This window comes from Columba livia, chromosome 8, assembly GCF_036013475.1.
Source record: "Columba livia isolate bColLiv1 breed racing homer chromosome 8, bColLiv1.pat.W.v2, whole genome shotgun sequence".
Lineage (NCBI taxonomy): Eukaryota > Metazoa > Chordata > Aves > Columbiformes > Columbidae > Columba > Columba livia.
The window spans coordinates 16,353,231-16,781,388 of record NC_088609.1 but is presented as its reverse complement, the minus strand read 5'-3'; the positions used below and the strand labels follow the sequence as shown (position 1 = coordinate 16,781,388).

The following is a 428,158-nucleotide window of genomic DNA, read 5'->3' as shown; positions in this document are numbered from 1 at the left end:
CACCAGACCCTCCAGGCCTGCCCCAAGCTGAGACTGCTTGGAGAAGGGTCTCTAGGGCACAGCTTGCATGGTTGAGTTCAACCAGCTCTGTCAGGCCATTTGCATGGGAGCTTATTGGGGTTGGGACCAGGAGAGTGCCAAGTGCTGACATGCAGCTTTATGGTGTGATTGATCCAGTGAGGGGGGGAGTTTGGAGTTAATGAAGCCAGCCAGGGAGTGAGACAGGTGAGGATTGCTTGTGATCCCTTAATGGGGATGAATCACCAGCGATGCTTTCGCATTCTGTGCTGTCAGGGTGAGATGGATGGGCTCCTCTGCAGCCCCCAGCCCTGTGCAGGCAGTATCGTAGGGGCATGATGCAGTGGGGTACCTTGCCCAGAAGGTGAAAGAAGGAGAACCACGTCTCCTGGGGAGACGGGACACTGCACATGGAACAGCAGCCATACCATCATTTTGGGTGATTGGGAAAAAGAGTGAAAATCCCCTGAGCCACCGAAGCAATTTTATGAGTCACCAAGTCCTGAATTTCACTCCAACCCACCCATCTGTCATGACTTGGCTGCAAGACAGAGCCATGAATGAGTGATCTTCCCACACAAAGCAGAGCAGAAACAGACGGGAATACGCCCTGTATTTTCAAAGTGGAGGTTTTGATTACCATGGAGCACAATAACTGACAAGTGCCTTGTGGAGTAATTATTGTTGTGAAAGTAAAACCACCACTGCTTGCCATTGAATGTGCTGCAAAGCACTGCTTTGGCAGCACAAGATGCAGCACCAAAAAGGGATGTCTGCTTGTAGTGTGGCAATGAATGCATCTTGAGAGGAGGAATATGGGGTCTAATGGGGAGAGGGAAACATGGCCACAGAGTGGTGAAGCCTTTGCCTCTGCAGGGTGTGCAAGCTCCTCTGGGATCCCCGCCAGGAGGTGGCAAGGCTCCAGAGGAAGATCCTGTGGATCATTGTAATGTGATTATGTCTTAAAACAGCACAGTGTGTGCAAGAAAGAGAGGCTGAGATCAACTGAGCTTTGTCTTTTTAGAAATTGTGAACTGATCTATTTCCCTGTCTGAAGACCTCTGACAGCTTGGTGTTGCTCACCAACCCCTGTGCCGTCAGCAATGGAGGAGGAGGCTGGAGGAGATGGGTGTGTGGTCTGCTTCCCATGCTGAGCCCTCTCCCTTCCTTCAGTTGCACAAATTTGAGTTATTGCCACAGCATTTCTCAGTCTTCTTGGATCCAAAAGCACATCAGTACTTATTTTGTTTAATTTATGCTCTGTCTCCTGCGAGGACCTTCTTACAGTTCTATCCCCAAAAATATGTGCAGAGGAAAAGGTCAGCTCTTCAGGGCCCAGCACTTTATAAAGCCCATAGCGAGGGGATATAATATTGCAGCTAGAGTAGAATTGGTTTCTCTGTTACTGAAACTCCCTTGGGTCGCTGACTTGTTTGCCAGGCTGAGTAATTCATTTCTCTCCATCTCAGCCATTTCCCAGGGCACTTCCTGGGGGATGCTCGGCACCCCCACTGCCCCGAGCTGTGGGCTGCAGAAAGCCTTGTTTTGGGAGTGCTCCTGAGCCTGATGGTAGGATATAACTGGGTTTGGAAATCACATCTGACCCTTCTTGCTCACAAAGTTTTTGCTAGTGGCAAAGTGGTATTTCTGTGCAGGGAAAAAATCCTCTTCATTGCTCAGTGAATAGCTCACTCGTTCAGCTTTTACTGCTTGGGTAGTACCAGGCAATTTTGGAACCTGTCCCTATCTAAAGTCCATTTCATTTCAGAGCAAATAAAACTCTGGTTGTTTTCTTCCAATTGTGTTTCTGGCTTGTGAGGAGCTGAGGCAGTTCCAAACAATGCTCTTTCTCTTGAATGCTAATGAATACTGGGTTTTACAGAGCTATTGGAGATCTTCTGAGCAGACCTGGTGTGCTGGCATTTATTAATTTTTTTTTTTTATTTCCCGTCCTAGCTTTGACATCCTTTCCAAACCAGCAGTGGTTATGATGGCTTCCAGCTCCTTTTATGCTTCTGCATGCAGTTTTGAGTCCCCCAAGGACATTTTTCTGTTCCCAGGGGAAAGAAGCTGGTCCATCCTCTGGTGGGCCGTGTGACTTACAAACTGGGGAGGGATGCACCAGGATGCTGACATGAACCTGTGTGGTTGAAGTTACTTGCACAGCTGGGGGAAACCTGGATGTCAGACTGGGTAAAGTCTTGAACCTGTATTCAGGGAAGCAGCCAAACATGCATGGGTGCTTGTTTTCAGTGAAGTTACCTCCCTGAATTCATTTGCTGAAAAGCATTTCAAGCAGCAATCTGGAAAAAAAAAAATCTTACTGGTTCAGTAACTAAAGTGTTTTCAAAAAAATCCTTATTTCACATTGACTGAAGCACTCAATTCAAGTCTAAAGAATACACTTAGGTTTTGTTCTGTGGTAGCTACTGTTCTCATTTAAATTTAGCTTGATTTCTAAATGAAACATTTCTAATGGATCACTGGAACCTTTCAGGATTGTTTCTATTTAACATTATGACTTGGAAACCATGATATTTTGGGGAAGGGAAAACACTTTGACAAATGGAGGAGTCATTTAGGTGAGTCTGAAATGACCAACAGCCTCTAAACAGATGACTGTTTCCTGAGCCTTGTTTGGGGTCAGGCTGAGCTGATGTCTCTGGTGTTCTTTCCAGGCACAGATAAGCCCCAGGTCTTTCCCTCCATCCATCCAGGGCTGGGTGCTGTTTTGGCATGCCATGCAGGCAGGGGACAATGGGTTTCCTGCTGGGAAGGGCTGGCCATTTTTTGTTGGAGGGTCATGGACTGGGTGGGGAACTTTAAAGCCTCTTCCCTGCTTTTCCCCCTGCCTCCCACACCCCTAAATCATTCACTTCATCACAGAGATCTCATGAATGATTGATCCCAAGTTTGGTGTCTCCTAGCAACCTGATCACTAATTCCATTACCATACCTGTCTGGTCTCTGGGGTGTGTGCATTGTTTCTGACCCCTCTCCTGCCACGTCCTCGCTGGGTGTTGCAGCTCAGACTGTACTTCAAGCTGAGCTTGCAGCTGGCTTTGAGGCTGACATCAGAGGGTGTACCTGCACCAAACCTTTCCTTCCAGCTCCTGCTGAAGTTGTCCTGGGCTTGCTGCAGGTGCCTGATTGATTTCCCAGTGCCCATGTTAAGTAGGGGCTGATGCATCCCCATGCTACCATTACCTATAAAATGCCACCTTATTTCCCTATGTTTCATGCATAATTCAGAGGATCCTCTAAAAATAAAGTTCCCCAGGCAGCCTCTGAAGCCCAAGTAATTTGCCTGCAGGATCAGGGGAGAGCTGCAGAGCTCCATTCTCCCTTGGGGCTACTCCTGAGCAGAGGTTCTGGGGTCTGGCCGGGGTCCCAGCAGGGCATTTGCTGCTGGTGCAGCTCAGGGACCAGAAATGGTGCAAGACAAGGGTCTCTGCCATACATGGGAGCCTGACCTGAGCTCTGCCTTTTTCTTACTGCAGCATCAGCTTGTCAAAAACCTCCACTAGTGTGTTGGTTTCTTTTGGTGCTTTCTTTGTTGTATTGTCTTACCAGTGACCTGCAGAAGACAGCATAAACTCCAGGGGGGTTTTAGAGAACAATGTAACATGGAGCAAGAATAGCACAGGTTGTTTGTTAACAAGATAATAGCAATGAGATTACTTTATTTAGCTGTTACATGTTGACTTCCATGAGTATGCACAAATGTTTGTTACCAAACTGAGAGCTGCACAAGGTAAAACACAGTACAGCTGCCCATGGGAATGTGTTTTGAGTGTACTGCATCACCACCAACCCAAAGTTTAATGCCCCTAGGTAGGATTAAAAAAATTTAAAAAAGCAAAATCTCACTCTTCCCTCCAATCCTTTCTGAGATGCCTTGATGTTCTTCTGCTTTACTGAATCCAGGTTTTATGCACCCCACTCCTACTGTACAACTAGTGCTGATCTTTATTCATATTTAGTGACTCAGTATAATATTTGAAAGGCTAGAAAGGGCAAAGCAGGAAAATTCTGTTCACTTCTGTTTATAGCATGCTGGCAACCCACAGATTATCTGCTACAAGTTCTTTTCTGATCAATGGACTGATATGGCATGAGGGGGGTGTTTGGTTTTAATCGTGCCAATTAATTATGTCTCACTGCCTCGAGAAAGATCCCTGCTGATTTCCCTGCAAATGTGCCACAACAGCAGGCATTTCAATGGGGTGGGAGTGACAGGCAGGCAGCAGAGTCAATCCCAGTTTTTCCCCTTGGTTAATGCCTTGGTTGCAAATCCCAGGATGACCAAAGCAGCCCAGCTGCTCCATTTGCTCTTCAGTGTTGGGTGTTTCTAGGGTTTGCTAACAGACCCACTTGTGTCCAAAGGAACCTTGAGCAGCCAGGAGTGGATGGTTTGGTTGGGAATAAGAATATGATGGCTAGCAGACAGAGTCCCTTTGCATTTCCAGCTGGTCCATTAGTCCTCTCCTGATTTCCCAAAATACCAACCAAAATAAATAGTTCTTTTGTACTGGTATGACAATAATAAATGGTTTGGGAGCAGCTCTGTGCCCTGCTTGGGCAGGGATGCAGTCCTGAGCTCCTCTGAATAAAACATCCCACTGCATGTTCCAGCATGACTTTAAGTGCTGGCCCAGGAGTCTCTGCTGGTGAGGTCTGGAAGACAAGGACAATTCCTGCACATTGTACCTCCTTATTCATTTCCATGTGGTGGGTACTTAAATGGCGGACCTCAGCATCACAGGGTACAGTGGCTAACAAGCATCTGCATGGCTTTGAAAAGTTTCTAGACAATTCATTGAAAATAAACCTGTCATGGACAATTATAAATAGCAGCAGGGCTGGTTTTGATCTTGGATGGCTGTGCTCTGTCAGGCCCTGTGTGTTGCACTGCTGTGCAGCCAGTGATGTTCACTGGCTGCACAAGCATCTCTGCACAAGTTCAGCTACTACCCTGCTGCAAGATGCCTGCCTTGGGTTTGCATGGGTATGTGCAAAGGAGGTTTGCCCAAAGTAAATATATCTGCAGCATTTCCAGTGCTGTGACAGGCAGGTGTGTGGCGATGCTCCTGTGACAGGCTGAGAGATGAGGGGACTGTAGATGAGAAAGCAGCTGGGGACTGTGCTAGACAATGGGCTCTTAATTTAAAATAATGTCTCCAGGCTGTTGCTGTTGGTATGGGACTTCTGCCTCTGCTTTTGAAACAGGCTTGATATCCTTTTTCCTGTTTTACTCTGACCTGAGCTTTCTGGAAGACGATGGGTGACTCTGGGTCCTGCTGATGGTCAGGGCTCTCCTTGCCCATGCCAGCCTGAGCATGGGGCTCCAGCCCCATGGCTGTGACTTTGGCAAGGCTGGGAAACAGCTGAGATATATCTTATTGGACAGGAAATCAATATCTAGTTTTAAGATAGTTTTCTATTGCTGTTGATTGCTTTATATGATATTAAGAAGCCATATATTTACTTGGCTCACTTCTGCATTATTTTAGAGCTTAGGAGTTCATGTCAATGTTGATTTTTTTTTTTTGCACTTCCATTAAAGATGCAAATTCTTCTCCATACCCTGACCTTCTCTGTTAGCAAAAAATAATGCTTCTTGCTTTGCAGCTAATGGCTTCAGAATGGAAAATGTGTGTCATTGAGTTGGAGACAGCTGCTAGGATTTGCAAAGAGCCTGAAATAGTTACTGCAAGATACAAACTGCTGTGTGCATTTCACTGTGCTCCTACTCATAGCACAGGAGGGCTTTTCATTATGTGAAAAGATCACATAGAGCTCTAATGCAGGAAAATGAAGGGGGGAAGAAGATGGAAATGTGCAAATTCAGCTGTGCCATCTGGTAGCAGCTTGTGAAGGCTGCAGGGAATGTCCCTAGGTCCCTTGATGTTGCAGGGGCATTCAGGGCTCAAAGCTTCTCCTTCCCCCAAGTCAGAAAGCACAAACCTTGCTGGAGTCTAGGGAGTGAAGAGGCGGCAAATTGGGGAATCTGAGTGATCCCTGGGGCAGGCAGTTTGGCAAACCCCTTGGCTGCAGAGGAGGACAAAAGTGTAATTTCCCATGAAAGTGGCCAGCTGCAAATAATGCTGTGGAATAGATGAGGGAGAAAAGGAAGTTTTGGGAACTTGGAAAGCCCCTTCCTACCTCTGTATTTGAAAACAAGGTCATTTCTGCAAGTCTGGTTCCCTGCAAAATATTTTGAGTGGAGTTGATAAGAAGCTCTCCCTTTTGCTAGCAGACTCCTTTGGGCCTTTTTCAAGATGCAGACAAAGACATCCTCTGTCTCTCAGAGCATCTCTCAGCTACAGTGGGAACGTGCAGTGCATCAAAACAACTCATCCCCTGCCACCACAAACCTCCGCTGTGGTGTCCTTGCAATATGAGCACCAAACCCACAATGTCCTTGCTTCCCTGGTCCCCTGGCTGTGCTTAGCAGCCCAGTGTTGGGCAGGTGGCACCTGCATTCCTGGATCTGCCATGTCAGAGCCCAACTGACTGGCAACTAAATGGACTGGTTTGGCCACCACTGAGCACCTCTGGGACACCACCTTCCCATGCTAGGTAGTGATACCCTGCTTAGGGCAGATCTGAGGATAGGCTGTTGCTGTTGCTCTGCTCTTTCAGCTGCCTTCCCTGGCAGGGGGGCTCACAGCCCTGCTGAGCCTCCACTCTGGTGTCACTGTGGTGCATCCTCTGCAGCTGGCTTAGCCCTGAAGCACAGCAATGGGAACAGATTCCCACCACAAGGGTCACAGATTAAGTGTCTGGGAACAAAGCTAAGGGCAGATGATGGTGCATCAGCAGTAAATGTGCTCTGCAGCTGAGTTGTTCTCTGGTCAGCAGTGGGCAGCTGCCTGCAACCTGTGTGAGCCTGAGAAAATCAGATGCTTGCTCCTCTGCATGTACCAGGGTAAAGTACACTCTGAGGGCGAAGCACAGCTTTCTGCTCCCTAATCCTAAAGCACTGAGGGCAGGCACTTTGTGTATGTTATAATCAAGAATATCCAGCCCTGGGGGAAGGCTCTGCAGGCTCTCCATCCTGCCCACAGGCAGTTCAGCCCCTGCCCTCCTGCTTGCCTTCACCTACCCTGGCCAAGCACAGCCCTGAAAAAGCACATTCCTGTTTCTGATGTCCCTTGCCAGTGCACTTGTCTTGCATGGGAATTTCTAAGTTTGCACAAAAGAAGCCTCAGCCACACACCAGTACCTGAGTGATGCTGCATCTGCTGACTAGACAGAGGCTCTGGATGCTGCAGCATTCAGGTATCTGTCTCTTTACAGTACTTTATAAATTTAGGTTGGGAATATTTGTTTAAATGGTGTGACCCATTTAGCACATTTGAATGTCTCCTGCTGAAGTGACAATTTTAATATTTCCTTTTAACTAGTACAGATTGTGCCACCCCTGGGTAATGTGTTAGCAAATCACATTGTCAGTGCTGTGCAATAAACCACTTTTATCTCACGCTGGGAGAAGCCATAGAGGCCTCACTGAGATACCACTTGCAGGGTGAGCTGGGGCCAGGTTTGGAGCCAGCTGATGCTGGCTGGCATCATGCATGAAGGCTGAGCCTCCAGGAAGGAGGTGATGGTCTGATTGAAGTGGGGGGGTCCCAACTCTTGGGTGCTGTGCCCCATTACAGAAATTATCTCAGTGTCACCTGGGAGTGGAACAAGCAGAAGCCAAACTCTCCTCTTACCTGACATTGCTCACTCTGAAGGAGTGCCCTGGGGCAAAGGGAAGGCAGCAAAGGTGAACGCTGAATCCTTTGGCGGTGGCAGCCCTGCCAGCCCTGCAATGCATCCCTGTGTGCTGAAGGCATCCGAATTTGCAACTCTCAAGTGGAATAGAAGTTGTCATTTGATGTTCCTTTCAAATCCTGGAGATGAGAAAATAGGATGAGATGCCTCAATATCTCAGCATCTCACCAGTGAGCCTGTCACAGCTCCCTGGGACAGAGGACACCAAAGGAAGCTTAGCATGATATTATTTCCATTAAAGTGAATTCTTCAATTGTTTTGTCAGATGACTCCCTTGATACAGACCTGTTTATTTTACTGAGGTGGCAAGATCTGTGTATCTTCAAACACTGGGGAAAAAGCATAAGTGTTGGAGAATGCTGAGTTATTTAGAACCTCAAAGTTCAGACATAAAAACCTGCTGCCTCCTCCTTCTGTGTTCTCTCACCCTGTGCTACACCAAGAGTAAAGCTGCAGGATGTGGCTGGATTTTCTTGGCTGACAGAGGTGGGGTTTTGCTCACTTGAGCAGTAATTCAAAAGCCAGAGGTAGTCCTTCAAGTTCCTAACAGCTGGCAATCTGCTTTCTCCAGAAAAGCTCGCAGACTCAGTGGTAAATGTCACCTCAAGCCCAGTGAAACAGCAGTGATGTCTCAGGAAAAGACGAATATGTTTTTTCCAGGAGAAACATCACCAAATATGAATGGAGAGACGTGCAGCCCATGCCCTACCCACAAACAGTAGCTCTCTGGAAAACTTTTCTACTTGCTGGGCTCCAGCTGGATCTGTGCTGCAGGTGATGCTGCTCACATTGCTGTGCCCTGGCACTGTAAATAGCATCTAACTGCTGTCACCTGGAGAAAGGGAGAAATTAATCTCTAGGCCAGGTGGGGAGAGATTGGTGTGGAAGTTCAGAGCAATTTTGGCAGCTTTGGAGGTTGAAGGTTGGTGTGTCTTGCTATGGGGAGGAGAGGGCACCGCTGGCCAGCACTGTGCAAGAGCTCTTTGATCCTGCAGCAGCACAAATGCCATGCATATCAGTTTTAACTGACCCTAAAAGCCATGGGATTAATTTGCTGCCTAATAAGAGGTTTTTAATGGACTTTACATGCTTTTGCATCACTAATGGCTTAATGAATTAGACTAATGATGACTTTTGAGCTGCATATAGCCTATATACAAATGCTTATCCTGCTCCATGAAAATATAATTTCCCTTTCCTTTCTGGCCATTAGGCAGGCTGGGAAGGGGAGGAGATGTGCAGATGCTGAAAGGAGTTGAAGATGAGAGCAGCTGGTGTCCCAGTACTGCCACCTTGTCCCTACCACAGTCCTACTGTGGGGACTCTGCAAATGCTGGCCATGCAGAGCCTGGAGGTCCTGGGTTTGGACCTCTGTCCTGGGGTGCTCATGGCTGTTATTACTGTGAGAAGGACTTGCCTGACATCTCTGCCTAAAGGTACATGATATGCTACTTCCAGATCTGCTGCCAGCATGATTTTTTTTTCCTTTGCTAAGTAAAAGAGGAACTGGTGTGCTGTAGTGATTTTTTTTCCTTTCCTTAGTCTTGGCTGAATATTGATATTGGCTCAAACACAAGGAGACACAGCAATATCTGAGGAGCAGAAGTCACAGGCAGGCTCTCAGAAAAGCCTTTCATCTCTAAACCAGGCCTGGCCTCATGGCTGCAAGACTCAGAGAGAAGCAAAACACTGATTTCTTCCCTGGGTTCACAAGAAGAATGAGCAGCACAAGAAGGATGTGGATATACTGACATATATTGATATACTGGAGTGAGTTCAGTGAAAGCCACCAGGATGTTGAACTGGAGAAGAGCATCAGGTCTGCTGAGAAAAGAATGCCTGGGAGGTGACACTGCTGTCTGCAACTACCAGACAGGGGAATTATTGAGAGGACAGATGAATGTAACACAGAATTAATTTTGGAGTAAAGCTTCTCAAGAAAGAGACCTGAAGGAAATGTAAAGCTTCCCACCATCCCCAAATTTCCATGACCACTTCTTCCTGCCCTTCCTGAACTGGCAGAGTGCCTCACATGGGTTTTTGCTTGTCCACCTCAATTTTTTCTTCCTGGTGCAGTCCTTTCCTCTTTAAATAGTGCTACCAGCAGCCACAAGGTGGAAGGATGAATTTGCCCGCTGGCATTACAGTGAACTGTACTTCTATCATAAACTGTGTGCCTGACCCTTCTTCCAACTGTGGCTCAACTACAACTTCTTATAATGCAAAAAACACTCAGTGTGGAAGCAGGACTTTGTCCTGGTCAGGAATAAGCAGCTTACAGCTGGTACTTGGGTAAGTGTAGGTTAGATCCAAAAACCTCTCTTAGAGGATCATCTCTCTAAAAATATCAGAGTCATGATTCAATGGGGCATTGATCATGCAGGCTTTTATTAATGATCGAGGACTGTGATGATCAGCCAGATAGCAAATACAGTGTAATTTTTCCAAAGTGCTGTGCAGTTGTGGATGAAGACACTGTCAGAACACAGAGGAATTATGAGTGCTTGTGAGGAGTTTAATGCTGTGCACAAATGGACTGATGAAATCCTTGGACAAATAAAAAGGAAAAAACTAAGCAGAGATATGGGATGGTATTGGCACTTACTGACTTGCCTACACATCTAAAAGCACATGTAGGAAAACTGGAAGAGCTCAGAAAAGGGTCATTTCTAAAAGCCACTTTACAGGGAGAAAGCTAATGGTCTCAATCAATTTAGTTTGTCTGAAGATTGAGATGGTTTGAACGCAATTTTGTAAGAACCTATGTGAGGAGATTATACTTTCAGGTCTATTTATTTAAGGGCTTGTTTATATACATGGCTCTTAAATCTAGCAGGCAAAGCCATAAAAAAGATTAAGGACTGAATGGCTTATTGTTTTTACGTAGGGAGCATAAGTGACCCTCAGATGCTCCACCACAACTCCAGGCAAGCTGTTCCATCGTGCAGCATTTCAAAGCCAGATTTTGGTGACACTTTTAAGAGCTGGGGTGTAGCTAGAGGTAAAACTTTTTGCTAAGCTGGTTGAAACAAGTAAATGGTGCTCAGGATGTGGGGTCTGAGCAATACCCAGCACTGGCTCTCTCAGAGCAGGTGCCCTCCCATGGAGCAATGTGCATCTGGGGGCTGTCCCCAAGCCTTGCCAAGGAGTGGGCTCATTGCACACCAGCTTCTAGGTATTGGTGTGCAGGGACTGATGGCCCAGGAGATGCAGCAGTTCAGCCCACCCACCCTTGTGTCTGCAGGCAGAGCCTGCCACAGACATCAAGAAGAAAACAGGCTCTCCCCCATCTCTTGTTCCCTGCATTTTTCCTTGCCTTGTTGCTGGGTAACTCTGTTTGCCCAGCATAGGATGACTCTGTTTTCAGGAGAACGCAAAACCAAAGCACTTCTTCTTCAAACATAAGAAATTATAATCAGAAACTTTGCTTGCTTTCTCTTGTTTAGCTTTTCTATACAGCTACAGCTGGTAGGAGAAAAGGAAAAAAAATAGGATAGGTTTAAACACTTTTGATGACAAACATAAACAGATCACTTTGCTGCTCTTGGCTAATATTGCCTTAAAATTAAATCTGACTTTGAGGCCTCAAGGCTGTCATAAGTATGTTAGTGCTTAAGGCAAGCAGAGAGTGAGCTGTTGGTGGGGTGTGTGGGGAGAATCTTTTCCCCCAGCCAAGCAGTGGCCTTGCCCTGGTTCAATGCATGGTCTTCCAGACCTTGGGCTGCTTTTCCTCTCAACAACCCACTTGTCTGCTCCTCCTGCACCATTTGCAAATGCCTGGAGGTTTCTCTGTGTTAAGCAGCAGGCCCTCGGCAAAGCCAGGGAAAGCTTCGATTTCTCTTCTTTCACATCACAGAGCCTGTTCATGGGGCTTATCACAGGCTTAAAGATACTTCATGGCCATTTTTTAAGCTAAGGCAGTCCAAATACCTCCCAGTGCTTTCTTTTGAGAATGGGTTACCCCTCTGCAGGGATGTGTATGGGACCCAGCAGCACCTCTGCCTTGTACGCTGCCTTTGGGGATGTGGATTTTCCCTGGAAGACTTCTCTTTCCCATGTGTAGATCAGGTTAAACTGTTATCTCAATTTAAAATGCAATGGATTTCTCTTCTGGCTGCTGCAGCCCATGTCAGAAGCAGATATTATAGCACAACACAGCCTGTGAAACACTAATCAGACACCTAAGGGGTAATGCTTAGAATAATGAGCTGAAAAAAAGCTCTGAAATTCATTCCCCGTGGCAAAGGGGAAGCTGGAGGGAAGACAATTTGCTGTGGTCCAGGGAAGTGCTGTATTTCTCAAAAAGAGATATGTGAAACAGTCCTAAGCCTATCTTCTAAAAATTGCTTAGCATGCACTAAATCAGCTAAAATGGGCATGATGGGATTTTTCTTAAAGCAGGGGGTCACTGCCTAGCTTTTATTTGTGTGTGTAAATAAGAGCATGTAAGGTAGAGTGTATAAATAAGAGTGAGAAATTCAGAAGTCACAGGGAAGCAGTTCTGTGTCTTAATGTGGTGGAGAGATGTCATGTCCAGGCTGTGATGAATTCACAGTGGTGACTGCCTGGAGCTTTGGGGTAGATCCTTCTCCTCTCCCTCTGCTCCTTCTGCCTTTGAGCTGTGTCCTGCCCTGACCTGCAGTGCCAGCTATTGCCATTGAACACAGGCTTCACGGCAGCATCCATCAAAGTGCAGGCTGTTGAAGGATGCAGTCTCATTGATCTCATGCAAACTCTGGTGAGAAATACATAATACATGATGCTGTATTTAGACATAGCAAGCTGAAACACTGCTTCCTCCCCAGGACATTTTAAAGCTTCTTTTTGGCTGTACAGGACCTTGGGTTGGATCAGGCATGGCTGAATTTGCTGGCTTACACCAGCTGTGTTGTGGATAAGCATTTTCCTTGATGTTTGTAGGGGTACATACATTTTCCCCACCATGTGATGCTTGTGCTTCATCTTCTGCCTCCAAGGCCAGGCAGCAAGGGATTGTACTTGGAAAAATGTGATTTATTGCATTTCCCTGCAGGGAGAGAAGCACCAAAGGGAAACATGATTGACATCAATGTACATAACTCACCAAATCACTTTATCTTGGTGGTGATAGCAGCTCCCTGCTCAACAACTTTGCTCAGAGTCTCTCTGTGGGTTGACTTCTATGTATGCCAAGCCTGGACTGCAACCAGCTCTAGCAAATAAAGGCTAAAAACTGGGCAAAATGAGATTAAGCCTTTTTCTCAATAATTAAATGTTTAAAAGTGCTGGGTTTAGTCCCTGCTGGTGGGGGAAGGACAGAGACCAGGGGATCTGGTGTTCCCCCTCCACCAGGCAGCTCTGGGCAGTGCAGCTCACTCCTTATGCAGGATTTATTCCTCTGAGCAGCTGCCCTGGCTTTTTGCTGCCAAACAATCCCCCTTGATTAGTTCCTGGAAATACAGAGCAATATTTCCATTGCAATTTATTATCAGTCACTGAGATGTAAATTCAGGAGGAAGGGAACAACAGGATGCTGCAGGAAAAGGCTTTCAGAAGGAGGGCGGGGAACAAAAAAAGAAAAAAAAAATCCACTTCATTTATTAGCTTAAAAAAGAGCTTGTTGTAACTTAGCACTGAGGAGCCACACCTGTGTGGAGAGTAGTCAGCAAAGACACTGCTGGGGGCTAACACTGAAGAAAATAAATTGGATGGCAGAGCAGAAAGTAGGGGAGCAGGACAGGCAGGGCACAGCAGGGAGTGTGAGAAAGGGCTAACGGGAGGAGGAGAGCTAATTGCACTTGGAGTGGATTTAGCCACTGCCTTTGCTCTTGCAGGATGCATTGCCCTTTGCGCTCCCTTGGAGAGAGATGGAGAGGAGAAGTAGGTCTGAATATTGAAAATCAATGCTTCTGCTGGTACTTAGAGAATGACTCCCAGGTACTGCATGCCAGTATTTCATCAGATAATGGAGAAAAATATGGCAAGAGTTGAGGTTTGCTCACCTGGGACTGTGTGCCTCACCCAGAGCAGCATCCCACCTGGCAGCAGGGTGCTTGTCATTGCACGGATGCCTGCTAGAGCAGCAAGAGCAGTTCTTCAGGAGGAGGAGGAGGCGCTTCAAGGGGAATTGGTTAAATTCAAACTGAAGCCAGATTGTGGGTGGCTGCTTGAATCCTTGCCAGTGGGAAAGGAGGGAAAAAAAATAACATTATTTCTTTATAAATGACCTTTTTCTCTTGGGTTTATCTTGATTCTCAGTGTTGTTCTTGATCAGCCAAAGACAACAAAATTAAAGGAAAATTCATTTAATTAAAATGTCTGAGAAAGAAAATATATTGGTCAGAAATGATAGTGGAAGTGTCCAACATATCTCACTTTGCAAGGCCTTGAGGTGACTGGTCCCCTTGTAATCCCTGTAAAAGCCCTGGAAGTGGAGAGATGCCTGACCAAGGGAACCCTGAGAACAGATTGAGCTGATTTTTGTGTGCTTTGTTGGTGACTTACGTCTGTGTGAGGCACAAAAGCTGTTTGGGACATGGTAGCTGTGCTTTTCCAGCACAGAGGCTGTGCTGTCTGTCCCATTGGGGGACAGATGAGCATCTCCATGCTCTAAATGCAGCTTTTAAATGGGGTCCAGGCAGGGCAAGGGCTCAAGTATGTTGATTGTTTTGTGTCTACAGACTTGTGCAGTGAAAAACCATGGGGGTTTTGCTCAATAGCATGCATGCAGGGGGGCGCTATGAATTTAAAGTTATTTGTAACTAAAGCCTTGGCAACCAAGAAGCTTAAGGCACGGGCAAGTGGCATGCAGTCCTGGCATGTTGTCCTTCTCTCCCCATGGAGACCAGTGGGGAGAAATGACTGTGGAGGCAGGGCTAGGGAGGAGGGAGAGGGAAGAAGCCAGGAAGCATTTTAAATATCCTCCAAAAGCTCAGCAGGAAGGTGTGACTCTCCAACTAGATGAGCAGTGGTCAGAAGCAAAGCAGGAATTGTGATGAGGATAGTGATGCTGATGGAGTAAAACCCATGCTTGGGCACCTGTTGATATGTGTTACTGACTTACCTTCAATGTGTCAGTGGCTCAAACCATGCCAAGGTGCCAGGAGCCTGAATTTGAGGTTCAACCTGCATGAAAAAACTGCATACACGCTGATAATGCAGGACACCTGCCTGAGCTGCCCCACACAGTGGCCTCTGGCAAGGGATGCTGGAGCTGGGTGTGCAAAGCAGTAATTGCCTGTGGTACTGTGGGGCTTGGGGTTTCTGATGGAGGCAAAATCTTTTGAACAGACTATCTAATTGGTGTGGTGAGCCCAACTCTGCCACAGAAACAGGTCTGGTGTTGCTGAGTTGGTAACTGGTGATGATTTTAACAGTGTGCTCGAGCCCTGCAAGAGCAGCTGCTCTGCCTCAGAGATGATGAGCCTCGACACAGGTTTCTAACCAGGCCAGGCAAAAAATGCAATCAGAGATGGTCCTGCATTTCTGCATCAGCATCTCACTGGGAAGCTGATGTCAAAAGGAGCAGGGTTGAGAGGCTTAGAAAGCCCAGGTGATTCTGGTGCACAGCAGAGCCTGCGGCACAGGGCAGGGCAGACAGGCGGGGCTGTGGCTGGCACCAGCAGTCAGTGCCCATGGGGCTCTAGGACCAGGGGCCTGGCAGGACAGATGGCTCTGTGGCTACAACCAGAACTTCATTCTGGTTATTTAATAAATTGATTTATTGATTTATTCTGAGTGCTGAGTGAGGACAACCCAGCCTGTGGATAGCATTTTGTGCAGCTGTGAAGGGCCAACGCTGATTTACCAGTTTACTTGTAAATTTAGTAACTTAGAGTTAACAAGAGCAAATGGGAGCTCAAACCACAAACATGGGTGTGCAGATGACAGGTCTCTCCTCCCTCTGCAGAAGCAAAAGTCTCTTGTGTCTGCAATGTTGTCTGAAACAAGATTTTCTGTGCCTTAAAGGATTTGCATTTGGGGATGCACTTGGGGAACCCTCAAGCAAGATCAGAGCTCCCCAGTGCTGCCCCTCTGGCCCTCAGGGAGCCCACAGGGAGCCCACAGGGAGCAGGGTTCAGCTCAAGCAGCACCTAAAGAACACCCCAAGAGGGCTCCAGGGGTGTTATCTGCTAAATAACACATCAGCCCCGAAGTTAAGCACATACTGAATAATTCATAAGAAGAAATGAATTATTAAATAACTTCTCATTACTGCCATCCTAATTACACACTGTTAATTTCATACCTAAAAGGTGCTGCAATACTCTTGTTGAATTGTGTCTTGCTGGTCTCAGATTTGAGGGTTTCAACATGCCTGTGCACTTGGAAGATAAAAGCAGAGGTGGGGGGAGGCAGGGCAAGCACTTCAGGTGTGATTTCACCATTTGCTTTGCAGCAAAATAAATAATTTTGAAAATCCTCTTTCCCTAAACTCTGAGCAATTTCCAGCCACCCAAATCTCTGTGCTTCTCTCCTCGTATTGTATGAAATGTATTTTAACAGGAGGGGCAGTCTGGAAGCCTGGGGGTCAGTCTACAGGACAAGGATCTGTTTGTAGCAAACCAAACCTTGTCCAAAGGGTCTTGCCAGTGCTTGTGATGCTTCATGAGGCTCCTGGAGCTGCGTTTCCTGGGACAGTAGCTGTGCTGGGACCTCTCCAGGCAGCTCCCATGGTGGGCTGTGTGCTTTGGCAGCCTTCTCAGCATCACCGGAGTCTCCAAGGAGAGTCGCTAATGGGCTCTGCGTGGGTCTCTGTGCTGAGAGAATAAAGGATCATTGCGGGGAAACGGTAGTTTTACCTGATTTGTGTGAGTTTCCTTGTGCTTTTATGGCAGCCCGTAAAACAGATCATCTGTCTTAAAAGACGTGAGCAGGTAATCGCTGGCTCGGCTGAGGTCTGCCTTGCATACCGGTGTCTGCTGGGGAGCATGGGAAGACCTGGGGGAGGCTGCAAGCCATCAGCACCATCCAGAGCATATTCACCAGCAGAATGAGCTATCTGGGGACTTTTTGGAAAAAGTGCCTGTCGGGAGCGATGCTCCATTCTCCTTAGGAGAGCAGGAGACAGCCACAACTCTATTTTCAGCTGAGGTTTCCAAGGCATTTGTTTACCAGCACTGCCAACGAAATCTGTTATCGCATCGGCACTGCTGACAGCTCTGTCTGGAGCTGACTTTTCAGGGAAAACACCTCAAAAGCACTGGAGGCAGTGCCAGGGTGATGTGTCTGGGGGTGCCTGGTGCCACAATGATGCTAGTGTCCCACTCAGCATCACCCTCTGAGCTTGTCCCATCAGCCAAGTCCAAACCTACCACAGGGCTGCAAGGTCCCATCCAGTCCCTTTTCAACAGCCCTTGGAGCAGGGTGAGAAAGGCGATTTGGGGAGCCTCCTGTGAAGTTTACAGCCTCACATCAGTTTCCCATCAATTTCCTGGAGTAATGAAGATGTAATTAAATTTTGTGGGGAAAAGGAAGCTTCACGGATGGCAAGTGCATATTGAAGCACTCAATTTCATCAGGAGAAATGCTAGACTCCAAATTAATTGCATTTACCATTTCATGTACCCTCACTTACAATCGTTGTAATGAATCTAGGAATTAATTGTTTGTCCATTTAAAACAAGTCCCCTCTTACACTATGTCATGCTCTCCTCCTCCCAGCCCCTCTGTAATTTGATATTCCAGTTAGAAAACAAATTGACATTCATTGGAAAATCAATTTTTTCATTGTTTAACTCTCATTTCTCTGGGGAAAGTGTGGGAATGGAATTACACCCTCTGATATGAACCCCCTCTGAGTGCTTAATTGTGGCTGGGGAGCGGAGAGGCTCCTGCATCCCACCAGCTGCTGGGACCCTGTGCTGGCAGCATCCCTGGTGATAGTGTGGTGATAGTCCATGCCGGAGAATATCAGCCAGTCACCTCGGTAATGAGCCCAGTAATAGAGTCTGTCATTTATTAGCTGGGAATAAAATGCAAAGCACTTTTTACAGTGGGGAGATGACAACAAACAGTGTGAAGAAAAGCCTGAAGACACACTGTATTGTGTTTATTCAGGCTGAGAGGAATAACAAACAAAATATGTTCTTTTGTGATGGTTTGAGGAGAGCTTGGCTCCTGTGCATCTGCATCTTGACGTGCTGCTGCTTCTGCAGTGCTTGGCCTTGGGCTGCCAGGGTCCCCAGGGACTGGGCTGGTGGGTCCCCTTATAAGAAAGCACTTTCTAACCACACCAGGCAGCTGGCCTGGCAATGGTGCTTTTCCTTCCTATGGAGACGCTTGCTACTGAAATTAACTGCTATTTTTATGGGTAACATTGGTTGTCTTTTACACTTACTACAGGAAAATGAATAGCCACTTTTATGCAAAAAAAAAGGTTTTACTGTGATATCAGAAAGTGCTAATGAATATATAGAACCAAATTATATGGTATCCCATGAGTCAAAACTCCTGGACGGAGATTTACAGCAAAATTAATAGCAGGCAAAGATAAAAGCCTGCAACAAAAGGGGGTCATATAATTAATTGGCGACAATAAATTCCTGAAAAATTGAGCTGTCAGTCCCATCCAGATGCCCGGCTCTATTTCAAAACTTAATTACTTGTAGTCACAAAGAGTTAATACAGTAGATAAAACACCCTCACAAAAGTAGCATGTGCATTTGCAGGGGATGAGTTTCCCCCGCCCTGTGCCTGCCAGGGTACGCTGGGCAGGCACCTGGGGGTAGAGGAGCCTCTGGAGCATCACCCCTCCTTCCCCACAGGGCATGGGCAGAAAGGGGTCCCCTGCCCACCCACCAGAGGTGCAAACCTCTGCCCACAGTTTTCCCCCACCAAAATGAAAGGTCCCATCACTTGGCCTCATGCAACAACATTGTGTTTGTCCCTACACCCAGGGTATGTGTTTGTGTCCCACCCCCGCCAGGCTGTCACTTGCTCAATTTTTTTCTCCCCCTCCATCTCTCTGTTCACAAATTGGCAACAAATGCATTCCAGGTTGTAGTAATTAGCTGTTTGGAAGATTTCAAGGGACCATTTGGGCAAGCATATGTCACTGCAGGGTGCCAGCTTCGGCAGGCTGACTCTCCACTGCCCCCTGACAGCCCCTCCACAGACCCACAGGGCACCCACTGGTGTCCCTGGTGGCACCTGCCCAAGGCAGCGGGTCCCGCCCCCTCCTTACAGCCCCAGGAGGGCAGATTTGGGATCCCCGAAGTTGGGTGTATGTGTTGCGGTGATGCTGCCAGCATCCTTTTGCATGGGAGCAGGGGTCCCATTTCAGCCACCGTGTGTGTTTGGTACAGGGGGGCACCAGTGCCGGTGCCGTGAAAGATGGTATGTCACTCACTGCAGCACCGTAATCACATTCCCTCCTTTTTCTCACATTCTCACTTAGCAACACTATGTGAGCATCTTTGTCAGGCAAATATTAGGAACCATTTTTCATAAAAAAATTAAGGGCTATGGAACTAAAGTGACCTCTCTGAGGGCTTCAATTACCCTGTAAGGTAATTGTGTCTTCCCCAGGCCTCCATCACTGTGTTTGGGAGTCTTCAGCTGCAATTTATGTATTTATTACAGTTTAAGTATCCTTAGCTCTCAGCTCTTTCTGGTAATGAAAATATATAGCACAAAACCCGGCAAATACAGACAGAGCCATGTGTAAAATATTACAGCAACGCTCCCGGCCGTCACAGCGCGGAGGGAAGCAGCAGTAACCCCACACGCACCATTGCGGGGCTGCAAAGCCTGTCCCATGTGCCGAGATCTGTGACAGCCCCGTAGGGCATGTATGGGCTGCAGGACAAGGGCAACTACACTAAAGAGTTGGGGCTAAAACCATCCAGTGGGGAACTGCCTTTCCTTGGTAAGAAAAATACAGATTTATTATTGTATTTTGCACTAAAGGTTGCAAAGTCGTCTTTTTTTTTTTCCTGTCCCAGGGAAGAGCTGTGGAGGCTGGAGCAGGTTTAGCTTGTTACTCATCAGGGAAGCATCCCTCGGACAGCTGAGGCCTCTCCAGCTATAAAAGGAGCAGGGCTGGGGCTGGGGCTCCCTCTGCCTGGGGGTTTGCCCAAAGTAGAGCTGGGACAGCCAGGCTTTGCTTCACCTCTTGTGGTACCATGGATGGGATGCAGGTGAACCCCAGCAGCCCTGCCCCGACACCGCCGTGAGCTTCCACTAGAGCTGGTGGATCCAACCAGCCCAGTCACAGTGAAAGGAAAAGAAATGCTTCGAAAAAAACAAGGTAATTCGTGTCCTTCTTCTCCATCCCCAGCCTTGAAGGGGGCTGAGCATGTTGGCAGGGAAAAGTAGCCTGCAGGGACCAGAAGTTCTTTCCCCCTCAGCTCTGAGGAGCAGGTCCTCCTGGGCTGCTCAGCACAGCAGAAGTTCTGTGCTGAAAATGCAACAGAAAAAAAAGCAATTCGTACAATGCTATAGAAAAAAAGAAAGATAAAAAGCAATATTTTTTTTTCTTGTCAGAAAGACTCCAAGTCCTCCACCTTGGGTGAGAAAGAAACGATTTAACAAGAAAAAGATGTCACTAAATCCCTTAGCTATAAATCACTCTTCTTGCAATCTTGCAACAAAAATACTTAACAGCCAATCTGTGCAACATCAATGCAGGAGCCTGTGTCAGGGATTGCAGCTGATCTAGGGTAAATGAGAAAATGGGGCCTGGCCACTTGTTTTATAGTTGTAAGAGAATTATACAGCAGCTGGGAAATATTTCCTGCCCTGCTGTGTTAGTGGCTTATGCCACAAGGATGGTGCAATTTGTGTTAGATGTACCTGAAAGCCTCAAGGTCTGTCTGCTGGGGTTACACTGGGAGAAGGATGTTGTAATTAAAAACCTTTTGACCTTTCATTCACGTGGCATCATTGGGCAATTTAGTTTGTTGAGGTTTCTTTTTTGTCGGTTGGGGTTTTTTTTGTTTGGTTGGGTTTTTGTTGTTGTTTTGTGGTTTGTTTTTTTTGGTGGTGTGGTTTTGTTTTTTGGGGGGTTTGGGTTTTTTTGTTGTTAGTTGGTTGTTGGGGGGGTGATATTAAAAAAAATGCCTGCTGAGTTAAAGCAGAGATCAGCACCTGCTCCCAGCAACCTCTGTCCTGTGTGGTCTGGATGGTGATGCTGCGGCAAAACCTCCGCCGGGGATATGGGTGACCAGGGCGAGCGTCAGGAGAGTTTCCCAAGGGTTCAGACAGACTTTTCCTGATATAGGAACCATTAAGCTGGATGCAAGAGGATGCTGCATTGCTGCAATGATTTAATTGCTGAAGAAGTGGTAATAGCTCAAGGAGTAGTGACCATGACCTGATTATATTCTGTGTGAGCCACAGTTGGTAACAGCTACTGGGTGTTGTAAAGGGCCAGCATCAATCAGGGGAAATTACCAGCAAAACTGACTGGATGGAAAAAACAATAATTACACAATTGTGAACGGAAAGTTAAAGAGCTTTTTAAGAAGTGTTTAAGAAACAATGAAGGAAACAATTTTGCCAGAAGTTTAGCAACAGCTGTTAAAAATAAGAAAACAATAGTTTGGGAAAGGCGTCTGTGAAGAAAATGCTATGAGGAGCACAGGAAATTGGGGTGAGAAGCAAAATAATAATGTCACTGTTCCAAGGAGGAGAATTTAAACAGAGTGAGAAAAGAGAAAGCAGATCCTCCTGTGGGCAGGAAAGGCTCACAATTTGGAAGGGTCAGGCAGGTGTGATTGAAAGAAAGAGGGCATGTTTTTGTACCAGCTGAAGATGATGGATGCTTGCTTCTATTTGCAATAAAGAGGCATATTTTAAAATTGGCTGAGCTGCCTCACTGCCCCTCCAGAGCCTGCAGCATCGTTGGGCCAATCCACCCTCCTCCGGGCAGCTCTGCACACCCAAGGGAAGCCACTGTTCTGGTAAGTGACTGCTCAGTGTTTCACTGCCTTTCCTCTTATAGAAACTTTCTAAAAGCAGACACCACAGAAACCCTCTGCCCTCATTTTCAGATTCAGCTGAGCATCAAAAAGCAGATCTGCTGCCCAGCTAGAGCGTAGATTTTAGAGCTGAGGATATCACCTCCTAATTGAAACAGGGTCACTTCTTTGGTTGTCTGTTCTGCCGTCGGACCAAAATGACTCAATCACATTTTACTTTTGATTTAAATATTTCCATTGTGACCCCAAGGAGAGCAGCTGGGAGTTGGAGTGGTGTTTCTTTTCCTGAACCCTGCTGGTGCCACAGTGATGAAGGTGTAATTATCTCGAGCTGGACACCAATCTAAATATGAGCCCAGTCTCACTGCTTTTCACTTCCTTGTTTTTATTGACCTCCCCCATGCCCCCCTTTTTTTTTTGGCTTCTAAATTTATGGGCAGCTCAAAGGGAGCACTTTTGGTGTAATGAAAAAGTATAGCAGTTCAAGCTGTAACTTTCTGGCTGTTTTCTTGAGCCCTCATTACGTTTGTTTTCATCTGAGCACAATTTCTCTACGACAGTTGCAAACAATACTGTATTAGCCTTAATTTTGACCTTGCTGCAATTTCTACCAGACAATTGTTTCGGCTTGGAAATAGCCAGATTTACTCTTCAGGCCAATGAAAATAAGTCTGCAAGGCTGAAAAGAGGATGTCAAAAGTAGGCACTAATGATCACTTTAAATGATAACAGTTGTACTTGAAGCAAAAATAACACACAATGCTTTCATCTAGCAATTTCATCCTTGGACAGCAAACTGCTTTACAGCAGAGTTCACTGGCAGCAGCCCTGTTTTCAAAGGTGAGCAGAAATACGGCTTTTGCTTTCTTTGCTGTGTTCCTCTACCTTAAACCAGTTTGTTAATCTGAGACTCGCTGGCTCTCCTGTTCCCCCAGGATATGTCTGAACCCGCCTGGCTGAGCAAAGATATCCGCAACAACTGCCCCATGGGACCCACAGAGCCCAGCGACGAGGCCAAGAAGAGGTCTGCTCTTGCCTGATTAGCTGAATCCAATCCTCTTTTTTTTTGTCTTCCCATTGAATATAGAGAGTTGGCTTTAATCTGGAGGAGTATAGTGTGATTGCTTGGCTTCTGTGCCATGTTGTCTTGCCCTCATGCTGTGGAGATGGCTGGAACTGAGATCTCACTACAAAAGCATGTCCTGTATCCCTTGGTCCCATGTTGTGTGCCCAAATCTGGTGGGCCTGGGCTGAGCCAAAATTTAGCCTGGGACCCGGCAAAGCACAAATGCGTCCTGAATGTCCTCAGTTTCATCAGACCTGCTCTATACACATGAAGATCCTGCAAGAGCAAGTACCAGGACTGGCACAGACACCTGAGACTGGTTTAACCCCTAGGCTGGGCATCCCTCAGCTGCCGTCATGTCTGAAAGCAAAACACCCTGAAATAAGGGGTGAAATGGCAAGCTCCTCACTAGGACTTGGCATTGCAGGGGCATGGAGTGCTGTGGGGCCTTGCTACAGTCCTCTGTGCAACACCACAGGGTGTTTTGTCTCTGTAGGTGACTGTGATTTATTAAATAAACATTGGTGTTTCACATTAGTAGTTCTGGAGAGATAATTTCTTGCCTTTGTGTCCCTGATGATGAGGACTAATTGGGATAAAGTACTTGCTGTGCAAGCTGAGTTCAAGGAGCCACTGCTTGGTGTTCTCTATTGCCCAAGGAGTGGCTGTTTTTCACCCCAAAACTGCAGCCTGCAAAATGCACCTGCATTTTGCAGGCTGCAGTTTTGGGGTGAAAAACAGCCTTTGGAGGTCCAATGTCTGAGGGAACACAGGCAGGGCACAGCCCTGTGATGCTGCCCACCAGCTCTTACCCCTGCCCATAGGTGCAGGGTCCCATGGAGGACAGCGAGAACCCTCCTCATCCCATACCTTTGCTTGGCAGCTGCATACGGTCTGTGGTGCCTATAAAGCACTGACAGCAAGTGTCTGGCTGGCTGCTGCCTGCCCCGTGCCCATTGTGCACTTTCTCCCCATTTCTGAGCTGAACCGTATGCTCATTTTAATCCAGTTGTTTACCTGCCTTACGCCCATTCTGAAAAGGAAAAAAAAAAAAAATAATAGAATCCGGGCAAGCCCTGAGATGCACCAGAAATGCTTGATAAATAGCTGCAAAGGGTCTTTGTTTAGTTCTGTCAGCTGGGCAAGAGGTTGCACCTCTGGCTGGGTTCACGCTGGGCTTTGCCTTTGCACCTCCTTACTGCCGTGTAAATGCTGGCACCGCAGAGTTTTGCTGCCAAGTAAAGCTCAGCAAAGAAATCTTTCCTGCAGGAAGTTTAATTGCACCCATTAAGCCTTTAATCAAACCATGGTTTGTGTTTCCAAATGGTGATGCCGTCCCTGAAATACAGGCATGCATCCACGTACCTGCTCACTACTTGTTTAGCATTGTGTTTACAGCTATTTTTTAGTGAAGCACATGCAGGTAGTTAAACAGTTCTTTGGCTTTTTTTTTTTTTTTTTTTTTTTTAATAAATAAATAAATTTAAAAAAATTACGATACAAAAGCAAGCCTATCAATCCTTGAAAAATAACCCTCCAGCTCACAGTTCCTGTGACCGTGAGAGCTGTTTGCAGCCGGCTGCCTCTGCCTGGGCTTCTGTTGTCACGGTCCCACATCATGCCGAGAACTAGTGCTGCTCACCTGGTGAGGCTGGGGAAGAGATGATGGTGACCCTCATGGGCTCATTTACCAACAGAGGCTGCTGGTACAACTGAGCTGCAAGTCCCTTCCTCCAGCTCTTCATCAACAAGAAAAAGCCTGGGAGATCCCAGCAGAGGCCTCTGGAGCTGTGTGACAAGCACAAAGCCTCCCCATAGGGATGGATAGATGGATGGACAGACGGATTGCCACCAGCTTCCCAGCTCACCTAATGTCTGGGGTTCAGGACTCACCTGTAAAGCAGAAAGAGCTTTTCTTTTTTTTTTTTTTTTTTTTTTTTGTCCAGCCAAGTTTAAATGAGCTGTCTGGTGAGAAAAACAGATCCTTAAAAGTTATAAACAAACATGAACAAAGTGGGATACCCCCCAAAAGGCTGCTTTAAATAGACACTTCATTTCATCTGGATGTCTTATTCCAGTAAAGTCTTATCTGCAAGTTTCAAGTCTGCCTGGGAAATCTTGCTGCCTCACCAGGGAAAAGGGTATTTAAAAAGGATTAAATCTGACAGTCTTATACCAAAAGTGGATTTTTAAGACATAAGCAAAGATTCAAGAGGAAAAGGTTAGTGGGCTGTTGAAAATGCAACTGCATTTAGGCTAATAAAGCTTAATTTCTAGTTAGATATTAACAGATTGAATGTGAAGAGCCACACTGACTGCTGGGCTCAGGTATTGATGAGCGCAGGAAGATGCTGCAGCAGTGATGGGGAGGGAAGGGAGCAAGGACTCTCCTTTTCAGCACAACCATGTGTCCCCACTAGGCCACTCACACCCAAACATTGCTGAGGTCCTGAGTGAGCAGAAGGGACAAGGGTGAACAACAACAAGTTCATAAAAGCCAGTGTTAAGAAAGGGCTGGCTGGTGTGCTTACACCCCAGAGTCGAGAAATGTTTTGACCTGAATTTAAAGTATATTAGAAACCAAAGAACCCACTTTTCCTTCTAGGTGGGAGGTCTCACTCTTTCTCCAATCCCACAGGAATATTCTTGCATCAATTAAGGCTCAGATCACCCTGCAGCCATAGAATAACAAGCCAATGAAACACATCGGCTCCTTGGCCATTAAGGCTTGCTCCAATTAGTTTCAGCTTTGAAACAGAGCAAGCAAGATATAAATTCTCTTTCACAAAGCTCCCACCTATATTTCTCCCCAAATGCTGAAATGACATTTCCACCCGCTGAAAATAGGACCTTGGAAAAGACTCTCTGGATAGTTCATTTGCCTTGAAAAAGAATTGACAGCCCAATTAATCTTGCAGCCTGTGACTTTTAAACCAGGGCTGTCAGTTTAGGCTCTCTGGGATGCAAGCAAGGGAGACTGGGTAGAAACCACAAGCTGCTGCTGTCCCGGAGCAGACTCTGTCCCAGAGCCCCTTCAGGGTGCCTTGCACTCCCTGCTGCCCACCAGCCCTGGGGCTGCCCCAAGCTCAGCCCTGGCTCCGTGTCCCTTTGTGCAGCTGCCATGGACACACCTGATGGGATGGGGACAAGTGTCCCCGACCCAAACCAGCTCTGAATGTGCCTGACACAGTGCGGGCACCCAGCTGGGTGCGAGCTGAGCCCAGCTGTGCCCTGCTCTGCAAAGTCACCAGTGCTGTTGGTCAAAGCTGCTGTCCCACACAGAGTGCCCACAGCCCACATTTGGCACAGAAAAGGCCCCCCCAAAAAAGCACTTTTCTTCCCATTTTCTTTTCTAGCTAACGATCTCGTTGTGTAATCGTCTCCCTCCTTTGCTACTGATGATATCCAGAAATTCACCTCTTGCTTTCACCGTGGAGAAGCCTGTGGCCAGGCCATTAGTGCACAGCCAGCTCCTCACCCAGCCCTCCGTCGGCTGCAAACACCAACAGCCCTTGCAAAATAACTCTGTGTGTGCTTGTGAAAGAGCAGCCACCACTGTGCAGCTCAGCCCCACCGAACAAGCTCACTAAGCTCTCCAAGGCAGGTCTCTATCACATATCTGCCTCCCAGCATGGATTTAGGGGTGCAGCTCGCACAGCTGTGCCTGGCACCACACCAGCCGTGCTTTAGGGAGCTTTGGGCAGGGGGAAGCGGCGATGGCTTTGCAGGCAGCTGGACCTGTCTGTGACCTTACCACATACAAACCACTCCTGCACATCCCACACAAGTGATCAGATCAGCCTTTCAGGCCATTTTAGAGCATTAATTACCTTGTTCATTATTATCATTATGGTTATTATTATAATCTTTTCTCGGGGTACAGAAACACCTCGGACTATCAGGTGCTGCTGTGGCCACAGCTTAAATCCTCTCTGACTCCTGCACTTAATCTTTGCCATGCAAGAGGCCCCGGTTGGCTATCAGTTTCCTTGGCCCCCACCTCTGAAGCGCCAGAAGAAACAGCAGCGTTCTCACGCTGTTTTGTTCTTGCTGCTATCTCCTCATCCGCAGACTGAATACATCACACTATCTTTTCCTAGCCTTGATCCCGAGGCCGGATTAATGGGATTAACTTCCAGCTCTCTTTACAACCTTTCTCCCAAGAGCTGACTTAAATAACACACCGTGACATCCCTGAGCATCCCGTGCTGCACCCCAGTGGGTACCAGTGACCTCTGTATCCTTTCCTGGAAGCGTTTCCAGCCCAGAGGATGCCCCAGGAGGACAGGATGGTCCAAAGCTCAAATATCGCCCTCTCAATGCTGCAAATGCTGCCAAGGCAGAATTGCTGTGACCCGAGCCATGTGAAGTGCCATCAAGAGCCTGGCAATGACTGGGAGCTGCCTGCTGCTCCCCCTCCACACCCACAGCCTGTTTCTAAATTCACCGGGAAATGGAGCAGCTCATTCCAACGCAGACCAAAAATTCCCACGCCGCAAACGAGTTAGACCTCAGTGCTGCCCCTAATGCACAGGAAAATTGCTTTTCAACTCTGCGCTAACAAAAAGCAGCCGTGCATCACCTACCGATATCGAGTCCGTTTATAAAAACATGTTTTTGCTCCGCTCTAATTGCTTCAAATGAAGCAATTGCATTACGTTCCCTCCCTTCATTGTACCTCACCGACAGATGCTTTCCACCAGCTCACTAAGTTTGCCCTCAACATGAATCACATCTCGGTGCTCAGGTGGTGGAAAAGTGGCTGCCCTGCCCATCTTACCTTGCTGGGATGCAAGCAGGGTCAAACAGGTTTCCCAAACCCCTAATGCAGGCTGGCACCAGGGGAGCAGGAACTGACCAGTCTGGGCAGAGGGTCTCTTCCAGCTTCACCAAGGGTGTTGATTGAGGAAAGGGGGAGACCAGGCAGACCACCTCTGTGAAGCAGGGATGCAGCCATGCTCCTTCGCTTGCTCTTGGCTCCTAACCAGGGCTTTTGGTGCTGTTCCTGCAGCCTGAGGCTCAGCCTGGCTCTGCTCCTGGGGCACCCGGGGGTTACCTGGAGTCTTGTGAGCTCTGGACAGCAGGTGTCACTTCTGTGCTAACCTAGCACTTAGGGAGAAAAGCAGAATAAATAGTCTTATACAGCTGGCACACTTAAATATGATACAAGCTAGGCCATAACTTGCCTGACCTTGTATTGCACATCATTTCTAATGGCATTTGTCATTAATAAGCAGCTTGTCACTTCCCTCTGCTCTCAGGCTGCCACTGCAGAGCATGGGCAGTCCCTCCTGCAGACATGAACCCCTGGGAGAGGCTCCCCTTCCGTGGGCAATGTCACGGCTCTGGGTTTATTCCCTCTCCTGCCATAATTTCCCCGTGTAACGTTTAGCAGCCAGCAAGGGACACGGGTCGGCACTGCTGGTGCGATGGCTCAGAAACCAGCAGGCTCTGGCCTGGGGCTGGTGGCTCCTGTGCTCTCCATGTGCACACACACACTCACACGTGCACGCACACACACACGTGTGCATAGACCCACACACGTGTGCACAGACACACGCCTCCTGCCTGCCTCGGGAATCTGCCCATTGCCATGGAAACAGCAGTGACATCAGGCGCTGCTACCGTTACTCCAATGACTAAATTGTGTTGTGAAGGGTGAGCCAAATGACTGAAACAATGGCCAGGCCCCAGTGGTGTGCAGCTAACACCCCAGGGAGATGCCAAACGTCCTTCACCTGTAGGAATGCTGGCAGGGCTGGAGGACAGCTGTGGACCCTTGCCTGGGCTCAAGATGTGGGGCACAGAGGGGCTGTTTGGGCTCCAACCCATTTTTACTCTGAATCCTAATTTTCTGAGGCTCCTTGAGAGCTGTTTTGTACCTGTTTAAACTGCCTGCTCTTGCTGGCACCCAGCTGGAGCAAGGCTGGCGGCACCACTGCCACATGTTGTGCAGGAGATGCTGCACAGCCAGGACGGGAGCCCAGACACCCAGAGAGGGTGACCATGGAGCAGTGGCATATGCCTCTGCAAAAACAGAGCCAGGCTTCTTTATTTCCCCCCAACTTCGTTAAATTTAGCAATTTCCCCAAAAACTTTAAGGGCAGCCCAGGCACCTTTCATCCTGCTGGTGCAGCAGGGAGGAGCATCGTAACCAGAGCCATGCTACTGCATGGTGAGTGTCCCATGCCGGTTATCCCCTCCGTACATTATTTTGGAGATTTCATCAGGCCTTAGAGCAAGGAAAAACTCGGGAAAGAAGGCACTTTGCTACAACAGCTGATGTAAAAGGCAGCCAGGGGGTTAGCTATTAATCTATATTCCTTTCAAATGATAAATACCATATAAAGGGCCCCAATCAGAGGCAACTCACAGGACGGGATGATGAAACCCTTGCTCTCAGCAGACAGCAGCCATGTGCAGGACTGACCACTTGCAGACTCCTTTTCTCAGTAATCTCCTGGATCCTGTAGCCACCTGAAAAAAACCAGGACAGCTCTGTTTGTTTATTCATTTATATATTTTAAATCCCTTCCTTAAGATAACATGATAGCGTATTGCATCAGTAATTTATAACTCCTGGCTCCCTACAGCATCCTAGCTGTTTACAGCCCTGTATTATTTGCTGCCTGACACTGAAATAAGAAACATTATTAAAATATTGTTAAAGAATTATTTGGGCGCCCTGGATGCAGCCTGCAACGCTCTGGTGTTCACATCCCTGTAATGTATTTAAACCTTCATTGCCAAACCTGCAGGTAGGGCAGAAGCAGCCCCTTCTCCCCCATCCTGTCCTGTCCCATCCCAACCCATCCTATCTCATCCCATCCCATCCCATCCCATCCCATCCCATCCCATCCCATCCCATCCCATCCCATCCCATCCCATCCCATCCCATCCCATCCTCCTCCAGGCCCTCAAGGATGGCAGGAACAGGCACTGACTGTGCCTAATCATGTTAATTATTGAAAGACACTAATTTGACCCTTGTGCCGCTCCAGGAAGTATTAATTACAGCAGAAGGCAGCACTAATGCAGAGGCATTTCTGTCTGTGCCCGAGACACTGGTGACATCCAGCCACTGGGGAGGACAGGAGATGCTCCAGCATTTAGAAATTATCGTGGTACATTCTCACAGGGTTCCATAAATACCTTTAGCACAACAGCTCTACTCATAAATCACCAAGCAACACAGAATGTTAGTCGCTCTCAGAATAAAGTCCTTTAAGTAAAGGACAGACAGGTCATTTTTTTTAACTAACAAATAAAAAAACCCAATTATTTCTCCTTTTTTTTTCTTTTTTGGTTTTCTTTTCTACACAAAAGTCCACCTTCCCTTGCTGGACTGGTTTCTCCATAGGCTGCAGCCCGGCTGAACTGCTCGCCTTGGTGGAGAGTGTCAGGAGCCTGAATCAGCTCCTCCCCGTTAACAGGCTCATTTCAGCAGCCATCACCCACAGCGTCCACTAACGCACACGAGAGAGTGCCCGGAGGTGAGAGCTTCACTCATCAAATGTGCTATTAAAATCTTAATCCATTCCATTAACCCGTTTCATTTGACACTTAGTGAGGCTCAGAGATGCTCTGTGTATACGGGAATGGCCGCATGCGGCCTGTCCTGTGGGAAAATAATCCTTTTCATTAGACTCGTAATTTCCTTTTACTCCTTTATTAGTTTATTTCTAAAGCCAAAGGGCGCTGAGGACACGCAGCTCTGGCAGAGATGCTGTGGATTTTCCCTTCATGCGTCTGTCACCATGCAGGGTAAGACCAGGAGGGATGCACAGACAGCAGCAACAGCAAAATACAAAACAAAAAAACAAGCCCTGGAAAATTAGCCCAAACCATTATTTGATTACGTATTACTGGACCATATATTGGAGACATGAACTAGAAGACCCTCCAGTGAATATTTTTGAGACTGATATGATTAAGTATCTCAGCCGCATCTGAAATAATTTCTAATTTATTTCTTCCTTTGGTAGCCATGTGAGATGATCTCAGAGGTCAGCAGAGAGGTGCGATGCGGAATAAAACACAGATCCTTCAGGAGGATGATAAACCAGCGAACTAAACTTGCACCAATGCGCTAGGCAGACAGGCTGACACCACTTCATTTTCAGCACAGATTCTATATCACCTGTTCACAACAAATGAACATGACGATGTGTGCCTCCACCTGGGAACAATACATGACCGTGGGGACTTTGTGCATGACAAAATGTCTTAAGTTATCACATAAGCATTCCTGAATACGTGGACTTCCTGCACAGAAACATGCTTGAAACTGCATTAAACCTTCAGAGTATTAAAGAAATACTTCATGAAATAACACTTTTTGTGAATATAATATTCATCTCAAGGACTAGGTCACAGCAGTTCTTCAGGAATATCAAGGGAAAATACCTACATGTCACTGAAATGCTCCCACTGAGCAAAGCCGAAATGTTTCAAATACAGGTTGAGGAAGCTCCTACCCGCAAGCAAACTTCTCCCTGGGTGTCTGAGGGTTATTTGGGAGCAGCCCCATGTGCCACCAAGCCTTCCAGGTCCTGTGCTGGCACTGAAACCTCCCTGAGCTCACCCAGAGGGTCATGACGGCTGCTCCCTGGCAGCAGAGGGGCTGCAGCCGGGCTGGGAACAGCTCGGTCCTTGCTGGGTCAGGCTGGTAGGACATGAAGCAGGTGGCTGCAGCCCCAAAGCACCCTGTGCCATCTTACCCTGGACATGCGGCCCCACCGGCAGAGCCACAAGGCCTGCCCAGCTTCACCTTGCTCAAGAACATATCGTAGCCCTCAGTCCAGGACAGCACACACACCTTGGTTTCCATCCCCAGGCAACATGTGAAAGGAGAGGAGATGCAGCCTGGTGACACCTTCCCTCTCTTTTCTCACTGGGGTTAGCTGTGAGACAGGGAGGCGAGAAGAGACCCTGTCCCCACAGCCAGACGTGGCAACAGAGGGGAAGAGCGGCAGACTGAGCATCTCTTACACCAGGCCTCTTTGGGGGACTTGGGCCCTTTTGATAATTATTAGCATACAGAGTCCCTGCAGCCAAAACAGCAAAATCCCTCTTTCTTCCTCTGTTCTAACCCATTTCTTTTGAGACAAACAATTCCTGAGCAATGGATGCAAGAAAATATTTTAAAATGCATCTTTGCCCTTAGAAATTCAATCCCATCTGCTCCCTCAGTATCACCCAGGGCATTCGCCTCCCCCTGAGCAGCCAGCAGAGGAAAGAGGCTCCAGCCTGCACCTGCCAGGGAGGGAACAGCCACACCAGCTCCTCGGCACAGACTCATTGCACCCCACATGAACTACTCACTGCATGGCTGGCTGAGCATCGCCAGGGCAGCACCCGGAAACTTCAGCCCCGGGTTTCTCTTCAAGTGTATGAGAGATTTTTTATTTTTTTAAAATGCACCGTCATCTCCAAACAAAATTAAACACAGGCAAGCTAAAAACCCCCACTGAGCCGTGAGACCACAAATCATTCCCTTTCCTGCCCCTGCAGAGGCTGGAGTGTGGCTGTGGGCAGAGATGCACTCTTGCAGCAAGCACGCTCTCCAGCCCCTGAGCTCTGCCATGTTCTCCCTGGGCTGTTTCAGAGCCCTGTGAGCCCACCCCATCCCCATCGCAGCTCCCAGGGGGGCAGCAGAGCTGTGAACCCACGGCTGGGCTGGCCGCAGCGGCACGTCCCCGTGGGACATTCATAGGGACGGCAGCTCAGGGTGACGCCATCCCTCCCCCATGCAGTCCTGCCCACCCCATCTTGCAGCGCCCTCCTTCCCCAAAACACTTACAAACCAAATCACATCTGTCTGACCTTCTGCGGTCAAGCTGGTCAGTGCCTGTCCCATGTCGTGAGCCACTGTCCCCTGACCTGCTCACAGCCACACAGACCCCAAGCACATCAATTAAAAGCTCTTCTTGCCTTAGTTATATGAATTACAGCATGATCTAAAGGCCCATTAAAGGCTGCTTTCTAGAACAAATGCTGTTCCCACAGCTAATCAGCAGAATATTCCCTTCATTGAGAAACAGAATTAATAACGTTGTTTGGCAGATGCAACGATGCCAAGTAAATAACTTGCAATTGAGCTTTATTGTTATGATGCCTTTTGTTGCTGGTCTTGGCCTCGAGAGGGTGGCAATGAAAAAGGGAGAATACAAATGGAAACCTGTTAGAGCCTAAAATAAATGCGTGCCCTGAAACTGCAGGGAGCTGAGGATTAATAGGGGATGTCACCAGGCAGAGCACAGCCTGGTCACACTGCCCTGTCCCCTGTGGTGGCACAGGGAGGGGAACACAGCCTTGGTCAGGACATCACCCCACATCCTGGGTAGCAAGCAGCCCTGCAGGCAGCCTGGACCCTCAGCTGTGGGCTTTACAGTGTACTTTCATTTTTAAAGGGGATTTATAAAAAGAAGACGCTACATCAGTGCCATGAATGCTGGCATTAATCAAGGGTGATAGCATGGTCTCCTTGCGGGTGGTTAGCGTTATAAAATACATATTAGCATTTTTAATATTAGTCAGTATAACCAAGAAAAATCCCTTTAAAAAAAGCTAATTAGAAAGCTCATTTACTTAAAAGATCAGAATGAATTAATACTACACCTCAGGGCTGTGAAGCATTCACACAAAGTGAATTTCCCCAGGCTTGCAGCTCGTCCACACCTCATGTGTCCCCACCCAGGACCTTCTCCCTCCAGCTTGGACCAGGGGCTAATCATGTTCCAGGAGTCACAGACACAGGATGAACTGCACTTCAGAGCTCACCGTCAGCCTCCTCTGCTACAGTCCATGGCCAGCCAGGAGCCTTCATGTAAAAACATCCCTTGAAAAACTCTGCCTGTCCCCTTTCCACAGCCTGACCCCTCATGCCCTGCATGCTGCTGCCAAGCTGGGACCTGGTTGTTGGCACAGCCCTGCACCCATCAGCAGACAGCCCAGGGAAGCTGCAAACCCCTCGTGAAAAACCAAAAGCAAGCGTGATTAAGCAAATCAATTCCCTTGCCCTCCAAATGCTGGGGAAGATTTTGCCAGCTGAGCAGTTGGAATAGCAGCAAATACCAGTTTTTAACCTTGGATCTGCATTTGTAACATAAAGGGCATTTGGTGGCTCCTGCAAGACAAGCCCAAGGGCAGGCAGGGTCCTGCTGCACCAGCTCACCCCCTGCATCTCGCTGCCTCCCAGGGCTCCGGTCGTGCTTCACTGAGCCCTTCCATCCTTCCAGAGGTTTCACAGCTCTGCTCCCTCCGGAGCGGCCGTGGGCTGCTGCGAGGCAAAGGAGGCGTCTTGCAAAACAACCAGGCTGCGTTAATAAGGTCAGATGGGAGGAGAGCGTTAGTGGGGGCTGAGAGCCTGCTTTGACAGCTACCCGAGTGAATTCCTCGTTTGCTTGTCTTTGAGGCAGTCAGCCAGGCTGGAAAGCTAACACTCAAACATTTCTCAGCTGTACTTAGTGTTAAATCAAAGCATGAGCCTCCAAGAGAGCCCGGCTCCCTCCCAGCCCGGCTGTCCCCCCTGGACCAGTCTGGCTGCTGGGGCCATGCATCTCCCCCATCCCTGCTGCCCCTTCCAGCCCCGGGAGCCGCGTGGACTGAGGAGAGGTCAACCCTCTGCCTCCCGCTTTAATAGGGTGAAACAAACGGGAGCCAAGAGGCAAGGAAAGGTCAGACTCGGGGTAACCTGCCTTACAGGCTTGCAAAGGGCTTGTACTCCCTTTATTCATGTCCAGTGTCTAGATGGACCTGCGCGGAGAGTATTTCCTAGTGAGCAAAGGGCTTTCCAGCCCTGCAGAAGAAAGCAAACCAGAAGGACAGGATGCAGTCCCTAAGATGCATGCTCGGAAATAAGGGGGCAAAGGGTGAGGGTGAACAACGCGAGGATCTCACTGCAAGTGGCTGAGGAGCAGAGGAGAAGGAGCTGATCATGGGGGACGAGCTAACCCAGCGAGCGAGCACAATGCTGCCCATGCTGACACCAGCAGCTGCCAGCTCACCTCCCGCAGGAGCTGCTGGGGGAATCCCGCAGGGAACCCACAACCCTCTGCGCTGGAAATCACTACTCCCAGCAGCTCTTATTTTTAAACAGAGGTTGCAGCCCGTATTTACCAGCAGGCGTGATGTTGTCGGGAGTGGTGGCTGCAGATGCCTCGTTTGCCTTTTGCAAAGTAAACCTCCTGTTTTGACTGCAAGCTATTTGATTCTCAGTTATTTGGGGAGGCAGATTTTTAGCTACACAGTGTGAGCTAGTGTTATCAGCCAAGTAAGTATTTATGGCCAATTCCATTTTCTTAGCAAGATATTTGGAATACAAGCACTGGTTACATCAGAGAAATGAGTTAAACTGTGCTTTTCTATGAACACATCCATGCTGGCCTACCAGAAACCACACACACGGAACTCCTATGAAAGCTTCTCTTAAGGCTGCACTTGGAATCAATCCATTGCCAGAGAATGTGTTTTAAATGCCGCAGCAGTAACTCAGCCTGTCTTCAGTGGAGTGCCACCAAAGTATGAAGCAAAGGCCATGGGGATTCCTACAGGCAAGCTTTGCTGTCAGACACCACCAGGTGGACATCTGGGACAGATCTTGCCTGCCTGACCCTTGTCAGGTGTACCCCACCACCATGTACAGCATCTCTGGAGGGTGCTGAGTACCCCCATTTTTCAGCATGGGCCACCAGCTCTAATATGCTCCTGTGTTCCTGAGATCACCTGGAAATGCTGGATCCAAACCCAAACAAAACTAACTCCCTTCAGGATGCACCAACAGGGAGAACTTCTGGTGTAGTTTCTTAAAAAAACCAAACAAAACAAACAGATGTTCGGGCAGCATCACCGCCAGCCTTCCCCCACCACTTGAGTTAAACAACCAGTTGCACACAACTCCCTCCCTCTCTCCCAGCTTCTCTGGCCCATACCCACCCTTCTCTGTTCAACTCCACCAACACTTTTAGAGCAGATTCCTGCTTTCACAAGAAAGTGTACAACCATCATGGTGATATGGCAAAGGACAAACTGTTTAACAGCCTGTATCTTTGCTTCGCAGCCTGGAGTGGGTTGTTTACAACACTCTGCAATTTCTGTGAAGTAATACTTAACATTTACCAAGCGTGCTTGAGCCCATGGATGTAATGTGCCGCCTGAGTCATCTCCTGACTGTCGCAGCAGCTGCCAGACACCAACCATTCATTTGGTTGCTGGTTGCCACACGTCTCCCAGCGCAGCCATTCCCCTCCTGTGGCACCTCCAACTGCTGACGTGCAGCCAAGCCTGGGTGACCGAGGTCATTGCAGCCTTTAAAACCAGTGGGCTGTGAGGGTGGGTGAGAGAAATTGACCTGAACAAGGAACGGAAAACACTTCAAATGCCATGGTAATGGTATGAGGTGACAGACACCGATTTGTTCCCAGGTTATATCCTATTAAGTGTGACCGTGGTCACCCCCAGTTCACTTTCCAGCCCTCATTGCAGCTGGTGTTAATCCAGGGCTGATTTCCTTAAGCTTTTCAATGGTGTTTATCACACAGCATCTCCCAGCAGTACTGGAGAGACAGATTATGCCTCGCCAAGCTCATGAGGACCAGAAAGCAGCTGTATTTCAGATGCATCGCTGTGCCTCAAAAGCAATCAAAGGCTGTGACCGGTCACCAAGGCATGACCACAGCTTTGTGCCCTTTGTGCCCAGCTCCCAAGGAGATGCTGTGCTATTTTAAAAGCTTTCTTCACAGGAAAACCACCCTTCAAAACCTGGTGTATGAGAGCACCAAGCCCTCCAAGTACCTCCTGCTTTGTGCTCTCCATGCTGGTGCTGATGGGCAAAGGAAAGAGGAGGCTGCAGGTATCGGTTTTAGAACCAGTGCCAGCTCAAAACACCCTGCTGACCTTCAACAGGGACTGCAGAATACCTGCTCCAGTATAAACTGCTAATTGGTACCTGAAACAAAAGGTAGTAGGGAATTGGTGCCACACAATTAAAGCCGTACTTGCCTGTGCTCCTTGCACGAGAGGTCTGAAGCGCAGAAGGCCAGTGCGGCACCACAGGGAACGGTGATCTGCTTGGGGGCCGCTTTCGGCTGCAGCCCCTTTCCAGGGACACACCGCGACAAGCAGCTCCAGCTCCAGCCCACTGGCTCTCCCAACAGCTTCCCGTACGGCCACCTCGGCACCACGGTTTGTGCAGCGAACACAGCTGCCTGCCATTCACTGACAGCACTTTTATACATCACACACACACGTATATACAGAAATACTGAGCACCGTCATTTTTACATTCTACCAGAGAGAAAAATAATCCTTCAGGGCCAAGCAGGGGAAAGGTGCTGCCAGTTTGGTCTCTGCTGGAACGGGATCCTTGGATGAACACTGAAGCATGTGGTACTACATACTGCACAGTGACAAATATTTGATTCCAGGAATTAAGTCACCCCATGAATGACTGCTGTCAGTTTAAGTGGTCAGCAGCATAATACATCATGGTATACAGCATTAAGCCAGCCCTTATAATCCACAGCAAGGCATGAGCTAGACCCACACTTGAATCTAAGTGCTCTTGCCATGCTCAAGAACATTTGTCCACCCTCCTGAAAATCCCAGGAGAACAAAGGATCTTTTGAGGGCAATGTTTTAAACCTAAATGCAACGCAGTATGAAAACTGCCTTGTATAAAAGCTGAAGGAGGATATAAAATGCTCAGACAGACAGGCTGGTGCTGCCACTCTTGTTAGCTCTAGGATATACTGTTTCTTTCCCATTCATGATTAATTTTCTGTGATACTTGTGTCTGAATAAATCCTCTTGGGTGCTGAATTTCAGCAACAGAGCCAACACCCTCCCCAAGTTGTACCAGCTTGAAGCAGCACAGTGCTTGGCACCCTACACCTACCTTGGACAAGCCACCAGGTCCACGCAGAGGAAAGGCTGCCTGAAACTTGGTCCACGTTAAACTGAGTTTCTATACTTCTGGCCTATGAGCAACATTGCGTTCAACTGGGTGAAACCAGGGCAATCAGCCCTCTCCGTGGGGCTCTGCACCGATGTCTGCATTGCCATTCTCTTCCGCAAAAACTGCAGGAGAACCAACATGAGTGGTGCAGATGAGCAGGGGATGGAAGCATCTGAAGTTTTCTTGGTGCAGCAGAAACCAGGAGACCTGAGCCTCATCCACCCACTGCCATCTGCACAGGGTGTCCCTGCAGAGCAGCGATGGCACCGATGCCTGGACAGAGGTCCCGAAATGTTCCCCGCATTTGGTGCACAGTGAGCCAAGAGCAGCTGGTAACCGGCAACACCACCGAGCTGGGGTAGCAGGCAGAAATCCAGACAGAGGAAAACCCATTGCTCATTGCAATTCACAAACGAAAAGCAAACTGTTTTTTTCCAATTTATTTATTCCTGAAAGTGTACAACTAGAATATAAAAATATTTCTTGGTGAAAGTAAAACAGAAAAGGGTAGGAAATGAATGCCAAGTAAAAAATATTTGCATGTTCCAGGGGAAGAAGTCTCCAGAGACAGAGCTTGGAGACTCCTCAAGATTGGAAGTAAAGGTCATATTTCTATTTTACAGAAATGTCCTATAGCAGATCCATAAGTTATCTCATTGTGACTCATAACTCGGTAGAATGGGTTTCTAGTTTGTTCTCTTTGAGAACCCAATTACTTCAAGTGCATCACACCAGTAAATGAAATCAGCGTGCTGCTTTATTTATTATTAGGCATTTCTTTTTCCTTATAGTGACTGCATTATAGCTGCCACAAATATGCAAACCAGCTGAATTAAAACAGCACACATTCTTGAACATTTCCAGTCTCTATAAGCCTCGGTACTTTGCATGTTCTCCAATACCTGGATTTTTCTGACTAATGAACTCTTCCATTTTCTGGCGAATATTGAATGCAATTAGTACTTCAACGTGTGGCCTCAATGTATGCCATGCCTAGCAGCTGAGCACTGTAAAAGAGCCCAGTGCTTGGCAGAACAACTAGAAATCCAGAAGATAAAAGGGAGATGCATGAGCACTGCCACGAAGGCCTGCTGCGGAATTTAATTGGCAGGGTTAGCAGTAAAGGGGCTGCAGAGAGAACCGCTAAGGTTACGGCCCCAGTGCAAGTTGAGAAGCAGTAAGAAGTTATGATTCCCAGGCTTAAAAATTAGACGTTACATTTGGTTCCTCACCTTGCAGTCCCCCACACTGAGCTGCACAGTGTATTCCGATCAAGTCAGTCTACCCTTTTGCTCTTCTCAGTCCAGCTTTATCCCTTCAAGGGCTGACGCAAATCACTCCATCCAGCCCTTCTGCAATTTGATCCAGCCTCTGCCTGCACTCCTCCCGCAGCTGCTTCAGCTCTCTCCCCAGGCTGGCCTCTCTCATCTGCAGCTCTCTGATCACCTCGGCAGCGCTGGCAGCAGGAACAGGCTCCTGGGACACAGACCTACCCCAGCCACTTTTGCTGACGGGATGTTCACTTCTCAACACCAGCCTGCACGAACCGTGCGCTCTATTTTTTCTTGGAGCACAAAGGCATGTAAGATCTTGCAGTTTGAGTTCAACACTTTCCTGTATCTTTCTAGCAGTGGCAGGGAATCCCTCCTTCTGTAGTTCTTCCTTTCTTGTTTTCACCTATAGAGAGAACACAATAGGGGAAAAAAAATGTCATGTTTGGACTAGGGTGTACCAAACAAGAGAGCCGACTGTGAGCGACGGCTAAGTGTGCGGCAGTGAAAACTGAATTAAGCTAACACGTGCTTTCTCTCAGGTAGCAGCCTCAGTGACCACAAAGCTGCCCGTAGTGGTTGGTTCACAGGTTCAGGGTGTGCCAGCCCCTCCCCTGCTGACAGAGACGCGGGCTCTGCGCGCTCCCCTTTCATAAGGAGCGGCTACCTTGACTTCAGAGCAAAACAAAGTCTGTGTCACTCAGCAGAGTGACCTTCATCACCATTGTGCTTTAAGCCACCACGTTGTCATAACAGATTAATTGTCTCATGACTAACGGGATTATTTCAGTTTGAAAATGCTTTCTGTGCTTGGCAATGCTAAAAAGTAGAGATGCCAACTGTAAGCTAGAAATTCCTTAATTCTCAGTTCTCATTATGGGGTAACAAATAGAAAAAGGAAAATACTGGAGCAAAGATGAAGAAGTAGAGGCTAAGACCACTTCCACTGAAGTCAGGCCCAATAAAAAAAAAGCTTTTCTTGTGACAGAACCACCGACTGGATGATAAAAGCAATTGTATATACTGGGATTTCTCCAAAGCATTTGATTTAATGTTCTCTAACCATTTAATCTGAAGAACTTGCAAGATGGTAATTGCCATGGCAATTTTACTAGTGGATTAAACATGAATTCAGTGACTCATCTCAAAATGTGGCTGCCAGTGGGGACACTTCCATAGGAAAAGGTGCCCTGCTAAGGCCTTCGGGGAAATGGTTTTTGGTCCAATGGCATCTTCTGTTTCTGCTACGGCAACAAGCTGCCAAATCAGCTCAGCCAAAAAGCAGCAAAGCTTCAGAAAAGCGATGCTGCCTCTGCAACCTGCACAAACCCCAGAGCTCTGCTCGAACTTGTGCACAGTTCTGGAGTTCACACTCCAAAAAAACACAGCAAACAGAGAATGGGATTCAAAGACAGGTCACCCAAGGACTCACAGCCCAGAAAACAAACCTGATAGTATGAAACTTCGAGAGCTCAAACTATTTCATTCATGGAGACAGATATGTAATTCATTTTAGATCCTAAAAGAACGTGGAAAAGGAAGTGGTGAGAGACCAGACTTTGCTGACAAAGCCATAAGAAGACCAAATGGATGAAAATTTGAGTTAGATATTCAGCTTCAGAGTAAGACATCGTTTCCTACTATGAGGATAATGAACCATGAAATGCTTCATTGCAGCTCCAGGGATGAATCCTTTGGCCAAAGCTCAGCTCAGGTCAAGCTCAGTGCTAATGATACCCCCTTCCAGCCTTGAAACCGCTCAGCAGCCCCTCCCTTCCCTGGCCACGGGTGAAGCTGAACAACTCCTTGGGGCTTTAAATCTGCAGATCTACATTAAGATACTGGTATCTCACACATTAGGGCTTTGACAAGCTCCCTGTAAAGTCAGGGATATTTCAGCACCTCTGAAGCACCAGAGATCAGTCAGAGCTCAAAGCAGCACCAGCTGCGAGGACAAGAGTCCTACCGTAGCAAAGCTCCCCCCGCCTTTGCCACTGTCGAGCTACAAATGCTCAGGGTCAAACCAGCTGCCAGATCTGCAGGGAAATGATTTTTTCCACAGATCCGTAGGGAGGTTTCCCTACTGAAACAAATTTGGATGCTTATGACATACAGGGGATCAGACTTCGTTACCTTACAGCGCCAAACACTGCAGGCACGGGGGCTGTGGCCGCAGTTACGCTTCCCCACTGACACCAACTTCACCAGGGCTTCACTCACTCATCCCAAGGCTTTCATCAGAATATCTTCATGAGTTGTCAGCCAAGTAATTAATCCTCTCCATAGTCTTCTGATGTGTCACTCTCCCACTCCCCTACTCAAAAGTTTCTAAAAAAAAATCAAATCAGAAAAGAAGTAAATTTCTCCGAATTCTTCCTAACATCTTAAAGGCTTTATCGATGCAGAAGCCTCTGTTAAAGGTGACCTGTGTTGATTAAGGCATTTGAATAGAGAGTTGAAGCCAAGAATTCTATCATTGCCCTTGTGCAAGAATCAAGGGTTCATTTTTTACCATAATCCCCAAGGACACCTCTTGCTGTTGGCTAAAATAATATCGAAGGTCTAACTCTCTAACACCACTTTAGAAGAAACAAAACTGAAAAAATAAATTCAATGTTATCTAGTCTCCCCCCTGCCAATGAATAAATGGAAAATGATGTTTGTGTAAAGTGGATTTAACACTGGAATCCAGGATGGGAAAAATTTCCTGTTACTTACAAAGAAAAAATCACTCAGCAAACAGAGCCCACAAAATGCTATTTATTTTTTGCATTAAACTCAGGCAGAATACTAGAAATGCTATATAAAAGGGCTCCTAATGAAACACAGGTTTTTGTACATCCACCGGCCAAAACTGGAGAATTTTATTATCCAGTGTGCGAGGCACATGGTGGATGAGCACATTACCCTCAGTACTAAGTGCACCAAGTTCTAACTCACAGCAGCAGCAGGAACAGGAATTACTGTACAGGAGCAGGTGTAAGGACAAGGACAACAGCCTTACAGTGAGGCAGTCAGGGGAGCAAAAGTATAACAAATGCTGACATCCCAGTATCAGAAGGGCATTGCACACATTACACTCTGTAAAGAGGACCAATATTTCCTGGGACAGCATTAGATAAATTTACCAGGGGAAATTTTCAAAATAACGAACATGAAATAAGAGAACAAGCTTAGGAAAGCACTATTTATTTTGTATCAGCTCAATCTGGAGTTGGAAAGCTACTTCCAGTTCTTTTTTGCACTGTTCTTCCTTGTAATGTATATGTTTATGTCCACAAATACTCTCGTTGCGGTTTGTAGGTTTCAATAGCTAAAAATCTCTGAGGGTTCCCTTCAAGTAATATTATTTACTCTTCACATCCAGAACGCTTGTGAAAATACTCAATATCTCCTCCTGTATGGTTAATTGATGCTCTTTAACAGCTTGCTGTCTCCCGTTAGTCAGCACACAATGATTATTCTATACTGCAAAACAATCTCAGCAGACCACTTTGTATTAAACAAACATATTGTAAAAGATTAGGAGCCTCAGCATTTTGTGCCTGCCTGTCTCTTGCCCACAGCTCTGCCTTTCAGTCTCAATCTACCAGCTGGAATTTGAATTCCCAGTTAGGTACGCGGTGCTGGCTGACAACTGCTGCACACCCGCTCCAAATAAATACAACATGATAATAATTGTTTCCATTTCTGCAGAACCAACCTCATCCCAAGGGGACCTGGTGCATTTTGAGGAAAGCATCTTCAAACCAACACAGATCCCGCTCTGAGGTGAGCATGGGCCCTGTAGCTGTTCACAACAGCACAGTCACTCACAGCCACCGCTCTTCCAAAAGGTATTAAAAAATAAAAGCTAAAGGGACAACTACAATAATTGTCATGTTCTAATGAGAAGCCAAGGAGCTAGTGTAGTTGCAGACAGCAGTATTGAATCTTAGGTCACAGACTGAAAAGGGACTGAAGTGACAGACATTAAGTCAGCACAGGAATTAAGTCAGGCAGGACATCCATCAAGCATAAAAAGGAATTCCCATCTCCCCAGAGACAGTGCCATGAGTGATGCTGCATTTCCAAAACCCTTCAGGCTGAGGCCCGATTGAGAATGGCCAAGCTAAAACAGAGAAGTGTGTGCCCAGTGCAGAGCTGGGCACGTCCCAAAACCAGGCTGAGCAGGTATCTAGGCTCCGTCCCCACCACGGGGGATTAACTTGTGCACTGGAGAGACCTCAAGCCTGCAAACACACGTGATTAATTCCGTGGCGCTTCCTCACCCCTGCCTTCTCTGAAATTTCTTCTGCCCTAATGTGCCACTGGCTGTCCTTTTCATCCAGACAGTTATCTCAGCTGCTTTCAGTCCCAGGAATTTTCTGGCTTTGAATAAATTTTATAGCAATGAGTTCAGCGGGCAAATCATGGAAGAGGTAATGTGCCGCACAGTTTACATAAGCTGCCTTCCAGTTTCTCTGCATGTTCCACTGTTCTGAGGCCAGAACAGTAATACCCAGATTCACCTCCTCTGGACCTGTGCTAATTTGCCATGTGGACAGTCCCAGTCTTTCAGCCGCCCACCCTGTGGAGATCTGCTTCTACCAGCTGCTTAGATGACCTACACATGTAGCTTGTTTGATGTCTCCTCAAACAGGAGAGCTTCCAGCCCTTCACAATTACCACTGTGGGTTGCTCAGCATCCTTTCATTTGCCTGCACCTTGCTGGTAATGAGCTTCCCAGAGCTTTGTGTCTCAGAAACATCCCCAAGAAGCTGATCTGTCTCCTATTTTTAACAGCTCGCTAATGAGAAGTGCAGTAAAAATGATGTACAAAATGGTTCTTTTTCTGCTAGGCAGCAAGCTGGATGCGAACTTATTTGGAGATAATTTTACCAACATGCAAGACATCCCAAAGAGATGCTAAGGGATCTAGATAACCACGTCCCATTATTTAAATAACTTCCAGTAACGACCTAATGAAAGTGACAATCTTCCAAATGCTGGAAGTCAGCACTTCAGCTTGTTAAAACTTCACGTGGCAACCCGAGAGCCTCGGAAAGCAAAGGAACACTCTGCCTCTGAGTTACACACTTGAAGGAAGACACTAACTGGATAGAGATGAGCTTTAAAATGCAGCAGCAATTAAAGCTCCAAACACCTGTTTTGAGGACAGGAGTGGGGAGAGGCACAGGAACATTTGCATTTTGTGATCATGTTGTTGCCAGCTCTGAGGAGGGAGCAGCAAAGCAAATTGTTGGTGCTCCTTTTGAAGTGGATGATAAAGACCAGAATCGTGTCATTATTTTTAAATCGCAATCTCTTCAAATTATTCAAGGAGCTTTGCCGAAATGGCCATAATAACAGTGTTGTTCAGAAAAACAAACTGCACAAGCCTAGAAATTGTACATTTTCTGCCTCTAGTCCTACCTGTCCACTCATTCTCTCTTGTATTTCTCTTATGAATAGGGAGAAGGTCCCATATGCATACGGCATGAAATATTAATTATTCTTGCCATTCTGTTCAGGTACTACAAACCGCAATGGAAAACACAGTGCAGGCTGCTCCTTTGTGCTGCGAGTCAAAAGGAGCAAACAGAAAAATCTCAGATCTTGTCTTTTTGCATTGAGGAGTGAAAGGAAATGAGGAAATATGAATGGATGCAATATCCAAGCCACCAAGTCATACTGCCTTTGCTATCGGGGCATAATCACCAAACACTTTTCATAAACTCATCTAGTTTCTCTGAAAACACCAAACACCATTTGACTTGCAGAATTTTTTATTCCTAAAGGAAGCTCATTTCCAAGCTTTGTTTTGAAGCTATCACGTCTAAGATGGTCCCCTGTACCTGGGGAGTTGAAAAGTGAAATATTACATGCTTGGAAATACATGAATAATGATGGGTCAGACTACAGAAACAGAAAAGACGTGCCATGCCAGCTGATGCACAGCCCTGCCCGGTCCCGGCACGTCACAATATCCCAAACACGGGCACCGAGAGGCTTCCTCAGGTTGAGGAGCTGCCCAGAGCCCTCAGTTTCCCATCTACACTGAGCAGACCCTCATTCAACAGACAAGCACCAATTACAAAGATCTATAAGTAAAATATGAAAGTGGGATAAGCACAGAGGCACTGGCATTGCTCCAAGACTGCCGGCAAGGATGCCGCACAGAAATCCTGACAGCTGAGCGCTGGAAACCAGGCATTGCAAATGAAGGCTAGTTTAGGAGATTTCAGTTTCCAGACTGGACTCCAGATCAGTCCAAGGACCGAACCTTGCCAACACCTGCCTTTAATTAGCACAAGCCTGAATAACACTTTACAAATTATCAGTATTTATACTTTTTGCTGTCTTACAGCTTATATTTAGTGTTTCTTCTACCACCATCCCCTTCCGCCCCCTGAGAAAAACCTTGCAGAACTGCAATTCCAGCTGACAGTCTATCTGGGATACAGAAAACAGGATAGAGAAGGATTTTCAGACTTCTTTTCAGAAAGCCCTCCTTGTCAGCACTGAAAAAAACCAGCACCCAGTACAAAAGGAAAGAGAGCAAAAGGAAATAATAAGCAAAAGTGTTGATAACAAAGAAGAGGGAAGAGCAGAGTCCACTATAAGCATAGTAGAAAGATCTGTAAGTATTAAATAGAAGTGGAATGCAATAAAAATAGTCACAGGGATCCAACAATTCCCACCCAAAACCTCTTTGTGTTTCTATACAAGAATCCCCTGGCTGTACAGTCCGCTTTCTGCACCTTGCTGCACACAGAGTTGCGCTGAAAAACATGCACCAAGGTCTGTCTGTGAAAGAAGATGCCCAAGCAGTTTGCCTCGAGCATCATTAGAGACAGCAAGAACTGTCCAAAGGCATAAAAATAAAGCCATTTTCATGCATAAGCAGGGTAGGGGCTTTACCCTGCTTTAACAATAAACAAACAGTAATTTGGCTAGGGGGTCAGTTTCCTTTAACAAAAATGTTTGTCCCTTTTTTTTTGAACAATCACTGTTAAGTGTACAACAAATGCTTTCCTTCCCCCAGCTATTAACAATGACCCATTCAGCCTCAGAGAAGCAGAGAAAGGCACCATTTCAAGGGATGCCAAGAATGCGTAAGTGATGGAAAATCAAATCCTGCAGCTCCTGCTTCAGTGAAAAGATCCAGAGCAGGGGGGACAGGACCATGCAAGGCCTATGAAGTTCAAACATTTGCTGAACATTGACTTCCAAGAAAATCAGACCCCCCCAACCTTCAGAGAAACATCTAAAGACATTTTCTGCTTACACAAAAAAAAAAACAAGTTAAAGCAAAAGCAATATCTGCAATCACCTGTTCTGGAAACACTGTAACACTGAGTAAGCAGGTGTTTTACTATAAAAAAAAAATCTTACTCTAATTTCAAATTCATGTCTTACAGTATCTTGCCCAAATATAATTTCAAACCTCTAAGAAACTTACAGAGTTAGTACTGAAGCTCTATAACACTTGTCTCATTGAATCAAGCTTCTTTGCTGTAAGCTTTCAAGGTTTTTAATTTTCTGTAGCAATTTCTACACACTGAAGAGTAACCAGTTAAAAACGCTGGAAACCATCATTTTCTATTTTAATAGCTGAACATTTCCCACACTGTCCTTTGTAAATGAGGTTTCTTCTCGTGAGATCCTTGACTGTACACAAAGAGACTTGATGTTCTTCTGAAATAGCCCATTTAATACCAATGCTTGTGCACTTACAGATTTAAAGTCATAATAAACTGTTTGATTAGTCTAACCTACTGCAAAGCACAGGGTACAGTACCTCATCTAGTAATTTCTGCAATGTTCGACTACATTTCGGTAAGCTACAGGGTCTCTTTTAGAAACATATATTTTTAGTTTTTGAAACACAGTCTTCAGCATGTCAAGAAACTCCCCTATCACTGTGTTATCTCAGCAGCGAAATACATTTATGGTTAAATATCTGCCCCTTTTTCAGTGAGTTCCACCTCAGCTACCAGGTTGTCTTATACCATATTTCATCTGAAGTCTTATACCCTCAAAACTCCACTTCTGTCTAAGGAATGGCAAAACATGATCTAGCTATAACTTTGCCTTGGTTACATTACACTTTTCTCACCTCTTAAAAAGACAGACCAAATAATTTCTTTATTACTCCTCCTGTAATGTTTTCCAGCCTTTCAACCATTTCACAATTGTGATGGTGGTTACAGGTGGGGCCAACACATTTCATTAAGCTCTGAATTGTGATCTGTATCTTACTCTTATCTGTCATTTAATGACCAGTAGCAGATAGCAAAACTTAGTTGCCAATAACCAAACAACTTTTCCATAACCTAATATCTTGTATTTCATAAGGACATGAAAGGGAAAGGCTTGCACATATCCAAAACCTGATGCTGTAGGCAGATCAAACTCATTTGAGGTCCATGCACGGCTATTTCTTACTAAAAAAATAATTTCTTTGGGCTTAATAAGAATTTTAACTGATAAAGCAAAATTTCACCTTAATTACTAACTTCTAACACTCATCTTTGGTTCAGCACAAGATAAAAATCTTAGACCTTTGGAATTGGTGGCAAATAAATGAAAGGGGTGATCCCAAAGTAATATTAATGGGGGCATTATGTGTGCCATAAACTATGAATACATTTTAGAAGGGTGGTAAAGCTGAGCTAGAGCAACTGACAGAAGATGTAATTATACAAGCAGCTGCATTCCAAATTTTGCCCAAATTTGCAATTTCCTGCAATTAGAGAGGAATGTATGCATCTCCATCTTATGCATTTTAAGCAAGACATTCGCTATTCAAATGCTAGCTACCAGGCCCACCTATTGTCAGTCCAAAATCAGTTCACAGGGAAGCCACACAGAGGACACGTACCTATTTTATCCAGGAATAGAAGGCCATCTTTTAACTGGGGGAGGAGTCCTCTGAGGAGAAACTAAAAATACAGTTATTAATATCAGGAACGCATGCAGCTGCATCCACCCAGAACAACTACCAGGGTCTGGCAGGGCACTGCTGCTTTGTGCTTCCTTTTATTATACATTGAATACTGCAGAGCACTTCATCAGCCTTGAGAAGGGCATCCACATTGCTCTTCAATGGAAAGCTTTAAGATGGTGAGGGAGCACAGTAACAGGAGGTTAAAAGTTAATTAAAGCATTTGAATGAGAGAACTTCACACACAGGAGTGATCTGATCTTGCCTGAATGGGTACCATATTTTTGTTGGTTTGGTTTGCTTTGTTTGAGGGTTTTCTGCTTTTTTTTTTTAAGGTAATCAAATGGATCTGTATTTAGACTCATGTATCTAAGTACCACATTGATAGGAGTCTGAAAAGTCAGTTTAGCTTAAGATAAAGAATACAGGATTAAGGAAACAGGAAAAGAACAACATTAAGATTTTTCAGGGTCTTTACCAGAAAAATGCAAAATATACCTCCAAAAACCAATACGAAACACAAAAACAACTGATAAGAGCACTGCCTCTTTGCTGAGCCTACAAATACCCATCACACAGGCAAAGCAAAAGAGAAATTAATCCTCTTAGGCCCAAAAGCAACTGAACCCTGCGAGTGCCGCACAGTGAGCCCGAGGACGGGCGGGCAGAGCTGCCACAAGCAGGGGCTTCAGCTGGGTCCCCTCCTGCCACCCGCTGCGCTGGACCCTGCCCGGCCAGAGATGCACAGGGAGGCAGCTGCTCCAAGGGCAGCCTCGGGTTGGATCGCCAAAGGAGATCTTGCAGCAACTCAGAACCAGCCAGGGAGAAATCTTAGAATAATAAATGGTCTTCAAACAAATCAACAATTTCTGCATCACCTCTGTTCAGGTCAAGAGGATGCCAGCACAAGAAAAGCAGAGGTGAAGCATCAGCAGAGACACACAACAAGACAGCCAGAATCACTGTGCTCTGGAGGCAGGAGCTCATCTAAACCTCCTCAGCTACTTCCCAAGAAGATTCGCAAGCCCACCACCTGCTACAGTCCTGCTGCTCTCAGGAAGGTGGGACAGGTCCAGGCAGGAGCACAAAACTGGCAGATTCTTTACAATCCACCACAGGTTCAACATGTGGAAGTCCCATACGCCACACAATTCTGAATGCACACCATGGGGAATAAGAGATAAACACCTATTTCTTTCTCCAAATTATAAATCTTCATCATTTTACAGTAAGAACAAAAACTCAATTCTAACAGCCTGGCCTTTTATAACGCACTTCTTTTTAACTACAGTTTTATCTCTAGACTTACACAGAAACTAATGTAGTAATAGGCAAATATATGAAATGAAAACTAAAGTATGTCGCTGTAAGTAATTTAGACACTTGCAAAAAGGCTGCAGCGCTGCTTTGAAAAAGACCCTGACAACTACAAATTACAAAAGAAGGTAACAGACAAGAATTGCTTCGTATAATAAATCGCTCAGTTATTTTTCAATTTGTTCTTCTAAACTTTTATCTTGGGCAGCAGAGACAAACACTGATGACAGAAGATATCATCTCAGATCTAAGTGACTTGGAGAGGCTTGGAGGGACCCACTTTGTTTTAAGTAGAGCTTTGTCACTGCACAACATGAAAGTAGCCACTTCAGAAACAGAGTGCTGCTTATGACTTGTACCTCTCTATGTTATCCTGCTTTGGGAGAAGAGGATGTGAAACAAAATACAGCAATGTAGTCCCAGTATATGCAGCCAAAGAAAGGAATGTTTATATAAACTACATTCAGGAGTTTCTCACGTTAGCTCACAGTTTGGGTGGTGGTATCAGCTGCAGGTGGACACGAAGCTGCATGAACGGCCACCCTGACTTGCGCAGCAAAGGCTGGATCCTACAGCTAACCTGCAAAGGGAAAAACCAAACAGCTCTCTTACGGTTCTGAGAGAGCTGGTAAGATGAAGAGTTAAACATTCTGAGCTCAGAAGTGTACCAAAGCTTTATTTAGATGCATTTCTGGCTGGGAAGAAGACATGTGACAGTATTAAATGACAGATTCACTTTTATGACAGCTCTTCTACAAGCACAAGGGACAAAGACAAAGAAACGAGTTAGATACTTTTTTCTCTTGTGATCAAGTACCCTTGATTTCAGGATAGACAGGTGAGAGAACAAGGCCAAGGGTTTAAGAAAAAAAAGGAAACTTAAACTTAAGCTCTGAATGCTGGAATGCAACAGGTTTCTTCCCCAAAGCACCTCTGTAAACTCACCTAAAAACCAAGCAGCGCAGCAAAACACACAACATTGTAACTCCTGCTGACAGAGGAGGAAGGATTCTGACATCTGCCTGGAGCTAAAACGCAAGCCAGATAACCTCCTGGAAGTTATTGTCCCCAAAACCCGCTCTGAAAGGTTCAGTAAAACACACTAATAGTGTTTCGGGTAGAGCTGCTCTAATATACAGCCACTGGCTGTGGTGTTTAATACAGCCCCTGTCAGCCAGAATTCACAATGTCCCCAGGACACTACCCTTGTGGAGGATGACGTTTGGTGCAGCGGCTCAGCCTCGACTCCAGAAATGCAGCAACCTGGTGGTCGGTCACAGGTACCTCAAATCCCCGTCAGCCCCAAGCTTTTCACATTCAAAAGACAAAGGCAGTGCTGGGACCTGCGATCTGATACACCTTGCGCATCTGAGCCCTGCAGGCATCCCCAGTCTTCATCCATGTTTTATGGCGTGTTTCGACTCTGAGAACGTAAAGTACTACACTTATTTCTTAAAAATGCACTAAAACATTTACAGTGGCTACAAAACACGTTCATTGGAATGAGTTTTTTTACAGTTTATTGTTAAATAAAGCTCATCTAAAATTTATTGGAATATAATTCTTGAGCTGCATTTACTACATGTTTCATTGCCTTGGTCGGTATCCAACATCTTGGCAAATAATGCAAGTAAAATATTAACAGTGGTTATTGATTATACTTTAACTGATCCTGTCACCTGAGCAAACATTCTGCATTTTGTCAAGGATGGGAAAACAGCATCTTTCGGGAAGCAAGAAGAACTTTCACCCATGCTTACTTCAAACCCCAGAGTTCTGCATAAAAAACAGGAGACAGCACTTAAGTTTTTAATGTTTCCCTCTTCCCTAAGGAGCTGGAGTCTTTTGGAATATATAAGCTCCATGAAAAATGTCAGGCTGGGTAATTTATTTTCAGTTACAGTTTTTGTGTGTGTCTGAAATCGGTTTGCTGATTTAGCAACTGGTACATGCAGTCTCTCTGTCTCTCTCACAGTTCAGCACCCATTCAGCAATCTGCACAGCAAGTTACATCTGCAAACCAAGAATAAATACTTATCTTTTTCATCTCTTTGTATGCTGCAAGCTTAACATTGACTATTCAAGTCTGACCAACTTGCCTGAGTTCTCAGAAGCCAGCAAGATTCTTTCAAAAATCTCCCAGCCCTGCTTATCCGCAGTAACTTTCCACGTGCGTGCCAGCCTTAAACCAGGCTACCGAGGGGCTTCAGGTCTAATGCAAATGTTAGATCGTGCTGTTAAGAGGAGAAACCATGCACGTGGAGACGGCTTCTCTCCTCCTCCAAGAACAGAGAAGACACACTGTGCCGCAGGAATAGTCACCTGGATCTCCACTGCAGCCTGCACAGGCACATACAGGGAGCAGGCAGCCTCAGATCTCCTGCGAGGAGTATTGATAAATGAGTGACAAATAAACAAGTACAGTAAAACACATGAGCAAAAGGAGAATACAAACATTAGGATGTTACTTCCTATTGTTTACAGCAGATCCCTGCTTTCTAATAACCTAAAACTACCTGCTAATACCACAGCAATTCCATCAGCAGCAAATTTAATACAAAATTTAACCAAATAAGAAATACACATAAAAGCCATTAGCCTTGTCCCTCCTTGCCATCCTCCCGTCCATGTCCTCCTTTGCTCCCTTTGATGCATGTTCCTGCTGATCTCCCAGGGTTTCCTCCTCCTACCCAGGCATCTGGGCCCAGCCAACCATGCGCTACCAAAAGCTGCTCTTGTGGCCTTGCTAGTTCTTCAATTTCTTTTTGCATGAAAAGCTCCACTGACAGCTGCTTGGTACTCCAGATGGAGATTTGCAAATACTAAGTGGAACACAGAAACGCTCTGGGACTGAGGAAGGGAATGTGCTGACTGAGGAAATCCATCGGCACTGAACCATTCCCTACCGCTCCTCCCCTTCCTGCACCCCAGACAGCCCGGATAATTAACTGCTCGCTATGCTAACATCTTCATATTAGCAGAAAGCCCAGAGAAATAGAATAAACAGCAGAAATAGCAAAGATGAAAAAAAAAAAAAAAAGAGCTTTAGACAAGCCTTCGGAGAGCTCTCCAGCCAGAGCCCAGCTGTCCCTTTGCCCCAAGTCCCGGGTTTACGGTAGCAGAAACACAAGCTGGTCCTGCTCTGGTGGAGGAATGTGGCACACCGGGAGCCAGCCCAATCCCCTGTGTTGCCCCTCGCATTCCCAAAGTGGAGGAAATAATGAGACTTTGTTTTCCCTCACTCACATACATACACTGCCTTTATTTTCACATGGGTTCGTCACATACACACCACAGCCACCCAGCACTGGTGGGGGCTACCAGAGTACCCGCAGCTCCTCATCCCCTCCTCCACTGCATTACAAGGCTTACAGAAAAGCTTTGGAAGTGCTCTTGTTTGAGTAGATAAAATGCAACTCAATCTCAGTAAGAAAAAACAAAAAAAACCCCACGCAAAACTAGAAGGATGTAGGGCTATGTTTCAGCATCAGTCTCTGGAGTTGCTTCCCTACTTCAAATGGCAAAGTCTTAAATTCAAGTGCGTCAAAAACTGTTCAGTCTTCTATAGATGTAAGATCCTTGAGAAAAAAAACCAACTCCTTTTATTAGACCCTACAAGGTCTCCCCCGGTGTACTGTGATGAGCTGGCAGTGGCAAAAAGTTTGAGTAAATCACAGGACTCTTGGGACGGAGTGAAAGCCTCTCTGCATTTCAAACCATGCCACCCCCACTTGATGGAGTGTCCCAAGGTCACTGCTGCCACCGCCACTGACCAGCCCCACACCTCTCCCCAGCGAGAGAAAACAAAACATCCCTCTCCCACACAGCCCCTCCCCAATGCACTATGAATCCAAATCCAGCTCTTCCAAAAAGGACCCTAATGTGGAGGGAGCATGTTCGAACTCGGATCAATGGCTCAAAGTCTTTCCAGTTTGCTTTTAAATGCTAGTGAACACACGGATCCCAAGAGACAATATCCCAAATTTCAACAAAAGCTCAGTATGGTCTCAGCATTTATGTGGTTAAAACTGAAATGATCGTTTGGAGTCAAAATGCTCTGCATTCCAGCCAAATGTTTAAAACAGGCTGAAATAAAATCCCCCCACAAACAGAGGAGTAGGTAACATGAAATATTCAGAAATGAAAAAGCAGGCAAACAAACAAGTTCTCTTCTGGAATTAGCAGTTTTCATGTTTTACAGTTAAGTTTATTTCCAAGAGGAGAAACATTTTTAAAGCTTAACCATTTCACTCAACTTTTTCATCTTTTACAAATCCTCAAAATGTCACCAAAAGTGACTATTATTTGCCCAGCACTGCATGGAAAAGAACAAAGCTAACAGTAAGAAAGCCCCGTATTCAGGTCACACCTCTGCCATATGCATCTTCTCCTCCAAGATACTGAATGCGGTGCTGCCTAGAGATGGATATCAGTTAAAATGTCATATTAATCAGGGTTTCACAAATCACCCAAATCCCATAGCGACATTCAGATGCCTTCTAGTGAATGTCCCTGAAAGGGAAAATGGTTTCAGGGTCATTCCAAGCACATAACCAAAGAAAAAGCTGGGGGCAGGCAGAAACAAACAAAAGAAAAGAAGGAAAATAAGTGATTTAATTTTGAAAGATTTAAGATTGATAAATTTTAACTACCAGGATCACAGTGCACAAATGATCAAACTTGCAACAACTGAGATCACATCCTGAATAATAAGCAGTTGTGTTTAGTGGTACAAACCAGACATCGTGACATGCAATGACTTTAACACACCAGAAATACCTTAACATCATTTTAGATAAATAAACAATCACAGATTTTCACATATAAGTGAAACAGACTTGAACAGGTTTTCAAGCCCAATCCACAACCTTAGAGCAGGTCCAGCTCCTCTGCAGCCATCTCTGGCTGACATTGGTGTTACCTGGCTTGTGCGGGGTCCAAGGATGGAGACTTCACACCTCACCAGGAAACCTGCTCCACTGTTTCTCTGCCCTGGGCATTAGGAATTTTTTTTCCTTGGTATCTAATTAGAAACTCTGTGTTAATGACTTACACCCATTCTTGTCCCATCCACTGCATACACAGGGAAAAAAATAAAAATCTTTCCTCCACAGAAAACTTCTTCATGTTCAAAGACTCATGTACCCCACCTTAGTCTTCCCGTTTTTAACATAAAGACCTTGCATTCCAAACTTAGGATGATTTTACTTTTCCTCTTCTGGCTCTCCCCAGTTTCCCTCCTGAAATGTGATGCTTTAAACTGGATGTAAAGAAAGAGCAACTGTACCTTATATCAAAGCTCCGTCTAACCCAGCACTGTTTCCAATAGTTGTCAACAGCAAATAGATACAAGTTCCTAAACTCCAGCAGTTTGCAGCTGAAGGACTTTCCTGACCAGAGCATATTTTTTGTATTTCTTGCTTCACAATTTTTTTCCTTCATTAATTTGTCCAGTAATTCCCTCTAGGTTTACCCACTGTGAGAATGAAGGAGCATCAGAAGAACAGTAAAAAAATGTTTCCTCCTGCTCCAGTGCAACACCCATCTTCATTCTCCGCTCTCCTAGTGCAAGGAGCCCTAACCTAGACAAATTTCCCTTGCAGTGAAACATTTTCACAACTTAAGTCATCATCGCTTCTCCCCCCTATGCTTCCCAGCTCAATCAACTTTTTTTTTTTTTAATTAGGAGTGAGACCAGAACTGCACACAGCATTCCAGCAATATTTTAACTTTTGCTTTCTTCTGCTTTCCTAACAATTCTGAAGACTCAGTTTGCTATTTTTGACCACTGACACAGAACTATTGTCATAACCCTAAGAGCTCATTCACGTGATGGAAAAAAACACACATAAAATTATGATCCTCCCCTTCAGATGCATTTTGTTAGATCTATCTCCATCCAGTTTTAGCTGATGTTTTACCACTTCCCGTGATGTTGCCTCAGCTTGACCTGGGCTATCCCCGTCCCTTCCCAGAGCGGTCCACGCTGGCAGAGCAGCACGGGCCCCGCGGCTCCGTGGGTGATCTCCTCTGCAAATTCATCCCAGCCGCCTCTGCTCCATGTCCTGCTCCGCTGTACGCTCAACAGGGAAAGGCAGCCAGGTGGGCAAGTTACTTGTGCTGAGAATCTTCCCAGGGACTGTATCAAATGCCACTTCTAAATGCAATTAAGAGACGCCAATCCAACCTCCCCTGCCCACATGCTCGCTGGTCCCCTTCAAAGAGCTCCCACAGATTTTACATTCACGATTCCTCTCTGCAAAATCTCAGCTGTCTCTTCCCCAGTGTATCATGTTTAACCATGTGCCCTCGATTCTGTTCTTCAGAACAGTTTCTGCTCAGTTGCCTGGCACAGACATCAGGCCTACTGCTAACAACAGACATAATTACTCTGTGGATTACCATGTTTTTCGTGAAGTACAAGGTAGAGGGCACAAGAGCTACAATAAACCGTACTGTCCCTCAGCTGGGCACGCTTGTGAGAGCCAAGATAATTTCCAGATGTCTCAGTATTGCAAGATACAAAGTTAGAGATAATGACCACTTTAGCTACCACTATATCTTCTTCTTTGTTAGACTAAAAAAATAACATAGAAGGGAAGATTTGATAAGCTTATTTCTCCAGGGAAAAAACTGAAGGGGGCAGAACCAAGCAACTGATAGCGCAGTCTGAATTCAGCAAGCAGCCCGGCGGGGCCGGAGAGAGACAGGCTACAGGCAGAAAGCATCACATAAGCAGAGAACAAAGGAAGGGTTGATATAAAGAGGATTGATGGAGAGTCCCCTGACCCCCAGCATTCAAAAAAATGCTGTTGCATAGCATTACAAAACAATTCTGTTCCAGGGCATGTAGAAGATAAACCATCTTGCGATAAACCATCCTTTTAACAACGCTCTTAAGATGCACTCTGTTTGTTACCCACAGTCATAAACTCATACAGCATTCACCGTATCACAGAAACACTGGAACTTGACCGGCCATCATTCAAATCCAATTAGTGCATCTATTTCAAAGTACAATGAAGAACTCATCATTCAATCTTTTTGGACTTCATTTCCAAATTCAAGCATAAAAAAATTCAGTGTGATTATTATATAATATTTATAGAGCATATATATTGTTATAGATGAATCAAAGCATATCTTGCTTTGGAAAGCATGTGTTGGAAATTTTATTTTTAGAATTCAAGGTCAGAGTTGTTCTGCAAGAGTCATGTCCGTTTTGCCATAAAAGCAATGAAATCTGATGACAGTACAGACCTGCCTAGTCTAGTACCCCATCACTGGCAGTGATCGACAGCAAGTGCCTAGAGAAGACTATAAGAAAAAGACAAATACATGGAGACACTTCCTCAGAATATTCCTCCAGCCTGCAATGATATGTACTCCTGCAACTTCCTAAGTGTGTAATTCATGTCTGTATATTTGATAGTCTTTGATGGATTACATCTTCCAAGAATGTGTCCAACAGATTTCGAATCCATATACACTGCTTATATCCACAGTGCCCTGTGGGAAGAAGTTCTGCTCTCCGTGGGAAGCAGCAGCTCCTGGTGCTTGTCCCTAACCAACCGATCCTAATTAGTTCCTTATCCTTATAGTAGCGGAGAGCGATTAGCCCTCCACAAACTTCTTCCATGCCAGACCCTTTTGAACTCTTGGGCAAATACCTCTTGATCCGACAACCTGACATTTTTCATTTTGTCAGCTGATCTATAATCCTGTCTACCAACATTTCTATCAAAAAAAAAAAAAGAAAAAAGGCAGAAAAACCCTTCTCCTGTATTAACAGACACAAAATAGTGACATAGCATTTTTGTTACTGCTCTATCTGCCCCAACTATTTCTTTCACATTTTTTCTATCCACAGGTTCCACAGATTCTCTGTATCCTTCTTTCCTCTTGATGCCTGAACAAAATTACTAGTTTTTACACCTGCATCCTCATCATATCTTCTCCTTGTGCCAGCATGTTAATATTCAGATTCACCTTCTACACCTACATTAACAGCTCGTTTATTTAGGTCGCACCACCCCCTCTGGGTGCTTCCTAGTGTCTCCCCATCCTTATGTCAGGAATACCATGTACGTTTCCCTTCATTCCACCTGCTTTTCTCCGCACCCAGCCTCCCACAGCCAGTCTGTTCTTCCACCCAGTCTTGTGCTTAGTCCCTTCTCTCACTTCACAGGTTTCAAACCTTCCATATTCCTTCCCCCATCAGACATTTCAAAGACTACTAACTCAGTGAAAGATGACAAGCTCTAGTCTCTCCCACCCTCCTTTCCCTGCAAATACCCATCTTTATTTTTCTTACTAAAACCAGAACAAACCATTACTGATGCTTTCAACCTGCTGCCTCTGTCCCCTCCAGGGGCTGCCATGATTTTCTCCTCTTCTCTTCTGTCCTCTGCAACCCCTATCCTTTGATGCCTTCCCTTCCAAAACAACGCTTATTTTGTTTCAGCATGCTGCCTCTCTGGGACAGATGCCTTCTTTGTGTTTGAAAGAGCACCTGGCATGCTGTGGGCATAAACAGACAAGTAACTGTAGATCTGACATCAAGATTGCAGCAAGGGTGACACAGAGCAGCAACAGGGAAGCCGCCCTAGGATGGAAGGTAGCAAGACAGCTAAAAACATAGGATCTTAAAAGTCGCTAATGATCAAGAATGCCACCCAAAGCCTTACCTTCTCACACCACGCAGCCTTTCGGTGCATCACAAGCTTCTGCAGTTGGTCACGGAGAGTCATGAGATCTCTGGATAACCTGCCAATGTGTTCAGTCAAACTGTCGGCCCAGGGGCAGCACGAGGTCACCTCTGGCAGCCCACTTCTCTCCACGTGAGCATCCTGGGACTCGCATGGATTTCCCTCTTCAGCCATATTATCTAACACAGTTTCCTAAAGGAAAACAATAAAAATTACTTTTCAGCAGTACCTAAGTGGTTTTTCACATACACATCTATCTGGTAATTTGTAACTAGGAATTCACTGCTGCCACCTCAGTACACAGTTGCTCCACAATTTCAGAGTTATTTTAAGAGATAACCTCCTCAGTTCACAATAACATATTTCTAGGTTAACAGAAAACTTACATTGCTAACCTAGCTTATTTTAGAAAGCATTATATACTGTGAACTACTCTCAACCGCTCTAAAGCATAAAGTAACACTCATGGGACAGCGATCACCAGTACTGCAGAAGCTCTAGATATGCCCCTTCCCCTCAAACTCTGAGGCTGGATGCACTTCTATAGCTTTTTGTAACCAAGTGATGACCAGGATGGAGAACATGCTTACATGGTTCAGGAGAGCCCCATCCACTATGTGGCACAGTAAGTTGTAACACCCAAGGGATCACTTGTGCCCAGGTAAAACTCCCAGGAACCCCAAGAGATCCCTGCTCCAGACTGGTCAGAAGCTCTGTCAGCTCTGTTTGACCGCAATCACCTCGCTGGTTTTACAACTAAGTCTGCAACTGCCTTCTGAGATAGTAACCATTATTTGAAATACTCAAAAAAATACCAAACAATTTCAGAACCCTTGAAATGCATGTACCTATGCACTGGGGTGCATAGATTGTGTAAAAACACACAGTTTTCAAGCCAAGGCATCAGAGCGTAACTAAAGGACCTAGGCCTCCTCACTCAGAGCATTAAGTATTTATTGCCATATTGTTATGAAGAAGACAACAGTTAATAATAGGATTAATTACAGGCAAGGTCATAATCTCTCATAAGGACACAACTTGCATTTTAAATTATCTTTAGAAATTGGAGAAGTGACAGCAGTTGAACAGCACAGCCTACACACAGGCAAGGAAAAACCAAATGCATAATTGCTGGCGCAGCAGCAACACTGTGGGAAGAGATGTCAGAAAACCAGAAGTCACCAATGTCATACTATTAAAGTCAACTACCATTTCAGAAAGTACAAACACAAGTCTCTGTGATAGTGTAACACTGATATATGGGTGAGGCACCTGAAGTTAAACAAAGATAAATGAGAAGGAAAACCCCATATGAGAGCATCAACAACCATTAGAAGTTTGAAGGAATGGCCTACAAGGAGACATTAAGAGAAACAATTTTGTTTAGCCTAGAAACAAGGACTGGGAATGCAGTGACATGCTGGCCACCTTTGCTTGTATGAAACATTGCTATAAAGAGGATGAGAATATTCTCTCCCCCCGCCTTCTCTGCAGGCAGGTTAAAACTCTGCCTTTATTCACATCAAGAGGTTTTTAGGCTCATACAAGAAAAAACTTTGTAAGATAGCTAAGAATGGCACAAGCACCCTACAAAACCTCCTTTCCCATCAAGCATCAGCATTGCTCACTGGGACAAAGCAGCGCTGGGACCAGCAACTCATGCCGACCAAAGGCCCAGCTCATGACACCTCAGACATCATCTGGGCACCAACAGCCTAACTAAGTGCATGGAAACGAGACAAAGCTGGTTTGGGTTTGTTTTGGTGGGGTTTTTTGTTTGCTTATTTCTGGGGGGTTTTTGGTTTGACTTGGGATTTTTGGTTTTAGGTTTTTGTTTGTTTTGGTTTGGGGGTTTATTTGTTTTGGGTTTTGTTTGTTTTGGTTTGCACTTCTGGTTTGGGCTTTTGGTTTTGTTTCAGTTTTGTTTGTTTCAGTTTGGGGGTTTTGTCTGTTTTGGTTTGGGTTCTTTGGTTTGGGTGTTTTGCTTGAAATTCACTAAATGACAGAATTTTAAAGTAACACGACTGCAGTCACTCCAGATGCTGTAGTTTTGCCACGGTCTGTCATGAAGACCTGGCACTAGCTATGCAAGAATCACCCCATGCATCAGATCAATACAAAACACAGGTTAAGGGAAAGAGAAAACTTCTGTATCCCCCGAACATATCTCATTCCCAAACATCCTACAGATCTAGGAACAACAAAACAAAAGAAAATGGTAAAATTGACATCCAACCTGTTGAACAATTTAAAAAGATGTGCTGGTCAGGGTTTTTTGCAAGTATTTATTTAGAACTTCAGGAAACACACACACAAACACTCACAATGTTCCCCACATTGTTGAACATGTCAGAGACATATGTCTGGGTGGATATAACTGGAAGCATTACAGCATTTCAGTGTATTTTGCCCGTTTGAAGCCAGACTTTTGCTAGTGTTGATACTTTTTAAATAACCAGAAGGTAGGCATGCAAAGCAAACCCCATTATATAGTAATGGCAATGGGAATGGCTCTGCATTGGAAGTACTCTTCAAGACGGGTGAGGTAATTCTACACTCGTGTGCCTTGCTTTTAGTGTAGAACAAGGTATATGGGCAATTAACAGTCAGCTCACCGATTCTCAAAATTTTGTAAACTCATACAGCTGATGTGGTGCTCTAAAGAATTATTTTCAGCAACTGTGAGTGGGCAAAAGTTGTAGAGAGAAGTGAGATGGATGGCACCATTTATGCTCACTTGAGAAGTCGTAAGATGCATAGAGAAAGGCTTATTGATTTTCTCATGATCATTCAACACAGTTCAAGGGGAAATCGGCAGTTTCAACATATTATTTGGCTGAGAAAAATGAAGTTGTTTTCAATATTGGCTCCTTGCAAGTGTAGTTGTTCTCAAGTCTGTAATAAAGCTTAGAGGCCCTCTTCTGAAAAACCATTTAATTTTAACAAAATGTATGATTGCTATGCTTAAAAAACATCAAAGAAGTTAAGATCAGACATTTTAATTTGTGTTAACTGTATGAAATTCTGCCACTCTGCCCTGCAATTCCTCAGCTTAGCTAGGCCAGTCTTACTCAAGAAAACAGAGGGATGAAGGAGAACTAAGGAAACAGCCCCTATTTTACCAAAGGCGTTTTCCCTTCTTCTCAAGTGCTGTTGAACAGTTGGTTTGCAGCATTTATTTCTGTGGGAAGGGACCTTTGGAAGTGGTCAGCTATTTGTTAGAGTCAAGAACACTGCACACTTTGAAATTAGCTTGATTTGTTACCATCCACTGCCAATAAACTGGTTCCCGTTGCTTCCACTCCAAAAAGGCTTCTAGTTGCATGGTCTCAGACTCCAGAAGCTGTAACAGCTAGAATGAAGGAGACAAAAGAAAATCAGGTAACATTGGTCACTTGTGCACTAAATGAGATGTGTGTTTGTTCTCAATTACAAAGAGAGTGGTGGTGGTACATGGGACAGCACTGAGAAAATTGTAACATCAGCTGCAGAAACATGATGTGATTTATTCCTCACCCCAAATGTACAAATACTCCCACCTTTTACATAAATAAATGTGAGTTTTCATTATGTTTTGAGGGATCAAAGACCAACTATCCTGATATATTGAGGTCTAGATGCATGTCCATCTTCAAATCTGCTACGCTTCTTGACTACCAAAATAAGCCATGTTTCTCCAAGAGTTTGTTGTTTTTTGGTTTTTTGTTTTTGGTTTGTTTTTGTTTTTGTTTTTTTTTTTTAATCTATCCATCCACTCACATTTATCAAGGCTGTAAGGTCTAAACACCTTCTCCTCCAAGCCATGTACAGTCTTCTCTTAGCTAAAACTTACAGGGCTATCTTTGACCGGGTTTCCTCATATTCAATAGCAGTGATCCCAACTGTGATATACAGGTACCTCCACTAATCCAATGCATCTCCTTCCCGTGCTGCTCCCACACCTGGAAAACACTCAGAACTCCAGTATCTCTATTCCTCTCTGCTTCCTCCCTCCAAACCTTTCATTACTTATTCAGATCACTCACACTGAGATGATCTCTGATGCTCTGAAATAGCATGGAAGAAATCCCTTCAAAAATGTTATGTATTTTATAAATTGTCTGATCTGCTGCATGAGGAATCCTCCCTTTACCTGAGCACACTTGACGGAGAGAGGTTATGTTCTATCTATATGAATTATAAATTTTTCATAAATATATGTGAAACACACATTTGTGCACACACATATATGGAGAGACGGTAAAACAAAAGTTCTTGGAAAGAACTATAGATTAACAAATTAGGTATAAATCAGGGCTTACCAGCTTTAACCATTTCAGTACTGGCCATATATTTGAAATGAACGATTTTAACACAAATCTGACACCAAAGGCAACTTTTTAAGACGACACAGAAGCAGTATATGGTCTCAAGGAGAAGGATAAGGACCAGATCAGTACCAGTTAAGCACACCCAATACAGACAACCATCTTCTGCTAGCTTTATTTGATTTAGTTAGTTACTACATAACATATAATTTAAGTAACTGCAAAGCATGAGTTGACTTTGCAATTTTATTCTACGGATATAACTTGAAGATAAAGAAATCAAAGAAAGGAAGGCATTTTGCAAGAGTAACTGCTGGTAATTATAAGCAGTTTGCTCTAAACCACTGCCAGATCCAAAATACAATTATTACACATTTATTCGCACTACTGACACTTGGCATTATGCTCAATGACTCCGCTAGTTCCAAGCTCAGCTGGCATATGAAAGGTGGAAGAATGAGTTTGTCTCCTTTATTCTTTTCTCCTTTTTTTATAGGTATATCTACAGCACAAATGGGCTACATTATGGGATCTGAGGCTGACAACAAAGCCCAGGCAAAAAGTTGATTAAATATTCAGGCAAGAGCTAAGTTACTGTATTTTAAAGTAGCTTTATAATGTGGTCATGAGCTGCATGTGATTGCAGTATGAATATGCCTTGTGACAGCTAAAGAGGGCTGAAGGTTGGAATGCAGAGCTTTTCATTTTAGGCCTTCAAAAAGAATCCTAGTAAAAACACAGTCGTAATTTTTACTTTTAGTCTTACTAGAAAAGCTCCAGAATGTCAAAAAAAGCCACGTGTCACTTAATTTCACACCACAACTGAAAGGAAATGGTTCTGAAACATCACCAAACCTGTAAATGATCTATTGGAGTTAACCGACCATAACATCAAAACTTTCTGAGCAGTCTCTTAAGCTCAAGCCTTGGATTTTGGGGTTCTTGTGTTGCCTTTTTTTTTTTTTTTTTTAAACTGCTCCATTAGTGATGCAAAACTTGAACAGCTCATTTGAAAGCGTTCATCTGATTCGCCTACTTAGGGCATCCTCACCTTTCATTAAGGTATTATCACCCTTGGAAATATCAGGCCAGCAACCGCACGCACGATCATTTCAGCCATAAGTCAGTAATGGGATGATGACACCACTCATCCTAGGAGGACAGTTTTCAGCCTGACTGGAACGCACCGTGACAGCACTGGGCAGCCTGTAATACCCAACATTACAGCTTCTGCCCTGGGGGAGTGCTGGTGCTGTTTGCTCCTGGATGGCCATATCCTCTGCCATCCTTTGTATGGGCCTTGCAAGACTCTGATGGTATTGCAGCACAGAGAATAAAGCAGAACACAATAAAAACTAATGTACTACAAACATCCTTGAGATACCTTAGCAAAAACCATAAAAACAAATAAATGTTCAAGGCAGGGATGAGGACAACAGATTTTATGTCTGCATGCCATGAATTTGGTGACAAGGACAGTATCTACATGACCCAGGGCAGACAGGCTTTCAAACATACCTGCACTTGGCAAATGAACAGCTATCTACACCAGTCAGCTTCTTTCACCCAACCTCATCCTTTACTCCAGCTTTCCAGAGAGGTGGTGGATGTCCCATCCCTGGAGACATCCCAGGCCAGGCTGGACGGGGCTCTGAGCAACCTGAGCTGGGTGAAGATGTCCCTGCTCATGGCAGGGGGTTGGAACAGATGACCTTTGATGGTCCCTTCCAACCTAAGCTATTCTGTGATTCTCTGATTTAACTAACAACACATTCTGTGACTTTGAGGTCAACGGCATATTTTTTCTTAGGTCACTCACTGCAGTCACACACAGCTGCTATTTCAGCTCTATTTGCAATTGAGGAAACCAAACCCCAAATTGTACCTCTGCATTCTCCCCAAATACACTACTTTTTCATTTAGTACCACCAACAAAGAGATGTTTTTACATGTGATGAGCAGCTCCACTTCTGCTGCTACATAAACCTCTCAAAACGTAAGACAAATTCACAAGCTACAACTAAGGCCGCCTGCTCATTTTCATTGACCCAGGGACCCAGATGTTGTCATGCCTCCTAATGAAATTTTAAGTCTAGTATCTGCAGAATAGCATTAATCTTGTCCCATGAACAAAGCAAAGCAGCAAGTAAAAAATGTGCCTCACATGGACATGTAAGGGATGCTTAGGGATAATGTATGACAACTGGTTTTGCCTCGACACAAAATTAAGACTATGAAATCCATTTCTTTCATTCTTCTGGAGGAAGTTATTGCTCTAAAATACTTACACTGAGAGAAAAAGTAATGACAAATTCAAATTGCTAATCTCTGTGGAGAAGTAATTCCATAATGAATGCTGAGAGCAAACACTTTGCAATAACAGCTTCTCTAAACCATTGCACCAATGACGGTTTCTTTACAAACGACTCGCAAGCAACAGCTTTGCTATAGATGCTAAACTGTGCTTAACAGAGCTGCCTTGGAGCAGGCTGCCAGGAAACCTCGGAACGATGCACAAGAATGCAAACCCCATAAAGAACAAGCCTCGTGCCCTCTGATGTGCGGCTGTGATCTCCGAAGCCAAACATCCAGCATCCAGCACAGCTCACAGACCTCAGGAAACTTTGGGAACATCAGCTACAGAAGTCCTAAGTGACCGCATCTTCTAGGTGGTTTTGGATACACAACAAGAGGCCAAAGTCGAGTCCTCTCTGGTATACACAAATCTAACTTGCACCAAAATAATTATTTAGACATATTTGCAATTACCTTTTCTGTTGAGATATTAATCTTTTTCATGTTATTTACCAGCATATTGCTAAAATCATTGATGCCTGTAGACTTACAGAAATCAATATTTAATAATTTGCAGCATAATGCACCCTTCTCATAGGCTCAGTTCCAGAGGGCTCCCTGCAACAAGTATTTAATCTCTGATGTCCACAGATCATAATTCAACTACCATATCACTGGCACAAGTATTTTTCATCAAAAATTGGTCTATCTAAATATTCAGAAAATCATCCTATTGTTAGACAGACCAAAAAAATTCAGTCTTTCAGCAACAAATTATGTTTCTTGGCTCAGAGTCAAAATGCTGCTGATTTATCACCTATTCACGTATGGCTGTAGACAGAAAAATGCACTGAACTCCAGATCACTACAAACCTCACTTCAAGCACCAACATCTCTGAAGTACAACTCAAGGCTTGAGACAGGGTTGGCTTAGCATGAAGGCTTATATGGAGAAAGTATCAAGAAACTATTTAGTACTTTTATTTGTTTAATAGGAAATGGCTTTATTCAACTTGAATTTTGGTCCTCTGAATATCTAACAACTGCAGGAGAAATGGGTAAGTGGAGAAGTTCCTTCCAAAAAATGCAAAGAAAGGGGTAAACACTCATGAAAAAGACACACAATTTACATTACCAGAAGTAAACAATAACTAGGATTAAACCTTTACAGATCTAAAGAAGCATCAGCCAAAATAAACAAATGACAATACAGTTTCAGCTCTGCTACCAATACAAAACTCTCTTAGCAAAAAAAACCAAGCAAGCCTAGACAAAGGAGAGCCTCTCAGCAGGCAGGCTGTTAGGTGGATGAAATATGGTTTAAAATGGCACATACTGCCCAGATTGCACTTTAGCAGGGCTAAGTTTTGAGACTCCTTCACAAAAACAAACTGGCCACAGAGCAAATCTTGATTTCATAAACATCTCAGGCTGAAACAAACAAAAAAAAAAATCAACGCTGTAGGTGGACACACTCAGTGCTCCAAGATTCAGTTCCACACTGTGATTCCTTCAGAAGCAAAGCTGGTTTAAGCCATTCCCATATACCCCTTGAAGGCTAAAGCAAAAATAAATAGGCCCGAAAACTAGACAGTCATGCTGGAGTAGTGTGAAGTACAAGCAGCTGAAGAGCAAAAACCAACAGAGCCACAAGGCAAATAAAGATCTACTCAAGCCACTTCTCTGCCTGTGAAATACCGCTGAGGGTTGCGAAAGAGCAGCAGAAACACCACAGCTCAACTGTCACAGGGTGGAGAAGCCTTGGGTGGACGACTGCAACTCCAGATGCTTGGAAACATGCGTTAACTCCTACACCTAGAACAAGAAATACGATTTTTCCACTCGCCGACACCAGTTCTATACCACTGCAACTGGAACTTCAGTTGAGCTGTCTCAGCTTCACATTGCTGAGAGCAGGGAATCAAACCACTAGTTAAAAACTTAAGTGACAAAGATCATAATTATAAAACATAATTGCTATTTGTGGAGGGATTTAGAAAACAGCTGTTTAAAATGAAACTGAAAGAAAATGGAATCTAAAGCAAACAAAATGAGGCATTTGGCACATAAAAACTGTACTACGGCTTTCACATTGATGAGCAATGAACTGGGATGTAATAGCGATGACATTCACTTGCAGAGGAACAGGTCAACGAATGGACCACTTGGCATTCTTCTCTGTGGAAATGGCACATATTAAAACAGGAAAAAGAGATCAGGAAAAAGAAGACTGAAGTGCAAATTTTATACTTGAAGAGCCAAGATGAAGATGAATGAGAATAGAAAAGGTACATTTTCTTGCCCAAGGGTACCACTAATTTAGGGTGCCTAACTTGACACACCTCAAGAGCCAAATTTTCAGGCAGCACTAAGTACCTTCACCTGAATATATGCTCAGCTAAAGCACATCCAGTAGGTACCAAAAAATCACAGTTTACTTTAGTGAAATATCATCCAAATTATTTCAAAGGAAAGCACTAAATTGTACACAGTACTGCCTGACAGCTGTTCATACTGTACTGCCAACCAGAACCCCCATGTAGCTGATGTCAAAAAAAGACCATTATTCATCTGTTTTATTCAGAATGTTTCTGTACACAGAACAAAGCACTATCCATAGTCAGTTTTTTTTTCTTACTCCCTACATACTCACTTATTTTTGTATATTTTCAGCAGACTACAAAAATGCATATATAAATCAACAGGAACAAGCAATTTCTAATTTGCTTTTTAAACTCATCTGAATTCAGAGCTGATACCACACTTCTGAACAGTTCCAACATCCTGGTTTCTGTGTTTCCACACTGGACATTACTACACCATGAAAAAGTGTTAGTCATAGAAGGAGCATTTCCTGTGTGTGTGTGTGTGTGTGTGTGTGTGTGTGTGTGTGTGTGTGTGTGTGTGTGTGTGCGTGTGTGTGTGTGTGTGTGTGTGATGAGTGCTAACTTCAGCAGGGGAACTAACTCTTCAGGCTTTACCCTCCCTCTTTGATTATCACATCCATTCTTGCCACCAGCTTATTATATCCACCTACTGTGTCCTTCCCTGACATCCTTATCCTGCATTTGGCAGTGAACAGACAAAACCTGTATCCTTGTACAAAGCCAAATAAATGCTTTTTTTAAAAAAAGAAAAAAACAGCCTGTATTGCAAACACCTACGAAGTCAAGAGGTTGGCTTTTTTCCTTCCTTTGAGCTTTAATATTTTCTCTTCAAAATACAGGGCTATGTAGCACAGCTGTGCACAAGCGATGTCTTGCCCTCCTGTGGGGCTTTTCTGTACAGGTTCATCTCTTCTCAGCCGAGCACACCATGGGCTGCCAGCCCCAGAGGCCACAAAAGGCTCCCACGCCTCCTATTCCCTCCCCATCTGCTCTGTGAGAGAAGAGGGGCTGGGAGGTTCAAGTTCACGATGTTTCTTGTGCAGACCATCCCACAGGTGCCAGACACCTCCCTGTCACCTGCTTCACCTACTGGCCTGCAAGGACCAGGCTGGATGAGCAGTGACATCCAGTTCTGCTTCAAGGGACAGCTCGTCAGGGACAGAGCTGCGGAGCTTCACCTGCACCCCCAGGGCGCCATCAGATGTTCACCATTACTAAGGCTGGCTTGTACAGCATCCACCGCAACAGAAACACAGCCTCTAAGCACTAAAAAAAATGTTAAGTGTTAAACAAAATCTAGCTCTCACCCAAAGACATAAAAAGAAACACAAAGAACAGCTTCCACCATTGGAGTTCCAGCAGCACACAGAATTATCACAGATGTTAACGTTAAACAATGAATTTAAGAAGTTATTCAATATGCAGATTAGTCAAAGAGTGCCAACTTGATATGAATACAGTTTCTCCCAGCCTAGCTCTTCTTTGACAAGCCATCATAGCCTATCACTGCACACAGGTATTTTCACACATTTAAAAACACACATTATTGACTAGAGAAACTACTAATTTAAAGGCTGCTACAGTCTCTCTTACGTGAATTAATTTCCCCTGCTAGTCTCTTAACACACTCCTTTAAATTAAGCGACAAACATATTTAAAAACAACCACAAATCTGAGACCACTTGCAAAGCATGAGTAACAGCTGATTTTATACATCTATTTTCTTCACTATTGAAACAAAGCAAAACAAAAATACCTGCCAGTGGAGCTGAGTTAACATTATGGGCCAATTGCACACAGAGTTTAATTTTACAAGGCTATTAAAAAAAAACCTTTACCAGTCTCCTCCCAATCTGAGCTGCATTCTCACCTTTAAAAGCAGATTTCAGTTCAGCTTTCCAGAAACAGTTCAGTTGTGACCAAAGCCATTACAACATATGAATTTAACCGGGGTTTGTTTCCTTAACTAGCATGAGGCTGGAGAATGCAGTGATCCTGTTCTGCTTGACTTTCTGGATGGCTTAAGTGTCTTTTTGATGCAGCAGTAAATGCGGGACTAAAGAGGTCCCAGTGAGGGATCACAAGAACATCACAGCTCTGGGGCACTTCAGGATCAGCCTTCATCAACAGCCAGATTTTGGCACGAGCTTCAAGCCCCTTTTCTGTTAGAATCTGATCACTGGTTTCTCTTTTGGATGAAAACAAACAGTAATGACTCCACAAGCAAAGATGCTGTGCACTCTCTAGTGGCTACTGTTAGCTTCAAGCCACAATTCCAAAGACAGGTTATGAGTTTTAAAGCTCCGCACCTTCAGATTGTTTTGGGAGATACAATTTGTTCCTTCAGGGCCCAACATGCCAATTAAGATCCACTAGGCTGGACCAGTGAGACCCTTTCAGACTCCATCACCAAAGAACGGCAGCAAGTAACAACTCTCACTCTGAGGGTGAAGAGGCAGCACGACCAGAGTATTTTGATATGAACACGGAGACAAGACACATCTCGCACCACACATGGCGCTGCATATCAGCCTCAGCTGACCCAGCTGATAAATGAAAATGTCATCATTCAGCTTACAGACAACAGATATGATGCTGGTACAAAGTTTTCTGTAGCAAGAGACAGCCTGCCTGGCCTCTCTGCACCAGCCCAAAGCACCACCCGAGCTGGGGCCGCCTGCTCCCATCACTGGGTTTGTTACAGCACTTCCACTAAAAAAAATGATCCAGTGCCAACTGATGACAAAGCACCTCAGCCTTCTCTCTCTGGCTTATTAATTCCAGCTGCATCATCTCAGGTGGAATTATATTATAGTATGTCACTGTCATTGTCACTGTCACAGCATTCAAATTATGTTGAGCGCGGCATAAAACAAGCAAAAGCAGCAGTGAAACTCAGTATCATCCTAGCAGTTTTTCTGTCACTGGCAATCACAACTAAGTGTTCGAATCAGTCAAGCCACATAGCGCAGTTCCTACTTCAGTGCAGTACCTATCTACTGTGTTTCAGAGATACCTTCCTTGCTTGTGGTGGGGGAGATGAAGATATTGCCAGTACACAGTCCAACAATTTATGGAGTCTGTGATGAACCACTGCATCGTTTTTCAAGGACCAAGAACTCCACGTGCTTGGTCAATAAAATGTACTAAGTAATAACTCATCCCCAAAAAATGGTGATGGCAACTCCAGAACTGCAGCTCTATTAACTCCTTTTTTTTTGTATGGATAAGTTTAGCTGAAAGCAATATTAGTGACAAATTGCAGCCTGGGGAAATTTTCAGATCAAGGTAATAATGCCATGAGGTAGAATGATTTGCTTTAGTGTTGCTATATAATGCTGCCAGTTCTTCCAATGGGACACTAATTGCAGCCAGAGGCCACCTTGCTTAAAAAATATCTAAAGAAATATTTTAGCACTAAAACTGTCTGGAGTAATAAAAAAATAAAGCATCCTTCCCAAGAAGGGGCACTGGTAAAGTGAAATCAGGTACAGTACAGGGTTCAACAACTAAATGATTCACGACGAGCTAGTGCTTGTCAGCTGAAGAAGCTGGTCTCATGCCAACACCATGAGCCACCCAGCAGAACCACGTTAGCGGGAAGGGGCCTCCGGAGGTCTCTAGTCCAATCTCCTGTTGAAAGAAAGGTGCTCAGGGCTCTGTCCAGCAAGTCCTGAACATCAACAACTGAGATATCACTCCTCCAGGATCTGGTTCCAGAGTTTGACCACCCTCATGGCAATTTTTTCCCCTTATATCTGGCTAGAATTTCTCATGCTCCATCTCGCATCTGTTGTCTGTTGTCCCAGTGTACCTCTAAGAAGAGCCTGGCCCACGCTCTAGCCCCAGCCACCTCAGTGGCCTTACTGGACGTGCTCCTGTGTGCCACTGTCCTTGTGCTGGGGACCCCAAACCAGACACCTACCACTCAGCCTCACAAGCGTGGGGCAGAAGGACAGGATCCCCCTTCGCCCCGCCAGCTGCATTCCTGCTAACACAGCCCAGGATGCAGTCAGCTTTGTTGCCTGGGTGCACAGCTGGCTCCACCTGGATCCCCAGGCATTGGGTTTGGTTTGTGGGGTTTTTTTGCAAAGCTCCTTCTTAAGCAGTCAGCTCCCAGCCTGTTCCATTGCAAGGGGTTACTCCATCCCAGACACAAGTCTTTGCACCAGCCCTCACTGAGCTTCCAGAGGCTCCTCTCAGCTCATTTCTCCAGCCTGGCTCGGTCCCCCTGCATGGCAGCACTGCCCTCCAGCACCTTCGCTGCAATGCCCAGGTTGGTACTGCCTACACGCTGGCTGGTGCTGTGCGCCATCCCAGCATTCACGTCAGGGATAAGACATTAAACAGTACTGGCCAAAAAGCTGAGCCCAGAGGGATGCCACTAACAATCAGACACCAACTTGAGTTCAGTGTCCCAAACCATTATTCACTCACATTATCACTCACCCACTCTATCTCTAACCAACTCAGCTACAAGGATGTAGGGATTTTCCTTGAGTGATACACAAGCACCGGCACATGCTCTGTCCCTCTGCCTTTCTCAAAGCTCTTTCAGTCCTTGTCCCTGTCTCTTTCTGGGAAGGGATATTCCACACTGCTTTGAATAGGAACTACCAGCAGGATCTGAGGGGGCTGTGGGGTGGAAAGTGCCTGTCCCAGAGCAGACAGAACCGAATCAGCTGGTAACAGCAGGCAGCAGACGAGCAGAAAACCATCTGATACCACCAACAGTTGCAGGGAAGGAGAAACAAGAGAAGATTGTTTTGATCATATTCATTCTTTGAGATTTAAAGCAGGTTAGCTCCCGCAGAGGCTTGCTTCTTTCTTCCTACAGCATGAGGAACAGTCACTCCATACATTTCTAGCCTCTCCGACCTCCCTAAATTAACTCTCCCATGTGTACCCATTGATCCCTTCTCCTGTCACCAACCCCAAACTTCCACCCTGACCTCCAGCTGCTTCCTGGCTCTGGATAATCCTTGCCCATCTTCCAGACAGGATCTGGAATCAAGCCCCACTGCTTCTGGAGCGGGGTAAAACCTCCAGAAGCAGCACAACAGGGACAACCAGGGAAGTCAGGAGAGGAATTCCTCACCCAAGGTAACTGGTCTGCTGTCTGCCACGACAGGAGACCATACAAAGCATCCAGAGGCAAGTTGTTTATATTTAACTTTTTTTTTCCAGAGTCATCCCTTCTAAAATTGACTTGAATCTGCCTTAGAAATATCAATGTACATTATCTTGAACAAATTGATTGCTCTTGCCTCTACCATGCCCAGCTGGCCAGAGCCTTTCACTTTCTTAAGAAGGATCAGGAACCCAGCTACAAGTAGACACTGTCTAAAAGCAGCTTTGAAGTCATTCGACCTCTTTAACTCTTTCTGATTTTACACGGCTGGCAAGAGTTGCAGCTGCTCTGTCTCATTTTTGCAAATGAGTACCTGACCCACTGTTGTCAACAGGTTTTAATAACTACTACAGCAAACCAAGTTTTATGTGATAAATGTCATCAAATGAACTGAAAACCAATTGCCTACAGTATTTTGGAAGGAAAATGACATGCCAGCTACCCACTCCCTCTGTAGAGTGAATCATTAAAAAAGAGGCAGAAATAAAATTCTTTGTTTCTGCCACGCAGCACAGGGTGGGCAGCACATGCTGTCGCTGACAGTTCCTTTGCTTTCTTAGTGCTTATTCTTTCCTTGCGATGAAACATGAGAAGGAAAAAAGATATCTGAACCACTGTGAGGTTTTTTGATTTCATTTTTAAGTTGTTTTCACAGTAGCCACTCTCCTACTCTACACAGAACACATAACAACCAAATCACCCCATTTGTAAGAGAGTATTCACTGCTGCTGCAGTAATTTTAAGGAGGGGTTCCCATGTAACACAGACAGAGGAAACAAAATACAACAGCTTTTTCAAATTTCAGTAACCTTCAACGTACCCAGCTTCAAACCAACCGAGCCTTCTCCCAGAAAAACAACAATAAGTAGTAAGTATTCAGGATTTTAAAGGTGATCTAGGCAGTCCTACTAAAAGGACCAAAATGCTTTAATGTATTATGCGAACACCCTCACCCACAAGGAAAATGCGGCTTTCCTGGTACAGCTCATCCTCCCTGCAGGCTCAAACTCTGGCCATCACAGGGTAGCAGATTTCACTGTGCACGGCCCCGCAGAACACACTCTACTCCTGACACTGCACCACCAAAACACCAAACTAGAGATACCTAGAGAGAAAAAAAATAAAGCTTTCAACCAACAAATCCCATGAGTGTTTAACGCCAGCTCTTGCTCCATCGGTTCAGCTTACATATATCAGGGGAAAGGTGCGGTCTAGGGCAGGGCTCTCGGCCAGGGTCCCAAACCCAGCTCAGAGCAGGCGCTGCTGTGCTCCTGACCTTGCTCATCACACATCTGTACAGCACAGAGGCTGCATTTCCTTTGAGCCCACAGGTGACCTTCAGACCAAATCCATCTGTACAGCTTCCACTCTTTCTTATTTGAACAAACACCATAAAAAAAAAAAAATCAAGTGCTCTGGATCATTCAGCTCCCTCGAGCTTTCTTGCGTGAGCCTCCAGGCCTCCTGCATTTAGGTGCTGGAGGTCCATATATAATTCAGTATGTTATCAGATCTGCTCTCCTTTGCAATATTAATATGTCAGCTCCCATGTTAGTTCTCACCAATCTGACTACCATGCATGTAAAATGTCTAAAGTAACTGTGGCTGAAACAAAAACACGAAACATTAAGTAATTTAACAGGGGAAAAAAAGCACTGGCTTTGACTGGCAGTGTTGTTCAGAGCACATGGCAGTAAGTATGTTTTACACTTTTAGTGCACAGTCCAGCAAGATAACTACTAAGGTTGGAAACTGAAGCATTCCAAGTTTTAAAGGGCCAGAATTCGAGCTGCCTAAACAACACCAGATTTGACCATCCCATATGCATAAGGTCTAGAATTATGTGACAAAAATATTTCTCTTCATAATCTGTCTCACCAAGGGCCCAGAATGGCTGATGCTCACTCCACAAGCTATTCCTTTTATTTTTAAATTGCATATTATTCTGCCTGTTCTTCAGAGGGAAGCCATGGACTTATTTGCCATACGTCATTCAAATCCCATTCCGAAGACAGAATTTTTATCTTCCACATAAACAAGTTATCTTTCCTAATGACCCATGTGAGAAGAGATGATAGTATTATTGTCATTTTACAAATGGGAAATTAAAGCAAAGAGATGAAAGTAAAACACTTCCATTTTTCATTTTTGATGCCTTAACTGAGACTTCTGAGATGCGATTTTCAGAAAATTTAAAAATTACTTCATGGATCTATCTACTCAGCACAACTCAACAACTTGTAGAGATGCTTTAGGTCAGCTCCAGTGGAAGAAACCAGGTAGGTGATGCAGGTTGCATTAACACACACCATTCTAGCAGCTCTGGGACCCAGGCTAACCCTTCAGCAGAGCAGCATGCTGCAGGGACCTGCTGCACCATCGGGGTTACGTCTGACATTCCCAGATGATGCTGCCTGCACCACTGAAACCCTTGAGGGGCTCCAAGCAAACGTCCCGCCAAGTGCAGTAGCAGCCAGGAACACTCAGCAGTTCCACAGATCAGAATCCTGAGCATCAAATTGGATGCAGAACTCAGCAGCAGCCCAGCATGGCAAGTCTAGTTTAAGTAATTTGCCGCAGGGGACTTAAGAACGCAAAGGCGGAGGAACATTGCAGCTCTCCAGGATAAAACTCCAGCTCCTGACTTCACTGAAGAAGAGCCAGAGCACAGAGGCTCCTCGCTGTCCATTCTGCCCCTCTGCTCTGCTCCTGGCCTGCAGCTCCATTCCCTGTGCTCTTCAACCTTGGAATGGTTCAGTAAAAGCATGTTAAAGACAGGAAGAGAGAAAAATCTGAATACTCTAAAAGGGCAAAGCTTTTGGTATTTTTATTCAAAGTGCTGTTGCGAGCATAATTATGCAAATTCAAAAAACTTGTCATAATTGACCTTTTCAAAACATGTGTCCATGAGTATAACATACAATTAATTCATTGGCAAACTGAAATTTATTAAAGGTCAGCAGTTCTAGAACTTCTGACGTCATCATTAAAAAAACTTTCTTAAGATGCACTTAGCAGCAATCATCAATGAAAGACAAACTTGCTTCAAAACAGGTGAAATTTTTGATGCATTGACTTAGAAAAACTTGTACCTTTACAGAAGTTCTGTAAAGGGAAAATAAAACAATTGTTCTTGCCACAGAATCTATCAGCTTACTTGCTGTTCTGAAAATTCAACAATGCCAGAATCTAAAGATTCTGGTCACCTGAAGCCCTGTAACTACATTTAGAAAACCATCAGGAGTCACTACTGATTCAAACCTAAGTTTACTCTGGCACTATGTAGAGTAAGTCTAAAGTCTCATTGAGTTTAGATCTTTTGGAGCTTGGACTGTCTCTTCTGTCCTATTGCTCCAAGATCTGTGTGACAGACCTTCATATTCCTTTGGGGAAGATTGATCTCCACCTTTCCAATCTCATTGACAGCAACACAGTCCCTCCCCACCTGGAAAACTGGTCCACACTACAATCTTCCTACAATAAGTTCACACAAACCTGGTGTAACGCCTAGTAAAGTTAATCTCCATGAAGAGTTCTGTGGCGTCTAGGCTGGCCAAGGAGGGATTTCAGAGAAAACATGCACAGGAAAACCAAAAAACACCACCAAAACAAAAAATCCCATGTTTTCACAATACTCACAAGCCCCGCTGCAATTAGTCTTTAACTTTATGTTGTATTGGCTTTCATGCAGGGTCCACTTGAGAAATGTGAAGCATTTTTTCCTTTAAATAAACTGAATCATTATGACAAATAGGCAAAGCAGTCCTTAATTAGAATGGTAGTTACCACATGAAATAATGATCCTGTTCCATGATAGAAATGACAGCACCATGGCTTTTACCAAGGGAATGAAGCAACGAGCATAAAAAAAGCTGAGGGCCAGATCAAACAGAATTATTTGCCAGAGCATCACAGAAAATAATGAATCTACGACAATTTATACCAACGAAGGCAGCTTGCCCTTGAAGCTCAAGGTTTTTTTTTTTCAGAAAAGAACGAACCTTTTTTTGTGGAATTTGCATGAAGTACAAGCCTTTGCTTCCTGAATTAATCTTCTCCACAGCAGCATCATGGACTATAGCAGGAATGTGATTTCTTTTTCCATTGGTACCTACACTCTGAGGAATGTGCTGGTTCAACTGCTTCTTGTACAACAGATGGAAGGGCATCATAAAATATCAGATGGTCCTCTAGCAGACTCTTTGAAATTCAAATAAGGCTACATACCCTTCACCCTGCCATACAAGACCATAACAGGGTTGATTACAGAAATACTACATACTGACACAGGTCTGCATCAAATCAGTAAGGTGATAGTGTCAAGCATAGCAGCAGAGTTTTAACTGTTTATTTTCATTTAGCACCTGCCTGCAGTGTCTGTCACCACCCAGAGCATTACATGAAGTCCCAAACAACCAGCACAAGGACACCAAATACAGCCCGGCACACAGCAGCTGGAACTATCCTGCCATAGTTATTTCATTTTTATCCAAGATGGTCAGCAACTTCAGATCCATTTCTGGAGAGAATGCAATACCATGGCAATTATTCAGTAACCAGCTGAGTAACATGTTAGATAACAGACTTCGGTTTTGCTGCTCTGCCTCCACGTATGTTCCAAGAGGTGGTATGGACCAAAACAGACCAAAAACTCTCCCATGGTCTTTGTGCACTGGATACACGGGTCAATCTTACCATTTAACATGCCTGTGCAGGTAAAATACTTCAGCAGATCAGGACTTTATGCAAGAAGTGCATAAGCCCACATGTGCATGCACATGATACAAACTGAAGACTCAAATTTCATGCTAGGTAACTAGTAAATGCATGTTTAACGTTTTTAAAATTCAAAGCCTATCAGTTCCAAAAGCTCCCAGTCTGAGTGTACTTGGTCTGAAAAGAACACGAGCTCTCTAGCGCTTTGCATTAATTCAAACCTTGGGCTATTACTCACAGAGAATAAACCTGTTGTGTCACCCATCTGTAAGAGCCATCTGGGACAGATGTTTTAAATGGAAAGTGCCACAAGATTTAGGGTCCAAAAATCAACTTATCTTACAACTTGATAATTTCCCCTTTAAATGTCCCAATAACAAATTATGAAGTCCCATCTGACTGAAGGAAGCAATACACACACTATACATTGGCTTCTTTCCCCAAGACATGAACAGTCCAGAGAGCAGATCTATGCTATGCCCATACCATCCCACCCAGTCCCTGCTGCTCAGAGAGCTAAACCTCCCCTAAATTTTTATGGGCATGGAACTGCCCATACATTTTTTATGTAAGGTCAGACCATTTGCTTGCTCCTGTTTACTTGCTACCAAGGACCTTAGTTCCTTAAACCAAATAAATATTTTTCACAAAATTCTGAAATAAAATTATTAGCTATTCACACCAAAGTTTTATGAATTTCTCTGCATGTCCATCTGGCAGACAGCTGCATTATTTATTTGCTGTCACAGTCAGGAAATCGATCTACTAGCATTTAGAGGTGTCATCTTCACTCATCACAATTACAATGATCACTCCAGCACTGCCAGAATTGTACCAATGACCTGAGTTCCAACTACAACTTTTAATCTCTGCTAATCACAAAAGCAGCAAGATTAAATTCCATATATAAAGCAGTATATGAAGACACACAAGAAGCTAAAGGATTAGACTGCTTTGCTTCAAAGTTCATTGATCTCTATATGGTAACAATTTGATGAGAAAGTTAATTTAATGACTCTGAAGTGCAACATAGATTTTTTCAGGCTCAAGGTAAAACATCAGAACTGTTGACACTGCAACATAGAATTAAGGCAAATGGGCTTCACAGACAAGAATAGCATTATATTATGCTCACAACGATGAAAAGCTACCCAATTGCCACAACCACCGTCCTCACAGTTGCAAAAGGAATGTGACTGCATCCTCAGAGATAGACCGTAGTGCCCTGGAAAGTTTGGGGCAGGTGTTGCTTACCCTCAGCCACATCTTTGCGCGCTTTTGCAACACTCTGCAAGCCAGAGAGTGCTCAAAAAGACATGAGACAACCTTGGGAAAGGAAGGACATACATGTAGAGGTCAAGAGCTGCTATCGGCGCATGTACTTCAGCTGGAAGTGGAACACCAGCTGAATAACATCCCCTCCCATCACTGACACCCCTGGGCAGCACAGGACCAAACACAGCCGTGACTGCATCTCACAGCCACACACACATAACCACAGCCAAGCCAAACTGCAGGAAAAGCTGGAATTTAAATCATGGCTCACCAGAGAAAAACATAATTAAAACTATTACACTTGGAAAACTTCCAACGCTATGAATCTGACAAAGATATTTATGATGATAAAAAAATAATAATGTCCAGTAAAATCCCTGTACATAAAAGCAGTAAAAGAGTTTTATAGTCAGAAATCCAAGATAAGAACATTTTAAACAAATTAACGTGCAACTTTTCCATTTCATAAACTGAAGTTAGACTTCACAGCTCTCTGTATCCTATCACACTCTTCCTGTCAGACTGAACATCTCTTACTTTATTAGAGGTCAGAGCAACTTATCTCATGGGATATTTTTGATGAAAATGAACTCTCAGCTTCAATAAAACCAGCCCCATGTAATTTCTGTGATAGCTAATTTTTTGACACTTCGATCCACCTTGCATTTCCATCCTTTGAAGGGTGCCTAACACGAGGAGAAATTCATAGCAGCATTCACCAACAGGGGTGCATTACAGTAAGACATAATATTGACATGCTTGCTCTTTTTATTGATCCATGCAGCAGGTTGTTATTTGAGGTAATGTTAACAGAAATGTCACATTACTTAAAGAGAAAAAATTATTTCACAGTTTTTGGAAAAAACATTTGGCAGAGTGCTGCCATCTGCACCAATATTTGAAAACCAAGCTATTCAAATATGCACAATTTACTTAAATTTTATCAAGATATTTGAAAATTAGAGGCTTTTTATTGTATTTTGCAAAGAAGCCTCACTTTGCATATTGAATATTATATCCATCTGGAAAACTGACACTGAAACAGGCTTGCCTTTTCAAGCCCATACCACCTTGTTACATTGGGCTCTTCATACATACTGAGCATATGACTTCTTGAAGCTGCTTTTGGAAATAAGGGTAAGGGGAGACAAAAGCTATGAAGATTGCTCAAATTATGGCAATCAGAATTTTAAGTTTCTCAAAAATACATATACTGAAGTGTTGTGATGATTTCCTGCATTCTTCCCGGTTTATTTTAGGCATAAGAGAGCAGCTCAGAGGAACGCCTTTTCTTGAATAGGTTTGAGAGCTTCCAGAGGTTAAGAATTTCACAGCTGATTAGGCTGACAAACAATTCCAATTTTGGACCAGTCCAAGCAGCAAGTGACAAAAGAATGTCCAACACACATGCACTGGAGCTTATTTGTGATTGCACCTGTTAAAGCCCAGAAACTGGAGATGGAACCTCTGGCCACCCACAGTTTATTTGAAGAAAAGATCTGCCCCCTGCCTCTGTCCCTCCCAGTGATCACCCTTGTTTTGAAGGGGTGTCCCTTGCTATTTGTATTTGCTGTTTAAGCTGGGGAAAGGTGCAACGAAGACCGCACAGATTTTAAGTAAGGAACACAGCTGCCCACTAAGCTTCCTTAACTACAGCACTTGACCTGACCACAGTGTTTAAAACAAAAAACTCCTTCCATTTTATCCTGAGCCTCCACTGAACAGCACACCTGAAGCAGACATCCAGAAAGAAAGAAGCAGACATCCATGCAAGAAAGAAAGCTCCTGGAATGATTCATTAACAGCACAATCAAAGCCAAATAGGCTTTACTAGAGTATCGTTATGCTTTACTGTAACAGATCAGTGACCTATCCAGGGTAAGGCTTTAGAAAAAGGTAGTTGTAAAGTCCTTCTACACAGCTTGGAAGTTTCTAGTACCAGCCCACCAGACCTTTCTGGACATTTGCTAAGCTCTGGAAGACTACAAAGCGCAGGCTTCAGAGGACTGTGCTGCTGTGTGCTCTGAGCTGCTAAGCAAACCATAGGAGGGGGACTGTGAAGCCAAAATGAAAAAGAAATCTCAAGCTGACTCAGCCCTTTGCTCTAGAAAAACAGTAATTTTCTAGGAAAATGTTCAAAACAGCTGAACCTTATCAAGAGGCTGGATGCGAACCTTTCATCCAAGGAATGCTCGCTAACAAAAGACTAACTAACATGGACTTTACTTTAGGGTCTTTGAACATAAGACTATCTCTAATCCTCAAATCTACTTATCTGAATTTCTTTGTGCGCGGTATTTACAATGCCCACTTCTGTTTTTAAGGCAGCAGCAGAAAGAATATTTTGAGTAAACAGACATGGACAGTCTGCAGAAATTTGCCAAATATTGATTTTGTTAGGGCTGAGCTTAAAGTTTCAATCGTGTTTCAGTTTCACACAGAATGAACTTTTACAAACTGATTTGTAAAACAAATGTATTATATTATATTAAAACAAGTGAATTGTACTACTTCAAATAATAAACTGAAACATCTATGATAACTGAGTATTTGAGAGCAACAGAAATACACACTTAAGTGTAAAACAGCACCCTAGGAAAAATGATGCTGTCCTAGGAGGTTCTGGCTGAACACTTCTTCCAAGTAGCAAGTGATAGGACAAGAGGAAATGGCCTCAAGTTGCACCAGGGCAGCTTCAGATTGGATATTGGAAAAAATTTCTTCACAGAAAAGGTTGTCAAGCATTGGAATGGGCTGCCTAGGGAAGTGGAAGTCACCATCCTTGGAGGTGTTTAAAAGACGTGTTGATGAGGTTCTTAGGGACAAGGTTTAGTGCCAGAGTTAGGTTATGGTTGGACTCAATCTTGAGGGTCTCTTCCGACCAAAATGATTCTATGATTTCATGATGACACATAAGGAAACACTGCTTTACTGTGACGACGACTGAGCATGGAGCAGGTGACCCGGAGAAGCTGTGGAGTCTTGGAGCACGGGAGTGGACTAGGTGACCTCCAGAGGTCCCTTCCAACCTCAATCACTCTGCGCTTCTAAAAATATTTCTCAAAATAAAGCCTCTTACTACCATCCAAAAAGGGAACCAACTTGTATCATCTCTGGAACTAACGAATGCTAGCATCAGGTTTGCTTTGGCTTTCCTGGAGAGATAAATCGTGTCTCTCCATGTTCTCACTGACAAGCTGCTCAGGCAAGGCCAGAGACGGAAGCTCTGCCTGCCTGCCCCAGGTGTGGTTACTGGTAGCATACAACAACAGTCGGTCAACTGATCAAGCATATTTTATTCTACAAGCCCTTTCTTCAGTGGCACTTTCATTCAAGTTTCTCTCCACTCCCTGTCTACCAGTTTGTACAAAACTTAGCCTAACACCTTTATGTCTATGTTCTATCAAACTGGAAGAAACCATTTGGTGAATACAAGTGAAGAAACTGACAATTCGATATATAAGCCCTTATTTCTGGTGGAAACAAAATTTTAAAAAATGTTAGGAGTATAGTCTTCTGCTGAACAATGTGTGTGTAAAGCCTACTAAGCATTCAAGAATTACAGGAGAAGTATTACCTGTTTGTAGTTCCCCGGTTGTCTAATGAGATCTGTTTCTGTGACAGAAAAATGTCCAAGAGTCTTGTCCATATGAGAGCCACTAGTGAATAAATGGATCTGAAATAGATTAAATTAAAAGGTATTAGTCAGTACAAGGACAAGATCATTAACAACATCATTAGCTACCATCTAATTGCTGCATGGATTAGAATGGTGATGAGAACCAGCGGTTACAAGTGGTTTTTAGTTTCTTCTTTAGTTTCAGGAAAACACTACGTAGTTACAGTAAGTTTCTTTTTTACTGCTATATATTGTTGGCTTTCACTTACTGGGACCTTGTCCCAGCTGCACTGGTGATGGTATCATCAATTACTTAATGAAGAAGCCTCCCAAGTTAGTCAAGGGAACTATAAAGAGCAATTCCTCCTATTCAGAGCTGATCCCTTTGTTACTGTAATAACCGCAGCTGCCAAACAAGATAGCAGTGCACATTTGTCAGACAATCGCTCATATTTCATTAATATTTCTGCCAGAAGACAGAGAATGTTTCCTGCGTTTCTTCCTTTATTCTAATATGAACTTTATCATACACTTGGGTATTGACAGCTATTTTAAAGTTGACAGGCACTAGGTAATTATCAACCCTTCCGTGAAACTTCAGAATATTTTAGCGTTCTTTTCCCAAAACTCACTTCTGGTGACAACCATCTGTCACATGTACAGAGCTATGAGGGTTTAAAAATAAAAGAGCACCTCCCCGCACAATGTTCTTCCTTTCTACTTGCCACTCCTCTCCCTGCTGCATTCTTGCATAACTCTGGCTGCCAAACCTTTGGGCCTCCAGCATCAGGGATGGATTTCAGCCTCTCTTCTGAAGAGTGTTGCTGCAGCAGCATCACTGGCTAAAGCCCAAGATAAGTACTCTAAAGTTGTTCACAACAGAGGAATAAGGTGTCCCTCTGAAACCAGACAACATTGGAATAATTCAGTATTTGTAACTGAAACGGAGAATATGAGAAGGAGGCTTATTCATAGCTCACACACACTCACACAACAGGAAGAACTTCTGCTGCATTAAAGAATGAGCTGTTGAGATCTAATGGCAAATTAGCTTTAGGAAAAAATAAAGGTTTTCAAACCAAATCTCTCAAGACAAAGATATAATTAACCAATGTAGTAATTTACAGAGTAACGTGGTAGATTCTTCATGCCGAGAAGCAGATGTATCCAACAATTGCAGTTTAACTCACTTACAAATTACTGAAAATGAGGTAATCACCAAGCACCGGTCTCTGCCCTCTGTTATTCAGCGATCAAGACTTCTTTTCCTTGTCCTTTTCTTTTTTACTACAACAGATATATAGATATGACCAATCCACTGTAATACATATTATTTTCTACTGTTTATCTTAGAGGAGGCGTAAGAAACCACTCCATTCATAGGAGATTTCGCAGTGCAGCTTCGCATTCTTACTGACAGAATATAACTCTTGCTCTTACAGATTCCAAGCATATTACAACCATTATAGTAATTTTACCATGATCTGATAATGCCAATTATGTTGCGCTCTTCTTCTGTCATCAAGAATACCTGTTAATGTAATTTTATTCCTACTAACCTATACACATAGACCACAATCAGATGTTCACCTTCTTAACTAAATTCACTTCTGAATCCAATCTAACTCTACTCTATTTCAGGTGTAATTTCTGCCCCAGCCTTTTAGTGGATGGAGGGCAGCTGAAAACACCCACATGAAATCCATCAGCTTTGCAGAAACTCCCTTGTCTTTTCTTGTCCCTATTTCTTTTCACATGCTGATTGTGGCAAAGTGCACATAACATACCCAAAAAGCAATGCCAGTTTCAAAATATACAGGTTCCTAACTTCTTTTTCTGAAACTATGCAAGGCTTCTCATTCACATTTTTTCAGGCAAAATGGTAATTCAAAGCCTAACTAAAAACAGCTGCTCTCCCCTATGAATTCAAGAGAGATCAAAACCCAGACAGACAGATATTCCTCTGGCACTTGACAGAAAGAGGAAGAAACAGAACAGAAGAAACCAAGAGGCGTGCCTTAAAATAGTAATTCATCCTTCACACTTCCATACATTTGAAGGTATATCAGGTAAATATGTACCACCAGGAATTCCAAGGGAATTATAACGGTATTACTGTATCACACTTCCAAAGCAGGCCAACCTGTCTATGTTGAGAAGCCATTATGATGTTATTCAACAGCTCGTAGCCTTAGGCTGCAAAATTCCTCTGCAACAGAGAGGTTAAGATTTCCCCCAGGAAGCTTTCCTCCTCCAGCAGGACACGCGTGTGACTGTAAGCTTCAACATGCCTTCTGGGAGCTGGAGGCACTGCAAAGCAGCTCTTCAGAAGAACCAGCAAAGAGGAGCGAGCAGCCACTCAGACCACCTAACAAGCAATTCCCAACACACAAACAGCTCCAGGGAGGTTTCGCTCTCCAGTAACCTGCACTGGTTACTGCAGAACTTCACACCATTGACCTGAAGTGGCTGTGGGCAAGACAGAGTAGATAGGAGCCCCAGCAATCAGTTTCCTTTATAATTTGTGTACTTTAGAGAAAGAACAGCCATTTACTTTTGCGTGTTGCTCCCTCATATTTCCTTCCCACTGCTCCCTTACCCTTTCTTCAGGCAATACAGGAGTATTTTATTAAGACAGGAGTCATTAGTTCTAACCTGAAAGTACATGGCCCTGATCACTCAAGCAATTCAGAATTTGTTCACAAAAATCGTAGAAACAGAAAAGAGCTTTGGAGGTCTTTATTCCTACCTCCTGCTCTAACAAGGACTATCGCCAGCGTCAGTTTGTGGTTTTGTCTATGTGAGCCTTGGAAACCTCCAAGGACGGAGACCATTCAGCATCTCTGGTGACCTGCTCCAACGCTGCCCATCATCCCAGAGACACCTCTACTAATACACCTGAACCTGCCAAGCTATAATCGGTGGCCCCTTTCCCTTTGTCTTCTGGAACTGTGGAGAAGACCATGGATACATCTTTGTAACTACCATCCTTGTAACTACCCATTAAATAGCTGAAGGCAGCCACCAGGTGACCTCTCCTTCAGCCTCCTCTCCAGCAGAGCAAACAAGCCCAACTCCCTCAACCTCTTACTGGAGGTCATGCCCACCTTAACTAGTCCTTGACTATCTTGGGAGCCTCTCACTGGATCCCCTGTGTACAATTCTTACTTCCAGTAGCAATAACCATGCTAAAAAAAATACAGAGTAGAAAAGCAGTCATCTCCTGAATAAGAACATATTTTCCAAGTGTGATGTGTTTTTCTCAGAAAGGCCCAAATAGACAATAGGGTATTTTAGAGCCTGTGTGAGTCACAGAATGAAATCTCTGGAAGTGCCGCCACTACTCGGCAAAAATTATAGCTCATGATCAGCAGTAAATAAGACTGTTCCACGGTTGAGATACATAACCTGTTAAGTTATTAAACAGAGCAAGTAAAAGCCATAATTATCATTTTGTAGAGAAAGTCCTCTGTAAATCTGTCAGCATAATTAAAAAACATAACACTCATTAGCCTTTTGCATACTGTGTTTGTGGTTTATATGAGAAAAGGAGCAGCTCATATAGAGGTCATATTGGATCAGCTCAGTTTTCTAACACAGACTAGTTTAAGAGTCTTAAAAGTAATGCAGTAGCACAGACAATTTCTCTATGAAGAGTCAGGAAATATCAATTATTGTTTATGTAGCTCTTATATTGTTTAAGTATGTTATATTTTGTGTTACTGTAAGTGTTAACATTAATGTGGCACTGTAATGAAGTCCCTTCCAAAGTCAATTTTACCTTTCAATTTTCCTGCTTTTAATTTGGACTAAAATATAAATCAGAGCACTGCACTTTATTACAGCTTTGAACAGAACTCCCACAGTTGCATGTATGTATTTGAGTATGCGTAATATCAGTGTGTGATCACACACAGAGGAGCTGGGCTCCATTCTATCCTCCTATGTATACATCCGTGATGGCAGCCCACTACATATGCTGCAGAACATAGTCTGATTGCAAGAATCATCACCAGCACTGCTTATTGCTGGTAATTTAGTCCAGTGATGACTGCTGGAGAAGGCAGTAATGGCAGCTTTGGGAAACTGGAGCAGAGAAACATTCTCCCTTCTGATTATTCTTCCAGACTCTGGAAATCATGGTCCAGGGAACTGCAACATAACTAACTTTCCTCTTATAATTGTCTGACTGTAACAGCCCTAACTTTAGCAAACATTTTTCCTCAGAGAGCCACAGAGGAAAAGAAGTCCAAGTTTATTTCGAGGTACAATCCCCACAGGAGGTCATCATCTCTCTGTCAACAAGTTTAGCACGTTGTCCAAGCAGCACATCTCTTCATCATTTCAGTGCCTGATCTGGGCCACTGAGAGTATCTGTTCATACTCAGGGCTCCAGGTTCAACCTGCTCTTAATTCTTCCTTGGTCTCATTAACTGCACATTGAGGTATTGAAGCTGCCTAATGATTTGTTACTGCCAAGTACTACATAAATCAGAGCACTGACGATGAGTTACGGAGGTATTTGCCGCACCTACTATAAAAATCAGCATATCTTAAATAGAGGTAGCTTATCAAGGTGGAGAAGATGCCAATCATTTCATTTGAGTTTTACATCACTAAGCCACCTCTCCCAATAGCATCCCTGTCTGTAATTTCGGTGCAAAAGCCAATGACCGCACCTGCACTTAAGGTGAATTGCTATGTTCATTTCCAGATCAGTGGGCAACAAGAAGCAAAAGGTTATTTTGGATGCTGCACACACAGCACCTGATCTTTCCCTAGGGCTGTCAATCAGACATCTTTCCTAGCAATCAATTCACGTAAAGAACGAAATGTAACCTCATTATAGCTTTCAGCATTGCTCTGTCAGTCACAGGATTAAAACCAAGAAGGCATCTTCATTCAAAACCCCCTTGTTCTGATTCTGACAATTTTCTGACAAATGTTGTTGTTTGAGAAGAAACGTCTCAAAACTGTTCTTAGTCTCAAAAAGGTTTTCTGTGAAAGTTCTAGGTACAATACCAACTGGCTCCGTATAAGTTACCTGAAGAGATATGAATAGAGAAAGGGGGCCTAAGGAAAACATTACTGAATAACTTTTAGGACTATCTTTAGAACCATTCTTTTTAAATTTGTCTCTGCAGTCACCACCACTGTCACCTTCAGGACTGCAGGCTGTTTCCATCCTAAACAGACATAAAGCTTCCAGATGTCTGTTATTTTCAGACAGTCATATAAATATCATTCATAAATGGGAACAGAACTGGAATCTCAGCAATGTAGAGACCACCATTGATTCCCAATTTAAAAGCAGGTAGATTTTGTGTTCTGCTAAGATGTTCCCTGGTTCTTCAGAAAGGGAAACTGCATTTTATTTTGCTGCTATTGCTTTCAACATCCATGCTCAATATTTTGAATCCACATTTCTGAAGAACTTACAGTTCTGAATCACTACTTCCTGTCTGTGAGACCAGAATGCTCTATCTTGCCCTTAACAGGCATTTTCTGAGAAAAATTGAGCCAGCCTATGTTTGCAGAAGTGACTAATGTGCCAGCCTGCAAGAGAGACTTTTATACAACAATTAAAACCTTACAAACACTCACGGTTCTGCCCCACTGGGGAAAGGTGGGGACATTTATATTTAAAGTAACCCAATCTAATCCACAGAAAACGCAGAAGCAGCAAACAAGAATAATTTGTACATTTAGCACTGGCTGACAAGGCTTTTAAATAATAAACAATGCCATAGTGAGTCAGAAGAATCATTTACCTTGTACAAAAGTTTGCATTGCTCTTGGTGCTGAGCATGCAAACTCCGCCACTGGAACCTCAGCCTGCCATTTAACCACTGAAGGTAGCGAACATCTACTCTGTCTTCTGGCCCGTACTCAGGTGCTATTTCAGTCGGACCTTTCTGGCTGTTAGGCAGATCATCTTCACACTAAAAGCAGAAGAGAAGACCAAAATGTTTAATGTTAGCTTCAACCCCTCCAAATCATTCAGTAGTGAAGAAGACACAAGACAAATAAACCAAAGATGCAAAAAATCCCCAAAAAAAGGAAGCGAGTTCCAGCTGTAGAGAGAAATTGTAATCTTTTAGGATACAGAACTGGGAACAGCCTAAACAAGTACCAAAGTCTAGAATAAATATCCACTTCTCAGCTATGACGTGGTGAGCTGTCTCCTCTCCCATATTTCATTTTCTGTACCCAGGAAGACACAGTGTTCCCGAGACAGCACGCATGTTACCCAGATGGGAAAAATCACATTTTTACTATATTCTAATAAGTCAAAGAACATAAAAAACAGATTTAGCGCCTCCAGTGTCATCCCCAAAGCACTGCAGGCTCTATGTGGTGACTCTATTTTGTAAATTAATACCTTATATAGGGACAAAGCTGTGGGCCTCTGCTTATCCAGCTATTTTCTTTTCTCCATCCAGCATCTCCCTTCTTGTAGGACAGAGGAAAAGAAAGAGTCATCCAGCTGACACTGGCCAGGAGTCCACAGAGGCACTCCCAGCTAAAGTTGCACCTCCTGTCTTGCCTTGTTTTGTCTTTCTCAGGGTTAATTTGGAAGGAAGAAGGGAAAAGCAAAGAGTTGCCTTTTGTTCATCTTGTCCCACTTCCCTTCTGCTGCAGGAAAAAAAACCACCACAAACACACAAAAAAAAAACAAAACAAACAAACAAAAACAAAACAAACAAAAAAAACCACAACCAAACAAACAAAAAAAAAAACACCTCACACTCGCCAAAAAACACACAACAATGACCTTCATCTTCTGGATGAAATTTCTGCTTGGCCAGTGGCAAAAAGCAAGCACAACATTTCTGTCCTATTTCTGCCCCAAGGAACACGAAGGGAATTCTGCTTCCCCCAGCCTCTTGCACAAAGAGATCATTCACATTTACAACCAGATTTCTCTCTCTGTTTTCAGCTAAGACTCCTGCAGATTGCAAATTAAAAGGGGAGGAAGACATGGGTTGTTTTACTTCTGATGCCAGTAACACCACTTAACTTAACCACTTAATGCTGAGCTGCTGACTTCATCCAGTCTATAGAAAGTACATAAAATAAACACAATCCATAGTTCCAAATTTTTTACTACAGCATATCATAAGAAGTAGAAATAACACAGAACTGTGAAGGCCTGGTTATTTAAAATGGGGGTTCACCAGCTAATAAAGTATCTTCCAGTTGTTGGACTCTCAAGACATATCTTTCAAGTAGGCTTTTTAAATTTCCACTTTAAACATGACTGTTTTCAAGAAAACACTTAAGCAGATATTTGGACCCATAGCCCATGACGGTATTTAAACATATGTGCATCCCTGCTTCACAGACTTCCATGTCCAATAAAACCTTATAAAGATTCAGTTGGCAGGCAAAGCTTGAATGTAATTTCAATTTGGATCCTGAACTAAAAATGCAGACTGTAAAACAAAGAAAGATTAGTCTTCCCTTAAGCTCAGATTTCAGCAGAAGTATATCTATAACCGTGACCAAACAACCCCCTAATGCTTGTTTTAACCTAAGTATCACCTCAGTTGACAGGGCCTCTAATACAATGAGTGCTCATATTACTTATAAGCACAAAAATGCTGTTCTGGTCACATAACAAAAAGTATCAAGATTACAGGTTTTCTCCCTTTGCTCTGTAGTTCAGATAAATGCATGCTATAAATCACAGGGGCACAGGGTTGGTAAAGGGCTTTTCCTTTTAAAGGCACAAATTCATCTTAAAAAAAAAAAAAAAAAAGTCTCTCCTTTGTGCCAATTTCACTGTCGCTCTTTTCTCTTTTTCCTCAGATGCCTTCAGCTCCTTGACCCCAAATCAAAAGGCACTGCATCCCAGGGCACTGCAGTCCTAACCTGCATGGTTCAGATGGTCTTGCCCCTACCAGGAGAGGTTTCTGGACTATGAAACCATACAGATATGATTACCAAGTCGTCCCTAAACATGATGAGCCAAGCAATTGGATATTAGCGACTACAGCAGAAAAAACACATGTATAAACAACATTAAAACACTTCAAATAAGCAGCCAGAGAGTCACAAGGCCAAAGACAGATTTGGGATTCCCAGACTGAAATCTGCATTTTCTATCATTTACAGTGCAACCTCCCTGGTTAGAGGTTTCAGAACGGCACAAATACTGCTCTCCTGGGGATTCATTTCAGGAAGGAATGGCATTAGACTCGGCTGCTTTAGCAGTACAGTGACAAACACCACGCAGAGTTAATCTTATTGTAGCAACCTGTCTTATTAATATTAAAATAAGGAAGCCAGCCAGTGCATTTTTAACAGGATCTCTCCATTATTTATTTCACAGACTGCACAAAAAATTTACTTTTGCTATGAAATACTTAGCCTGGCATAAAGTAAACAAGGTAAAAAAAAGAGGTCTTGCATGTTATACCATGACCTCAATTTCTAGTCCCATCTTTACAATCTAAGACTATTTACTGCTCTCCCAGTGGGAGAAAAAAAAAAATCACTAAAATATCAGCCCAAGTGAGAGCCTTTGCTTCAAATACCACCGTGAATTTATCTAATCCATGGAGCAATACAGCTACACACCTACATTCACTTCTGAGATACACAAGTGCATATTATTTAGTGAAAGTCATAAAGAGAGCAGCCAAAGCAACTACTTGGTGCTCCCAATGTCCTCCCCGCACTTGGAATGCTCCCACCAGCTCTGGAAGAGAACATTTCAGAGCCACTTACCAGAAAAGCTTTTTGCTTGTAAACTGTTTGTTGAAATTAATGTTTCTCTTTGATTTCATTTCAGAGAAGGACTCCAGCCATAGGATGGTGGCACAGGCTTGCAGATCAAAAGCCACATCAACACGTACCAATACCCTCACTGCAGTGACAGATCCTTTTCCCATTACACAGGCGATACCAGAGCTGGTCTTGTCAAACTGGACTATGTGGACTCGCCAGAGCACCTGTTCTTAGCGTACCTCAGGCGGAAGCTATAACAGAATGAAGCCCCTCTATTCCACTTCCACTGTCACTCACTACAAACAAGCTCTTTTGTCCTAAAAGCTCGAGGGACTGCTGTTGGGACATCTCGATATCCATTAATTGGCAAGACTCAGAAAAGCAAGCACAAGCCTGATGAAGGTGACATCTGTATATTTACATAACCTCTCTTCAAGTTAATTCCTGAACTATCACCCTTTCCACTCTTAAAACTTAAACCCAGCTCTCCTGTGGTAAATAACCAGTGAAGCCCTATAATAAATACACAACACTATGCATCACCATCCCAACTAAGGTAGCTCAAGCTACAAAACCTACCCCAAGCTCATAAATACATCTCTGCTCAGTCAGAGCTAAACACCATTTATGTCCTAAGAGCATATTATTTAAAATTTTTGCAAGGCTGCCTAGAATTCAGTCTCTAACAAACACCACAGAGTTTTGCCCTAAACATTCAACACCAGGCTATTTCAAGTCCAATTGTTTTGAAAAAAAATGTTAGACTACTCTCAAAATGTGTGAATGGACTTGCAGTTAGACAGTGCAGCAAGTGCAAAAAAGCCAACACAGTGCTCTGAACAAACAACTCAGATTCACGAAACAATGAATTCAAGAAAGCCATCAACTATAAAACTACTCAGAGGAAAAGAATAAGGGGTGGGAGAAACAGAGGGTGTGAAAAAAAGATATGGTGATGTATTGATTTTCATTCCCATTCCATACATCTGAGCAAACAACTTGCATGCAATGTGCTTAGAGAGAAATTAAAGATTAATACGTTTCAACTTTTATAGCAGAAATAAAGCCTTTATTTTTATTTTAAATACAAAGCAATCCCATGTTATTGGAAATTGGAGAGCAGTTCTGCCAACAGTGGATGGAGATAAATTAAACAAGAACTTCATTATATAAATAGTTTGTCAAAGAACAACACAAGCATCAATGTGTTTGTAGACATGTGAGAAGGGAGTGTTTTTCCACTACTTGCTCCATTTGAGGATTTCAGTGACCTAGTATGGGGTCGATTTGCTCTGTTCATATACTTTCAACTAAACAAACTCCAAAAACTGTTTTAAAACCAAACTCCTTGCAGTTTCAGTGGAGATCTTACAATATACCAGAAGCAGTACTGCAAAGAAAACCCTTTGCTGGGCAACTTCACCACACTTGTACACTTTCTGTACTTTCCCAATTCATATAGCTATCTTAACGCTTATAAATCCGCTGTGCCCTGTACACACAGTGGAAATGAAGAAGAGACCCTTGCTGCCCGCACTGCTGTAAAAGAAAGGCAATGGCAGGGCTAGTTCCCTGAGACATGCTCTTTTGTGACTACGAGCTGCCACCTTTTGGTAAAGGACAGGCCCCGGCCACCACTGGCTCATCCCCAGCAAACTGAGGCTTTTCCTGGACACCTACCAGACCTCTGCAAGGATCAGCTCTCTGCTTCTGTATCTGGACAGGCAGCAAACAGCCTGTGGATCTGCCCATGAGAAGCAGTCTCATGGGGACATAGATAACACATTTAACCCATGGATATATGCATTAAGTCAACTCCGTGACATCAATCCTTCAGCAGAGCAAAATAAAGCCACTGCCGATTGAAACCTCCAGTGCACCCTCCCAGACCACTCCTCACTTTCACCTGAGTTAATCTAGGTCCAGATAAACGATTTTCTCTCAGATACTTCTCAAATCTTAAAAACGCTAAGCATGCAGCCTGTTTTTACAAAGGCGGGAAGAAGCATCCCTAGATCGCTCACTGCAGGACTTGGGAAAGGTAAAAGCAATCACATGAATCAAGCCAATAAAGTGCTTCTGCAGCTTTTGCTGAGCACCCGTTCTGAACTGCTCATAATTCAGACAACAGTTTTGATGTGACATAACATATGTTAACCTGTGTAATTACAGCTCTTTAAATGGAGCATCATTTTTTTAAAAATTAAACGCCATAGCCAGAAATAATAGTACCAGACATGCTTTCCTAATTAATACAGCCATGCAGGAGGGGAAAATGTGAAAAGGAACACTTCAAACAGATGAATGCAAAAGGGACAGCACTATTTTCATTAACAACACGATCAACAACACTAATTGGATTTCCTCCTAGATGAGGTACGATCCAGATTAGACATCTGCATGGAAAGATAGATGGTGCAAGACCCCACTCCCACACAATGCACACACCCATTAAATGTCCAGATATTTGCAGAGAATGTGCTTTCCACAAATGTAAGTGCTCACAATATAGAAGTTATGCTCATAGCATATTCAGCAATCAAAAAAAAAGTAAAATCCTATGTTTCTGCAAGGCCTTTTAGCTTTTCAATTTGAATGCCTTTTGTAAAAATTACTACTCACAACAGCACTCCCCAGAGCTCTGCTAGTATCTGATTGGCAAAGAGTAAAAAAGAGAAGGTGCTGAGGGAAGACAGAAAATGCAAACATAGCTCCTACCCATTCCTGTCTTCTTCAAACAAGCCTGTCTGGCAACAGCTAGAGGCCTGAGGCACTAGAGCAAGTCAGTCCCTCATTCCATCCCTCCTCACTCCTGCAGGAGGTTACTTAAGAGCTCTGCAACAGAGCAAAAGCACTCTGCCTGGAACAGAGCGCAGCAGCAGCATTGCCTGCTCTTTGGAGCTGCAAGGCTGAGGATACCACTTTTAAAATAACATTCAAATCCCAAAGCTCACTGTATCATGTATTCAGACAAAACACGGAAACCAAATATACTACAACAAATGTATAGCAGAGTAGATCTTAACTCCCAGGGCACTGCATTTTTCAGAGCTCAAGAAATGCAATATAAATAATGCCTTGATGGCATTTGCTCTGCCTGCAGCCGCCAGCCCTGCTTGCCCACGTTTCTTTTGCTCCACTGTGGCAAGCTGCTGGATGCGGGGAACCACTGAAGAGAGAACAATGCAGCATGCCACATCAGCAGCACATCTGGAGCAAGAGGCCACAAGAGAAGAAACAATAACTGCCTTCCTTTCAGGAGAGGAGAGGCAGAACCCTGCCACATAGAATCACAGAATTGTTTTGGTTGGAAAAGACCTTTAAGATCATCGAATCCAACCATGCCCTCCTTTGCAGGCTCCTTTTATCCTTCTGAGGAAAAAGGGCTTTATTTCAAGAGACCCTCCAATGAGAGTTAAACCCTGATCACTTTAATGGGGACACCAAAAGCAGAGGACGTGCTTATTTAAATCAAAAAGCCACAGAGCAAAGACAACCAGAAGGTACCAAAGGTAGTGGCTGGTCCCTGCCACTGGAGGGCAGGAGAGGCACTAAAACATCTTAAATCAGCTGGTTTCCCCAACAGACAAGGAATGAGCTCCCCACATATTTCAGCAAAGCACAAAATAACAGCATGGCCATGCTAAGCCTTACTATGAGCATGACCGTCCTTATCTTCCTCTCCTCACATGAATGCTCAGGTGACTCCAGTGCCTGTTGGCAACACCCCACCCCTAACACATCAGCTGCAACCTCAGGTTCAATAAATTTTGTGTTTGCTTGAAATCCAGACATTACCCAGAGAAAGAGCAGATTAAATAAATTATAAGCCTTTCTGATCATTTCAGACACCTCTTTCAGAGCATTTTACCTTGATATGCTGTCTAAAAAAACCCACCACCTTCTTAAAACTGTGTCAGACAATAAAAAACGTTTAATACAAAAGAAAAAAGTGCATTTCAAGAGTCCAAACTGAAATGTGCTCCAGTTCTTGTATGGCAAAAACATATTCCTAATTTAATCACCTCTGACCACAAAACATGTTTCAGCCTCCAAGCAATATCAGTAATTTAGGAGATAAAAATGAACACTTCGGGTTCAATACTTATCTGTTCAGAAAATGGCTTTAAAAAGTACAAAAGGCAGAAAACCAACACGCAAGCATTTTTCTCCCTTAGTTTCTGGTACAAGCCTTTACAGGGTGGGTAGCAGTGCAACCAGAGGGCTGCAATAGACTTGTGAGCCATGCTGGGGCCCAGCGAGCCGCCAGGGTCCAGCCCTGTAGCTGCCCTAGCAGAGGCGGCGTGGAGGGGGGTGCAGGACACCCCAAACCCAGCAGGCTGCCCCAGCAAAAATGGGGTGAGGCACATTCTGCAGGAGAAACTTTAGGCATCCTGTGCCCTACGTTTCAGGGACAGCTCTTTTAAAAAATGTTCCTTAGCAGCTACTGGATACAGCAACAACAGCAGCCAAAAAAGGGCAAAAAGATAAATGGTGGGAGTTACTAGGAAGACAGGAGGACAAAGAGAACAGGAGTGTAAGCAGGAGTGTAAGGGAATAAAGGAGGGAAATCAAAAAATGAAAGCTGACAGATTAATACAGCCCATAAAGATCTGGAAAGTAATTATGCTTCTGAGTCAGTATCGATAGGTTAATAAAATTCCCTTCTGTGGCCCCACTGGAATTGGTAAAGAAGGGAGGAAAAAAAACTATATTTACTGACAGTAGTGCCAAAGGTTTCCTGGTTTTCTGCTGAGGGGAACATTAAGCTTTGCTGCTACGTTAACACTTTCCTCTAATAACATGGTTTATGGAACAGCAGTGGTGGTCAAGATTTCTATAAGAGAAAGGCATTTCAACAACAAGATTAGACCAAGCATAAGCCTTACACTATAATGGAAATAGCCAGTGAGCCAAACTAGACTGTGACAAACAAAAGATAATCAAATTGCAAACCTAAGAGTCAGAAGGCATGTTTAATTCCATTTTTCCCCACCAGAAGTAACTGGTTCTGAGTTCACTTTGGCATGCTAGAGAGACATGCACGAATTCCAACTGTAATAGCCATAATAGCTCTATTTGTTGATTACTATAAATTCACAAAAGGGGAAGGGAATCCAATTTCCCTCGGAGGGTGAGAAGCAGTCAAGGGAACTAGTGGAACCAAGAACTAGTGTTTGCATAACACATCCTGCTGATAATGAAGGATATCACATCACTGCCCCCACCTAAAAAACTTAACAGCCTCCACACATAATTAAATTATGGGGAACACATAGATTAATTTCAGCTGTAGAAATAATACCAGTATGGGCAGTATTCCTCCCTGGAAACAGAAGGAATACGTGCTCACAGAGTACTTCTATTATCTGCACAAACCATCGTACATTTGGAGAAAGCTGTGATGATATCACTAAAATTTAAAAAGCAAGACAAAAAGAAAAAAAATTTATCAAATACTGAATGTGCTAAAAAGGTGGGTTTATATCAAACAATTATTTGCTTCTCAGAGGGAGAGAAGATGAGAACTCCCCAGGTCTGCCTTACAGGTTCAGTGAAAGACAGTGTTTCACCTGCCGGTGCTCAGATGTGTTTTGTACTCCAGAATTTTCATGTGTAAATAGGAATCAATGAACAGCACTTGAGAATAATCTGCCTGTACATGATCACCAAAGCAACAATTCACAGCAGTGCATATTTGAGATAGATATCCACAAGGGATGTAAAAAGCCTTTGAAGACAATGTCCATCAATTAATCAGCCAGTGCTTTAAGGCAATAACAACAGGCAAGAATTCCCAAGTAGACACTTCCATAAATCGATGTGAACCTTCAACTCAGACTGTACTTCAGTGTTTATAGATCTAATAGAATTAGTGCTTACTTTTTTTAAAGAGTTGACCAGTACAAGGTTTGAACTTTCATTTACTGCCTCTGGAGTCACCAACCTGCTGACAGATGAGCACAGTAAATTCAGAGTAGGGACTTACACTACAGCAGCCGGGTACTGAAGTTTGTCATGCACCATCGATCCCCTCGTGCCTCTCCGGTTTCTCCTGCACCACAACACACGTTCCAGTCTCTTCTTTTAACCACCTGCCCCCTCAGTTTATAAACTTCACACACTAGAAGAGAGCCATGGGTGGAAGGCTGGAGAAGGCAGCGGCTCCTGCAGTCCTGCTCGCTGGGATACCCTGCAGCAGACACGCAGCAGCCTGGCTCAGGAGACACACTGCAGCACTGCCCTTCCCCAAAAAACAAAAAATGAGCTGGAGTCCACACAAGCCAAAGTGCCTTGAAGGATTTTCTTACCTAACACACAAAAGCAGACAACCCATATAATCATCCTAGGCTACTATAGGCCATATGTGTCCTTACAAACAACTACCTCAAGATTATTTTTTTTTAATTACATGAGCCACATTAGACACTACTGCCTACCACCTTAACTTGTTCATCATGCTTCCACCACTCTTCAGTTTATAATTTTAGGAACCGCTTAACTTTTGACTCTGAAGGTGTAGGTGCATGTAAAACTAAGCTTGCAGAAGCCTTCCCTGGCTCAGGATTGTCCGATTATGAATTCCCTGCAGCAGCTCAGCTCCATGTCCATCATGTGTCATGAATACCCTTGTCCCTCTATAAATAACCAGCCTGAAATCCTTTACAGCTGATGGAAGTGTTCAATTTGCAGGGGAAGAAAACTGCGTTGCTAAGGAACTGCAAAGAAACAAAGGCCAGAGAGTGGTAATCTGAAATGAAATGAAAGGAATTAATTTAATTGGCCCTTGATATGTTTGGTATTTGGCATATTATCAGCAATGTAGAAGGCTGTAGGCTTTGTTTCAAACTTAGGCTGAAAGAATAATCAGAACATGATTGCACCCTTAATTTAGGGATTAGATGCATTCTCTCTTCTTCATTCAAACCCTGTCCACTTTTGTGAATTTCAGATAAAATTTTAAAAGCAAACCACGCACATATCAGTCTGAACTACAGCTATGCCTACAGTTCTTGAGAGTCCGCTTTTTTTAGATGAAGACAAAGGGCAAGAATTTTCTTCACATTTATTCTCAGTAGTAGACCAACAGATGTGCTTTGCCAGAAAGCGCTGGCTTTCATGCTTTGCTGATTTTGGCAACGCCCAGAACCAAATACTGTTTCACAGATTTTTGTTTTGCAACATTTTCATTTCAGGAAAATATTTTCAATTGTTTCTATAATTTTTTTTAAAGACTCCATGTGATGGAAGACCTTTCAAGCTCTTTCTCAGCTGAGAATTTCAGTTGTTTTAAAGAGTATTTCCTTTTCTTCTTTTTTTTGCATAGACCTTTTTCTAGTGAAGCTTTTTTCTTCTTCCTTTTTCTTTCAGTTTTCTTAAATAGAAGACAGTTACAACTGCAGAGACTAGATATCTCTCATGTTTAGCAAAGACTTTACAATTTGTTACACATCTTCCAACACTCAGCTTAAGTATCACAAATACCTGGTATTTAATATTCCTGGAGTCAAAATTCTAGTACTTCAATTCTTCAAGCTGTATCTTAACTCAAAAGATGTCAGGTATCAAACTGACAACCTCACCTTCTTGCTTGCTTGCTTGCTTTGATTTTAGGGGCTGTATTGTTGAACGCTGTCTGACTCATGAGTAGACGTTGCCACATGAAAGTATCCCATAAAATAACTATCAAATAACAATAACAAAACTATCACGCTTTCATGCAACAAACAACAGGCTTTCATGAGCGGTTTACAAGGAACTGACTTACTAACTAAAATGAGCTGTGTGTCCCACCTATCTTCTCCTTCTCACCCACCACTACCTCCTTATGCCCTTAACTGCACATTTCTGGATCTTAACTTGGTTAGGTCTTACTAGTTGAAGTAATTTATTTTGTAATGCCTAGTTGATAAAGATAAGACCTCTCTCTCAAAACTTTGTTTGTTTTAACTTTCTTGTGATGCAGAATCACAAACTACACTAGTTATGCTGTAATTACATTTTTCCCACGCATGAACATCTATTTTTATTATCATAGAATCATAAAGTAGTTTGGGTTGCAAGAGACCTTCAAAGCTCATCTATAGTCCAACCCCCCTGCAATAAGCAGGGACATCTTCTCCTAGATCGCATTGATGAACAGCATACAAGAAATGCTGCCATTAATACAATGAGCTTTCCCTACACATGCTAACTTCCACTCCCAGTTTATAAAATTTTTGTCTAGCCAATTGAAAAAAAATTTCCAGACTTGTAAACCTTTCCAAACATTGTTTCAGACAGTTATTGGATAAAAACATTAAATATGTATTCCACACTTTTTGAGAAACACAGGTAGAGCAGGTTAGAATTGCAGTGAAAGGCACAGCAACAAATTTCTCAGTGTGCCTCTGTGTGGACATCGGAGATAACATTGTATTACCATAGTTCTTTAATGTCTTTTTGGAAAATGCAAAACTTAAGACTTTCATAGAAAATAGCATAGGTGCTGCCCTGTTTCCTGAATTCATGTAACTGCTACAATTCACTCATCACTCTTTTGTAATAGGAATTAAGGGGATACACAAAAAAAAAATCTGCTGCCACACAAGAAAAGCAACAAAAAGGTAGGAGAAGTTTAAAGTACAAAGTTGTCCGGAAGTGTGTTTTTCCTGAAGTCTCCAGGCACCCTTCACATCACAGGAGGGCACCACCACTCACACCCAGAGTGCCACGCACAGCCTCTTGTGCTCCCTCTCCTGTGCAGCAAACAACTATAATGTAGCATGAGTGGTCTGTTTCCTTAAAATACTGTTAATAATGTTACAAAGGTGACTCTTCTCTGTGAACTGTTTTCCATTTGTACAAGTGTTTTCCTTTCAAAGGCACTATCATAGCTTTCCAGACTCTCGCTTTCCTGCTCTGCTGTCCCCTGGATTCTAGAGTCTACAGTCTAGAGGAGCACATATGCATGGCCGTAAAGACCACATGGTCCTAGACATCACGAGATATCAGCAGGCATGTTTCTGACCTAGAATGTCCTCTGCCAAAACATGAGACAATTCTGTGAGCCTGTCACTTTGAACCAAACTGACCAGTAATTAACGTCTGACCAGATGAATCTCACTTGGAACAAACTTAGAACCATCTAGAGAGGCGTTGGCCACACTAACCCATTGCACTAATCAGTTTAAATTCAGCCTATGTTATCTGATGGTTTATTTGCAACAGACAGGATACAAACACAGAAAACACATCATCCTCTCTCCTGAGATTGTCACTCCACACTCCAGAGCAATTGTCTATACAGTAACATGTGCATGTGATCTTAAATGCAAGGAATTGATTTGAAAAGCAGTATAACCAATCATGACTAGATTGGAGGGGCTGGGGGGTTTGCTCACCGTGCACACAGAGGCTTCATCCCCAGTCTTTACTCTGTTCCGAGCCAAAAGCTGCTCCAAGAGGCTGAGTCTGTGTAGCAGCCAGGAAAACGCCAACAGCAGCTCCCGACTACCTGCTGAGCCATCGGAGGGGAGCCGATAGAGTTCTGGCCTACCATAGCCATGGTACCACAGCGTTGACTTCACAAACCTAATCTGGTTATCTGAAAAGAAGAAAATAATTAGGAATAACGCACTGCACTACTCAATACATTTACCCATGCAGTTCCAGAAACTCCTGCCTCCTCTGAGAGCAAGATTTTTCATCAAGCCTAAGATTAGTGAAAGACAGTGAAGACTAGAGTCTTCATCAATAACTGACAAAAGACAGGAGGAAGGGGTAAAAGCCTTCCTTATGCTGCCCCATTCTGATCTACAGGAACTATTGCCAAGGGAAATTAAGAAATTCAAAATTGAGAGGCCAGTAATGGCCTCTTGGAGATTAACAAAGGCCAAAAAGGTAAACAGACATCCCCACTATAACAGGACTCCAACTCACCAATTCATTTTTTACGAGCCACCAAGCATGCTATGAATTAGTAAACACTCAGAGTCACTTTACTCCTGAATGAAAGTGGAATGTAGAGACAGGGGTTTCACAGCCTGCTGCAAATCTCTGGGTGCCAGTGAGCAGGCAGAGAGAATTCAGCCCACACTGCACACAGACTGCATGGACTATTTAACTCTCAGGAACGCTCTGATCCTTATTGCTTCACCCCAGCAAACGTTACCTAACAGCTACAAGACAGATACTACAGAACTGTAAAATACTGAGGAAAAGAGTTCTGACCAGTAATCCTCAGCTCTGTGCTAAGTCAAAACTGGCCTATGCTACCAACCCCATAGGAGCAGCGCATTGCTACAGCTCTGCTGAGGCTGGAAGGAGCTGGCAGGCATAAAGAGCCATCAAACCCTTTACACCTTGACAAACCAGGGGATGGTTTATTGTTTGCACTGTTCAACCAGCTTTAGGATTTCAGGAAACATGAGTGCAGATCCTGAGGGACACACCTACTTTCAGAGTGCTTCTCAGTCCAAATACATGTATAACAAACTGTTATACACATGACTACACATCCTCAGCAGTAGGGAATACATGATTTGCCACGTGAAAGCTACAAATGGATTCCTGACAAAGACATTAACCACGAGTGTAGAGCAAAAAACAATATAAAGAGTGTGATTAAGCTGATGACACAATGATGCAGAGCTACTAATTTTTTGCAGGACTAGTGTTTTGTGTAGCAGCACTTCTGCAGAAACATATGACAGTTGGACAATGGGTTTTAAGTGTAGCTTGTTTCTGCATTATAGACACAAAAAGGAAACACAAACACCTAAATCACCTTGGGCCTTTTGCAGAACCTGTGAACGTAAAAACAAGCAGGTTCCCTTCACGATGCTAGGGTGGCAGAAATGCCCATGGTTTGCTGAAAATCTTGCTGCAGAGATGCACTCCAATCACTCATGCACAGAGGGAACACTCAGATATTAGAGATTTTATTTTAATCACTCTTGAACATTCTCACACGAGCTAGGTTTCCATGTTGCCCTTTCATTTTCTTTGTGCGTTTGTCAAGAGAGGAACTGCCCTAGCAGGTAAAGGTAGAAACACTCCAAAAGGAACGAAAATCCTTTTTCAAAGCAAACAAGCATCACATGCTGCCATCTGCAGTTCAGCAAGCTCCCCCAAAAAAATCACATATCAAAGAGAAGGAACAGAGAGCAAGCCAGTGGTTTTCTCCTTTATCATCAGTTCCCTGTTCTGTTCTGTCACTGGGGACCAGATCCACCAAGGCAATTCACCACCTGAGTTTCTGTGTTGCTCTGGTCCTTTATCTTATTTCCTCTCTCCCTCTACATCACATTGCCCTCACATGAGAGGGTATGACTGGTTTATCAGGTAGGAATTGTGGGTGAACAGTCAAAATACAGATCTTGAACTGGGCCTCAAAGAGCCTTTCCATGACCTTAGAGACGTCACTTAGTTTTCCTTATCTCTCTATAGAGATGCTAACAAGGAAATAGTGCTCAGACAAATGGCAGTGGAGGTTATATGAGTCCCCAAAACCAAGATGGATTCCTCCAAAATGTGCAGCCAAGACAGAGAAAAACCATCACTCCGATAGCAGGTAACACCAGTCACTCAAACACCTTGTCTTTTGACAGCATCTTCTTATGGCATTTCATTAGGATTAGGCAATTTATAGAGAAAGACCCACACAGTCCTTCCAACTAATCCCCTTTTCTGCATGCACATTATTTTTGAAAGTACATTCAGGAGGCTAGATCAAGCATCGGGTGAACCTCGGGGTTCAGCTCTCTTAAAACTATACTCAAGCTGTGCTCTTCTGCTTTATGAAACCTGCAGAATATTTTCAGTGAATTACAGCATGATGTTCAAATAAGGGTTATGCATTAGCCTGGCAGGCTAGGATGGAAAGGAACTAAATCTAATACAAGAACAGACACAGATACATTTTCATGCACTCAGGCAAGAAACACCTGCATAGGTAGTGGTATTATGGGAAACTACTGCTGCAGAAGAACATTTTCTGCTTCATTTGTCAAACAAACAAAAATATATTGCAGCTCCAGCCCTCTTTCCCATGCAATAAAAAATGAAATGAGGCTCCAGAAAAGAAACATTTCCCCCAGCTCTCTAAATACATATTGCACTGCTATATGGTGGGGCTGTTAGGGTGTTGAATCACTGATCATGACTTCATCAGCAAGGTTATGCCCGAAGTACCATTGCACAGCTTGCTTTGCCTCGTACTCCACTGATGAGAGACACGTTGTTCTGACACATCTAAAGGGCTGGAGTGTATTAACAGCTTTGCACCAAAGTTTACAGTAAGTGGTTTTTACTGTGTGAAGAAAAAATTCTTCTGAAATGAGAAACCAAAAGAGCCATTTGCAGAATTTTATAACCACTGACCAGTAGGCTTCAGTGAGGTTTCTGGTTTCTTTTTGCAATAATGCAATAGTTCCTACATTTTCAAACTTCAAACTCTGGGGATTTTTTTTTATATGTGATTTTTCAAATATTTTGTTTTCTGCTAGCTAGGCAATAACAGATATCAACCATTTAAAAACATGATGCATAAAGTTTTTCTAAACAAAATCACATCACAGCCATAACAAGGGAATGACTAGTAGCTGTTCTAGTCAAATTAAAGTTTAATCTCCTCAAAAATTCAATTTTATAACAAAAGCAGATAAAAAATTGACTAAACTTGAAACAGAAATACACGCTGAGGTGAAACTTTGAAAGTCACTTGACAAAAGGATTTCCCAGATTAAGGAAAAGTTTTCTGGAAAAATCTGTCCTTTTCCATGGGCAAAATCTGTAAAAGTATTCTGTCCTTGTAACACACTGGTTTCTCCTAAGCACCTCACAACTGCAAATGGTCCGACATCTGGCAGGTCTCACTCTACAGAGTAGTGAGAAGAATCACTGCGACCCCAACAACACAGGCAGACCACAGGCCAAAGCCCAGCATTTCCTTTGGAAAAGCCTATAAAAAAAGAAAGGTTGCATGGCCATTCGAGTATGACATCTCTTTTCCAGAAAGCTGTTCTTGTACCCTCAGGAGTCTTCACAGCCTTCCTCTGGGATCTGGCAACTGCTGCTCTCCTTGTTTTAGCTACAATAATTAAGAGGCTGTACAAAAACAGCAAAGAAAGGAAAGCCTGGTCCATGGACTAAAGCACTAGACATGGATTGAAGGAATCCATTTCAATTCCTTGTGGTGCTACAGGATCCTGTACAAACCTGAGAAAGTTATTTAGCCCCTATGCCCAAGGTTTCCACTTAATTTCCATGAAGTAAATAACTGAAAGACCATAAGTGCTCCAGAGCAGGAACACAGAAGAGAGGCAGTAAAATATTGATTGTGCTCACAGCAGACAACTCATTGACTTGGCCAAGCAAAGGTAATTAGTGTGATTTGAAAAACTGTACAGCTATCTGACCAGAGTTTCAGCTTTAATCACTGAGGACAAACAAGCTTCTTGAAAATCAGCTCAGCAGTTCTGGGCAGAACCACACATTCCTACCTCACAATCTACCAGCAGGGGCTGAGCGTGCTCTCTAGAGCCACCAACCTGCCACATGCACAGGGAAACCTCCAAACGCTACAAGTAATTAATAAGGGAGCAGCCAGGATTCAATGAGGCTGCACTCGTGCAGGACCACCTCCACAAAGCTGTAGGAGACAGCCAATAAATCAAATTACCATATACAGCAGATTGTGGATAAGCAAAAACAGCCAAATGAAAAACAGTCCTGTGAGTAACACAGCCCCATGCTGATTTCCTGCTGAGCTCCCAGCAAAACTATGCTAGTTATGTTCCATGTTCCTGAGAGATACTGTCCACAATGCTTAGCCTTTTTTAACTCCATTTACAGAGCCATTAGATTTCCAGCCCTTCAGAGGATAGAAGTGTTTAGGTTTTTTTGCCTTCAATGGCAAAAGTGGATTTTAAGTGGTTTTGGTCTGAGGAGACCTCTATCCACTTCCTCTGACACTGAACGGGCTCTAGACAGACATCTTTTAAGAGAAAAGTCTGGGGGGTACTACTGTTCTTGAAATAACATATATTTCAGAAGTGACTAGTGCTCTGCCACTGTGAGAAGTCAACACAAATCCAGCTTCTCCCTGTAACAGTGGCTCTGTCCATAGAGATATTCATCGTCCCTCTAAAATATTCACACACATTTTACTTTTTATTTTGTCTAGAACTTCAATCCAAAACAACGCCTTTATGGTTCATATGTTATAATTCACAGCCCTGACACAGGACTTGATAGAAAATTAACCACAGAATCATACATCATAAGTGGAATGGAGAAAGAATCAAGGGAAAAACAAATCTATTTCTGTAACTATCTTTGCAGATGCTGACAATGCACAAGATCATTGTAGAGATTTACCTGCAGTAAAATGTCAAAGGGAAGCAAAAGCCCCTAGCAGACAAAAACATCTCAGTTTCCTGGACAAACCAAGACTAAGAGGAGTAAACCTGCCTGCGCATCTGTGATGTAACAGTAAGTCAGTGGCACAGGTACTCAAAATGGAGCATTCCTGAGAGGGAGCAAGAAGCCAAATAAAAAGTGCTACAAAACCAGTCCCAGTACTTCCCTGGGACAGACAGAACTTGCGCAGTCAGACAGACTGACTAGGTTACCTATGGCATCAGACTCCGCCCACTTGCCTCCATGGATTTGCTTCAGAAGAGCATAAAGCAACCTCCAGAAATCCAGGCTCTGCAAAAGAAAGAAAGGGATAGCGGGAGCTCAGCAAGAAAAATATCTGCCATGTAATAAGTGCTAATTAGCCAATTAGACCCATACCTGAGCATCAGCTGTTACATGCAAGAGCAAACCTGCATCCTGCCAACACCATCAAATCAGGTAGGTTCACATATCAGCTGCCATATGAATGCAAGGTGCACTTAGAGAGGGCTAATAATGCTGGCTGTACAGCAAAATCCACCATTTCTTCTTTGGGGAACACACACAGAGAAGCGTGGCTTCCAAAATACCTGCTCTGATACAACCACATATGGCACAACTTGCCCATAGTCCAACAAGCACCTGAAGTATCAGAAACTCAATAAACAAGAAGAGGCAGCACACAGTGGGTTGGGCCACACTGACAAACTGAAACACTAATTCTTACAGTTGGAATTTTAGTCAGCATTCATACCATGCTTAAAATAAGTGAGCAAGTGGAGCACCCTGTGCGTGAGCTGGAAGCCTCACAAGCACCACCCTGTAAAGCCCCAGGCTGGTGTACAGGGCGGCAAACCTCAGGTGACACTACAAAGGTGTTCAATGACTTACGGAGCTTTCAGTTAAAACCACGATAAGACAAATCCCTTCCAAGAGCATCGAGTGTGCTGAGTCCAGAGCGCGGGGCCCACGCAGAAGCCCCACCCGGCCCAACGCCGCTGTCCCTGTCACAGTGTCCCCCCACGGAGATCCCTGCCGCCCACAGAGACATCCCCCGACCGGCTGTCCCGTCCCTGTGCTCCCGGGGGTGCGGAGGAACAGCGGGGGCCGCGCTCACCGCCTGCGGCCGGTCGAACCTGGCGCGGCGGAGAGTGTCTGGGGCGGGCCGGGCACGGGACGGCAAAGCCCGACACAGCGCTCCGACGGCGCCCGGCAACACCCGGCCCGACTGCTGCTGCTCCCGGGGCTGCCTCCTCATCGCGCTCCGCCGCTTCCCGCCTCTGCAGGCGCGCACCGGGCGCATGCGCAGAGCGGCCCCGCGCTTCCGCTGAGCTCGGCCGCTGCCGCGCCCCCTGGCCACTGGGAGGAAGCACTGCAGCGTCGGCTCCTGCGCCGCGTGGGGGCGACACGCGTGTGACACCACCCGGAGCTGTGACCACTTCTCGGAGCTGTGACACCGCCCCGACCCGTGACACCGCCCGGGGGGGTGTCCCCGGGGCTTCCTCTCTGGCTTCTCACAGCAAACTGATCTTCCCGTGATTTATCCTGCCTGCGCTCATGCCTTAAGGCAGAGAACCCACTGCTTGCCTGCCCTGGGCAGGGACCCACAGCCCAGGGGACAACAAGCGTGCAGGTTACCTCTTGCTGCCCACGTGAGGCAAGGCAGGCTCACCCTGAGCCACGGCCACATCTCCCACCCAGCCAAAAACCCTCAGCAAGCCCTACAAGCTTCCCCCACCCTCCCTGCCTGAAAGAGTCATCATAAAACCCATTTTGGCCTTTCTACAAATACAGCTCTGATGCTGTCAGGACAAGAAATCATTTCTCTGGCAATGGGAGAGCACAGGGTTTTGGCAGCAGGGGATCAGCTCCAATCGTGCTTCCTGCCTTCCTCTCTGTTCAGCAGTGTGTGATGGAGGCAGCTCAGGTCTCCAGGCATATAAGCTCTTAATTGAAGCAATCCCAGGGATTAATCCTTGGGGAGGCAAGAGGGAAGAAACAGTTCTGCCATTTGGGAGACAGCTTGAGTCACTGAGAGAAAAAGTCCACCTCTTGGCTGGGGTTTGCATGGCTGAAACCTGGCCTTGAGACACCTTCCCACGGCGGGCAGCACAGGGGATCACAACCAGTAGATACCAAGGAGACTGGGCCCTTCTATCATCACAGCAGCGACCCTGCTGAACCAGGGATGCCTCTGCCCATGATCAAAACCTCCACTGATGGCTTATTGGCCAACTAACCAGATCATAACCCATTTAATGTGTTATCTATGGATCTAGCATGATGCTTTTCTCTTTTATTTCCAGCATCTGAACACCATGAAACAACATGTGAAATTCCTTCCAGCTATGGAATGGCCTCGTACAGCCAAATGGCTGCTCGCAATGAGGAGAGAAATAGTGTTGGTCCGATGAGACCTTCAGCAAAGTCCGCTTACTAGCGTGAACTGTATTTGCCCCCTTCCCCTCTAGCTGCTGCCTCTCCTGCCTCCCACCCTCATGCCAAGAAGCGCAGCCCTTCCCAACGCCGAACGCTGCGTTAGTGTTCAATGGATCTTGCACAATGCTCTCCCAGTCCCATGGATCCCGGCTGCTGCTCCAGCCAGCCCTGAAAGGACCCCTGGGTGTGAGTTATCCAGGCTTAAGGATTATTAAAATATCTCCTCGAGCAGCTGTTGTCTCACATCCTCCTTCTTTCCTAATGGCCTGGAAATCATTTTCATCATGCCTTGTCCAGCTCCAACTCAGCAATCTCTATCCACTTCTTTGCTCTCCTTCCTAACAGGTTTGGCACCTCCATACGGTTCCTTGCCTTTGGTTCCCAATGGCCCATAAAGTCCTTTTTCATTGCCCAAAGCCTTATCGGACCTGGATAATCCTCTGCTGTCTTTGGCATCCTTCTCAACGTTCCATACCTTGCTGCTATCAGGCGCTGTCTGGTCCCTCCATGACACATCGCTTGTCTATTTTCCGGTCCGTGCTGCAGTCTCCAGGCAGGAGGACCTTCAGCTGGAGCCAATTTCCTGTGTTTTCCTGACCACTCCATAAACTCTGCTCAGAGACACCCCTGTCGCCATACACATTCTTCTGTCTAGGCCTTTTCTCCCCAGGGCAGCTGCCGAGACAAGGGATCTCCTACAGCACCCAGTGCATGCACCAGTAGGTGGTTCTGCCCATCACCCCCCTCTCTGGGCTCCTATCTGCCGGCCAACACACCACCCCCCAGAGAGCGAGCATCATCCCCCAGCACAGGGGCAGCAGCTGGGATGCAAACTATTCCAGCACACCAAGAGCCCCTGTGCCATGTCTCCATCCCACCAGCCAGACCAGCCCTACGGCATCCTAGAGCCGGGCTGGCGGCCCTCCTGGCTGGCGGCCCTCCTGGCCAGCAGCCCCTGGTCCCCAACCCCCCAGCACACAGCCCATGGGTGCAGCTGACACAAGCCGCCTGGCGCTGTGGAGGGCTGGCACCCAGCCACGGGTGAGTCAGACACCAGGCAGCATGTCATGGTGCAACAGGGGCTCTGTCCTGGCACACGACACCCCACTTATCTCCTCTGCTGGCTGTCTGGGTGATTTTCCCAGGGTGGGAGAAGCTGAAGGGGAGGCAGTGGTTTCCTGCTGCTGGGCCTTGTGCTGTGCACAGACAAAGGAGCTGACGGTGTGACAGACCTGGCACGCTGTCCCAGCAGGGATAGCAGAGCCCCTGCCGTGCTGCATCCCCGCCACTCTCACCTTCCTCATTCCAAACCCCAGGCCGTGGACACTGACAGATGCAAACAAGCGATGACTGTCTGACGTCAGCACACCATTCTGATGTCACTGTGTGTATGTGTGAAGTCCCAGGAGACGAGTGGAAGCCTCCAAAAGCTCAGCTTGTCCTGCCCGGCTGTTCCTCTAGGCCCCAGCTCTGTCCCAGCACCCAGGCATTTTTGAGAGGAGCTGAGCTGTGGATTTATTCCGCAATGGTAGCAGCCATGGGGACCACCATGGGAAGGGAAAGTCCAGGTGGTCTCTGAGAGGCCAGTGATGCTCCTGGGGACAGGTCACCAGGCTTCACCCTGTCTTGGTTCCACAGGTTCACGTGACACTGTGCAGCCAGCCGTTTTTCACAGGATGTGTCAGCCGGGGTGATTTCCTCCCCGGGTGACTCAGCCGGGGCCAAGGGCGCCTGTTTGCACCCGCTCCATGGCAACACATGGCCACAGACAGCCCCACTGTTTGCAGCCGTTGCCAGCAATGATAACCGTGTCCCATTGCCTCATACAGATTGTATGTGATAACGGCCATCTCTCTCGCCCCAGCAGCAGCACGGCTTCTTGATGTCACCTCGGCCCAGCCCTGCCAAGGGGAAGACGTGAGCTCTCCTCCTGGGAAAACAACCCCTTTGGTCTTTTATTTATTTATTTTTTTTTAATGCTTTTATCCCCATGAAGGCACAGGCAGGAGCCAGCCTGTCTCCCAGCCAGGCCCCCAGGCTGTGCATCGGTGCTTCCCACACTCCACCAGGCTCCTCTCCTCTCTCCTCACAGCAGCAGCAGCTGAGCAGCCATCGGAGCGGAGACCAGCTGCTCTCCTTGCCCGTGCAAGAGAGGCTTTGGGTGGCCATAGCATTTCACACCCCAAGCAGATCAGTCAGGCTGCATGATTTCTCATTGCAAAGGTTCCCAGCTCCTTCCCAATACCCTCCTAGCTCGGTTATACATGCGCTCTCTCCCCTTGCCATGACACCAGGTTAATTGAAGCGGGAAAAGTCACACTCTTGCAACAGGGCGAACATCATGATGGCAGAAAGGAGCATCGCCTTGCCAGAGAGCAATGAGCTGCCTCCTGACACCATCCTCACCAGTGGGTGCCAGGGGGGCTGACATTGCTGGGATGGCCAGCACACATTTAATATGTCAGGTCGCATCACACAACGCTTACAGATCATGGGATCCCTGAGAGGGACCATAATGGTTACACAAATACTCTAGTGCAGGTTTTCCTCAAAACAGTAAATTAATTAGTCTGCAGCAGGCCTGTGTGTGGGCTGTAGCTCCGAAGTTCAAGGTCAGCTCCCAGCAGTTAAATGCTTACTGTGGGCGTTGGCGTTTCAGGTCCTCTGATACACAGTCTGCTCTTTCGGCACAATAACTGACTTGGGAAGGATTAGAAAAAAAGACCTGAGATCTCGCAATTCTCTGTTCTCTGGAGTTTCACCCTTTCCTTTTTACTTACACAGCCAAGCTGATGTTCCTCTGCGCTGAGGGAAACTCCCTCTGCCCTCTTCCTCCGTGAGCCTTTAACCCAAGACTCACAGAAGACAGACACTTCAGTGGGAAGATCTTGTACCTTCCCCCTTGGAAACTCTCCCTGTTTCCTGGAAATTAACACAGGAGGAGTAAAAGTAAAATGCAGCTCTAGCACTGGATGCCAACTTTTCTTCTCAGTCTCCTTGCTAGGGAAAGCCACCCAGGACCTGGCAAATGTCCCCAATTCTCTTCACACCCCACTCCACTCCAACACTGGATCGTCAGCACTGGGAACAAGGTGATGGTGGAACAGCCCATCCCCTCCTCTCTCTGCTCACTGATTAGACCTCAGTCTCCAGTACCATGATTCCTGGTCTCAGCTGCTTCTCGTTACACTCCTGGTCATCTCCCTTACCCAGAGCCTCTCTGCCTTCAGTATCTTCAGCTGCTGCAGTATTTGCTGGGGATAATGTTCCCCACCAGGAATGAGGTTTGACCTCCTCTTTGCCACCTCTGCAAAGCTGTTTCCGCTGGTGGGACGGGGGTTTCCCAACCTGCAGCGGTTGCAGAGCTGGCCTGGGAAGTCCCAGCTTGATGCATGATCTTGCAGGGCTCCTGATGCCCAACAACAGCTGCACAGTCCCTCTTGCCATTGTCCAGATAAAAAGACAAGTTTCTGAGGTGTTTGGAGATGTGCAAACATTTTCTTGACCTAAAAGATACCTGAGCGCTTTGAGCTTAACACAAATCAGCCTTAAAAATACCAAAGCAGTGTTGAGACACAAAATCACCACACTGGAGGTGTCACATCAGTGTCCCCATCAGAGCTGGCTGGGGAGTGTCAGTGGCCCTGCCGGCATGTCAGCGAAGCAGCATTGAACCTGTCCCCCCTCCAGCTCCAGATGTGAGCTGCATCTGGCAGCTACGGCCATGCTGGCAGGACATGGCCCTGTCCCCACATTGTGGCTGCTGCTTTCACTAAGGATGGCCCTGGGGAGCGATGCTGAGGGCAGAACTCTGCTGTGAGGCTTCCAGCCTAAGCCGTCCCCCTTGCCAGCTGTGAGCTCAGGGACACATCTGTCCCCTGCTTCGGATTAATGTCTGTCCCATCTGTGCTGGGAGGATGATGCAGGGCCAGACAATCCATACCTGCCCGTCCTGCCTGCGTTTTGCCTCCACTGGGGGTTCAAGTAACACCCCCACCTCTTATAGATCAGCTGAAGGACCCCTTTTTGTGTCCCCCTCTCCTTTGTTCTTCTGTACAGAAAGCCGCAGAGCCAGGGTGGGGAACAGCAACAGTTTAGTTTCTGAATCTATCCTGTTTCCTGTTCTTTGCCAAAGCCTCTTCTGCTTCACTACCCAAGGCGTTGGGGCTCACCCGCACCCAGCCCTCAGAGGAACGGGTGATGTTTGTTTTTTTTGTCACAGTGATTAAGTGTTTATAGCAACCAAGGCTCAGCAAGCCACAAACTTCAGTGATCTCAGACCAGGCTTCCGGAATAATGGCAGAGGAAGCACAGCCTCTCCCTCCGGGGTCAGCAACGATGGTTTCAGGTCACCAAAGCAGGGCACCTTCAGGCTGGCCATCAGCAGGCTGGAGATCACCCAACATGTTTTGCTGTCCCAGATGGGCACCTGGGGGCTGGGCTGTGCCCTGACCCCACCTGTGATGGCAGCGACATGCCTGTGGCTGCTGACTGGTGACCAGGCGGGACATGGGGGCTGCCAGCCACCTCCCCAGGGTCTGTGCTCTGCCTCAAGCAGTGGGAGCAGTAGGGCACACCGAGCCAGCATCCCTTGGCTGCTCCCCTCACAAAGCCGGGATTTGCCCTGAGCATCCTGCTTTCATTGTCAGCCCTGTTGTAGGAGCAGCACAGCCAGGACATCCCCACACTGCGAGGGAAGGGATGGTCCCTGCCTGTCCCCAGCTCCCACCGGGGCTCAGAGCCAAGAGCATCACAGATGAGTGGCACTGGAAGCCACGCTGCTACCTGTCTGCATGGCTCATGCTCCAGGCCACAGAGAGTTACTGTTGAATGGAGAAAAGATGATGTCTGCTGACAGCCCACCTCCCTGCTGCCGAGCCACGCTGCGCATCGGAGAAGAGTGCTGGGCTCAGGCGCAGATTTCCTATCTAAATGCAATACAGCTGTTTCTGCTTCCTCTCCAAAGACTGAAGCAAGTTCTAAAAAATCAGTTTATCATGTATTTTCTTTGACCAAGGCTCCTTATGGATGTGACCCACTCCTGAACTGCCCAACCTCATAGCATCACGGCTGCAGCAGGCAGGGAGCATGACTTGTACAAGCATAGAGCTCAGAGGGGAGGATCCTGACAGAAAGTCCTGGGGCTCAATGCTGTCTCCGTGAGAGTGCCTGTTGCAGGGCAGACAGAGAAACAGAACAGCCTGAAGGAGCTTTTTGCATGGAATTGCACAGACCTTGCACAGTTCCTACATCCCTCCATGCACCCAGGGCAGGCACAGCCATCTGCAACCACCAGCATACACTGCAAATCTGTGACAGGGATGGAAGCAAACAGCAGCCATGAGCAGCACACTGCTAACAGCAACACACTGCCTCCTGCCCCAGCTGCGGCCACCACTCACAAAAAGGGCCAGAGGATGCCCAGAGGATGACAAGGCTTGTGTTTGCCATTATTTTAATGCTGAGGGTAAATGCTATCTCACTGGCATGCTCAAGGCTGCTGAGATTCTATCACTAGTTTGCTTTGAAGCCAGGTTTGCAGAGGAAAGCCATGTCCCAGTGCCCCCAGGGGCCGGCTGGGTGCCAGTAGCAGTGCAGAGCAGGACCAAGGCACGGGTACTGGCACCCCTGGGAGGGTGCTGGCAAGGGCAGTGTGGGGAGCGGGAGGACAAGAGATCCTACAAGACCTGGCTTGCTGTGAAGTGTCGTGGTGGCCAAATGGCAATAGCCTTTGACACAAACACCACATTTGTTGTGTTAACCAGGTGGGAGGTGAGGCAGCACTGCCTGGTCAAGTTCATCCCACTGAAGCGTGCTTAGTGGGTGCAGAGCCTTTTGGCATCAAGCATGTGGGAAGTTTTAAGATGCTTATCAGGTCAAGCTGCTTTTGGCACCAAAGATTTTTACATTAGTCATGTACCTGACCCCTGAGGGTTTTGGCCAAGCCCCAAGAAGGCTGGTGTGACAGTAAGATGTGGAGAAGTCTCTAAGGAAATGCGTGCAGAAACCACAGACAAAAATATCTGAGAGCATTGTAAAATATATCTGAATATGTAAATGGGGTGCTTCAGGTTAGGGAAAGATATGATTAGGAAACCATTTTAGAAACATCCTACAAGTCAACATCTTCTACATCTGTCAGTGCTGTTCTTCCAGTGGGACAAAGAGGCTGAAACACAAAAGAGCAAAGCACTTGTGAGCCAGCTCTTGCTTTGTAATACATTTGCTTTCCCTACCGCGGGAGGCTGGCTCTGCCTCGCCCGTCACCTCCACCTTATTTGGCCTTTTCATACAGCTGCTCAGAGCAAAAGTAACAAACACCAGGTTTTCCTGATGTGACAGTCAGCTGTCTCCCAGCAAGAGAACTCCCTGTCCCAACTGAGGGCTGCAAAACGCCATCTCAGATCCAGGAGCAAAGACCTCAGTGCTGCCCATGGTCATGGCTTTCCAGCAGGCACTGCCAGGGGCTGAGACACAGCCAGGAGGCTGTTTGGTGCTGGGGAGGCTGTTTGGTGCTGGAGAGACTGTGGGTCAGCAGTCTCAGACCCATGTCCAGCAGCACTGTATGCCTCTGCTTTAACCACATTACAGCTGCAGACAACAAGAGGAGGCTCATGGTGAGAGCCACCGTGCTCTCGGCTTCTGCAAATGCTGTGACACAGACCCAGTGAGGCTGTGGGTGGGGTAGGGCCCTCCCCCTGAGCCCAGGAAGACCACGTCCCCAGGTAGGCACCAGCACAACACCCACCACCCCTTTCCCAGGGGGATCCCCTAGCCCTGGTGCCTGCAGCGCCTAGGGGCTGCTCCTGCCCCACATGGCTCAGGCAGCCCCTGGGCTGGGCAGCCACAGGCAGGACCTGTGCACACCAAGAGCAGAAACACATGGAGCCATCACACAGTGTGTGGCTCGATCCTGAGGCCATCTGGGGTCCTTAAGCAAGTGGACAGCACTTCATTAACAAGTCCCACAGCATCCCTCTTACAGAGCACACAGCCACGACATGGATGAAGCTTCTCTCAGTCTGGCTTTATTAAAGACTGAGAATACAACTGTGGGCCCAGCCACAAGAACCGGGTGCCAAAAGCAGGGCTGGGTTTTGGCTGGAAGGGTGCGGTCTTTTCTCCAGGCGTTCTCCAGCGATACTGGCCAAATTTCCTATCCAGCAGGGCGTCTCAACGCCCCCACTCCGGCAGCGCTCCATCTGGAGCAGAGCCCCTCTCCGCACCAGCCCCAGCCTTGGTTACTTATTGCTTTGAATGTGCTAGTCTAGTACACAGTGAATTAAAAACAAAAATGCATGTCTGTTGCCGTGCGTTGGTGCTGTCTTCAGGCTGTGTTGGGAACCGCCAGACCTGGAGAGGGATGGAAGAGAGGGATGAGAGATGAAATGAGGCTGGTCTGAGAGCAAAGATATCCCAGGGACAACGGTGCTCCGGGACAGACCCTGTCTTTGCTGACAGGCCACAAAGCAAAAGGCTTTGGCGTCTGTTGCTGGAGCTAAGCGGGTGCTGATGGTAATTGAGGGCTGGTGGAGAGGAGGAGCTGGCACCCAGCAGGTTGCTCCCGAGCACTGGCGTGAGGGCTGGGTGTCACAGCCAGCCTGGGGAGATGCCACGGCTTGTCTGCCTTCCCCGCTTGCTTGGGGGGTACAGTCCCAGCCAGCCTGGCCAAATGGAGGCAGGAGGGGAACACCGAGGGTAGGCACCAACCTGAGGTTTATTTGAACGTGTGGCTCTCGGCTCCTCCCCGGCCAAACCCTGGAAGAGAGACAGAGCGGGGTCAGCATTGCTGCAGGACAGTGAACACACCAAGAAATGGGAGCCCTGAGCTGCTTTCTCCTCCCTCCCACAGCCCCGGCCATAGTGACCCTACCTTTGGGCCCGAACAAGGCGGCATAGCAGGGGTGGTTGCAGTATGGTTTGCCGTCGTGCTGCAGAGAAAGAGAAAGCATCAGCCTTGGTTGCCCTTCAGCCCCATCCCTGTCCATCCCACCCCTCCTGCAGTCCCTGGCTGCAGGGGACAGGGACCTCCTGGGCAGAAAACCTCACCTCTGCATGGCCACCAGACGTCAGGGTCTTGTTACACTTCTCGCATCTCAAGCAGGGCCGGTGCCAGTCCTTCCCCAGAGAAGTCACCTTCTCCGCTGCCATGGAAAGGAGACAGGTTAGTTCAGGCACTGAACAGGCACAACAAGTAAGTTTTGGTAGGTTGATCTCCTTACCATCAACCCTAGAGAGGATGTTTTGGGGCATTCTCTCAAGTCTATTTGTCCAGGACAGAGGGCAACATGTTTCAAAACCAAGTGCTTGCTGTGCACACACTTGGCTGAGCACATCCAGGCACTGAGATCTGAAACAGCAGTGTCGTGCCCAGGGTGAACATCGCTGCATCCTTACAGACGAACTGACTTCTATCTATCTTCCAAAGATTTTGGGACCTTCCTCCTTCCAATATCAGCCTACAAGGGGATTAATTTCTCCCCAGCCAGCTGGAGCCCAAGCAATCACTAGAGTTGGCAGGAGCAAATGGGGGATGCTGGCTAGGACTGGGGAGGCAAACCCATCACTGTGCCCTACCAGCACAAACCAGTCTCCTCCAGCCACCAGCACTCTGGCCACCACTCTGATTCTGCATGCACTATGGCAAACCAGAGTGGGGCTGGAGCTTGGCTGGGGTTCAGGCAGCGGCAGGGGGGACAACGTGCTGTTTGCCATAGCCAGGCTGTGTTTACGGAGAGAGGAGGGAACACAGGGTGGCTTTTAATTGCAGCACAGCAGGGGAGGAGGGTATTTTCTGCAGATATAAAGCAGAGTTTTCCAGAGGAACTCCATCAGAGCGAGGCCCAAGCATTCTCCCCATGCCTGCAAAAGGAGGTCCAGCAACGGGACTGAGCTGCTGCTGGCAGCCTGTGCCCCAGGGGGCCCTCAGCAGCCCGAAGCACCTCTTCTTCGGAGTCCAAATATGCTCACAACAGCTTACACAAGGAGCCAAGCCGGCGGCTGCAGAGGTGGGAGTGTGGGCAGTGCCCGAATGTCACGAGGCAGCCCTGCTGCCATCCTCCAGTGGCACAAAGAGCCTCCTGTGCCTGCAGCCTGGCAGGAGCCAGTGTCCTCCCTGTTAGGAGCCCCAGGAGCCCATGCCTGGCCCACGGCATGGTCCTCCCATCATCAGGCTCTGGAAGGAGCTCAGCCTCCCCACCTCTTGCACAAGCATTTGCACTAACACTTGGGCAGGAGCTCTGCCAAGGCTCACTGCAGCAGGGCCCCCCGGCTCTTGGCCATGCAGCTGAGATTGCCCTCGAAATCTGGTGGTGGCCCTGCAGACCCCATCCCCAGTCTCTTGGCATCATCTCCTCCTCATCCCTGCTCTCTGCAGACATGATTTGGCCAATAGCAGCCCAAGGCACACCTGAGCAGGACTGCTAAGCTTTGAGAACCCTGGGGTGTGTTGGATCTGGGCTTGCTCTGCCTCCACAGCCAGTACTCCTTATCTCCAGGGACACAAATCACAAAGCAAGCTTGGTCCTCCAGCAGCTTTTGAACCTTCCTCAGCATCAACAGAGACGGTTTTGTAAGAGCAGCCTGATAAGCTCAGGGTCAAACAACACTATCCCACCCCATCCACAGCTGCACCTGCAGGCACAGCAAACCCAGCTCACCCTGACTGGGATCGAAGCAGATCCACAGGGAAAGGCAATCACTGACACCAGCACCTTGGTAGCTCCTTCTGTCAAGACATGGGTAAAAGAGGTGCCCCAGAATCCTCAGTCACAGGAGGGAGCCCCAAACTGTATTGTGCCAAAATGCCACCTCAAAGCCTGGCTGCAAGTGTCAAGTTTAGGCAAAGTGATGTTCCCCAAACGCAGGAGCCATGTCCACAACACCCCTCTGGGCAGCCCCCACGCCAGCTCCAGCACATCTCCCCAGGGTGGGCATCACTAACTAACATGGTTGTTTCACAGGGAGACCAGCCCCCATGTTTGAGCTTCCAAATTTTCTGGCAAAGCACAGGTAGAAGCTGAGGCACACACACAAGCAGAGCAGAAATAAGGCAGAGAGAGCAGAAGTCAGTGTTGGCACTCAGGTCCCAGATCCCTCAGCTCTAGTAAATTAAAAAGTAAGGAGTGAGTATAAGCTACTACAGCAAACCCCCTCAAGTTCAGCTAAACCAGGAAAGTGGGGACGTCTGGCAGCCACTACCAGCAGGGCAAGAGGCTCAAACACCCCCAAATATCTACGGGCAGGACAGCGGGACCACAGCACCAGAAGGGGCAAGAATCTGGAACGCCAGCGTCCCAGTTTGGGGTAAAGACACCTGCCTGAAGCCCAGCAGCAGACAGGAGCCAGACAAGGCTTGCAGCTAGTCTGCAATGGTGGCTTAAAAATAACACCCAAGGGCTGCCATCTCACTTTGCTAAACCACACAGGACATGTGGGCAACACACTCACCTAGGAACATGAGTGTGGGTGCAGCGGGCTGCACCAGCCAGGCCTTTGGGCTCCAAACTGGCACAAGGCTGAGCTCCCTTGCTGTGCTGTGGTCCTAGCTGTAGGGTGGGGGTACCCGCTGCAGCCCACACCCTGCAGCGAGACACCTCCTTGGGTGCATTTACAGGGTCACCCACCCAGGCAACCCTGGGGACCCACAGCACAGGAGTGCACAACTTTGAGGCACCCCAAGAATTTGCATTGCTGGGGTGCACAGGGACCTGTAAACACTGGGGTGTCCTAGGGACCCAAACCCCAGCGGGGTGCAGCATCAGGGCACCCCAGCATGAGCAGCCCGACAGCCCTGCAGTCCCCGCAGAGTGGGGGTGTCTGGGGGGGGGGGTGGGGGGAAGCAGGAAGCCCTTACCGAAGTAGACCTCCTTCTGGCAGCGGGGGCACTTGGGCATGGTCCTGACTCGGCTCGGGCGCCGCTCGCACCGGCTCTGGGATGCTCCACGCCGGCCCCGCCGGAGTCACTGCCCGGCTGCCCCGCCCCGCCCCGCCCAGATGTGCGGCCCCACCCACAGCTGGAGGCACCCACCCGGGGCACAGCCCGGCTGGTGCTCTGTACCCCGTGGCCCTTGCAACCCCTCCACCTGCTCTTCCTCACCCCCAGCACCCCTTTCACCCTTTGCGCCCCTGTGCCCTTCGCATCCTGCAACCCTACACCAGTTGCCCCCCTGCACCCTACACCCTTTTACACCCCTATACCCTACACCCTTTACACCCCTATACCCCTTGCACCCCACACCCCCTGCACATCCCACGACCTGCAGCCCACCCCACTCTGCACCCCGAGTCGATGCACCCTGGCTCCCTGCCTACACTTGTGCTGTGCGGGTGGCTGAGAACCCCCTTCTGAGTGGACTGGAGGTGTGATTGGCATTTGTCAATTAACCACATTCCCAGATAAAGATTCAAGGGGCACTGACCACCAGGGCTCACCACCTCCTAGTACAAATCTGTTTCTCCCGTTTCTCCCAAAGAGTGTAAAAGTTGACCCTCAGACAGCATCTCCTGCCCAGGGGGAGGTTTGGGGTACGAGATGAAGCAGGAGGGAGCTATAGGGCTGTAACCGCCCTCGTCTTGCAGGGCCTCGGGAATGCCGTGGGTGTGGGATGTGGCTCCAGTCACTGTGGAGAGACAGCCCAGCTGCATCACTGACTGTTGTCATTTTATTAGGAGGGAGGACTTGCTGTTCCTTTGTGCTTGGCTTTGAAGGAAATGAAAACCCTGTCCAAAGGTCTGTTTTGTATGAAACAATCCTCCCCAGGGCATGTTGCTGCGCTGCAAAGGTCACGAGGGCTTGTGAAACCCAGCGGCAGGACACCTAGTGTCTGCCTCGCGAAATGCAGGGCACCCCTTGCCTGCACAAACAGGGCCCTGTTGTCGCCGGAGCCCACCCATGGGTGCAGGAGGAGAGGCAGCAAGCTGTGCCTGGAGGCAAAGTTCATGGTTCAGCTGGAATTACTTTATAACGCAGCCTGGCTCCAGCCTTCCTTCCCAGCAGGAGCCCTCGTCTCACTGATGCTCCCCACTGCTGCCCATGGTCCCAGGCTCACCCCACTCGCCAGCAGCCCCACCGTAGGCTGGGGAGCCCCTCTGGCATGCTGCTGCCAGGACACGGCTGGGCTCAGCAGCCCATGCTCACAGGGACATCACTGGGAAGCCTGCACCCAGCTAAGGTGTGAGTCATGCTGAGACAGTGTCTTACAGCACGGGTGGAAAGAGGTGTCCTGCAAAAGCTGCTGCCTCCACTCTGCATCCTTCCCATCCTTCCCACCCCAAATATATGAGCACCATATTCCAGCCATGACATGTCCTGCACTGAACCGCAGCAGTTGCATTGCCCTGACCAGAACGTCCTCCTTATGCCATGCTGGGTGCAGCTGGCACCCTGATGAAATACAGAGGACAGGGCATGCCGTACCCCCTCCCTGGTAGCCCTGCTTCCCCTCACACATGGTGCTAGGCTGCTTTCAGGCCACTGCCCAGCTTAGGACAGCCATCTCCAGCTGTGCTCCCTTTTAAGGCAGATTTTGTGCCAGCAGGCAGCTGAAAACTGGTTTCTCACAGGTCTCCTCTGACTGGTCTAGCCCCAGTGGCTGGTCCCCATGGACCTCTTTGCCTGGCTCCTACTGCAGCAGGAACACTCCTGTCCCAGCCAGCGCAGCCCATGCCCCTGCGTGGCACTGCACGCTGGCTGACCCGAGGCCCAGCCACCCCGGCCCCTTGGTTTCCCCCCGTGCACTTACTGGAAACTGTTCACACAACAGAGTGGGCACAAAACTGGCGGCGGCTCTCACAAAGCAGGCGCCACTGAGCCGCACACTGCTCTCTGCCAGCCCTGCCCACACGGGGCTTTATGCCTGACAGCCGCCCCCCGCAGCCTCTGGTTTGGCCCAGCCAGCCCTGCTGCGGGCATGCACCCACCTCAGGCCACCCCAGCCTGCTTCGTGAAGGGGTGAGCTCAAGCATGGTGTCCTCACATGGTGCAATTGTACAGGAACTACAGTGAGCCAGTATCAGGGATAAGGACACTGAGAGTCAGCACCCCCAGTTTCTACACCTCGCCAGGGCTGTGCATGCATCCTGCTTATTGCCGCAACCCTGCACTCATCCCTTCAATCAGTGGGCACACACTGCAGCAGGGCAGCAGAGCAAAGCTGTGTATCAGAGGGACCCTGGCAGGGAGGAAGAAAGGCTGCAGGTGCTCCCGAAGCACAGCAGTGCCTTGAGAGCCTGCGGGATGTGACCTCTTACTTGCTTTACAGTGAGAAAGACCATAAACACTCCTAATACTGGTGTGTAAAACCCATCAGCACCCTGCAGCAGGGCAACAAACTGAGCCTCCACCAACCTGCACTCAGGGGAGGTGGTCTGGGAACACTGCGGCAGCCCGACATTTGGGGTCACCACTCCTTCTGCTATTCAGGGTCCCTCCAGAAGCCAAAGCCGTGCCGCAATCATTGTGAGCCATTTCAGACGGCAGTGAGCAGCAGCCAGCTTGTCCCTCTTCAGTGGGACACTGCCCATGGTGCCGTGCCTGGGGACATGGGCGAGCTCTGGTGGTGGGCAGAGATGCCTCCAAGGAGCAGCAGAAGAGGAGCAGGGGTGGTGCCTTCAGCAAAGCCATGTTCCAATCTGAGCACTGCTTCGAAGCCAGGTTCATAGCCTGCCAGGGAAACCACCCAGCCAACACCAACAGAGAACAGCCTCCTCAGCAACCCACAGCGTTATCTTATCTGGAGACCTTGTTCCAGCTAATTTAACGATCAGAGCAGAGCATGGCTCAGCTGTCTGTGCCCTCTGATAGGAATCTGTGGGTGAGGCTCCTTCTCAGAGCATCTGGCGCCAGCCCTCCCTGATGGCATAGCAACAACCCTCAGAAAAACCTGGGCTGTCCTGTTTGTTTGTTTGGGTGCCGTTGTTGTGATCAGGGTCCCCTTGCCAGTCCCTGAGCAAGAGTCAGCAGCAGCTCCCCAGGTCCATCTGCGCCATATTTGTGCAAAGCCCTTGCAGCCCCCACGGGTTTTCTGTGAGTTTCCTGAGCTCTTTGGGCAGGGTTGTATGGCAAGAGCTCCCAGGCATGCTGGAGATGTGGGCACATGCTGCCTGCCCAAATACCTCCTCGAGCAACTTGGTCCCCGGTAATTACCACAGTAATGACTGGAAAAGTCATGGGCATTTTAGCAGGCGGGGCGGGTAACATAAGCTGATTTGGGTTTGTTTTGCTAACACAGCAAGAAAAAACAGTTATTTCCGCATAGCAAACCAGCACATCTGCCAGGGTGGCAGCTCCCACCTCGCCTTCTGCCCCCCCTTGCTGGAGCAGGCAAGGGCTCCCACGCTTCCCACTTCACGGCTCCCCAAGTGCTCTTGCACAGAGAGGAGCTGAGGCATTGCTGAAGGGGCAACCCAGGGGCTGGTGTCACCCTGTTTCAAGGGTCAGGACACATCATGGAATTGTTCCTCCAGCCTCAGATCCTCCAGAGCTGGGTTCTTGCTGAAAACGTGACTGAGCAAAGCCCCGGGGCGGCAGCAGGATGCTGGGCTGGGGGTGCATGGGGCAGCGGAGGGCCGGGGGCACAGCCGGTGTTTCCCCAGTGCTCGCACAATGGCAAGTCCTGCAAAATCTCCTTCCCTGGTCATATTTCAGCCCACACTTGTGCAAGTCAAGAGCCCACTCAGGCAAAATGATTTGTTGCAAAATACACCCTACCCCTGCTCAGCACGGGATTCTAATTTGACAAGAAAATTATAGGGTGGCTTAAAAAAAAGCCCAGCAGAGGCTGGAGAGAGCTACCAGACACATGATCTCATCAAAAGGCCCGCGAGATGCCAGCACTGTGGCTCTGCCAACCAGCACAAGGTACCCCATGGCGGGGGCCAGCATCCCCCCATACCCACTTGCCTTCCATCACCTCCGGATTTGCACATGGCTAATCCCATTACCGGCCAACCGGGAAAACAACAACACGAAGGCAGCTGTCAGGACAAATTACACCCTAAGGAAAAACTCTGGGGTACGTCTTCATAAAGTTGACAGACAGCCAACAGCCGGGAGTGATTGGGAACAGGACGGCAGCGGCAAAGGCAGTGCAGGAGCACAGGCTTGGTGAAGGGGCTCAGGAAGGGCCCCCTGGGAGGGTGCTGGCAGGTGATCCCAGGACCCACACCAGCACACTGCCACTGGTGCTGTAAAGCCCCAAATAGTTTGATCCTGCAAAACACACTCACTGCCGTGCCCAGATCTGTGCTTGCCCTCCTGGACACGGTGCAGAGTCCGTCCTGCTACGGGCACGGGCACGGACAATCACACGGCTGTTTCTAACAGAAACGGTAACAACATTTCCAGCCGGGGCAAGGCAGCTGGCTGCCCGCAGCAGTCACTCCTCAGGTCAGCTCTCAGCCTCAAGAGCCAGGGCGTGAACGATTATCATGTGGTTAATATTACGCTTTGTGAGCAATAACAAACACAGTAGCCCCAGGGCAGCTCCCGGCTGGTGAGGCACTGACACACGGCACGGGGACATGGTGGGGACAGGGTGAGCCCTGCTGCTGGGAGAGGATGGGGCTGCTCGTGCATGGCCACGCCGGGGATGTGTCTGGAATTTCCATCCATGGGACAGAAGGGTGCGGTTGCCCTCACCCACCTCTCCAAGTCCCAGCTACATGGAAAATCTCCTCTGATTTCATCCAGGCACTGTTCCCTCAGTCTCCCCGCATACAGTCTGGCCAAAACCTCCACTGCCATCTGCTCTTTTCTTCAAGCTTTCCATGAGTGGCAGCCCAAGGAAACCTCCTGGCTAAATCCTGGCGGGGGAGGGTTTGGTGCATTTTCCTGGCACGGCCCCAGATGTTTCTGTTGTGGCTATCGAATCCAGCCAGGAATGTCGAGGAAGCAACTCCTGCTGCTTTGGGAAGCCACCCAGCACCCATGAGGCATCTCCTCTGTTTGCCAGGGAGATGCACATCCCTGCCAGGGGCTGGTGGGGAGTGTGAGCAGCACTCAGGGGATGCTAGCAGGGGATGCTGGCAGGGGACCAGTGCCAGGGGCCACCCTCCCAGCCCTGCCCTGGTGTGGGACACTTGCCTGGTGGCACTGTTTGCCCTGGGCTGGGTCCAGGCTGTTGGCACAACACCTTTTATTCCTGGTTAAAAATTCACTGGGGGTGAGGCAAAGGGGTGCAGGGGTATTTGCTCTCTCTGCCAGCACACTGCTCAGCGTGGTCATGCTGTGGTGGTGATGCAGGGCAGGGAGCTGCTCCTCTCCACCTTGCCCAAACAAGACAGGGGGTCAGGAAGGATCGAGAGGAGGAGCCACAGGTTTGCATGCCCCTTAGCAGTGCACACCTCTGTCCCACCAGCACAGGTATTCACCAACCAGCAAGCAGTGCCAGGGCACTCCAGGTGCCTCCAGTTTGGTTCCCTGGCTCTTCACCCCACCTGGAAACCAGCTGGTGATATAAAATCTGCTGCAGAGCCCAGCCTGCATCCGGTGGTGGAAATTACTCACAGACACCCCTAGGCAGCAACAAGCTGGGGAGGTGCTGAGGGATGGAGCCAACACCTTCCTGGCCAGTGCCATGGCCAGAGCCTGCACCAGCAGCTCTCCTTCCACCACCCAGACATTGCACTGGCAGAGGGATTCACAGCCCAAATCCTCCTCTGCTTGGTTTCATGCCTTTCCTTTTCTTTCATCCCTGCCTGCTCTACACTCACGCCAGGATTTACATCCTGTACTTCAACCTGCCTCTGGGGTCCAGCCAAATCCTGGCCAAGCCCAGGAGAGCCACACCACTGACTTCAGGGAGTATCAGAGATGGTTCTTGACCCTCATAGAAGCAAGCTGTGCTTACTGGGTTGCTTTTAATATCCCATCTTAAATCATATCTTCTAGCACTTCATCCCTTTTGGCTCCTATTTATTGACTTCCCAGAAAATGCTTTAAATTCATCTTGCTTGGCTGCCCAGCTGTGCTGCTCCATCCCCCAGTGCATCAGAGCTGTGTTGTCAGCCGCAGCCCTGCTCCCTGTATTTCAGGAGCCCCTCCACACCGGGGTGGTTGCACCTCCCTTCCCTACATGGACTACCTCAGATTTTATAGCACAGGGCTGCCCTCATTGCTCTTATCCCACCAAAGCCCCTTTCTGGGGTTTTCCATGTGTACAGCCCGGTGTGCGCACCTGGGACCAGTCTGTACACTCACCTGTCCCTATTCTGGGTCACTAATGACAGCATGAGCGATGCAGCCCTATTTCTGGTGTCATGGGCGCCCTCAGCCTTCCATTGAGAAATACCACAGGGTGACAATCCTGCTCTTCCCGCAGCTCAGGGATACCCAGGCTGGCACCCATCACCCAGACTGCCCTCAGAACAGGTTGACCACCGGTGCATTGCGGCAGCTGGTGGGGTCCCTGCCCTCTGCCCAGCGAGGAACTGCGAGGCACAGCTCCCTGCTGAGCTACGCTGGCTCCCAGGAAAGCTGGGAGCCGCCAAGGGTAATTGCCTGGGACAAGTTCACAGGGCTTGGGGGATTTCCAAGCAAAGCTGCATCCACTTTGTTCTCTATTTTTCTCCATACCCTAGAGAGCATGTCTGTAATCATAATCACTAGAGCCCTCCAACTTTTTTATCCCACTAGCAAGTCCAAGCTGAAAAAAAATAAAATACTTGACATCCCTAAGGGAAAGGATGTTTTCCAAGTAAAGGGGCATTTTCGGCTCATGTAGGTCTCCAAAAAATAAATACAAAAGTGCACCAAGAATTAGAGGCCAGAGCTGCCTTCCTGAGCAAAGTGCTGCTCGGCTGCAGCAGTGCCTGTGGTGGCCCGGTCCCCACACCAACCCAAGGGTGCCAGGACAGCCCCAACCCCTCAGCACACACATGGATAACCCCACATGGGATCCCGATGCTCTGCTCCATCCTCTAGCTTCTTGCCCTTAACACCCACCTGCTGTACCTGGGGTCTCCTTCTGCCATGACAGGTACCCAGCTCACCCCTGCACTGGAGAGGGGAGACAGTGAAGAGATGTCACTCACCTGGAGCCCAAGCAGGTGGGTGGTTGCTTTTGGGGTAGCAGGGAGCTGTGATGAATGCAGGCTTCCTTGCACTGCCTCACACAGCAGAGAGAATTTTGTCTATTTTTAATTTCATTGCATTCCCCCAGTAAATCTCCCATGGGGAAAAGAAAATGTAAGCAAAAGAGAAAGGAGGAAAAAAAAAAAGCCAGCCCCAAACTAAAATAAAATCCTCTGTTTGATGGCTGCCTTTTGGGAGCAGGCAGCAGCCAAGATGCTGTACCTGCCCTGACCTGTATCACTTCACAGCCAGAACTACCCCAGGTACCAGACATCCCCTCCCATCCCCTCCACCCCAGACTGCCTCCCTCCTCATCTCAAGACCACTGGCTTAACTATCCCCAGCAGTCCTGCATCAGTGCTTCCCAGCCCACCCTGGCCACGCTCTGGGTCTCAGCTGAGGCCCTGGGTGCATCCAGGTCCCCCTGCAGCAAGCATCCCTCCGGGGGGGGCAGGGCCAGTGCCCATGGTGAGTATGCTGTCAGGGCTGCAGGGCCAGGTGGGCACTGGGGAGGGTGAACCCCTCCTTCAGCTGCAGGCAGGGCGGTGGGGAGGAAAATCAGCCATGCAGTCCATCAGGGAAACTCCCTGCTGTAGGGATTGCTGCAGGCTAGCAAAAAGGTTGGCATATTAAGCTTGTTAATTAATTACAGTAAATAAATGTTGCAATGATAGCTGGATTCATTCCAAGGCCTTCACCAGCAGCTGCGCCAGGCTCTGAACAGGTGATGGGGACACCCCATTCAGTACTATTCCTGCAGCATGGGGGAAACTTGGCAAAATTTGGCTATGAGGGCTTCACTCTGCTGCAGGTCAGAGAAGTCAGCAGAGCGACACTGCTCTGATTTATGTAGCAGCCTTGGCCCCTACAGCATCAGAAGGGTCAAGTCTCTATAGAAACCCCACCAAAACACGAACACATACACACACACAGAGCCTGTTCTCCAGCCCAGGAACCATGCTGCCGAGCCCTTTGTGCCTTAGAAAAGTCTGCGTGTCGCTAGGATCACTGCTGGGAGAGGGAAAACCAGCAGGTCCCACACCTGCTGCCTGAGCCCAGGGGATGCCATTGTGGCTGGACACTCCCCACAGGTAGAACCAGTGCTCCTGTTCTGCAGTGCCTGCTGCATGGTGGTGGAGCAGCTCCAGGGCCCAGGCTGCTATAAGGATGCAAGACATTACAGGGGCATCAAGTCCCTGTTTTCGCCAGCAGAGCCAGCAGGGTGCCCATGTTCCCAGAAGGGCACACCCAGCATGCAGGTCCATGGAGCTCTTGCAAGAGCCTGCTGGAGGGGACAAGCCAGAGCAGCGCTTCCCAGAGCCAGTGTTTGCCTTGGCAGCCCCAGGCTCCATGCCTTGCTTTCCAGACACTGAGCTCCTAGGGGGAACAGCTGAATGTCTAAAACCAGGCCTGGCAGCGGGGCTGGTATCTGGCCAGGGACATGGTAGTTCCCAGGGGCTCGGGGGGACGGTCTGTCTCCCTGCACTGCATTCCTGTCTCACTGCTTGGGCTGGGCTTTCCCACCAGCAGCCCTGCTCAGGTGCTGCGGCTGCTGAGCAAGCCCAGGCTGGGGGGAACAGTGTCACCTGCTACGCAACATCCCTCTGTTAGTTTACCAGGCTGCAAAGCCAGGGAGCATCCCATCCTGCCCCATCCCATCCCATCCCATCCCATCCCTAGAGCCAGCACAGCCTCCTACAAGCTTGTCCTGTTCACAGCCCAGGGAGCAGCCATGGCTTGTGCTGCACCAAGAGCAGCTCTGGCTTGGGCATCTTGGGCTTGGCTGGGGTTGAGGCTGCTCTGTCTTGCCCGAGGAGGAGCCAGCTGGAGCAGGACCATCATGTCAGGGTCCCCACACTGTCCTGGGACCAGAGGGATGCTGTGCAGTGCACACAGCTTCTCCTACCTCCACCCAGAGATGAGCTGCACATCACATTTCTGAAAACCTTTATTGTCAGCAAATAACAAAAGTCAGTCCTGCAGCGGCACAGGGAGCCTGGAGAGAGCGGGGGTGCTGGCACCCCAGGGCTCACTGCCCTGGCAGGTCCCCTGCACCAACCCCTCCCCAGCCTCCTGGGTAGCAGTGGGGCTGGGTGTGCACAGGGGGGATGGGTGAAACTGGGGGCATGTGTCATTCTCCAAAGCAAGGGGCACATTTACAACTGCTTATAAATAAACAACAACAATGAGAAACCTCCAGCTCTGGGAAGCAGGCAGGTGTCCTGCTGCAGAGCCACCAGCCCAATGTGCTCTGCCCTCCACATGTGGGAAGCAGCCCACTCCCCTGGGGCTGCAGATGCTGGGTGCCCCCCAGCACAGACTCTGCTGCCATGGGGGACCAGGCTGTTGGCGACCACCAACCCAAACCAGCCAGCAGAGCAGGTTGGGCACCTGCCCGGCTGCATGTAGAAGGATGTCCTGGGGATGCAAGGATAGGAATGTGGAGAGGTGCCAGAGCCTGCAACCCCAGCATCAGCTGGGGTCAACTTTGAGCCCTGGGGAGAGTGAGAGCCAGGACATGGAGCCTGGGAAGGGCCAGGAGAAGGGCAGCACTGTCAGATGTGCCAGAGCCCTCAGGGGATCCACACGTGCCCAGTGGGTGGTAAGGAACAGGGCTGGGTGCCCGTTGGGCTCAGCAGCCTGTGCCCTCCATGTGAGAGGCAGCAGGGAGCACCCTCTCACAGTGGGATTCCTGCCACCACCTTCCCCCTGCTCTCAGCCCCTCGGGTGCCACCCGCTGTCCCCTGCACACAGTGACATCCCCAGACTTGCCCCTTTGCCTCCTGTGCTTGAGGGGGTTGGTGAGAGGGCTTTTGAGGGCAGAGCACATTGGGAACCACCTGAGACACCTTTTACCTTTGCCTTTAAACACTGAAGCTTATAGTAGAGACTATGATATATAACCCCGGGGGCAGGGCTGTCCTGCCGTGAGTAGGGACAGCAGAGAGAGCACAGCTCCGTGGCCAGCCTGGCGAGGGTCTGCTCCGGCTGTGAGCAGGAGGTTAGTACGGGGGCACAGAGCAGGCGCTGGGCAGGGGGTCACCGTCTAGGGCTGATTCTTCGCCTCAGGGTCTTTGTCATAGATGTAGCTTCCCACAGCTCCGGTGTTGACGCCTGCACAGGGGGAGATGAAGGAGGGTGAGCACCCAGGTGGGAAGATGGCACGCTCCAGGGAGAGGTCCCCTCTGGGCAGTGGCATCAGCACGGATGGGGCTTGTGTCCCGGGCACTCACCTTTTGGCCCGAACAGGATCCCATAGCAGGGCTTGTGACAGTACGGCTGTCCATCGTGCTGTGTGGGAGAGGGAGAGAAGCATGTCACCAGGGAGGGCTGGGGAAAGGCCAGTACCCAGGACACATCCCTCCAGCTGGGCACCTCTCCCGCTCTGCTCAGCCTCTGCAGACACCCCTGGGCTGTGGGAGCTGCTCCTGACAGCCCTGTCCTGCTCCCTTGCAAACCACTGCGGCATGACACAGCTCAGCCAGGAGATGGCATGCCAGCATCCCCGACGTGTGCTGCCCATGACTCTCAGGTCTGGGACATCCTTACCTCGGCATGGCCCCCCGGGGTCAGTGTCTTGCTGCAGCGCTCGCAGCGTAGGCAGGGACGGTGCCAGTCCTTCCCCAGAGAAGTCACCTTCTCAGCTGGAGTGGGGACAAGGAAAGAAGGTCACACTGGCCTCTCTGCCCACATATCAAGAGGAGCAAGCCCCTGGCTGAAGGAGGAAGCCTGCAGGCCACCAAAACAGCTGGAGCACCCCCTGGGGACATCACCTCTGCCCCTGTGCACCCACCCACCCCTCTGCTGCCTCACAGAAGTTGGCCAAGGACAGCTATTAAGCCAACACCACCCCCTCAGGAGGTGACAGTAGGGGACATAACACAGATGAAGCCTGAGGCTGCCCAGCCCCAACCCAGGAGCTCCTCCAGGAGGACCCATCCCTGCAGGCTGCTCGAGCACATTCCCCTGTGCCTCTAGTCCCACATTCAAGCTGAACATCCCCTCAGCCTGCCCCAGGGTTCCTGCACAGAGGCCAAATGCCACTGGGACGTGCCACCCTGGGACATGCACCCACTGCCCACTTGCCACCTTACCAAAGTAGACTCTCTTGCCACAGCGTGGGCACATGTTGGGCTCCCCAGTGAAGGTGGTGACACTGGAGGCTGGAAGAAGAGAGGGCAGAGGAAGCAGAGGGACATCTCAGCCAGGACACACAGATGCAGAGGAACCCCCGCACACACCCTGCACCCCACACCATCACCAAATGCTCTGGACCAGCTGAACAGCACGGCCGAGGTACAGGCTGCCCATCCCACCCTGTCCCGCACCTTTGCTGGGTCCCTTGGGAGGCGCAGCGTTCGCCTTCCTCTCCTCCACCTTCACCGGGTGCTCGATGGGTCCCGGAGCGGTTTGCCCCTCAATCTGCGGCTGCTCATAGATGTAGGATCCAGCGCCACCAATGTTCACCCCTGCAGTGGGGCATAGAGAGGATGTGGCGGCCTGGGAGCGCTCAGGGTCTCCATCCTCCCCCCAGCCCCACTGAGCCATGGGTCACCGCAGAACCTCAGCCCTTGTTTGCTTTCTCCTGACCCACACTCTCCCCAGCCACATCTGGGATAGGAGAGTGACTCCACCTTCTGTCTGAATGTGAATTTGTTTTTTAAATATTAAAAAAAAAAAAAAAAAGACAACTGTCAGGACAGATCCCTCCCTCCAGCAGTTCTCCTCTCCCTTGGCACAAGTGGGGTGGGAGGGCTGGGACTGCAAAGCGCTGGCTTTGGTGTTCAGCACACACTAACCTGGCTCCTGGGGTGCTTTTGGGGCCATAGCTCCCCACCAGCGGGGATGGGGGGACCTGGCCCCTCCTGCAGCCTTGGGCATGGCTGCACAGGCGCAGCACGGACATACCTTTGGGGCCGAAGAGCGTGGCATAGCAGGGCTTGTGGCAGAAGGGCTTCCCATCGTGCTGGGGAGAGAGGGGAGTGTTAGGATGCTGAACAGCGACCATGGTTCCCTGGTGATCGCTTCCATCCTCACAGGAGTTCAGAGACCACCATGGCAATGCCTACACCCCAAAATGCACCAGCTTGCGGGTCCAGCAGCAGCAGCCCAATCCAACCTCAGCACTCGAGGATTTCACCTGCATCAAATGCTCCAGCTGTTGTGCCCATGCCATACTGCGGGTCTGGAGACCCAGCACCCTGTGGCACTCCAGCTGAGAGGCATCTCCAAGCCCCAGCTCATCAATGTGCCACTGGGACCCCATGCACCACCTCTTTGCCCATTAAACATCCTGTGCACAGTTAGGCTGTTATTAGGCACACAGAGCACCATATCTTCCACCCAGCTTCACCTCCCCCTCCTCTTGGCCCAAGATCAGAGGCCCCACACAGGCACTGGTCCCAGCCCAGCTGCTATTGGCCTGGGGCAATTATCGCAGGAAGGCATAAAGCAGGTGATAAGCCCCGGAGCTCCCCACAGCCATTTCTCATGGGCCAGTGGGAACCGAGTCCAAGAGGAAAGAAAGAGCATCTGTGGCTGGGGCGGGACGCCAGCGGGGCTGCCATGCATGCCGTTCAGCATGGAAAACCCACTGGGACCCTGTCCTCAGGCACGATCCCACCCCATTGTTCAGCACTTCAGCCTGGCTTTTGGCCCACGCTACTGCCCTCCATCCCCTCTGCTGTGAGGCAAGGATGTTTTGCCCAAGGTGAGCAGGGCGGTAGCTGAGCAGGAGCAATGTCCCCTCTCTCGCCCCCCGAGCCATGCCAAAGGTGAGGGCTGGGGGAGCAAGCGGGCAGCGGGCTGGCAGCAGCCAGCTGCAAAATATCGCTGGGCATAAATATCAGTGTGCTCGCAGCATTACCATGCCAGAGGGGAGGGTAAACATTTAGCTGGTCTCCCCGCGACACCTTTCCAACCCAACCGGACACGTTGGCTTGAAAGGAGAGAGAAAAAGCAGGGAAGGGCCAAATCCTGCTGTTGGTGCAATCCGTGGGGGCTTGGCTGCCACCCTCCATGAGGGCAGAATCTGGCCTTATATGGAGAAGCAGCAAATCCCCAGGACTTAACCTGGCCCAAAGCACAGAACAACCCGCACAGCCCCATCCTCCTCGGCAGGACCAGCCCCACTCCCCCACAGGCTGGTGGCAGCCGGTATGGCTGTCCCTGCCACCGCTACCCTCTCCCCAGCTGTGCCACCTGCTAACACTGTGTTAAAGAGCTGGTGACATTCTGGCATGACAGGCTCTGCGCAAAGCCCAGGGCACCAGGTGTCAACGCTGGGACACCACACAAGAAAAACACAGTTGCTCCCAGGCCCCAGCACCCCGGCAGACCTGAGTGCCAAGCAGCTGCAGTGGCATGGCACTCCCGGGCACCAAAAGCACCAGTGCCAAGCTAGCATCGCCGTAGCAATCCACGCATCCCAAATTTTTAGTGTTTTTAACCACACTCTGGTGCATGTTCTTGGCACACACACATCTTCAAAGCCAGCGTGATGCCCAAACAAGCCTGCCTGGTGCATAGAGCTGCTTCAAGTGCTTGCCGGGGCTCGCCACAGGCTGCCCAGGGACCCACGCTGAGGTGGCACAGCAACAACATCGCACGTGGTGCCAGCACCACCCTGTGTCTGCCCGGGACTGTGCATGAGAGCTCTTGGGCACTGCGGGTCACAGCAGCAGCATTTGAAGCCACAGTGTGCGCTCCTGGGCTTGTATGCTGCAGGGACAGCCCATCAGCACAGCACCAGGTACCCCCCCCAGCCCAGTTTCTGTGACTGCCCATCCATGGCGTGCCAGATAGACCACCAGGCCACCCCTGCATGGCAGCACAGCTCCCCCACCCCATCTGCCCCCGCAGCTCTCACCTCGGCGTGTCCGCCCGGAGTCAGGGTCTTGTTGCAGCGCTCACACTTCAGGCAGAACTTGTGCCAGTCCTTGCCCAGGGAGGAGACCTTCTCGGCTGCAGGGAACAGAGAGAGAGGTGAGCGACTGCCCAGCACCTGCTGAAGCCCCTGGGGAAGCCAAACTCTGGGCACCATGGGGGGTTGCACTTGAGGGTGACTGCTCATCGACACACTGTGCAAACCAGTCATGCTGCAGGGACCACTCCGCAGCCACAGGGTACCCAGGGCTGTTCAGGCCACAGACATGGGCAGTCACAGACATGGGCCCCCCCAGCCTCTGACCCCCCCAGCACCAGCTCTGCCAATGCACAGGCGCCCTTTCCCACGCACCAGTCCAGCAATGGCAACATTTTTTTTTCTACTCCTTACATCTATTTTTACCCGCCATGTTACCTGGAATGACCCTGCTCCCATTCAAATATTTGGTGTTACCATGCCCACCCCACCCGTTCCGTCATGCCTCCCCCGCGCACACCCAGCCTCTGGGCTCCCTGGGGAGCCTCAGCCGCAGCTCCAGCCCCTGCGCTGCCCCTGGGACACCCGCCTGCCTGCAGCCGGGAGGACGTGACAGTAGACAGCCTCCAGGGTTGCCAAGGGTGGATGTTTGGCCCTGGAAAACATTCGTCTCTTGGGTGAGTGATTGCCCCCCTCTCCCCCGGGCTGGGGGCAGGTGTGATGGGTAGGTGTAGGCGGGCACCATCCCTGCATTGCCCCGGGGTGCCACCAACCTGTGGAGCAACTCACTGCCGGCACTGAAAACAGTTTCAAAGCATCAGTGGGTGAACTCAGGTAAGGAAAATGCTTTGAGATGGGTTACACGAATGCGCCTCCTGTGGCTAGCCCTGAGCTGTACATCTCCAGGAGCATCCCGGGAGGTAGCACAGGCTGCCGGTCCTCGTCCTGCACCACCGGTATCGTGCTGTTCCTACTACCCTCCAGGTCCTGGGGGGCCAGGTGCTGCTCTGTGCCCCCTGCCAATTCCCATTCACCCTCCCTCTTCCTTGCACATGTGCGGAGACAGCTGGAAAACAGCACGATCCTGTTAAAGCCACCGTAAAACCAAATCAGAAGAGCCAAATAAAATATTTAACAAGCAAATAAAAGTGCAACTGGAGCCTAGCCCTGCTCTACAAGAAGACCTCCTCTGCAACAGTGGGTTTCCCAGGCCTTTTTCCCCCGAAGGACCTCAGCAAATGTCACCTGTTTGCATCAGGCCAAGATGAGGGTCAAGAGCTCCCTAAGGGCAGGTCCTGGCTCCCAGAGCCAGGCTCCTCCCAAGGCAAACAGCTGTGTCCGGGGCAGGCTGCAGGGCCGAGATTAGCTGAAACAACTGCCATCACCACCCAAAAACTCAGCCTCAGTGCAAAGCTGGGTGGCCAGTGGCAGAGGAGGGCAGTGCAGCGGGGGAGAGCTAGAGCCATTGCACCAGGGTGCAAGGGAGATCCCCAATAGCATCTCTGAATAAGCACGTGGAGGATGTGCTTGGAGGACCAGCACCAGCTGGAAGCAGCTCCACACTCACCTCCTGATGATGTCACTCTCGTGTCCAGGCTGTTGGACCAAACCCCTGGGGCACACAGCCCCCAGCCCTGCAAGTGCTCCCCAAAAATGAGGACACAGAGGTCCCACTGACCTGGGGCTGTTGCAAAAGCCCTGCATCCCCCCGCCCTCCCTGCAGGAACGGGTGCCTCCCCGGCGCGACTGGGGAGGGAAACGGAGCGTGACAAGCTGCAAGTGGAGCCAGGGGCTCGGGGCCAAAGAGCGGCTCAGCTTTGTCACAGTGGATGCACAGCCAGGCCAGGCTGCACTTCGGCTGCGTCAGCCCCGGCTCCCCCCACCACGCCGGCCCAGTGCCATTGTGGCCCCAGGTACAAAGCCAGGAGGAAGCTCCCAGCGGATGTTTTCCAGAGGCCATTGCAATTACAGCCGGCCACAACCCACACCAGCTCCTTCCTGTCCCCGTGACATGACATACCCCCCCAACTTCCCCCCCTCCATAAGATTTCAAGAAGCTGTAAATCCCTGCTGCTTCCTGATGAATGCACCCCCCTACCAAGGCCACACAGAGCAAGAGAGACCTCACCAGCACCTGCAGTGCCTGGCAGGGGACAGGGCAGGAGGGAGGAGGTGGCCCGGTGCACTGTCCTGCTCCCAGGGCATGGGGACAGCCCAGGAACCACAGGGGATGCCCCTTGCCTGCAGGATGAAACACCATGCAGAGGTTGGTCAGGCATCCTTTGGCTGTAAACAAGGGCTCCCAGGGGGGCCACGGCTGGGGCCAGCACAGCCAGGGTGACTCTCCAGGCTGCATTGTTCCCGCCGCGCAGCGGAAGCAGCTTGGAGCCACCCCAGCCCGTGTCCAGGGCAGCAGGTCCCGCCCATGGCTGTGCTGCCTGTAAATCACTGCAAGGGAAAACACCAGCACCCAGATTTCACGTCACCCAGCCACCTCTGCTCCACTGCGGCATCAGCTCCAGGGGACATGTCTCTGGCCACGTCCTCCCAACAGGGCAGACACCCCACAGGCAGCTGCTGCGGGGAGCCCTGCTCCACACCCCCCCGACTTGGGGGGGACACCCCACCATCAGCACTGCAAGGGCAGTCAGGAGTGAAGCAGCACTGGGGCTTTGAGCAGCTCTGTCTGGGGAGTATGGGATGGCACAGAGCCTTGGAGCAGACTTTGCTCACCTAGACGTCACCCCACACCCAGCCACTGCCACCAAATACCGTGCCCTGCCACACCAGGAAGGGATGGGCTAGCGCCTGCATCCTCTCAGCATCACACCGAGCACATACACGTCCTGCCTTGCTTGCTGAATCCCACTTTCACATGCTCAGCCTGTGGCCAGATGCCCCCTTGAGCCCTCAAAAGTTAAACTGGCCATGCAGCGCACGCTGGGACAGGCAGAGTTAAGGGTACTTGGCTGCAGCAATTTGGCCTCTGCCAAATGTGCATGACTCAGGGTTTGTCTGCCCAGGGTTACTTGGTACCTCAATAGCAAACCTCTCACAAGGGTGAAATGCCCCAAGGAGGAGAGGCGGAGGCACGGCCAGGTACCTGGCCAGCTGCTGGATGTAGCTGTGGGGTGGATTTGCACTGTGTAGTGGGGGCAACCCATGCTGACGAGCATCACCACTATAGCCAGAGAAAATCAGAGGCCAGGAACAGGAAAGCACCCGAGGGGGCTGCTGAAGCAGTTTGCTCCCCGCAGTCTGCTCCCCAAGGCTCTGTGGCAGCCCCACCCCAGAGAAAACATGGCTCATCCCTTAATTATCCACCATGCCCAGGCAAGGCAGCTGGCATGTGCCAGGGATGGGTGCACCTTTTAGGGGTGGGAAGGGAGCATCCCTCCTCCCAGACCCAGCGCTAGGGGCATGCCGAGCTGGCTCCAAGCCCTCACACAGGTATTTCCATGGCCTGACGTCAGCGCTGCTTCCAGACGGAGGCTTATTCAGCAAAAGCAACCATAGCTGCAGCTGCATCTCTGCAAAGGGCTGGGCTGTGCCCCATCCATCCCACCACAGCCTGGGAGGACACAGGGAAGGGCTGACAAAGCCTGGTCTGGTGATAAAGATGCCAAATCGCCCAGGGACCCAGTGACAGTCAACACTGAAGGAGAGGGTTGCTGCCAGACCAACTGCAGATGTGCTTCAAAGCAGTCACAGGCACAAAGGAATAAATAAGAGAGATGAGTGCAGGGAAAGAAGCCTGGTAAATGGATGGAAACAAAGCCAAGAGTCCAGGCAGCTGGCAGGCTTGTCTGGTCCCCAGCCCCTTGCAGCACGGCTGGGAGATGGAAAAGGCAGAGGGGCAGCTTGAGGATGTCCCACCAGCTATGCATGGCTCTGCCACCAGCCATGGTGCCCCGCCAGCCTCTTGGAATGGTCTGCGCTGCCTCCCCATGTCCCCTACACCACCCCCTCCTGCCCTTCTCGGGCATGGCCAGGCAGCTCCTTTCCCCTGTTACACAGCCAGGGCCGACGGTTACACCACACTGTGATTTTGTGGCCAAGACGTATATATTTAGCTTTGCCGCAGCGAGGCGAGCCCTCCGGCCCTGAGCCGCTTGCTCACTGGGCTCTCTCCAAGTGCACAACAAAGCCAGCTCAGTACCGCCTCGCCAGGGAGTGGAGTCGTCCCCTCCTGGGGGAAAAGAAGGAATACCACAGCAGGGGGGTCCTGCTTCCCAGGGCTTCACTTCCAGCCCAGCAGAGAGGCAAGGTCTTCCCCAGACCCAAGTCCCCACACAGCCAAGCCCCTTGGGCATGAGCGAGCCCTGTTTGATTTCCAGCCACAGCCCTAATGCACAGCATGGCTCCCGGCCACCCCGCCGCTCCCCGCCGACAAAACCTCACCTACTGCAGGCACTTTCCTGGCCCTGAGCCTCAAACCTCCCGCTCTGGTTCACAGGGCCAGGGCAGACTCCAGCAAATCCCTCTCTATTTTCCACTGGGCTGCTGTACTTCATCAAGCACCATCCGCACGGGATGCGCCCCTCCAGCTCCGAGGCCAGGCAGCTCCACCGTGGCTGTGCTGTGAGAGGATGAGCAGCGTTTCTTGCTGGGCACTGGGTTCAGCCAGGGCTGAGTCCAAGAAATCAGCTGCTTTCTTGCTGGGGTGCAGACACCTATGCAAGGTGTTGAAGGCCAGTGGGGAACCGGGACATGAACAAGCACACAAGAAAAATGGGTAATTGCTGGTCCAGAGTACGGTGTTCCTCCTGCCTGCTGAGATAACATCTCCAGCAGGCAGTGCAGGGAGGATGAGACAGTCTTCTGACTGGTGTCAGCGAGAGCAGGACTCAGAGCTGCTGGAGCAGTCAAACCAGTCTAAGTGTCCCTCCAGCCCCACAGCTCCTCACCTCCCCAGCCCGTGAAGGCACAACCAGTGGGAAACGCAGTGTGAACAGAGCTGGCAGCAGGAGAGGATGCTTGGGACCTCCCTGGGGACCAGAACACCAGCGTTCCCCACCAGCAAGTGCACAGCAGGCTGGTGGGAGAGCTCTTCCACCATCATGTCAGGACCTGTCCCCACCATCCCCTCCCTGCTTGCTCCAGCGTCTCCCGGCCCCCTGGCAGGAGCAATGGGCACAGCCACCCAACCACAGCCAAAAGTGGCACCACAGCACATGCTCCAGGATCCATATGTGATTGCAACATTGCAGCGACTGATTTTCCATTACCTCTCCCTTGGGTGTTCCTGCTCCGCCTTTCCTTGCTTTTGCTTCCCAGTCCCATCACCTCACCTCTCCCCATCCTTGTACTCCTACCAGGGACAGGGAAGGAGGATGGGAGCACAAGGAGCTCTGCCCAAGACCTGCCTGGGACCTGAGACGTGGGTGCAGAGGTCCACAAACCAGACACCAAATGAAGTCACTCAGGACCAGCCAGGCTCACAGAGCCAGCCCCAAGCCACCAGCACCACAGCCCCAGAAGCAGCGCCGATACTGCAGGCTGGTGGCGACAGGGAGAGCCGGACATCAGGCCCGTCAGCATAAACACCTGGCACAAGCCCTGCAGATCCCTGTGTCCCACAGCAGCTGAGCCCCAGCTCCCTGCAGGGCAGGGAACTGCCACGAACACGCACACGAGATGCCAACACCACACCATGCAGAAGCCCCAGCAGCTCCAGCAAAGCATGTACCTCGCAGCGCACAAAAGCAAAGGAACTGAGACCTCACAGCGTCTTGTCCCACCCTCCCACAGGTAATTTTCTATAGCTCGTGCTATTTTCCTGAGGGAAAAGCTAATGCTAATCAGCCCATCCTTCAGCTTCCCGTGGAAGCATCCCCCCCCGGCAAGGCCCTGCTCAAGGAGCAGGGAATTGGTGCATCCTTAGTTACTGTTCTGCAAGATCCACGCACACTCTGAGAGCAGCACCGAGACACCAGAGCAGGCATTACTCACAGAGCCCAGCCAGCCTTCATGCTGGCAAGCCTGGGGCAGTGCCGACGTTGACGTGCGGACTGCTATGATGGCTGCACTTGAAGAGCCGCTTCCTTTGTTAGGGATGACTATAGTTGAAACAAAGCCCTCCTGCCCCTCTGCCCGGCCACTGGCAGGTCACCATCTCCCAACAGCCAGTGCCCAGAGCCAAGGACAGTGGTTACTTATTAATTGCAGAGTGGCTTCTGCAGCTTGAATTTCTGTAGGGTTAACCTGTTGGCACAGTGCTCTGCAGGGGCAGCACCCCACACCTTGCTGCACCCCTCTCCTCCAGCACACTTAGGATGTCAGCCTGACAGCAGCATCTGGCGTTCGATGCAGGACCCTCCTTGCTTTCCAGCTGGATTTGTCTGTGTCCTTAGTCCCCCTCTGGCACTGCACCAGCAAACCATCCCCAGAGAGCAGCTTTTCTGCTCCAGCTGTAGACACAGCCAGGACAAGCCCCAGGGCTACCAGGAGGCTCCCATGTGCTTTTAGGATGCCCCTTCCCAAACAAACAGCACAGCAGCCTCCCAACAGCCCTCAGACAGCCCAGCACATGCAGACAGCTCCCCGCCGAAGGACCCTGCTGCACGTGTGCCTGCCACATCCCTGGGGCTTTTGCATGGACCACGCTTGGGATGGGAAAACAGGAAACCCCCCACCGCTGCACTCCCCCACTGTGCACTGGGAAGAGAGGAGAGGAGGTGGAAAGGCTTGGCCAGGGCTCCCAGCGACCCTGCAAAACTCATTTAAGGCTAGCGATGTAAAAGGGAGCTGCGGAAATGCGTGGCTGTTTGGCTTCACGCAACTCTGGTCCCTTCCAGCGCTTCCTGTCAGAAAAGATAACCCAGCCCGCTGCCACCTGCCCACACGGGATGGGAACCGGCCCCTGCAGCCACCGGCAGCGCTGCTCCGCCGGTTAAACATTCACATCTTCCCTCCAGCCTCCCCAAAGCGGGAAAGTTAGCCCCGGCTGCTCCTGGAAACAATGTCACAGACCTCGGCCTGCGTGGGGAAAAAAAAAAAAGGCCAGAAAACTATTTTTATATTTCCTTGTGCTTTTTAAAGGAAAAAAGCTCATTCTGTAGCTCAGGAAACACCCACATCCTCCTGACTGCGCAGGGAGGAGCCTGCTGGATTTTTCCAGGGAGCATGAAGCAACAAGCAGGTTGGAAATGAGTTTTCCATGGGTACCCACGACTGTTGGTGTTGGTCAGCCGCTCCAGCACCACACAGGGCCGGGAACAGGACACAGTGGCATTTCTCACACATGACCCACGACTGCAATCCCAAGCATTCGAGAAGCTATAGTTGCCAGCGTTCATTCAGCGCAGGCGAGGAGCGCTCCTGAACAAGCGGGGCTTTATGAATCACCTCCCCGTTCAGCTTTGGGCCGGCTGAGGAATTCACAAGCGTTACCCAGCCCTGGGTGCAGCGCTCCCATCACCTTCCCACCAAACCACGCGGTCTGTCGGGAGGAAACCCAGGAGCCACGTCCCGGAAAGGCGGCACAGAGATTGCATCCAGTTTCTATGCGTTAAATAAACGGACCCGGGTTTATTCTGCCAGCGCCTGGGCGGTTCCTCAAGGAAAAGCTCAAGGCATCAGCAAGGACACGCTCCAGCCTATCTTAGCTCCTAGCAGAGAAGTTTTGGGCTCGCTCCTGTTTTGACTCAGCCCCTGGTTTCTCTTAGGGGCAGTGGTGGCTACGGGGTCCCTGCTGCCAGGCACCTGCCTCCTCCCTGTGCGCAGGGCAAGGCGTCCCCTGAGGGGGCAGAAACAGGGAAGCCAAGGAGCAGCAGAGACATTGACATGGACCCCTACACCTACAGAAACCCACCTGGGTGCTGAGAGAGCCAACAAGCAGCTGGGGACATGGGGTACAGCACCCTGCCCCACCAGCCCATGACCCTAAGAGGCCCACAAGTCCCCCAGCACATGGGGAGAGAGAAAGAGCATGGGCATGGCTGGGGCTTCACCTCCTGGCACAGCCCGGCCCCCTCAGGCAGCAAGGCAGGGGTCCCCAAGCCCAGTCCTGGCCCCCCCGTGCAGGGCAGGCTCATCCCCAGGGTGAGAGGAGGAACTCTGACCCCGGGCCAGTGCCCAGCTGGCCGGACAGACACACTATTTTCTGCTTAAAAAGGAAAAGATTCACACAAGGAAAGATATCCAAGGGGCCGAGCCCTTCCCACCCCCACACAAATAGGTTTATTTAAAGGAGGAAGACAGCAAATTCCTATTTCTCTGTGTTTACTTGGAGATGGCCGGAAAGGAATGAAAGCACTGATGCCTCAAACGCTCAGGCACCATCACGACCCTTTGGTATTTCTCCACCAAACAAACATGCTGAGGCAGCAGGGGCTGGACGCTGGAGCATCAGAGGGAGACAGGCAGGGAGGGGTGCAGGCAGCAGCACTGGGACAGCTGGATCCCATCATCAGCAGGTTCCAGGAGGCAGCTCAGGCTGGAGTGCCTGATCTATCCCCAGATCCCTCCGAGCCTGCAGTGCAGCCCTGAGGATGCCCACCCCGAGGCTAGGGGTCAGGTCGCTCCCCAGGGTCTCCTGGCTGGGCACCACCATGTAGGGGAGAAGCGGGTTGGGGCAAGCTCCACGGCAAGTGGTGGTGAAGCATCAGGGCTGGGGATCAGCCCTTGCTTTCACCTCCGCCCCTGGCATTTTATGCAACCTGGGTGGCGGCGCTTACCCCAGGGTGCCTGACGGGAGACACCTTAGCCCTGGTTCCCAGAGATCCTGACCAGCCACAACCCCAAGCAGGGATCTCAGAGACCTGCAGGGACTCGCTAGTGCCCAAAGCTGGCCCAGGCATGCTGAGATGGACCTCTAAGCCCAGACGCTGGCTTTGAAAAAGTCGCATAGAAACCCCAAACCATTCATTAGCTCACCCACTCAGGAACAGCCCGCAGAGGGCTGGGTGAGAGACGAGATGGGGAGGGATGAAAAACACACCTGGAGCAAGGTTTGCAGGGAATGGGAACAAATTAGCTGAGAGGAGGTTTTGTTTGCACCTGCAACCACCTGCTCCTCCACACCAAAAGACCCCCCCCACACCAGCTCCTGGGACTCCAGCCCAGCACCCATCCACATTAGACAGGCCAGGCTCCGGGCCAGTAGGCACAGGGGCACACGGGTATCCCCCCAGCACCAAAACAAGCTGTGGGCACAGACCCCAACCACAGCTCCTCACCCTTTGCTTCACCTCCTTAGCCCAGCAAAAAGAGGAAGGTGCCTGGAACCCCCCTGCCACCCACACCGCTTTTGTCCCCCACCCCAAGGCCAGCCGGCAGCATCCTCCAGCACAACACAGGGATGGGCGTCGCGGGGGGATAGAGCCGCTGCGAGAGGGAACCCCGGGGGAGAGGCAGCTGCTGCCGGGCCGGGCTCTGGGTGATGGGTGCACCCCGCTGGAGGTGCGCCGGGCTCGGGGACGGCGCAGCTGGGGACACATCCAGGCACCGGGGAGGAGGAGGGGACCGGGGGACACACCGAGGCTTGGGGAAGGGAGAGCCAGGGATAAGTGTCGTCCCCGGGATGGGCGAGTGAGGACAGAGCGGGGGATGAGCCCCGGCTCCGGGAGGGGGATGCGGGGCCGGGTCGCGGGGATGCGCTCACCGAAGTACACGGTCTTGTCGCACTTGGGGCACTTGGATGCCATGGCGGGAGAGGAGAGCGGAGCTGAGCCGCGCCGAGCCGTGCCGAGCCGCGCCGTGCGCCCCGCTCCGCCCGGCCCCCGCCCACTGGCCCCGCCGCCCGGGGGGAGCGGGGCGGGGCTGCCCGCCGAGCGTCTGCCCGGCTCGGTACGAGCGGCACGGATAGGCTCGGCACGGCCCCCAGAGCGGCAGGTGCACGGCAGAGACCCCGTCCCGGATAAACCTTCCCTGCTCTGTTCCCCATCTCCGAAAGCCCAAAGGATGCGAGTGCTCAGGATTCCACTTTCCTGGGGAAAAAAATTAAAAGGTTGCAGTTAAACAACAAGACTTGTGTTGTTTTTACCAGCTGTGTGCTCAGTCCCCTCCGGTGCACACACAGGCAGCGATGCCACCTTGCCTCAACCTGGGTGAGCTGGCACTGACCCACAGGACCAGCAGGTCCCATTGCCATGCCCCAGAATCCATGTGAGAAATGGAGCAAGCACAGGAGCCATCTTGCCCCCTCTTTTAGGGACAGGGGAGAACTTAGGGGGATGCTTTTCAAACTCTGCGTGCACGTAGAATCATAAAATAGTTTGGGTTGGAAGGGACCTTCAAAGCTCATTTATTGCAACCCCTGCCGTCTTCCCCCAGCTCAGGTTGCTCAAAGCCCGGTCCAGCCTGGCCTGGGATGTCTCCAGGGATGGGGCATCCAGCACCTCTCTGGGCAACCTGGGCCATGGTTTCACCACTCTCATTGTAAAAAATTTCTTCTTCATGTCTAGTCTGGATCTCCCTTTCTTTAGCTTAAAACCTTTACCCCTTGTCCTCCTGCAACTGGCCCTGCTAAGAAGTCTGTCCCCATCTTTCTTATAGGCCTGTTTTAAGTACTAAAAGGCTGCAATAAGGTGTCCCCAGAGCCTTCTCTTCTAAAGGCTGAACTACCCCGAATCTCTGAGCCTGTCCTCACAACAGGGCTGTTCCAGCCCTCTGATCATTTTTGTGGCCTCCTCTGGCCCCTCTCCAACAGGTCCATGTCTTTCCTGTACTGAGTGCTTCAGAGCTGGACACAGGACTCCAGGTGGAGTCTCACCAGAGCAGAGTAGACGGGCAGAATCACCTCCCTCAACCTGCTTGCCATTCTCCTTTTGATGCAGCCCAAGATACAATTGGTCTTCTGGGCTGCAAGTGCACATAGCCGGCTCGTGTCCAATCTTTCATCCACCAGTACCCCCAAGTCCTTCTCCGCAGGGCTGCTCTCAATCCCTTCATCCCCAGCCTGTATTGATACCAGGCGTTGTCCTGACTCAGGTGCAGGACCTTGCACTTGGCCTTGTTGAACCCCATGAGGTTTGCATGGCCTCACTTCTCGAGCTCGTCCAGGTCCCTCTGGGTGCCATCCCGTCGCTCAGCACTGCGGTTAGGCTGGTGGAAGAGACAGGCAGTGCAGCCACAGAGGGTTGTACAGCTGGTTGCCATGGTCCTTCGGGGCCGCAGACTGATGTTTGAGGAAGCCCAGTACCAAATGCTGGTTTGGTGGGATGGTGCCCAGGTGGGGCGGAGGTCGCAGGGCCGGGGATGCACACAGATGGGCCAGGCAGCAGCCTCCCACCCCGGGAAGTGCCGTGCCTGTGCTGGGTATTCTTAGACACATTTTTTCCAGATGGGGTAACCGAGAAACCCAGATTAAGTAGCCAGGACAACAGGCCTGATACGGGAGACCTTGGCGGGGGGACGAGGGCGAGAGGCCCTGGGGGAGCAGAGATAGTGATGACGGCAGGCAGGCAAGGGGAGGGAGGAAGGCACATCTCCCAGACACCTTGCTAGCATGGCATGGCACACATGGCATGGCACAGCACAGTGTCACAGAGCAGCGGCACCCATCACAGGCACAGCATGGCCCCAGGGCACAAGTGTAGGGTGCTGGTCCAGGGGCCAGCCCTAGCAGAGGGGCTTGGACACCTCCCATCGTGCTGTCGGGGGAGCAGCCCCAGCACCCGCAGCCCTTCCCTGCCATCACCCGCTCCAGCTGCACAGAGCCCAGCAGCCCCCTGGCTTCCAGCGCCATTTTGCTCTGTTGCCATGGAAACGCTCATGTCAAAAATCCCTCCGGCTGCTGCTGCCGCAGTGAAGGGATGCTCATGGAGCCATGAAGCAATGCTCAGGCAGGAATGCAGGCATTACCCCCTCTCACACATGCCCTGCGGTGGGTGCAGACCCCCTGCCCCAGGGGAAGACCCTCTGTTCCCCGATGGCCAAATCCTGCACCACAGGGTGGCTGCAGGCAGCAGGTGCACTGAAGGGGGAATTGAGAGGAAGTGAGGGGGGCAGCAGGACCCTTGGCTGGGGTGCTCAGGGGGCTGCACCCCTGCCCTGCCAGCTCGGGCCAGGTGCTGGTAAACAGGAACTCTGCTGCTCTGGAGAGCGAAGCCGCTGCATTATTCATCAGCCGGCAGCCTGGCTCTCCTCCGCCGCCATTGTCAGCTCATTCCTCCTGTCTCTGCCGGCAGCTGGTGCAGCTGCCAAGCGCCCGCCTGGCCCCAGGCGCAGAGACAGTCCTGGGGAGGGAATCCAGGGCTCCGGCATGGGATGGGGTGACCCCAGCCCACGAGTGCATGGGGCCGGACAGGACAGGGATGCTTGACAGCAGGTTCCTCCATCAGCCATGCACCCCGCTGGGTCGGAAGGACCCAGGCGTCCCCGTCACTCTGCACCCAGCTGCTGTCACAACAATGTGGGGCTTTGTGGCCTGCAGGGTCCCTGTGTGGGGGCAGGTGGTGGCGGTGCCACCAGGTCCCCGAGGATAGAGCCACCACACCCAAACCCCAGCCGACAGCCACCCCCAGCATCAGCAGCCGCCAGAGCAGGCAGAAACTGGGGGTCTGTGGAGCTATTGATTTCTGGGAGGACAGCTGCCCCTGCCCATACAGCCCCACAGGTGCTCATGTGGGTCCTTCTGCAGTAGCCGGTGTGGCTGCTGCCCCAGAGCACCCCACGGCGACAGGCAGGTGCCAGCACAGCACCAGCAGCATCATCCCCTCATCCGCAGTAGTTCCTCTCCTGCACTGCGAGGGACATCCCTAAACAGGTCTGCTGCCTAAATCCTCTGGATCTGTAAGAAATCTCAGCAGGTGTCTCAGCCCTGGGGACTGGGGAGGCAGGGGGAGGAGGAGGAGGAAGGCTGCACCCACCGGGCAGCATGTGTGGGGCAGCCACAGGTGAAACCCCAGGCACAGCCATGCTGCAGAACCAGCACCCAGCCAAGCTCTCACCCGTCAAGGGCTTTTCACACGTAGAGGCTGAGAGGAATTAAGACAAATCACCTAAAGGTGTGAATCCCTGCCTGCAAATGCGTTAAATCCCAAGCGGATATGCTTGTTCAGGAGCAAAGTGGCTTTAACTGGTCATGTCTTAATCTGCCCTGGCTTAGGCTTGGCATGCTCCCGCACAGAGGGCAGGGCTGCCCAGGGCAATGGGGACAGCGTGATGGGTGACTTGGGTGGCACTGGCTGCGCAAGCAGGGATGGCACAGCTTCTCTGGGGGGCATGAAGGATGAATGCAGTGGCACAGTGACAGTGAGGGACGTCTCTGACCCTGCTGTGCTGTGTCCCCGAACAGCCACATTAATGCCCAGGCTGGGGACACATCTGCCACCGCACTGAAGCCAGGAGGAGCAGGCTGGGACTGGCACTGCCAGACTTTCCTCCACAGAGTGTCTGGCAGCCCAGTATCCCCATGCGATCAGGACTTGGTAACTCAGCCCCTTCCCACAGGGGTGCCGCAAGGAGCAGAGCGGGAGCCGTGTCCCCGCAGCATCCCCCTTCCCAGGTGGGACTGAGACCAAAGCAAGATAACAAGGGAGATGTTTTGCTGACTGTGCTGGGCCAGCCCTGGCCATGGAGCAAGGATCTCCATCGGGAACTTTCGAAAGGCATGAGGCTGTTTGGGACCTCATTCTATGGCAGGTCAAGCAGAGAGCTTTCCAGGGAGATTAAGGGCAAGTAAGGAATAAGTAAAGAATAACTTTCCCCAAGCTGCCTCTCCTTTGGCTCACCTCTCCCCCTTCCCATCCTGACTCCCCTCGGCTCTTTCTTCTTCCTTCTGACGCAAATACCACGAAAACTCACGCGCCCAAATGGAGCCGCTGAGATGGGAAGCCGTGGCTGGAAAGCCTTCTCTCTGCTTGCCTCTGCTTCTACATCTCACATTTTCTGGCACCTGGGATCAGTTGGATTTGTTACAGGGCAAGAAGAGGGGAAAATATTCAATACAAAAGGTTAAGGAAAAAAATCTCACTGCTGGCTGGGAACACCCAGAGGATAGTCGTCTGTGTGTGGCCCACAGACCCTTAGCTGGTGCATCGTGTCTGCCCATGCACCCAGACCCCTCTATCCCCTGTGTCAGGGTCTATCCAGGGTGACACGCTGTTTTTTCCTGTCAGTCCTACCCTAAAGCTCTCATGTCCCCTGACAAAGCCTGTGGCCAGGTGCTCACAGTGACAAATGGCAGCACAGCCAGCTGCTGCCACGGGCCGTGGCAATCGATGGCTGCCGACCACCATCTGCCCCAGCTGTGCCCATGCTTTGCCTTGATCCTCACTGGTTGACAGGAGCTTCATGGCAAAATTCGTTGGGCTCTCATCTGTGGCCTGGGAGCAATTCCCAGCTGGTGCTCAGGGGTGTGACAGAGCAGCTTTTCATGAAACCAGGCAAAACTTGTTTGTTTTTTTCTGCAAGGCCCTCCTGGATGCCTGGTACCTGCCAGCCCAGACCCACCCTCCCATGTCCCTGCAGCCCCCCAAGACCAGGCTCTGCAGGAAGGTGAACAGGGCAGCACCCTGCCTGCATCAGGGGAACCTGCTCCCCAACACAAGGAGCCCCGGGCTCCACACGGAGGGGACACAGCCCACACATGCCAAGCATCCGGCTTCACTGCCAAAGGTGACCACGGGATAAGCACACAGCTCAGAAAGGGGAGCCTAGGGGCTTAGGAAGGATTAGCAAGAGACGGGAAGATGGAGGACCGGAGCACTAGCGTGCCGAGGGGCTGGCAGGAGCTGGGTCTCGTCAGGCAGCACATGCCACCGGCCAGGGCTCTGCACGTCACCGCCTGGCCCTGGCGCCCACTATCTGGAGTTCCAACTATCCACTTGTCGCTTCTCTCCTTTAAAAGGCATCTGAGCACTCGCTGTTATCAGGCAGGGCAGATAGCACTGTCGCGCCTGCGATAAACAGGTTTACGGACATCCCACTTGTCCTTGCAAGCAGCAATGGATTGTCCCCATCGTCCCTGCGACCTCTTCCCAAGGGCCCGTGGCTGCCAGTCCGCCCAGGGCCAGTGAGCATCCCAGCAGGCTGTGCACGGACCTGAGGATGCAGATACTTGGTGTGGAGCACGTGAACCTCCACCAAGCAGGCGTGCTGCCTCCATGAGGTGCCTGAAAAGCAGTGGTCTAACAAAAAAAATGGCAGCAAACCAGCTGGAGCACCCTCTCAAACCCACGGTGACGGGGCTGCAGCCAGGTGCAGAGGTGGTTGGTGCTGGCAGCTCTCTCCCTGCTTTTCTGGGATAAAGAAAGGGTGGCCCGAAGGATGGGCTGCACCCAGAGCCGGGCTTTGGTGGCAAAGTTCAGTTCCTGGCTGTTTGAGGCACCACAGGGAGGTTTGTCACTGAGCTCTCCGCATCCCATGGCCTCTCTCAGACACCCTGTGGCCATACAGAAGTCCAGCTGGCCATGGTGCAATACAGTTTTGGGTGCTGGCATCGCGGCAAGACAAGCGCACACAGCAGCTGCCTGGTTTTCATTGTCTGTGCTCCATGTGCACACCACCTCCAGGACTCAACTCTTGGTGAGCTTCTGGGGCAGGGATGGGGCTGGACACATAAAATCCAGCGCCTTGTGGATGCTGTGACATTCCCACGGCACCACCTGCTCCTTCAGCAGCAGAAGGGGAAAGACCCACCTGTTAGACCCCGGTCCCCACTGGACATTATGGGTATCTTCCTGGGATGCAGAGAAACACGTGTGCGAAGACGCCAAGCCTGGCTCCATGTCCCCACGCTCCCCTCTTGTGTGTCCTGTTCCGGGGCAGCCAAACCGAGGCAGCAGCAACTGCTCAGATGGAAAATCTCCAAACAAGCGTGACCCGGCTGAAACCCTCCAGCAAGGACCTGTAAATCTGCTCGCTGTGACGCTGCCAGCATCCCACAGAGCACGGGATCCAGGTGGAGAGTCCCCGTGCAGGCGGGAGGGGAGGAAGCTGTCCGCAGAAAGATGCGGAATTTATGTTACTCACGCTCGCTCCAGGAATGCAGTGAATGAACTCGTAAAGCCCAAGGCAGGAATCAAGCGTGCTCTGGTCCTGACCTTACCTGACTTTCTTCCAGACTGGAGAGGAGATGGGAACAAGCCCTTGGCCCCACAGCCCATCTGAATTTACCGTGTGCCTTTTCTTGCAATGGCTTTCCCCTCCTGAGAGCCTACACAGATGAAATATTGTAACCTGAGGCCAAGTCTTCCACCAGGTTTCAAAGCTGCCCAAGCAGGGCAAAACCCTTCTGTTCAGCCCCCAGGAAAGGGGAGAGCAGTGGGGACACAGGGGACACGGGGGACCACTGGCCTCCTCCCTCGGGGAGGGCACTAAAGACCACACATGCTCAAGACATGTTCATATCTTGAAGATGGGGATCACAGCAGATCCCATCACCACTGGCTCTTATAGGCTCCTCTAGAAACGTAGTGAGTAAAAGGCACATTTACAGGGCGAAAAAAACCCAAAACCAAACAAACAACACAAACCTAAACCAAAATGAAATAATAAAAAACCCCAAACAAACAAAACCAACAAATCAATGGAGCTGTAGCAAGCCAGCTAGAGTGGACTGTCATGCCTTCCTTGGCTTGCCTTCCTGCAGCCATCTCTCATTTCTCCCCCTTAACACTGCTGCCAATGCTTATTTCAAGCTAAAGGTGCTTTTAAGCCTGTGCTGCCGTGATGGATCAAGAAAACCAGAAGAGATGGAGGGTCCAGTTTCTGTAACTGTATCGAAATTCTTCCTCCTCCTGCCAGTCAAAATCTGCCAGAAGATTTTATTCTTGATCTTCTCTTGAATCCCCCAGGCTTGCACACCTCCCATGGCACTACTCAGCCCAGTGGTGCCTGTGCCATCATTTGAGCAGGTTATCTGCCCCCTCCCCTCCTCCGCTGTACCTCCTACCCCGGTGGTGGAAATCGGCTCCACCATGACGCAAACTGACCATCTGAGAAAGACTCACAGGCTTCCCAAGGTCTGGCTTGTGTAACGCTCGCACCGAGAGCCAGAGCCCACAGCAGAGCTGGCACGGGCTCCAAATTTCCATTTCAAAGGAAATCTCAGCGTGTATTTTGCTTCACAGCTCTACAGTAGCATCCTAGTTACAGCCCACCTCCCACAGCAGAAATGCGAGTTTTATAATTATTGGGTTTGGTCATGCTTTGCTTTTTTCCACTTTATTTCAACAGTCCTACTGCAGACAGTGTGCTGCCATCATGTTACAGCACCAGAGATCACAGGGAGCTGCTGCTGACAAGCCAGTAAAACGCAAAAAGCAAAGGAAAAAAACAAAACAAAACAACAAATTTCCAAGTTAATTAAAAAAAACCAAAACTGTAACAAAAATATGTTGACCAAATTATTGCAGGAATGTTTTGATTTTTGTTTTATTTTTAAAAGACTTTCCTGACCAGCTCCCTGCTACTCTTGAGCCAGTAAAAGTAGAAGCACCATATCGCGTCTGGAGGCCAGCACGCCCCATCCACGTGAGCTCAAAGCTCAGCCTTCTCCCGTGTCTGCTCCCACGTCTGCGAAGAAAAGCAAGTGAAGGAGGGGGATGCCAGGGACACACGGCTAAGGGAAAAATACCCAAATGCATGTGGCAAAACTTACTCCGGTCTGGAGATGGGTGAGGTAGCAATCCCTGCTGGGCGCAGGCAGGCACTTCCAAACACCAGGCTCTGCGCTGCAGAGCTAACACGCCCCAGCGCCAGCACAGCGTCTCTCACTGCAACTCCCATCAGAATTTGTCCCCTACAATCTCCAGGGCTCTTTAGGAGGTGAAAGGGACATTGGAAACAGGACACTGCCCCAGCTGTATGAACCTTTTCTTTGTTAATTTTTACAAGGCTTTAGAGCCAGAGAGTGAATAATCAAAGGCAATTCCTGCAGCAACAGCACATCAGCGTATGAACGTGGTTGTGGAAGGCAGGTTGGTACAGGAGAGGCTTAGTGACAGCAGCTGACTTAAGAGTGACAGCTCAGGTAGGTCAGTGGTGGGACCTACTATTCACTCTGCACTTCCCAAGAGGCTGCATTTTCCTTTGGTTGCTAAAGGTTTCTTCCAACCTCCCCTCCCAAGCTGGTATGAACATAAACCAGTGAACCACAAAGGAGTGAGTCTGCTACCGCGCACCGAAAGACGGCATCTGTGTGAAAGGACACGCGAGGGATCCTTCAAAGTCAGGGCAGCACAGGATTTTCCCTCTCCTTGCCTGGACACACTCCCAGAGCAATCTTTGGAGCTGCTCCAAGAAAGCTTTTAAGTGGCTGGAAACTGCGGGGCTGGCACCCCCAGGTGGTTACTGAGCTCCTGGTGCAGCCTGCACAGTTTCTGAGTCTCAGCAAGAGCTGGATGGAGCGCATTGTCCTCAGTGTGCAGGGACTTCAGAGCTGCTCCAGAGCCCAGGCAGAGCTCGTCCCTCTGCTACAGCTGAGGCAGCAGCTCCAAATCCCGCTGCAGAGGGGCTGAGGCCAATTTGGACACAATTTTTTTCCACGTGATATCTTCAGATTTCATTTTGCAACAGGAAGGAATCCCTAGGAGACCTTCCCTGTGTTACAAAACCCTCCTGCAGTCAGCAATATTTCTTATGCACATGGGGGTTAGTCCCACAGGTTGATGGAGGAGCAGTAAAACTGCCAGTGGTCTTTGGTGCAGTCCTGCACCACTGCATGCAGCCTGGAGGGTTTCTGTGTAGTGAACCTGGTGCCCTTCCTATGCAGCATGTCCTTCAGGAATGGCTGTGCCCCCCGGCCTTTAAGTTATGGGTAAGGAAAGGTGACCAGCAGTGTAGGATACACTTACAACACCTGCTAAATTGCACAGCTACTCACAGCACAGAGTAAATCTTACCACTTCCAAGCAGCGAACAAGACCAAACATTGAGCCTGCTTTGCTTATCCCAGTAAGGAGTGAACACACAAGTGCAGAAGTACTGAAATGTCAGAAGGTTGGCCACTCACCCCCAGGGATTTCATTCTGCTACATGCCAGAGTCATGTCCCTGTGCAGCAAGACGCAGGAGCCACCACGGACAAAAGGCTCATTCAGAGCTCTGGCGCTGCATCTGCTGCTGCAGTTAAAAGGAGGAGGAGGAGGGAGGGAGTCACAGCCTGAAGTGCTGGAAGTGTCCAAACCATGTATGAGGGGAATCAAGCTGTGAATGACTCTTGCCCTGCACAACGTAACGGCACAGGCAGCAGAGGGACGTGCCGCAGTTATGCAAACACTTGGTAGCAGAACACGCTCTGGGGTGCGAGGGCAGGAGCGCCGTGGGGTACGTGCCAGCTTGATGGCTCCCCCGGCGCGGTGCAGCTATTGCAGAAGAGACAAAAAGCAGATGTTTCACAAAAGCTCACTTTCCAGGTTTATTAAGTAAAGTTAACTGAATTGTTTTCATTTTGTGGGGATTCCTTTCCGTCTAACCCGGGTGGGGGTTAGCAGAGTTGCACAGAATCATGGTTGGACTGTGATAACCCAAATACAACTTTGGCTCATCTCACCGCTGACACATATGGAATGACTTGGGGGTTATTACATGCTGTGTCTGCTTGAGGCAGGTACATGTACAGATCAGCACAAGTTGCAAATGATAGTTTACATCCTTTCAAAACAGAGCAGGGCATTCAGCAAATGCACTGCAATGAGAAGACATATGAAAAAGAAATTATACAGACTTGCAAATACATAAGAAGTTCAAGAGATGCAAGAAACCTCAAACACAAGAAATGTCAAGGGGGGAAAAAACCACTTAATTTCAGACACAATGTGTTTGAATGAAAACCCAGCTGTAATTTAAATTCCCTTCAAAATGGGAAACATACAGTAACGCAATTAAAGAGAAACCAGGTCTTGTCCTGGGAGAGGTGTGTCCAAAAACATTGATGCTCAAACAGGTTCAGAGTTCTAAGCAAAATGTCCCTGGGCATTGGTGTACTTGACTCTTGGAGCCAGAGCAAAGCAATTCATTACACTTGCTGGACTGCTGGGCCTACTGCTGGGTCTCGGTAGCACAACAGCATGTAGGATTCCAGATGTCAGAGAGAAGGCAGCACGGACACTGCTGGTTACTGGGAGAAACGCCACAGGCCAGATCTCCCCGGTATTGACTAGAGTAAGGACACCTAATCCTGGCAGCCTGGCCTCCACTGCACACAACGTTAGTGTAATGTTCTGCAAGGTTCTTCAGTTCTTAGCTCACTCCTTTCTCAGCCTGAGTTGTTTCTGTCTTGTGCACGAGCACAACCGGCCATGCGAAATGATCCAAAAATCATAAGGGACAGGACCAAAGAAAACTGGCTGAACCTGGGGCTGCCTTTCAGCTCCTGTTTCCAAATATCAGTTAAAGGTTGGAAATTTATCTACAAAAGGAATAATATAAATGAAATAAAAAATGGCACCGTCCACAAAATTAAAAAAAAAAAAAAAAAGAAAAGAAAAATCTTACAACACAGCCTCGTAAAAACGGCTTTGCAACAAGAGCTTAGTCACAAAATGAAGGGTTCTAGCTCTTCATACACTGGAAGAGGAAACAAAGCTAAAAAGTACTAGTCCACATTCTCTTAATAAGTTAAACTTACTTTCCCTCCCCCTGTCTACAAAAGGGGTAGAAGCAAAGGGGAAAAGAGGCTACCAAAAATTAAAAAAAACAAAACAAAAACAGAAAGAAAAACAAGAAGAAAAAAAGAAAAGAAAGGAGAGAGAAGGAGAGAGAGCACGCGCAAGAGAGAGAGCAGTCTGTGGTCAGAGGCTCAGAGCAGGGCTGAGTTCCTTTTAAGGGTCTAAAAGATGCAAAACGGTTCCTCAAAAGTTCCCTCTCTTCAACAGTTAGTTCAATGCTGTAGCCATAGAAACTCAAGTATATATTGGAGGAGAGATTCTTTCAGACAGATCCACCGTCACCCAGAGAGCTGCTTGGCGTGTGTTAATCCTCGATGATTATGGGTTCATCGTTCATGGGCTGGCGGAGCTGCACTGCCTGGATGGGCCGGAGGATAATAGGCTTGTAAGGGCGTCTGGCGGCTCGCTTGGCTTCAGAGGAGGAAAGCAGCTTGCGGATTTTCCTGCAGACAGGGGGGAAGAAAGGAACTGGTTACAGAGCCCAGATGCTCAGGCATTGGAGGTTTCTCCGTTTCCCCACGTGAAAGCAGGCCTGCACACACAGAGGCTGCTCACTAATGGGATGGGCTGACAATGTTTATTTTGGCAATGTCTTCCCTGAGGAACTTTTTGTTTTCTGATTTACAAACCCACCAATGAAGAGGAAATTGCATTTTCTGTTCCAGAATCCTTCCCCTGCAGAGCAGAAGGCATTCTGGCCCAGTCTCGTAGGACCTGGGTTTACTGCTGTAAATGTAACACGTAAAACAGTTCTGACAGCCAGTTTCCACATCGCTAATTTATTTTGATGCACGTGGACACATCGGTTGGACACGCTACAGGCAGTTTTGTGGGAGTTTACAAAGCCAAGTTACAACCAAAGCTCTTCTGGCAGCGTTGGCCACTTTCCCGCCTGCTAATCCATCTCTGTCAGAGCTCCCCGCTGTTCCCAGCCCCGCGCAGGGGCGCACAGCTGCTTCTCCAAAAGAAGCCCCTCAAAGCGGCGTTTGGTCTCCCATGGAGCTGCCTCAAGGCAGAGCTGCCGCCGGGGAGCTCCACTATGGCCACTAACCAGTGAATCAGTCCTGGAGCTTCCCCCCACCACTGGGAACGCTCACGGGGTGCCTCCCCCTCTTAATTCTCCCACACTGCGTGTGCCCAAACCCAAAAATGGGTAATATTCACATCTTGCATTTGTTAGGAGTCCTGCCTTAACCATTTCTCTTACTGCGAGACACATGACACTGTGCTAGAGGAAGGGCAGCCAAATGGCTGTACAGTCCACAACTCAACAGGCTGACTCTAAAAGATAACTTTTACATTTTTGGTTAATCAACATTGTTTGGGCCCAATTTTTCATTTTAAAAAGTAAAGGGGGAAAAAAAAAAAAGAAGCAGGAAGAGACAAGAGACATTAATAGAAGAAACTGTTCAAAGTATGCCCTCCTCCCCCCTAAAATTTACCTTCCCACCACCAGCACTGACAAAGACCAACCAACAACTTCAGCTGAAGATTTTGAATCAGCTCTGGTGAGATTGGGTCATCTCGTTTTTTTTTTCCCACTGAGCACAACAAGCCTGCTACACAGAGCTCACAGAGACACGTCTTTTGTTCTCTTAGTGTCCCCATTTCTACAGAGTCTTCTAAAGCTGAAGGGGCTCAGTGGGCAGAGGAGAGACCATGGTAGAAAAGTGGTGGTGGGGAGAAAAATAAAATCTCGATGTGATGATTTTTCCAAGGCTCACTTAGCTGAAGATGAGCTTCTTACACTATGCACGTGTGCTCCATTAGACACGCTGCCAGCAGAAATGCGCCTTGAAGCAGTTCTAGATTCTGATCAGGTCACTCACTGCCTGCACTTGCATAAATTATAAATGCCAAGTTCCTTACTGTGAGGCTTGAATTCAAAAACTTACTCCTTTCAATCGACAAACTCTTCAAGCTGTTCCCTCCAAGCTATCCAGTTTTCTAGGACCATTCTCAAGAGTGCCACACAAAAAGGGGGAGGAGGGGGAGCGTAAAACTTCAGGCAAACCTACTTTCTGTGACTGAAAACACAGCCTGACCCTCAGCTGGAGGATGATATGCAGATACTGCCGCTAGATTGATTGCCATGGAGCCAACACAAAGCTCAAATTGTTTCAGAGCTCACAAACAAGCCTTACATTCTTGACACTGGAACGCAGCAGATGGTTCAGGGAAAAGTTAGAGGTGAAATGCCCGACAGAAAACCCGTGCCGCTTACAATGCTACATCGCTCAGGCTTCCCCGCTTGTCAGCAGGCTGCCAAACTTCGCCTTTCAGCACTCATCAGGCAGCTAAGCAGCAAGGCTGGCAGACAAAGAAGCCCCTTCTTTTTTTTTTTTTTTTTTTTAATGGAAGAGATAAGGTCTTACCAAGCTGATGTCTATCTCTGTGCTACGATTTCTGTGTTAGAGCTGTGCTGGTTGCTGTGGGACTGATCTCGCCTGCCTGGGTCAGTGGTTCCGTACGAGCAGACGATTCTGTGCCCTTACAGTAAGCTGTTCTCACGACCAACGTGGCACTTGATGAATATTCTCACTGTTCCACACAGATCAGAGGGCAGGATCTTGTCGCAGCACTGAGACATGACTACCACGGAGCTGCAGTATTTCTTGTGGGTCGGATGATAAAGATGCCAAGAAGTGTTTTGCAGATGCAGGGTTATGAAGTAAGCCTGAGTATCTAAGGACTGAATTAGTGACTGTATATATATACCCTGCATGCACAATGGCACATGAATTTGCCAGAGCTGCACATCTGTAACAGGATCCCAGTACATCTTTACCAGAGCAACATGATAACAGGAATAAGGAAACTGCTTCCCCTGAAAACTAAATTCTTCTCTCACTTTAGTTTCAATTATAAAAGGGATGCCACTGCTTACTTTCACAGCATCTTGCAGGAACAGAAAAGGAGAAGGGAAAGACGAGGTAAAGATGTGAGCTGGTGTGAAATGCACAGTTGCATTAAACGTGTCCATAGGAATAAGTCTGACAAGGAAATTAATTTCACGTTTCTTCTATGTTCTAATGGGGGGCTTTCCTGCACTGAAACCTGATGATCCAATAGATCAACAGTAAGTAATTCAAACATCACCAGTCTCAATTTGTCTGTGCACTTCTTGATGAGCAAATGACTACTCAAGAGTGGCACCAAATTTAGTAGTACCAGAAGGGACAAAGTACTCAAAACTCCTGGCCTCCTTTGGTCACTCAAGGGCTCCCATGTCCATCTCGACTGGGTACTGGGGGGAAAGGCAAGTGCTTCTCTGCTTGCTGGCACAGCCCGAAGACAGGGAGCACCTCTGCTTGCTCAGAGGGCTGAAGAGCAGGGCTGTGGCTCTGCCCTGACCTTCCTCAAGGTTACCCAGGAGAGAGGCATCAAGCTGTTGGAGGAAACCACACAAGCAGATGTCTCTACCTTCCTGACCGCACCTAGGAGCCGTCCTCCCTAGGAGTAACACAGTACTGGGAACACCAAACAAAAGCTTTGCTTTAGGGATCAGGCCACACAGCTCCCATTGCTCTGTCTGCAGCCTGTAAACAGAGTTTCAAGTGAAACTCATGCAAGGAAAGTTTCTTTTACTACTTTTGTCCCGTGGGCAGACTAACAAGAAGGACTAGCAGAAGCAGTACCACTGAAGGAAGAAGATGGACACTGCAGGGCTAAATCTCACCGCTACTGGTGACAAATATAAATAGTAAAGAAATGAGGCAACCCAGCCCCTGGAAACCCTGTGTATCCCTTACATGTTTCAGTACCCAGACACAGGAGGAGACATTCTGAAAGGTAACACAAGAGACTTGAGGGCAGGAGGGCATGCAGAGGTCTATGTACAGGAGGTCTGTTCCTCAGCATCAGCCCTGCACCAAGAGGCCTCCACCCTGTCCCTGAGACTCTGCAGTGGGACCTCCAAAGGCACCTATGGGTCTGAACCAGGGGGACTCCCCACCTCAGCCTTCCTCCCCTTATTGCCCATTTCTGCCAGGAACTGCTCTGGAAGAAGAATCTGCTTTCTCTGGAATGCAACTACATGATCAAGCACATCAGACATGATTAGGTATGTCACAGCTTCTACCCACTTTATTGCCAGCAGTGGTGCCTGTATACAGTCTGTAGCAACAGATCTGCTGAAGAGATCCTTGTCGAACCACAAAATCAGCGCTGCAGCACCCAACAAGGAACACAAACCAAAAAAACCTCCCCTTAAATCCTCTGAAAAGACCAAGATTCCTACCTGGTTTCTTCAGTGGCCATGTAAAAAACATCGTCTGGTGCATCAATCCAGTTCATCCTCCTCCTTTTCACTGGAGGCATGGATCCACCACGAATTAATCGGACTTTTGTTGGGTATGATTTCCCATTGAGCAGCAAGTTTCGGCTTGGTCCCTAACATGATATATAAAAAAATACAATTATGGACTGCAACAAACCTGTGGTAGCATGTGATAAGCACTCAAAGGAAAAGAGAATTGAAGTTTTCATATCAGTGGTTCAGTTTCTGGTAAATATACCCCCTCTTGCTCATGACTGAACACAGAATTCACATAGAAGCAATTGTCCACAAGCAGTAGAAGTCAGGCATCTTTCAAAATGCAATAGGACAGCAATACTCCAGCGACAGAACAGATAACAAATGGAAGGCATTAACAATAATCTGGTGCTTGTGTCTGAAAGATGACATCAAGTTTGAAAGACTGAGCAGAAGACTTAGATTTCAGTTACTACCATAAATCTAGAGCAACTCTATTGATTTCAGGGAAGGAAATGTAGCTACACAGCAAATCACAAATAAAAATCAGAATTTACAGTTATTCTGTGGTACCAAACTTAATCATATTATTTTTCTTCCAAGAAGGTTAATATTTAATGATATATTAAATACGTTATTAAAAACAAAAGTAGAACTACAAAGCTTAGCAGCTTTCATCATAAAATCCTTTTAGCATTTAACACCACAGATTTCCCATATACAACACACTTGCTTTGCAAATCAACACAGGTCTAATTTTCCAGACCCACGGCAGCCCCCTTCCACTCAGCTGCAAGAACATGAGCTGTTATTATTAAGAGAGGTGCAGATGCAAGGGAGCAAAGGATTAAGCTTCTCAAATGCAGCTGTCCTTGATCATTTGGAGTCCAGTTCTGCTGCCCCTCTTCCTGCTGATCAGCACACTGAGAAATCCCACTGGAATCAGTAACACTGGACAAGTCAGGAAAGATGCACAATAAGGGCCCAGAAAATTTAATACGAATAAATTAAAGCTGGTCAGAAAACACCCCAGTAGAAATTTAGTTCTGGTATTTCAGAGGCCATCCTCCGAGGTCAGACCGCTTCCCCACATGCACCCGGGGTTCCCCGCCTGCCCACGAAATGGGAAACTGAGGGGGTAGTCTGTCCTAGGAGATCTGCCTCTAAAGGAAAGGTACATGAGGTACTCAAGTCCTTTAGGTGTCAGGTTACGGCAACAGCTCAACCAAATTTTAACACTTTGACTTAGAAAGGGAAGACTTCAGTCCATCAACCAAGAAAAAAGCCCAACAAAACCTATCTCATCTATCTCATTTTTACCTGAGGAGAAAACAAAAAATGATCGATGACTTCTTTTCATTTTTTTGACCAGCCTTAATCAACTGTGCTAGCAAGACCTGCTCTTGTAGAAAATTAGCTTTAGAACTAAGCAAACAAATTCCCACCTTTTAAAATCCTGATCTATTTAAAGCTGTTATATACAAGTTCAAAAACTATTTAATTTCTTAGTTTCCCAGCTCCATATTACACAAGACAACTTTAGCACCACAGCAGAACACTGAAAGAATTGCGTTTATATTTGAGGTTTATTACGGAAAAGGTTTCAAATAAGAGGCTTTTCTGTTGTGTTAATTTTTTTTTTGACCCCCTCCAGACTTCTCCAAGAAAATCCTTTCATTAGTTTTGTGAAGGGTATTTTCTCCACACACACAAGAGAACAACTCTGGAGAAAGTTCTTGGAAATACCTAGAAGGGGCACCCCTGTGCTTCCAGGTTGCCTTTATCTACGTGCACAGAACAAGCTGTTTCAAACGGTACATACTGGAATGCGGACCTCAGATTTTCAGTTCAGTAGCACACTTCATCAAGCAACCAGAAATCAAGGCAATTCAGGTGTTTTACCCTAAAACACCTAAAAAAGTGTTAGGTCATGACAGATTTCTCCCGGTGCACTGAGCTGGTTTATTCAGCAGACACAAACAAGTAGCCAGTCTCCTCAGTGACAAGAAATGAAGCTGAATTAACAGAGGAATACAATTTACCACTTCACATCAGATGCTCAGGTAACTAACAGACTAGCATGCTGAAGTTATAGCCTACCCTCATGACACTGCACACTCTCCAAGAACATTATTAGATTTAAAAAGGGTGGTGATCACCATTCAGTGACCATCAGTCATACCTGCTGCTGATTCACGCATTTCAGAGCGATTCTACTGACACTAATACTTGGTGGCAGTTCCCCAAGTGAGGCGAGCTCCACTTTATCAACACCAAAAGATCATTTTGGGGACAATATGTTTGAAGATCTCTCCCATAAGCCATGCATAAGGGGGAAAGCGATGCACAGCCTTTGCGCTGGCCCCTCCACATTAAGTGAATTTCATGACAAAGCATTTTGCCAGAGACACATCAATCAGACTGGCTATTTGCTTCTGTCCTTTGATAAAACTCAGCATAATGGATGAAAGGCTAGGAATCATCTGTACTCAAATAAACAAACCATAAAAACAGGCACTCAGCAGACAACTTGCACACCAACTTCCTAAAAAAATTGTTAAAATAAATGTTTCCAAACAAAGCCTTCCATAAGTTAAGCCTTCCTCCTCCAGTGAAACACATTCCACCTAGAAACACATCCCAGAACTTTGCTATAAACAGCCACTCAGTTTCTGTATGAGCAGAAACAAAATGTTCCATTCAAAACAGAATTCATTTTTATATATGCATATATAGATAGACAGATTTGAGGTTTAAATTGTATTTATCCACTTCAATGTTTTACATGCCCCAAAATAATATTTTTTTTAAAACTTTTCAATTTCAATGACCAGCTGCAAACAGCAAAGAAGGAAGTGAACCGCTCGGGTTTAATGGGGTGTTCTATCTAGCACGGGTTAATAATTCTTCTTTTCCCTGTTTTGGTTAAATGAACATTCTCTTACCATTTGTCTGGTTTGTCCGTGGTTAGGCAGACCTAACAAACAGGAAAGAGAATAGAGCTGGTAAGACCATTGCTTTTCCAAGACAGAAAAAATAAGTACAAAATCAAAACACACGCAGCTATGATTGCAACTGTGTTGTTTTGCTAAAATAAGAGTTGTCTACCAACCTAAATTCTCCCCTCCTTCACATGTAACTGAGGAAAGAGCTTCCTTAACAACACGGTTTGAAGAGCAGAGCCCCCAATTAAAAACATGTTCCACTTGCTCAGTCTTTTCTGAGTTTACACACTCATCTTTCTTCAAACTACCTCTAAAGGACATTTCCTCTTCCAGATATGAGGTTTTCCTCAAGTCTTGGGAAAAATCTGGCATTCTGTTAAGAGTTTTGGAGGAATTACTGACATCAAGAAGGAGAAAGTGGAAGGTATTATACACTGTCAAGACAGCAACAAATGAAGTCTTTCCTATCATACTTGGGTCCCCAGGGAACTCTTCAGCTCAGACGTGAGCTACAAGCTGTTGGCAAGCAGCTTGTATCTGCTGAACCTACCACAAGTAAATACTTGCACAGGCGCAGCTCCATCCATCACAGAGCACAGCGACTCCAGCTACCACACAAAGCCCTTCCCCAGAAACACAAACAGCATCGCAAAGCACCGAGCACAATGGCTTGATTTCACTTGCTATACTACCATGCTGCCACAGCATATGTACTGAACTATATGTATATGACAGCCTGCGGGACACACAAAGGTCTTGGGACAGAACAGAATGATGCATTGCTATAAGGCAGCAGGGTATGGCATGGAATGGACTGAGACACCTAATAAACCTTTCTGTTACCATCTTTTAGTTTTCTAAGACGCATGCTCCCGGGAAATACCATTTCGTTAGCATCAGTGCACCAACCCGTCTTTCTTGGCCCCTTCTGGCTGAGAACCAAAATATCAGAACCCCCAATCCAGCAGGTATGACAGCACAGGCATCAGGAAACGCTGTCGCTGGCTGCAGAGGTTATCAGTCTGAATTCTGCTTTCACATTCCTAGCAAGCTTCCCAGCTTGACTTTTGAAACTTCCCATTGCTACCGAGTTGGGCTGTGACGAAACAGGGAAGTTCTTTAGAAAACCCAGAAAAAATGAATTTTGACAGCTCAGGGCCAGCACCCAACAAGATTCCTTGAGATTCTCCTTGGTAAAACCAAACACAATGTACTCCCAGCAAGCGTGCCAGGGAACACATGGCACGGCAACGCATCGGGAGGGAGGAAGGCCGAACGGGGGACATTTTCTGAGCGTTAGATATCATGACACCACATTCAAATCAACAGTTTGTATCAAGTATATTTTCCATTCTGGGTAGATGTATGCTGTTGGCTACTTCAAACATGAAGACACACTTTGAATTTTTGCAGGATTTTTGTGCCTAAGTATCCACAGAGACGAAGAAATAGTTGCCAGAGAGATTCCCACCAAATCTGTAGAACAGATGTACCAGGCACCAAGCAAGAAGACCAGTAGCAGCCTTTGGATGTTGACAAAGGCGATGCAGGCACCAGATAATCACTCTTCTTACATGGGAGCAGCAACTGCCTCCAAAACACAGCTGTGAGCAGCCGCTGGAGCTGGACGGACAAAGAGCTCCACGGGTGCTGGGAAACAGCACAGCCAGCAGGATGCAACCTGGGTCTGTTGGCTTCAGAGCTGAGCTCTAACACTTGTTGTTTTCTTCCCTGTTCCATGGCAGAAAGATAACATTTTCTCCATTCACAGGAGCTCCGAGAGATGTAAAACAACTGATGTTGGTCCCTGGATTGAAGTCATACATTTCATTTTAATCACACTCCAGATCAGCTCTTTTCGTGTAAAAAGAACATACACGATGACAGAAAAGACCAGCCTACAGGAGCAGCTGATGTGTGGCTGCTGCGATGGCTATGCTGGATGTACAACCAGTAAACAGAGCTGTTTCCAAGCACCAGAATCAACCCAGAACATTCCACGGTGACGTGCTGAGACTGATACAAACTGAGCGAGGGCTGAGCAGAACTGGTACTTATTGTGAGTCCCAAGGTTTCAGAGCCCTCAAACAGCAAAGCAGCAGCACTAACAGGGACCCACCTCACCCCTGAGCTGAAGCTTCTATGACAAAGCTGCCCAAGACAACTTTTTGCTCCAGTAAAATAAGACACAAAACAGAGTTTCAATATAATTTATACTCTTGCTATCACAGTAATAAGGTATCCAATAGCACACAAATCTTAGCTACCTCTGAATTTTGCCTTCAGTCACACTCTGATAACTGGAATTCGAAAGAATAAATATAAAAACAGACACTAAAAGGACTAGCTTCAGCTTGTAATAAGAAGTCACACCAAAAACATGCACAGCTGAAGCGCTGCTATAAAAGGAGCATCTTTTACCCGCAATGGTCACCACAGGGATGCAGAGAGACAGTGTAACATCTGTGACCCATTGCAGAACAGCTGTCAAGTCAACAGGATGCATTTGTACTGAAAACAATGGATTCTCACCCAAAAGTTTTTGCTGGCTTCTGTACTAGAGATGAGGTCTGCGAGACAGGAACCTCTAAGCACTAAACCCGTCCCTGGTCTCTGGGTGAGGAGTGGTACAGACAGGTGACTCCCCACATGAAACTCAGTCCTCCCCAAGGTGCTTGCTCCATTTTGACAGATCAAGGTTTGAGAGACACTTCTCACACACAAGCATCCACCAGCAGGTTAAAAAAGGAGGGAGGAATATTAATATAAACCAGAGGCAAAATCCAACAGGGTTCTGGCAGCTCCTCTACAGGAGAAAAAAACCCCGTCTTTATTTTATGGAATGATGTCCAGAGAAGCCACAGGGTAGAAAGTGTGAATGTTCCTTTTGACGATATCTAAGGTCCAACTGCTTGGATTCACATAGTTCCACACCAGAAACAACACTAAACTCCTTCAAATAAGGGGAAAGAAAAAAAGAAAAAAAAAAAAAAAAGATGAATCTAAGCAGATCTTCCTCTCTTCTGCAGCCCAAGAAATGGAAATATATTCTGAAAACTCAAGATTCAATGTCACCTTTTTTTTTTTTCCACAGCACTGAAAAATTCCAAAGCCCTACAAATTCTCCTCCCATTCAACTCCTCCTGCCAAAGTCACCTCTATACACTGAAATAAAGAGGAGGTCCCAGAGGATAACATGTAGACAAGGTAAACTGAAGACGTATCTGGAGATACGTGTGGATGTCCTGTGCCACAGACGATTCTGCATTGTTATTGAAATGGCAACAAAACACCTAATCACAGCACAGAGTCTGACACCCTCAAACATGCCCACAGCTTCGTGACAAAGACCTCAGAGCCGTTCCTCCTCAAGCATAAGCACAATTACTGAGATTTTTGGCTCAAAACCAGACACAGCAGGTTACTGTGCCCTAACGATCCTTTCATTCTTCAAGTATCAAAGTTGCAGATTAATATATTTCCACCCTCTAAAAAAAGGCAGGTGGGGCATGACTACCACGAACAGCAAATTCAAGTCTGTTACTACTGTTACTTTGCAGTTTTGTCCTTTGGGGATGGGAGAACCATCTCTCTGTCATCTAACCTGCTTCTTTTCCAACAATCTCTTATCATTTGAATCTAACGCTTTTGGATTTGTTACATTTAAATTGAGAGGATACACAAACCTCACTTCCCGATGGGAAGGAAACCTGCAGGTCTGGTGCCAGGACAGCCCCAGAGCAGACACACCAGCTCTTTGCTGATCCAGCCCTGTTCCCCGCGGGAGGTCCTCAGCACCTGAATGGCAGCACCCAGCAATCACTCCCACCACACAAATTCTGCCTGCTTTTTTACCAACACCACACAACTGCCATTTCAAGAAGCAGGAGAGCCCAAAGCCTCAGCAGCACACCCAGCTCTGATGGGAGTGCAGGGGTATTTCCATTAAGGTTCTACGGCAAGCACCGAGGAGCTGCAGAACGAGCACCAAGCATGGCCACTCTTCTACTTGGTAGAAATCTTCCAGTGCATTTCCGTTCCTGAACATACACACCATTGCCTGTATATTTACAGAGCATTTCATAGTTGGCAAAACAAGTTTGTACAGAGCTGACCCTAGTGCCAAGGAGGAAGAGCAGCCCAGCTTCCAGCCACTGGCTATAACTTGTTTTTAAACTTATATTTTCTCAAATTTACTAATGCAAATTTTCAGGATATTCACCAAACACAAAAATAAGGGTCCTTCATCTCATGTTAACATAATTAATCTTTTCTTTCTTTCTTTTTCTTTTTTTTTTAACCAATGAGGACATTAAGCAACTAGTCACAGATGGTGGTTTGTTTTTAACTTCTGTTTACCAAAGAGAAGTATGATGCAGAACATGCAGTAACATTCATAAACATGTCTTCAGTCACAATGAACATAAAGAACACACTTTCACAGCCAGCAAGTTTACTATACTAAAATACATTGCTTTCAAAAAACCACACTCTTCATATGTATTTTCCTTTTCCAAAAGTAATCCTACTCCTGGAATTCCATCCTTCCCAGCAGCAACAAAAACATCAACAGTACCACATTTGTGAGCAAGCTAGAAAAAAAAATATAAAAATTCATGCATGAATGAGGCTTGATGAATAAAGATTTCACTTCCAAGTTACTGGTTCACTTGAAGTAGTCTCTGTGTGTTGACATATACACATATACAGTTTTTGCACGTTTATAAGAATGCTGTAGCACTCCCCTTAAACTGACAAGAGTGTGTTACCACTATGAGTAGACTGAGTGTCCACCTTCTAATGAGCAAAGGCTATACAGAAACTTTCAGGAATGCAAGTGCAGCAAGCAGAACAGAGCATAAATTGTACCAAACACCACCTAGACTAACATTTTCTTAAAATTGTGTTGTACATAAAAACAAGTTTTAAATTGCAATTTACTTACCTAAGTAAGTTCCTACCAAGATTGGCAAAGGAAAAGGAGAAAAAAAGATTTAAGGTTAAAAAAAGGAAAGATTCACACAGTTCAGAAAACAGCAGTCCAGCCCCATGCAACAAACACAGAAACACAGGCTGGCTTGGTTGAAATGAAACACAGAAGTGATCACAGCTCTCTGTGGGACAGAGAAACCCAAGACAACATTAAACAAACAGTAACTGCAAATGAGAGCTTTAATTCTGCACGAGTAAGTAGTGGCTTATTACCCACCTCCTTCCACTAAACGCTGTAAATTAACCTCATTGGATTTGGACAGTACTTCTCAAAATGCTCAGTCTAACAGTTCACATTATTTTGCTCCACAGTGCCTCACAGATAATGTATTTGTTCATGCAAAGCTGCATCTTCTGCTAAAAGTACTTTGAGGACACTAATAATACTTTCTGGGCAGTGACATCCAACTATAATGAGTCGGTAGTGACCCCTGGACAGAATGGGGAGAATGGAGAGCTGCTGTCTATCTTGGTGTTGAGTCTGTCAACACAATCCGCTCGCATTCCTAAAACAGCATCCTGGTATATTCTGGTCTGGCTGTAACACACCAAGTAGTTAAAAAATAGAGGTAACAAAACAATGCACCTCACTGCTTTAGGATTTGCTGATCCAAGCTATGTAAACTAGAAACCACCAAATTATTCACTCTTCTTAGAACTGGGAGTATTACACATCATATAAATATATATACACATGTGTGTGTGTATAGATATACATACACATTATATGTATCATACATGTAGATTCCACTTAATTACACGGTCAGGCTTTGTACTATCAGGCGTATTTGCAATTCTACCCTTGCATTGTTGTGCATTAATTTCCTCTCATTTTAATTGCACCCGCTCCCTATCACTGCCTCGGGACACGCACTCTCCTCTCAATCAATATTTGCATCTTACTCCACACCATCCCTCATAAATGAAACGGTTTTCACTAGTCAATCCACAGAGCATGATGCACATCCACTGATTCCATTTCCAGATCTTTCTCTGCAACACCAAAAGAAACTAATCACAGTATCACAGCTAAGCTGGAGGCAAGTGAAAAAGGTTTCACTTAACATCTGAAGACAAAATCCTAAGTACAATTCTCAAAAAATAATCTGTACTTTTGGCATATAATCTAAAGCAAGGAAGTTGCACAGGCACATGGTTCTTGGGGTCTCCAGGAAGCATTTCAAGCAACTTGTCATTCTTCCCAGCTGTGCTGCTGCTGGCAAGAAGTGCCTCCTCTTAGAGGCACTGAATATTTTCTCTCGACACTCGTCAGCATGACACTGGTCTGGATACCAACAGCTAAAGGACTCTTCCCCAGCACCCCATGTTTCACACTATTAATTAAAGGACCAATACTGCCTGTTTACAGTCATTCCTAGATGGGCAGGTTTCCTTTGGTTGGTTATCCTTGATTTCAGAAGGGGAGCCAGGGCCACTGCTGACAAAGGCAGAATTTTGATTAAAATTATGCATACAGGTAAGATGAAATTTTCGGCAAGGTCCAAGTCAGCCAGACAAAACCTTTGAGATAAGTCTGGTCACCTACATGGCTGATGCTAGAGAACTTCCTTATATTTCTGGTTTTGACCAAGAACAGTATTTCCACTTCCATGCTCCTCTCTTGATAATTAAACTAATGCCACACTAGGCTGATGAATGCTTCCACTTCTCGGAGTTCATTCACGTTTCCCCAAAAGGAGGTGAAAAACAATGAACCAGAACACATTAAATTAGACTGACATTCCATTTTACTTAGAAATTCCCAGTAGCACAAGCAAGGTATTCCAAAAGTTAATTAACCTCACTCAAAAATTTGCAGCTTGTTTCTAGCCAAAGGTTTTCTACTGTACCTTCTGGCTACTGCAGCTCATTATTCCATTCCCAGCTAGACTAAAAAGCCCTCTATTATTACACTTCTGCTGCTCCTGTCAGCAGAGACAAACATCTACAACTTCCACTTTGATAAAAGCATTTTCCATTATACAGCGTGTTTTCCAGTCCCTTCACCATTTTCATGGCTCTTCTATTTACCCTCTCCAATTTTCAGCATTTGAATCGCTACCATTTTATCAATGCAAGTTTGTCACTGGGAAAAGCCTTCCCTTTATTTCAGCTACTCATTTGTGTCCTCTCTCTGCCAATTTTAGAGTGCATGTGATGATCCTGAAAAACGAATTTGATTAGATGGTGTAAAAGAGAGAGGAAAAAAAAAATAAAACAACAAAAAACCTAACAATGCTCCCTCACTTTGTCCAGTAGGAATTTGCATAGACAAGTATCACGTAGACCCTGTACTGGGTAGCTGTAAGGAAAAAAAGGAAGCAGGGTCCAAAACATAAAACATCCTCTCTACCTCTCTAGAGGAAGTTTCATGGCAAATATTGGCATTCAACCCCCAGAACATTAATGAAAAAGCAATAAACTAATGTTTTTTTAACATCTCACTGTATTTGACAACTTATGAGACTCCATGTACTTTTCATGCTCCAAAAATAGGATTCTGCAGCAATCTGTCCCTGCTAATCTAATGTTGAAGGAGAGTTGTGAAGGGCACTGTATGCTAGTGATGCTTCCAGTCTGACTTAGAGAAGAGGAAAACAAAACAGATGAAAGGACTACATCCTTTTTATAAAACATAGTGGAGGGTAGTGAGGAGAGATGAGATTAAGAATAGTTTCCTCTTCTTGGAATTCAAGCACCAGTGGAAACTATAGATGCCTGGCCAGACAATTCATATTAAAAGTCTGAAAAAGTTCAGCTCTCTAAAGTTAAGCAGGGATGAGTCAGAAAAAGAACAGGTGAAAATAGTTTGAGTTACAGTAGCAAGAGAAAAAATTCTAAAATCTTAAGTACTCTTTTAAGTGCAGCAATTTCCAGCATTTCCATAATTAGTTTTAATTAGCTCTGGCTGCAGCCCACTAACAAGCCTCCTTTTCCTCCTTGATCTCTCACCACCAAGGTCCCCCTTTTCCCAGCCTTTCCTCAATTCCCATTACTACCTCTCTTCACAGAGCTCAGCCTGACCAGCCCACACACACCCACAGACCAGGTGGTCCTTCCATCTCCAATCCCTCCGCCCTCAGTCATCGTTTGGCCACATTTAGGAATGATGTTTCCATTTGTGCAGGAACATTCGTCAAGGCACTTCACCGATTAACTTTTCTAAGAGCTGAATTCTAACTACTGACCACCAAAATACCAAAGGGTGGCAGAGCCTCATATGAAAATCTTCCAGCAGTGCTGCCTGAAGAAATACCCAAAAAATTATATGAACAATTCAATTTTCAGCAATATTAAACAGCCTAATTCTAAATGAAAGAAGCAGGTGTCATAGGAATTTAAATGCCTTAGAAACCTGTCCACCAATATATACCTATAAACATGAATCTTAATGCTTTACACTAAGAAAACTCATCACATGCAACCAGGCATATTTTACAGTATTGATACTTCTCCCATGAGTTGGGAAGTAATAACCCAGCACCAACAGGCTTTTATCACCAGCGAAGAGGCAAAGCCAACCATAATAGCTGTTCACTGTTTCATGTCAGGGTCTGCGACACAGTGACCTGTCCAAACCATAAGAATCTTCCAGGTGCCATCAACACAGAACATCAGCAGGAACTACAAAACCCGCTGGATAATTCCTATAACATTGCAGTATGTTAAACATCTCCTTGAAAACTATTTCAACATAGGCGGACAAGGTGTCTTCCTGCACCTAAATTTGTGCAAAGGATATTTTGAGCCCGTCCGCACAGTCGTATCAACACCAGCTTTTCTTTGCAGCACGCTCCTACAATGACCTAAGTCAGCCAGTGTGCCACCATGTATCACCAAGGGCATAGGAAAAACATGAAAACAAAAAACCTCCCATATTTTCCCATAGTATCTACAGGAACTATGTAAATGAAGAATCTGATTGTTTATAACAATTCAGTTTTACTCTCATTAATCTTTTTCTTCTAGCTTAGGTCAGTGATAATTTAAAAAATCAGTCACTGTGGATAGATGGGTTTATTTCAGTCCTTTTACACTAACTCACTGCCTCCTAAATTCTGGTCACAAGGTTTCATTGCTCGTGCTGCCATTCACCCCTTCTTCACAACAGGTCCAGCTTGTGCCCTTCCTCTCCAACCTCCTTCTCTCCCAGGCCAGTGATCCTGTGTGACTCCATCCAGAGGCAAGGAGAAGCCTCAGCACCGTGTCTCCAGTTCGGGCACAGCACAGGAGACTGGCATTACCCATGCTCAGAGCCAGCAAAGCTTACCAGCTCACATGCAAAGCAACTGGGGACCAGTGCTAAGTGGCACCAGCACATAAACTGCCTCCAGGCCAGAAACAGATCCACCAACACTCCACCATCTGTTTCCCTGTGCCCAGCAGATCCTGACCCAGGTTCTTTAAACCTTGTTTCCTTGCAGGTGGTTCCCTTCCTTCTCTGTCTCGGCAAAGCTTCCAGCAACCCAGGGTCAGAAAATATTCCAGACGTTAAACTTGAAGCGTGACAAGCATTTTCCATTCACAAATAAATCTCAACCAACAAGTTTAAGCTGAAATGCTCGTAAGTATATCCAGTTACACTCACTGTCCCAGCAGGGAAACAGAATCTGGGACTGATTCGTACTCTGTTACCCAGCAGTTATAGGAACAAATATTACTCCAAGTGTTTCAGTGGCTGGCTGAGAACAGACCAAGAAGATGGAGCAGCAGGGGCTCGGTGACAGCCGGTCCCTGTACAACTATGCACACACATGTCAGAGAAACGTGTGTTCTGAGGAGCCTGGACAGGTACTTCACCAAAATCTTCCTTCTGCAAACTGCTCCAGCAACAGTTATGACTGAAATCTACCTAATCAAATATGTACATCAGCAGACAGACATTTTAAAACACTAAACCAAGAATCCTCCATTTCCAGTAAGTAAATGTTCTCAGGTTATCAAATCCAGCGCTCTACACAGAGAGAGCCTGAGGGAAGGGTCAGTTCTTCTGCCACCTCCCTCCTTTGCGCTACAACATCTCAGAGCATCAGCCCAGTGTCACCTGCTGAGTGACTGAGCAGTCCCCAGGCTGACGAGGACATTCAGCAGGGAGCAGCGGGCATGCCCACAAGCAAGTGGTCACTAGGAGACGTGGAAATTCAGCAAGCTACTCCACAGCTGCATCCCTCATTACTAGACAAAGCTTCCGAGGAAGGCAAACTGACCAGGGCAGCAGGGTTCTGCTGTTCTTCCCAAAACACAGAAGTTAAAAAGCATATTGAAAACTCAACAACAAAACATCAAGGTATAAATTCCCAAAGACAGCAAGACAATCACTGTCCTCATTCTCATTTTTTTCTCCACATGCACTTATATATGCGTGCATGCAAATATTGATAGCAGCCATCCACTGCCTCAGCCATCAAACAAAAAGCTTAACATCAGGGCATGCAGTGTTGGCCATTTTGTGGTAACACATACCTTAAGATTTTTGTTTGCCTGCCTCATGATGACATTTGTATATCCTAACTACTCAAAATTAGTCTGTTTTATACAATTTGTTTAAGTGATATCACATGCATGTTTCCTGCACTAACAAAAACTGAAGCTTCTGAGGTCTATTCGGTAGTCAGAACAGATTACTTTTTAACCTGTTCAAATTTTGCAAACCATTTCTACGGCAAGTAGAGAACACACACTCTCTCCCTGGTAAGACTGTCCACTCACAGTGGAAAATATAGAGGCTTGAACATAGGACTCAATGTGAATACTGTCTCCTATTTCTTTTGGTCGATGTGAATTTAAAACAGTTCAGGATGCATCAAACTTGGATTTCTTAAAAGTCAAATAATGACACAACACCTAATTTCAAACCAACCATCACAGCTTTCAGCAGTTTCACAAAACTGCTAGAAAACTCTTCTGTCAACTTGAGAAATGAGTAAGCAATTCAGAAAATAGCACTTCATGTCTTCAGCAGGGTTGTACAACTTGTCATCTGCATGTGAAAAGCCTGGAAAGGTGAGCAGCATAACCACAGGTGGAAACAGTTATCCAAGGAACACTTAGACATCAACACAGAAGGTGCACACAGACTCATAAGCCACAAAGCACAGACAAGCCAGCAGATGAAACTAAAACCCACTCTCCTAGCATAAGCTGAGCGCAGCTTCAAGGTCTTACCCCTGCTAGGCATCAACAGGCGCTTCTTCATGTTGCCTGATAGAGCACAAGTGGACAGAAAAGAGAAAAACATCACATCAGCAACCTCAACAGCAGCAGTTTAAAAAGTTCTTAAAACACAAACAATAAGACATCAAATGTCTGCAATTGAATTTTAGGTAAGCCACATATAAAGTTAAAATTAAAGGTAAAAAATGAGAAAGATTCTCTGTATCTTCCTCCCTGCTCAGGGCCATAATTAAACAAGTTTCTCTCCCCTGTTATGAAAAGCTACCCTCCGTGTTCTCACTCCCATTAAGACCATTTGAACATGACCTTTTATCCTCATCTGAGAAAAGACTGCACTTCCTCTTTCCCGATGCTCTCAGGCAAGAGCGACTCTTCCGAACAGAGCCCTGGAGTCTGTGCCAAGAACACCCTGCGTCTATCTCCCACTTTAAACACCTTCCCCTTGCCTTTTCGTGAGGAGGAGATGAAGCCCAACCTCCACTGCACAGAGGTGCTCAGTGACAGGGCCAAGAAAAGCGAATGCGCTGGTTCTGCGCAAGGCAGGGCAGGTTGATGCCACACACATCTGGCACATCTGCCTCCTTGAGCTGGGCAGCCGCCTGCCTCTCACAACGACACACAGCTTAAAAAAAGCTGTAAACCTCAAAGGAAAAATAAAACATCACTGGGAAAAGCTATTGAAGTTTTCTTCATACTGCTAATTTAAAAACTGAAGGGCATTTTCTCCCTCACTGTCCCATTTGCAAGGTTGGTCAAGCCAGGCCGAGTTCCACTCGCACAGCAGCTTTATGTGCATGTGCCACCCAGGCAGGACACAGCACACATCACACCCAGAAGGAGAAATGGGACAAATAACTTCCACAAAAAGAAAAAACTAACACCCTCCCCCCGCCAAGAATAAGAAACTTCCAATTTATATAAAGGGCTATAATTTTAAACAACCTCCTTGTATATTGAAAGGACAGAAGAAAAAGCCTATACAGAAAATATACATTTTGCAGAAAAATATTTACCATCCATTCCATTGTGTTGCTCGTAACTTCTTTTGCCCAGGATAGTTGGGGACCCATTATTAATGACAGGCGTAAACTTAGCAGGAGTCAGGTTGTTGAGAGAACTGGACAAGCTCTTTGCAGGATCTGGTTTCGGAGGACATGGATGAGACTCTGTTGTAAAAACAGCAAGGGTTTTTTTGGTTAGTGAAGATACTGAAATTATAAATATGAAAACAACCTGCAAACTTCCAAGGTGACCAAGCATACCTCCCCTTATATACCATCTCGGTCAATAATTTTGACTGGAGATTGCTATTTATATAAGGCATTTTAAGTATATTTAGGGATTCATTTCTACTGAAGATATTGAAATCAATAACAAAATATCCTAAAATAAGAGCTGTTAACAGAAGCACTTCAGATCTATTTGCAAAACACTATTCTCTGAAAATTTGGAATCGACTTAGGGGTGCTCCATATTTAAAGCTGTCTTTGAGCAGTCATGCAACACCCCCAAACTCTGGGCAAATTAGAACTTTTCCGGTTTTTCAAGATATGTAAAAAATACAATTTCTAAACCGGCCAAACAAGTGAAGATTCAAAGCATACCATTAAGAACACAGAGAGTCTGAATTCAAACTTTTGGCCAAGGTAGAGATCAAGCACACACCATTTCAGTGAAAAGACTTCCTCAAAGTTTTGGGGTTTTTTTCTCAAAGTTACAAGCAACAGCAAACAGGAGCTTCAAACAAGTTTTTCTCTTGCAGCCCCAACAGCCAAGTAACATAAAGCCCGCTGAGCACAACAGCTCCAAAAATACATTCTCATCAGCCTCCCTGTTTCATTCACCCCCTTCTACCAGCTCAATAGTCAAATGGAGACTCTGACACAGCACAACTGAAATGTCAAAATCTACTGCTACCTTCTGTACAACTATTAAAAGCAGGATTTCATCCAACAGCAAAACTTCTTCCTTTCCTGGCTTTATTTGGTTGCACTATATATATCCAAAGGTTTCTCAATTTGTATTTCTCATTAGTATACAGTAGAAGTACAACACTCAGAGAAGCAGTACATACTTAATAAACCCTGAGCCTTGCAATATTTAATCAACAAAATTTTTCAAAGAAACATAAAATCAACTCCAGTGTAAAAAGTCAATCAATTTCCTTGTTAATGTGGGAGTCTTCAAGGCACCACTGTCCAAGCCAGCCTTCTGTGGTTAGACCTGCATTAGACTGCTGCTAAAAACCCGAGATGTGTCTCCACAGCATCTCTAGCAACCAGCAACATTAGGGAAAATGATTTTGCATTCATTTGAAGGCAGAGCTGGCATGTCATGTAGCTGGTGCCTTCCAGCACCTCAAACTTGCACCGAAGTCCTGGACAAAGCTACTCAGTACTCCCCAGAGTTCAGCTGATGAGCCCCAAGTCCTCAAGAAAATTGTACAAATAAAACACCCACCCCCAAAATAGAAAAAAGTAAATAATAGAAATCTATTCCCCTTGTCTAGCTCCAGCACAGAACAGTCAGCAACTGACCGACAAGCTGTGGGACGCAGTGCTGTCCTAAACACAAGAGGCTTCTTGGAGGACCCAACAGTAAGAACTGCCTCCAGACAGCCAAAAAATTGGAACAGTGGACTGATCAATTGTTTCCAAAACACTGCTACTCCAGTAGCAGACGGTAACTTGTCCCCATATGCATCAGAGGCCACAGCAAACACATCCCTGCCTTCACCTGAAAAAGTGTCTGATACAGCTCAGTGAGCCACTAGGTCTGTCAAATTAAGTAGGAGAAGGAAAAAGGACAAGTTCATGGGAAGGTTTTTATGTTTTGTTTTTTAACAGAGAAACAGCATCTAAATCCAGAATGAAATGGGAAAAGAAACACCAGAACGAACTAGTAGGGTTTTTTGTTTGGTTGTGGGGTTTTGTATTTGATGTTGTCTGCTTTTTTTTTTTTTAATACCTAAATACCGAAGTACTGCTTCTAAAGGCTTTCGAACCACTTGCTTTAATAGCAATGGGTTTTCTGATGCCTCAGGTAAACGTGCTGTGCCTGTAAAATAAAGAAAAATAATTAGAGGCTAAAGACATTTAGGTATTATAGCAAAACTAAATAAATAACTCAAGTGTCCTGAAGGAGCTTTCCAATCAAAAGGAATTCTACAGGTTGCAAGCATGTCTTGGCAACAGGACACATGCAGAATGCTAAATGTAATAGCAAACATGAATATTTTAAAACAAACAACTCACGAGTTTTCAGTTATTTGTCTAGCCCACAATCAGTTGGAACTCTGTGCAATTACAGGTAGATTTTGTGAAACCACTGGCTACATGAAAGAGGGCATCGCAAGAAGTTGCAACTCAAACTTTATAGGAAAGGAATCTCCAAGAGCTCCTTTACAAGTCTGTCCCAGCTGCATCCCCACTCACATTCTGCTTTGATTGCTGCGCTGTTAATAGGCAGATAGGGATGTCTCGCAGCGTGCCAAGGGCGCAAGATATCTCGACACAAACGTCTGGCAATTCTTGTCAGTTTTGTTGTATGGAGATAGAAAGCCTGTCGTGTTTTCATAGCAAACTTGGGACTCCCACTGTTTCGTACTGGCACTCCATGAGGACTCTAGAAAGAAAGAAAAACAATTATGGTTTCTAAAAAATAGTTGCTGGAAAGTATGGGTTTAAAGAAGAGAAAGAATAACATTTAAAATCACTTTCAACTACTGATTCACAGACATAAGAAGAGAAACCGTATTACAGATGAAAATATTTTTAGCTCAGCTATTACACATTTCCAAAGTCATACCCATCAAGATCTGGAATTTTCTTCCAAAATATCTCAAAGGATAAAACGAAGGTAAACATTTCTCTTCACAAGGAAGTATTTGTTTATTTATTTATTTCTGTTTTAAAGTAGGGATCCAAAAGTCAGACCTAAAGAAGTTACCTGTTGCTATCACATGATTTAGGGCTTACAGAGCCAAAAGAAAGACCCTCAAACTTTGCTTGCTTAGAGTGGAATATACAATGCAAAAATCCTCACAACAAAGCATTTGTAAGAAGGAGAGCAGAATCAGAAAAAAATTTTATGGCTAAAATATGCATCAGAAACTCACTTCCCAAAGCAAACTGAGAGCATACAGCATCGGTTTTGTCTCAAAGTTATAAGAATTTCTGGTTTAATTCTTATTCTGAACTCACTGAATGTATTTACAGAGCTGTCAAATATTCTCTGCATGTAATAAAGAATAATACTGAAAGAAATTTATCTGCTACAGAGAGTGAAAGCAGTATGTTCTTCATGAAAAGCGACTAAGTCAACTAAGTAGAATTAAAGTAGAATCTTGTGATCTCAAACCTGCCCACTCTTGGAGAGTAGGAAGAAATTTCAGTTCGGGGAGGACAAGGCTTTCCCCTCTCCGAATATTTACATACTTTTTAATTAACAAGAGCAATAAGGCTGATAATACCTAGCAGTTATCTCAGCAATTAGGCAGCTTCAGAGGGCCTGGAAAGGACAGAGGTTAAACAAAAGAAACAGAACAGAAACAGAATGATAGCAAAAACTAGGAGGGGGAAAGAAATTAAACAAAGACCAAAGTTCAGCGTGCATTATCCTTCTGTTCCCGTGAGGCAGCTACGTTTTCCAGTCAGCTCAATGTATGATGCTTCCAGACTGAGCTGCACCAAATTCAAAAACTTTCTGAGAAATTTGGCTTAGAAAAAAAAAGGAGAAAAAGCAAACAGAAGTAGCTCATGCAGTGCTTACACAAACATAGCTAAAATGAAGGAGGATTAATTAAAAAAGATAGGATAAAGTAGAAAAACAAGATAAGGGATCTCTAAAAAGCCACTAGCTATTTGCGGTATCTAATTTTGAATGTGCCTTGGGAAAAGGAACAGGTTTCAGGAAATAATTAATTCCTTTATGGAAAAATTTCCTCTTCCCCCTACAGCAAAAATTATGGAAACCAAATACCAGAAACACGTCATTAAGTTATTCCATGTATTTGACGGCTAGTTTGCTAAACAAATTATGTGTTGTTCTTTTCTCAGGGCAGTACTTGGCAACAAAGTAAGTATAGCTCAAGTTAACACGCCAACTTTTGCAAGACATGAAATACCAAACCCAAGGACAATAATGGAGGCTGAAGGCATTCTCTTTGTAGTTAAATATTTAAGAAGAGGGAACAATTAGTTAGCTATCATGGCACCTAGCTTTCCAGGCAAGAGCACGCAGCAGGCTGCTTTGCAGATACCTACCAAATTATTGCGGTTTGGTCCTGGCCTCTCCCCATCTAACCGTGTTGGCATTTTCAAGCCACCGTATTTCTTCCAGTACGTCCAACAGGATGCACAGAGGCGACACTGCATGTTAGGGGGACCCCAAGAATACCACTGGTAAGACTGTGTGGCTAGAGATAACAAAGGTGGAAATTATATATATATATCCTTAAACAGGATCACTTTTCAGAGCTTATTCTCTTTAGAACCGTTACAAAATAAAACCACCACAAAAGTAAACCCACACAAAGACAGTGCGAAGCCCAAACAGACCTTAAAAACCTAATGATGGCTTCACTGTTATCCCCACTCTTAAAGGTACCTGTGATTTCAGCAGAACTAATAACACATATGAACCCCTTTAAAAACATGAACAGAAAAAAACTACTAGTAGGATGGGCAATTCTGCCAATGAAACTGAAAGTTCTCATTTTGCAGGACTTGTAAACAACAATTTCTGCAGAACATAGGAGAGAGGGAAGATAGTCTTCAGGAACTCCCCATACATTAATTTTATGACTAAAGAACTTAAGAAATCTGTTCCTTTACTCCTTGTACACTCCTACATTCCAGCATCTCTACAGGCTCCCCACAAAGGAGCACAATCATTAGAACTCAGTATATCAATATCAGGCACCAGACCAAATAGAATGATATCGCATAGTTTGAAATCTACTGAAAAATTCTGAAAAAAATGTCAAGTTCCCGCCTTGGTGATGTAAGTCTTTGCTCAGTAGCTACCTGCAATTACGTAGGACATTTACTAACTCCTCTTTTAGTGCTTCATCATTTTATTTACAAGTGGAGCACCAGTAACTCAAAAAAAGACTTTGCTTAAATGCAGCTGTGTCAAATTCTGTCCCCTCAGCCTTCCAAAGACGCCTCTCCCACCCCTCGCCACCACACAGCTTTGATTTGTCTGTTTGTGACACAGCACCCACACTCTCTGTACATCTCCCACCCCAACACGTCACTTACTGTAACAGCTCTCACAGGCCCGTCCTGCTGTCGTGTTCTGTGCCTGTACTCCAGTACCATTTACCACTCCTGGTTTGACATTATTTACATTGATCTGGTTGGGGTTTGGCTTGTTACTTAAAACACAAAGCAAAAAGGAGGACAATGATTAATTGAGGCATGCAATTATTTATGTGACTTAAAGATATATGGACTAAAACATTTGAAGATTTAAATTTCATCCATCGTGTGGTTTATGGAACAAGCTGTACTCACCAGAAATTTGACTTCCATGATTACACTGTCTCTGATAATATTTAAATAACATCAATAATAAAAAATAAACATAATATTAGTGAAATGTCATTTTCAAGAATCCAGACCCATTTAAAACAATAAATCAGTGAGGCCAGGCAGGTATCTTTCTTACTATCCCAGACATTCTAATCTAGATGACAAAAAGATATTATCTACGGATCTCTCGGTCCTCAACACAAGGGATATTTTACTTAAATCTCCAAAAACAAGGCTGGGGAAAGGAGCAGGAGAGGTAAGCAGAGAAAACATAGAACAAAATCTTTGCATGTGGCATATACACAGAGATTTTAACGAATACGAACCTTCTAACAAGTCTTACACTATCGTTAGCACTTCTACTATAAAGCATTTAGGTTTCTACTCAATTAAAAAAGTCTAAAAGCTTAACATTTGCAGAGCAAGAAATCCACTGATGGCTGTCACTAATGTATTCTAACATAACATCTGAATCACCTCAGCTCATCCTTATACTCTCTTAAAAACACTGACTCAGGGGAAAAAAGAAGCTATTGGCATGAGCTGAGAATGGAAGGGCAAACAAAACCTCGGCACAGAGAGCAGGATGGAATAGTACAAAATTTCTGTAGAGGAAGAGATGTCCAAGGGGGAAAAGGAGGCATTCAAAAAATCCTTGGCATGGGAGGGTACAATAAGGACAGAGAATCGATACTGCAGTGAGAGGACATCTGAGGAACCAAGGAAGATGGGAGAAGTCATACAAGAAGTTTCAAAGAAGAAAAATGTACCAGGAGCTTATGAAACAGACCAAGATTCCAAGGTGCTGTTAGGAGCTCAGCTCACAGAGGCAAAAAAAGCAGGCAGCCTTTGGTACCGACTTGTGCAAATTGTGTTTCACCCATATTCTCTTACCTGACAACTGAAGAGAGTGGGCATATTCCTTTTATTTCTAACTAATAAACCCATGATTTGGAATCCACTCATTCAAGCAGAAATATCTTAACATGGGCTTTATAAAATAGCTTTCTGCAAATGCATTTTCTTATATATCAGCTGCACACTGACACAGGAGTCACACTGATATCAGCGACCCAGAATATTTATTACTTATCACTCTGGCTAGCGTTGCAAAAACAGCATTGTGGGAATGTGGCCAAATCAATTTCTTTCTAATGGGGCATCAATATTAGGTTTCACGTTCTCAGCAACGACCCCTGAAAGCGACGGAGATCCAAGTGACTGAATTCTGAACACAACTGGCCTTTGCAGCTCCAGAACAAACCCAAACGCTACTGGGGAGCTCACACTGCCCTGGAAGCCAGGTCATCCTTCTCCTCATTTGAACATGTCGCATCAGGCACCAAGACACAGAGCTTGGTTAAAGCGCCATTTCCGGAGACAGAACAGATTCTGCTGTGGATGACCTACAAGGACCACACACGCGTTGCATAAGGAGGTAAGAGAGTATTTGCCCAGTCCAAGAAAAAACCTTTGGAGAGCATTCTGCTGGTGCTCCTCACTGTGAAGTTCAGGGTTTCTGCAGAAAAGAAAGCTTAGGAGGCAAAGCGCCACAGAAATACTGAAAATAGATTGTTCCTTCAGTACGCTGAGCAGCCAAAGCACAACCCAAAAGAAGCAGAGAAGAAAAATAAAGGAATTTAAAATAACAAGCCTGATTAGGTTTCTTGTCCTTTTGCTTATTAATTTGCCTGGCCCTTACAAGGATTAAAGTCTTCTGGGGCGCTTATCAAAATGGCACAAAGTTCTGACACCACAGATGGCAGGAGATCTGCAGAAACATTTAACAAAGGCAAAGCTGAAAGAGGAGGCATTCATGCTACCCAGCACTTTGCTCTGGGACGTCACTATAGTAACGTACTCCAAAAGAACTCCTGCCAACGATTCACTAGCAAACCCCATGTGCAAACATTACCAAGATGCTGTAAAACAAACAGTCCTCACAGATGCAGAGTTACAAGCACCACTGCCCAACAGGGAAAAAAAAACCTGAAGAAAACTAAGCCTCCACTCCAGGTCTTGCTGCTTCCCTTTGATACATGGATTTCGAACACAAGCAAAAGGGATGCTGAGAGATGATCACAAAATTATCACACTGTAGTTATGGCAATAACTTCAGGAGTTTGAACAGCACAACTAATGTAGCTGCAGGAAGCAGCATGAAGTGTGCTGCTCCAAAGCCAAGGTCAAATTTCACAGGGGCAGTAACGCTAAAATTTAGGCAGGTGACGTCTTTATCATATGAGAAGCAAAAAGCTCTTAATTGTTGATGATATGTTAATTAAACTTGTTTGATATCACCAAAGCCTGCTACAGCTTTTAACAAGAGAATTAGATGCGTAACTGGATGAATCATTAGGCAATTAATGAAGCTGAAGTGAAAGATGCAAATAAGGTAGTGAGAATACTGATGGTGTGGTAAACTATGATATCCAGTCCTTACGTTAGGAATGGAAGCAAATGGGTCTGAGTTGCACTGGAGCAGCCAGTCACAGCAGAGCAGGGATCAGGACATGCAGATTTCTGGGCTGTACTCTGCAGCAGGTGAGCCTCAGCTCAGGCGAGTTTAAAGCACACGCAGAAAGAAGGCACTGGAAAACAGCCAGCACGGGCTGAAGCCCTGCCCGAAAAACCAACCTGAACATAACCCTGAGCCATGCAGAGCACTGAAATCCCCCCACTACATGTCTGACTGGCATTTCACCCACAGCACAGTGACAACATTTTAGCAATTAACTATAAACTGAACAGTGAATGTTTTCCTGTTATTCAGGAAACCATAGTGGTGCTAGATGCAGCAGAACAATTAAGAAATAAAGCCTCAGGAGCAAGAACATTTTTTAATCCTTTGTAAGGAACATTTATGCCATCATCTGCCTCTAGGCACCTAATTCAGGTGTCTGGATTCCTTATCCAGACACAGACAGGTGGGCTCTCATCATAACTCTCCAGGCTACTGTAAATACTCACTTCTGAGAGCAGGTCTAATGCCTGCTAAACAATGCTTTCTGAAGATGAGAAGCTTTCTCCAACAAAATGATGAAGATCGCTATTTTAACTAACACAGCTACAAAAAACCAACCGAACCACAAAAACAACAACAAACCAAACCAAACCAACCAACCAACCCAAACAGCATTACACCTTTAAGTTTTCCATGCTGCAACAGACCTCTGCACAATTAATCAGAGAAGGAAAAAAGCCTTGTTCCTCATGCAGAGGGCAATCGAGAAACTGATAAAGGATTTATTTTCAGCATGTTAAGCAGTTGGCCCTTGCAGTCATCCAAAGCTTCAACTTATTCTTCCAGTTTCCATTTTAGCTTAAAGAAAGAGGCACGGTGGGGAGAACAGTATTTCCCTACTTTACAAGTTTACGAAGCAGCATTTGCAGCTTAAAAAGTGCTTTGAGATTGTCAGATAAAATACTGTACGTAAAATGTATTAATTTACATTTACAGATGTAAATCTAAAATTTACATTTTACAGCAATACATTTTAGAGATCAGGGACTGTATGGAGTACTTCATTCTCCCCTTTATTTTCTTACGCCTTCTGAGATCACTTGGATCAAAGCAAAAGAGGAAAGAGCCACACGTTATGTCTCTGCCTTCATGATTTGCAGATGTCTTCATCCCAAAAAGCACCAGCTACACCACCAGACTGTTGCCAAAAAGAAGTGAGTAACTAGTACATATGCCTGTAAGATTAGAAAAACCAGAATATGCCTTCCACAACAGCCTGAAGTGTATGTTTGGGTACAGACTAGAAGGAGAAAGAGACCATGATTACATCTGCAGCAAGAAGAGTCTCCCAGCCCCACGTTCACGTGGCAGGATGAAGCGTGTAAGAACACGGAACGTCTTTGTGCATCCAGGCTTCTGCGGCCTTATTTAACGCCACTTCCAGTGACAGAGAAATTGCTACAGACATCAACTAAAAGGGGTTTTTTTTTCAGTATTTCCTGAATGAAGAATTCAACTGATGTTATACTTTTTGCTTTCACCGGGAAAGCACATTAGTGCTTTTGAACCTAAGGGATGAACTACAAACCCATGTGTACAACACTGGGTTCAGTCACACCGACTACAGATGTCAGTCCCAAACGCAGGGTTCTTCTTGGAAGGAGCATAGAAATGTTTGTCCAATATCTAGGACATATATGTTTTTCCAATATTTATGAGGTTGGTTTAAGACTTGATAACTTCACATCAATTACCTCTCCATGCTTCAGTTACCTACATTATAAAATTGGGGCGCAATCTCAAGTTAAAAAATACCAACTCTAAAGCTTCACATAGAGCTTTTATTTCTCCATGTATAATGTGTATATGACATGAGAAACAGCCTTTGAAGACTGCTTCTATTGTTTTTCATATTATTTTCCTCCCCTCTCCTCAGATTTTCCTAATAATATCACAGGAACAAAGGAGGAAGACAGCCAGAAACAACAACAAAAACATTGCTTTGAGTCTGATATGCTCCTGGATCGCTTTTGCAAACAATTTTACACCAGTTTTTGTTAGAATAGGTTTCACTAAATCAGCTGATGTGTTTCTGCATAGGTCTTGTGACAGCCTACATCAAGTAATTTATTTTTGAGGTGGATCATTATGGTTCAAGTCTCGAAACAGGAATGGGCTCAGTAACATGATAAGGACAAATCAATAACATTGATATTCAGATCCCTACATCATGTATTACCATAACAAGCCAAGAATATAATCTTCTTCTAGGTCACAAGATAATGTAGGTGCAATGCATTCCCTATGTGCCAGACCTTGTACTGAAACTTGAGTAGAAATAATAAAAAAAAAAATAGAAATATTTAACTGCTGCCACGTTTGGAGGTATTAATAGCGAAAAACGCAGCAGAAGTGTTCATGTGGTATTACGTAAGTCAAGTACGGAATTGCTACTTTTCCTGATACACATGAAAAGATAGGAGGAGGGAAAAATTGACACCCATTTTATCAATTAAACGACATGTAAGTTAAACACTCACAAACCTCAATCATGACTGGAAATCAAAGCCAGAGACAAAAATAGCAACCACACAGGCAGAGACAGAAGTCTTTTCCTGAAGCAGAGAGGCAAGTTGCTGATTTGATTATATTATCCAGATAGCAACAAGAATTATCTTGCTGCGATGCAGTGTTGAGGGATAAGATACCACTCCAGACAGCCATTATCAAATGAGCACTATAAAACCCCTCAAATACAAAGCCCTACCTACACACATAATCCAAGAGCAACAAGACAACCAGGCTTTCTCATCTGCAATATCCCTTTACATCCGCAGTCTAAACTACATTGGCTTTTGCTTTAAATTGTGAATTCATGTTTAATTTGATGTCGTGGCCCCCTGCAGAGTAACACCATCCACAAAAAGCAATACTGTTGAAAAATTGCATGACAAGAAATCTATTTGGTTTCACTCTAAATATTACACTTAATTTTTATTAAATTCACCTGAGATATGCTGACATATTTAAAAGCAAAAAATAAATCCAAGATCCTCTATTTTCACAAAAAATAAGGGACAGTCTTGCAATTTAAATATGTACAACTTAGTTTTGCCTGAAGTAACAGAACAAACGGTAGAGGTTAATAAATATTTGAAAGGAGACAGCATGGAAGAGTAAAGGAGTTATCTGGGATAATACATATGGGAGCGTATCTGGGAGTGAAAGCTGAAAAGAGAAAGGGACAGGGAAGATTTCAAGTTCCACACTATAGCAACCGTGGACTGGGTTATACAGAAGAAATGCAAGAGAAACACATTTTAATAATAATTTATGTATAAAATATTTATACATATTACATATCCATATATATTAATTTTAATATAGTTCTATATATATTTTTTATATATTTATAAATTATATTAGGAAACAACCACACATTGGTGATCCACCGAGGACAAAAATTAATAAAAGCATATATTATTGAGTAGTTAATTAGCTACCCTGCTGACCTGCTACCAAGTCCCCAACTCCCAGTCTGTATAAAAATAAAAATCAGAAGTAAAAGTCCCTTTGGGATGGGGACATTACATAGGATGAAGGAAATGAGCAACAAGACGGCAGAGCATCCTGAGCAGGAAAGCCCCAAAGGAAAAGTCCTCGGCTGCCCATGGAGGAAATACCCTGTGGTCCAGAAGCAGAATGTCGGCGTGTGGAACCAGCTTTTCTTTTACACGCTCCTAAGCGGCAGCACAGCGTACTGAGAGGGGCTGCTTTGCTCTACCAGCTTTGAACTGTTTTATGTTTTCTTCCACAGGGCTCCCAGTTGTTTATTAGCATCAGGGTGTTAGCAATAACTCAGCTAAAATTAAAAGGAATTCAAGCCTATTCAAGCATCAGCAGAAGGTTCCTTATATTTGGAACCTAATTTAATACTTCTCTGACATGTTTGTTAAATTGTGTCTCTCATTATGTAATTAAAGCAAATACATAATACTGGCAGGCCATGGAGACTGCTACACCAGAATCTCTACAATGAATCAGAAAACAAAACAATGCAAAAGGATACTTACTAGTTGGGTATATACACTTGTTTGAGCTTGCTTTCCGCTTCTGCTGCTTTCAATCGTTTCTTTAAAAAAGAAAAAAAAAAGTTAGAATACAAAAAAATTAAGGCCTATTTTACCTAGAAGTCAAGTACCTGTAAAAACTTCAGCACGTATTAACAAACAATGAAGTTTTCCTTTCACTGAGCAGCTACCACAAAATCCTTTTCCAACAGGAAAATATCTACTGGAAATAACTGTGGGCATCAAATGCTACGTACGCAGCTTTTCAAAAGTCAGAGAGGTGATAATCTAGTATTTACAAGGACAAACTTTTCATTCCCATTCATTACAATACAAACACATGCCTTGTTACTCCAGAACTCGTGGGGTTTTTTTTGTTGTTGGTTTGTTTGTTTTTCCCTGCAGAGGAAGATCTGACATACCAGTATGTGTTTGTTCTCCATGATAAATAATATTCACCAACTGGACAATAACAGCTGTAGCAATGCACCTTCCCCATCACATCTCCTCAACAGCTGAACCAATTCAAATATTTTGAAGGAAGACTTTTCTGTTGATAGTCTTCACTTTTGAAGACTAAGTAACACAGGAGATTTTCTTTTAAAAAAAGGTCAAGGTTACAAAGGTCAAGAGCTCAACTCAAGATTGATGCAGAATTAGCCAACAGATTTTTTTTTATTATGGTATGTTCTCACTTCTGAGTAAACATCAGCCATGGGCAACCTGTACATTCACATTTTCCAAAGGTGAGCAGCTCTAGGTAAACAAGCACTAAGTATTTATCCCCCTTTGAGACAAAAAAGAAACCAACTCCAGGCACATGTGTAAGTCTCATGGAACAGGTAGCAAAGAAAATCAAGGAGGTAGAAAAGGAAGAAGCTAACTAGACCAAACAACCAGCCCCTGATTAAAAACACCATTGCCAGGAGATAATAAGGAACATGAGAGAGACGTTTAAAGGAAAACACATGCAAGAAGGAGACAGGTGTAGAAGTACACGCAATTTGTCTCTTTACACGGCCCTAGTCCAGTAAAACCATCCATTAATTTCTGCCCACATTTCTGCAGTAAACGGATTACAGGATCCTTTCAACGGGATGTATGGAGTAAATTTCCCCAGAAGACACTGCTGCTTGCTTCTGTTCAGCCACAACTGTGAGCTCGCTGACAGACCACAAGAACATGGCAGAGGTAAAAAATTAGCATCAATTTTACTAACTGGCCAAGAAGTCCTTTCCTAACTCAAACCTTCACACCATTTAAAAAGCAAAAGGGACATTCTGAAGTTCAAGTTTTCTCTTTATCACAAACTAAATTAATTTAGGGCAAACCTCTCGAGGCCTCTAGTCCAACCTCATGGCTCAAACCTGGGCCCATGCTCTTCAACATCCATGAAAGTAACAGTGGTCTGCATAAAGCCACAATGTTTTCCAGACAAACCAGCAGCAAGGTGATATTCTAGACAAACAGATTATCTTAATGTTCTCTAGGCAGCAGCCTCGAGGCACAGTCTAGGAAAATAATTGTAAAGCTGAAGTCAGCATCTTCATAGAAACAGGAAGCAGCACCAGAAGTTGTAATAAAATTGAAGAGTGTGTCACTGAGGAACTGGACAAACATTAAAATCTTTTTTACAGGGACACAACAGACACACATAGAAACAATGAAGTAAAAGTTTCTCGTAAGCATAAAGCTTGCTCTGATCAGAGGGATGGTCTTAAGCAACAGTTTTCCATTTAGCAGCCTGACAGCTCCTTGCCAAAGCTCTATAAATTCCTAAAGAATTTCCCTCTTCCTTTCTCCTGCAAATAAGAGTCAACATATCTTAGAAATCAAAGAATTAAGTTGCCACACAAGAGAAGAAGGACAAAGAAAACAAGTAGAACTTGTAAAAGTTATCCAGAGACCGCAAGTACATTTTCAGAGAGCTGTATCCAAAAGCTGACTTCTTTCTGCTCGTGTATGCAAGTTTCCTGGATTTCTTCTGTTAAATCTGCTCCAGGACAATGACAACTACCTGAAAAATGTCCTAAAGAAAACCCAAATGAAGACTTCATGGAGATGGTCCTTAATACACAGACTTGAAAGAATCAATAATACACATTGTAAAGAGGTTCTCCCTCTGAATACAAAGAACAAATTCGAAGATGCACATTTTCAAACCACCCTGCCGAAGCCTTTTTACATAGAAAACCAAAACATCCAATGATGGGCCTCAAAAAGTGCTGTGGCAATGGTTCTCCAACAGCATCAAAACCCTTCCTCTATCTTGGCAACCCCAAAAAATCATCCTTCAACAGAATTCACACTCTCAAGAGCATTTCTGGTTATGAACTGGAAGCTGTTCCACCCACAGCCTGGACAGAACAACAGGTGTTCCCTCCCCAGGCACAGACAGCCACGGGCAGTTGTGTGAGCAGAGCAACAGCCCCAGAGCTCATCCTCTTCTCAGGAGTGATGAGAAAGTCTAACATCAGATAAATTAAAATAAATAAATAAAAATAAATTAAAATAAATAAATTAAATTACTGCTTGAGGAACCGTGTACAAGAATCCTATTTCCTTGAGACCTAAACAAGAAACTCGGGCAACTTCCACTGGTAGAGAATTGTCGTTGTTTTTTGGTTTGGGGTTTTGTTTGTTTGGGATTGTGTTTGTTTGGGGGTTTTTTGTTGGTTGGTTGGTTTGTTTTGCTTGTGTTTGGTTTTATTTTCCACTAGATTTCTAGATTGTTGGGGGAAATGTCTGCAGCTTTCTTGACAAAAACTGCCAAGGGGACTATCTAGAGTCATCACGTTAGGACAGTTTTGGAAATCTATGAATGGAAAAAGCTTCATGCAAGCACAAAGCATTACCAGCAGCTGAAATATCCTACCATCCACAATGAAAAGCCATTTGCCTTGTGAGACAGTTAATTTAGGGTATTAAGCAACATTTCAGTAAACTGGTGATGAATGTTAACCTCTCACCACAGATTTTCTCTGTGATGGATGACCACTGTGTGAGCTCCAAGGAAAGGTGCCCTATATCACCTGCACCCAGCAACACCTTTCTGGGGATCAGCACAGAGCATGACACACAGCATACGCCTTTAATACTAAATCAAAGGTTTTCAGAAGGTACCAAAATGTACTGAATAAAAAGAAGTTGGGTTTTGCGCTAAGTATTTGCAGCTGTGGACAACCAACAGACCACATATGATGGGTTTCCTATTTTTTGACAGTGACTGATACCACAAGATACAAAAGAAAGGTGCCTGAAATGTTATCATGAACAATTCCAGAATAATCCCTTCACAGAGGTCCTTTGCCAATTATTAATTGATTTGTCCCTGAAGTGTATTTTCGCTAGAAATTCTTAATGTTGTCTGATGTAGTTATGAATATCCTCATCCACCAAAAACAACCCCAGACATTTGTAACTTTTTCTAGTAGTTTGGCCTAAATGCAATCTTTTGGTTCTGAGTTATTTATATATGCACATCTTAAGTATATCCTCTTATTTACTTCATCATATTTTCCCCATCTATAAAAGGGAGATATTACCAACTTGTCTATCCCAGAGGGACCAAGGGATTAAAGTACTAAACACTGTACATTCGAGTTGGTGCAAACATCTGTCCTTTATATATCCTCTCCCCAGACTTAACATCTTTCCTTCTACCCACTCAGCCTGAAAGAGTTTTATAATACATGACGTATCAGAACAAATGTTGGTGGTCATTTTCTAAAGGATGAGCATTTATAAGGAGAAAATAACAGAAGAAATCCAGGAATGCAGGGCATATTTCAAGGTCCACAACACAAAGATTGATAGACAGCACAGGGATGCTGGTTGATAGACAGCACAGGGATGCCTCAAACATCCTTAATTATTAAACCTTTATTAGTTGATGATGGGGAAGATAGTCTCTAAATCACATTTTCTGGATTTAGAGAACTTTCACACTATTTATTTTTCTTTTTTCCAAACTCCGAATGTACAAGCGCTGCTGGGAGGCAGGAGAGCTGGAACAGAAAAGGTCCATGGTGCATTTGGGACACGTGTTTCCAGCTGCTTGTGCTCCAGCAACAATCTCAGCACTGATGTGTGGTACCTACGGTCTCTGTCACTTGTCAGACTTGCCATGGTTCCATGTCACTATAGGCTTAACAGGAGGTGTTTGTGGATAAAAATCCCATGTATGCAAAAAAACATTTCTTTGATGTTATTTCTACTTTGCTAGCACACAGTACTTTATGAAGGCTGGTACATTAAGATGTCATTCTCAGCTCTTAGCTAGGTACAAAGGTTTGCTTCCCTTAAGAAAGATGTTTTCTATCCACACCAAGATTCAGGCTCCCTACCTCATGTAGTCAAATAGAACAGCATTTCCACTTTCCCCAGTATCTTCTCAACACTATGCGTACGTTAAAACTTATTTTCTCTTATTATTCCTTCTACCTTTTTCTAATGGCACTTCCACATAAGAATTCACAACTATGTAAGAACTCAGCCTTTACTTTGAATGAAAATGTAGGCATACCCAAACATCACATCAACTCTTGAAGACTGGGGAAAGCCACCAAATACCAGTTACTCAATAAATGCCATTTCAAACCTTTCTGAATCAGAAATATGTGCTCATGTGAATTGACACAGGAAATCTGTCTCAAGAAAAGGATGCATTCAAAGGAGACAAAGAATACTGAATTTGGAATGAGTCTCTTTTTCTTCCAGACAACTTTGAAAGAGTGTCTTTGAAAGAAAAACTCTTGGGATCACTTTGGACAGACGTTCAGGAGTCTACATCAGACCGCAAATGCGTTGTTGCCATTGCAGTAGAATTATTCCTTCTGGCAGTTCTGTTCTTATAGGATCAGTCCTTCTCTTGAAATGATTGAACACCTAATTATGCTGGTAACCTTCAAAAGCATCGTATAGCTGAAGCCAAATACGATTCAAGTGCATGCTCCAAAATTAGTAAATTTGTCCATATCTCAACCACAGGATCCTACTCACAAGACATGGAAGTGCTGTATTAATTAAGCCTTTTGAGCTTAGGTATACCAAGCACAAGTATACCTTATTGTTCCATTCTGAGGAAGGGTCTTCTGTTGAAGACTCAAAATTTAGCTTCCTCAATGGCAAGGAACAGATGGATTCTGCTTCAGGATTAAAACAGTGCTTTCTAGCTCCAAGAAAATCTCAAAGGAAATACAGAAGTATGCAAATGATTCCCAAATAAGTGCTTTTCTTCAAACCAGGCAATTGGCTGATGACAAAAAACTTTATTACTATGTTGTGTAACTCGCAGAAATAGACAGTTTAAATAGACAATTTTATGTTCATTCAGCCAAAGGTTCTGCAAGAATAAGCAAGTTATGAATTTTTTTAAGAAAGTAACATACAGCCATGAAATATAATTTAATCATCATCTTAGGAGGAGGACAAGTGAAAGCGATTCAACCCAGGATACACATTTTTCATATCCTTACTTAGCACATCTTCAATACCTCATGTACAACAATGCAGTGAGCCCCATAACCACTTTGTGGTAGGAGACTGAGAAAACAGTCTACACAGACAAAACACGATGAAGAAACAGATGGAAAAACTGGTGAGCAAAATGCTCCAAAGACTTTGTACACTTCAAGTAAAATATAAATGTAATACACCGTTACTTCAGCTACAACATCCTTTGCTTTCTTTGTGGCTATATATAGATGGCTCTCCCAGGCTTTTTATAAATGTTTAATAGTATTATTTGCTTGCACAAGCTGGGAATTTGAGATGAGGTCTTCAGTTCGGTTTAGATTTAACTGATGCGATATCACTGTAGTGCGATTTCTACCTGGTTGGCTTATACTCAATAGCCTCTCTTAAAGGCAGAGCCTCTAATTGGAAGTTTTCCCTAAATCCCACTCCCTGGTACACTGCTGGACAGCACATGTGAGCTACAGTATAACCATGATAGAAAACCCACTGCATAGAAATAGGGCAAAACAGTATGAGAAACTGTGGATTTGCTGTGGTTTTTAACTGCTGCAAGAACAAAATCTGTCATGCAACTATCCCCTCTGCAATTTTGTCTATGTAGTACGAAAGCTCGAGAAAGTGGAAAAAGCAAAATAATTTAACAGTTTCCTTCCACATTTTTTCAACTGTTTTGACCTCCCAGAACACAAGCCTGGAAGCAAACACTGGGAACACCATTCCCATCTGTCTCCTACAGTGTCCAAGAGCGAAGACCAAAGAAACTGCTCCCCATCCTTTATTCCCACCACCACCACTGTTACATACCTCAAGATGGGCAGAAACAGAATTTCACAGCGGCAAATGTATTGTGGACTTTCTGAGCAGAATAGAGACACTTTTTGGTTTAACCTTTCCCAAGAATTCCTACTATTGTTTACTGTTCTGACTGCACAGGGATGACATCTTCATGGAACAGCCCAAGATTCTAGTTCTCACCGACTGATAAAATAACTTCTCTCACCTTTTCTGATACATATCATATTGCTAGATGGATTTTTATCACTAAAACAAGTGACGTGAGATAAAACATGCAGGGGTGAAGATAAACGGATTCCTCTCAGTATTGAGCATAGTACAGGCTGAGGACACTCAGCTATCGTCTCCTAAAGAGTGGTAATCAGACAGGACAGCAGTACTCACTGTATTGATGGCACCCACAGCCCAACGGGGAAGGAAAGACCATCACCTCATTTCTCCAGCACCGTTTTTCCCCACCATCTCACTTTTCTACCACCCATTTCCTCACCAGAAGGAAAAGTTTCAATCAAAGAATGAACTTGAAGAAATATTAGAATGAGGATGCAGTGAATATTTTTAAAGAAAGTAATACAGAATTTATGCAAAAAAAGAGTTCTCATTTGTCCTGAGGATCCCTCTGTAATTTAAACAGCATTCCAATCAGAAGGAAGATGGTAAAAATCACATTACAGACCAAGGTGCACATGCCAAATATTGGTCAGTGCCTCAGGCATCCAGTCTTATCCCAGGCTGAATTTCCAATGAAGCAAGTTACAACAGGACATTTCTATAACTCCACTTTTTCTAAAACTTCAAATAGATGCCTAAATGTAATACTGACGATTATAATGAAAAATCCATTATATATTTCTCCCTTCTTTTAATTAATTTTCCCATTAAATATTACAAGTAGTTTTCAGCAACCAATACTCCACAACATTTTGCATGCTGCTTGCGTTGTGCTTGCTCTATTTTCGGGACCAAGCAGCCTTCGTATTTAAACAAGTAGAGATAAAAATGATTGTAAACACTAGTCAAAGTTGATTCTCAAGTATAACGAGCCTGAGAATTTGAGCCATCAGTGCTTCCCAAGCAAACACTTTACTCGTGGTGCTTACACAGGGGAGGCTCCGTGCATCTGCAGTCAAAGCCACGGGCAGGCAGAGGTGGAGAATTAGCACAGGTGTCTGTTGTACACCAACTGCCCACCCCCCAAAAAAAAAGCTGAAATTGAACTTCATGCTGACCTTGAACTCTATCTACAGGCAGAAACTAACCATATTCCCTTCCTTAAACTGCTGAGTTCCAAAATAGACATTTGAAAGCCCCAAACAAATAAGATAGCAGCAAACATTAAAAGAAAGGACACATGCCAATGCTACGTGTTTGTATCTATGGAATGGCTGATGAGTTTAGTGATGAGAGATTTTTTTGGTGCTTCAGATCATTAGAGAACCCACCTATTGGAAAGACTGAACCCCAAGAGGGAGAATAAAGCAACAATGTTTAGTTTTAAAGGCAAGAAAAATCCTTTGTTAGAATGAAAGAGGTGATTCTGACTCTCTTACCTGCTGAACGTATCTGTCTGTAGTTTTCCACATATAGTAATATTCTATTATGCTTGTTAAGGACTTCCATGGGAGCTGGGGACAGAAAGGAAAAGCAGCAGTCATCACAGCCTCACTGAGATTCACAAGATTTCTTTGACAGCTTATAGCAGAGTCTTGTTACTACTAAGCCTCCTAACAAAAAAAAGACAGTGTTTGAATCTCCTAAGGGCATTAGATGCACACGGGACCCACGTTAAATTAAATGCCCTTTCTAAAAATAGTGTTTTCAGTGTAGAAGAGGAGCAGGTTACAGGTAAATCTTCATGCCGCAATGGCTCTGCAGTAAACCACTGAAGAGAGGCACAACGTGGAAGGGAGCCCACTGGCTCCAACCCTCTCTGCTCAGGCAGCTAAGACTGGAGCAAGAGCCACAACTACTGTATCACAGCTCTGATTTGCTTGGCTTCTATGGAACTGGTCAATTAAAAAAGAAAAGTAGTAATTCCTAATAGAACTGCACCCTGCCAGGTCCAGCCTCTGCACAACAAGCACAGGGATTTCAAGCAGGACCACAGAGAGTGTTGTGCTTTTTCCAAGTCCCTCTGCCTAACAGATTAGAGCACGGGACAAGCAACACTGAATCTACTTGTTTTGCTCCTGAAGACTCAAACAGCGACACAGTGAATTCTGTCCCTCCCTACAGTGCTCCAGTCAATCTGCAGGCTGAGCACCTAGGGTGGAGCTTTGGCCAAAATACAGGACACCTCCCTTGGATGCCCAAGATTCCTTTTAAAAACTTTCAAAAGGTCCTTTTTGAACTCACATTATAAGTGACTAAATTTTCATGTTTCAGAAGGCCCAGTACTTATTATCCTTCAAACAAATTAATCTACGGCAGCTAGGCTGTCACAACAATTTCCTAAATCCTCCCTCAGCAACAGTGGAGCAGATGATTTTAAATTAACGTCTCTAAAGAAAAAGCTATCATCTGTGATTTGAAATTCTGCTGTACAACAGGCTGTCATCAGTATGAGGTCTGCCTTTCCCCAATTTACAGCAAGACACATGCTCCAGTTCAAAGCCCTCTTCTTCAACATGAAGAAAAACAGCACAGTGTAGACAAGCCGTAAACCAGCTCTGTCAGTGATCAGAGCTGGTCACCATGTGGACCCTCATTTTATGTACTTACAAAATCTTGCTGAATGTCAGTGAAATCTTTTCCATATTTTTCTAGTGCTTCCTCAAAGAGGTTTGCCTCTGAAGCAGACCACTCCTCCATCTCATCTCTGCACAGGACTGGCCCACCTTGTGGCACAAGCGCAGAGATTGCCTTGGAAATGTCATAGACATTTTTGTGCAAAGTGTCCATTGCATGGAACTACATGGTTGTAAAAGAGAAAGACAAATGTAAGGACAAGCATCTAGGGAGAGAAAAACTGTAAACAGTGAAACAGCAACAACAAAAACACTGCACTGAGATTTGAGGGTGCAGTATCCTATACCTAACACAAAGTCAGTAAAAACTAGCTTCAACCTCAGACTCACTGTAGTTGTCAGTGTACAAGTCTAAGGTTCGCTATCACCACCAGAATTTGTGGAACATGAACCCTTGCAGCAGGTACTGTAGGTTCGAGGGCATCTTTTTGTTACAAACTTAGCCAGGCACTTTCTTTGTCAAATAATCCACAAAAAATACATAAAAGAAAAATATTTAAGAAGAGCAACACACACAGTCTCCTAAGAAAGATTCAAGCCAAGTCATACATCATAGCTGAGTAGGAAAAAATAATTACTCCCAGGTGCAATTAGTCCTCAGAAAGCTGAGCTATGATTGTCTGCAATGTGTGATTTAAAAGGGCTGACAACACTTTGCAAGGGAGGAATTGGTGTTAATAAATGAAAGTTTGGCTTTATTTCCCAATTTCTGTAGTTTTAATCGGGACGCTATTTGCCTTTCATCATACTAGTTTTGTGCATGTGCATAATTAATCTACAGTGTTCTATCCCAGAACTTGTTCTATATATGATTACACATTATTCTAGTTACGAGGTGAGGCCTTGATAACAGTTCTCTGGAGACTTCATAAATTTTATTCAAATTTTCATTAAACTTCCTCTGGCACAGGAAGCCCAAGTTTTCCTTTTCCTCTGTCTACTCAGAATTGTTTATTATTATAAAATATTAACGATGTCACCACTCCTCAGGTACTCTAAAATAGAACTTGTCAAAGAGAAGAACTGGATCAACAGAAATTTCTTATCTGACCACAAGTTTTTGCCCCAGACAATCTTGCCCAAGGACACCAGAGATAGTCTGGTGTTGGGGAAGTGATGAGGAGTGTCATTTTGGCATTAGAACATTGCAGACAGGCAGGTAATCATTTGTATTCTTCTCAGGACAGCTACTAAGCCCATGCAAGAGATGGGCTAGTGAAGCACGTCATCAAAACATTTTAATAAAGAAGTTTTAAAAAATTATCTCCTAGAATTATCCCTGATGGATTATAGGAGGCACAAGACCACAAAAAAGTTACTTCATATGTAAATCAAGGGTTCCTTTATAAAGACATGATCTGCTTCACAGCAGGCCACAATTACAATCCATCTGCCCCTCTCTCTTTGCCAACTGTTATTGCTAAGGTGATTATTTTGCATCTCTCCAAAACTTAAGGTCCTCTTAAAAAAAGTCTTACCAGCGTGATGTCCCGAGAGGCTGCTGCAGCGCTCATGTGCAAACTCGGCTGTCTGACTGAACTACTGCAATCGAGTGCTCGGGCAAACGTACCAACAGACCTGAATGAAATTACACAGAGCATTAACTTTGCATGCAAAGCAAGTGTAAATATAAACACCCAACCAACACTTTTTGAGATCCGCAGACTCCATTTCTCAGTAACAAGATTAAATGGTTTGGCGCTAGTTCTGCACCAGAGACTGTTCTCTTTAGATGTGGTCTGTTATTATGAACGCTTTACTCAGTTCACATGAGCAAAGAGGCTTAGGTGGAGGAGTGAAAGGCTCAAGGATCACAACCAGGGAGTTCTCAACTCCTCTTTTATCCCTTATCTCTCAGACTTTATCTTTAACAGAAACTGAGTGCAAGTGAACTTTATGAATGGCACAGGTCTCTTCCACAAGGGCAAGAGCAGCACGGCATTGCCCAAAGGTTCAGAAACAGATGCCAAGCCCAGGCAGAAAAAAAAAAACATGCAGTAATGCAAACATTTTTCTAAAACTTTTAGTAAAATTAAAAACCATCTTTATTTTACAACTTCATATTGTATAATACATATAGATTACATAGCCTGCATAAGACGACAGCAATTCTCAAATACTTCCTAATGCCAGCAATTCCTGCATCTGAGGCCACAATCCCCATGATCCTCACTTCATCCCTAAAGTGATTAGTCAGAGAAACCTTTAACAGGAACCTCAGTTGCAGCAATTCCTACTCCCCTTGCTGCTTGCTACACCACATGGGTGAAACTTCTGTGCTCCTGCACAGTGAACTGGGGCTGAGCTCCCCTCAGCAACCACAACAACAACAACAAAAAGGTGTTTTTTTCTTTTCCTCCACTCACATCACTTCCACAAACTAGTTGAGTGCACAGAGAAACAAACACACTAGTGCCAAGCAGTGCGGGAGTAGGAAAGGTAAATGCTTAAGCAGTAGTTGTCAAATATCTGATTTTGGCCAAAATCCAAACCAGCCTCCCTCACCCGAGTTTCTGTGGTGATTCACACTTCACCCTCTCCCCAGCCTCCCAGTCCTTATCTCCATTCCTGCTCCTCAACTCCCCCATCCCCAGCTTTACCTGAACTGATACTTGTGTGTGTGTCGTCTAATTATAAACTGGATCACTTTGCTGATTCCCCACAGAAGCAGTTTTTATACTGATCTTTTCAATGACTGCTCTTACAGCACACACCTTCAGGCAGCTGTATCAGCAAATCCAGTGAACAGCAGTGAAGAGCCAGAAAGAATTACTATTAATAAAAACAGCTTTCCCACCAAAAGCCTACGCAAGGTGGAGAGCCCCACCACAAACCAGCTCTATGGCCACTCTAAACCAACCCACACGCAAACCCTCATCTGCCCGGGCACTGCCGTCTTCTCGCTTCCCGTGGGGGTCTTCCTGACACCACAGCGCTCTGCCTGAGTGGCAATTTGAATCCATCCTGATGAAAACTAACCCAGAAAACAAAGCTCTTAATTTTTTCCGTGGTGTCCTGTACTTCATTTGGTTAGAGCCAACTGTGAAACTGCAGCCTTGTCAAGAAAGGTCCCTTAAGAAGCAGGAATCCCCTTTGCTGGAGATATCCCAGCTCTCCCCATCACTCCTTCCTCTGTTTATTCCACATCGCCGGTGGAGATTATCCTTTCCCCACTGTCATCTACTTCTCTATGTCCGTCTGATCGAGTAGAATGAATCTGTTGCACATAAATCACTTAGTTCAGCCAGTTCGACTTTACTATTGGCACAGGTCAAAGGAAACAGCAATATATTGTGTAAGCAGCACAGCGAAACTTCCAGGACCTTAAATTTTATGGTGATTCTTTAGTGTAGCCAGAACACTATGAAATTTATGAACCTTAAAAAGGGCTATACTACAAAAAGCATGTGTTTTACCACAGGCAAAAATGTATTAATGGATTCTCAGCTGTGAGATTTTTCTTCAATCTGGCCGGCAGTTAAGATTTTTGATTTAAACCAAGCTAATTTCACTCCTGTCTCCCTGTTCACAGAGTCTTTCACACAAGCTCTAGTATTGCCTCTCTGGGGAGCATCCCAAGAACTCACCCCACAATGGGCACAGCAATGCACACTCAGGGAAGCTCAGGAGGAAATTCAAAGCATGATAACTCAAAAGGGAGAAAAAACAAGAACCAGAAGGCTGACAGAACCAGGGCTAATTCAGGCAGCCCTGTGAGTCAAGATCCACGTCTGTCAGACTGTGGCCAATAAGCAGAACTCTCAAGACTAGCAAACTAGATACTACTAGCAGCTTGTAACTTTACACACTCTGCCCTAATCATATCAAATGATAACTTGCTCCACTGACTAAAAACATCAAAAGGTCCACCTATCCATCTACTCATACCACTTTCTCCCACACAGTCCTACAAATTTACCAAAAATACAGAGAATTTGGAGAGTGTTACCTTTTTTCTTTTTCTTCCAAATTGTTCAGTCACCCATGGCTATGAGAGCCTAAAATTTAGTATAGGCTTCTGTTCATATAAATGCATCCCAATTAAAATGTTATTGAACATTTTCAAAAGCAAAAGTTAATCAACGAAGATTGCTTTGGGCTTAAATAAAAGCACACATTTCACCAGCTGTATAGATTTGCAGGGTTTTACTTTATTATGCCTACTTCTTGGAGTCTAGGCACAAGAAAGCATCCATACTCCATCAAAAACACTTTGCCAGACTTCTTACCAAGCTATTAATGAATGCTAAAATGTCAGTGGATTTGAAAATGGGAAAAAATGGACAGAGTAATAAACTGTCAAGAATTTAGTTCACTAAGCCTTCCACATGCTAGCCAAAGAATCTGAAAAGCCTCACCAATTACAGGACAGTTTTTACATGCCATTGGCTTTTCTTTTATAAAAGTGACTAACTGAAAGTTGCAAATCTCAGTAGCTGTTCCTAATGGCATGCAATTCCCAGGAAGGCATGTAAAATATTCATCATTTCAAAATGGAGCAGATGAATAAAGCAACCAAACACTAGTAAAGCAAAAAGAACACAAAAAGTACTCAGAAAAGAAGAGTTATAAAAATTTACTTGTCCAAGGAAGAGTTAAAGTGCTCTTACCGTGCTACCACCAAGAACTGGTCTATCTGCTTGTCTACTAGCGGGTTAAAGGCCTCCCAAACTTTTGTTTCAAGTTTTGACTGATCTCTTCCATCATCCTCACCTGATTGAAAAACAAATTAGAAATGTCCGGTATAACCATTCTACAAAGAAATAAACATTCTAGATTTTTTTATCTCACAATAATTTAACTGCTAACCCATCTCAGTTACTCTGCCTAACAGGCCACTGCGAAAATTTCATTCAGTCATTTGTCTGTAACAATTTCAGCTCAACAGACACAGCAGCACAGCTCATCTGAATTGTGCAATCAGATTGTGAAGAATTGGTTTCAAAGGACATGCCATCCTTCTCCCACCTCGACAAGTCTCTCTTTAGTCCCTCTCCCCAGTTTCTCTTTTTCTCCTTTATCTTGCAGCAGTTCCAGGAAAACAGGCACAGTCCCAGCTGCTCTGAGCAGGCCTAGAGTAGCTGGTTCGACTTGTCAGCTGCTTTCTAAGGGTGAAATCACTGCAGACTCCTGCTTTTATTTTCCTGACTACACAAACCAAAATACCCTGGAAAAATACAGGAGCTACTGAAACTTTTTCTTCTTTTTTCTGCTGCCTTTGGAACATCTGGAGATTATCCTTCTCTGAAGCCCTGTGTTGGCCCACTGAGGGAAGCGAATGCCTTTCAAATTAGTTCATCCTCTCTTGGGAGACTTGCCCAGCTCCTGAATAAATACCAGTTTCATAGACAAATTAAACAAGAGCTCTGACCAATTTGTTTGCCCATTTTAACATGAGGCTAACAGCATCAAAGCTCCTAAGCAAATCCAGAAGCATCTTATTGCTTTCATATCTCTGCCCATATGGTCTGGAGAAGGTTCTCCCAACATGGGTCAGAACTCCTGCTCTCTTAGGAGAAGCCTACAGACTGACCTCTCACTGTGTGTTACCTGAGTAAGGAGCAATTAGATGCCAATAATCCTCCACCCCTCTCCATTTTTCCACCCACTTTTGGGTCTGTAGGCTAGTGCAAAGACAAATCTAAAGTTAATTAGTACTTGGTAAATGGCATCAGTCACTGTTACTGCTCCTTTTCCCTTGGGCTGGGGTCCTCATGGTCCTACCGCTCCATGACAAAGCACGGGCAGGCTGAGGTCTGGTAGCACATTTGGGCACAGAATCCTCCTGCCTGTTCCGCAGGTGAGAAGTCCAGGCTGGCAGCCAACGCTTGGAATGGGGAGAGAGCTCCAAGGAAAAGGCACCCAGCAATAATGGGCAAATTGATGAGGGGAGACAGCATTTAACTGGCAGTAATTTGGGAGGTTTTTATAGGGGAGTGAAACTTGATTGAAAACACAAAAGGCTTCACAGACAGGATGGGAATTTGTGTTTCCCATGGAAATTCTGAAATCTCTCAATAAAAAGAGCACAAGCCCTGAGAGAGCCAATTAATTCAATTTGTTTCAACAAGTTTTATGATTTGGACAAATGCCCACTTACAGACTGGTTTGAGACATAACTAACTGCATTCAATGCACAACAGCTTCAGTCACCAGCAAACCAGGACAGCGCCGTACGCATGGCCTGGCAGTGGAAACCTCCACCTCCCTCACCTACGCGTGCTGCACACATAACAGTGGCCACATTTGCCATGGCCTCTTGACAAATTAAATAAGTTATGGAAATTACCCTCTTTTAGCAAGTCTGTTATATCTGCCTGGTATCTGTTTCCAACTCGAATCTCTCCTTTATCAGCGAGTAGGGTCTTTTGTTGAGGATCATATACTAGCGAATAAAAGAAGAAATCCTAAAAATAAAATGAGACAAAAAAAAAAAAAAGTATTATTAGCTTTTACATTCAGCTTTGCACACATACTAGCAAGCTTTTACATTTTACATTTGGTTTTATTACCTATATATATTTTAAAGCTGAGTGAACAAACAATAAATGAACCACCCGTTTTAAAACCCTATGTTAAATGGTGCCACTTTCATCTGTATTATAAGTGTAACAGCTCTCCTCAAAAGCAGCTCTTCCCTTAATACATGGTCTTTGAATTTGAAGTGAACAAAGCTCCTCTTGCACAAACAAGGCTCAAAATGGCCAGGACATAATTTTTAGTAATATCAGCTATTTCAGAACACAAAATCGCACTTTGCCCTGTACCAAAACAGCAGTACTAGATGTTAGTGACATATCCACACAAAAACATTGATAGAAACTAAAGTGTAACTTCAGTGTTACAGCTCTATCAATGAAACACCCCACAGAGACATACATGAAGGCCCAGACAACCTCTGGGGCCTCTGCTGGATTTCCTCCCATATGTCCATGTCTTTCTCATGCTGGGAGGCCCAAAGCTGGACACAGCACTCCAGAAGTGGTCCCACAAGTGATGAGCTGGGGAGATGAATCCTTTCCTCCTGCTCACTACACCCCTGCTAATATAGACCAGGCTGGGTTTTGGTTTTCCTGGTCACAGGGATGCGCTGATGACCAACTTCTTGTCCACTACCATCTAAGCTTAAATCGCCACATTTCTTTCTACTCATTATTGGGAGAGGGGCAGCAGATTTGGCCGCAGCAGTGGTAAATTAGCTGCAGGTGGTAATACATTAGTTTGTTGCTTTTGTTCAAGTAGATGAGAAAAAGGCTAAAATAGTCTCTTGGCTTCTGTTACCTGGGTGTGTAAAATTAAAGCCAGAAGTCATACTAGAATGCAAATGTCCTGCCAGGGTGGAGAAAGAAAACAGCCAAAATTTTAACTACTTTAAACTGCACTGCACAACTAAACTTTTCTGCATTGGTAAGTACTTAGCTATAGCTACTGAGTGACACATCAGAGACCAGGTGTGCTCCATCAAAGTACAGTGTGGGGTTTGGGGCAGGAAGAGAGCTCTGGCAGGACATGAAATAACAGACTTTCTGTAACCTCCATCCACAGCAACACCGTCACCAGGAAAGAGAAGTGCTTCTGAACAGAAACACAGAATATGCAATGCACCTTTTCACATCTTGGGCTTCTGGCTTATTTTCCCCATACTTCTGTATCAACAGCAGGCACTCTGTTTAAATACATCTAATTTCATGCTCATCTCATTTTCACTTTCCCTATATTTGTAAGTGCAACAGCATGCAACAAAAATTAGGGAAAAAATAGCATCAGTTTCAAGCCCTGTGCATCTCTTCATGAAGAGGTGGCAAGGGAAAGAGAGAGTCTCCCAATCTGTCATACAAATCTCAAAAAAGGAAGAATCACTGTGAGTTTCCCCAGTAACATGGCAAAAATTCTGTGGACTTAGGCTTCAAAGGTGTATACTAGTTCTGTTCCCCCGCACTGCACATTACACACACTAATCTAAGACTGATGCCATGGAGGTAAGGTCTCCTGTGTTTTCTTTACATGCCTAATGCATCCAGCATCCAATTACAGCATTTAAGAGTGTTAAACATAGTAACTTCTGCTCCAATTTTAACAAAAACCAGCATTTTTCTGGGAAGAGATCAACGTCTATGGAAGAGAAGAAAAAAAGCCAGGAAAGAGTCAAGCAAGCCAGCCAAACCTGCTTTGCTACCTGAGAAAAACTGCTGCACAGAATGTATCACCTACAGAGCACAGGAGGCAAGAAAGGAACTCACACTGATCTCCCCCAGCAGAAAACCTCCTGTTTTCCCACCGCAAAAGCACGAACTCAAAAGGCAGGAACGATCTCGTGTTATGCCACACCACAACAGGTTAAAGTCATAGCTAACACGTGGCTAAACACTGTCCCAACACCCAGCCAAGTCAGTCGGAAAAGTTGTCTGTGCTGGGGTTTGGGGTAATGTTATTTGGATGCATCCTAAATGAATGACATTTTTGACAGAATTGATTCCTACCCCCACAGGCACCAGGGTTGATCTACACCAACCTACCACTGCAAGGGAGCTTCAGAGTATATGAAAACTCATTCGTATTATGGCTGTGTAAAGAAATTTGCATCTCTTGCTTCCTGAGATAGACAAAGTTCAAGAGATTACAATATTTTGAGAACGCATTGTTGCATAAATAAAACATAGGAAAAGCTTTTGTCTCAAAAGACTCCACGTTACAAATATAGTGAGTGTTTTATTTGTTCCAGCTCCAGAATACCGAACTGTAGGACAAAGTATATGCAGTGCAACACTAATGCTTTTCAGGCACCTTGCCCAGCAGATATGCAAACCAAACACTGTAGCATAATAACACTGTGGGCCCCAAGGAAGGCCAGTTCTACAGGTGATTTCTTAACACAGTCTTTCTTGACCAGGGAAAATTGTTCATCATGGAAGCATTTTTTCCATTGTATTTGACTGTTAGATGACATAGTGCTTCTCTTTTGTAGATTATCTTGATGTATTTTCTCCACAAAATAAACCCCAGCCTTCTCTAACACTCTCAGGCCGTCTTTTTATACCCTGTCTCATATTAAGCAGGTTCAACGAAATAATTAAAAGCCTCTGGTCTCTTGTCTCCAAGAGAGAAAAATATGGAAGCTTAGGGGCTCAAGTGTGAATAAAGCTAGACTGCAATCCCCAGAGGCAATGCAACACCTCTACCATCTTTGTACACAGAAACATGAAAATCAGCTAATGCAAACTGAGTGTGATTTCTGAAAACATAAATAAATGTCAATTTAGTGCCAATGCAAACTACAGTCTAAGGAACACAGCAGATCCTTGTATACTCTGAAGCTCACTTTAATTCTTGATTATCACTATTATTTTTCAGAAAGGTTTCACAAGAAGCGATATTCACAATGAAATAACATGGCTCTGCAAAATCCCCCTCATGTTATCTGTCAAAACTCTTCGTGTTGAGCTTGCATCAGAGAAGAAAAATAAAGGTCTTCTCTTAATTTCAGATCCCACAAAACACCCAACATTTTTGGAAAAACTATAATGACCTGCCAGGAGTTAAAATTAAACCATGACTCTCTACTTCTCCAAAGTGTTATACAGACACATAGGCCCAGAGCTTCCCTACCCAAGCCGCTAAGCTGCCTGTAGCTACAGCCAAGAACCAAAGACCCCAAGAAACTGCAGAAGGACTGGAAAAAGAAAACGAACCCAAAGCGGAAGCACAGGACAGAAAGAACTGTTAGTTCACTACGGCTTGCAAACTTACTGATGTCAGCTCGGGTGAAGAGGGGCAGTATATTTTAACCATATAGCATTTTCTTTTCAGGAAGGGTACCAAAAGGAACCAAAATGCTAGACATCTACACAGCATGTAAAATTCACACAAGCCTATGGATATATCCTAGCAGACCAGTAAAATATATGGTACATACAGGATAGTTTACTGCAGAAGAGGGAAATCTAACACTTTTGCCGTAACCGGCCATGCCCTTCTCTTGATCTCCCTGGGAATTGAGTATCTACAAGAAATTGAGGGTTTCCAATAGCTTTTTTAACTTTTCCTCCTACTCCTCACTCCTGCTACAACCCCAGTTTTGCAGGCACAGTAAAATAGTCACTGCTGGTCCCACTTCAGCTCCCACTCTGAATGTAACAGAGCAATCTTCCTGAGGAAGATGATGGAGAGAGGGAGGAAGGAGGAGAACAGAGATAACACTGATGTAATTTTGCTATGCTTACTATCTCCCTAAAAACTCCTATCTGCATATTTAACCTCCTTGGAGGCACACAGCCTTGGGCTGAAAAACTACTTTTAGTACTCATAATATACAAGAAATCAAATTACAGAATCCCTAGAAATGCTTAAGACTTTGTTGAAAGAAGCCACGTTAAAGAAAAAAAAATTGAAAGCAAATAACAGATTAAGAAAAAACAAAAAAAAAAAAGGAGAAACAATTCAAAAGAATACCATCCAGTGCTACAAATTCACCAGGCAATAACTATCTCATTTTCTTAATCTCTCTACCCTCCACCCAAGCACATTTGTGTTCCTGAGCTTTTGGTTTCTTTACCATCTGTCCAAGTTTGTTTGCACCACAGCAAAATACAGTGCTAAGTGACAGGACACATTCAGGGAACTCTCTCATTCTGTGAAATCTCTGTGTGCCTGCTCCGTTTCAAAAATAACCCGCATCACTCATCTTGCATTTTGAGTGTTCAAAAGGATAAAAAAGAGAAATCTCTTTCTATTCTTAAATCTGCAACTGAGCTGTTACATGATCAGAAAAAGTCAGTTCCTTCTCTGTCTCAATGTACCTGTAATTTTAGTGATTACAAAAATGTGTTGGGAGCAATTGAGAATGAATACTATTATACTTAAAATCTGGGTACTAGAAAATCTAAAATAATTACAGTTTGATTAACTTCTGCTTTCAAATTGGCATATCCCAGGCTGCAAGCTGGTAACACGCATTTCTGAATACAACAGCCCTTGTTTGATGCGCTGCCATTTGGCAGCCCTGAGCAGATTCGACATGTTTTTGGTTTCACATTCCAAAGAGAAACCTGACTATTTAATCCCTGTGCTTTGCTTAAAATTCTCTCGAACTAGAGTATCAGATTAAAATTAATCTTACGCTTAAATAAATACTAAAGAAAACTAAAAAAGCATTTAAAAAGAAAGCCTGTGAGACAGACTACAGCATGCTCCTTGCAAAAAAATGACCTGTTTTCTCCTTGTTTCTTAAGTGCCAGTAATGACCATTACCTTATTTTTTAATTACAATATTTCCTTTCTTGTATAACATTCTAATGTTTTCAAATGCATCCGTACCACTTGCAGATGTATTCAAATAATAATATCCTGAAATTGTTTGCTAATCTCCTAATTACTTCCCAGATTGTCAAATTCCAAGACTGTCTAATCCATCTGGCAGCCAGAGGTCTAGCCACAGTTAAAGGTATGTAAAAATATTTAAAATACTTACAATCGTAATTTTTAAAATCCCAAAATATCTGAAAAAGTAAACCCCAAGATTTATATTCTGAATACTGATTGGCAGTGCAACAAAATTCCATTTCAGGTGTTGGGTTTGAGGTACATTTAAACAGTCTGTAAAATTTCTGCAGGACTTGGAAGTCAACTGACAAGTAGTTTATTGAAGGAGCTAAGTGCCTGTGGCGGCACATGAAGACTACAGGTAGACAACAGTGAACTCAAAAACCAGGGAACTAAGCTCCTCAGAAATCTGAGCTGACATCAAGCTTAAACCATACTAACATAAATCTGTAGGCTTTCAGATAAAGCAAATATATAGAAATACAGCTTGCTGGCTTGGTCCCTCTTCACATTTACTCCATCTCCCACCCTGTCTCACCTGGGATATGAGCCTCCAGTTCTGAACTTTCAGACTGCCAGGCTGATGAGCAAGTGAGGCTCTTTATGCAAGAGGCAGCTCTGTCACAAGGATATAAACATCAGGTCTGGCCTCTAGATCCACAGTGTCTTATATCAGAATTAAAATTATATAGAGCCTAAAGTTTCCCACTGTCACTGCCCATACAAGTAGAAAGGAAAGAACCACCTTATTTTTAGGACTTGTGAAAAGCCACCAATCCTAAAATGTACCAGAATAAACTAGGCGAACTTGACAATTCACAAAATGGTTCATACCTCCCGTTCCAGATATGACTTAAGCGATTCTGTCTCATTTAACAGAGTAACGCTGCATTTGCCTCTAAAAAAGAGAAACACATTTCATGAAAAGACATCTTAAATGCTCATGTGATTCACAAGATGGTATTACTGAAGTTGTACACAGAATTTAATCTTATATTGAAGAATACTTGAATAATATTGATGCCATTAGGTCTTAGAATAAAAAGCAGTGGAAGAAAATAGTCATTACCTAATGTGTGTGGCTGGCAGAGATTCCAGCTGTCGTGAGAGAAACAACTCACGATGTCTTAGCTGATGCTTCTGTTTCTCTGGTAAATCAACCATTTCTGGATTTTCCATCTCTTCTTCCATTTCTCCTAGTTATAAAGAGACAAAACTGATGATCAAGAGAGCAGTACGAGTATTGATTCTGAGACAGTCAGGATGAGCTGCTCCAAAACCTTTGCTAAATAATACACGTTATTTAGACGAAGTCACCTTCATCTGAATCCTCACATTTCAGCCAACTGAACAATCAGATAACTAGTATAGATCCTTTAAGTTATGCCTGTGAAGAACTGTATTTATTCGCCGCTCGGATCAGAGCATTCCAGGTACACACAGGTCACACTGGCGCACCAACCTGAAGTCACACAGATCTGGTCCCAACAGCCAAACTCTGAAGGGAGCTGCTCTTGGACCGTAAAATCACCGCACTGTAAAATCCATCAATAAGGACCTGACACATGATGGGTGAGGCAGTAAAGGCAAAGTCTTTCCACTTTGCCATGCATCAGCTATCTTACGCTCTGCTCCTCTTTCAGGGTATCAGGCTGTCCTGTCCCAACCTCAACAGCTTTTGCAGGAAATGTCCACTGAAAAAGTTATTCATTTAGTGCTAAATTTGATTCTCTTCACCCCAACCACAGCCAATTGATCACAGTCACAAGATTAACTGGCATGTAACCAAGTGCCTTAGGCCGGTCTTGCAGCCCACCCTGCCCTACCACACCAGATGGGTTCGACTGCAATACTCCCGCATTTCAAAAACTCGCTTTATTCTGCCGTCAGGATCCACCGCTTCTGGCTTTGAGCTATCCAGTTTCCATTCAACCAGTTTTTAAATGAATGCCAAAGTAAATATATGAAACCACATACATGCGGATACATAACTGATCAAAAACATCTCTAGGCATTTTCCTTGTAAGAAGCAAATTATTAGTATGCTTTGTGATAATCAGCAAGCATCCTGTCAATTATGCAAGATTAAACTATAGAAGGCAAAATACTCCAAGACAGCTGCAAAGGCTCTCTAAGATGAAGGACTGTGAAAAGAAACATCAGACTTATTTTCCTGCCCTAAGAAATTAAGGCAGTTACTGTCTTTTCCAAAACCACAGCAGAAGTTTCCCAGACTGTAGCAGAATGAGCTGTAAAGTCTCATACGTGAATAGTAAAACTGTAATTTTACAGCAGCAGTACTCTAAAAGGGCAGACTTATGCCTGCAGCTTAATTCAATAGTTGTTGCCAAGAAACACTTCTAGTCAGAAATACATACAGGCACAGCTATGATTTATATACCCTTAAGATTAGTTAACTGTAATCCTTATAGATATCCCCAAACAAAGCAAACAAAAGCAGAGATCTCAATTTTATAAAACGTTAACACTGCATTTAGTTTTAAATAGGCCACCATTGTGCCAAAGGGGGTGACAAAAAATAATATCTCCTTCAGGTTCCCCACAATTTATCACTGTTTTACTGTCCTGGAAAAAGACCAGTGGTTTACACGTCCCTCAGATAAGCTGCTCCAGCAAGGAAGGAAAAAACCAGCAGCATAATTAAACCAGACTGCAACATGCACTAGCTCTTATACCCCAGGAGCTGTTAAGGAAACAGCAGCACACATCTTTTCAGATTTTCCTAGGAACTAGAGCACCAAATTTACATTTGTGCCACAGTTTCATAATTCTGTAATCTATTTACTGAAGTGGATTCTGTTTTAGTTGAAAACTAATATTGTGGCTGCTGACCTACACTATAAATATACCAGCAGCAATCCATAAACAAGTCAGCAAGTTCCAAGCTGGCTTGCCTAAAAACTGAAGGATGTGCAAATGAAGAGACATCCATGGCTACACTTAAAACAGTTTTTGGAGAATGAGAGTAGTGCACTGTGTAACATGGGAAAAATGCTATAAGGAGCACGCTAAAATACTTAATATCTTCAGTGTATTTAATAGCCAAGAGCTTTTACAAATTACATTTATTAAAAAAATATATTAACCACCATGTGGCAATCAAATCTACAAACAAAATGAAGCCACCCAGCACAACCAAGCTAATGTCAGGAACACATCCCTTCAGCTAGGCTCATCTTCCAGGCAGCGTTTTATTTATGTGTCTAGCTTTTGTAATACAATAAAGAAGGTGGGAAGCACATATTTTCTTCTTATGCCAGCTCCGCTATGCACAGCCTTTCAAAACAAAAAGGCATAGTTGTTTTTTTTTTTAAGACAGACATTTCTACAGGTAACAAACAACTCCTCCGCACCAAGACATAAAGTTGTCATAGTCCCTGCAGACAGAGGCAGGAATATTCCAAGAAATAACAAACAAAAAATTCTACACAAACAAGCATTTTCTCTCCCTCTCACAGCCATGATTTAGTACTGAAAAGACCGAACCTGGCTCGTGCATTTGGAACCATGAGAAGGAGGAGAGAATACAGGGCTGGATCCAGTACGGGACCCTTTCTGTCTCCCTGAAGTCATGCAAAAGTGTCTTTGACAAAACGGGTAACTAACACCCACTCTGTGCAAACAGTGGAGGCTTAAGACAGACCCCAAACAGCAGCAGGGGCTGGCCCAGCCTCGGGTTCCAGGACAAGCCCGTCTGACACATCTGCGTTCCACTGGCATGCATGTGAAGCACTCAGAGCTCTGAGTGAAGCAGACTTACTTCATCCTCAAGAATGGTAGCCCCTGAGAAATAAGGACCATGGTCTTAAAAACATATAAATGTATGTATTAAAAATACGTAAGAAATATTTTCAGAAAGACATGCTTGCATTTTTGATAATACTGCAGAATAAGTGGTGTGGGAATACAGTAGATACAGTATATTGGGACTTCAGTTCTCTCATAAAGCTTTAATTCAAAATTAATCTCTCTGCTTGATAGATGTGCTCATGCAGATTTAAAACTAAACATTTAGTCTTAATACAAACAGTAATATATCAGCTATGCAGAAGCAGCCAGTGGAATCCTGCAAGGAGTGTATTAGATTAAGTATTATTTTATATTTGATGACAGAATCATTAACAGCACATTAACAAAGCCTGAAGATGACTTACATTGGAAACAAGAGACAGGCAGGTTGGACACAAACAGCAAGACTCATGTGATGGCTAACATATATGGGGGAAAATAATTAGAAAAAGTAAACTTTGAGTTGGCAGGAGAAACCCAAGAGGCAGTAATTGTAATTTAAAATGACTGGGTGTGTGAGATGCGAAATTAAACATCAATATTTGCTAGACACAAGAAAGAATAGCAATTTGATATAAATCAGCTGGGCTCTACAACATCAGAGGTAGAAAGGACCAGCCCTTTCTCTGCATTCTGTATGTCGTACAAGTAGCTACACGACAGAATTCAGAAATGCACAGAGGCAAACCAGAGCCAGAAATTAGCTTTAGAGAGCACACCACGGTGTCCAGCTTGGGAGACAGACTGTAGTAACAGAAGAATTAGTTAGTGTGGCATTACTAACAACAAAATGTAACTAAAAAAGGAAAAAAATGTGGTCAAAACACTAGAAATGCATTAGATACAGTGCTATTGACCTGTGCGACAGTTCCTTTCAGGAGTGAAGAAAGTTTAAACTCTGGGTGCTTTAACAGCCCAACTAAGCGGCTCATAAGGACATTATAGAAGTGTTGCATTTGAAGAAATTAACAACAGACCACCACATTTTTTCTCCAGGTCCAGTTTCAAATGGTCTGTGTTAAGCCTCATCCTCATTCATTTTCTCTCTACAAAAAAACATATATTGATTCATAGCTATAGAAAATATGGTGAAAGTTTTAACAAATAGAAATCCTTACAACTTGACACTTCAGAAGGAGTTTGCCCTGTTACCAAGACATCCCACTATGATCTCTTCCAAAAACAACTCGTGATCATCTTTTGCAGCCATGGCCACTATTACAGGTCCCACACAGCACAAGCAAACACTAGTTTGGACACTTAGCTTATCTTTCCTCTCTGTACCACCCCCAGAAGAGAAAAATCAGTTTCCTCCTCTCAGTAACAACAGAGTCAAAAGTGTCTTTAGTGGATTAATGAATTTGACTCCTCCTAAATCTGCATGTGTGGTGTTGGGAGAAAATGGAGGAGCAGGGGAATAGAATGGAATAAATATGAATATAAAGAACTCATTTGTGAAGCTCTTGTCAAACTGCATTTAGACTCTAAAATTAAAAACAAACAAACAAACTTAATAGACCCCCTACTTGTTGAGGCCTCCAGGTCTCATGCAACTCATGGACTGATTGAGTAATGACACCTCACCACTGCAAGACATTTATTTTTAGAAGCTTTGGTACTTAAAAAACCACGCTGCCATGTGTGCCTGGCACCCAAACATGGGCTGCTGACAGCTCACCATAAACCTGCCAAACCGGACAGCACCAACTCCTCAGCTCCCCAACCACTACCAACATCAGGATGTTTTTAATGAAGCAAAAACTGTGGTCGTAAGACAGATGACAAGTAAGTAGAGGTGGCGTGGGGTGACTGGTTCGAAGGGGAGGCAGGAAGTTGTATTCCTGCTGTTGGAAATATTTACTTAATTATTTTTAAAAACTACTCAAGATATTATACAGAAACTATAGAGGGAGAAAATACAGCAATAGCTTGAAGAGTAAATTAACTTTCGCACTTCTCTTCCATCAAGTTCTGCCTGCAATCTTGTTTGCATACAATATTCTATCTTAAACCACTACAAAGTCTCTGGGCAAGAACACTAAATAGTCTCCCATTGGCAACGCAGGTTCATTTCAGAAACAGGTGGCAAAATTCCCCAGAATAATTTGTGAGGTGATTTAAGAGGCTTATGAATAAAAAGTGCTACCAATGTATGGAAGCCATTATAAGGCTGAAAGATTTATAGGACAGCCTAGACAGGCTTTACATCATATGATAAAAATAGTAAGATCACAGATCGAATCCAAGAATCAGGTTGCATACATCAGGTACTAATTTACAGTCACCAACTACAGAATAAGTTGTTTCCAACTCATTTCTCTTTACAAAGATTTATGAGAAAAGACAACATCTCAGACTAGTTTGTTTCAGATATATGATGAATTATACCAGTCAAAGGTGCAATCACTTCTAAATTTCTTTTTTAAACTTTGCAACATTCATTTCACAATCATATTTTTTCCTTCCTTTACTGGAAAAGAAAAAAAAAATATATACATATACTTTTCTGTTCCCATTCTGGCCCTATCTTCCCATTATTTGGTTCTCTCACTGCACTGATCTCAACGGTAGGTCTGAAATAAAGGCATCTTAAAGAGAAGACTGTGTGAATCCAGAAATGTCTGCAGTCAGAAAGCTCCATTAATCAGCTGAACAAAGGCAGTTAAAAGATCAGCGATGCAGATACGTACATCTACTGCAAATGCATCAGAATGAGGCAACAGGAGACTTTATGGAAATGAACTCAAAGTCAGTGACAGTGTTGAGTATCTGTACTAGAATCTTAACATCCACAAAATTTAATTTCATTGTTTCATGCAGATATTATTTTTTTCAGAATAAAGAACTAGCAGCTGTCCAAAAGCTTAAATTCACCCTCTTCTCCTTCCTTAAGGAGCACAGAAGCCACACAACAGCACATCTATCTAAATAAATGGAAGTCATTTAGTAGCAATTTTATTCTGCACCAGAAAGAAACATACTGGAAAAAATGTTAGTTACTAATGAAATTTACACTAAGAGAGAGCCTCAGTTGTCTCTGGTGGCTCTATTAATAGCATTGTGCTACAGAAGGATTTTCCTGTTTTTCAAACACATATTCATATGAACAATGAATTATTTGTTTGCAGTAGAAAGAAATCTTAAATTTCTTATCACAAAAAGAAATCAGCCTTTGCAGGTCCAAAGAGCATTTAAATGGGTTCAAATATTTTTCATTTTCAGCCTCAGACATGCGTTTCTTTGAATCGTTCCTACCTGCTTCCTTTACTAAACCTAGTAAAGTAACACACATGAAGGAATCAATAGTCAGGTTGTTTACAGTGAAGCTTCTCTTAAGCTTCAGTATTCTCAGATAAAATGAGTACTGCTGCACTGAAGAGGTATCAAAAAGCATCGCCTGCTACCACAATTCTGCAACACAGCCAAATCTCAATGCCACACAACTTCTCTTCCGAGGTATGGTTGCAATGGAGGGACTTACTTGGACTTGAATCTACGACAGAAAATATTCAAATTTATCAATAACAAGGGGCTGGTTTTGCTGCATGTTTTCCCCAAGGGCAGTACAGCCCTGAGAACACAGCAAGACATTACATTCATTGCTAAAACTGAATATCTGATTTAATCAATCCCCACAGAGTGCAACTATGTATATCCGTACGACATACACATCACAGTATATTCATACATACACCAAGAAGTACATTAAAAGACAATGATGCTTGGCAGCTAAATCATAATTTTGACAGGCCTAGATCTGATGCTTCTTTTTCATTTATGTATGGGCCTACAGGGAAGCCTTGAGTTACATGGATTGATACGGCTGTTCATGCTTCTTGATAAATTTTAAGCAAATTTCACCGGCAACTAGAATGGAGTCAAAGAGGCTGGAATCACCGCAGACAAAGTGGCAATGATGTGTCATATGTTGCACAATTTCTCCCCCAGAGGTGGATTCTCCTGTGAGAGCCAGCGAATGCACCACGCTCACCCCCTTCTGAGTTTGGAATGCACAGACCCACAGCAGCTTCTCAGCTTGTTTGCGTGCTTTTTTTTTCTTGAAACTATCTAATATTTTTTGGCAGTATTTTGCCTTACAGATTTTTATAGGCAAACATCTCATCCACTGACATATAACTGGGTTTTGTATACACTTTTTAGAATTTGAAAACTATTTCTACAATTGAAAGATAACTGTAACACTGAATCTTTTTTTCAGGCGGCTTCCATCTCTACTCAGCCAGGTATATCACATGCCTCTAACCACATTGGCAGAGCAGCACATGCCAACTTAACACAACATTCTACAAAATAACAGAAATAAAGAAATGAGTTATTCTACACATACATGCAAAGGAAGACAAAATAAAATTTAAGGGGTTGTTCACACTTCTTTATGATAGTTTAGCTTCATGTTTACTTTTTAAAAATCAGAAGGTACAGTACTCAAAAAAACAAAAGTTATGGTTTTCAAGTCTCCTCTCAGCCTAGATGCTACTTTTTTCCTAACAAAAGGACTTGGAAGTATTCAAAACAATGATAGGATGTCCTAAAATTCAGTGCTTTTAAGATGTATTTACTAAGCATGTTCAGACAAAATCTATGTCACTACAAAAATTATTACTAACATTGAAATATAAAGACAATTCCTGCTAGCCAAGTTTCAAGTTGGCCATGTTTCAAGTCTGTTTCCTATTATCAGACTATCTGACTTACTCATAAAGACAGTTTGAGGGTTTTTTAACCTTCTAACCAAACCAAATAATTCATAAGAAGTAATATGAGACAGGGAGAACACTTTCTCTCAGGACAAAAATTAAGAAATTCACTTTTATGAAGCAAATAAGATGCCTTTATTTAGCCCTAACTGAAAACTTCTGTCCTCTCCTTACCATGATAACCAAACCATACACCAAATGAGGTTTTAAAAGGTTTAAGGGGTGAGAGAGACAGAAAGATAATTCAGCTAAACAAGTGATGCAATTTCCTGAAGATGCGTACATGAATAGGACATTTAAAAATAGTAATATTGCTGTTGCAGTTACAAGCATCAAAGTTCTGCCCCAAGTTTGGCAATTTTGCATAGAAGCAATGTGGACACAAACAAGCTTACTTGCATGTTTGTCTGCCAATACAATAAGTGTACTCGATATGTCTCTTCTCCTGTAGAAACAAACCACCTTTGCTTCCACATTTCCATTGGCAGTCTGAAATAGGAAAAAAGAAAAAAATTTGAGCACAAATCAAGAACTGAACTCTATACACCAAACGAGAAACTACATAAAAATTTGCAGTTTTGCACAAGAGCTACATGGCGTCACTTTTTCGCCCCCTCCAGCTGCACATATTATCTAACACATGAACTCCAGTGTGATCCATTCCAGGGTAGGGAAACAGAGTTCAGCCCTCCCATCCTAATTGCTTCTGCACAATAACCATCTTTAGCAGTTATAGATGTTTCAAGGGGTGAGAAAAAAACATATCCTTGCAATTAAAACATACTAAAAAGCCATCATGCTACTTTTCAGGTGATGCCTACATTTAGTAGAATTCAAAAAGATCTTTAAAATCCTTATAAAAATAACTGAAATAAACAACAGAATTCAGGTTTAGGCTGTTCTGCAAACTCTGTAGAATAGTAGAAAAGCAAGAAAAGAGCCCAGCCATTATTACTTTCATCAAAGAAATCACACAGGGTTTTCTCTCCTCACAGCAGTGGTGAGCTAAACAATGACTAAAAAAATCATTCTGAAAGGAGAACCAAGGAAGTTGCACCAGGCAATGAACTCTACGCCAGTGACAACATACCAAAAAAAGTCTGACTTTCTGAAATGCTTGGGACTTTTTTTCTTAAAACCCTCAAAATTAGGTAGGAGATTAATCTCTTGAAATAGTATCTGCCTAATTGAGAAACTGGCTTTATACAAACTTCACCGGAAATACACCTACTGGTTTGTAACAGTCCAAGACAATCTACTGTCTCTAAAATAATCAACAAGTAATGAAAATGTAACTTGAAAGAGTTTTACCCTACTACTGAAGAGTCCTTGGAAACCATAATGATGGCATCCAGTTTAAGAAACCAGAAGACTAAGATAAAATTCCCCTCTTTATGTGTCCAGAAAAGGTAGTGGACCAGCAATTTGTCCACAAGGAAACAAAATAAAAATTGATATACATGCTTATTGCTAAGATGTGAATGGAGGAAAAGTTTCATCTTTTATTAGTTTTTTCTAACACAAAGCAAATCAGACAATACATACACATGCAAATACTTCCTCTTGCAGCCTACCAGTTTTTGGTACAGAGCCTGCAGAATTTCTATACTTTTCTATTAAATAATTCAGAACTTTTAAGTGTTGAGGAACTACAATACAAATGCAGAAGCCGCCTTGTTAAAACGCAGACAGCTACAACATAGAATTATCTATTTCATTTAATTGCTCAGGCTTCATTTACACTCAGTGAACAAAAGGCAAGGTAAGATATATGATTAATTTCAAGCTCAAAGATCAATTTCAAAGAGTAGGTCAGAGAAATTACAGCTCCAGCAAGAGTTGCACTAAGATGAAAGATTCAAGCTGAAAGCTATTTTTTCAAAGGGGTGTGGTGGATCAGTGAAGAATGAAAAGAGACAAGAAGAGCGTGGAAAAAAACACTTTCAAAACCCACTTTCCCAGGAAGTTATCAACAAGTCTGCACCCTGTAGCTGATGCAGTACAGCTGTCGATACCTCAGGGCTGTGGATCCATAGGGAACATTTCAAGAACTCTTCCTCTCTTCAATTAAGGAAGCAATAGAGTATTTCTGCAAAAAACTCCACTACAAAGAAGGGGTCACAAGGATGTCCTAGTCTTCAGATTCTTTATTTGTCATTAGATCGATTAATTTTCTCTTCCAAGTAACTGTTTCAGAAATATGTGTTTTTCCATCATTGTTGGCTAAAGATATGGTTTTAGTTAGTTAACTTAAATTCAAATCCAAACTGGCCATGTCACAATCCTTCTATATGGGCTGCAATGGACACAGGGGTATTAAACCCAAGAAAGTGGCACATTTAGGACACAGCTAAAGGCTTCAGAACAGTCTTCCCTCCTCAATTAGGTAAAATTCCAGCATGGAGAAAGACTTCAGCTGGCTTCCCACATCCAAGCTATCATGCTTGCCTTCTAGATCCAATGAAAGGGGAATCTGACAGATGCCCCAAAGGACACTCAGCAAAGACCAAGTCTGAGGAAGCGGGTAACTGCTCTAAACCTTCCTGTTGAGCAAGAGTCTCCCTCAACAAAGACCAAATTACAAAGCTCTCCATCCTCTAAGCAAGCTGTTGTATTTTCTTCGTATTCAATGATCCTGGCACAGAACTGCACAAATCTGCCCTACAGGTGGGCGTAATCACCTTGGGAATGACCTATGGTTGACACTCTGTTCTCCTTTGGTATGAAATGACAATCTGGCAAGTCTCAAAGCATTCCAGAAAATTATCAGAACAAAAGCATTTTTAAGCTTCTAATTACCAGAGAACTGCTAAAGAATTGTTTTGATTTTAATCAAATCAAACAGATCATAAATTCAATCAACTTCCAAGACTTGATGGAAAAAATTGTTTACCTTATTAAGCTCTTCTATTCTTCGTATCAAATACGGGTTACTTGAAGAATTTTCGAAGTAGACATAATCTGACAAAAAGAAATAAAAGACTCTTTAAAATATGAACTACTAAAAAACAAATCAAAACCTCAAATGTATACCTGTTAGACCATACTAATATACCAGACCATACTATATGTTACACCATACCAAAATAGCTTCTTAGCACAAGCAGTATTTCAAATGTTCCTACTAAATCCATTATTTTAAGTGAGGAAATACAAAATCCATGTCAGTATAAGCAACATATACTAGTACAACCTGAAGACTCACTTTCAGGGAAAATAAAAAAATCATGGATCTCTGCTGTCAACCTGGAAAGCAAAGCATATGATCTTCCTTTCCTTCTCTCTCTGATCAGATTATTTCCACTTTGATCACATTTTTCTTTACTTGCTTCCTCTTCTTTCCCATCAAAATCCAGCCATTTCTCACTGGCAATATGCAATCATTCCTCTCCCCCTCCAGCTCAGCTTCAAGGTAATGCCCATTTTCTTAGAATACAGAGAGTTCCATTGTTTCTTTCTCTCTTACATTTTCCTCTACTTCCAGGTCTTTTACACCTACATTATCCTAGAATACACTCAAGGAAACTCCTTATAGTAAGCCAAGCATGTCAGTAACGTTCGTATTTCCAAGCAGGATAAACATCCTAAGTTACAGGAAGAAAATTAGTTCTTTTACCCAAGGCAGTGCCTTCAAAAACAAAACAAAACAAAACAGAGAAGCACCAAAGAGTGCCATATAAATAATTTTGTATTACTGAGCTCCAAGCTTAAACAGTCCTTTTTATAGATAAGGAAACAGAAGCTCAGGAGTCCTGAATGGACTTGGCCTTTATCTCCCAACACTCCTGAAGCCAAATCCTAAGCCTTAAGTGAGGCAAGAAGAGGCGGGAATTCACCTCCCACCCACCCCTGGCTGCTGACCTTGCATGCAGATCTAACAACGATTCCTTCCAAGACCATCCACTAGATTTAAGAAGATTTCCTTCCAGATTTCCCAGCCCATTTGTGTTTGGAGCAAAACACCCATAGCCCCCAGGGCAATCTGCAATGAACACATCAGCATGAGGCTCCACCACTGAATGGGTGATTAGCAGTGCTCACTTCGCATAAATAAAGACAACAACTAAAGCTGTTAGCCTCAATTTTCCTGAAATGTTTGTTAAAAGGACAGTAGGTAGAGAGTCACTTCGTCCCCAGACCAGAGGAAGTCACCCCGAAGGGCCTCTGCTCCTGAAAAGCTGCAATGTGAGGGTTAAGGATTGTCCCCTTATCTCCAGGGTGGCCATGGAGACAGCAGAGCATTCCCCTTCTACAGCAGCCCTTCCAAAGCCCGAGGACCGGCAGCCCTCACTGACTGCAGACAACTCAAGTGCGCTTGTGTCCCTTCCACAGGGCTGAGCTGCCTTCGAACAGTAGTCACGTCACCAGCCAAGACTCCCAGGGGTTACCACCCAAGAGCGGGAGTTTCCCAAGGTCTTGTCTTTCCATTAAAAAAAAAAAAGTGTCATATACCATAAGTTGCAAAGACACCTGGACAATCAAGTCTCAACACGGTCTTGGTTGAAGTGATGAGTGATGCAGTGGCAATGCCAACATTCAAACAGTGTGCATCCTGGAGTACCTAACCACACATAGTGTCACTAGAACTATAAAGCATAGAAATACTACACCAAGTTTTTTAGATTTTTGTGCATTCTGTGCTCCAGACCTCTCGGACTGATCATCAGCTGTCTTCACGCACACTAACACACATCTGAGTGACTCCAGAACTTTCTTCCTGACTGCAAGAGCCGGTTCCTCCTAAATGTTGCTTCCCTGCAGGCTTTAGACTGAAGAATTATCTCATTCAAGGAATTCAGATGGGACACCTACTTTGTAGAAAATGAAAATGGCTTGTAGAAAACCAAATGGTCAAGACACCCAATTAACTAGATTCTAAATTTCCACTCCCAAGCACCACTGTGCAGCACACCAAATGGGAAACAACAGGTTCAGCATCACAATAACCAACTCTACCAGAAGCCACAGAACCAGGCACATATTGGGCAGCTTCAGCAATAACAACTGCTGACCAAAAAGAACAAAGACAGGCATTAAGCAATTTACAGATCAGTAGAGCGAAATCTTTTCTCTCCCAGCAGAACACCGATGCCCTATGAGGGACCTGCAGTGGAGGACGTGGAAGCTTCGAGGTGCCTCCAAGCTCACCAGCATGCATGAGGAGCTAAACTGGTCACCTCTCACCTCAGGCAAAAATCTTACATTTGTGAGCACTGTGACTGAAAATTAAAAATTAAAACTAAAGGAAAAATTAATGTCTGTCTTGAAATTATGACCTTGTCTTTAACTCCAGTTTCAGGTGACCATTACAAATCTTTGTAATTCTCATAATTTTTATAACAACTTTTTTGTGTGCACATATGTACACTTAATCTCACAGACACGTTTTCTACCCCAAGTGGACATTAACTCAACTTTTCATGTAACTACAGTTTATTGATTGTAAAATGTGGCATGGCTTTAAAGAAAGTTTATCACAGATGAATGGTTTATCAAAGAACAGCTCACAACAGTATCCAACAGTTTTGAATAATAAAACCCAAAAAATGTTTTATTCAGCAGCAGGATCATCTGCAAACCCCACACTCTGCGATCAGTAACTGCAAACAACCCTCACACAAAGCAGCCAACGCAGGCTGCTGCCAGGAAGGCAGAAGCCAGGCTGTCCCATGGGATGCTCCAGGAGCTGGAACACACAGCATAGAGGTGCAGGCTCAGACCAGTGCTTGATGACTTCATCGTGCCAACAGTGCACTGCCCAGTACATCTCATCCATGTTTTAGACTAATCCCACAACTATGCTAAGCATCTCAGCAGTAGCTATGCAACTAATGGAGGCCTATTTCCCATTACTCAAATTACCTAGGAAAAGGGTTTATTCCTCTCTGCAAGTAATGCAAAGCACACACTGCAAATCACATAAAACAGAATGTGAGAAGATCAGAAGGGAGTTATTTGCATTTTTCATAAAGATTTTAAATACTTTAACTAAAATTAAAATGCTATTCTGCACAGAGAAATGCTTGAGTTATTGTTCCACACGTACAAGGTAAATTTTCAGTTCAGCCAACTGCTCTCCAAACTGATGCTTTAGCAGGTGTGAGCACTCCTCTTACACTGTTCCATAAGCAGTAAAAACAGTGACAGCTGGTTTCATACACACTGGGTGTAAAGGAGGTACAGCCCCATGCTCCACTGACCCCTACACTCCAAAGCACCTCCTCGCCCTTGAGCAGCACTTCCCCTTCATCTCCAGCTTCCTCCCATGCCGTGGACCACATCCTTCTCATCCTGCGTACGCAATGAATACTATTCCCAGTTTGCTTTCAGGACAGTAGCTACAACTGTACACACACAGAAACCCTCTCCAGGCTCCCAAGAACCCAGCTGTCAATGGGACACTGTGTGAGCACAGCTGCCAGAGTCTCTGTGCCCTGGGCCGAAAGAGAGGATGGGAAAGAAACAAAATTAACAAACCTCTCAACAACAGGAAGATACACATCACAGCTCCTACCGCAGAACAGGAAGGAAAAAGTACACTGAAACAAAAAATAAAGTCTAGGAAGAGAAAAGCAGAGCCTGAGAGCAAGCAAATAAGTTGGACCCTTCAAACAAAACAGACTGTCCATCCTCGCTAATCTATCAGCTTTGCTACTTACACGATGCAAGAGTAGGCTATCTGCTCTGCACCCCACAAGCACAGCACATCTTGCCAACAGCAACCCCCACAAACACACCAAGCTCACCCCTCAACACCCAACCACCTGAACAAACGCTGGAGACTCAATCCCACAATTTGACAACAGCTTGCAGCTTAAACTCACAATCCCTGGATTAATCAGCCATGCATCCACATCACAATCTTAATTAACAGCATCACTCATGCACATTGCAAAATTCTCTGTGATGAGGCCAATGCAATGACTGAGGAGTGTGGCAACACCACAAAGCATAAGGACCATCACACATATCACCCCTTCTGACACAAACTCAATATTTATTTCTTCCTCTTGCCTATAATGTTTTAGAGCAGGAATGCCTGCATATGTATATCTACCCAAAAAGCCTTTCTATCCTATAACTTTTTTTTTCAGAAGTTGAGAATATACACAACTTATTAGAAAGCAATGCCATATTACAGAGGTACCGAACTGCTAGAACACACAGAGACAAACATACCTGCAACAGTACAGCAGCTAAAATGACAGCCTACAGACCACAGAACATGGAAATTTTCCACAAAGGCAGTGAAAGAATTGTTCTCAATCAGCAATAAACATAACAGACTTTCTTTTTGCTGTCGTATGCTTTTGAGACATTATTGAACAATTGTTTCTCCCTCTTCATGTCAGCTGTTTACTAAGTCTACATAGGTCCATGGAAAAGACAATCCGAATGAGATATTACAAAAGAAAGCACAGTGTCTAGAGGTCATATATTTATAAGATTAGACATGTCTGAGCTACCTAATAACCTTATGAGCTTTTAGGTGATCAAGTTGCAAAAATGCCCAAAAGTATTTTTATCCTTCCCAACTTCCGTTTGCCTTTCAAGCCACTTTCTGAGGACTGACCCCGCTGAATGCTCCCTGCTTTACCTCCAGAAATTCCCACACCCTGCATCCCACATGAGCCTGCAGACGTGCTCGGGACAGGAGGGAGGCTGCAGACCTTCCTCTTTGCACGCTCACTGCCACTGCTGGGTACAACATGCATGTACAACGCAGTGTACAACATGCATTTCCACATATGTGATAAAAAATTAAATTCACACTTGCAAATTTTCCCCATGCCCAATCTACAAAGTTGCTGCCCTGAATTAAAGATGACCATCAAGAGATGCATAAACTTATGATGGCCTGCTTGCTTTATGACTTATCTTTCAGGAATTATATGCCTTCTCAACTCTGGATTTGCAACTCAATTTTTGGCCAGTTTCTTTCAGTAAGCTCCAGTTTTTTAACTATTCAGAAGCTTGGTCTTGAAACTGTCAATCATTTTACATTTTGGATAATATAATCCCTCCTGATTTACGTTCTTGTGAAAGAGGAGGCTGGAGAGGCCAACACTGCTTTCAGCCTACACCTCAAGCAATCTCAGTGTGGCAGAGCCCAGGTCCTATTGCCTTCCGGCTGCTCAAAAAACAGCACTCACAGGAGCTGTCACCTGATGAAATGTTTACTTACAGAACAGGTAAGATTTTCAACAGAGAAAGCCTTACCAGCACAATATTTTCATTACCAGAAATGAAAAACTAAAACAGTTGTTTCTGTTGGTAACAGAATTATGAGGCCCAATACACCTAGAAGTATACTTGAACCAGGTATTTACAATTTGCATATTTCACAGACCAACAAAGGTTTTAAAGATACACTGTCAGTACTAGCCCAATTCATGGCTACCACACACTTGCTGCACTATGGGCAACACCACTATTACTGCTCAACTCCTTTAAAAAGGAGTGGGAATGTAGCAACAACCCAAGTACACAAGCATTTGAAAAACCTATAACTAATAAGTGAGGGAACTGGCAACAGCAAGCACCACATCCTGCAGAAATCTCCACTCCACACAGTTAACTGCAAACCATCACTAAATTTAGCAAGGATAGGTTGAGGTACCCCAGCTAAATCAAACTAAGTTTGCTCTTCTGAGCAAAGTCACCAAGTCAAAAGGCTTATGAGGATAGAGATCAAAACAAATAACCCTTGACTGAAGCCTTTAACCAAGATACATGTCTCAAAAGGGACCACGCATGTGAGAAGTATCCACTGCTAACACAACATGCCCCCAGGATTAGCTGCCTGGTCTCAATAAAAAGGCTTAGCCACAACAAAACAGGGAAAAATTACATAAGGAACAAGTTTTCACTGCTAAAGCAGAAAGCCTGGTTTTCACCAACGGATCAAGATTAACACACTACTGCACCACTTCCTTAAGCCCAAAGCCTGCAGTAAACTTCCTAGATATAAATTAGCAACGACAGCTCAACTCGGTGCATGCACGTCCACCCAGAACAGTGACTGCCCTGTCTCTAAAAACGCAGCGGAAACAGTCCCAAGTCGGGTAAAACCAGACAAGGCTTCCTTCAGCAAGGAAGGCTGCCACCCTCCAGGGCTACCGGTCACAGGACCCAATAGGCTCTGGCAGTCAGTCAAATGTTCTAGGTCACCATCGGGTCTACAGACATCGCAAACTCTGTTCATCGAGGGTGGGATGGCTCCATGCAGAAGCAAAGCGATGCACAGCCAAATTCTCCTGATGTGCTTGCAGCTTCTCAGACTGCAGCCAGAAAACACTGTTAAAGGAACTGTTGCAGCCCTACCCTTCCCTTTACGGTTTCCTACTTGAGGCTGGCACTTCCAGCAGGACTCCTCTGCTGGTTCCCATGACTTCCCAGGTTCAGGAGATGCTGAGTGTTACATGCCTGCATAGAGTGTTAGATTAGCACACTCCCTCCAAAGTAACAGTTATGTCTACTTAATTAAGTGCTGAAATTATATGTATAGAAAATCTTGATTTACAGTGCTGCTTTGTAATTATGCCACATGTTTGTTTCTCCTATGAGACCAGCCTTACAACGGGAAGTTGCCTTTACCCTCCTGGAGGTTGTGCAGTGTACCAGGGTGTCTGTACAACCCTGAGACTATAGGGATGTACTGGGAAGACATCATCCTAGATAATGAAAAGCAAATACATCGTTGTAACACCCATGTGCCAAGCACTTTAGTGATGAACAAGCATATAGCCCCTCCAGATTCTATCAGCTCATATAACACACTGTAAAACATCTAAAAGAATGAATTTACATATGTGTGTATACCAGGATATACAGTACGTTCAGCTCAACTTCCCCTTTCCACTCCTTCTCCAAGAAAAACAACATTACCTGAAAGAACCCTGGAGCTGTAAAGTGAAGTTCATTTACGTGCAAGGAAAGGACAATTCAGTTCCATTCAATAAACTAAGGCCTCTATAATGACAATCAAATTCCAAGCGTGCATCTACACACATATGCATGCAGAAGCACTGCTCAAGATTGCTTTGTACTAAAGGAAGTTCAGCATCACGTATTAAAAACGCATGGCAGAAGTCCATGTTCTCAGATTCATACCAGCTTCTACTCTTATTTTCAATGATAAAACATAGAACAAGATGCCGTTCCAGCCCCCCAGCAGTGAGACGGAAAAATAAAAACGTGGCGAATTCATAAATACGCAAGTGAGAAAACCGTGTACTTTTTGTCAAGTCTCCATGAAACAGACACCTGCCTGAAAATGGATAGAAGCTTATTTTATCATGCTTCAATATCACACTTTCACACTTAAATTCAGAGTCAGTACGCTTGTAATAAAAATTACTTGACTTTCTGGAGTTTGTTAATTCATCTCTTTTTCTAGTGGCTAAACTCTTATTTCTGAAGATGGGTTGTCCTGAAGAATGTGATCAAAGCCATGAACACAAAGCAGTACAGGAACAGCTCCCCACCTTAAAAAATCCCAAACTGTAAAATGCACAAGAAACAAGGATTATCTAAACATTCACATGGTAAACAAAATGTTCACATTACATTTTCTTCCAAATGTGCAGAATTTGTACCTAGAAAGGGATAGCCAAAATAACTTGGCTGTTTTGAGATGAAACCTACATATCAGTTTTTCTGACTTGCCTCCAAAAATTCAGGTTCAATATTCCCCAAACTGTAAAACTAAATTAGAAGCAATTCATGGCAAGGCCCGTATAATAGGACTACCGATTATGCACAGACCTATAAGAGAAAGCTGACACAAACTTATCAATGCAACCTCTTCTCATGTAGTAAGAGATACTACAAAACACCCCCTCACACACATAAACAGAACACCTCTGAAGGACCTGTAATGGTTACAAACAAAAACTCAAATATCTACCACACAGAACTCTACTCAAGCTAAGACATATTCTCAACCTTTTTGGAGGAAGAAAAAAAAAATATCTAAGTTAATGACATGCAACTTGCTTGGACAAACTGACAGTTTTTTGATCCAGTTTAAACTCTGAAACATTAAGGGACTTGGAACTTCCCAAAGGCCTTCTGTTCTTTGTTTTCTATCATGTCAAAGTGAGGAAGAAAAATTTCTGTTCAGCTACCTCATATATTTTTTTTGCCTAATTCTAGTGAAACAAGATTTATGCAACTCCATTATCTATGCATTAGTTCTTCCCTATTAACTCCTGAACCCTTCGATTTAAAACATTTCACAGAGGGACAGAAGTCTCAAAGATAATTAAGTTCTGATCATTGTTCCCTATCTTAAAAACAGATACTAAAACTACAAGTGAAAGTGAGAAAGGTAAGACATGCGATATGAAGCAAAATGAAATGGTTCCCATTTCAGAAACAATTAATAGACTTGGTTTTAAAGCAAATCACTGGAGATTCCACAGCAACAATCCAGAGACCCAAGATCTGAGCTCTGGATGGGGCACAGTTCATACATATACTACCTCTCCCTGTAAAAGTGCAAAATTACAAAGGAGGGGGAAAAAAAGAAGGGGAAGAACCACCTCCCAAAGAAAGAACATAAATTGTAGACAAAGTCAAGGTCCTTATTTCTGTTCCTTACAGCACTATTCCTTGTTTACAGTTGCAGAAACCCCATGGAAAAAAACAAAGGACAGCAATCTGCTGGTACTTGTGGGAAAGAGGTTATGGGTGTCAGCTGTACTTCATGGGTCACCCTTCTTAGATAAGAACTATGCCATGGGGAGGTAACTGCTACAAGGGATATCACCTTAAAGGTAAGGCAAGGAAACTGTGTACAAACAAGACTTGAAAAGCGAATTTGTGAAAATCCTGGAAATAAAACTAAGCTTCCAAAGTACTACCCTGAGGATACAGAAGCAATTCTGCTGCTAGAAATCAATTATATGGCAGTACAAGGAAACCCATTTCAATTAATCCACTCCCAATATCCCAGGTATAACTGGGCACGTTTGCATGTGGCACTGACCCTTTTAGGCTCACTAAGTCAACTCCCTCCAGCTCCCTGCAGGACAAGCAGACACTGAATATTTCTGGAGAGGCACATTTTTATTCTTTGCTCTACAAGGCATATCTAAGCATGAAGTCCTCTGGACACAAAGTCAGCTCTGTATTACTTCTTCTGCCACTTCAGATCCCAGGGATGTAGCTATACAAATATTTTCTGCAGCAGCAAAGCTGTGATCCTACGTCATTTCAGCTGCGCCAATACAACTCTTTTCTTTGTGGGGCAATACCATGAACCAGCTCACGGAAATAGTCCAGGCTGCAAAATAAGAAAAACCTTTCCCAAAGGTGGGTTGTAGGGGAAGAGGAGGATGACCTAATTTACAGTAGAGCCAGCAAAACACTTAAGCAGATGGAGAAACTAGTGAGAATACCTTAAATCATGGAGGGAGCCACTGGAGTATCCTCAAACTGCACCCTAAATCTGGTGCTCTAGCAGCCAAGAGAACACCCTATTCCATTGCAATTCTCATTGCTAAGGCCAGATAAGAAAAACATAATTTTCCAAAAGATACGTAGTCAACACAGAAGATGACAAGAAATTAGCTTCGTGTTCAAGTATCTCAAGAGCTGCAAAACAAGAACCTCTGAAGTACTCACACACCACAGTTGGTATCACCCTCAAGAAAGAAACAAAACAACAACAACAAAGTTGTGGTTTTTTGTTTGGGTTGGTTTGTTTGTTTAAGAGCGATGTTTGACTTCAGTTAGTCAACATGATTTAACTGCTTAGGCCATGGTATGACAGCATATTAAGTCCAGGAGTAGGGATTTCAGTGCCAGACCAAAAACATCATGGCTTCACAATGTAAAACACGGATGAAGTATAAACTCCTGCCATAGTTCTGCAGATGTTTCTTCAAACAAGAGTGCCAGTGAGCTGATTCATCCCCCGCCCCCTCATACCACCCCCTCAAGTTGTTACAGCTTCTCCTTGGGTGGGAGGAGGCAGGCACGCACATGGCAAACCTGATTAGGAACTCACCCGGGTTAAAAACCATCTCCCAACCAAACCAATCCCCTGATCTGCTTCAATGCCCAGCCAAGGAACCAAACTGAGGGCAGTGACAAATGTCTGCGAGCAGGCGCTGCTTAAATCGACAACCGCTACCAAAGGAAACATCCACAGAAACTGTCTCACTTGGTTGATTCAAATTTGCTCAGATGTTGACAATTTAACTCTGTAAGGACAAGCTCTGTGCTAAATCGGGAATCATCTGCTCACATCACACTAACTTTGTGCTCAGTCAGGTATCGTCTGTCCTCCTACATCTTGCGTAAAAGCACAGAGCCCACAAATTAAGCGGAGCATATCATGCAGTTTAACAGAAACATTACCATGGGCCACATCTGACACAGATCACAATTGGTGATCTGGAAACGCACAGACCCAGAGCTGTGAAATCCCAGGCGCCAGAAAGATTAAGCAGCTTGTGAGTAACACACGTGGAAAAGACTAGAGTAGCCTAATTTTTTTTCTTTCTCTTACAAACTCATTTTAAAGCTACCAACTAACTTCTTCGCTTTACTTCATTGATCAATGTCAACTGAAAATTATCTCAGGAACATGCTTCCTTCCTAAAGAGGATCCAGTCAGAGAGCTGGAAAGGAGAACCTGTACATGCTTCCTTCTAGACTGGGCTCCACAGCCTGAAAGCTTCCTGAGTACTTCATGGGTTTGTCCCCTGGAGGTGATTCCATCTGCATTCTCACTTCCTTCAGCAAGCAGAAACTGAGCTTTAGTTAGGAGTGATACACCACAAACAAACAGATGTTTAATTCCGCACAAGAACATGAAGAAAACCTCATTCTTCCAGACTTAAGCTTTCCCTTACAGCTTAACGGGATAAGAAGTTGAAGAAGTCTTCATGTTTCTCATGCTCACATCCTACAGGCAAGGGAGATATACCAGGGAACAAGTCCCCTCACTGGCAGTAAACAGATCACCCGAGATATGGATCAGGAGCTTTGCTTGAGGGGTTTCCTCTGTTTAGTCAGGCCTCGGTCATCCAACCACCAGAGCTTATAAGTAAACACAAACATTTATCATGGAGGCCAAGCTGAAATATCAAGGGTTTTTTTGTGAAGTAAATGAGTAAATCAGAAGAAGTACACAGGCCATTCTCTTTACAGTCTGAATTCTTTGCAAACAGTGGTTTCAATGTGTCTTGAGGCATCAAATCATGTTCAGTCCACTAAGAACCTCCCCAAAAGAAATGCAGGAGGGAGAAGACATGGCATTCTCCCAAACTTCCAAAAAGAAGACTTTCTTCCTTAAATTCATCTTAGGCTTTACTGTATATTTAAAGTAAACTGGTGAAATGCATGAAAATATAAAGATTGTCAGAAATACTTAAAGCATAAATTATGTCATGTTTGAACATCTAGCACCAACTCTGAGAACTTCACAACATATTAACCTCCACAAACAACTGTATCACATATCCTCCTGGACAACATGAGAAACTTGCCATCTGCAATGGTGAATAAATTAAATTATTCATCTAAACACAAGGGTTCAACCCCCTTTGAACTGTGCATAACAAAATTCCTTTTAAGACAAGGTTGTGTCTTTTTTTAATGTGAAAAATTCCTTGACATCTTTCCCTACCAAAATGCTTTCTTACGCATTAAATAATTACAGCAGAAACTCATTAGTTCTTGTTAACAACAGACAGCCCAACAGACCAAATTTGGTTTTACAAGTAAAGAGGAGAGAAGGAATCATACCAGACTTTAAAAAACACTTGGAAGCAGGGCCTCTTTGTATATTAGATCTGCGGCAGTGAGCTCTGAGATACTAAAGACCTAGAGCTGTACTATCTTACAAGAGCAGCTTTCCCAACAGTTCCAGTCATCTAAACCTCAGGGGAAACTCAGGCAAAGCAGCCAAAGGGCTTGGTCAGTTACCTGTTTGGGGATTTAGAAAACAATCATCTTGCAAAGCAATAAGAGACAGTGTAAAAACTCGTTACTTAGTGGCAGAAATAACACTGACTTAACAGATTACTTGTTGCCAGAAGATGTGCAGAACTACAAGGAGGTTCGAGGTCCTTTCCAGTTCCTAACATTCTGTGATTCTGTGTGTGACTTCCGACAGTTCATAACCCCACTTTCAAGTCACCACAAACTGCTCAGGAGTTTATAAACTGAAGTAAAAACAATAAGAGCAACCACCATATTCTCATCTTGTCCTATTGTGGAGAGATTAAGTACTCTTTATTTATTTAAAGTTCGGATGTTTAAACTACAAAAGTTGCTTGAAAAACAACAACTAGATGCAAGTGAAAGGAAAATATGTTACGTTCACCCCAAACCTCACTAGTTAAACAGAGGGAAATGTTTAAATAGTTTAGAAGTCCCTTTTCCACAATTTTTTATCGAGTGTCCGTGATCCACCATTGCACTGACCTGGCCAAAGAGGCAGCAGGTGAGCACCACTCTGCCAGGGACAAGGACCCAGGGAAAAGCCAAATTCCCCACTTTGGCTGAGGCAAGCTTAGCACTTCTGCTCCATTTTGTGAGCTGCAGATGGCTTTAGAGCTATTACAAACCCACAGAGGGTGCATCAGCACAATTGTTCCACGTCCAGCCCCCAAACACACCTGAGCTGCCCAAAACACACTCCCCACCTCACAATGTTTCTCAGTTAAAGGCTAATGACTGCCGAAGGACCCTGATACAGGGAAGAGAAGAAGGAAAGGAAGACTGTAAAACACAAGAAGATAAACTCTTGCATAACTAGGAACAATGAAAAGAGGAAGAAACCCACCGCCTGGCTGTTGCTGAAAGGCGATAAGCTAGAAGCTGTCCTATATTTATTAGGTCCAATGACTGCAGAAACTTATTAATAAGTTGCAAGAATAAACTCTTATATTTGTTATCTTTACTGGTTATTTAATACTTCTCTCCACTAAACACACTCCCAGCTCAAGTTACCTTCAAGTGCTCCACCTCAGCTAAAAGGAAAAACAAACCAACAAGCAAACAACCCAAACAAACTACAGTAACTCCTCCTGCAACCCAGAATACATACACACTGATAACAAAAGAAGGGGACAGAAAAACGTTGTCTGTAGCTAAATTATCTGAATTACATGCTCCCGATGCAGACTCAACATGTTCCTGTGCAAGCTTCCTTCATAGCTCTGTGCCTTGGTTCTGTACCAGGAGAAGCACAGAGGATGATTATTGACATCACTGTGATGTCAAGAGGACCCAGGCACCCACCTGGTCGCGGCTCTCAGGCAACAGTGCAGATGTCAGGAGCTGTACAATGCCAGGAGAGTTGGGATGCCAAAGTGGGGTATGTAACGGGATGGGGCGCAGGTCAAACCACAGTCCCCAGGCATGCATTAATAACACCCTTTAATAACAGAGATGATGTCATGCTGCCATTCTTAAAAACTTTGGGGATGGCTACGCTGAAATGAGAAGTATGACTGCAGCACAGACAGGCACACCAATACCAGCTCTGATCTAGAGAGCACCACCAGGTAAACACCACCAAGTAAATTGTGGATCTTCAGTATCCAGCACACTGGCATAAAGCCACTGAGAATCTTGGGTGTCTGTGCCAGGCACTGTGGGCTCACAATTTCACTTACTTTCAATGTGTTAGATGCAGCTAGAACATATGTCCCTGATTGACCCATGATTGTATCCCCCAGTGCGATTTAAGCACACCTTAAATGTACCACAAACTCAAAAGCAGTGATAATTTTGTAGCTGAGTATGCTCCCAAACAAGAGGGTAAGTCTTAAAAGTTGAGAACGTATAAAAGGCTTTTCGTCTAAAGCATAAACTGACATTTGTCTCAGTAAAAGTGTTGGCTTGGGTAGTTCTTTCCCCATCCTTCCTCTCTTCTTTCCCCATCCCCTTGTTCCCAGCCCTCCTACTGATCCCATTCAGCTGTTCACACAGGCCCACAGTGAACCAGATCGGGTAGCTGATGTAGATTAAAAATAATCCAGGAAAAAACAATGAGTGAGGAGGAGGGAAGGTAGAAAAATTTAAGTTCCTCAAATCAGTGCCAGATGGAAATGCAAAAATCATTGTTTCACTGCATCAAGAAAATGCCACGGGGGCATAAACCTGCAGTGGGGCTCAATTACCACCACTAAAGAAATACTTGTAGTACGGTTGAACTCTCATGGAGAAGGTGGAGACAGAATAGCTTTTGGAAAGCCTCTCGATACCGAGATGACCTGTTCTCTTCCAGGCAGCTGACACAGCACTCCCCTGAAAGTGGAGCCTGGCACCAGCTAGAACAATGAACATCTCTCTCCCACATGCATTTTTTCACCAGAGGCCCCAAATTCCAGCTCAGAGGTCCCAAGCTTCTCAGATCTGGTGTTTGTCCAACATTCCCATACGGTCTGCAATCGTGCAGACTATCAGTCGGCTCCATGAAGCGGGAGGCCAGCCCACCACACCACCTTCCAAGCAAAAGCAGCCCATTCTCATGCTGCCATTTCTTTCAAGACTGTATGGCAGCTGTTAAGAAAATCCTCACTTCTGCTACACTGGAAGCAGGCAATTGCAGGATTTCTGTCTGGACAACAAGCAAGATCCCATATTTCATTTTGGAATTTGATACTCTGGCATCTTCTCCACGCACCTAAAAAGTTTCACATCCCCTGTGAACCGTGCTAGCTTATGAGAGTTCCATTCGCGTTGGCAACCAACCACCCTCCACCACAAATGTACCAGTAGAAACTTGGCAGGAACTAAGAGAACCAGTTGGTTTCTCTAAGTCATCATCTTACTGAGTCTTACAACCATCAAGTGCAGCTCCTAGCCCCCTCAGCAAGCTCATTCTGCCACACAACACTGAGAAGACTTGCATGCCACTTTTGGCCCCCACAGCGCAGGCTGCACAGCTCCTCTATTGTATGTATGTCAGCGTGAAAAGAGAAGAAGACACTTGGCGTCCTCTGGAAGAGCTGTCAACCACATGTTTAAAATCAGCCTTTATCAGCAAAATGCAATCCACCATCCTTTCTGAGTCAACATATACTTCTAGAAGCGTTATTGATCAACAGCGAACAAGCTGCTTTTGGTAGCTGTTAGGTCTGGAGCTCATACAACACAATTTAGTAACCACAAGAATAATAACAGATTATCTGCTGAAATGTTTGTCTTCTAGTGGGAAGTGTACAAAACAACTATGCACAAATCCCATTCAGGATTTAATCCTGCCCTGGAGTTCACACTCAGCTTCAGTGCACAAAACCATTAATGGGAGCTACCAGCACCAGAGATCAGAAACGATTCAATGAGACAAACTCCTCTGGCTCAGACTGAACAGAGCGCTCATACAGAAACAGCTGCATCCATCCATATGTTGATCTTGGTAATACGTCAAATCAAGACTTCATCCATATGTACCATAATGGAGCACTGTAACCTTGGCTATCAGCCAACTGCCTCATCCTCTGCCCAGAAAGGTTACCGAGCAAATCCTGGACACCATTTCCAAGCACAGGGAGGACAAGGACATGACTGAGACCCGCCAAAATGGATATACCAAAGGCAAATCACACTTGACTAACCTGACTCCCCTCTGGGATGAAAGGACTGGCTCTGTGGCTGAGGGGAAAGGGGGGCTGTTGTACACCTTGACTTCATGTCAAAGGCCATGCTAGCCTCCCACCATATGCTTCGAAGTGCTGAGGTGTGGCCTGGTTACCCGGACAATAAAGGTGGGAGGAACCTGGCTGGAACATCAGGCTCAAAGGACAGTGACCAGCAGCAACAATCTTCACCTGGCTGCCGGTTACTAATGGCATCTCTCAAGGACCAACACTAGGGCCAGCCCTGCTTAAGAAGTTCTTTAATGATCTGGATAGGGACCAGAGTACACTCTCTAAAAGTTTGGGGATTTGGTAAAAGCATGCCACATGCTGGAGGGCAAGGCTGCTTTGCAGAGGGGCTTCAACAAGCTAGAAAATGGGTTGACAAGAACCTCAGGGAATCCAACTACAGCTAGAGCAAAGCCCCACACCTGAGGCTGGATAACTCCACGCAGTGGTACAGGCAGTTGGACAACCATCTCTGTCAGAAAAACAACAAATTGCCCCAGAGTCAGCAGCGCACCCTTGCAGCAAGGGCAGTCAGCATCGCTGTGCTAGCAGAGCCTGCTCCTCTGCTAAGGACTTGTGAGAGCCAGAGTGGTGGTGACATACAGGAGCAAGCCCAGCACAGGCCACTGAGCTGGTCAAGTGCTGGAGCATCAGACATGCAAAGAAAGGCAGAGAGAGGCAGGTCAGGTCAGCCCAGGAACATGTTACTGCTGTCTACAACTACTGAATGGGACGTGCCAAACAGACAGGGCCAGGCTCTTCTCTAAGATGTCCAAGGATAAGACAAGGGACACCAGCTGCAACACGAGGAAATAAATATTTGCCATCAGCACGGTCAAACACTGAACAGGGCCCAAAGTAAGGGTGGCATCACCATCCTTGGGAGACACTCAGAACATGACTGGACACAGTCCTGAGCACCCTGCTCTAACGGGACAGCTTCTAGCTGCAGGTCAGCCTAGAGATCTCCACAGGTCCCTTCCCACCACCTGTGGGGGTGCACGATACAGATTTTGTCATACAAAATACTAAAGATTACATTCCACGCAAGACTGGCGTCTACAACATTAAATGCCAAACAATTTCCAGGAAACAATTCCCTTCACAAGTCACACAGGGAACAGAGTTGTAAATTTCCACAACTCATCTTGAACTCCATCTTTCTACTCTCAGCACCTCCAAACAGATGCAACACTACACATGCACCATCAGTTTGTAGCAACCCAGGAAACGAAGCTGGGACAGCCAAGAAGCACACCTCATCCCTCTAAAAACAAACTGCAACCAGAAAAGAAACATGAATGTGACAAAAGAAGTGATATTTTTCGTGGCACAAAATAAGGGTAGGCCAGAAAACTGGAAAGAACAAAAAGTAGTTGTTGATGGAGAGCAGCCAGACAGGATGGCTTGGCCACCTTTGCTGTATTTTTTCCCTTGTTTACTTTACTCCAGTTTTACAGAACTCCACAAGCAATGAGGTATTTTGAGAAGGAGAGGACACCACAAAAACATCTTTCCACACATCCTACAGTCTTAGAGAGAAGGAAGCTCCGCAGAACAGCTTTTATTAAGGAAAATGGCCGAGCACAAATTCATGCCAGATCACCCTTGGTTTATACTCCATAAAACATAATCCCAAACCCTGTTGCCTCTCCTTCCTCTTCATGTGAGTCAAAACAAAGGACAATCAGACAAGAGTGCAACCCTCAACAGAAGACTAATGGGAAAGCACACAACAAAACAGCAAGAGTGGAAGGGGAGGCCAAGATCTGCGGGATGTGCCTCAGATGAGCCCCCCCCAGACTACCAGCAGCCTCTGCCCATCTTTGTGCTCCTTATCTCAGCAACTCCTCCCTGTTTCCCACCCCTACAACCTCGCATGACCCCCATCTGAGCAGCCACCCGCCATTCACTCCCCCCAGGCCCCACGCCGGGGCCCATCCCTGTGCTGCTTCCCCACGGCCTCTGGGCTTTGCCGTGCCCGGCCCCGCTCACCCACTTCTCCCTGCCCGGATCTGCCCCGTCACCCGCACCCTCCAGCCCCACATACCCCCGTAAGTCGTTTCTCCCCCTCGTACCCAAGCCGGGCTGCACCCCCGCCCCGCCCCACGGCCCGCACAAGGGCTCCCGCCACAGCCCTTCACCCCGTTTAACCCCACGCCCAGCCTCCCCTCGCCCCACAGCTCCCCAGGCCCCCGCCCCGCTCCCGCCACCCCTCCAGAGCCCCCCGGGCCCCGCGCCCCGCCAGCCTGCCTCCCTCCCGGGCTGCCCCTCGGCCCTCAACCCGCCTCAGGCGCGGCCTGAACCCCGGCCCCGCCGCCCCGCTGGGCCGCCGCCCCGCCCCGGGCCTGCCCCGCCGCCCCGGCCCGCCGGGGCCCGGAGGCGCCGTTCGCACGCGGGAGGGAGCGAGGGGAGGGCGGCGCGGCGGGGCCGGGGCCCCGGGGGCCCTTACCTCCGACCCGGTACATGTTGGCGGCCATGCCCGGGACGGGGCCGGGTGCGGGCCGCTCCCGCCGCCGCCTCCAGGTGCCGGATCCGCTGGAAAATGGAGGCTGGAGCGGCCGGGCGGGGGAGGGGAGCGGGGGAATTAAAGGGGCCGCGCCGGCTGCCGCCCGGCCGACAGGGAGGGAGGGAGCGAGCGAGGCGGAGGGCGGGGCGGCAGCGGGCCGGGGGCGGTGGCGGGCCCGGGCGGAGAGGGGCCCGGCGGCGGCGGGAGGGAGGGGAAGGAGCTGGCCCCGCCGCCCAGCCCGCAGCGTGGGGGCGGCGCTCGGCGGCCTGTGCCCGGCGGGAGGGAGCGGGCCCGGCGGCGGCAGCGGCGCTGCTCGCAGACAGCGCCTGTCCCCGCACGGCTCGGCCGGCGCCACACGGGCTCAGCGCTCCCACACCCGCCGGCCCTGGCGTGGGCAGCGCTCCTCAGACACACACATCTGCCCGGCACACGGGCTCGGGCAGCACCTGCGGTTTACTCATCTTCCCGGGCACACCGCTGTCCTCACACGCATTTGCCTGTGTACACCACTGTCCTCACACGCACATCTGCCTGGACTTGGGCACAGCCTTCCTCATACACACAGCCGTGCACACGCACTCCTCTGCCTATACTCACAGCACTTTTCTAACACACATCTGCCTGGGCACTAGTCCTGCTTACACACACCCGCCTATACACACAACCCTGCGTGCAGACACACCTGTACTCACACACAGCACGTGTACTCGCAGCCCTTGTTTCACACACACACACTGCCCACATTCATAGAATAGAATCATTGAATTGTTTCGGTTGGAAGAGACCCTCAGGATCATCAAGTCCAACCATAACCCAACTCTAGCGCTAAACTATGTCCCTAAGAACCTCATCTGAACACCTTTTAAACCCCTTCAGGGATGGTGACCACCACTTCCCCGGGCAGCCTGTTCCAATGCCTAACAACCCTTTCTGGGAGGAATTTTTTCCCTAACATCCAGCCTCCCCTGGCACAACTTGAGGCCATTTCTTCATCCTATCACTTGCTACTCAACGCTACAACCTCCTTTCAGGTAGCTGTGGACAGCAATAAGGTCTCCTCTCAGCCTCCTTTTCTCCAGGCTGAACAGCACCAGCTCCCAGTTCACACACAGCCTCCGTGTCCTCACGCACACCTGCAGCCCACTCATACCATGCAACATTCCTGCTCACGCTTGTACCTGCCTCTGTACACTGCCTGGTCTCCCTGACACCTCTCCATCCCTTCACACATTCATGGGAGTCCTGTGCCCTACACACACCTGCTCACACACCCCTGCCTCTCCTACAGAGTCTCTCTGGGGTCCCTGCAATGGCGAGGGGCTGCCTGGCCTGGCCCCTCCACCTGTGTCACCTGCATCCCCCAAAAGGCACAGACACGGCCAGGTATCTCCTCAGGTATAAGCCCTAAAGGTAAAATGCAGATGACCGCTTTACCTTTCCTTGACCTGCTAACCTGGGGGGTGTCACCATCCCTTCTTCACCCATGCACAGCTCCTCTCCAGGCATCTACTCTTGCAGCAGTTACAGGGTTGTTGAACAGTTGCCGGCTCCAGGTTGCTCTGCAAACCTTGCACATTACCATTTCCTCTCCTGTGGGAAGCGACAGGCTGACACCAAAAAATACCCCGAGAAACCTTTAGTCTTTGGCACATAACACCTTCACAGCAGGTCCCATAGTGAGGGCTGACAAAGTACAGCAGAGCAGGTGACCAACCATCCCCCCCAGGACTACTTTGCATGTGCATGGCCAAGGCCAGATGGTGAACCCCAAAGAGCTACACCTCCAGGTACAGTCAGACGTGGGGTTCCACTGGCCTCTTGGGCACAGCAAGACATCCACACTCGCTTCTTGACTCCAGCACAGAGCTGGCGCATCACCTGCTGTTATCTGAGCTGGGTGTCAACCCAGGAACCCTCCTGACAGTCAGGTCACAACAGCCAAAAAATATCTGTCATTAAACTCTGCTGGAGTAAGTGGTTGACAACACAAACAATCATACCCCTTAGCAGGACTGGGCACTGCCCGTGCTCTCAACCCTGGTTGTTAATCAGGTCCTGAAACACCTACACAACACTGCCCAAAACCTTGACATCTGCCAAAATACAGCTACTGGAGAAAGAACAGGGCTTTTGTTAAAATTCAGTTTCCACGTTAGAAAAAAAACAATCTCTGACAGCCCTTGGATCCCAGTAGGGCACAGGCCTCTGCTTTCGTGTTTCTATGTATGCAAGGAACACGGCTGAGCGAGGAAAGCACTTCTGGGGTGAAAAATCAGTCAGCCAGAAAAGTTCAGTGTGCCTGGGCTGGGAGGCAGCACCTCAGTATTTCCTCCTTTTGGAGCCGTTTGGGACACCACAGGACAAAAGGGCTGGCTCTCCCCAGGCTGCTTCTGCAACCATTCTGCAGACCACAAAGTAATTCAGTAGGATGCAGAAAAATTACCCAGAACAAATATTTACAAATCACATCATGGGGCAGTCAGTAGATACACATGAAGCGGGCAGTCACATGGTATCGACTACTCTTCCAGACACTAAATTGTGTTTTAAACGATAGCAACAAAACCATGTCGGAACTTCCCTGCTGTTCCTTTTCCTGGTTAAGCAACAAGCTGTGGTCACTGCCAGGGCACCGGGAGGGAGATAGCAAGGGCTGCTGCAGCCTAAGGAGGAGTGGGCTCTTACAACACCCCATCTCCTACCACCAAACCCCACTCCCATGGGTGCCACCAACCTTCCAGAAGGCTTTTGGTGCATTACAACAAGGCATCGCTTGTATTTGGCGCCTCTCACGTGGCAGCAAGGCTGCACCTCTGCTGAGAAAGGCCAAGACCTACAGAAGGAGGACGTCAGTGCTTTGAGAGTCCAGTCTGAGGCTGCCTTGCAGAAATTGGCTTGTCCCAGCGTGCATGGGCAAGGGAAGCTCTCTGGGCCCATTGCATGTGACCTGCCACACCTCAGCCCATCCTTGTCCCACCCAGCTTTGTTTTCCTTCTCCTCCCTTCGAGAACACAGATGAGCATGCCCATGGCCCCACTGCGGCTTTTGGCTTAGCATGGAGGGCTCATACATGCTCCCCAGCGATGTGGGGGGCACCTGCTCCCCCTGCCAGCTCCCAAAGCCTTCCCCACTACCCCAGGCCCCTCTGCTCGCACCCTCCTTCCCGTGTTGAGAACAGCTGCTCTGCAGGCTCTGAAAGGTGAAGCTCAGGCTGTGCCTCTTCTATGCAGCTGTGCTTTCGGTGCAGATTTAGATCTGAACCTGTGCAAAAAAAAACACATAGCCAAAACACAGCCCTGACCCACATGTCTCCTCTATCCGGTGCTGTCTCTGCACTCGAGTCCCAAATTTGCCCAGTCCTGAGCTACGTACCTTCCTCTTGCCTGGAGTTATCCAAGCCCTGCTCAGTGCCACCTGGGAGGGAGTTGCGTCCCCTCCTCCAGCAAAGGGCTCAGGTCACAAATGCCTGTGAGCCTGCCCAGAACATGCAGAGGAGCTGGGACATCCATCAAGACCCACGTGCTTGGGGAGCAGCCTAGTCCACTGTGGGGAGCTCCCTGCACCCCCAGCTCCCTCAGCAGCCAACCCCTTGCGCCCCCACCCTCACCCAGGGGAGCAGGCTGCTGCTGGTCCCTGCTTGCTGCAAAGGGATGAGGACCGGGCGCGAGAGAGGGCTGTTGGATCCAGGACAGCTGCTGGAGGCGAGCAGGACCCCCTGGGAGAGGAGACATGGGCAGCAGGGTTGTGACATCCATAGGAGAGCTCAGTGCTAGAGAGGAGATGCAGATCCCCCCATGCCAGAAAGCCATGACACTTGCTGTCTCTTATCGGAGACAACTGCCTTGGTCATGGCAGAGCAGCCCTTGCTGAGAGACAACTCAAGGGACAGGTGTGTGCTTTCATGTCCAGTTTTATTAGTGTTGCATTAGTACCATAAAATAGTTGACGAGGTCGAGCACGTTGCAGTTTGTTCCAAAAAAAGGCTATTTACATTTAATCTGTCTTCATAAAAAACAAAAACAACCACCCTAGAACCCAAATACAACAATGAAACAGATGGACAAGCTGGGAATCTACACAGTGGTAATGTCCCCTCGTGTGCCACGGTCTGGACCGGGCTGGTGGCACACAGCCCTGGTACTCACGCTCACAAGGTGCTTCCTGGTCGCCACAGCACGTACACAAGCAGGGAGGCAATGCTCTGACAACCATCTGGCCAAGGTGCAAAGCAGCAGCTGACTGGATGTGGCCCCATACTGATGCTCATCCTTAAGGAAACCTGCTGCTCTCCAAGTAGGCATGTCCTCTTCTCCCCCAGTCTGTGCCAAAGCAGCCAAGAGACCCTGCAGGAGCCAGCCCTGTCAGGAGCATCTCCCATGAGAACCACCCTGAAGAGGCTTCAGGAAGCCTCTGGGAGATGCTGCTGCTTGTTCATGGCCTTCTCCCTGCCAGATAAACTGAGAGGGAATGTTGCACTAAATGCCACCACACAGCTATCTGCCAAGACTGGGACCCCATCAATGAAGATGACAGAGGCACTGCATCCCACCGACCTTCAGGAGAGCTCCAGGGCCCCCAGCCCTTTACCGCTGCACAGCAGGACTGCCCTAATCCCAGCTTTCCCAATCCCTCGGCACACAGGACAACAGGAGAATGTCACCAGCTCTGCTGCCTCTCATCAGGATTTTATTCTTCAACTGGGAGATGCAATGCCCTTGCCCTCCGCCCCAGCACTCCAGTGCCCCATGCTGCTGGGCAGAAACATGATGGGGCCATTTGCTGCAATCACAGGTTAAGCACAAGGCGTTGTAGTTCTTGGCCAAGTTTGATGATGGAAAACAAATTGGCGCATCTTCTCCAGCCCCAGAAACCTCCCAGCCACCTACCCCTGTCCTCTCTGCAGGATAAAGCCACAAGCGTGTGCTAATTAAAGCAGCAAAACACAGCTGAGGAGTCTGTAGCTCTCCCCAAACCCATGTGTAACTAAGAAGGACTCCACAGTTACTGCCGAGATGTAACCGGTAACAATCAAACTGATGAAAACAGCCACCCAAGAGTCCACAAAGTCCCCAGCACCACAGGAGAGACAGCAGCTGATCAAACAAAGGTAGTGCCAAGGCCAAGCCTTTGTCTCAGGGAAACTCAACCCAGAGGACCAGGAATCACTTAAGGTGCAACACGATGCCACAAAAACCTTCCATCTTTCATGTGCTTGCTGGCATTGTTAAACTAGGTCAGCGCCGCAGAGCCCAGCACAGCAACATGCCCTTCCCTGAGTGAGGCGGGGGCCCTTTGCCCAAGAGCAGCTGGAAAAGAAACCAGCTGCTTTGAGAAGGCACAGCCAGGGGAGCAGGAGAGATGGGCTCTGTGGAGAGCAAGAGGCAAGCCCTGCGACACAAAGGGACAGGGAGTCTAGGGTTTACCGCAGAGATAGAAACCTGCTGCTCCTCCCATCAGGAACAGAAACAGCTGCACAAAGTGGCTCCATGTTGACACAACAGAAACAGAGGCACAACAAACACCCCAACTGGAGCATCACCACCACACCCACATGCCAGCCCTGGCCTTCAGCGCTGGGGAACACCACATTTTCCACCCTGGGCGCAGAGCTGCCCATGGGCAGGCACTGCCTGCCGCTACTGGGCTCCAGAAGGACACAGCCGAGAAGCCAGGATGTTTCCTTGCACAGGAGAGGCATTTCAGAGCAAAGGCAGCTTTGCTCTGCAGAAACACAAGCCCTCAGGCATACAGAGAGTTTCCCAGTGAATTTGCTTGTATAAAGGTAGAACAAAACACAAACCAACATGATATGCAACGAGCAGAACTGCTTCTCTCTCTCACGTACACACACACATACATAAACACAGTAGAGCAGGGCAACACACATTTGACAGGCAGGACCCTGGAAATCCTGTCCTAGCTACCACTTGTTTCTTTACAGTAGGTTGAAATACAAAGAGGAGCACAGTGATGGTTCCCCCCTCACCTCCTCAGTAAACAAAGTTATTGCAGTCAGTCAGTGCACCCCACCAAGAGCTGCCCAGGCTGTGTGCGGCTCCTGACGCTGGAACCCAGCCCAACCACCCTTGTCACACCAGCATGAGACTGGAGAAAGAAATCACACAAATCACACACTGACTAATTTCCTTTAAAAAGCCTTTTTTTTTTTTTTGATGCAACAGCCTGAATAAAGAAAAAGAAGTGATGTGCTTATACACCATCTCCCACACTACCGCTGCTAGGCAACGCTATACAGTCCCAGAGCATCAGCTCAGGTCAACCAAAAATGCAGGAACTGATGGACACGACAACATTCAAACGAGAACCGAGCTTCTGCCAAAGCCAAGACCTGGCAGACAGGCCTGCAGGAAGGAACACAGCATTGCAACCAGGCAATATGGCCTGCCCAGCAGTGTGCCACTGGGCACGGGACCACGTCCTCCCCACCACGTGGTGCAAAGGGAATACCCAGCCCCTGGCCAAGTAGGTTGCACTTGTGCTGGGAAAAGGTTTTATGAAACCGTTTGGTGAAGCAGCCCATGCTGTGAGCTGTGACAGGCACTGGATCCAGCAGAGGCCACACTCTCACCTAATAACCCCTCACTCCACGTCAGCAGGAGAAGGTCTAAAAGAGCACACCATCGCTGCCATGTCCAAAACAACCCAGGCGGTCCCGGCACAGAGCAAGACCCACCAGCCAAGGGAAAGCAGGTTCCCCAGTCCTTTAAAAACCCAAGAGTAAGGGATCAGGAAAAAAAAGAGTTTCAAAAGCATCATCACTGCCCTCAGAAAGTGCCTTCTGGAAATGCTCACAGAGCCTGGCCTGCCCACAAGGGTGGGACCCAGAAGGACACCATCAGAACTTCAGTTCACCCTGAAATGCCAGGGATGTCTGTTCTTCCACACAGTGAGCACACTCGGCCCCCCAAGCCCCATCCACTGCCTGCTCCCAGTCCCATCTCAGGAAGCCTGCAGAGCAAGAGGCCACATCTGCAGCACCCAGAGCCACCCAGACCTGCAGCTTGTCGTGCTGCCTCCTTGCAAGAGCAGCCCCTTGTCCTGGCATGCCAAGCATCCCTGGCAGCACTAAGGTGTACAAAGCAAGCACAACTGCAGCCAGAGCCAAGCCAACAGTGCAATATGCCCAAAAAAATCACTCCTCAGAAAGCAGAAGGTAAGGACTCCCATGGGAGACTGCCTAGCCCCAGCACCCTTCAGTTTTGTTCCAGTCTCAGCCTCTACAAGGAGAGGTCCTGGGTGTTCAAGGGCACGGTGACAACCCGCTCTTGCAGGCCAGGGAGGTGAAGGAGGGAGGTGGCAGCAGGCTCAGGGAGCACAGTGCAGTCAGGGCAGGACAAAGGCAGCAGATAAAGCAGCCCACGCTCCCTCACGTGTGAGGTTTGACAGATGGACAGGAAGGCAGCTGGACACGCAGAGCGCCTGGCTGGCTCCCAGTTCAGCCACTACAGTGATGTATCACTTCACAGACAACGGCTCATCTTCCTGGGTTTGTTTTTTTGGCAACTTATTTTTTTTTTTCCTCTTATTTTTTGTTTTTATTTTTTTTTTAGAAAGCATTAAAAAAAATCTGCAGCTATTAAAAAAATCCTTTCCCTTTAGAGGCTGGATGAGGTTTTATTGACAAGTAAATAATTGGTGTGAGTACGTAAATAGCAGCGACCCCACTGACACGGCGTCCCTCAGCAGCACAGCCAGCTGCAGGGACATTGTGACTGGCTCGGTTTGGTCATTGTCACAGACCTGGGACACTGGAGTTTCCTTACACCTGGAGTTTCCCCAATTCCTGTTCCCGCCAACCCTCCTCAGGCATCGCTTCAGCACAAACACCTGCCCATGGCAGACTCCACGCTCCAAAGGGGGATCTCCTCTCCAGATCACCCTACCTATACAAGCTGTTTTTCAAACCAGAGAGTTGAACTCCCTCCACACTCGCTCATCTCTTGTCCTTTGGCAGCAGAAAGAACAACTGGCCATCTTTTTTTCATAGATATACAGACGGAGGGGGACAAACACACCGTAACACACGTGATCTTCCACAAAATCTCTTCAAGCTGATCCATGGTTCCCCCAGCCCACTCACACCAATGAGGTCTCAGGTTAATAAGCAGTGCAGTTATTCAGCTATCTGCTTGTAGGTGGTAGGTGTTCTTGGGCAGGTTGCCTGCTCCTGCCAACTCCCCCACGACTTCATGTTGTCAGGACATCTATATTTAAGACTGGGGTTTTTTTTGCCTTTGTTTAAAGGGGTTTCCTTCCCTTGTAGTAAACTTAAGAGTTAATAGAAAAAAAGTAATTCAAAAGTAATCCAAGCACATCTGTAATTAATTCTGCAGGAGAGGGCAGAGCGATGCAAGTCAGAGTTGGCACGCAGTTCCTGGCTCCTGGTGTGCAGTCCCCGGGATGGACAGAAGGTCCCTCCGCTGAGCATGGCTAGAAGTTAGATTTGGAGTGTCCAAATATGCAGATGGGAAAGTGCTTGACATGAGAGGACCACTGTGCTGCCAGCTGAAAGAACTTGACGTCGTTCCACTCTACCCCATCGATCAGGACTGCAGGGAAGGGTAAAAAGAGAGAAGAGTTAGAAAATACTGAGTGGAAGAGGCCAACCTAGAACAGCTTTGCCAGAAGCCTCCCAGCAGTCAGCAGAGGGAGGCCTGGCCACGCTCTGCGCTCAGTGTTTGCGATGCTCTGCTTCCCCTCCTCACCGCTGTACAGAGCTGCACACATGGGGAGAAAGGCTCCAGAGCAAACCAGGATTAGGGAGAACAGCACAACCTGTTGCTCTGGCATCACTCACTGACACTGGAGCGCCCCAGACTGCTGATTTCAGCATCACCTGATCCGATTTCTCAAATTTCCTAAACACATCCATTTTCTTTTTTGGGCAAATGCACTCTTTCAGAGACGGACATCAGCCTCTCCTCACTGGCACCCATGTCTCCTGAAGAAGTGATACACTTCTGTGGCTACCCCTTGGATTAAGGAGGTGACCTAAGCGGATCCCTCTGCTGTTCACAGCGGTGGGGCTTATCAGCTGAAGAGGCTACAAAGATATTTTTGATACTGGACACACAGCTCCACTGATACCCGCTGTAGGTCTGTCTACATGATGCATGTATGTGTCTGTGTCAGAGCCTTGCCTAGAGCAACAGCCACACTCTCACTGCTCCCCACCATCACTCACATCAGATGTGCAGGAGAAACAGAATGACAGGGAGGGTAGTGGAGCCTGGCCCAGCCCTTGTCCTCATCCAGGGCACTGATTCAGAGGAGCTCCCAGCTAAGGGAGGATCTTCCCACACCTATTACAACATTCCCCAGTGCTGGACATGTCCCCAGAAACACCCCCATTATGTTGACTCCAGGGCATGGGGCAGGACACCAGCTTGGCCCTTTGCCTGGAGGGCAACATCAGCAGCTTAACCTCACCCCAGAGGCCAGGGATGCAAGCACTGCACTTACCCCGCAGCATGTTCTGCTGATGTTTCGCTGTGCAAATCAACCTGCTGATTCCTTCAATACACTGGCTCTTTGACTCAACCTCCTTGTCTTTTGTTTTCTTGGGCAAAAACATCACTGGAAGAAAATCAAAGCAGCACACAGTGAAACTCTGCCACTCACAGGAGTCGCAGAAAGACTTGTTTGGGTTTTTGCATTTAAACATTCATGCCTGAAAACTCTAATTTTAACTCCTAGTCATCCCTGTTTGGCAGGAGTTTGACCGTGTCAGTGCTCAGCACCATCACCTGTACACGTGGGACAGCTTAGCCATAAAGTTTGACTACATGAAACATTCCTAGCTCACAACCCAGAGCCCAAAGGGCACCATCAGGGTAAATCCTGCTGCTCTGTCGGGACACCAGGGAAAACAGCTGCACTTGCAGTGATCCCCAGCCTGCACCCTGTGTGGCTGCACCACCCAGGGGAGTCCCACACACTGCACAAGGCTGTTGGGCAGCACCGCACTGCTCCAGCCTCCTACACTGCACCACCAGCAGCCCAACATGAGCTGGGCTGCACAAGCACCTGGTGAAAAGGAGTGACTACAAACCATGAGCAGCTGGTTGAGAGGAAAGACATTAGGAGAGCTAAAAAGAGACCTGTTCCCCCAGAATTGCCCGAATGCATGAGTTAACATACGCAACCTGGCCCCACAAAAGCTGGTGGTGTTGAACATCCCTGCTGCAGGCTGGGCTGTCTCCAGTGAAGAGTATGTGGAATGGCTCAGGATTGCGTCTCCCATAGGCATGCCACTTAAAAAAGGCTGTGGTCAGGGGTGGGAGCTCTGGTACCAGCAGTGCCACAGCTACAGTGGCCCAGCAGTGACCTGGCTGCAGGGTTATGCACCCGTGTCCTGCAGCCACTGGTTTGTCAGCTGTCCCCAAAAACCTGCTTCCACCAGGAATGCCTCCCAGGCCCACAGGCAGGAAGATGTTGTGAAGGACAGCTACTGGCAGCTGAATGTAAGTTCAGAACTGCCTTGCTGCTTCCTTGAAAACACTTTGCTGCAAAGCTGTTCTCAGTTTCTAAACTTTCACATTACCAAAGTCAGGAGCAAATACAGAAGTACTGACAACATTTAAAATGGCTTTTTGTTTTGAGAAAATAAACAAGAAGCCATGAGTTTAAGAGAAGATTAAAAAGGAAGAAAAGTTAATATTGACCTTTGCACTGACGGCATTTCTCTTTTAGCTCCTTTTGTCCCACAAAGGACCCTGTGCAAGAACATAAGAGCTCCTGTAGCAGAGCTGACACGGCTGCAGCCCTGCTCCGCATGACAACACCTCTGGTATGTTCAAGCACATCTAGCAATGGCTTGGCAGGTCTGACTGGTGCATTTGTCCAGCTGTTACAGTGGTATTTTAACATGAGGGCACCGTGTCAAATCCAGCAAAATGTTTCTGCTGGGGCTGCTGCCACCACATACTGCAACACAATGAGATACACACATGTCCTGCCTCTACCCGCACATCTGTTGTGTGGCAGAGGAGAGGCCAGAGCACAGAGCTGTACAGGCTGCAGGGTCTGTCCTAATTCTGGTCATTGGGGCACAAGCTGCTTCTTACCGAATCTGACACCCCAAAGCAGCACCAGCAGGCTCACTGGGAAGACAGGGAAGCTGCCCAGAGCAGTGTACCCCTGGCTTCCTGCACAGCCACCCACAAACATCCTTGCTCTGGCCCCACCTTTGCTCTGTCGCACTATACCACCTCAGCTGTTCAGCTGTAAGGGTGAACATATCCCCTTTCTACAGCACAAAGAGGAAACACCCTTTTGAACTATCACCTTATGCAGTCGCTTCTCATCTATAGACAGACTAGTATTTTGGGGATAAAAACATGACTAAGATACTGTAATGCAGGACTGGCAAGTCAGGCGGCACTGGAGTGGCAGAACAGGAATAACAGCATTGCATTCTTGGCCTTTGGCAACAGTAAATGCATCCACCTTACCTTTCTTGTTCTTCTCTTTTGTCACGACAGTCATGGACATCGTTGGAGTGGTGGCAATCTCACCGCTCGCAGGTAATCTGCTGACCTGGAGGGACCGGAAAGTGCATTTCAGTGTGTTTTTGGTAGTGGAAGGGTCCTTCTTCTCCGGGTCTCTCTTTCTGTCCATGGGTGGAGCTGCAATCCAGTAATCCACCTGCAGGCCCATCAACTCAGCACCGAGGTTCTGGCTGGAAAACAAGAAGAGAAGGTAATTTCTGCACAGCACTCAGCAGAAATTCACCCCATCTGTGGTTTTTCGGAGTGGCTGATGTTCCTGACCAGATGGTCAGAGGACAAGCGCCTGGCTCTTCAGGAAAACAGGCAGCAACATTTTGTAGTGAGACCAAATAATCACAAAAGCACAAGAAGTCATTGCCAAGTGACACAGCCTGGGTCATGTTACATGGTGGCACCAGTTTGGTAGCACAGAACTGTAATGAGCTTAGACAGGACCCTGTAATGCGGCAGGCACCAGGTGATCCACCGCATGGCCCTGCTGCATGTGGGGGAATTCCCCTGCTGGGAAAATGCTCTGCCAGTCCTGTGATGTTTGCTAGACAATGGCAGATTTCAGGACTTGATCTGCTGTTGAAAACTCCTGTGCATCATGTGCTAACAGACATGCATCACCTAAACATGCTGCCAGCCTTTCTTGAGCCAGAAAAGGGAAGATGAGCAGCCTGGGAAGTTCTACCACTTGCCTGCTCCCACCTCTCGCCAGTCAGCCCCGAGCAGAGCAGGGTTTTATCATTTAGCAGACCTGTGGCTGACAGCCTCTTCTTCCGGCACAATGACAGAGTGCTGAATAGTTTACAAGTACAAGGGAAAAAAGTAACTTATCTAACAGTCTGTGTGCCCTGTTTGAGAAATGGCCATTGTTAAGGAATATGAATCTATGATCTTGAATGAAATACACATCCCTCTACACCACCTGTCTAATAAGAAACTGTCAAGGTAAAACAAGGACACCCCATCGTTAAGGTCCTCTCAGCAAACAATTTCCTTTTCTTTACCAGTCCGCAAAGCAGAATTCATCTTTGATCAAAACCAGGTTTTGAGTTCTCAGGGCCATTTCACAAGTGAGATTCTTTAAGCATGATGTTTTGGAGATGTAGCTTTGGATTTTAAGGCTCCTTTGCATAAAATTTCTCATATCAGTTATAAAGACAAAGCATTATAATGTTCACTATGCCCAGGCAGGATTTTCTGTTCCATCCCTGGTTAAACATGTGGCTTAATCTTTCAGTCTGCGTCACCCTCCACGCCCTGTGCTGTCACATACTGATCAGTGGAGATGGAACAATGTTGAACCTAAACTTCATCATTTCTTGATGATTTTACCACACAGCATAAAACCAAAAGTACTGGACTCCTAGAGCTGGGGTGTCAGCTTCAGATATATCACATCCATGGCTCACTTTAATAGCCTGCACTCCTGCAGTTGCCCAAACCACTTCCACCTTTGGAAAGCTCACACAAGAGAAGTCAGCTAGGGAGGGAGAAAGCAGAGCTATTGTTTTTCCTGCAGAAGTGTTTTCCTCTCTCAAGTATACATCAGATAAAACAGCCAAGGGAGGTGTAAGTAGACAAAACATACTTTACCTTGAGGATGAGAAGCTGCCTGTGACAGACGGTGAGGAAGGTGGTGTGGGGGAGGCTTCTTTCACAGCAGGAGACGCAGAAGGTGGGGTAGAAGAAAGGACACTGGAGCTGGAGGGAGCTGCATCATCAGAGTCACCTTACAGAAAAGAAGTCAAACTGTTTGTCTGGGTTCATCTTGTAGCCCAGCACATGCACACTGGAGTAGCTGAAGGCATCACTCCCTTCAGGCTGACCCTTTAGAAGGGTGGGAAACTCTTGCCATCAAGGAGTGACCCACAGAAGGGCTGCCTCCACACACAAACCTGTGTGTAACACAGGGCCCTGGAATTTGGGTTTAATAGTGAAGCAATATAAGAAACAAACCCAACAGATGAGGGGAAAAAAAAAAATATTCCTGACTAGTAGTGTGTATGAAGGAGGAAAAATCAAGTTCACATTGATAAAATAGCACTACCCCATGTCCATGTGTGTAGACAGGCAGTATCGTGTAAATCAGCTTTGCACACCCCCATTAAAAAAAAAAGTCTCAATTTGTTGTCAGATTGACAAACTGGTTGCCTATCCTGGCGTTCCAAGCGTTAGGCACACGTTTGAGATTGATTTTATTAGGCAATTGAGCTCAGTCTAACGAGACAGGCATGAACTTCCAATTAATTGCCTCCCCAGTCTGGAGCAGGAACCTGAAATAACCACAGCGGTGAATCCACCCTGATGAAAATACACATCCAAAAAAAAAAGGTGTTTGCACATAAGTGGAGCTTCCCTGGATGAAGGTGAGGGAATTTTAGCTGGCCTGAAGCTCCTTGTTAAGTCAGAAGAAGAAAAGTATTCTCTTTGAGAGAGGCCTCTTGCTCTGGGAGTCAAAGCAGTGGAAATGGGAGCTAATAAAATCCAATTCCACCTTACAAAACTCTAAGGCATCAGCAAGGGACAAGTTTGTTCAGCCTGTGAGGTCAGGCTCCCACCAACTGTACGACACACAAAGCACACACAAGATGCTTGTTACCTGACGTTGCAGAAGACTGTTCCACTATTCCAACCTTCACCACCTAGAGGGGGCAAAACAGAAGAGCTCGATGAAACAGGAGTCCCCTGAATTTTGGGAACCCCTAAACTAAGCTCATCCCTACAGCTCTCTCGGCACTGTCCCTGCAGTCAGAGTAGTATTAAAATATGTTAAGAAGTGGAGTTCCTAAGAGCCAGGCAGGTTCCAGTGGTGTATGAGCTCACAAAAGCCAGCACAGACCCTACGGAGCTGTTCCAGACCTGCACAGCTCAGAACAGCCCACCACCAGCCCCACACTATGGCAACTACCCTGTCTGCCTGTGGAAAGAGGGCAGGGATGAAAAAGGAACATAAATATCCCTTCAGTATTGCTTCGATACACCTGCTAATTACAGACATACTGCGTTAACTGCACCAGTGCAGCACAGTTGGGGTTTGTTAGGAAACCACAAAAGCAACAAAGTAGAGTTTCTGACCAGAGTTTCCTCCTCTCCAAGCAAGGGAAGTGTCCAGCAAAGACTATAAAGCTCCTAGCAAAGCCTCTGGGCACAGACACACCACCACATGGACAGGCCAGAATGATCCATATCACACTATAAAAAGGATACAAACACATTCCAATATGGCCAACCACCAGCTAGTACATTCAGGTTAATGAAAAATGCCACTGGCAGTAATTTGTGGAACAGAGCATACTACAAACACAAGCTCCAAAGAACACGCTATGCCTACAAAGATAAAATGACCCTTTTTGATACAAAAGCAGGGACCTTCTGTAGCAATAATCTGCTAGAGTGCACAGGGATCATTAGTCTCGACACTGCAGAGGACAGACCCTTTTTAAGGTCTTTAAGAAACTTGCATCCAGGGCTAATGTCTACCCTATATAAATGTTGACAAATGGGAAAGAGCTGCAAAGGGATCTCAAGTCAGTAACACTTGCTTTAGGATGAGAAATTATGTCACATAGTCTATTCGGTTTGAAAACAGATCATTAAGTTCAGACATGACCATGTCTAGACCACATCTCTAGGTAGCATTATTTCTGTGCTATGGGATCAAGAAAAAAGACCTAATTGTTAGAAGCACAAAACTTTGCACAGTTTGGAGTGGGAGAGGTGTATGCTCAAAGGCAGATCTTAGAGTTGTCAGGCGCTGGTGGATTCCCTGCTAGCTCCAGTCTTGGAAAAGCCATCGTGAGCTCGGCCACGTGTGGAGAAGCTTCCTGAGGGGACACTGGCTTGGGAGAGGGTGGCTGCAGCTCCATTTGGCCAGTCTCTATCCAAAGGGTAACAAATCAGGCTCTGGCATTCAGCAGCCATACATGCTGTATATGTTAAACACCAAGAGGATGTTTCACAGACCATAACTAGCTGTGAGCAAGAGGATGAGAGGCAGAGGAGCTTGGGGAAGAATAAGCACTACAGAAACCTGCTACAGCCACCTTGATCTGCAAGCCAGACAGGACGTCTCCTCTGGCCTTTCTGCCCCTTGCTCGTTGACTGAAGAGGCTCGAGTTCAGATACATGGGAGGCAGACAAGGTTAAACGCTTTCCCTTCTCTCCGCTCAGGGAGGCACTGAGACTGCTGCAGTCCCAACGAGGCCTCTGCGCAGGAACACTGCGGCGCCAGACTCCTTTTCCTTCAGGAAGGAGGTGCATCTTGTTAACAACCCTAGCACCTGGCTGCCAGCGCAAGGCAGGCACACCGCCACACAGCCCCGCCACCCGACCAGCTCTTTGTGGGGCCGAGGCTCCCTTCACTTCAGAGCCCAGCTGAGCAGCACAGCACTGCCCTGCTAGCTGCTGGGTCAAAGACTGCGCAACCCAGCTGCAGGACATCAGGTTTTGCACCCTAAAAGCCAATGGAGTCCAGCCAACATCAGGAATCACAAACCCAAATGTTGCTGGCTCCCTCTCTTCCTTGGTCAACAGCTCCAAGCAGGCTGCAGCTGAGGGAAGGGGCTTTGGTGCTTGTGTTCAGCCTCAGAATTGACAAGACACCTGCAACTAGCCTTTCAGAGGCTCTTCAGATGTGTCTCATGGGGAACCACTGTGTCTGGAACACTTCAGAAGCAAGAATGAGCAGCACTGATTTGATCTTCACCACTAGCTGACATGAAGTCAGCCTTTTCTTTCAAGGCAAGTATTTTTGTGTTTTGGCAGCATTAAGTACTCAGAGAAGTTCACTCTTCCCACTTTCAGACAATCAAATCCAGACTAGAATTGCTAATGTCAGGGCAACAATCTTTTTAGAGCAACTGGACAAACACTCTGAGCCTCACTTGCTTGCACACAGCGCTGAATTAAACCAGACCCAAAGAAAAGCTTTGCAGCGGTCAACAGCTGCAATGACACAAGTCCAGGAGCTTCCAAGCCCTTCTGGCCTTTTCATGCTATTGGGAAAGGTGAAACAGCTGCTTCGTAACAGTTCTTCACCAGCAATTGCAGTTCATGGGAGGGACAAGATCACAGAAAAACTCATCAGCAGGGAACAAAAGATGTGTGTGTCTGCTTTTGCAGAGGACGTCTTTCCTTCAACAAACAAAAGCAGATTCTTCTCAGGAACACTACAGAGAGAGACTCTGACTTCGAAGAGACAGCGCAGTGAAAGCAGGGTCAGCCTGAGGGCAAGAGAGACTTAACTTTTAAACACCTTGGGATTTCAGATTAGCTCTGGCACACTGACACGGATACAAACGGGAACACACATCAGTCAGGTTAACACAGAAGGCAGAACCAGACAGCCAGCACATAAGAAAGAGAAGCTACAGGAGAGCAGGCAAAATCTGTGAAGAGAACATCCTGTAGCCGAAGAGCAGGCAGGGGATGATCTCCTTTTGGCCACAGGTCAACAACTTCATACCTAAAGCTTGATGAATTGAATAGTGTGATCAAATAAGGGGAAGGAAACTAGAAAAGGTACACAGTGCACAAGCTACACTGACAGAAGCACAAACACACCTCTGCCTAGATACTCTAGGCTTGGCCACCTGAGCTGGGAACATTTCAAGATAAGGACAGGAAGAAAACCAAGGGACTACTATCCAAATACATACTCACATAATAAAAATGTATTAAATAACTACTGCCCCAGACTCAAACTTAAAAGTGGTATAAAATGATCTCCCTAGTGGGATGTGCTCTCCACTTCCCTGGAGTGGATGGGATATTAAGAGGACTGGAGACCATTCATGACAAGCACACAGAAGACTGACACTGGAATAGCAAATTTGGCCAAATCAATCACCTAGGGCAATGCTGGGCATAGCAACCCTGAGATCAGGTTTCTAGGAACACACCACCTTCCTTTGCATGTGGTCCAGCAACAATTCCTCACCAACTAGGTGCTTTGGTCCGCAGCAAAGACAGGTTGTGGATCAGAGTACTTCAGCATCACAGTTTCTTCTCTGTATGGAATGAACAAGGCAACAGCAAGGCTATGGTTTTTGCTTCAGTGCTGGCAGGAATGCAGCACAGCACTGCCCAGAAAGTAAAATACACCCTGTAGTTTGTTGAGGCATCTTAGAGGTTTGCTTCTGTACCAGGCTGTTGCATCCAACCATTAAATAGTCATGCTTGACACTCTACCTTAGAGCACCCAATGCTCCTCTTCTACCCCAGAAACCACATAAGTTTGAGTTAACACTTGCGGACATATTCTAGCTGTAACTGTGATAACACTCACCCCAACAAAGGGAATGAACTTCTGCGAAGATTCTTCATCAGGGCTAAAGGCAAAGAGAAAAGAGTTGTTAGCAGCTTGCTTCCACACCGGACACAATACTCACTCTCTATGTTGCATTCAAGCATGCAGCAGGGACGGACAGTATGCAAGCGCCAGTCCAATGTCTCCTCAAGGCCCCCTGCCAGCACGCTAAGAATCTGCAGGGGTGGGGAAGAGCACGCAGCTGCCGGCACATCTCTTGGGGGAAGGGGCTCTTCCTCCCTCCCTCACGCTTGACAGAGAAACATGCTTTAATGGCATGGCAGTCATTACAGACACACGAACCTCCTACTACGAGGAAATGTGCCACCACAACACGGAGAACTGTGCATTACTTACTAGTACCTGAAGCGCTCTGCACGCATGGCCTCTGCGCGTCCCACCTTTGGAGTCATGTGCCATACCTTGCACATTCCAGCACCGCTAACGCGGTTCGCCTGCCACGGGGTTACAAGCCGTGACACGTGGTTATTTGTGGAGCACTAGCAAGGACGTACACACACACAGATACGTGTTCCCTGCACAGGGAGCTTGCAGTCCTTTGGACAGGCACACTGGAGAGGTGGTCACCAGAGCACAGCAGGTAGGATCAGGACGCCAACTCGAGAATGGCAAGCAGCTAAACCAAACCAGATGCACACCATGTCCCAGAAACAGCTGAAGACAACACCGTACACATTTTGAAAGCAGGAAGGTATCAGCCCCTCCTGCTCTGGCCCTGCCCAGGATTCAGAAGCCAGAGGCTGGACAAGGGCCAGGAACCAAGGCCAGAAGCAAACCCAGCAGGAATTAGGGAGAGATGCAACAAAGACAAGAGGCAGAAGAGCTGAGTGAGGAGGAAGGCAGGCTGGGAGGGCCTGCAGAGCCCCTGCTCCCTTCAAGGGCAACAGAGATAAAGATGGACCCACAGCACAAGGAGAGGACTACAGGAACGTGACCACACGTTCGGAGGAATTACAGCTCAACAGTGGAAGTGACGGCAGGGGCAAGACACACCACGTTCCTCAGTGGCCAAGCACAAGAAACAGGCAGGAAGCAGACAAACACCAAGATTTCTCATGTTTCTCTTTTTGTACATCCTTCAGAGCATTGCAACCTTTAGAGAAAAACCATCCAGCATGGCCTTCATCCAGAAATGCTGGGCGCAGCAAAATACTTCAGGAAAGCAGTTATTTCTGTGCCATTTCCAGCACAAATGCACCAAGGTTGGCAACCACTGTGATTAGCATAGGCTGGACAGGTTCCTCTAAGCCCTATGGAAAGAATGACACAGAACTGCAGCTACCACAACTCAGCCAGAGCTCCCTCTTGATTCAAAGCAGAGTGTACTTTTGCAAATAGCCACTCGTTTTGGCTCAGATCTATTTATTCATCTCTAAGGCAAAGCCAGGGGCTTTGCTCCCTTCCTACCTCACAACTCCAGGCACTGCACCTTCATTCTTCCCCCAAAGCAAACAGCAACAAGTCCCTGATTTCTGTGTTAGAAGCCAGACAGGTCACATCCAAACACAGCTGCAGGCCCCCAGCAAATAAGTCTCCTATTAACATGACATTTCCAGCTCCAGTTTTGCAAAGGGAAATGAGAAACCCACAGAGCTGTTGGGAGAAACAGAGAACAGAGGCTCAGCTTTCTTCTCATTTCTTCAGCTCCATGGGCTGAGAACCAGGCAGAAGCAAGTCCTGCTGACCAAGTGAGGGAAGCACAATAGTCACCTTGTTGTCTTTCAGCTACTGGATGGCTTTTCTCCAAGCTCTCCAAAAACAAACCATGCCCAATTTCAGCAGGAAAGTCATTCTTATTCCCCTTGGGAGCTCAGATTCCCACTGAGAATAGCTCACGGGCAGTGCTGAAATAAATCATTTGCTTCAGCCACCATTTATCACAGCTCACAATGATGCACAGACTGTTCCTGAAGCAATCCAGCTGGACGTCAGCTCGGCTAGTCCTGTCCTGTCACATGTCTTCTTGGGAACCCTGGTCTTGCACATGTGCCTCTGAAAATGCAGCTTATCAGAACAGCTGCTCTTCACGTGGATGAAAGGAAAGATGAGATGATCGTGCTTTTTCTCCACTTCCTCTTTCATGCTCTTTCCCGATTCTTGTCCTTTAGGATCCCAAAATATTAATCCAGAAAGAACGCTTTCACCTTGGTTATGGTCTCTTCTATTCCTCCTACCACAGCCCTGTAATGAAAATATCCCCATCCTGGAAAGGCAGCTGCCCCATATTACCTGGGCTGCACAGGTTCCTAGGCTGCAGAGGTTTTACCCCCATAGCAATGTCCTAGGTATTGGTTGTATCCATAAGATTTCTGAAGGTCCTGGTATTCTCAGCTATAATTTAAAGCCAGACCTGACCCTGGTTTGTGGTTTTTAAGAGTGTTACTGACACTTCACTCCCATAATCCTGGGGGGAGGAGTGGAGGGGTGAGGGAAAACAAAAAACAGACCTATGTAGAAAGGCTAGAAAGAAAATCTTTACCTGGAATGGGGAGTTGTCCAATTACTATTTTTGCTTGGGCAAAACCCATCTACCTGCAATCAGTCCTTCAAAGGTAAACTGACCAGAAATTGACTTGCAGGCTCCCTCCCTTCTCCACTAAATTAATTTCGATTGAACAAAGTTATACAGACAGATTTACATGGTTTTAGACTCTTAGAAAGTAGAAGAAACCACATCACCAGGAGTCACCCACCTGGCAAAGGGAAGGAATAATGTTACTTCTGGGGCAAAGCACTCAGGTGTTTCAAGGCCAGTTTGAACAGGGCTTTGAGCAGGGGGGTTTGAATCAGATGATCTTTAAGGCCTCTTCCAACCTAAACCATTCTGTGATTACAGTAAGAGGGACTGAATAAACTCTTAGAGCAGTTATGCCAGTTATTAGCCTTTTAGTAAGATTTCATTTAAAACTTAAGCAAACCAAACCAGATTCAAATGAAGCTAAACAGCTGTGATTTCCTAGCAGGAGGGTCTCAAATACTACTTTTATTCCAGGCAAGTCCCACAGGGGAAAGACAGGAAAAAGGAGATTTTTATCACTAAAGGACTAGCAGGCCCCTAAGCCATCTCAGGCCAGGTACTACCAACAGCTCTCCATGGTTCATCTTTGTTATGAAGCATCTGTCCTTCCCACTGGGCAACTGCAGCTGTCTGCCGGCTAATGCTGTCCTTGTTCCACTAAGTCTCCAGTGGCCAAAACAAACAAAGGGACAAAGCAACTCCAAGTCCCCAAGACACATCAGAAGAGTTGTCTCTCTGCTCTCCCCGAAACTCCCCTCCAGCACCCTCCATGGGCACACTCCACAGGACATCCAGCATTTCTCACGCCTCAACTCCTCTCTGCTGTGCTGCTCTGCCAGGCAAGGGGCACAAGTCAACTCCTGTCATGTTCCCAGCAGCTGCCCGAGGAGGTTCATGCAGCAACCAGCCAGATGACATGGGCACTGCTGAGCCAGAAGATGCACCAGGTCCATCTTCACCAGCTGTATTTGTGTTCAGCATCCACTGCAGGCTGTGTTTTAGAAGCAGCACTCAGGGAAATGACCTGGACTCTGCCCAGACACTGCCCTCCGGAGCCTCAGAGACAGGCAGCAGGCAGAAAACAGCGCTGATCCTGCTTCCTATTGCCCAGGAACCCTCCAACCCAAGGCACTCATGCTCCAGGGAGCAAGAGATGGGCAAGCGCTCTACAACACAAGAGTGAAGAGCCTTTGGTAAATGTGTAACATGGCAGAAAATGACCCAGTCCTCACCCTGACACATAAGTGATGCTTTTATTTCCAAGAGCCAAGCTGCTCCCCAGACCCATGCAAGGGCTACCCAGAAGCCACAAGGCAAGAGCTGTGCTGCACACTGAATTACAGTGGGTGACAGCAGCCCAGGTTCACAGAACTGATCAGCAATCCAGCTACACTGGGAATGGGCGTCTGCCAAGCCTCAGATCTCATATACTGCAGGGCTTCATTCAAGAAAACAATGCAGAGATACCACTATCGATGATACACCCCTCCTGGCGAAAGGCCCACCTCTGCCACCACAGTCTCAGGTCCCCAGGTGTTGCCTGGACTGCAGTGGTTTTTGACAATTCACTAACCACTAATTCTCCCAGTGCTCACAAAGTCAGTCACCCAGTGTAACGGGGCGGAGCTGAAATGTCAATTAATTTCCTTCCTGAACCCCCTCCTCACCGCCAACCCCTCTGATTTCAGGTTAAGTCAGCAGATGCTCCAACATGGGACAAAGCTTTCGCACCATTGCAGCCCATCACAGGCAGTACATGCGCCAACCTTGCGGCATGACAAACAGAACAAGGGGACAGGAAGGAGAGCGGAGGTAAGTCAAAATAGGGATGGCTGGCAATGAAGTTATAAAGCAGCTCATCACATACAGCTACATCCTAGAGACTGGCTTGGCTTTCCTTGGACCACTGGGGCTTGTTTAACAGAGCAAATGCAAAGGTGCTGGGAGACTTGTCTCACAATGAATTTGTAGGTAGCGCTGCTGTTTATACATGGACCGCTGCCTTGAAAGCTGGTCTTGGAGAACGCATTCACCTCTGGCCTTGAGGGAGAGGGAGCTGCAGTAACTTTGTGAACTGATGACAAAATAATGATGTCCAATAATCATACCATTTGAAGCAGGGAACCCTGCAGAGCAGGGGGGCCTTGGAGGTAGCTCACGGAGCACAACTCCACTGCTAGCACACATGTCTTTTCTTAAGCTCAGAAAAGTCTCGTACGTTTGGGATAGCCTGCTGGTAAGAGGCTAGTCCTCAATTTTGTGATTACAGGGAGAAGATTTGCTGGTCTGCACTTGGGCACTGCAGAGCTGAACACGACCCCGAGCCACTGAGTGCCACCTACAGCACTCCAGCTCCAGCAGATGGGAACCGAAGAGCCTTTGCTCAGCTCTGATCCTTTTGGAGCTACACTATATCCTAAAATGGCCAGGAAGGGAAGATAAAAAAAAACCAAACCACAAAAGAACAATCTTCTCTGTGTTTTACTGCTCAGAGCTACTCTCTCACTAACCCCTTAATTCCCATTCAGTCTACAACCTGGGAACCCATATGTGTGGTGCAAAGGCAGAGCCTCACTGTCAACAATGCGTTCTGCCAGCAGATGCCATCATTTCAAAGCAGCGAGCAGAATTTAACCTAAAGTACAAACTGTGCACCCCAGACCTGCAGGAACTGTTAAACAAGGCACAAAAGACCAGTTCATGGGGAAAGAGAGATAGGAGATGGGAGAGGGAACCTAAAAGGAACGGATACCTTAAGGTAAAGTCAAAATGAAAGCTCTTTTTCCTTTTGAGAAAGCAACCAAAGAAAAAGATAAATACGTTATCATACTTACAAAGTGACGCATTCATTTAGGTAGCAGTAATGGAAACACAATTTCCGTGTTGTTTTTCACAAACCCTCCCTAAGTTGCTGCCAACAACAGAGAGCTGCATTTCTAGAAAAAGCCACATGGGGACATAACTGCATGTTACTCCACAGGAAAGCTTGTTCCTCTAACTCACTCTCCGTTTTGCTGATGGGGTGCTCAGCTGAAAGTAGAAGTTATTTTAAAGTGGACACAACAGAGATACCAAGAGTCTACAGGTTATGCCATGAGTCTGAATAAAAGTCTCAGCAATCTCTCTTCCAAGTGACCTTCTGCAGGGTTTCAGTCTGATGGAAACCCATCAACAGCTTGAGGTATGGCACCGCCAAGTCCAGAGGGTCTCCAATCCAAATGGATCAGACCAGCTTGGTAAGTGGTCACGCACACTGCCGGGGGGGCAAGGGCATGTTGCTGAAGTACATTTAAGATGTTTTTCAACAAAACACCAAACTGATCTTTCTGGGCACATTAGAAACTCAACATGATTAAATATGTGTTAATGACAAAAATGAACTGTAACAAAATGGAGAAGGCAACAGAAACCAGCACAGAAGCCAGCAACTGAAGGGTGTGGAGAAAGGGCGAGGCAGCCGGGTTCACGCTGCACTAGGGGAGTCTGAACTCCAAAAACAAAAGAAAAGATTGAAGCTAAGAGCTTCGTGTACCCTGTCGCTCTGCAAACTTCACCTTGATCAGGTTAACATTACAGGAGTTCATAAACACATGAAGAAGGTGCACTCTTTTTAGTGGACTAGTCAGTCTGGAAATACTTTCCCAATGAGAGCATGAAGAATGGGTTAAATTCTACTGAATCATTTCTGCAAGATAATGTAGAGCAGGCACCAGAATGAAAAAACAACATACAATGAGCATTTCCAAAAAGAAAAAAAAAAAAAAAGGTCTTTTCCAATCAAAATGATTCAGTGATCCTATGAAAAAAAGTGATTCTACCTACACCTTTAATCCATCTCAGTTCTTACGCAAAGGAGGCACCAATAAGGGATGTTAATGGACCAAAAATAAAAGATCAGATGTAACATGGGATGGTAGTAATTAAGAACTAGCATCATCCATGCCTCATAGGGGATTGCTAGTCCCTAACAGAGAAAAATCACATGAGTTGAGTGTTTGTCCTGCTCTCAGAAATTATTGGGATGTGAGTTGGATTCTACTGAAGTCTATTATTCTCCTCTGTGCTTCAGAAACAACAGATCTCTACCGTTCAGTGACAATTACTCTTCTTCCTGGACCGCAGCCACATGAGGCTGTACCTCCTTCTGAATCTTGTTTTCAGATCCCAGTTCTCCCTCCTACAGGCAGCTCATCCCTTAAGAGAAGCTGAAACAAAACCTGGTGAATGTCAGACCTCCCCAGTATGAGTCCTGGGGAGTCCTGCAACTGCCAATCAACAAGGATTTTGTCTCTCCTGTGAGAAGCTCTGCTATTTACACTCCAAAAGAAAAGGGCTTCAGTTCTCTCAATACCCATGTAAAAGAAGCCAGGTGTCATGGAAGTTACTCTGGGGGAAAATGCTGCAGACCTAAGGTCTCTGTGGTAAGAGATCTCCATAACCTAAGCAGATACAAGCTGTCCATCCCCAATCCTGCATAGTTGCCACTTGCCCAAGCCTTTCAGACCCTCAAAGAAATCACTGCACTTAAAGGAACCACAGTGCTGCAGATTCGACACACACATCACTGGGTGCAGGCTACCATAAGGCTCTCAAGGTGTTCATAATTTGAGTGATTTTAAGACTGATGAGAAAAGCACTTTGCTTTCAACCTGATGCTCACTCGGAAAAGTCAGTGTTACATCAGTGACATTACCTTTTCTGCTTGTATGTCAGCATCGCTTCAGCAATGGGCAACTGGTGTGCACAGTTTGCCCCTGCTATATATTGCGTTATCCGGGACACAACATCAGGTGTTTCCGAAACTGCAATAAAAGAGAGAAAATATTTTAAGTGACACCTCAGACCATCACCAGCACTGTCCCCCATGCGCTTAGCCAAGCAGCTGGTGGTTCCCAGCCAGCTGCTTTTGAACTGCATCTGCCAAAGGCAGCTCTGCAGCCCACCCCAGGGCACAGCAAAGCCACCTGACCAAAACCAAACACCCTACAGGAGCACCGAGGTGAACACGTTTGGAAGGCACACTAGATAGACATCTGTACACAGCATGACTGACTGAAGTGTTACCGTCCTTTTCTATTTGTTAAAATGCTTTTCTTTGAAAATGTGTACCTACCCAGAGTCAACTTGAGGCTTTTTTGCACCTTTCCTGTAGGTATCTGCAGAAGCAAGGGCCCAGCCACCTTTCCCAGGGCCTTGGCCAGCTGCTCTACTCACACCAGCATTTGAGTTACCTGATCCCTTAGCGAACTCACGGCCTTGCTGAGTTAACTGGAAAACCCAAGAGCCACACAAGGGTTGGATAAGCACAAAGTCACACTTGTAGCAGCAGGAACGCTTCGGATTTGTGAGACTGTGTTTGATTGAAGTTGACAAGACAACATTTCCTAAATGCCTTCCATATTTCTTTGGTTTCAAGCAAGGAGCCTCAACTGTGAGATCAAGGGAATCTTCACCAGGCACTTCCATACCTTAATGGGCATTTTAACCCAGATTCTTTGTATTTGAACAGCAAACTGTGAAAAACTATGATTCTTTGCCAGATCTTATGCCTTCACAGGAGAATCTACACAGTCTGGACTGCACAAAATCAGGCTGCATTTTCCTCATAGCATGCAGACAAATAAGAGCTACAGCATACAACCAACTAAAGAACAGACAAGGCTCTCAAGCTGGATTTCTATAGCTAATGAAGTATTCCTAACCCAGATGAAAGAAATAAAGTCTGTATTGACATTTGTCTATATTTTCAAGTGCAGCAAGGAATTAAAAGAAATCAGTTCCAGACATCTTTTCTTCCACAAGCTTACAGTCAATGAAAAGTGGAGTCCAGCCTCCTGCTCCAAGCAGCATGAACTTCACCTTCAAACAGGCTGCCCAGGGTCTTGTCCACCCCAGTTCCCATCTGCTGGAAAAGGCTCTGAACAGTCACCTGCGAAGAAGCCTCTCTCTTCTCCTCTCACAGCTAGAGGACTTCCAGGAGCATCCTGGCAGCCTCAGGCACTCTGCAATTCCAACACTAAAACCACAACCTCCCCAGCCTCACGGTGCTCCAAAAACTCCAAAGCTTTCTCCTTCTAGTGAAATGTCTCTATGGGATATGCTGCCATGAGAGCATCACTCCTCAGTCAAGTCTCAAGCCTTCATATAGCCCTTAACGTCAGATGCAAATCCTCCTCTTTCCTGTTTCTTTCCATTCTTGAAGGAATGGATGAAAAAACTATAATCGTTAATTTTTTAAGCAAATCAGTACTTTAACACACTTTATCCTGGGCTTTATCCTGGCCCAGAACAGACTCTGATCAGAAGAGGAACTTGTTGATCTGACCTAGGTCAGCTCCCACTTTATAACACTGGTGAAGAACAAAATTATTTTTTAATGAAAAAGATCCTGCCAGTAGATTTCAGAAATGTCAAGGTCATTCTCATGCATAACTAACATAAGTTAATCCTCCCACAGCTTCCAGTTTTCCAAATCTTTTAGGCTGGACAGTTTTCTGAAGGGCCAAACAAAGCAATGTACTGAACTTGGTAGCGAGACCTCCACATCAAAGAACAAAGCTGAGAGCCAGGTAAAACCAGCGTGACTCAGAGGCTGCGAGTGCCTCTGGGAGCCAACAACTGTTTGCAAACCACCACGTGGAGGACATACAAAGGTCAGCATCTGAAAAGGGAACGTGCTGGAGTGAGGAGAAAAGAGGAACATAAACATTTGCCTGCTTCCTCTTGTATTTGTTTGACCTTTGCTAAAATTGCTCATTCAAGCCTTTTATCCCATACAGGCCAGACACAGACACATGGTCTTACCAGTGGTCTGTGCTTCAAGTTTGTTGAACAGATCTCTCCAGGCTAGATCTTGGAAGAAGTTGTTGTATCTATAGTCTACAGACCCCAGATACTTGGCCACTGGATGAGAGCCTAAGAAAGAAAGGAACACATGACAGTTGTTCTTCCCAGCACTGAACGCAAGTATGTTTTTATCTCTAAGGAATCAAATTCCAAAATCAAAACTATACTAGACATCCCAGAAATAAATTTCTTCAATTTTAACCAAGTAATTTAGTCCAGCTTATCTCTACAAGAGCATGCAAATAGACTTCCTAGAAGGGAGGCTGCTTCAATACCATTAGTACCTTTCAGTGACACCTCTCTCTTCCCCTCTGCACCAAATTAAATTCTAAAAGGCCAAAGAAAACAGGACTGGGAAACTGCTGAGGAAATAAATTATCTGAAAGACACAGAGGCCCAGGGTTCTCCATCTCAGTCTCAGCTTTGCAAGCAGCTTTCCCAGCAGCTCTCCTTGCCTGCAGGTCACCCCTGCCCAGAGGAGACAGACCCCTTCCTCCAAACACCATTCGCACACCACAGCTGTTCTGTGATACTGAGAAGAGGCAATTGTCCCCATCCAGGAAAAAACACCCAGGGAGGCTTGTTTAATCGATGGAGAAGGGCTATAAGTTCAACTGATAGGCTGTAATTAAAGACAGAAGGCAGAGTCCAAGGATTACAGGGCATATGCATCAGGTCCCTGCTTGTGCTAGATAAGCCTGATGGCTCCTCTATGGGCATGGAAAGACCTCCTTGCAGAACGTTTGTGTGTTCAGCTTCCAGCCCTGGATGGAGATTAGATTTTATACTTTTATTGAGCAGGAGGGAGATGGCATTTCTGTCTCCTGGCCTCAGAAGAAGAGTTTTCTGTCCTACAGTCTTTAATGATTTGAAAATATTCTCTCTTTTAAAGTGAAACACAAGATTCAGCATGTTTTTAGGTTGTTTTTTAATCTTATAACTTACTTTGATAATTAAAAACATACCACAGAACAAAGGACTTTGATAATGGAACTGCTTCAGAACTGTGAGGACCGAAGTCCTCGGTCACACCGACTCTCATTCAGAGCACATTTAACCTTGCATAATTTTTTTGTTTGTTGTTTTTGTTTTACTCCCTAAAGGGCTCCCTCTCCTCTTCCTGACAGACACTTTGGAAACTAAACGCCTTCCTGACAGAAGGATCCAGCTCTCTTCCTCTACCTTTTTCATTTGACTTCTACAAATCCCCCCACTGTTCATGGTGCCAGGATGCAGCTTTTGACTTCCACAGCAACTGCCATCAGCTGGTCCCAAACCTAGAAGACTGGAATACACTAAGAAAAAGTACTTTTCAAGTTTTCTGTTGCCTACATCACCTAAGAGCCCTGTTCCCACAAGTCTCAGACTAGACAAGCTTCTGGCACCACCACTGGCATTGCCTAGATGCTACTGCCCACAAGAACCAGTGATCGCTTGGCTTCCCAGGCCTCATCGCTGTGACATTCCTCACATTTCTGACTACAAGATGACCCCTGACATTATTATCAGTCCACTCAACTTCCCCCAGCACAGTGATCCAAGCTGGGTACTTTCCCAGCCAGGCAGGCTTGTTGAGCTGCTGGAAGGGCAGAGATAAAGTGCTGGAAAACTGAGTGAAAAACCCAAGGAGAATAGCATGTAAAGGAAAGGTCAAAAGATACATGTGATTTACATGAAGTCTCAGCAGTTTCAGAGTCTTTAAATTTTCACATACACCCTCATCCCCATTAATATTTTCTGTGTTGGCCTCAGGGAGGCCAGAATGGTTATCACGTTAGGAAACATGGTGCCCAATGAATTTAATACTTCAGCCAGGGAAAGGTCTTGCAGAACATTATTCTATGCATTCATTGTACCATGATAAAAAGATACATAAGAGTCTCCCTGTATGTGGATGAATTACTCAACCCCTTGCTTCAAAGAAATGTTTAGCAGCAGACTTTGCCATCAAGCACCTAAAGATGAAGTTCACTCACACGAGAGCAGCACCACAAGCATGACACAATGACATGTGCCTCATTTCACAGCCATATACCTAGGCAAAGCTTCCAGGAGGGCTTCTCCCAAGGGAACACATCACATTTAACCTGTTCATCTTTCTGTGAAGAAAAATTGCTCCTTATTTACCTAGAGGGATGATCAAAAATCTCATGTAGCCAAGCCAGTCTGGGGTTTTGTGAGACAGCTGCTCTACAAAGAGCCTCAATACAGCACTGAGGTAATTCTGGGCTCCGGCCACAGCAATTTTAATTGGATTTGGAGGCTGTGAATTGCAGTTACAGCTAGACAGAAAAAGATGAAACATATTCACAATTGTGCTTCCAACCAGTTATTGCAGAACAAGTAAAAAATCCCAGTGTTTAATAACAGCCACAGCACAAGAGAGCTCATTCAATACACAAGACAATATCACAATGATTACCAGCAGCTTAAAACATTATTAATAAAAATGTTAACATTGTTCAGTAACTTTCTTAATTGGTCTCCTTGCTCCTCCTTTCACACATTTTGATTATCTAAAGAGCTAGACTCAGCTATCTAGGTTAGGATGTACCTATTGCAACTAACTGCTGTGTCAGAGAACATACTCAAGGTATCTGCAGCCTGCAGTAGGTATCTAGGGAATGCCTTGAGGAACTAATCTAGGAATTATGTGGGAGGGGGGAGCATGAACTATTGAAAAAAAACTACCTATTAGATTTGCATGTTTTACTGCTTATTAGATCTGACCTACGAGGCAGCCTCCAAAGCACAAGCTTTTAAAACCACCAGTGTTGACTGAAGGAGACTTGTATCCTCACACACGCAGCAGAACAGCAATAACTTTGCAGAGCTGGCGAGTGCTGAAGAGCCACACAACTCTGACTTCAGGAGAGTAGATTGGGGAGAATCATTGGAAGGGAGAAGCATTTATCAGCTACTGGATGGAAAACTCCCTGGACACTGCAGCACAGGAGCTGAGACTCGACAAGCAACACAAGCATGATGAGAACTTACTATCTCTGTATCCTGGAGACAATAGTGCTGAAAGCTGCCTGAATATCAGCTGAGGAGCATGTGCAGACCACTGGCAAAGTATGCTTTTGCAAGACATCTGATAGGTACTGAGGAGAGGAGAGAACAGAACATTTTATAGTCCTTTTTTTGGTACAGTTTGTTAAAGAAGAAAATCTGCCTCCCCCAGCCTCCTACGTATTCTCACATCCAAGCGTGGGCATTCTCCCCATGCTCAATTTTTAAGAGATACAGCTATTCCCCAAATACCTCATCCTTGTGTATCACCCAAAGGAGAGCTCTTCTTCTAGGAAAATGGAAGCATTGCCTTCTTGGCAAACACCAACACTATATCCAAAGCATGGCAACAACAGCTCTAGAACAGCGGGGGCTTTTTGGCCATAGAGAGCAGGGCAGCAGCAGAAGGCCACTGGGTAAGAGCAGATGCTGTCTACTCATCTGCTTCTGGAACTGCAGTTACATCTTGTATTTCAAAAGGACTTCAACAAATGCAACGTTCCACCCACCCTCAAGCACTAAAAAAGGGAAGGGTGCTACCAGCACACATATTCCTCATGAGGGACTATTTCCCCTCCATGCAGCTAATGGGAAACAAGTGAACACACATCTTAGGTATGCATGGACATAATATTTGTGAGACTCAGCAATTATCTCACGCTTTCAGGTTCTGCACCGCTACTCTATACACCCCAGTCAACATTATCTTCGTGTCCTCTGATACTGAAGGCACAAGGTGCTAAAACTACTGGAAGACAACCTACAATGCTTTCTTGTCTATCTCTAGAAGGCACTTCTTTGTCTTCCAAGTATAGAGAAACTGGAACCACTAGCTCAGTTGGTATTTTTCCTCTCTCAGACAATGAGACCCTGGTTCTTCCAGAAGCAGAAAGCCAAAACAGACAACATAGCTCCACAAGCCTGGCATAAATTCTACTGGTGACAACCACCAAGCATGTTTACTGGTTATCTTACACATGTATTTTATTGCTTTCTCAGACTACGGTTCTGAAAGGAACAACGTTTGTTCCAAACTCATAACAAACTCCCCCATGTTGCCTGCATAAGCAGGCACTGCTCAGGGTTCTCCTTAACACAACTATCGCTCAACTCAGAAAAGATAAGGTGACATACCTGTGGACAGGAATCACAAGTGTGCGTGCAAGGCAACAGAGCTGACCTGAAATATTTTCTCCTGTGTTGACCACCTGTGCCTAGAAATCTGAGTCTAAACCACAGGTCAGTCCTCCCTGCTTCCTTTGCCCCAGTCTACCACAGCTGAGAGGCAGGCTCTTGAGTGCAAGTGTCTAGCCATTCCCAGAGTGCTGCTAACCAAACGGAATGGCATTTCCTAGAAGAGAAAAAAACCTCTGCAGAAAGACTCAGGTGGCAAAGACTGACAAGATCCACAGCATCGCCTGGTCAAATGAAATCCAATCTGTAGGCACTGAACACTCAGTATGCTGCCAGCCCCCACGCACCACCACTGCTCTTCCAACCAAGCAGCAGAACCTACTTGGTTAGTGGTAGAGCTCAAGGCCTGTCCATTCCTGAGGAGGAACAGTGAAGGAGAACTGTGCTTCAGGTAACGTCTCCTGCCTTTACCTGGCCTTGCCAGTCAGAAGTATTGACAAGAATAATGTTTTCTGGCAGCTGATCATCGGAAACCAGGATGTGATTTAGTTGGTCATACACTGTTTTCCTGGGGATCTGGAAATAAAGACACAGAGAACAGTAGGAGATGTCAGCTCTAATCATTAAGCCATCAGCTCCGGCTCTTGCAGTTCATGAGAGGTGGCTGTGCATGGCTGGCCAGTGCTCAGTCACCCTGTCACCAAAGGCACACAGGCAGCCCTGCCAGCTGCTGGGACTGACACCCATCGGCTTCTTCAATACTGCACTACTCTGCAGGCTCCTCCATTAGCCAGCTTGGTTTTGTTGGCCATTACTCCTTCTGCCATGCACTTTTACTTATATCACTTCATATCAGCTAACAGTAGCCCAAGGAATTTTGGATTCATAAAAGCCAGGAACAGTCTCCAAGGAGGGAATTAAGCGAGCCCTGCAGCTAACAAAAGCATGGCATACATGCTCTGCATGTCAGCCCCCTTTTGCAATCCCTAGCAATTTGCCTTATTTCAAAGGATTAATTTCCTCAACACACCCGTGTTCATTTCTAATAATGACAATCTGTTCCAGTGTTTTCAGTTTATGGCAGGTTGACAAAGCAACAAGCTGGCAAAACCCAGCAGACTGGATGGAAGATAAACTATCAGCCAAGACATAAATCCCCTTCTTCCTGAAGCTGCAGGGCCCAGTTTCTTTCCAGCAGGGACAACAATTGGACCACAAGGAAAGGCACCACAGGAGGCAGTTGGAGAAGAGGAAAAACTACAAGTGGCTGCAGAGACAGAAATCTTTTTCACACCTGTAAGTGGTGCCGGGTGTCTGGAGAGCGTTCATTGTCCAGACTGTTCGCTCTCTCGTTCTGTGGCCTCACTGGCTGCCTCTCCTTCAGAGACGTGCTCCTTCCCCGACGTCCCGTCTGCTTCCCTTCAGACCTGCTGGAGAGATGTGCTTGCATGCCAGAGCTGGCTCATATCTGAGCAACGTACACCTCCCAAATCCCAGATCACCCAGTCTGACAACAATGTGAGTGGAGGCATTGGGGAATTGTGTACATAGATCTGAGCTAGAGACCTACTAATTCTGCTTTTGATAGTGGAGGGCACACGGTTCAGCTACAGAACATGTTCCCAGGAGTCTCAGGCAGATTTCCACAGCCCATGCTGAGACCCACAACATCACCCTGCTACTGCTACACCAGCGTAATAGGATCCAGCCACACAAACTGCAGTCACACATGCAAAAGCAGCACAGAAACACCTCTTTGAAAGAACATGTATTTGCTTGCAAATGACCGGAGAACAATATGGTGGGGTTGCTGAAGCCCACATTCACTACCCTATTTGGGAAGGTTTAACAGGACATAGGTTAGACTTGACAATCGCATTTAAGGCCAAAATCTGCATCAGACTTTGACGTTGCAACAGTATCTTCAAGCAAGCATCTCCAGGGTTTTATAAAAACTTCATTGGACATGGAATGGTTACAACACAGGAGACACAAGAAATCTTAGAGCAGTGCTGCCCTTCAGGATTCTGAGCATTCATTTATCAAGTACTCAAGATCCATCACTTCAGTGCCTGAACACAAGGAGGGTCTCCTTGCAGTCTGTGGCTTAAGGCCATTCTGAACAAATGCTAGCAAGCTGTCTGTGACTTCCCGAGCAGCCTTGCAACAGGGGCAAGGCTGCGTCACCACTCTACCTGGTGGACGGGATAATGAGGGACTCTGTCTTCGTGATCTTCCCACTGGGTGGGAGCTTCTCGACGAACACATCTGGTGTGGGAAGTTCAGCTTCCTGGGCCTCGGCTTGCTGGTTAGATTCCTGCAAAAACACAGGGAACAGAGTCATCAGGAACAAACCCTCCCTTCTGTCTCACCACAAGGGCTGGCAGGAGGGACCAGGTTCATCTCTGTCTGGAGCACACTCTTCTAGACATGCCGCTCACTGCCATAAAGGAGAAACCATAAGGGCTCTCTGGAGCTACTAGTTCCCAGCTCTGCCTCACAAGCAAGCTGGGGGTAGGAAAGGTGCTCAGGTATACCATGGGGAATAGGCATCTCCCCAGCTCAAAGCCAGGAACATGCCTCCTCATGCAACACAGATTAATTCAGCTCATCCAAATGAACTAAGCAGAGGGAGAAAGACATGGGAAAAATGTTACAAACTGCATGTCCCTGGAAGAGCAACCTGAGCTTTGAGATTTTTTTACCCCAGGACCAGCTTGATTTCTGCCAATTCAGCTTGAAGAAATACTCCCTATAAAATGGAACAGCCCTGAAAAACACTTTTCAGGACGATACACGTGCTCAGTAGCACACTTTGGGCCAGCCTTCCTCAAAACAAGAGAAATGCTGTTTAAACAGGTCTCATAAAGCATTTCAGTTTCAAAAGGTTAAAACACAAGAACCTCCAACAACTAAGGTCAGAAGGAGAACTCAGCATTATTTCCATCACTGCAGCTAACGTTACCTACGGAAGTTATGTTGCTTGTGCAATTGTATGAATGCACAGACATGCCACAGACTGCAGTCCACAGCTGACACCCAAAGTGACAGGAGGAACATTAACAAGTGCATTTTCAACTTACATAACAGACAGTGTCAGAAATACTGTCCCCTGCATGCTTGGTTCCAAGACTTTTTGTCTTTTCAGGCACTTCTACCTGCTTGAGAGGAGAAAAGTCATCAGGAGATACGGCACCAGCATGGTTTTCAGCCACACTCTCTGAAATCAGGTGTTTCAAAAGACACACTTCTCTGCTTAAACATTGCACAGCCCTAGAGAATGACCAGGAGTGCTTCTTGGTCACACCAGGACTGAACACAGTGTGGGCTGTGGCAAAGCAGTAGCTGATGCACAACCAACAGCAGAGGCAAGGAAGTGCCCTCGAATAGGACTGATATTCTATGTGCCTGATTTGCTATTCATACCATTAGCAAGTATTCAGTACATAACATGAAGATGTCCCCTTGAGTTAATACTTGCTTTAAAATAAAAAAACCCCACCACCCCCCAAAACAACAACATGTCATCTTAGCAAAATATTCATATCTCCGTATCAAAGTCTTTGGAGGAGATCAGAGAAGGTGCTTTAATTTACACATGCAAACAGAGACAGTGCTGGTCTGCTATATTACCTGCAGATAGACAAGCTTCTAGAAACATGACTTACAGGACTTGATGGCTCCCTCTGGCTCCTGATACTGTGGATACTACCAATTTCTGTCTGAGAGCTGGAGTGTGACAGTCCTTCAAAATAAGGTCTGAATAAGGAAAGCAAAACCAGTTGCATATTATTAAAAACACCAAGAGAGAAAGCCCACCACATTCACAGCAAAGCAACATGACTGTTCTCAGGGTGTCTTACTACTCTCCAATGGTTCCAGTAAAATTTATAGGCTACTTTTGAAAGCATGGGGGAGGTGTCCAGGACAGCAAGAAAACCCAGAAAGTCCAGGGACCCCTGTCTAGCCCTGACATTAACCAACCAACATCCATCTCATGGATCCAACAGGTCACCCGTCACACAACAGACCATATTATAAAGCTCTTACTCAGAACACCTGCACGTTCTGACACTACACACCAAACAGCAACTTTAGTTTCCATAAAATCCAGGACACGTGGGTCCAGCATTTTCCCACAGCAGAAGAGAACCCACATTGACCCCACACAAGCAGTGGTATCCTCACTATCCCAAGCACCAGGTGCAAAGTTTCACATTGCAATTCTTGTTTCAGCTTTGCAAATGCTGATTGAACTACAGGCTGCTCCAGAGAGGTTCTAGCTCAACTGAAACACAGTAAGTAGAGATACTGCACCTACAGTCATTCTGCTCCTGCGGGTAAGCGATTCTTGGTGCGAATACGCATCTTATTTCCAGCTTGCCATCTGGATTTGGCTGCCAGCCCTAGGATCCAATTACACATTTGCTCAGTAAGATAAGGTAGCGCATACAATCAGATTGCGCTTCCACAAGAAAAGGCAGCTCATCACACCAGGCTACAAGGCTTAATTACCATTTAAGGAACTGATTTCTTTTTTTTGTTGAAGGGAAAACCTGCCTACAAGCATCAGCATTTATCACATCCCTTTCAAGATACAAAGACAAGAACTGAACACAGCAAACCACAAAGTGTCTCCCCAGGACCAGACACAGCAAGTTCTTATTCCAGCAATATTCCAGCAACCACACATCCCAGAACAGTTACCTACTCAGCTCCAGGGAACGAGACACGAGCTCTCAGTGTGTATAGTACAACATTTTGGATTGTTTCAAAGCAGCTGCTTACCACAACACATTTACTTTCAAAGCCCTTCAAGGTAGGGCCTACCAACTGGCAATATATTGGGTCAAATTCCAAATGTCTTTATAAGCCACCAGCCCCATCACTCACCACTGCTGCCCCAGTCTATCCTTGACACCTTCTGGCTCACTGACAGGAAATAAGTCACTCCAAACTCAAGATCTATTCTTAGCCCAACTAGGTTATTCTGCATTAATTAGGATATTATGACACTGGTAATTAGCTGGCATTTAGCAGATACTGTACTGACCAGCTGCAGGGTTAGGCTCTGCTTGTTATACAGCCATCACAAGGCCAGAGCATACAACCACATATCAGTCAGAAGCATGAGCATGGCTCAGTCTCATGTTTTTGGTCTTTATTTGGCAGGGACATGACACAGCTCTGTTAGCTCAGGGTTCTACATCTGCTTGAGACCCTGAGCCAGTGATCCCCAGCCCAGCTCCATAGTCCTGTGGTTGCTCACACATCAGTGCCCACAACACCTGCTTCTGAACAGGCTTGTGTGTATCTACATGTGCTGCAGTCAGTCCCCTTGGCCCTGATGAGCTCCTCTGTTTCCCACAGTTCTGCTTCCTTAATCCTTGCAAAGACTCCACACAGGGTCTTCTCAGCTTTTCCAGAAAGATACAGTCTGCCTTGTCCATCCCTGCCTCTAATCCTGAAGTTTCCAACTGCATCTTCTGCCTCAGCACAGATTTCCTGGTTGTTTCTAACACCTCTTCAAAATACCTATGCAGGGTTTAACTCTACTGCCTGTCTGTCAGCAATTCCTACCCTTGTGCTCAGGTGGTGGAGCAGGCAGAGCATCTGCAAAGGGAACAAGAATGGAATGAGACTGAAGGGAAGTCACACCCCACCCTACCACCCCCAGCTCACAAGCAGTCATTCACATTGTAACAGCACACACTTGGGCTACCAGGCCAGGTCAAGAAGAGGAAAAAAAACAGGATGGAGAGGTGGGGGGGGGGAAAAAAAAAAAAAAAAAAAAAATCTAATCTGCACTGATGCTGTGCATGGTCTCGCTCTGCCCCAGCATCAGCCACCCCACACTTACTTTAACTTTGGCTTTGGAGTGCTCAAGACACTGTCATCATCCTCCATTTCTGGCCCGCTGTCACTGGGGTTCTCTATATCCAGTGTGTCATACAAAAGGTCCAAGTCCTCCTCCACCTCTGGAACGTGCTCTGCCGGGTCCTGCTCTGAATCCAGGACCTACACGCAGGACAAAAGCAGTGATCACTGAGTCTGCCAGGAGCCAGACAGAGCCCACATCTCCTGAGGTCCACCAAGGATGGCAGCACACCAGTCTGGTGAGTAAGATTCTGTTCCTAGTGCAAGGATACTACATCCAACAGAAACATTAAGAGAAGTGCTTGGGGCTTGGGTCAAGCTTGTCAGTGTCTGGTTAACAAGCTATTAGCCAGAGATGTCCATTATTCAACCCTATTCTATAAACAAAGCTTTAAAAAGGTCCCTAATGCAGCTCCAGTTTTCTTAGAAAAAACACAGAAATGCAGTACTCCCAGCGTAACCTGTCTTGGGTTTTACTGAAAAAGTTGCCATGACACCTCCTGATTTGATACCAAAGCAGTTAGAAATGACAGAAATGTCCACAGGAGGCACCTGAAACTCCAACAAGGATCAGATGCCAGCCACACGCAAAGCCGAAGAGAACAGGTATCTCACACAAAACTTGCACAGGTTGCTTTGCAGATACACCAGAGTAAACAGGCAGCTGTGCACAGTTCAGGGCTTGCTTTTTGAATGGCAGTTCTAGAAAAAAAGTGGCAGCTCAGCTGGCTGAGACCTCAGCTACGGGTGCTGACTCTGCTGAGCTAACTTGGGAAGAACAGCAAAGCTAACAGGACTGTTTGGAAGGGTAAGAAAGCATGAGGAGTTACTCTTTCCCACAAGCCACAAAATGAGCACACAGCCATAAAGCCAATTGAGATTTAACTGGTTTTATATTAACATTACACAGGTTTCTTGGGTCCTGGATCTCTTTCCTTTTCAGCTCTGACCAGACAGCTGACTCCCCTGTAGACCTGTATTTCCTATCCAAGTTTTTAATGTCTTGCCTGGCTGTTCTAGTAACATGATCAAATAGGCTGGGATTTAACTTCACAAGCAATATACACCATAGACTACTTGCCTTTGAAAGGGTCAAAGATAATTTCAAAGCAGTCTGCAAAACTGATGAGTGTACACATGGCTGCCAAAATCTGCTCTTGGTAAAACATGGTGAAACGACATTTTAAAGTTGGCCCTCAAGCCTCTGTGCAAGGCCAGGGCATAAGGAGAGGTCACATCCACTGCAGACTTGAAAACAAAAAGAAGGGAACTGGAGGAAGGAAACAGGAAAATGTTCCTGAAGACTAAAGCAAGATGCACCAAGCAGAGGGCAACACACAAGACAAGAAGGCTTACAGAATTAATTACTTACCTCATCAGACACTTTAAACCTCTTCAGCAGTGCCACAACCTTCTGCTTGAAGTTTTGTTGCTGCAAGTCAAAGACACTTTTACATGAGTAAAGTGTTAAGTGAACTGTTTTCTCCCAGTCTGCAAGAAGCTCAAACATATCTGACACTAGTGCTCTAGTTGCTGCCTCAATCAAACAGCTCCTGGCACCACAAACTAAGCCTCTGCTGTTCTTATGCCAAAATCAGCTTTTCCCCATGTATGATACTTTCATTCCTGCATTACAATAACCTAGGTCCCACTCCACCAAGCATTATTAATCTTCTGGACCTGACGGATGGCACACTCTTGGTTGGACACACAATGGATAATGAAGTATTTTACCTGCCAGATCGCCTCCTGTACCTATTTGATATATTTCTGGCAAACATTTGACAGTCAGCTTTTCTGATTCTTAACAAGGGTGAGCCAACACAAGCATCTACCCACTGACCCAAAGTACAAATGTGTTTTCTAACAAATAAAGCAGTGATTTTTCCAGGAGCTTGCAGTTTATCCTGGCAGGCTCATTTATTTGACTAGCAGCACCGTTGAAAAGTTGTGGGGCTTGTTCTCAACACTTGCCTATCAGAAAAATGCTGAGTCTGATACCCCCAGATCCTGGACACAGCAGGCACCAAGTCCAAAACAACACAAACCAAAACGCGGCACTGCCTTTGTGTTTCCTTGCCCCCAAGGGCTCCCTCTCTCTTGCAGGACCAAAAAAGCTGAGATTTGCCATGAGCTGCCCAGCCCTTCTCCATCCATCACTGTGCAACCTAGTATGTATTTAGGTTATACATTCTGAAGAAAAGGAAGATAAGAAGAGGCCAGGTGTGAGTGCTGGTACAGAGCATTTGAGGTGGCATCCCTGCATCAGGAGGAAAGGGAGGAGAAAATGGTTGGCACCAAGCCACTCTTACGTGAAGGAAGTTGCTCTTTTCTGGCTCTCCTGTATCTCACATGAGCTGCTCTTGGAAGTCCAACTAACTGCTCCCACTCTGGCCTCAGACACGTCACACTGCCGCATGCCTCCAAACCTAACCCTTTACCTCTGAACTCGGATCCTGTGAGCTGCAACCACCTTCTAGACTGATGAAATTTAGGTGAAATAAATCCACCAGGCCTCAGACAAGACTCTCCAAAGACTGCCCTGCTTCTGTCCCCAATGCACTTGTGAGGTTGAGCTGTCCTCTGGCTCAGGATGCCAAGCAGAACCATCCATCACACAGTAGCTCAGGTGACACGGCAAGAGCTGTTTGCTGGCATTAATGGTTTGACAGCTGGCAGACAGGAGGCCTGGTTTGGAGCTGGGTTGATGCTAACTGGCAGCATCAAACCCAGTTTTGCAAAAACCCCACACGTTGCAGGTTCAGTATCAGTTCAGAGGTTGGGGCTAGAAAGATGTTATTATGAGGAAGTTATTTGCTTAATAACCAAGTGGTGTATTTTGTCCTGCCTGGTCACTGCCTCTTGAAAATAATACTAAGGACACCAAGGACATGAATTAGCATGTTCCTGGTCTCACAGGGTCTTTTTTGTGCCAGATTCATGTCAAAGTAGGGTTTATTTCAGACCTTATCAAAACATGGATTTCAGAAACAGCCTCACAAGAGGTACAATGATCTCCAAACTTACTCCTAATTCCAAAAACAACCTTAGCCTGTCCTGGTGATTCTGAGTTATTGTCATCACAGACATGCATAAACACTTGCATATGCAGAAAGCTGCATTACGGCACGGGCAAGCACAAGTCACTGCTCCACACTGAAGTGCAGCCTTGCAGGCATAGACATGCTTGCTGCGAGAGGGCGGATAGCTGCATGCAGCTTACCAAAGCTTTCAATATCCAGCTATTTCTTTTGCCTCAGCACCACATGCATCTGTCAAGCTCCAGCCCCTCTCTGAGCTACTTCATTTTAAAACCTTCCCACTGGCCTCTCCCACACAGAGCACAAACAGAAGAGCTTTCCTTCACTTAAAGCTACTTCCAGGATTTATGTGAACATGGACCCTGCAATTGGCTTCTTCACAGGGGTGGAATTTCATACACTTAGATGACAGCACATGCACACACCTTGGACAGTCCCACTCCCTGAACTGGCTGCTTTTGCTAACTCTTCGCATGCTGCAATCGTGTTCCCAAGCCCTCTGCTGGGCCAGCACATCTGGTGCTGCTGTTCCCATAAGCCACATGCACTGCGCATCCTCGCCAAACCCCATCTGTGTTAGTAAAACTAATTTCCACCGACCCTGGTTATGGACGTCGTTCTTACTATCGATCTCCGCTGCTTCTTGGGCTTCCCCAGCTCGTACTCATCATCATCCAAATCCTGAATAGAAAGAGGATTCCTGTGTTACCTTTGTGATTTGGGGACACATGAGCATTTAAGTGCTAAAACCATTCCCTCTATGAAGATGAACCTGCCGCTCTGTCTTTCAGGCTTTCAGCATTTGTCTTAATTGCAGTTATGATGTTTGATGGCAGAGGGAAAAGGAAGTGAACCAGGTCTGCAGAGAGCCAGGAGTAACAACTTGGAGAGGTGAAACACCCTAGTTCTACACTCAAGGAACAAGGATAGCCACAGACCCACATTTCGGTGGGTTCCTCTCTCAGTACCCTCCAAGAGGTGCAAGGCCAATACAAACCAAACTCAAAAGCATCTCACATCTACCCAGGGCATTCTCTACAAGGACCTATTTTGCAGATGGTATTAAAGAGTAAAGATTGACTCAGACCCCACTGGCCCTTTAATTACAACTGGGGATCTAGCTGGGCTCTTTGAATCCAATCAGCATTACAGAAGCAATCAACTGATGCTTTGACCATTAAGCAGAGAAACACACAAAGATGCTAATGTTTCAGTGTTTAAAGGAAGCTCAAGTGTAAACACATGAAGAGAAATTACAGCATGGTGGAATAAATGGGTTACTAACTGCAGTGGCAGAAGGCCCTGCACAAACACTTGGTGACAGTCTCGCACTGTCATGGTTTAGCTAAAGAAATAGGCTTTTAGTTTCAATCATGAGCTGAGAGTGTGTATGCTCTACTGAAGCTCTCACACGGAGAAGCCATGCCCTAAACAGTACCTGGCCCTGTACGGCATCATCACTGGCCTCCTGCTCAGAAGAGAAGCTCTCGTACTCTTCCTCGGAATAGTTGTCTGAAAGGGAAGGAAAGAGGGGAGAGATCCTGTGAAATTCCTTTAAGGTGAGGGGACAGTCATCTCAGGAGCAGAAACTGCCATCTAACAGCCACAAAGCAAGAAAGGAGGCACACGAAGAGATGCCTGCCAGTTTATCTTCTATCTGTGCTAGAACCAGTGAGATGAGAAATGCCTGGATGTACGGAACAAGGAGAAATCTTGTGATAGGAAGGAAGGACCAGAAAGCAGATATGGCTCCTTGAAACACCACCCTTTTTGCCATGGCAAGAACCACTTGGTAGACAGCAGCAAGTAAAGAGGTTTCTGCACATGGGAAATTACTTTTCCCCCTAACATGGGCATAACTGGCTTAAAGAATCAAAGTAAGACATGCCAGTAGAGTCTAAATCCTTTATTGAAATGACACTTGGGTAAGCTGCCCGGCCTTCAGCAACACCACACAAGCAACTGTATGCCCTACCTTCAACAGCCACTCTTCTAGCAGTGAGCAGAAGGCTGGTACCACACAAAAAGATTGTCACGAGTAGAAAACAAATTACTTCCCTATATATTGCATAAAACCATGGATTTATACTCATTAAACTAGGCCACAGTCCACAGCAAAACAGGTTGCGGGCTTGAGGGTCTCATCTAAGTTAATGAGATTTATTGTGGAATATGCAAAGGAAAACCAATCCGGAAAAATAGCTTAAATGTGAACCTCCTGAATACAACACTGTTAGCCAGGTGAGAAGCTCCAGGTTCTCAACACACCCACCAGTAATGGTGGAAGAGCATTGCCAAGAACACAGCTAACCCTTGCTGGATGGCTCAGGCCTGGTGTGAGACACAGGAGCAGCTTCGACAATTCAATCCCTGTCACACTCCCTGCTTACACAGCAACAGGTTTGCAAAGTTGGTTTTCTTTGCACCAATCAGTTATAGACACAGCAACTTGTGTAAACCAGTTTTCATTTGTCCCAGGAAGCACCTAAGCCCAGATGGCATTTAATTCTAGGAAGACACTGGTCCTCAGAGCAGGTGGTTCTACTCTTACCTGTAGACTTGATTTTCTGGCTGGGCTGCATAGTGCTGTCGTCATGGTCAATTGGCTGACTTGACAAGGAGAAGATCCAGATTTCTGCTACCTTCACTGCAGCCTCTTTGATGTTGCTGAAAAGGCTCAGAACCTGCCCACCTTCTGTTGGGTGCTGCATGACCTGAGACGGAAATTAAGCAGTACAAATCTGCATATAAATGATATAAATGTATTTAAACTTGCATCATTTGCATACTACAAGAGTTATTTATGTTAATAGAGTTACTCTACATTTCCAAGTACAAAAGCAAGCCAACACACTGCAACTGCAGGAGCCACTTGCAGGCAACACACTATGCTGGTAGAGATTTTATTTGACTACTAGTAGGAGTGATGAAGGGAAAGAAAAAGCCTCTGAGCTTGACATTAGCTTATCTTTGAAGCACAATACTCAGCTACCTCATTACTATGTATTTGTTTACACAGCACAGTCCTGATTTCCATTATCCAGTTACCAACCCTATGAACGTCTAATTAAGGAACTTCATTTTGTGTTAAAGTCCAGCAGACGAGTCAGTAAAGGCAAAAATTCTTGGTGAGATACAGATGCAAAGCGCTTCCTAAAGCAAAAATCACTGGTCCAGAGAGCTGGCACCTGAATCTCAGAGGAGGCAGCCAGCCCAGGATAATGAAGCAGTGGGTCATGAAAAACAAGACAATGGTGGAGACAGAGGGACATCTCAGTGTGGGTTTCTCCGTTGTCACTCACAGGGCTCTGCCCAGAACCTCAGACTTACCTTCTCTTGCCCCGCAGCAGTTAGAAACCGCTTCCCCATGCCTGCACCTCAGTTTTCTAACACACACCAGGCTGCTCTGTCAGCTCCTCGCGAGGCTTTATGAAGACCTGAGTTGATGAGGAACATATGGCCTCCCTGCTCTGAAATGGCTCAGACTCACAATTCCAACTCATTGCTTTGCTTCAGCAGCTAAGAGAATTTTTTTAATTTTAAGGAATGTGTCAGTGCTGTTTAGGGGTCATTATACTACAAACTGCAAAAGGTGAGGGGGGCTTGTAAAATTTGTTTTCCTGAAGTCTTCGATTTCAGAAATATTCCAGATGAGCTGGAGAGCAACTATTTCCTAGCACAGCGAATCTTTGAAAATGTTTGACTTTCTGACCTCAGTCAGCTGACACTACAAAAAGACAAAAGACAAACCACATGCAGCAGCAAATGCCCAACACTTAAAAGTTCACTGATTGGTCTAATTAATGGCCCCGCATGTTTTCAGCCTTTCAGCAGTATTTAATTTCTAGTTCTTAAACAAATCAAACACACTACAGGAAAAATGTTAGCTACACCATCACAAACCAGAATTTGGCCAGTTCAAATGTGGAGTTACCATTTACTGCATGTCTAAGGGAAGCTGAACTTGCATAAAGGAGTGGTCTTTATAAGGAGTTATTTAACACAGTAATAACTCACAACAGCATAATACTAGCTTATTTTAGGTGGAAGTGATTTGTTGACAGAATGCAGTCTGATGAAAAATACTGGCATTAAGCTGAACTTGCTACTGCTAAGCCCATCTCTAAATTCTCAGAAACAGAAACCGCAGAGATTAAACAGGGCATGAAATAAGGAAGCATGGAGCTAAGCCATTCAGAAAGCCTTAGTGAATAATTTAGCCATACTTGATTCTGGCATTAATTTTCAGATGTAAATCTGAAAATTTTATCATTTACCTCTCATGAATAGAATTCCACATAAATTACCAACAGCTATGAAATAAGAATTGCAAAGCGTGTTTCATGCAAAATGAGAGAAACTATTTGATCCTGAACTATTATACAGTGGCACAGAGAAGCACAGTAAACCTTGATTTAACTTTAATATTTCATAGGGTTGGAAGGCTTGCACGAGTGACCCTGTCTTGTTCTACACTTTAAAAAAAACACAAAAAACAAAACCCTCACAAGTTAATAAGCTAGCCTTTTGAAAGCTTTAGCTCTCAAGATGCTACCCAGAAAATGTCAAATATTTTTACTCCATAGTAAAATCTGTTTAAAATATTGCCCTGTGAATACTGATTACAGTTAAGATAGCTATATAAAATTCCACCAGGTACTTCTCAATGAGGAAAGTGACAATACTGGGTTTAAAGAGGACATAGAATGCCCACCTTCGCAAACAGATCATGTCAAATGCTGCTCACCTCAGCCATGTTGATGGACCCCACAGCCAGAGTCTTGTAGCCTAAAATGGTTCGGTTCTTGTACCGCTTCCGCCGCTGCAGCATGATCTGAAGCTTGTTGCCTTCTCTCTTCAAGAAGTGAGGGTACTGCAGTTGGAAACACAATGGAAAAGTTTGTGTCTCTTGATATTAGTTACCCGCTTCACAAATAAACTCAGTTCCTAGGGATTAACCCCATGGCTTTTAGAAGAGCCTACAGCCAACGCAGTGGACAACACTTCATTATCCCAAAGAACCCATCATCAACAGCTCAGCTCTGGGCTTTTGTTTCCCCACACCGAAAACACAAGCCAGAGGCACAGAGGAGCTGTTCAGTTTAGGAAAGGCTGAGCCCAAGCCCAGTTCCAGTGGGATGAGCAGTCTCCAGGAGATGCTTGCCCCACCAGCCCAGAACTGCAGCCCCCGAGGTGCTGCCCGGGAGCACAAACAGCAAGCGGGGACAGCCATGGACCCCTGTGCTCTCAGCAGGACACTGCCTTCCCACCAGCACAAGGACATTTCTCAGTGTTTGACCCTGTACCGCACATGTTTCAGAGCCTATTGGACCCTAAAAGGCAAGTGAAGAAAGGCACAGCTACGAAGAGGCCAAGGGTCTGCTGATGCCTCTTTTGCTGAAGCACAGAGACCTACGTGCTACACAATGATTCTCTCCAGGACAACTGTCTCCTTCAGGTACACAGTTCTTGCAAGTGTCACTGGTTTCAAGCATTAACACAGCCAAAACCACTTTGAGCAACAGAAATTTGAGTAATTGACTCAAGAAAAACCCTGTCTGACTGCCAGGCTATGCTGCAAAGACAAACCCTTACAAGACATATTCCATACAAGCAAATAACGTATGTTTATGTAGCTTCCAAACAACTCCCCAACAGAGAAGCTGTGAAATCAAGCAGAGACTATTACAGAAAGAGCAGGGCTAACCCTGCTGTCTCAGCTTGTCCTGCTCATGTGCACAGTGCTCTAGTGCAGGCAGGTCCTGCTTTCTGCCAGGACACCGGCCAGAGCACTGGCAGTGCCCAGGGCCCAGCTCACTGGCTGTGGAAGGAAGCAGCCATGCAATGGAAGAGCGATCTTCAAGAAAAGATACAGCAGTCTCATCCTGAGGAGAGAAATGAATGGGACACATGCTCCAAATACACAAAATACAGAGCAGACAGGAGAACCTAATCACAGGGATCTCAAACAGGACATTCCCAAGTGAAGGATGCTTCTCTCACAGGCAAGACCTACATTTTTTCCCTCCCCCTTGGGACATTATGAAAATAACTTCCTGACGATCAAAACACTTGATGAATACAAATGCTGAGTGCCACCAGAAACCCCAAGATATTAATTTGCAGTCCAGAGCAAGCCTGACTGCTACACAGAGAGCTGGGAGCAATGGCCACACAAACAAGCAGAATACTAATTAACTGACGGCTCTGTAAGGGCAGGATTTACTGTGCAATGCACAAGGAAGCAGTCCTGAAAAAGAGAGGAACAACAGTCCCTGTTATTAAAAGACAACCTCAAAACACACCTGCATCCAGACGCAAATGGACCCCGTGACATTACAGAGATGCAACATCCCTAAACAAGGACAGAAGAAAGTTGTTTGCAGAAAGAGGTAAGAGGGGCTTAAAAAGCCACAGGCACCTTTTGCATTCAAATCTACCATCTCCCTGCCCCTGGGGTCCTAGCACATGTCAGAAGGGCAGCCTGTTTGAAAACAAGACTTTAGAGGAAGCACCCAGCGCCCCAAGGCACCTCCAAACAGTGAGAAGAGGGGTCATCACACACACTAAAACAGCAAGAGTCAGGGCAAGACATTCTTTCTGAAGCCCCAGTTGTGTAATCCCTTCCATCTGAAAAGGTTTATTAGACTAAACGCAGGAATTAAGTGCTCCGGAGAGCTGTGATGATGTGCTTGGAATATCTGGGGAATTTCACTTGATCTTGTGAAATCCAGGGAGAGTCAGGAGAATCAGGCACTCCAGCAGTATGAGCAATGGTAGCTCATCTACCAGAAAGGCTATCGCTCGTCTAAGCCTAGCTGGTAAGACAAAACAGTATCAGACACACCACTAACTCCAGTCTTACCCCACAGAGCAGCAAGAAACTCCTCCGTTCTGTCTGAGCAGAAGCCTGCCAGGCATGACAGCTGCCTGCTGTTATGCCAGCCTGCCCTGTCACCTTCCTAGCTTCACTCAAAGAAACACCCTGTGCAAAGGACAAGAATTTCACCCAGGAGAAGCAGCTGAGAAGGCTGTGATCACAAAGATACAAGGGGCTGCAAATCCAGACAGCTAGCACAAAGCAAGGCATGCAGTTTGAAGAGCTGACAGGGTGACACGGAGATACTGGCTGCTACAAGACACTGAGACCTTCTTGTGCTGTGACATCCACATGCTTCTACTTTGCGCCCTATCACCACTCAAATATATCCCAGGCACTAAATTCAGACTATATCTGGCTTTGCTGCATTTGTTAGCTAGATGTAGCTTCCAGTTATTGTCCAATTAAGAAACAATAAAAGTTGTCATAAAAACCCTGCTGTGCCATTTTGGGAAGGCTTCCCAGGTCCTACTGCATCTGAGACCACCAATCCTTCCTGCAGTCAGAGACCAGCAGCACACCTCTGCATTGACCTTGCTCACCTCTTCCAAAGGCTCAGTGTCACATACATTTTTCTCCCCTATTCTGGCTCAGTTCCCAGACCCTTCAGGGGAAACAGAGTTCAAGACAATGCTCTGTGCCCTGCTGCAGCATTGCTCCAAGTCTCAGGAAATAAAAAATCCCAGTTAATTTCAAAAACCCTTGCAGAAATACTTGCTCCTTGCTGACACAGGACTGGCAGAGGGAGACCTGGCTCATCTTGCAGCTCTGCTCCCAAGTATGGGAAAGCTACAGCCCCAGGACCCAAGCATATGTATTCCTGGCACGTGGCTTTGTTATTTCTGTTCACAAAAGAGATGCAATGCTGCAGTTAACCCAGTCTGTGGGCTGCAGCAGGACAAAATCAGAAGCATCAGCCATCTGTGTAGCTGACTGGGCAGCTGCAGGGTTATTGTCTGTCTGCAATGAAATCTTATCTGCTTCAAGTCTGCACAGGTCTCAGAGTAACAACCAGTCTGTTTCACATCATCACTTTAGCCTTTCTCCTTACCAGATCAAGCTCTTGACTGCAAGATCTAACCAGCAGTTCCCAAAACACAGATATACCAGATATGAATGCTTCTGAGTGTCCATCTGGCTCTGCTTTATGCATGCAGGATCCTCCCTCCTGCTTGCAGGAAGTCAGCCTTTATTTACATTATTTCCTTGCTCGGGAGGCAGCAGCAGGGCAGCATTCTTTGAGGAAAAGTGGAACAAATAAAACACATTTTCTCCAATTCCCAGCTAATTCCTATGGCTCTAGAGCCAGGAGTAACTGTCTGTGTACTGCTCCAGCTTCCCCAAATGGTGCATCTCTCAGTAACTCCAAATCAGAGATTCACCTGTTCCACTCCTTTCATCAGCCTAATAATCCATGCCATCCCCCATGGCTGCCTCCCTCCGGTGCCCATTGATAAGAAAGGCAACAAAAGGCAAACGGGATCCATCCTGCCCTGCTCTGGTTCCTTTCACAGCCATAATACGAACAGGACAGACTGCAAAATCCTCATATTCCTGGGCTCCAAGGACAGGATGAAGGAGGAAGGTCCCACAACACTGCAAATCAGCACCCTGCTCCAGGCCCCCAATGCTCAAATGTCATTCAGATAAATTTGTGTTGTTGCACTGAGGACGTGCAAATTGTGGCAAGTGTCTAACTTGCCTGTTCCTCCCAGAAAAATCAGAATTAGAGATCTGCCTTCCATGATGTAGGGTTGGCCCCAGTAATAATTCTAAGGGTTTATACAGCATCTTTCCTAGTGGGCTTCCACCTCCTGAGATCCTGAAAGCATCTGGGCCATTTTTGCTCAAATTCTCTACAACTAACTGCCCAGAGACAAGCAAAAGAACTCATATAACTCTTCAGAAAGGGCTGGAACTGCCTTAAGAACAAGCATCTCTAGCAGCACTAGAAGGATCTTCACCTCAGACCCACAACACACTTCTGCTCACTTCAAAGCAGCGAGTCCAGAAAGCACACGCATCTGAAGGCCACATTCCCACCTTACCTGCAGTGAGAAGGTCAGTGCAAGCTCCGTCTCCACATGTCCACTCGGGGGCAACACAATCTCATGGGAGCGCAGAATGCGCTTGGAGCCCTGCACAGAAACAAAGTCCATGGGGTGAGTTTCCCAGAAGCCAGCCCTTGCATCCCACCTCAGGCCTATCTGCTGGAAATCAGGAAACATCATCAAGGACTACCACAGAGAAAGTGAACGGATGGGTCTGACCTTGCACAAAGGGAGACATTTGGCCAATAAAGATTTGGGCATATTTACTGTCACTAACTGCAACAAAGCAGCTTTTGTTCTGCCAAACACCAGCATCAAAAGCTCTGAGTCAAGCCTCACCCCTCAAGTTCAAGTCTTGTATTTTCACTTCAGCCAATAGGTACAAGGCTCATCATCATCTGGGTTCAGAGGCTGTAGCATCGTGTTTATATCTCCAGTGTTAGCCATGATGGACTGGCCTTTTTGTGCACACACCCCTCCCTGGGGAAAGTGGAGACTTCAACTTGTTTAAACAATTGCATGTAGTTGGGGTTATAAAAGAAAAAATACACTAAGCATCTCAGTGGAGTTTGCAGACCTGACAGTGCTACAGGGCAACTCCCAATCAACACTGTGTTTGGGCTGCTGTTCACTAACGGAGTTACTGGGCTATTTACTCTGTGAGTATTTAATTTCAGGGGATGCTTCAGGGAAAACTAGTAGGAAAGAACAAACTGCTGCCTAGCAAATCTCCCTGCACTGTTCAAACACAGTGGCAAGTTTCAGAGGTCCCTGGCTCAACGTTCTGCTGAGGCTGCAGATCTGGCTTTGTCCAGACGGGCTGATCTCTCAGAAGCACAGAACTGTAGCTCTCAAAAAGGCAGCATCTGGGAAATCAGAGACAGACTCGGGGGGGCAGGGATTGGGATAAACACCTCCCAGCTACATCCAAAGGAAGACCTGGTCTGCTCATATCAGCCTCAAAATAGCATCCCGAGATGAGAAAGAAGCAGAGGCTTGTTTACATCCCCAAACACATTGCTCCAGCAGCCAGAGCGAATGCTGTCATTTGCAGAGGTGCCTCAGCTCTTCTGTGGAACCGCCAAGGTGCCTGAGCTCCAGCGCATCAGCAGACAGACAGACAGCAGAACAGGGTGAGAAACCCAAGGGCTTCCCCCAGGAACAGCAGCACGTGCACACACAGCACAGCTCGCCTCACTGCTGGCAACAGCGGCATCTGTTCCATTGGTGCAAAGCTTCTAATGGCAGCAATCTTGATTTACTTGTTACGCAACTCAAAATCTAATGACAGACCAAAAATAGCTGCTTTTAAAAGACCGCAGCAGGTAAACAGAGCAACAACTTGGGAAATAAAGTTGACAACTCTTTGAACATCACTGTTGAGGCGGCTGCAAGGAGTGATGGGAAATGCAGGAAAGATGCTCTCATTAGGTCTGAATTCAGTCATCCCCTCTGGAAGGGCTCCAGGGCCTGACACCTCTCTCTTGCGATTCCCCACATAAAGGCACTGAGTCATTTGACAGGGATCATACATTTGGTGATCCAGTATCACCAGCTTCAAACAATAGCCACGTCAGGAACCTAAGTGCTGGCAAATGAAGTGTCCCTGAAAGGGCTTGTCAGCATCATTATCATAACCTGCAAGCTGTAAAGGGACTTTTAGTAACAGGGCTTCAAACCTGCCTGTATCTGAGACAGCTATAGTGCTACTGACCCACCATTAAATAGCACATTGCAAAAAATATGGGTGCTGATCAAACATGAGGGACACCCGAGGAGAAGCACTCTTTGGGACAGTGGTAATTCCAGCAACTGTCACCTCTAGGTCACCTGTACAGACAGATCAAGGCAACATAAGGATGGCCTGAGGATGCAAGCTGCAGCCTGTGGTGTGGCAGACAAGGATCCCCAACAGGGCAAGTCCTTCTGCCTTCCAGCTCTTCAGGGATCTGCCCTGGCGTAGAGAGGACTGCAGAGAACTGCTCAGGTTCCAACATCTGAATTGCTGTAGCAAGGCAGATCACAACACGTACCCAAAATAGACAAGAAAGTCCTACGTCTTAAAACTCCCTTTGGGCTTGCAGGTCTGAAGCAAGCTTTCACCTACAAAAAGTGTCAGCGGTCAGTAGTAACCTGGATACAAAAATAAGGGTTTGGTCTAATAAAGGCAAGTGAATTCTCCAACCCAAGTTTGACATGCTCTGGGGGTAGATCATTCACTGACAAGCCTCAGGCCCTTACAGTGCTGCATCCACCATCTAGGAATACAGATACATGAAAAGCTTTCAGGCCTGATAAGCAATATCTGACTGCCTGGGAACCCACAGCTGTGTTTCTTCTGAGATTCCTATAAATCCAGGTGTGTGAAATGATTCTCTGCCTTTCTGTTTCCTGCTGTGGGTGCACGAACCCCCTCCAACATAGAGCAACACATTTTAACCCCAGCTGGACTGCTCATGGAGATGAGAGATGCCAGTTAAATCTTCAGCTGTAAGTTTTTGCACCATAGGGCCTTCATGATTTCACCTCCCAAGCCAGATTTTGTGTGCCTTGACACAACCAGCTCTCTGCAGGGGTTTGCCTCATTCTTTATTTGAAAAGCTGCTTTTCAGCATGGTTAATGGTATTTTTCTACTTATAGGTCTGCCAGGTTTCTACTCATTAAGTACTTCAGCATTTGCGGCAGTGGGATCATGTGAGCTGAACTGATGCTGTGACGCGCTGTGGAACTGAGTCCCCTTCTATCCTCGCCTGCCTCCAGGCAGTGTGACCTACATGGAGGCACCTAATTAAATGGCACAACCTACGCTATAAAGTGGCTTATTTACCTAGGATGGCAGCTGTATTTTATGGAAATACATTAAAAACATACAGGCACCCTACAAATCCACTGACAAGTACCCAACTATGAAATTAATTGGACTCGACAGCAGAGCTGCTCATCAGCAGAGGGAAGCCCAGACTTCAGACCCCTCAAACCAGGTCCAAGTTACCAAGATGTTCTGCCCCAAAGTGAGCTGAGAGCATGTTAGATGGAGAACCAGGCTCGGATTTAGTGACAAGTCAGGGAGAAGAGGTGACAGCATATGATCTGTAAAGAGGATTTTTACATGCAGCTAAGCTCATGCTGAGCCCTCCACAAAAAAGATTCTTTGCTTACAACAGTGAAATGCAGTAGGAACATGGGGGAAGGATCAGAAGAGACTCTCCACACATCCAGAATGCCCTGATGTGCTTGAGAAGAAGCCTGTGGCTGCCACAGACCCTCACATGAAGGCAAAGCTCAGTTTAGGCATCTGTCAGTATTTTCAGCCAAACACCACACTTCATTCTTAAAACTGAGCAGCAATTACCTGCATTTTGACCGCAATGACCCCAGAAATAAGCTCCTTATCCAATTCTTTTAAGACTACCAGTTTCTTTAAGGTCAAGCTGCACAACCTGCAAACAGGAACAGAAGAGAAACAGTTACAATCATGTCTGAAAAAAGAAAAGCTCTGAACAGCAGCACAATCTCAGTCTGAGGGTGAACAGGCTCCAGACACAAGCCACACACTGATACAGACATAAAGACAGCAGAAATACATGAGGTTTCCCTGGCTTTTCAGACAGAATTTCTCCAACCTTTCACAAACAGAAGGAGGTGGACAGGAGGGACACTTTGTTTGATACAGACCCATGGCCAGATTAGAGCATCTCACAGCACACAATTCCACTGGCCACAGCCTGGGAACTCTTGCTCTGAGTCAGACCAAAAGCTTTAGGGTCAGAGGAATTAAATTCCAGAAATATAAAAGCACTGGGTCAGTCTAATTTTAAACTCGTTTATGAAGCTTTCCTAGATTGTTGGCTTTTTCAGTTTCAAACTCTTGGCTTGCAAAGATCTCACTCCCACCTCCTCTTGTCAACCCACACATTCTCCTCCTCACCCCCAAACAAAAGTGCCAGCAAGTGGCTCAGGCGTCTCTAAAAGGAAAGGGGGAAAAAAACCCAAGAGGACTGAAGCTGTGCCCTCTGGCCCTGGCATTCATTCACATGCCACACATACACAAGTAAATCACATTCTTTACCCAGGCAATGCTACATTGTTCTGGTTAAAGCTGTTTACACTTCTGTCTTCCAGCTCTTGGGAGCTTGGGAGGGGGTGAAGTTTGGACTAGGTGCAGTTAAGGCTCTGAGGTAATGGGACCACAGTATTGGCATTGTCACAATTCCACAGAAGTTACCACCAGCTGGTGTAATTAAGAAGGCAGGCCTAGAAACAAGCTTCAGGGAAAGATAAACCTGAAGCAAAGACAGCTCAGCTTGAGGAAAGCAAAAGCCAGAGGAAGCAGCAGACGGGAAGGGAAGAGGAGCTGACACTGGATTTTGGTGCACGCCCAGGCAGCAGCAGCCCAAGTGCCATTGACTGGGGCCTGCACTTGACCTATAGGACTCCACGCTGGTGCCAGGAACAAGTCTCCACTGCAATAGTGACTTGCACTTCCACCATGTTCTCCACCACATTGGGAAGCTGAAACATTGCTTTGCTGCAATGCCTGAAGGTGGACACGATCAGCCTGGGTGCAAAACTGCAGGAGAGATGTGGGTAAAGGCTCTTCCCAACAGGAGCAGTGGCAGACATTGAAGCAACTGCTGCCTTATCTCAAAATGCTTCTGGTTCTGCCTGAGCTCTGCCCTCTCACACAGGGCTAGGACCAGTCTTAAGTCTTACAGTCTTCATTCACAGCAGCTCTCCAAACCTGCCCTCGCCAGCCCCTTCTCCACCCCAGCACATGTTCTCTGCTCTCCCTGCTCATTTGCCAAGCACTGGTTCCTGCCATCGGCCCCCTGAAAACCAAGGGAAAGAGAAAACCAAAGGCTCTTTCCTTTGCCATTTGTTTTCTTTGTAATGCTGTAGCTGGAGGACAATTGTGCTGGGCTTGCCAAAACCCATAGATCTCGGGCCGGTCAGGTGCTGAGAGCAGAGGTAGGACAACACACTGGCATTGTGTCGGCTGACATGCAGGGAACAAAGGGCTTTTCTCTCCGGCCCCAGCTCGAGGATGAAAAAGGTATGGGGCGAAACAATGGTGTTCTCAGCGCACACAGCCAAGCACAAGGAGGGCGTTCTGTTCTCAGCCAGGCATTCCTTCAATTCATCATTTATGAGCTTTGATCAAGCCCTGTGGAGCACATGCCGCTAGGAAAAAAAAAAAAATAAAAAAAATTAAAAGCCTCCCTTACAGTGATCAGAAAAACAAAAGCAGTTAAAAAAGACGCAGGACACATCTGCTTTCTTTATCCGCCATTGCTGGGCTGCTGGTACTAAAAGGGACTTCACACAAAAAACACTGCAATGTTTACAATCTCCATCAGAGGGGGGAAATAAAAATCAGAGTTTAAATCCCACCAAATCGCTCTTACCCTCAACATGCTTATTGTTCCAGGTCTTCAGCCTAAGTTTGCAGCTTACAAATCAAAGCTACCTTCAGAATATGTGGCAGAAAGAGGCCATACCTTACTCAAATAATCATGAAAAGGCATATTCCAAGTGTGTCACTGCATCCAGAGCCAGCGTGTCACCTCTGCCACCAGCACAAGGACCCTGAACCACTCACAGCTGCAGGTACCGCAAGGATTTTTCTGCCATAACCGCCTCTGATAACAGTGGCACCTCCTTCCATGCACTTATCTCCTGCCAACATTTTGCTGTACTCTGTCAAGTCTCAGGGATCAGGAAGGGGACTGGTCTCACAAAACATTTCTATCAATGAGCTTGTGAAGATTAAACATTGGTAAGAAAAACAGGACAGACACAGGTGGACCTAGAAAGATCTGAAAAAAGAACAATACAACATTTGGAAGTTTCTAATATGTACATACACAGTCTCTGAGAACACAGGGAAAATAACCTAGCACACACATACAAGGGGAACTGAGGAAGCCTCAAGTCTGGAACCAAGTCTGAAGTATTTTGAGTGGTTTATAAAAAGCTTGGGACTGCAGCACAAGAGGTGCAGACAAACCCTTTCTTTACGAGTTTGTTTCAGCAGTGGCCTATGGTTGCACATGGGAAGTTAAGTTAGCACGAGCACTAAGATAAAACAGTGTTAAATAAGGACAATGGAAATCTGAGAGGCAAGATTTCCACCTTTTTTTGAAGGTTCACAGTGGATCTCCCTGCTAGGAGCCCAGCTGGGTCCCGCACAGCAGTGGGCAGTGTCTGCTGAGGAGCTGTGTCCCCTGCAGTCACAAACGTCCCCCCACCGCGAGGAGGCACGAGGTACTTGCCTGACCCCATTCTCAGGTTAAATCATGAAACAGCTTAATGCGTTCCACAAGGAAACAACTCTTCATCTTTTTACGTCGCTGCTGCAAAAACACAGTTTTAAAGAGGAAACCTGGACCTGACCCAATGGTTTCGACTCACCCTGCTAGTGCAAGTTGTGCTGAATAACTTCATCATGAGCTCTGTGCTCAGGGAGGCAGCTATCTGCAAAGAACATAACATCTTGGTAAACCAAGATCCAGCAAACATGCCCAGGACAATCAAATAAGAGTGTCGCATTCTTTACTCACTAGATGTTTTGCTATTGCAACCCTCTGAGCAGAAAGATCAGGAAAATAAACCCTCTCCAAGAAAGAGCCTGCCTCACTGAATTAAATGTCTGTTTCTCCACAGGGAGCACAGTAATTGCACTAAGGCCTTGCTCACAGAGACGGTCGAATCAACAGGAAGGAAAAATTAAAAATTAAAGACCTGTATTTTAATTAAGCCCCATAGAAGTCAAGAATAATAACAGATGCATCCACAGCTATAGGGGACTTTGAGTGCAAGACAGGAGCTGGGGCAGGAGGACTCTAGCTCACTACACAGACACCCCTTGTCTGGGTTAAAACCTGTGAAGATGTTCCTAGAGAAAACGTTTCATGTCGGGAGAGCTCTCCTTGGAGATTGTAAATCTCAACCGGTCAATGGCTATAATGAAGGAATTGGTTTTCATTCGGTCACTGGACGGTTTCACCTGCCCCAAGTTATTTTGGCGTTTCAGGACAGCAAGCAGTCTCCTACCCCGATGCTTTCAACCTCAAGTGTTTTTGCTCCAAGCTGACGCTTTACACCCAAGTCAGTCCCAAAATAAACTGCGAGCCACTTGAAGGAGAAGTGGAGGGAGACACCCGCCTACACCCACACTTGCCCAGACAACCAGAGCGGTTTTGCACGTAACTAGAGGGACAGCTGTGCAGGAGCGGCCGGAGCCAGGAGCCCTGCACAGCGTTTCAGAGACAGCTGCTGGAGTAAGGCATGAACGCACACAGCGCACAACCAGCCAACTGCACAAGCGGTTCCTTACGCCTGCTTTGCACATGCCCAGGGAGAAAAGGACAACACATGGGCCTTCGGGCAAGGGCAGCGGTGGTGGAAGCCACAGGATAAGTGCTTCTTCATTTTCCAAAGCTTATGAGCTAGTTCCCTCAAAATTATGTGTTTTCAGTCCCATTCTCAGGTAAAATCCAAGGCACAAAGAAATTAAATGAGGCGGCAGAGGTCAAGCACCCCAATTTCTGTCTATGACAAAAACATAACCTGAGTAACTTGAAAAGAAACATAATAGTCCTGTATTGGCCTCTGCTGGCTTCTCCTTTATTCACACCACCAAGCTAAACAGCAACCTTCAGCCAGCTCTTCTGGCTACAGATCCATTCAAGTAAGCTTTAAGAAACCAGGAAACAATTACAGATAAAGTATTTTCATTGTTCTTGTTCTCTTCCCGCATTAATACAGAGAAATTAAGCTGTTAAGATTCTAGAGGCTAAGATACAAAGAAATGCTGTAGCAAGCAGGTCCTGTTCACACAGGTAAGAGGATGGCAGCTTATTTTATGCAACAGGCTTTACCCAGGACCTCACAAGGACACACATGCACAGCCAGGCACTATCCTCTTACAGTTGAAATACTGGTCTGCTCACTTAAAATATATTACAAATACACCTGCTCCAAACTAAGCATGCAAAAGGGGTCAGAGATGTCTGAATTTTGCAGACTCGCATAATTTTTAAAAGATGCTAGAATTCTGCATGGGCAGATTTGTTATTTGAGGAGCAGCATGAAATCATTACGACCCAAGGATTAAAGTACATCTGAGTTTGGATACTCCAGTCCAACATATCAGCTGGAAAACGCTGAGAGATGCCCTCCTTCGGTGGGACAAGACACTGCTGGTTGGCTCTAGGAGACTCACCCAAGGCAGAAAGGGATCAGGATCCCTGCAAACCAAACAGCTCTGGCTCACAAAACAGAGTTTACATATTCCATTAACACTTCTCATTTCTTAGTGCCTCAGTAGTCTGGAAAGAAAAGTGCACTACTGAGACACAGCGATGCTAGTGAAACCCACAGGGTTAAAGCTGAATCTCCACAGCTCCACATACTCTTCAGGTAGCCAAGCAGAGCTTCTTGTGCAAGCTGGCAGTTGTGTCACACCATGTTCTGGATACCTGGCCAAGACCTGGTGTATTCCAGGTCACATCGCAGGAAATCGGCCTGTCTGTCACCAGCTGCTCGACTCCAGGTACACAGTCTGAACTGCACTACCCAGAAACAGCAGGTTTCTCTCCAAGATGTCATTGCGGCGAGAGCAGAAGCAGCTCTCTACACATCTGTTGATCTCAGTTGAAATACCAGTTCCCGCAACACTGCTATGCATTTGGCTTCTGACTCTTCATTTTGATGGTTTCAAAGCCCATTACAGACAAACTTGAAGGGGAAAAAACACAGCAGAGATTAGGTTTGTTTCTCAGGCAGGCAATGGAGCACGAAGGAGTTAGACAAACTGAGCTATGTGTTCACACCACGCTGCCGGAAAAGCCAAGCACGGGCAGCACAAGTCCAGTTAAATACACCTCTACTGGCTTGCCTCTTTCAAACCCAGCATCCAGAATGCCAGGACCGCACAGTGTCCTAACACCAGTGAGCATCAATGAAAAAGCAAATTACACTTGTGAATTAGGTCTAACCAACGCTTTTAAAGTTTTGAGGCAATAGGAATATGCTTTATTAGCTTTAAAGACTAAAGTCAGAAAATAACGAAAAGCTGATTCATGGTTAAGGCAATGGACAGACCATCAGGATTACATTTTCTATATTACAGATGACACAAACGCATCTGATATTTGTTGTATTAATTTAGTAGTAATTAATTTAGTGAAGTAGCACATGCCAGGGAGAGGGATGAGGGAGCAGCAGGTCTTCACTGCAATTTGTACAGCATCCCCCTGCCAGGCTGACTGCTGCAGCTGGCTGCAGGAACAAAGCCAGCACCCAGCCTTCCAGCACACACAGCCACAGCACCTAGCTCTGCTACGGGCACCAGTGTTACAGGCTGCATCGGCTTGGGAGCTGCAACGTGTCCACAGCCACTTGACAGGTCACAGTTCCCCGCAACCATGCAAAAAAATGAGACCCGCTTCCACAACAGCCCGCTTGTTCCTCCTCACTCCCCTCCAGAGCAGCCTGATGGCAAATCCTCCTTTGCTCCTGTGGCAAGAACCTGTTCTCCAAACAGCCCCTTCCCCAGTAGCTCCCCTGCCCCTTCTCAAGCCTGTATGCAGCCGGTGGCGAGGAGCTGGCACATGTCTGAGCAGGGCAGATCCAGAGGAAAGCCTGCCTGGCTGGTACAGGACCATTTCAGTATTCAGGGTTTTCTTTCCAATAGTAAAAAGCACAGGTGTCCAAGCACTCTTGCACTCGACTGCTTTCAAAAACCTGGGTGCTATTCTGCTTTTCGTTCCTGCTGCCGAATAGCCCACAGCGAGTGCCTTGTGCCGTGCCAGCCACAGCACACACAGTCCCTAAGGCCTGCAAATCACCAGAGGCCACAGCTCAGCCTGAAATATCAACTTGATCTTCTCCCTTTGTCTGTAAACCAGCCATTAAAGGCCCCCTATCAAGAGGAAAAAAAAATGTACCTTGACTTTAGGCCCATGTCAGAAGAGACCGTAATGAAGAGCTCAGTTCTGCTTGGGCTACCCACCACCGTGATCTCTTCATCATGAGAAATCAGGTCTAGGAAGCCTCCAGCTATGAAAGCAAGCAAGGCAAAACAGATGGCTTCTTGGTGTACCCAAATCCAAGCTTGCTCTCAGGGCACGAGCAATTTGCTGTCTCTCTACCTTATTTCTCTCCACTATGAATAGCTCCCATGACACCTTCTGATGCAGAGGCAAGCTGGACAGCCTGTCACTCCTGAGACCAGACAGGCTCACACCATGAGGCACATCAAATTACTTTTCGCTCAGCCATCCCCAAATGCTGCCCCGTTCATGAGCAACAGTTGGACACATAGCACTCCCAGTCAAAGCCAAGATCCCGATGGCATGTAATTCTTAAGACTTGGTGCTTCGCTGAAAGATAACCACCTTACACCACTCTGAATAAATAGACTTTATGAAAACTGTTGTAGGAGGTTTGTTTTTTTTTAAAACAGTTTTGGGTTTGGGAATGGGTTTTTAAAATTTATTTTATAAGCTTGCTTTTCCATTGCTGACCCATCTGGACCCAAAGCAGCAAAGCCAGGGTAGGTGACCCACTCCAAACCGAGTGTCAATTCTGTAACCTTGATCCAAACCAGTTGCATCAATTGTCAGATCAACATGGTTTTGTTTGCAAAGTTTGCAACATGGCCTGAAACAAACAAGATGGGAGAACAACATAGGTATAATTTAGAGCCCAAATGGCTGTTTGTTTTTTTACTGAGAACTCAAAATGTCCTATAAGGGTAGAGGCAGAGCAGGCAGCAGCGAAAAACACTTGTGAACTTGGATGGTACGTTTGGTATCAGCCAGCACAGCAATCAAATATGCAAAGCATCTCACTGGCAGGCTTGCTTTCAGACTAGAAAAACACTCTACAGATCCCAATACTGTTCTCGTTGCAGCAAGTCTGTTGAATCTGGCCAATCCAGCCTTCTTCCAGTTCAGCATGAGCAGCCAGACACCCCAATACCTCGCAGAGCCAATAATCTACGCTCTTTCTTTACTTGCCATGTTTAATGCCAGCTCCTTCCTTCCCTGACTCCAAAGATGAATAAGATGATGGCCAAAGAAACACCAGAATTCACTACCTGAATTAGAAACATTTTTTTTTTTTTGCATGATTCTCTTAATGTCTCAAACACAGGAGAACCATTTAGCACCCCAAAGTACAATTTCTTCCAGCACGCAGAGCTCCTAAAAATACAGCACTAGCAACCTGAACTACAGGGAAGGAGCCACAATGGGAAAGCTGTAGCTCCAAACCCAATGTCTTCAACAGCAGGTTGGAGGGAAGGTTGGGAGAACCAGCGGCTCCACAAACAGCAGTTTGTGCAGCCGTACCAAACATCCCACCTCACACCGGCAGCACCTCAGATATTTGCTTTGGGAGCACTGGGGCACACAAGCACCGAGCCCCTCTGAGCCCCACAGCACCAGCACATCTGCACACCAGTGCTTCGAACAGGGGGCTGCAATGCTGATTTGCCCCCTGGCCACAAAGGATGTTTCCAAGTCAAAACACATTAAAATATTTACAAAAGGAAGATTATTCTTTCCCAGCAGCATTTTGTTTAGATTTGAATGGTGCCATTTTTAACCAGGCAACAATACACAGCTGACAATGCAGCCTCCATCAGCGCTAAATATAATTCACAAAGAACTCTGGATCCTGCCACTAAAGCTGGAGAACACTATTCAGCATTAAATACATTGGAAACGCTGGTTAACATCCCTCAAGCTGCAACAAAACACCAAGGGTAAAGCAGCTGAAATGTACTATCCCTTGCAAATTTGCCTCCCCAGAAAGGTAGGGGCAAACAGAGCAGTTTTGCAATATGAACAGTGGTCAAAAAAGGTCTGAAAATGCAAAAGCTTTCAGCACTCCTTGCAAGGAAAGAAATGTCTCTTGATGCCCTTGGTTGAAGCTGCATTGAGCTCCAGCACCTATCCCTTGCACTTCTTCCATCAAATATTCTGGGCAGCGCCTGATCATTTGCACAGCATCTGCTGGAGTGTTCAGAAGGACGGAAATCACCAAAGAGCAGAACTAAGGGATCTGGTGAGGCTGTACAAACCAAATAGTTAGCCATATTACCTAGGTTTATGGAAGAATAAGACCAGCTGAAGCAAAACTACGGCCTGGGGGACAGCCAGGAGGGAGGACATGCATTTCGAGGCCTTGCAGGGGCATTACAAACAGCTCAGGTTTGCAGGGCTTCTGATCCCCGCCCAACGAGGGCAGCTTCCTCTAGCTAAACTCCAAGTGATCTCAAAATGTCTCTCAAAACACTCAAAAAATGTCTTTCCCCCACCGCAATCTTTCCTTTCACATCTAAATATACTCTGTGTGCTCTACTTTAAAGAGCTGCTGCTGAAGAAGAAAGCACTTGTTTGGAAATTACTCATTGCAAGGTTTTCTATTTGTTTTCTTTTCTGTAAAAAACCCCTTGTGACTGAGATTTCACTGTACTTCTCATGGAAAAGGGAGAAAACCTGGCAACTCAGACTTTGCTTACCCTCTTTTCTGAAAGCTTGCATCACATTTATCAGGGAAAAAAGGAACTAAAATTTTTACTAAAGGAGTTCAGAAGCACCACCAGTGCCAAACACTTGCAGGGGCAGGCAGAACACAGATTTACTCCGGAGAAACACTTGCATTTGTGTAGGATCCTAGACCTCTTCAGCAGCTGTCTTAAGTTGGCAAGCAGAGATTGAATATTATTTAGATAATGCATTTCTTCAGCATCATTGCTGGTGATACTTCATTCCTGAAAGCAATAAGAAAGCAGCAAAGCAAATCTGAACTTGTTAGTTCAATTCATTGAGAATATTCATTTAAATATAAGAGCGACCTGAGTCAACAAGCAAAGGGTAAGCTGTTATAGAACAAGGTGTTCTGAGATGCTGGGATTCACTACTCAGAACTTGTTCCAGACCCCCGTAAGATTTTTAATGCTGAATAAAAGCAATAAAACAGTAAGTAATTGATAACAATCATAACTCATTCAGTCCCCACAACCTTTCATCAGGCCTACAAGTTCCCACTCAACCCAGATTTATCAAGATAAACTGTAGATGCTCTACAGAAAAAGCAGATGGAGGTAAATGAGGCATGAACAAGTGGAGGCTGGATGCAGGGTGTTAAGGCTCACTGCTGGAAGGGATCACCGAGGAGCCTGTCCAGCATTCAAACAGCATTACTCCACTTGTGAACAGGACCACACCATGAGATCACTCACGGAGAACCAACTCTACACCTAGGTTAAATGTTCCACATCTGGCAGACTGAGCTGAGATTTAAAAGGATGATACAAGAAATTCTCTGTTGGGGTACGCATAAAAACACTAAACCTGCTTCTCTGTGCCCATCTGTTACAGGGCAATACAAATCCACCATCCCTCGTGCTCTCTTCCTTCGCAGCCTGGGTACTTACACTGAAGCCATGATGAGAGGGGCCATCCCTACCTTTTCACATCTTACAAACAGTAGAAGCATGCCTCCCATTTTAAGATTTTGCATGCGATTTGCAAGAAGTCTCCCAAGCCATGGTTTGGCATGATAGCCAGCACCAAGGCAGCCAAATCCACATCTCTGAAGAAATTATATTTCCCTACAGAGACGGAGAACAAGAAAAGCGTTTTGGGGGCTTCCACGATTCTGGTGAGTGTGAGCTCCCAGAGACCCAGCGTAGATTTGCCACTACTCCCCAGTTGTTTATTTTGAGCCTTCATTTCCACCCCTGCGAAGCAAAGGTCAGCTCACAGCAAGCACCTCAAAAACTGCTGAGGAAACAGAGGAGCCAAGGAGAGCACACACTACAACTGTTGCACTAGAAGACTTTCTTATGTTAAGTATATGAGAATTCTGACCACACATAAATGTTCATATAATTCCAAATTACTAAGTCATTTCTCCATTTTCGTGCCTGAATCAGCAAGAACACTGCAGAGACAGATGGGCCCCCATGAGTGATGCTCCGCAGGGTCCTCTGCTTGCAGGTACCATCTCAAGCACAGGCTTGGAGCGGATCTTCTTGGAGGGCTGGTGGAGAGTGTGAATTCACACACTGGAGAAAAGCCCAAAGTTAATAATGCAATAGCTTGGAAAATCTGGTGATAATTTTGGAACCAAGATAACCCAGGAGACTGTCAGCAGGAGGAGCAGCAGCAGTCTGCTGGCAGAAAACAGAGACACAAAAGCTAGAGAAAGAGCCTGAATTCCCTGTTCAAGAGACAAAAACCGTGGGAGACAAGGTGAACTCTTGAATTTCCAGAGATCCGAGAATTGTTCATGCTAAGCTACACCAAATTTTGCCTTTAAACCAGTACTAGCCTTCTGTAACGCCCTGGATGTCAATAAATCTCTTTCAACTTACCTATAAAGAGATGTTGTCTCTTGGTACGGCTGTGATTCAGTCAGCCTCACACCAAACCCAGGCAGCCCTGGGCCACTGTGACTGCGACAGAACATGGAATGTCTGCAGCTTCCAGCTGCTGGGCTTTGTTGTGCACCACAAAAAGCACAACATCACAAAAGAATCAAGCCTGATGGATCCAAAAGGGAAAGAGTTGCAAAATCTCTCCACGTAGAGGAGAGCACGCAAGACTCAATATTCCTGATGCTTCAAACGTCAAAAGAACTTTTGTTTAATGTGTCCTTTATTGTACACCAGCTGTCATATGATTTCTGCAATACAATGCAAGGAGAGCAAAAGAAAACTCAACCACGTACACTTTTCTCAGGGACACATCTAACACATTCCCCTGCCATAGATCTACCCTGCTCCAGACACTTTCTATCTGCACATAAAAGCAGCAAGTGGTCAAAACATTCTCAGAGCTTGACAGAAATCAGAGTTCAAGTGTTTTCAACAAAATCCTCTTTGTTACCACGTTCTGATCACTTGGCTACTAGAACTGCAAACCTGTTCCGAGAGACGCCTTCACAATGAAGTATCATTTAAAAATGCATTTGCAGCTGTGCATATTTCACTTCAGTCGCATGATTGTGAATTATACCTCAGCATGTCCTTGTAGAAAAGAGGTGGGTTGTCAGGGGGATGGGAAGGGGGAGAGAAAAGAAAGGAATTCCTACCAAACAAAAGAGCTCCAAGAAACTGATACAACTTTGCTGGAAGCTATTCCCAGCCCACTCAACATTTTTGATTGAATACTGACATACCAGAATCCCAACAAGGGGCATTTTTCCCAGCTAAAATATGAACCATCAGCAAATCTCACCACCACCACCAGAAAGAAATACAACAACCTAGTGGAAGTAAAGCAGAGTTAAAGTATCTTACAGTTGTCCTGATCTGAGAGCTGCTGGTGGTGGCAGCCTGACACAAACACATGCCCAGCATCCAGCATTCTGCCAGTCAGAGCTAAGCATAAAGGTCAGGCTAAACCTATTCACAACCCAGCTGTGGACCAGAGCCTGTTCTCAAGCACCCGGCTGCCACAGTTTGTTGGTTTTAATCCAGACAGCCTCTTGAATTCCAGCATTGTACAAAGGTGGAAACACCAGGAACCCAGCTACTTGGACCCAAAGAAGAGCAATGCTGCAGAGCAAATGTACGCATCCGAACCCAGACAAGGCAGATGCCTCTTCGAAACACAGTCCCGTCAGCATCTGCGCAGGGCACTGAGAGGAGCTGAGCACTCTGCACAGCAAGGGACCAGCACTGGGAAACTGGGCTGAGCGCAGCTGCAGCGGGAACAGACCGAGCCGCTCAGCACTGCCAGGCTGTGGGTACCTTTAGGTCATGATCCTGGAACAAGGAAACAATTGTATGAACAGCAAAACCTTATTATAAACTTTTTTTTAAGGACACCCAGCAGGACATGCCATTTAAGCATCAGAAAAACAGGAGCATGCTGACCAAAGGCTGCACTGAGAAAAATCCACCTCTGAAATCCCTTCTCCCTGGAAAAAACTCTACCCACTGGGTTGAACTAAGCACTGGCCAGGCTTCTGATCCTGAAGCACATCCCCATGGGCCAAGGGTAAAGAATCACCAGAGTTTTGTCTCAGTGAGCAGCTTCACAGTTGAGCTGCTGAATGATACATGTTGGGAGGAAAAAGTCCTCTGATCTGCTTTGGTATCTGCAAGCAGCTGCCTCAGATCCCCTCTGGGACTGAGCATGAGAAGGCAAAGCTTATCCAAGTACCTGGAGACACTCAGAGTCTATTTGTGAAGCAAGGACAAAGCCTACACTAATGGTCTTCAACTCTATTAAGCAAAATAAAGCTGAATCCTGGCAGAAAGAAGATACAGATCCCGCCAGCCTGGAAGAGAAATTGGAGCACCTTAAATTCTGGCACGCTCTCAGGTACAGCATAGGGAATAGGTAGAAGAGCAAATAAAAGGGAGTTCAGCCCCCAGCAAGCCACTAGCAACATGAAATATATATGATTCAGTTCCTGCAGTTCTCAGCTTTCCTTGCAAATCCTTCATTTTAAGGCAGTGGGTGCAACTTGATCGGGAAAGCAGCATATCATCTTTCTACCCGTTAGAAAGCATGCAGGTATATTTTCATGAAAGGGGACATTTTGGAATGAACCTTTTGACACTGAAAACTGCCTGTCCACAAGTATGAGACCACAGAGGAAGACTGCAGGACAGCCCCCAGAAACTCAGAGCAGCCCCTGCAAACTGTAAATCAGCAGCTGGCTGGAAGGAGAGCAGCATTAGAAGTCCTGGAGATTTATGATCAGTTATGCTCTATCAATAGCTTTCTTTTAAGAAAGAAGCTCTTCCTGCTGTAGCTAGTTTATTTAGTCTGAATAGAAATTTATACACTGGGGAAGGATTGCATATAGGACAGGCAACTCCTCAGTCAACTAAAAACGACTGTTTAAAAATCCCTACAAAACATACCCAGTAACATGGACCATGTCAGAGAGGGAACAGTCACTCTCCCAAGCAGCTGTCAAGGTTGTTCAGTGGAGCTGCTCCAGCCTCCACATGTGCTAGAAGATGACCTAGGAAGGTCTTTTTCAGCCACATTTTCTTATTTTCATAATTTCTCCCCACCCCAAGAGGTCATGCAGATGAAAACACTGATTTAACTATTGCCAGATGAGACAAGTTAAGCCATATGAATTACCTTCATCTCTTGTAGAAACATGGAAATGCTTACAGTCACTGGCTGGATATTTTGTACATAAACAAACATTTTAGGTTGTTTATATTTTAAAGAAATTAAGCCCACATGGTTTTGACCAACTAATCCATTACCACATGGCACATTTATGAAAAAAACAAGCCTAATTTTGAAGCTATGCCAGAAGGTTGCGGACACCAATCTCACCCCCAGCAGCCCTAAATAATACTTAGCAAATGTGCTCATCAACCCACAGTCACAGATTTACTTAAGATTATTTGCACTCAGTGTTAAATACACAAAACTATTTTCTGCAGAATTCTAGGTCACTTAATTTACCTTCCATGAGCCCCAGCACATCAGCAAAGAAAACATCCATCAGCACTGAAACATCCAAGCTCATTTTGCTACTGAACCTCATCAGTATGGCAGTGGACAGTTTCAGCACCAAACCATGTGCCAGAACTTCCACAGGACATTTACACAAGATCTACAGGGAAACTTCATTGTGTACAGGTCTGAACAGCACTGTGAAACTCAGAGATGTAGCTCTGCAAGTCACACTCTTACTATAAAGCCATTAGCAATCAAAGAACCAGAGCACGGATGCCAAGTTCTGAATGGAGCCAGTTGTATTTGTAGGTGTCCCATTAGAAACGGGGAGCACATGTTTGAATTTGCATAAGAATCGGTGTGAAAGATTCGGTTACATCCCCAACAATCTCCAGCAGCTCTGGTTACACTGTCAATTACTGAAGTTAGTGCCTGTCTGACAATCTCCTCGCAAAGAGCCCAGCTCCCAAAACTTTCTTCCCACCAGAGATCTCCCCGTGGAGCCCCAAAGAAGGAAAGACCACCCCAACCATCCCTTTCCCTTGACCCACTCGGTAGCTCTGACAACACAAGCCCTGAGCTGGAGAACACACACAAGGCTTTGGACCACCCAGGGTTTCTAAAACACAAGCTGCTAAACAAGAGGCTGGAATTCTCCTCCCACAGTTCTTAGAAGTCATTTCCCCAGCCTACAGAGAAGCTCTGCTAAATTAGAAATGTGGTACATACACTGGGAGCAATGCAGAACCACTTGTTGCTTCCACTTGCTGACTTTCCAGCAGCAGCACCAGATTAAACAGGGTACCTGCTCTGTCCCCGTCCCCCCCACTCTGCCTGCACAGTCATTTGGACCATCACACAGCAGAGCAGAGAATGGATCCAACTGAAACACAACCCACCTCTACTCCCCAAATTCTGCCCTGCTCCTCTTCACCGGGTGAACTCTCAAACACTTAGACTGGCACAAGGCAGGAGGTGGTGGCAAGCTGCAGCCCAAGCAGGCAGGTCACAGCGAGCCACCAGACACATAAGCCTCTGAGGAGCTGGTCAAACCTCACTACAACATCACCTGTGGAGTGTCAGGACAGCATGCACAGCTTCACAAGTCTCTGAGAAAGGGCTCTTCCGCGAGAGAGCTATTAGCGCTTTGCGGTAACAGGCAAAGGACTGGTAAATGCTTGGTGTCATACCCCCACAGCTACTCACTGCACAGATGGAATAGCAAAAAGGTTGTGACCCCAATGCCAGCTCCCCGCAGTTGAGAAATGAGTATTACAATTGCTCTGGTGACAATGGTGATGCCCCTGTCCCCATTACAAACCACCAAGTTCACACAGTTTAGGCAGCTGTGAAATCAGGACACAAGCGACGAGATGAAATAAATATTCTGCAGGTGTATCTGATGAGCTGGAAAGTTTGCACGATTGTCTTGAGATTAGACCGCACATTACAGACACTCATTTTCAGAACAGCCCCTCCAGAGGCAGTCAGATCTAGCTCGGGCACCGCCTGCAGCTGAAGTGTGCTCTCCCTGAAGAAACTCAAGACGGACTGACCTCAAACGATCCTGCTATATTTGTAAAAATGTGTGTGAGGAGATGTCCTCCAACAGCCCCATGACTTTCATGGGCTTATGAAAGGCAGAGTATGTCTTGTCAAGCTTCCAGCCTGAACAGGGTTAAGAATTACACTGACAGACCTTAAAAGACATGAGAAAGGAATCAGCCTCTTCAGTGTAGAAAACACGACTGCTCTTTTTAAAAGAAAGACCTAAATCCACAATCCGAGAGCCAAATGCATCCAAAGAGCAGCCATAACTCCAAGCAGGTCCAACATAACCTCACGAGATATTCACAGATCAACACTTCAAGGTGGTACAAAGCTCTCCAGACCCTCACTACTTCAGCTTCAGGATGCACTGCAAAATGCCAGGTGGGCAGCAAACTCTCTGCAGTAGAAAGAAGGTTGTGCTCCTTCACTGCTGGCCTTTAGCAGCTGCCAGGACAGCTACGGAACCCAGTGGTGCACTAGCTGGAAGAAGTTCTGTACCACACAAAGAGGAAGGCTGGCTGGGAACAGCCTCAGACATCCTAATTGTGAAACTGCACCCCCATACAAATTAATAGAAGACCACATTGCTGTGTGAAAAGGCAGCCTTGTCCACCTCGCTATGTGTTCCTGCTTCTGATCTAAGCCACCTGCTGCGTTTTTTCCTGCATTACGATGAAGCAGGTGGGCTGAGCGCTGCAAATTGTTTGTCATTCCAGGAGAAGGAGCAGTTTTGTGCAGGTTCCTCTCATGGTACACCCTGGCAGGCAACCAGAAAGGCAATTTCACCGGCATAAAGGCCCTACAAGAGCTGTTTCATGACAATTCACTCCAAAGCTGTGATCTCACTGCTTTAATGAGAGCGCCCAACACACCAACGTGCTCCAAAGGCGCAGGCAGCATCAGCTCCACGTGAAGGATGTGCCCCAGCCTCAGCAGCTGGTCCCTCCAGCCAGCAGCTGCTGTGTGCTCCTGCAGAGTATGAGCCTCGCTGGGCACAGGAGTGTGTCACCAGCTTGTCACAGCAGCACAGACACAGCACGGTGCAGCTGGGGCCCTCAGCAGAGATCTCCCCACCACAACGTGCTGCAGTGGGAGCCAGGACACATCAGGGATCGCTCACAATGGATGCGGCAATGTGATACTTGTGGGCCTTCGCGTGGTTCTGGGTGTATCTGCATTAACCACGTTCCCCAGGCAGAGATCGTCCTCTCAGCAGAAAGGGGATACAGACTTATATAGACTATATATAGATAAGGCTTCCTAAGAATCTCTTGATGGGGTTTATTCTCTGTTCTATATCTAGATCTGGCCTAGTGCCTGTTGGGAAACACATACCAGAGAAGTGTATGTGCACACTACAGCTCATTTTGGCCATTAATGAGAGCCCTGCACTAGAAACCCTTGAAACACAGGCCAGAACTACATTATGAGCTCCACGGTCTTCCCATGTCTCCATTTGTAGCCCTCCATGTGTTTCACTGCAGAGGTGAAGATTCCTTTAGAAATCTCTTTCCTGCACATGACATTTACTTACCAGCAGCAAGGAGTATTTCCAAGCCCTCACACTGCAGTGGCTTTGTAGAAAAATAAAGAGTAGAGAAGGATTTTTGAACAGTCAAGCTTAACAGATCAAAGGGATCTGATGGAAGGAGACAGTGTCTTTCTTCAGAAGATTTTTAACAGCAAAATAAAGTACTTTGTTGAGTGGTAAAATCATGTTTCCCTTCACCCCGCACACAGGCACACACTTGATCAGTCTTTACAGCCTCACACCTTCAAACCTCCATCTCTCCCCAGCCCTGGCAACACATACTGGATCACCAGGGGGTTTTGTTTGTTTGTTTCTTTTTAGAACAAAATAAACCACTTGCCCAAGGCCCAAGACAACCTGTAAGCTTGTGCAGGTTTTATTTAAACAACTGTGTTCTCTCTTCCCTACTCCCTTCCACTGACTTCTTACAAGCTCCAGAGCACACAACTGCCCAAAAAGATGAACGACCAGTAGAAGAGAGTTGTTTTGTTTTTAGACCAAAATAGAGCTGCAGGGGGCAGAAATCCCACACGTCTTGGAGCACAAGGGAAAAAAAGATGGCTAAACTACTACTTCCTAGCAAAAGCAAAGTGATTACATTTCTTTATTTCACTATAATACAGTTTGGACCAACTGCTGCAGGAAACAGGGTGAGTTGATCGAAACCTCCCAGTGTCCCAGTGCTGTTCCCAGCCCAAATGGCACACGCCATCCTTGGGGACATTTCCCAGCACGTTCAAACATCTACAAGACAAACAGTTAACTCTCCAAACCAGCACAGAAGCTATGGATGGGGAGCACAATGCACACAACATCAAAGTTAATATTTTATGCTAGTCTGCCTGCTTACAGGAGAACAAATCCTATTTTCCTTGACAACTCTTCTGAAATAAGATCTGAGCAACCATGAAGATTTCAAACTCTTTTGAAATAATCTGTAAACCAAACACTCTTACTTTCAATGCAAAAACTCCCAAGAACAGCCACCCTGCATTTCAGGCAGGGATTGCCACGAAGCCCACAGCCTCCAGGAGCTGCACCCAAAACACGGGTGCTGCAAAGGTGCAGCAAACACCGTGCGGCACCCTGAGCCAGGCAAACAGCAGCGCACATCCTGCCCTGCAGACCGCAGCTCCAGTTCATACGCACAAGAGCCTCCACCAAGCAAACTTTACAGCACACAGGCTGCTCCGATTTTTATTTTTGCTGCATCCTTCAAAAATTAGATTGCTTTCCCACTGTAGCTGGGGAGGTTCAACATCAGCATTTGAGCTCCTGAACAAAACCAGTTATTGCCCTGCGATAAACTGCACTTGAAGCCAGACTGCCTTGCAGACTCACAGCTGTTGGATGAGAAGGAACAAGCGAAGGCCACCTCAGAAGCGAGGCACAGCTTGTGACAAGTGACATGGTCATGCAAAGTGCTGCAGGAAAGGCTGAAGTGGTTCTAGAGGAGGAAATCGCTTCCAGGCACCAGCACAAGAGAGCCCACAAATCCACTTTTCCAAACACAGGGAGCACGTCTCCTCCTCCTTTCCCCAGACTTGGGCTCATCAGGCAGATCTGCAGACCCTCTAATGCAGTTGCACCAACACACGGAGAGGGTCCACCTGTGCAGTTTTTGAGGAAGCCTTTCTCCAGGGCTGCTGCCTGCTCCATGCCCAGAGCTCTCCAGGCAATTAATTGTTTTAAACAAATGAGCGATTAACAAGGATCCACTCTCTCCTTGTGAAGCTGGCTGCATGCCCTGCAAGCCTCTACAGCACTGTACAGTACTATAATCCAATTAAACCTCATCATGAGAGAAGCTTCACACTATCACATTCAATTAGGTGGTTAAGCCTCTTATCATCTGCACATTAGGATCCATTCGGACTAAAACTCTCTTTTTGAGAGGTGGCATTCTTTGACCAAGAAAGGACACACGGATGTCATGTCTGGAGCCACGGGGACGATATAGCTTAAGAAATGTGTATTGCCAGCTCACAGAGACATAGAAACACAGGAAAAACAAAATACAGTGACCAGTTCCTGCCCACCCACAGTTTCATACTCTCCGAGGCCCCCCAGTCCCCAGTTTCCCAGGAAATGGGATACTTCTGAAGGAGCACAGGGGGCCCAGAAGAATTTCACCCTTTTTAGCAAGTCAACGGAAAAGAGAAGGCTAATGGAGGACCTGGCAATAGAGATTTGTTTGGCAGCCGGCCACCAATTCCATAGGAAATACCCTCCCTAGAAGGTCACCATAATGGTGGCAAAATTTGGCGCAAAAGAATTAAAAAAAGCTGCCAAGATGTGACGCAAATCAAGGTGGTGAGCAGGCCAGCTTCCTGTGCGAGCCCAAAACACGAAGTGCTCTTGGAAAAAGAAAGATTAAGGGTTGCAAGGAACATAATGGCCTCTTGTAACAGCTGAGTAGTTGTTTTTCTTTTCCTGGCAGAAAAGAGGGATGTTTTGTTGCTGGTTGATTAATCTATTATGCAAATCATTTCATAGCTAATTTGATACACCCACAAGCTTGCCACAGAAATCATCTGCAGGCTCAGAGCTGATGAAAAGTGGGAGTATCGACACTCGACAGAGCTTTTGTTTCCTGGAGAAGCAGCTGCAGGATCACCTCCTGCCACACAGGGCTGCAGGAGCAGGGGCCAGACCTGCTGGGAAACACATGGAAAAGATCCCTGGAGCATCTTCACTTGGTGGAAGGCAAGAAAAGATGCCCTTTGAAAGAGCAGCCCTTTCCTTCCACTCCCAGTGCCCTTCTGCACTGGGCATGTGCAAGGCCAAGGCATCCAGACAAAAACCATGCACAGCCCCATCCAGAGACCTTTTTCTAGCAGCCTTGAGATTTTAAGACTTTTTCAGAACTGTTCTCAACATGCACAAGCTTCACCTGACATCAGCCGAGATGACTAAAAATAAGTTTAACTGGAAGTTTGACTTGAACAAACCGCTCAGCGCCTGGACAGAATTTTTCTTCCACTGAACACAAGAGTCCAAATTACATTTAGTAGTGTCATACACAGTGACAAACTTGGTATCTACTGTGATAGTATTTACAATGGAAGCACTAAGGGATCACTTGATCTTGCCTGAAGTAATGTTATTTTGGTCTTGATATCTTCCATGAAGATTTGGGAGGAGAAATCAGATCTCCTGGCTCTAAGAATAAAGGGGTTGGTTCTGCCCAGTGCACTTTAGCCCAAGCATTTCTTCTTCATTACTCAGCTGTGGATGCTTTTCCTCATGCATCTCAAATATTCAACACCGCTTTGGCCATTTTTTTTAAAGCCTATCCTGTGCGCTCATTTGTATTCAGTTTCCTTCAGTGGTAAAATGTTAGGCATTCTGTGCTATTCAAACAAAGTCAAAACAAAGCCTCCAAATAAGCACTTCTGAAGCATACCTAGTCATCTGAGTAATTAGACATTTTCCTAGTTCCAGATGTACCAAAAATCTACCATCAGCTCCCAACACATGTGCCAGCAGTTATCTGAACTAACAAGAGTTCTCTCCTAAACACTAGCATACCAACAGATCATGAGGTTAAGGCACATTTAACTTAACATTTCTCCCTACCTCAATTAATCAGCATTTCTATTTATGTAGGATCACCTGATCATAATCATTACTCTAGCAAGCTGTCCACCTTTCTCTGCCAATACAGCACGTAGTTGCTATTGTTCAAGCCAGGCCAGAGCACACCTTCACTAGGCAAGTGGAGCTCCCGTTCTCAGTGTGGGTACACACTGTCGTATCAAGAGGGAAAGCCTCTCCCCTCCTTTCTGAGTGGAATTAACACTATGCAGGGATGCAAACATGCAGCTTGCTGGAGTGGCTCCATGCCTCAGCAGTCCTCGCTGCGTCCCTCATGATCACATATCCATGCCATCATCTTTGCACGCTCACAGACTCCTCTGCAAACCACTGCAACTCATTAACCTACAGAAAACCAACAAAGATCAGAAGCTGGGAGCTGGCACAGGGCGAGGAGCAGGCTGCCTGGAGCATGAGCATGCTAGGATCCACTCAGCTGCTGTGAATCCACAGCCTCACCCCAATCAGTTTCCATTGCCCCTGGGGATGTCCACACCAGGGCTGGTGTGAAAGTCCATGTGTTGTGAGGACATCCCACAGCTCACTGAGCAGTAACATCCCTGCATCAGCAACCTCCTGTTCCAGTCCAGGGTATGTGTGTGGATTCCCTTCATGTTTCCTCAGCCAGCAGACAAGCTACAGAGGCAAGCTGGCATGTGAAATGCTAAGGCAGCTTTAGAACTGCAGGACCATCTTTTCTCAGGTCTGCTCCACAGCTTTCTTTGTATCTCCAAGGGACACCAGGTCACATCTGCTTCATGTGCAGTTTGGTCTCAATACACTCCACAGTTCAAAACATTTTCAAGTACGTGACAATTAAGGCAGCAGCCTAAAACAAAACCCCATTCTGAACAGAACCACCAACCATCACCTTCTCTTGCTCCAGCACACCCCCTTTCAGCAAAGCCTTCCCCCAGGACCACTCTTTCTCTAGACAGCCTCCCCATGCTGTTGCCTCCTCATGGGGCTTCTTCAGGAAAGGATGGCATTGCATCCTGCCATTCACACCCACAGCTTCATCAAAAGACTGGAAAGCAAAAAAAAGAACAAAACCCAGCCTTCCCCAAGTAATTCTTACTTTTCAGTGCAAAGAAACAGAAGGAAAAGTTTTGACTCTATCACAGTCAAGTGGCAAGAAGACTACTCTCAGTTTTTACAGGTAGTAGGTAGAACTTTACATAATGTAACCTCCCACAAAGGAAAATATTTCAATGAACAGAAGAAAGAAACAGCAGAAAAAGGTAGGCATATCTCCCTTCTGGTATGTAGCAGTTACACCCAGATAGTGAAACAGTTTGAGTCACTTTTCTGGGATGACTAAAAGAAAGTACTTGCATTTCAGAAGCACTACGATAGGTCAAAACCCCCAGGAGCTGCATGTGCTGAAGAAAGAAGGAAGAAAATAATTTATTTGAATGGCAGAAGAGAAATGGAGATGACTGCAAGTGCAAAACTTCACCTACCCTTGGGTTTCACTCAAGCCACACAACTGCAGAACAACACTATGACTCTTCACTATTATTCTTCCTTACGTTTTGAGACAGCCTTTTCACACAAGGGACCTCCATGGACACACTGAGGCAGCCTTCCAGGTTTTACTAACACCCCCCCGAAGTTGAATGGGTTTTCAGTAAATCACCTGCCAAAGAAGAGTTTGTTGAAGAGCAGCATTTAGTCCCAGGGCCCAGCTCCCAAGCACCATCTGGGAAGCACACACCACATCCCCAGTTCCACAGAGCCTGACCACACACCAAGGCCCACTCTCCTCCACATCCTCCTCTCATGTCCCCACAGATGTCTTCTCAAACAACAATCTCATTTTAAATATTGTTTCCCCTGCAGAACAGTTTTCATCCCAGGCTCTCTTGCTTTAAAACAAAGAATTTTAGATACTGTTGCACCACAAGAAAAATCATTACAGTATGAACCCAAAATACAGAGGCAACAGTAGAACTTAAAGGTTTTCAAACTCCTGCCTTCTCTGATAGAGGTTTGCTGCAAAGCCTGTAATGAAATGCAAAGCATGGACCCGCTGTAGCATCACAAGACACGATGTAAAATGATTAGAAACAGCAGAATCGAGTGTCCAGGCTCTGCAGCCCAGCTGCTGCTCCAGAATTCCCCGCGTGCCCGGCACCGGCAGCGCAGCACACACCTCACCGCGCGATCACACCAAAGCTCTGCAGCAGCTGCCACCGCGGCTGCTCGACTCACTTCTGATTAGCAAATCACACTTTGGCACCCACAGCTACAACCGCAGACCTGCCACACGCTGCACCCCGTAGGCAGCCCCTGCACGCCTGCCCACCCACGTGGGGCCGCAGAAAGACCTGGGCAGCAGGTGCAGCAGCTGGATGTCCGCATACCCCCTCGGGCTTCAGAAGAAAAGGGCACCCAGGAACAGCAAGCAAAGGTGATGGCAACAACAGTGCTGAAACCAGAAGGACCCACTGCTACCCACAAACTCCCTCACACAAAACCTGTGTTGCTATAGAGGGTCCCAATTTCCCCAGTCCTCTCATGGCTGCCTCAGAACACACAATCTGAGCACTTCCACCAGCCCATGCTTCACAGCCTGACTCCAAAATTTCTCCCTCAAGCCCCAGCTCGGACCTACCTGCCCAGATACCCGCAGGCCCTTTGCATCACCCAGATTCCCCCAGGCACCTGGACCAGCTGACTGCAATCTGCTGCCCAACACAGTTAAAGCAGCCAGGACCCACCCTAAATGTCAAGTCTTGTGCAGACGCATTGCCACGCTCTATCACATCAAGGCAGGGCCAGTGTCCTTGCATCACATTTTCTGGTCATCTACAGATTTGCAAACAAGCAGCTATGTTGTGAGATTGTTTTCAGACCTGCAAGTATCAGCATAAATGATAATGCAGAACTAAAAGTCCTTGACAGCGACAGACATTTGTTTTTTTATTTAACAGGCACTGTTATGAGGTTGGATGAAATGGAAATCCAACTGCCTTCCTGTAGTCAAGGGTGCAATGGAGAGAACAGCTTTCAAAAGAGCATTACAAGAGGGCCTCCAGGGTCAACGCAAACAGCACTGGAATCCAGCACAAAAATCAAAAGTGCACCAACTGCTCCTCCAGCTCCTCCCAACTCCTTCCGTAGCAAAGGAACTTCTTGAAGAGGGGCACATTCCCCTGGGTGCTATTCCCCTTCCAAGGCCTCTTGCTGCAGAGAAGAAAGGCTAAACAAGATACAAGTGGAGAAAGCTGCTGCCCAGCAGACACTCCAAGGTGCTGCCAGCAGAGATAAGCTGTGATAAACCAAGATCATCTGCAATTGCAGGACCTGTGGTTTTTTCTACCCCATACTATCTTCTGGCCCACCATGTCAGAGCACTTTGACTGTGGGTAATGTTTAAGCTAAGATAGTTACTACCCCCATGAGCAAGCTGCTAGCCTTGCAAGACAGGGGCATACCCATCGAGCCCAACCTGCTATCTGGATGGTGCAGAAGACAGAGGGATTTGGGGGGTTTGTAAAGCTTGCAAAGCTGTACATTCCTGCGAGGTCAGGCCGATGACTCTGTTCCCTTTTTACTCCCTTGCTGTGTCCTCATTAAAAAAATAAAAAGAGAAAGAGGATCTCATCAAAGATTCATCTTCCGTGTTCTTAAATCCTCAAAGGTGTTCTGTTAAAGCCAAACTTGAAAAGCACACATTTTATAAGAACAAAAAAGGATCCCTCCAATGCAGCCTAAAAGCAGCAGAGGCAGGGATGCTACTGTGTGTTTATGTGCACACAGCAGTGCCCGGGAAAGGTTCGGGACTGGGAGGGGGGGGGGAAACAGAGAAACTGACCAGGAGAAACTGCCGCCCACCTCAAAGCAAGTGATGTGGGGCATTTAGCAGGCAAAGCCCCGCCAGCAGGACACCCCGCACCAGATGGTGGGGAACGGGGAGCGCAACCCGCTGTAAGAAGAAGCAGGACACCCCAAATCCTGACACCAACACAGACCCCATGCCAAGCTTTTGGGGGGCACATGGTAATCCCCTCAAAGACTTGGTGCAGAGGGCAGCACCCACTCCCTTTTTAGGGTTGGAGGGCACCTTCGCACGGTCCTTGCAGTCCCCGGTCCAGCCCAACATCCTCTGCAGGGTACTGGGAGCCCTGCCCATCACTGCGGGAAGAATGATGGGGGGACACCCCAAAATGGGGGAAAGGGACCCTAAAATTGAAGGAAAGACCGCAAAGCTAAGGGGAAAGTGGGGTGAAGAAGCAGCCCCTGGGACCTGGCGGCCGGGGTCAGGCCTCCCAACCCTGGGACCCGCGGGGACCCGAGCCCAACCGCCAGGCCCCGGGGTTTGCCCCCGCTGGAGGGGACGGGGCCGCCCGCTGTTACCTGGGCACACAGCTCGGGCTGGAACCGTCGATCTCCCAGGTCGCGAAGAGGTTCATGGGCACGGGGCGCCCCAGGGCCCCGGCACCGCCCGGGAAGCTCAGGCGGCTCCGCTCCGCCGCCGCCGCCATAGCTGCCGGCCTGGCGCGCGCCCACCGGGCCGCCGCCGCCTGCACCGCCGCCCCGCCCCGGCGGGGGGGATCACGTGTGGCGGGGGTTGGGGGGGCGCGGCGGGGCGGGGCTACATCAGCGTGAGGGGCGGAGCCAGGGGATTGGGCGGGGCTAAACTTTGAGGGGTGCGGTTTTATAGTGGGCGGTACTACAGTGCGGAGGGCGTGGTCATGTCGAGGGGGTGTGGTCATGTCGAGGGGGGTGTGGTCATGTCGAGGGGGCGTGGCCAGGAAGGGGACGCAGCCGCGCCTGTTTCTGCTGCTCCTTCCCCGCCGCTCCGGCCCCTCAGTGATGGGTCGTGTTGCCGCCCGGGCGGTTTATTGCTTCGCGGCCGGAAGCGCCCGCACTGCTGGAGGCTGTTGGGCCGGATGTTCCGGCGGCAGCTTCCGGCCAGCTCCGTGGCAGGGGCGGGCGGCTGACGGGGCAGGCGGCTGACGGGCCGCAGCGGAGCGCGGAGATGGTGCTGCTCACCATGATCGCCCGTGTGGCGGACGGGCTGCCGCTCGCCGCCTCCATGCAGGAGGACGAGCAGGTGGGGCCGCACGCGCTCAGGGGGCGCGCAGGCGGGGGGGGCCCAGCCGGACCCTCGCACCCCTTCCTCACAAACCCTCTCCGCACAAACTCCCTCCTCACAGGCCAGGCGGCTCCTACATAAGCTTTGCCCGCCCGGTGGTGGCGGGTGTGGAGGCGGCTCCGTGCAGCTCCTCCTCGACTTGAGCCCCGGCCTCCCCGGAACCCCCCTGCCTGCCCGGCCCCCCCCGAGCCCCCCTACCTGCCCGCAGGGAGCGTTTCTCCGGCAGCAGCCGCTCACAACAGCCTGTTCTCCCTTCTCAGTCAGGCCGCGATCTGCAGCAGTACCAGAGCCAAGCGAAGCAGCTGTTCCGCAAGCTGAACGAGCAGTCCCCCACCAGGTGTACGCTGGAGGCAGGAGCCATGGCTTTCCAGTGAGTATCTGGAGGGGTGATGCGGGAACGGGCCGTGGAAATAAGCAAAGGTGCTTTTGGGTTGGGGTGGGGATTAGTTAGAAATTGGGCTGCCTGAGAGAGGGTGAGTTATTCAGCTGTCAGCCCTGCTGCGGACGTGTAACAGCTGCTTGAAGGGGAGAGCGTGTGCGTTGTTACTTCTTGGCACTGGTGCCTGGCACTTCTTTTCCAGTGAGGTTCATAGTTCTGCTTTTGCTGAAGACAGTGCAGGTTCTTTTCCCTGGAAGATTTTCCCATTTGTTTGCGCCCTCTGAGATACCGTTAGTGCTTCCTGAGTTTTGTGTTTTTTAAAAAGAGATGTCCTTAGTAAAAACACTCTGGCACTGCCACTGTGAGCTCCTCTGGCACAAGATTTTCCTCTCTCTGTATCCCATGAGCACGTACTTTTTCGTGCACTAGCTTTGTGTATTATAAGCACATGGAACATCTCTCATTTTCTTTTTATTTTATTATTTCCTCAGTACCTGACAAACTGTTTTCTCTCATCTTGTAGATTCAGTCTTATTGTTGCCAAATATGTTGGGTGTGTTTAACTCGCTTCCTAAACTATTTGGAAACTCTCAACTTAAAAGCACTTTTAGCTTTTTCCAGTAGCACGCTAACAAAGGAACTTGTATATGAAATAATGAAAACTCACAGAGGGTGCAGGTCAGACACCCTAACTCCCTAACCAATAGCAAGGGAACTGGAAAGGCAAGTCAAGGGAGGAAGAACTGACAGTCAGTGAAAGGCAGGAGCGTAAGCTTATGTTTGAGAAAAGGAAATGCTTCTTTACATGACATGTGATTTCCCAGCAGAGTAATGCCTGAGAATTTAATCAAGCCTAAGATCTTGTCAAGAGTCAGGATTATGCTATTGGCAGAAATAACTGTGTTAGAGGTTTCTGAGTTCAGCTGCTATGTGAGATCACCAAGGCAGAGTTGTGCAGTTTTGCCAGCGATGTGCCAAGTTTTCCCGGGCTTGGCCCTAGTGCTGCGCTGCCAGCAGTGGGGTCCCTCCTGATTCCCCAGCCCTGGTGACCAGGCGTGTGTTTCTGGCTGTGTGAGTGGGAGATGGCCTTGGATGCAGGGCAAGGATTGCTTAAGGCCTCTCCTTCTCCTTTGCCCTTTAGCAAATCTCCTGCCCAGTCCTTTTCTTCAGAGATTCAGTGAAAAGCAAAGACATGAACGGGGTTTTTTTGGAAGGGCTGTGTTTGGCAAAAGCCGTGATGTTTTGAGGGCAACTTTTCTTGTGGTTGGCTTATGTATCATAACAGCGATGAGTTGTTTTAATCTTTTTTTTTTTTTCCTCTTGGCTTCTGGTTGCTTTTGATAGGGAGTTATAGTGGTCAGAGGATGACTCTGATTAAAGTAGTCTGGCCATCCCTATCTCCTGTTTGGGTGTTGGTGCTAGAGTTAACTGCAAAGTGGTGCTCTGCATCATCATCATCTTTCCGGAAGTTAAAACTTTATAGAATTTTAAATCTCTGCTTTTAAAAGTTTGTGTAGCACTACAGTGAGGTAACTGTACTGGCAGTGAAGCCTTGGGTTAGGGTCCATGTAGATCCTTGTAAATCCCTTCTTGTGTTGCTTTCACAGCACAAGCACAGCAATGTCTGGAGTGGTTGTGCCACTTACAGGGCCCAGGAGATTGAAGCCTCTTAATGGTGGCTGTAATGTCACTGGTTCTGACAAGGTGGGAGGACTCGGGCAGGCTCATGTTTTGACAGCTGTCTTGGAGAAACAGGCAGGTTACCTGACGAACAGATAGGTGGGGGAAGGAGTGTTTCTCCTTCCGTGTTGAGTTAGTCCCTAGACAAGTTCCACAAGAATTGACAGCTGCTCCTGCACAGCACTCAGGTGCTACCTCTGCCTCTTTTAAGGTGGGACATGAAGGCAGGACCTATATAAAAAGAACACTTTCAGATTAGAAAAGTCCTGTGATAACAGTACAGGAAGAGGAGGCAATGGGAGAGTTTGAGATTTTGTCTATAATGGTGCTGACTGATGGCCATGCTGTTTGTTAACGCAGCACATCTGTTTTTTCTGCCACATCGGAGCTCTGACTGCTGAGGGGCAGCACAAACCAGGATGGAGCATTTTGTGGTGTGAGAGTTACAAGCACGGCTAAGGATATTGCTGAGCTTGCTGAGTGGTGTTGAATGCTTTTAGCTTGATCGATTCAGAGATGAGTCTAGTCTTGCTGAAGTGTGAAACTTAAACTGCAACCGCTGAAGTGATTTCTGTCAAACGTGATGTTTAGACTTAAAGCTGTGTCACCCTTTCAGTGGCAGCACTTGGTGCATGTGGCTGTTCAGGTACAGAAGCACTGATGGAGCCTGCGTTGCTCACAGTGAGTGACTGACCTTTGGCTGGTGAATGGCTGAATTGGCTGTTACCTGTCATGTTGAAAACAACCTTTGGCCTTTGCCACTCTTAATAGGATAAAGCTCTGCTCTCTCAAAATGATGCAAGATACTTATAAGAAACCTGCTGGCTACACTCAGTGTGTGGAAATCTGGAGTGCAGAAGTTAGCAGTGACAAATGGTAATGTCTGGTCTGCCCCTCGTGTGCTGCCAAGCAGTCAGTGTGGAGTGTAAAACTGAGAAGCCCCACTGTGCAGGAACTCTGCGCTGCTGTTGAACTGAGGCTGACAAAATCGTCTCTATCTGGGACAGAATGAGGTGTGCCTGCTCTCATTGATGCTGACAGATCAGCTTTAAATCCAACATGTCTAATGTCACGTCAGGAGAAAAGCAGGTGGGAAATACAGCTGGAGAGCTCCAAGCAGGACCAGCTGGCCCGAGCAGAGACGACAGAGCTGTACTGATGGGGATGTTCCTTGGGCTGCTCTCGAGTGTGCTGCTCTGGCTCTCGGGGAATACTGGCAGAATTCCTGTCTGACATGAGTTTTACTTATTTCAAAAGACTTTTTCAAATATTGCTGATCATGGCAGTGGCTAAAGTAAGCTATGGGTGATGATTTGTAGAAGCTCCAAGTTGTCAAGCATGTCTCAAAGGGTAAGGGAAGAACAGAGTCATGATGTACTGCTGTAGGATTAATCTTACACACTGGTGCAGTCCAAACTGAGGGACATACAAAAGAATAAAAGCATGAGCTTCTGGGGATGCACTCATGGAATGGATTATAGTAACTGGAGTTTCTTGCTTCTGGTTGGGGTGGATTAGTTGTTATTTGAAGGCTGGTGGGATTTGCATGCAGGCCATATAGAGGCAGGAGAAGTGGATACTCCAGAGCCCAGAAAATAAGTTGAGGCTGGTTAATTCAAAGGACTTAGACCTGTTGAGGTATCTGGAAAAACTGTGAAGGGAAAGTCATTTTGTAAGCCTGATGTGGCTATTAACAAAATTTTAAGCTACCTATTTAACTACAGTGCCCTTGAGACTGGGTCAATTCTTTAATGCACTGTTAATCTTTATGCTAATTAGACTGCTACATAATGGCATTATGTAGAAAGTCAAAGGAAAGCAACATAAAAGCAGCATTTAAATTCCACCCTGAATAATATAGATAAACATTCAAAAATGTATGCAGGGCTATCTACCGTCTCCACTCCCTTGGTTTTGGTGGAAATATTGTTGCCTTTGTTTTCCTATTGGCCAAATGAGGAGGAAAATGTAGTTCGGAAAGTGCAGCAGGAGGCAGTTGAAGTGAAGCCTAAATTAGCTCAAGATTGGTTCTGTCTTATTGCTTATTTCAGTAGGCTTTTTAGCTGAGTTATAATGAAAGGCCCTGTTCTCAGTGCTGACAGGGGCACTGGAGCTCACGCTGGAACAAGGTCAGCACTAAACCTCTGTGAGGAAACATAAATTAGATGCAATGGAGTGGTGGGAGGAGGAGAACAGGGACCTCTGTGCGCCTTCAGCTGCAGAACAAACCAAACAGCATTGCAAAGCAAGAGCGGCTCCTGTTTCAACATACGTTTTGGAACTCCTGCCATGGCAGCCGAAGAGCTGGTAGTGCAATCATACTTACCCATGGCAAATTCCAAAATTACAACTCTTCTGTTACTGGTATTTTGTTAAACTAATGATATTCACAGGCCAACCTTTGTTCCAGTTAAATCAAAGTTCAGGGCTGTTGGCACAGGTATAGGGTTCGAGGCTACAAGAACATTTATTTTAGCTAAAGAAAACTAAGCCATTACTTTGTAGAAAGGTTTGTACCTCAGTCAGACATGGCAGACTGGAATTCCCTGTACCCAGTTCTCATTGCCTCATAGGAATAAAGGTATGCACGGTGATGTGTGATAAGATGGGTGCAAAATTGATTAATCAATGCTCTGTCTACTTTTCTTCTAGCTACATCATTGAGAAAGGAGTGTGTTATCTGGTCCTCTGTGAAGCTACATTCCCCAAGAAACTGGCCTTTGCATATCTGGAAGACTTACATTCAGAGTTTGATGAGCAGCATGGCAAGAAGGTGCCAACAGTCTCCAGGCCCTATTCCTTCATTGAATTTGGTGAGGTCCTTCTCCTTGTACCTAGTTAGGAAACTTCTTACTGGGGAGGGAGCAGCAACCACAGGATCCTCTCTAGCATTGCCTATAGAGTTGACAGTTCGGCCTCTTCTTGGCACTAGAGAAATGGGTGTTTTGAGCAGGAGAATAGAACAAGAGAAGTGGTAAGGAAATGGTAAATGTCCTTCGATTTGTATTTCCTGCTTTAAGTCTCTTGGCCTCGCTCCAGCAAATATTTACGTGCAGCCTGCTGGCTGTCTCAGCAGTGCTCCTACTCCTTTGTCAGCCTGGCTGCTCTGTGTGAGGTGAGGTTCCCTCTGATTGCCCCCTCTCGTTCTAGATACCTACATCCAGAAAACCAAGAAGCTCTACATTGATAGTCGGGCGAGGAGGAACCTGGGCTCCATCAACACAGAGCTGCAAGATGTGCAGAGGATTATGGTGGCCAACATTGAGGAAGTCTTACAGCGAGGAGAAGCACTTTCAGGTACAGGGAACGGCTGATATTTGGCATATGGTTCCTTTTGCACTCTGTCAGTTGGGTGGGTAGAGCACATTGGAGGGAAAGGCTTGTGAATCCCTGAGCCTCCTGAGAAAAACAATGGACTTGGTGGGTGTTTCAGTTGGATCGGTTGCCTCCTGAAGCACCTGGCAGTTAGTGGTGCTTTTAGGCGAGACCAGCATCTTGCCAGCTTGGGCAGCTCTCACCCCAGCAAGACAAGCACTAGGGCACTGCAGATAGGCACAGGGCCTGCTGCCCTGTGAAACTGCTGTGCTTCTAGCTGCTCCGGAAAGACTTGCACAGTTAATGTAACATTTAGAGAACGTCTGGCTGGGTTAACCTTGATTAACTTCTCTCCCCTTTTCCTTTAACAGCTCTTGATTCCAAGGCCAACAACTTGTCCAGTTTGTCCAAGAAATACCGTCAGGACGCAAAATACCTGAACATGCGTTCTACTTATGCCAAACTTGCGGCCGTAGCTGTGTTTTTTATCATGTTGATCGTCTATGTGAGATTCTGGTGGCTGTGAGCCAGCTGCCATCGTGCAAGAGGGAAAGCCGGTAGCCTGGCAGGTGTATGTGTGCAGGACACTGTTCACGGGGGATGTGCATTAGAATCCACACAGGACCATCACCTTCACAGGAGTGTCCTGAAATTGTTAGGTGGCACCTGACTACTACACCTCTCAGTGAAGCCTAACAATAGGTGTAAAGGCTTGTTGACTACAGGCTTTTCCTCTGAGGCAGTTTGCACTAGGGAACCGCACAGTTTGGCCTCCCATGGTTCTGCCCCCCTCCCGGGGCACGCTCTGGAACAGTCAATCAGGGCGGTTTAGCGTAATCACGTGTGTCCTCCTGTTGAGTAGCTCTAGTGGGAACTGGACTCTAATGAACATTCCTTGTCTTGGCAACATTTGCTTTTTTAGAATCTGGGTCTGCAGTTATTTTTCTTTTTTTTTTTTAAAGACAAGACACCCCTGTTTGAAGGCACATACTGCACTGTACATATAATAGCTTTCACCTCTGTCAGAATAGCTATTGTTGAGTTTTCTGTGTCTGACATCTTGGCTCATTACACTTTCAATTGCTTTAGGAAGAAATGGTTGTTAAATTATGCCTTAAAATACATTCTGTCTAATACTAGGAGGGGTAATGAAAGGCTTCTGTGTTACTGATTCCTACAAAATTAAACTACAGGTTTCTAAGTGTCCACTTTCCTGACAGTTGTGTATGACAGTATGTTTCCACGTGAAGAGGATGTGTAATTCAAGTGCTGTGGGAGCGAGCACAGTGCAAACTGTGTCAGCGCTCTCTATTTTTCCCTTCTATCTGCAGATTTGCTACATTATTTCCTTCCCTTTTATAACTATGCTTTCCTTCCAAAAGTACCAAAACTGCCAGCATTTTATCTCTGGGAGGCTTGTTTTCTTTCTCCCTCTTTCCCTCACTGAGAACAACCAAAAAAACCAAAACTCTGAATGTTGTTGTGAAGAAAAGGCAGTGTTTCCTTAAAGAACACTTTACATGAAGGATTCAAAAGGATAACTTTACAACAGTGGAATCCTTTGGAAACGCCACCTTTTTTTCCCTGTGGTCACCCTCTCCCTACCTCACTTGGGAAGTTGAAACTGTAGGTGAAGAAAAACTCATTATGGGTCAATAGTATACAGCTTCTTATTTCTCATGGGCCAATCTTCATATTTCCAGTGTAATGTGACGGTTTTATTTTTAGGTTTTGGTTTTTTTTTTTTGGTCCACCTGTGCTAAGAATAACATTTTACCAGTCAGCTTTTGTTTTTATTTTAAAAACAGAGAAAAAAGAAACCCCACAGCTCAGGCACTCTTCTGCACCCAGTGTCTGCCACTCGGGAGGAAGCAGGCAGTGTCAAAGAAGGAAGTTTCAGGACTCTCCAGCACCTTTTACAAGCAAATAATCTTGTGCAGTTCTGGAAGTATAAACTGTGACCTGGAAGTGTTTCCTACTACTGGGTAGGGAACGAGGAGCTGTTGTCCTGCTGGGAATGCTCTCTAGCTCCATACTGCGTTGGACTGGCAGGGAAGCCATTCGCACTGGTCCACCAACAGACGCAGAAAACCTGATCTGCCACATCGTCTAAAATCGTCTGTTTCTGCATGATGCCTCCAAGTGTTATTTTGTAGATTGCTTTATAATTATAATTATTTTTAATCCTTTAAAGTGGTGTCCCTAACAGGTGAATGTCCCGGTGACGTAGGTCTGTGTGGTGTAGGTGCTGAAAAGGGAGCAGACACCGATCGTACGTGGATTGTCGTGACTGAGGGGAGTGTCATTTCTGCAGTGAAGTGCAGCTCAGTGAGCAGTTGCCTCCTGCAGCCCCAGCATCAGCAGCGAAATAAATGCTTCTGAAAAATCTCTTCAGTGTGGAGTTTTTTGTCTTGTTTCTGTGATTGCGGAGGATGCTTGCTTTCCTTCCAGGAATGCAAAAGGATAAAGGCCCCGTTGCTGAAGCCACCTGGGATAAGGGCTCCTTTCTGGAGGAAGAATGAGTTGAAAAACATGATCTTAGCCCTTTTCTGGCAGAGAGACTTGGTTATAGCAGGGGTCTCCTTCCCTGCTGGCGTGTGTCTGCTGGCTGGATATGGGCAGGCATTCCTTCAGCATGGGCAGAGCCACCTGGGCAGATTTTTGTAGGGACAGTTTTGTGGTGATGCTGTTCATGTGGGGCACATGAAGCAGAAAAAACTGGGTGTGAGGTGTGTGTCCCCCGTGGTGTGTATGTCAGTGTTAACAGAACGTGGAGCTGTGAAAGCTGCTTGCCTAAAGAGGCAGGTAAGGAACACTCCTGCAGGCCAGCATGAGGCTCCAGGGAGCACTTCATGAGCATCTCTCTGGATGTGGTAAAAATAGTGAGCCCCTTTTCATCCCTTGCACAGGGCAGGGGTGCTGCTGATGCTCTGTGCAAAGGGGGTGTAGGCTGGGGGTTGTTTTGCTGGGGGTTATCAGCACCCCCCCAAAGCAGCTGAACATGAGGTTAGTTACTTGCATCCCACTGCTCAGAGAAGAGAGGAGAAGCCAGGGCTGGTTTCTCTGTGTCTGAGGCTCCCGTGGGCTCAGGGATGTGGCTCCCTGCCATGGTGTGGGGCAGTAGGTGCAGCCCCCGGTGTGTAGGTGACATGGTGTGTGGTCGCTGCTCCGTCGTGGGTCACGGTGCTGCACAACGGGTGCTGGCAGAGGCCCAGAGCTGGGCCCGCAGCTGCTGCCTGCAGATGGCAGTGCCTGCCTGGAGCTGGTGCACGGCACAGGGCTGTGCCTGCTGCTGGAGAGGCAAAGGGGGCTTCTCCTGAGGGCACCCCCACCTCGTTGCACTGTTCTGGCCTCCCCAAAGACCTGCAGCCTCGCTGTGCCTGGGCTGTGTCCCCATGAACCCAGGGATCTGTGTGGAAAGGCTCCCAGATCGTGCCACGCAGGGCTGTCCCGCCTGCCTCATCCTGCCACACAGCTGCAGTGCTGCCACTGAGCAGGACGGTGACACTTTCCAGCAGTTACCTCCTACTCAATGCCCATTCCTCTTTTGTTCCCAAGAGGATGGGACCAAACTCTTTTCAGCAGTGCCCAATGACAGGATGAGAGGCAATGGGCACAGACTGAAGCAGAGGAGGTTCCATTTGAATATGAGGAAAAACTTCTTTACTTTGAGGGTGGCAGAGCGCTGGAACAGGCTGCCAGGGAGGTTGTGAAGTCTCCTTCTCTGGAGACATTGAAAATGCACTTGGATGTGATCCTGTACGTTCTGTTATAGGTGAACCTGCTTTAGCAGGTGGATTGGACTAGATGGTCTCTAGAGGTCCCTTCCAGCCCTAACTATCCTCTGATTCCTGAGCTGCTTCTCTGCCCCCAGAGGTTCAGGAGCAGCCTCTCCCAGCTGGGTTCCCCCACCAAGCATCCCCCTGGTTCCTGTGCCTGGTCCCTTCAACCTGGTGGATGGCGAGAGCTTCTTTCCCACACCAAATGCATATAGAGCAAAGGGGACCTGGTAGCACCACAAAGTCCTGGCACCCCTGCAGCACCTGAGCTCCCTGTCCTGGAGAGTGTGAGGGACAGAGCCAGGCTCTCCTTGACCTCACAGCACTCCATTGCTGCTGGGAAACCCTTGGTTTGGGATACAGGCAGAGAGCAACAGGGTGCAAAGGAAAAGCAGATGGGAGCTGCTTTGCTCATTTTGTGAGCACCAACATGACAATCCTCATTACATGCATGATCTTTCAGAAAGGCCATCGATGGTAGCTGCACTTGCTGCTGCCACTGCTCAGCTCAGGTCTGGGCACCCCTGGGTGTCCCTGTGTCTGTGGGGTGCTGTTGGGGATGGTGACTGCTGGAGGGACCATGCATGGCTGTGCCCACTCTGGGCCATCACAGGGCTGTGCTGGGTGGCTTACACTGCCAGGCATGCCAGTGCTGGATCACGTTTATTTTTCCTGAACATCTGAAAAGCGAAGCAGTGAGAGCAGACAGGCAGAGCTGGTTCCTGGACGCCGCCAAACCTGCCATGGGTGGGGCACAGCACTGTGGGGAGTAAGAGAAGGGCAGGACAGCGAAGGCTGGCAAGGTACTCTGGCCAGGGTGTCAAAAATAAACCCAGTCCCACCTGGCAGGGCACATGGCAATGCTCTGTACTGTCACTGCTCTGGGGAGCAGCTGCTCTGGCACCACAGGGTTTTGGTTTCTATGTTTACTTGGACACCAGCTGCTTCCCTTGCTTTGAACCAGCTCCTCTGACTCACAAACCTCTCTTTTGGGCAGATTTTGAGAAAAAAACACTTTCAGCGTATTTGTCCTCAGGACCCTGGGAAAGTTTGACCCTGGGTGGTTGCTGGCAGCTGTTTTGCCATGAGTGAACATCCCAGTGGTGCAGAGGGCCATGCCAGCATCCCCACAGCAGGGCAAGCATCTGCCAGGGGAACCTGATGCCAGATAACTGCCTGGGCAGCAATGGCCAGGGCGGCAGGGCTTGGGGTTCAGCCTCCGAGCGCTCTTGTCCTTGTCCTCCTCCCCTCGGGGGCTGCTGTGGGGCCATGGCAGCTCCGTCTCTCTGGGGGGCTCTCCATCCCGCGGGGGCCAGGGAAGGATGCCCCACAGAGCTGGGCTGGGGGGCTCAGAAGGTCACTCCCCGCCTTTTGTGGTTTGCTCTGCTGCATCACTTCCAAGGTGACCTTTTGGGAAGGAGGATATCGATTTTCTGCTGCCCAAAAATGAAGGCTTTTCAGGTGGCGGGGACAGCCTTCTTGGCACAGGCCTGAGTCAGCACTCCAGGCCGTCCCAGTGCACCCTTGAATCATCCCGTCACCTCCATCTGGCTGACACAGTTGGGCTGGTCCCCAGCCCCAAGAACTCATCAAGCCCCAGGGCAGGATGCAAGGCATCTACCTGGTCCCTGGCAGCCTCATCTCTCCATTCACCGCCCAGACCTGAGCCCTTTGGGCATCCCTGGGGGTCCAGCTGTTCTCAAGCCCCTACAGCCAGCACTGGGAGAGATGGGAAACAACCTCCACTCTGTGGATGCTCTGCCCATGCTTCCCACACATCCAGCTGCCCAGGCATGTCCCCAGCTCAGCTTTCTCTGGGACAGCTGTGCCACCTCCCCACCAGCCTGTTCCCTTCTCCCTGGCTTGGGCACTGTTTGGGTCCCCTGTGGTTGCAGGGGTACCCCATGCTTTGCTGCGGGCTGTGCCTGCAGCACTGAGCCCCACAGCACCCCACATGGCTGCTCCTGGCTGGCTGCGGTCACAAACTGAGCTCACAAAGCCACTGGAGGGGGCAAACCAGAAGCTGGAGAGCCCCCACTCCCTGTGCATTCCCCAGCAGGGCTGCCAGACCCCTGCCACAGGGCCTTCTCTGGGCTGAGGGCTGTAGGGAGGGCCCAGAGTGACTTTGAATCATGGCTCAGAAAAACCCCTGTGACTGAGCCCCAGCACTCTGCAGAGAGAAGACAAACCTGTTTCCTCTGTCATTGCCTTTTAAAAATTTTCCTCCCCCCAGCACCCCACCAGTAGCACCCTGGCCCTGCGGGTGCTCCCCAGGTGCCCCCAGCCGCCCCGGCACGCTCTGCTCTCCTGGCACGCCGCCCGCACTCTCTGGAAATGGGACTCCCCGGCCGTGTCGTGGCACAGCACCCGGAGCGGAAAGTGCCACCACCGGGGCCCCCCAAAATGGCAACAGACATGGGATTTGCATAGAGAAGCAGAACTAAATGTGCTTGCTGGAGTCATGGTGACCCCACCTCCTCTGCACCAGGACCTGCGTGGGGACCTGCGTGGGTCCCCGCAGTGCTGGAGCTCGCACAGCCTGGTGTGTGTGTGGCTCCTCAGGACCTTGCCTGGACCTGCGTGTCCCCCATCCATGGTCATCAGCCTGTGGCAGCTGTGATGGCATCTTGTCCCCAGCATCTGCCTGGGGAGATGAGGGGACCAACAAGGAGAGAAGGGGCCCGAGTGGTCTCCAGCTCAGTGTGGACATGGAGCCGGCTGTGTCTGGGAGCAGGGATGGATGTAGCAGCACAGACTGGGGCTGTGTCTGGGTCCCCCAGGAGTAGCATGAAGCCTCTGTTCTGATGTTTTTGCCCCTACCTGCATGGGAACCACAGGCAATGGGTGCCGTGGTCAGCACACAGCAAGAGGTGCCTGGAGGGGTGGTTTGGATGGGCGGTGCGTGCACTGGGAGAGGAGCAGAGCAGGGTGTTTGCCTGCTGCAAATCACCACTTTTAGCTGTCCAGTGGCTGATGACTGAGCGGGAGAGAGCTGCAGACTCCCACCTGTACAGCCAGCCCTGGGTAGAGACCCAAAAAAAGGCAGTCAAAGGACAGATCCAAATGGCACTGCTGTACCAGAAAAGGGGAGGGGGTCACTGCATGGTGCCACAGGGGCTCGGCCAATTGATGAGCACTCACTGCATTCCTCTCCTATTGCCTTTTTCTTGTGTCTGTTGTCTCACACTGGGGTCTCTGTGGGAAGGGGCCACCCGTGCTGATGTAAGGCACTGGGTGCTCCACCACCATCATTACAGCACCGGCTGCTACCTGGAGGGTGACACAAATCAGTGAGTCCTCACTCCATCGTGTTCCCAGAGCCAGGAGCATTTCAGGAGCTTAACGGCCACACCATACATCAGACCAACTCGAGTAAAAGCTGTGTGGCTCCATCTGCAACAGGAATTCTCCAGGGGCTGCTGAGAGCAAGGGCAGCAGCAGAGAGGGCAGAGGGTCCAAATTCCCCAGGCGATTAAGCCAGGGAGCAGAGGCAGCTCAGGGCACCCGGCACATTCCTGCAGGGCCTGACGCAGGAATGCCTTTGCACTTCTCTGTTTCTTTTTAAGACGACGAGACTAGCTGGCAGGTAAGGTAATCACAGTGAAAACCAAGTCATGTGAATGTTAAGAGTTAGCAGATGAGCCACAGGAAAAGCCATTTTCCATGCAAGCATAAGGCTGAAAGCGCAGATGATATTGTTTCAAGTCTGTCTGTTTTTCTCAAACCTTTTAGCCACTGACATCTTGTAACTATGAAATACCCTCAGCTTCCATTTTAATGGGGTTCCAGCCCTCCTGTTCACAAAAGAGAAAGCTGGGATATATGACTCAAGCATGTTTGAAGGACCCCTAGACCAGGGCAGGTAAAAATGAGGCAGCATTTGAGTGTGTTAAATGCAGAGATGTAAGGCAGGCATTAGGGTGTGGGTGGAGCTGGGGTTCAAATGCCTGAACCACCAGCAATGTCACTGAAAGGTTACTGCAAGAAAACACAATTTATTCTGAAAAAAAAAAACAACGCAAAACTGGTGAAATTGGCAGTTCCTCCAAGACAAGGGACAGAGGAGAAGCACCACACTGCTCGTTGAGTGTGTACAAACACGCACAAAGCACCTCAGACTGTTTAAATCCATGTTTCCCTCTGTGGGGAGAGCTGGCACAGCAAACCCACCCGGGCACCTCTGCCTGCCAGAGCCCCCAGGAGCCACCTGGGACATGGTGAGGTGCCATCCCCGGGGGTGTCCTCCCTGAGCAGAGAGAGTGCAATGGAGGGCAGGACACCTTCACCCACTCCCACAGCCAGCCACGCTGTCTGTGGAGATCAGCCGCTTGGCAGCACCCAGTGGGTCCCTGCTGAATGGGGGGACCTGCACCCCGACACTGCTGGTGATGGCTCATGAGATTGGTTTTGAAGCAAAGGGACAGGAAAGCTGTAGAACACTGGGGATGGAGAGCAGTCTGCACATGCTGGGGTCAAAATGAGTGTTCTGTGGAGAAGACAACCAAAATCTCTGTGGAGGAGGACTCCTAACATGGAGCTGCAGAGAGAGCTTGATCTCCATGCCTTTGTCAGCCAAAGCACCAGGATTTTCCTAATTGCCAGGGCCATTTAACCAGCAATGCTGTGGATATGGAGTCCGTTCAGCTCTCCTAATCCCTCAGCTGGCATCGCTTCCAGTGCTGGAGCATGTCCAGCCCTCTGCATAGCACCTTGCCCGGCACCTTGCCCAGCACCCTGCCCACCTCCCTGCCTGCCTCCCCTCACCACCCCGGGGGACTGGGGCTCAGCTCCCACACCTGGGTGAGATGCTCCATAGGCAAAGCGAGCCAAGTCATGGAATAAACTGTCTGGAAACTATGGAAAACCTTGTCAGAGTCTGCCAGCTCCAGCACTGGCTGCTGGTCACCTCTGGGTGGGAAACTGGGTGGGAGTGGCCATGGGAAACCCTGGCAGCTGTGTAGGCTGGTGAGGGATTTGTCACCCAGGTTGCACTGGCATACCTGGAAAAATTATCATGGTGTTGGGGCACTGACCATTCAGCTCCATGCTTGGGAGGAACTCCAGGATCTGGGGAATTACAGGGGGAAAACAGTGAAGTTTATTCATTGCCCCTGCTCTCTCCCCCAAACCCAGCACAATCCCGCCTTCACGGGCCAGGCTGCCGTGTCAGCACTGTGCACAAAGGGCTCTCAGTCTGCGGGGAGCTGGAGCCATGGCAGAAGGATTTTTAACACTTTAAATGTTGGCTGAGGGCCGGGAGGGACCTTGAGGTTGAATTCAGCTGCTGCCCTCCCAAGACCTCATCCATGGGAACCCGAGTTTCCTCCTGGGCTTTTGCAGCACGAGCAGCCGTGGGGCTGAGCCATGGGGCTGAGCGGTGGAGTGCTGAGCTCATACACCTGCTTGGGATGCCCCCCTTCCCACTGGGGTGACCCTCCAGTGGCCAATGCTGGTTTTGGGTTTCCCCTGCCATTGGTGCCTGCCCTTGGGCAAGGCTCCATCACCCCTGCCCGGCAGCTGCCTGCACCCCGCGCCTGAGCAAAGAGCAGGGCAGCGCCTCGGCCAGCATGTCAGACCGAGTACCCCGTTGTCCTCCCCCGTGGGCAGCTGCCACCGCTGCCACCACTGCACGGGGACATGACCACGTGCTGCTGCCCTTGCCCTCCATCCTGGGGGCCATCTGTCTCTGACCTTCGCTGCCCTACTCCCCCACCGCTCTGTTTCCTAGCCCGGGCAGTCCCCCGCCCTAGCCTGTCCCCGCTACCAGCCCCAGGCCGCCGCGTTCCCGCCGCATCCCCACCGTATCCCCGCCGCATCCCCACGGACTCTCCCGACCCCACCCCAGCCCCACCCTGCCCTGCGGTCCCCGGGCGGGCGCCCCCTGGCGGCGGTCGGTGGGCGCAGGGCGGGGCGTGGCGGGCGGCGTGGCGGAGGAAGCGGGGGCGGTGCATCTCGGCGTGTCCCTCCGCGCGGGGCGACCATAGGCGCCATCGGCGGCAGAGCAGATCCCTCCGCGTCTGGTCGCGCCGTGCCAGTGGCGGCGGGAGCGGCCGTGGCCATGGCCCGTGGAGCGGGGCCAGCGCTCGCCGCCCTCCTCGGCCTGGTGCTGGCCGTGCTCAGCCGCGCCGAGCCCGCGGCCGGTGAGTGACCGGGGGCGGCGAGGGGCTGTGGGGGTGCGCGGGCGCCTTCTCGCCGGGAGGCTGAGGGGCTGCGCGGGGCCGCCCCTGGCGCGGCGTCGCGGGGGGGAATCGAACCTTGGGCCGCCGTCACCCTCCTCCCTCGGACCAGCCGGGGAAGGGGACACGGGGGGAGCGGCGGGGCTCCGGGTCCCGCGGGGCGCTGCGGGAGGGCTGCCCTTCCCCGGGGGGAAAGCTGAAATGGAAGTCGTCTTTTGCTGTAGTGATATATGTGCTATTGCAAAAAATAGCTTGAGTCTTGAGGGGTTTGTTTGTTTGTTTTTTAATTAATTTCAAAATGCGGGGGAAAAGTGGTTTGCTGCTTTCCTTTGCTTGAAATACCTATGCATCGTGTTCGTTATAGCCTCTTTGTTGAGGACATATCTACACACACGGAAAGAATTTCTGCGTATCCTCCTCCTTCAATTGTTAATCAGTTCAGGCGTCATGAAACCATGTGTGCACATCTGAGGAAACTGCTGGTTTTCGTCACTCTTGCATGTTGGCATTTGCAATATGTTTTACAGCTGCTCTGGAGAATGCGGTCCATGGCCTTAACTGTTGGGTTCTGATGGATTTCGTGCCTTTCCCAACAGCAGCCCTGCTCCTGGAGTAAAGCCTGTGCAGCCCTGTAGCACGTTAAAGCTATCAAGGACCAGCAGTCATTGATTACTTGTGTGGCTTCTTGTTCTTTCTTCATTTTTTTCTCCCAAGAGGTCTGGTTGCTCTTCAGGTGACTTCTGAAGAGCGCGGCAATGGCAGAAGGTGGTAGTGGAAGTTGTTTAGTGTGTGACCAAGTGAGCTGCTGATAATTTCAGTGATTTTGTTCTTTGGTATATGTTAGGGAATAGACTGTCTTAGTTTATTAGGAGTGGAAGCTGGTATCTGCACAGTTTTGACCATTACTGCTGTCTTGGATACAGGTTAATCAATCTGTTCTGACTTTGAAATTGACCTTATTTCTTTCCTGGGAATTTTTTTGTTTGTTTGGGTGTTTTTTTTTATTTCTTTGATTTTTTTCCAGTAACCATCTCTGAAACCTGACTTGCTTAGTTCCACTAATATGCCACAAGAAGACAATTGGAGTATATAATAAAAAAGACTATTTCCTGGCTGTGTTTTGGCTAGTTTTGCCCAAGAGGGGCTGGAAAAATAAATGATCTTTCAGGGGTAGGTTTCTTATAAATTCAGGACTGTTATTTCTGGAAATGGCTTACACAGTCCTGTAAGACGGCAAAATACAGTTTTTGCGAAGATTAAATGTCATGTCCATCTAGTAAAATGTGCCTTTGTACCAGGAGCTTATCAGCTCATTGGTGGCCCTACCAGTTCCTTCTCCAACAGGGCCTGAGAGAAGTACCTGTGGTGTCACTGGTTGTCACTTGCCTGGCTGTGGATACCTAGCAGGCTGGCCGAGGTCCTCCCACGCCGCAGAGGTGTTTGGCACTATGGGTGAGATCTCTTCCCAGTGCTAAAGCAAGCCTGGTTCTCAGAGGTGGCAAATCTAGGCTGAAAATTATTCCTGTTGTTTAGGAGATATTGACCTGCATCTGGTTCTCGGGAGTGGGAGCTGTGGCTTGAATTAATGGGAAAGGGAAAGATGAAGTCACCGAAAGGGTATTTTCAGGTGCATATTCATCTCTCTTGATGCTGTTGTGCAAGAGAAGGCAGGTATCTGATGTCAGCCCTCTTGGTCAATAAATAGGAGGCTCCTGGATGCACTAAGCGCTATGGTTTGGACTGTTCGGCTCTGCCCCATCATGCAAGCCCAACGGTGTATTAGAGCAACTTGCTTTTCCAGTTGAGCCATTTTTCAGTTTTGCAAAAGGCTGCAGTTGAAGCTGCAGTAAGCTGGGGTGGGGCAGCAACACCTGCGCTTTGGGGAGGAGACTGCCCTGAGAATTGCTCTGAACATCGCTCCTCTTCTCATCAGGCGAAAACAGGAATCCTCACTAATGAAGGCCACCCTAATTACCCTCTGTCATTGTTAACACTTAGGCTTTGCTAAGCCCGGATTCACCAGGTTGCTGTTGAGGATCAGCCCGTATTTCTAACAGGTTGTGATACGTTTTAATCTAGAGCAGTGCGGAGGTAGCATGTTGATGTGGATTGCAGTTTGGGATCTTTAGTCTTGAAACAGTGGAACTTTTGAGGACTTTAGGTAATGCCGATGATGCTGGTCTGCTCGATACGGATTTGCTTACAGAAGACAAAGTTTTACTTGATCTTTTAAAGGTGTTACTGTCTATCAAATTTGTTCTTATCAAAGATGCTGATTTAGACTTTCAAAAGGGAGTGTGATGAGAATCTGGCTAACTCACATCACTTCCTTCAGGGCATGACTTAGTCAGATTAGAAATACGTGAAGATCCTCTCGCTGACGTTCTCAGGGCTGGAATCCCTGGGAAAAGAGGGCTCACGACTCTGGTGGCATTTGGCATTTGAATCTCCTAAAATGGGCGGGTTGCTTTTTTTTTGGGGGGGCAGCTTCCACAGCTACCTCCCTCTCTCCTCCCTTATTCTAGGTGTCTTGCTACTGTTGCAATACGTTGATATTTGTCCTCAGTGTGCTCTGGTCCTGGTCAGCTTCTCCCGTTTCCAAAGCCGGTATCTGTGTTGTGAGAGGGGACGAGGGGTTGGGACTCAGGGCAAGGGGCAGGTGGGAAATCCTAGAATCATAGAACCATTTTGGTTGGAAGAGACCCTCAGGATCATCAAGTCAAATCATAACCTAACTCTGACACTAAACCATGTCACCAAGAAGCTCATCTAAATGCCTTTTAAACACCTCCACCTGCTGAACAGCAAAGCCAAACAGGTACAATTTGTAACTTAAATGAAACTTCATTACACCTGAAGTTTATACTTTTGGCTAATGAACACAAAGCCAAGGAATGATACAGTGATTATTAACTGTCCTTGGGGACATCTTTGGGAAATGTCATCCATGTTGGGGGAAAAAAGAACTTCCCAAAACATCTGTGTTCAAATGTCCTTTTGTAGTTACAGTCTCTGTTTCTATAAATTCACCCTGAAATCATCTTGCCAACATAAGGGCTGTTAGTGCCCATCTAGAAGAAACAGTGCTTATATCATCATAAACACAGTCATCTGAGAGGGGCAAAAATAATCGTTCTGTTTAGAAAATAGTCTGTTCCTAGGGCACATCTCCTTTTTTTAGACTGCTAGGAGGATGAAAAAAGAGCTTTGTATCTCAAAATGATACATGCGTCCGCTGTTTGCCCCGTGCAGTGAGTCTCCATCTGGTTTCTCCGGTGTTGCTCTGCACGGCTGTGGAGGTGCCGCACCGCGCGAGCACCGGGATGGCGTTTCTGCACAGGCAAAATAATAAAGATGTAGTGCTGGAGAATGGCGGAAGTCTGTGGAGGAGAGGCCAGCATGGCTCCTGGCTGCCAGATTGCCATGGGAACACCCATACCGCCTCAGCTCTTTGATTGACTTCTCGTGTTTTTCTGTGTTTTTCTGTGTTTTTCTGTGTTTTTCTGTGTTTTTCTGTGTTTTTCTGTGTTTTTCTGTGTTTTTCTGTGTTTTTCTGTGTTTTTCTGTGTTTTTCTGTGTTTTTCTGTGTTTTTCTGTGTTTTTCTGGTTAATTAAACTTGGGTGAAATTGTACTGCAGTTTAGTGTGAGCTTAGGTGGATTCAGGTGCTGAGAATCACAGCACTTCCTACAGCCTGTCTGTGAGTGACGCTTTCTTCTTGTGCTCATTTTACGGCATCGGCTACCTGTTTTTTCCCTCTGGCCTTGGAAGATGGTCCTGGTAGGCTAGTTAAAATGTCAGGTTAGAATTTGTCTAAATGCAGATATGTGCAAGGGTTTGTATGTACTCCAGGCTGGACAGCATGGCTAATAACATCCATCTCAGGTGCACTTAGAGCTTTTGCCTGGGAAGTCTTTCAAACTTGGCTACGGTGCGTGCTAGGAATTGAGCACTTCTGTCCCAAAGTGGCGTCCTGCCCACCTCACGAGAAGCCAGTCTTTTGATAATCGTAGGGTGTCTTCCAAATACTCCTGCAATATGCCCAAGAGGACTGATTAAAGATCACGAGGTGGTTCAATACGTGAAAGAGCGATGGGACTTCCCCGCTGAGACCTGTGGGCACACCGGGGCGAATCCTGCGCTGCACGGGAGCGCAAGGACTCGAAGCATCGCTGCTTGGTCTGGGCTAACCCAGCTTCTGATAGCCTGGGGGGTTTTGGCAAGCTAGAGCAAGTCTAGAAAACCGACAAATAAATTCAGCACTGCTGTTAAGCATGGAAGAAAGCTGTCGAAAGCAGCCTGTTAGACTCAAAGCCTTGACAGCAGGCTGGTGCTATCTATATCTGGCTTCTAGAAAAGTGGCTTTATCTTTTTCAAGACAAGGCTGTCTTCTCTCACGCTGTACACAACAAAGTATTTCCAGTTAACGTGATGGATGTAGCAAAACGTACTTATTCTGCTGGCTGAGGCAGAGGGTGAAGTGTCTGGTACTGTTAACTCTTGAGCACAGCATGGTAGAGGAGCAGAAAAGTAGCTTTTGAAGTAAGTCACGGTGAAATACCTTGGGTTTTGCATGCATTGTGAAATTGGTAAAGATATCGTGAAATACAGGAAGACAGTGCTTTGTGCACAGAAATGCTAATTTTACTGTGAGAACTGTAGTCTTCAATTTCCCTTGTGATTTCTTCTTAAAGAGAAGTGGTTGTGTTACTTTTTACTCATTTTAATATAGAATATGGTTACATTTGCATTTACTTCAGCTTTAGTTACATTTCAATGTATTTATATTAGCCTATTTTAGTCTTAAGCTGAAAAAGTACCAGAGTCATTTTGCTTTTATTTTCTTAGCTTTTTCTACTTCAAGCTTACTGTATACAAAATACATATTTATCTGACTGTGTTTCCCTATTCACTGTGTGTCTCTGTTAAAGAATTCTAAGGACTAGTGGTAGTTTAATGACCTGCTAAACAGCAGCTCAAGGCAGAAATAATTTGTCAAAAACCGGCAGAAAATTAATCATTACTTTGCTAAAGCTGCTCTGCTGTGTCTGCATTTGGCCCAGCAAGCTAAATGGGAGTCACTGATTCGGATCCTTGCTGTGACCCCGAAAGCCGTCACCCTCTGGTTCCCCTCTGTGCAGAGGTGCCGGGAGGTGGTTTTGGCCAAGTGCTGGTTAAGCTTTTACTTATGTGGGTTACAAAATCAACTGGCTGCTCTGTTCTCACTGGGGACGCGAGTACTTGAAGAGATTACAAAATTGCGTTTGAAAGCATGTGCACAAAAGTAGTAATCCGCTGAGTATTTGCTTCACTGGCTTGATTGGTGTGAAAAGAATGAAAACTCAAGGTAGTGAGATGAGAATACAGAGTCTGCTTCCCCTCCTGGTTCTCTGAAATGTGGTGAGGCTCATTTCAACCTCGCTCCATTTCCCTGGAGTAGTAGGGGTGGTAAGAGGAGTCTGAAGAACAGCAAGTCCTTTTGCAGTTTCTCTTGAGCACAGAGCAACTGAACGATGCTAACTGGGGCTAATCTTTGCCATGAAAACAAGCTGCGGTGGTGTTAGACAGAAGCAGATGAAGTTTGGAGCTGAAGCCTTGTGGACGTTGCTGTTAAATGGGATAAAAATTGTCAGACAGGTGCAAATCAGTGTAAGTGGTTTTGGCCGCTGTGGGGGGGAATGCCATGCGAAATCCGTGTTAATATTTCTGTCGCTTAGTAACCCTGACCTCAGGGGTTATCTGAAAGGGGCTCAGAGTGGAATGTTGTTTCCTGAGAGCTCTGCACAAGCAGCGACATCCAAGTGCCCCTTTTTCAGAAATAAAGTTAACAGAAACAGCATACTCATACTTTGGGTAATACTGATAATTTTCCTGGGCAACTGGGTTCAATTTAACTGTATTTTCTATAGGGATTGCAAGTGTGAAATGCCCCTATCGTACCTCATAGTGCATGTGACCCGTCTATGTGCTCCAGGGTTATTGAGAAATAACACTTGAAGCCCTGGGTAGCAGTAACTGGAGCCTGTTCCAAGTCATCTTAATTGCTGGACTGAATTTGGGCTGGTTACAGGGGTTGCTTAGTGGGACTGATACATTAACTCTTCTGTTTCTGAGCCCCGTGCCTTGGTCACCAACATACAGACTTTGGTAGTGGTTTGGGCCAGTTTTCCCTTGCTGAATTTGTATTGAAAATTTAACATCTGTTGAGGAAAGGAAAACCATCCTTAAAGGAAAAAAAAAAAAGGCAACCTGCCCTATAGCAGCCGGTACACAGCAGGCAGGTTAGGTTGTTGGATGTTATTGATGCCACCAGGTGCCTCAGCTAAGAGTGGTTAAGTGCCTTCCCAAACACAGCGAGGTTGTTGAAATAGGGTATGTAAAGGAACTGAACTGTGTGTGTTTGGGGGCCAGGAGGCAGAACTGGAGGCTGGGAAGAGCTTGTGACTTCTCGGTACGTGGGCAAGCTTAGGATGAGTTCTTCTGGATCCGAGAGCTTCATCCACTGATTTGGTGTTAATCAAATGGCTGGCTGTGCTTTAGGTGGGCTGGCTCAGTTTTTGTGGTTCTAGAGTGCCTTCTGGTTCTGCAGGGTTTCCATAGTTCTTGCTCTTCTGGTCACTTCAGAAATAGCCATGATGTGTGGCTTCAGCCCCCTGGGAAGAGACGAGCACTTGCTAGGGCTGGAGCTGATGTGTTGCTGTCAGCAGAACAGGCCTCACTAGAGCTTTCCGTAGACTTGGATAAAAATTGTCCCACCCTGAACTGTATCATACCTACTGCTTTTTTTTTTTTTAAATGTAATATGGAAAATGTCAAGTATCTCCTCCTTAGAAATACTGAAGTCTTTGCTGAAAGTCCTTAAGATCTCTGGTGTTCTCACTTGCTCCCAAATGCAATCCTGGCTGAAATCAGAGTGCCACAATACTAATGATGTTGCAGCAAATTCTGGATTGCTTGCAATGGGCAGCAGGTGAGCTTAGCAGGGACAGGTGCCCCTATTTCAGTGCCAAGTGATCCTAGAGGCAGGAGAAAAGAAGGAAATAATTTGAGACAAAATAATGCAAAAGAAGGCTTGGGAGCAGTTGTTTCTTATTTCAGAGGATTTCAGTCCAGAATTTTGATCAGAAAGCAGTAATTGGTGACACTTAACCCAAAATACACAAGTGCTGACACGAATATCTTTGTAGCTTGCTGAAATTACTGCATGCTTTGCTTTGAAAATCCACCTAAAAGAAATTCTGGAAACATTTAGTTGCCTGATGAAAAAAATCTGTATTTGACTCTTTTTTCAGTCTGGCTCTTTTGATGCTGCCAGAGATGAACTTAAACTATGTGATAGTGTCTTTGTTTTTGTTCCAGTCATATAAAATTTTCAAAGATTTTATTTTCATTCCCCAAAATATGCTAATGAAGCTTTGACTTGACGTGTATGGCTGCTGATTTGACTGTTTCTTTTCCTTTCAGCTTTGCAGTGTATGGATGATTCCAAGCCATGTGTTAATGAGGGAAAGTGCATTCCATATCAAAATGGTACAGGATACTGCAAGTAAGTGGGTTTAAATTCTAATCAATTTAATCACTGGTCTTCTTTCATTCAGGGCCTTAGCCAGGAAGGAAGTGTGAATTGTTAAGATTTTCTTATCACATGCATTCAGCATAACGGTTTTAGCACAGTTGGTGTTTCTTGATAATGCCCTAGTTCTTATGTGCTAACTTTTTATAATGTAAGAAATCTGGAATTTTTGCTCAGATTTTTGGGTTCAGATCATGTCAGTTTGATTTCTTTGCATGAGGTTAGGAAGAGAGGCCAAAGCGATCCTAATGTTGAACTGTGTATATTGTTTCCAGACCCACAAGTAATGTTGGAACTAGCTCTCCATTTTATAGCTTACCTTACTTTATGGAGCTTCAGCCCCAATTTGATTATTTTTGAGGTTTTTCAGAACTACTCTGCACTCTGGAATGTGCCAGTTTCCTTCTATGGGCTGCAGAGCAAGCGATATGTGGGAGTTGCAAAAACAAACTAACAAATAAACCCCAAACAAACACCCACACTTGTCTTTATTGTGTAATTGATTTTGGTAAATGTTGACACCCATCTTCAATGGTGCCTCTACTCTGCTACTGCAGGGAAAGCTGATCAGCAGGAGCTCTGGTGGAGTGTGTGGTGTCTGGAGAATTATATCACATCGATTTAAATGCAGTTCATCTTTCAAACTGCAGTATTTAGAATTTTTTTTTTAATGTAGTGATATTTTGCCAAAAGATAAATCTTCCTTGTTTGGCAGGGTTATTTTACTATGTCTGCAGTAAATAGCTTATTTTCTAAACCATGTTTAATTCATCAGTGCAAGCTGTGCCATTTTCTAGTATGCTAAATCCTTCTTAATGCCAACATTCTTTAAACATTAGTGAAATTTGTCTCATTGATTTAGCTTGTCTAACACACAGCTCTGCTCTTCGCCCTTTCTACACATCCGTCTTCCCTAGCCGCAACCTTTAGTTCTTTCTATTAATGTGGTACATAAAACTCGTTGTACTTAAATTGCACCTGTGGCACATGAAGGGGAAATAATACACTACTTTGAGGTTCTTCTCAGTTTCAAATCAATACCTGATGTGCAGAAAGGTCATAAGGCAAATATGTAACCTGTTATTCCCTGTTATTTTTTTCCCAAATTTTTAGCTGTTACTGCTTACTCTTCCTAGTCTTTCCGTGGCTTTATATTGCTGTCACCAGAAACGAGCTGCCCTTCTGAGAAGGAAGTTGGAACTTTTCCTGCTTTTTCACCTGAATTTAAGACTGAAACAAGAAATTGTGTGACATTAGTAGGTCTTTTCTGACAGATGCTTAAGAGTGCTAGTCTGGAGTCAAACTGTGTGGGTCATGGTGAAGGTAATAAGCAAGACCGGTAGTGATGTTGGTGCTGCTTTTACCTTCCTAAGGACATTTTCTCTAACTTGCATGTTCCTCTTAACTGTGTCTTAGACTAAAAAAAGGTTAATCTGATTAACTTCCGTTCAGTATTTGTAGTGCAGTCCAGATCTTAACACGTTTACCTTATCACAGTGGCAGCTTTGACCACTGTTGTTTTTCTTTTTTTTAGTGCACAGAGTTATTTATAATTCTAGTGCTGCTGCCTGCCTTTTTGTGCAAACTCTTCTTGCAGGTTTTAAGCCAGCCCGTCCTTCAAGAAACAGCTCAGTCTCTTTGCAGGTGCCAGAGTAATTGGAAAAGCTACTAGAGGCCTGTAAACAGTTATTAGTATGTGTCTGTTTTCTAGTTCTGGCTCAAGAACTCTTTATTTCAGAAAGGAAGGAAAAAATAGCAGAAGCCCCAAAACTCAGTTGTGGAGATTCTACGTTTAGCAGGCTGGTTCTTAGCATCCTGTTTTGGTTTTAACCTTCTTTTTTTTTCTTTCCTGCACTATGAGGAACTCTCAATAGGGGAACTTTCTGTCTGGTGTAGTAACCTAAATGACTTTCTGAATTTTTGATGGCTTTAAGAGTAGAAATGTTTTGTTCAGAAAACAGAACTTTTTCCTGAAGCAAGTGGCTTGACGTCTGGCTCTGCAGGATCACTCACTGATTAGCTTAATCTCCACCCCTTCCACTTTTTTCAAGTTTTCTGCAGTACTTCCTCTGCTGAGCAATAAGCTTTTATAACAGGTTCTCTTCCTCTTTCTGTACCTCCTCTTGGCCAAGTTGTTTGTTCTAGTGTGTGGTCAGTCTGTCTAGTTAATCTTGCTGTTTGTAAGAAACAAGCAAACAGCTGAGGGAGAACCTGCATCAGAGATAATCATATGTGAGGGATCAGACATGAGTTATGTGAGCACCGATAAGCAAAACATCTAGTGTAGTTATTTGGCAAAGCAGCAAGTAACAACTTTGTGCTGAAACAGCTTTCTTTGTCAGAAAATCCTGTAGTGTCTACTCTATCAAAACAGAAAGCTAGTTTTCTCCTAAGAAGCCTTTATTCTGTTGCATCTGGCTTCTGTTATGGGAACAGCCATTGTGACCCTTGTAAGGAAATGGGAGTTGGATCTTTATCAGATTGCTCTTGCAAGGACCCTCTGAGTAGCTCCCTTTCCCTGGTGACGCTGCTGGCCCATGGCTGTCATTCTGTGGCACTGTTCGATATAATTGCCAGCACCCTTTGACCTTGATTTTATATCTAGAAAATTACACATTCCAGTGTTTGCATCTTCTAAGCTCAGAATTTTTGTTTGGAACATCTTTCTACACCCTTTCAGTGACGGGCATGGTGAGGATGCAGACCTTGGTCCAAGGAATATGGGCATATCTGCAGTAGCAGTATGAAAGGAACTGTCATTCCAAGCTTGCTGGGTCCCCCTTTGACAAAAGGTAGTTTCAGTTTGGTGTTGGCTTTGTCGTACTGCGGTGGGATGGTTTTTTGTTATTGTGGGTTTCCCCCCCTTCCTCCCAAAACATAGAATCATAGAATAGTTTGAGTTAGAAGGACCTTTTAAAGGTCATCTAGTCCAGTCTCCTGCAATGAGCAGGGACATGGTCAACTACATCAGGTTGTTCATTGAAGGCTGGGCTGGACAGGGCTCTGTTCCCAGGGGTGGGGCATCTACCACCTCTCTGGGCAGCCTGTGCCAGAGTTTCACCACCCTCATTGTAAAAAAAATAAAATCAAGAAACAACCAACCAACCAAAAACACACCCCCAAAAGTACCCAAAGCCACCACAACAAACCACAACCAAAACACTTTTTCCTAATTTCTAGCTTGACTCTCCCCTTTCTAGGCAGTCTTTTGTACATTGAGCATGAAGGACCCCTCTTGCATACCCTCATATCCAGCTGAGAAGCAGGATAACAGTTGCTTGTTGCTTAATGCTAATCGTGATCATCGCAGGAAAACCCTTTCTAATCTACCTGCTGCTAAATGACTAAGAAAGTACTAGTAGGAAGAGTCTAAGGGGTAATACTGCCAACCAGCACTATTTCTGCAGCTGCAGGCAGGCTGGGAAGGTGTGGGTACAGGGAGTGGTTCCAAGGACAAGCAGAGCAGAGATTTTTTGGCAGTGCTGCCCGGTGTTTTCTGAGCGTGAGAGCCTGCTCTGCTGCAGGTGGACGTAGGACCAGGCAGTCCCGCTGTGCTTGGAGTGGGGCAGCGCCCTGAAGCCAAGAGTGTCTTAACTGGGTTCCCTGTGTTTGGCAGCCGTGGCCTCCCCCAGCTGCCCTCCCCTGTGCCCCAGTGACGGGGAGTAGGAGCAAGGCTGTGCCAGGGAGAGAAGCAGAAGGGAGTTTGGGGTAGGGATGCTCCAAGGTTTAGGGAAGAGAAAGGGCTTTGCTGCTTCTCATGCTTTGTAGGTTTTTGAGATTGGATTTTTTTTTGACCTTAGGGCTGTTGTGCATTGCATGCCTAGAAGGGATATTGGTACCGCTGTATGAACCAAAGTACTGCTTTAACTCCAGTGTTTTTTGTCGGGTCCTGATGATAAAAAAGTGCAGTCACATCCATGGCTTGTTTGCTGTGCTTGGTCGAAAGTGGAGGCTGCTGAAGCTGGCTGATTCCTAAAGGAGTCTCCTTTAGCACATCCTTTTCATGCCCACAGCTCTCAGGATCTGTGCAGCTCTGTGTGCCTCTCTGCCTCTTCAGTAAGTGGCATTATTCTCACTGTGTGCAGAAGTTTGTGCACACTTTTACATGATACAATTTTTACTTCTTATTTGTAGGGTGGCAATAGGAGGACCTCAAAGCATGCTGAACTCCAAGTGCCAACAGCCAGACAGTAAAGGGGTTCTACTCCAGTTCTAACCCTCAGCGACTCCAGTCCCCCTGCCAGGTTTTTGACCTACCTTTCTTTCCAGCTGGATCTTCATAAATGAATTTTAACTCTGACTTAAGAGGATTTCTGAGGCTGAAGGCAAGGTCTTAGGCTGCAGAACTGCTCTCAAGACTGGAGCAGATGTCTTCTCAGGATGTCTCGAGAGACTAATCACTCCTAGACCAGTGAATGGGGAATACCCATAGAGACGTAGCAGGATGAGGTTGGAGAGTTTTCCAGAAAAGGCTAAATGCAAAAGTTGAAAAGCTGTTCCTTTCTGAGAATGGACTGCCCTTTCCCGTTTCCTTCTGTCTTCTTTCAGAAGTTGAAGAAGACCCTTGAGACCAGGGCAGAGGAAAAAGGGGACAGTACACACACTTTTAGACTCAGGCTGGGAACGGAGTAGTCATTTGAGTCACTCAAGCAGATTTTTCTGTTGTAGTTTACCTATGCAGACCAAAAGCTGTTCAGAGCTCCGATGGTCAGAAAATGCTGAACTAAACCTTGCCCATTCAGCCTTTGTTTGCTGTTACTCCTTGGTGTAGAGCAGAGTAGTACTCTGTAGACTAGAAGCAAGAGTTGTGTACTGCTTTAAACGCTGAGCAGAGAGGCCGTCCCATCCCATAGTTTGCATTCAAAGTATGACGCATAAATGGGAGCCTTGAGACATGGGAAGGAGCGTTTCTAAAGCTAACCAGAGAATCCTGTTCTCCCTCCTGAGAGGAGGTGTAGGTGTGGGAGTCAGAACTCGGGAGCCAGAGGCAAGTCTGGTTAAAATCTGTAGCAAAACAGCCGAGACCCTTCTCACGTTAGTCATTGGACTGCATTTTTTTTTTTCCTTCACCCCCCCGTGGAAGCATCTTCTAATGGAAGTGAAGGGAGTGTTTGGTTGAGAGGGGGAGAAGCAAGACTAGGAGGAAATTCTTCCCTGTGTGCTTTAAATTAAAACCATCTGCTTCCTTCTGTGCATCTCCAGATGATATCACTGGGCCTGAATAGGAAACTCCCATGAAAATCAAACATCTGGAAGACTGGTTAAAACAGTCTATAAGGTGCATTTGAAGAGACTGACCTATGAATGTGCCTGAGCAAATATAGCATGGCAAATGAGGAGGTTTTTCCAATGTGCCAGACATATTTTCCAAAAGTCGTTTGAAAGCAAGAATATTGGGAGGTAACTTCAATGTAGTGTTGTGGCAGAAGAGCCAAAAATGCAGCTTTATTGAGTCTTCTGCTTTCAGTTTGTAGCATTAGGTTGTTGGAGGGAGCGCAGCTCTGTGGAGTTATGAATACTTCAGATTTGGATAAATACCTTCATTTTGTTTTTACGTCCCTTGTTTAGCTCCATGAGAGCCTGAGCTGAGGCAAATGCAGGCTGGAGCTGAAAAGCAGCAGAAAAAAAAATGGGCTGAGCTCTGACTAAAGTATTTGTGCTGGAAAGTAGCCCAGAGAGAGTAAAGGAGAAGCTTTAATTAGAAGCAGCTGCATAGCTGATGCAGCCCACAGGACATTTTCCCATTTCAAACCCTCTAGCTTTCAGAAATCATGATTTGAATTAAGTTGTATGTGAAATTTGTTCATAAAAGATTAAATTCCTGTTGAAGTACGTTAAGCGACCTCATGTGCTTCCAGAAAGTGCCAGAACAAACTTCATCTTTCTGTTGCTGAGAATTAGATGGAAAACTGAGGAGAAACAGTGGCTTTTATTTGGGAAAGATTTGGTTTCCTGTTCGGAGCATGTCATTTGGAGCTAACACAAGCTGCTACAATTTTAAGCTGCTCTGTAGAAAAGTGGCTTTTTTTTTGTTGTTGGTGTTCTTCCGAAGAGAACTTGAAAGACTAGGTTGGGATGAGAGCAGGGCAGGGGTGGTGGGAAGCTGGAGTTGCTGTTGGGGATAATCATATCCTTTAAAGAATTCTGGACTCAGACCCTGCTTTTTCAGTGTTTGCCTCTATTTTTAGAGGAACGATGTGGTGCCCAACATGAATCAGGGGCAAATATTTGCCGTTTTGTCTACACCAACACTTAGAACTAAATTATCAGTATTTGTGCCTAGAAATGTTGATGACAGGAGACTTGGCTGAAAATCTGGACTGTAGGTTTTTTTGTTCTTTAACATGCAAAAAACTATTGCACTGAGTTGCTGGAGGGGAAACTTGCATAACTATGTGACCAAGCGCTTCTCCAGGAGGACAGAATGGTGGGTACAAGGGCCACATATATCTGACCTACTGACTTTCCACAGGCAGGCACGTTCCCTCTGGCATGTTCTGTAAGGCTTTGTCCTTCCAAATATAAAGAGCTGAAGTTAAAAGAGCTTTTGCTGTTCCCTGCTGGAGTGTTCCCCCATGTTTTTCTGATTAGCCTCAGAAGATACTGGAACAAGCCTGGTCTTGGAGTGCTCTTCAACTTTGTACCAGAACATTTGTGTACAAAATGCTGGGCTGTTTGTGGGTGATGGTTGTGAGTGTCGTCTTAGACCACAGGTCTCAGCTTTCCTTTTAAATCATACCAGCAATATTCTTAATCAGTGTTTAAATTCCCTGCTACCTGGGAGCAACAGTTAAATCCACCTTCTACTATCCCCAAGTGTTGGGGAGGTGGGAGAGAAGGTGTTATTTTGGTGTTTTATTTGCTTGTGGACAAAACATGAGGTGTTCCTCTGGACTTTCTAGTTTGTTTTATGGCCTTTCAATAAAAAAGCTCTTTAGGAATTATGTTTTAGCAGTGTTTTGGTTTATTTTCTGTTTGTTGGACTGGTGGGTGGTGTTGGAGGGCCTCTTGTTTGCCTGATGAGATGCTTAGGTGGGGTTTTGTGAAGCTGTGGTTTGTTTTGTTGCTCTTTCATCATAAAGTGGACAATAAGTGCGTGGCCTGTGCCTGCTGCTGTTAGTCTGAGGAGCTTAGTGTCTCCTGATGCTGAAGATGGCTGAGCAGCCAAACCCCAAACTGCTGGTGGTGGTGAAACCAGAAGAAATCCCTATAACGAAATCTTGTAAGCCTTCTGGGACTGATGTTCAATTTCACTTTACGCATTTATCAGCTGCACATAGGTGTCCAGAAACATGATTTAACTGTAGTTGCCCAGATGGTCTCTGCTCAGAGCTCGCCAGGGCATCGTGTGCAGGCTTGAATGCCGTGGGAGTCGAGCCGTCCTCCAGCTGCTGGCACAGTCAGCCTCGCTGGGTGCCAGATTTCTATGTGATCCAACTCCTACAAAGCCCTGCTGTAGCTCGCTGGTGTTCGGACCGATTTCCAGCCTGTATTGAGGAAGGATTTGGGATATTAAAGGAAGCCCATAGAGCTACTGTGGTTCAGGCCCAGCAAACCTGAAGGTTGCCTCTCGTGTGATGTGGCAGCAGCTCACGCTGGCCAGGAGCCTTCAGCTGTTGTCCTGAGGATGGCACAAGAAGCAGGGAATATTCTGCACATGGTATTGTCCCAGGGTTTGCTTTCTGCAGCTTTATTAATCCTGCCTTGCCCTGCAAAAACTCTTCTTTGATGTCTGTTCTTGGGTATGAAGTTGAAAGTATTAAGGTATGGTGAAAGGAGCCTAATTTGGGTGTGGGGAATTGTAAATTATGATTATGTGCATCTATTATGTGACTTCCCTGCTTTAGACATATGTCTAAAGCTAGTTAATAAATTTTAACATGAGAAAAAACAGTTGTGGTCATCTAGTAATGACCCCTTGCGTAACTTGCATAACAACCTCTCAGAATAGCTGTGTTTGAACTAGCGTGCGTACTCTTTCTGAAACGGCCGCTCCTGGTGTTCTTTTAAACAAGCATGAATGATGGAGAAATTCCACTGCAACCTTAAATGCGTTGTTCCAGTTGTTTCTTTCTGCTGCTGAGAGACTGTATGTCAGTCTGTGCTTGAAGATAAAGATACTGCCCTTTTTCTAATTTGAATTTATCTAGCTTGAACTTTTAACTACTCAGTTCTGTTATCCCTGTACCTTCTGGATAGGGAATTATTGTTAAATCTGAGTTTCTTTGTGGGTACTTGGAGATTTCGTCTCCTTCCCTTTTCCCTTTGATAAACAGAGTGAGCCCCCTGAGCTTTTCATTGTGTCAAGAATTTTTGATCAATCATTACCATTGGCTTCTTTGAATTAATTCCAGCTCTTCCTTCTAAAAGAGCAGACACCAGAACTGATGTAAGCTTTTGCCATGCAAACATCACACGTGGCATAATCACATTTACTCTTACTTGATACTTTCTGTTTGTACATCTAAAGTATTCCTGGCCAAACTGTCAGGCTGGGAATTCACGTTCGTCTGACTGTTGGGAACCCCCAGAGCAAGTTTGTCTTTCCCAGATCAGTCTCCTGGCTTGGGAAAGATGCTGGATGTGTTTAGTTTCTAGATGTATGACTTTGCAGTACTGAACTGCACTTTGTGTGCTGACTGCCTTGTTAAGGAGCTCGTGTTACTGCTCTGTACCGAGAACTTTTCTTCTCTTACCTACATGTTGGACCAGCATTAATGTTTTCCCATTGATACAAGTGTTGAATAACATAGGAACAAAGGCAGATCCCTTTTGTATTCTGTTGAAAACACAACTTCATGACTTGGATTTTGAACTGAATTTTGAGGTCTGTCCACTAGGAGTGGTTTGTGTGGGGTTGGGCGTTTTGTTGGTTTAAATTCTTTTTTTCTTCAATCCACCATACACTTTTAAATGCATAAGGAAAAGGCAGTTTCTTTACTGTTACACAAAGTCTCTAGTTATCCGTCAGACAAAAATATATTTCCTGTAGTTGAAATCTTTTCCTTTTGGATGTAACTCATGGATTTAATAATTGCACTTACCCTGCTCTGGAACAAACTGTATCTAATGTTCTCTTCTGAATTTTCTGCAGTGAAATACATGTGTTCTCAGGCTGTTTGTGTCTTGGGCCATTTACCAGTTAAAGCATGCAGCTGTGCTGCAAGTGGACAGCCCCATTCTGTATGTTAGGTGTTACTTTTATCCAGCCATATACCCTTGCAGCTTTCTGTTACCCAAAAGAAGCAAATGGAACTGTGGGTGACACAAAGGTGGGGTTTGCAGGCTTGCTTGCCTTGGTATTGCTGAAAGTTAAATGGAAAATTTGTAGTACAAAGGCCAGCTAAAAGATGGATTACAGCTGACAAGTTCAGTCGGACTATATTGACATAAGTTTGGGTTAGAGAGAAATAACTGCAATTATTCTGCGATCGCAGACCTTTGTATAAAATATTACCCTAGCTGTAGATAGTGTGTGTGTACTCGCTTTTCTGTGGGAGACAGAGGCACTGTGACCTTGTCGTTAGTGCGCTAGCCAGGGCGTGGGAGACCCGGCTCCAGCGCTCGCCTTGCCAGCTGAGCGCAGACTTCAGCCGGTCGCAGTCCCAGAGGCACTTATCGACATGAGGATAACAGTATATTCCTGTCTCACGGGAGCGGTGTGGAGAAAGATCTGCTACAGATCTTCAGGCCATCAAATGTGGCGTTTGTCCGAGGTTTATAAATATTTTGGAAGATGGGTAATACCCGGTGTTAATGCCTATTACTGCAACTGCTTGATTTTTCTTCTCAAATACTGTGCTTATTAGGATGGCATTTGGTGCAAGGAATTAATTTTTACTCTGAAGTTCTTTAACATTCAGAGAGGTTTTGAAGGGAAGTGCAAGAATAAGTTCCTGCATTTGCTGTAACTCTGATTGTATGCACTATTTATTTATTTATTTTGTAATGAGAAATGTCACAATTTGAACTGAACCTTCCCGTGGTCTCATTTGGGACAGTCCCAGAAGCAGCCCTTTTGCATCTAAGACGTTAGCATTGCGGTCTGTTAGTGTTACCATTAATCCTGGCAATTTCCAAGACTTTTGGTGGTCATGGGACTTAATTCCTGGTGTCTTCCCAGGGCAGCAAGGCTTCGGGTGAATGTGCTGCAAGTGATTTCTTTCTTCTCTGTTGCAGGTGTCGAGAAGGTTTTCTCGGAGACTACTGTCAGTACAGAAACCCCTGCGAGAGCAATACCTGTAAGAACGGGGGAACTTGTGAAACTACGTCTCTGATAGGAAAGGCCACCTGCAAATGTGCCCCGGGGTTCACGGGAGAGGATTGTCAATACTCGGAGTCGCACCGCTGCTACGTGTCCCAGCCCTGCCTGAACGGAGGAACTTGTCATCCCCACAGCCAGGAGACGTATGAGTGTGTCTGTCCTCCAGGTTACACAGGTGGGGTTCTGCTTTGGTACCTCCAGACTCCATCCTTTGTGAATGACTTCATCCTGGAATGTTTTGGGGCAGCTGTAATGCACTTTCAAATTTACTAGCTCTGGCACAGGAAGTGAGAAGAAGTCGAAGTGACTTCATGACCAAAAAAAGCAAAGGAGGGTAGGGAATCAGATTCCCTACCCTTTACACGTAAGCAGAAAGACATCTGGATCTTGTGGGGTTGTCCACATGGGAAAACCGAGTAGAGAAGCCACTCTGGAATGGCTGTTACACTTTGAATTCAGAGTCTTACCTTCTAGAAATTTGAAGTAAATTTGGCCAGCAAAATCTTTCTATGGGAAAACTATAACTGAGTGCCTGAGGGGAAATGTGGAAAATCACTCCTTTCATTCTTGGAGGGGATGTAGAAGAAGAGTGACTGTCCGTGTGTAGAATGGTTTCAGGTCAAGGTTATTTTTATAAATAACAACATTCTATATCTTGTTGCTACTCTGTAAATAAAATTACTTCACACTGTAACCAAAAATTGATTTTTGTTTAAAATATAATACTGTAAAATGCACCTTCTTTTGAGGTGGCATGAGGGAAATACTCTTTTCCATAGAAAAGACTTTTTATTAACACAGTGCTCTGTCTTGAATCCTACAGGAAAGGAGTGCCAGTGGATTGATGCCTGTACATCTCAACCTTGTGCCAATGGAAGCACATGCACTGTATCTGGAAACAAGTTCTCCTGCGTCTGTCTGTCTGGCTACACTGGCCAGAAGTGTGAGATAGACGTGAATGAATGTGCCACACCAGGCCTTTGCCAGCATGGTGGGACCTGTGTCAATTTGCCCGGCTCGTACCGATGCCAGTGCAAGCCAGGCTATACGGGGCATCGCTGTGAGAGCGTGTATGTGCCGTGCTCCCCATCGCCCTGTATGAACGGAGGAACTTGTCATCAAACAAGTGACTTCACCTTTGAGTGCAACTGTCTGCCAGGTAAATTGCGCTTCTTCTAAGTGCTTGGTTTTGTAGCCTTGTCACTATTTCTGTCTGTGTGCTTCTGAAAGCTGCTCTTGGAGTTTGTGTGATAGTAATGTAATCTAAGGTTGAAGGGAGAAATCTCAGCAAGGCAGAAAGCTCTGCTAGAATGTTAATTTCCAAGTGTCAGGATTTTGTAATATGGAAGGGGAGAAAGAAGAAGGCTAGAAATGGCAGATTTCTTTGGAAGCCAGTTAGAAGCAGAGAATCAAACAGGTAAGAATTATGCGGCAGATTCAAGGAGATTAGTGTGGTATTTCCTAATGCCTATTTGAAATGTGAAATTCCAAGAGTAGAAACCTCTACAAATACATAGTTTTGAGTCAGTAAAGGCCACAGTTAGCTTCAGTGCTTGAATAAAGATGAACATGTGTCTTTCTCCTTCTCAGTCTTTATTCCTAAAGCATGTTAGGTTCTGCTCCCTTCCTTTTTTTCATCCAGTTCTTCCAAATCTTACAAGATACCATTTCCAACTCACCACACCCTTTTTGTCCTGTAATACCTCCAGATAAATAATGCTTGCTTGTTTTCTGATGCTGTTAGCTGCCCTGAGTTCATCCACAGCAGGGCAACGTGCTTACTTAGGATCATGAGCTGTATTGGCTTTGTGTTTCAAGCAGGGCTTCAATCACCAAGGCATCTGTCTCTACCAAATGATCATGTGTCACCTGGTTGGGGCCCTGGTGGTCTCATCCTGCCCTCTCTTCCCCATCCAATTGCAGACTGACCACATGGTAGTACTAGTTGTCTTTGCATATTGGGTGGGTTATTTTTTTTTTAGGCTGATATTTTTTTACTGAGTAATTCAATCCATGGGAAAGCAATTGTTTGGAAATGCTTTTGACTAGACTTCCTACTTCAGTGTATTGCAGTTTGGCACATGAACACTTGGTGTGTGGTAATCTAGAAAAGTAAACTCTCTTCCCTTAAGCATTTCTCTGTTATTTATGTGAAAGATGTAGCTGCCATATACTGTTTAGGATGAATGTAGAGTGACTGCATTCTCATAAGGATCATCTGGAGTTACAGGTACGTGCAGAAAGAGCATTTAGAACGTGTGAAAAATACTCTCTTTTTGGAGACCTTTGTCTTACACTGTTGGCTCAAATGATCTTAAATGTACGTTGCCAACCTTAGCTAGTGCCTGCACGATAACTTTCTGGGCTGTCTGAGCAAGCATGTGACTTTGAGGAATTTAGGAGAGTTGATCTTAAAATAGAAGGATGTATCATCTTTATTTTTGTGTGAAAGCAACCATTTCTAACTATGCCTGAAGAAACAGTGCCTGAACATACAGGGTCTTTGAAAATGCTGTAACTTAACTAACAGTTGCTTTGAGGGAATTTATTGCTTTTCTGCTTTGCATGTTTTTTAAGTTAAATTGTAAACTAAGTATCTCTGGATTAACAGGCTTGATCAGAAATGCAGAATTTTCCTAATGTCAGATCTGTTTAGCCAGTTCGGGGAGCCTAACATCTCGTGCAGAAACAGTGTGTGGGGGGAAGAGGAGAGGAAGTTTGAAGGACTTGATTCTATAAAGCTGATAAGACAGTTTGCTTTCGTGATTCTCTTACAGGGGCACGAGACTGGGTAGGAGTATGTTTTCCCTTAGATGAGTATGTAGGCTGGCTAAACTACGGTCAGGAAATGAAAATGTGATTACTATAGTGACAGTTACACACCCACACTACTCACACACAATTTGGATTATTAGCTGCTTTTTTGGACTTGTTACACAATGTGTATAGTGGGAGTGAGTTAATGCAGCTTTGAGAACCTTAACTTCTGTATTTCCTGTATTTATTTAAGTTGGCCATGTTGTTTTGGTAGCTTCATTTTTAAAACTAGTCATTTGAAAAACAGAAAAAAAAAAAGGTAGGAGACCAAAATGCTTAGATTCGGCTCTTCACTAAAGGCAAGGCACTCAGCCATTTCTTCTTCTTTACAGTCAAGCATGCAGCTTGAAATTTCTAAGTGTTAGAACAGGTTCTGTCTGGAACGGTCAGAGAGAAATGGTCTGATACGTCCAGGGAAGATGTGAACAAGGCCAGCTCATCTGGAAGAGAGAGCCAAGAGTATGGGCTAGAAATTCCTCTTTAGACTCTTGCTCTGAACTGGAGCAATGCTGCTGATATGTGACTATAAATGGAATTACTCTGGCCATTCTGGATGGCCTTAAGATGTTACCAGAGCTCCGTGTTAGGTCCATAAAGGCAGGAGGCAGTTACATCTTGAATGGCTGCAATGGGTTTTGGTGTGATTTTGCATCTTGTGACCTGAGAAACTGCTTTGAAGAAACTGATTATGCCCAAGCAGCGATTTAAGCATAATTAGGTTACTCCTGGACTGACCCCAAAATAAGTTCTTATTTCCTGTAGATGTTTTTTGCTTTGCTTTTGACTGAAATTCATTTTGTGTAAATATAGATACATGAGAATGAGAGCTTGAAAACATGGAAAAAGTCTTACAGCTTGGGAGTTAAACGTCACAGCAACTTTTTCTCCAGCAGTGCGAGTACTGTTTATCCACAGTGTAGTCAAGCTGCTATTTTAAATTCTCAAGTTCCCATTTCACTTGTGGCTTTACACAAACAAATCTTGCATTAGGTAGTTCATGAAGTCATCTGTTAGAAGAGATCAGCATTTGATGGCACATGTCATACTGACAGTATATATAACTCTTCCCTTACATCTGTATAAAAGGTAACTTATTTTCTGTCCATCTAGCATAATAATTTTTCCTCTAGGCTTTGATTTAGATAAAAAGATTGTACACAAGTGAGCATGTTAGGTCAATCATAACAGGTAGTTGTAGTATAAAGGAAATACCTCTGTGCAAGAGACTTAACCTGAAGCATTAGGAACTCTAAATATAAGAATGAGCTCGTAGTTATAAATATTTGACAAAAAAGGAGTTCATTTGGCAACTAACCTTTAATGGAATGTTAAACAAGTCAATAGAGGAAGTTCTTAGCTGGGAAAGTGATTATTCATTGTTATCCATCAAAATAATTACCCATTAACTAAGATAAGGACCCCAGGGAATTCTGAGGGCTTGTTCAGGAAGCGATCTGTCAGGCTGGAGCTGGAACACTTCCTGGGAAGGGGAAGTCACCTCGCGTCATTCGGAGCGTCGCGTTGCGCTGCCCTGCGCCGTAAGCATCCCCAGTGGGGTCCAGGGCACATCCTGAGCTTCCTGCGGTGGGCAGACCCAGCTCTCTGGGGTGCAGAGATGAGCTGGGTCCTGTGGGGCGGGAGGTTCTGCCCAGCAGCGGTCTTGGGGTACTATATGGCGTGTGTGCCTCTGCTCCGGCTGAGCTGGCTGTCTTACAGGGAGTAGCCCACCTCACGTGTATCTGTGTTTATCTCAAGAAGCTGAGTTGCTGGGGTTGCGTGCAGGAACTCCTGTTGGGCACCTGGTATGCAGAAACTTCTGTGTTAAAATGATGTGGGTTAGTTTTAGCACTCTGTTTCAGGATCCCTCATTTCTTGTCATCAGGCTTTGAATCTGGCAACAGCTTGCCATTTTCAGGTGTAATTTCCTGCCTCCTTAAATAATTGGTCCTCCAGAAAAATCTGAGGTGTTGTTTATAGCTTGAGCTAAGGGTAAGAAGGGGAGGTTTAGGTCAGACATTAGGAAAAGGTTCTTCCCCCAGAGGGTGGTGGAGCACTGGAACAGGCTCTGCAGGGAGGTGTCACAGCCCTAAGCCTGACAGTGTTCAAGAAGAGACTGGACAACATCCTGAGACACTTGGTGTGAACTGTGGGGTTCTCATATGCAGGGACAGGAACTGGACTCCATGATCTTTGTGAGTCCCTTCCAACTCATTATATTCTGTGATTCTAAGAGTTAAGATTTGGAGAGAATTGGATATAGCACTCTGGAAGAGGCTGGAGATTTCAGATTACATAAGCGTAAAGTTATCTATTGATACTTGTATCCCTCTGTGTACTAGAGGAGGAACAACATGCTGTTAGCAGTGGGAACACTTTTCCCCTTGAGGTTCTCATTCCTTAGTTTGCTGTGCTTGGAGATAAAGGAGCAAAAGTCAGGATATGTATTGCAAACTGTTCTCTTGGAGGGAAGAAAGCAAAGGACAACATGTGAGTCCCAGAACAGGGGGGAACAGGGAACAGGAAACAGTGTCAGGTGTCCAAATACATCAAAACAGTGAACTCTATGGCTTTTGGGAAAATATTTGTGTTATGTAACTGCAAAATCAGGTCCTGGGACCCAGTTTAAGATAGACTAGTGTTGTGGAGCAGCTTCATGCTTGTCATGTTCAAATATAGTTATATTGGCCCAAACAACCATGACTCTAAAGGACTGGTTTTACAAACGAAAGCTAAACTTCACTAGAGCAGTTTTATTTACAAATTAAGCAGATCACTATATTGTGCTGTGAGTTTGACTTGAAGAGGACACAAAACTCATGCCTTTATAGCTTTTAGATGTTCTGAAACTATGCCAAAGTTGTTCTTCAGAGCAAGGCAAATTTAAATGGAATTTGAGAGTTGGGAAGTTACTGAAAAGGAAACTTGTGTTTTTATTTCAGCTGTTCCCTCAAAATAGTGTCATCTTCACTGTTTCAACTCTTCCTGATTTTTCTTTCCCTTGGAGATGCCTTTAGACTGAGCACACTTGGCTGTGTTTCATTTCTCTTGAACCTTTTACTACTTCTTTTTGGAAGCTATTTTTTGTTTCTGTTCTACTGACACTAGTGATACCATCCAGCTTTTAGTGTGGGATTAATGGTTTTCTGCATTTGCATGAGATGCTTGAGGACCAGCTCGTAGATTGCAGTATAACTGGTTAAAATGTGAAAATGTACAATGGTTTGGTGACAATGGTTTGGTATTGGAGTGACTTCCGTGCTTTATTGTTACTCAGAATCATTGAGCCACTTTAAATTTGTGTCCAGTACAGTGAGTTAAACATGACTACCGTCAGGAATTTGTTTACTAGAAAGCAGGATAGGTCTTCCACATTGTCCAGGCTGAAAGGACAGGAACATAAACCTTTTGAGTTTGTGTTTCTGGGTGCATTTCGATGCTGATCACGTTGCTGGCCTGAGGGTGATCTGTGGTCAGTGGGAGGATTCTCCTCAAGATGAAGAGCAAGCAGATAGGACACCTCTGTGTTTTACAGCTGAGCCTTTGATCATGCGTGGTAGCTTTATACAGATTTAATTGTAGTGATCTGATACTAATTGTATTCCTTGGTAGCTGTTCTGCAGCACCTTTTGCCAGGAAGGCATTGCTATGATTATTAGGATTTAGACTCACCACAGTGTCTTTCCTCTTCATTTTCACCTTCCCTACTGCCACAAAATTTGAAGGGTCATGGGTGAAGGTGGAAGGGCTTCGAAGGGAAAGGGTGATAGTAATAGTGCAGGTAGGTGTTTTGTTTTGTTTTTTATGTTGAATCTGTTCTTCCTTGATGTTGGATGCTAATGCACTTGATATAGAGCTTGGCAACAGCGTTCCTCTTCACTTCTGACCTGTAGTATTGGAGAAGTTCAAGAGGTGGGAATGCATATGAGTCATCTTGGGTCTCTTGAGAATGGTGGTAATCTGGAGAAGCTGCTTCAGAGCTTTACAGTCTCGGTCTCATCTGCCACACAGCATGATCTGCGTTGGACCAGATGTTGCTTAGAGAGTCTGTGTGACTTGACACAGATGTTATGGAAGTGTCTGGAACAGGGCATCAAAAGTAGAGGGGTTAAAGCATAATTTTGGATGAGAGGACTGTTAATATTGCATTCCAAAGTAGTGAAGAGGCAGAGATGGTGTTTTAAATTAACGCATGTGTTCTGGAATCATTTACTTCGTCCACATTAGCATGCATCCACTTGTGTTTTGATAAATAGCTCTCTCATCCAGCAGAAATGCCAGGTTTATTTAATGAAGCATGAAGTAAATCAGCAGGAGAAATCGAGGGGAAGATGGATTATTGATGGCTCCCTTCCCTAATGTCTTCACTTCTCCTTATTTGAAAGCAGAGGGAGATCTGGCAAGGATATCTTGCCAGTGTGGCGATGTTCATTTGAGCCTTGATTTTCACTGAGGAAGGGTATCTGGTTTCTTCTGCTTTTCAACCAGGGCTTAGTGTGTAAGCATCACTTGGGTGGTGGCTACTTTGTTGGTTGACTTGAAGAGGGCCAAATCGAGAATTTGGAAGCTCATTTTAAAAGCATGTAAGATCTTTCTTTGACATGGCCAAGGCATATGAACTATGCTGAGGGATTCGTGGAGGGAATGCCAGTCACTTTTTTGCCATGGGAAAAACTTGTCCTGGGTGGTGGTCTGACTGCTGCTTGATGGGCAGTGTGGAGCTTACCTCATAGTAAACTGAATTTCTTGGTCGTCACTTAATTTGCTTTCAATGGCAGTGTTCATTAGTCACTTGAAGAAGAAATACCCTTGTCTTTTAGGTGGTGATGATGTATTTGACCATCAACCTGCAGTAGCAGTTTTCAAACTCTGTAATCTGACCTGCTTGCTATCAGCAGAGGCATTCAATGAAGTCTCTGGTTGGTGTGCTACATTGAGGTTCATCAGGATTAGGTTGACAGGGCAATTCTTTGAGAAGTAAGGAAGCAGGGAAGCTGAATGAAGGTTGAATTATCTTCAAAAGAGGCTGGAAGCCCATTTCAGTCGGTGTTTCTGCTTTGTCCAGGTTTTGAGGGAACAGTCTGCGGACACAATGTTGATGACTGCCCAAATCACAACTGCCAGAATGGGGGTATCTGCGTGGATGGTGTGAACACATACAATTGCCGTTGCCCGCCACAATGGACAGGTACGTACTATGTAAAACGTTCTTGTATGGGCTGGGCACGCTTTATGAGGATAAAATGTAGGACTTCTGGCCTTCCCCCAGTGTACAACTGGAGTTGCGTACAACTGAACGCCACTCACATCTGTGACTTGTTCTGCAGTCTGGGGGGCAGATGTCAGTAGAGGCCTTAAAAGAAAACTGATTTCATCAAAGCCACCACAATGGAGGGTGATTTCCCATTGCACCAGGCAGTATTACAGACTTACGTGCACATGGGTTTGGCAGATGGGTACCGAGATTCTTGAGCTGCAGTGCAGTGTGACTGACAGAGCTGTGCTTCTGCTTGCGTGGATTACTTTGTAAGAGGATACGTGTTTTTTACAAAAGTACAAAGCGTAGCTTTGCTATTACAGGTGTGTGCATTAGCAGCGCTTTGCTGATAAATCTTGGGAGTACTTTTAACCTGGAATAATGATCCCCATATAGATAATAGTAACACTGCTGAAAAACAGGGCAAATCTGAAAGACGACATAGGTGAAAGAAAGGGAGGGAAGAGAAAAGCAGTATAGGTATGGGAAGCTTATGTTTTGCTGCTATTATTTTCCTGCTATGACTGATTTTTATCTGGAGTTCTCCGACTAGCAAAGCTACTTTTGCTTCATAAATGAGTCTGCTTTACTCTGAGTCTGTGGGGGGAAAAAAGTGTGAATTTCGAGAAAGTGTTATGCATGATGTAAGGAAGCAGCTTACAGGAAATTCAGTGTCATTTTTAGTCACAAAATGTCTCCATACCTCAAAAATAAACAAATAACCTCTGGGTTTGGGGTTGTTTTTTTGAGTCACACGAGCCATTCTTAGCTGGCACACTTTTTCATATGAGTTTAGTTTTGCCCTTCTTTCAAAATCATAGGTGAGAAAATCAGCACTAAAACAGGAAGACTCAGGTGTGGACTCAGTTTTGCATTTTTGCTTGCATAAAGTAAACTGGGATACTTGTTTTGGAACTAGGCTTGAACTTGCTTCTCAGCTTCTGAAGAACCCTTAGCCCCTTTTTCTTCTGTATCTAGAAAATATTGTATTTGAAGCCAGAACATCTGTGGTGATTGGTAGTTCAGGCAAATTTACTGTGAGGAATTTGACTACTAGAGATCAGAGGTTTCATGTTGTCCTAGCTTTTTTTTTTTTCTTCAGAGAACATCATTCTCATTATAAACCCATTGTCATTAACTGCAAAGGAGGCTGCCAGTTAAGAACCCTCATTAACTTTAAAAAAATTATGTATTCTTAAATGAGGTTAAAACCACATAAGAGTGAAATGCACCACTGCTTGCATAGCTCTTTGAAACTTGGTGTAAATAGGAGAAAATGAGTTCTCCCCTTAATAAGCAAGTGCACTTTCTCTTATACTCCTCTGTCTGTATGTCTGTAAAGCCCACAGAAAGTGAAACCTGGAAAGGAAAACATTAAGACAGCTTGGGTGTGAAGCCAACAACCCTTCACTGACCCCTAAAATCTTGCTCCACACAACAGAAATTATAAACCTTTTTATGGCTTCTAGAATCTGTCAGTAGTAAATTAATCTCAGGCTTACTCCTGAAGGAAAATAAAGGATATGATGGATCACGAGTGTGTACGGTGTGAGTATATAATCTACAAGGGATTATTTTGCTTTGTAGAGGCATGATAAATTTACCTTGGTTTACAGGATTTGGGTGGCTGGCTGCTGTCATTAGGGATGACTTCTGCAGCTCTCCTGGAAGAGACCTGAGTGGCAATAGGCTGTGATTCTCTTTTGGTTTTGTGGTAGATTGTCTCTGTGATTACTTGCTGAAGTTCTTTGCAATGCAGTGGTGCTCGTTCACTCTCTGAACCTCTCATAGGCTCTGACTGGCATTAGGAAAAACCATTAGACCTATGTTGTGGCCTAGTCTTGACTCATCTTTCTTTGGTGAAACCCTGGAAAGAGAGAGAGGAACTCCCCAAACATCACGTTCCCATGGCTTTCTAGAGCAATTTAATGGAATGGGATTTCTGAGAATTTCCTTTGTTTATGGTGAAGTTAAGGTTATCAGTACAGCAGTGGTTTTAGATGGTGGATTCTCAAGGCCATTGACTTTCTAGACTTCAAGAATCAGACCAGTTTGGAACTAAAACTGGTCTCACCATTTAGGAAACAGCAGCTTGGCTGCTCAAACAATGAACAACAGAGCCTTTGGGGAACTGAACTATCTTGTTTAAAATGAACCAGGCCAGTTTTGCTGTTGAAACTAAAACGCTAGTAACTTCAGAAGTATCTATGCACATTCATGCTGCCGGATGTTTGACAAACTGTCTTGCAAGTCACCCAAATGCCTCTTGTTCTAATGTGGTCTTGCAGCTCAGCCCAGCAGTGACCCTGCACCCTGATCTCAGTTGTGTTTTCTGAAAAACTTGTTTCTCTGAAGAGACTTCAGTCCCTTTTCTGCATGTTCAGTTAGAGACCAGGAAGGTGCAATATACCAGTGCACATGCTGCTTGGAGATGTGAAGGGTGACACTGAAGCAGGGCACGAAATAGGGAAGATGGATGGATGACTGCTAGAATAGTTTGGAGATGTGACCTTTTTTTTCCCCCAAGATTAAACTGCAGCTGATGCTGACAGGAGTAAACTATAATAAAAAATTAGTTACTCAGCAATAAGGAAATGTTGTATAAGTACAGGTCCATCCTTTACATAAACAAGGTTTATAACATTGTAAATCATCTCTAAGGTAAGTGAAAAGGGGAGAGCTGAGCAAACAACTCTTGCAGAATCTGTCCTGATAAGTGCTTATAGCCAGCAGTGAGGAACTGTGAGAGTGAACACTTCAGGAAATCAAAAGCTTCCAGTGAGACCTTGAGGTTAGAGGACATTGTGTTCAGCTTAAAAAAAAAAAAGGACCCAAATATGCACATTTGAGTAAACATTAGTCAAAAGTGAAAGAATGTTGAATTTTATAAAAGTACTTTAACAGTGTAGATGTGCTGTATTCATGACTGTTCTTCTACAGTCTCTTCTTGCTCATGCTTATTTGTGAAGTGATCTTGGAGCAGTTAAAATTGGTCTGTTTGCAGTTTTAGTCTCTGTCTAGCATGTTTGTTAATATGCTTGTGCTTCCTGGCATAGAGAAACCAGTCCCATTCCTTTCTAGAAAAATCAAGAAGCTGTACTGCACCCAAGGAAGAATAGTTTTGTGTAAAGTAATATTGAAGCATTCTTTACTGAAAGACAATCTGTCCTAATTCCTTTTGGTAACCATCTGCCTCTTGTAATTCCCTAACAGGTGGTAGCCTGGACTACATAATTATGCATTTTTTTGTTATTTTTTTCTGCTTGTTACTGGAATCTAGTTTTTGAGAAACTGTTTGCTTTCAGTCTTCATTTCCTGCTCCTCAAACAGAGCTCACTGCTCCTTTTCTGTTGAAGTATGTGCCTTCTCTTTCTCATTTTGCTGTGTTGTTTTTTTGTGTTTTTTTTCTGGAAAGATAAAATCTTGCCTTTCAGAAACAATGATGAGAAATTCCTGCTGTCACTAATGTTTTTGTCACCTTCAGAGTTCTCGTATTTCATATGGTTATAGTGATTGTCAACCTCGTAAATCTGTAACTGGCAAGACACTCTTGGATGTGTGTTGGTGAACCTGTCCAAGATCTTTCCTGTTGCTGAATGTTAACTGGTTGGTTGTTTGTGTAAGGATGACTTTATGTTGTCCCAGGCTAAATCCTTTGTCAGAACCAGTGTTTGTTTGAGTCCTTTCAAGGCACCATGTTGCAGATATGTAATGAAGCTCACTTTTTTTCTCGGAAATAGATCAGCATGCTTTTGTGAGAGACTGAATTCTAATCCTCTACGCATGGCAGCCCAGAGAATTTGGTGTGTTTCAAGTGTGTTTTGAGTTAAAATCAGCCAAAAATCCTGACTAACGTCTCTGCCATGTGAAGACTCTGCTTTACGCTGCTGTTCTGCAGCAGTTAAACCAGGCTGATGGGGCTCACTGTGGTCGGAGGAGGAGGTGTCTTTGCCTTCTCTCCCAGCCACCCTTCCCTGAGCTCACTCTGGTATTTGTTGGATTGTGCCACTTTAACTCACTAATCCAGGAAAAAATCCTGTCCAGCTGCTTGCTTTTTTATTTTTTTTTCCCCTTGTCTGGGATCAGGAATTAAAATTCCCAGGGCAGTCTCATGGGTAAGTGGCTGTAAACTGGTGTGGAAGGTTAGGGTGTCCTTCCACGGGGCCTGGTGAAATGAGCTGAGAATGTAAAGCCTTATCAGTCGTTCCAGACTACAATTTATATAAAGAACCAAGGCTTTGTTTAAAATGCACCCGTTTACTTTGTTGATATAACCTATGCAGTTTGTGTCAAAAAAGATGACTCGAGAATTCGGGTACTAAAGTGATTAACAGTATGAAATGCTGTAAATGCTTTTGTTTTTCTTGGCTGAGAAGGACTCCTACTCTGCTGTGGAAAGTTTGCAGTGTTTCAGAGGATCACGATGAGTCTGTATTTGATCCAGATCACCTTTTGGGAATGGTGCGTGGCAGAGATTAAGATATGCATCCTAAGACCCTTGCGTAGTTTGCTCCTGAACTGCTGCATCAGGAGTTGGGGGTGAGTTTCTGGGTCTTTTGGGGGGGACACTATGTCCACACTGAAGTGGGTTTTGGAAGACCCATGCTATAGTGTTTCAGTAGCAGGCTTGGCCCGCTTGCCTCCTTTCATTACATCTACCCCTGTGGCTGGGAAGCCAAGACTCCCATGGCAGTCGTATTTATTTAGGCTTTGTTTCCCCCTGAAAAGGGGGCTCCAGTGAACTGTATATTTTAAAATCTAGGAGACTTTTGTCTCAAGGGAAGCACAGTGTCCTAACAGCTGACTTCACCAAATAACTCCAGCATTTGGAACTAGCTTAAGAAGCAAATGTTTGTCTTGAGCAGAAAAGCTCTTCAGGCAGCAGGGCTGTGCTTTTTAATTAAAATAGCTGTTAGCTTGGTCATATGCTCTTAAACACTAGCACAAGGGTTACTTTTTCTGCGGAGCTTTACACAGGAATTTTCAAAGAGGGGGCATTAAGGGTTCAATTCCTATTTAATTAGAGTAATATTTGCTCCCTACCTTTCTTTTATTTGAGAATCCCAGCCTTAAACTCTGGGCAGATGTGACTTTGCTGAGAAGGGGGGATAAACATGAAAAGGCTAATGTTTAACATTTTTATGTAAGACCGTATGCTCTGGTATTTTGGTTTTTAAAACTTTTTTTTTTGCCAAGTACCATTTTCCTTGACTTCTCTATCACGACGTATGCAGTAACAAGTCCTTTTAACTTAGTGGTCAGAAGATACTGCTTTGCTGGAATTCTTAGAGGGCTTGAAACGTGGAAGAACTAATTATGATACTAGATTCCAACCCAATCTATTCTGTGATGGCTCATAAATCTTGAATGTGCCAGTCTCGTAAATGGTGGAATATACATCCTTCCTACTTTCTGTAGTGTATTGATTATTTACCTGCCAGAGAGCGCTGTCAGTGTTGCATTCTTTTCTGATTGTGCATGCACCTGCCAACCAGAACGTGCAAACAGCAATTCCTCACCTTTGTGTGAACACAGGCAGGCTGTGTCAGACTCCTGCCAGAAGTGTCGGCATCTCTCCCAGCAATGGCAGACTTTCTGGGGCCTTTCCAAACGTTATTAAAAAGCATAGTAGTGTCTTTGGTACTGGCTGAGATCCGTCTACACCAAACTTGGCAGGCTGGCTGGTGATTAGCCGTCACTACAGTAGTATCTCCAAGAGACAGCTCTCTGAAAGAGGCCAAGAGGGATTATGAGTCTTTTTCTTCCTTCATGTTTGAACTGGCAGATACAAAGGGAGCAGGGAGCATGTGGCAGCCTCCGGAGCTGGCAGCTCCCAGTTGGAGTGTACAAATGATTTGAAGCATTGGACATAAACTTTGTCCTCGATGTTGTTTGCTTCTCTTGTGGTGCTTGATTCCAGTGTTGTGCAGAGCAAATTGATTTCGGAGGCATTAAAAGTTACACCATTAGTACCTTATTGAGTATGGATTCTGGAACACCTACCACAGCCTCCCATTTGTTTCATGGTTCTTTCCATTTCCAAAAGCAAGCCTTGCTTAGGTGGTAGCTGTGATAAAACACCTGAGGTGTTAACAGCAGAGCTGAACCGATAGCAGAATGACAGCATCTGATTTAGACAGCACTGCTGTCTCTTCCCTTGCACCTTTGCTGACTTTGCAGGCCAGAAATACTCTTTGCAATCAAACATGCCACATAATCCCTTATGGACCTTAAGTTTTCAGTACATCTTGCCTGTGTTTGGCAGTAAAGATAAAATAAAGTCTGACCTTCTGGTGAGGATGGGTTGGTGGATATGAGCCATGAGACCAGGCTAATGGGTAACAGTTGTTTTATCTGCAGCTGACTTGTTTCTGGAAGTTTCTGTCTCTTGCCTTGTACTTAGAATGAGGTGATTTGTCTTTGGATAATTACTGCAGATGACTTGCTGAGATAGCTGGAGTATACGAAGCTTTTATTGTAATGTTTGGCTCAAACTGTTACATTTTTTTCCTTGTAGATACTTTTCCCTTTTTAGGTATTTCCCTGATTCACTGAATTTTCCAGAGGAGGTAAAGAGAGAGGCAAAATGAAGAGTAGCTTGGAGAGGTATATTTCTTTTTGGTTACTTCTCTGTGCTGCTGCTGTCCTGAGTCATTTCACCTGCCACTGACATATTAAACCAGTCTGTCATTAGTGCATCACTGGTAATTTTTAATGAATTTTGTTCTGTTCTTTTTTTATTGCTGCTCTGAAGAGCCCTGTCAGGACTGCCCTCTCTACCCAGTAGTCTGTGGGGAGTGATTTAGGGCAGTATTTAATGGATCAGGGTGTGCATAAGTCTCTTAAAGCCCAGAGTTTTGTATTTGTGGGTTGTAAATTCCCTTGTAAAAGACCATTAGTTCCACTACATGCTTCCCACTGAGGTTATGAAATTAAACTCTTTTCTCTACCATATTAGCCTCAAATAAGCATAGATGTTTACTTGCTACAATTGTAGATTCATCTTCAGTTGTTCAAATTCTATATTAAGCTCTTAAACTTTGTGATATCTTTAATAGCATTTGACATTGCCTGAGATACAGTAGCTATATTAAAAACAAAATCAAAACCCCAACACCTGAGGTCTGGGAATGGCTGCTACTGCTTTGCTGCTCAGTAGTTCCGTATTTCAAATGGGAGAAAGATGCTGTGAGATCCCAGGGAAGGAGCACTTTTTTTGAAGGCTGTGATGCCTCTCCCTACTTCTGAAAATTCCTACAGGGGAAAAATATTTGTTTTTTTTCAGGGGAAACTGCCATAATACTTAATCAGAGAAAACCTTTACTAAACACACATGTGACGGGGGGTGGGTTTTGTGGATGTGAACAGTGTAGTCCTTTGAATTCCTGTGTGGGGCTGAAGGCAGCAGTTGTATTGATCGTGTTGCCCACAGGGAGCTGTCGAAATGGCTTCATCAGAGGGTCTGGAATTTAGATGTCATCTGGACATCACACTGGAAATACTTTTCAGTATTACCACTCATTTGTTGCTTTGGATGTTCTTGTCTCTGTAAAGGTGTCACCTTGTTCAGAGAGGTTCGCAGTTCTTTGCTTTGAGATCTTGCATCAGTAGAGCAAATTATATAAATGATCAGATAATTTCTTTGCCATGTGCTGTAATGACTGTTGTATTATATTTTTTTTATCATCTGTCTTTCTCCCATTGTGGGTAACAGTTGTTTTGTAAGTCTCTTACGAAATTTTCTCCTTGGTCTGTCAGACTCTGAACTCTACCCCTCTTTCAGTGTCTTTATTCAGAGGTGGCGGCTTCTGTGCTGCAAAATGTATTCCAGGCTGAGGCTGTGCAACTGCTATTACACAACAACTGGTTGCATTAGTTATTCTTCCTTATAGTCAAATGTCTTGTCATTGATGTTTATTTTGTTGATTAAAGCTGTGATTGAGCTGAGGACGTCACTGAACTCTTCCAGGGAAGCTGAAATATTTTCTCAAACAGTGCCTAACTGAAACCTTCTGTAACAAGTCTGTTTGCCTTTGTATTTTACTTGGCATCTGTGCATCAAGCCTTGTCTGCTGTTGCACTGCCCAGCAAACTTGTGTGGTTGAATCTGTCTGAAATTCCCTGACTTCCTCTTGGCTAATATAAATATTATTTTGTTAAAGATATCACTGCTTACTGTTAGTTACCTTCCAGACCATTAGTTAAATGCTCCAATGCCTGTGTATATTTGTTAATTTCAACTCATTATTTTCAAGGAGTATGGATAATTCTGGGTGTTAAAGATTAATGGAATGTTTTTACAAATGTACAGTTCAACAACATGCAGCTACAGTATTTTTCATAGACATCATTTTACTAGAAGACCTGATGGTTCAACACAATTTTTCGTTTTCCATTTGCTGAGGGAGACTCGCACAGCGAGTTGAGGAAACTGAGCTTTGACCTGACTGCCCAATGTGCTTTGGATTACACGGTCAATGCAGGCACTTGCCTTGTGTGAGAAGAAAGAACTGGCCAGAGAAATGTCCTTCCCCAGCCAGATGTGCCCTGCCAGCCAGCAGCTGAAAGTGCACATGGGTGGTTGGAGAGGGGAAGGAACCGCGTGGTCCCTTGTAGTGTGGCACTGCCAGCCGCCTGCCACGATTAGATTTAGTCACTTGTACAAATACTGCTTCTTATCTCTTGGCCCGTTCTTGAGTCGTGATAAGACGCTGTTCACCTTCTCACTTAGTAGTCCTTTGAAACTTGGAGAAAAAATGTAAACAGTTCTAATGAGCCATGCTTTCTTGAGCTGCACTGATCATATTCAAAAACCGTACAGTAATCTTTGAAATACTTTGTGAATTAAATTACTTTCAGAGTTTGTCTAGATCTGCTTTATAGCTTCCCAGATAGCCCTTTCAAGAGACCTAGCAAGCTCTTCCCTGTGTGCTAGAGTGCTAGTCTAGGATAAGTGGCAAACTTCTGGTGATGCACTGAGATATGATGGCTTGAAATCCGATGCTTCTCTTCTAGTCAACCTCTCAGGACCTTGAGGACCAGTTTGTGATTCTCACTGGATTATCTTTCCCTTCCAGTATTATTAAACTTTTAAGATATTCTGATTTCCAGTTCAGTCTGAGTACAGTGCTGGGGTGGTTGTGATTTTGAGAGAAATGGACATTTGTCTCCTCCCAGCTCAGTGTTCAAGGAACTGGGTTTTTTTGGGTGGTGTTTTTTTGTTTTGTGTGTGTGTTTTGTGTGTGTTTTGTTTTTTCTGATATACAGGAAGGTATTTCCATCTTTTGTCCTACCAAATGTTTTTAGTGCTTAAGCTGCATGTGAGATCTTCTCTCGGGAGCTTTGGCCTCTGGTGCTCCAGCTGTGCATCAGCGGACTTTCCTGCTGGAGAGCTGTTCAGAGGCCAAGAAAACTTTCTCCTTTATGGAAAAGTGTCTCTGCCAAAGCTGAAGACCTCTGATTGAACTGACTGAAGGTCCTGCCTTCAGTGCAGCTTCCTGTCTTGGAGCTGGGATTTATGCAAAGCCTGTGTGGTTTGGTAGGATCAGCTTTTAGAGGCATCTGTTTCTGCTTCCCAGGGTGAGAGTTTTGGTTTCTTATTTGCTCAAGTTAATGCTCTGCTCTTTCAGCGTAGGATAACATGTAAAATGAGTGCAGTCTGCCTTACCTTTGTGAATCAGACTTTATTATTTCTTTTTAACATGAAGAGCATTAAGAGAAGGAGATGGCTGTATCTCATCAGTGAAATCTGGTACAATTCTTGTGTCTGCCTAAAGAGAAGCTGCCAGTTCCTGTCCAGTTCCTGCTGGTCTGAATGTGGGAGCAATCAAAGCAGCAAACATGTCTGTCTTACTCCAAATGGCATTTCTGAGGGGGAAATATGCAGGAAGTAACTTAGTTTCATAGTGGGCAAAAAGCTCTAAGAGTTGAAGGCTGTTCCCTTTCTCTACTTCTAGTTTTCAATTTTGAACTACCACGTGGTCTGGCTGTTTACTCTGTACAAGGTCACTTAGAACCTGAGTTGGCATTTTGCTTGATTTCCCAGGCTCTGTAAATATCAAGGTCAGGTTAGGCTTTTATTAGCTGCTTGGAGTAATTTGTTTCCTTTCTTGTTGTCTTTTATATGTATGTTTCTACATTTCCATTGAAATATTGTGCAGTTAGCGTATTTGCTCTGGCCTTCGCTACTTCACCCCGTATTTACTATGTTTCCTTTCAGAAATGTCATTGAGACTAGCAAGAGCAGGAGAAAATAAATACCTGCAGAAACTTACAGCTAAACGAATTAGCATTTAGCTGAACTGGTGGTGGGATTCAGAAGCACTATGTTATGAAGATGTGTATTACACTGTACAATTAATAATGGAGTTTGCTCTTGGAAGTTGAATTTCAGTTCTGTGAATGAAAGACTTGATTCTTCCAAAAACTCTTAACAAAGCAGAAAACAGGCTTGCCAAGTACATGGCTACAAAAAAAATGTACTTGGTTGAGTTATAATGAAGCCAAAGCAGCATCTCATAAGTAAACTGTTTCAGAGATCTTTTGTTTCATGTGATTTAAATCTACCTAACTAACCTGGCAGGGAGAAGTCTCAATGAATGTTCTGCACAAGAAGTTTTAGAATTAATTCCTGTTTTATGTCTGACACTGAGAGTTCTGTCTCTGCCATGAAAAGGTTGTTCAGAAAGCTCCCAGGACAAGACACTATGTTGAAGACCTGGGTCATTAACAATGGAAGCATCAGATCTTTTCTTTGCAGCACCTGCCAAAAATATTCATCTGTTTCTCTCACTTGCATGAGGAGTTGAAGTCTCTGCTGAGGGCATAGCAGCCCTTTTGGGGAGAATGAGAAGTGGTGGGTATCTTGCAGTCCCACCAAGAGTTAAGTGATGATGCTGATTTGAGGGAGGGCAATACTGAAAGACATTTACAAATGTGTGTGCTGGTTTCAGGGGCGGGGGAGGGAACCAACCAGAGTAAACACCAAACAAACAACAGCAACAAGAAACAAAACAAACAAGAAAAACGACCCCAAACCATAGATGTGCATTGAAGAGTTAGAATATTGACCATTAATCCCATGTTGTTAACACCTGAAGATTCAAAACCCCCATATATAAGCAACCATAAGGTATCTAAAAAAGTCAAAACTCCACCTAGAAAACTTTTATTTCTCTTGTTTGAAGACTTCAGGCTACAGAATGCATTTCTAAGCCACTCAAGTCTCACTTCAGCAATCAGGGCTCAAGCATTTTCAGTGACCTAGAAATTGCTTTGCATTCTTGCCAATTCACCAGTTCCAGTTAAGAAATGCAAGCGCCTTGGGCTCCAATCTGGGATTTGTAGTATTTTAAAACATAGCTCCAAAATATTTCAATGTAGTTAGGTTGATATGCTCTTCTTGCCTTATGTTGCTTTTGAGTCATGTTACTGCCCAGAAGTTGAGTCTGGATTTCAATTTTTTCAATAAAGAATAAGTTGGGGGTGGGTTTTTTGTTTTGTTTTTGTTGTTGTTGTTGTTGTTGTTTTTTCCATTAAGTAGCAAAATACAGTAGTTAATTGCTTATTTACAGCCCTCATATTGAGTTGAATTTCCTTTTTTTTTAAAAAAAAAAAACTGCATTAAGATGGAGATGTGTTTTATTTCTGTTAAACACATATATGACTGGTCTTGTAGCTGCAAAAGGAGCATTAGGAATCTGAAAAGCTAAGTGAAAATTAAATTTAAGGAGCTTAAATGTGCTATGTTCTTGACATATAGCTGAACTGCTTGAGAAAGTTTAATCTCTGCTCTCTTCTCCTTTTGTGGAGACCTTGATACACTTTAGAAGTCTGTTCTACCTCAGAGCTGCACAAATTTGGAGTAGCCCAGGAGCCAAGGTTACTGCAAGCACACCAGGGATGTCACTGGGTGCTGTCTTTTCTAGAAGTGGGGAATAAGTGCTAGGAAAAATAACTATTGGGAAAGAAAAAAATCCTGAAGTGTTGATATTATTAATGACACTTGAAGTGGGAAGTTAAAAACAAATCCAGAGACTTTATGTGAGGGAGTAGTTTGCCTATCTTTGCTAAAAAAAAAAAATCCCAGACTGCAACCACACACACACAGACATTGCCCACCATCCACCAAAAAAGCCCCACCGAATGTTACACCTGAGGAGTTTTATTCAGCCGGTCACAAGGAAAGTGATTTGGAGAGAGGTGTGATACTGTGGAGCCTTGCGGCAATTTCAGTGCTGAAAACTGCTCAGGCTTTAGTGATACCGAGTGTAAAGTGGCTGCAGCCGACGAGAGGATGTAAATGCCGCAGGAACAGTTCTGCAGCACGACTGCGCTACGGATGAGTGTGTGTCAGCGAGGATGTTCTTTGATCTGGGTTGGGCCTCCTCCAAGAAAAGGAGGAAAATCACTTTTATAACAAGCAAATAAAGCCTTGATTTTTTGTTTTGTTTAAAGGAAGTCTGTGAGTTGCTGGATTAGTGTGACTGCTAGGAACCAGTCTGAGATAACTGGCTCTTTTCAGTTTGGTTACTGATAAGCTAATATCGAAAGCTAATGAACAAACGACTTCTATTATGACAAATGCATGGGTTTGTTTTTTCATAATGTAGAGTGCTATGTTTTGCAGATAACAACATGAAGTGTTAGATTTCCCCCCAACCGTTTCACCAAGTAAACTGGGAAGTGAGGATTAAGTCTGAAAACTCTATTGCAATTATTATTATTGTTAAACTTTTACTATGTTTTTTTCAAGTGATAAAATCCTTGTTTTGAAGTAGTCCTGCTGGAAGAAGGAACACAGGCACAGCACAAAGTCAGTTGTGTGACTTGTTTTTAATAACTTCATTTATTTGCCACTAAGGGGAAAAAATCCAGAGCTCTTAGGACAAATGGCTAGGATTTATTTAAATACTTTGAAAACAAAAGGAATTGTGGTTTAGATATAGTAGATGGAAATGGTTAAGACTAAACATTTTTAATTTCTCGTGAACAATAAATATTTTGATTCTGTGTGTTGAAGGGATGTATGTGTGCACTTGTATCGTGATTGCTGGGCCATTAATAAACTATGTGACTGTTAAGCAACATCTAATAAATATTGTTAAATTGGCAAACCTGAATAAACTAAAGCCTGGGCAAATTGGCAGGGAAGATCCATGGCTCGCTCTTGAATTTCTTATTCTTGGAATATGGGGGGGATTCCAGGCAAATGTGTGAGGCTGATACAGGAGCTGGAGATGACAAATGGGATGTTCTTAGTAGTATTAACATCTAACACAGTTACTTAAGGCTCTTAACACAAATGATGGAAAGCTGCTGCAAACCAGTGAGGGGGGGTGATGGTGTGAGCTGGAGGGTGGGGAAAGAAAGCTCAAATCAAACAAAATCTAATCTTAATCTCTGATGAAGGCCAGTCTTTCTGAGCTGCATACATCATATCAACATTCTAGGAAGGGTGTTGAAAACAAGTTGAAAGGAAGTTAGAAAGAAAAAGCAAAAAACAAGTAACTTTTGGTGCTAGAGAGTTCTTAATATAACAGAAAAAGGATAGATAGTTCATCAGAAAGAAGATTGTGTGCTGTGGCCAGTACTCCATGAGTGCACATGTGCACCATACATGGGTATATGCAAGCCCGGGAGAAACTAGCTGGTGCTTCACCATTTGGTTTTATTTGCTCAAGAAACTCAAAATAAGAATGAATGACTTGAAATTTAAGCTAAACAGTTTCAGCTTAAAAGTAAACCATACAACTTTAGTGAGCCAGATGAATAAGCATTGAAACAAAATATTGATGCAACTGATAGGTTCTACAGATCTTGATGTCAAAACAAGATGGATTTGGGTAAATAAATATTTTAGTAAATGTGAATTGCAGTGCTTCCTATAGAGGTGACTGTGAAATTCAGTATCCCATGAAACTGATTTCGTACTTAGTGGTCCAGTAGTCCTTTTCCTTCAAACTCCCTGAAACAGTGTACACTTCTTTGTTCCATTATCTCCAGTCATTAAAGCCTCTAATGAGTATTTGGTTTGTCTTTAAAAACCCTAACAATCAAAAAAACACTATTTGTGGTTGTCTGTGGAAATACCTGGGGATAGGAAAATGATTATTTTAGGTAGAAGAGAGTCTCAAGATTTCTTTTCTTCCTCATGGAGCGATATTCAGTGCATAACTGAATAGGAAAGAATTAAGCTCTACTGACAAGACTTACGTTACCGGTGACATTTTGACACTGCTTTGACTGAGATTTTCCTGTGAGACCATCTTCTCTCTTAGTCCCCTCACTCTTGCTGCTTCCCCCATCCTTGCAGGTGTATCTTCATACATCACAGGCTGCCTGCTGGCTCTCACACCATACCTGTCCAAAGTTATCTGCAGTTTGGCTCATACTTGGGGTCACATATGGACGTTAGTTGTCTTTTGCCTAATTTGACAATGGTGGTGTTGCAAGTTCGCAGTCTTGAACGTTTTAAAAATAAGTGGCAATCAAGTTGGACTACAGCATTTCCCTTGGTTATGTTGTCTATGCAAGAATCTTCTTGTGTCTGAACTTTTATTAAACCTGTTCCTTTCTGTGCATCAGGCCAGTTTTGCACTGAAGATGTTGATGAATGTCAGCTCCAGCCCAACGCTTGTCAGAATGGAGGTACCTGCACCAACCACAACGGAGGCTACGCCTGTGTCTGTGTCAATGGTTGGAGCGGGGACGACTGCAGCAAGAACATTGACGATTGCTTCACTGCCTCCTGTGCTAACGGATCTACTTGCATTGATCGAGTGGCTTCTTTTTCATGCATTTGTCCAGAAGGGAAGGCAGGTAAGGGCAGAAAATTGCATAGGTCTGGCACTTAATAGAAGATGCTTCCCGTAGTTTATGCATTTATTTGAAGTGGTGTTTATTTTACGCTTTTTGACCAAACCAGGAAGAACAAAAGGAAGCATGTGCTGTCCACAAGCAAAGACCTTTTAAACGTCTGTAGCCTGGGACAAAGCAGCGTTCATAGTAGGCTGGAAGATGAACTTATTACAGTTTAGGTTACAAGGAAAGCAGATGTTTTTCTAGCACTTAGCGGGATCTGTATTTGCCTGAGAAGTTATGCATGAGAGTGACTTACTCTGTGCCACTTATGATAATTGTACTTAAATGCCTAGAAGGTAAACTTAGATTTTTTTATTTTTTTTTTTTGGTGAGTGAAGATGCCCTTGTATAGTGGATGTATAGTGGAAAATTTGCTGTTGTAGGGTTGGTAAAAACATGAAGGTATCTGAAGTGACACCTGAAATACAAGTAATTAGCATATCTGAACTAAGAAAGTGAGCTTCATGTGTTTTCAGCTGTCAGAAAAATCATCATGCTGCTTAGAAAGAAGAGTCAGTTAACAGCTCCAAGGAGGAGGTTTTGGTAATGGTGAGCTGTTGTACTGCTCCAGAAGTGTTTGAGACACCTCTGAAGTCACAAGATCTGTATTTAAATGCAATGTTTTATAGGCGTGTGTTGAAACCTCTGTGGTAGTCTATAGGTAGAAGTCTATTGCTCAGGCTTCTGGCTGTGGGAGTCTCTGGTTGAAATACCAAGAAAAAATATTTGATTGTGTAACATACAGTCTGACTGTTCTGTCTCATTCTTTTGAATAAACCCTCGGATGCTTCTCTAGGTCTTCTGTGCCACTTGGATGATGCCTGTGTTAGCAATCCATGCCAGAAAGGTGCTCTGTGTGATACCAACCCTGTGAATGGGCACTATATCTGTACCTGTCCTCAAGGCCATAAGGGAGCAGACTGCACTGAGGATGTGGACGAATGTGCAATGGGTGAGTTTCTATTTGATGTTTGCAAGTATGTAAACGGGGAGTTAGGTTAATTGCTTTATAAACTAACAGAGGGGGCAGAATACACATTTTGTCATAGCTTCTCAATAGAAGTTCAACTCCTTTTCTGCTCTGTCCCTTCCATTTCAATGTCTTTAGATGAGTTTTAAATCTTGTGTGTGACTCAAGGCAAAGTGCTGAGTCGGAATAACTGCCCACGTTTGAACTGTTAGCCTCTGCAGTATGAACAGCAGCAAGATGCTGAGCCATTCCCCATTGTGCAAGAGGGCTTTTTTAGCGTTGTGCAAGGAGTTCACACAAACAGATTCAATAGTTAAGCTGATGGGTAGAACTACATGTGCAAAAAAGCTATTGCAGTTTGTGTGGAAACTGCTGCAGCTCCTGCCATGGTAGCAATATTTCAAGGCTGTTTGACAACCAGAATACGGCTGGATCTTTTGAGCACCTTCTGAGATGGCTGATCATGTGGGCCTTTAAAGCTGTAGTTCTCTGATATCATGCTGTTGTGTTGTTTTAAGGATTAGCTGGACTCTCACCAACTTGGTTGTAGTATTGTGAGTGCCAGTTCATGTTTCTAGAGTGTGATGTGTGAAGGTGATACCTAACTAGCACTCATTGAAGTATTGAAAAGAATCACTTTTTTGAATTTAATTCCTCAGTATGTCTTGAATAAGAGTGCCGTTTCTTTCTGAAAACACATGAAGGACTAGTTTGGTTGTTTTGTGCCTGTGGTGGCACCTTGTCAGCCTCAAGGGTGAAGTAAATGTAAAAGATAATATAGAGAAAAGACCTTGAAAGCATCGTTAAGTCTCTAATTCCTGCTATTGGATGCTCTCCTCTTAAGAACTGTAATTAGTAATAGGGACCAGAGTTGCTCCTTTGGTCCATTGCTAGTTACAGCAATCTTTCTTTTTGCCTCTGGCAGGCAAGTAACTGCCACATGTTGTCTTCAATCACAGTAGCCTTTCCCCAGGAGGATGAACAGTCTTTCCCCAGTATTACTTGCCAGAAACGCATAACCACTGGAAAAGACCATGACTAATAAAGAATTCTGTGGCTTTCCTGCTCCGAGGAGAGGTTTTGACACACACACGTATTTATTTTTCTTGCAGCAAACAGCAATCCGTGTGAACATGCTGGGAAATGTGTAAACACAGAAGGCTCCTTCCACTGTGAGTGCTTGAAGGGCTACACAGGACCTCGCTGTGAAATGGATATCAATGAGTGCCATTCCAATCCATGCCAAAACGATGCCACCTGCCTGGATAAAATTGGAGGATTCACGTGTCTCTGTATGCCAGGTGAGGGCAGTTTCTGACAAAGGCAGGGTTTCCAGAAGAGCAAAAATTCAGAGCCCAGGGAGTGTTGCCAGCTCTGCTGGGGTGGAACACAAAATTGTACAGGGTGAGGCTAAATGAAATAGTGAGAGAGAGCTTGCGGTGGCAGCACCAGCCAGGAGGGCTTGGTGCTTGTGTGGGGGAGGGAGAAAGCAATTAGAGGGCTGAGAACAAAACCAATCTCTACATCAGCAGGGGAAGTTCACATACTGAGTTGGAGTACACGTGAACATATTTGTTACTATACCTGGTAAAGTGTATGTGCAGAAACTTACATTTGTGAAAGCAAAGCAGGTGCAAACTTTTTTACATATATTTTTTTTAAAGAGTGACTGTGTTTTGAGGTAGTTATATGATGATTCTGGATAATAGTGTGTGGGTTTGTGTTTTTTTTTTCTTTGCCTAAGTACCCCAAGTGATGTAAGCTCCTGTTGGCCTGAGGAAATAACTGTAAAAAAAAAAGTTACTTGATTGAAATCATGCTTGTAAAATTCACATGTCCAGCATGCCAATGACCTATGTAGTCTCCTATTTTGCTTTCTGATAGAAAGCGGTAAAAGAAAGAGTGCAAGGTGCCAATTGCTCAGTCTTACAAGGTATAATGAAAGAATTGTGACCCCTGCAGGTGATCAGCTGATACCATGACAACTAGAATGAGGTTTTATTGATATCTGATCTGTTTTGAAAGCTGGAACTCTAGTCCCAAGTATTTCACCCTTCTTAATGTTTTTCTTTTACTCTGTCAGTGGCTAAAAGGCCTTGAGCTAAAATTATCTGCTGTTTGTTTCTTTACCTTTTAACTTATATTGGTGCATACCCAAATATATTGGTATCTTCCCAAGTGTTAAAATGTAATGTGAATTCAGCAACAACTACTTCTGTTACTGCTGATCAAGTGATCATGTTAAGCAGCTGTGAAAGATACACCTCCCACATCCCTTTATAACCTCTGGTGTATACTCTCACCTTGTAGGTTCTGTCCAAACTGCAAACTTGCAATGAAACTAAAGACAGACTTTCAGCACTGGTATAAGAGGCAGTTAGACTTTCAAGGGCACTTTCTAAGGTCTTTAGTCACCTCTTTTTTTTTTTAATAGGTTTTAAAGGTGTTCACTGTGAAGAAGATATTGATGAGTGTCTAAGTAATCCCTGTGTGAACAATGGAGAGTGTCTTGATAAAGTCAACCGCTTCCTCTGTGTCTGTCCTCCTGGTAAGTAGTTATTTCTGGAAGCTTTTCCTGATTGACCTTACCAAGAACTGCATGGATAACCAGTGAGAGATTGCAAGAGGTATGTTTCTTGGGAGTTTTTGTTGTCTTAATGCAGCATCTGTTTGAATGAGTGAGTTGCAATCACTGGTAATAAGAATAGACATGTATTATTTGCAATAATATTGTGTCTATAGCTTGGTAAATGTTGAGAAACATACAGTTGGGTGGTATCTCCCCTTAAAGGGTAATTGACATCAAGAACTACTGTTATTGTGAATATCATAGTGAGATATCAACAAGTAATTCTAAATACTTTTTTAAAAATGGACCTTCCGCATGCTTTCTGTCTTTTTCTGAGGTTTTTAGGCAGAAGCTATTTTTGCACCAGTATAGTTTATGTTATTTGCAACAGGGGCAAGGTGGATTGGGTCCTCACTTTAGAAAAGAAGGACAAATGCTGGGCTGAGAGGTCAGGTATAGGGTAAACAAACATCAGTTGTTTTCCTGATGGTGGACAGAAAGTTTTGAGATGAGAATATACTTGACAAAAGCTTGCTCTGCATCCCTTCTTATTGACTAATGATGTTCTGGCTCCTCTTTTGGTTCCTTCCTCCAAGAAACATTCCTGGAGCTTTTTTACTTTTCTCTTGAAGTGCCTAAGGATCTGCATCATCTGACATAACCCGCTGAGAGTTTAACTATTTAAAGGAGTGTATCGAAAGCTCCAGTGCTGTATTGTACCACATTCTACTGTGCTGTAGTCATTCTAGTCTGAAGGCTCTAGTGATGTGCACGTTATTGTTTCATTTTAAGTTACTTATTGTGGTTACTTGATAGTTTTTATTGGTGGCCTGTCAGTTTTATATGCAGGCATACTGTCCAGTGACGGACACCACATGTGCTCCGTCTGCTTCATTTTGTTGGACTTGGCCATCTCAGTTTTCCAGCTGAGGCTCCTTTGACCTGGAGGATAGAAACTCTTCTCTGGCTGGTGGTTTGGATGAGGAGCCAATACACTAAGGGTGTGGCATGTTTGTGCGTGCTTAGTGATGAAATTGAGTTTCAATTTACTGAGCTTATATTTGGGTGTTTTTAAGGATTTACTACTAACTAATTCCTGAGAGTGCAGCTGCCTCAGAATTACTTCTGGATTTTCACGTTGTTTCTGCCTTTCAGGATTCAGTGGTGCTGTGTGTCAGATTGATATAGATGACTGCTCCAGCACGCCGTGTCTCAATGGAGCCAAATGTATCGACCATCCCAATGGCTACGAGTGCCAGTGCGCCACAGGTTAGTCTCGTGTTCAGAGCCCCCAGGGCTGGACATCACGTGTAACCTAAATACATAAAGGGGTGGTCAAAGATGTGCCAACATTCTTTCTCTTTCTGAAATACCGCTTGTTTGTTGCAAAGCTTTGTCTACTCCTTTGCAGCAGAGAATAGCATTTAAGTACAGAGATAGCCTTTCGCTTGGGACAGCAAGTTCACACCTGATGGGAGTTCTGACCTCCCCTGTCAGCCCATTCTCTTGCTTCTCAGAAGGTGACAACTTCTTCTGTATCATCTATGGAATCCACGAGTGGAAAAACAGCAGTGTGAGGCCTTTTGTCTGTAGCTTAGCTTGCTTTCTTCCAAGTCGGATTATATAGTATACAGTTGAAGAATAAGAAATGGATAGAGCGGTTCTACTCTGCATTCTGATTTCTGTTGTGTCAGGCTATATTATGTCAAAAGTGGAAGATTGAAATGCACTAAAAGTTGTGTGCACTGGAAGAAGTACCACATGCTATCTGCCTGCCAGAACATAGTTAAAATTTGTCAAGTGTCATACAGGAGTTTTGACAGAGCTGTGGATGAAACTGAGGTGGTTTTTTTGAATGCACTGCATTCCTTTACTGCTTGTTTAATTACACATTCATAAGTGTCAGGTTTAATTATAGGATTTTCTTATCTTCAGCCCTCTAGGATTGATGTAGATATACTTTATCTTAATTTTTACATCTGGTCAAATAAGAGGGTATAGGCAGTTCCCACTCTAATTCTCAGTAAGGAATGACTTTTGGTTGCTTTCAGTTAATGGTGTCTGTTGTATTGCTTGTGATGCAGGTTCAAACTGACCAAACATGGAATACATTTGCTTTAGCTCTTCCATTGGGGAAGAGGCTGAACAGTACCTGGAGCTGCCTTTGTCCCAGAAATGTGCCGTTAGGTTGGCTAGACTTACGTGCAATTGTTCTCATTTTGAATCATTCCAATAATCAAATTGTTAAGGCAAATTCAACTTAACTCATTTATTATGCACCATACAGAATATAACAGAGATTAGCTTAAAAATTCCTCCTCGGCCTTTTCACGCACACTCTCTCCCTCTTCCCCAGAGTGCCTGAAACTCTCTTAGAAGGTCTTTCTGAAGCTGGTGTGTGGTCTGGTTGCTTTTATTCACTGAGAGTGCAGCGCTTATCGGGTCTGGGAGGGTTTTGGATCATGTAGTGGAGGACAACGCGGAGGCCTGCAGCATGAAAGCATGTTCTGAATTTGGGCACTAAACTGTTGAACCAGCTCAGTACAGAAATCCCAGATTTCCCAGATGTGGAAAGACTACTGCTTCCATGAAGGAACATGGTGTATAGAGCGTTTTCAAGGAGAAGGCTGAAAGCAACCAAATGTGTGTTACTGAAGCAGCAGCTCTTAGTAGAATTTTTGGCTAGTACTTTGCCTGAAAATGGGAGAAATGCTCTGTACCAGGGCTTTTTTCTGTCCTGTCTGAGGGATTGTGTTCTATATTCAAGTGTTTCTTTTCTAGTCTAACTCTTGTCTGCAAAGATGGAAATCATATCTCAGTAAGGTATGTTCACTTAAGAGATCAAGAAATATATCTGATCTTTAAGTGGTTTAGTTGAGCTACAATAAGAGACAAGGTAATGATTTTTTAACTAATGTATGCTAAGTATTATATTTAATATTGACAGCCTTCTGTAAGACTGAAATGTGGAATTCATCATTGGGGCAGGTCAGTTACTGGAAAATAATGTTTGAGTATGTTCTTGCTCTATTAATCTTGTGTTATGAGTGATATGTGTTCCCTGAATGGTAATCACCAGCTGCCAAAGTGATTGAAAACTGCAAAATGTTTGGCCAAATGCTGTACAGATAGCTCTATTTACTGCTTGCTTTTTGTCTTTTCTTTCCCTTCTGGCATTATTCCACTTCTCCTTCCCAGTGGTAGATCATGGCTTTTCTTTTCTTGAGTTGTCTTAGGCCTTTCCTCCTTTCTTTGCCCTTATCCTTTTTTTTTTTTTCCTTTTTGCCACTGTTCGTCCTCTTATCGGTTTGTTTCTCTTCCTCTCCTAATATCTTTTTATATCCATCTCTCTAACTAGCTTCCCTTCCCTCTCCCCACCTCCTTCCACACCCATTCATCCATGCATACGTTCGCAGAACTTGGAAATGTTAGCCGTCACCTGGTATGTTTGACCAGAGAAATAACCACAAACCTGTATGAAAAATGGGGAGCCTGTTATCCACTTATAATACTCAGGTGAGAATCACTCTTCAGCTGTTGAAATTCCCTGCAGCTTGGTTTGTATCAGTCTCCCGATGCTGTTTGAAATTTGAAGTTCTACCTTTCCTAATCTCCAGCTGCTGGAAGGCAGCGTGAGCTGTTGCTCCAAAACGTCATATCTGAAAACCATTTATTTAAAATTGTCCCTGTTCCATATAGCTCTGCTCCATCACAGAAAACAGGGCTCTTCAGGGAATTGTTTGCCACTCGTAGCTTCCTGAACTGTTGTTTTAGGCCTTTTGGTGAGTAGATTCTGTCCTCCTCTGTTGCTCAGGATGTTTCCCAGCTGAAGCAGAATGAAACAGGCCAAATTGCTGCTTGTTTCATTGCTCCTAACTGAAGAGGTTGCATGCAGTCTTTCATAAATACGCAGTTGGTGCTTGCTTGGAGTTACTGAACAGTTTCCCAATGAGAGGGGCAAGAGACTTTTTAATAAGCAGAGCTGCAGAAGCTTTGATGTGAGCCAAGGGAGTTCCCTTGGGAAGGTTCCTGCAGCATCTTTGCAGTAATTTCTCATACTAGAAAAGCCAACCCCCCCGGTATTGTGTAGAGGAAATAATGACAGGAGAGTGCCTTCAGATAGTTTATACTGATTGGAGTAAATATTTCTCACAGAGATTTATGTGTTTCCTCTCATTGCTACTGTTTGGAATAAACTGAAGGTACCTGTTTCCAATGCCAGGATCCTCCATGCAAGATGTTGTTCTGTAACACTGTGAGCAGTGGAAGAGTCTTGTTTTCCAGGGCTGGAAAATGGGCAGCAGTTGAGATGCCCAGTTATTCTTTGTGCTGTCTGCCACTTTGCTGATTCTTAACATGATTCTTTCTGTGTTTGCCTTATAGTCACTGCAGCGTTGTACCGGTTAACGTCTTAATTACTTTTGTTCATCATTTTCCCGTAGGTTTTACTGGCCTCCTGTGTGAGGAGAATATCAACAACTGTGATCCTGATCCTTGCCACCATGGGGAATGTCAAGATGGAATCGATTCGTACACGTGTATATGCAATCCTGGCTACATGGGTGCCATATGCAGTGAGCAGATAGACGAATGCCACAGCAATCCTTGCCTCCATCAGGGACGCTGCATCGATTTGGTGAACGGCTACCAGTGTAACTGCTTGCTGGGCACTTCAGGTACGTGCAGCACAAGCAGAAGGATTGGACTCTTAACAGAATACAAGCATTTTAATGTTTCTCATGTGTGCTACATTTGCGTACAGAGATAAGCTTTTCCTTGCTGAATTTTCCTGTGTTTGTGTGGATTGCTGAACCCCCACGGGTGCTGTAACTGGCCTTGGAAGAATACTCTTCCTCTTTATGCCCAAAATTCAAGCATGCAGGAGATGAAAAAAAAAAAAAGCAGCATGGTGTTCAAAATTGTTTATTCCTTTGTTTAAACGTTTAGTACAAGTTCGGGGTCATATTTAGTCAGCATGCAGTGACTCAGGTGGCATTTCTTGGTGTTGTAGTGCTTCTGCATCATCACCTGTTTAAGTTGCCTCAATGTACTTGTAACTTCAAAGCAGGTGGGATTCTTAATTTGGTTATTACTGGGAAATAGTTTTGTCATCTTCTTTGTAAGATTTGCCCCCGTTATTCTTCTAACTTTTTTATTTTTGCAGGAGTGAACTGTGAAAATAATTTTGATGACTGTGCAAGTAACCCATGCATTCACGGGGACTGTATTGATGGCATTAATCGCTACAATTGTGCTTGCAAACCTGGATTTACAGGTAAAGTCAGCTACCCAGTAGCTGTGAGTTGTTTTGAAGATAGTTATCCGGCCAGCTATGGAGGCTGTTCTTTGCATACTGACTGCAAGGAATTCAGTTAGTATCTCAGTAAATCCTTCTAATCTTTGAATCTCAGCGTCTTACATTACAGCAAGTTCTACCAAGCAGAAAAATGGCTTAATCTGTGCTGTGAAATGCTGTTCTTGTTAGGTAATTATGTCCAATTCATGGGTCTTGGTTTTATAACAAATAAACCCATGTGACTTCAGTTTATTATTTACAGCTTTTTCCAGGGCCAGAGATATTGTGGACAATATAGACAGTTATTTGATTAGGCAGTACCTTGGGCTTTGACCATGAGCAGTATTTCTCTTTCTGTGAAAGCAAAGCATTAACTCAGTGTTCTAATGAGCTGCTCTCCACTCTGAAGCCTCCAACCAAATAACATCTGTTTCATAGTGTGATCTGACTTGTCAAATACAGTTAAAGTAGGGCTGAAAAAAGCAGCTTTTAGGCACTTTTGGATCTGTGCTTAGAACTGTAGGTCCACATCAGGACAATTTCTGATGACTAAAGCACATCTCAACACTGATTATAATAGACTTCATATGTTTTGAGCCATGTAGGGTAATGTGCTCATAAAATAATTGTCATAAGGCAGTTGGTACTGTTTATAACAGTTTTCTCATCACGTTTGTTACTGTTTATTACTGAATGATTCTAATTAGAATTGATCTGAAATGCATTAGAAATAGCACTAAGAGGCTTCATGTGTCTTGTGGTTTTTTTCTTGGCATCTTTCTAAACTTCTGATGCTACTTCCTTCCTTTGGATCTGGGGTGGGGGCACCCTTTAGCCCCCAGAACAAGAAGAGGCACGATCCTGATCACTCTTGCCTTTCAGTGTTCTTTGTTGCTGACACACTATATTTGTTATCCTACTGGACTCCTTACTGTTACGCTGTTAAAATAATTCAGTAATACAATGAATTGTTGTATTCCAGTATTTAAAGAGCTTGCTTGCATGGGGTCTCATTACTCTGTCCTTTCCTTATGTTAAAAATGCTTTCAACTTACTGCAACGTTCACTTTGTTTAGCTTTCCAGCCTCACAAGATCTTATGGTCACTACTTCAGCGATCTTGCAGTCGTAATCAGAGGCAGGCAAAACAGGAAACGGTGTTTTTAGAGTCCCTTTTGCGCAATAAACCACAAGAACTGTATTTACTGCAGACAGTATGGCACTATTGGTTGTTCAAAGGGTAGGTACTTTCAAAGCAGAAGATCAGGGCTATGACAAGTGGAGCTCAAGAGGTTTGTTCCAAGCATGATACAGTTGAGTGATTTTGGTTTTTGCCTTCCTAATGAATATTAACCAGTGATTTTTAGTGGAATTCTGTTGAGATTCTTGACTGGTTTCTAAATACTTGTTGAGTGGAAGTGCTGTTTTTCAGGCACAGAAAGTGCAGCATCTTTCAAAAATGCTTCTCTTGACTTCAGTTAAAGCATGGAGGCATGCAAGAGCTATCACACTGAATTGGCTTTGCTGAGTTGTGGCTCAATGTGTGTTCTTGCAGACATGCAAAGCAAATGTTCTTATAAGAAATACTACATAATACGTTGTGTGGGTGTTTGTTTTTGTTTTTTTCTAGGCCCGCGTTGTAATGTGGACATTGATGAATGCACATCCAACCCCTGTCATAATGGTGGGACATGTATAAATGAAGTCAATGGCTTTCGGTGTGTGTGTCCTGAAGGTTACCATCATCCTCGCTGTCAGTCACAGGCAGACGGCTGTCTTAGTAATCCCTGCGTACATGGCAACTGCACACATATTGCTAGCGGGTAAGTACTTATTGTCAGAATAAATGTACCTGCTGTCTTCTGTACGCTTTTTTTTTTGGCTTTACCCAAAATTTCATCTTGACTTGAGGTTTCTGATTTTTCTCCAGTTTCTCAGATTAGGATCCAGACTTACCTGCTGCCATGACCTAATTGCAGTAAGGTGTAGACCTTTAGTCACCAGCTGCAGTCTATGCTGTTTCAACATAGGTTTTTCCATCATGCATTGTATTCTTTGCTGTCTTTGCATGGGCCTGTAGCGCAGGGTGGATTGTCACCATGAAAAGGGAGCATTTGGCAATTCAAGAGAATAGAGAGAATACAATTAAAATAAAGAAATTGTTCCAAGTTGAATCTTTGGGGAATAGCAGCTATTTATTCCATCAGACTCTCAAACATTGAGCATGGAGACTGTCTATATTGGCTAGTGCTGTTCTTACTACCCAAATACTCTGTATTAAGGAGCAGGCAAGTTTTGACACTCAGAGATAGATTTTGTCAGCTTTGGCCGCATTGTTGCATGCCTGAGAGAAAAAAGGAAAGCTCTTTCTGGTTCTTTTGGTGGCAGCAGTTGCTTCTGAATCATCCCATCCAGGAAGGCCAAATGCTGATTTCAGGAGCCCTGGATCAGACCTCTGTTTGGTAGTGGTAAGTCTGGGAGCGTGGGGCCCGTGGAGTCAGCAGGTTTGGGAAGGTAGGGCTTATGTTTGTGAAGCTTCCCAACTGTACATGGAACAGCAGTGCCTCCAGATGTGTGCTGTGTCCTGGAAAAGGTTGTCAGCACTTGGGCAAGGAAGTGATTTACTGCTGCGGGCAGCTCTGGGGTTCAGCATTTCCCTGAAGCTGGCAGGGTTCAGCATTTCAGGATTCAGCATTTCCCTGGAGCTGGCAGGAAAGCTGACTTTACTGCTAATTCAGCCTTCATGTAAGCTTGGGAAACAAATGTTTTGGTTCATCATCTGTCACCTGCATTCGTATTTATGCCCATGTGCACCTTACACTCAGTGCCAGATAAAATCAGTCTTGTTTGCATGGCAGGGAAGGAGGTCAGTGTGTGTTGTGTGGCCCGAGTCCAGGGTGATTCACCCAGCCCTAGGTTCTACGTCACCGGGGTGGAGTGCTGCTCTGCTTCACATTTTGAAACATGATGGACAAGATTGCTCCTGCTCCCAGCCAGCTGTTTTCATTCGTAACCACTACTTCGTATTAAATCAGTCTCGTTGTCTTTGGAACCTATTGTTCCCCTCCACTGTTTTTTAATCTTTTTTTTTCTGTCTTTGTCTAAATCTGTTGAAATGGTCTTATCAAAGCAAAAACATATTGCTGGTTGACTGAGCACTTTGTGAAAACTGTAACGGAGGGAATTGTGATTTTAAGGGAGGGTTTATTTTCAGTATTTTCAAAACTATATAGCTGGGGTAAGCAATCTATTGTAAATAGATTCTGGTTTTCTCTCCACAACTAATCTGCAGGAGAAATTGGTAGAGGAGTTGTTGCAGAGTGCTCTAAACTTACTGCTGTTTTTGCTTTTAAAGGTACAAGTGTGTCTGCGATGCAGGCTGGATAGGAGATTACTGTTCCACAGAAGAGAATGAATGTAAATCAAACCCATGCCAGAACGGAGGAACTTGTGAGGATCTGTTGAATGGATATAAATGTACCTGTAGGAAAGGATTCAAAGGTGAAAATTCAGAGAGAAGTTTTTCTTCTCTTTTTCCTTTCCTCTTTATCGCACCCTTATTGCCATTTTAATCTTTTCATTAAACTTCACGGAAATAGGAATCAAGAGAGGAGATAAAGTTAGAGTACAGTCATTTCATGTAGACATGACACAGTAGCAGAATACTTAGTAAGACCATACCTAAGCCTTGTTTGGACTCATTAAGAAATGTCCTGGTGGCAGCTTAGCTTCATTTTCTTTGTAAGAAAGTTAGACTGAGATACATAAATGCACTGGGAATTGAAGGCATGTTAAACTCGGGATTACCGTGTCTGCTTGTACCCACTGAGCCCATTGAGGAGTGCTCTGATCTCCTTTTCCTTCTACTGAGATTTTTCAAATATGGAAATGCTGTCCCCTGCTGTGTAGGATAATCATGCAAGTTACAATCTTTTTATTTGTTCTTCCAAGAAGCACCAAGCTCTTAGCAGCATACTGTCCTGTTTTTTTTCCCCTCTCTGCTCCCCAGGTGTGAACTGCCAGATAGTGGTTGCTCCTTGTTCACCTGATCCTTGTGAGAACTCGGGAATTTGCCAAGAATCTCCTGACTCTGAAGGCTACACATGCCAGTGTGCCCCTGGCTGGGAAGGTAAGGTGGATAGGGAACGTACTGTGATTTAACGTTGAGCAGTGTTGACATCAAGCCTTGTGACCATTGCCTTATGAGGGGCCTTACTTCTGGACTCTCCGTGTTTCAGGGGAGAGATGTACAGTGGATATTGATGAATGTCTCTCAAAACCCTGCAAAAATCATGCCCTGTGCCATAATATTCAAGGCAGTTACCTGTGTGAGTGTCGGCCTGGCTTCACTGGAGGAGACTGTGACAGTAACATCGATGACTGCCTTTCAAGTGAGTATCAGCAGATTGTTCTGTGTTTTCCAGTTTTTCCTAGAAATATTTTGCTCTGCTACTGATGACTGCTGTTTAACAGATACCGAAAGTTATTTTATAATATCTTACCAAAAAAAAACACAAACCCAAACCTCAGCGTTGTAAAACTTGCATGTTCAAGGCAGTCAAAATCAATCTCATTCAGCAGTTAAAGGTGGACCACAGTGTTCAAACTGATAGCACGAGTCGTTCCCAGATTCTTACTTGAAAAGGTCCATAGAGTGTCCACACTTTAATAGAGAGCACTGTTAAATGAAGAACTATATTTGCCTGAAATTTTAATACACCGAGTTAAAGTAACGCTGCAGGGCTTACCTGTATTTCAACATTAAGTTTGACTGAGGTGTGATAGGAATCTGGGGTATAGTAGTCTTTCCTGAAACGTCTCTGTCTGACATTAGTGTTCTGGAAGGAGAGGGTCCTGTTGCTGTTCCCGTTAATCTGTATTTGAAAGTAGATTAAGCAACAGGAGGCCCTCTCTTCCAGAATAGGTATCAGTTGCAGGAGGATAGCCTGTGCACTGCTGAGTACTGAAATTGTTTAAATTACAAGAAAACATGTTAATTTCATGCCTGTGACACTACTGTTTACAAGGGAAACCAAATACAAAGTAACTTATTTTTCTTGCCAGCGATATTTTGTATCATCGTCAGATAAAATCTCCTGAGAATTGTCATGTGTTTTAAAATTTACCTATTACTACTTGAAAAGTGCTTTATCAGACCTTGGAGGAGTTCACAGTGGTGTCATTTTTTTTAAATTCTGTCTCTTTGAAAGCAAGCAAAACCCACCACAACAAGCCAAACCTCTGTTTTTTTATTAGAATAGCCTAAAACCAAACCAAAGCCTTAAAGACTTCAGGTATTAATGTAAAGACTTGTGTTTTGCATTGGAAAAAAATTTAATTTGTGACTGCTATAGAGAAGGATCCAAACAAGTCTGTTAGCAAAAGTTACCGTGGGAGACCCCAGAGCAGTACTGCTGAAAAAACTTCTAGGGCATCTGCTCAGCCTGAGCTTTTCCTTGCCTCTCTCTGGGCAAACAGGTACTGTATAAAAACTGTCACGTTGGTCACTGACCCAGAGCTTTGCTTGCTGAAGCCAACAAAATTATTGCCTGTCCTATTAGTTTTTGTGAGTATCTGAAGAGAAAAACATTTTTTAAGTGTTCATCTCTTGAACAGCTGGGAAATCTCTGTCTGTTCCTAAGTGTTCTGAGAGCTGTGGGATGCATCCCGTGTTGTCTGCTAGGCAGCACACCCATGAGGTTGAAGAAGAATTTGAAATTATTGCTACAGCTGATTTCATTTAGCATAACAAAAACCTTCCATGGCTTGAGCCAAATGTCTTTAATCTACGAAGCAAACAAACCCTCCAACGACAAGAACTTATTGAAAAGTTGATACTCGAGTCTCCTTCTTCTGTCAGTAAATGTGCGGCACATAAAATTAATGCGCGGCTTTTGGCTTCGATTGTAAATGGCTGGCTGCCATAGACGCAACATTTTATAGCTGCCAGGGGTCTCACTTTGAATGTGCTTTTTCTCTTCAGTAGTCAGATGACCTTTAAATGGATGCAGGTGTGTCTCTTATAACACAATTTTTTATCTTGTGGGCATATTTTTCAGTCGATAAATGAGCTTTAATTACCTTTCACATCTGTTTTCTTAGTTTACCAGTGAACAGAATTACCTTGTGCTTATACTGAACTGCAAATTTTTTATGGAGTCTATTTACATTTTAAAATTTGTATTTTAGTAGTATTTAAAGATCGTCATAGATTAAAAATACTTGCTCTGTAACCTTTTTTTCATCCTTCTTCCTGTTTTCCCTTTTCCTCCTCCCTCCAGGTTTCCCTCCCTGCCTCCATATACATTGGCACTTGCCCTAAGGGATGCAGAGTAGAAAGGGAAACTGGCTTCAGAGGTGGCGTCTGACAGAGGAATGTGTGTGTTAAATCCAAAAGTGGAAGGAGCAAAGCAGGAGGAAAAGACTGCAAGGCAGAGCTCTGTCAGGCAGTTTGGTGCTTGTGAAAGTAGACGGAATACAGTAGTAGGGGTGGCTCAGACCAAAAAATGTGATGCACAAGTAGCAAGATCATGGTAGGGATTAAAAAAAAAAAAGATCAAAAACCAAACAGTCGAGAAATGCAGAGGTGAGACAAAGCCAAGTTTGTGTATGAATCTGTGAGCTTTTCTGCCAGCCTTTCCCCAGCCAGCCTTTGATACTGGGGAAAAATGCTAAGTGCTTATTAACTCATAAGTGCTTGTATGTGTATATATATGCATACTAATTTACACATACGTATGTGACTAGACTAGACTACTTTCATGCTTAAAATGAAGCACACAAGTTCTTTTGTGTGTTGAGCAGTGTTTGCGAAAAGAAAGAATGGTCTGAGTTCTCTTATGAACCAGGATTGATAAGGAAGAAGGAACAGTTGCTGTGCTGCTTCTATTGTCTTTCTCAGTAGGCCTTTATTTAAAAAGCAGAGTTTGAATTTTAAACCAAGAGGCTTTGGGCCTGCTTTTATTGGTTTTGGCTGAACAAATCCCAGCAGAGAAACCTTTAGGCCCTGAAGCTTGGTCTTGATCCACATCTTCTTGTGAATTTATTATTGATAATGCTTTGCATCTATATTCCATTAAGTGGCTCAGAAAAATTTGTCAGTAGTCTGGCACACTGGGCTACATGATACTTTTTTTCCCCAAAACTATTCCTCTAGGCCTGGCCTTTGACTGCTTCCCATTTTAACTCTTACTGCAATGCTTCTGTCTTAGACCCCTGCCAAAACGGAGCTTCATGTGTGGATGGGATAAACTCCTTCTCATGCATCTGCCTACCTGGATTTCACGGAGATAAATGTCAAACAGATACCAACGAGTGTCTGAGTGACCCGTGCAGGAATGGTGGCACCTGCACCCACTACGTCAACAGCTACACCTGCAAGTGCCAGCCTGGCTTTGAGGGAACCAACTGCGAGAACAACATCGATGAGTGCACCGAGAGGTGAGAACTTCACTGCTGCCCTAACAACCCACACAACGGGTGCTCACGGCTTGAAGCCGGTCCTACACAGCAGTTTGTAACGATGAGGATCTGTTTTCCTGCCAGTTATCACTGAGACATGCTTGTGATTCATGCGTGGAAAAATTGTATGCCCTGTGCAGGATACCAGCTGAAAGGCAGTTGTCTGTCAAAGCTGGTCTTCTAGTTAGAAGCTTAGTTCCATTGCAGGAGGAATATGAGAATGTTTAACAACTGTTAAGGCAGAAACAGATGCTTATTAAAACATAAATAATTTATATTTTTATAAGACCATTATCATATAAGGAGGGAAGTAACTGGTTATGAACAGTTACTGTGTTGAGAAACACAAAAGCTGCAAAAATGGAAGCAATGCAACTCTCAAAAAGGCAGGAAAATTCAATTAACCCTAAGCTGAGTTATCGACTACAAATAATATGAAGAAACAACCAGGAGGAACACTAAATCCACAAATTCTGCACTGGAAAGTTTTAATCAGCAGAGATCTTCTTAATGCTCGCAGATTGGATGGGATTTAGCAATGCTGATGTAAAACCTGAGGTCTTTCTAAGGGGGAGGTGTGGAACAGATTTAAAATGCACAACAGCTGGTTCTTGTATAATTGGTTCACTTGGTAGCTTTAGAAGCAATTTGAGAGTTAACCCTGTGTATCCATCATCTGCCTGCATATTTATTTTAAGCTTAGTTAGGACTGATGTAAGTAACCTCAAATTCTCAAATTGAAGCAATTTCTAGTGAGGCCTGCAATGGTTAAAAAAAACAATTAAATTTAAACTGTATGTTCCAGTCTAGTCACAAGAAACAAAGATGGCTAACATAAAGCTCTTGGTAGTATCTTGTGTTTCAAACCGAAATTATTCTATGATTTTCTGCACAGAAAAATCTTTTATAAAATTGCATTTGTGGGGAAGGAAGTATTTTAACATCTTTTGCCTCAGAACAGGATTTTGTCACTGATGAGGGTGTGTTAAATTTGCACAGCAGTTGTTTAATGAAGTGAAGTAGGTTAGTTGTTTAAGCAGAATGGCCTGATTCTTCCTTGAGCTTCATCCTGGTTTTGTTTTCCTTATCGGTCAGGACAGAAACCAGTCTTGCAAGTACGAATGAAGGAGGTAGCAATTTTCAATGCTCTGCCAAGCTAAACCAGTCACACCTCTCAACCCAAATTTACTGAGCTGTACTTAAGGTTGCTGTGGTGGTTGGCTAATTTGAATTTGGTTCAAATAATTCTTCCGTGTCTTGTGTGAGAAGCCGCCTATGAGAGACTGGCATCTTCTTTTGGGGATGGGTGCCTGATTTCAGTGAAACGTGATTGACAGTTCCACTGTCTCCTCTTCCTTCTTTTGCCTTGAATGTAAACAGCAGTTTCTGCTCCCTGTGAAACAGAATTCAGCCCACAAGGCAGAGGAACGTTTCTGATAAATAGGTTTGTGTTGACATCTCTACCATAATCACAGTCAGAATTTTTAGATACTTGAAACTTGCACTGGAGGTTCAAGGAGATGAGCCAGTGGCTTCTCCCATGGAAGTTCCCTTTGACAGGGCACAAAACAGATAACAGGCATGAATTTGGTTTGTGTACTTTATCAAACTGATTATCTTGAGTCTGATCTAGGGCTATTTTCAGAGGAGCAGGAGTTTCCTGGCAGGCGTTCCTTTAGCAGGAAAAAGGAGTCAACTTGGCATGAGGCACTGCTTCTCCTGACTTTCCCAGTCACTTGTCCATAGGACACCTAATCTGGCAGAATTTCTTATGATCAGAAGGCTGGGGGGAGGGGGATAACTCCTTTGATCTGATTTCTGCCAGGGCATGTATGAATAGTTTTACAAATCAAGGACTTACGGTTCTCATGAGAAGACGAGGAAGGAATTTAGCAATACCAATACTTTCACATAATTTCAATGAAGAGCATGCTTATGTTTTGCATGTTATACAAACTTTTTCCTTGAGAAAACATACCTGTGACTCCTTTGAAGCTTAAAATAAAAAGGCAAATTGTTTTGTTTCTCATAATTTGTAGTACAATTGTAATTTGTAATAAAATTTGTTTAAAATTTATCTGTTTGAGAAAGACACCTGCCTACCTGGAACAGTGCTGTTTGTGGTGGTGTTGAAGCTGAGGTTTCATTAAATAAGTTGCCTCCATCACTAATGACTCATTGAAACCCTGCTTTACTTTCTTTGTCTGCCAAGGTAAAAGACAGTGAGCTTGAGTCCTCTGGAATAGCTGTTATCTGATTTACACTTCTTTAGCAGGAACTCACCAGTGGTCAGAAGATCCTGTAATCTGGTTTTCTCTCATTTCAGTAATGTTTACGTGCTGTTTTGACTGGGAGCTAATTGCATTCTGCCTCAGCTCACCATTGTTCTCCCTCTCGCAGCTCCTGTTTCAATGGAGGCACTTGTGTGGACGGGATCAATTCCTTCACCTGCCAGTGTCCGCTGGGCTTTACGGGACCCTTCTGCCTCACGGAAATTAATGAGTGTGATTCCCACCCGTGCTTGAACAAAGGCTCTTGCGTGGACAGCCTGGGCACATACCGATGTCTATGTCCTTTGGGTTATACTGGGAAGAACTGTCAGGTGGGTGGCGTTCTCTTGCCCTGTTGTTTGAACTTTCCAACAGCAGAAGCGATGGGGTTAAACGTGAGGTACCAGATGTGGCAGAGCTCTTGTTCCTTCAGTTCTGGTAAGAGGTGCTTGGCCCCTTTGTCCTGGGAAAAACAAGTCCAGCGCCTCTGTCTAACAGAGCAGGTGCCCCCGTTCAAAACTCTGGAAATCGGAACTGTCAGTTTGCAAAGAGGAGAAAAATGCCTGGTTATTTATGAGGACAGGTGTCATCGGAACTTTCTAGATCAGTTTTCTTCTAAAATGAAAAACAGCTGTTAGCTTTGAAAATGGCTGCATTTCATTTGAAGCATTAAATTGTCCTGGTTGAAGGCGGAGTCCTGTATTTAAAAAAATGCTAAACAAACGCAAAAGAAAAAGCAGAATATCAGTCTGATTAGCAGGACCTTGATGTAACGTTCTGGGTTTTGTTGGTGGTTGTTTTTTTTTTTTACAGGGAGGTGTAGTTATTCCAGGTTGATTGTAGATTTATTTTTTTCCGCAAGAAGCCAGAAAATGTTTTGAGGCAGTAGCTGATGTGATTGTCCTGTTCACAATCTCCATAAAAAGCCCCAGCCTTACTCAACTGAAGTCCAGGCAGTTTACAGTTTTCTGCAGTTGAGCACAGGAGCTGCAAACCCATACTGTAAATTACTGACTAGTACCTGCTAAAAACTTTAAACTTGGCATATCACAGTGGGAACAGAGTTCTGATTTAACTTCTCCAGTAACAGGTTTTTCTTTTTGTGCTTATCAAAACAGCAAAAAAGATTTGAGACTATTTCTAGGTTTGGAATAGTGAACACTATATTGGCTTCTTCCATAAGCATGTGAATTTCTTAACCTACTGGAAAGCACTAAAATTTTGTAAGAATTTTGCAACCGTCTTTTGTGCCAATGTGTCTTTGTAAAGCAGTGGCTGTTAGCAGCAGCATTTTTGTGGCAGTGGGGGAGGTGCTTTTCCAGAAGTTTGTTGCTAGACAATAAATTGTCAGGTCTGCTTCTAGGTATTGCTAATGGAGGAAGTGAATGCAAAGTAATGAAGTGATATAAAAAAGCGACCCGTCTACTACCCTAATTATGCATTCTGGGCACACCACTTAAACCTCATTGGGAGAATTAGCATTGAGTGTGATCATAAAGTACTGTGAAGTTCAGTAGTTCCTCCTCTGTTAGGTTTGCTTTGTTTTTACTTGAGAAAAAGATTAATGTCCCTGTCCCCAGAGTGAATATTGTGGATGCTCAGAAAGTGTGCTTTATGTTCGGAGAAAGCTGGTGATAATGTGTTACTCATTTTATACAAGGAATTAGAAATTTCTAAATTTATAAGTATTACTCAAAGCTGTATTGGAGAGATTATAGATTACAGCTACACTGTAGTTCTTGTCTTAGTGGTAAACTGGCTTGACCTAATTAGCAAAGCTAAATAAGCAGCACAAAATCAGACAATGATTCATAAGTTATAGAATTTGCATGTAAAACAGCTACTCGTTACAAATGCAGAAGCGAGAGGCTTGATGTTTTTCTTCTTCCCGCTCAACTACATGTGATAAAACTTAATTCCAAGTTTCTTTTTGGTTGCCTGTGAAAGCACATATTTTTCTGCTTTAATCTTTGTGAGGAGACAGTTTGCATCTGAAAAGCAGAACTTTCCGGAATTGAAATTGCATTTTACAGACAAAATTCGGTACTACTTGCTTTTAAAACCTCATCCTTCCCTCAAGTCAGCTTGAAATCAATCAAATAGCTATATTACTTTGAAGATTAAGTGCTCAAAAAGGAAATGATGGTTAGTGGCTGGTTTATTAGGTCAGAGTTATTTTGAGTCCTCACTCCACTTTCATATGATGATTTACTGCGTTTTAGTCTCTTTGTTTGGAAACTGTTTATATAATGGATCAAGAAAAGCAGCGTACTTTGGCCCGTCTTCAGTTCACAGAAGAATTGTGGGGTTTCACTTGAATCTTGGGAGACAGGAAAACTCAGAGAGACCACAGTAGAGCAAACGGGGCCAAAAGCAGGTATGGTGAGCTGATGGCAAAAAGCAAAAGTCAAAATGCAGAGCACATCTGTCATCCTCAAAAAGCTGTGAAGAGAAGGCGAGTTTGGGAGAAGGGCACATGTTACTGTTGATAGCTGGAAGCCTTTTAGTGTGGAACTAGAAGCCTAGTCTGAGATAAAACTGAATTTTCTCAAATCCAGCCAGCCAAAGATCCCTCTGCATAGCAAGGTGTCAGGATCAGCTTACTGCTGAAATGATGCTGCCGTTGGGGGTTTATTTCTCTGTATGTTTGCACTTTTTTGGGCATATGAGCTCGAGACTGTCAGAGAAGCAAGTGGCTTAGACTTGAGAAGTGCTGTCCCTTTCTTTCTAGCACCACATGGAACTAGTTTTGCAGAGCTTCCTTTCTTTGCTTCTTGAACTTGCACTCTGAGTAGTGTTTCCTGCTGTGCTCACCATATATCACATTGTGGGTTTGTTTTTGTTTTTTTTGTTTTCTCTCTCCAGGCACTTATGGATCTGTGCAGCAAGTCTCCCTGTAAGAATAAAGGCACGTGTGTCCAGACTGGAGCCCAGACTCGATGTGTCTGTCCCCCTGGCTGGACTGGTGCTTACTGCGATGTGCCCAATGTCTCATGTCAAGTGGCAGCTTCACAAAGGGGTAAATAAGCATCCTCTGTGATTTAGCTGAAAACGTTTTCCCGTGCATCATTTGTTTGCACCTCCTTTCCCAATACACCTGTGAATGCAGGATGCATTGGAGATCCCAGAGAACTTCATCTCTAAGTGGTCAATCATGATCTCTTCTAAGCTAAAAAACTCTCTGCAAGGTTATATTTGGGAGACAAGGCTCTCTTGATTCTCCCTGACATAAGAAGCTAGCTTCTACCATAAAAATATTAGAAACAAGTATTAAATATTTTATGAAGTCTCAGAGTTTCAGTAATACTGTTTTTCAAGGACTGCCTTTTTTGAAAAATACTTCAGCTGTTTATGCCTTTTTGCTAAATCCCAGGCAGGCCAGGTTTAAGACATGTTGTCCTTGTACAAGAAAGGCATTTTGTAATTCATGATCTTTGTAAGTGTTCTCACAGAGAATAGTGTGCTCTTTAGCTATATAGGTAATACCATGGCCCCTCAAAGTAGTGATTTCCTGCTTCAGATGATGTACATCTAAAAGATTTGCATTTTAAGTGTATTTCTTCCTGGAAGATGGCTTGTAGCCCAGGCTGATGGGCACTGTCATGCCATTTTCAGTCCAGGAAATCTGAACATGCAGACTCAGCGTCAAAGGAGAAGGCTGTCAAGCTCCCATACCTTTGGGAGACATGCTAGGTACAAACATTGAACAGCTGTACTTCAGATGTGTATTCACCAGCCAGGGGTAAAATAATAGAGCGGTACAAATATGTTGTGCCAGTGTTGATGCTGATGATCCAAAGGGGATGGAGCAGTGACTTTATTTGGAAGCCAGTTGTGTTTCTGACCCGCTGTAATTTAAAGACTAACTCTTCAATTTTGGAGTTTCAACTTTTCAGTTTGTTGGGTCTAGCCATATTCGTTCCTGGCTGAGCTACCGACAGTGGCGGCAAGTACATTTTACGTGTTTGCTCACTTTATTTAACTCTGTTTTAGGAGTCTCGGTGGACCAGTTGTGCCAGCACTCTGGTCGTTGCTTCAACGTTGGGAAGACACACCACTGCCAGTGCCAGGTGGGCTACACAGGCAGTTACTGCGAGGTGCAGCTGGATGAGTGCGACTCCAGCCCCTGCCAGAACGGAGCAACCTGCCGGGACCACCTGGGTGGATACCAGTGCGAGGTAACGCACATGGTCGAGTAGGAAGAGGTCTAAACGCTTAGAACATTGTAGTGCAAAGGAATCGGAATAAATCAGAAACATGTGCATGTGGTACAGTGGCTTCAAAGAAGGGGATAAAAGCAACCTGCACTTGGGAGGGATTTTTGATTTAGCTGTGGCAGAAGCAGTGCTCCTGAGGGGCTTTTTAAAACTGAATTAGAAGTGTGATCGTAAGGAGGTGTGGTTGATGGGCATTTGAACTCCTTGCCTCTTTGGAGACAGAGTTCTTATCTTGAAAGTTTGTTGTTTTTTTTTTTCTTGAGGTGTGGTTTTTATTAAAATATATGTAGAATACATTAGAGGAATGTTGTATTCTGCCTATTGGATGGGCAAAATATCCCTTGCTTCTTAGGGTGGGAGATGCCTTCCACTGCTCTCTGTTTGCTATGGCTGATGCAGAGAGCAGTGCAAACCATGAGGTAATGGCATATCATCCTTTCTAAGCTTTTCAGAATGGTGGAACACCTTGGAAGCGCTTACCCAGGAGAGGATGAGTTTCACGTAAACCTTAAGTCAAAACTACGAAGCTGGTCTCAGTGCTAAAGGGTGTCAGGATCTGATGGTTGTATTTTGCAGGGATAAAGTCACTCAAATTCAAACGTGCAGTGTGCTGTTAAGTAGTCACACGCTCAAGTTGTGGGCTTAAGCTGGCTGGTTGAGCAGCCATTGAAATCACTTGCGGTTGTGTGGCTACAAAGGCAGTCACAAACTGTCCCTTTGAGGGTTTGTTTTATCTGGGTTAGCCTTTCTCAGATGTCTACCAGTGTATCTGTTAGAAGAAGATTATTCACACTTATTTTTATACTGGCAGTGTGTGCCTGGATACCAGGGAGTCAACTGCGAATATGAAGTGGATGAATGCCAGTTCCAGCCCTGCCAGAATGGAGGAACATGCATAGACCTCGTCAATCATTTCAAGTGCTCCTGTCCACCAGGAACTCGGGGTATGAAGCTCAGCAATTAAGTGAATGTTACAAGAGTGAATTTTCCTTCTTATTGCTGGTTTCATGACACAGAGTCTAAAGGGAATGCATTATTTTCTTTTAAGAATGTTCCCAAAGTGCACTGAATCCCTTGAGATACATATTTTCTCTTTAAAAATAAATACTGCTTTTTTTGCTTCTTTTCTTTTAAAGGAATAGGTCAAGACAGTGTCATTTGGGAATGTATGATCCATCTTTGGGAATGGAGATGGACTAGATTACCATTAAGGTCTTTCCCAACCGTATCGGTTTTCTTATAGTAAATCCAGGGTTTCTTTTTGCTTAAGATGCTATGAAATACACAGAAAACTTGCTTAGTTCTTGCATAAATTCCAGTGTCCTTTACTTGTTTAAATTTTGGTGCTGCTTTGTCCTCTATCCTGGAATCTTTTGTGGAAAAGAAATTCAGTGCCTCTAGGCTAGCTTAAACTATTTCAGCAAATTTGAGCTCTTTTATTAAATGCGTTTAAAAAAACCCCCAAAAGTCTACAGTTACATAATGGTGGTTTTCAATAAGTGTGATTCCACAGCCTGTCTAATGTCATGTTTCTTGAAACCCAGCCTTCCATTCCCTGTTATATCTGACCTGAGGTCCCTGACTTCTACTTTTGAAAATATTCAGGATTGCACATTTTAACCCATCAGGGAATGCTTTTTCATTTGGTGTTTTTTCTTAAGTTTATTTCTCCATTCAGTTAAAGATTTTATATGCCTCTGAACTTTCTTTCTGAAGTGTGTCGTCTCAATGTAGGCAAAATCTCCAGATGTGTGTTGGACAGAACTAAATTCTTGGTTGATAAAGTAAATTTAAGTAAAATTATAAAATAATATATTTGTTCCTGCCTGTACACATTACCAGTTCATTCACTTCAGTGTGGCTGTCAGCACATGTCCTTAGTCTGGATTATTGATTGTAAATCATTGTATTAGCAATTCTTCATGTATTGTCCCTAATTTGGTCCTCCAATTTAAAAAAAAAAAAAAAAAAAGTTGCTTCTTATGTCTGTACGTCAAAATATGTATTTATGTACCAATTTCAGCATTGCCAGAATTTCTGTGTTGAACTAAAGCACCCATCCTCCTTTGAGAGGTTCTGAATGTATTGCTTGTAATTCTTCAGTTTTTATTTGTTGAGATGAATTAATTTTTGGCTTAGACAATTTTTTTTTTTTTAAATGAAAGGAATTTAAAAATATTTATATACTTAGCATCTCTTGAAAGGGAACCCTGCAAAGAGATGGGAGAAACTGCCATCCTGAGCCAGTGTTAGGAGTTTAGTGTAGGTCCCCAGAAGTCAATCTGCAGGAATGGCATGCTGGCCAGGAATCTGGGTTTTATCACAGCTGCTTTCCTGTTGGTTTGTTGTTGCATGTTTTAACGATGTCGCCACAGATGCTCTTTGCCAAGTTAAATGAATGGTGGGAAGCTCAGAGCCTTGCAGGGGCAGTGCAGGGCTCTCTGGCGATGTCCAGTCGCAGGGCTAAATTAAGTGCATCTTCTTTGGTTCAGTTTTGTTTTTGTGTTTTTAATTAGGCCCTTAAATTAAGTCAAGCATGAAAGCTGCTAAATAACAGCCTGGGTCTAAACCACATGCTCCCGAGGTCTGATCCGAGGCTGGCTGGCTGTGCGGGGTGTGGATTGCATTAAACTGGGACCTTTACCTGTTTACATCTGGGACTGTGTGGGACATAGCCTTAAAACTTGATGGGCAGTGTAGGAAATGAGGCCATGACACTATATCCTCAAACTGTTGCTTTTTACTGTCTTGACAGGCCGTTTCTGTGAGGAGAACGTCGATGACTGTGTGTCAGAGTCGGGAGTACCCCGCTGCTTTAACGGGGGGCAGTGCATTGACCAGATTGGGGGCTACAGCTGCCTTTGTCTGCCAGGCTTTGCAGGCGAGCGATGCGAGGGAGATATCAACGAATGCCTCTCTAATCCTTGTAACCCTCGTGGAAGCCTGGACTGTGTTCAGCTGATAAATGATTATACATGCATCTGTCGTAGTGCTTTTACTGGTGAGTAGTTGTAAACATGCTTCCAGTTTCAGAGTAGGATCTTGAAAAATGGTCCTTTCTGGCAGTAATGCTGTTTAGTCACTTCCCAATATCTGATTGTTTCCCTACACCATGTCTCAGTTTTTTAAACCAATCTTTCTTTTAAACCTGAGAAATTTGGCTTCTAGAGCTGTCTCAAAGGAATCTCCTGAGGCACTCGGTTGCTGGGTTTTTTTTTTTTCTGTGATATTTTTCTGTCCTTCATGATCTCACATTTCTAATATTGGAAGTGTAACCGTTCACATGTCAGTCTCCCCATGGCTTTTCCTTTTGCAGAGCAGCATATTAATTTTCTCTATAAATCAATGTCTTTTTCTACTCCTCACTCCCATTCTTTCTTACATTGGTGATGTGGTCAGGGTGGAATACTGTATGCGTAGACAGTCTATACATTCCTATCTTAGTGATGTGATCCTTCCACAGTCCAACTTTGAATCACAACTTTGCAAGAATTTCACACTGCAAACTTATGTCTCACTCTCTCTAGATCTCTCCTTTGTTAGTATTGCTGCTATTCTGCTTTCTGCCTCCCACGGGGCATAAGTTTCAGCTAATAGTCTCCAGATGTGTCTTAACTTTCAGCTTTACAGTTTCAATGTCAGTTTAACTTCTTATGTATTCAGTTTTCCTCTGCTAAAACCTTTCGCTTTTCCTGCTTACCAGTGACGTTCTCTGCATGCTTTACCCATAGTCTTTGACTTTTTTTTTTTCCTTAAGACTGAAAGATTCTGTGATTTTCCACTGAGTTTATGATTGTCAGATGCAAAGAAATCACAGACATATATCTTAAGTATCCACATAACAGTTTTTGAATGCATTACCTAGACTGACGGAGTAAGTTCCTAAAAGGGTGACATATGAGAGAGGAAGAGCCGGGCTAGCTACTGGGACACTGGTGCAGGTCATCAGTTTATATTTAAGCCTGTCTGCTAAGCTTGTTTTTATGAATTACATCTCATGTTGCTTTTGGCTCTCATGGAAGGATTGGTGGAACTTGTGGTGTGGGGAGTGCAGACCTGCTGCACCCTCAGAGGAGCAGGGTTTGCTGCTGTGTCCCAGACATGAAATCTGTCTGGAAATGTTAGGCACAGAGGTGGAGCTGTTTGTCTTCTGTGCATTCCACATTGATGCTTCTGCCTGGGAGGGGATGGGGTGGCTTTGCTGTGGTTTGTGACTGAGGGGGTGCCAGAACTCCATGAGCCATCCTGCCATGTCTGCAAGCACTCAGTCTTGGCTGCAAATATGTGGAGACTCCTATTCATGTTTCCTAGGGGGTCAGAGTGATGCTTAGGTCATCCTCATCTTTTTAAAGTCTGGTGTCAGAGTTGGACTCTGGGAGCTGTTGCAAATGCCACTCAGTGCGGTAGGACCTCGCTGTCTAGCTGATCAGTCCGCTTGCTTATCCTGTTCACTCATGTTGCATTGAGTCCTGAGGGTTGTTCGTTCATGGTCAGTGTGTGATTTGCCTTTGGACTTATTGACCATCTCCCAAAAAGTAAAGAAGTCTTAGGAACCCGCAAATCAATGTGGCGTAGCACCTTCAGCCCCTGTGCCTGGATGACTTGCAGGGAGTGACAGGCAAATTCTGTCTTCATGCTGGGTTGCACATATTCTTGAGGAAGCAGACAAGGTGGACTCTCTCAAAATACCCTCTGTGGCTTCAGGGCTTGTGCCTTCCTCTACAGCTCCTTAGGCAGCTGCTTAGAGAGCAGGCATGATCTGGAGAGGTGTGCCCTACCTCTGCTGAGGGGACAGGCTCGCTGGAGTGTTTGGCTGGTTGGCTGTTCATTGAAGCATTGGCTTTTTGATGTGCACACACACATTCACGTTTCTCTGCTCTCCTCTCCCCATGTGTCTACATCTCAGGTCGTCACTGTGAGAGTGTAATAGACGTGTGTCCCCGGAAGCCTTGTCAGAACGGAGGTACCTGTGCTGTTGCCAGCAATATGCCGGACGGGTTCATCTGCCAGTGTCCTCCGGTAAGCACCATATGCTCAACCTGAACTGCCTGCCTCAGCTGTAGAGTTTTCTAGTACAGTCTCATTAGTTTCACTGCTCCACTATAGGCAAAGCTTATCTTTTCTGTACTACTTGTAAAGTCGTGTCCTTGGACACTCTTTACTCACATCCTTTAGTTTGTCTACTCAGCTGGGAAACCCAGGGCTTCCAGGTGCCCTCAGAGAGTGATACTGCCTATTGTTACCCCAAACAATTCTGCTCTTGAGGCAGGATAATTGGCTTTTCTGTCTTAAACCTAGCATTACATTTCAACAGTTTTTTGCTGTCATGTGTTCTCTGTGCTTACTGCAGGATTCCCCTTGTTCATGGCTCTAATTCCATTTCAAAATTTAATAGAGCCTTGTAAGTTTCTAGTTCCAGAAAATCATGTCTCCTGCAATGAGGCTAGAGAGGGGAGAAACAGTTTGCACGTGACACCTTGCTTCCAACCCTCAGAACATTGAAGAATAAGTTTGTGAGCCTGGTTGTTTTGACTCTTATTTTTTTTTTCCTGTAGGGTTATTCTGGAGCAAAATGTGAGTTCAGCAGCCACAGTACTTGTGGACAAGTGAAATGCAAGAAGGGGGAGAAGTGCATCCAGACATCTTCTGGTCCACGGTGCTATTGCCCCAAGCAGTCTGTGGGAGAGGAGTGCCAGACAAACCTGGGTTGTGCCAGTGGCCCCTGCCAGAACGGTGGAAGCTGCCACCCTCATCCTCAGCCTCCTTACTATTACTGCCAGTGCCCTGCTCACACCCAAGGCAGCCAGTGTGAACAGCCCATAACGTTCAGCCCAGAGCCCCGAGGATGTTTGGATTCCCATTGTGCGGAAAGAGCAAGAGATAACCATTGCGATGAAGACTGTAACACCCACGCCTGCCAGTGGGATGGAGGCGACTGCTCCCTGACAGGAGAAGATCCTTGGGCCAACTGCTCCTCTTCATTGCGCTGCTGGATGCTTTTCAATGGAGAATGTGATGAGTTCTGCAACACCCCCGAGTGCCTGTTTGACAACTTTGAATGTCAGCAAAACAGCAAAACGTGCAAGTAAGGCTCAATCCTGAGAGCAGTTTCTCTGTGTCTCTCATCTCCTGCTAGCACTTTCAGTAGCTGTTATGCTTCGTGCCCGCTGCTCCCATCTCTTCCGTTGTTTCTGTTGCTGGTCCTTGCTCATGCTGAAAGTTTGGCATCGAGGAGTTTCTGCTACTTGGTGTACTTTTTGTCTGTTCTGGAATGTGTATGCTATGAGCTAAGTTGATAGCCTGAGCAGTGGTAATGTGGTAATGTGTTTGGATGTGCCCTGCTTTCTATGGAAATATAAATAGGAGACATTTCACCTTGTACTGGATTTTAACAGTACTGCCTCCTATCATGAATTTTACTCCATACCAGCAATACCTCTGTTTTTATCCCAGCTGTATTTACTACCTCTGAACGTGTTTTCTAGATTGTCGTGGCACTTCTTTCTCTTCAGTTATTCATGATAAATGCAACAGGTTTGCTGTGATGATTTTCCCTTGCTGAGGCAGGGGGTGTTATAGCTTTATCTTAGTTAACAGAATGAGCAGTTCTCTTCTGCTGGTACCAGAATTGAACTGTGTGTTCTTGGGGTGTTCTGTGCTTCCTGCTTTCACTCTACCAGATTGCAAGCTTATCGTAGGCTTGTATTTCTTCTCCTTATATCCTGAATATGAGTGTCATTTTATTTCAAATAATTATGAAGACTGCAAGGCCTTGGCCCCTGGACTGCAGTTGTATTGTACAGAATGTGTATGTCCTATATCCTGCCTATAACCCCTTTTTGCTGTTCTAGGTATGACAAGTATTGTGCAGATCACTATGCAGATGGCCGCTGTGACCAGGGCTGTAACAGTGAGGAGTGTGGCTGGGACGGTCTGGACTGTGCAGGTGACAAAGCTGAGAAGTTGGCAGAAGGGACCCTAATCATCGTGGTCTTGATGCCCCCCGAAGAGCTGCTGGAGGATGTTCGCAGCTTCTTGCGCACTTTGGGAACCATCCTGCATACCAATTTGAGAATCAAGCTGGACTCTCAGGGAAACCCCATGGTGTTCCCGTACTATGGGGAGAGATCGGCAGCACGGAGTCGGCGATCGCTTGTGGTCATTCGCAAGCACAGAGAACTAGGGCAAGAGGTCATTGGGTAGGTGAATGCCTTCGTGTTCCTCTGGCCTTGTTATCCTGGTAGCTCTTGCTTGTAGGTATCTGGGGCATTCTGGACCTTCTAGAGCTGTAGTCTGGTTTTTTTTATGGGGAAATGTAGAGCTGTTGCAATGGCTGAATTCAGTGCTGGGGTGGCAAGATTCACTTAAAAGGCTGCAGCTTCACCTAGTGCTTTGGCAAAAGTTTCTGTCACTGAATTCTGTGCCTTCTTACTGTGTCTCTGCAGCACCAGGGTGTTCCTGGAGATTGACAACCGTCAGTGTGCAGAGGATTTGGAGCAATGCTTTCAGAACACAGAAGCTGCTGCGGCTCTCTTAGCTGCTCAGGCCATCAAGGGCATGTTGCCCTATCCATTCGTGTCTGTCCAAAGTAAGTAATTGCAGAGGGAAAACTGCTTGTGAAGGAAGGCAGTAATCAAACTTGGGCATTGCAAAATTTGTGCTCAGATTATTGATCATCATCTGAACATATCTCACAGTTCAGTGTGGTTTCTGGGAGCTAGCTTGTTCATCCTCAATTCTAGAAGTATGTAAGTGCAACATGCTTATTCTGTTCTGAGGAGACATCTGGTTAGTAAGGCAGGGCGTTTAAGTTTGGAACCTAGATGTTTTAATACCCACAGAAACAGTGATCTGTTATGTGCTCCAGCAGTGTGTCACACACTGCAGTGATCTTGTCTGCACTGAAAACTATTCTTGGTCTCTAAGCTATGAATTCAATGATAAAGGTGCCATTAGAGAGAAAGCGTGGGGGTATTCCTCACTCTGCCAGATGTTTTCTCCTCTGGCAATATGTAATCCCTTTGATTTCTACTCCCCGTTCCTCAAACTGAGGCTTGGCTGCAATCTTATACTAGATGGGGTGATATCACTATTCCCAGTTGGATTGTGCTCATATAATTATGTAGATCCATTCTCTCTGCACTGATTCAGGGTGGCTGTCTTCAGCCAGCAGGACTCTTGAGGAAAGAGCAAGATCTTGTTCAGCAGTCATGCTCTAAAAAAATATTTTGAGAAACAAGATCAAGAGAAGCCAGAAAGATGGAATGTATTCTTACAACAGTTGCAGCAGGGCTTAAACTTCCTCAAACCTTTGCTCTAAACGCATCACAATGTAGAGACAATGTACTCACTGTGGGGAAGACTCTTGAGTGCAAAAATAAAGTATGTAGATGGAAGATCATCATCTCCACTTTGCTAATCTCATTGTATTTTAACTGAATTTTTTTAGGTGAACCCTTGTTACCACCAAAGACCCAGTTACTTTACCTATTTGCTGTGGCAGCTTTGATCATCCTCTTAATCCTTCTCTTGGGTGTGATGATGGCAAAGCGTAAGCGCAAACATGGTTCGCTGTGGCTTCCAGAGGGCTTTATTCTGCGCAGGGATCCCAGTAATCATAAGCGCAGAGAGCCAGTTGGGGAAGATGCTGTTGGACTCAAGTAAGTTTGCATTTAGGCCACTGACAGTGTTTTTATTGGTGTGCTAGAGGATTTTGAGAACATGGTGTATAAATCTTTCATCAAAGGCACTTATCTCCATAGAGAAAGCTGGCTTTTAAGATAGAACTTCTTAGGCTAATTCTCTAAATTTTAATACATCTGTTTTGGACAGAAGAACTTTAATTAACTGTAATTGATAAAATGCTAGTAGATAGTCTGATCTCCTGGTCATGTTTGGTTTTCTAACACTGTTTAGTTGTTGAGTACTGTTTGCATAATTTCCTCCTGGAATAGATGAGACATTTTTAGGTTAATAGGTGACAAGAAACTTGTAATACATCTAGCTCAATGCGTTAAAGACATGACTCAGAAATAATGGAAAGTTTCAAAAGAAGAGTCCCATTTATGCCCTTTTTGCTTTCCACTGAATTAACCAAGCTTACAGTTGTAAATGCATTTAATGCCACTGTTGGGGCCTGAGATTTCTGATTTCTTGGTCTCTACATTTGCAAGCTGCCAAACATACAAGCATCCCATCCTTGATGTCTGCAGGCTAGTGTAAGTAGCAGCAGTAGCACCTGGTCAACCTGCAAAGTGACTTGTTCTCCTTGTTTGTTAGAAATCTGTCAGTCCAGATACCAGAAGGTAACCTGGCAGATTCTGGACCAACTGAACACTGGGCAGGTGATGGTGGACCTCAGCCAAAGAGAGCAAAGGTAAGGAGCTCCAAGACTTGACTATCACCTGAAACTGATAGTGAGAAAAATGGCTGCATTCACTTCCAGAGTAATGCCCCTTGGTCAAAACCTCTGTTTGCTTAGGGATTTGTAATATGTAACTAATGATACCTGAGGAGCAAATCCTCAGGTTAACACTGCCACCATGAGCCAGTAGAGAAACCAGGTAACTTCTGTTCCAGTGTTCTCTCACTATTCGGGCCCTGCCGCCTGAAAGGGAAGAGGTTAACAGTGGTGTAATGTCTTGCAGTTCAGGCCTGATAACATGGTGGGAGTGTGAAAGCTGAGAATGTCAAGCAGAGGTAAATGGAGACCATCATTAACTCAAAACACAAACCAGCAAAACACAGAAGTGAATAAACTCAACAAAACTAAGAAAACCCCAAGAAATTTCAGTGTCTTTGGCCATTTGATGAGCATTTTGAAGCAACTGCTTCTTTCCTGTGCTCAGGCTGAGGACCAAGCCTTGCTCCCAGAAGGTGATGAGCAGATTGACCAGCGCCAGTGGACACAGCAGCACTTGGAGGCAGCAGACGTCTGTGGGAGCACGTCACTAGCCCTTACACCACCTCAGGCAGATCAAGAAGTGGATGTTCTGGATGTCAATGTCAGAGGGCCAGGTCAGTACTCAGTGTGTCCTTGTCTTCTGCGATCCAGCCACCAACCTCTGCAATGGCTGGGACTGCTAACGTTTAAAAATCATGTGGAGTATACAGGAACACCAGCAGCATTTTTATAGTACTAGAGGGAAGCTCACATATGCTCCAGGAAAGAAAACTGGAGAGATTGGATTATGGTCTGTAGCACATAGAATATCATGTAACCAGGAGAAAAAAGAGTTCATTTAGCAAGCACCTGTAGGAACTACAGCTATAGGATCTCCTTTATAACAATGCGTGCCTAAAAGATATTGTCAGAATGCCATTATGGCAGAAATTTGGAATGCATAGTTGTGCTGGAAATAACCCCCAGCTTCTCCAGCCGGACCACTGCAGAGATTTATACCAGACCTTGCTAAGGACCAACTTAGCAGGGTTTACACTCAAGGTGTCTGTTATCTGGGGTGGAAGCAAGGGTGGCCTTTTCCTGAATAAGATGACTTCTCGCAGACAGTCCACCCTTGTTAGCACTGTGTGAGACATCTGTGCTGGAACAGAGCAGCAATGCAGCAAGCTTGTTACTGATTTTTTTTTTAATTCACTGATTTATATCAGCTTACAGTGATCAACTTACTGAATTCATAACCCAACTGTTAACTTGGAAGGAGACTTCTTTAACATACATGCAGCCTTGCTCTCTTTCAGTCTCAAATGACTGGATGCAGTAAGAATGCTCTGCTGCATTTTATAAGTGTAGAACTAAGGCTGTGTAACCTGGTAAGGGACTGGGTAGGTCATCTGGTAATAACTGATTCCTGTCTTCAGAGAGGAGAGAATTGGCCAAGAACTTCATCCTGGTCAGAAGAGCTACAAGCTAGGCTCTTGTTCATATGCAGAGAATGATTCTGATGATATTGCTGTCATTGCTTTTTATTGGCTTTTGTGGGAATATTTCCATGCAATTGAATGATGACTGGACCCATTCTCTCAGTTCCTTTCTATTGTCTTTTCTGCTCATTGACCCGTTAGCTCTCCTAAATGCAAAGCACAGGGAAGGAGGGATTTCTGTGTAATGAGTGTGAGAACATAAACCATCAATGTCTGCCAAATTTAAGCTTTTCTTTATTTCCCCTATTGAAGCTTCTAGTTGTGTGGCAGGGTAAAAGCTTTCCAAGTGCAGGCTGTAACATTCTTAAGACTTCGGACTGCTTATTTTCACGTTCACTCAAAACTTTGTCCAACAATAGCAATGGAATAATTGTGACCTGTAGGTTGCTTTCCTGCTGTTCAGATGTGACTGTGAAGCTTGTGGCAAGCTGCTATAATCTATATCCCCCTCTGTGGCATCAGAAGCAAGCAGCTGAGTTACCGTCAAGGGGAGAAATAGTTTAAAAAACCTGAGAAGTGTTGGAGTAATGGGTTAGTAAGGAGGGGAAGGATTCCTCACAGGTGATGTAGCTATTTCTCTGCCCTATGCAGGCAGGGAGAAGAAACAGGCACTTCTGAGAGGCAGTTCATCTCTGTCTCCAGCAGAAGTCTCCTGAAGAGTAGATGGCTCATGCTCCAGTAATGCTTGGCTGCCCCTAATTACAAAGGGTGTTTGGGCTGAAGCCATCTGAAGCTGAGTTAAGTCCTGGCCAAAGGTGCGGGTGGCAGGTAGAACAGTAGAGAACTTTTCTGGAGAGAAGAGAGGCAAGTCGAAACGCCTCGGTGCACCACGGGTTGTTCTCTCTCTTCATCCAGCACCTTCTGCAGTCTCTTGAGTTTAGGGGATCCAAGAGGTCCAGTCTCCTGCAGAAGTATCACCTACAGACTTTGCTGGTGGGTTCTCTACCTCCCAGCTTTCAGTATATTGTCGCTGTGTTAGAGACTTTTAGTTGTACCTATCTGTTGAACTTCTGCCTTTACCATCTTGCTCCAAGTTTTACTTTTACTCAGGGTCTGTCTTCTTGAAAGGCAGCAAGCAGAAGAGTTTTTTAAAAATTCCGCTGTCACCTTTGTCTCCCCATGCTGTTCTTTCTCTGTGTCCCCCAGAGTGGTGAGGACGTTCTTTTCACTGGAGTTATTGTGAGTGTGTAACCAGGGTAATGCAGTTATAGGCATAACTGGTAATACCACCTATAATTAAAACTGATTAACTGTCCCTATTATATGCCCCTCTTTTTCAGTTACTCAAACTTTGGTGGTTCAGACTGAAATTTTCCATGCTGTGTGTCTGCCTCTAGCTGGATCCTTTTGGGTTCCTTTCCAACTATTTCAGAGAACAAGCTGGAAGGAGGCAAAAAGACATCGTGTCCACGGCTTTTTCTGTAGTAGTCCGTCAAGCACTTAATTGTGACCATCTAGCTGGATGTGCTCTTTGCTAGCCTCATAAAATTACTGGTGTGTGGCCAACTTACAAAGCTCTGAAAAGAGATGCATGTACCTGAGAGACTTTTTGGGAGAGTGGCAGCTAATTTTTCCAGGGATTTAATGTATACTGTTGCTGTGACCCTGTAGAGCAGCTGGGTGTGATCCATCCAGGACTACAGTGACTGAGCAAGGAAGACCTTTCCCCAGGGTTCTGGTGCTGGAGGAAAGGAAAGCTCCTTTCTGTGCTCTGTCTCTCTGCTCTTTGTGTCGGGGCAGTACGGAGGAGACCACAGCCTGACTTGAATACTGAGAAGCATTCATTTGGGACAAGGAAGCAGAGCCAGCAGTGGGAGGGAGAAGCACAAAAGGGAAGCATAGCCTTGGACGAACAGGCAAAGAGGGTCTATAGACAGGGCTGGATCTTGGAACTGAACCATACGTCAACAGCGCGCCGCCGTCCAACAAATCCTGAGAAAGTAGCTTGGTGAAAGGCTGCATGTCCTGTGGTTGTGAGCCACTAGGAGGGGTGGGCACGCTGCTGCTGCCGGCCTGGAGCCGCAGCCGCCATTGCTGCGCCTGCTCCGCACCTGGCCCTGCCCTAGCGTGATCGATTTCTAGAAAGTTTTGGGGCTGCTCTAAATTAGAGAGAGTCAGGAAAGCCTGGTGATCACAAGTTGGGGAATGGGAACAGTGGGTTAAAGCCCTGTATATTGCTTTCAGTAGGAGATCGTCACCTTGTTTATCTGCTCAGAATCGTAATTCTGCTGTATTGCCCTCTGCAGGCTTGCGCACTTCATTCAGTGCAGATAGAGCACTGTAGATTCAGAGTTGTGCAGACAGTGAATCATACAACAGTTTGAGTTGAAATGGACCTTCAAAGCTCATCCAGTCCAACTCCTGCCATGAGCAGAGACATCTTCACCCAGCTCAGGTTGCTCAGAGCCCCATCCAGCCTGGCCTGGGATGTCTCCAGGGATGGGACATCCACCACCTCTCTGGGCAACCTGGGCCAGTGTTCCACCGCCCTCAGTGTGAAAAATTTCTTCCTCATGTCTAGCCTAAATCTCCCCTCCTTTAGCTTAAAAACATCACCCCTTGTCCTATCACAGCAGGCCCTGCTAAAAAATCTGTCCCCATCTCTCTTATAGTCCACTTTTAAGTACTGAAAAGCCGTAATAAGGTCTCCCCGGAGCCTTCTCCGGGGAAGCTGCTGTCTGTAAGGTCCAGGAAGTTCCCCTGCTTGTCCGCAGAATAAATCAAAAAGTTGCTGAAAGATTTGTCTTGTGTTCCAGCTAGTGAGTCGTGCCTGAGAAGCAGAATTTGTATTCACCTTTTCAGGGCTCCAGTCAAGCACTTAGCACAGAGTGTTTCATTCCTGCTGCGTTCTCAGTCCCTTTTGCTTTCCAGGTGCCTGCAATGTGTGGGGGTAAAGCAGTAAAATCAGTAAGCAAGCATTAATGTCTGCTGTTGGAGTCTTTGGGTTTAGGTAATTGAATGTGCTGTGTAGTTCAGAGTGTGTTGAAACTGAAGCACTAGGCCGTTGGTACATTGATGAAAATAGGCAGATGTTTCATTAACAAGGGTGAAAAATAAGGATGTAACTAGTCTGCCTGGACCACCGTCTCTGATCAGCAGAGAGAGAGGTAGTCTCTTCCAAGGGATCCAAGTTAACTTAGAGGCCTGGAGAAGCCTTTTTACTTCCAGTGTCAGTGGAAGGATCCCAGCTGGATGAATGATCCTAGCCTCCATTTATCCTTTGTGGATGTCCCATCACTGGAGACTTGTGGAGAGACATGAGCCCATTGTCTTCCGAAGCACTCAGACTGTGGGGAGACTTCCTGGAATGTGTAGCTGTGGGCAGTTGGTGCTGCGATGGTGCATGGGGAACAGAGCATTGTGTGTGGGGAGGGTGCTACTGGTACAGCAGTGAGTGATACTGGGTCAGATCCTGTTCTGTGTTCCCTTTCTACGTGGTGTCCTTCTGTGAAAGTACAGTGTGTGCTTGATCACTCTGCTCAGACCTCTGGTTGTGCTTGTTACTAAAAGCAATATGAGGTTGGCTCAGGCATTCGTCCTGGGGCAGTTTTCATCTTCGGGTGCTTGACTGTCACAACTTCACAGTCCTTTATTGAAGACTTTTTGTAATAGATACAAAGGCTTTTGTCTGCATTTCTCTTCAGGTTACTGTCTGAGAAATGCCACCAGTAATCACTGTCTTATTTGTCCAGTAATTTTTCTCTGTCAATTGTTTGTTTTCTCCAGGTATATGATTAGAACATCCATGTGAATAGTTATACTTAGTAATCTGAAGCCTTTGGTTTTTATAGCTCTTGCTTCTCTCTAGGAGCTTAGCTAGCCTTTACATTTTGGGGAAGTTTTCCACTTTAGCAGCAAGTGTTTTTTGTTTTAGAATGATCTTATTTATTTGAGGAGTACCTAAGTTCTGTTGAGGTTGCAGAAAGTATTAAAGTTCTGCTCGGGAAGGAAACAACTTGCTAACTCTGGACTTCATGATAAGATACGATGTTTGAGTTGGTGACTGGAGGGGTTGTCTCTGGCTGTGGCTGCTCAAGGGGAGAGGATTGTGTGAGGATTTCCTTTCCTTTGCTGTCACCATCAGGTTGCTATAACATCTCTTCTGTTGCAGATGGATGTACTCCGCTTATGTTGGCATCTCTGCGTGTGGGCAGCTCTGATATCAGTGAGGATGATGAGGATGCAGAAGACTCCTCAGCGAATATAATAACAGATTTGATCTACCAAGGTGCCAACCTGCAGGCTCAAACAGACCGTACCGGGGAGATGGCACTGCACTTAGCAGCCCGTTATTCAAGAGCAGATGCTGCGAAACGTTTGCTGGATGCTGGTGCGGATGCTAATGCACGGGACAACATGGGACGGACTCCCCTGCATGCAGCTGTAGCTGCTGATGCCCAGGGTGTCTTCCAGGTACAGTAACTGAAAAACCCATTTTAGAGCAGTTGTGCTCTGTAATTAAATGATCCTGTCCAGGCTCAGTCTTGCTCTCATGCTTTCCACAGTGCAATGACCAGGTGAAACTGTATTTTACATCCAGTTTCCTCAGGTATTCATAGTGTGAAGAACTCAGAATGCATTCAGTCCGTTTGCCTTTGTCACCTGTTATCTGGGTCTTTGCATTTCAGTGCTCAGGCTGCTTTTTCATTACAAAGTTTCTCTTGAGTTTCTGCCAAATGCTCAGTTTTGCTCCATAGCAAAAACCTGTCTTCCCCTCTTGTCCAGATCCTGATCCGTAACAGAGTGACGGACTTGGATGCTCGGATGAACGATGGAACAACCCCATTAATTCTGGCTGCACGACTGGCTGTGGAAGGCATGGTGGCCGAGCTAATTAATTGCCAGGCAGATGTGAATGCCGTAGATGACCACGGTAATGTGAACACAACGTACTGGGCTGGACAAACATTTGCCATGGTGCAAGCAAGAAGGGTTGGGCTTCTGCTGTCCTGGAGTGTGGGCTGCTTATAAATTTTGTGGCTGAATCAGACCCTGGGCTATCCTGCCGAAGCTCTCCCAGCAGGAGTAGACTGCAGGCTGCTGCACAGTGGCTTGGTTAGACTGTCCTGGAAGAGAAGCAAAAGAAATAGGGGGTTGAATATACTGGGATTTTCTGGACTGCAGACATGATACTCTGTGGATAGTTTAAAAAAAAAAAAAAAAATTTAAAAATCCCACAGCACGTGTAGGAAGTCCCATTGCAGCCTGGTAACATAGGGGTATGTCACAGTGTGGTGATTTCTGAAGTGCAAATGTGACTTTCAGACATGTTCATGTGCTGTGAGCTGCCCTTCACTTGCTTTCTTCCCTCAGTGTACTCTGTCCATCTTGGTGCTTTAGAAAATAACTCCTCAGTTTGTTACTGAAGTTTTGGGGTTTCCCTGCAGGTAAATCTGCTCTTCACTGGGCTGCAGCTGTCAACAACGTGGAAGCAACACTAGTGCTGCTGAAAAATGGAGCCAACAGAGACATGCAGGATAACAAGGTACAGTTTGGGTGTGGTCAGCATGGCTGTGCTTCCTAACACAAGGGATCTCTCTGCTGTTGGAGCTGGGCTGAGTTCACATTTTCTAAACTGGGTGCTCAGTGCAGGTCTTCCAAACCCAGACTGTGACTGGAATTCTCCCCAAGTGCTGGATGTCCTGTAGGATTTGTGATGTGGGAAAGCGCATCTCTTCCTTGTGCGGCCAGGTCCTGAGCATCAATGCTTCCCTGCAATATGCAATCAGTTCTGTGTGAGAGCACCAGGGTGAAGTGCTTCCAGTGTCAAGCAGCTGGATTCTGGTTAGCAGGGAACCGGATGTGGTGGCGCATCAGTAGTCACATCCTGTCACCTTTCCATGGATCTCAATGCAGGGTGTCTATGGGGTAGAAGCTGGTCTGTTTGACAGTCTGTGGTGTGCAGACCTCCTGTAGCTTCACTGTTAGTTTTTGCTGTGGCTTGGTCCTTAATTTCTTTCGCCTGCTTAGGGTTTGTGGGTTTTTTTGGACTATTATGTGTTGCTCAGTGGATTTTAGAGCTGCCAACTAGCTGCTGTTCTTCACTAGGCTGTTTTAGTCCTTTGTGCCTTTCCCTGACAGGGGACAATGGGAGAAAGGCACCAGGTGTTTTCACAGTTCTTCCACGGACCCGTGGCAGAACTGTGCGCTTCTTGGTGCGTACAGTTTAGCCTGTGTGCTCCACTGCCATGCATGAAATGATCTCCTGTAATCTGTCTTTTTCAATTAGCATCTCCCTAGGTGAGTTGTTCTGGGAGGCAATTAAGATGTCACTGCATAAGATGATGTTTCCAGTTGTTGCTGCACCACTAAGGGAGCATTAGCTGTAAGTAAAGCCACTAAAATACCTCTTCTCTGTGTTTTCAGGAGGAGACACCGCTCTTCCTTGCTGCTCGGGAAGGCAGTTTCGAAGCAGCAAAAATCTTGCTGGACCATTTTGCCAATCGAGACATCACGGACCACATGGACCGCCTGCCCCGAGATGTGGCCCAGGACCGCATGCACCACGACATAGTGCAGCTTCTCAACGAGTACAATGTGGCGCACAGCCCTGCCGGGCACCCCGGCGCCATGCTGAACTCTGCCCTCTCCCCAGTCATCTGTGGCCCAAATAGGTCCTTCCTCAATCTGAAGCATGCTTCGTTAAGCAAGAAGTCACGAAAACCGAATGCCAAAGGCATCATGCCCACAAACCTCACCAAAGATGCAAAGAGGAGAAGAAAGAAGTCCCTCAGTGAGAGCAAAGGGCAGTTTTCAGAGAGCTCAGTGACCCTGTCACCAGTTGATTCCCTAGAATCACCCCATGCTTTTGCATCTGAACCAACGTCGTCTCCTGTGATGCCATCGCCGGGGGTGTTGCACTCATCGCCCAGCTCGCTGCTCACCACTCCATCAGTGCAGGCTGCACACACTATGTCCTTCTCCAACCTCCACGAGATGCAGCCCTTAGGACGTGGATCCAGCACCGTGCTCCCGTCCGTCAGCCAGCTGCTTTCCCAGCATAGAACCACCCCTCCGAACAGCGGGCTCGGCAGGCTCCGGCAAGCCAACGTCTCGACCGAGTGGATGAACCGTATGGAGGTGAACGACTCCCAGTACGAGATGTTTGGCATGGTGCCGCAGGTGATGCATTCTCACCCCAGCGTTTCGCAGCAGAGCGGTTTGGTTCAAGCAGATACGAAGCACATGGGGGTGTCCAGGGAGTCTCTGCCCCCCATCATGACTTTCCAGCTGGTTCCCAAGGGTGGCATAAACCAGCCAGCACTGCCGCAGCAGGCCCAGTCCAACTGTGCTCAGAACATGGCTGCTCCTCTTGGCTCCATGTACCAGATCCCAGATTTAGCTCAGCTGCCCAGCGCCTCCTTCTCCATGGCTGCCATCCCTCAGCAGGACGGGCAGGTGGCTCAGACGGTCCTCCCAGCCTACCACCAGTTCCAGAGTTCAATGGGCAAGTACCCCACGCCTCCGTCACAGCACAGCTGCTACTCCTCAGCCACAGAACGGACTCCTAGCCACAACCGGCACTTACAAGGGGAGCACCCGTACCTGACACCATCACCTGAATCTCCAGACCAGTGGTCAAGCTCTTCCCCACACTCTGCCTCTGACTGGTCTGATGTGGCAACCAGTCCTGGTAACAACCAGCGCGGGCCGGCAGCTGCTCACATGACAGAGCAACAGCGCAACAACATGCAGGTGTACGCCTGAAGGCTGGCCAAAATGAAGCCCGATTAAAGTGGACTCCAGAACTCATGAAGGTCTTCCAGGATGGAAATGAAGAACCATTTTAGTATCCAAGAGTCTTGAGCCCAGGCTGTTCTTTCCTTGGAGGGACTGTGGTCGCTGTAGGCTTGTATGCTTTTATGCTAAACAGAGAACTGTAGAAGCTGGTGATGGAGAAGACCAGCTGGGTCACTTCTAACCAACCCCCGTGCACCTTGGTGTGATTGCTCTCTGCACTGGATTCTCCAGTCTGCTTTTAAATATATTCCATCATGTCTTTGGGGAGACAGCTCTTCAGCTTAATCCATCTTATGGTCGTTTCTCCAGAAGTTTACCCAAAACCAGCTTTGTATCCTTATTTTGTCATTTCTTTTGTTACCCACATAACCTATCTCTGAAGCACCTTCTGCTAGTTCTCCTTGAGTTCAAGTTGCCTTGTCTTGACACAGCTCAGAGCTGCACCCATGTTCCTGGACCCCTCCTTCCCACGGCTGCTCTTGCTCAGCAACTGAGCTGGAGTTGCCAAAACACCTGCAGGTCAAGTGACACCTTCTGTCACACAGCCTCACCCTTTCCTCTTCATGAGCTTTTGTCTTGTACAGACCCACTAACACCCCTTAGAGTTCTCACTGCCTGCCCCCCAGGTATTATGAGGTTATATATACATATACTCTTCTTTTTTGTTTATTTGTTTGTTTTCTTACTAAAAACGCTGGTCTGACCTGGTCTTTGCCCTGTGGTGGCCTGTAGGCACGTCTCTCCCGTGTTGTATGTCTTCCCCAAGACACACCTGACTATTTTGACACACTACCCTCCCTGTGCCCCCATCCGGCCACGTGTGTCTGTGACCGCCTTCACAGGCTCCAGAAAAGATGTCCTGCAGGTGACACAGGCCTTTTGGGAAATTCTTGGGATGAGCACGAGTTTCAAAACTTGGTATTAATAGCACAAGCTCCCAGCGTTCTTGCACAGTACTCCCCTCCCCTCCATCCAAGGGTGGCTGTGTCTCCTGTCTTCCAGGTATCATATGCTGCCTCTTTATGGTATTATCAAGTGTTGAGGATGTCATTACGTGTTTGCAGTGCGTGTCCTCCTGCGTCAGGAATGGCGTCCAGCCCTTTGAAAGTGGCCCTTTTGCTCCAGCCCTGGGGCAGGGCTGCCTCGGCTCCCCCTCCCTGTCTGCAGCACTGACTCCCCAGCAGGCTTCCAGCAGCAGTGTGCCTGAAGCCAGGAGCTGGACTTAAGCAGCAGACCAAATAGCTCAGAAACGGTTGCCTAATGCAGTTTAGTTAACACTTCTGGGGATGTCCTCCGCTCCCAGCTCCAGCCTGTATTGAGGTTTCTCAGCCGAGGTGCCCCACATGCCCTGTGGGATGGTAGTGCCATTTGTACTGCAACTCCCCCGCTATTTTGGGGGTTATGGAAGCCAGCTGTCACAGACCTTGAACAAGCAGCCATTCTTCCTTCTTTGTCTGCGAGAGTAATGCTTCCCTGAAGGGCTCTGAACCAGTCAGCAGCCGAAGTGAACATTTCTAGGGATGGTTTGCTCCTACCTCTTCGGGGGAACCCTGCAGACACGCATTCCAAAGACATCGGGGCTGTCGACTGCCGCCAAAGGACAGAGGAGGCTGCTCCCCTCCGAGCAGCGGCCACTCAGCATCCTACCATGTACAGTATTTTCTCTGATGTTTCTTTCTATTCTAATCAAGAGTAAAAAGCTTTTTCTTTCGATTTAACTCAATGGTACATGAAGGCAGGGCCTCAGGAGGAGCTGGTTCCCGGGGCCATTGTTTTGGGCTGAAGTTTTTAATTCTGAAGTTAACTGCTTTTTAGGACGCAATGCAGCGTTCCCCGGCACGCTCGCCGCAGCGTGTCCTGTGAAGTTTTGCTGCAACCGACTCAGATCTCCAGGCCAGGGCCCACAAGCTCCTGGAGGTCTGTCCAGGTACAAGTTTCACTGCAAATAATGAAGTGTTGCTACACATCGATGCTAAAGAAACAAAGGGCTTTACCCTGTTAGCCCCAAATAACCAAGTGCCTTTTTATATATGTGGCTACCTTTTACAAGATGAGTGCTTTCTGTGGAATGAAGCCAGTTTTGGCCTGGCATGTTAATACGATGGCCCTCTGCCTTTTTTTTTTTTTTTTTTAACTACTTGTAAAGATAATATCTCCTTAAGGTGGTATTTTATCTCATAAGTTGTAGAGTAACCATTCACACAGCAGCATTTTCCTATATTAATAATGGAAAATATTTGCTTATTTTTACATTTTTTATAAAAGTCTTTTATGAAAATAGTTTCTGCAAAATGTATAAGCAATTTTTATCCCCAGAATAAAGAGTATGTGCCCGATGTCTGCGTGCCGTTGTTTTCTCTTGCCTTCCTGGCTACTGGAGTATAAGGACAAGATTACAAGCAGATCACTGCTGTTGAATAGCTGTTCAGAGCCCTGGAAAGGGCTTGTTGGGGCCTCTGCAATCTGGGTCAGGACGGAGCTTTTGGGGATCGAGGGTGTTCTTTGCCAGGGCTCAGCAGCACAGGAACCCCACCACTTAGCTCCACGCGAGGGAGCCGTGCCTGGGAGCTGGCAGCAGCCTCGCTTGGGTGTAGCAGGAGGTTTCTGCGTCTCTTGGTGAGCTGAGAAGGAGGGCAGTAGCCAGCAGCTGGGTATACTGGGAGGGACTGGGATGGAGCCTTCTTGAGGTGCTTTGAGTAAGAGCTCTCGCTTGCCCAGGACTCTGGAGTCAGGGCTTTCTGGTGGCTTTTAGAAAGGTCATGGGCAAGCATGGGTCAGGCAGTGGTTCATAGGGAGATGGTTTCGCTCGCCATTTCAGGTCCCACTTGCCTCCCGGGACTGCTCCTGTTCCTGCAGCTGGGAGGACCCTCATCCCTGGCACTGGAGCTACCCCTGGCTTTGGCTTGACAGGCAGCTGGTACATGAAGATGTGTGATTCTCCAGCCTCTAAAACAGGGAATCGTGGCTCCTCTGTGCTGTGTTTTCAGACTTGGAAAGTTTGACTTGAACACTTAGAGAACAAATGGCTGTACTCCTGTATTTTGAGCAGGGCGGTGCCACCAAAGCCTTGGGCTCTGCCAGCACTCACCCAGCCGGTTTCCAGCTCTCACTGTGGACTCGGATGGAGCCTGTAGCTGAATTACAACTCCTTGCAGGGATAAAGCTGCTGGCGGCATTTTAAGAGTTTAATATTCAAAGAGCACAGCTCTTTTATCTTCTAGTAGAGCTGGCTTGGCAAGCACAAACTGCAGGGAGGCTTTCATCTATGTTCTCCCTCAGGTTGCACATCTGTGCCAAAGTTCAGCGCGCTCTGCTGTGTCTCTGGCACAGCTGTGTTGAGTTCTCTGGTGTTCAGGCTGACACTTGAAAATGCATCTCCTCCTTCCCTGAACTGGGATTGATGAGGGGCTTGTGAAAACTTGTGTTGCATCTAAATAAGCCAAGTTGAACCAGCCAGGCAGGTAGGAGTAACGTCAGGCTCCTTTGGGGAACATTTTAATGGTTTTTCATAAAACAAGGGTGGAATCCTGTCTTCTGGTTTGGGGGTTGCTGTGTTGCAGGAGTTTCCCCCAATAGTCAGTGGCTGATCTCTGTAAGGCTATTTCTTTCAGGAGAACTGATAGCAGGCAGCAGCTGTGTTTGGGCACAAGGAGGATTTACCCCTTTGATCCTGGTGAGTGCCTGGCAAGCTGGCTGAGCCTTGAGAAGTCTTGGGGTGCAGGAGCAGCTGTATCCTGGCTGTGTAGGTGAAGAAGACAGATCTATCATCCTCCCGCCCTGGGGCAAATGCCAGACCTGCCTCTGCATGCTGCTGTTGAGCTGCTCCCTGTGGGTGCAGCAGTGCTCGCTGCCTGTGTGTTTGGGTAAATGCTGCCATGAAGAAGCTGTGGGAGAGCTCTGGAGGACATGGCTTGAGCCTGACGTCAGGAGGAACAGCTTTGGCCAGCTACAAGTCCTCCTTCCCTTTGTTGGGGGAAGAAGGGTTCATCTCTGGGGCTGGATCATCCATGGGTAGCTCCTGCCTCCTCCACAGGTATTCAAGAAATCTGGGGAAGAAGAGCCGGGCACTGGCCATGGCTGGCAGCAGCGGGATGCTGGGCAGGAGCTGGGAGCTTTGCAGGAGGCTCTGGGACAGGCAGTGGGACAAGATTTCAAAGTGATGTTCTGGGGCAGTATGGTTGCAGCAGTGAAGCAGATGATATTCAGCCACATTCCACCAGTGTTCAGAGGACACCCCAGGGTGAAGAGCAAGGACTGTGCCAGGGATGGCTGTATCCAACTATGCCAAAGGGCTCAGGCCATTGGGGCCAGGGCAGCCCTCCCTGTGGCTTCATGCTGGCAGCAGCCGCCCTGGGGACAGGGCCAGGGATACCCCACATGGGGCAGGGGCGGTGGGGGGCTGCTGCTGCAGGGCCTGCCCATTCCTCCTGGAGAGACATAGTCTGACACAGCCCTGCGTCACAGCCAGGCACGGGGACAGGCCACCTGTACCGTTATCTGATGGCAGCCCCGGCCACAGGCTGTTCTCACATCCCCGTGTCCTGCATCCTGCTGACAAATGTCCCCAGCAGTTCAAACAAGGGCGGTGTGTGGGTGACGCACAGCCAGGCAGGGTGTGGGGCCTCTCTGGATGCCATCCTTTGGCCAGGGACATGGGTAATACCCACAGCCTGGCACTTGCCGCAGGGATGCTCCAGTTGGGACCAGGGCAGCTTCCCCCAGGGCTCATCCCTACCAGCCCCCCAAAGGCCAGCTGGGGCTGGGCCAGCAGAAACCCGTGCTTGGTGCCTGTGTCAGGATGCTCTCTACCATAAGGTTCTCCCTGTGCTTGCGTTAGTAATAACACTAATTGCAAGGGGTTTATTGACCAACTAGGAGAGGTTCTTCCTGTGTCTTTATGAAAAAATATTGAACGCAAACAGATTGGAGATCTGGGCGGCTTGCCAGCAAAGCAGGGGGGAGAATGGAGGGAATAATCAGTAAGACTTTTATAGTGGGAAGCACCTGAGCTGGGCAAACACTTATGCTGGAGAGCACTGGGCTATAAAGGGCAGCTCCTCTCCTGGGAACTCAGCAGAAGCCGTTATTCCTCCCCATCTCCGGACAGCAGGTGAGGAAGGGGGGGACCTTCACTGGGCAGCTGAGGCTCCAGGTTGCACTGAGGTGGCTTGTGGGCAAACTGGATCCCTTGCTGGATGGGGCAGGCTGCAACAACGCAATTTGCAGCCCCATGTTGACTTTTGTCGCCGCTTCTTTGAGGGGAAGATGAGCTGAATCTGCAAATCAGCCCTGGTGCCCGGGGATTAGCCCAGACAAAGGGGAACTGTGCTGATGTGGCTGATTCACCTCCCTGGCCTGGGTCTGGCAGGGCTATGAGTTTGGGGGGTGAAAATGATGCTGCACACATTGTTCCTGCAGCCTCACGGGGCCCGGCTCTGCCTGTGCCATTGCTGCTACTGCCCAATGCCAAGGCAGGGTGGGGGACACCCATTCATGCCCATAGCAGCTCTCTCTCTCCCCATGTCCCCACAGAGCTGCTTGACTGGGCCAGGCTGGTGCTGGTGGGGCTGGGACACTCCAGTATGGGCTGGGGACCCTGAGCTGTGCCTGGGGATGCGGTGAGGGCATGGGGTGGTGACCTGTGCCAGGGTAAGGAGAGGGAGGCATGGACCCCAGGGCTGCCATCTGCTCCAGTTGGCTGAAAGTGGCTGGATTCGGTCCATAGCAGAATGGGTTTGTGGCCTCCAGGTGCAGGCAGCATCCCCTGTCCCCAGGAGACCCAGTGTGACCCCCAGGCCCTTGCAGGAGACACATCGAGGAGCGAGGAGGATGGTGGCAGTGGCCAGACTTGCTCTCCTGCTACTGGGCTGTGTGGGGCTCCTGCAGCCGGCCGGTGAGTGCTACAACTCAGGGGGCAACTGCTGCCCCAGTGGGGCTGGGAGGGAGCCATGCTCCTCCCCAGACGCTGATGCTGGCTGCCCCCATCCCTTCCCCCATCTGTTCCTCTGCAGGTGCCAGGTCCATAGGCTATTGTCCCAAGGGCTGGTCCTACCTCAGGCGCAGCTGTTTCAGGTACTTCCATCAGCCTCAGAGCTGGGATGAGGCCGAGGTAAGCCTGCTACAGTACGCACATGGCTGGGGACCCCCCATCTCCCAGGGGTGCCCTGGCACTGTGGGCTTTCTCTGCAGAGGCAGTGCCAGGCCAGCCATGCTGGTGCCCACCTGGTCTGGGTGGAGGGGCCCTGGGAGGCAGCCACCCTGCAGAAGGTCATCTCCTACTACCAACGTGCCCAGTCTGTCTGGCTCGGCCTCCACTACAGGCAGGAGGTGAGAACGTAGGGGTGGCAGGGGACCAGGGGAAGTGGGGACATGGGTCTGACTCCCCTCTTCCTGTACAGAGCCAGTCCTGGCAGTGGGTGAGTGGAGACAAGTACAGTGCCACCAGTGGGCTGGCCAGGAACGGTGCCCACGAGGGAAACTGCGGGATGCTGACACACAGCAGTGGTGAGTCCCCAGACCATGCGTCCGCCTCCAGCACTTGGTCTGGCATCCTCCCCACTCCTCTTCCTCCTCCTCCTCCTGCTCCTCTGGGGCTGGTCCCCCATGGGGAGCTGAGGCAGGCAGAGCTGGTGCCTCTGTCTTCGCTGTGGCACCCGCTGACCCCGAGCCTGTCTCTGCAACAGGCTTCACTCTGTGGTCCAGTGCCAACTGCGCCCAGCAGCATCACTACATCTGCAGGTTCACTCCCTCAGCCTGAGCACGGGCCACTGGGGGATTTCAGGGAGGACCCCACGCAGGCGATGCTCCTTCCTTGGCACCTCTACTCCTCTCTCCCCAGCCCCTAAAAATACATCTATAAAAAAATGAAGCATGCCAGTGCTGTGTGAGTTTTGTGCTGGTGCAAAGTCCTGGTGCAGTCCACCCGTATGGATGGGATGTCCCTGGTGTACAGGTGGTGGGGACAGGAGTAACCCCAGGGTACAGGCAGGGAGGAGAGCTGGGGCACAGATGGAGACGGGGTGGGAGCTGTCACGGGCGTGCAGGTGTAGGCATGGGTGCCCCCCCAGGTGCAAATGGCTCCCCAGGAGTCCCGGGGCTGTGATGCTGCCCCATGGTCATGTTGAAAGCAGCACTGGGACCAAAGGTCCCTTCTTGTGTCACCGCAGTATTGCCACAGGCATCACGTGGCTGTTTGCTCTGCTGTTTTGAGGATGGCTCTGCCCCCACCCAGCTCAGGGGTTTTCCCCCCACTGAAGCCACAGAATGTGATACGAGTGATGGCGTCCTGTGTGGCACATATGGTGCCAGTACCAAATCGCAGCCACCCCCTGCTCCCTCCCTAGGACTACAGGAGCAATCAGGGAGGCCACACAGCACCTTGTGGTGACCGCAGCCATGCTGGCCAGCCACAAACACTGGAGCTGCCACCTCCCCACAGCACAGGGAGCCAGGACTGTGGGAGACCCCATCCTGCTGCTCAACACTGGCTGAGTGTGTCCCCAGGCTTTGGGGTACAAGGCAGAGACATCTTGCAAGTCACCCCCTCAAAGCCCGTGCTTGCTCTGATGTCACTGTCGTGTTGGCTGGTGCTTGGTGACCTTTGAGCGCTGGGGTCCGGCATGCTGATAAGGGCTGTGCCGTGCTGCCTGCGCAGTTTATAAAAGCACCAAGGGAAGCCCACCTGTCTGTCTGTCCCACTGTCCATCCGCTCCATGCGTGCAGTGGACGGGGCAAAGATGCTGCGCTTGTTCGGCCGTGCTGCACGCTGCTGGGGGGTGAGGTGGGCACCATCGGGGCCAGAGCAGGCACCACAGGGGGCCCAGCACCCCATGGACATGCAGAGGTCATGGTGAGCACCCATGCGGATTGGGTGGGGTGGAGGCATAACTGGGAAAGGGGGGTCAGGGAGCTGGCAGTGTTCTTAAACCTTGCTGGGGAAGGGGATGATTTCCTTCCTTGCCCCAGGGAACCAGCAGGGATTTGGGATGCTCATGGCCTGGAGGTGCTTGCTGGTGGCATCTCTGTAGAACCACCACCGGTCCCAAAGTCTTGGGGTCGCTGCAGGACTATCGCCTCTCCCCCTGCCCCACAGCTTCTCCAGCACCGCTAGGATGGCCACCTGGCCCAAGGAAGTGGGCATCTTGGCACTGGAGGTGTACTTCCCTGCCCAGTATGTGGAGCAGGAAGAGCTGGAGCAGTATGACGGTGTGGAGGCGGGCAAGTACACACGGGGCTTGGGCCAGCAGCAGATGGGCTTCTGTGCTGCCCATGAGGACATCAACTCCCTCTGCCTGACCGTGGTGCAGCGGCTGGTGGAGCGCCGGCGCCTCTCCTGGAACTCCATCGGCCGCCTGGAGGTGGGCACTGAGACAGTCATCGACAAGTCCAAGGCCGTCAAGACTGTCCTCATGCAGCTCTTCCATGACTCGGGCAACACTGATGTGGAGGGCATTGACACCACCAACGCCTGTTATGGGGGCACAGCCTCACTCTTCAACGCGGCCTCCTGGGTGGAGTCCAGTGCCTGGGACGGTGGGTGCAGGCAGGGACTGTGCTGTGGGGATGGGAGGGCCGGACATGAGGTGGTTTCTGTGGGATAGAAGGTAACCTGAAACACAAACATGCTCTGGCAAGACTCAAAGGGAGATGTTGCTCCTTCAGGCTCTCCATCACCCCCATTTCTCACGTGCCTCTGCTGTCACACCCAGCAGCGTGGAGATGGGGATGTGTGAAGGTTGCAGGATGGAGGCTCCCACTCACTGATGAACACATTGGCCCCCCTGTTCTCCCCCAGGTCGCTATGCTGTGGTGGTGTGTGGGGACATCGCTGTCTACGCTACGGGGAATGCGCGGCCCACGGGGGGTGCCGGTGCCGTTGCCATGCTGGTGGGACCCAATGCCCCGCTGGTGCTGGAGAGAGGTTGGTGCTGTGAGGCCCTGGGGGTGACAAGCTGATGAATGCTATCCCTGGGAGCTGTATGTCCATGTCCAAGCCCCAGATGAAGCTGCTCAGCTCTGGCAGCACTGGCTCTGCCAGCCCTGGTGTCTGCCTGGTGCTGGGTACCCCAGGGTGCTGGCTGGTCAAGTCTCTGTGGACATCTCAGAGTGACCCAGAGAAGCTGGTGGATCTGGGGCTGGCATGCCAGGCAACACCCATGGGTGCTCACCATCCTGCTGGGACCTCCTGGTGCTCTCCAACAGCCGGCTGTCTCCTGTGTCCCCAGGCCTGCGGGGAACCCACATGGAGCATGCCTACGACTTCTACAAGCCGGACCTGGCCTCCGAGTACCCGGTGGTGGACGGGCAGCTCTCCATCCAGTGCTACCTGCGGGCGCTGGACCGCTGCTATGCCGTGTACCGCCGGAAAGCAGAGAGCCAGTGGCAGCAGGGTAAGTAGTGGCACCCCCAGGGTGCCCACGCCATGCTGTCGGGTGCTGACAGCCCCTATCTTGCCTTCCAGCTGGCACCAAGCGGCCCTTCACCCTCGAAGACTTCAAGTTCATCATCTTCCACACACCCTTCTGCAAGCTCGTGCAGAAGTCAGTGGGGCGGTTGCTGCTGAATGACTTCTTGGCCGCTCCCAACCCTGACACAGCTGCTGGCCTCTACAAGGGGCTGCAGAACTTCCGGTGGGTCCCTGTGCTGTGTCCCCTTGTCCCCCAGCCTAGCTGGGGACACGCCTGTGCAGGGTTCGAGCTGTCCTCTCTCTGGACAGCGACGTGAAGCTGGAGGACACCTACACCAGCAAGGAGGTGGAGAAGGCATTCCAGGCGGCCAGCCAGGAGATCTTCAACCAGAAGACCAAGCCCTCTCTGCTCCTGTCCTCCCGCAATGGCAACATGTACACGCCGTCCATGTATGGCTGCCTGGCCTCCCTCCTGGCACAGTGAGTGCCCCCAGAAGCTGGCTCAGGATCGGGGCAGGGGTGTTGTTGTGGAGTGGGCAGTCCCTGGCCGGGCTTGCTTGGGGAACAGGCAACAGCGCTCACCCTCCTCCACTACAGCAGAGACCCGATGGTTTCATTGCATGTAACCCCTGGCATGTTCACATCCCACCCTGTGCAGTCTCCCAGCCAGTCTTTTCATCCCAGTTTGCTGGAGCTAGGCCAGCACATAAAGCCCTTCTGTCAGCACTGGGAGGATGAAAACCCCCTTGTCATGCCCAGGAGAATGGCTGTCCCCTGCCACCAGCAGTGGCAAAGGAGCCATGGGAACAGCCAGGCGTGAGGGGGGACAAAAAAAGCCTCATCCCACTGCCCCTCCTTGGGCAGAACTGATGCTCCCCAGCCCTGAGCCCCCACTGCTGACATGCTCTTGCTCTGGGGCCATGAGTTGCTGTTTCATCTGGCCCCAAATCCCAGGAAACCCCTGCCTGTGAAGAGGGCAGGAGGCAGCCCCCTATGCTGCCTGCACAGCACCACATCCCCCCCCACCCCAATCCCCTCTAACCCCCCTAACCATTCACCACAGGTGCTCAGTGCGGGACCTGGCCGGATCCCGGATCGGCGCCTTCTCCTATGGCTCCGGGCTGGCCGCCAGCATGTTCTCCCTCCGCGTCTCGCAGGATGCATCCCCGGGTGAGCCCCAGGGGACAGCGAGGCTGGGAGGGGAGGGTAACATGGGGCTGCCATGGGGCTGCCATCTCACCCGGGGGTCCCCGTTACCAGACTCACCCCTGGACAAGCTGGTCTCCAGCCTGGCTGACCTGCCAGCTCGCCTGGATGCCCGCAAGCGTGTGGCCCCACAGGAGTTTGCTGAGATCATGAAGCAGCGAGAGGAGACACATCATTTGCGTGAGTGGGGTTGAGGAGATGTGACATTCCCCCTACTGGCTGCCCACGGCCCCCCTGAGCATCACTGCCCTCTCTCCACAGCCAACCACGCTCCCCGGGGCTCCCCGGAGGATCTCTTCCCTGGCACCTGGTACCTGACGCGGGTGGATGACAAGTACCGCCGGGAATACGCCAGGAAGCCCATCTAGAAGGAACCAGAGCAGTGAGCCCTAGAGAGGGGGATGCCCTCCTCCCCACAAGCAACCATGCTCACCCCCAAATCCAGGACTGGCCTCCGCAGGAAACTTGGGATGGCTGGGAAGCAGCTGGCAGCACCTTGGGGCCCTGGAGTTGGTGGAGATGATGGCATTTTCTGCAAACACCCAGGCAGCACAGGGGAATAAACACTCGGGTGAGAGGCGCAGCAGCCCAGCTCTGGCTCCTGTTCGCCAGTGATCCTCTTTCACCTCAGGGCCCTTCTCTGAGACACTGTGAGGCTGGGTCACGATCCCTTATAGCATTTATGCCATGGACACCTGACACAGTCACCTGCCCCATTGGATGCATGCCTGAGTACCCCACATTTCCCCAGGGCTGGAATGTAACCCAACATTTTGGGGGAGCCAAGTAAACCCCAGCTCCCTCATCTCCGGTTTGGGAGTGGTAAGATGCCATTTTCTCCGTGGTGCCAGCAAATTGAAACATTCCCATGGGAAAACCCAGCGGGGGAGGAGGAGAAAGGTAACACAGGGGCTCACGGGAGGGCGCAGCCCACCTTGGAGCACTGCCTGCCCTCTGGGCCATGCCCTGGCAGAGAACAGTGGCCGGATGGGACCTCGGCAGGGCCACAGCAGCCGTGGAGACCTTTGCACCCTTGAGCAAACAGCAGCGGGGCCAAGGGGAGGGGGCAGGGGCAGCAGGAGGGGCAGAGCTTGCAGGAGCTTTGGGGTCAGGGACAAGAGACTGCACAGAAAAGGCATCACACACTCTCTCTTCCTAGACCCTTTATTGAGCACAAGGCCACCCCAAGCCCAGTGTGAGGGCCTGGGGGTGGCCAGGTGTGATACTTCCACTATTGGGGTGGTCTAGGTGCTGTGGCTGTGGAGACAGTCCTTGTCAACGGTCAGGGGCTACAGGTAGAGCTGGAAGACCTCCATGACGTGTGGCTTCAGCCCGCCAAGGTCAGACAGGGGGGCTGAGAGCCCCACGATGTTCCACTGCTCCCCCGCCACCATGCCAGAGCTGTGGTAGGACTGGAGCTGGATCCCCATCTTCCTCAGCAGTCCTGGAGAGGAGAAGAGGGGTTGAGGGGTGCCCCACTGCCCTAGCACCCAGCAGGTAGCAGGGCTCTGCCCATCCCAACGCCACTCGAAAGGTCCACAATGACATTTCTTTTCCCCACTCTAAGTCCTTTGCTCCAATTCCTCAAGCCCCTCATCCCTGTCTCTCCCTGCAACACCTGCCCCCTCTCTGCTGCAGCTTGGGCTCAGCTCCAGGGCAGGTGTGGGGTCCCCCCTGACTGTCCCTCCTGCCCAGGAGTGATACAGGGAACTCACCGGTGAGCACGGGCAGCACGCTGGGCTCAGAGGCGTTAGCTCTGTAGATGAGGACAGGGCCACACAGCGGGGCTGGCTGCTTGAAGGTGGCCCCACTGAGCTCCTGCAGCACTGGGGTGCTGCCCTGCACGGTCCCTGTAGCCTGGTGTGGGGTGCCCTGCAGGGACACCTGCAACAAGCCAGTAGTGCTATCGGGCTTGGGGTCCACGTCGCTGTGGGTAGTCGTGACCTGTCAGAGAGATGTGGCTCTTCAACACCCACGTCCTGCACGTGGCAGAGAGCAGGGAAGTGATGTCCTCAGGGGCCACCTAGCATGAGAGGTGCATTAGCAGTCCCACAAGGCAACCCCAGGTGTGCCAGGCTGACATGTGGAGCCCTGGGTATCCACGTACCTTTAGCCCAGTCTCCTGGGCCAGAAGCAGGGCATTCACCAGGGTCACCTCCTTCTGTGACCCTCCAGCCAGCATGCCCGCAGCCACGGCGGGTGTCAGGTAGCTCCCAGACTCCCGCAGGGGTGTCCCTGGGGGGCAGGCAGGAGTCAGGGGGTGGATGGGCCAGCAGCAGAGAGGTCAGCCCCATGCTGGAGTAGCCAGCCTGGGGCTCGTCCTTCTACCCATCCATCCCTACTCCCATTCGTGCACCCATCCATCCACCCACTCACACCCCCAAATCCCCACCCTCCCACCCATCCCTTCACTAGTCACCCTTCCATTCGTTCCATCCAGCCCAGTGTGTCCCCACATACCCTGCTGTGCTGCCCACCCATTAGGGTACCTGCACCCAAACACAGGGTGCAGCCTGCCCGGCTCACCTAGAGTGCAGACCTGCACACTGCCCTGCACTTCCTTGCCCACTGTGCGCAGCACCGTGCCCAGGGCTCTGGCCAGAGCAATCCAGGGCTTGGTCTGGGGCGCGAAAGCCTTGCTGAGTGCCTGCCCATTGACCTGTGAGGAAGAGAGAGGTGAGCAATGGGATCGGGATCCTGCCAGCAAGCACATACAGTGGTTTACAGATGGGGAAATTGAGGCACAGAGGTTAGATGCCCAGTGAGGGGACTCACTATGCCAGCCAGCCCCTTCCCCGTGGCCATGTCCACGATCTGCGTGGCGATCTCCTTGCCGCAGCGGCTCTGTGCCTCGTGCGTGCTGGCTCCCAGGTGTGGGCAGCAGATGACGTTGGGGTGGTTCACCAGGTCACGGTCCTTTGGGGGCTCCTGCCAACACAGTCCCTTTCTGATATCAGTCCCCAACACCCACCTCAGAACCCAGGGGGGCATTTACACCCTTTTTCCTTGCAAGGAGGAGTGCTGGGGAGGGCTTTGCCCAGCATTTTGGGGTTTGCCAGGCTGCCCTGGACCAGCACGGACAGAATTAAGGTGATGCTGAGCCAAAGCCAAGCTCAGGAGGTCCCTACGGCCCCACTCACCTGGGTGAAGACATCAAGGGCAGCCCCACCACACTGTCCTGACCGCAGCGCCCGCAGCAGGGCACCCTCATCCACAATGCCGCCGCGGGCGCAGTTCACCACCTGCACACCGCGACGGCACTTGGCAAAGGTGCTGTCATTCAGGAGCCCTGCAGAGGGACAGAGTGCTGTGAGCACGGGGGAGCTGTCCCAGCTCTCCCAAAACTCCCCTGTGCTGGTGCCTGTCCCCTACCCGTGGTGGAGGGCAGCAGTGGTGTGTGCACTGTGATGAAGTCGCAGCGGGGCCAGATCTGCTCCAGTGGCAGCTGCTCCACGCCAAAGGCAGCTGAGGCTTCGGGGCTGATGATGGGGTCGTATCCTATGGTCTGAGGAAGAGTGGGTGCTCGCTCCTGCAGCCTGGCATGGTGCTCGCAGCAAGGCCAGGGGGGTCCATGCTCCCCATCGCTCCTCCCTGCCCCAGGTCCTTACCTTCATGCCAAAAGCCTGCATGCGGGTGGCTACCTCCCTGCCGATGCGCCCCAGCCCCAGCACACCCAGTGTCTTCCCGTTCAGCTCCATGCCCATGTACTAGGGTGCAAAGTGGAGAGTGAGCAAGCGCACCCCGCATAGGCACCCATTGCCCTGTCCTGCCCAGGGTGCTGTGCCCACCTCCTACCTTCTTACGGTCCCACTTGCCCTCCCTCATGGAGGCAGCTGCCTGTGGGATCTGCCTGAAAGGGATGGCTGAGGTCAGCAAGGGGCAGGGGGCTGCGGGGTGCATGTCTGTCACCCTGTCATGCTCCATGCTCACCTGGCTAAGCACAGAATCATCCCACAGGTGAGCTCGGCGGCACTAAGGCTGTTCCCAGTGGGTGTGCTGAAGATGGAGAGTGGTGTCACTGATGTGTCACCCCCAGGCTGATGGGGGTCTGCACCTCATGAGGATGGAGACCCCCAGGGTGGTGCCCAGGGGTGCTGTGGGTGGGGGGGGGCACCTTGCAGAAGGTTCCCCTGTCTGCCCAGGAGCACAGGGATGTCCCCATGCTCCTGCTCTTACTTCATGACCAGGACACCCTTCCTGGTGGCCGCGTCCACATCAACATTGTCCACACCGGTGCCCGCTCTGCCCACCACCTGCAGCCTCTCCGCCGCCTCCAGCACATCGGCCGTGACTTTGGTGGCCGAGCGGACAATGAGCCCATCGCAGTCCTGGAGGGGGTCAGACACAGTGAGTGTGACCGGGACCAGGGCCGAGTGTCAGTCTGGTGGCCCGGGATGGTCCTGGGGGTTGGCGGGATGAGGACAGCCGCTGCTGGGGGCTGGCATCTGCCGTGTGAACCGGCCAGGCTCTTGCATCAGACGGGGGGCGGGGACCGGTGCCGCTGCCCGAGGGGGTTCCGCTGCCACCCGGGACAGCTGGCCCCCGGTTGCGCCCACCCTCGCACCCACCCATCCATCCACCCGTGGGCTCACCCGGATTTCCCGCAGCAGCTCGTCCTTGCTCAGGCCGGGCTTCTCCAGCACCCGGAGGCCGCCGGCCTGCAGGATCTCCCTGCAGCAGGGGTCCAGGCTGTCGCTGATCAGCACCTTCTGCAGCTTCCCCAGAGCCATGGCGGGGGACGGGACGGGACCGGACGGGACGGGATACTGGCTCTCTCCGTAAGCCCCCGGGAGGCTGCTGCCGCCCTCCAGCCGCACTAAAAGGGCAGCGACCGGGGCACGTTTTTCGGGCTCATTGGGTCCTGTCTCCATAATCCCACCTCCTTCCCCTCCCCGCCCCAGCCCGCCCGGGTCCCCCCCGCCCCCGGAGGGAGGAAGAAGGAGGAGGGGAGTGGGGCTGGGGCTGTGCCGGCCCCCTCTGCAGCCCCAGAGTAAGGGGATGCTCCAGCAGAACCCCGCTGCCCCTGGGCCGGAGAGCTCACGAAGCCTGGGAGAGCGGGGGGGGGCGTGTCCCCACCCTGTGCACCGTGGCCGTGCCTCAGTTTCCCTGCCCCGCATATCACAGTACTGCGAGGCAGAAGGGGAATGGTGCTGGTAGCCGTGGTGGTGCAGATGGCTCCCCACAAAGCTGGGGGTGCTGCGAGCGAGGGGGGAAACCCGGTCCTCCAGCCTGGCCACAACCCCCAAGCTCACCTAGGAATGGGGGGTCCCCAGGCCCCACAGCCCAGAGGCAAGGCCATGCCGTGCCCCCTGCCCACCCCCGACATCACACGCGCTGTTGAGCAATGCCCCTGATAAGGGGCTGGGAACACAGAGCCAGCCCTGGCCATCAGCTCCCAATGACATGGGGTGCATGGGAGCTGCCCAGCAAACACCCTCCGTGGGACAAGAGCCACGTGGCTGTGTCCAGTGACCTCATGGGGGAAAGTGCTGGCCCTTGAGAGGGGATGGTGTGGGGACCTGATGGGGCTGGACAGAGCCTGGCATGAGGGACGGGGATGTTCCCTTGCTCATGGGGACAAAACCTCACAGAGCAGTTGGACCAGACAGACCTCGGGTCCTGTGCCGCGATGAAGACAGCCAAGACAACCCACAGTCCTGCCCGGGAGTGAGCCAGGATCTGGCCCTTTCTTGCCCACCAGTTTCCATGCACTTTGGGTGTCCAGCAGGGACACGGCACTCGCAAGCCAGGTCCTTATGGGACTGAACTCTTCCTCAGGCTCTGTGTGCCCCAAGCAGCGGGGCTGGACCAAACTGTCCTGTGTGAGACCTGGGGTGTCTCCAGAGGCTGTTAAACCCAGCAGAGCCCAAGTGACAGACCAGCACTGCTGAGATGAGGGAGCCCAAGGTTACATACACCCCGCACTGCATACACCCCGATGCTACGTATACCCTGGTACTACCTGTACCGCTGTGCTACGTACACTGCAGCCACAGCCAGGGAACAACCGTGACGCCAGAGTGGGGAAAGTCCAGGGCAGCCGACACAGGGCAAGAGATGCGGTCAAGGGCAGCGGCTGGTGAAGTCTGCAACAGGGTCCTGAAATGGCCCCTCGGTGGGGCTGTGTGACCTGAGGGCCAGGACAGGGGTCCCTCTCCAAAGCCTCTCACATGGTGTAGGCTGGGGACACCCATGCTGTGGAATGTACCATGATTGGGACATGGCCCCACACCCCCACAGGCCCTTGGCACAGCCCTGTCACCAGCCCTGGCTTCTGTTAACAATTAAGACCTTGCTCAAGGCACTGGGCATCTTGGTGCCCTGCTCCCCATACCATCACCATCTGGGTTTTCCCAATGCCTGCCTACGTCTCTGTGGCCCCTCTCCCACACCTGTGGCTTGCTTTGAGTGGAGGCCCCACGTGGCCAAGCCACCACTGTCATAGCATCGTATTTTCTGGCATTTCCCGGCCGGCTGGTGCCCTCTCCTGGGGACAGGCACCAGAGGCACAGCCTCATGGCACTCCAGCATGCCACAGCTCTTGCTGGGGGCTTGCTGGGACATGGCAGGTGCTGGTGGGGTGGTGGTGCCAGCAGGCATGTCCCTCCACTCCTGTCCCTCCAAGGGAGCCAGCTGGAGAGACGTATATCTGGTTGCTGCCTGTGTCCCAAGGAAGGGTTCCTCAGGCTGCTAGGGACCCCAAAGATGGCAGGCAGGGCCAGTGGGATGGATGCTCAGGGGAGATGGGCTGTGGTGGTCAAAGAACCACCAGGATGGACTCTGGGGGTTATGGGGACATAGCATCCCCCTGCTGACTCCTTTAGCACCAGGATCCTGGATGGGCTCTGCTTGATAGCAGGTCAGGGGGGCCTCAGGGGACAGATGGCTAGGGGCTGTGGGTGCAAGATGGAGGAAAGTGGGTCCAGGCAATGCAGGAGAGATGAGAAGGGTCCCTGCAGAGGAGATGGGACCTGGGGGGAGGGCAGGTACAGTACTGGGACTGGGATATCAAACAAGGAAAGGAATGACAGGGGTCAAAGGGGACTGGGGTTATTTGGGTTGGAATGGGGAGTGGCAAATGAGACGCAAGGGTGTGGGAGATTGGGGGTGTTAGGTTTGGATGGTGGGTGTTCAGAGAGAGTTGGGGTGATGGTGAGGTCAAGGAGTATTGAGAGTGATGGTGGTGTCCCAATGGAGGACTGGGAATCATGGAAGATTAGAGAAAAAGTGAGGGTGTTGTGTGGCTGGCTGGGTACTCGCGTGATCATGGGGCTGACAAGGAAGATTGGGCATGTCCAGTTGGGTTGGAAGCTTCTAAGGAAGACTAGAGTGGTAGGGGACAACAAGGAGAACTGGGGATAACTGAGGTGTTAGGATGGATGGTTGGGGGTGCCATGTGGGATCTTGGCTAATTTGGGGCCTTTTGGGGTGACTGTGAAAGTG

At 46.3% G+C, this 428,158-nt stretch overlaps 10 protein-coding genes and 1 long non-coding RNA gene across 49 annotated transcripts; 5 read left to right on the top strand and 6 right to left on the bottom strand.

Annotated features, from left to right (window-relative positions):
• Window positions 1-19,729: 19,729 nt before the first annotated feature.
• LOC135580112 (uncharacterized) lies at window positions 19,730-23,384 on the top strand. Its single transcript, XR_010474306.1, has 4 exons — window positions 19,730-20,029; window positions 21,611-21,683; window positions 22,475-22,541; window positions 22,637-23,384. It is a non-coding gene; the product is annotated as an uncharacterized LOC135580112 (long non-coding RNA).
• A 14,764-nt stretch (window positions 23,385-38,148) lies between these two features.
• Window positions 38,149-108,863, bottom strand: TEDC1 (tubulin epsilon and delta complex 1). 4 transcript variants are annotated; one of them, XM_065072280.1, is made up of 9 exons: window positions 105,911-106,111; window positions 105,027-105,105; window positions 99,795-99,997; window positions 87,450-87,620; window positions 81,637-81,735; window positions 61,214-61,300; window positions 57,928-58,140; window positions 47,861-47,921; window positions 39,103-39,400 (listed from the first exon to the last, which is right to left on the bottom strand). In XM_065072280.1, the coding sequence occupies exons 1-9, from the start codon at window positions 106,094-106,096 to the stop codon at window positions 39,348-39,350; spliced, it is 1,152 nt and encodes a 383-aa protein (XP_064928352.1). In that variant the 5' UTR covers window positions 106,097-106,111; the 3' UTR covers window positions 39,103-39,347. The 4 variants fall into 4 exon arrangements, with proteins under 4 accessions (XP_021150153.2, XP_064928351.1, XP_064928350.1 ...); XM_021294478.2 differs by lacking the exons at window positions 47,861-47,921; window positions 105,911-106,111 and adding an exon at window positions 108,528-108,863 and having other exon boundaries at window positions 38,149-39,400; XM_065072279.1 differs by lacking the exon at window positions 47,861-47,921 and having other exon boundaries at window positions 38,149-39,400; window positions 99,795-99,992; window positions 105,022-105,105.
• A 5,375-nt stretch (window positions 108,864-114,238) lies between these two features.
• Window positions 114,239-118,245, bottom strand: CRIP1 (cysteine rich protein 1). Its single transcript, XM_065072282.1, has 5 exons — window positions 118,088-118,245; window positions 115,282-115,376; window positions 115,106-115,163; window positions 114,943-114,990; window positions 114,239-114,585 (listed from the first exon to the last, which is right to left on the bottom strand). Exons 1-4 carry the CDS (start codon window positions 118,125-118,127, stop codon window positions 114,950-114,952), a joined length of 234 nt encoding a protein of 77 aa, XP_064928354.1. The 5' UTR covers window positions 118,128-118,245; the 3' UTR covers window positions 114,239-114,585; window positions 114,943-114,949.
• An 8,990-nt stretch (window positions 118,246-127,235) lies between these two features.
• On the bottom strand, window positions 127,236-141,943 carry CRIP2 (cysteine rich protein 2). Its single transcript, XM_065072281.1, has 8 exons — window positions 141,772-141,943; window positions 132,174-132,268; window positions 130,214-130,271; window positions 129,634-129,774; window positions 129,400-129,468; window positions 128,855-128,949; window positions 128,539-128,596; window positions 127,236-128,419 (listed from the first exon to the last, which is right to left on the bottom strand). Exons 1-8 carry the CDS (start codon window positions 141,812-141,814, stop codon window positions 128,352-128,354), a joined length of 627 nt encoding a protein of 208 aa, XP_064928353.1. The 5' UTR covers window positions 141,815-141,943; the 3' UTR covers window positions 127,236-128,351.
• Window positions 141,944-151,447: 9,504 nt separating this feature from the next.
• MTA1 (metastasis associated 1) lies at window positions 151,448-234,299 on the bottom strand. 9 transcript variants are annotated; one of them, XM_065072273.1, is made up of 21 exons: window positions 234,094-234,299; window positions 215,921-215,988; window positions 213,423-213,516; window positions 205,569-205,695; window positions 205,334-205,397; window positions 199,470-199,587; window positions 197,791-197,893; window positions 194,659-194,758; window positions 193,155-193,343; window positions 191,984-192,058; window positions 184,164-184,222; window positions 177,354-177,469; window positions 176,355-176,506; window positions 174,525-174,714; window positions 174,058-174,147; window positions 172,104-172,256; window positions 171,082-171,117; window positions 164,870-164,881; window positions 159,925-159,956; window positions 156,965-157,116; window positions 151,448-153,167 (listed from the first exon to the last, which is right to left on the bottom strand). In XM_065072273.1, exons 1-21 carry the CDS (start codon window positions 234,119-234,121, stop codon window positions 153,029-153,031), a joined length of 2,097 nt encoding a protein of 698 aa, XP_064928345.1. In that variant the 5' UTR covers window positions 234,122-234,299; the 3' UTR covers window positions 151,448-153,028. The 9 variants fall into 9 exon arrangements, 7 of the variants coding, with proteins under 7 accessions (XP_064928345.1, XP_064928341.1, XP_064928344.1 ...); XM_065072269.1 differs by lacking the exon at window positions 234,094-234,299 and adding an exon at window positions 219,505-219,544; XM_065072272.1 differs by lacking the exon at window positions 234,094-234,299 and adding an exon at window positions 216,233-216,267.
• Window positions 234,300-241,765: 7,466 nt separating this feature from the next.
• On the bottom strand, window positions 241,766-312,231 carry PACS2 (phosphofurin acidic cluster sorting protein 2). Of its 17 annotated transcripts, XM_065072265.1 has the most exons (26): window positions 311,858-311,994; window positions 289,772-289,834; window positions 286,713-286,800; window positions 283,357-283,446; window positions 279,176-279,301; window positions 276,980-277,142; window positions 275,867-275,940; window positions 275,029-275,109; window positions 272,760-272,819; window positions 271,371-271,528; window positions 269,179-269,269; window positions 268,594-268,671; window positions 267,706-267,827; window positions 266,805-266,940; window positions 265,982-266,086; window positions 264,362-264,468; window positions 263,492-263,646; window positions 261,323-261,433; window positions 259,212-259,320; window positions 257,271-257,303; window positions 251,959-252,001; window positions 248,272-248,314; window positions 247,266-247,401; window positions 245,625-245,851; window positions 243,634-243,747; window positions 241,766-242,720 (listed from the first exon to the last, which is right to left on the bottom strand). In XM_065072265.1, the coding sequence occupies exons 3-26, from the start codon at window positions 286,716-286,718 to the stop codon at window positions 242,602-242,604; spliced, it is 2,487 nt and encodes an 828-aa protein (XP_064928337.1). In that variant the 5' UTR covers window positions 286,719-286,800; window positions 289,772-289,834; window positions 311,858-311,994; the 3' UTR covers window positions 241,766-242,601. The 17 variants fall into 17 exon arrangements, with proteins under 17 accessions (XP_064928337.1, XP_064928324.1, XP_064928325.1 ...); XM_065072252.1 differs by lacking the exon at window positions 289,772-289,834 and having other exon boundaries at window positions 311,858-312,231; XM_065072253.1 differs by lacking the exon at window positions 289,772-289,834 and having other exon boundaries at window positions 266,805-266,937; window positions 311,858-312,231.
• Window positions 312,232-312,370: 139 nt separating this feature from the next.
• SEC22B (SEC22 homolog B, vesicle trafficking protein) lies at window positions 312,371-320,361 on the top strand. Its single transcript, XM_065072276.1, has 5 exons — window positions 312,371-312,557; window positions 312,860-312,969; window positions 317,311-317,471; window positions 317,809-317,955; window positions 318,345-320,361. The coding sequence occupies exons 1-5, from the start codon at window positions 312,483-312,485 to the stop codon at window positions 318,497-318,499; spliced, it is 648 nt and encodes a 215-aa protein (XP_064928348.1). The 5' UTR covers window positions 312,371-312,482; the 3' UTR covers window positions 318,500-320,361.
• A 7,347-nt stretch (window positions 320,362-327,708) lies between these two features.
• On the top strand, window positions 327,709-412,439 carry NOTCH2 (notch receptor 2). 2 transcript variants are annotated; one of them, XM_065072238.1, is made up of 33 exons: window positions 327,713-327,892; window positions 335,392-335,473; window positions 345,680-345,939; window positions 346,588-346,923; window positions 353,644-353,766; window positions 368,422-368,655; window positions 369,494-369,649; window positions 370,780-370,968; window positions 372,102-372,215; window positions 373,392-373,505; window positions 376,679-376,912; window positions 377,401-377,511; window positions 379,162-379,354; window positions 380,887-381,032; window positions 381,541-381,660; window positions 381,770-381,922; window positions 384,743-384,971; window positions 387,393-387,594; window positions 390,128-390,281; window positions 391,256-391,440; window positions 392,291-392,423; window positions 394,235-394,480; window positions 396,386-396,498; window positions 397,035-397,564; window positions 398,331-398,678; window positions 398,925-399,067; window positions 399,929-400,139; window positions 400,759-400,855; window positions 401,328-401,496; window positions 406,475-406,776; window positions 407,089-407,236; window positions 407,751-407,848; window positions 408,730-412,439. In XM_065072238.1, the coding sequence occupies exons 1-33, from the start codon at window positions 327,811-327,813 to the stop codon at window positions 410,068-410,070; spliced, it is 7,296 nt and encodes a 2,431-aa protein (XP_064928310.1). In that variant the 5' UTR covers window positions 327,713-327,810; the 3' UTR covers window positions 410,071-412,439. The 2 variants fall into 2 exon arrangements, with proteins under 2 accessions (XP_064928311.1, XP_064928310.1); XM_065072239.1 differs by lacking the exons at window positions 376,679-376,912; window positions 377,401-377,511; window positions 379,162-379,354; ... (18 more) ...; window positions 407,751-407,848; window positions 408,730-412,439 and adding an exon at window positions 375,435-375,731 and having other exon boundaries at window positions 327,709-327,892.
• A 261-nt stretch (window positions 412,440-412,700) lies between these two features.
• Window positions 412,701-416,979, top strand: REG4 (regenerating family member 4). 11 transcript variants are annotated; one of them, XM_065072247.1, is made up of 7 exons: window positions 413,402-413,564; window positions 413,715-413,776; window positions 415,909-415,996; window positions 416,115-416,212; window positions 416,293-416,430; window positions 416,502-416,607; window positions 416,787-416,979. In XM_065072247.1, the coding sequence occupies exons 3-7, from the start codon at window positions 415,933-415,935 to the stop codon at window positions 416,858-416,860; spliced, it is 480 nt and encodes a 159-aa protein (XP_064928319.1). In that variant the 5' UTR covers window positions 413,402-413,564; window positions 413,715-413,776; window positions 415,909-415,932; the 3' UTR covers window positions 416,861-416,979. The 11 variants fall into 11 exon arrangements, with proteins under 11 accessions (XP_064928323.1, XP_064928322.1, XP_064928319.1 ...); XM_065072244.1 differs by having other exon boundaries at window positions 413,411-413,564; window positions 415,852-415,996; XM_021292127.2 differs by lacking the exons at window positions 413,402-413,564; window positions 413,715-413,776 and adding exons at window positions 413,831-414,136; window positions 415,098-415,213.
• A 787-nt stretch (window positions 416,980-417,766) lies between these two features.
• On the top strand, window positions 417,767-421,301 carry HMGCS2 (3-hydroxy-3-methylglutaryl-CoA synthase 2). Its single transcript, XM_065072241.1, has 9 exons — window positions 417,767-417,952; window positions 418,196-418,635; window positions 418,898-419,023; window positions 419,328-419,492; window positions 419,564-419,732; window positions 419,819-419,989; window positions 420,573-420,679; window positions 420,770-420,895; window positions 420,977-421,301. The coding sequence occupies exons 1-9, from the start codon at window positions 417,816-417,818 to the stop codon at window positions 421,081-421,083; spliced, it is 1,548 nt and encodes a 515-aa protein (XP_064928313.1). The 5' UTR covers window positions 417,767-417,815; the 3' UTR covers window positions 421,084-421,301.
• Window positions 421,302-421,863: 562 nt separating this feature from the next.
• Window positions 421,864-425,757, bottom strand: PHGDH (phosphoglycerate dehydrogenase). The gene is made up of 12 exons (XM_005498831.3): window positions 425,308-425,757; window positions 424,892-425,043; window positions 424,646-424,711; window positions 424,511-424,565; window positions 424,324-424,422; window positions 424,088-424,220; window positions 423,856-424,004; window positions 423,491-423,643; window positions 423,242-423,374; window positions 422,823-422,950; window positions 422,431-422,659; window positions 421,864-422,159 (listed from the first exon to the last, which is right to left on the bottom strand). The coding sequence occupies exons 1-12, from the start codon at window positions 425,584-425,586 to the stop codon at window positions 422,005-422,007; spliced, it is 1,731 nt and encodes a 576-aa protein (XP_005498888.2). The 5' UTR covers window positions 425,587-425,757; the 3' UTR covers window positions 421,864-422,004.
• Between the last annotated feature and the right edge of the window lie 2,401 nt (window positions 425,758-428,158).

Bases quoted from the DNA above. Each gene is read 5' to 3' on its own strand.
- HMGCS2 (XM_065072241.1), top strand. From the start codon at position 417,816: ATGCGTGCAGTGGACGGGGCAAAGATGCTGCGCTTGTTCGGCCGTGCT. The intron at 418,636-418,897 runs GTGGGTGCAGGC...GTTCTCCCCCAG, and splicing joins GGAGTCCAGTGCCTGGGACG to GTCGCTATGCTGTGGTGGTG. The intron at 419,733-419,818 runs GTGGGTCCCTGT...CTCTCTGGACAG, and splicing joins AAGGGGCTGCAGAACTTCCG to CGACGTGAAGCTGGAGGACA.
- REG4 (XM_065072251.1), top strand. From the start codon at position 415,933: ATGGTGGCAGTGGCCAGACTTGCTCTCCTGCTACTGGGCTGTGTGGGG. The intron at 415,997-416,114 runs GTGAGTGCTACA...GTTCCTCTGCAG, and splicing joins GGGGCTCCTGCAGCCGGCCG to GTGCCAGGTCCATAGGCTAT. The intron at 416,431-416,501 runs GTGAGAACGTAG...CTTCCTGTACAG, and splicing joins GCCTCCACTACAGGCAGGAG to AGCCAGTCCTGGCAGTGGGT.
- CRIP1 (XM_065072282.1), bottom strand. From the start codon at position 118,127: ATGCCCAAGTGCCCCCGCTGCCAGAAGGAGGTCTACTTCG. The intron at 115,164-115,281 runs GTGAGGTTTTCT...CTTTCTCTGCAG, and splicing joins CGTCTGGTGGCCATGCAGAG to CACGACGGCAAACCATACTG. The intron at 114,991-115,105 runs GTAGGGTCACTA...TCTCTCTTCCAG, and splicing joins CGCCTTGTTCGGGCCCAAAG to GGTTTGGCCGGGGAGGAGCC.
- TEDC1 (XM_065072279.1), bottom strand. From the start codon at position 106,096: ATGCGCCCGGTGCGCGCCTGCAGAGGCGGGAAGCGGCGGAGCGCGATG. The intron at 105,106-105,910 runs GTGAGCGCGGCC...TTTCTTTTGCAG, and splicing joins GGTTCGACCGGCCGCAGGCG to AGCCTGGATTTCTGGAGGTT. The intron at 99,993-105,021 runs CTAGTCAGTCTG...TTTTCAGATAAC, and splicing joins AGTCTGATGCCATAGGTAAC to CAGATTAGGTTTGTGAAGTC.
- CRIP2 (XM_065072281.1), bottom strand. From the start codon at position 141,814: ATGGCATCCAAGTGCCCCAAGTGCGACAAGACCGTGTACTTCG. The intron at 130,272-132,173 runs GTGAGAGCTGCG...CTCTCTCCCCAG, and splicing joins CTCCGGGCGGACACGCCGAG to CACGATGGGAAGCCCTTCTG. The intron at 129,775-130,213 runs GTATGTCCGTGC...GCCCCACTGCAG, and splicing joins CACGCTCTTCGGCCCCAAAG to GGGTGAACATTGGTGGCGCT.
- NOTCH2 (XM_065072238.1), top strand. From the start codon at position 327,811: ATGGCCCGTGGAGCGGGGCCAGCGCTCGCCGCCCTCCTCGGCCTGGTG. The intron at 369,650-370,779 runs GTGAGTTTCTAT...TTTTTCTTGCAG, and splicing joins TGTGGACGAATGTGCAATGG to CAAACAGCAATCCGTGTGAA. The intron at 373,506-376,678 runs GTTAGTCTCGTG...ATTTTCCCGTAG, and splicing joins CGAGTGCCAGTGCGCCACAG to GTTTTACTGGCCTCCTGTGT.
- PACS2 (XM_065072252.1), bottom strand. From the start codon at position 312,216: ATGACCACACCCCCTCGACATGACCACGCCCTCCGCACTGTAGTACCG. The intron at 267,828-268,593 runs GTAAGTTGAAAA...GTGTTTTTGCAG, and splicing joins TTTCTGACACTGTCTGTTAT to GAATCTAACCAGCAAGCCGA. The intron at 261,434-263,491 runs GTAAATAAGGAG...TTTCTTTCTTAG, and splicing joins ATTTTTGATCATCCCTCTAG to GCTCTCATCCAGTGGCCAAG.
- MTA1 (XM_065072273.1), bottom strand. From the start codon at position 234,121: ATGGCCGCCAACATGTACCGGGTCGGAG. The intron at 193,344-194,658 runs GTAAGACTTTTT...ACAACCATGTAG, and splicing joins CCTCTCGGGACATCACGCTG to TTCCATGCAATGGACACTTT. The intron at 177,470-184,163 runs GTAAGTATCCTT...TTGTGTTTTAAG, and splicing joins CAAGTGTATATACCCAACTA to TAACAAGCCAAACCCCAACC.
- SEC22B (XM_065072276.1), top strand. From the start codon at position 312,483: ATGGTGCTGCTCACCATGATCGCCCGTGTGGCGGACGGGCTGCCGCTC. The intron at 312,558-312,859 runs GTGGGGCCGCAC...CTCCCTTCTCAG, and splicing joins CCATGCAGGAGGACGAGCAG to TCAGGCCGCGATCTGCAGCA. The intron at 312,970-317,310 runs GTGAGTATCTGG...CTTTTCTTCTAG, and splicing joins GCAGGAGCCATGGCTTTCCA to CTACATCATTGAGAAAGGAG.
- PHGDH (XM_005498831.3), bottom strand. From the start codon at position 425,586: ATGGAGACAGGACCCAATGAGCCCGAAAAACGTGCCCCGGTCGCTGCC. The intron at 425,044-425,307 runs GTGAGCCCACGG...GACCCCCTCCAG, and splicing joins AGCTGCTGCGGGAAATCCGG to GACTGCGATGGGCTCATTGT. The intron at 422,660-422,822 runs GTACGTGGATAC...TCTCTCTGACAG, and splicing joins CCCAGGAGACTGGGCTAAAG to GTCACGACTACCCACAGCGA.